This window comes from Anolis sagrei, chromosome 3 (assembly GCF_037176765.1).
Source record: "Anolis sagrei isolate rAnoSag1 chromosome 3, rAnoSag1.mat, whole genome shotgun sequence".
In the NCBI taxonomy this organism is placed as follows: domain Eukaryota; kingdom Metazoa; phylum Chordata; class Lepidosauria; order Squamata; family Dactyloidae; genus Anolis; species Anolis sagrei.
The window spans coordinates 87792380-88369095 of NC_090023.1; the positions used below are offsets into that span (position 1 = coordinate 87792380).

General features: G+C 39.5%; 5 protein-coding genes across 12 annotated transcripts; 2 read left to right on the forward strand and 3 right to left on the reverse strand.

Moving 5' to 3' along the window:
* Positions 1-1650: 1650 nt before the first annotated feature.
* On the reverse strand, positions 1651-42189 carry SMS (spermine synthase). Its single transcript, XM_067466776.1, is given in 13 exon segments — positions 1651-6392; positions 8215-8330; positions 12766-12845; positions 13202-13316; positions 14250-14337; positions 14852-15008; positions 15472-15647; positions 19040-19104; positions 20579-20669; positions 20764-20884; positions 41792-42001; positions 42004-42087; positions 42090-42189. Coding segments are annotated over 13 exon segments (1431 nt in total). The 5' UTR covers positions 42175-42189; the 3' UTR covers positions 1651-6349.
* Positions 42190-50384: 8195 nt separating this feature from the next.
* MBTPS2 (membrane bound transcription factor peptidase, site 2) lies at positions 50385-79988 on the reverse strand. Its single transcript, XM_060770099.2, has 11 exons — positions 79795-79988; positions 74857-75005; positions 74140-74278; positions 71211-71314; positions 69399-69526; positions 66244-66362; positions 65308-65488; positions 62321-62415; positions 60451-60646; positions 58596-58671; positions 50385-57129 (listed from the first exon to the last, which is right to left on the reverse strand). Exons 1-11 carry the CDS (start codon positions 79867-79869, stop codon positions 56907-56909), a joined length of 1485 nt encoding a protein of 494 aa, XP_060626082.2. The 5' UTR covers positions 79870-79988; the 3' UTR covers positions 50385-56906.
* Positions 79989-88557: 8569 nt separating this feature from the next.
* Positions 88558-127113, forward strand: SMPX (small muscle protein X-linked). 3 transcript variants are annotated; one of them, XM_067466781.1, is made up of 5 exons: positions 88558-88744; positions 93293-93352; positions 95411-95494; positions 99040-99178; positions 102116-102704. In XM_067466781.1, exons 2-4 carry the CDS (start codon positions 93314-93316, stop codon positions 99175-99177), a joined length of 261 nt encoding a protein of 86 aa, XP_067322882.1. In that variant the 5' UTR covers positions 88558-88744; positions 93293-93313; the 3' UTR covers position 99178; positions 102116-102704. The 3 variants fall into 3 exon arrangements, with proteins under 3 accessions (XP_067322882.1, XP_067322881.1, XP_060626081.2); XM_067466780.1 differs by lacking the exon at positions 102116-102704 and adding an exon at positions 126330-127109 and having other exon boundaries at positions 88562-88744; XM_060770098.2 differs by lacking the exons at positions 88558-88744; positions 102116-102704 and adding an exon at positions 126330-127113 and having other exon boundaries at positions 93299-93352.
* Positions 113292-324976, reverse strand: CNKSR2 (connector enhancer of kinase suppressor of Ras 2). 6 transcript variants are annotated; one of them, XM_060770095.2, is made up of 22 exons: positions 324257-324976; positions 299438-299601; positions 296336-296538; positions 293660-293747; positions 285692-285733; positions 280080-280199; positions 273432-273491; positions 267334-267402; positions 249510-249656; positions 233318-233451; positions 230380-230591; positions 227415-227504; positions 225634-225848; positions 222262-222310; positions 221892-222064; positions 211308-211381; positions 209869-209940; positions 206950-207017; positions 205516-205616; positions 202754-203294; positions 158547-158743; positions 152916-156797 (listed from the first exon to the last, which is right to left on the reverse strand). In XM_060770095.2, the coding sequence occupies exons 1-22, from the start codon at positions 324318-324320 to the stop codon at positions 156582-156584; spliced, it is 3099 nt and encodes a 1032-aa protein (XP_060626078.2). In that variant the 5' UTR covers positions 324321-324976; the 3' UTR covers positions 152916-156581. The 6 variants fall into 6 exon arrangements, with proteins under 6 accessions (XP_067322879.1, XP_060626078.2, XP_060626079.2 ...); XM_067466778.1 differs by lacking the exons at positions 152916-156797; positions 158547-158743 and adding an exon at positions 113292-113337; XM_060770096.2 differs by lacking the exon at positions 249510-249656.
* On the forward strand, positions 148517-150469 carry KLHL34 (kelch like family member 34). The gene has a single exon (XM_060770097.2). It carries the CDS (start codon positions 148524-148526, stop codon positions 150426-150428), a length of 1905 nt encoding a protein of 634 aa, XP_060626080.2. The 5' UTR covers positions 148517-148523; the 3' UTR covers positions 150429-150469.
* Positions 324977-576716: the final 251740 nt, after the last annotated feature.

Sequence of the window (576716 nt, forward strand, 5' to 3'; positions counted from 1 at the left end):
TCCTAGCCTTCTAATTTTCCCTCCTAGACTTGAACGCGCCCCCTTAAGGCAAACCTAAGATGGCTTCTCCCTGTTTCCCTTTCCTAAAATGGATGCCATGGCTTCGCCAGGGCCACTTCCTTAGGCTTTTGCCAGCTAGCTAAGGCAAGGGATTCATTACAGGGGGCTATTCAAAACCATCGCATACTATCACCATTATTCTGAGTGAGAACCCATCTCCTAAATACAAGGAATTATCATTTAGTTTTTTTCAATTTGTAGTCATTTTTAATTTTTTGGCACCTTCAGAATTCATGCCTCAGTATTAGGACTATATTCTGATTACATTTACATTAGATATTGAATATCTGTGAAATCATAGGAAAGTTCTTGGCTTTAAGCCATATATTTGGTTTGTTGGAACCTCAGTGGCTTTTTCTTATGGTAGTAGCTATTGTCCCCTGCGAAATTTTGCATTTTACTTTTTGCCATGTTTTATGCTATATAGTTTGTACTTTATTTTTTGCAATCCTGGTATGGCTTTGCACTTTATACCTATTTCCTGAGGTCTGACTTTACCTATATATCATGCCCTTTTTATCCATGTCTTGTAAATGAACCCATCTCCTAAATTTGTTTTACTTCTTATTCTGGGATTTGCGTTTGGCACTAAATTAAGCTCTTACCTTTTGTTGAGTGTTATTAAGATTATTTTAGGCACATCCTGCCTATCTCTTGGTTTCTTCTGATCATGGGTCAATGAACGGACATGATATTCTTTACTTTGGCATGGGTTGTCATCAACGTGGAGACTGTCACCTTTACCCTATTCACACAACCTCTTTTATTGGCTAGGAGCTCATGGTATGCAGAACTAGCAGGTTCTTTTCTAACAATGGTAAGCTGCAGATCTCCAAATGTTTTGGATTTAAATTCCCATTCATCTCAGTCAACAGTCAATGATAAAGGATGGTGGAAGTTGTAGTTCAACATCTGGTGCACCAATTTCCTTTCACCATGCCTTTGTATATGATCATAAGAGAGCAGCACTTATGAAGTATAAAAAAGTGGCATTTTCATATTGTAATAATGCAAGTACCCTGTGCAAGAACTATTAAGCATCATATTCACACAAAGACCATGTATTGCCATGCAGAATGTCCCAAATTCAATCTCCAGGTGGGATCGGAAAAATCCATCAGAAACTGTAGTGGGGCACTCTCAATATGTGTAGACAACGCTGAGCTACATGACTCAGGCTGGATCTACACTGCCATACAATGTAGTTTGAACTACATTATATGGCAGTATAGATCCAACCCCAGAAGTCTTGCTCTGTGTAAAGAAATGTGTGTTGTCCATGTGCTGCTGCATGTCATTCAATGCTAGCCCTATTTTTCCTTGGGCTTTGCAGTCTTTCGGCAATCTTTTAGGCATAGTGGAAAGTCTGGAGGGCTAAACCACAACCTACCTGGGGCTATGAAGCACTGTGTTTGAGGCTAAACCAAAAAGTCTACATCTGGTTTGTACATCTTGAATTTAAAGCCAGTTTTGAGTAGTTCACTTGATAGGGGTGAAAAGGCAGAATGCAATTTCTGGGTCTGGGGACAATTTGGGGAGATTCCACACACAATTTTAAAGCAAAGCGAATTTAACAAATCAGCCAGCAAAGATAACACAAGCATAATTTTATTTGAGCATTTGTTTGTATTAACACAGTTTATATCACGCCAGCAGTTTTTTCTTAGCCAAATCCAATTAGCCAACATATTTTTTTTAAAGAAAAAAAATCATTACTGGAAAGAAGCAGCATTTAGTGCAAAGAATCAGAAAACACATCATGTCAACTGTCTTTTGGATAGTTTTACATGTCCAGTGAAGCCCTTCTATTCCAATCCATTTCATGGGAAAATTTAAAGTGTCAATCTGTCTTTTTAAAATTGCTACTTAGCATGGAAGTGGGAAAAGGTGAATTTTAATACTGTATATTACAATGATAACTATATATAACTAAGGAATATCAATGAATCTAAAGTGGGTTGTTGTGAGTTTTTCTGGCTGCATGGCCATTTCCAGAAGCATTCTCTTCTGACGTTTTGCCTGCATGTATGGCAGATATCCTCAGAGGTTGTAAGGTATATGATATATAAACCCCATTTTTCTGGTTTCCAACAGAACTCACAACCTCTGAGGATGCCTGCATAGATGCAGGCAAAATGTCAGGAAAAACTGCTTCTGGAACATGGCCATACAGCCCAGAAAACTCACAACCACCGAGTGATTCCAGCCATGAAAGCTTTTGACAATACCAAGTATCTAAACATTTCAATTAAAAGAAGCAATGGAAAAGGCAGTGAAAGATATTCAATTTATACAATTTTGCTATTTTTAACAAGTGTTTGCATTTCCCTCAACAAGTGGCCTAAACAACATTTTAAACATCCAGCCCTCCTTTAACATGTTACTGGTGTTGATGCTAAAAATCAGCTAAACAGAGTAAATAGGGTTGCTAAAAAGTCTGTAAAAAGGACTTCTATGTCAGAGGCTTTGTTGTCTAAGTGTATATCCCCCCTCCCCATACACAAATCAAATTATTCTTGTTTTTGTAGCAGTAGTTTCTTTTTCTTTCTTAATTTTCTTCTTCACAAAACAAATGCCTATGTTTGTGTGTGTGTGTGTGTGTTTAAAAAAACAAGTCAAGCCATCTTGATTTGGGTTACAAACAAAAACAAAATCATCAGGTGGATTGTCCTTTTTGAGTGTAACAACTGTGGGCATTCCATAATCTAGATATGAAGGAGCTGTAATTTCTTACCAGGCTGGAGGAAAATTGTTTCCACTTACCTAAGATGATTGCTATTACTTTCAAGTTATAAGCACTGAATGAACCCAGAACAATATATCCAGCCTCTTTCAGAAAAATAATACACTTGAAGGCATTTTTGCTTCAATGAATTTACTCTAGTGCAGAATAACAATAGTATTAGGTCATATGTATACAACATATAAATGTACGTATACACATAGTGACATCAAAATTGTAAGTCTTTTAGAATCCAATTCTTGAAAAAGTGTTTATTGTTTTTTGAATAAACTGCCAGTTTATAAATGAAAGACATAAAGGATGCTATCTATGAGACAACCAACATAGGGAAATGATTGAATATACATGCAGCCTAGTTGTGTGCCTTGAACTTTAAGGCAAGGGATTTGTGTGCTCTTTCTATGAATATTCTTAATCTAATTCAAGAAAAAAAATTAAAGAGTATTGTATATTTGAATTAGGACCTCAAAATAGACAGGTTTAAATAAACGATGATTCCCTTTTCCCTTGTGATCAAATACCAGATTTGTATGAAGTTTGCTCTTTCCACAAGCAATCTTTAAACTTAGTTTAACAATACAGAGATTCAAATAGTTTATTAGGTAGATTAATAGATAATATAATTCAGGAATTACAAACTGTTAGCATAGCAGAACCCAAGGTGTCAAGACAAATCCCTGTATTTCACACAATGCTATGCCCTACTGCAGAATTCAAAACAAATTGTGCAAAGAGAACTGGACTTTTCACAATACAGCAGGCTCACTTTGTGATGATGGCAAAAAGTCCTTATTGTGCTAGTGGAGAATGGCAGGGAAATATAACATGTTCCCCTCCCTTCCTCTTAAACCTTCTATGGCACCAAAAACTGTCACCAGATGTCTTCACAGCCTTCTAAAACAGATTTTTGGGAGTGCATAGCATACTGTAATGGAGAAAGAAAATCATTTCTCTTATTGGATTTAGACTTAAATTTGGGGGAAGAGCCAGCATAAGTCATCCTTTTACTATTAGAAAACAGAACAGGCAAATGGAAAGCAGCTCCTTTGGGGTTTTACGTTAAAACAATTGTAAAAGTTTTTAAACAATGTTGAATTTTAATTTTCAATCTCCCCAAACTATACAAGGAAAGATGCATTTCTGAACTATTTTAAGGATTTTCTTATAAGTGAATGATCAACCAAGACACAGGAAGATTTTACAAAAATATAATTTCACACCATGTGCAGAAGCAGACTGGGTAGGGGGGAGGGTTTACAAAGGCAATCATCTACGGGATATTCAACATGCGTATGCAAATATAGTGTACGTATGGGCTTTAGGGTTAGTCACATCCATAAGGGTGGACTCAACTGATTGTAATAAACACTTTTGTTTACAGACATGCACAAAATATCAAATACAAAATGCACAAGACTCTCGGGGGCACAATCCAATAGAAACTTCCGCTGCACAGACTACATTGAAATGGAGAGGACATGTCCTGTTCATGTAGATGATTCTGAGGAAGGAGAAGCTTCCTGCACATTGTTTCCTAAGTCACTTGTCTCATCTTCCCTTTTAAATTTCACTCTGGGAATATTAGTTAAAAAGACGTGTAACCAATAGAAATAATTTTAATACATATTTCAGGATCTTGAAGGTTTGGGAGAACAGTGCAAGCCACAGTTTCAAGATGTATAACATTAACAGTATTTTTGTAACATGCCATATCTCCCTATTTGTAATACATATAACAGAGGCTAACTGATTAGAATGATAGCACGTTAGCCACTAGAAAATGCTTGAATCAATGGTGTATGAAACATGCAGTAGTTTGCAAATCTGTAGGTAGGAAGATGAGACATTTCTACTTGAAAAGTCTGCAGGAGAAATCTGTGGTTCTCAGGCATTATTGTACTCCAACACCTATGAGTCCTCATAGGGACAATCAATGATGATAGCAGTCATAGACTAATGCCTGGAGGTCTACAGGGTCCTCTCCATTATTTTACAGGCTAAGATTGACCTGTACTGACAACTAATGAAACCTTAGGTTAGGTCATTCCCTTTAAGGACTGGTCTTGACTCATGTTCATCCAGAAGTGGCAAACACACAGCAATGTGACTGCCTTGCCCCTGCGTTTGATTGTGAATTAATCTGCCCATGGTCAAGGATGAAACCTGTCCTCTGGCTCCTAACTTGCTTCCTTTGCCTACTAATTCAAGAGCAATTGCAACAGCCTCCAATGCTATCAGAGAGCTTGCCACAAGGCAGACAACTACCAGGGTTGACAGATAATACATTGGTCCCTGGCATCATTTCAGAGGACTGCCCCTAACCCCATCACATACCTTCCTTGAATGTTTCTAAAATTAAAACTAAAATGGGCCCCCATACACCTTAAGGGACATGGAAACAATCTTGATATATTTTCAGTCCATCTGGGCTGCTTTAAACCCAAGAGAGATCTTTATTTTACTAAGAAGTGGAAGATGATTTTTTGGCCATTTTCTTTAACTTTTAAGGCTGTTTTAAAGGAACTTTTAAAGCCCACTAAAACAACAAAATTTTGAGAAAAGTCAGTAATGGAAGCAAGGTTTGAGGGTGCCTAAAAATAGCCTTGGGTTACCTGCGGCCTGTAGAATATTTTTATATACGTCTGCAGGGCAGAGCATTCACTTCTCTTCCTGAAGTGACAGAGGGCCTATTCATAATATGCAATTATAGCTTTCTTATTCCTCTCAATCTATCACGGTTCTGACCTATGAAATCCTTGAATTGGCCATTCAGGGAGAGGCATTTAGAATTTCTAAATGTCTCCCTAAAATACAAACCCTAGAATTCCGTAGGATGAAACCATGGTAATTCAAGTGGAACAATAGTGCTCTAACTGTGTAGTGTGAATGGGCCCGGGAAGTAAGCTGCTGCAATTTTGCCAGTTCAGATGATGGCAATGGGCACCTGATAACACCAGATCAACACATCAATTTTAGAATAAAATTCACCATAAAAAAGAACACAAAAGGATAATCTCTTTGAGCTTTATGACATCTCATTGGGCCACAGGGCATCACTATAAAAATAAATCTGCCCTTAAATCCTTTAATGGAAGCACATTGATCATTTAACAAAAATCCACTTGTCTAAACTGAATACTGTCCAAAAAAAAAAAGAAAGAAAAAAGGAAGGGGTTTGCAGAAACTAGAGGACCATGCTGAAAAATTAATGCTGTCTTTTTAAATTGGTATTCAAAGATCTAAAAATAATAATAAAAATGATCACATTCTAAAGGTTCAGTGCATTCAGCAGCTATAGTTCTTGCTGCTAGATCATCTAAGCTGACTTTCAAAAAAATAACACCCTAGCTCATCAAAATATACATTTTCCATTTGCTTTTAAATTAAAATAATAATAAAAAACATTTAAAGAATCCACAAATCGATAGCATGACTACGTTTCAGGATAATCTACAGCATATAATTTAAAGTTTCAAGATGCCAAAACAAAGCATGTGGCGAGTCTACACACTTCATGTGGCAAGGGAGGCATGGAGATCTTGAGCTTCAGACTTCACTCCTCTTCTTCCAAATAGTATAAAATACCCATCTGCAACAACTGTCAAGGAATCCAGTAAATGTTTTGCATTTCCTCAAAAAGCAATTCTCTAACAGCAGGTAGAAAACAGCATGCCAGAGTTTCTCGGGTAAAAGAAATATAGAATAAAACAAATACATATTAACTTTATTTGAAAATAACACTCTTATTCTTTTTATTCAAATTCCAACATTTTCTTTAAAAAAAACTGCAAATGCATTTTGAATTTAAATGTTATTTCATCACAAAATATTGGTGGGGAATTATTCCCTAATGTTTACTTGAGGTTATTTGTTTTTTTTAAAAAAAGTTTTTGCAAATCAACTGCTGAACTTCAATTGAAGGTTATTTCTGCAAGCAGAATGTAAAAAGAGGAAATGTAATTAAAAACAATGCATTTGTGAACATTTCCAAGGCTGCTACATGAAGCATAGACTTCATGTTGCAGGGATAGAACAATCCAAAACTCCCCGCTCTAAAGGTAAACAATGACTCACATTATCCAATTTTAGATTAGAACATGGGAGTCATAGAGGTCTGGAACCCAGACCCAGAGAGAATCAGATCTGAGAACGAAAAGTTGTCCTCGGACCAAATTCTGCCCACCTCTGCGAATGAATAAATAATAATAAAAATAAAACTTTATTTATACCCCTCCACCATCTCCCTGAAGGGACTCAGGACAGCTCACAAAAGCACCCAAAGGTGTAAACACACAAAATTCAACAGGTGCATAAACAATATCACAATGAGAAGAACAGACCACATAAAATCATAAAACCCCATTAGTTAAAATCAATAAAATGCAACAGTAGCTGCAGATATAAACAATTTGCATTCTATATCAGACCATAAAGTGTGAAGTGGAATAGTCATTCAGTCCTCAAGTATAATAATTAAGGATTACTAGACAAGGTCAAAGGGCTGTTTGAAGAGCCATGTCTTCAAATTGGTTCAAAACACTTGGAGAGTAGGGGTTAATTTAATTTCTTTGGGGAGGGCATTCCAAAATCAGGGGGCTACCACTGAGAAAACCTCTCTCTCATCCCCACCAACTGCACTTGAGACAGAGGTGGGACCGAGAGGAGGTCCTTCCTGGCAGATCTCAGAGCCCACGCCAGCTCATAGAAGGAAATGCGGTCTCGAAGTCAGGCTGGACCTGAAGCAAATAGGTTAAATAAATAAACAAATATGTTCGAGCATAACATTAGGTGACAGATTTAATCCATGGCCCATTATATCCAATTTCAACCACTTTAGGTTCTTGTGGGTTTTTTCGGGCTATAGAGCCATGTTCTAGAGGCATTTCTCCTGACGTTTCGCCTGCATCTATGGCAAGCATCCTCAGAGGTCTAGGCGGTCATAGATCCGATGAGCCTGTGGTGTTTTGAAAGTCCTTTTGGCTGCGAGAAATTGTGGGATGGTATCTGTGTCTCTGCAGCGTAGAAGGAAAGTCAGGGAGCACAGTAGATGTGCTTTCTGGTCCTTAGTTTCTCCAATTTCCTTGTGTCTTGGAACAGTTTCTCCCCGTAGAGATGTTCAATGTCAGAAGAAACGTCAGGAGAAATGCCTCTAGAACATGGCTCTATAGCCTGAAAAAACCCACAAGAACCTAGTGATCCCAGCCATGAAAGCCTTCGACAATACATTCAACCACTTTGTTAAATCTACTGTATCTCCTGATTTCTGCCCCTTCTGGTAGAATTCAGCCATATCGAAAGTGGCTTTGAAGGTGATGATGAGTTCTACTGATGTCCTAGAATTTTGTATTTGATATTTATGTGACTGCTTTATAATGTTAGTGTAATAAATATATTTTATTAGCCAAGGATACAGTTCCATGTATGAGGGAACACATACAACTTCCTTTGAGAATTCCACAGGACAAGACAGTCTGCCAAGCTGTTCTTCATAGAGAGTCAAGGCTTCAGTCAGATTGACACAATTTCCCTAACAAATGTATTGGGACAAATTGATTAACAAATCAAACATATTAATAAACACATGTGTTCATATTAATTAATTAAATATATTAAAACAGCCAATAATCACTTCTGCTCCTTTTATTATCTATAAGAACCCCAGAAAAATAAACATATTATTGGGGAGGCATTTGAAGATTGCAGTAGAGATATGTTGTCATAATTCAGGCATAATAAACCATGTACTGTAAACAATTTTATCCAAGAACAAGTATTACCAAATTGAGTATCAGGGCAATACAACCATCCTTATATATCCATGGATATTTAATCCACGGATTCGATCATTTACAACTTGAATATATATATATATATATCCAAAATGTAAACGTTGATTTTGTAATTTTATATAATGTACACCATTTTACTATGCATAGTATATAATGGGACTTGAGCACCCACCAATGTAATATCCAATGGGAGTTCCTGGAACGATTGTAGCACAAATGTACTCATTGTAAGGTAAATGCACTAAAAAGACTATGCAATTTAATATACTAATACAGGGAATATAGAAACCAGAACATTAAGTGAGGAATGAATGATGAATAGCCCAGGTAACCAAAGTATTTTGGTTTAATGTTAGAATATGGGGCCCAAGTGTTTTCCCATGGATTCCACCCATTTTCATCAAAAAGAAGAAGCCCCTTGCCCCTTTGCCTTACAGCTGCTCATTAACCCTAAATGTCTGCTTGGAGGGCTGAAAAGGTCCCTGGAAACACCTAGTTAAAAAGATATTAATGTTAAGCATTTCATAACGATTGTAAAATGCCAAGGAAAGGTTCTGGTAAAGGTAAGGAAGCTGAGCACATGAAATGTTTTAGTAATCTATTATTATCCACAATCTTGCAGTGGTTATTTGGCTCTGCTGCCTTTAACAAAGCATATAATTTAGTCAGCATCAAAATGAATGGGGTAGTGCACAAACAACCTGCATGTGTAATTTGAAAATCACAAATAGAAAACACTGCTAGGTAATTTATGGGACATCCTAGCAGCTCTGTAGCAGTTTAATAGCATGACTAAATCTGTATAATGAGGGGAATATACAGCCTAGCTCTGTAGATTGCCATACTCAATATCCCAGCGCTCATCTTCATAAATGACAAGGAACAAGAGTAGACAACCCAGCAAGCAAATTATAGGAATTAACAAAGAAAATTGTTAAGAGGCTGTATGCTACATCTACATTGTGTTCAATCCAAGAGTTCTTTCATCTTAGGCCGTCAATTATTTCACTGTGCAAAATTTCTTTTTTAAAAACTAAGAAAAGAAACCCAGTAACAATGCACATATTAGGATACTTCACTTAAAACAAATTCATTTAGGCCTCTCATATGCCTGCCTTGTGTTTAAATTTCCAAAACCATTTATAGTATATGTACCCTGATACCGGAACAAAATATTATTTATCAGCTGTGAACAAACGCTTTCAGAAGTGTAAAGAAAACAAGTGAGGTATAGTGGATACCAGGTTTTGATTCCTCACTTGGCCATAGAAACCCACTGGGAATTCTTCTACATTGTAGAATTAATACAGTTTAACACCACTTAAGTGTCATGGTTCAATGCTATGGGGTCCTGGGAGTTGTACTTTTACAAGATCTTCTGCCTTCTCTGTCCAAAAGTACTGGTGTCTCAGCAAACTACAAATCCTAGGCTTTGAGCGATGGCAGTTAAACTGATGTTAAAGTGTGATAATTCTGCAGTGTAACTGCACTCCATATTTCAGAGGAAAGCACATGGGTACAAACACACACAAAGACAAGAATCACAACATCTGGGCCCCGGCCCACACCAAAGATAATTTCAGTATGAAAAAGAAAACTGTTGCTTTCTGAAGCTTCCAGGAGCTATTCCCTTTGCAAACTAGTAACAGCCCACTTGTGCCTTGCTCCCTCACTCATAGGATTTGCAATACAGGAGGTGGCTTTCTCCTTCCAGCTTCATTCCTGGGGGGCTAGATTCATTGTACAGTGGGCCCCAAGAGCATAAAACCAGTCCCTAGACTTCAAGGGCATGGCCGCCTTGCTTCAAATCCCTAACAAGGGGAATTATATAAACACTTTAACAAGATTATTCATGTTTGTAAATGTGCACAAGGAAACTCACAGCTGTCTCAAGAGTACACTGATCAATATTTGTTAAGTTCCATTTTTTGAGGAGATCTGAAAAGACTATCAGGTACTATCCAGCTGCCTACATCTCACAGGTAATTCACTAGATATGCAAAATCTTCTGATTTCTCTCTCAGAGCTAAAATGTTTTATCATCAAGCTCTATCTAGTGGCCTAAGAGTATAGTGCAGGCTACCAGGATATGTTGCGATTTGTCAGGGTTCATTTTTTTCCTGTACCAACTGCTATCGGATTAATGCTATCTGCTCCCATATAGGTCAAGGTCCTTTGTCTTTAATCATTCTTTTAAAGTGTACACATGTTCTGTGTACACTTTGAACTCATATATGCTGAATCTTTTCTTGTTATCCTGAGCTGTTAACACCTCCTGTCAAAACAACTAGATTTATACATTAGAAACAAACTAAGCTAATCCAAGTTTTCAAAAGCAGCAAAAAATGTCGTTCAAAACCATAAGTTGAGCCCTTGTCAAAGTAAAAAAAAAAAGACTTTCTAATTTTGAAAAGGAATTTACAACTCATTTCTATGCCTATTTAGCAATTAAATGGGGTTTGCTTAGGTGTATACAGAACTACCGCCTTGTAGGTTATATCAGACCCTAACCCCAAAGAGAGTATAAAATTGAGTGTTTGCTGCTGTGTTCCTTCTAGCTGTTCCCAATTTATATCCACTCTCAAGACAAATTTATCACAAGAGTTTCTTGGTAAAATTTGTTTAGAGTTTGCCATTGCAATCAATGACACAGAACTGAAGTTTCATCCCATGCCAAGTTTTCAAACTTTATGGGGCTTTTTTGTTGGTTTTTTAAATACATTACAGCTGTACCCTTGGTTCTCTCCTGATATGGTAAATAAATAACATATCCTGTTCCTTAGCTACAGTTTGCACTATCCCATTCTCTTGTCTTGTTTACAGCTTGGCCATGTCAAGAATAAAGTTGTTGTTGTTGTTGCCTTCTTCTGGAGCTGAAAGAGTATGGTCTGTCCAAAGCCACCCAGTAGGTTTTCATGGCCAAGCAGGGTTTCGAATCCTCAAACAATACAACCATTACATCACACTGGGGCCCCATAAACTTAACAAGACAAAATGTCCAAAACAAGCCTTAAAGAAAGTTAATGTTGCTAGGTTTTTCTAAAGTCAGGAACAGGACACGGGCTTTATCAATCTGCATACTTCCACAGCTAGAAAGTGATGAGAGAGTCCCAGGGCTCTTCCAAACAGGCCCTATATCCCAGGATCTAATCCCAGGTTTTGTTTGTCCCATATCATCTGGCAGTGGGGACTCATATAATCCAGTTTAATGCAGAAAACCTGGGATCAGATTCTGTGATATAGGGCCTGTCTAGAAGGGCCCCTAGAGCAGAGGTCCTCAAACTAAGGCCCGGGGGCTGGATGCGGCCCTCCAAGGTCATTTATCCGGCCCTCACTCAGGGTCAGCCTAAGTCTGAAACGACTTGAAAGCACACAATAATTTATTTATTTCTCGCACTTCTACCCTGCCCTTCTCAACCCCCGAGGGGGGACTCTGGGCGGCTTACAAAAGGCACAATTTGATGCCAGCACAACAACAAGATAAAAATAAAACATACATAAACAGTAATTAAAACAGTTAAAACAATCCATTATACATCACAATCCCTAAAACCAATCTAATGCTCAACGTTTGCCAGCTCAGAGTCCGTAAATTCAATTTCACATTGTCAAATCCATCAATTCTAGTCGTCACTTGTCTTTTGTTTATCTGCCAGATTACCCGAAAGCCTGGTCCCAAATCCATGTTTTTAATTTCCTTCTAAAAGATAACAACAATCCTATTTCATCAGCCAAAAGTGGGCCCACTCTTCCCATTGAAATACTAATAAGTTTATATTTGTTAAAATTGTTCTTCATTTTAATTATTGTATTGTTTTTAAGTGTCTTTTGCACTACAAATAAGATATGTGCAATGTGCATAGGAATTTATTCATTTTTTTTTTCAAACTGCTGGCCCTCCAACAGTTTGAGGGACTGTGACCTGGCCCTCTGTTTAAAAAGCTTGAGGACCTCTGCCCTGGAGAGTCAATATCTGTTTGAATATCTTCAGGTTCAGAACCTGAACTCAAAGTTCATATCCCACACCCCCATTCAAACAAACACATTACCCCAATTGCCTCCTGTCTGTAAAAATAGCATACAAGTCCAAGTCTTGCTCCTGAAACAAAGGAGAATCTCAATATTTTTCCCCTAGTACTATATTACTAGATGGGGAAAAATCACTTGCCATACCTGTGTGAAATATTTGCCATCAGGTTTCAAGACTTTCATGGAAAGGTCCAGAATCATCCTTAGAAACTCCCATGTGGAATCTGAAGTAGGAAGAGTTTAATTAGAAAACTACTATTCTCAAAAATGTTGGTAGTAATGGGAACAGGCATCCCGTGGAATACTGCATCGATAAGTGGTAAATAAAACAGAACTGCACCATGCAAATACATGGCATGATCTATTCCTGCATGCTTACAACAAAAGGTCTGAAATTATTTTTCTCCCTACACCTACTACTCATGTACTACCCAAACCATTAATTAGTTTACACATCCCTCCTTATTTCCTTATCTCCCTTAGATGTAAGTAGCTCATTAAAAACAAGGCTTACACTTGAATTAATTTTGATTAGAACCATATCTGCATCAGACAGTTCATAGAGATGAAAAATATTAACCTTCTTCTGGAGATGTGGAGATTGGAACAGCTGTCAAGTCATTAATTACATAGTCAAACATCCTTTCCTCTTTGGCATACCTCTTCAGTACTGGAATGCAATCTTCTATTAGAACCTAGAAAAACAGACACAAACAGAAATAATTTAGATGTGCTTTCCCTGCAGAAACAACTTAATCTGTATATGTAAAATAGCCTGACAATTCCTAATGGTTGTTGCATTGTATTGAACAGCTGTATGGTTGCCTAGAAGCAAAAAAAGCTGATGCCCAATCTGCACACCACAATATTATTGATTCTAAAGATCAGCTTCATGCTCAGCGAGTTCTAGTGTGAGCTTCAATATTAACAAAGAAATGTCATCCCCAACCTCCCAACACAGAGTGGCTTTAATCCAACATTCCCTCAGCACAGCGTAAAGATCCCTATGCAGAAATATGCTGCACCAGCACTATGCAACCCCATGCTGAATAGTAACATTGTGAAACATGTGAGACCCCCAAGGGCCCCCAGTCCAGCCCCTTGCCATGCTGGAATGCAGAATCAAAGCACCCCAGACGGCCATCCAACCGCTGCTTTAAAACCTCCAGAAGGTGCTGTTGTGAAATATGTAATTGCAATACACAACTGCAAAAAGATAATGAACATCATTATGCAATTCCACGTGCATCATTGCCAGCAGATTGGGTCCATTATATTATGTAAAATAATTTGCCATTCATGTAGTGAGTCTCATGGACATGTGTATCACAAAAAAATGCTGATTGTACAGATTCATCCGCTGACATCTCCGCTGACATTTTAATTTAACAACCACTCTTTGGTGGAAATGCAGCAAGCTGTCTTATAAATGCCATGGATCCCTCTAGCTCAGTAATATCTAGAAGTTGCTCACAAGAGCTACAAGACTTTTAGCACTGACAATATTAAAGTCAAACAGACCATAGCACAAATAGAATGAATTCTTTTCAAAAACACATTGCCCAAATAATTTACACATCTTGCAAATAATAATATTCCCTGCTTTAAGGAAAACAAAATCAAATTACCTGATAGCATTCTCCTTTCAGATTGTCCAAGACATCTCCGCATGTTTTTCGCATGAATTTTCGACACCCGTCGATCACCATTTGGTCAATGTTTTTGATAATAGTTAAGAATCAAATAACTCCTTTTGTCATTGTTGTAATTTTTTTTTTTATTTCTGACGAAGTAAGGCTAGAATTTATAAAAATTGGGAGTGATTACAACTGTAAAGCTGTTCTAGTTTTTGTAGAATTTCCCCACAAGCACGGACATAATGATTTTTTTAATTCACTAAGCACAAACCAGAGTTTTTAAAGATTTTCATTTGATTATCAGCAACAGCTGTTGCTAAATTTTAAGATTCTTGCAGAACCCAATTACTAGTCACAATTTAAACAACTCACTGACTCAATAAATGGATTCACAGGTGGATTTAGGTCATAAACATAACAATACTTTACTGAAACTATTCTATTCAACAAGATTTAAGATGTACATAGCAAAATTTGAGTTAGTTCTAAGAGATGTCAGCACAAATCACTAAGAGTTATTTACCTATGGCAAGTTTTCAAAATATCAAGGACAGGATGAATTTTTTAATAGATCAGTCACTTATCAAAAGGATATCTCTACCATGGTGACCATCTTTGGTTTCAATTTGACTATTTCATACAAAATTCCCCCATCACCACCTCCAAGAATGAGGACTTCTTTGTCAGCATAGTCTTCCTTTCCACTGCCCATTATAGCTTGAGTATATGCCAGGTCACTCTCTGCCAGATCTTTAAAAAATACAGATATTAGATAGATAAGTACATTAAAAGAGGTGGATGCCAAAAAAATAATATAAATCCATAATGACTTTGAGCTATCCTGAAAATATTTACTTTTTAGGATGCGTGTGTGTGTTTGAAATGGAATCTACATTGATCAGAGCAGATATTCCGATTTGATTGAAACATCTCTTTGCGTCTCATACATCAGTTTCCAAAGGAAAAGAGAAGGAACAAGAGTAATCCCAAAGTTCTTTGGAAGTCCTCGATTAGAGATCCAAATATGCTCTCTCAATAAATATCCTGGTTTTGCCACCTACTCAAGACTCCCCAACCCATCAAAATATCGGGTGAGACATGTTTCAAAGATTTACCAAACTGTAATACTTGAAAATGGTTTAGAATATCACAACTTGTGTAGACTGCCCCTACAAAAACTGAAATTCTATGACATGAAGACTGCAGTACTCACTGACATCCCCACTGAGGATAAGAATATTTCCAAATTGTTTTGAGTGTAAAATTTTAATATTCTGATAAGGTGACTCTTCATCATAGACAACTTCATCGATATCGTATTCCACCAGTCGCCCATCCGCTGTGGGCCAGTATCTGTCAATGGTATCTCCTCTCACAATGGCTGGCAACCTGTGAACAAAAAGATAAGGTATACAAAACAAGAGCAACAGTCACAGATTTAAATTTGTGTGAATCGGCAAAAGGGGTATTCTTTCTTAAACTGGAGACTTTAAAGAACTTTACTTGCATAAGTTTACCTAATAACCAATCTGTATTTTAAGCAATGTATTGTCAAAGGCTTTAATGGCGGCAATCACTGGGTTGCTGTAAGTTTTTTGGGCTTTATGGCCAGGTTCCAGAAGCAAAATGTATTTTATGCATTTTCCTGTCTGATTACTGATTCACCAATATATTTGCAGCACAGTGAAATTTAGTGGATACCCAAAAAAGCTTTCAACACAGATAAGTAACATGTTAGGTGTTTTTGAAACTAACGTTATTAAAATGCAAACATCCAAGCAAACTTATGTTTTAATTTTAGGGACACATAAGTCTGATAGCTCTGCCCAAGTTGATTTTACAAATGTAATTTCCAGATTGCTATGTAAATATGGAAATTGCTACTTTTTTGGATATGAACTGTCAAATCATTTCTAAAGAAAGGTGGATATCTGTGCTTTTGCATTACAATGCCTTCTAAAAACAAGAATAATGATAAAATTAAAAATTCCCAGTTCCACCATCTCAGGCATTGCCATATAATCCAATTCAAAGCAGATAAGCTAGATTTTATATGGCAGTGTAGATGGGGTCTCAGCCTCATAAGAAAGCAATGGCAACCGGTCCTTTTGTGAGCCTTCATGTTGCCCGTCATCTTATGGCAACCACATGAATTCCAAGACAAGGAATATCTGAAATACCATTTTACCAATTTGCTTTAGGGTTTCCCTAAGTCAGAAATGACTTGAAAGCTCTCAGCAGCAATGATCCCACTTTTCTGATAGTTCAATAGTTCTTAAACATGATGCTTACGAGACACTAGAGGGCAGTACCTGACCATATCAAGTCCAAGGCTCAAATTATTTTACTATGAAAATTAATGTTTGGTTCTCAGCCTAATAATGATTATAATTTGGAGGCAGTAAGTACATTGTAACTGCCTCCCATTTTAGGTATTATTTATGGCTGTGCCTCAGCATCTGCTTATTGGGCAGAAAATTACAATTGCACTCATGCCCTGCTTGTGGATTTCCCATAAGTAACGGTTTGGTCACTGTCAGTAACAAATCAAGATGAGACTGACCTTCGTCTCATCTAGCATGACTTTTCTAATTTATCTAATTTCAGGGTTCCACCCAATATCCAGATTTTCATAATATTTCCAAAGTCAATTGGAAAGGAACAAACAGGAGAGTATACACTGCACAAGAGAACAAAATGTTAAGGACACCCACAGGAAATTTTGAACCACAAGCCAAAGCTACAAATCCCATTTATATCCTTGGATGGGATCACAATTAAAGTGGAATCACAGCCTTCCAACTGGGAAGTGAAAGAACCCAAAATAATAACAATGGAGAATACCCCTATCTCTTTTAAAAAAAAAAAAATCAGTATAACAATGGTAACAATGGGCTATTTTGCACATTCTTAGGCACAGTGCCAGCTGCACCTAACAATGTAAATACAATAAAACTGGTTTATATACCAAAATGAAGATCTTATTTACACAAGCATTTATCCCACTAGGTGTATATTATCACTGCTACATTTATAGGCCATCCAGATGTCGTAAAAATTTCCAGCATTGTTTGATCAGCAGCAGAAAACTGCATAGAACAGGAAACTGATCTGCTGTGTTATTTAAAGTGAATGTTTCCCTGTCCTATGGGATATACATAAATTATATTATGCAGGGATGGGAAATGTTTCTTGAAAATGTACATTGTATGAGACAGAAGTTGTGTCTCGTACAACTCCAACCTGTCCTGCTTCCCTCTCCAACCTCTAAAGTAGTGTGCATCAAGAATTAAAGCAGTTTGACACAAGTTTTAGTGCCACAGTTCAATGCAATGGAATCATGGAAATTGTAGTTTTTAGTCTTTAGCCTTCTCTACCAAAGAGAACGATGCTTGCCAGCATTCCATAGCTTTGAGACATGGCCAATAAAGTGGTGCACCCTTCATCAGCCTCTTCACCACAAGAAGACTGTAAATCTAGGATCCAGTTGCACCATTTTAAAAAGAATATGTATCCATACTTCCGGCCCTTTGATATACCATATGTTGTCTTCATTTATGTGGGGAGATATATGTTCAGCAACTCCACATGTAGGATTACAAGAGATTCATTTCAGCTGGTGAGCATCACTGATGCAAACTGCTGAGATGAATATGGAGGACATCCTGTCCTCTGACTCCCTGTACTTCTTCGTCTCCCAGAGGTGATGTAGTTCGATCTCAGCTGCAATGTATTATTAATGCAAAGTGTTGTCTTTTTAATCTTCTTTAAAAGAAGCAGTGATACGGTTGCTTCTTTATTATCTTCACCTGAACATCAATGGGTCAGTATGTTTCTGCGGACACTTTTGGTGTTTGATACCATTGCCCATGTAATCAATCTTGTGCTGGTCAGTGACCGTAATAAAGTTTTGTATTGTATTGTATGTAATTAATCTGGACTGCCTGAGGGGTTTGGGAATTGGGGACACTGTGCTTCAGTGGTTCTGGTTTCACCTCTCAGGTGGGCTTCAGATGGGGGGGTTCGAGTTCAGCTGCTCCTCAAGAAAGGAACCGTTATGTGGCATCCCACAAGGTGTCTTCTATCCCCAATGCTCTTTAACATCTACACAAAACTGCTAAGATGATCACCTGGAGGCATGGGGCATTTATCAGTATGTTGTTGACACCACAGGCCATTTCTAATTGGCACTTTATATTTTCTATTGCCGTATTTCAATCCTCCGCCTATAGAACGCCCTCCCTTGGGATATCAGATTGGTCACCTCCCTCTGGTCTTTTAGAAGGAAAATCAAGACCTGGTTATGGGACCAAGCATTTGATCAGTGAGCAGCAAGTAGAAGAAGATCACACAACTTATGGCAATGAATTGACCCAGACTGATTTTTGGATTTCGATTTTAATGGATGTGTCTTAATTAATTGTTTTAATTGTTGTTTTAATTTTTAATATTTTGATTGTACTTTGGTTGTTTTTATGATGCTAGCATCGTATGATGCTTTTGTTAGGCCGCCCTGAGTCCCCCTTTGGAGGGAGAAGGGCAGGGTATAAATATAGGAAATAAATAAATAAATATTTCAATGTTATTCCTGGCCTTGATCCATAGAAAGTGGAAGAGGCATCCACATATTTCCTCTGAGACTGAGAGCAGGAGATTTCCAAGACCACCCAGTGGGTTTCCATGGCTGAGCAGGGATTCAAATCCTAATCTCCCAGAGTTGTGGGCCAACAAACAAATTATTATACCATGCTGACTTTAACCAAATGTGTAAAATGTCTTACCTTTTTACCCGTTTAATGTTTCTGTGAAACAGTTCTTTCATTCTTTCTTCTACCTTATTTAGAAGCTACAGGAGAGAAGTGCATTCGGTAAAGGTGGCTGCCTGGGAGTAGTGAATCTAAAATTCAATACTGGATCTTAATTTTGAATTATTTTATTTATTCAACCAACTTGTCTCTCTTACTTACATGGCAAAAATGGCTAACAGCATTAAGCTGCCCAAGAAATTATTAAGTAAATGTAGACATCTATATATTGAAACAAGGTGTGATTGGTAATATTTTCTTCTCTTATATGTCCATCTGTTAAGGAAATGAACCACGTCTTCAACAAGCAATTGCTGCTGTTACAATACATAAATTTCACATGTTCTTAGTCTCCTTTCTTTTTTATTATCTCATTTGCTTGCTATTTAGATTAGGTTGAGGAAGAAAGGAGAACCAAAAACCCCCCACAAAAACAAACAGATTGTGTACCTTAAAGCTACACACATTTATTATGACTTAAAACTCCCATGATCTAGTAACTTCTTCAAGGGATACATGAAGTGTGACATTTCTTCTTTTTTCATTTAGAGCAAGTGGACTCTTAGGGATCTACAATCTATGTTTTGCTGAATGTGTGAGCAAATGCAGAGTGTTTGGCAATTCTGTCATAGCCCAGATAAAATTAGTCACGTATTAATAATATTTATAAGTTACCATGTAAACATGTTCTCAGGACAGCATAGAAGATTAGTACAGTTTATGTTCTGCTTCTATTGACAAACGTTATTTCCAATTCCACTCCCATTTGTTTCATTTCAGAGGCTAAATAACATGGGGGTTTTTCAAAAAATTAAAGCAAGCATCCAATTTGTTTCATTTCATTTCTGAAGTGAATATAGCAAGTAAGAAGTATGAGAACAAACAAGTTGATTCTAGAACATGAAAACTACAAACCTGGGGTTTGTGAGCATAGGGAGATGGCAAGCCTCCAATCCTAACTTGTATCTTGGTTACAAAACACGCCAAAATATGCAACCTTAGTTGATTTTGTTGGTTTCCTCCTTTTAACAAATCACAGCTGCATGACTTTGGGCATCCTAGCAAACTGTGACTAGAGTCAAACCTCCATATGTACAGATTTAATATCCATGGAGTCAACAATTCATGACTTAATTGTATTTAGTGGGTAAGATCCAAAAAACGAGCCCTGAAGTTGTCATTTTAAGTAAGGGACACCATTTATGATGTCACGGTATATACTGGAACATGAACATCCACAGATTTTGGTATCCAGGAGCCTGTCCCAGTGTCCTCCTCATGCAGCAGGAAACCATTATTAACCCTCTGTAGCGAAAGCAAGTCCAATGCATTATACTGTGGTAATTTAAATCTGATTTCCTCACACCCAAATCTAACATATTAATGCTACTCCACAGTAGAAAAAGGACAAAATGAACGCTACAGTTCAGTAAAATATATACATAAAAACAGAACCTAAGTTCTTTGCTTTTAGAAGTATTGCCCATATTTCTATAAAAATAATAGTATACCTACCTGACCTGCATCTTCTCCTCCATTCAAATCATTGTAGGTCTGTATATCCACCAACACCAAGCCATGAGGATAAATTCTCAGATTGGCAAAACTAGACAATTAGAATGAAAGAACATTCATTTGACCTTGATGACAAATATTGATCACAACACCTTTCACAAATCACGGATACAATTTCAGCTTACCTGCCATTTTTATTGACATATGTTGCTAGGTAACCATGATCTTCCCAGTTATGAATAGTCTCTGTCATTCCCTGTTTTTGGAAGATGGACTGCAGACCTTTAAAAATAGCATTACAATCAGCTAGACAATGAAAAAGAAGAAAAAAAAACACAACAGCAATTAATACACAGGCATCTGAATTGGCTCCCCCTAACTTTAGTACTTCCATCACTGTCATCATGAGTCTAACATGAGAGTACCAGCAATGTGACAATCTATGTTTTGAACACATTTGACTTTTCATTCATAATGTTTTCCTAGGGCTAGAACATCAAAAGAAATAAATTATTTTATGTTTAACATAAATTAGCACTGGAACTCCATGCTGGAAGAGGTAATCCTTCATGTGCATGTCATTCAGGCATCAGATAAAATATATCTGTCAGGGTTTAAGTGATTATATTTATGTGGGTTGTGGTTTAATTGTATTTTATAATTTATGGTTTGAAATGATTGTAATTTTCGACTTAAAACTGTGTTTTTATGTAGGCAGTTATATGTCCTGGATTCCTTTGAAAAAGGGATACAAATCAAATTGATGATGATAATTATAGCAGGCTAAAGCACAAACACAATTAAAATCTAACCCTTGCAAGTTTGCAGTATCCATTAAACACACAGTGCACACACCAAGGATTGTTCCAGTTTTCTGACATATGCACAAACAGTGGCAAATATCTGTCTAGATCAGCGTTTCTCAACCTGGGGATTGGGACCCTGGGGGGGGGGGGTCACCAGAGAACATAAGAAAACACAATATTTTCTGTTGGTGATGGGGGTTCTGTGTAGCAAAATTACAGTTATGAAGTATCAACGAAAATAATGTTATGGTTGGGGGTCACCACAACATGAGGAACTGTATTAACGGGTCATGGCATTAGGAAGGTTGAGAACCACTGGTCAAGATCATGTTGAGCACTTAGTATCACCCTAGATATTGGATTGCAACTTCCATTGGTCCTAGCCAGTACAGCCAACAGTGAGGCATAAGATATTCCATTCAACTGCTTTGGAGAGTCAGAAAGTGCTCAGAGCATCAAGCAAAAGCTGCCTCATACCAAATCAGATTGGTAAATCAAACTCAGCACTATCTATGGTGGCTCTGACTCTTTAGGGTTTTACACATGGGCCTTGCTCAGTTTGATCTTTGGGATTTCCTGGGGTTTCCAAAATCAATCAATGTGCTCTATCGCCGAGCTATCAATTCTACAAAGGCTAATAAACAAAATATCATTGGCTTTCCATATCCGGATTCCACCATGCACAGCTTGAAAATATTCCCTGTCCAAATAATTCCAAAAAGCAACCTTGATTTTGCCATTTTATGTAACTGACACTATTTCACTCTGCCATTGTATATAATTAGACTTGAGCATGAAGTACTTTGGCTACATAATAAGAAGACAGGGCAGCTTAGAGAAGACAATGATGCTGGGGAAAATAGATGGGAAAAGGATGAGGAGCCGACCAAGGGCAAGATGGACAGATGGTATCCTTGAAGTGACTGGCTTGACTTTGAAGGAGCTGGGGGTGGTGACGGCCAACAAGGAGCTCTGGTGTAGGTTGGTCCATGAGACCCCGATGAGTTGGAAGCGACTGAACAAATAAACAACAACATATTTAGATTTAGTATCTATGGGATTCAGTGGATACCAAAGACTCATTGTATCTGAAGCAGAGCATCATATCTTCTACTTTAAAAACTCTATGCTTCTATTTTAAAGAAACCAATTGCTAAAAAACTAACTCTTCTGCAGTCCTGCTTGCTTCAGACCATAGTTTATACAGAAAATGAGAATTATGTGGCCCCTGCCCCAGCACCCCAACCAATATTCCCCAGCATGCTTAAATGCATTTGAAATTCTGTTTTTGGAGCTCCATCATCCCCAAAACAACTCTCCGAAAAGCTGACCAGAATTAATGTGGTGTCAAAGTGGTAACTACACCTGCTTCTTGTGGCTAAAATGCAATGAGGCAGACCTCTTCATCTCTGGAGCATGCACAACTCTGGTTTATATGAAGGATGAAACATGTTTGGTCCCTCAGATCTATTGTACTCTGAATCCCTGAACTCCAACTGGTGATTGGGAGGGACTTCTGGGAAATGGAGGAAGAACTATTTGTTGGGCAAAGTTTTCTCACCACTAATTATGCACAAAAGATAAGCTAGTCCATTTGTAGCTAAGAGGCTGGTCACATCGAAGGGATGGCATTTACACAGCCCTCCAGATGATGGTAAACCGCAACCTCCAGCATTTCTCACTTCTGGAAATGCTGGCGAAGGCAGCACAGCTCAACATCTGCATGTCCACATTATTCCTGTCCCTTTTAAATGGCCTCATTTTCTGAAATTCTATTCAGTGACTAATTTGTGGTGGTGGTGATGATGATGATAATACAAAGTAGTCTCCCTCAATCCCTACAGCTGTTGTTGAATCATATCTCTCTGATGTAGCCTCCAACTGCTTCCTTAGATTATGGAAGGCTGATATAGAGAAATGTGGACAAAGTTCAATAATTACGTGGGAAGTAAAGCAGTACAACTGGGGGAAGAAAATATATTTTTATTACATATTACTTGTAACCTGGGGAGCCAATGAATACAAAGTACAAAATTATAGGTAAAAATTAACTCTTACTCAGATAGATATCAGACCATTATGTTTCTAAAGCCATATAATCTTTTACTTGGTCATTAAACATAATCATAAATTGAATCGCATGAAAGATTGGATTTTGTTTCACTATAGGCTGACTATATTGACATTCTAATTACATTTTGGTGTGTTATTAATAATAATAATAAAAAAACAAGCAGCTGAGAAATAGCTGCTTGTTCCACCACATTTCACGAATCTTGTTCAATGTCTTTTCAATAGAGGACAAACATTTATCCAAGGTGGATGTGCTTATCAACTAATTCTGAATAATGCCTATTGTGCATGCCTTCACATTATTTCAGACTTTTAGCAATCCTTAAAAAAACCTAACATGGGGTTTTCTTGGCAAAATCTATTCAGAGAAGGTTTTTCCTGTCTTCCTCTAAACCTGAAAATATGACTTTCCAAGGCCACTCAATGGATTTCAATGGCTGAGATTTGAATCCTGACCTCCAGTCACTGCCCAATGCTCAAACCATTACGCTATGCTGACTCTCCTTTCTGAATAACAACAATGTCATCACTAAGGTTGGTGTCCCCCAGTGTGGTAATTCATAGTGTCACCCCCCTGGATCTCATCCCATCCCAGACCACACCACAATGTGGTAGCCAAAATCCCAGCACCAGTTCACTTCCCCTGTTAGAAAACCCCACCTAGACCTCCACTTGCAGCACGCTTCTTCATGGAAAGTTCTTCCCAGTGTAGCATGGACAATCTCTGTCATCACAATGAATAGCAGGCTGAGAATGAAGACCCAGTTCATCCCACCTCCTCTGCCATTCGGGTGGAGCAATAAGAAACACCACCAGATAATCCATCCTCACTTCTAGTCCAAGACTATTCAAAGAGCAAACTCCCCACCAGCAGGCAACAAAAGGAAAGCAATGCGGCCAGGAATCAGCCCAGCAACTCTCATACCATATACATTTAGCTCACTTTGTACAAAGGTCTTTTGACTTTTCCTCAGCAGGTAGAAAAATGCCTCATTCACAGTATGCACAAACATACCCTCTGATGCTATCACCCAATGTCATTGATGCCCCATTAGTGACGCCACTGAATATTAATCCTTATTTATTGCTTATTAGCAGATTATTGCTTGTAGCTTATTGCCTAACAGAATGGTTAGAAACCTTGAAACAAGCTATACAGAATAAGTATTTTTAAAATTATATAGGCAAATGGTTGAAGACTGCTGTTTCCATCACATGACTAGGCCTGGAGACAATCCATTTGCAAGTTCAAGTCTCAATAGAGTTTCAATAACTATAAGCGATTTCTCTCTCTTCAACTTTTTCTGCAAATGCTCAGTGCAACAATTTTCTTTGCATTTATTCTGAAACAGAACAAATTGAAATGTTATTCTTAAAAATGTGAACAGTGGGCAATCCACATTCATGCATTCCAGATTAGTGATTTCAATCAACCACAGACTATTATGCTACATTTTATTAAATGGCACTGTCATGAATGGAAATATACTGAAGTGTCAGGATTCGGTTTCCTGGCCTTGGATGGTGGCGCAAAAAACAAGATTCCTGACATGGAGGACTGATAAGGGTTTGCAGCTGGTGGCCTTGGGAAGGGCAGTTGGTGGTTTGGCGGGGAATATTGAGCGGGATCTTTGGTCGGCGGGAAAAGGGGATTCGAATGTGAGGGAGGGTATATAAGGGTTGACTTGCGTCCGTATGCCAATCCTGGCTTTCATTGTGTATATGCGTCCAGTAGTAAAAGTTTCCTGATTGATTACGGATTGGCGTCCTGTGTCCTTTCTGGGAGCGGCTGCTGTGAGCTTACATTAAGCCAGGATTCATCGGTGCCATCCCACGGCCGTGGTGAGGTACCCCTATGCAACAGGAGGAAGATCCAACGGAGGGGGGAGAACCAGCCTCCCCTTTTGAGAATGCGGAAGAGGAGCTGGAGAGAGTGAATGCCTTGGTTTCATCGACTGCGTACGCCCAGCCCAACGGAGTCACACAGAGGCGAGTGAAGGGGGCAGAGGCAGCAACGAGAGAAAGCAGCGGGCTAGAATTTCTCTCCCCGCAGAGGTTGGATTTCCTGGAGGAAAAGGTGGCATCCATGGAGACCACCCTTGCGATGATGTCAAAGGTGATGGAGCGGCTGGCCCCCGTTAGAGGAACCACCACCCCGAGGGGAATCGATGTGGAGAGCGGAGGAGAGCCCCCCTTCTAGGGCCCCAGTGGGAGATCTGGTGAGTCACAGCCCAGGAATGCTAGTGTTCCCGATCAGGCTAGAAGGGGAGGGGAAGTGGGCCAGCTGCAAGGCCCTTGTGGATTGTAGCTGCTCCAGGAACATTATAGCCCCAGAATTGGCAAACGAACTGAAATGTGAGAAAACCCCCTTGCAGAGCCCCATAGCATTCTCGCAGCTGGATGGTTCAGTGGCGGCTGGAGCCCCGGCGCGATTTGAAGTAGGAGAAGTGAGATGTAAAGTGGGGAGCTGGGAAGGCGGCATAACCTTCGTAGTATCCCCTATGGCTACTTACAATGTAATACTAGGGACGCCATGGTTAAAAGAAGCCAACCCACAGATCAATTGGAGGGAGGGCAGCATAGCCTTCCAGAGCGAGGAAGGGGGGAAGTGTTGCAGGGGGGAAGAAGGCACGGCAGGCGGTGTGCAGGAGATTCCCCCTGAGTACAGAGACTTCGAGGATGTATTTGACGAAAAGGAAGCAGATCAGCTTCCCCCTCCTAGAAGGGTCGAAGTGAAGATTGAACTCAATGAGGACGCTAAATTGCCCAGGAGTAGATTATACCCCATGTCGGTCAAGGAGATGGAGGAACTGAGGAAATATATTGATAAAAACTTGGCCCGAGGGTTTATAAGGCCCTCCGAATCACCCTTGGGGGCCCCAGTGCTGTTTAGGCACAAAAAGGATGGCTCATTGAGACTGTGCGTGGACTATAGGGGGCTGAACGCAGTGAGCACCACCAACAACTACCCCATGCCGCTGACTAAGGACTTGCTATCGAGACTGTCAGAAGCAAGGGTGTTCACGAAAATTGACTTGATCGAAGCTTATCATAAGCTGCGCATAAGGCCCGAGGACAGGTGGAAAACGGCGTTCACCTGTACACTCGGCCATTTTGAATTCTCCGTCTGTCCCTTCGGGTTAAAAGGCTCTGGATCAGCATTTATGCAAATGATTAATGAGGTGTTACACCCATTATTGTATCGCGGGGTGTTTTGCTTTGTGGACGATGTAATTGTATTTACCCGGGATAGGCAATCTCATGTCAAATTGGTGAGAGAGGTGCTCCAGAAATTAAGGGAGGCAAAATTGTTTGCAAAGCTGCCAAAATGTGAGTTCAATAGGGAGCAGATAGATTTCCTGGGATACCGAATCTCCAAGGGAGGGATAGCAATGGATCCGGCAAAGGTGGAGGATGTCAGGGGGTGGAGCCCTCCCCAAACGCGCAAACAGTTGCAATCATTCCTCGGGTTTGCAAATTTCTACCGGGGTTTCATAGAGGAATTTGCTCAGGTAACGTTGCCCTTAACTGAACTGCTAAAGACGAAGGGAAAGGGGGAAACGGTAAAGGTACGATCCCCGGGAGCAAAGTTAAATTGGTCAACAGAGTGCCAAAGGGCTTTTGAAGAACTGAAACGCAGATTCACTGAGGAACCAGTCTTAATCCACCCCGATTTGACCAAACCGTTCGTGATCCATTGTGACGCATCAGATTGGGCTTACGGGGCGGCCCTGATGCAAAGGGACCCAGAAGGGAGGTTGAAACCCTGCGGGTTCATCTCAAAAAAGTTCAGCGAAACTGAACGGAACTGGCCGGTGTGGGAAAAGGAGGCTCTGTCAGTAGTGAGGGCCCTAGAGACATGGAGGCACTTATTAGAAGGAAGCGGCATCCCCTTTGAAGTGTGGACCGACCATAAAAACTTACAATACCTCACTTCACCCAGGCAATTGTCAGCAAAGCAAATAAGGTGGGGGCAGTACTTCAGCAGATTTGATTTTAAGCTGCGTTTCCAAAAGGGAAAACAAAATGTGGTCGCAGGCACGTTGTCGAGAATGCCGGAGGATGGAGGGAGGGGGCGAGGCCCAAAGGGGAGCATATTCTCAGAACAGCAGTGGGGCATGGCAGTACAAACCCGAGCGCAAACGGAGCGCAGTCAAAGGCTGGTGGGGGTTGAGAGCAAGGACGGGGGATGGGAGGAGGAGATACGACAAGCATGCAGGGAGGATGAGTGGCTGCAAAGAAATAAAGAAAAGGTGGAATGGAAGGATGGATTGGGATTTGTGCACAGGAAATTATACATCCCAGGCAACCTAAGGGAAAAAATGATGGTTAGATGCCATGGCAACAAAGGAGCAGGACACTGGGGAGTGACGAAAACCCTGAAAATGTTGGCACGTCAGTGTTGGTGGCCCGGGATGAGGGGTGACACCAAAATGTATGTATCCAAATGTAATGCGTGTGCACAAAGTAAGGCAACCACACAAAAGCCAACGGGGTTATTGCAAAAGGTGGCAGAGCCATCAAAACCTTGGAGGGTGATTGCTATGGACTTTGTGGGCGAACTCCCAGTCAGCCGAGGTCAGCGCTACATATGGACAGTGATGGATTTATTCTCAAAACAAGCACATTTCATAGCGCTGCCTAAATTGCCATCTGCAGAAAAATTGGCTGAATTGTTTATCAAACATATCTACCGGTTGCATGGTTGCCCGGACCAGGTGATTAGTGATCGAGGGGTACAGTTTACAGCCCGATTCTGGGAAGAATTCCTGCAGTTGATGGGGGTGGAAAGGACCCTGAATTCAGCGTTCCATCCTATGACAAATGGGGGGGTCGAGCGCACACAACAGACTTTAGGACTGTTCCTAAGGACATACACAAACCAATGCCAGACCGATTGGGCCGATCTGCTCCCTTTTGCAGAGATTGCATACAATGGAGCTTGTCACGCATCCACAGGGAAATCCCCCTTTGAGGTAGTGTACGGCATGGAAGTAGCCCCTTTACCCAAGCTGCCGAGTTGGGGGGAAGAACTGGGGGGAAAGGAAGGGTGGCCAGACAAGGTGAAAGCGAATTGGGAGGAAGTGTCAAGATCACTTCGAGAAGCCCAACGAAAATACAAATTGTTTGCAGACCGGAAAAGGAGGGAAGGAGATAAATTGGAAGAAGGGGAATTAGTGTGGCTGAGCACCAAAAACCTCAAGCTAAATACCCCCTCTCGGAAATTGTCTCCCAAATACATTGGTCCTTTCAGGATTTCTGGCAAAATAAATGAGGTAACATATACTTTGAAACTGCCAAAGGTTTTGGGGAAGGTACACCCAACGTTCCATTGTAGTCTGTTGAAGAGATACCAGGGCCCGCTAGACAAAGAAGGGACATGATGGTGATATGTGTTTCCCTTCCAGGAAGAAGAGAAGGAGGAGGGGGACGTTATGTCAGGATTCGGTTTCCTGGCCTTGGATGGTGGCGCAAAAAACCAGATTCCTGACATGGAGGACTGATAAGGGTTTGCAGCTGGTGGCCTTGGGAAGGGCAGTTGGTGGTTTGGCGGGGAATATTGAGCGGGATCTTTGGTCGGCGGGAAGAGGGGATTCGAATGTGAGGGAGGGTATATAAGGGTTGACTTGCGTCCGTATGCCAATCCTGGCTTTCATTGTGTATATGCGTCCAGTAGTAAAAGTTTCCTGATTGATTACGGATTGGCGTCCTGTGTCCTTTCTGGGAGCGGCTGCTGTGAGCTTACACTGAAGTGTGCATGTTTATACTGCCACTTAATAATACGGGGTATGATGTTCTGCATTTTTTCATATCCACAGAGTTCCAGAAACAGCTTCCAGGGAAATGGTGGATCCATATATACATATTTGTGGAGCCCCCAGTGCTGCAATAGGTTAAACCCTTGTGCCAGTGGGACTGCTGACCGAAAGGCCGGCGGTTCAAATCCGGGGAGCAGGGTGAGTTCCAGCTTCCCATGTGGGGACATGAGGAAACTCCCGCAGGATGGTAAAACATCTGGGCATCCCATGGGCAACGTCCTTGAAGACAGCCAATTCTCCCACACATCAGAAGCATCTTGCAGTTTCTCAAGTTGCTCCTGACACCAAGAAAAATCATATTTGTAAGACTCACATTCAGTTAACTTTCAGATAGATTAATAATGGTCCCTTGGCTTACTTTCAACTATCTCTTTCAGGGGGGAAATATGTCTGTATCAGGCGTAATAATAAAAAGCTGGTATAGTAGTACAACTGTAGGACTAGAATTCCAGGAAACCAGTGTTGGAATACTTGTTTATCCATAAGAACTCACTGGGCGATCTTGAGCCAGTTACACACTCTCAGTCTCACAGAAAGAAACACATCTTTGCCCAGAAAACCTTGTAATAGGGACTATCAACTAGTATTTCGATATTGAAAAAAAGGAAAGTATACTTTTGTTTTAAATAAATCAGTTTTGCTGATGCTCTTGATTTCTGGAGCACAAAATAACTATGAGCTTATAGAGGAAGCCCTCTGTTGCAAGATATAAGACCTGGTGATGAACTATGTTGAGAGAGATCAGAGCTGAATTCCATAAAAACTCATTAAATGCAGTTAAAGCTTTGAGTCTCCATCAAACTTCCATTGAAGTGGGGCAGAGCATGAAGAAGTATGCATGCTTCCCCAAATGTTTTAGAGGAAGGGCAGTTAAAAACATAGCAAATAACCTTCCTGTTTACAGTTGCAACAACTTTTTGTTCTGAGAAAAGAGTATCTATCAGTTTGCACGCTGTCAGTTTCTGAGCCCTTCCCTGTTTCAGTTTCTTTAACAATTCAGAACTAAGTAGACAAGAAGGTAAAAGTTCCTCCTATTTTCTCAAAAGTGTAACTACAAAAAAAAAAGAACTCATGAGGTAAGGGCTCAGTGGAGTAAATAGTAAAATAATCAGAACTGCAAAATACAGAGCCTTGATGCAATATTCAATTCAATTCTGACTACTCCAACATTTGTTGAGTTATAATCTGTAACTGAAATTATTTTAATTGGTAGTGTAACATTTGACACACACATGAGATTCAACACTGTCTCTATTTTTATTGTGCTACAAAATTAGCAGTAAATAAACAAAAATAATTTGATGGAATACTTTTGCATGGTCAATAGGACAGGTGAATAAGAAATTAAAGTTATTATTTTATGTGGCATCTCTCTCACCTTGGGGCTTTGATATAAAAGTACACTAATTCCCTTAAGTATATCCCTTGCCACAAACACAACCCAAGAAGGTGCTCTGAACATTTATAATTTATCTTCCGGTAGAAAAGGAAAACATGCAAATTCCCTAGATATTTAATTATGAAGAGAGCAATTATATCTTTAATTGCACATATTTTTTTCGTGTAAAGAGCAACTTGAGAAACTGCAAGTTGTTTCTGGTGTGAGAGAATTGGCCATCTGCAAGGACTTTGCCCAGGGGACACCCGGATGATTTACCATCCTGTGGGAGGCTTCTCTCATGTCCCCGCATGAGAAGCTGGAGCTGACAGACGGGAGCTCTCCCCGCTCCACGGATTCAACTCGCTGACTTTCTGGTCAGCAGTCTTGCCAGCACAAGGCTTTAACCCCTTGCACCACCGACATGATAGGTCACTATTTCCCTAATAGGCTTTGAACAAACTTCATGGGATGTGTGGACAAGAGGGGGTTGGAGTAAATCTCAAAGGAGTTTATTTTTAAGTTTATGGGAAAGAAAGGTCAAACTAACAAAGCTTTTTTTGTTCAACACTCTACCGGCTGACCTGCTGAGCCTAACTGAATATGAACCTATACATCAAAGCTACTGAATTTGGCCTTGTAGACCATAAGAAAGACAACTAGAAACACCCTAACAACTTTACCTAAAAATATACTTAATAGGTCCTTTGTGACCTTTGGAAGAAAATTTCACTATGGTTGTTGTCTCCAACCAACAAGGAATGCTTTTTACAAAACTGGAAGTGATATCTGGACATCTTTGGTTTTCAACAAAGGCCCTTCTGATGCCTGCAACATGCAGAGAAAGGGCAGAAACAGCAAAATTGTACCCCATGCTTTCTAGAGGACCTTAGGTATAAAGTGTGAGTGAAGGAATCTGCAAAGTTGTCTGTGGACCTCTAGAAGTTATTTACCCTCATTGTGTACAGTGAAGCCATATCCTCCAAACTCTGCACACGACACAGAAAGAGCTATCTAAACAGGTGTACATATTGCTGAGATAACCTCCACGGTAAATATTCCTATCTCGCATGTAATCATGGACCTTTTGTTATGTAAACAGAACCCAAGAACACCAGCACCTCCTTTCTATGAGGTTTGGCAGTGAATGCCTGGATAGACCATGTTTGTGTCACAGGCCAAATAACTAGGCTGAAGTAATACATGTTTGTTACGCCCCAGAATCTCTGAACATTAGACTTGTTAGCTGGAGCTTCTGGGAGCTGAAGTCCAACAACTTTGTGCAATCCAAGCTTGGGTATTAATCATGGTCACATGATTTCTGTAGAAATACAATTCCAAAGGTTTCCAATAACAGTTCTTGAAAGGAAGATCAGGATCCTGTTTGCAACTAAGCTTACATGAACTTGGCTGCACCTGGAAAGTTTTCCTCTTTAATTTCTTGAATCCTGAAATATGCTACAGAAGAAGATTCTATAAGAGACCTCTGGAGCCTTTAGCCTACTAGGTATTTTGGCTCAGTCATATCACATCCAATGCTATGGGGTTATGAAACTCATACGACCTCATAAGATGGGGGTAAATTCAGTGGCATGCTCCACTTTGCCTTCCCTTCAAGCATGGAGCCTGCCAGCTCCCATTACACAATACACAACTACTTCCATGCTTAAAGGGACAGCAAAGTGGACCATGCCACCACAGCGCCAGGAACAATGGGGGAAGCCAGGTCAACACTTCCTCCGTGGGGTGATGAATTAGGTGAGTCGGGCGATGTGGGGTAACAGGTTCCCCACGCCCCCCCCCCCAAGGTGCACCGCCACAATGCAAGGCGATTCTAGTGGCCTTTGTGATGGAAGACCAAATGTACTTATGGTCCTTTCTGAGATGTTTTACTGGCTGCCACTACAATTCCTTTAGCCTAGTGCAGTTGTGGCAAATCTATGGCATGAGTGTCAGAAGGGGCATGCAGCTCCCTCTGTTCTGGCATGCACATCTTCATTCATACACACACCCGCTCACCCCAAGTGCCCAACCACCCCCCTCCTCCACCTCCTATTTGGGCATTCGGTCTCTACAAGGTTTTCCATCACTGCCCTAGAGCTACAGTTTTTTTGGACTACAATTCCCAGAAGAATCAGCTTCTTTTGCCAATGATCAGGAATTCTGGGAGTTAAAAACCCAAATGCCTGGCTTTTACACAGTTCCACCACATATGTAGAAAGGACCCTGCGTGTGTTTTACATTTTCAACACCTACTGTTGCTGTTTTTTGAAATTTGGACAATATTTGTGGAGTGAGATACCACTGATAAAACATTTTTATCCAGTTTTCTTTTAAATCCATTGAATAAGTATATTTCAATTTTTTGTTCCAAATTTCTTCCCACTTGTCTAATTGTATGGTATGACCTATATCTGCTGCCCATTTCACCATGCAAGCTTTGATGCTTTCCTCTTTAGTTTCCCATTCTAATATTTTTGGTACAAAATTTTAATAATTTGCTTGTCTTTTTTCATTAATTTGTCCCAAATTGTTTCTTTGGTTTTAAAGCCACGTATTTTATCTTCTTTATAACTTTCCTTTACTTGACAAAATTGGAACCAATTGATATTATTTCCCGATTTATTTATTTCCTCATGTTTTTTGAGTGTGGTCCCTTCTCCTTTGTTTATGGTTAATAAATCTTTATATGTCAGCCACTGTTCAGATGGCAATTCTCTTTTGTGTCTTGGATTGGAGAAATCCATAGCAGTGTGTTTGAGTATAATCTGTTCTTATATTTATTCCAAATTTTAATTAGGGCAGATGTAACGAAATGATTCCCTTTTTTTTTTTTTTAGTTTTAAGCTTGTTTAACCATAAATATGAGTGCCAACCCCCTTCGGAGATTAAACTCCTCTAGTGCTAGAAGTCTTGTTTTCTTTACTGTTGACCAATCTTTTACCCATTGTAATGCTGCCGCTTCAAAATAAAGGTTGGATAAGCGAGACTCTACTGTAGCTTTTAATTAGCATCTGCCTTAAAGTGGTAAAATACTTTCATGAATTCAGCTCAATTCTGTTTAGATAATTAGAAATCTCTAGATGAATGGCAACCCACTATTATCAGATAAGCTGCTAACCGTAGATGGGTACTACAAGCTCATAATATCTGTCAACCTGCTGATAAAACCAAGCTAGTTAACCTCCTTTTAAAAAAAGAAAAGAAAAGAGGAAAGCAGTAAATGCATTGAAAAATGGCCTTGATTCTGAGCAGATCTTTGCTTATCAGAATAGAAATAAACATGTAAGGCATTTAGACTTGAATCATCCCCCTCCCCCACCCATAGAGCATGACAATTTCTTTTCAAATTGTAACAACTACTTCCTTTACAACATCAGTCCCAGATCACTGTTAATTTGATGAGACAAGCTGTAATTTTACAATTAGGAAAGTGGGTTTATTCTTCCTAAAACTCTAAAATATATAATTAGAAATGGGCACAAGACTAATTATACAATTTTATAAAGACAGCCTTTGGCTTAACAAAAATAAAACAAGCCTATTCAGAAGACAGATCTGTGCTTATTCAGGGTAGTACTGCTATACTTTGACATGGAATTACTTGGCTATCACTTGGCACTGTTTGTTCTGCAAAACCAATATCCAGGCTGAGAGTCCAGTTTGACTTGCTTGTTATCTTTCCGCTTTAGCTCACAACACCTTTGGGTATGCGATTACGTAGGTTTATCCAAGAAGAATAACTTGGCAGACTAACACATGCCACATGAGAATGAGGAACAAGAGATATGATAAGTCTCAAGAGTTCAGACAAAACAAACACAGACACTGGGTTGTTGTAGGTTTTTCAGGCTACATGCCTATGTTCTAGAAGCATTCTCTCCTGACGTTTCACCTGCATCTATGGCAAGCATCCTCAGAGGTAGTGAGGTCTGTTGGAACTAGGAAAAAGGGTTTATATATCTGTGAAATGACCAGGGTGAGACAAAGGACTCTTGTCTGCTGGAGCTAGGTGTAAATGTTTCAACTGACCACCTTGATTAGCATACAAGGACATTTTTGGAAGTAAGAGTATACTGAATATGGGACGTTCTGCTATAATGTTGCTGCAGATTAAGTTGCCAATCTTTTTCTCTGTCCCAGGGCCCTTCCATGCAGCCATATAACCCAGAAGGCAGAACTCAAGGTGGAAAATCCCACAATATTTGCTTTGAATTGGGTTATCTGAGTCCACACTGCCATATACCCCAGTTCAAAGAAGATGATGTGGGATTTTATTCTAGCATTATATTCCAGATCCCATAACAACTAATGTGGGAATCTGATACTTTAGTCACTCCACTTTCTGGCAGTGAGCTGGCAGATTCAAATGAACACATAAGTTGCTCAAAGCTTCTTGCATGGCAGAACCCAAAATCACTCTGAACAAAGTTGCCAGTTATTTATCTATCCTCCTTTGTTCAAAGCAAATATTTCATGTGTACATATCAACAGAAAGATGCTGCATTAGCCAGGGTACAAGTTTAATGGGGCCAGGGAAGAAGGAAGCAAATTATCAGGCAAGCCGGTTTGGAGTAGCTGCTAGACTGCCAGACAAGGTTTGGAGGGACTGAGGCCCTTTCACACAACTCTATATCCCAGAATATCAAGACAGAAAATTCCACATTATCTGGGTGTGGACTCAAGGTCCTTCCACACAGCCATATAACCCAGAATATCAAGGCAGAAAATCCCAAAATATCTGCTTTGAACTGGATTATCTGAATCTACATTGCCATATATTCCAGTTCAAAGCAGATATTGCGGGTCATTCTGCCTTAATATTCTGGGTTATATAGCTGTGTGGAAGCGCCCTGCGGCTCACATTTCCATTCAACATGAAACTGAGTGTGTGTCTTAGGGACATCCTTTTTCAGCTTTGTTTATCTCTCAGGGGTGTTGTGAGGATAATGGGAGAGGAAGAACCATTTAGTTTAAGTTGATGTCTGTAGAGGAAGTTGATGTATGAATGAATTAAACAGAACCATAGCATTCCCTATACCGGTGTCAAGCTTTTCTCTAGTTCAGAAGCCTTGCTCTTAAATTACAACAGCAGTGCACATAACTTTCACACAGTGAAACAAATAAATAACAGTGATAACAAATAAATAACAACAAATAATGACAAAGTTGTGAAAACCAGGCAACTCACAAGCACTTACAGTTTCCAATCATCAACAAACTATAAACGCGATGAACTTTAAACTTGTGCTATAAACTCTGTGAACCACATACAGCTGACTTCATCAAACACGTGTAGGCTAGATCTACCATTGCCATATAATGCAGTATGAATCATCATCATTTATTTTTATGGTGCTATCACTGTAAATGATACTTTCCAAGTACAACAAATTCATTGATTTCACATTAAAGTCTTAAAGACTGTCCAGATTAAGATTTAGTCACAATGTCAAGGGAGGTTGAAAGGTTCATCCACTGGCTTCTGAATATGCAGGTCAGTGAGCACCTGCTATTAGGGATGACATTATCGGGTTAATGTAAGTGCAACTAATGAGCATATCTAGGCCATGACAGAAAACGGCTTTTTAAGCTCTTGTGGTTTTTTTCAAAAAGGTTTGCTGTGAAGCTTATGACATATGGGATTGAACTGCAGTTCAAATAACATGGAGAAAGCATTTAAAGTTTCCTTGGCCTGATGCATAATTGTGTGTATCCCAGCTTAAGCACATCACAGCTCTGTGCAGATTTGGGTTTTTAAAAATCTGCCCCAAATCAAGATTGCAAAGCTATTTAAATAAGAATATGTGTTGCCAAAGGCTTTCATTGCCAGAATCACTGGGTTGCTGTGAATTTTCCAGGCTGTGTGGTCATGTTCCAGAAGCATTCTCTCCTGACATTTCATCCACATCTATGACAGGCATCCTCAGAGGTTGGGCAGTCTGTTGAAAACTAGGCAAATGCGGTTTATATATCTGTGGAATGTCTAGGGTGGGAGAAAAAAAACTCTTGTCTGCCTGAGGCAAGTGTGAATGTTGCAATTAGCCAACTTGATTAGCATTAAATGGCCTTGCAGCTTCAAAGCACGGCTGATTGCTGCCTGGGGCAATCCTTTGCTGGGAGGTGGCCCTGATTGTCTGCATCAAGCAAACAAGAGTTCTTTCCCCCACCCTAGACATTCCACAGATATATAACCTCACTTGCCTAGTTTCCAAGACCCCTCAACCTCTGAGAATGCCTGCCACAGATGTGGTCAAAACGTGAGGAGAGAATGCTTCTGGAATATGGCCATGCAGTCTGGAAAACCCACAGCAACCCAAATAAGAATAGTTTTGCCAGTCACACCACCAACAACTGATACCTACAGCTCTGCCAAGAGAAGGCATATTGCAAATCCAGACACTCCAAACTAGCCAGTCTCACTGTCACAGAGCTGCTACAGTAGAGTCTTGCTTATCCAACCTTCACTCATCCAACGTTCTGTATTATCCAATGCAGTCTGCCTCCCGCCCAGATCCACAGCTGTATGAATACATTGTGATGTTTTGGTGCTAAATTCATAAATACACAAATTACTACATAACATTACTGTGTATTGAACTGCCTTTTCTGTCCATTTGTTGTAAAACATGATGTTTTGGTTTTTAATTTGTAAAATCCTAATGTAATTTGATAGGCTTTTCCTTAATCCTTCCTTATTATCCGACATTTTTGCTTATCCAACGTTCTACTGGCCCATTTATGTTGAATAACCGAGACTCTACTGTATTCTTTCCATGCCCCCCCCCCCTTGTCTTCAAATAGAGGGTGCATCTACACAGTAGAAATAATGCAGTTTAACCCCACTGTAACAGCCATGACTCAATGCTATGGAATCCTGGGGATTGGAGTTTAATGAGGCACTAGCATTCCTTGGCAAAAAAAGGCAAAGCCTTATAAAACTACACTTTACCATTGCTAAAGTGGTATTAGGGGTGCATCTCTGACTGAACGCAGCAAGAGCTGGTCTTTGATTCCCAATGAAGCTAGGCCCCTTCCACACAGCTGAATAAAATCCCACATTACCTGCTCTGAACTGGAATATATGGCAGTGTGGACTCAAATAACCCATCTCAAAGCAGATATTACGGGATTTTCTGCCTTGATATTCTGGGTTATATGTCTGTGTGGAAGGGCCCCCAGATGCAATGCTTAATACGACTGAAGGGCCTTTAAATAAGTGAACGGCTGCCCTTTCGCTCACATGGGTAAAAATAAACTTGCTGCTCTTGAGGAAACGCTGATGCCATAAAGGTCATTGGTTCAGCTTCTATCTATTTGAAGAGGCCTAGTGTAGGGGCTATTCTCTGCCTTATAGACGTACTTATGTCTTATAGACCATACTTCTCAAAGCCACTGAAGTTGCACTATACTCTGAAAGGCTGAATATTTCAGCTCTTTGGAGCAAGTGGAATTGTTGATAAAGGTCAACCACTGAAGCTCTGAAGTATATAGATTAGGCATGGGCGATGTCTGATTTGGCCAGGATGGTCCATGCCTGGAATACTGCAATGCGCTCTACTTGGGGCTGCTCTTGAAGACAGCCTGGAAGTTTCAATTGGTACAACAGGCAGCAGCCAGGCTCCTTACTGGAGCAAACTATAGGGAACATACAATGCCCCTATTAAAATAGCTTCATTGGCTGCCGATAAATTGCCGAGCCAAATTCGAGGTGCAGGTTATGACCTATAAAGACCTGAACAGTTCAGGCCCCGCCTATCTCCGTGATCCCATTTCCTTCTATGAACCGGCGCGAACTCTAAGATCTTCGGGGAGGCCCTCCTTTCACTCCCGCCACCGTCACAAGTACAGTTTGTTTATTTATTTACTACATTTAAATACCGCCTCTCTTAGCCCAGAGGCGACTCAGAGCGGTTCACAAATTGGCAACAATTCAATGCCTCAATTATAACAAATAAAAACAATCAAGAAATTCTATTAAAAACAATAGCATATGATATAAAAAATATAAAAACCCTACAAAGCCTTAAAACATTATCGTGAGCATCTCCATGTCAAATAGTTATTCCATTGCATTATCAAGTAGTCCCATAATTCTGTTTTGCTATGCGGTATTTGGGAAGGCCTCCTCAAAAAGCCAGGTTTTCACCTTTTTTTAGAAAAGTCGGGAGGGAGGGAGCCTATCTTATATCTCTAGGCAAGGCGTTCCACAGTCGAGGGGCCACCGCTGAGAAGGCCCTGTCTCTCGTTCTCGCAAGACACATCTGCGAAGAAGACAGGAGCAAGAACAGGGCCTCCCCAGAAGATCTTAACATCCTAGATGGTGGGGATGAGAGGGAGGGCCTTCTCGGTGGTGGCCCTCCACCTCTGGAACGCCCTTCCAAGGGAAATGACAGGCCCCATCCCTCCCCTCCTTTCGTAAGAGCTTGAAGACCTGGTGGTTTCAACAAGCCTTTGAGAATGACCAGTTCTAGCCCAGCCCCAAACATTGCTAAATATGCCCTTATAATTCCTACCTATTACCCCAGCCACTTCCTCCAACAGGCCCCGGAAACGATAAGCCACGGAGCCGTATTTGCTATTGCCTGTTATAGCACTGCACTCAATTCCCCTCATTTTCTGAGTTTACACTAGCCTCAGCCCGGCCCTTTTTTAAATGGCTTTGAACAGGCAGGATGACTTTTAATATATGTGTGTTATTGTGATAATTTTATGCTTATGTTGTTTTGTTTGTTTTATTGTATGCTGTTTTACTCTGTATGTTTTGGTGATGCTACTTGGAAACTGCTCTGCATATATAAATAAAGTTTTATTATTTATTAATTAAATTAGGGGCCCCTCCAGGTGTTTTGGACTTCAACTCCCACAATTCCTGGCTTCAGGCCCCTTCCTTTCCCCCCTCAGCCGCTTAAGCGGCTGAGGGGGAAAAGGAAGGGGCCTGAAGCCAGGAATTGTGGGAGTTGAAGTCCAAAACACCTGGAGGGGCCCCTAGTTTACCCATACCTGAAATAGTAAACTATGTGACTACATGTCCTCTTAATGTTAATCTGGCCATTACAGCTGGGAGAATCATGCTTCCTGGGGTGGCAACCACTTCTTTCTCATGCAAGTGCTGCCTTAAAAGGGGGAAACAGCCAAAGGAGGCATTCCTTTTGTCTTTCCTTTGCAACTGTAGTAGAGAAGAATGACAAGGCACATTTCCAATCCAATTCAGCTAAAACAAGGGGGAACTTCCTGGTCTTTCACTTCCTGCTGAGTTTCTCTCCCCCCTCCCCCCATTTTTATAATTAACCCCTTCAACAGATGCATCTTATCCCTGCAATAATAACCTAATTCACACCAGTTTCCTCCTTTTGGCCCAGATTTTCCCTTATAAGCAAGGACGGGGGATTAATTGGGAGGGGGAGGAATAGACTGTGAACAACCTTGCAGGGAAAAGGAGGAAGGGACAGATTGAGGTCAGGCATGTGGCTGTAAGGACAGTATGAATAGCTAACTCTTGCTCCCAAGATGCATTTTTTAAAAGCTGTGGTTGGAATGCCCAGCGGCTGAGACACAAGGAAGTGTTGCTATTATTATCTCATCTCAAGGGATACACGTTTTATGAAAATGCACACCTAACAAAAAGCATGCCCTCCCTTGCAAGGAAGGAAGAATGGAGGGGAAGGGAAGGAAGGAGGGAAAGGAAGGAGGGAGGAAAGAGGGGAAGGGGAAGAAAAGAAGGAATGAGGGAAGGGAAGGAAGGGGGATGGATGGATGGAAGGAAGGAAGGTGGGAAAGGAACGGGAAGAAAGGAAGAATGAAGGGGAAGGATGGGGAATGGAAGGGAGGGAGGGAGGGAGGAAAGAAAGGGGGAGGAAGGGGAAGGAAGGAGGGAAGGGAAAGGGGGGAAGGAAGGGGAATGGAAGAAAGAGAGAGATGGACGGGGAAGAGGATGGAAGGAAGGGGAAGGGAAGGATGGGGAATGAGGTGGAAGGAGGGAAGGGGAAGGAAGGAGGGGAGGGAAGGAAGGGAAATAAGTCTGAAGTAAGAGCAAGGGAAGGAAGGAAGGAAGGAAGGAAGGAAGGAAGGAAGGAAGGAAGGAAGGAAGGAAGGGAGGGAGGGAGGGAGGGAGGGAGGGAGGGAGGGAAAGGGGAAGGAAGGCTGAAGTAAGAGCAAAGGAAGGAAGGAAGGAAGGAAGGAAGGAAGGAAGGAAGGAAAAGAGAAAGGGGGAGGAAGGCTGAAGTAAGAGCAAGGCAAGGAAGGGGAAGGAAGGAAGGAAGGAAGGAAGGAAGGAAGGAAGGAAGGAAGGAAGGGGAGAAAGAGGAAGGGGAAGGAAGGAGGGGAGGGGAGGAAAGAAAGGAAGGTAAAGTAAGGGGAATGGAAGGGAGGGAGGAAAGAGGAAGCGGAAGGAAGGATGAGGAAGGGGAAGGAAGAGCAAGGGAAGGAAGGGAAGGATGGGGAAAGGGATGGAAGGAGGGAAGGGGACGGAAGGGCATGAGAAAGGAAGGGCAGGGAGGGAGAGTGGGGAAAAGGTCCCTGTTGCTCTGTTTTGGGCACTCGATTGCGGATCCATTGGGGATCTGCTTCCGCGCAATGAATGGAGAGATCCTGCCCGGGTCGCATGCGAGCGTGGGAGGGAGGGAGGGCGCGCGTAAAATCCCACACGAGGCCGGGCCACAAAAAAAGAGAAAAGGTATACGAACACACAAAAAGGAAAGAAATGGGTTTAGTTGGATCCGAGGAGGAGGGAGGCTGAGCTTTAGGGGCCAATCTGCATATCCGAAGGGGGGGGGGGAGGAGTGGCTAGGTTGCAAAACGGGAGGAAAATGGACCCATGCGGCGAAGAGAAGGGGAAGGCCTAAGGTGGTGGTGGTGGCGCATCAGGGATGGTTGTCCTCCTCCAAGGGAGCTGGGTTGCCTTCCCCGCATTTTAGAGGAAGGGGGTGGAAGGGGAAGGGGGAGAGCCCCGGGTCAGCGAAGAGGACGGGGGTTGCCCGAGGTGGAAGGGGGGGCTGCGCTGCAAGGCCTCCATGGCTGCTGCTGCGCAGGGAGGAAAGAGAGGAGAGAGCGGCGCGTCTCTGCCAGGCAGGCAGGCGCGTTGGGCTTCCAGGTGGGAGGGAAGGAGGGAGTCCGGGGGAGGGAGGGGGCGCCCCACCTGTGGCTGCGAGGGTGAGGTCGAGGGTGCTGTGTCGCGCGGCTGCCATAGTGCGCCGGAGCCCTGTGCCATGCCTGGAGGAGCGGCCGTGGCTGCGCTGCGAGTGCTGCTGCCGCCGCCGCCAGAGAGCCTCCTCGCCGCGCTGCTCCTCGCGCCGTGTGGGCTGGCTGTGCGCGTGTGTGAGGGTGCGCGCGCGCCTCTCTGTGTGTGGTGGGTGTTGCGCGCGCGAGGTGGAGCCCGGGGTTGCCTCGGAGTGCCAGAGCCCCGGGGGAGGGGGAGGAGCCGAGAGAGAAGGGCCAAGCATGCACTTTGGCACCGTGGCCCCAAGGAAGCTGCCAGCAGGCGGAGTGGTGTGTTTTGGAGAGGGATCCTGGCTTCACCATGGCAGCGGGCTGGCCCAGCTCCTGCCAGTCTTTCCAGCCCTGCAAAACCAAAACCAGGCCAGACAAAGCAGCCCATGGGCATCGCGGGCATTGCAACCACACTCACTGCCGCTATGGTTGTATACAAGAAGAATTACATGCCACGGATGTAAAGGAAAGGCAGACCATCTCTCCTAGACAGTGTCATATTATGACTGGCCGGAATCACCGGGCAGTATGGCCATCTTCCAGAAGCATTCTCTCCTGACATTTCGCCCACATCTATGGCAGGCATCCTCAGACGTTGTGAGGTCTGTTAGAAACTAGGCAAGTGAGGGTTATATATCTGTGGAATGAGAGAGAAAAAACTCTTCTCTGTTGGAGGCAGGTATGAACGTTGCAATTGACGACCTTGATTAGCATTGAATAGCCTTGCAGCTTCAAAGCCTGGCTGCTTGCTGCCTGAGTGAATCCTTTGTTGGGAATGGGATGTGTTTGCTGGCCCCGATTGTTTCCTGTCAGGAATTCCCCTGTCCTCCCCCGTCCCCAGGCTGCAACCTGATTGAAGGGATATCTTCTACCTCTGGAGCTAGTTGGAGGTCTATGTTAGCCCTCCATCTTGAGATTGCCCATCCATTCCATTGAGAAGCTTGAGTTTGGCTGCCTTCCTATCCCAGCAAAGGAGGACAAGGAGAGAGGCAGGTGGTGGTGGAAGGAGCTGGCAGGCAGAGTGGACTGTCTGCTTGGTGACTCATCTCTTGCGGAGGCCTGTTCTAAACAACAAAACAATGCCATACGTTTACACAATGTAAGCCAAAACTGTGTTGTGGAAGGCTTTCATGCCCGGAATCACTGGGTTGCATGTTAGTTTTCCTGGCTGTATGGCTATGTTCCAGAAGCGTTCTCTCCTGACGCTTCATCCACATCTATGGCAGGCATCCTCACAACCTCCAAGGATGCCTGGCACAGATGTGGGCAAAACATCAGGAGAGAATGCTTCTAGAACATGGCCGCACAGCCAGGAAAACTCACAACAACCTAAGCCAAAAGGGATAATAACAACTTTTAAAGACACCTGACAAGCAGAGGTAGTGTGGATCAGGCCAGGCCTCTCTGTTAGGAACATCCGAGAACTTGTTTTCAGTGCAAGAGTGGGAATTAATAACTCTAAGTGTTAATGGGTTGTATTTAGGTAATGCGAGCATAAATGAAGTCAAATTTCAAAAGTAATGCAAGCAAGCAGGATTAAAGCCATATGCCAAAAGTAGTGCAAAGAGTGGGGACAACGTTACTTTGTGGTCGAAATGAATGATATTTTTTCAGTTTATTTTTAATTGTTGTTCTAGATCTTTGAAAAAGAATTTTGATAACGATTTCCCAAGTGTTTTTGTAGTCGGAGGTGCCCCACCCCCCAATAAAAGATAGTTCATAATCAGGGAATTCATAGTTTTGCCAAGGACGCCAGGCAGGAATGATATAATAAGAGTCAAGTTTTGTCCAGTCTGCAGAAGGACTAACAACTACAACAAGGACCCATCTCTTCCCAACCCTGCATGCCCCTTATCCTTTTATGAACCACTGTATATGGCCCATATCCCCAATAATTTCATATATGTATATATAAAACATGAGGAAAGGTGACCTTTTTATGAACTCTAACCAGCAATTTCCTGACTCAGGTGCCACCAGACGCCTTGGGTCTGCATTTTGTTGAATGGACTTTCAAACATTTCACAATATGGATGATAGGTAACTGGCCCTTTTTTTCCCTCAAGCCTCAAAGGACTAGGCCAATTGAGGATTAGGGGAACCTTTGGACTTGTTAATCACTCTTCACAAAGGACATTATAAAAACATCATAAAACAGTAAAACGTTAGAACAATCACCAGATTTAAATCGTTGTCCTTCACACAGTCCATTTGAATCCATCAGAGTTCATTAAACCATAGCTCTACCATCATGTCGGTCTAGTCCACAAAGGCCTGATCCCACAGCCAGGATGTCACCTTTTTCCGGAAGGTCAGGAGGGAAGGAGCGGATCTGATTTCACTTGGGAGGGAATTCCATAGCCGAGGGGCCACCACAGAGAAGGCCCTGTCTCTTGTCCCTACCAACTGTGATTGCGATTGTGGGGGGACAGTGAGCAGGGCCTCCCCAGATGATCTTAAGGTCCTAGGTGGTTTGTAGCGGGAGATAAGTTTGGACAGGTAAACTGGGCCAGAACCATTAGGGCTTTATAGGCCAACGCCAGCACTTTGAATTGTGTTCGGAAGCTAATAGGCAGTGGAGCTGGCATAGCAAGGGCGTTGTGCGCTCCCGATATCCCGCTCCTGTGAGCAACTTGGCTGCCGAGCATTGGACTAGCTGAAGTTTCTGAACAGTCTTCAGATGCAACACCACGTAGTGTGTGTTGCAGTAATCTATTCGGGATGTAACCAGAGCATGGACTACTGTGGCCAAGTCCGACCTCCCAAGGTACAGACGCAGTTGGCGCACAAGTTTTAATTGTGCAAAAGCTCCCCTGGCCACCTCTGTGAGGAGAAGGGAATATCACCGCTTTCCAGACAATTATATTTCACCTTCCCAGTAAAACAGATCAGAAGATCCCATCAAGATACCAGTATCACTACACCCTTGGACAATGGGCTGGCTTTGAGGGGCCAGATGAAAATGTTGTGTCCTCATATCAATAACCGGATTGGGTTTGAGGGTTCCCAGCAATCACCCAGATCATCTAACAATGGGCCCATGAAGGGCCAGCCATAATCCAACCAGTAGACAAATATTTCTCTTTGTTGTACCATTGCTGCACCTCCACTGTTGCTATTGGCTGGGAGGGAGGTGATGTCAGAAGTGGGGCTTGGGCTCTCATTGACTGAAACACACCAGCCCCCGGCTGCTATTCCCAGCCCAATGATGTCAGAGAGTCCTCTGACCAATCACAGCAAAGCCGGCTCCGGAGCCGGGCGCTGGGAATTCAAACATGGGAACTGTATAAAATGTGTAATTTCTTGTACCGGGGCATGGCAGTTTCTTCAGCAGATTAGTGCAGCCATCATCCTTTTCCACTTGACATGGAAATTAATAACTCGGTCGCTTCTGCTTCAATTTGGTGAGATTTATTCTGGAATATTGGCTTCTTTTTTCTCACCAGGCTAAACCCACAGTGACTTGGATCTCTCTATCCACAGCCATTCTAAATTGCTCAACAACATTATGACATTAGCTTTTTAGTCAGATAGTTTTGGGCAAAATAATAATAATACTTTTTTCTACTGTTCATTATTATCATTATTTTACTTACACAAAAACACAGTATGTCACAGCAAACAAGAGATATAAATCCAGCATATATGTCTCGTTTGCTGTGACATACTGTGGTTTTGTGTCAGTAAAATAATAACAATGAATAGTAACAACAAAAAGAAAACGAAGAAGCCCAAAGAGTGTGAAGCAAGTTATTTTTTAAATGTATTAAGGAGGAGTTACTTTTCAGATAGTATAAGGAATAATGGGAGAGGGCTATTTTTAAGGCTTCAGGCCATGCTCAAACGAAACATGCCTTTCATTCGCATTGTGTCTTCTTATTTGCTCTGGTTCTGACAGTACAAGTTTTCATCTGCCTTTGGCTTAAACGTGTTTATTAATGTTGGTACATATATCTGTTTGCTTTGGGGCATCTAAGCTTTAAAAAAATACAAAGGGAGAAAAAATGATGAAATCAAATTTAGATTTTTGGACTTTGTATGTTGCATTCTCTATGCTAAATGCTTGAGGTGAACATACAAGAAATAAAGGCTTACAAAAGAACACAATCTCTATTCTCACATTTGCTACCAAATTCTTGCAAGGGAGAAGGCTGATATTGCTTGAACACAGCCTCGGCTTGTTAAAATGCAGCTACTTTATCTTTTCCCCTGGCAGCATGTTCTTGTTTATTGGATAGTTGTAATTTTAGAGGGTTTTATACAGTTCTTTGGGTGCTATCTTTTAGCAATGACTAAAATATCCAGGGGAGTAATATTTTTCTGCATAAGATAGCCAATAATACCTTAGTATTTCCTACTTTATAGTCTATATCAAGTCTAATGCACTGGTTTAAGAGACTATGGCATAAAACACATGTGAAAAAGGTCTCTTAGGTGTGTTTTCCAGAGTTGCAACATTCATTTTTCTTCAGGAAGAAAATTAATTAACAGACTAGCACAGGTATGGCACATCAGTGTCATGTTCTCTTCTAATGTAATGCATTCATTTTGTGGGAGAGCTACCATTAAGGAACATGGATAAATGTAAGGGTACTATTTCACAGATTTCTGTAAGCCAAGAAAATGGCTTTGACAAAATTCAAAATCATCAGGTCACAGTACAAAATGTGGTATGCAATAGAAATCAATGGAATGGAAGGTCTCTAATGGGAAATGATTTCTAGATTAATGCTTGAGAAGTAGGGCATGCTGAAGATGTTCGAGGTGTCTGCTAGTAACCAGCAGTAGTCCCTGCAGAATACTAAAGTGGCAAGCCCTATATCCCAGAATATCAAGGCAGAAAATCCCACAATTTTTGCTTTGAACTGGGTTATCTGAGTCCACACGGCTATATATTTCAGCTCAAAGCAGATAATGTGAGCTTTTCTGCCTTGATATTCTGGGATATAGGACTGTGTGGAAAGGACCTTAGATTAAAGATCTTTCACTCTTAGGAATAAAAAACAATAATGCCGACATCCATTTAAAATAAAAAAAATAACTGATTCCTTTTGCTTTTGTCTTAAGACATTCCTTATACTAACAAATATGTGATGGCATAGCAAACGGGGGAATTATTATGACAACTGAGTTGAAAGATGTAATTTATTTTCCATTTAAACCATAACATGCATTTCTCTTTGCAACAATATTTTAATGTAATAGTGTGACAGTGGGAACAGTATCAGTGTGGCCCTACATGTGATTTTGGGATGTACTTCTTGGTAGGCACTTAATATGGTGTCCAGATCTCAAAATACTGGTTGAGTTTATTTATTTATCTTACTTATATACCGCTGTTCTCAGCCCGAAGGCGACTCACAGCGGTTCAGAGTTGCAGGAAATCATTGCATTTCCCTAGGTTCTTGGTGTATAGTAGGTGAGTGGAAGGCTAGAAGACTGCCCGTAGTTCCTTAGGGGACCTTGGTGGACTTCCTCCACTGGCTTCTGCTCCAAAAAAAAAAGTTGTCCCCAAATGCCAAATAGGCTTTCTCAGTATGTTTTTGGTCCTTTCTTTCCTTCTAGAGCAGGGCTACACAACTTGGCAGTAGTAAGGGGCCAAAATTAAATAAGCCATACATCTTCAGGCTGCAGGTGGGTTTTTAGCATCTTTTTGGGTTTGTAGGAAGATGCCTTTCCCTCAAAGCAAACAGCAATGTGAATTAGCCCCTATTTCCCCACCCACCTCTCATCATTGTGGTAGGTTGCAATCCTTTCCTGAGGAAAAGAAGTGTCTCTGCTCTTGTCTCCATTGCTCTCCCTTTCTCTTTGTCTTTGGGTTGCCTGTTCCAACTCCTTCTCCTGCAGGGGAAAAACTGCCAACTCTGCACCATTGACTTCCCTCATTTGTGAGGCGGTAATAATAACAATATATTTATTTGACCAGTCATATGATCATTTCAAAATTCAACATGAGTAAAAGACAAGGTAAAAAGGAGAGGACAGCAGTTGACCTATTTACAGTCAAAATCTTATTTTCCTACTTCTTTCAGGAAATGTGCTCTTTTCTTGATAGGTTTCCTGTAGTTGGATGTAAATATCTGTATTGTAGTTCAGTATATGCTGGACAGTCAATTATTAAATGTTTGATAACATCCAGAGTTTGTTCTCTCCATACGCAGAATCTCTCACTTCTTGGGATGTTACAGTAATGCCTGATTTTCATCATAATACTGAGTTGTTCAAACTAGCCCTAGTATATATTCTTCCTCATTTGTGAGGGAGAGATTTAGCTCCGCAATGAACCCCCCCCCCCCCCCAACAACTTCAAGGTGAAGCTACTTTTCACCCTCACAAGGGAGGGAAATGAATGCAAAGGAGTTGGTTTTTCCCACTGGGTGAGGCAACAAAGACAAAGGAAAATCTGTGGCATCGCCAAGTTTCTCCCTCAGAAGCAAATGGTGTGGAGTTGGTGGTTTTGACACCAGATGAGAAGGAGATGACAGATGAAAAGAGAAAGCAAGGGTGGCAGAGGCAAATAAGAACTGTTCTTCTTTACCATCTTTTTTACCGTCTCCTCCCTCTAAAATGGATTGAGGTTCAGCCAAAATGCACAAACATAGTTAAAGCATTCAGAAAGCATAACTGGGAATGCCAGCATTTTGCTGATGTCATAACTGTCAAACCACCACCACCTGCAATGGCTCTTTGAGCCATTTCCTCAAGCAACTGGCCCAGTAGCAATTTCTGTCTGTCTGAGCCCTTGCCTCCTTTACTCTGAGACATCACAGTGCCTTGATCTTTTATCACATGGAATAGGATACAGTTAAGTAAAGGTTTTCCCCAGTCGTGTCTGACTCTGGGGGGGAGGGGGGTTGGTGCTCATCTCCATTGCTAAGCCGAAGAGCCGGCTTTGTCTATAGACACCACCAAGGTCATGTGGCTGGCATGACTGCATGGAACGCTGCTGCCTTCCCACCGGAGCAGTACCTATTGATCTCACATTTGCATGTTTTTCAGCTGGTAGGTTGGCAGAAGCTCAGGCTGACAGCGGAAGCTCACGCCACTCCCCGGATTTGAACCTGTGACCTTTCGGTCAACAAGCTCAGCAGCTCAGCAGTTTAACCCACTGCACCACCGGGGGTTACATACATAAACTTATGCCAAGGATGTGGAATTAATTTGGCTGGATGCCTCTCCAGGACTAACTCATCAGGTTTGTTAAAAAATGGTGGGATCTCAACCCCTTCCTCAATTCTATTTTTCTTCCCTACACCTGAATTTGACCTCTCCTTGATGCAGAGACACATGGAATTCCATGGCTTTATCTGCCCCCCCGAAAATATGAAGCTTTGTGCACCTAGAGTAAAATCTATCTGTACAACGATGATACCTACTCAGTAAAATATTGATGCTGAAAGCACTAGTCTCTTTTCTGCATATTGGATTGTGTGGTAGGGGACTAATGCGGTACCCACCATTTCTTTTGGACCTAGTTTTATAGGACAGGAAGAATGGTCTATAAAAAGGAAAATACTATATATGAAATGTTCGGAATATTGATGAAGCTAATGGTACAAAGCCAGTGTCATCATAAATGATGGAGAAAAGTATGTGATGGAGAAATGCAATTTTGTGTAATCAAGCTCTGTTGAATCATCTTGGATGTGGTGAGTCACAGCAGCAGGAGCCAAAAAAAGGTTGCTCAAAGGAAAACCTTGATCACTGGCATATTTACCCTGAACAACTGCCACAACTGAGCTTTGGGAGATTTAACAAATTCTTCAACCAGTTGTAGATTGCAATGCAGTGTTGTTGCAACTAAGAAAATGCTCAAGAAAGTAAAAAGGCATTGCTAGAAGTGCAGAAACAGGCCAAAGAAGGGGTGTCTTCAGAAAATAAAAGTTGTTTTGTATTTTAGTAGCTTTACCCTGGAAATGCAAAATGGCATTCTATATTATGGTGACAAAATGAAAACTATAGCAATGCAGCAATAGAATAAACACAAACTACATGGACTCATGCTCTTCCATTCTGGTGTCAAGTCATGTATGTTTTTTCTCAATTAGTATTACCATTGGCCTATTACCACTATTTAAAAAGTGTGACCCACTATATCAGTGGTTCCCAACATTTGGGCCTCCAGGTGTTTTGGACTTCAACTCCCAGAAATCCCAGCCAGCTTACTAGCTGTTAGGAACTGTGCGAGCTGACATCCAAAACACCTGGAGGCCCAAAAGTTGGGAACCACTGAACTATATACTATGGAGAAAGTTAAAGAGAACCATGCAGGTATTGTCCATAATCTCTCTGAATAAAAGGTATCTCAATAGGCAATGGAAAAGGCAGTCACCTATGGCCCAGTAGTCAGGAAAGCTACATGGAGCAATGATTCAAGAGAAAGCAACTGTATTCCGTGAAATAGAGCCACCTTTTAGCAGTACATGAAAGTTTTTGTACAAGTTATTTCTTCTGTCAAAACAGATCACAGGAGCAGTTCTCTTGTCAAGTTGTCTGTATGTTAGATGAGCAACTCATTAATATTTAATTTCTCATTTTTATTGATAATACAACCCAAGTAACCAGAAAGCACTGAAAATTACATCATTAAAACTGAGAAAGGAAATTTTAATTAAAAAACTAATGCATCAAGACATTTGCCATTTATTTGTATTAAATAGTGTGCCCTTATTAAGAGGGATCCAAAGCAGGAAACAACAGGCATCATTGTTAAATTTAAAATGTAATGGGTTGCTGTGTTTTCCAGGCTGTATGACCATGTTCCTGAAGCATTCCCTCCTGATGTTTCACCCACATCTATGGCAGGCATCCTCAGAGATTGTGAGACCTGATTGTGAGATCATACAGCCTGAAAAACTCACAGCAATACAGTGATTCCAGCCATGAAAACCTTCGACAATACATTAAAACATAATCTTCATCACTAAAACCATAAAATGCATTACAGAACACAACTGAAAAGCACTGTAGAAAATATCACATAGTAACTTAAACACAACAGTTAAAAGCTTTGCTGAGATAAAACATTCGACCATTGATAGAACACTGGTAAAGGTGGTTATAACCTAAATTCATGAGGCAAGGAATTCCACTAATGGCGTGTAGTCATGATAGATTACTTTTTTTAATATTTAGTTTCATTAAGCATCCTGTAAAATGGAAAACTGGCTATCAGAACATTGCTTGTGAGCCAGAGCAATATCTCTGGGTCCTCTTCACAGTTCAGTTGGTTTCAATTGACTTTGTGGTTGAGCAAACAGTTCCAGTATCTTTCCATGCCTCCACCCTTTCAATCCTAAAGTTGGCCTTGTAGTGGAAAAGAGACAACCCAGCTGGAGAAGGTTACAAGTCTTTCTTGATTGATCCAAATGCCTACAGAGCAGGGGTGTCTGTTGAATTTGGGGATGTGGGCTGGCAATGATTCATTCAATTGGAAGTGGTTGAAGTACAATATGTACTTTAAGCCCTTCACTCTCTGCTGTGGCTGAGGAGAGCAACCTGAGAGCAACTAATCAAAAGGTAACCACATGTCAATAAAGGGCAGTGCTTGGTTTCTTATCCAACAATAAACATCTACATTTCTGAAATACCTGCTTTGGTCAGAATCTTCAGGACTCTCACAGTGCTACTGGCCTCAAAAGCCCAGAAGGGTCAGAGAAAGTGATGTGAGCTAATTGGAGCCAGTTATTAAATAAATTTATTTATTTCAATTCTTAGAAATGTTTCAAAGGGGAGGAGACATGCGCATCTTGACCCTCAAAGAAATTGTACCATGCATCTATAACAAAATTTTTACATAAAGGCAAGATTTCATAGAATCATAGAGTTGGAAGAGACCTTGTGGGCCATCCAGTCCCAACCCCTGCCAGGAAGCAGGAAAATTTCATTCAAAGCATCCTCGACAGATGACCATCCAACCTCTGTTTAAAAACCTCCAAAGAAGGAGCCTCCACCAAACTCTGGGGCAGAGAGTTCCACTGCTGAACAGCTCTCACAGGAAGTTCTTCCTAATGTTCAGGTGGAATCTCCTTTCCTGTAGTTTGAAGCCATTGTTTTGTTTTGTTTCCCTCCTCTGGACACTTTCCAGCTTGTCAACATTTCCCTTCAATTGCAGTGCCCAGAATTAGACACAGCATTCCAGGTGTGATCTAACCAAGGCAGAATAGAGAGGGTAACATGACTTCCCTGGATCTAGACACTATACTCCTATTTATGTACGCCAAAATCCCATTGGCTTTTTAGCTGTTGCATGACATTGTTGGCTCGTGTTTAACTTGTCCATGAGGACTCCAAGATCTTTTTCATACGTACTGCTATTGAGCCAGGCGTCCCCCATCTTTGCATTTCTCACTTGTTCTCTCAATTTATCAGTTCCTTTCTGGTAAGTCCCATGAGTACATATAATATGTCTATCCTATTCCGCAAAATATACAGTACTTTTAAAAATTGTTTTCTTCAATATTGTAGAAAGGCTAGTGAACATTTTAACTAACACTGAAGTTGGTGCAGAGCCTCTTGGTATAATTTGCACCATATCAAATCTTGCCTTCTAGAGAGAAAAGTACATATAAATCTGCAGCCTGTGAGTGAATCTCCCTCGGTCAAATAGAATTTACCTTTGAGCAACCACAAGGCTATGCTGCACAGTACCCGAAGATATCATACACATGACAGATTTCAGATTATTTTTTCAGCATTTACACATAGTTTAATTTTTGTTTACACATCTGTTTCACTCTGATTCCACTGCCATATATTTCTTCTCTGGACTTTCCTCCTCAGCTTAGTGATCCATATGGGAGTTGACAGTACCAAAGCCCAAAAAGCATCTTTAAAACCTGCATTATTTAAAGTATGTCAACTGCATAGTGGAACTAGTTAATTATTGAAACTCCTTTGGATAGCTAGTTACCGCTTGGGGGCAGGAAAACAATTGCACTCTATCAGCAGCAGACATAGTTTCTTTCATGAGAGTTACAAGGTCAAATATCTGAGATTATAAGAGAAGTCTGAGACACCATTTCAAAGTGTCCTTTGTCTTTAAAACTCTCTGAATCAAACAGAGAATGATGACTTTGTTTTTCAGAAAGGCGAAGTTCCATCACAAACAACAGAACAAAATGGAGATGTCAGCTCTTTTTAATTTGATCTTCCCTTGAACTATCGGTGCCTCTTTTGAAACAGAAAGAAAAAGAATGTCTTACTTTTCTCTGACTTCCATTATTTACCCAAAACACCTGAACAAAATGTTTATCACAAAAACGAAACAGCTATAATTGTCATTCCATTTTGAACCTTTGCAAAATTATTATATGAAAAGTCACGGAAAATGTAACTGAATACATCCGCCTACCACTTGAAAATGAAGTCACAGAAATGAACTGCAACAATTTTGGAATGAGAAGTCAAAAGTGAATTCAAACACAGCTTTGTTACAATAAAGTACCATCTTGAATGCTTGTTTGCTGGATGATACTGCTAATCTGAACTCACATTTTAAACCATTCCAGCATTTTAGATGTCTTTGAAAATCTAATTTAAGCCATTGTACTTTCACAGCACAATCTATAATCAAACCTCATTTTTGCAGGTTTAATTATCCCAAAGTTGATTATTCACAAGTTTGTCATCAATAATTAAATGGAAGACAATAGAGGTACATGTGTTAAATATGTGTCAATACATGTGTCAATAGTTTTAAGAGTTAAGGTTTGGGAGCCAACAAATATTCACAGTTTTTCCACATTTGCAAATGAGCTATGCCCTAACACCCATGAATGTGAAGTGTTAGCTTTATACGCCTATTATTATTTATTTATTTATTTACAGTATTTCTATACCGCTTTTCTCACTCCTAGGGGGACTCAAAGCAGTTTACACATAATTGACAAAACTTCAATTGGACACTGATGCGATGCCAAACCATAACAACCACAATAATAAAACCACAATTAAACATAAATCATAATTATACAGTACATAAGCAATCATTAAATCAATAAATAATAAAAACAGTCTCGCCAGTTGTATTGTCATTCTAGTCCATGTCCTTTAAATTCTACAAACATCTACTGTCCGAAGGCCTGGTCCCAAAGGCATGATTTTAATTTCTTTCTAAAAGCCAGGAGGGAGGGAGCAGACCTTACCTCATTTGGAAGTGTGTTCCATAGGCGAGGGGCCACCGCCAAGAAGGCCCTGTCTCTTGTCTCCACTAGACGCATTTGTGCAATTGACGGGAGCGAGAGCAGGGCCTCCCCGGATGATCTTAGATTACGAGATGGGACGTAGGGGTGGATGCGTTCGGACAAGTAGGCTGGGCCAGAACCGTATAGAGCTTTATAGGTCAAAACCAGCACTTTGAATTGGGCTCGGAGATGGACTGGCAGCCAGTGGAGCTGGCACAACAGGGGGGTGGTATGCTCCCTGTATGACGCCCCAGTTAGTAATCTGGCTACTAGCTGAAGTTTCTGAACCGTCTTCAAAGGCAGCCCCACGTAGAGCGTGTTGCAGTAATCTATACGAGATGTAACCAGAGCATGGACAACCGTGGCCAGATCAGACTTCCCAAGGTACGGGCGCAGCTGGTACACGGGTTTTAACTGTGCAAAAGCTCCCCTGGCCACCGCCAAAACCTGGGCGTTCCAGGCTCAGCGATGAATCCAGGATCACTCCCAAGCTGTGAACCTGTGTCTTCAGGGGGAGTGTAACCCCATCCAACACAGGCTGTAGCCCTATGCCCTGTTCGGCCTTTTGACTGACCTCTGTCTTATCTGGATTCAATTTCAATTTGTTAGCCCTCATCCAGTCCGACACAGCGACCAAGCATCTGAATGGCTCTTTACTGCATGTTTTTTTATAGCTACACGGAAGCAAGGCTCATCATTTCAACATAACTTTTAGATAACCAAATCAAAAGTTCAAGGTCAATGATTCATACTTCTATATTTGTACAGTTTGGAGAAAAATGTAATTGAACTTTATCAAGCCAGAAATCACAAACAGTATCAAAAATAATTACAAAGTGCTTGCGGTGTTTACCTGGTTCTAATATTAAACATAAAGTACTATCCAGTTAATGGCCTTTCTTTCATACATACCCAAAGGACTTACATATTCATTTAGAGCAGTGGTTCTCAACCTGTAGGTCCTCAGATGTTTTGCCCTTCAACTCACAGAAATCCTAACAACTGGTAAATTGGCTGGGATTTCTGGGAGTTGTAGGCCAAAACCCCTGGGGACTCATAGGTTGAGAAACACTACTTGAGAGGTTCTTGTAAAGCACTGCTTCTTAAACTTTGGGTCCTCACCCCAAATGAGGTCTCCTTAGCTTAATGTTGGGCTCCTGAAAATTTGGCAAGCGTAAAAGGTTTCTGAACACCACCCATTTACACAAACCTGTTAGTAACAACATGCAGTGTTTGTAGCGGACTCTGCATTAAACCCTTCAGCTGTACTCCACAAAAAGATGTACTTTTTAGCAAGCTTTGCAAATGCTGATTTGTTCTCAGTAAAAGGTTGCATAAAAAAATCCTAGTCCAAAAAGGGGTTGTGAATGAAAAGTTTAAGAAGCCCTGCTTTAGAGTGATCATACATAACATACCTTTTCCACATTTTGTTCTTGTGCCCAGGCTGACAGCACTAGATCTAAATCAGAGTTACAAATACATCAGTGTGCCAAAATTACTTCTAACACTGTTGGACTGTGTCCTTGGTAATCAGGCCTTCCAAGTATCATTTGTTCAGCCTTAAAACTATTGATACTAATTATAAACATACAAACACGCACACACAATATATACAAGACATATACAATTTCTGCAATGTCAATATGCAATATTTGTACAAAAGTATTTTGCATCCTAGTTTAGGGAAAGTCTTTAATTATATATCCACATTCACTACCATCAGATCATTCCATGGAATTGGACAAATTCATTCTATATCAGTTTTAACCCTAAAAGTAAGATTGGTCACAAAAGAGTTCAGTTAAATATTAATTGTGTAATGTAATCCTAAGCATGTCTACTCAGAAGAACATCCCATTGAGCTCAGTGGAACTTACTCTACTAAGTGTTATTAGGATATCAGCCCAAATTATGTACACTTTCTGTAAATATAAAACAGTAGCTTTTCATCTGATACAGATTTTAACAATGAGTATAAATTAACAATGGCACACATTATTATAATTATTATTTATACTTCAGATTTAAATTTATGTTCTGCTTCTATACTACAACACAATCTGGGAGATTTCCAACCAATTATTTTAAAAGTATAAGCATACCTGGGTTGCTGTAAGTTTTTCAGGCTGCATGGCCATGTTTCAGAAGCAGTATCTCCTGACGTTTCACCTGCATCTATGGCAGGCATTCTCTGAGGTTGTGAGCTCCGGCCATGAAAGCCTTCGACAACACATATAAGCATACCCTTTACCATTTTCTCAAATTGGCATAGGACATATTAAAGTGCTTTAGGCATAACATTTTGACCATAAAGCTGTCTGAAATATACAATTAAAAGTAAAAATATAATTGGTTAAGAAAGCAAAACTTTAAATATACTTTAGAAGTAACACATAGCTTCTTTTAAAAGGTGGCATATTTTGATCTAACCTAACAATTCCCATAAAAGCAGAAAATATTTGATAAAATTGATTTTCAGAATTTAATCTGAGATACAATCAGATAAAAAGCAAAATAATTCTGTATGGTGATGAGATCCATCTGTTTTCACCTCCAAAAAAATAAATTGAAAATATACAGGAAGTTCTTTCCCATCTATACACGAGATTTCAGTGCTGAACAGTGAGCTGGCTTGAAATCTACACAACTCAAATTTTACTCTTAGTTCTCTTCTTTCAATACAGTTTTTACATTTTAAAAACCTTATTGAGTCTTGAATTCTTTGCAGTTCACAGGAGAGTTCTCTTTCTTGAAATATCATTTGATTGAAGCTACTTCTGTTCCTACAGAATGTGTGCTTACATACACATGATGTTAGAAGGCAGAACTGTTTTCCAGGTAGTTTAAATGCACTATATGCTATCGTGCTGTCACGACCCAGAGGCCGAGTGCCACGTTGGCAGCCAAAAGTGTGCTGCCAGCAAGCAAAATTAAGAAGCCAACCAGCTCTCTGTTTTGTTTTTCAACTATCAGCGTGCTAAGAGTAGCTTCCAGGAAGGAGTTCAATATCCATTGACCATCCAAAGCAAAGCAAGGGACTGCATTAATCACGGCCAGTGCTCCAGAGAGTGAAATCAGATATCTAGTCAGAATTAGTCAAGGCAGATGAACAAGGTTGCACTTTTTAAAAATACAAAAAGAGGCACTAGATCCCAAAACTTTGGTAACCTAAATTCAATTACTATTCTTAGTTTGGACCTATGAAATCAGTGGAATTTACAAAAACATTGACTTAATAAATTCGCATTGATTTACTAAGGGCACTATATCAGATTTAATTCTACATGTTTTGGCTGGATCAATAGGAATCATATTCACTGTCCACATAAATTTTAGACCAGAACATTCCAAGCTCTGTCCCCACTCATTAGTGTGTCGGTTAGTGTGTAGGTGTGTTGCATGAACATAACGAGAAACCTCTGAGCCTATGTGAAATAAGCAATAAATCATACATTTTTTAGGAATGTGAATGAAAAGTTTTCCTGAGATATGTTGTGTCCATATCTCTTATAAAGATTTGGTTTAATCTCTGGTTTGCTAGTAGAACTGAATTACTGTGTTGCAAAATCATGCATGTCTAAAGAGTGTGTCACTAACATGAAATGTTCCAAAAGCTCTGTTTTAGACTAACACTAGAATGTCAGAAACACACATATCCCAAAATTTCACAAAGAGTCAACATCTACCAATTCCCATAGGTGCCTGTTAACTGACAGTCTGCTGTATTTCCATCTATCCATACAAGAGAAAACCAGGAAATGAGAACTTTCACTCAATTCTTCTATATAGCTTTTTCTAAGTAAAAAATACGCTGCTTCACATCCTGACATGCATGTTTTAGTTACTCACAAGTTTCCACACACATTTGTTCATATATATTCAGACACTATACGTACAAATGTCACCCTCATCCACCCAGGTAAAAGCCACAGTACTTAAAAGTCAGACAAATAAATTTGGCAAACAAGACAGAACATCTCTGTCAGTATAACTAAAATGGTTAAATTGAATAACCCCAATCTGTTGGCCTTTCGTGACACTCATAATCTGCTGTCTGAAGCTGCAGTTTTATCCTGTCCAACAGCAGAGTCGGCCAGTGAATGGTATGTCAGTCAGAAGTAATGTGTAGCTTATACAGAGTGGAGGGTGCTGAATTTGGCAGTGATTGGGAGCCTGTCTTTATGGCCAAGGACTGGACTTTAATAATATTTTTTACATACACAAACTAATCAGACAAATGCTAGAGAGGAGTCTGCTGTAGTAGCAAGAGTGATTTGTTGAATAGCTTGAGAGAGATTCAACAGTACACAAGAACTGCAGGATTTTCCTCCCTCTCAAAAAGAGATGTTCAACATGACAAGTGATGGTGTTTAAAGCTGAAAGTTTTGATCTTGGCTGCCAACTCCTTTAAAAGGTAGAATACACAACCTAGACAAGATCAGACTATTTTTAAGTCAGTTGTTGAGATCTTTTAAAATCCTCTAGTCTTTACCAATTCTCTTAATACCTTTTTTGTGTGTACAAGATCAGACAAATCTCAAAGGATACTTGCAAAACGTTTCCACAACCACAGGCAAGTCCATACTAAGAAAGTTGTGTCGAGGTACAAAACTGCTGAGGCTCACTGAAACAAAAATGATTTCATAGGCTTGTGTGAATGTGAAGAACATTCCAATACAGCTCATTTTTTATCATTTGTTTGTGGCAAACATTACTGTGGCTCTGATTCTTCATACTATTAGCCAAGAATTCATTACTATTAAAACATCTCTCCATAGTAACTCAGCAGCAGTTATAACAGTAAGCATTTTGTTAACTGAAAACATGATATGCTGTGATTGCTTAATAGTTGAGAATGTGCAGTCTTTTATAGTAGGGCGTTATTCTCAGTCTGAAGAACCACAGGTATAAGCATAACAATTGAAAAGGCAATAACCAACAAGATATGAGTTTGATTCTTCCTGTTCATTGTGTTAACATTCTTAGGGCCCTTCCCCACAGCCCTATATCCCAGAATAGCAAGGCAGAAAATCCCACATTATCTGAGTGTGGACTCCTAGAATACAGTTCAAAGCAGATACTGTGGGATTATCTGCTTTGATATTCTGGGACATAGGGCTGTGTGGAAGGGCCTTTTAGTTACATGGTGCCAGAGTTTTACATTTCAAATGAGTCTATGGTGCAATGCATTTCTAACAAAGTGGAAATATGAAAAGAAACAGCTATATTTCTTATTCCTAAGAACTCATAAACCATACCTGTGCTCCTAGAAGTTTGTGTATGGAATATCCCTTGCTCTTAATCCTTGATAACAGTATTTTTATTTCAGGGTTTTTTGAAATTTGAAACAGTTGCATATACATAACATTTGTGTACCTTACATACATAACATGAAGATAAGTTTATACACAACTGCTACCCACCTATTTTCTCCCTTCTCCAGTTTTCAGAAAACCTACCTCAATGTCTCCATGACAACCCTCTGGCAATGATGCGCACTTTCCTTCCTCCATTTTCCTCATCCACCTTCTCCGTCTTTTTCCTTTCATTTCTTCTTCCTTTGCTTTCCCTTAGACACCTCCCCCCTCTTTTTTCTTTCCTTCCTCTTTCTTTCTCTCTTTCTCTTTCCTTCCTTCATCCCTTCTTTCTTCCCTTCCTTTCTCTTCCCTTCTTTCCATACCCTCACACCTTTTCCCTTTCCCTTTATCTTCATTTCTTCCCCCTTTTCTTCTGCTCCCTTCCTTTCTTCTCCTTTCCTTTCTTTCCTATCTTGTTCTCTTTCTTTCTTTCCTCCCTTTCATACATATCACATAACAGCAGCCAAGCGACATCACTCCCTTTCTTTCCCAATGATATCACAGACGGCCACTTCACTTAGCAACAGCCAATCCTTCACCTATCCATAGCCAGTCTGCTTCACTCCTTTTCTTTCCCTCTACTCTGAACCTGAAAGGGGTGGTTCTTTTAGTTAAAAACCTTCAATTATTTCATGTTAGATATTGATGAGGATGTGTGTAAAGTTTAATCCCAAACCATCAAACCATGTAGGAGGTTTTGTGGCACAAAAAGACATACATACACACATACTTAAAACTTATATATATATAAGATATTTTTAAACAGTTGGGGCATGAAACAAAGTTTGTGTAAATGGAACCATCAGAATGCGGTTGCCAATTATGAACCACTCCGAGTTGCCTATATAGATAAATAAAAAAATGCAAGGGAGTCACTATCTCAACCACAATTTTGGATTTTTAGATAAGAGACACTCAACCTGTACTTCCTTCACAAATAAAGAATTTGCATTAAGAAAAAGCTAAATTTACAAACTTTTCAATACATTATCCCACTAATTGCTTACATGTGTTTTTTAATTAAAATAATTCAAAATCATGCCTACCTGTATATTGAAGATGCAGTGGGTGCCCAACAAACAACATATCAACCTGTGGGGGATGTTTCACCCGAATGAACCTCGTTTGATTTTCCAAAGAAGGTGTCACACACAAACTTGGGACAAAATCCTTCCGGCAATCCACATTAGTCCGGCAAAGTTGACTGGCCTCGATAGCTTTCCGGGCTGGTAGGCAAGCATACTGGCCACACATTTTAAAATAAAGATTGTGTTAAACCATGAACATTCAAAACATACCAATGCTATATAAAAATTCAAAAAGTGACATTTTTATGCCAATCTGATAGTCCACATCCCATCCTTTGCTCCTTCAACAATCTTGATAACATGGTTACTACAGTTCCTATTACTGTTACAGCTACAACAGAAATTCCCTTCACTGACAGATGGCGTGGTCATGGCTAACTGTGGTGAGGGATATGTTGCCGCACATTTTTCAAGAGGCACATTCCACAATGTACTGCCATGTGGTGTTTCAAGAGACATCTTCAGCCTCTGCAAACAGGGAATTCAGCTTTTGCTAAACTCAGATTCACACCAAAGTAGGAGTCCACTCTTTCTTGTAGTTTTACCTTAACAGTAATCAATTGGGAGTCCAAGATACTTTCTCTCAAGCCATCTTCTCTGGAATGAATTCCCAATGTACACAGGGTATTCAAGGAGTCAAGACATAGCTACTTAGGTTAAAGTGACTTGACTGATTTGTTCTGAATTGTTAGTGCTATTGTTGCCATCCCTTTCTTCTCTCTAAATTTTCTTTTACATGTACATCAGGCTGTATTATATATATATACAAGGAGCATACAACTCCTCTATTACGCCAGCTCCACTGGTTGCCAATCAGCTTCCGAACACAATTCAAAATGCTGGTTTTAACCTTTAAAGCTCGAAACGGTTCTGGCCCAGACTACATGTCCAAACATATCTCCTACTATGAATCATCACGAAGTTTAAGATCATCTGAAGAGGCCCTGCTCTTGATCCCACCGCTGTCGCAAACGCGATTGGTGGAGACGAGAGACAGGGCCTTCTCAACATTTAGCAGAAGGCGCCCTATATGCCATCCAAACCTAACACAGAATAAAATTTTGCCTCTATTGCTATTCTGATAATTAATGTGTTGATGATGCTGATTAGACAGATACTAGCTAGCTAGATGGATAGAAAGATGGACAGCTCAAAAGTTATACTAGAAGAACACCACCCTTTAATGACTCCAGATAAACTATACATGAAAAAAATGTCCACTGTAGCACTGGCCTCAAAGGAAAAAACAAACAAATCAGAATTGTCTCCAATGTTCCTTTATGCAGAATATCAGACATGCATAGCAATATTGTTTGCTTCCATTTTTTTAAAGCAAAATGGCAGTGGTACAAATACAGCAATCTCTCACAAGACAATTCATTATGATAAGGCTAATGTTGCATGTATTTTTTAATATACATCTCCCAGGAATGTTTATTAATTATATTTATTAACAATATTTGTATGCCATCCCTAAAAAGAAAGCTTTCCAAACAACTTGGGCAGTAAATGTAATAAAACGCAACTTGGGCAGTAAATGTAATAAAACAATTGCCATACTCTCTCATTTTTTGTTCAAATTTAGTGAGCACTGCCTGTCATATCATTTGGAAGATGAACAGCCCAAAACGTTTTGAGCATTACAAAAAGACATAAAAAGGCCCTGAACAATTGTTTTTGTCTGTCTTCATTTAACTCTCCCTCCCTGCCAAAAGCACAATTTTTTAAAAAAACAACAGTATTTAAGATATATATATATTATAGTACAAGGTAAACATGCTTAGTTGTGCTGTTCAACTCTGCTCTGCTGATGGCATCAATAACCTACCTGATGACTATTCAGATTATTAATGTATGAAAAGCAGACATCTGTGAGGCTGTTGTTGTTACAACATTCAATGGTGCCATCAAGTCTTTTAAAACCTGAGGAGAAATAAAATTTAAGATCAAATTTCCAGAGATCACAGTATCCTGGATTTGTAATTCTAGAAGTAAAAAAGAAAAAGAAATAAGAAACTCACAAAAGTTGCCCCCACTGTGCCTCAAACAAAAAAAAGATAGCTTAATATAACCAGAAAGCTAGTTTTCATGGCACAAAAAAAAGATCTCTCCTGCATACTTGTCTAAATGTGTTTTGACACAGAAGTATGTATAGTTTACTTTGAATGTCTAAGTTAAACTGATTGGCAAGAATCCCAAAATCTATTTTACAGCAGCACTAGAATCACAGAGGTGAAAGAGGCCACAGGGGCCATCTAGTCTAACCTCTGCCATGCAGGAAAAGCACAAAGTATCCCTGGCAGATGGCCCTGGATGACTATGCACTAGGTACCACCAAACCAATTTAAAATAGAACACGTTATGCCTTTCTTGGCATCAGATTTTAGTATGTTATTCCTTAAAACAAATTAATTTCTTGTTTTGTGTGTGTGTTGGGAGAAATGACAAAGGGATGCATTTGATGTCAGACAGTGATGTCAGAGCAGGATGCAACTGTAAAGACCCTGCATCTTCACAGAACTATAAGACCAACCATGTCCTAAAATAGCTAGCACTCTAGTGCAGCCACTCTCTAGCATGACGAAGGCGCTACAGTTATATCCCCTCCAATGCAGGAGATGGCATTGCTTCTTCTTCTCTGGAATGTGGGTATTGATGCCACAGCCCCCTTCTACCCATCCTTCTTGTTGATAGAACTTATTGCTGCTGGTGATTTACCAGCTGTGCTAAAGCCCAGTACAATTGCTACAGTTTTCTGTTTATTTCTGTGAACCATTTCTTTACACTCTGAAGTGTCTCCCACATACTTTTTGTCACATTCTCGCCTCCTCTGCTGGATATCACACATAGCTAACAATTAGTTGGATGCTATTTTAAACAGCTTAGTGGCCTGATGTTTTGAATTGATCCTCTGAGACATCCTAAAGATGACTGTGCCACCACAACTTGCCTGATTGCTTCATCACTGCTGCCATCTTTGAATCTGTCTTGGCAGGTATGAAGGGTAGGAAATCTCCCTCAAATATTGCATCTTCAGAAGCTTGGAAACAGTTTGAAAAGATCACAATATTCTTACACAGCTTTAAAGCTTTACTTGCTAAGCAGTACATGAGGAAATGCATTCCTCTCAATGGACAAGCACCCCTGCTCTTTCAGATGTAAGCATGAAAATTAAAGTTCGGCTACAGTACGTAGTTTAAATAATCTACTTCATTTAGAGAAAACGAACAACCATGATCAAAATAAGCCTCTCTTGAGATTTTTATAATTGTTTTAGATCAGTGATGGGAAAGTTCTGGTTCAGTGGCTGGATATAATCAGGCAAGTTGTGGTGGCAGGAATCCCTCATGGACCACAAAATAAAAGGTTATTTCGAGGGCAGAAAGCTGTTGCTTGGAAGTGAGTCTACTTTGCAGCCTGAGAAACTATTATATTGAATCATACTTCTCAGTTAACACACACAGAACTAAGCTCTCCTTTGTATACTCAGTAAGAATATGTCCTTTAAAAAAAAAAAAAAGATTTGGTCCTGCCCAATTTACTTTGCCTTATTTATTTATTTATTGCGTTTTTATCCCGCTCTTTTCAGCACACAGGCAACTCAGAGCAGCGTCCAGATTTGCAACAATTAGATGCCATGAACATACATAGAAAGGTAAAGGTTTTCCCCTGACATTAAGTCCAGTTGTATCCGAATCTGGGGGTTGGTGCTCATCTCCATTTCTACGCCGAAGAGCTAGCATTGTCTGTAGACACTTCCAAGGTTATGTGGTCGGCATGACTGCATGGAGTGCCATTACCTTCCCGCCAGAGCGGTACCTATCTTATCTACTCACATCTGCATATTTTTGAACTGCTAGGTTGGCAGAAGCTGGGGCTAACAGCAGGAGCTCATGCCACTCTCCGAATTCGAACCTGCAACCTTTTGATCAGCAAGTTCAGCAGCTTTGCGGTTTAACCCACTGCACCACTGGGGGTTACATACATACATACAGTTAAAAATATTTGATATTGCACAATAAAATTAATATAAAACCAATTAAAACAATAAAAATTAATGTCTAACCAGTTCAACTCCATATCCATTTGCATCGTCTAATCCTTATTTATTTATTACTTATTTACTTCATTTATACCCTTCCTTTCTCACCCTGGAGGGAACTCAAGGCAGCTTACAACTTCAGCAAAATTCAATGCCATATATGAATATTACAATAAAAACTGGCCTCATCAATTATAAAACAATTAAACACACGAGCAAAATAAACACATAAAGCAATAAAAACAGATTAAAAACATATAAAGTACTTCTGCCTTTAGCCTCAGAAGACATTTGCATGAGGGTGAGTAAATTTTATGTTTTTTTAAAAAAATAGTTCATTCACGCAGAACATCAAACATCATTCAGAAGGATTTGATATTCTGAGAAAGAGGGATGACTTTTAAGATGGTATTTGGCCATCTTTAATGTACACAAGTTTTGTTTTGTTTTTTTTTAAAAAAACTCTGTTGCTACCATGTGCCTAGGCTCTTTCCAATTTACGGTGACCCTGTCACAGGGTTTTCTTGACAAGATTTGTTCAAAGATTTGCCCTTGCCTTTCTCTGAGGTTGAAATAGTGTGACTTTTCAAAGGTCACCTAGTGAGTTTCATGGATGGATGGTGATTGAAACCCTGGTATCTAGAGTCATAGTCAGAAGCTCAGCCCACTACCACATGCCAGCTTCCACTACTAAGTCATACATTTTAGTCAATCATTTAAAGGATAAATTAATGTAATATTTAGAATATATCTAAATGCAGAAATATCTTTACCTCTAGATGGGTAGCTCAGTTGTTGTAGTACTGATGTCTTTATGCAATAGCCTGTCTGTGGCTTTACAGCGATCTTTCCCAGGCATGAATTCCAGTCCTCCACACTATTAACTGGGCAGTCTTGCAGACTAGTCACAAGGTCACCAACAAAAAGACCTCTGGGTCCATTAGCAGGAGAGTCCTAAAATAAAATATTAGCTGAGAAATTCGCATGCACCCTCTAATACAGTGGTTCTCAACCTGTGGGTCTCCAGATGTAAACTGGTTGGGATTTTGGGGAGTTGTAGACCAAAACACCCAGGGTTGATAATCATTGATCTAATGACTATTGGACAGACCAAATTTACAGGGAATGTTAAACCACAGTTTAATCCATTTTTCCCCAAACTCTCATCTTCCAGGTGTTTGGAACTTTAGCTCCCAGATTCTCTTATCATTGACCAAAGCAGCTGAGTCTTCTGGGAGCTGAAGTCCTCGGAGGACTAAAATTTAGTTTAACAGCATGATGAGCAAATGCAGAAATAACCCATGGTTAAGCATGGCATGTGAAAAGGCCTCTCTAGTAGTAAAATATCAATTTGGCTCCCAATTATCGCCAAAGCCCTAGGCAATACACCTGGCCAATGTGCCACTTGTCCAGAAGAACAAGATAATCAGCTTTTCTAAAGTATTGCACTGATTATACATTTCCTCTTTAAATCCCTAATTTTATATTGTTTTAAAGATTAAAGCATCAACCATAATTAGGGCTATACACAGGATTAAAGGCAGACATCAGCTGAATAATACATGCAGCATTTGACAAGCAGGGCAGATTGACTCTTATGAGTTGCTTTCATCACATCTATGGTATGATTAATGCAAAGACAATAATTTCACTTGGGAGAAATGCTTGTCATTACTCTTTCCAAATAATGAGTTACTCATGACCTTTACCTCTGCGACTTCAGTGACAAGAGCCCCTGCATTAGTGTAATACAATGGAAAAAGAATAGCTGGCAGTAAGAAGAGAACCACAAGGCCTGCAACTCCAAGCACGAAGTTATGCCAAACTCCTGAAAGACAAGAAAACAAACATTAACAGTTATCTGTAAGACTCACTAGACTACACTCAACATATTATGATTGGCCTAATTTTACTTGAGTAACAGGCTGTTAAGTAAAAGAAGAAATTCAGGTATGTTCTGCTTTAGGATGTAGGATAAATAAAGTTAAGATCTCAAAGAATAACAGTAATTAAGGGTATGTTTGAGAGTTCTTCCAGGTACATGTAACATTCATATCCCATCCAAGAGAAAGACAGGGTATAAATCCAATAAATAAATAACAAATAAATAGCACTTCACAGTAAAGCAGTGGGGTGTCCCAAGAATGAATGGGAACCAAACCTGCCTCCTAAGTTGGCTATTTTTATAATAGTTTTGGTTTACCAAAGTGATTAAGTATTTTGAGTAGCAAGACTAATGTTTGAACAAACAAAGCTATCTCATTTACCATCAAAGAAGGAGCATATGACTCACATGACAGCAGAATATTTACGAACAAAATGAACGATGAAGATAGTTATATAGACTCTTCAATGTTGTGTTTCTTTACAAAAAATCAAACATAGCAACATAGGTAATAAAATCCTGTTCACATTTATTTGGAAACAAAGGCCCCTTCAAACAGCTGAAAAAAACCCCACATTATCTGCTTTGAACTGGAATATATGGCAGTGTGGACTCAGATAACCTCGTTCAAAGCAGATCTTGTGGGATTTTCTGCCTCGATATTCTGGGTTATACGGTTGTGTGGAAGGGCCCTAAGTCCTACTGAATGATTGTAACCAATGGTGTAAAGTGGAAAATTAGTAGCTCCTTTCTTGACTCGGCCACACCTTCTACAATAATACAACATAGTTGTTAATGTGACAATATTTCTTAACATATAGATAAAGTCACTCTAAACCCTCAAAAACATTAGGTGGTAAACATTATTAGTATCTATTATTGATTTCAATGAGACTAGTTCCCAAGCATGCTTATTTGCTGAAGCAAAATAACACCTTTTAAGGTACATACTTTGAATGAGTAATTTCTTCTTGCAAGTATAATTTTACAAAATGCTGCAATAAAAAAATAGGGGAGAGATGCTCCACGTTTTTGTCCTAGGCTTACAGGCAAAGTTAACACAGAGATTACATTCACACACAAGACAGAGTTCTGTGGCATTTGTTCTTCCGTAACATTTGTTTGTTCCAGATTTATTTCTCTGGTTTGTTAGAGAAATACGTACATCCGCTCTCGACAAGAAATCTGTGGTTCATTCACTTCTCTTAGGGCCCCTCCACACAACCATATAACCCAGAATATCAAGGCAGACAATCCACAACATCTGCTTTGAACTGGGTTATCTGAGTTCACACTGCCATATAATCCAGTTCAATGTGGATTTTATACAGCCAGGTGGAAGGGGCCTTAGTAATCAGGGAATGTGGCGCTAACATGCTGCCTTGTCCTAATTTATTCCCAATAAATCAAACTTCTACAGATTTCTAACTTGTTATGAATAAATATATCTTTCTTAAAAACTACAAGAATTCATTGCCATTCTTTTTTATAGAATGTTTTACTGGCTTTGAAAAAAACACCTCATTTGTGTTCACAAGCTATTTGATGAGCAAAAAGTAAGGATAATGATCTTTTCTATAAGTATATTTGTCCATTCCCCTCCTAAATTAGTCACAACTAATGTCTTGGGATATCCCAGGGATTAGAGTTGCCATGATGAAAATCAACAAACTAGCCTGTTTTTAACTGTGTAGCCAAGTATTTGTCTTCATTTCCATTACTAACTGCTCTAATAATAATACAGAAATTCTCTCTCCTTAAAAGTGTTTTAAAAGACATCTGGCTTAAAACAAAACTGCTGCATAAATTCTGCCAGAGCAGTAATCCTCCACAAGGTCAATATTCATGGCAAGAGCTCAAATTAAATGGGTGTCTAAACTATTTCATTTTCCATTTGAAGCCATTCCAACATACAATTTTGGCGTTAATGTTCTCTCACAATTAGCAAAACAGATTGCACTGCACAATAATTCTCCAGCTCATTGGTGTTCTCACAGTGTTACAATGTAGTTAAGAGTAGAGAAATTTACAGCATAGGCACTGGGTTGTTGTAGGTTTTTTCGGGCTATATGGCCATGTTCTAGAGGCATTCTCTCCTGACGTTTCGCCTGCTTCTATGGCAAGCATCCTCACTACCTCTGAAGATGCTTGCCATAGATGCAGGCAAAACGTCAGGAGAGAATGCCTCTAGAACATGGCCATATACCCCGAAAAAACCTACAACAACCCAGTGATTCTGACCATGAAAGCCTTCGACAAAGCATAGGCCCTGTTCACCAGCAATACAATTTTGAGATTTCTATGGAACTTGCTAATGGTGATGATGTGACCAACTGATATCATTCCCCAGTGTCCTGATCTTCAACATTTTAAAAACCCTTCAGTTGGCTTTTCAGTCAGGCTGAAAAGATAGACTTTTGGGGTCACGCTCAACCATCTGTGACTGTAGAATCATAGAATCAAAGAGTTGGAAGAGACCTCGTGGGCCATCCAGTCGAACCCCCAGCCAAGAAGCAGGAATATTGCATTCAGGAATATTGCATTCCTCTGAAGTTACAAATCTTAGATCCAGTTTACAATATTGAGGTTGCTGAATAAGATCACAGCATTAAAAATTCATTCTCCATTTGAGGTTCTTTTTGCCAAAAGGTTTGGAAACAGCGACAACATTTTATAGCTCATTTGACATCTTAGCAACTGGTGAGGGTAACCTTCAGCATTGCATATGTTTGGGACTACTCCCACAATCCTTCAATCTTTGCTGTGATGCCCAGAGCAGTTTTGCATGATTAGATAGAACATCTGTATGGAAAAAGTTTTCCCACCCACCCTTACATTAGAAATTCAAAAACAATAGTGCAGGAATGTTTTCTAGGTTAATTAGTCTTTATACTATCAGATTCCATCTTGAACACTCGGATGTTCAAAATAACAAGTAACACAAATTTAGATGCAACATAGCCATGAGAGCACATTTACCTGCACAAAATATTCTAAGCTGCTGGACTGGAGAAATTAGTTGCAAGTGGGTGGTGAAGAGATCAACAAATGCCCCAGGATAAACAATAAATATAAAAATTCCAAAGCCATTGAACCGAACCTGTTCTCTGTAAGAAAATAAAAGAAGTTGTTTTTGCAACAGCAGATGACATTTTTCAAAAACTAAAAAAGGAACTTGAGTTAAAGAGCAATTTGTACACACTGCACATTATTATACCAATATAAATACTAACAGTGGTTTCACTGAGAACAAATTCACTTCAGGTTGAGGCAAGGAATAATTTGTATAGCATTTTATTGTTTATTGGTGGTGGTGTTATTCTTCCTTTTTATAGTCTAGAACTAAAGGTAACTAATACCTTAAAACAGATACAATTCTAAAAAATAGTAAATATTTCCCCTTGACATTAAGCCTAGTCATGTCCGACTTTGGGGGGGTGGGTGCCCATCTCCATTTCTAAGCCGAAGAGCTGGCGTTGTCCTTAGCCGCCTCCAAGGTCATGTGGCTGGCATGATTGCATGGAGCGCAGTTACCTTCCCGCTAGAGAGGTGCCTATTGATCTACTCACATTTGCATGTTTTCGAACTAATAGGTTGGCAGAAGCTGGGACTAACAACGGGAGTTCACCCCGCTCCCTGGGTTCAAACCGCCAACCTTTCTATTCAGTAGCTCAGTGGTTTAACCCACTGTGCCACCAGGGGCTCCTTCTAAAAATTATAACATATAAAAGTTAAAAGTACAACTAAGTTATCAATAAAATGAAGAACAGTTTTAAAACACACAGTTAAAAGAAGACCAAATATAAATAAGTTTTGTTAACAAACAAAATGATTCATGTGCACTACCTAGCTAAAGTCCTTAAAACAGCCCTGTAGCACAGTCAACTTTCAGTTTGTCTACATTTCAGATATGAGAAATGGGAAAGTGAGAAACAGTGGCTTGTCTATCATAGAGGTGAGATTCAAACCAAGGACTTCCTGACTTCTATGTCTCTGCAAACCCACATCCGGCAGCAAAAGAGGCGACATGAAGGGGAAAGTACATAAGTTGTGAGAAACATATGTATTTTTGTAAACTTGAAAACCCGCCTTCCTAATATTATTTGAATATTTCCATAAAGATATTACTCAACTCTGTTTTTGAATTTTGTAAATGTATCTTTTTTGGAAAATGTAATGCTTTGGCTTACATATCAGTATTAAAATGCAAAGAAAACTACACTGTTAATATTATGATTTTGTTACATTAATTTACTAAGTAATATGTTAAGTAGTCTTCTCAATTAAAAATCTTGCATGAATCTACTGAAAATGAGCCAATTGAATCGGATTCAGAAAAAAACATGCTGAGGATATATATTCTTTTGCTATATAATGCACTTACAAGCCTTGTACTGAAGTGCTCCGGTACATTTGATAGTTTTGATCTGCATATAATATTTTACTCATAACTCATATGCTACCTCCTATAACTCGCTTTTCAGTTTTTTTAAATTGTGCCTTTTAGAAACAAACTCCAGGTATATGGAGCTCAGCATGCTGATATTTAAGCACAGTCAGCTTGATTAATAAGCCAGCAACATCGAGATGCTCAGTACTCCAAAGTAACAAGTGATACAAGAAAAAAAATGAAACGTTGATTCTCTGTCACCTCCATTCCTTTCTTCAATTCGTTTTTTTTTAATTATTTCTCAAAATTCATATACTGTCTCTATACTATAACTATCGGTGAACAAGAATGCTTTGAGAAAGCTTTACTGTCATGAAACAAGGGAAAGTGGACTGTATTACCGAATAGCTGCCACCCCATGGCCAACTTCATGTATGACACCACTGATGAGGATGGCTGTGAAGAAATAGGACAGCTGGCTGATGGGAAGATTTACACCAGGCACCTGTTTTCCAAAGACACAAGACAGCAAAATCATGACTTCCTGTATTCTGTTGGAAACCATTTCACAAAAGAGAATGCTCTTAATCAAAATCTGGGAATGTTATGTTTTGGATTATTATGCCTAAAATCTCCCCAAATCAGCAAGGTATATGCATTATGTACGTACTGGCAGATGCAATAATGATGGGGGGCAAATGTCAATGGATTTATGAATTAGAGGAATGTTATTAAAATAGAAGTGTAGTTATATAGTATTATCTAAAAATCATAATAATAAGGGGTAAAATCAACAGGCAATGAGTGAGAGGTTTGTCAAATTGTCTCTGCAGTTGTGTAGTATCGATATGTTAATGTAAGTATGTGTTAGGTTGGTGTCTTTGCATTTGTTTTAGTTTTGTAATATGTGTTTTTCACTAGTCAGATAGCTATTTGGTGGCTTTAGAAATACACAAACAACAGGAAGTCAGTGCCAATGCTGCAGATCACTATCATTTCCAGAAATGCTGGAGCTTTGGGCATTAATTTAGAAAGCACATTCTTTTTAAAAATCGGCATCTTTAGATCTAAGTACTAAGTATGCCATACATTAAACATGCTCCCACGGCCCACTAGTTTCCTTTCTGAACAAACAGAAGTTATACAGCAGTGGTTCCCAACACCCCAAAACACCCCAGGTGTTTTGACCTAAAACTCCCAGAAATCCCAGCCAGTTTACCAGTTGTTACGATTTCTGGGAGTGCAAAGCCAAAACATCTGGGACCCACAGGTTGAGAACCACTGGTATAGAGAGATCTGAAAAGAAATAGGGTATAGGAAGGATACTTCATTCTTGTTTTAACAGCCACAAGTAATCCTGATATTTCTAGATGCTACAAATAATAACCTTACAGACAAGCAGAACCTTTGGAACTTGAATGTTTTTTAGTAGGAAACATAAACCAAGTGGTAATTCTGTGAGACCAAGGAAAACATATTTGATCTGTGAATTAGGTTCTGCTTTTTAATACTTACTGATGTATAGCAAGCTGATGTGACAAATATGGCAACCTGTATCCTAACTTCAAGTGAAGCTACTTCTGGTTATTTCAAAAAGCTTGTATGTGTAAAAAGTACTGTATTTTCTGACATGTAAGACTACTTGTTAACCCAGGGAAATCTCCTCAAAAGTTGGGGGTTATACGCTGGTGTCGTCTTATAGGGCGTGTGCTGAAACTTCCGAGCCGAACGGAAGACTCTGTGGTCGCCACACATGGTGGGGGGAGCTCAAAAACGGCTGCGGCCACATCCCTGCTATATGTGGTGACCATATGAAAGCAGCAAGGGCAGCGCTGTACAAGTACAGAAGAAGAAAGTCCAGTCACCAGGACTTGTGAAAAGAAGTGATTTGACACGGTCCCGATGACTAGGTGAGGGGTGCCTCACCAGGAAGGTGTAAGTGAAGGGTGGAGCAAGCTGCAAGCCTCCAGGATATACGAGGTATGGAAAACAGAGATAGAGTAGCCCAGAAAAACACGCCTCTTTCATCTGTCTGGCCCACCCTTGTATCCTATTACCGTACCTGCTTCTTTGCCTCTCAGATCTTGCTCCTGAGGACTGCAGTGAAGCGGCGCAGGTGCGCATGTGCAAAATCTGAGACGCAGAAAAGCAGGTACGGTAATAGGAAAATTACCATATTGAAGTCAAATTGGATGCTTTAAAATTTTTATTTGGTGTCCGTTGGAAGAGGGGTAGTCTTATACGGTGATTATATCCCAAAATCTGCATTTTAGCTGGAAAAGTTGGGGGTCATCTTATAAGCCCAGTCGTCTTATACAACAGAAAATACGGTATATGATAGGCAAAGGTATTTCATTTCTACATCAGGAGAAAAACCTGCCAAAGGTGCTGTATCTTACAGTTTTGTTAATTTTTTTTAATAAATGCTAATCTTTCTTTTTCCTCAGTCTCATTTTTATTTCTGTATTTTCTTCAACTAATAATTAAAATTTAACACAATGGTGGAGTGTGAAAAATCAGCCTAAAATGCTTTTGAGTAAAACATTAAAATATAACAAAAATGGTGTGGGAGTGGTTTGATTGTGTATTCCTGCATGGCAGAGGGCTGGACTAGATGGCCTTTGAGGTCTCTTATTTATTATTATCTATCACCCCAAGGTGAGATAGAGCCACAATATGCATAAAAATACACATTGTAATTAACTAAAATCAATAGACATAAATACAAATTAAATAATTATATATGTAAATATCATAAAATATATTGAACATTGTAGCAATCCAATAATCCCCATTTATCTGCTTCGTTTATGTCTATATATCATGATGAGGTGTTACACTGGACTTCTGTCACTCACCAAACGCCTGCTTATACAGCCAGGTTTTAATTTTTTCCTGTTAAAGTAAATATCATATTTCATCGCATAATAGTTGTCATTGCATAATAGTTACACATCCCTTTTTGAGGTCCTAGTTTTGGTATTTCATTATGCTTCACATAACGGTCAAACACACCATGCCCATGTGCCTACCCCTTGGAGCTATGGGGCTCTGCAGCTGAGGGAAGCGCCTGTAGCTCCAATGGACAGGTGGACAGGCAGATGAAGGTGCGAGAGCTACAGGGCTTCCCTCCACTGCACCAGCCAAGGGATGCCTTGCAACTTTCGCCTGCAGGTGAAGCCCAGGAGCTGCAAAAAAAAAAAAAAAAATTCACCATACAATAGTCGTACCCCCTTCCCCCCTCCAAAGGAAGGGGGTATTGTGACTATTAGGCAGTGAAACACGGTATTGCATTGTTTGACTTGGAAACAAAAAATATATAAAACTCACCACAACCTGCAGCATTTGATCATTCTGACCTGCAGGAGATTCAGATAACATCTGCGAGAGAGTCTGCAGCAGTGTCTTCCCCAGGAGAATAACAGAACCAAACATAGCAGCTATGCCAAAAATCATTCCCATGTTAAACCTGAAACAAATAACAATGGTATAATACAGGTTGCGTATCCCTTATCCAAAATGCTTGAGACCAGAAGTGTTATACCTGTTAATACATATATGTACATAATGAGGTATCTTGGAGATGGGACCCATGTCTAAATTCATTCATGTTTCATATATGCATAGCCTGAGGATAATTTTATACACTATTTTTTAATAATGTTGTGCAAGTAACAAATGTTTGTGTACACCAGGTGTCACCATCTCAACCACCCATGCGGACATTTTCAGATTTGGGAGTATTTGCAATTTTGGAATTCCAAACACTCTTTCCAGTATCGTAAGTCAACACCAGCTCTGTGATCAATTTGGGAAACTCAGCCAGCACATTCACCATTTACCAGGGGAGTTCCTTTATCACCCAAGTCTTCCATATCAGGAACACGCTTTCATTGTAATTTAAGCCAAAGAAAGGGCTATTCAAGATTAAAACAAAAGAGTACTCTATTTAGCAACAGAATATGTAAGCAATCTGATTCTGAAGGACATAGAAGAATTTCCACGAATTGTCCCACACATGCAGGAAGTACAATTCTGAAACAATACCACAGGTAAAGCAAATGGGGCTTCCATCTTCCCCAGCTGTAGAAGAGCCGGTTGAAAAGAGCTGTCTGCCATCGCATGTGGAATGGAGACACAGTCAGCCCATAGTATGTGAGCCAATCCTCATAAGATGCCTTTAGGGAGGAGGATGACTAGAAGAGAAAGGAAACACAGTAAAACAGAGAAGGAATTTTAGGAGATTTCAGGTTAAGATTATGACCGCACAAATACATCTCTTTGTAACTCTTTCACTTTTTTTGTTTGTATGTTTAGTTTGTCTTGCTATTCTTCTTTTTGCATTGTATCAAGATATAAGAACATCCATGCTAGATTTGGTTGAAAGGCTCTATAGCCTGGTATTCTGTCTATTCAAGGGCCAACCTGATACCTCGATTTATTTATGTATTTATTTTCAGCATTTCTACCCCACCCTTCTCTCACACACACACACACCCCGGGGGGGGGGGGGGATTCAGGGTGGCTAACATAGGCAACAATTCAATGCCTCTAGGAATTCTACAAGTACTATCTCTTACAAGTTCCCTAGTAAATGATATTGCCCCTTCACTCCCCTCACTTCTATATATTAATATCATAAAGCCACCTGATTAGAAATTATTGCAAGCCTAATCTTCCACAAATTTATCTTAATCATCTCTTTAAAGACAACCAAATTTGAGACATCACAACATCCTAGCTATACAGAACATTTTCTCCTTTTGAAGAAAGCACATAAAATGCTGTAATTTTGGCCAACTGCTACTTAATGAGGTCTGCACAATGTCTCCTGTCAAAGGGGTACTTGAATATGGATAAATAAGCTGGCACTTGAAAACTGCAGTTTAAGTATGGAATTTCCTTGGAAAGAAATGACTGGCTGTGAAGGATAAAACTTCTCATGGCAGATAGCCATTAAGCAGTACATTTGAGTTGGTTCCCTGAAAAACTTCTTAGCTCCAGTTTGAAGAACCAAGAACATAATGGAGTGAGGTAGGTGGAAAATATGATCCTCAATTAGCCGCTACAATTAAAAACATTCCTTCCTGAGAAATACCAATACTGTTTAGATTCATGGATATAAATGCCTACGGACAAAGAGCTTGACCTCAGAACATTCAGTAGGTCAAAAATATATCCCCACTCCAGACTGAAGAGGAGATAACCATGGGTAGCTGTTCTTGCTGTTGTGTGGCTTCAAATCATTTTCAACTTATCACTGAGTTCTCTTGGAAAGATTAGACATAGGGGGTTGTCATTCCTCTGAGGCTGAAAGAGTGAAATCTGCCCACTGGCCCAGGGGTTAACACCAGATTTCGCTGGTGTTAACCCTTGGACAAATTTTGCAGCATGTAGACTATTAGTGTCTTCTCTGAACTGATTTGAAAATAGAAATATTAGTAGAAAATCCAAATTATATGATGGATGGTTCTGAATTTTTGTTTTTCTTCTATCCATGGCATACAGACATTACTGTATAGTTTGGATTGTGCATGCTATTGTGTATTTCCCATTTCCTTGAATTATTGTGAAAGTTGGACCGGGGGAAGCTGATTAGGAAGAAAATCAACTCATTTGGAATGTATTGCTGCAGGAGAGATCTATGGATAGTACTGCAGGCTGGGTTTTTTTTTAATTGTGTCGGAAGCTAGTTGAGAATACAGTTATAGTGTATAAAAAACACAAAAAGTTAAAAACTCTTTTGAGCTTGTTTGGAGGTTCTAGCAGGGGAGCGCAGCTATCGTAAACCCGGGACCGAAGACTGGAGACCTCGGTACACTCCTTCTATACCTGGGACGTCGTCCTCTTCCACTGAGCGCGCAGCTTCGGGAGGGACGCACATGGAGCGGTGAGGGAGGAAGGGGACACCCGCCTAGCCATCCAGATCAGCCAAATCAACCCTGGCGATCAATGGGGTGACAGATGTCGCAGCCAGATCGCCCTCACATCTCATGGTGCCACAGCACAATCTCTTCAACGCCTTCCAAGTCACCCAGTCTTGTGTGTGCCCAGGAGGGAGTTTCTCATCTGGTCTCAGCCACTGATTGAGGTTCCAGATTTTACCCTGCACTTTTGGACTCTCGCTTGCTGAGGTGTTCCTGCAAGTATCTCTGTATCTTGGGAAGCTGTTTCTTGATTTTAAGTCAGTGGTTCCCAACCTGTGGTCCACAAGAACGAAAATATGGTCCGCAACCTCACCATTGCTACACTGTTGCCTCAAAACCATGCGGTGACGAGTGACTGGTCTTGCAAAACCCTCTTATAGTGCCGAGGCAATGGGGAAGTCGGGAGGGGAGAGGCTGACTACCCACAAAAGATTACTACTATCACATCAGCTCTAGATTATTCAATATGGTTTTCTGTGAGTGAGCAGATGGCGACTACTGGATGGCATATGTTCTGTTTCAGAAACCTGTACTGCTGTGTTCTAAACAATGCAATTTTCAGAATCAGCACCCCAAATAACCAAACTGAATCTAAAGTTGACCAAAACCTGATTTGTAACCCTTTTGGTACTAATGTTGGAGAGTGGTCCCTGGTTAAAGTAGTCACTGGTCAAAAAAAGGGAACCACTGATTTAAGTCGTTGGCTGATATCCGTACAAAGGATGGATCAGAGATGTCAATGTCTTGGTCCTTTCATTACTGGCTGCTACTTCCCAACTGATATCAGGTGGTGAAATACTGGCTAAAGCAGGTATAGGCAAACTTCGCCCCACTGGGTGTTTTTAAGTTCAACTCCCACCATTTCTAACAGCCTACTGTCTCATTAAGAGCCACATCCATCCACTGTTTTAATGTGTGAGATGTATTCCACACTGGGCATGCATATTCACCTGAACAGTTTGGGACCCACCTACCTTTGTCACCACATCTCCTACCACAAACCTGCACAACTGATTTTGTTTGATTTTACTATGCTATTTTATATTGTTTATTTTATTTGTTATTTTATATATTTTGTTATGATGTATTTCTCTGTTGTTTTATGTCTAATTATGCTGTATTATTTTTGGGCTTGGCCTCGTGTTAGCTGCCCCGAGTTCCCTTTAGGGAGATGATGGCGGGTTATAAATAAAATTTATTATTATTATTATTATTATTATTATTATTATTATTACTTGAAACACAAGATGAGTCCACAGCAGACACTCTGCTGGCTGTTGAATTGGATCACATGTCGGATACTTTCCAAGTGTCTAGGACTGTGTGATGTATCGGCGAATGATGCATGCAGATCCCAGTAAGGTGGCCTTCTGCAGCTGGTAATTTTGACAGCGTCGATTGTGTTTAAGTGCAGGCCAAGGACTTTAGGTACTGCATCCAGTGTGCCGATCACCACTGGGACCACCTTTACTGGCTTGTGCCAGAGTCTTTGCAGTTCGATCTTTAAATCCTCATATCAAGTCAGCTTTTCCAGTTGTTTCTCTGTAATCCTGCTGTCACCTGGGATTGTGACATCGACAATCCATACTTTGTATTTTAACATGATTGTGAGGTCAGGAGTATTATGCTCCAAAACTGTCTGTCTGAATCCGGAAGTCCCAGAGGAGTTTGGCGTGTTCATTCTTTGTAACTCTTTCCAGCTTGTGATCCCACCAGTTCTTTGTTGCAGGCAGATGATATTTGTGGCTCAAGTTCCAATGAATCATCTGAGCAACGGTGTTATGCCTCTGCTTGTGATCTATCTGCGCAATCTTCTTGCAGCAGCTCAGGATGTGATCTATTGTTTCATTTGGGATTTGTTGTCGACTTTTCCATTCTGACTTTGATAGCATTGGTTCGAATGGCTTGTTCTTGGGTTGCCAGAATCAGGCCCTCCATCTCCTTTTTCAGAGTTCCATTTGTGAGCCACATCCATGTTTTTTCTTTGTCAATTTGGCTCTCAATTTTTGCCAGAAACTGTCCATGGAGAGCCTTCTTTCGCCAGTTTTCTCTTCTGCTCTGGATTGTGTTTTTACGGTATTCCCTCTTTGTCTTTTGCACTTGAAGCAATTTACTACTATTGACTTCCCTCAATGTTGGTTCTTGACTGCCTTTCACATAATCTGCCAGTGCGTGTTTCTCTTCTTCTACAGTTTGTTTCACTTGCAGAAGCCCTCTGCCTCCTGATTTTCTGGGCAGGTAAAGTCTGTCGACTACGTGGGTATAATGCGTAGTGGACTGTCATCTGTTTTCTTGTTTTTCTGTCCAGATCATTCAGCTCTACTTGCATCCAGTTCACAATCCCAGCAGTATATCTAATGACGGGGGTGGCCCAGGTTGTTGTTATTATTATTATTATTATTATTGGGTTGTTGTAGGTTTTTTGGGGCTATATGGCCATGGTCTAGAGGCATTCTCTCCTGACGTTTCGTCTGCATCTATGGCAAGCATCCTCAGAGGTAGTGATGCTTGCCATAGATGCAGGCGAAACGTCAGGAGAGAATGCCTCTAGACCATGGCCATATAGCCCGAAAAAACCTACAACAACCCAGTGATTCCGGCCATGAAAGCCTTCAACAATACATTATTATTATTATTAATAATAATAATAATAATAATCAGCAGAGTATCAAGCACAAGGACAGATGCCTTTACTGTATCTAGTTGTGATTCCCAAGCTGTGCCAGTTAGCTTTTGTATGTTATTGTTTCTAGCATCCACTTTTTGCTTGATAGTCAAGCAGTGCTTCTTGGAAGTCAGAGCCCAGTCCAGAGTGACTCCCTGGGCTGATAAAAAGACAACTAAACCAAGCCTGAAAGCTCCCTAGAAGCCAAGGCGACTAAACGGATTGTTGGTCTTTGGCCACATCACATAATGAGAAGACATGACTCTCTAGAAAAGACAGTAATGCTGGGCATGGGAGAAGGCAGCAGGAAAAGAGGGAGACGCTGTGCAGCCCCCCCGGTTGAGGCAGCCGCCTTCTCCAGGGGCTCTTTCCTCCCGCCGAGACCCGGCTCACCTTCAGCGCCGTGTCGGCCAGGTAAACGGCGCACCATCCGCCCAGCACGCAGACCACCACCGGCATGGGAATCATCTCCGCGCCCGGGTCACAATAAAAAAGGGCAGGCCGAGTTTTCACTTTGCTAGCCTCGGAACTAAAGCTGCGCGGAACTCTACACAGTGGCTGTGTTTCCCACAGGGACGACTTCCGGGTAAGGCACCAAAACAATGTGATCTCCTTGTTTGGTATTGAATGCTGTGATCACGACTTCGGGTTCCCATTCGCCCTTGAGGGCTTGAAATGCAGCCGGGCGGAGTTTGTCTATGAAGGCAGTGTATTGAAAGAATATTTCAAAAACATCTTTCATGGTTTATTTTTCCTCTTTCCATCTTTTAGGTTTTTTTATTTAAACTTTTAAGCGGATGATGTGGATGCCGGAAGTGTTGGCCGCTCTGTGAGCCGCTTCTCTTTGGCGTAATATGAGCATGTCAATCAAAAGAAGAGGAGCCAATAAGGCCACGTTCTCTTTTCTGGCTTTCTCATGCTGGCAATCCATTGGGTTGGAAGGACTGGCATTGTGACGTCACACACCTGTGCTGGTTGGCATGACCCTATTGGTGAGCCGGAAGATATAAAGGGAAGCTGGGAATTGTAGTCTTGTTTTAAAGGTGACTCTGATGAACTGTGGCAGGTTTTTCTTAAGGAGGCGGCTTTCCCATATATTCTTCCTCTGAAATATAACCCACAGCACCTGGTTATTCATTTGAGGAGCCAAACTGTTGTTTATATAACATGGTAAAATAAATGTTTCTCTTTGGGAAGTCATACCTTCAGGGTCTGGAGACTTGAATCCGTGGATACAGAGTCCGTGGATATAGAGTGCCAACGTAGGGCCAGCTTATATGGTAGAGTCTGGCTTAAACGGGCCGGCAGAACATTGGATCAGCAAAAATGTTGAATAATAAGGAGGGATTAAGGAAATTTATTTATTTATTTATTTATTTACTTTGCTTATATACCGCTGTATCTCAAGCCCGAAGGCGACTCACGGCGGTTCACAAACAGTAAAAACAGTAGAAACAGCAGTGGTTCCATACAACATATAACAATTGACTTAACACATTATCCATAAATTACCAATAAGCAATTACAATGCACAAATATTACGAAAAACAACCGTACCCAATCTTCTCATCATCCAAGCGTAGTCCAGGTTCGTCGTCCATTGTTCCATTCCTATGTTCCATTACCAGATTGCACTAAATTACTCAAACGCCTGCACAAACATCCAGGTCTTCACCTTTTTGCGGAATACCATTAGAGATGGTGCTAGTCTAATGTCCGTAGGAAAGGCGTTCCACAGCCGAGGAGCCACCACCGAGAAGGCCCTATCTCTCGTCCCCGCCAGCCGAGCTTGAGAAGCAGGCGGGATCGAGAGCAGGGTCTCCCCGAAAGATCTCAAACTCCTGGTGGGTTCATAGGCAGAGATGCGGTCAGATAGGTAGCTTGGACCGGAACCGTTTAGGGCTTTAAAGGCCAATGCCAGCACTTTGAATTCAGCCCAGTAGCAGATCGGTAGCCAGTGGAGTTGGCGCAACAGGGGGGTTGTATGCTCCCTGCGCTCCGCTCCTCTTAAAATCATGGCTGCTGAGCGTTGGACTAGTTGGAGCTTCCGAGCTGTCTTCAAAGGCAACCCCACGTAGAGAGCGTTGCAGTAGTCTAAACGGGATGTAACCAGAGCGTGGACTACCGTGGCCAAGTCAGACTTCCCAAGGTATGGGCGCAGCTGGCGCACAAGCTTTAGCTGTGCAAATGCTCCCCTGGTCACCGCCGAAACCTGGGGTTCCAGGCTCAGCGATGAGTCCAGGGTCACACCCAAGCTGCGAACCTGTGTCTTCAGGGGGAGTGCGGCCCCATCCAACACAGGCTGTAACCCTATGCCCTGTTCGGCCTTGCGACTGACCAGGAGTACCTCTGTCTTGTCTGGATTCAATTTCAATTTGTTCGCCCTCATCCAGACCGTCACAGCGGCCAGGCACCGGTTCAGGACCTGGACAGCCTCCTTAGTAGCAGGTGGAAAGGAGTGACAGAGTTGGACATCATCCGCGTACAGATGACACCGTACCCCGAAACTCCGGATGATCTCCCCCAGCGGCTTCATGTAGATGTTAAACAACATGGGAGACAATATTGAGCCCTGAGGAACCCCACAAGACAATGGTTGTGGGGTTGAACAGGTGTCCCCCAACAACACCTTCTGAGATCGACCCTCCAGGATTGACTGGAGCCACTGCAAAACAGTACCTCCAAGACCCATCCCTGCGAGGCGTCCCAGAAGGATACCGTGGTCGACGGTATCGAAGGCCGCTGAGAGGTCAAGCAGCACCAACAGGGACACACTCCCCCTGTCGAGCTCCCGGCGCAGATCATCCACTAAGGCGACCAAGGCTGTCTCGGTACCATGTCCCGGCCTAAAGCCAGACTGTGCCGGGTCTAGATAATCCGTGTCTACCAAGAATACCTGGAGTTGTGAGGCCACCACACAATTAATGCCTATTAATTGTCAAATTATGTTATGATGTTACAAATTCAGGACCAAAATAGGTTTTACAACAAATCGACAGAAAAAAGCAGTTCAATACACAGTAATGTTATGTGGTAATTACTGTATTTACGAATATGGCACTAAAACATCGCAATGTATTGAATCAGCTTAACATCTAGACGGGAGGCAGATTGCGTTGGATAATACAGAAGGTTGGATAAGTGAGACTACTGTTGCGATGTCTTGGCCTAGCTTTTTCCCGTCCTCTGTTTCATTTCCTTGTTTTGTCCTCCCTTCGGTGTGGACTTTTCAATTTGTCCTTAGTTTTAGGGGTGGAGCTTAAAAACCCCTAGAGGCCTGGCTCGGTTAGTTTAGCCTTTTGCCTCAGAACTTGCCTGAAAGGCTTATTCTTCTGGGTCAGAGTTTTAGAGAAGGCCAGAAATTGTCTGGGTTCCTTGGCCTGGCAATCTCAACAGGCAGTCTGTAGCACGTATATATCTTATCATAGCTGTGTATGTACCAATATAGCTTTTACCTTTCTGTTGCCAACATAGCTTGTACTATACCATACCGTCCTAGTCTCCAGGATAGCAGAAAGCAAGGAGGGAGCAAGCTTGTTTTCTGCTGCCCTGGAGACTAGGACACGGAACAATGGCTTCAAACTACAAGAAAGGAGATTTCATCTGAACATGAGGTAGAACTTCCTGACTGTGAGAGCCGTTCAGCAGTGGAACTCTCTTCCCCGGAGTGTGGTGGAAGCTCCTTCTTTGGAATCTTTTAAACAGAGGCAGGATGGCCATCTTTCAGGGGTGCTTTGAATGCAGTATTTCTGCTTCTTGGCAGGGGGTTGGACTGGATGGCCCATGAGGTCTCTTCCAACTCTATGATTCTATCAGCATAGCTAGTACTGACCATCATAGCTGTGTCTATACCTCATAGTCACTATAGCTTGTGCTTCTACCACATAGTTGTTGTAGTTCTGTGCTTTACCATTTTAGTCCAATATTTTACTTTCAGTAGTCCATTATTTTACGAAGTGACTTACCACAATTATAGTCAAGTGTTTTATCTCATATTTGACGAATATAGTCAAGTGTTTATTACCAGTGCAACTAAGTTCAATCAAAAAACTTTGTAATATTTGTAATATTTTACTTTGATTTGCCTTTCAAGAACTCTGACTGAAGTTAACTTTGCCTTTTGTTTCCAATAAACTTCTTTGGTTAACTTTAATCCTGTCTCAAGAGTCTTTATTTTAAAGAACTGAAGTACATCGGAGGGTATACCGATAGCCACCGGGGACAGCCGGACATATAGTTTTCCTCCCCCCCCCCCCCCCCCGGCATGCCATCACAACTGTACTTGCGAAGAAGTCAATCACTCAAAGGCTTTTGAATCAACCTAATTTCAGAGTATATTACTAGAATGTGAATTTCAAAATTGACAGGTGTGTCATATGAAAAGCGATGTGTGCACACTGAAAAATTTCAGTAACTGAATAAATAACAAAACAATTATAAATTCCATATTGGACAGAGTAGAGGTATCTTATAGTCCCACATTTCTGTTTTAGTCCATAGGTTTAATTTTTATTTCCGCCACAATTTTATCTAATGGGCAAATACTTAGTGACATAGCATGTCCATACCTCCCACCATTTCACAGGATGCATCTGCAGTTTGGCACAACTTTAACTGCCATGGGATCAATGCTATTGGAACCCTGAATATGTAGTTTGGTGAAGCAGCAGCACTCGTTGGCAGAAGCAGTTAAGGACCTTGTATTTATTTATTTATTTATTTATTTATTTATTTACCACACTTTTATCCCACCCTTCTCACCTTGAAGGGGACTCAGGGCGGCCTCACAAAGGCAAAACTCAATACCGTATATACATATACATACTGGTAAATAAACAACTGCATTAAAATCAATCCAAGTAAAAACACAAACATTAAATCATTAAAACTTCAGTTAAAATCACAAAATCCAGATCTGAGTAATCATTCTGTTATTTGTAGTCTCTTACTGTGCTTTTTACTGATCAAAATCTTGGTCCCACAGCAATGGCTTTAGTTTTTTTCCCCTGAAGGTCAGGAGGGAGAATCACAAGATTCCATAGCATTGAGCCATGGCAGTGGAAGTGGCCTCAAACTGCATTCATTCTACAGTGTAGATGCACCTACAGTACATTTCCAAATGTAACTTCTTATCTCTGTGCCACATTCCAAAGAAATGTTTATATCTGGTACAATACACAGTCCGACTGTGGAGTCAAGATGGGGAAACATATTGAGAAACAAGATACAAGCTTGGAGAAAGACTGAAGCAGTTTGTTTTTACCCTAGCCCTTTGTGAAGCGCCAGGCTTTGCTTCCATCTTTCTCCTGCTCTGGATTAACTAAGTACAAATGCTGCATTTTGATCTAAGGCCAAAAGGAGCTCCCTGGCAAAAATTTGCTGGCATCACTTCTGATAAAGTTTCAACTGAGCTCGCAGGCCCATAAACTTCAAGATATGTCACTAGGAAGTCTCTGATGGGGAATTGCTTCTAGCAGGCAATGTAGGACCCATCTGCACTGACCATTTAATGCTGTTTCAAACCAGTTTGGAAGAATGTGATTTCACTGTGCAGATGATTACATAAGTAATCCTGGAACCAGTTTGAGGCCTAGATGGCGATGACACAAACATGGAGATGTGTTTAGAACATTCTTTCGCAGGCTTTCATGGAAATTTGTTATTTGGTCATCACAGTTTGAAGGTAGCTTTGAACTGCATTAAATTGTCAGTTTAGATGGGGCTGTTGCTTGCTGCAATTGCGGTAAGGACAGAATAAAGCGAAAGGAGGAGAAATAAAGCGGGATGTTTTAAAAGCAGCTGAGAAAACAGGATAACCGAGGATTCATCAAGACTCTTCCTTCCAAATTGGGATAGTTGGAGGATATATTGGTGTAGGACGTGTGGGTCTACAGAAGAAGAGCAAAATTGCCCTCCATGCCCATAGAGGTTGCATGAGCCTTTTGATGTTTTACAAATAAAAATAGTGTTTGCTGGTTTGCAAAACCATTCTTTGGAAGGAAGCTGTTTGAGTTCATGGGCTGCAGCTTCTGTATAAAATGACCTCCACGCTGCTATGTGAATAAGGTGTATATGAGACAGTGCAATTCATGTTTAGACTTAGCCCCTTCACCAAGACATCTCATTACCAGGGTTGTGGCCATGGGGGGGGGGGTTACCCCCCCCCCCAAAAAACTTTTCAGATTAAAAAAACCCCTGGTTTCCTCATGAATTGGTTAACCAAATTCCCATGTTAAGTCTATAAAAAGCAAAAATTAAACAAGTCCCTCCAGTCACGCTCTCTCAACCTCAAGTCATGATTGTTAGATCACAGAGGAAGGTTGCAGACAACTCCTTCCTTTAAAATAATGCTTAATGAATTGTTGTTTGAAGGAGTCACACACTCTCAGCCCAGGAAGGCACAGACAATTCCACTCATTAACTGTATCATCATATACTGAGGCCTACATTTTATTGCATGTCTCATTTTAGGAGTTAAGCTTTGGCCTCGTGTTAGGCTTTAAACTCTTACAAGGGGGAAGGCTCTCTTTTGTTTCAGGCCTCATGTTAGGCTTTGGAAACAAGAAATAAGGCTATTGTTGTGCCAAGAAAGAGTGAGTCATGAAATAGATGAAAGAAAGATCAAATTGTTTTAAAAGTTATGGTGTGGACAAGCATAATTATTTCTTACATGGAGAGCTCTGTTGAGCAGTTTCAGGAACCAGTACACTCTTATCTCAAAGTTAATTTTCCATTGAAATTCTTTTAATCCGTGTGTGTCCCCCCTTCTTTTTGTTACTTGTTTTTAAATAAGAAAATGTATTTTATAAATAGCAAATAATGTATAAATGCACATTCACATAGAACAATAACATAGCCTCTGTCCCTCTCTTGCTCTCTCTCTTCACGAAGTCAAACATTCCAGGAATATAAAAACCATACAAAATCAACGAATCCAAAGTTCCTCAAAGTAGACAAGAGCAAAGCGGCTAGCAACCTCCAAAAATGGATAAGAGCACGAGGCACAGAGGCTGCTCCCTTGAAGCCCTTAAGCTCTGTACTCCTGCGCTAACGCTCCCTCTGGTGCTCACTCTTAAAGCAAAACACTGCTCTGGGCCAAGCGTCAGCTCTTAACTCAAAATGCTCTTAAATCGGGACACTTTTCAGTAGAGGTACTACTGTATAGGCAAAGAGGACAACATCAATTCATAGGGATCTTCATCTTAAAAGTACCAGTTCACAGTCTCAATACTGAAGTTAAACTATTGAAACAAATGCAGTCATCGCTAATAGTCAACATGGATTTATCAAAAACAAGTCATGCCATACTAATCTGCTCTCTTTCTTCGATAGAGCTACAAGCTGGGTAGATGCGGGGAATGCCGTGGATGTAGCGTACCTGGATTTCAGTAAGGCCTTCGACAAGGTCCCCCATGACCTTCTGGCAAGGAAACTAGTCCAATGTGGGCTAGGCAAAACTACGGTGAGGTGGATCTGTAATTGGTTAAGTGGACGAACACAGAGAGTGCTCACTAATGCTTCCTCTTCATCTTGGAAAGAAGTGACGAGCGGAGTGCCGCAGGGTTCCGTCCTGGGCCCGATCCTGTTCAACATCTTTATTAATGACTTAGATGAAGGGCTAGAAGGCATGATCATCAAGTTTGCAGACGACACCAAATTGGGAGGGATAGCCAATAGTCCAGAGGACAGGAGCAGAATTCAAAACGATCTTGACAGATTAGAGAGATGGGCCAAAACTAACAAAATGAAGTTCAACAGTGACAAATGCAAGATACTCCACTTTGGCAGAAAAAATGAGATGCAAAGATACAGAATGGGGGACGCCTGGCTCGAGAGCAGTACGTGTGAAAAAGATCTTGGAGTCCTCGTGGACAACAAGTTAAACATGAGCCAACAATGTGATGTGGCGGCAAAAAAAGCCAATGGGATTTTGGCCTGCATCAATAGGAGCATAGTGTCTAGATCTAAGGAAGTAATGCTACCCCTCTATTCTGCTTTGGTTAGACCACATCTGGAATATTGTGTCCAATTCTGGGCACCACAATTCAAGAGAGATATTGACAAGCTGGAGGGTGTCCAGAGGAGGGCGACTAAAATGATCAAGGGTCTGGAGAACAAGCCCTATGAGGAGCGGCTTAGGGAACTGGGCATGTTTAGCCTGAAGAAGAGAAGGCTGAGAGGAGATATGATAGCCATGTATAAATATGTGAGAGGAAGCCACAGGGAGGAGGGAGCTAGCTTGTTTTCTGCTTCCTTGGAGACTAGGACACGGAACAATGGCTTCAAACTACAAGAAAGGAGATTCCATCTGAACATTAGGAAGAACTTCCTGACTGTGAGAGCCGTTCAGCAGTGGAACTCTCTGCCCCGGAGTGTGGTGGAGGCTCCTTCCTTGGAAGCTTTTAAACAGAGGCTGGATGGCCATCTGTCAGGGGTGATTTGAATGCAATATTCCTGCTTCTTGGCAGGGGGTTGGACTGGATGGCCCATGAGGTCTCTTCCAACTCTTTGATTCTATGATTCTATGATTCTATGACATTTAATAATGTACAAGGGATCCTGTAGATTGTTAACAAACTCATATTACATTTTATATTATATTTTATACTATATTGTGTGTAGAAAGAGGTGGCCAGTTTTGTAAATATTTTGTACAATGTAATTAAAGGTACTTTTAGCTACAGCTTCCCATTTTCCCTGTATTTGTTATTATATGCAGTCTGTTATTGGACCAGCAAACCTTGGAGTGAGCCGATTTAGAACTGCATCACCCTGCCCTTCCAAAAAAAACACAAAACTACCCAACCGATTTATACTTTGCAATCATGCATTTTAAAACCTATGAAAAAATTAGTTGGTATTTAAAAAGACTTCAAAGCAAGTGGGAAGCAAGCCTGGATTTTGAGATAATATTTTTGTCTGACAACACGAAGAAAGTGGCAAAAGTTACAAAACCATCTTAAATTTCAAAGGTCCCAGCAGCTCTCTGCTGCCAGTGTGACTGCAAAATATCACCTGAAGGTGAATTCGCCAGCCCGTTACTGCTTGACACTCGAGCCCTGATTTTAACTGGGAGGGAATGAAGTTACAGGATGAATCTGACTCTATATTTAGGAAGAACAACTGTAAGCTATGAAAGGAATTCTCTTTTACACTTGGCGTCTAAACCCAGCTCTACTCCAGTGCTGGAAGGACACTCGGTCGGTAGTACACACAGGCATAAAGGACTTCGTCTGTTCTGGCCACAGGGAAGAATTGCTCAGCTGACCGAAGAAGGCGTCTCACTCACATCAAACCTTGTCACCCTCCTGACGCTGGGAACTTTTATTATAAAAACAAACAGGTACATAGCAGAAAATAAGATTTGTGTTGGCAGGACTGTATTTAAATGGTTGACTTGGGAATCAACCAGAAGGTCAATGAATGAACTCCATTTCCCTGAGTTTTCACCTCTCCATGTCAGATCAATAATGCTTAATGTAAGATGTTGTAACCAGTGCTTTATAGTCATCAAGAATTTTAAAGGAATGATTTGAACATGAGAACATGGTTCTGAGACATAGCATTATCTTATGTGGTTTCTGCATTGTGTCAGTGGTTTAAAAAAGAATGAAAAGTATGATATGTTTTTCCTTGGGGTTTTCTCGAAATGGTTTATTCTAGGGCAAAGCTATCACAGCCACTTTGTAAAATCAGGAATATTTCTTAATTGCTACAATGTGAGTAGTTAACTTTGCAGTTGCAAAGAACTTCAAATGCATTGCAAGCAGTATAGTCTCGTCATGGAGTTTTCTCCTCCGGCTTTCAGCACTGGCTAGGCTCCTAATGGTGTCATTTCTATCTAGGTCTTTAATAGGGAAGACAGTAAATCTTTCTGTTTGTAGCATTCATGCCAGCTTTTTACATGCAGCAAGGAGAAAAGGATTGAGTTACTAGTTCCTTTCTGACTGCTGTTAGGATAGCATTATGAAAGATAGAAATTGTGGAAATGCTTCATCACTAACAACTTACTTAAAACAAATTGAAAAAGAAGTAATGGTGCTAAACAGCTGCACCTGCTTCATCATCCCTCTCACGACTTATTTTTAGAAAAAGCAAAGAAGATATTTCTTCATTTTTGCCTTCCTTGTTTTGATATCTTGCTACTTCTCAGCCCAACTCAGGAATTGAAGGGTTATTTACATACAAAGTAAAACGCCTGCTAAAATAGCTCCAAACCGAAAGAGTAGTGGCATTGCCTTCCATGGTAGACACAGGTCATAAAAGGTAAGGTATGAGAGAAGTATCTGTATGCCTGAAGGCTGTGTCAGCCTTTGCAGCTTATTTCCTAGAAAGTGTATTTTAACATTTTGTGTTGTTTATATCAATTCATTGGATGCTTAATAAAGTTTTGAAGGCTACAGTTGACTGAGTTTTATTTTTCTTCCCCCACATCTGTTTTTTCTCCATGACTAGTAGTATAGTATTACAGAAGGGCTAGAAAATTTGCTGCAGATTGTTCAATTGCTTTTAGGATTTATGGTTTAAAGAGAAAGGTCTAACTTATTTCTGCTCTATCCCTCTTGGGTCCTGAACTGGGACAAAAATGGCAATAAGTAAACAAGTAAACAAACAAATATTTCAGAGAGTTACATAAAGAAAGTAATCTTGTTTATACCAGACCCTTCCCTCTGTGACCCCATCTGCGCTGCCAAATAATCCAATTTCTGAATCCAGGTTATCTGCTTTAAATTGGATTATATGGCTGTGTAGACTCATATAATCCAGTTTAAAGAAGATGGTCTGGATTCATAAATGGGATTATATCCAGTGTAGATACAGCCTGAACCACCCATTTCTGGCAAAGTGCTCTCCAGGTGTGTTGTATTATAGCTGCCATCACCACTAACCAGAAGGATAGTGGATTGAGGAACATGGCGATGGGGCAATTAAATACTGCAAAAGACTAAGGAAGATATGAAGTTATTCAATGCCCATCTATTTCACTGACTTAGGATGCATCTACAACATCAGTTATTTCATAGCCAGTCTAGGACAGAAATGCTTCAGAGCAGAAATGCTCAAGATTGGCCTTGGAAGTGTCGACTACACACCCACAGTGGTGGTGGGGTGAAGTCTACATGATCAATTCAGGCTGAAACCTTACTTTTTGTGTTACCATTGTCACTGCCCAATGGTCATCATGGATTCTCCATGCGGACATCAGTAGAGGTTCCCACATGACCAGGAAAAAGGAGGGGTTTAACCTAGCTTCCCTTGCATTAAGAACCAGAAATCCCTGGATACCGTGTAGACATCCAGGAGGGACTTCTCTCTCAACATGGGCTAGACAGCGCATGTAGACAAACCCGTAGTGGGTTTGTCTACAGGCAAGATCTGGCACAACACAAACTTAGCTTCTTCCCCCAAACTCATTGTTTCTTGTGGGTGTGAGAGGGCAATACTGACCCATTCTGGTATATTTATTTATTTATTTATTTATTTATTTACCTTACTTATATACAGCTGTTCTCAGCCCGAAGGCGACTCACAGCGGTTCACAACAAATACGAACAGCAAAAATTCAGTGCTACAGTATAGAAACAGTTAACAACCTAACACATTACACAATTAATAAACAGTTACTACAATACCCATTCACTGTCGTCTCGTCATCAAAAACATATTCCAGATTCGTCATCCATTGTTCCATTCCAGTGTTCATTAACCAATCATTGCACTAATTATTGGAATGCCTGCTCAAACAGCCAGGTCTTCACTTTTTTGCGGAATACCATTAGAGATGGTGCTAGTCTAATGTCTGTAGGAAGGGCGTTCCACAGCCGAGGAGCCACCATCGAGAAGGCCCTATCTCTCGTCCCCGCCAGCCAAGCTTGAGAAGCAGGCGGGATCGAGAGCAGGGTCTCCCTGGAAGATCTCAAAGTCCTGGTGGGTTCATAGGCAGAGATGCGGTCGGATAGGTAGCTTGGGCCCGAACCGTTTAGGGCTTTAAAGGCCAATGCCAGCACTTTGAATTCTGCCCGGTAGCAGATCGGTAGCCAGTGGAGTTGGCGCAACAGGGGGGTTGTATGCTCCCTGTGCTCCGCTCCTGTTAAAATCATGGCTGCCGAGCGTTGGACTAGTTGGAGCTTCCGAGCTGTCTTCAAAGGCAACCCCACGTAGAGAGCGTTGCAGTAGTCTAAACGGGATGTAACCAGAGCGTGGACTACCGTGGCCAAGTCAGACTTCCCAAGGTACAGGCGCAGCTGTATATATGGATGCTTCTGCACAATTTTCATATATAGATGTATTCCCAGTGCAAAAGGAAGACAGGAAAGTACCATCTATTGTGCCAGCTTAACCTTTACCAGACATGAAAATATTGAAAGGCCTTTCGAGTTTTATGCCTAAACATCTGATAATCAGAAGTTTTTCTAAACGCAAGTAGGGAATGCAGCCCAAGAAGGTTGTCTATTTTTACTCAGTCGGCATTCTGTTGTCCTGATTTCTCTGGCAATAATGAGGTCAGCAGAAACTGGCATGAAAGAAAGGTTGCCTCTGTTAAAATCAATCCTGTATTCTTGTATTGCATGTTCCTTTCGTGAGGCAGTTTTAGATCTGATTGCACATTATTTGTGTGAATTCAGTTTAATTCTAAATTTTAAGATCACAATATTCACAGCAAAAATGAGTACTGAAAAGAACACCCATATATAGTGCCATATTTAATGAAACAAGACAGAGTGGGAAAGTGTGTTCCCAATGTGAATTTTCTGGCCGAGATTTTAAGTAATATTTCTCCACAAGTCCATAGTATCAGGTTTTTGAGTAGTTTATCTCTTTCAGACTGCAATTTTCTTTGATTCTTGAGAACAATACTTCAGAGTTTGAAGTTAATGAACATGTCTAATGGTTTGATTTTGTCAATATAGGCAGTGCCCAAGTTACAAACATCTGACGTACAAGCGACTCATAGTTAAGAATGAGGGTGAGACAACAGAAAGTGAGCAGAATCTACTTCTAGGAAGGGAAATTCACTTCTGAAAGAGTAATCATGGGGGGAAAGTATCTTAACTGAAGCTTTATCTCCAATACTTGTTTCCACAAAAAGTCAAATCTTTCAAAATCCAATCATCACAGGGTTGACTGAAGGAGCTGGGGGTGGTGACGGCCAACAGAGAGCTCTGGTGCAGGCTGGTCCATGAGGTCACAAGCAGCTGAACAAATAAACAACAAAAATTATCACATGAATAGAAAATGGGGTGAAATCTTCTGAACGGGACACAGACAGAAAAAGAAACACCACAAGGGTGTTAACCCTTCCCTGCTCTATCTAAAGCTGATATATAGGGCTGGGCTAAGAACAAACATACAGAAGCTATCTGGTTCATAACTCAGAGACTGCTTGTAAGGCAAATCACATTTGTATCAATTTAAGCCAAGTTCCAATTATGAGGTTCTTGAATTCTGGTTTAAAGCATGAAGCAAAATTATACGATTCTTGCTCAGTACTGCTTCCATGAATATATGCCTGTTGTTGGAACAATTGCAAGGAAATTCTATACGTGTCTTCTCAGAAGTAAGTCACATTAAGTTCAATGAGGTTTACTTCCAGGTAAGTGAGTGTTGGATTGCAGCCTTCATGTCTCAGTACTATTGTATTACAAAAGCTCTCTTAATTTTTGGCTTATGAAAAATTCACTAGGGAGGCTCAGTTTGTCGCAGTGCCTTGCAGTATTCTGTGGATGTATCTTAGTAACTCTGAAACTGAAACCGAAAGACAATCTGGACTGATAACATAGTTGTCAAGAAGCACCATGGATTAAATTGTAGTTAATCAAGCCCTCCTTTTAGAATGTCACTGTAGCCCATAATAATTTATTTTTATTATTAATTCTTTGTTGACTTGCAGGGATAAGTATCTGCCTTAAAAATGTCAAAACAGCCAGCTTCAAATGTCAGGAGCATTCAGGTAAGACTCCATATGTATATACATTACATTAGCGCTAGTAAATATGAAGCCTTTGGTTTTGGGGGCAAAGTTTATTTGGTGCTCTAATGCTACCCTTTTTTTAATTAACCGGTTTTGCAGGTAGTTGCCACTTAATTCAGGGTTAATCATGCATTTTGCATATAGTTATTTGTATTAAAATAATTAATTAGATTTTCCCACAGTAAGCACATAAGGCAAATTGACAGACTTTCCCAAAATGTAGGCAGTAAGAATTAGGTACTGCTCCATGTTAGGAATACTCGATGCAGCTACACAGGCCACTGGGGGGGGGGGGGGGGGGGAGACACACATCAGTTCACTGTTTTTCACTGCTGAGAAGAAGCAGGGTTTGTATGTGTTTCCTTCAAGCCACCTGTCTACTTAATGGCAACCCCATGAATTTCATAGGGTTATGTTAGGAATACTCAGGGTGCAGCTACACATGCCAAAAATGGTGATACTGTTCTGGAGTGGGGTACTTTGGATCAGCGTCTCTATGGTCCATGAGGCTGGCCTCGGGGGTTGGATGCCAAACACACTACACATGTCTAAACAGGTCTGGAGGCTGGATGGTGTCGGCATTGCCCAAAGGTACCAGAACCAGTTTCATGCCACTGGACTGCCACCCTTAGCTTTCTTCCATCATTCTGGGCTTTGCAGTACCCACCAGGGATGAAAATGGCCCTGGTCACCACCTGGCACATGCAATAACAATAGCCAGAGTGACAAAGTGACACAGGAGAGGAGAGCAGGGAAGTGAAGTAAACCTCTTTTGTGTATAGATTGCAGTAAAACAAAGATGTCACTTTTGTAAAAAAAATGATACAAATAGCCAAAGCTTTTGCAATATTTTATCCATTTAGTTTAGTAAAGGTAAAGGTTTCCCATGACATTAAATCTAGTTGTGCCTGACTCTGGGGGATGGTGTTCATCTCCATTTCTATAGACAACATAGACACCTCCAAAGTCATGTGGCCAGCATGACTGCATGGAGCGCCCTTCCTGCAGAAGTGCTACCTATCAATCTATACACATTTGCATGTTTTCTAACTGCTAGGTTGGCAGAAGATGGGACTAACAATGGGAGCTCACTATACTCCCTGGATTCGAACCACCAACCTTTCAGTCAGCGAGTTCAGCAGCTCAGCAGTTTAACCTACTGCACCACTAGGGGGCCCTCCATTTAGTTTACTTTGTATGATATGAGTCTCATTTTCATTTGGAAAAGTTAGCAACCTAAAATCTCTGCTACTAAAATCAGTTGGAGACATTGCTTAGAATGCCTTAGAATGCTTTGAAAAAATAATTGTACAGTTTAAGAAATGCAGTTCTACAATCCTTTCCTTATGAAAGAGGGGTGTTTTTTTTTTTTTACTTCAGGAGGACTGCGTCTAAATTAATATGCATGGATCCATCAGCTATAATACTTTGCTATGTTGAGGAAAACCCCATCAATATCATCTCAAAATGTTTTATAAAATTGATGTAGGAGGTGTAAATGTCAGAGTATCTATAAATATGCAACAGTAAGTACTGTACAGTTTCTGTGCAATTTACAGAGTATGTTGGGACCTAATTTAAGCAATTCTGGTATAAATTAGGTGACAAACTCTACATTAAGGAACCTGTGTTTTATCACATATTTCCCTCTGACAACAGGCTTTCCTCAGAGCTACGTTCCTCATAATAATGCTTTCAGGTTAAGTTGGGTTTATCTTTCAATGACTAGCTATAAAACAAAGCCGCTATCTTTGCAAGATACTGGATGGAAGGAAAGCACGTTAGGACAAACAGCTTTCACCTCTTACGATAGCACTGCTGTGTAATATGGAAAAAACATATAGTCCGATTTCCTCCAAGTGGTATCTTCACAGAACCTGACATTCAAATACTCAGGGCTTCCACATGAATAGGACCTGATTGCAAAGATTAGACCCATAGTTACTGTTAATGAAAACCACATGCATCGCTACCATTGCAGAGCAGTTACAGAAATATATTCCGATGATTTATTGATATGAATATGATAATTTCCAGGCTAATATCAACATCCCAATGGGAGCACTTTTACCTGGAGCAGGTCAACCACCTAAAAGAAAAGAATTCGCCGAACCTGATGAGGTAAGAGCAATATCCATTTACATGAACAAAATACCTTCAGTTTTAGTCCTTGGCTGCTAGCTGGAATTTCATTTGCCTGCTAATGACGTGGTTGACAGTATAGAATCAATCCTTTCTCTTATAATGTTTGAGGCCAAAGAAAACCTATTTAAGCTTCACCTATTTAAGTATTGCAAACCACATTATGAATTGTGTGTCTTCTCCATTATACCAGGAACAAGGAAAATGTGGCTCTCCAAATGTGTCTGAACTGCAGTGCACACGATCCATCTCTCACTGATGGAAATTTCAGTCCAGCAACATCTAGAAAACATATGTTCCCTATTGCTGCTCTAGGTGGCAGATATAATTTTTCCAGGGTCTGTCTGATACAGCATTTCACATGTGTGTGAGAGGCTAGTAGTCAAGTAGACACATTACATAGCAGATCCCTAAAATTTAGGCAACTATATTCTAAAAGCAGCTCTGGGGAACTTCAGTCTGGAGCGGTATCATAGTGTCAGGCTGAAGAGGGAATGAGTTGGATATCTAACAATCCCTTTTGCTACTGACCCAGTCTAACTTGACACTTCTTCATGGAGTAGTAACATTTGGATGAATGCTTTTATGTCCTAGTAGCTGCAAAGCTCAGCTAAGATAATGAGTGCTTTACAATTTAAAGATCCGAGAAAATCATGGCTGCACAATGTCCACCACCTGCCTTACCACCACTTTAATTGAACAACATTTTATATATATTTATATATATATATATATATATATATATATATATATATATATGCGCCCATACCTTGTCTAGTGTTTATTAGTAGTAAGCTCAGCAATGGAAGAGAAATAAATAAACAATTTTTATTTATACCCCGCCACCATCTCCCCAAAGGGGACTCGCGGCGGCTAACATGAGGCCAAGCCCAGAATTACAGTACAACAAAATAAAATAAAATACAAACAGGAAATAATAACATCAAAATAAAATGCATCAAATAACAAAAAATGAAATAAACAGATGCAAAATAATGTGATGAAGAGATAAAATAAAAGGGGTTTTTTAAATATGAATCAGATAGGTCAGCTTGGCTGTTCTTTATCTCTCAATGTTATTGTAAATTCAGATGTAGGGTATCTGTTCCAGTGAACTAGAACAGGGGTCCTCAAACTAAGGCCCGTGGGCCAGATGCGGCCCTCCAAGGTCATTTACCTGGCCCCTTCCCTAAACTTTGGACTTAGGTTTGCCCTAAGTCTGAAATTACTTGATGGCACACAACAACAATCCTAATTAACTTGACTATTTCATCATCCAAAAGAAGGCCCACACTTCCCATTGAAAGATGGGTAAGTTTATATTGGTGAAAATTGTTCTTCATTTAAAATATTGTTTTGTCTTTCATTTCTTTTGTTTTTTGGGGGTTTTGGGGGTTACAGATAAGATATGTGCAGTGTGTATAGGAATCAGTTCATTTTTTTCCCAAACTACAGTTCGCCCCCAAAAGTCTGAGGAATTGTGAACCAGCCCCCCCACTTAAAAAGTTTGAGGACCTCTGAACTAGAAGGTTCACAACAGTGAATGTCTTCCTCACAGAGCAATAACTTTGGTACCATATATAACTTCTTCAGGGATTTTTCCCCTTGGCCTTTGGAAACTGTACACTTTCAAGTGTGTGCGTTCACACTGTCCAGTCCTTTCAAAGGTGGCAGACAGGCTATTCCCCCATGTTTTAAAAAGAGAAGGGGTATCATATTACTGCTAGTGGAATGTAGCTTGCTAATATACTGAGAGTATGGCCTTAGAATAACATCAAAGAGTGGGGGAATGGTAGAGAAAGAATCCTTAAATCTACATTTTAGTCTTTAAAGGTTGTTTTATGAAACACACCAAACAGATGATGTAATCTAAGTACTTGGAGTACACATGTAGACTTTAGGGGGCTGAAATGTAGATAGATTGTCAGCTATAGATGGAAACTGAGTAGAAGGGCAAGAAGTAAGGAAACTGTGTAGGAGGTGTGAACATTTGAGAAGAGAACACAGTCTGTTCATCTAGAGAACTGTTAATGTGAAGTAACCACCAGACAGCAAATTGACTATAAATTTCAAGGCAAATTCTAATTTCAGATGCATGGAAGTTAACTGAAAGGAAATGTGAAATATGCAGCTGTGCTTCATGAACCTTTAGAATTAAGTAGCTGCTTTAAAAAGAACTTCTGGTGTAAAACCTTTCCAGATCATGGCGCAGCCATCACACGATCCCATCGTTCCACTTACCTAGTTACAAAATAGAACCATATTTCACTGAGTAATTTTTTACTGAATCGTCTCTATGTAGTATTGCAGAATGACATTAGCTGTGCCTTTCCCCGCTTGATCCAATACAATAAACTCTTTGTATTATAAAATGGGAATTTTCAATTAAATGTAAAAAGACATTGGGAATTTGCATTACTTTTAATAAAAGGATTTGATCCTAGTTGTGATAGTAAACAATTATGCATTGATAACTTTAATATTCTACGAATCCTTATATATTGATTATCTCTTGCTCAAACCGATCTTTCAGTGCTTATTTATATAACACTAAATAATTATATGAAGGGACCAGTCTCCAAAATGTTATGAAATTTTATATATAGCATTCTCAAATAATGAAAGATGATATAGGATTCAGAACATCCTCCAGGAAGTCTTATTGCACTCAGGATGGTGAAATAAGTAGTAAATAATGCCTCATTTCCCATTATTTACTACTTATTACACAACACTGAGTGCAAGTATTGTGTAATAAGTAGGATAAGTATTTCCACCAGAATGTTTTTGTAGGCTTTAAAAGTATAGCCAGGAAGCTAATCACCTCATGTCAGCATGCCTACTTCAACATGTGCATTTGTTCCATTCTTAAGTCTAAGTAGTCCAATTCAAAGTACAGCAATATAAACCTAAACACATCCAATTAATTGGCTTTATAAAAGTGTTGACTTGCCATTCAACAATTGATTTGGTGGTTCTAAATCTAATTGGATACAAGCAAAGTAAAAACAAATTTCCAAGATAATGATCTGTTCTCAGAGGGGAGCAATCTCAAAATCAAGTGTAAAATAGTCAGTTAATTGAACTCATTAATACTGACCACATAACAAAGTATTAAACATTTCTGGCACATTTTTCTCATTTGTGTGAACTTCTAAATGAAGATACTCTAAAGTTTGAATGGTATAAGCAGTGGACAGCAAACAAGGCACAACCTCTGAGGATGCTTGCCATAGATGCAGGCGAAACGTCAGGAGGGAATGCTTCTAGAACATGGTCATATAGCCTGAAAAACCTATAACAACCCAAGGCAGCTCATTATTTTAACTTGCAGTGTGGTAAGTTAATTTGGTTTCTAAAAGCAGTTGAAGACTAAATCAGTATTCTTTAAGACCTAAAGGAGCTGTTTTTCTATTCTGTAGTGCCCTTGTATTAGATAATGTCATCTGTCTAAACTCACCCTCATGTCCCTAGTCAAGTCTGTCATCCAGTGTGTTATTTTAAGTGGGCTATTTTTTATGTAGAGTGTTCCACCCTCATCAGAAGCGGAAAAGAAGAAGACTCTCCCAGGTGCCAAGAAGCTACCAGGCCCTGCTGTTAACCTATCGGAGATCCAGAATGTAAAGAGTGAGCTAAAATTTGTCCCAAGAGCTGAGCAGTAGCGTAAGTACTGAATGTTACTCAAGTATTGCACCAAAAATTGCATGCACACATGTGTTTCCCTTTGAAGATAGTACAAAACAGAAATGCAAGGTCACCAACTCAAGCTGGGTGCTGTAAGCAATTTACAACACTATCCAGTGACCTTCATTGGCTCCCATTTCTAGGCCCACTTTAAATTGCTGGTTTTAACATTTAAATTTCTTTGTCATTTGAGATCACCAGGGTAGCTGAAGAATTATCTATTATGTAACCATTGAGACTTCAAGCTCCAATCCAGAGTTCTTTTTCTGAATGCCACCATCAAATCTTACTGAAGAGACTCCCTGCTGATCAGGATTTAAATGCATGTCTGCTTATATTCTGTTTTTTTTTTTTCATCCTTTAATACAATCTCTGTCACATTGGCCTAAAATGCAATAGTTTTAGCAAGCTTTGGGTTCTCATATTCCCCAAACCATGGCACTTAGTGTGGAATCATAATTGCCCACTGCAACCATCTCCGCATTGCTGAATTCAGAGGCAGCATACCACAACTGGGGCTCCCCGAAAGTGCCCATTCTGATATCTCTGAACCTATCAAGGATGAGATAAAATTATAAGTGTTTTTTTCTGGAATAAATAAATATATGCTCCCAACTATAGCTGCAATTTTTCTACACTCAAGGTTGTCCACTTAAGAAATACTTCCATCCACTACATTGAGCTTTATTATCTCTTTTGGGATTTTCGCTGACACTAAAAGTTCTTGTTTACCCATCATCTGATTGACACAGAACATAAACAAAGAAAAGTATAACTCTTACATCTTAATTTATATCATTTCAACACCAATCACCATATAAGCTCTTTGTCTTACACTCACTTCAGTGTTTTTTCCCTGTCTTACAAATTGCCTTCCTCCCTTCCTTTTATTAATAAACATTCATTTTTGGAGAAGCTCTGATCTCATTTTTGCCATTAACTTCTGCCTCCCTTGCAAGGGCTCATTGCTACCTAGGCATGAGGTTATACTTGCTATGTTCCTGTATATTTTTGAAAATGTGCTGTTTCTAAGCCAGCTCTACCAGGGAAGTAAAGAGAAACAAAAAGAAGTGTGACTAGGACTTACGTCTCGGCGTTAGTGTTTAAGAAGAACTTGTTCCCTAAACAGTTGGTTCTCCACATTTGCAGGTTTAGCGTTTGTGGATTTGATTAATCTGTTTTCTCTAGGAATCTCTAAGTCTTCCAATACCACTCTATGGTCAACTTCTGCTTCAGGGTAACTTCATGGGAACTTCTGATGGAAGGTTATCATAACATTGGCCTGGAGGACCAAAAGATTATTAGGGAGATGTTCTCTAAGATAAAAAAATGGTGGGTTTGTGTGTGTGTTTTTTTCACTTTCACAGAGGCGCTGTGCTCCTATCCCCTACACAAGTGTACTACTTCCTATTGTAGTTTGCAGATGTGTATGCAGACATATATCTTGAGAAAGTATAGATAGTACAACATCATATCAAAAAAGTAAAACAGTAAATGGAAGAATGTTCTTAGATCCCTTTGTAATCTTGAACAGGCGGTTTCTCATCTTAGATATGGTCATACCTTTGATATAGAAGACTTTTCCCATAAAAAGAAATGTCAATCTTTGGCATAATTATCTGCAATTAACATCTTAAGATTTGGATTTTGCCAATTTTACACTGTCTTAAAATTGCTGACAAAAATTCTTTAAACTGGACCTTCATAACTATTTTACATGTACAGTGTACTCAGACCAAGAATGCCACACACCGAATAATAATTATGCAGGTCTTCTTTGTACAAAATCGCTCTTCTTTCAGGCCACTTTAGCTCTCAAAGTATATGAATCACTAAACACGAATGTTGACGCTTGTTGAAAATTGAATTGGCATCCAGAGAATAGAGAATAGAGAGAATAGAACTGGCTGTGAGTCATCTCAGACTAACTTCAACTTCAAACATGTTTGCAAAGCAATGATTTTGTGTTCCATTTTTATTCTGTAAACAAGGGAGAATTCAAACTTCATCATTAGAGAAGAAATATCATTTTAAAATATTCAAAAAGTTGTTTACAGAGATATATAAACAATAGCTTCATTCACTCAGTTATTTTATATTATTCAAATTATGATGTATTCAAAGAGACCAAATGACTTACTTCATTCAGGCATTGTAATTATGCTTTTTGAGAGCATTATCATTCTAGTGATAAGGGTTCAAATTCCTGTTTGTCAATGGAAATCTACTGGGTTACCTTGGGCTAGTCAGCCTCAAAGGAAGGCAAAGGCAATTTTATTCTGAACACATCTTGTCACGGAAATTCTGCGATAGGTTCACCTTAGGGTTGCTATAAGTTCCAAAAGGTTTGAAGGCACACAACGACAAATAACAGTAATGCTTTTAAAATCATAAGAGAAGCCTCCCACAAGGATGATAAAAACATCAAATCATCCAGGCGTCCCCTGGGCAACGTCCTTGCAGACGGCCAATTCTCTCACATCAGGAGTCACTCCTGACACGACAAAAAAAAAACTTCATTATTTGTTGCTGTAGTTCTCACTTAAAACAAAATAACCCCAAATAATATTGTGGCATCAATGTCAACATTTTATTCCCACCTAAAGGATTTAGCTCTTTTTTTCCTCAACCCGAAGGCCTTGAGTCGCCTTTGGGCTGAGAAAGGAGGGATAGAAATACCATAAATAAATAAATTAAAAATTTAAAAATATTGTAGGGCAGGGGTGTCAAATTAATTTTCACTGAGGGCCACATCAGTCTTATGGTTGCCTTCAAAGGGGCACTTGTGACTACAAGACTATAAATGTAAGTATGTTTCCAGATTCGGCCTGCGGGCATTGCATTTGCCATGTGCATACTAGGGTATATTAAATTTAAATAAATACTCAAATAAATTATATTGTTTAATATTTGCAGTTCATGCTGAACTCCTTTACTCTTCTTCTTCTTCACTGGATGAAGAACCGCATTTCTGAGTACGAACCCACACAACCTCTTTGATCATCTGGAGAGGCCCTACTTGCGCTCCCACCTCCATCACATTGGTGGGGACAAGGGAGAGGGCCTTCTCGGTGGTGGCCCCTTGACTCTGGAATTCACTTCCCAAGGACATCAGGCATGCCCTAACTCTGGCAGTCTTCAGGAGGAGCCTAAAAACGTGGTTGTTCCAGTGTGCCTTCCCAGAATAAGGAAACTCTCAGCAATATGTCCTCTAAATGCACTTTACTACTGATTTAGGATTGCCTGCATGCCCCCATCCCTCTCTGAAAACTCTATCCCAGTTATATCTTACCTGTTCATGCCCAGCATTATTTTTAAAATTTTAATTATTACATTTGGCCCAGCCATAGGTTCTTAACGTTTGTTGAGTTTTATTTTAACTGTTTTGTATTGTTTGTTTGTTATTGCTTTTATTATGGATGTATTGTGGGCTCAGCCTAATGTAAGCCACACCAAGTCCCTTGGGGAGATGGTAGCGAGGTATAAATAAAGATGATGATGATGATGATGATGATTATTATTATTATTATGAAAGGGAGTTCCTAACATGGTTTGGTCAAACTGCCACTACAGCTTCCTTCATCTTCCCTTGTTCCTATCCACGTTCTCCTAATCCCTGAATGCGAGACAACCACAGTAAGAAATAAAGCATGGAATAATTTGCTACCTTTTCATGATAGTCAAAAGTAGCTGTTGGACATTACTAATTTATACTATCTAAAGATAGATGTAAAATTACCACTAGCACAAAAGTCACAACAACAAAGAAAAGAAAAAAAGGAAAACAAAACAACTCTGTAGCATAAACCAATGGGAACTCAACAAAATGGACAAATTCTCATAACTGCCTCTTAGCTTGTCCCTCACAAACCATCTTTTCATATTCTCAAAATGAGCCCTGGGCCCTGTCATGTTCTGATGATGTTTCATAAAATCTATGACACCAAAATATTAACTTTATATTCTCCCTCCCCAATTCATGGGTGTGCCTATCTATAGGCACAGTTGGGTTTCTATAGGCATCTGCACCGGTCTCTATCATATTTCCTCTTTTCAAAGCCTAAAATGGCCATTCTATATGTGTTTGTTTGCTATAGGATGTTCAACCTGTGCTACTAGCTCTTTCAGCCATTGCCTGTGATCTGGTAAACATGGATGATCTGGTAAACATGATCATGTAAACATGGATGGGAAAGCTACAGCCACATCATACTGAAATTCTGACTGTGTGTGTGTACAACCACTTGTGTGTTGTTGTTTTTCTGTAAGAGACATGCAGCAATAATTCTTGTGCACAATGGTGCTTGATCCATAAGTATCACTTAATTCCTATATAGAACACCAAAGAGTCATAGAACCTGTAGCAATTGTAAAATTGGCAACCATTGTGAAATTGGGTTTTCGTAGTTATTTTTAAATGTCTTTTCTTACTTTCACAACCAAGTGAGCATGAAGGGTTTTACCCTCAGCTCACTGAACCAGCCTCTCACACTCCCATTTTGCCTCCCACACTCCCATTTTTTTCTCCCTGCCCTTCTCTTTTTCTGGAAAATGTCCATTTCTTTGTACATAAACAGGACAGTCCAGCTCTGCCCGCCCCACGCTGCTTTCATAGAAAGGTTCATTCAAGGTGCTGTGGCAAAGCAGAACCTCAGTACATCTTCCTGCCAACTCGCCACAGAATCATACTCAATTGATGTAAAGGCTCCTATTGCTTCCATTAAAGGATCAACCTTTTTATTTCTTTGTAAGATTTTCATAGAAGCAAAAGTACAATGTACAGGAAATTTCAAGGAAAACCTAATTAAGAGACCTCTGACTGAGAATATTATATGGTGTTACTAACTCTCTGTACAGCTGGTATTGTGTGATCAGCTTTGTGTCGTAGAATTGTGCTCAAGGTATCAACAAGCACAACCAAGGAATGGTAATGATAAATAATGCAGACAATTAACCTTAGAAATTGCACACACTTTTCAGCACAGGGAGTCTTCTAAATACATTCACTAAGGAGAAGGGCGAATTGTTCCTAAGGATGTGGAATACAACTCTTCCCCATATTAATGCCCCAGTTAGACTTGATACAACTGCATAAATTATAGCCAATTAAGCTGACAAAGTGATCTCAAATGTCATGGCTCCAGCTCCGCAATCGGGCTAATTTCTTTCTGATACACTTTGTCTCCACTGCTCCCTTTTGTAATTTCCCCCCTCGTGTCATTTGATAGGAGGCTACCTGTGCTCCGAAGCAGTCTATATTGCTCTTTCCATTCATTGCTTTCAAACTCTTTTTGATTATTTCATTCTTTGAACCTGTTTTCACTTTAGTTTTCTTTTATCAAAGTGATTTTATTAAATTTCCCCTTATAAAATCTTTCATTTCCTACATGGAAGTACAGTAATCACAGAGATTCTCTATTAGGCTGCTTAGATTGCTACTTTGGTGTGTAGCCTAGACAGCAATATCTTCACTTCACTTTTGCGATCCCTCGTTGGATGAGTAGAATAGTCTTCCAGGGTCAGTATTCTTGTGGGTCTGTAGGTCACTGTGGAGCCCTATTCTTGACCTGCATCTTCTTCTGCAGTGAGGGCATTGGTTTCTAGGTGAAAGGTGGTCTCAGTCGGGGTTGGCTTGACGCGCCTTCCTCTTGGCACGTTTCTCTCTTTCACCCTCCATTCGTGCCTCTTCAAATTCTGCAGCTGGTCACAGCTGACTTCCAGCTGGAGCGCTCAAGGGCCAGGGCTTCCCAGTTCTCAGAGTCCATGCCAGAGTTTTTAAGGTTGGCTTTGAGCCCATCTTTAAATCTCTTTTCCTGTCCACCAACATTCCGTTTTCTGTTCTTGAGTTCGGAGTAGAACAACTGCTTTGGGAGACGGTGGTCGGGCATCTGTACAACGTGGCCAGTCCAGCGTAGTTGATGGCGGAAGACCATTGCTTCAATGCTGATGGTCTTTGCTTCTTCCAGCATGCTGACGTTTGTCCGCTTGTCTTCCCAAGAGATTTGCAGGATTTTCCGGAGGCAGCGCTGATGGAATCATTCCAGGAGTTGCATGTGACGTCTGTAGACAGTCCACGTTTCGCAGGCATATAGCAAGGTTGGGATGAACAAGCACCTTGGTATTCCTATGGATGTCCCAGTCCTCAAACACTCTCTGCTTCATTCGGAAAAATGCTGCACTCGCAGAGCTCAGGCTGTGTTGTATTTCGGTGTTGATGTTGACTTTGGTGGAGAGATGGTTGCCAAGGTAGCGGAAATGGTCAACATTTTCTAATGTTACATCATTAAGCTGTATCTCTGACATTGGAGAGGGGTTGGCTGGTGACTGCTGGAACAGCACTTTGGTTTTCTCAATGTTCAATGACAGGCCAAGCTTCTCGTATGCTTCTGCAAAGGTGTTTAGAGTGGCTTGTAGATCTTCTTCTGAATGCGCGCAGACGAGCACAATAATATCTATGCTCCAACTCATTTATCTAGAACTTTAGCTGGATGGTATCTTCATCTTCATTTCACACTCATTTTTTTTTTTATGGGGATTCGTATCAGTTTCTTTTCTTTTTTTTCTAATTTTTTATTGGTTTATCACAATTATTACATACTATTGCATTTTATACATCAACCTCTTTAACATGTTGTTTTGTTGTTTTACTTTGACATTTCCTCCCCTTTTCTCTCTTTTTTTTCCCCCCTTTTTTTCACCTCAGTGCTCCCCTCCACCCGTCTCAAGCCACATTTCTTACATTTCATCTGTCCAAAATTTCATTTCTTCTTGTGACGGTAATTTTCCTTCCTTATTTTTTAGTCCATTTACCACAAATTTTCCCCATATAGCATCAAAATCACTTTGTTTCCATATACCTTTTTTAACCTTTAATATACATGTCAGTTTATCATTTAATGCTATTTTCCATGCTTCCTTATACCACTCCTCTATTCGTATATTCATTTCTTTTTTCCAATTCCTTGCTATGAGCAGTCTTGCTATAGTTAGTAAGTTTGTTATCGCTTCTTTATCCTCCTTTTTCAGTTGCTTATTGGTATATAATGATAATAAGGCTATACTAGGACTTTTGTCTATTTTCATATTCATTATAATTTCTATTTCTCTAAATACCTTCTCCCAAAAATTATTTACATATTTACATTGCCACCACATATGTATATATGTTCCTGGTTCTTTACACCCTCTCCAACAATTTGTTGAATTGTTTTTATTCATATATGCTATTCTTACCGGTGTTAAGTACCACTTCCATATTAACTTGTAATAATTTTCTTTAACACGTATCGATAGGTTTTTTAAATGTCTTTGTCCCCATAACTGTTGCCACTCTATTTCACTTATTTTTATCCCTTCTCGTATGCTTCTGCAAAGGTGTTTAGAGTGGCTTGTAGATCTTCTTCTGAATGCGCGCAGACGAGCACAATAATATCTATGCTCCAACTCATTTATCTAGAACTTTAGCTGGATGGTATCTTCATCTTCATTTCACACTCATAATCTCAGATTTAGCCGGAATGATCGTGTATAACTAGGCTTATTTAACTATGTAGGAGAAGCACTCAGGAACTCTTTTTGTTAATTATGAAAATGCTTAATGGGGCAATGGCAAGAGTATTCTGACGTCCATCTAGTCCTGTGGTGGGTCAGGCCCTGTTACACATCAGTCAGGTGGTGCATTGGTCTCGGTGCATAATAGTCATTTTATTGGTTCCCCTATATGATGTATTTGCAGTCTCTTGCTATATATCGACATTTCAGAACTGCTCAATCCTATTTCCTCCAGTGAATTCCATCCATTGTATAGTGTTTAACTACTTACTCATTAAAGTGTTAATGTTCTTATAGAACAATCCCAAGTATGTTTAGGGTCATTTATAGGAATTTATTATATAAATTGTCTATATGATAGCATTGTTAACTGGGACTGGCTACAGAGAGAAGAAAATTCCCATGTTGCAACAGCTGTACTGTGCATTTCTGGGCACAATATAAAGCCCTATGTGGGTTGGGTCCAGGCTAATTGAAGGATTGTTCCTCGGTTTTATGAGCCCATTAGAGCTTTAACATGACCTGGAGATGCTCTTCTCTTTGTCCTATCACCTTCTCAAGCTCATTTGATGGGAACTAGGCCTTCTTGTGGGCTGCTCCCAGACTCTGGATCTCCTCCAGGGTGGCCCTATCCTTAACTCCCTTCATTTGGCAAGTTAAAACATTTATGTCACCTGGCTTTTAGAAACAGACTGGGAGGACTTTCAGTGATGTGCAGTGATAATTTATTTATAGCTTGCATTTAATTATTTTAATCAATGTTAATGTTTTTAACTTTATAAATGGTTTAATTTTTAATTACTTTTATATTTATGCTTTTATTGACATTTTTGTAATCTCCTATTTTTTTCTTTATTACCATTATAGACCAGAATATATGTTTTTGTATATTTTTTAAATCTGTATTCTTTTTCAATATGTTGTTTAGTTGCCATGAGTCTCATTATTGGAATATGTGTGTAGCAATGATGATGATGGTGATGATACTCTTGTGGAAGCACAGTCTTCCTCAGAAGAGCTAAACTGATGGAAGCCCTGTTCCTTATGAAACACACTAACCAAGAAAGTAAATATCAGAGTTGAATGCATTTGTGCTTCTGGTTAGTCAGGTAGAGGGAATCATCTTTCTCTTTCTCCTCTTCCTCTTCTTCCTTTTTCCTTGAAAATATTTTCTATTCCTCTTATGGGAAGATGGGAGGGGAAGCTTTCATCTTTTAGTTGAAATATTTAATTTTAATTCATACTATTTGCCTAGAAAGAAACTTTGTTCCAAATTGCTATTATATCTTTTTAAAAAAGGTGTTCACAGAGCATGAGTAATAGCACTGGCACTTAGGGGGGGGGGGGGCCTATTCCAAATTCACAGGCAAGCATTCCAGGGAGAAGGTGTATTGTCTACATCTGTTCTTTGTTGTGTCTAGAAAGTGACTCCCAAAGAGCTAAATGTGTGTGTGTTTGTGCTTTTACTGTACAATCAGAAAAGACATCTTCAAGAGCAAAAGAGCTCCTGCTTGATTTGAAAAAGGAATATATAGTTCATGACATTGTTTTAAACCTAGGGACCCTTATGAATGTTCAGCTCCCATTACATAGAGTAGTGTAGAAAAACAATGCCTTGTATACAAAATGGCAAAATCAAAGTTTGCTTTTTTGGATTTTGTTAAAATATTTTCAAGCTGTGGATGGTTGAATCCATGGATATGGAAGGCCCTTTGTATATTCAATATAAGCTATTGGATAAAGTACACTGTAATAAATGTTTTGCTTCTGACAACCAAAATCAGAAAGCAGCTCATGGAAGGGGCCTTTCTGGTACCCTGCTGTCCCTGCCACACCTCTGGAAAGTCTCTGTAAACCAGTGGTTCTCAACCTGGGGTCCCCAGATGTTTTTGGTCTTCAACTCCCAGAAATCCTAACAGCTTATAAACTGGCTGGGATTTCTGGGAGTTGTAGGCCAAAACCAACTGGGGACCTTAGGTTGAGAACCACTGCTCTAAACAATGTGGCAGGGACTCCAGTAGGAAGAGGAAATGGTCACGAAATCATCACCTGTATCATTGAGCTTCTGAAAATGTGGTGTGTAGGACAAAGGAGAGAGGACTGGACAGGACAGAAAATTCTGCCATTGCAAGCTGACTTCGACTCATTTTAGAATATCTTCAAAGCTAATAAGTATAAATACACAATATTATCTACCTTTTAAAAGGCAAAAGCAAGAAATCTAGAAATCTAACATTTTAAAAGATGCATACTGTTCCATTATCTGGGTAGAGGCTAAAAGGGGTGCTAGAGAGACAAAGACAGTCCATTTTATGGGGGGAGAGGGGCTTGAATGAGGAAAACTATTTCCCCCTGTGTTCCTGTTATTCCCCCCAACCATGTTACAATCATGGAAGCAACTGACTCAGTACCCAAAGATGATGTGGAACAGATAAGGTGGCACATCTTGATGGATAAAACTCTTTTGCAAGAAAACTTTTGCATTGCAGTTTAGGATTCCTTATAAGTGGCCTCCATAGATCACATCATCTCTGTTTGAATTATTCAGAACTTTTCAGGCCAGTAAGTTCTCTCAATATTGAACTGATATACAAAAAGGATGTATTACTTGACACTCGTACATTAATGAAAAAAGTAAGATGCCATGGGCTCAGCTGGACAGTGTTTCAGATTGCAGCATTGATCCATGACAGTCAAACCTGCTGTCCAAATGGATGCATTTTGCAAAAGTGCTGCCAAATGTAAAACGAACATTTCTGAGTACATCACTTAGTTGGCCTGATAAAGCTGGGGGGGCAGGAGGTATTGTGAATTTAAGATGTTGAATGATTTAAGGAACAAAAAAAAGTCTTATTTACATAATAAAGCAAGCCAGTGGCCCAGAACTATATTCTTGAGAAGCATTTCGTCTGCCCTATGCACATCTAACTAAGAATGTCAGGCTGGAGACTGTGGCATCCTTTTCACCTGTAGGATTGTGCAATTCCTTTTCTCGTTCTGTATCCTCATCTTTGTATCCCCCAGAAGTCCTTCTGCTTGTCTAAATTAAATGTTTGCAACCCAGTCTATCAAATCAGACATTTCTGTTTCTATAACGGCAAATAGGTATCCTCGCATTGTGTGAAAACACTAGTACCGGTAACATTTTATACCATTTCTGTTTGTTTAATGCAGTTCCATATTGTCCAGCATTTCACTGATGAAAACCAGAAACCTGTGTAGTCATGCAACATCGGAGTGTGGTTAAGATAAGATGAACACACAAACTAAAAGATAAATGCACAAGCTGGGACAGGCTGCAGCAGTTTGCTTTTGCTTCAATTTATTTATTATTTATTTAAAGCATTTATATTCCGCCCTTCTCACTCCACAGGGGACCCAGGACAGAGCACAATATATAAATGGCAAACATTCAATGCCAAAACATACGAGACTATACACATACAAAAAAATTAAAGTCACTTATCTTGATGTTACAATCCTCTGTTTAAAATTGTCTCAAACAACCATATTGAATCTGGTTGACATACTAAGAGTTCCTATCGCTGCCTCACTACACAATTCCAAAGGCTCGGTCCCACAGCCATGTTTTTATCATCCTTCTAAAGGACAAGAGGGAGGGGGCTGACCTAATCTCATTAGGAAGGAAGCCGAGGGGCGATCACTGAGAAGGCCCTCTCTCTCTCGTCCCTCCTAGTCATACCTGAGAAAGTGGTGGGACGAAGAGCAGGCCTCCCCAGAAGATCTTACTCTATGCGTTGGTTCGTAGAGAGAGATGCATTCGGGCAAGTAAATTGGGCTGGGCCGTTTAGGGCTTTATAGGCCAAAGCCAGCACTTTGAATTGTGCTCAGTAGCAAACTGGCAGCTAGTGGAGCTGGCGTAACATGGGAGTTGTATGCTCCCTGTACGCCGCTCCAGTTATTAACCTGGCTGCTTCTCACTGGACTATTTGAAGCTTCCAAGCAGTCTTCAAACACAACCCCACATAGGACGCATTGCAGTAATCTAACCTAGATGTGACAAGAACGTGGACCACCTGGGCCAACCTACTACTGAACCCTTTTTTCTCCCTCCTATTGAGTTAATGAAGTGCAAGAGCAATTGTTTCCAATCTGAAACAATGCAGATGACCTTAACACTGCAATTCATGCATGACCAAGATTTAATTTTAAATTCTCACTTTGTATTTGAACTAGTGCCTGGCATATATCTGGTATCCCTTGTTTTCCTTCTCCTGAAAAGTGGTGAAATGTTTCTCTGCATACACACACAGCTAAATTCATCTCCAGAAATAACATACCTGCAGCCATTCCTGTTTCCTCAAGGAGGCACTCAAGTTTTAGTTATTTAAAATGAAGCCTACAAATTTCATTGCAGTTTTAATATGTGCAGTAGCTGTGACTAGAACCTTTTATTTTATTGTTTTATTTTTTAATTCTAGTCTATTTTATTTTTGTAGCCTGTTCTTCTCCGCAAAAAGTGCAGTATGGCTAAAAACATCTATAAATACAACATCACGTACAAACACCTTTAAAACCATAATTTAAAATTCACATCAACATAATAGAACATATAGTAAAACTAACTTATTGTTCATTTAGATGTCATTTTGATTTTTACTTTGGTTCAAACTTTGTATTTTAATTACTTTTAAAAGTTCTTTTCAGCAGTGTTTGCTGCAATGCGTCTTCAGCGCTAGTTCTTTCTTGGAAATTCATTTGCACAAATTAATCTCATTTTCTCATTTAAGTATCAAAACAGAACAAGCTATTCAGCTCTTTTTTGAAATTTGGCCTTCTGGGTTTCCCTAACAACCAGAAATGTATCCTCCCCCCCCCCCCCCACACCATTTCAAAATAAACTAATAATGTAAATTCACAATATGTTCTTGCCACTTGTCCAACACTGTGAAGACAACACACTGCTTTGTTTGGATATTATTGGTTCTGGTAATGGTTTGGGATTTGGAGACAGATAAAAAAAACTACTTTCACAGCCCCACTGTGCTAACAATGCTGTGTAGGAGGAGGTATCTGGGTAGGTGTTCAAAATTACTGAGGATTAATGGCCAAGTGTTTATTTGAGGAACAATGTAAATATATTCACAGTAAATTGAAGCCTGCAACAAATGCTGTTAGAGCCAGTTGTTCTCTATACCATCTTCTCATCCATTTAATCTCCTCCACCCTTTCCTCTCTCTCTCAACTACCAATGAATTATGGTATCTTCACTATATCAACACTCATTTTATGCTCCTGTCAACTCCACCTCATCAACCAGAGTTTGGAAATGTAACTTTTTTTGGATTACAGCTCCCAAAATCTGCCCGACAGCATAGCAGATTGACCTAAATCATGCAGCTGTCTGAAAGTAAGTATTGGAGTATGTACCAAAATTCATAACTTAATTGAATGTTTATTGAATTCTCTTGACTGGCAAGGGGATAGTGCCATTCACTAATCTAGTTCAAGAGGGCCAGGTAAGCCCATGTGAGCTATGTAGTCACCTGGTCTTGAGTGTGTATACCTAAAGGCAGATGCTGTTCAACAGTCTCCCTTATGGAGTTAGCCAAGATGTGATGCTGGAGACTTCTCAACATGTTGGACATTCGGCCTTATCAGGAGGGCTGAGGACATAATGTCTCCCATAACAACCATAAATCTGTCCCAAATAACTTCGCTTATGTTACAGTGCACACACTGGACCTACAACCTCATCAGGTGGTCTGTTTTACCCGTCATACACTATTTCTTCTCTTTCACCACAGAGCCCTTCCCATGATGCACATGAACTTCTAGAGAGGCTCTGTGGTGAAAAAGGAGAGAAAGCAGCGCATGCCGACGCTGCAGCAACAAAGGAGGCTTCCCATGTTGTCTTAGGAGGAATGGAGGAAGTTGGGTGACGATGCTTTCCCCCATGGGATGGTGATCCAGGTAAGGTGGGTGATGCAGAGCATGGAGTGATGGGTTCTCCAGGTCCCCCTGCTGGGACCCCCATGGATTTGCCATGATGCATGGAGAATCCTTAGTCTACTGTGATAAGGTCCTTTGTCTTTTATGTTAGGTGGGAGACAATAACCTTTGCACAGAGGAACAGTCTGTAATTCCATTGGCTTGGACAGATCACAACCTGGTGGGTTTAGAATCACTAAGTTCTGTAGGACTGACAACCAATTAAGATGGTCTACCCCAGGAGGCTGATTGATCTGGATGTTTTTCATGGGAAGTTTTCTTAGGAGGCAATTATGTCAAAAGTTAGTTGACCTTTGCAATGGAGTAATGACCAGGTCAGTCGATAAAATTGAAAATTCTCTCCCATGGAGAGGAACCAAAATAGTTTCTTGATTTACTAAGGAAATGGTAGTTAAACTAGCAGAATAGAAACAAGCAAGTCTGATCAAATATGGGTGGAGCTCATAAAAAGTTAACTGTGCATTTTACCTTGAACTTATCAATCAGTCCCAAATGATAAGGCTCTTACATTTTGACCTCCAAGAGGAGAATACTCTGCAGACAAAATCTCTTGATTCCATTTAATGCTGGTTTTTGTTGTGGGTCCTGCTTCTCAGAACCCTTTCAATTTGTGGCTGAGGGGGAAAAGGAAGGGGAATGAGGTTGTTAGGAATGGTGGGAGTTGGAGTCCAAAACACCCAGAGGGGCAAAGTTTAAAATTTAAATTACAATATATTTCATTTTAAAATGATTAATGCATTACAGTTCTTGCACATTAGAATGATGATTCATTATACCTGTAGGCTAGGTCTGACCAGCTGATGATGAGTTTTGGTGGCAATAGCTTTTATCATATCCCTCTTCTATCAGTCATTTAACATTTGGGCTCATTTTGTATTATTTCTTGCCAGCTACAAAGCGCACTGTGTTATACATATTCCAGAGCTTGATGTGAGGCCCTTTCCTTCCATATTGTATGTGTCAAGGCAGAGCTGAAAGGTACTTTCTCTTGGCAGAATGCTTGTATGAGCTCCTGTGGTACAAGTAGTAGCCATGATTTGCTAAAAAATGAATGTTCAGGGAACTGGAACTTCAAGTTTAGACAGGAAGGCTGGGCGATAGCTGCATGATGCATGTGGGATGAATTATTTATCATAATGCACAGGTGTGTAGCGAATTTGTTACTCTGTGTGAAAATTTTAGTGTATAGATCTATGTTCGCAGGGGGCAGATAAGGAAGATTATAGACAGGAGAGGATAGCAACAGAGGGACCGGATTTATTTGCATATGGAGGCTGATTGGTCATATGCAGATTAGCATAGCCCCAGGATTTCAAAAGGTTGGGAGACAAAATGACAGTTGGGAAGAGCAGGGCCGAACATTCTAAAGGGGCGGAGTTAAGTTCAAAAAGGAGGGGAGTTAGAGAGAGAGTTTAAAAAAAAGAGAGTTAGTTGAGTAAGGATTGCAGTTTGTGAAGGACAGAGAGTTAGGGATTCCTGTTCATGAATGGTAGTTAATAAATCCTGTTAGAAAAGTAAGCTGCTAGTCAAATAGAGTACAGGTTTTGAGAACCTAAAGAAAAGCCAGTGGTGCTTGAATCGGAAAGTAATTTTAGTCCTGTATGTGTAAAGCAAATATCATCTTGATAAATGAGAAACATTGAAAGCCTATTTCAGGAGAGTGCAACAAGTATATATACGTGACTGGAACCCAAGTTTGCAACAAAAATAGTAATTGTAACCACAATCGTTTGGAGCTTGAAATTTTAAATAAACTTGTTACTTTGTTTCATACAAGAGAGACTCAAGCCTGTGTTTCCAAGCCAAGAGGCTTCTGCTTTATAACACTCATAGCAATTCAGATATTAAAGATTCGGCAGAGGACTGCACATAGGTGCATGCTTCTTTACACAAACTGGTGTCCTCCCTCCCTGGCCCTACAAGGTGTTTTCTACTGACAGTAGCAAAGGCATTCTGTATTGTGATAGTACATTGTGCATCATGCATTATGGTTGCATATTGTGCACTGAAAATTTTGCATTGCAGAAGAGCACCCAATCATTGACTTGTGTTGCACACTGCTGCTATTCTTCATGGGCACTGCATAGTGCTGGTGCACCATTATGCTGTGGGGATATGGGACTATAGCCGTAGTGTCAAATTTATGGTTGGTAACATGGGAATGAACTTTGTTGATCCCATATTGGTAGAAAATTGAGCTACGAAATCTATACATGCATAAATTCTTACAACTTCTGCACTGGCAGACTTAGGCTAGATATGGTGTTCTCAGACTTGCAAATGTACATATATCTCCTGAAAATTTTCCCTGACTGTTTTCTGCAACATTTTATATAAAGGGTGAGAATAAAGTTATGGGTTGAAATTGTAAAATACATGATAGCAGGTACTCATGAAACAGCAGCCTTAGGTTGGAAAGAGCAAAGGAAATTGAAACTTTAAAATGGTATGAATATTTATCAAATGATATGCTCCAAGATTACATCACTGAAAGGAGAATTAAATATATGAATGCACATCCTAAGGAGAAATGCCATTACCGCTCAAGCAGGGAGCTTTGAGATGGTTGAACAGAAGCTCTCCGAAGTTCTAGGTGCTCTAACTGCCTATTACAGGGAAAACCAACTGATCCCTAATCCATTTAAAACACAGACATGTGCCTTTCACCGTAAGAACAGACAAGCATCCCGAGAAATGAAGATCACCTGGGAAGGAATCCCACTGGAGCATTGCAGCACACCCAAATACCTCGGAGTCACTCTGGACCGTTCTCTGACCTACAAGAAGCACTGCCTGGACATCAAACAAAAAGTGGGTGCTTGAAACAATATCATATGAAAGCTGACTGGCACAACCTGGGGATCACAACCAGATACAGTGAAGACATCTGTCCTTGTGCTATGCTACTCTGCTGCTGAGCATGCATGCCCGGTGTGGAACACATCTCACCACGCTAAAACAGTGGATGTGGCTCTTAATGAGACATGCCGCATTATCACAGGGTGTCTGCACCCTACACCACTGGAGAAATTACACTGCTTAGCCGGTATTGCACCACCTGACATCCGCCGGGAAGTAGCAGCCAATAGTGAAAGGATCAAGGCAGAGACATCTCCAGCTCATCCCTTGTTTGGGTATCAGCCAGCACGTCAACGACTTAAATCAAGAAATCGTTTTCTTAGATCTACAGAGACACTCGCTGGAACACCTCAGCAAGTGAGAGTTCAAAAGTGGCAGGCTCAAACCCAGCACCTCAATCCGTGGGTGATACCAGATGAGAGACTCCCCCCTGGGCACACAGAAGACTGGGCGACTTGGAAGGCGCTGAACAGACTGCGCTCTGGCACCACGAGATGCAGAGCCAATCTTAAGAAATGGGGTTACAAAGTGGAATCCACGACATGCGAGTGCGGAGAAGAGCAAACCACTGACCACCTGCTGCAATGCAACCTGAGCCCTGCCACATGCACTATGGAGGGCCTTCTCGCGACAACACCAGAGGCACTCCAAGTGGCCAGATACTGGTCAAAGGACATTTAATCAGCTACCAAGTTTGCAAAATTTGTGTGTCTTTTTTCTTTTATCTGTTTGTTTTGTTCTGTTAGAAATGTAATACAATGTTCTGGTTGCGGATGACACGAAAAATAAATAAATAAGGAGAAAAGAGTCAAAATGGAATGGGCTTATAGCTTGAGTAAAAGGGAAAGGAAATACAAGGAATTTAATCAGACATTCTTCATGACCAAACAAAATAATACAAAGAGCAAAGGTACAACTGTTTCTGGAGGGAGGAAGAGGGAAGGGGGAAAATTATAAGTAGCAGATAAGTATTAAAATGTAAAGGATAGGACAACAGGAATCATTTTTTAATTTTTTTTATTTACTAGCCGTCCCCTGCCACGCGTTGCTGTTGCCCAGTCTATGTATATGTGTTTTGTGTGTGTGTGTGTGTGTGTGTGTATGTGTGTGTGTATTTGTGTATATGTGTATTTATGTAGTTTTGCGCATATGTTGTAATGTAATGTATTTTTATTTTATTTCTTGACTTTTAAAGTCTTTTCCACTGTGTTTTTCAGTGTTTTTATGTGTGATGGTCACTTGTTGGCCTGAAAGGTGTATTGTGTCCAAATTTGGTGCCAATTCATCCCATGGTTTTTGAGTTATGTTCATCCCACAAATGAACATTACGTTTTTGTTTTATTTACATCCCTCCATACAGAGACTCAAAGCAGCTCATAATGAACAGAGGCGGCCCTAGATAATTTTCAACAGTAAGAAAACAGTATTTTGGTGCCCCCCACAACCAATCATTGATATATATTTTCCGTTCATCGTGGGAGTTCTGTGTGCCATATTTGGTTCAATTCCATCATTGGTGGAGTTCAGAATGCTCTTTGATTGTAGGTGAACTATACATCCCAGTAACTACACTTGCCGCACTTGCTCCCTTGCCTGGCCCGCTTTGGGTCCGGAGGCATGCCTGAAGACCCCGGCGTGTACACCAAAAGTCACCTCTTCTCCTGACTTTCTCCTCAGCCATTGGGACCGAGAGAGAGGGAGAGAGAGAGGTGGAGATGCCCACCTTTCCTGAAGGTAGGCGCAAAAACAAAGGAGGGAGCGGAGGTGGGAGATACCTCCAGCCAGAGGGGCTCTCTCTCTCTCTCTCTCTCTCTTGGCGGTCCTCAAGTGGTGGTCGAGGGGCATTTACAGAGGCGCCTCTGCGCCCCTGGCAAAAAAAAGGTGTTCTGCGACCGCTTACTTCGTGTAATGGACGAACCGCCCCTGATAATGAAATACATTACAATACAACTTAAAATATACAACTATACAACAATAAAACAGTATTATCATTATATATTATTATATATTATCAGTAGTATTATCATTAATGTGTTAGTATTATTATATTACAATACATTATTATTATTATTATTATTATTATTATTATTATTGTATAATATATACCAGTATACTATACTACTAGTATTATATAATATATATTGTATTATATCATAAGTTGTAGTATATATAATATATATTATATTACAACATTATATTACAATCATCAGAATGTTACAAGAATATATGGGGATTTTTTGTATATAACCCAATAAAAACATAATTTAAAAACACTTTATATTTTATTTTTGCTTCCCCTGATTACGTAATACAAAAAAAGTCAGATTTTCTACAGCAGCAGAGAGCAAATCCTCTGCTCATCACTGGTCTACATACATCTGTTGCTTAGGAACAACAAGGACTGAAAAGAAAACCGAAGGATCCATAATTGCATGTGCTTTCTACAAGCTTACGAAATAGATGGAACAACCTGAAGCTACTTAGGTTGTGTGTCTGCTGTGCATCTTATGTAGCTTGGCTCATAGCGAGAATTAAAAGTGCGCATTAAAAACTAGGGATTGTTAACTAGCAATAAATGACTAAGACCAATGTTATTAATTCGACTTATACTAGTAACTTTAAAACATCTGCAGTATGACTCCCGTATCCATTAGAGAAGAGTTCCAAGACCTCCCGTGGATACCTAAAATCATGGATAATATCAAATCCTATATTTTGTTTATGCTTGGGCTGGAATCTTAACATAGAATTGCACTAGAAGACCTAAACATTTCTGAGGCAGGGCTATTTTTGGAAGTGTTGATAAGAGAAATCGCGGATATCAAAATTGGGAATATGGGGTTTGTGTTGTATTGCATTGGAATTGTCTGAACCTGCGTATTATTTTTAACTGCCATTCTTACTGTTGCATCCAATAATATCTTATGTCAATGAGACAATGGGCTCACTGAGTGTTTTTAGCTGAAAAATATAATTATCCTATCATGCAAACCATCTAATTAAACCAATGCTCCCTAACACTTCACTTTATCTTCTCTCACAAAGGAAAATATCTTTTGCTTACTAAATAACAAATGTGGTAGTATTGCATACATCCATGGAACCTGATGACTGAATTCCTCTTGGTTTTTCCAACTTAAAATAGAGCGATTGAATGTGAGCCAACACAGGTGAATGTAATTGATTGAATTAGTCTAGTAAGGATTAATAATAGGAATTTAGATATATTAAAAATGATGATAGGATGTGCACTGGATTGTTCTAAATAAGGACATGGCTGTCGCAATCCAGAAAAAAAAACATTTAGAGGAATAAGACTTATATTGTGGGGAGGCAGAGAAATTAATGTTTTTTGTGTCTTAATCATAATGCAAGAATTTCACGTCTATTTTACCTTCACTCTACAAACTTCTGTTTTTTTATTTCACTGAAAGTGCATCCACACTTTAGAGTCAATGCAGTTTGACAGCATTTTAACTGTCATGACTTAATGCTGTAGGCTCATGGGATTTATAGTTTCATAAGACACAAGCACTCTGGCAGAAAAGGCAAAAAATACAACTCCCACAATTCCATAGCATTGAGCCATGGCAGTCAAAATGGTATCAGACTGCATTAATTCAACAGTTTAGATCAGTAGTTCCCAATCTTTGGGCCTCCAGGTGCTTTGGACTTCAACTCCCACAAATCCTAACAGCTGCTAAGATGGATGGGATTTCTGGGAGTTGTAGGTCAAAACACTTGGAGGCCCAAAGGTTGGGAACCATTGGTTTAGATGCACTCTGAGTTAAGTAATGCACTGTGATGAACCGATATACTAAACACACATATTTGAAACTAGTGGTGTTATGTCTGGGTAGACACACATAATCACACTTTGTCCTTTCCTCGTAAAGTTTTAGTTGTCAAATGCGTTGTTTGAACCCTCATAATCGTATCTTATTAACTGAAAACAGTAAATTGGTTTGCAAACTAATGTGCTATTCTACAAATGGATTACTGCCTTTTCCTTCTTACTCAGAGTGACATACAAATGGGATTTAACAGTACAATTAAATAACTACTTATCACTTTTCTTACTCCAAACCATTTAAATGTGTGTGTGTTTTAAATGGGCCATCTACACTAGCTGGGACAGTGATGAGTAATGCATCTAAAAAAGGGATCAGCTGAAGAGTAAACATCACATGAGCTCTGGCTTAGATTCTTGTTGACTGGGAAACATTTCATGCATCTTTGGGCACAAGGCATATCATTGCTTTCTCTCCATTGGAAATGTTTGAAAAACCAAGCTCAGGTTTAATTCTAATAATGTATGCAAAGGCCATGTATAAGGTAGCAAGACAACATACTTGAAAATAATATGATAAAGATAGCTACTAAGGCATAAATATAACCCCCGCGTCTGTGTGAATCTTATGTCAGTCTTTAATTACATGGCACACATCGGCTAAAGTAACTCTGTCTAGACTTTGCTCTACTTTTCTAGTCTTGGTGGTATTATTATGCTCTCATTCTGAAATCCATATGGACAGATAAAGTTTCGGTCTAAATACAGAACTCCATATTCTTTGCGTGTTTTTAATTATTTATCATTTTAAACTATTTTTTTAAAAAATCATTTTTATTTTTACAAGCATATTTTAAAAGTAACTGAAGAATTTTTAGTAATAATTTTGTTTTAGTAGAATGTGACACCTCATATCTGTGGGGGTTTTGTTCCTGAGGTGACCATGGAAACAGGGAACTGGATAATAGGAATTTTATTTGTCCTACAAGGTGATTCTGTAGTATCGCCTCACCAAGGCATATCATAGAATCAATTGGAGGACCTGTAAAATCCTAGAAAGGACATATTTTGTCAGATGCAGGCAGATGAAATCATGGATACCAGTCCAAAGGAATATTGTGACATACTCCTTTGTGGAAGTGCTACTATAAAATGAACATCACTTGATATTTCAGAAGTGGTTTGCGAAAGCCTGACATGCAAGCCGTAATTCAACAGTGGAATGACCAGGACAATGATGTGTGTGTGTGTGTGTGTGTGTGTGTGTGTAGGCTATATGTAAATGTATACATATAGCACAAAAGAAGCTATAATCTGATAACCCTTCAGTTTAAAATCAATTGAAAATTAGTCTTGTCTGCAGCAAAATTCTTATTCACTAAAGCAATGGGCCGTGTGGGATTCTTTCTTTGGAACATATATACACACATTAGAATCACAGGGAATATAGACTGATAGCAGTCGATTATGAAAGAGTTAGGGAGTAGAAATGATTATAATACTGTGTTCAGTTACACACAAATTCTAAAAATGATGCACTTATTGGTTTATGCCACTGTTTTCCTTGATCATCTGCAGACATAGTATTCAAGATGAAAGTCATTCCATGACTGGAGTTCGATGGCAGAAATATGGAAAATATTTCCATGCTATATTTTTCCCATGGCTGGGACACAAAGAGGGTGTCTTTGACAGATCCCACCGTTTGGAAATAAAAATAGAAGGAGAGGAACTCCTTTGAATACAGAATTTCTCCTTCATCCGCAAGACTGGTATCTGTAGTTTCATTTTTCCAAAATATGTCAGCATTTTTTTCTGTTCCCCAATGCAACTCAATGGTAGTCTTTGGCCAAAAATCCTTCATTTTCCATAGGGTTCAATAGTATCCATTATTTCATATATCCATGCTATGCCTGAGAATGTATACACAGATGATACAAAGTTGTACTATATCAAGATCTTAAGCCAGTGGTTCTCAACCTTCCTAATGCCATGACCCCTTAATACACTTCCTCGTGTTATGGTGACCCCCCTCCCCCAATCATAAAATTATTTTTGTTGCTACTTCATAACTGTCATTTTGCTGCTGTTGTGAATTATAATGTAAATATCTGGTATGCAGGATGTATGTTCATTCACTGGACCAAATTTGGCACAAGTACCCAATATGTCCAAATTTGAATACTGGTGGGGTTGGTGGGGCGGGGGTTGATTTTATCCCGTGGGAGTTGTAGTTGCTGGGATTTATAGTTCACCTACAATCAAAGAGCATTCTGAAGTCCACTAATGATTGAATTGGTCCACACAGAACCCCCATAACCAACAGAAAATACTGTTTTCTGATGGACTTTGGTGACCCCTCTGACACCCCCTTGCGACCCCTCCAGGGGTCCCGACCCCCAGGTTGAGAAACACTGTCTTAAGCTATTTGGGGCTTTAAATATTATTGTGGGCACCTTTAATTAAAAATATATTGGCAGCCACTGTAATTACTATAAAGCTGGTATTATGTTTTCTATATGGCATTCTGGGCAGCAGTCTAATTGTTGTATTTTGCACTCATAACAGCATCTATGTCCATTTCAAGATTAGTCCCACATGGAGCTAATGAGTGTGTGGACTATTGTGGATAGGTTGTCCCTGTCATGAAAAAGGCATAGCTGGTGGTGGGCAAAAGTGTCCCTAGACCAGTGGTTCTCAACCTGTGTGTCCCCAGGTGTTTTGGCCTTCAACTCCCAGAAATCCTAACAGCTGGTAAACTGGCTGGGATTTCAAGGGAGTTGTAGGCCAAAACACCTGGGCACCCACAAGTTGAGAACTACTGCCCTAGACATTTCCAACAAATTTTAACTGGCCACAGGGCATCTGAACCTGTGCAGAATGCAAACCGCTCATAGTTTAGGAGTATTTGTTTAGACCGCCGCACAAGAGGGCCTCACTATAGCCCTCTACCAGGCTGCCGTGGCTCCAGTTGATTTATTGTTGTTTGCTGTTTGTTTGTTTTGGCAACAAATGTTTGCCACTTTGTTCCTTTTGTCTGCAAATTGCCCCGAGTCCCTTTGGGGAGATAGGGTGGTATTATTATTATTATTATTATTATTATTATTATAAATTACTTTAAGTTAGTAAATTTCTTCCAGTGGGGAGAGGAGAAAGTTTAGATCTGGTCTAACTGCATTCTTTCCTCATCTCACTCTTGCTTTGGATAAACTGTCAGCAGAGTAGCTCCGCTGACAAATCTCTCTGTTGGCAAGGCTCTGAGATGAGCCTGTAAAAGAGAGATCTGCTAGTAAATTGACATTTTTTCCTGGCAGAAGAGATATGTGCATAATCCTAATAACCTAAAATGCCCATATCTTTGATCCAGGATTGCACTGTAGATTGGGGTGCGGCATTTGCTCTTAAATTGTACTTTTTTTTTTTTACTGTCAAACCACATATTGTGTTAGCTTTATCCAAAAATTCTTAGATAAGAGACCATAGCACTAATAAACCAATACATGCATATAATACATCAAAAGTGTGATGGGAAAACGTATTCATGGGTATATCCTGCTGTATGTGTGCATATAGATGTATACTCCATTGGCTTCTTTTTTTTTTCATTGTTTTTAGAGCAGTTTGTCAGTTGTAGGGCACATTATGTTCTTAACGGTAAGAGTACAGTATTGAGCTAATATGCACTTAAAACTGAGGACAAGGTTTGTTCTTCTTGGCATCAGTGTCATTTCATCCACCCACAACTGCAGAACTCAGTATTCAGAAATGTTCACTGTTCAGGAGAGAAAACAGCTAAGGAACATTTCCAAATGAAACTACAGGGAGAATTTGTGTAGGCAGAGTGCAATTACTCAGACTGGAATGCAAGTACATTTGTGTACACCAGGATCTCTCAAGCAAACTTTAGACGTTTAATACTTTCTCTCTCCTTCCTTACAACTTTCAAATGTAAGGGAACAGTCATGTAGTGGTTAGAGTATCACAGTAGGAGACCCAGCTCCATTCTGTTGTGGAATATGCTGGGTCTCCCTCAGCCATACCAATCTCCCACAGTTTTTAAGAGGACTGGAGGAATTCTGTACTGACAGAACAAATAACTAGTCAAGCTTCAAGAATATACTAAATTTTGCAAGGAAATAAATTTGCAAAATCCAAGAAACAGACTTGTATGGGAGTCATATTTAAGAACAGATATACTAAAGAAAACCATGAGCTACAGTTAAGACACCACCATCCTATGAATCAGTCTCTGTCCCTTTTTAAAAATATTCATAAATGGTATTATTGTCTAGTTAAACTACTGTACATAAAATGAATAATGGTGTATCAAAGCTATGCCTAAGGCGTGGTACAATAGGTAATTGGCAACATACCCACAAGAGTTAGTTTCTGAAAGAAAACATTAAAATGGATTAAACCAGTATGCTTTATTATTTTTATTTTTGTCGTGTCAGGAGCGACTTGAGAAACTGCAAGTCGCTTCTGATGTGAGAGAATTGGCCGTCTGCAAGGACGTTGCCCAGGGGACACCCGGATGAATTGATTTTTTTTTATCATCCTTGTGGGAGGCTTCTCTCATGTCCCTGCATGAGGAACTGGAGCTGATAGAGGGAGCTCATCCGCCTCTCCCTGGATTTGAACCTGCAACCTGTCGGTCTTCAGTCCTGCCGGCACAAGGGTTTAACCCACTGCGCCACCGGGGGCTCTGCTTTATTATTAAAAACCATATTTGAAAAGGAAAAAGGAAGACTGTGTATAACACTCTTGTTAAGCGCTACATTAGAAATAGTGAAATCATGGAAATTATTAAAAGGTAGGTAATGTGTGTCCTATAGCAATATCTGCAAAATTAACATATGTAGATTAGCAAAAGGAGAAATCAAACAAGATATGTTTGAAGCAATTTGGAAGCCTATTAATGTTTTTGTTACTTTTCCAAACCTGGGAATGAAATCTTCACTTGATCTTGCATCTTTCTGGAAGTATGTTGAATCTAATGAATCATATACAGTCCATTGCACAGTATAGAACATCAAATATTATTTATAACAATCATGGTTGATGGAAACATATATATGTAGGTGGATCAACGAACATACACTTCAACTGTCTTGGTTTGCAAAGACAGTCCCAATTAATCTGCAGTAGTCTCATTTTCACCAGCTTTAAAAATATCCCTCATTTCTCTTCCTTTCACTTACCTTTTTTTTTTCCTTGGCTTACTTCAAAATGAGTTCAAAATGCAAACAGAGGTTACACTCAAGTAGCTTAGAAGGGAGAGGAACAGACACAATCTTGGCCTTCCTAAGAGACTGACAAAAGCAAACTGCTGCAGCCTCTCACATTTTGTCTGCTTTTCTTCATTACTTTTGCTATCTTAATCACACTGTGATGTTGCTTGGCTGCTCATGTTTCAGTTTTAATATCTGAAGTGTTGACTGATATGCACAAACTGTGACCCAACACAATAATCAGCATAGTATTGTGATCTTCCTACCATTTGATAAGTCTTGATCTTTACTCTCTTCAGCCAACAACAATAGAGGCTGCTCATCCAGATATATGTGGGTTATATTTCATTCTGTGGACTGGAGTTTATGCAAGGCTTGTACAGAACAAAACATTTTCCCTTCCAGTTTTTGGCTCCAGTTCTTTGGAGTATCTGGAAAGATGTAGATTCAAAACCTAGCAAAGGAGATGCTAAAATTAAGAGAACTGGCTTAAATGTACAGAGTCAGGTTTTGCAAAGTGTAAGGGACAGTGGGGGTTTACTGAGTTTGCCTTTTACTGAAGCAAAAGATCATGATATTGTGAGCAATCCCAATATAGATTGGGGGGTTTTCCCATTTTTATTTTTAATATATACACATAAAATCACACTCTGATCCCAAATCAATTGTGCATACATATAAAAGCCAGGACTGATTTTCAGACAAGTCTCTGATATCAAGAAAGTTTTTGAAAAGCTTAATGCCTGAAGTCAAGAAGTAGGGGTAAAGCAGGAAAAGACATTTCAGTTCCTGGCACCAGTGTAGTCTTTGATGTACAAATCAACCCTTGCTGTTGACTAGGTAAATTTGGATGAACATGGGAATTCTGTTCCTTTCCTTGTCTAGCCATATCTTCACAATATCACTACAGATGATCTAAAGCAGTGGTTCTCAACCTGTGGTCCGTGGACCACCAGTGGTCCCCAAGAATGAAAATAAGGTCCGCAGCCTCACCATTACTACACTGTTTGCCTTGAAACCACGCGGTAACAAGAGTGACTGTTCTCACAAAACCCTCTTATAGTGCCAAGGCAACTGGAATGTTGGAAGGGGAGAGGCTGACTACCCACGAAAGATTAATACTACCACATCAGCTCTAGATTATTAAATATGGTTTTCTATGGGTGAGCAGATGGTGACTACTGGATGGCATATGTTCTGTATCAGAAACTAGAGCTGATATGGTCTATCCAATGCAATTTTCTGAATCAGCATCCCAAATAACCAAACCAAATCTAAAGTTGACCCAAAACTGGTTCATAAACCTTTTGGTAATAATGGTGGAGAGTGGCTCCTGTTCAAATGGTCCCTGGTCAAAAAAGGTTGGGAACCACTGATCTAAAAAAAGTATGTCCCTGGCATATTGACCCAGTAGGGGCATTGATCTACATGATTCATTGGCTCCAACACAGAGACAAAGATACACAACCAAACCACCCATGTACCTAATAAGACCTGGAGAAAGCATCCCATTTTCATAGATGGCAGATTCTGAGTTCAGCTTTTCACAGCCAGCAGAATCTTTTTAGTAACAGATGAATAGTGGTGACAATGTTACATTGGAATGGGCATATGCATGATTAGCGTGACTCGTGGTGTTTGTCTCTCTGTATAAGAGTATATTTTGGAATGCACATGCATTTTCTCCGAATGCACACATGAAATTCATTTTGATTTTATTTTGCAGACCTGTCGAGATGTGAATAGAGCACCTAAATGGACTGTAATCAAGAAAGGCCCCTGAAATACTGTATATATTTATATGACAATCATGTACCTCCAAAGTACAAAACCCTTCATAGAGATATCTTTGCACATTTACTTCAACTTTCCTGTTACCTGTTTTGCTGAATGTAAAATGTGTGGATGATACTACCGCTCAAAAGTTTATTTGTACATATCCAGGAAGTGAATTTCATCATAATAAAAAATAAATGCTGCATCATTTTAAGCAAAGAAATGAAATAAATCTTTTTCATGAAAAAATGTTTACTTTTCTCTTTGTTATGTTGTATTCAAAGCATTCACCAACAATTACCATATGTGTAGTTGTTGTGTGTATATGTTGTATGCATACAGTTAACAGTCATGTATGATGGACATGTTTCCATCACACTTTAAATTCTAAAATCCCATTGACTATCATGGGAAATCTCTATTTAAATGCCCTTATCTTAGTTTGGATTGCGCCCATGGAACTTTATTCATTAAGTGCTAAAGAATGTATGTATATGGAGTGCTGTGAAATAAAGTCAAATTTTTACTGCTATTTTTATAAAAAATCCAAATTTGTCCAAATTATCAAATCTACTATGATGAAATTAATGGTGGACATTCTGACCATATAAAACTTCTATAACCTTCAAGAGGAGACCCACAAAGGTAAGTAGGCTGGAATGATGGAAATTGCCCGGAGTCCCTTTGGGGAGTTTTATCGTTATTAGGCTCTATTGCAGTGGTTCTCAACCTATGGGTCCCCAGATGTTTTGGCTTTCAACTCCCAGAAATCCTAAGAGCTGGTAAACTGGCTGGAATTTCTGGGAGTTGTAAGTCAAAACACCTGGGGACCCACAGGTTGAGAACCACTGCTCTATTGTGTATTATTTCTGGTATCAAGAGCCACATATTCCATTGGATCCATATTCAAATATGTATCTGAATGCTAAATGCCTATCTGCATTGCTATTACTCTGAAGTATCTACATGTTCAGATGTACCTCCTCATCAACATTCCAGTGCAAATAATCACGTGAAGAGTGCATTTTTAATATACATTTGGATGTATTTTCACTCTCAAATAAGAGAAAAGCCAACTTGGTTTTGCTGCCTGGGGTAAATGTCACAATAAGTATGCCAGTGACAAGTATGGGAGAAGCCATGATTTAATAATAGAACCACTTGCTTAATTAAAAGGATGTTTAATATAGTATAGCTGGAAAAGTCCATTTTCACAGATCCTTGGAAAATCGCCATCTTGGTTTTGCTGCCTGGGACAAATGACATGTCCACCACCCGTTCATGTACAAAAGCAAACTGGACTTGAAAATGAATGTTTTCAATGAGGCATCAGACAACATCATTGACCACAGCTGAAAGGTTCAAGGCAAGCTGCATGACACACAGCTGTCTCTTCCATTATAGCCAGCAATTACCACTTGATGCGACCTTCTCATTCTGTATATCAGTAAGCCAATTCTGCAACAAAAATGATAACACTGGACTTGATGCACCAATGGTCCGATTTTGTATAAGACAGCTCCATCTGTCCATAAGCAAATCCTTTCCAAGGGTAACTGTTTCCTTGGAGAACATCTTAAAAAGGGAGAAATCCTGCGAAATAAGAAAACAATGGAACTACTGTAGATATGAGACTGTTCTTTGTCGATTAAAATGTCAACATGTCAATTGCACTTGAGAATTCAGAAACTGGGGGCTCAGAATCTGTGGGCAGAGGCTTTTATTGCAGTCTGGGTACAGACAATATTTGATAGTTTATTAAGAGTCAGAATGTGTTCTACAAACTGGAGGACAAAAAAAAGATGGAATCCTGTTGTATGACACAAATGCATAAGCACCATAATTATAGTGCTGCATAATGACTTCCATCCCAATCCCATCCCGTTAATCCCATCCCTGTTTACGAGGAATACATTCTCTTGTTGATAAGACTGAAATTTGGGGCAGTATTGGCCGCAGTGTTTTGTGCCTTAATTTTCTCCAGATTAGAATGCTGTAATGAATTACTCAGGGCTGCACTTGAGACTTAGTGCAAAACGTAGTAGCCAGGCATTCATCCAATGTACCTTTCAGACATCACATATCCCAGGTCTTCTAGCAACATGTATTGAATTTCAAGGTGTGCTAGCTTTGTCCTGTGGAGCTCTACTGACTTTATGGTGACTATCAAGATTGTATTGTTGCATATGGCTTTTGGACTTTAACTGTTTTAATTGTGCAGATATTCTTAAAACTTTTAAAAAGTAATTTTGATATTGTACATTGCTATGGGAACTCTGGTAGGCTGAATGGTTCTTTGAAAAATAAGTTCATTTTTCTTTCAATAATGGTCAAGATATAAATGTGAAAGGTATTCTCCCTTTTTTTTTGACCTCAGAATTTTTCATATATTAGCAGGACAAAAATCCAATTCTTTACTGAAGAGCCTGTTGAAAGTAACCAAATCTGTATGGAAGATGCTTTTGCAGAACTGGGCAAAGAAATATGGTGATTTCACATATGTGCCAGGCCACATTCCTATCTACTAACAAAGGTCCAGTGCACCCATTGAGCACCATGTTTTTGAATACAGAAACTAAGATTCCCATACATGCTTTCCTGCTTCCTGACTGTAAAATGGTATTTAAAATATAGTATTTATGTTATACTATATTTATTTATTTATTTATTTATACTATATTTTAAAATATAGTAACTTACAATTTACTGACCATTTGTGATACTCAGTATTAATTTTCTTTAGTGGAAGCTTCACTTCACTCTAATGGGAGGACTCGTTCTTGTTTTTCAACAAGCAGACTTTTTCACCATGAAAATAAGTGTAGATTTAATAATTCAACATTTCTAACATGCTGTGCTGCGATTGCTGATGTGCTTGTATAACATCCTGCTATGGCTATACTTTAATACTATTTTAAAGTTCATTCTTTCCCCCTATTATCACAATAAACACTATGGCTGGAATCCTCTTGGTGTCATCTGATTTGTACTTCTTCAGTTGTAGAACCATGGTAGCACAAGTAGATTTCTGCTGACAAAATTATTGTGCAAGCAGTAATGTTGCAAAACTGTATTCTCCAGTGCAAATACAAAATGTGTTCTATATTACCTCTGCGTATTCTCTTTCTATTTCCAGATGCATTTCTCGCTTTCCAAAACTGCTGTAGCTTAATATGGTATCAAACATTTATAATATGCTCTTGAATTATGAGCATGCAAACGTAACACCAGACCAGATAGCACACCAGCTAACTGAGAATGGAAAAACCAACTGCAGCAGAGTAAAGGTGAAAATCAACAGGGTGCCAGGGTTTGAAACTCACCAGTTGTCATCTCCCCTAAACCGGAAAGAGAGAGGCTATTAAGTGATATAAAACTGGTAAAGCATCTGGCCTAGATTACTTAATGATGGAACAAATCAAACACTTGGGCTCCAAAGTTGAAAACTGGCTTTTGAAATTTTACAATCAATGCTTGGCACATGAACAGATTCCCGACTATGGAGGAAAACCAAGATCATTGTCATTTTAAAATCTGGTAAAGATGCCTCCAATGCCAGACACTACCAATCAATCTTGCTCCTATGTCAACTATATAAAGTATATGAGAGGATGCTATTAAATGATTAGGAGCTGTTATTGAACCCCAGCTTATTGCACAACAAGCAGATTTCAGACCACGGAAAAACTTTACAGCCCAAATTCTTAACCTGCCTGAGTTCATTGAGGAAGGGTATGAGAAAGGTTGCACTACCAGAATAGGTTTTGTTGACGTTACGGCAGCCTATGACACAGTGCAACATAGGAAAATGCTGAAGAAAGTCAAAACTGAACACTCTGAAGACTGCCCGGAATCTGCAATTAGTCCAGCGCTCAGCAGCCAGGCTACTGACGGGAGCTGGGTACAGGGAGCACACAACTCCCTTGCTGCACCAGCTCCACTGGATGCCAATTAGCTTCCGAGCAAAATTCAAAGTGCTGATTTTAACCTATAAATCCCTATACGGTTCCAGCCCAGTTTATCTAGTAAGAAGTAAAAAAGATATCCTAAATAAAACCCTAATATATATATATATATACTACAAGAATACATCCACACACAAAAAATAGAAAAAAAGAAAAGAAAAAAGTGACTGTTATTCCATCTTCTTGAATAAAATATTCTTATTATTCAAAAATATAATTTTTTAATTAAAGATAATAAAATTGTCTCTCTTGTTTTTTATATTCGCAAATTGTCCAGATAGTCATGAAGATTGTCCCAATTCGTTCTTTTTATTATTATGCCTGTATTTTTCTTCAACAAAAAAGTCAGTTCGTCCATGTCCTTTATTTCTCTGATTTTTTCCCCACCCAATCCTGTATGGGTGGTACTGAGTCTTGCTTCCACTATCTAGCAAAAACAATTCTAGGGACGGTCATTGTATATGTAAAAAGTTTGTCCTCTTGTTCCGTCAATTGTAAATCCAAATCTGTAAAGCCTAACAAGTAATACTCTGGTTTTCTTGTAAAAGTTCTTTTTAAGATCTTTTGCGTCTCTTCATGAATTACCCTCCAAAACTTTACTGCTTCTTTACAAGTCCACCACATATGGTAGAAGGAACTCACTTGTTCTGAACATTTCCAACATTTATCAGAAACTGTTTTATGGCCACCCCCTTTCAAGCAGCATGAAATACCATGCCTGAAAGGCAAGTGCGCCCATAGGCGAGCAAGCATGCGAGTGAATATTTATTTACTTCTATTTTCTCCTGTCCCCCCACCAACTTTATGATGAAATTACCCAATTTTCTAGCAGATCGTCAATAATCAACTGAAGATAAAAAAAAAAGAAGCATATAATTTAAAGTTGCAGGAGCCCTTAAAAAACAAATTGAAAATTCTGGACTGCAAAAGGCTAGTGTGGTAACATCCTAAAGAGAAATGAACAATCTCTTCTGTTCCTGAAAGCTAGTTTGCTAAGGGAGTTGTGATCATGGTTGATCTTCAACAAAGACCCATTCTTCATTCTTGAGTTGACTTTTTTAAGGATTTAGAAGAAATCAGAGGGAGAATATGCTTGTAGAAAACAGTATTTTCCCTTTGAATACATTTATAAGAATTACTCCAAAACCTCTCTTGGAGATATAGTGCTTTCCCTCATTCTATGGTGAGCTCACTCATTGCTAATTACATTTTAAGCACTCTGTGTGAGAAAGAGGAAGTTAAAGGAGAAAATGTATTTTTCAAGCATTATCAACTCTGCAGTTTTCAGCATCATCTTAGCTTTGATCCTTCTGTTGCATAGCCATTAATTCACTCATCCTTCCTTTAATGCTCAAGGTTATTTAGGATGAATGGAAGCATGCTGTTCTTTCACTCTCTCCCTCTAGATTTGACCTAGCAAATAATCTCTCCTGAGGTCACTTAACTTAACTCTTCTAAATGTCACACATCCATAGATGTACATGTCATTTTGGAGCTTCTGCAGGCTGCCCACGTGCCCAAATAAAAACTCAGTGACTCAGTCCCTACATTGAGAATACTATGATACCATTCTTTTCTAGGAATCTTTCCTGCAAGGAAGGTACTGTTTGACACAAACAGAGCAGCAGCACAGATGGAGCTTTCTTTTAAATGGAAATGGCATTTGGAACACTCCTTACTTAAGATTCTTACCTTGTTTTATTCCTTGCATGAAATAGTTTACTTGAGGAAATGAGGAGTTGGGTAGTTTGAAAGTCAAGAACCAGGGTATCAGTCAGAAGCTGATGAACTAAAATCAGCATGGTGACTTTCAGAAGATTTCTGGAGAGAGGAATAGAGCCAAGTCTCTGAGCTGACTTTGAAGTTTCTCACAGAGTTGGCCATAAATGTTTCCAGTGACCATAGAGCATTTGATAATGCTCTAGAGAGGCTGATTGTTCAGTGTAAGTAGCTTAGATCACATCAACAGAACTGCAAGTATGCTGGGCCTCACCCCAGAAACTCCAGTTCTGGTAGTATGTCTGAGGGAAACCCAACACATCAAAACAAAAGTACTATCAATGGTGATCTTCCAGATATTGGTTACAAAATCCATCATGATTGGCAGTCATATAAATTATTGAGGAGAATGGAATGGGATCTGAACCGCAATAACATCTGGATGAGCCACAGCTTACTCAATTCTCCTCAAGAGGTTCATCATAATAAAATAATAACTTCATTAACCTAACTGAGCACCATTTTTGGAGGAAGATGAACTATCCGACAGACAATAATAATACCCCCCCCCCAAAAAAAGCCTAATTCTTTGAGCCAAGATAAAGTAATAACATTAGTTTTTTCTCATGGGTTGGGAAAAAAGATAAAAATCTGGAGACAAACCAAACATGGAACTACGATTCCCGTCAGGTAATGATGGGTTTCTTATATACCTTTATATCATCACATGTGGTGAGAACAGGTCTTTAGAACACAAAATGAAGGTTATTACACAGACAATGCCCTTTTCATGCAAATTGTTGAGAAAGTCTAATACATGGAATGTATTACTTCACTGACAGAATAATAAGTTGGAAAGGAAGAGAGAAGTGGAGGTGTTTGCTGATGGATGAGATACTGATCCACAAAGGAAATTAAGCTCACTCATGGTCAAAACGTGTTTCCCATTATATTTTAGGCTTTAGACATATGAAGTCTGGTCAAGTTAGCTGACTAAGCATTAAGAAAATAATAATAATACAACAATACTCCAACTCAATAGGTCACTTGGGAAGCATGGGCATTCAAGTTTTCCAGTATAAATATTTTTCAAGTATGCTGTGGATACAGTTTCTTTAGAAATAGTTTGAGATAAATGGGTGAATGTTGTCCAGAGCATGTGAATAAAAAATTGGAAGCAAGAGTTAGAAAAATAATTTGGAAAATGAGGTTGGTATGTAAATGCTAAACTAACTCCATTCTTTATTTCAACCCAATGAATCCTTCTGGATTAGCATATGTCCTTTGGAGGATGACAGGGATGGGATCCTTTGAGTCCTCATTTGACAATCCTTCCATTTCAATTCATACATGCTATTTTCTTGCATATGCCCAATTCCTAGCGTCTAAACTGCCTGCAACATCTTACAAAGTTTTAGAATGCAAGAGCTGCTGGAATCCTTTGGTGACAGTTTTGCAAATACTGCTATTGGATGTAAGAAAGAAATAGAAGGAAAATAGATTTGGTGACCTTAAGCTACTTTCAGGTGTTAATGCCTTTTTTCTTTTCTGGAAGATGTGATTAGCCAACTCAAAAAGGCATTCCAGGGTTTCTTTATGGACTTGAGCTGTGTGGGAGGGTCCATTCTCCTATTGCTACCTCCAAGTTGTAATCTTTCTGAAAGTTTCCTTTCACGTGATTAGAAACTAAAAACTAGAAAGCAATTATAACAAAATCAAACTTACTAAAACTCTATTTAACTCAAATTATAGGGCTTACAGACCTAGGGTTGTATCTACTGATTTTAACACATGCATGTGTCCCACAAGGGATTTTTGTGAATCCTTGTCATCTCCAGAATCCTCAGACCAACCTTTTTATGACAGGAAACTAGATGAATTGCTGTTCTTGGGTGACCCCTAGTACATCAATTTGACTTTTCAATTGGCTGAAAAACATTCCTGTGTTGCTTAACTTCAAAAAGGAAAAAAAACCTATCCAATCTAAACATAGTAAATTAATTATTTTAATTGTTCGGTGATTTATAATAGGTTAGATATACCTTGCAGTACAAACTTTAAAAGGTGGGAGTTAATAAGAGGACCATTTTAAACAATTGTAGAATGAAAGAGCAGTAAAAAAACCCCACAATTTCAAACAGCAGGATAAGCATTCTCAAGGAGTGAAAAAGAATTCACAGTCAAGAGGTTGCAATACAGTGCATTTCTAATTGAAAGATGAACCAACCATCAAATATGTGGTTTAGGTATAAGCCTAATGTTCTTATTGGCAGAGCACACTCTGCCGGCTGATCTCGGAAACCTCCTAATGGACCACTGTTGGCAAAAAGCTCTGTTGGCTAAGATCTGCATGGTATAAGAACCAAAAAGGGAACAGATAAGGAGCTAAAATAAGCCAGATCTAAACCTCTTGTGGGGTATTAGCTGCAACATCTGCCCAAATTCGGGCAGGGCAGGAACAATCCTAAATAATTTCCAGTACCCCTTGGTTATGAGCTCAACACAGCTTCGGTTGTTCTACATTAGACTCAGCTAGATTTTGACCATCTTGGTCAGTTACACTAGTGCTCAAACTTGAATTCAGCAGAAGACTTTGGATCCTTATAAGATGAAAAGCTACTGTTATCAACTGACAACTGTAAAGACACTTGCAGTTAACTTTTCACTACTACTGGAATGTACAGATGGAAAAAGACACTCCTGTGTCAAGTATCCCAGTTCTAAGACATAAACGTCTTCAAGGTTACCACTGTATTTGAGATAGTATATTGGATTGCACTAAGGTGGTTAGGAAAGTTGGTTTATAACTGGTGGTGTGATCAGACACCACATTACATCTTGAACAGACCTCCCCCGAGAGCTGCCCTTTCATCCATCCAGGGTAGGTTTTCATCCTAGACATTTCCCTACCCTTGATAGCAGCTAATTAGATGAACGCATCCAAATAGATGTGAGGAACTCAAAACAGGTGCAATCTGTTTAGACTTCTTGAATTTCTAGCCATCAATCAGATCGAAAGCACTGTGACACTGTCTAATGTATTAAAAGTAGGATCCTGTGCATCTCTACCAAAGAGAAAAGTCCACAGAGTACAGTGAGGCTTACTTCTAGAAAAGCTTGTCTGTAATTCTGCATTCTAAGGATACAGGTTGAGTATCCCTTGTCTGGAATTTTTTACACACACACACCTATGCTATATTCCATAATTCAAAAAAAGAAAAATCTGAAATATGGAACAATTCTGATACCAAGCATTTTGGACAAGAGGTAATCAACCTATATTGTATCAATCCTAGGAAGGAAATAGGGATGAGGATGGGGGAAGGAAATGACTCATTTGTAACTTTCATCATTCTTAAATAGCAAAAGATAATTGCAAAAATAGAGGTTTTGAGTCATGATGATAGCTTGATTAGCATACTGGATGAAAGGCAGGTGTAAATTAAATCAATAATAAAAGACAGAATATCAGTTCACAAGTTGGAATCAGTCACACGAACACATTCCTTTTCTTATTTAGTGGTTTAGTGTAGATGATTATTTTCGTTTGCTAGCAGTTTAGCTAAGCACCCAATTGATGGCATGGACCAAGTCTGGAATGAAATGGGATCTTTGCCAGCATATTATGAGGGGAACACTGAGTCTCCTGTACAGGGCCTTGTGTCAGATAACTGCTTTATAGGGAGTTGTCAGATTATATAGCCTTGAGCAGAAACCTGTGTAGATACAAGGGAAATAAAAATGAACCAATCAATGCCGTGAAACTATTGTGAGTACGATTAAATTTGGCTTCAGCCCAGAGCCCTAGCAGTATCTCTTCTGGGAGATAATCCCTTGATAAATATACTTTATAAAAATGAGAACCATTTATTTCCCTTAAATGATAGTAACAAATTTTAATCAGATCAGCCATCAGAGCAATGGTGCCAGAGAAGATGGAGCTGGCAAATGGGGGAGGATGAAGGTAGGGGGAGAATGTGGAGGAATCACATTTTACAAGCTAAAATAATAGTTGCTAGAGCCTTTCTTAAACTGTGACTAACAGAGACAGTTTGCTGAAAATTCAACATGCAGCTCCCCCCGCCTCCTTGCATAATGGCTCCTGGGCACAATTTTCTCCTAGGAACTGGAATGCTTCAGTGGTTCCCACCTGCCAGCAGACCGTAAACTCGTCATAGACCTTTGCTTTTATGTAGCTCCCAAGAGCCATTAATGCAGGACTTTTGTGACACACCATGTAGTTGCTGCTGTTAGCTGTGGATTAAATGGGGTCAGCTAAGAGGAATCATGCAAAGAACTCACCTGAAATAAACCCGTCATCCCAGACACAAACATCAGACTTAATGCATATCGGACGTGCTTTAGGTAAGATTCAGGAGCTTGGTGTGCTGTCTCTGGAGAGGTCAGTTGGTTAAGCTATTATCTATGTTAGATTGATACAGATTGCACACAGGGTGGAAGTGTTTGTGTGCTTTACTTCTAAACATATTGTAAGTCGAATTGCCATTTATTTCAATGCCTAGGACTACAGCCTTAGAAGAGACTATAATTGCTGCATGTAATTCACTGATATGTAAGTGCTCAGTTAACATATCCCACCCATAAAAAATCCCATGTAGTGTCCAGAATAAATTGAGAGACAAGCCTGCTTTTCAAATTTTCAGAATTTCCCCTTGAGAATGGCACCAGTCATAAAATTTTCACTCTCTACAATATTCTGAAAATTAAACTCTCCTGCAACTTCATACTGCTAGTACCCTCTTCAATTCTCTTGCATTTTGAGTTGCTGTTATTGCTAATGAAACTGAAAAACAAAACATGTTTTTGATTTTTTTTTTAAAAAGAAACATCTGTTGCTGAGGAGGAGCTCATAATATAAATTGGGAGCCCTTTCCCCAGCACCAACTGCTGCTCTGGGACCAGAGGAAAGAGAGGGGGCCAGGAAGACAGTTCCACCTTGTCTCCTGTGCTACGTTAATAATATAATATATTGTATATACATATAATATTGATAATATTAGAATGTAATATAATAATAATAAATAATTCTATATTTTATATTACATGTAATATTACTACAATTATTACAGTATAATGGTATAGTACCATATAGTAATATATAATACTGTGCGTGAGTTTTTTTTAAAGTGTGGAGGTCAGTGCACAACTGATCAACACACAGTCTTCACAGAGTGAGGTTCCACTGGTGATGTAGTTTAACACAATGACCGTGGCTTCTCAGTCTGTTGCAGCTTTCTTCCGCCTTCACAGCCGTTGTAACATGTACCATGTTATCCTCCGCCTGCTCCGCCGTTGAGGTCTTTGGGTCTTCGGACTGTGCTTGGTCTGGAACCTCCCCCGCGGCCACTCCTGGGAGTGCACAACTCCAGTTGTTGTGCCTACAGGTTCATCGGAACACGCAAGCCCCTTCACCACGACAAGGTGACAGTCCATTGAGGGGTCTTCCAAAGAAAATAAAAAACAAGCAACCAAAGTCCCATGGCGATCAGCGAGTGGCGACGGGGGCAGGACTGTGAAATCTGGAAGCCTCTAGTCACAGACTGGCACATGGGCGGTGGGTACAGACTCAGTCGTTCTACCTCAAGGACCGAGGCAGTTGAGTAGTTCGGCAGCTGTATCCGCGACTGAGCAGCCCTATTGAGGACCCACTCTGCTCACCCCACATGGGGAGGGGGCTAGAAAAGGTGCCCTAAACATAGTCTGCCTCTCTCATCTCTGACTGGACTGCCGCGTCCAGTGGGGTCACCACCCTGCGGCCAAAAAAGAAATATGAACTTCGGTACATGGAATATACGGACACTGATGGGCAACAGTGACAGCGAACGTCCTGAACGCAGAACTGCCATCATTGCAAGGGAGCTGGGACGCTTTAACATCGACATAGCAGCCCTTCAAGAGACCCGGAGAGCAGGAGAGGGACAGCTGAAGGAAGAAAAAGGAGGCTACACCTTCTTCTGGAAGGGACTGCCTGAAGAAGACCAAAGACTGCACGGAGTTGGCTTTGCCATCAGGAATGATCTGGTGAAACATCTGACCGAAGCACCCACTGGCATCAATGAATGACTCTCCACCCTCCGAATTGATCTTGCCAAAAACCAACAGGCAACCATCATAAGTGCCTATGCACCAACACTAGATGCTGATGAAGACATCAAGGAGAAATTCTACTGTCAGCTGGACACCGTCCTATCGGGGATACCTAAGGAGGACAAAATCATCCTCCTGGGGGACTTCAATGCAAGAGTCAGGCGAGACTTCGACCTGTGGCCAGGGACTATTGGAAAAGACGGGATTGGAAACAGCAACTCAAACGGCATCCTGCTTCTCACCAAATGTGTGGAACACAACCTTGTCATCACCAACACGCTCTTCCGCCAGAAAAACAAGTTCAAGACATCATGGAAGCACCCCCGGTCAAAGCATTGGCACCTTTTAGACTATGTAATCACACGTGCCAGAGACCGCCGTGAGGTGCTCCTCACAAGAGCCATGACAGGTGCTGACGACTGCTGGACTGACCACAGGCTAATCCGATCAACGATGGCTCTCAAGATTCCCCCCAAGCGCAGGCTCCAAGGAAGAAAGACAAAGCACAAAATGAACACCCAAGCCCTTCAGGAGCCCTCCAGACGAGCCCATCTCCAAACAGCACTCAAGAACCATCTACCCACAGAACACCCCGAAAATGTTGAGGAACATTGGAACAAACTGAAGACCTCCATCATCACAGCCTGCGAATAAACTATTGGATATCAAACCAAGAAACATCAAGATTGGTTTGACGAAAATGACATCGAGATCCAACAGCTAATTGACAAGAAAAGGAAAGCCTTCCAAACATGGCAGAGAGACATAAACTGTGCTGCTAAGAAAAAGATCTACGCCAGTGCAAAAGCTGAAGTCCAAAGAAGGACAAGAGAACTCAAGAACATCTGGTGGACAAAGAAGACTGAAGAAATCCAACACCTGGCAGATACCCATGATGCTCAGGGATTCTTCAAAGCCACAAAGGTCATCTATGGACCAAGAAACCATGGCATACATCCTCTACGCTCATCAGATTTACTGCATTTTTGTTGACCGCCGTTCTCAGCCCTAGGGCGACAGATGGAACCAAACTCCCGAAGGACCAAATTCAATTGCACTACGTTGGAAAAAACACTACCAAAGCCTCCTGAACCGCAGCTCCAATGTGGCCGAAGAGGTCCTCTCACAAATCCCGCAACAACAAACAAGGGATGAGCTTGCAGCACTGCCTAGTCTGGAAGAAGTCAGCAATGCCATCAGCCAACAAAAGAATAACAAAGCCAGTGGACCGGAAATCTTTAAAGAGGGAGGACCTGAACTGACACAACAACTCCACCAGCTCATAGAAAAAGTGTGGCTGACCGAGAAAATCCCAGCAGATTTCAAGGATGCCACCATCATCACCCTCTTCAAAAAAAGGGGGAAAGAACAGACTGCGGAAACTATCGAGGTATCTCCCTTCTAACCTCCGCTGGGAAAATCCTCGCAAGAATCCTTGCAAACCGCCTTCTGCCCCTCTCAGAAGACACCCTCCCAGAATCCCAGAACGGCTTCCGCCCCTCCAGAGGAACTGTGGACATGATCTTCACTGCACGACAGCTCCAAGAAAAATGCAGAGAACAAAATCAACCTCTGTACATGGCATTCATCGACCTTGCAAAGGCATTCGACACAGTGAATCGCAGCGCTCTCTGGACCATCCTCCAAAAAATTGGGTGCCCAAACAAATTTGTGAACATCCTGCGACTCCTCCATGATGACATGATGGCAACAGTCTTGGACAGCAGTGGCTCCCAAAGTGACCCATTTAAGGTGGAATCTGGTGTCAAACAGGGATGTGTCATTGCCCCAACTCTATTCTCCATCTTCATCGCTATGATACTTCACCTTGTTGATGGGAAGCTTCCCACCGGAGTGGAAATCATCTATCGGACAGATGGCAAGCTGTTTAACCTCAGTAGACTGAAAGCCAAAACCAAGGTTACAACAACATCTGTTATAGAACTCCAGTATGCTGATGACAATGTCGTCTGTGCGCATTCAGAAGAAGATCTACAAGCCACTCTAAACACCTTTGCAGAAGCATATGAGAAGCTCGGCTTGTCACTGAACATTGAAAAAACCAAGGTGCTTTTCCAGCAGGCAGCAGCCAACCCCTCTCCAATGCCAGTGATACAGCTTAATGGTGTAACATTAGAAAATGTTGATCATTTCCGCTACCTTGGCAGTCACCTCTCCATCAAAGTTAACATCGACACCAAAATACAACACCGCCTGAGCTCTGCAAGGGCAGCATTTTTCCGAATGAAGCAGAGAGTGTTTGAGGACCGGGACATCCGTAGGGATACCAAGGTGCTTGTTTATAAAGCTATTGTCCTCCCAACCCTGCTCTATGCCTGTGAGACGTGGACTGTCTACAGACATCACATGCAACTCCTGGAACGATTCCATCAGCGCTGCCTCCAGAAAATCCTGCAAATCTCTTGGGAAGACAAGCGAACAAACGTCAGCGTGCTGGAAGAAGCAAAGACCACCAGCATTGAAGCGATGGTCCTCCGCCACCAACTCCACTGGACCGGCCATGTTGTCCGGATGCCCGACCACCGTCTCCCAAAGCAGTTGCTCTACTCCGAACTCAAGAACGGAAAATGGAATGTTGGAGGACAGGAAAAGAGATTTAAAGATGGGCTCAAACCCAACCTTAAAAACTGTGGCATAGACACTGAGAACTGGGAAGCCCTGGGCCTTGACCGCTCCAGCTGGAGGTCAGCTGTGACCAGCAGTGCTGCAGAATTTGAGGAGGCACGAGTGGAGGGTGAAAAAGAGAAACGTGCCAAGAGGAAGGCGCGTCAAGCCAACCCTGGCCGAGACCGCCTTTCACCTGGAAACCAATGCCCTCACTGCGGAAGAAGATGCAGAGCAAGAATAGGGCTCCACAGCCACATACGGACCCACAAGAATATTGGAAGACAATCATCCTCAGAAAGCGAGGGATCGCCTAAGTAAGTAAAGTATATAATACTAATATTGTGCTATGCTAATAATATAATATATTGTATTTACATATTACTTGTAAGCCGCTCTGAGTCCCCTTCTGGGCAAGAAGGGTGGCATATAATGTTAATAAATAAATAACTGAATTCTTCCTATCCTCAGCATTGGGCATACTCTCTCCCTCCCTCATCTTTTAAAGAAGGGAGCACAGCTGTAATAAAAAGGACTTATTCTGAGGAAACTTCAGATAGCTTTGAGAATGCTTAAATCCTTTATCTACATGTGACTCCTGAATCATGTACACACAGCCAAACCCATTTCCCCAGCTCCCAAAGTAGAGTGAGTGATGTGTGCCCTTTCCTCACATAACTTATCTGTGGAATGGATTCCAATACTCTCAAAGCCCCATACAACTCCATGTAGTCCAACCCACTGCATCTATTTTGAGCAGAAACTTTTACATGGCTCATACATTTGAATGTCGGCAAGATAAGTGCTTTGACTGTGCAATTCTGCATGGTAGGGGAGAAGATTGGATGGCCCTTGTGGCCTCTGTCAACTCTGTGTTCTAAAAATAGTGTTGAAAGAGACCACAAGGGCCATCCAGTCCAATCCCCTGCCATGCAGAATTTCTAAAAACATGGTACTAAGGCTTGCCTTAATACCCCAAAGATGCCAGATCCCATCTGAGTTTGGAAGTGACCTGGGTTCTGCCCTGATTAGCATTTGGATGGGACACTGCCAACAAATGCCAGATGCTATAGGCAATATTTCCAATGAAGAAACTGATAAAGCTTCCTCTGAATAATTCCTTGCCTAAGAAAACCCTAGGAGATTCATAGGGCCACCGCAAATTGACTGGTAATTTGTAACCATATATTCACTGTCAATTTATCAATAATGTCAACATGCCACATTGCCTGTCATAACAATGGCACCCAAAGTAACTCACAGATATTCTAAGGTTTGTGAAGTGGGAAAACGTCCCTGAGAATATGTCCAAAATGGTACACAGAATGACATCCTGAGAGATGGTCATGAGAATGACAGTAGTATCTAATAGATAAACAGGGGAAAAAACAGGTTTACACTTAGCTGCCCCTCTAGCTTTCTATTATGAATGACAGCCAGTCTCCAGGTTCTCCAGCAGAAAGAATCTCTTTAGAGATTGCTACCTGATCCTTTTGCTTCAAGATGCCAGTAATCATCAGACCTTTGACCTTTGCATGCCATCTGTCTGCTCTGCCACTAAGCCACCGCCCCTCCCTACACTGAGTCTGAAAGCATTACAGCCAAGTTCCTCCTTGCATTATGTGATTTGATTTCCTTTCATGAGATGCACACTGAGCTTTGAGACTTGCAGGTCTGTGTGACCCCAGCCCATTAAAGGACAGTGTGTGAGATTATAAACAAGTTTTGTTTCAGTATACAAATGCTTATTTTGGCATGCAAATCACCAATTGATCCCACAAAAGACATGGAACCAGTCCTAAGAAACAATAAAACATGCAAGTAGATCATAAAAATGCAAACATGTCATACTGTGATTGAACTGGACAGTGAGGCAGGAAGAGGAGGAGGAGTAGCACACTTGAATTAGGCTTGTCAGATTGAAAACTAGAAAGGGCTCCTGTTTCTTTAATGGTCTCACAGAGAAGGGAATGTCAGCAGGTGAGCCTTGGTATTTAATTGAATGACAAGCAAAAGCTGCTGAAATTCCCTCTTTTGCACAAGCATTAAAGGTACTGGAGTCCTCTGCCATTTTCACTCTGTACTCTAGTTTGAAGACTTCTGCACCTCCATATTTTTTTTTAAAAAAAATAGTGATAGTTTTGTATTAATGGTGATAAATAAAGCTAGGTTACAATTTTGCTTAGAGAGCAAGGCTGAAAGATGTCTCAAAGCCAGTGTTGCACTCCAGATCAGGAAAAGCCCTCTGACTTTAAACACCATGCAGTTGAGTAGGAAAACAATCCCTTTATTGAAGATAATTAAAAAGCAGTAAAGTAAAAAGCACTTTAAAGAAATAGGTAAATCCAAATAGGCAGGAAGATAAGCCGGAACAAAGTAGTCCAGGGTAATAGTCCATCAAAGTCCATGAAAAGCAAAGACAAAAACTTCTCTAATAAAATTCAAGAAACCAAGAAACATGAATCCAAGGCAGGAATATAAAATCATAGAATTCAAGAATCAAAACCATGAAACAAAAGCACTTAAGCATGAATCTTTCCAAGCAAAGCTTCCAAGAAACCAGGACGAGAACTTGACTTGATTCCAAACGATGCTTCATCTGACTACATATCCTATACTTGGGACTTTTATCTCCTTGTTAAGGTATGTCCCAAGCAGTCAAAAATTGGTTTCACTTTAGCTTCAAGTCTCTTATCTTTCTCTCTCCAAGCCTGGTAGAATGCCAAAGCCACTGTTTGGCTCTTCAATTTTGACTAATCTCCTCCAATCTATTTATTTGTTCATTAATTTCTGCAGCTGGGCCAGGTGCTGAGCTGTTTTCAAGCTCCAAATCATGGGAATTCTCTGGTAGCAATTCAGGGAGCACACCATCATCCCCACACCCTTCAGGGACATTCTCATGAGAAACTACACTTTGGTCAGGGATCTCCTGGTCATTCTCTGCATCAGTATCATTGACCAGACCATTGCCATCTTGAAACTCATTGTCATCACTCCCCACATCTAAAGCATCCTGATTCTTAAACACAATCACAGGCTGAGCAGCCAGGTTAGATTTTTTAAAAGGAAAGCTAGCCTAAAATAGATCTTTTTCCTTCTTCTGGCACACCCATTTCTTAAGCTTACAGGTGAAACCAACAGTGTTTTTTCAAAGATGTGGCTCTCTATTAGCAGGACTTACACCCCAGCTTTGCTTTTCACCTTGAAATAGAGCAATTTAGAGCAGCCACAAATAGTGAGATTCGGGCTGCATGCAGATCTATGCGCTTGGCAAGTAAAAAAGGCTGAAATAAAGTCTACCATGTGAAGAGACGCCTGTGAGGTTTATTCAATCAGTTCGTTGAGATCTCAGCCCACAGTATCCTGCCAAAGTAAGCTGAGATACATTGTACAGTAAAACATGCATTTTATACATTTCAGATTCAAAGTTCTCATGGTCCCCAGCTGGACCCAGCTTTCCCATGATAGCCTGAGTTGGCATGACGTCAGCAGGGACTCTCTGTAGAGGCAGGAGTTCGGTGTGCTTCAACAAATGAGAGAACCTGCTTCCGATGCAGATTTCCCTCTGTCCAATGGTTGGAGAGGGGCTGGCAGGCCCCAGAACAATGTGTGAAGAAATTACTTGTAATGGGATTAAATATCCCTGGCATGAGAAGCACAATGTACCGAATAGGTCCCCAGAACCTTTATTGTCACTTAGATGGTAATCTTGATTGCATCTAGTACCCATGGCACTGGAGGCCATTTAACTTATGCAGAAAGCATTGTCCATCTTTGGAGGAATAAATGTTCAGTTGCTGAGAACAAAATAAAGGGGAAATGACTCTATTTTGGAGAGACGATGGCATGGTTTCCTGTGACAGCGAACTCCATATCCAATGATAATTTTCACATATTGTTCAAGCAGCAACACAAAGGGTGTTTTGTCCTCAGAGCTGCAATAGTCCTTTGTATCACCTGGGTCTATGGGTTATATTGACATAGCTGATTGAATCCAATCATAAACAAATGAAGCCTGGCAAGATGTTGAGTGATCTTTCCAGGACAGGAAAATGTAGGCGAAAGGTAACCGCAGGGCTAAGCTGGCAGCTTCTCCAATAATTTTATATAATACAAAGCATAAATAATTAAACATATAAACACCCATGCAGGAAGAAACATGAAATATTAGAAAAGAACAGATGAACATCCACACAGGGGTCCCAGGAAGGTGAGGAAATCTATATTAGATAGGCCGACCTCCCTTTGGAAGGAAAAAACACACAGAAAGGACCCGTGGGTGAAGAAGGGAGATCCACAGGGGGTCTGGGTTGACTCAGGTGATGGGATAGGGTATCTGACACAAGGGAGAAAATTATGGGGTTGGTTAGTTGATGGGAGAGAGAAAGTGTGGAAATGAATAGCAAAGGGAAGAGGAAGCAAAATGGGGCTTGGGATAATTATGAAAACTATCTGGTGGATAACAGTTTGTGTGTGTGTGTGTGTGTGTAGGATATGTTTTAGTAGGGACCAGCATCAGCATCAAGGGGACAGTAAAGGTGAGTCAAAGATTATACAGAGAGGCAAGAATAGGCAGAGAAGATACATTTTGGGATTTGAGTAATAAGGGCAGGATTATAAAATATATTGTTGATGTGGCTTTTCCCCTTTGGTAACTTTTAGCCTAGATATGGAAATGTTTCTCAGCCCAACTCTAGATAAAGGCATTGGAGTCTTTTTTGTTTGTGAGTCATTGACTGGGGCAGGAAACAATTAGCAGAGTCATTAGTTCTTGGCTCAGGCCAATCAAAGGTCAAATACCTTTTGTGAGATTGATTCCAGTATTTTACTTAGCCACGCCTGGTATAAATATATAATATATAAAACCTTGATTAAATGTACATGCTATCTAACACGGGAAGGGGTCCTTCTTGTGGTTGTTAGTTGTTTTGCAAACTGTTCAAGACTTAACCCTTATTATATCATTACAGCCTTGGTGATCTTCGCAAAACTATAAATTCCCTAACTATAAACTACCTTTTGAACAGGCGGGTCACCCTTGATAACAACCTTTTAAAGAGTTGTCTCGTCCCCCCCCCCCCCCCCCCCGGACAACCAAAGTGCCAGTAACATTAACTGTATTGGCAGCCTGACCATCATTTGAATCTTTCACAGGGACAAGGATGTAGTTGCCAATATTTCGCATGTGAAATATGTGAGTATGGTCAAAAAGTATGTGGCTGGCAACAAGAGGGCCAAGTGTATTAAGAGCCTACAAAACTATTAATTTAAGCAGAGAAACCCTAGAATATAGGTACTGAGAAAAGGAATTTTGAAAAAGAAAGAAAACCCACCAAATGTACCTACTGGGAACAGCAAGATTCGTCCACCTCCTCTCCTCTCTCAACTGCTGAACTGGCTGAGTTCAAACAGCATTTTCACTTCAAATTCAATTTGAAGCAAAATACAACTGAAGCACAATTAGGACAAAGGATAATGTGAGAGGAAAAGAGAAACCATGACATTTCAAAAGCAACAGGTAAAGGGGAACAGCAGAGGATTAACTGGACTGTCCTTGCCAAATTGAGGCAGTTTGAGAGTATGCCGTTGAAGGGTTTATAAAGAAGTGGCCCCAGAAGCAGCAACAATTATGATAACGTGTGATGTTTGTAGAACCTTCTACTTCCATAGGAATGAGAAAACAAACAGTGTTTCTTATAAAAGTGCCTTCAAATAATTTTTGGTTAAAAACCAGTGGCCATTCTTTCAGGATGCAGCTCCTTGCTCAGGGTTTCCAAAATATTACATTTCAGGATTGTCACTAAAGATCTCAGCCTGAATTCTCTCAGTAGTCCCAACAAGAGAAGAGCCACTCAATCATTGTTGAATGGTGAATCAACATTTTATTATTAGGGCTATTCTAGTGGAGCAGAGCACTGACCAATAGCTCTGGACACCAGGTTCAGTTCTTCAATCAGCTGTGGAAACTCAGTGGATGACCTTGGGTGAATCACACACTCTTGGTCCCAGAATACCTTGTGATAGGTTCTTACAAAATTGAGCGAGAATTGTCTGAAGAAAGATACATGGAAGAATTTCTTTTTTTGCATGGCACTAAATTCAAATGTGGAGTTTTTATGAACCCTTGAAAATGGCATAGCCCTGCAACAGCTGCATCATATCACTCTTCTAGCATTTGTTTCTTCTTTAGGAGACAGAATGCCGCAGCTATGTGTCTTGATTTCTTTCCCACTGTTCAGCCAATTCTAACACACCAAAGCAGCAAGAAAAACACCAGATCAGAAAAAGGGCATATACTTCTTATCATATGACAAACACTTTTACTAAAAAATAGAGATGCATACGCTTGAAACTTAGATCCTCCCAGGAAATGTGAACACAATGTATGATAAGTGGAGTTACTTTATAACTTACCTAGCTGAAGAAATGACATAATAAACTCTCACAGCCTTTTAATAACTGCTAAGGAAAAATGAAACTTACCAGTAGGGATGAACCAGAGATTCTCTTTCTAAATATCCTTTTTGTGCTTGAAAATAATGGTTCTCAAGTTTGTTTCAGCCTTCTTGTTTGTACATCTCCATTATGGTTTGAGAATTAAAGCTGTGAAATAGAATATCTTTCCAATAGATCACAAGGTACTTAACAAGGAAGTTAGCTTCTAAGATGTCTGACTGCTATTAGCCTTTCAGAGGAACTGGAAGTTCAAAGCCCCAGGTGATAATAACCAATAATCTTTGACCACTTGTATTTAATTTGGCAACATTTGTTTGGCCAGTTCAAATTCACACTCTCATGAACTCGCCAAAAAAGTTCAACCTTTCTGCTTATTATCTTGGAACTCAAGTTATGCCAAGATTCCACAATAAACAGATCTTGCTTTCTATGACATAACTGCAGTTCTATTTTTGCCACCCTACTGAAGAAATGTGTTGCCACATGATTTCCATATGGGTCATTCAATGTCAGATAGTTTTTGGCTGGCAGTCCTTGTAACATTACTGCTCTCCTCCATTGCTCTCTTGGTCTCCTGCCCATCTCAGTTCAACGTTTGGACAGCTATGACAAGAGAGCTAGTGTTTGCCTTCTATTCTGGTCTCTGTGCCTTATGGTGATATCATATGAACTAAAGAGGTCCAAAATGCATGTCAGATTAAACCACTGACTAATCCTCATATTTTGCTTGTTTGTCTGCTCCCAGGCTAAAAGGTCTACGTGTTCACAAAGTCCTCCCACTCTAATCTGGAGGTGCTGATTTTATTTTCAGCTGAGATTTCCTACGAGGAGTGATCTCCATACGTGGCTTCTTAGTCCTGGGGGAATAAGAGCTAAACTTATCTAAGAGTGAAATACAGAGCTTGGACAAAAGCTCCAGCAAAGTTCATCCCTCTTTCTGTCTTTCCTCATGCATGATTAGCCACAGAAGACTTATTTAATCTTCTTAAAGAGAAAGAAGAGCCATAAGAAATATCTGAGCTGGCAAAACATCACTTAATGTCATCTATCGCTCAACTCTGTCACCTGATGCTGTCCAAGCAAGTCATCCCATCTCCTGTGGACCATCTATCCTTAAGCAGGAAATGGAGGTGAGAGAAATGAATGCCTGAAGATTATGACTAGAATCGACTTTATGAATGAATGCATGAGACAATGTACTAAAAGGAGCCTTAATTGGAGAGGGATGTCAGATTATTAAGTGGGCTTTTTGTCACCAGCCCAGGAAATTGATGCTTGTTCTTCAAAAACTTCCTTGCACAGTTGACTTAAAGCACAGCTTCAGCTTCTTCCCTTCCCTTATTATTGGCTTAAAAAAAGAGACTCAGAGCATTTTGCTCTCTACAATGAATTATTTCCTGTCTTACTGCAAAGGACATTGTAGCGCTGTGCTCTCACAGTATCAAACCCTCCGAGCTGAAGGCTTGCTCTGCGACATTTTATTGAAGGTGAAAGAAAATGAATTCCCTGCTCACAAGTCTCTGCTGGCCTGTTCCAGTGATTACTTCAGGGCAATGTTCAAGAGCTATACCAAAGAATCCAAGGCTGCCATTATTCACCTGCAAGTCATCTCAGCAACTGGTTTGCAACATGTTTTGGATTTCATTTATACCTCTTGGTTGCCTTTGTCTTTTGCCAGTTTGGAAGATACTTTGGAAGCTGTTACTTACTTGCAAGTGACTGAAGCAATTGGCTTGTGCAGCCAATTCCTAGCTAATAATCTGACTCTGGAGAATTGCTGCTTTTCTGCCAATATTGCTGCAAAATTCTATCTTCCAGATGCTTTATCTGCAGCGGAAAAGTATCTAATTTTTAATCTCTGGAAACTTCTGGATTTGGATTTGGCAGGGTTGCTAGAACTGAACTTTCACTCTTTGAAGGGAATAGTCAAGTCTCCTGATGTGCCCATGGTGAAAGAGTCAATTTTGCTAGATTTATTACTAAAGTGGCTGAAGTATGACAAATTGAGGTTAACGCACACAACTAGCCTTTTGGAGCACATAAGATATGGTCTCATTCCAGTTGAAGATCTGAGAAAAACCTACACTCAGTCCGAAGTGCCTCTGACAGCTTCCATTAAATGCTTAATTATAAAAGCAATAAATTATCATTCACTCATTTTAAGACAACCTCTCCTGCAAGATAAATACAGCACCATGAGAAATCAGAAGACAAGGATTATCCTGCTTGGAGGTATGATTGAAGATGCAGGGCCCTTCAGGGATGTGGTAGCATTCGACGTTTACAACCACAAATGGCAAATTTTAACACAAGTGCCAGACAGGATACAAAATCATTGCGTGTGTACAGTTGGTAACTTCCTTTATGTACTAGGCGGTGAGACAGAAAATTCACAGAGTGATTGCCAAAGTCCCTCTTTGATTGTTACAAACAGGGTCCATCGATATGATCCTAGATTTAACAAATGGATACAAATTACTGGGATGCTGGAAAAGCGATGCCTATTTTCTTGTTGTGTGCTAGAAAACAGGATCCTTGCAATTGGTGGCAAAGGGGAGAATGGATCATTCCATTCTTCTGTTGAAGTCTACAACATTAGCCAAGACACCTGGACAAAAGTTCAAGATTTGCCAAGCAAAATCCATGGTCACGCTGGCACTGTTTGCAAGAACACTGCCTATATATCAGGTGGCAAATACATGGATCAAAGTAATACAAGTAAGGATTTGTACGCATTGAGTACGGTAGAAGGGCAATGGAAAAAGCAAGCTCCAATGAGCATTGCTCGATTTGGGCATCAGATGGCCACAATCCGAGAGTCCATTTTCACATTTTTAGGATTTTATGAGCCATTTTCTGAAATTGAAAAATATGATCCTGACCAGAATCAATGGACTCGCTTAAGGCCATTGGTTTATGATCGATTTAGTTATGGTTTAGCCGTAGTGGAGGAAACTGCCCTTCTCATTGGAGGGAAAAAATGGCAAGATTCCCGGGAGATCCCAACTCAGGATGTGGTGGGCTATGATATAGACAATGACTGCTGGGAAGAAATCTGCAAAGCCTCCTTGCCTTGGTATGGATTACAATGTGCTGTGCTACAACTTTCTGAACTGATAGAAACTCAGGACATTCAACAACAAAAGAGACCAAATGTTGGGGTTACACCTTACTGAAATATGATCCATACAGATAATCTAAAAGGGCTTAAAATTATTTTTAAAAGTCTAAAAAATTAAAAGGCAATAGTTCTTGCTTTTTAAGTGGTGCTGAAATTTCAAATTGGAGACGGTATTTTTTCAAAGTATTTTCAAATAGAAATCCTCAAAAGCCGTTTCCGCTGCTTCCAAGTTTTTATCAGTGAAATTTATGGAGCAGCTGAATCTTACAGCAAGAAGAATGATAGCAGTACTTTAAATTAAATTAAAAGGAAAATATTATCAAAAGGTTTAATGTTAATAGGAATGAATACTACTTGCACCCACACTCTCCCCAATTATAGCAATTCAGGAAAGGACACCCTATATACCGGATCATACTAGTGGGAAAATTCTGGCTTCTTAACATTCCCACAAGGCTACAGAATGTTAATAAAGACTGATGATTGCATGTATTATATACCATACTTGTTTATTTTGAGAGTTAGTGATAATGTATTAAAAGGCATTTTTGCTAGGTTAAATAATTATAAATGGTCTAATTTTATGTGACAATAACTAATAGACTTTACACATTATGATTTCAGCGTGGGAAGAGTGATATAAATTATATGTTATATGCATTTTAAATTCATTTTACAGGATCTCGCTTTTAGTCTGAAATGCCACGCAGTATAGATGTTTGGGAACAGCACATTTAGAGAAAATGAGTGCAATGAATACATCGGGACAATCTGTTTCAAGCTAGACAATCTTACAAGATGAGGTTGAATTTTTATCTTTGGCAGTTCAGAACACTGTCTTCACCAATGTGCAAGCAAGAGAACTGTCGCATAGCAACAGGTCGTCATGAAAACTGCCTGACAGCTGAGTCCCGAGAACATGCTGGCACGAACTCACTCTGCCCCAGTATTGCATAGCCAGATGGGTAGAGGAGTTTATGTTCATGCCGAAGCCTCTGCTGGTGTTCAGTGTTGCAACCTGTTTGATCTTTCAAGGGTCTTATGCACAGGGACTTATGTCCACTGTGGGTGCAGCTATACTTTAGAATTAATGCAGTTTGATACCATAGCCATGGCTCAATGCAATGGAATCATGAGAGTTGTAGTTTTACAAGGTTTTTAGCCTTCTCTGCCAAAGAGTGCTGGTGCCTCACCAAACTACAACTCCCAGATTCCACGGCATTGAGCCATGGCAGTTAAAGTGCTGTCAAACTGCATTGATTTCACAGTTTAGATGAACCCTGTCTTACATCATTCTTCTCATACAAGGGGACTGCTTCAGTATAAGACAAAAAAAGTTTACAAGAGGAGATTTTTTAAAAAGGAAATTACACTTGTTTCTAATCAAGGAGCTTCTAATATTGGGTTTTATCTGTTGCCAGTCTGCTCTTTCCTCACTCTATCTTGGTTTGTTGTTGATGATGTAAGATATTGTGGTTTATGGTATTTCATTTTATGGTATAAGCCAACGTAAAGGCTTTGTGGGACTATGTGATGTGGCAATTAACTGACAAAATAAAGCATACAATCAAACATGTCTTTATATTAGCCTATGTATGTACATTTGAAGCTGTGGTGGTCACGCCTTACCAGGACATGTACACAGTGTGGAAAGCCTTGTGTATTCACAGCTTCTCAACATGTGTACGATGAACCAAAATGAAATAGAAGCAATTCAAATGTTTTATAAACAATTTTCAGTTTTCTTTCACATGGAAAGTCTTTCTATATACAAGAAGCACCTGCAGCAGTGGGATTTTTGGAATGCCTTTTACCCAACCCAAATACCACCCCTCCCCAAATATTCCTTGATTTTACTATAGAAAATCCTGTCTGCTGGGTACTGTTCACAGCGACATAATATTTTGGCATTCCCAATACTCTCACCAATTATAGCAGAAAAATATGGAAGAATTTTAGTATTACACAGATATAATTCCTGTGGCACCTTTCTTGTATGGGTATAGTTTTATTTTAGTAAGCACACTTTTATTTCTTGATTATTGGATTTGCATCCTAACGGCGCTCCATGAAGTCATGCTGGCCACATGACCTTGGAGGCATCTACAGACAACACCAGCTCTTTGTCTTAGAAATGGAGATGAGCAGCACCCTCCAGAGTCAGATTCAACTAGAGGAGAAACTTTTACCTTTACCTTATCCTAAAATGGAGCTCCCAGTGGTGCAGTGGGTTAAACCGCTGAGCTACTGAACTTGCTAACCGAAAGATCAGTTGTTTGAATCCAGGGAGCAGGGGTGAGCTCCTGCTGTTAATGTGAGTAGATCAATTGGTACCACTTCGGTGGGAAGGTAACAGTGCTCCACACAGTCATGCTGGCCACATGGCCTGGGAGGCTTCTTCTTCAGCTTAGAAATGGAGATGAGCACCCCCCCCCCCCCCAGAGATGGGCATGACTAGATAATTAATGTCAAGGGAAACCTTTACCTTTACTATCCTATAATGGTGAAAGAGAGAGAGAGTGATAAAAGAAGAAACTAGATCTTGGAAATATCATAATTCATTTCAGGGTCAAGCATTTTATGTGAGAAATATACAAAATATCACAAATTATAACAAACGAGTCATGCAGTCAATAAATTGTTTATACAAACAGAATATTGTAGATGATATAAACATTTTCACTGGACCTGGAATTCCATACAAATGTATGGTTTGTCATTCAGGTTCAACAGAATACAGATTTACGTAAAATTAGCTTTTAAAAGGCCACTCTCCTGTACAATTGTGCAAAATTTGCAAGACGTTTGCAATCAAAAAATGCAGTTGAAAAGAAATGGACTATCCTTTGAATTTAAGCTTAGTCCAAGAGCAGAACATAAAATGCTCATTAAAAGTTTAAAAGTACATTCGCTGAGCTGAACAAGTAATAGCTGGAAGCCAGGTTAGAAAGCACAACTTCTCAGACAGACTCATTTTAAAAGACTTGTCTTTTTTTTTTCTTTTGCCCAGGTATCGATCAGCTCATATCTCAACTCCTCACATGTGCAGAAAAGCATTAAGAAGCCACAAGGCGATTTATGCACAATCATGCACAATCATGACAAGAATCAAGGTGCTGATAAAAGGGCAAAAACATACGGTTTTGAATTTACTGCTTCTATCCCTAGTCAGGCACAGACAGGTTTCATCGTAAATGCATCAACCTCAGCTGCATTTTCAATTATTAGGAGATTGACTGTATCAACTTGGGTATCTCAGGGCCAATTCTGTGACATATGAAGGACTGTCAAAATGCAGTCAACTTCTTGCAATGTGAGAATAAACAGTGGGGGAGGTATTGATGAGTCCACTGCAAAGAATCTAGAGTTAATCACTTGGAGTATTTCCAGTCAAAAGCAACATGAAATTGCTATTTAAGATGCAAGGGCTAGTGAAACCAAGGGTTAATTGTGTAATTAATTGCCTTGCTATGCTGATCAGTAATCCCAAGAAAACCTCACCCATGTTTTCCTCTTTTATATCACAAACTATTGCTGTTGGTCCTGGAAATGTCACTTTTTGAACTGCAGTTCCAAGAGTCCCCCAAGAAGTGCTGAATGTTGAGAATCGGAATTCTAGTCCAAATAGAAACATTGTTCAAAACACTGTACTCCAAAGCAGCACTCCAAAACAAGCCTTGCTATGCTGGCTGGGGGATTGTGGTAACTACAGTCCAAAATACTCTTTGGAGGGAAAGGACAAAATGAGAGGAACCAGATACAGTGGTTGTTTATGTCATGAAATAGTAACTGGGGTCAAGTGAGAAAGACTCTGTCTTAACCTCTCCCTCGCTGGGCACATATTAGGTGGAATGCACCACTGTTTGATCAAGGCAGTATGCTAATACTCTCTAACATGATGCCCTCCAGATACTTTGGGCATCAGTTGTCATCAGCCCCAGGCCAATGGTAAGTAATTCTGGGAGTTGTAGTCTAAAGCATTTGCAGGCCACCAAGAGGAGGATGCTATCTCCATTATATACTTAGTTTCATAGTTGCTGAAGAAAGCAGAAGCCAAAATGTTTTCCTACAACACAACACAAGATCCAATTAACACCAGTCCTGACACAGTAGCATGGGATTACCACCTCCTATCACTGAGTATTCAGTGATCCCCATTCTCCAAAGCAAACCTTTCACACTACAGTGCAATTTGATACAACAGACTCCAATTCAAGCATGACTGGGGTTTTAAGTCATTGTAATAGGCAGGCGCATACGCATACATAAAACAATTTCACATTTCACCTCTCCTGATACAGTTTCAAACCAAACATTAGGTAAAAGGAACAACTCTCTGGTCAAGATTATCTTATTATCCTCTTGAAACTAGCTAAATCTGCAGCATTTTCAACTCCTGAACAAATAGTAGAGTTTTAGTTATGAGAAACATAGCACGGTTACAGATGACCTTTCAAGATCATCTTGCTTCACCCTTCAACTGTTACAGGGACCTCTGGATATCGTTATCTGCCACTTGTAACCTCCTACACTTTCCCATGGCTTCTTCTGTATGCTCATACCATGGAAAAGGGGCAGGGGGAGACAAAATGGCTGTGTAGTGTCTTCTGATTGCTAGTGTAACGAGCTCTCCCTCAGGAAAAGCTCAAAAACAAACACATATTGGTGAGAGGCAGGACTGCAAGCTTACATGGATCCACACCTCTAAATAGCAGTATCGCTAGTTCAGGCCTAAAAGGTTTGTGCTAGACCTGCTTTGGAATCTGAAATAACTGGAAATCTACACTTTAAAATGAAAGGATGAAATGACTGTGGAAGAAACAAGAATGCAAACAATTTGAGGGGATTAAAATCTAGATTTTGAAGAATGAATGCCTAACTTAATGGTATCAATAAAATAAAAATACTATGGTTGCAGCTTTGCTGGTTAGAGTCCAGCTACTTGTGAGTTAATAGACTATATGTGGCATACATCTGCGGTTATGACATTCAATATTTGAAAGTCCCAGTAACACAATTTTTCTTTCAAGTCAACATTTTAACTGTTTTGAAATCATCGCAGTTCCTTTTAAAGTTTAAATGAATTTCCAGGGAACTTTTTTTAAAAAATAAATAATATTTGGTTTATGTGTGAATCTGATGCCTTTTGAAACTAATCTTTTGAACCTATGTGCTTTACTGATAATTCCAGCCACCAAAAAAGGGGTAACGCTAGTATGAAGTGGACAAATGCTTTTACCAAACACTTGTGTCCCTTCCCTTTTCCCAGAATTGTCAATGTGTTCTCAAAGTTCAAAGCATGAATTATCTTGAACTGATAATTTCAAAACAGTTAAAATGTTGACTTGAAAGAAAAATTGTTCATGCTTTAAGAATAGAAAAACCCCTGTATACAAGTAAGAAGAGGCTGAGAAATGGGTAATAAGATACTTGAGCTTACATGTGCTAAAATCTGTGTCAAAACCGAAACACAGACAGCCCTTAGTCCTTGACTAATTCTGTGCCATAGATTGTCTGCTAATCCTCTTTCAAAAGAATGTAAAAAATGAAGCATCCAAGCATATTATGAAAGTCCTTTTTTCTTATTCCCTGACTCTTCTTTAAAATGCAGTCCTTATCACAGTACTACACTTTTTAATAGTTTATGAAAATATCTAAAATATTCCACCAAATATAAAAGTTTAATTATCACACTGGCCAAAACAAAAGCTGCACTTTGAAAATGTAACTCTTAACAACAGTTATATACTACTAAAATAGGAAACGGAATGACTTTCTGCAGTAAAATACTGCTCTTATGCCAACTTTCCTTCGATAAATCAATGTAATCCTCCAAAATACCTATTTTTAGAGTTTTCTTTTTAAAAAACCGATAAATACATGGTTTTGATCCAAAGAAGCTAGATATGTGTTTCTCGTCAGTTTGAAAAGCAGCTGCTCTCTCCAACAATAAGAGTTGTGCATCATGGTTCTCTCCCATGACTGCATACTCCTTTGGATCATAGTCAGAGTTTGTAAACATAAAGTGAACATCAGCAGCATAGAAAGTATGTAAGTTTCTATTCACACAATGACTATGGAAATTGCACTGAACTCATATTAGAAACATTAAAATAGATCTCTTATAGACTGATATAAAAGCTACTCTGTGCACTGAAGTAGATCTGGAAAGCTGCAGAGTGAAAACAAAAACCTGATATTTTTCTTTTTATACATGCGTTTCAATGTAGGAATGAGTATGTGCTAGAGAGTCTAGAAGTGCATCAGCTTCATCGGAGTCATTACCAGGGTCCTCCGAGAGATTGTTCTGTGAATTATCCAGGAACAGATCAAGATACATTTGTTTCCAGTCTTGAAAGTCTTTAGAAGTCAAGTCTGGATTATCCAGAACTTTATCTATGATGGCTACTTCTTCTTCTCTGGCCTGAAAAACATCAAGAAATTGGATTTGAAATGAGCAACAATTAACCTGCTGTGTCTTAGCTTTCCATTCCCTCTCAGAACAAAAGAGTGAAACCATTTGTTCTTGTTGAATGCATTTTTAAACATATATCCAAGCACTTTCCTGATAAGAAAACAAGGAGCTTCCAAACAGCTTTTCTAATAAAGTATGTGTTTATGAATGAATCAGGAAAAGGGGAAGTAACTCAAAAAGACAAAAAGGGTGAGAGGAGAGCAAGGCATTGAGAAAGAGAGAAAAAGATAAATTAACAAAACATAAAAGTGAGGTCAAATACACACAAATATGCCCAATCAAGAAACTGAAGAGGTTATGAGGAATAGCTGTCTGCATCAGTTACAGATAAAGCAACAGAGTCTTATGTCATTCTAAAGATTAGCATATTTTCTTCATTACAGATTGAGTATCCATTATTCAAAATGTTTGTGACCAGAAGTATTTGGATTTTTAAATTTTATTCTGGAATTTATTTATTATTTATTTACCTTATTTATATCCCACCTTTCTCTACCCTGAGGGGGACTCAAAGGGGCTTACAATCACACCTTCATGGAGTCTTAAAACACACCACATCAGTTAAAACATAAGTTAAATATTTAAACATAAGTATATTAAAAATACATTTCAATGAACCACATTATCCAGAGTCATAGTCTAAAGGCCAATCCGTAGTCAAATTGCACATATTTCATACAAACTATATTAACTTTGGAATTCCAGATACAGGAATGCCCATATTTGCATATGAATACATAATGAGATACCTTTGAGATGAGACCCTGTCTAAACATGAAGTCATTTACATGTCATATACATTTTGTGCACATAATTTAGTGCACATGATTTAGTAAAATTCTACATGAACCTAAGTTTGTATACACTGAACCATCAGAAAGCAGAGGTGTTGCTATCTCAGCTTCCCATATAGACAATTTGGGGTTTTTGAATATTTCGGAGTTTGGAATTCCAGATACAGGATGCTGAACCTATACAGGCCTTTGTTGTCTCTGGCCTTCCATTTCAGACATGTGGAACTTTCTTCTGACATCTGGGAAACCCATGACTGTCAAAGTATTTAACATGTTCAGGCTAAAAAGCAATTCTCAAAGCATGGTACTTGGGGCACAACTATACTGGGAAATTTTGTACAGTGTAAATCCCAGTTGTCTTCAGCCTGGATAGTGGAATGATCAAAATCAAAGTCCATCCCACTGTCAACCTGCCCTGGAGTCCCAGGATACTCTGGAGGTTTGAGCCAACTCTGGAGTATTCCCCCAACTTTGTCAAAGGTGGGACAAAATCAGTTTAAACCAAAAGACTCTGTGATACTCACTGGAAATCATTGTGTTCCATGAAAACAGTGAGTAGTCTGCTCAAATTCAGTATGGGGTTTTTGGGTAATACAGAGAAGCCCTTGGTTTCATAATGGGTATGGTCCAATTTTTAGAAATCTTAGAAAGCAGACCAAAACCAACTTGTGTTCTTAACTATTAAAACATCATGAAAATATTAATGACATGACCATCATTCACAGCTGTATGAACCAAATGAAGATGAAGTGTTCATGGATCAAGATAACTGGAAACCGGAACTGAAAATGCTGAAACCAAACCCTACTATCTGAGGTTGTAAGTGATTTATGCCCATAGCATTTTCTAGCACCGGAGTGAACCGTAAGATTTTGTGAGATTTGCTTGCTCCTCCTCAACTCACCTTTAAAGTGCTCTTTAGAATTCGCAGCTGATGCAATTTTTCATTGACCACTGGATCATTGCAACGCTTGATAAAAAATTTCTTGTATTCCATTTTGGTAGATATTTGAAAGTCTCCCAAAGGGTTCAAACTAGCTAGTTCCAAAGATCGGTACAAATCTTGCAACGAATCTGCAGGCTTTTCTTCTAGAGTTTCAGCTGCAAGACATGAAGAAAATGAGCTACACACAAAAGCCAGTCTAAATCAGGGTTTTCAAATTATGTCATGGTAAGCTGAAGTGAAATCTTAGCGATTGAAATGTGCAAATATAATTGCATGAAAACTATGTCAATATAGACATATTCAATACTGGGTTTTAACTTTGTTTTTGACATTGTTTCTTAATAGCTAAATATGTTCCTATTCTGATGTTTGTACATTTTTTGGTGCTGGTCATTGATTGTAATATAGACAGACAGACAGATAGAACAAGATTAGGCAGCCTCTTGGTGTGAGTGGGTGTATTGCATCTGCTATTGGGAGCTGCACTGTTCCCAATCCAAATTAGTAATGACTTTTTTATTTTAAAGGCACCCTAGTGGTATGAAAACAAAGTTTACACTCTTGATGTATGCCATTTCCATACTATTGCTTGCCTGTGTGAAATATTGTTTGCGAACAAGAGACAAAAAGAATGTACACTTTGTTTTAAAGGAAATTCAGGAAGCTAAAAACATTTTTGAAGTAGGGATCGAAATGGTGCTACAAACAGCTTGTGAACATTGTGTTTCCTAGTCCTGGTGTAGGACTTTAGATGGGAAAGTTATTGCAAAAACATTACTGTATGTATAGTGCATGTACCACAGAAACTGGTGGTCTGCTGCATGTTTCCAGCAAAAGGCAACTGACTAGATTATGACAAGATTATGCTCTTGTAAATCAATTACTGTAAAAAGATTATATAAAATGAAGTTTTGTTCCTTGTTATAGTCTTAGGAATCAATAATAATCTGCAGCTCATATAGTGCTACACTTTGGGAGCTATGGAGCTCTTCAAAATACTTATGGAACCAAGTGGGACTTTTGAGTAAGCACACGATTGCCCTGTAAATATGAAAACTGTACAAACCCAGTTTCTCACAAATTTTAAGAGTACGACTGTTGCCTTATTCATCTGTCATCTTTTCGATTTAGCTGAAATACAACTTTCAACATTCCTATCCACGAGCCACAGGGGTGGGGTTGATGGGATATAGAGTGCAGTAGCTTCTACAGGGCCATGGGCCCTTCTATACATGCTGTAAAATCCAGAAGTAAAGGGGGTTAAAAGAGAGGGGGTGTGACTTAATGATGGCTAGCTAAAGTGCAGGAGGGATTAGGTTAAAAGGTTGAAAACACGCATTAAAAAGGTGTGCTTAAAATTCGATTCTGGCTGAAAAATGTGCACCTTTGCATGACTGTATATCCCTGCAATCATGCAAAGCATATGCTTTTACATTGTATAATCTTAAACAGAGATTGAATTAAGAATTGGGAGAAGAGACAGATCAGACTGAAGGTTTTTTTTTTAATCCCTCCATTATGAACTGGAACTCATATGCGCACATGCAAATTTGCTTATAGTTATATTAAGATATTCACATGTGCGCATATATGGTCCAGCATCCCTCATCCACCCTCCATCTTGATCCACTTCAAAAGAAGACTGTGAGGAGAGCAGGGGAACATATCCCGGGACTGACAGTCTGTGTTTGGACCTGCTGTGCTGGGTTACTCCTAAGATTGATCCTGACGCTAAACTCTTTCAAGAGCATCAGGATTTAATGACCACTCAGATCTCTTGGCACATACCTACATACATACTTTGACCAGGAAGCTGTGTATTTACATTTCCTTCTAACTATGGAATTTTGCAACGTATACTGAAACAAATGGGAAAAACCAAATCTGCTGGACTTCCTCAATGTTCACATGGTTTTCCAGGCTAAGTATTGTCCCCATATGCTTCAATAAAAATAATCTGGATCAATAATTATTTCTTTCGAGTGTTAACTAGAAAATAAAAATGGAGAAAAACAGTCTAGACATGCCTTTCTAGTCTTGAAATGAATATATTCATCATGGAATTTCTTTAAAGAATTAGTATCAAGATAGCAGGTAAACATGTGTATTGTGCTCATGATTAATGGCACCTCATTATTTGTCACCATATCTGCCTTGATAATATCTTTATAATTTTGCAATGGTTCCCTCAAAAAATGTGATAAAAGTAATGAGAAATTAAATAGTTTCCTTTCTCGTTTTGATCTTGGGAACTGTTTTTAGCAGGGTGGGTAAGGGAATGAGTTGGGAGCTTCCTGGTTCATATTTAAGTTCAACCACAAACCTATATGATGACCCTTAGCCAAGCAATTGCCTTACTTTGCCCTTGAACAACCAAAATAATGATTGAGACAATGTATGCCACCCTACAGTCTTAGATATTCTTATAATTATCCATGCCAGATTGCTCTATAGTCAAGGTCCAGTTACTGTCAAGAGTCTGCTTTTGTATAGGAAAAAAAATTGGCTCCAAACTTCAGGCTTTGCTCATCCTTCTCAACCACATCCAAAGAATTGTTGAGTGTGGACTAAGCTAGGGGCTCTTGATTCCTTATAGATGCAATGGAAGAAGTGAGAAGCATGAAAACTGCAAAAGACACAAAAGACTACTTGGAAAACTAGCTGAAGGTAGATTTTGTCTCCCTCAGAACTTTACATTTCAAACTAATGGTCTCAGTAGGAAAAGACTATCCAGTCCAACCCTTTGCCATGATAATTGCAAGAAAATTTTAACTTGACTTGAATTGAAATGACAAAATAATATTAATTAAAAATATAATTTCTCCTTAAATTCCTTTTCCAGCAATCTTAATTTTCCTTCTCCAGCAACTGAATTTAAAATTGCAAAAAAAAGTCAGAGAGAGAAAGACCAAATAAATCAACAACTCTATTATTCACATGTTCATTTTACTCAGCTAGGTAAATAGGACAATTCCATATTATTGAAACCTATCACAGAAAGCTCAGGGTTGAAATGTTGACAGCAATTTTTATACATTTCTATTAAGTGAAGAAGAGTAAATTACTGTTAGTTACTATGTTAGGCACTTAAAAGCATGTGAACTCAGTGTTTTGCTTGGAAGTCGTTATCTGTTAATTACCTGTTTCTCACTGTGCTCTATGGGAAGTTGTATTCTCTCACTTTCTGTATCATCAAAGAGCCCTTCAAAACAGTTTATTTTTTAACCTCCCTTTCTTTTCTTTTTTCTCTTTCTCTGTCACAGTACCCATCCCTTCTTTTTTTTCTATACCTCATAGCACATGTTTTCTGCCATTCTGTCAATCCTTCATTCGATTTTTTAAAACACCAGTTCCTTCCCTTTATCTTTTCACACCACAGTTTTCTCCACCTTTTGACAGTTACCACCATTTTTGGTATGTTGTCTCAGCATGTTCACAGATTTTTTATATCTATAGTTTTCCTTTTCTTACCCGCCTTATTTTTTTAACCCTTTCACTTCAATCTTGCAATTTTCAAGTCTACATTTATCCTCTCCTCATTATCTGTATGCTTTGCAATGTCGCTGCAATATCAACAACACAAATAAGGCTTTCAATATACATAGCAAGTCATAGATCCAAAGAGGAAATACACAACGTAGTGTAGTATCAGGCTGCTGCATTACTCCAAAGCTTCTGAATCCAAAAAGGAGAAGCACAACAAAGCACATGCAGTAATGCATACTTTTTCCTTGTCATGCCACTTTACCAAGTTTGAATCAGGCCTTATACCTCTTCTCTTGTATGATGTTGGTGACCAACTCTTCCTTGAATCGTTGAGTAATGTGAGGAAATCCATAGCATATTAAAGGAACCATACAATGCTGTCACAGCCATTTTTGTGTTACTTTTGAAATACAGGATGAAAATTATGCTTTTCCCCTCATGCCATTAACACATCATAAAGTGTCTTCAAACACTTTCACATAATTTATATAAGTTGTGCCATGAAAAATCAATGCTTATATTTTATCCAGCAGGCCAAAATGATCATTTAGGTGAGTGTATTCAGCCTGCAGGACTGAGGTTGGGTGGCTTATTGTGCGTGCATTGAATGTTCTCACAAAGATAGCAATGAGTCAACTGCACTTGAATTTCTGTGGAAGCCTTAGATAATCAACACATTTAGAGAATACATTTGTGGAGGCTGAGACAAGTAGCATAAATCTGCCTTTAAAGAACAGTTGATACTTTAGTGCAGGTTCTTAATTCAACTTAATCTTCCCAATTAATCAGAGTCAATGTACTATGTTTCATCAACAAATAAAGAACTCCATGCTCATAGCTGAATTCTAGATGTGTTTAGATGCAATAGGTCAAGTTGTGTTCAATAGAATCATCACAGACTGACTAGTCTGACTGAAATAATTCCCTCTACATTACACTCCTGTAGGTGTTTCCCCAGGCATATATCCCACTGATTTATGTTTTGTTCTCTCATAAGTAAATATGAAAATACCCTCTTCTTAGCAACCACCTGCTGCCCTTCACTTAGTACACATATGGTTTCTCACTTAGTTTATCTTCACACAGGGAAAAGCCTTCTGATATGATTTTACTGTTTAGATATGTACATGTGAGAAAAGGTCAGCCTTCCCATAATCTGGTTTTAAGAACTTTAAATGTCAAAGCAATCTGGAAATAGATCAGAAACCAGTGCAGATAATACTGGCATAATATGTGGAACCATCATGTCTTAGTTAATAGTCTTGTAGCGCTATCAAAAATAATTTTAAAATTAACAAATAATTAAAATTTTCAGAAAAATTTCAAAAGACACAAGTATGTGAAGCACAATGTGTTTTATCAGAGCATGGATAAACTGAAACTAGACCATTTCTGTCCTTTATGGTCACAATTGGTATTTAACAGCCTAAATGTACAGAAGGTGTTTCTGAGCCATGGATCTAGCTACAATGTGGAAGTAAAGAGCTCTTCATTCATCCTCATCAATTCCATTACCATTACATATGAACCAGGCACACCTAAAGTCTCATCAGACTTTGATGAAAATAAATAGAGCTGAATGTCATCTATATTTAGGTAACATATACCATAAGTCCAAATTTTCAAATTATCTTGCAAGACTGTTTTTCTGAGATGGTCAGCAGCATGAAGAAAGAATCCCTCCCAGTGGGAATCCAGAACATGATTGCTAAGTGGTCAAGCAATAATCTTCCAGTACAATTTTACTATCCAAGGAGGAATGGAACCAAAAAAAGTACTTCTAACACACAACATGGACCGCTTTTTGAAAAATTATATCATAGGTAATGGCAAAACAACAGTGCATTCAAGAGAACTCATGGGAGGCATTTCATCTATCTTTCCCTCAGAAAACATCATAACACGCAACGAGTCAGGTAGTGTCTGTTTCAAAACTAGGCCCGAAAGCTGGAATACAGAAAATAATATTCCTGCAGAACTGTCTAGAATTAAAAGGAATCCACTAACCTGATCATCTTGTTCAGGAAATATTTGTCAGTTACTGCCCTGCGAGTCTTTATTTCATTTGGTTTTAGATTTTATTTCTTCAGAAGGGATCAAATTATCATTTCTTTTAAATAGCATCTTATTTTCTCTCTCAAAGTGGCATTTACAATTTCTTGATACTATAAAACATTTTCTCTCTAGGTATAACAAGCTAAGCAGGGTAAGAGTGCAAATGCTTGCCTGCATTTGTCTGAGCCATGGAAAAGCCTGGATCAGCAACCATCAAACTATCCATTAAAATGCATAGAAATGTTGTTGTTCTTTAGCTTGCTGTGCTTGTGGAGAGGTGATTTGGAGATAGGTATATATTTACAATCTTTATCAATGCTCTATATTTTGAATTTATTGAATTGAATACAGAATTCAGAAAAAAATGGCTTGTGTTATTGAGATATTTATTGAAATAAATAAAAATACATTTTGCAAATGTTGAAAACAGTATCAACTATAAAGGAATTCTAAAGTGGTAGCAAGTACTTTAGAAGTTTAGTCAAGAGTGGTCTCCAAAAAAAGATATCAGGCTCATGAAGAATCATCTAAATTCCTCTTCTGACATCTTCAGTGATGGGGCAGGTTGGTGGGGGAAAAGGTATTCTCAAATAACAACATCCTGAGTTGTTAGGGGCTTTATACTTGCTCATAAAAGACAACTGCAATAACTGCATTAGCTTCTAGACCGGTAGTTCTCAACCTGTGGGTCCCCAGATGTTTTGGCCTTCAACTCCGAGAAATCCTAACAGCTGGTAAACTGGCTGTGATTTCTGGGAGTTGTACCTTGGAACCCACAGATTGAGAACCACTATTTTAGACCAACTTTAAGGGCAATCTCACATATAGTACAATACAGTATTCTTATCTTGAAGTTACCAGCATTTGTAGCACAGCGGCGAAGCTATAGCTTTTCAAGAATTGCTAAACCAGATGTGCCAGCCAAAACTGATAGAAAAAGATTTCAGGACAACAAATTCACCCATCTAGAAGAGCAAACAACCTATCAGATTCAGGAACTAATTATGCACCTGCAACACCCTATCATAACCAGCAGACTTACAAAATCATGAAAGATCACTCTTCCCTTTCCTCCTTCCTAAAAAGATACTGAAATAATATTTGAGCTAAAATATACATCTGCAGGTTGCATCCAACTCAGTGTGTCTTAAATCTTGAATGTCCACAATACAGCTGAATCTTGAACTTCTTTCTTTAACCATTTGAATAGAATGCTAGAAAATATTCCATATCCTTACATTTCAAGAAGAAAATATAAAACACACAATTTTGAATATTAAATTGGAAGTTAATGCAGTGGAATAATTTATCTCTTACAATATCCTCAAAAGTTTTTTTAACTGAAGTTAGATATTGCACAATTAAATTCAGATTTGTTTAAAAGCTACCCTTGAAGTTTCATAAATGGTTCTCAGTTCGCAGATGACATGTTATGAATTACATTATGCAAGGCCTTACTTATTTCAAAGGGAAGAAACATCCAAACAAGCGTCTTACCTGACGGTCATAAGATAGCTATTGACAAAGAGTACAAAGAAAAGAGAAATATAATATAAATAAAATCAACAAAAAATTAGCAGAAGACTAATATGCTTTGAAATAATGTGTGCCCTAGCTTATTTGGTTTAAACATTATACAGCAAAATAGTGGAAATTGCTTCTTTTGTATGAGGGTCATATTTAATAAATAAAATATAATTATTTTGTAAGGAAAAGCACTGGATTTCTAAAATGAGTACAGCTGCATATTAGCAGCAGATTTTAAAAAAAGTTTTCTTTGGGCCCTTCCACACAGCCATACAATGCAGAATATCAAGGCAGAAAATCCCACATTATCTGATTTGAACTGGATTATCTGTATCCACACTGCCATATATTCCAGTTCAAAGCAGGTAATGTGGGATTTTATTCAGCTGCAAGGTAGGGAACTTCATTTCAGAGATCAGATAGTTCAATAAACCTCTGGTATATATTTAATACTCAAAAACCAATGAGACATAGTAAACAATTACTATGTCCCAATTCCTGGTTCCAACTAATATAAAGTATGCTTTGAAAGCGTATGTGGGAAAGTGTGGTCATATGATGACGCCCTATTGTTCCTTGAGTAATATATCTGTATTGTTAAATGTAATGACAGCATACAAGTAGCCGATGCAAAAGTTTAAATGACAGATGGTGTGGGTGACTCGGCTTAGCTAAATTAGTCACAAGTCAAATTTGAGCAGCACTTGTCTCTCAGGATTTATGTGATAAACATTTAACACTGAATACAAAACACATGCAGACGTTGTATAACTTTCTTGCCGTTTAGGGAGGCTATTTCACAGACTGCAAATGTCAAAGCCATATTGGCATGTATCCTAACTTTTCATATTTTTCACAGAAGAGTTGCATTCATGGAAGGTGTTCTTCCATTAATGTGAATGAAAGCAGCTTCTATTCATAGAGTAATAAGGATCCAAGATATTTATGTTTATCACTATGACAACAAAAATACAGGAATATTGGGTTGCTGTGAGTTTTCCGGGCTGTATGGCCATGTTCCAGAAGCATTCTCTCCTGACATTTCACCCATATCTATGGCAGGGATCCCCAGAGGTTGAGGGGTCTGTTGGAAACTAGGCAAGTGAGGTTTATATATCTGTAGAATGTCCAGGGTGGTAGAAAGAACTTTTGTCTGTTTAATGCAAGTGTGAATTTTATAATTGGCAAGCTTGATTAGAATTGAATGGCTGTGCAGCTTTAAAGCCTGGCTGCTTCCTATCTGGGGAAATCCTTTGTTGAGATGTGTTAGATGGCCCTGATAGTTTCCTGTCTGGAATTTCCCTGTTTTTTGAGTGTTGCTCTTTATTTACTGTCCTGATTTTAGAGTGTAATACTGGTAGCCAGATTTTGTTCATGTTCATGATTTCCCCCTTTTCTGTTGAAATTGTTGATTGCAATGGCTTCTCTGTGCCTTTCATGTTCCTTGATTTGTGTTTGGTATGTTTGGTGGTCCTTATGTAGACTTTTCTACAGCTAAATGGTATACAGTAGACTCCTATAGTGGTGAGAGGATCCCTCTTATCTTTTGCTGAATGCACCATTTGTTGGATTTTCTTAGTGGGTATGTAGATAGTTTGTAGGTTGTGTTTCTTCATCAGCTTCCTTATGTGGTCAGTGGTTCTCTTGGTATATGGTAAGGGCAAAACATCAGGAGAGAATGCTTCTGGAACATGGCCATACAGACTGTAAACACTTAATAGCAACCCAGTGATACCAGCCATGAACGCCTTCAACAATACAGGAATAATAATTTTTCCTGTAATTTAGATAATGAAGCTAAAAAATAAATGCTCCATATTTACATATTTTATATTAAATAACCAAATACAGTGTCTTTAATATGTTGTTGCACTCCAATTAAGCATCAAATGGTTAACCATCAAATAATTCTTCTATAGTTCTCAATACAGACCCAGTTTTGCTTCTCATCTCTTACCATGGTAGTTGGACGTAATACATTAGCTATAGCAGACAGGTGTCCAAGTGACACATATGTAAACAACCAAAAAAGCATTGCACAACAGTACATTGCTTTTTCATTGAGTTTGAATTATATATAATCTACATTTAAGAAATATCTGTTATTTTAAGATGAACCACATCTGGCAGTAGATCAGTTTAGTCAATTGATTTGAAAGACAACAAAATATAACACATTTGTTTTGTATCAATGATATCAGTAAGATAACTTCTACTAGAGGACTGACTGAAGTAGGCTGCTGGATATATATTTCTGGGGCACATGGTGAGTCACATCAGCCTGTTGCATAAAAAAACATACATCCCATCTGCATAAGTTGTTGGAGGCTCCATCCCACACCAACAGAGACATCTGATGGTTTCTACATTGATATAAGGTGTATAAAGAGCTTCCTGTAGTTTCCATGATGTTAATCTGAGCCAGGCTATAGAACCCTTGTGCAAAAGCACTGTAAATGAAGTTTGTACAGGGTGGGCCAAAAGTCATGAAGGGGTTTCAATATTTAATAACTTGGGAATTGTGCAACATAGAATTGATATGCAGCAATATGAGGGATGACCATGGTTTAGGTATATGCTTTTATCAGTTTATGTGTTTATATGTTTATTTTGTTGATGTTTAATATATTGTATTTTATATACTTTGTATTGCAATGTGGCACTGAAGTGGCCAATTTGTAAGCCACTCTGAGTCCCCATTGGGGTGAGAAGAGCAGGGTATAAATATAGGAAATGAATAATAATAAATAACTCCTTTATGTTTTGGTTTTTAATTTACAATACCATAGCAGCATATACAGTATACGTAAGAAATTAATTTACGTTATGTGTGAAAAATCAAATCTTGGAAATGGCGTCCAATATCATAGCATCATATATAGGGCCCCTTAGTGGCTTAAGGCACAACCTGTACAGTCTTATTTCTCAGAGCTGCTATGGTAACAACATCAAGACAAATGCTTGCTATGAACCATTTGATGATTGCTCCATTTCACCCCATGAAAAGTCTTTATAAAGAAATAGCAATGCAAAAGCACTCATCAGCCTGTCTCCAGGTAAGACAAACATACGATGCAAAAACTATATTTCGAAACATCCTATTTTCATTATATTAAGAAAAAATGACTGGAATTTTACAAACTTTATTTTGAGTAATACAGAAAACTTTGACACAGCTTTGTGCAATTAATGTCACAAGTTGCTAATTACCATTCTTCTTAATATCATTGTAAAATGGAAATGGTCATTCAATGCATTATTTGGAGATAGGAGGGAGAATACTGCTTTGAAATTCGAATACATTATGATGCCAATACTTAAGCTCCTTTCAGCCTGTGGCAATGTGCAGCAAATGAGCAATCACTGAAAACCTAAAATGGCATTCAACATATTATAAATTCCAATCTTAGCTTTTAACTCCTCAATTTATTTGTAAAATAATTCATTTCTATCCAATTACAGAATTTAATGACAGATTATAACAGTTTCAGGCCATTTTCAGCTAGGTTTTAGTGATAAATCTTTCAGGTTGTAAGATCTTTATATTAAGCAGTTATTTATTGAATATGAAAATGATACTTCATGTGGAACCTTGCATAAAAGGCTAAAGTCTGCTTTTGCTAAGCAAGCACCAAAACAACAGTAAATTAGAAATGATTTTTCAGAACAAAATATTAATTTAAAAAAACATGGTGAGGATATATCTTCAACCTCTATGAACAAATAACTCAGTTCAGCCAAATTTAAATGCTTGATTTCAATGCAAAAGACTTATTGTATATACTCATGTATAAGCCTAGAAATGTTAGTCAAAAGTTCAGTCCCAGAACCTGGGTTGGCTTATCAACAAGTCAATGTAAGTACAGAACATTAATTTTATCAGAAAAGAACTGTCCCTTTCTCTGAATACAGTGATAAAAGGCAAGAATTCAAAAGAAACGCTGAGCCCCCTACTTCTGGCCTTTTTGAATGTCTAGGTGGGGAAATTGTGATGGTCTGCTGAGGCAGCACTTTCCGCCCTCCAAAGAATGATCCTCAACTTATCCATGATTCATATCAAAATCCATAATTTTGATCCCAAAACCAGCTTTTGACTTATACCTGAAGTCAACTTACACGTGAGTATATACAATAGGTTTGAACTTCTCCTTCCTACTGAAATAAGTAGGACTACAAGCACTTAACTTTTAATGGATCATGCCCAGTTTTTGTTTTTGTTTTTTTTGCTCAAATGTGTGAGCAAACAGTTCTGACAAAACAAGTACATCAGATATGTGTTCATGAAAAATTATAAAAGCTGAATACATAATCAGATTTTATACAGGTTTATGCCAGGCCCAGTAATCTTATATGGAAAGTACTCATGCATTGTAATGAATGTCTGGCTTGTTTACAGTTTGCTGGCATTTATTTATGTTTTTAAATGCATATTAAAGTGCAAGTTTGTCTTACTGCTCTTAAGCAGATGCTGTGCATTATGACTTGTGAAAAAAAAATTAAAACTCACTTTTCTATAAAAAGGGAAATATATTTCTTTGTATATAAATAAGTCTATAGATTTTATTGGTATTAACATAGTGCAATACCATACATGGACCTGACGGAAATAAAACATTTCAAAATACATTTCAAAATTCTCTCTCCATTGGATAGTAAGAAATATCAAGAATTAGCATTGACATTACAGTACAACCTTAGCCAAAAATAGAAAGAAAATTCACACCCAATCACAGAGATACAGGCAAATAATGATCCATAGGAGGAGATCCAATGCAGGATAATAGACAATACTTGGATCTACTTGCGGAAACTTTCTGACAAATCCTGGTCACATTGCTGCCTCCTATGGATCTTATATGATTTACAGAGAATACTTTATGCCTATGCTGTAAGGCAACATCACTCACGTTTAAATCCTAGAAGGTAAGGAGAAATGGAAGATTTTTGTCTGCAGAGTTTGAAAACACTCCAGTATGAAGCATCATCTTCACTGTTGTAAAATCTGTGCATCATCTTGATAAATCAATATAAACCATTCCACACTCTATTGTAATTCTAAGCCAACTTGAGAGCAAGACTCAAATTACACACGACTTGTCTCTTAAGCCCAATTGGTATATTCCAGTCATGGGTGAAAACACGGAGGATGAAGATCTGTTTTTAAGGCAAATTAACAAAACTTTCCACAGCATCATTACAACTTCCCCAAATCTCTTTTCTACCAAGTGCTTCCCTACATATTGAGCTCACTTTGAACGCCATCAGAAAGGAAACCCCATGTGGGTATTATACTCTGGTCCGCAAGGCTAGTGTTTATTTTGATGCAATGATGTTCCCTGTGTGCTGTGATATTCTGATGTATAGGTGATTCTCACCTATTTTATTTCAGAATTAACCTGGAAAGATTATTGATTGCTGGACAGTCTGTTTCCAACAGTTATGTTTGCCTCTACTATCTTGTGTGCGTACTGGAGGTGGGGAGGGTTATCTAGGGCTGCATGGGGTGATAGGAAGTCATTGACAACTTTTTCTTCCCCATAGCCTATGCCTTTTTCCAAGTTGATTTCTGGTAGCTGCCCAGATGTTTCCTCCACTGCTGTTCAACAAAGAACTGTGTTTGGTCATGATAACCCCCCTTTATTCTATACTCAATTTAAGGTGCTAGGCCTAATTCTTCATGATGCATTCAAAAGCATAGAGGCATTGGATTTTATCTTTATGGCATTCTGTCCTCAACTATATTGGAGTTCTGCATACATTAGCCATTATAGTTTACCAGAAGGTAGGTTCATTTTACCATGTTGGCAAAATACCTTGCTTCAAAACCTAATTTTCTCCATACTCCCTAGTTAAAATGCATATGGTTCAGTTGAGTTATAGAGAAAGTGCCATGAAGTCCACTTCATGCCACTGCATGGCACCTTGACCGATCACCCTATTTGCCTTGCATTTCCTAGTTATAGCCCAAATTCTTCACTATCTTTGAATTGTGCTTTTCTTTCAAGGGCTCTCTTACTACTGCTATTGGTTTCTCCTTTTTATGTGGAGTGCATGCAGTTTTCACACACTGGTCAGTCACCTTTTGATATTTGATATCCTCCTTATGCTCTTTCATTATATTCTTCCATTGGAAGGAAAAATAGAGAAAGCACCCCTGAAGTCATTAGGAGACATTAGGCATGAAAAGAGAAACTGGTTGAAGACTAAGTACTTCTCTGTGGCAAGTACTGACACAGACTTACTCAGTGCCTTTGGAGACATCTGCAATGTTCCATTTGGATGTCATAAAGGATCACAGATTGGAGTGAAAAGAAAATGACCTTTCACTTAAAAGCAAAACAGATGTGAAAATAAATGAGGATTTCCTTTTAGGAGAAAAGTTCCTAGGTGGATAGACTTCAGGGAGGCACAAGAAGGAAGAGGTTACCAGTCCACAAATCATGTCAACTTTGCTTTAAAAATTAGATCCTCACTCACACCATTTCCTCTTGGCACATTTTTGAACTAGTTCTAATGCTAAATGGGTCTACTGCCAACATGTGTAGTTTGAGCTTGAATGCCACTGAATTTGACAAATTTTAATTCCAAATAACCACAATTAGCGATGGACTGTACAGCTTGCAACAGTCTGTGTGTTTGGACTTCACAGAATACATTTCATTTGTATTATACAGCATGTTTTCACTAATGTGAATAGTAATGTTAACCTTTTCGCTTTTCTAAGGATGGAAGTAACTGAAGTCCATCTTCAAAACAGAATATAACCATAGCTGGTCTTTGTTTCTTTCTTTCGTTCCTTCGTTGAAGACTGTGGTACACACCTGAGTATCATTATAGCCCTTCCCCTGCCATGACCCTCTTCCCCTTCTGTTTCTCCCAAAGTGGTAGAAGTATTTTCTGCAACAGTATTCCATATAGCCTGGGTCTGATATTGTGCCTAGTTCCTCTGTGGAAAGGATGCATTCTTCAAAATAAAAGCAATAGCTCTGGCAACAAGTTTGCCTCTTGAAATACTTTCCTGGAGCCCCTTACAAGGGCATTTGGTTGTCTCTATTTTAAAAGTCCGTTCTTGCTTACAAACACCAAAGGTATTCAGGAAGAAATGACTGGCTTTCTGAATGCAGGACATTAGAAGTTGCTTGCAAGACGCTGTAGATGAGTCTCCGTCGTGCCAATTCTCTCCGATCTAAATTCTCTAACCAATAGTTTATCAATCTTTGAGTCCAATCGGTTCAGTGCCAAGAGAAGTGGATCCGAGTTGGCATGGGGAGGTTCTATCAACTCTTGCAGTGCTTTAGCCTAATACGATAAAGCAGTGATACAATATGGTGAAAGAACTGTGATTGTCTTTGATTTTTATATCATATCAGTATTACATTGGTATCACAATCATGCAATGTTGATAAAAGAGAGAAGGCATATATAGTGCAATTTTCATATAGTGTTAGCTCTACAGTGATCTTATTTGCATGCATACTTGCTTAGTGAAAAATAAAGCAGGATACCCTTGTGATATAAGGCTTTAGTAACTTTCAGTCTCTGAGAGAAGAGAAAACGTTTTAAGAAGTAGCAGATCTAGAGTGCTATATTTTCACTAGAACTATAACAATATTTATAAAATCAAATTAAATAGGCAACATATATTTATTTTTAACACAACCGACTGAAAGGAGTTTCTTATCTAATGTAAATGTTAAAAGGTTACTTTGGAAATGGAAGAAAAGATTTGATCTAAAAATTCAACTTTTTCAGCATTAAACAACAAACACAACCATCCAATCTCTGTCACAGAAAATGATATAGGAAAGAGAAAACTAATTCATATTTTTCAATGAAGGATCCAGTGTGACTATGTGTGCGGTGGTTCTCATTAATATATATGTTGATAAAAAGAAACCTTTAATAATAATAATAATAATAATAATAACAATAATAAATATCTGAAAACACTACATCAAGTACTTTTAATAGCATTTTAAGAATCATGCACAATGGCTGCATCAACAATAGGCTGAAATAACAGGCTAAATAAATCAACCTACCAAACGCACAGTAGCCTAACCAACAGTTTTAAAATGCAAAAGCAGGTGCTACCATTAGGCAGCAAGAATCTAGCTCAGTGGTTCTCAACCTGTGGGTTGCCAGGTGTTTTTGCTTAACTCCCAGGAATCCCAGCCAGTTTATCAGCTCTTAGTATTTCTGGGAGTTGAAGGCAAAAACATCTGGAGATCCACAGGTTGAGAACCACTGACCTGGATAATAAACTCCATCTTCTTTCAATTCCCCTTTTCTGATTGGACCAGGAAACAGTAGAATTATAGCAACCACCCATTTTACAGTTTAGATTCAGTCCAATATCATGTTTAATAAATGTATTTGAGCACCTATAGCTATACTAGTGCAAACCTAAGCAGTGGTTAGTAAAGTCTGACACCTAGTGCCTGGGGGCTTGAAAAAAATTAATGTTAATTAATATGTGTTTTCACAAAACAAAGAATCAGTTGCAAAATAAATCCCAAATAAGGGAGAAAACTCTCACTTGTGGGAATTTTGAAAGGATTAACTACGATATGTTAGTATGTTACAGAAAAATCAGTGAAAACTCCCGTGACATTTTCACATATGAAAAATACTTTGTTGTTTCAGCTTTGGGCATTTCAGAAACTGAGAGACAAAATGAGAGATCAGTAAAGAGAAAGGAAGGAGATTTGAGATGATAGTTGTCTAATAGCATTTTCTCTTTCACCCTGTTTCCAATTGCACCTAATGGAGCTGCACCCATAGTGCTAAAAGAAAAACTAAATTGTCTAGACTTCCAGTTTTGATGCAATTTATATAGGAAAAGAAAGATTATTTTATTTAATGTAGATATAAGTTGATAGATCTATATTGTACTCTATGATTAAAAAGTGAGCAATAGTTGTTGCTTTTTACTATTTTGTATAGTACCTTTTAAACTTGCCTAGTGTGGCATATTAGCCGCCTTGAGTCCTCACAAGGGGAAAGGTGTATTATAAATTAAGATGATAAATAAATAAATAAATCACTAAATATGTATCAAATTAAAATTTCCCCTCACAAAATCCCTGATCCACCTATATGCACACTACAACCTAGAGTGCCTAACATGAGCCATCTAACTTCCAGAAAAGGATGAACATTTCTGGGAAGGAGATTTATTTTATTTATTTATTTATTTATTTATTTGATGCACTTATTAACCGCCATTCTCAGCCCATAAGGGCGACTCATGGCGGTGTACAGTACACATAAAAGACAATTACAAAAAAGCCAGTTTCAACAACATATAAACTATACAACAATTACAGACTACACCAAAAATCCGCTTCATCTCTTAGTGGAATCATAGCCAGTCTCATATTCCTTGATTCCATAAACTGCAAGCATTCTAGATATTAGAGCAACCCTGCATTTCGGGGAGTGGAGACACATGCAAAAGCACCCTCTTAGAAGACCTCAATCCAGATGGAGGAAGATATACCAGCTGCTTGGCACATCTTGCAGCTTTTTAAAAAGCAATTTGAATTAAGTTCAGAAATAAATGAATAATCAAAACTAGTGTTTTATGTCTATGCCATTTGCTGCTTAAAGCCAAATTTCTGCCTACAGCATTTTGGAGGATGTCCAATTTCCAGATTAGATTCAAGGGCAATCCTTTCCTGCATTTTTCAAATGTAAAATTGATTCTTTGAAGGCACACACACTTCAGCCAGTCTCTAGAATACAAAACTATTTTGTTTGCCTGAAGTACAGTCTTTAAAGTAGTGATGCCAGGCATCCTTTATTGTAAGAGATACCCTTTATTTGAGGACCAGCAAGCTTGTCCAAGTCTGGTGGGTGTCCTTTTTAAAATAAGAAATGTCCCCTATTTGATGTTTAGAGACCTTTTTATTTATGTAAAAAAAAATGGGCGTGGGTCCTTCATAAAGAAATGAATATGTGCCTTGTGTAATTTATGTATATGATTATAAAGCTAATTTGACCAAGAAAAACATGGTTAAATTAAATTTTATTTAATATTTTAGTAGAACACTCACTTGTTAAGAATGATTTTATAATGGTCAGTCCTCCATGTAACTTACTGCAATTTTGAAAACTTAACATTTAGGTATATGATCAACATATATACAACATATGTACAGGAAGTCTCCCAGTTACAAACAAGATAGGTTCTGTAGGTTTGTTCTTAAGCAGGTACATTTTTAAGTGTAACTCCAGAGATAGATAGATAGATAGATAGATAGATAGATATGGAAGAGTTAACACCCCTGTGGTGTGTGTTTTGCTGTCAGTGGAGACTCCTTTTCCCCTTAAGAACTCTTTCAGGAGTGAGTTTCCCTTCTGAAAGGTAGATGTCCCAATTCTAGTTCAACATTCAAAACCACTATACTGCTATACCATAACGGCCTTTATACCAATAGTATCCTACTATTGGTATAAAAGACTACCATAGGGTTGTGTCTATGGAGTGAGAATAAAGGAGAAGAAATGAAATATTTAAACAGGTAACACTGAAAACCCACAAAAGGACCAATCTCCTGTGACATTTTATAGCAATAAAATCACCTGACTTTTCTGTTAATGTCTGATTTTTAATTTTTTAAAATTTAATAGCTAATTTTAAGAAACCATTTAATTTACTATGCCAACTCATTATCATGAATATCTTCTCAGAAGTCATTCTTCTATAAACTGGATGGAGTATCAATATGGCACTATGGTATACCTTCTGCATCTTCTGTCTTGTAATCTCTCACATTTTGTCCTCCCTTTGAAAAAAAACTTTTTTCTTTCTTTCTACTTAAGATTTAAAACATATAAAAGTATTTATTTTAAGCCACACTGATATAATGTTGCTATAGGACAGGTTAAAAATACCAGCTCTGAATATTCCTTTCCTAAGAAAACCCTATGAAATTAATCGGATTATCATAAATCAATAGGTGACTTGAAAACAGACAAACACGTACATAAATATCGAAATAAATAATCATGTCCTTGACACAATTTGTTTTCACTGCACTTGATAAGCTTTGCTATCACTCTGCATTACCTATTATAAAACCTCCTATATTGTTCTGTTTCCCTTTTAAAAATACCATTAATTCAGGGAACAGAAAACAAAATATGCCAGATAAGAGAAGACAGTCTGAAGTTTAAATTCAATACAGGCCAAACACCAGAGAATTATGAGAGCAGCAACTGGCTCCCTGTCAAATAGAGAAAGCAAATGTTTGAAGAATGATAGTCTTGATTGCAGTAAAGGTTAACCAAGGTTAACAATATCAGAAGAAGTAGTTACAGATGAGAACCAGAATTTAAACACTCTGGGACTAGCAAATTAAAAAGATGACTCACAAATGCATGCGCTCAGCTGAATTAAATTTGTATGTCACTGGAATGTATGAAAAAAAAAAACATAAAAAAGAATAAATGATGAACAAGCCAGTCCCCAATGCATGTTTCAAGGAACAAAGATATGCTATTATATATCCATCACAAAACAAAACCAAAAAAACCAGTTAATACATATGACTACAATTCTATGAATTCTATGCATCCATAATTGTGAATCAGTTACATATAGGAATGCACAGTTGTATCACCCAAGAAAAGTATTGCTCTGTATTTTGTTGTTTGAGAAGCCAGCATTAATGCTGTATAAATAATAATATAAAATGTCATCATGATCAGTATAATAAAACTTTGAGAGATTCAGTATTATGGACCCCTTCTTCAAATAAGTAAAATGTAAAACTACAACAAACATTACTGTGTAGGTCTATAGTGAGAGAGAAAAAACAAAATATGAAGAAGGCAAAACATTATAGCTTCATTGTTTCAAATGAAGATCACCTGGGAAGGAATCCTACTGGAGCATTGCAGTGCACCCAAATACCTGGGTGTCACTCTGGAGCATTGCCTGAACATCAAGCAAAAAGTGGGTGCTAGAAACAATATCATACGAAAGCTGACTGGCACAACCTGGGGATCACAACCAGATACAGTGAAGACATCTGACCTTGCGCTGTGCTACTCCGCTGCTGAGTATGCATGCCCAGTGTGGAACACATCTCACCACACTAAAACAGTGGATGTGGCTCTTAATGAGAAATTACACTGTCTAGCCCAGGGGTCCTCAAACTTTTTAAACGGGGGGCCGGATTACTGTCCCCCAGACCGTTGGAGGGCCGGACTATAGTTTTTTAAAAAAAACGATGGCCAAATTCCTATGCACACTGCACATGTCCTATTTTGCTACTGTTATGAATTGTAATGTAAATATCTGATATGCAGGATGCATTTTCATTGTTACAGATTGAATATAATTAAAGCATAGTGATGAATCACAAAAACAATGTTTGGGGGAGTATGGGCAATGAATGATGGGATTTGCAGTACCTTCAATCAATTCTGCTCTGACTTCCACAGACTACTGAGACCCCCAGGAATTACAGAACTGGACCAAACTTGGCACACAGAACTGTCATGACAAACAGAATATACTGGAGTGGTTTGGGAAGAATTGACAGTGATTTAGGGGAGATGTAGTTTGCCTACATCTGGAGAGTACTGTGAACCCAAACAGCTATGGATCTGGACAAACTTGGCACGAATATGCAATTTGCCCAAATTTGAACACTGGTGGAGTTTGGGGAAAATAGACTGTGACATTAGGGAGTTGGAGTTGATTAGATTTATAGTTCACGTACAATCAAAGAGGTTCTCACTGCATATTTGTGGCAAATGCAGGCATGGGCAAACTTGGGCCCTCCAGGTATTTTGGACTTCAATTCCCACAATTCCTAACTGCCTACCAGCTGTCAGGAATTGTGGGAGTTGAAGTTCAAAACACCTGGAGGGCCCAAGTTTGCCCATGCCTGAGCTAAGGTCACCCGGAGAGGCACCCCCTCCTCTTCCCTCCCTCCCTCCCTCCCAAAAACAAAAACACAACACGGAGGAGGAGGAAAAGGAGGCAGCGAAGTAGCTGGCATCCCCTGCAGCCAGTGCATCCTCCGTGCATGCTGGGTGCTGCTTGACTCCACTAATGCCACTGGGTCCAGCTCCCCAGCAGCACTGAGGATCAGCCAAAGGCAGCAGCAGCAGCCTCCCTTCTTCCCTCCCTTTTCTCCCTTCCTCCAACGCACGGACGGCTGGCTGGCTGCAAACACCGGGGCTGTAAACCTGGGAAATGGGACGTGTTTAGGCAGTTTGGATTGGGGAGGGGAGGGAATGGTGAAAAGATTGATGAAAGGAGGAAGCAAGGAAGAAAAAGGAATGAAGGAGAAAGGAGAGGGGAAGAAGAAAGGGAAGGAATTGAATGAGGGAAGGGAAAAAAGGAAGGCAGGCAGCCAGGGAGGGAGGCAGGAAGTAAGTCCTGCACCCTGGGAGAAAACGAAAAAGGGCATTTGTCCTTGGAAAGGGGGGGGGGGAATTGGTAAGGAAGTGAGGACAATGTTCCAAAGAAAAGTCAGTTCTTGTGGGTTTTTTCGGGCTATATGGCCATGTTCTAGAGGCATTTCTCCTGACGTTTCGCCTGCATCTATGGCAGGCATCCTCAGAGGGTGAGGTCTGGAGCTGGGAAAAAAAGGGGGTTTATATATCTGTGGAAAGACCAGGGTGAGACAAAAGGCTACTGTAAGATGGGCTAGGTGTGAATCTTTTCAATTGACCACCTTGATTAGCATACAATGGGCTGACTGTGCCTGGAGCAAACTCTTAATGAAAGGTGATTAGATGTCCCTGCCTGTTTTTCTCTCTGTTGTTTTAATTTTAGAATTTTTTAAAACTGGTAGCCAAATTTTGTTCATTTTCATGGTTTCTTCCTTTCTGTTGAAATTGTCCACATGTTTGTGGATTTCAATGGCTTCTCTGTGTAGCCTGACATGGTGGTTGTGAGAGTGGTCCAGCATTTTTGTGTTCTCAAATAGAATGCTGTGTCCAGGTTGGTTCATCAGGTGCTCTGCTATGGCTGATTTCTCTGGTTGGAGTAGTCTGCAGTGCCTTTCATGTTCCTTGATGCGTGTCTGGGCGCTGCGTTTGGTGGTCCCTATGTAGACTTGTCCACAGCTGCATGGTACACGGTAGACTCCTGCAGAGGTGAGAGGATCCCTCTTGTCCTTTGCTGAACGTAGCATTTGTTGAATTTTCTTGGTGGGTTTGTAGATTGTTTGTATGTTGTGTTTCCTCATCAGCTTCCCTATGCGGTCAGTGGTTCCCTTGATGTATGGCAGGAACACTTTTCCTCTGGGTGGATCTTCATCTTTATTCTTGTGGCTTGTTCTTGGTCTTGCAGCTCTTCTGATGTCTGAGGTGGAGTATCCATTGGCCTGTAGAGCCCAGTTGAGGTGGTTCAGTTCACCTTGGAGGAGGTGGGGTTCACAGATTCTTTTTGCACGGTCTGCCAAGGCTTTGATGGTGCTTCTTTTTTGACTTGGGTGATGGTTGGAGTTTTTATGTAGATATCTGTCTGTGTGTGTGGGTTTTCTGTAGACGGTGTGACCCAATTGTTGATCTGGTTTGCGGATGACTAGGACATCTAGAAAAGGCAGTCTTCCTTCCTTTTCTATTTCCATAGTGAACTGGATGTTAGGGTGGATGCTGTTAAGATGTTCCAGGAACCTGTTGAGTTCTTCTTCTCCATGGCTCCAAATGGTGAAAGTGTCATCCACATATCTGAACCATATAGTGGGCTTTTTTGGTTGCTGTTTCAAGAGCTTGTTTTTCAAATTGTTCCATGTAGAAGTTAGCTATGACTGGGCTGAGAGGGCTCCCCATAGCTACTCCATCTTTCTGTTCGTAGAATTCATTGTCCCACTGAAAATAGCTGGTGGTGAGGCAATGGTGAAACAGTGCCGTGATGTCTTCTGGGAACCTCTGGTTGATGAGTGCCATGGTGTCTGCAACTGGGACCATGGTAAATAGAGACACCACATCGAAGCTGATCAGTTTATCATTTGTATTTAGCTTGAGATTGCTGATTTTTTCAATGAAGTGGGCTGAGTCCTTGATGTAGTGTGTTGTGAGCCCAATGTGGCTTTGTAACTGTGCAGCAAGAAATTTGGCTAAGTCATATGTGGGGGAAACAGCAACCAAAAAGCCCACTATATGGTTCAGATATGTGGATGACACTTTCACCATTTGGAGCCATGGAGAAGAAGAACTCAACAGGTTCCTGGAACATCTTAACAGCATCCACCCTAACATCCAGTTCACTATGGAAATAGAAAAGGAAGGAAGACTGCCTTTTCTAGATGTCCTAGTCATCCGCAAACCAGATCAACAATTGGGTCACACCGTCTACAGAAAACCCACACACACAGACAGATATCTACATAAAAACTCCAACCATCACCCAAGTCAAAAAAGAAGCACCATCAAAGCCTTGGCAGACCGTGCAAAAAGAATCTGTGAACCCCACCTCCTCCAAGGTGAACTGAACCACCTCAACTGGGCTCTACAGGCCAATGGATACTCCACCTCAGACATCAGAAGAGCTGCAAGACCAAGAACAAGCCACAAGAATAAAGATGAAGATCCACCCAGAGGAAAAGTGTTCCTGCCATACATCAAGGGAACCACTGACCGCATAGGGAAGCTGATGAGGAAACACAACATACAAACAATCTACAAACCCACCAAGAAAATTCAACAAATGCTACGTTCAGCAAAGGACAAGAGGGATCCTCTCACCTCTGCAGGAGTCTACCGTGTACCATGCAGCTGTGGACAAGTCTACATAGGGACCACCAAACGCAGCGCCCAGACACGCATCAAGGAACATGAAAGGCACTGCAGACTACTCCAACCAGAGAAATCAGCCATAGCAGAGCACCTGATGAACCAACCTGGACACAGCATTCTATTTGAGAACACAAAAATGCTGGACCACTCTCACAACCACCATGTCAGGCTACACAGAGAAGCCATTGAAATCCACAAACATGTGGACAATTTCAACAGAAAGGAAGAAACCATGAAAATGAACAAAATTTGGCTACCAGTTTTAAAAAAAAAAATTCTAAAATTAAAACAACAGAGAGAAAAACAGGCAGGGACATCTAATCACCTTTCATTAAGAGTTTGCTCCAGGCACAGTCAGCCCATTGTATGCTAATCAAGGTGGTCAATTGAAAAGATTCACACCTAGCCCATCTTACAGTAGCCTTTTGTCTCACCCTGGTCTTTCCACAGATATATAAACCCCCTTTTTTTCCCAGCTCCAGACCTCACCCTCTGAGGATGCCTGCCATAGATGCAGGCGAAACGTCAGGAGAAATGCCTCTAGAACATGGCCATATAGCCCGAAAAAACCCACAAGAACTGAGTGATTCCGGCCATGAAAGCCTTCGACAATACATTTTCCAAAGAAAACTTTGCCCAAACCCTGCACCCCCCCCCCCCCCAAAAAAACATACCCATCTGGGAAACAGACTGAGCGTCAACACCTTCATTCTCTCCCTCCTCCTCCTCCTGGGGAGACCCTCCATTGCTGCACGTGGCTCCAGTTCCCGCGGCCTGTGGGGAGGAGCAGCGGGCCCTTCACTCCCCCCACCCCGCACTGAGTTTTCGCGCCAGAAGCTCGGCCTGCCCCACAGCCTGCAGGGAAGGCAGGGGGAGTGCAGTGGTGGACCTCTTTGCTCCCTCCCTCCCCCCCCCCCCCCCCCGTGCTGCTTTTTGTGCTCAGTTTGATAGTTTGGTTCAGATCCAAACTGGCAGAGGGGCCCCGGCAGCCATTCCAGGGAGGTGGAGGGGGCGGGGCCTAAGGAGGCCGTGCTGCGACCCCTCGAAAATTGCCCCGCGACCCCTAGGTTGAGAAACACTGCTGTGGAGGGAGAAGCGCAGCAGAGCGGACGCCATTGGCGGCGGCGAGGGGCATTGTGCGAGGCCAGGACAGGCCGCGCGGGCCGGATAGATGCCCGCGGGCCATAGTTTGGGGACCCCTGGTCTAGCCGGTATCGCACCACCTGACATCCGCCGGGAAGTGGCAGCCAATAGTGAAAGGACCAAGGCAGAGACATCTCCAGCTCATCCCCTGTTTGGGTATCAGCCAGCACGTCAACGACTTAAATCCAGACATAGTTTTCTAAGATCTACAGAGACACTCGCTGGAACACCTCAGCAAGCGAGAGTCCAAAAGTGGCAGGCTCAAACCCAGAACCTCATCCAATGGCTGATGCAAAATGAGAGACTCCCCCCTGGGCACACAGAGGACTGGGCGACTTGGAAGGCGCTGAACAGACTGCGCTCTGGCACCACAAGATGCAGCGCCAACCTTCAGAAATGGGGCTACAAAGTGGAATCCTCGACATGCGAGTGTGGAGAGGAGCAAACCACAGTCCACCTGCTGCAATGCAACATGAGCCCAGCCACATGCACAATGGAGGACCTTCTTGCAGCAACACCAGAAGCACTCCAAGTGGCCAGATACTGGTCAAAAGACATTTAATTAACTACCAAACTCACACATTTTGTATTTTCTCTGTTTGTTTGCTTTGTTCTGTTAAAAATGTAATATAATTGACTGGCTGTCCTGACACTAGAAATAAATAAATTGTTTCAAATACATGCTTGGGCAATACTTTATTGGGACTAGGGAGCAAACACCATTTCTGAGGGCCTGGCATAAGCTTGTTAACTCTGACCACTTTCACATTGTCACAGCAATCTGTAATTGAAACCATGAAAAATAAAGTAATTCTACATTTATGAAAAAACATCTAGCTTTGCTACTTTTATTTAACAATAATTCTCTCTATCTCTCATTTGTTTATAATACTTATAAGTTGCCCTTCAGTCAAAAAAGACTGCCAGAGCTTCTTAGAAATCACTAATTTGAGTATCCTCCCTTCTTATTTACAAACTAGATCAGTCATTGCACACAAGAAAAAGGGAATGGTAGTGGAAAGGGGGATGAAGTCCAGCAGACATTAGCTGCTCTTCTCTCCCTCAAAGGCCATAGCAATGGCACCAGAAACACAGAAGGGGGTTCACACCAACTGCTGGGCCAAGGGACCATACAACGGTTCCTGCCTAATTTGAACTCATTAACCAAGAAAATACATAAAGTTTAGAAAAATTGTCAAATAATGAAGCATTTCAATGGACTGCTACATTACAAAGTTGTGTATATATTTATCACAACAAAACTCATTCTCAGATTACATTTTGTTTGCTATATAATGTGAAACAAATTTCTATTCTCCACAAAAAAGTGGCATGCCTCTCTTCTGAATAGTCTCTCCAAAAGAAATGATGTGTTATGCTTGACAATACTGTTCATTCCGGCAATAAATCCTGAACCAATCAAACAGAATGTTAAATAAAATCTATATAAATAAAAATGTAATGTTAGTTCGTGCTACCATCAGAACTCAAAAACCACTGGAAGAATTGACACCAAATTTGGACACAAGACACCTAAAAGTCCAATTTATGTCCTCCACTAAAAAAAATGAGTTTGTCATTTGGGAATTGTCGTTGCTGGGATTTATAGTTTACCTACAATCAAAGAGCATTCTGAACTCCACCAATGATGGAATTGGGCCAAACTTAACACACACGGGCTCCCATGACCAACAGAAAAAACTGGGTTTGGTGGACATTGACCTTGAGTTTGGGAATTATAGGTCACCCACATCCAGAGAGAACTGTGGACTCAAACAATGATGGATCTGGACCAAACTTGGTATGAATATTCCATATGCCCAAATATGAACACAGATGGAGTTTAAGGGAAATAGACCTTGTCATTTGGGAGTTGTAGTTGCTGGGATTTATAGTTCACCTACAATCAAAGAGCATTCTGAACTCCACCAATGATGGAATTGAACCAAACATGGCATACAGGACTTCCATGACCAACAGAACACACTGGAAGGGTTTGGTGGGCATTGACCTTGAGTTTGGGAGTTGTAGTTCACCTACATCCAGAGAGCACTGTGGACTCAAACAATGATGGATCTGGACCAAACTTGACACAAATATTTCATATGCCCAAATATGAGCACAGATGGAGTTTGGAGGAAATAGACCTTGACATTTGGGATTTGTAGTTACTGGGATTTATAGTTCACCTACAATCAATGAGCATTCTGAACTCCACCAATGATGGAATTGAACCAAACATGGCATACAGGACTTCCATGACCAACAGAACACACTGGAAGGGTTTGGTGGGCATTGACCTTGAGTTTGGGAGTTGTAGTTCACCTACATCCAGAGAGCACTGTGGACTCAAACAATGATGGATCTGGACCAAACTTGACACAAAAATTCCATATGCCTAAATATGAACACAGATGGAGTTTGGAGGAAATAGACCTTGACATTTGGGATTTGTAGTTACTGGGATTTATAGTTCACTACAATTAAAGAGCATTCTGAAACCCCCATGACCAACAGAAAATACTTAAGGCCATCCAGTCCAACTCTCTTCACCAGGGCAAGAAAATGTAATCAGAGCCCTCCTGACAAAGAGCCATCCAGCCATAGATATAGATCAGTGGTTCTCAACCTGGGGTCCCCAGATGTTTTTGGCCTTCAACTCCCATAAATCCTAACAGCTGGTAAACTGGCTGGGATTTCTGGGAGTTGTAGGCCAAAAACATCTGGGGACCCCAGGTTGAGAACTACTGATATAGATAGATAGATATGATTCACACACACCCAGATATAGTATCATAGATTTGAAAGAGACCCTTAAAGAAGTACTATGATATGTTGCATATTCCAGAGTAGACAAACCAGACACTCTCCACATCAACACTGACAAAGAAACAACAAGAAATACTGTTTACTCACAAGCATAAAGGAATTACATATATTAGAAACCAACACTTTCTCATTACTTTATTTTCCAGATCACCAGACTGGGCCACAGTAAAGCGTGGCAGGGGACAGCTAGTAAAAATATAAAATGTTGATTATTTGGTAGATAGCTACTGGGTGATTGTGATTTTTACATTTTTGAGAGAATTATGTTTGTGCTAGTGCTGTAGATTTCTCTCACTCCCTGTTGTTTGTTACTAGGGGACTGCTTGCACTTAAATACGTTTTTAAAATTAATTGTTATCTTATTGTTTTATCCCACTCCTCCCCTCCCCTCCTTGTACATGCAATTTATACAGCAAACTACAGAAGTTACATGTGAAATATCAATCTCAATCTTAATGTTTACACTCCATATTTTAGCATATTCTCTAAATAATTCTTAACTGGTTCACACATCCTCTTAGTTATTGTAACCTTTTCAATTTTATCTATATTGTTCCATTTGTAATTTGTTATTTCCACAATTAACATATTCTGTATACTTACACCAATTAGTCAGTGCCCATTTTGTTTTGTCTTTCCAACACCTCACTAAAACAATTTGTGCACACGCTATTAATTTTTCTTTTTGTATATTCTTTACTCCTGTTATCCTTGCATGTAGTACATTTCTATTGACTATTACAGTCGCATTCCCATATCATGTGATTAAACACCCCTTTTTGTTCACAATCATAGCAACACCTGACCTTTATCCCTAGTAAAAAAATGTGAACGTTGTGCAGGAGTTCTGTACTATTTTTGTAACATTGCCTGCACTTAACTAAGTAATTGATATAATTGTGTTGTTGTTTATGCTTGGATTTTATATATTGTATTGCGTTGTTGGGCTTGGCCTCATGTAAGCCGCCCCGAGTCCCTGTTGGGGAGATGGTGGCAGGGTACAAATAAAGTTTATTATTATTATATTATTAAGTAACCTCTCTTGAATTACATTTCCATCTGGTTTGTGGTGAGGTGGTGATCAGGCTAGGAGACGTTATTTAGGGTGCTTCCAGACAGGTCCATAATCAGCACCAAAGCGTTATGATGGCCAAATAAGTTTTATTTTATTTTTAGGGGAAAATGGGGAGCTGTGTGTGTGTGTGTGTGGGGGGGGGAGCCATCCAGGAACCCAAAAGATTTGAGGTGGCAAATGGGGACTCACCCCTCAGGAAGGCCCGGATTTAATGAGGTATCTAATTATTCAGAACAAATTAATTCTGTTTTACTGGAGGCATCATTTGGATGCCTCTGGTAAAGCCGAGACAGGTCCCAGTGTTTAGGCCTGTCTGGATAGGCCTTTAGTTAATCTTAACTAAATACGTGATACAAAATACTGGAAAATATTAATAATTCTAGTTACGAACCTGCTAAAAAGTTTAACATTTTAACTTTATCTCTTTCTTCCTAATTGAACTCTTCCTGTCTCTTTCATGCTAATCTTTGGGGATGGCCTATTATGTCTGTATACTCTACAGACACAGCATAGACACCTGACACCCATATATTTGCATTATCCTTCGATTGTTAAACTTCTTTTCTCTTTGTTACTTTTTATTCCATGCAATGTACTACTTTTTCCTGCAAAGTGATACTATTTTTCTCGTAAAGTAAATATATTTTAATGCATTGTCGAAGGCTTTCATGGCTGGAATCACTAAGTTCTTGTGGGTTTTTCGGGCTATATGGCCATGTTCTAGAAGCATTTCTCCTGACGTTTCGCCTGTATCTATGGCAAGCATCCTCAGAGGTGAGGTCTGTTGGAACTGGGAAAAAGGGTTTATATATCTGTGGAATGACCAGGGTGAGACAAAGGACTTTTGTCAGTTGGACTAGGTGTGAATATTTCAACTGACCACCTTGATTAGCATACAATGGGCTGACTGTGCCTGGAGCAAACTCTTCTTGAAAGGTAATTATGTTCCTGCCTGTTTTTCTCTCTGCTGTTTTTGCTGTTGCAATTTTAGAATTTTTTTTAATACTGGTAGCCAGATCTTGTTCATTTTCATGGTTTCCTCCTTTCTGTTGAAATTGTCCACATGTTTGTGTATTTCAATGGCTTCTCTGTGTAGTCTGACAAGGTGGTTGTGAGAGTGGTCCAGCATTTTTGTGTTCTCAAATAAAATGCTGTGTCCAGGTTGGTAAATATATTTTCCCCTCCAACAGATTCCTGTTTGACATCTCCAGAGTCTTATTCCTCCTAAAGAAATCCCTCTGTTTCATGGATGAACACGATCAACTTAAATCTTAGTTTGTATTAGTTAAAGTTTTTATTTCTTCCCAATACAATAGAACAGAAACAACAAAAACAATTAATTGGATATTCTGTTAAGAGTAACACATGTTATCTCCAGGAATAAAAAGCAACAATCATGGAATAGTTTCCAATTAGAAATCTTAAGATGTATTTCCCTGACTGTTGACATAAAATATAAAATACAGTCTTCTGGTGAGAATGTTCTGGAAGTTCCTGATGGCATTTCTTCAAATGAATATGTGCATGTTTTATATCAGAAATTATGGTGTGAATTTTTGCATTGAATAAGAATGAATATAATGTAGATAGGATCCAAATGAAGCACTAGAGGAGAGTTTCTCAACCTGGGGGTTGGGATCCCCAGAAGGGTCTCAAGGGGGTGTCAGAGGGGTCATCAAAGACCATCAGAAAACATAGTATTTTCTGTTGGTCATAGGTGTTCTCTTATGGGAAGTTTGGCCCAATTCTATCATTGGTGGGGTTCAGGATGCTCTTTGATTGTAGGTGAACTATAAATCCCAGCAACTACAACTCTAAAATGTCTAGGGCTATTTTCCCCAAACTCCGCCAGGGTTCACATTTGGGCATATTGAGGATTTGTGCCAAGTTTGGTCCTGATCCCTCATTGTTTGAGTCCACAGTGCTCTCTGGATGTAGGTGAACTACAACTCCAAAATTCAAGATCATTGCCCACCAAACCCTTTCAGAATTTTCTGTTGGTCATGGAAGTTTCATGTGCCAAGATCGGTTCAATTCCATTGTTGGTGGAGTTCAGAATGCAATTTGATTGTAGGTGAACGATAATCCTAGCAACTAAAACTCTCAAATGACAAAATCAATCCCCCCAACCCCACCAGTATTCAAATTTGGACATATTGGGTATTTATGCCAAATTTGGTCCAGTGAATGAAAATACATCCTGCATATCAGATATGTACATTACAATTCATAACAGTAGCAAAATTACAGTTATGAAGTAGCAACAAAAATAATTCTATTTTGGGGGGTCACCACAACATGAGGAACTGTATTAAGGGGTCATGGAATTAGGAAAGTTGAGGAAAAACTGCACTAGAGTGATATCATAATCTAGCAAATTCAAATACCCAAATTTCCAGCATCTGAAATTATGTATATCACAATTCATTGTTTCTTTGAAATGATATGTTCTTGACATGTCATCCTTTGTATTGATGTCTGCATCAGCTTTTACTTGCCGACAGCAGTGTTTTGTCTGTCAATTGGCTAGTTTCAACACAATACATGTTTTTGTGGTTGTAATGTTTCATATCCTTGAACAGTAAAGTAGAGAATTTAGTACAAGTTATTACATCTACTTGTGTGAAATTTAGGTTGTTTCGGAAAAATTACTATTAATCCAACTTTCCCAAGTATTACTCAGAAATGATAAGCCTGTCCTTTTTTCTGCTATTATGTGTGCTGAAGTCATTTCTGACTTATGGTGATCCTAAGATCCTAAACACCTATCATGGATTTTCTTAGGAAAAATGTGTTCAGTAGGGTCTGTCTTTCCCTCCCTCTGAGGCTGAGAAGATATGACGTGACCAAGGTCATCCAATGGGTAGCTATGACTATGCCATGCAGGGATTTGAACTATGGTCTCTAGTGTTGTAGTCCAGGGCTCAAGACAATATGGCACACTATCTCTCCACCTTATGGTACAGAACTACATAAAGATAAGAAAAAACTACAATACATAAACGGGAAAGCATTTAGAAAACAGAGTGCTTCCATAGGAAATATCCTAGACTTCACAATGTATTTGCCAAGCCTTGAACAATTCCACTTTAAACTGCTGATCTCAGATCTCAATTGTGTGGGCAGACAGTGTTGCCTTGGTGATGCACAAGTCAGTGGGAAAGACAGGAAGAGGAACATTTCACAGTTCACTGCAGAAACTAGCAGGGTGAAGTGCTGCCTCTGAATTCAGCAAATGATAACACCTAAAATCCATTAACTGCTACCTAAAAACAAGTTACCATAGCAACACCAAAAGGAAATAAGGGATGCTTTTCATAGTAAAATTAAGGGAAAGTGCTCAAGTATTGGTTAATAAAATGCTTAAATTCCATTACTTTCTTTCTTATACCTGTGTCAATACAAGGAATGGCTTTGCCCAAAGGGCCGATGTAAGTACAGACTGAATATTCCTTGTCTAATATACTTGGGACAGAAATGCCTTGGATTTTGTTTTATTTTTAAATTTTGAGATATCTATCTATTGGTATATGTATATGCACGTATATGTGCACATATGTGTGCGTGTGTGCATGTGTGTATACACATATAGGCTGACATTCCAAAATAAAAAATGTGTGTATGCATGTACAAAATCATTTATGTTTCATAACATGAGGAAATTTTATACACAATATTGTACACAATTGTGTGAATGAAACAAAGTTTATGTATACTGAAACATCATAAAGCAAAATTGTCACTCAGTCACACACATGAAAAAATGGATTTTGGAGTATTTTGGAATTTAGAATTCCAGATAAGGGATGTTCAACCCGTTTCATCAACTGAAATAATTCCACTGGATATTTAAGATCATAAGCGTTGGAATAAAAAAAAGATGCTGATGTTGACAACAACAACAGTTCAAAGCATTTAATTAAACAAATCAGTTATGTGAATTCTATCTCCATATTGAGTGGTAAATTTAAGAAACTATGCTTTAGAGAAGTTTCTACATAAGACTTTTTCTTTAGACAAGACAGAAAGGGGAGAGCTGTTCATATAATGCTTTTGTGATATTTCTATCCATAGTTTGTGTATTGAGACACCTAGATCTGGTAGAACATGAAGCACTGGTTTAGGTAAAGGTAAAGGGTTTCCCCTGACATTAAGTCTAATCATTTCCGAAAGCGCTGGTTTGCTCCTCCCCAAATAAGCCAGAGAACTCCAGAATGAACTACAAGGTTTCCTACTTCAAAACACAGTCTGATAGTGGAACTAAATGAGAGGAAAACATCTTATCAGTGTATTTGTCTGTTCTAGATCCTTTGTTGTTCATTCGTTCAGTCGTCTCCGACTCTTCGTGACCTCATGGACCAGTCCACGCCAGAGCTCCCTGTCGGCCGTCACCACCCCCAGCTCCTTCAAGGTCAGTCCAGTCACTTCAAGGATGCCATCCATCCATCTTGCCCTTGGTCGGCCCCTCTTCCTTTTGCCTTCCACTTTCCCCAGCATAATTGTCTTCTCTAGGCTTTGCTGTCTCCTCATGATGTGGCCAAAGTACTTCAACTTTGTCTCTAGTATCCTTCCCTCCAGTGAGCAGCCGGGCTTTATTTCCTGGAGGATGGACTGGTTGGATCTTCTCGCAGTCCAAGGCACTCTCAGCACTTTCCTCCAACACCACAGCTCAAAAGCATCGATCTTCCTTCGCTCAGCCTTTCCTAAGGTCCAGCTCTCACATCCGTAGGTTACTACAGGGAATACCATGGCTTTGACTAGGCAGATCTTTGTTGCCAGTCTGATGTCTCTACTCTTTACTATTTTATCGAGACTGGACATTGCTCTCCTCCCAAGAAGTAAGCGTCTTCTGATTTCCTGGCGACAGTCTGCATCTGCCGTAATATTTGCGCCTAGAAATACAAAGTCTGTCACGGCCTGATCTCTTCAGCTTCTGTTAGGTCCCTGCCATCTTTGTTTCTTATCATACCAATTTTTGCCTGAAATTTACCTCCAATGTTTCTAATTTTCTGGAAGAGGTCTCTTGTCCTTCCTATTCTGTTGTCTTCTTCCACTTCCATGCATTGCTTATTTAAAAATAGTTCCTTATCTCTTCTGGCTAACCTGTGGAATTGCGTATTTAACTGGGCATATCTCCCCTTTTCACTGTTTCCTTTTGCTTTCCTCCTTTCTTGGTCTACTTCCAGTGTCTCAGCAGACAACCATTTTGCCTTCTTGGTTTTCTTTTTCTTTGGGATGTACTTTGTTGCCGCCTCCTGAACAATGTCGCGGACTTCTGTCCATAGTTCTTCTGGGACTCTGTTTACTAAATCTAGTCCTTCAAATCTGTTCTTCACTTCCACTGTATATTCACTAGGAATGTTAGTGAGATCATATCTAACTGGTCTGTGTATTTTCCCTGATCTCTTTAGTTTTATTCTAAATTGTGCAATGATTCCGGAGGGCCAGGCACCCGCCAGCCAAATACCACCGCTGGGCACGATCGCTGGAGCGGGGCCTCTGCCGCTGGAGCCCTGGAGCCTATGCTGGGCCTCCGCCAGAGCCGCCGCTGCCGGAGCCGCCGCCGCCAGCTCGAACGCCAGCTCTAACGCCAAGCCATCGCCGTCGCCGCTGCCAACCACCAGGGCCGCTGTCGCCGCCGTCGCCAATCGCCAGGCCCGCTACCACCGCCGGGACCGCCGCCGCCACCAGCGTGGAAGCCGCTCGAGCCCATCCGAGCGGCCGGCTCGCCCCCCCTCCATCGGGGCGAAGCGTGCGAAGCCGCGGATGAGTGAAGCCACAGGTGGTTGGAGCGGGGCGGAAAGAGCAGAGCGGGGCGGCGACGAACGGCAGGAGAGAGTGAGGCCAGGGCTGGGGGCCCCCTTCCTACACCAACGCCCGCCTGCATCAACGCGGGGACCAGCTTGCAGCAGCGGCGGGGCTGCCCTTGCAGTGGTATTTTGCCATCTGTGCCCTTGCCGTGGGACTTTGCCGTCTGTGCTGCCGCACGGGCCGCGGCGTTGTGGGCGTCGTCCGGCTGGGCCCTGCCGCCTGGAGCTTATCGGCGGGGCCATCACCACCTTCACCACCTAGCTGCACATGGCGCCCAGCCGTCGGGCCCAATAACAGTGCCTCTCCCAACTGGGCCTTCTCCATCGGAATCCGCCCCAGGCGTGAGGCCTCTATCCTCCAGGCCCTATCGAGTGGGCCACTGCATCGCCGGAGCCAGTGGACTAGGCCCTGGGCTACTAAGCCGGGCCTAGCTACCTTGCCCATTACCATCTGCCACCAGCTGGGCCTTCTCCATACGGACAAGCAGTGTGTAGACCTATTTGCAGTTGTGTGTAGACCTATTTGTGTTGACCTCTCTGTGCTTACCGATACTGTGTAGACCTTTTGTGCTGACCTCTTTCTGCTGTTAACTGACATCGTGATAGACCAATTTGTGCTGACCACCACCGTGTTAACCATCTCCGGAAGACAGAAGACTCATCCGCGTTTTTTCATCAATCGTCTAGAGTTTACATCTTGAATCATAACAACCTTATTCTCTTAATAGTGTGTTTACATACACCAACATAGTACGTTCCTTGACGACCTTTTGCTGCTAATTTGACATAAGAACACATTACAACACTTTAAGGCGCCTGCCTAACTGCTGCTAATTGCACTAGCACTTATATCCTCCCTCCCTACCCTCTATGCTGCACTTTAGTCAACGTTGAGAGCGAGACTCGGGTATTGCTGCACTTTAAGATCTTTGCACTTTATAATTTACCCAACGGCACGTAGTGGCGCTGTGACTGAGTTGTGTTGTCGATTGTGTTGCACTTAAGATCCTGCACTTTATGAACTGCCTAACTGTTGTGCCTGGAACACTGATCATCATCTGATTCTATTATTATCCATGTGGTTCCCCATCCCCCTGTTTGTACTGTCCCTGTTATTACTGACCAGGGGAAGAGGCAAGGGAGGAAGTGGGCTGGAGCCTGTGAATAACAATGAAGTGGGGAGGGGGGAGAAAGGGAAACAAGGGAGTTGGCAGGGGCCAACAAACCAAACAATTACCAATACAGAAACTAAGACCTTGGTGTTGGGCAGCGGCATGGAGGGGGGGAGGTGTTCCACGAGCCGAGGGGCCCCCATAGAGGTCGTGGTGGGGAGGAGGAGATGCGGGAAAAGGAGACCTCAAATTCGGCCTAATTCGGACCGCTCATCCACATTAAGAATCCCAAACCGGTCTCCTAAGGTAAATTGGTGTAACCAGGTGAGCGGGCCCTCTGGATTGAAGGTGGTGCTGTTGAACGCCAGATCTGTCAACGGAAAAACGACCTTCATCCAGGATTTAATCCTGGAAGAGCGGGCAGATCTGGCGTGCATCACGGAGACCTGGCTGGATGAAGCTGGAGGCGTAAATCTTACCCAGCTTTGCCCTCCAGGTTTCTCCGTACAGCACCAACCGAGATCCGGAGGACGGGGAGACGGGGTCGCAGTAGTCTACAGAGATTCCATCCATCTGACCAGGAGTCCCATCCCGCAGACCACAAATTTCGAATGCGTCCACCTGAGGATGGGTGACCGGGACAGAATAGGGATTCTGTTAGTGTACCGTCCACCTCGCTGCACTACAGTCTCCCTACCTGAGCTAGCGGGGGTAGTCTCGAGCCTGGTGTTGGAGTCTCATCGGCTTCTTGTGCTGGGGGACTTCAATATCCATGCCGAGGCGACCCCCACAGGAGCGGCTCAGGACTTCATGTCTGCCATGGCAACCATGGGGCTGTCCCAACAAATATCTGGCCCCACCCACTGTGCTGGACATACATTGGACTTGGTTTTCTGCCAGAGTTGGGAGCAGGGTGGCGGTGTAGAGGAGCTGTCTATCTCTCCGTTGCCATGGACCGACCACTTCCTGATCAGATTTAGGCTTACTGCGCCCCCTAACCTCCGCAAAGGTGGAGGACCCATTAAGATGGTCCGCCCCAGGAGACTTATGGATCCAAATGGATTCCTGACGGCTCTTGGGGATTTCCCCGCCACCTCGGCAGGTGACCATGTCGACGCCTTGGTCGCTCTCTGGAATGGGGAGATGACCAGGGCGATAGACATGATCGCTCCGGAACGTCCCCTCTCAAGTAGCCGAGCTAAACCAGCTCCTTGGTTTACTGAGGAGCTGGCAGTGATGAAGCGAAGGAAGAGGGAACTAGAGAGCGTGTGGCGCTCGGACCCAAGCGAGTCAAATCGAGCACGGTTTGTGTCCTTTCTAAGGGCATATGCCGCGGCAATAAAAGCCGCAAAGAAAACTTTCTTTGCGGCCACTATTGCGTCTGCAAAAAACCGTCCGGCGGAATTGTTTCGGATTGTCAGAGGTCTTTTAACTCCTGCCACCTCAGGCGGGAGCCCTGACAATTCGGTCACGCACTGCGAAGCATTTGCTCGGTTCTTTGCAGACAAAGTCGCCTTGATCCGCTCTGGGCTGGACACCATGTTAAATGCAGTCTCCGAGGATGTGACACGAGCACCTGCTTGTCCTATTTTGATGGATTCTTTTCAGTTTGTGAAGCCCGAGGATGTGGACAAGATACTCGGAGGAATGAGACCCACCACGTCCATCCTAGACCCCTGCCCCTCCTGGCTTCTAAAGGAGGCCAGAGGGGGATTGGCTGAGTGGGTAACGGTGGTGGTTAATGCCTCCCTTCGGGAAGGCAAAATTCCAGCGAGCCTAAAACAGGCTATTATAAAACCGCTGTTGAAGAAACCATCATTGGACCCACTAAATTTGACAACTTTCGGCCTGTTTCCAATCTCCCCTTTTTGGGCAAAGTCATGGAAAGCGTGGTGGCCTCACAACTCCAGGTATTCTTGAGAGACACGGATTATCTGGATCCGGCACAGTCTGGTTTCAGACCGGGACATGGTACCGAGACGGTCTTGGTCGCCTTAGTGGATGATCTGCGCCGGGAGCTAGACAGGGGGAGTGTGTCCCTGTTGGTGCTCCTGGACCTCTCAGCGGCCTTCGATACCATCGACCACGGTATCCTTCTGGGGCGCCTTGCGGAAATGGGTCTTGGGGGCACTGTTCTGCAGTGGCTCCAGTCATTTCTGGAGGGCCGTACCCAGAAGGTGTTATTGGGGGACTCCTGTTCAACACCACAGCCTTTGACCTGTGGGGTTCCTCAGGGCTCTATACTGTCCCCCATGCTGTTTAACATCTACATGAAGCCGCTGGGTAAGATCATCCGGAGTTTCGGGGTACGGTGTCATCTGTACGCAGATGATGTCCAGCTCTGTCACTCCTTTCCACCTGCTACTAAGGAGGCTGTCGAGGTCCTGAACCGGTGCCTGGCCGCTGTAATGGACTGGATGAGGGCGAACAAACTGAAATTAAATCCAGACAAGACAGAGGTACTCCTGGTCAGTCGCAAGGCCGAGCAGGGTATAGGGTTACAGCCTGTGCTGGATGGGGTCGCACTCCCCTTGAAGGCGCAGGTTCGCAGCTTGGGTGTGACCCTGGATTCATCGCTGAGCCTGGACCCCCAGGTTTCAGCGGTGGCCAGGGGAGCATTTGCACAGCTTAGGCTCGTGCGCCAGCTGCGCCCGTACCTTGGGAAGTCTGACTTGGCTACGGTGGTACACGCTCTGGTCACATCCCGCCTTGACTACTGCAACGCTCTCTACGTGGGGCTGCCCTTGAAGACGGCCCGGAAGCTTCAGCTAGTCCAGCGCGCGGCAGCCATGTTACTAACAGGAGCAGGACGCAGGGAGCATACAACGCCCTTGCTGTTCCAGCTCCACTGGCTGCCGATCTGCTTCCGGGCCCAATTTAAGGTGCTGGTGCTAACCTACAAAGCCCTAAACAGTTCCGGCCCAAAATACCTTTCGGACCGCATCTCGGCCTATGAGCCCACGAGGACCTTGAGATCGTCTGGGGAGGCCCTTCTCTCGATCCCGCCTGCCTCACAGGCACGTCTGGCGGGGACGAGGGAGAGGGCCTTCTCGGTGGTGGCCCCCCGGCTGTGGAACACCCTCCCTGTTGACATCAGGCAGGCGCCCTCCCTCATGTCCTTCCGGAAGAGCCTGAAGACATGGCTATTCGAGAAGGCATTCAACTAAATGCTACAGCAACTGGATACGACAACTGGAACGGAATGTAGACTACGAGATTGGTTATGATCCTATGATAAGACGAAGCGGATTTTTTAGTGCAATTAGATGATAGTGTATTATTGTTATGTTGTTTATAGTGCCATGGTAGTTTATTGTATGATATGTTTGTTTATGTTGTACACCGCCACGAGTCGCTCTAGGGCTGAGAGCGGCGGTTAACAAATGAAGCAAATAAATAAATAATAAATAAGAAGTTCGTGATCTGAGCTACAGTCAGCCCCAGGTCTTGTTTTCACCGACTGGATGGATGTCCGCCACCTTTGGCTGCAAAGGATGTAGTCAATCTGATTTCGGTGTTGACCGTCTGGTGAGGTCCATGTATAAAGCCGTCTTTTAGGTTGTTGGAAGAGAGTGTTTGTTATACACAGCGAGTTTTCCTGGCAAAATTCTATCAGCCTGCGTCCCGCTTCATTTTGTTCTCCCAGACCATGCTTGCCTGTGATCCCTGTTGTCATTTGACTTCCCACCTTGGCATTCCAGTCTCCTGTAATGAAAATAATGTCTCTTTTTGGTGTATTATCCAGTAGGTCCTGCAGATCCTCATAGAACTGATCTACTTCTGCTTCTTCAGCAGCTGTGGTTGGGGCGTATATTTGGATCACTGTGATGTTGAAAGGCTTTCCTTGCACTCGAATTGAGATCATTCTGTCATTTTTGGGTTGTATCCAAGCACTGCTTTAGTGAATTTCTTATTAATTATGAAGGCTACTCCATTTCTTCGATGTTCCTCTTGTCCGCAGTAGTAGATCTGGTGGTCATCTGATGTGAAGTGGCCCATTCCAGTCCATTTCAGTTCGCTGACCCCCAGAATGTCTATCTTTCATCTTGACATCTCGCCAATAACAACATCCAATTTGCCCTGGCTCATAGATCTTACATTCCAGGTTCCTATGGTGTGTTGATCTTTAGAGCATCGGATTCGTCGTTCACCTCCAGTACCGTCGGCCGCTAGCCTTCCTTTCGGCTTTGAGCTAGCTGCGTCATCACATCTGGGGCTAGTTGAACTTATCCTCTGCTCCTCCCCAGTAGCATTTTGGCCATCTTCCGACCTGGGAGTCCCATCTTCCAATGGCATACCGACATATCTCTGGTTGTACTGGTCCATTTAGTTTTCTTGGCAAGGATACTGGGGTGGTTTGCCGTTGCCTTCCCCAGGGATCACGCTTGGTCTGACCTCTCTGCCATGACCGTCCCGTCTTGGGTGACCCTTCACGGTTTCGCTCATGACATCATTGAGGTGCTCTAGATCCTTTAAGTATATCTTAATCAAGCTGTTCTTTTAAAAAAATTAAGGAATTAAAAGCCGCATGTCTTTAATTTGAAGTGAAAGTTACAATAACTAAAAGGTCCCCTTTAGCTTAAATTTCGGCATAAAATCCAGGGACACATCACTGAATAGTCAGTAAAAGAGGGAAATGCATAGCTTTTCCAATCAGGAAACAGTACGTTCTGCTAGAATAATATATTGATGAGTAGTGTATCAAAACATATCCACAACTAAAAATAATTATGCCATTTAAAAAAATTAAGAAGAAGCAAACAAAAATTCTATTGTTTCAAATGTGTCTTCATTCTAAACACTTCAGACAGCATATTTTTCTGATAAATCTAATGAAAACATAAGGCGGCAATTGAAAACACAGAAGAGTAAGATGACTTCCTTAGAAGCCATCTCTTCTCTCTGAGAACAAGTTCTTAAAAGGATATACTTCAGGGAAAGAAACCATCTCTTATTGTAAGCATATCAATGCCAAAAAACAATCATAATGGAAACACACTTGTTCTGTTTATAAAACAAATCTATGCTGTATGTCTTAAAGGGAACAAAAAGATACTAAAAAACTTTTCCTTGAAAGCAGAAAGAAAGGCTGGGGGACCCAATGTGAAAAAAAAACTTTTAAATTTTAATATAAAATTAAATACTTAGCTTCCTTATATTTTAATCTCACTGTTTTTATGCATGCCTGTGATCTTCTTGATCCTTGAGCTATGTTAGGTTTTTCATCCCAGCCAACTGACTAACCTCACCCTCTATGATACCGCTTTCACCACATTAATGTTCTAAAATAGCGGTTCTCAACCTCTGGGTCCCCAGATGTTTTGGACTACAACCCTCAGAAATCCCAACCAGGTTACCAGGATTTCTGGGAGTTGAAGGGCAAAACATCTGGGGACCCACAGGTTGAGAACCACTGCTTTAAAACCTGTTGCTCTGTCCTTTTTTTCTTCTTAAAAAAAGAGTACATCCCAATTCATTGATTTTCGGCCCTGTCATCCTTTTTACATACAGCAAAGGGACTGTGAACTGAAGTTCTGCAGCTTCAATCTTTCCCTTTATATATTTGCACAATGAGCCTCAGCAAAGGAATTCCAACAATTTGTAATTGAGGAGACAAAATTTGATGCATCACCTGTATGTTTGTTATTCTTTCCTATGCAAAGACTACAGTCATTTATTCATTCTGATAAATGAAACAGTGACTATAACATAAATATGGTAAACAATGTTGAGTGAACATTTGAAGTAATTTATCAAGTAAAATATCAAATGTCCATGATTTACATTATTAGCATATACCATATTAGTATGGTATTCCTTTCTGAATGAAATATTGCAAAACTGATTCAAAGTGACTCAACTCTTATTTCTATGTCTGAAGTGGAATCATGTGATAAACATGACTACAAATGAGGCAATACATATAACTGTAATATTGAGCCAATACGTATAACTGTAATATTGGTTGATATTGAAGACAATGGGGTATAAATATATATTTCATTATTGAATTTGTAAATTGAGTATTTTCCAATGCATCACTTACACTACTAATACAATTATTAAAACTAACTCCTGCACTTTTCTCCACTAAAATCAATAACTATAAAATAAAACTCCAAAATTAAAATTGATTTTCTACCTTCCATCTTAAAAACATACAATATAAATACTATTATCATCCCACTAACCTCTTATTTTAAATGAATTCTCTGTTCAACTTTACCATCTCAATATTTTATTTAATCTTCAAAAACAATGAGCATTTTCACATTTTCTTTTTTTTTTAAAGAATGATATAAAATTGAGGGATTAATTTGAGGAGTTATCATTGTGATACTCATCAGCATATGAAATGATTTATGTAAAAGACCGTGGACTGGGAGCTATAAATAAATGCTTTTTACAACAAAAGTCATTGGAACTTTCTCCCTCATAATTTCATTTTCAAATTGTACACAGACTCTCTTATAACCCAAAGAAAAAAGCATTTCAAAGTACTTAGTACTTGTAGGGATTAACTCCTTGAGAGGGTAGAGTCTTGAATGGGCAACAGGAAGTGATTTTGGGAGCACCATTACTGTAAATCTCACCAGTTGCATTAGGTGTGTGTCAAAATAGAGGAAGGTAACGTTTGCTGATGAACTGCATGTGCTGTTGAAGTATGTATAATAGGGAAAGTGTAGGATGGTTTATGGCAACAGTACGTACTCCCTATGTTGTCAAGAATCTGAAGATAAGCGAAGGTGGTCGCCAATGGTGGTCTATGATGCCCTTTATGGTAGCATCCTGTAGAAAGGGGAATCAGCTTCAATATGATCCCAACCACACACACAAAATAGGTACCAATCTTAATCTCATTACTTGCATAGCTTGTATTCCTACAGTCCAATAAGGATCTTGGACTATAATAAAATGTTGTTGTTGTTGTTGTTGTACTTCCATTACTTTACAACAAAGGTACCAATGCATCTCATAATACGACACGAGTCCCATGTGGTGGAGAACACAAGACTGATTATATTAAGGATCTTTCTTTATAAATCCTTTTGATGACTCCTCATTGAATATCTCAAGTAAACTGACATGGAAAATTGTTCTCTTGACACCAAAATGGGCATGCAGGGCTCAAGACTGCTGCCTAATTGGAGATGCTCATGAACAAGGATTAGTGTGATGTGTTAACAGAGAAGAGAGATGAGGGATTCACATTCTCACCTTCTGAATCGGTTTGTAAACCAAACATCATCAGATTCTATTCCACAAAGGAAGTTTGAAGGGACAAAGCCCCTTCTCCACCCCTCAATCAAGAGGAGAAAGTCCAAATTGTACCAACATTAGCCTTATCTATCTAAATGGCTACAAAATTATCTCTTTTTATCTGTGTATGAGCATGTGCATGTGTGTGTGTGTGTGTGTATCAATCTGCATATATGTATGTATCTCAATTTGGATTTTGCCCTGCTTGGAGCAATGAAAAACAAGCAGGGAAAATGTGAAATAAAAATGCATGACATCAAATATTTCTACATAAATCATTAATACTTATGTACAAAAGGCCATTTTACAATTTTAAAAAAACATAACTATAACAACTCGTTAATACATGCAGTTATACTACTTTTGCTGGTTTCCCCCTATGACTTTAACGGCATTTCAACATGCGGAAATTAAGTATGAGAAAATCTTCAGACCATGCCAAACCATGCCATACTTTCATGTTTCTGTTTTTGTCTTTAATGTTGATACAGTCAGTGGACGAATCAATAAACTTTGCTTGCTTGCCATACTTTCATGCCAAGAAAAAAAACCCCTATCTCCTTAATTAAGGACATGGGATGAGCACATCAATGTGGTAAACCAGCTGGTATACAGACATATTAGTGATATCCACAGTAACGAGAAACTGAGGTTTATACTTAAATATGTTTATAACTTACATCTAGATATTTTAATGGTATGCACAGTATGCAATAGATTGAGTTGCAATATGTAATTTTAAATTTTATATTAGTTTTAAAAATTAACATCCATATTGGAACCCAATAATATACCAGGACTACAGAAGCCCCTCCACTTTCATGAGGGTTAGAAGTCCACACAAATGTATAAAACATAAAATTTTAAAAGCCACTATTTCTTTCCTGAACAAACACCTCTCAAGGAAACTAAAGGCTCATCCTCCACTGAAATTGACTATAAATCCATGCTGGAAAATATAGAGAAGTGTTCCCTATGGAACCTCTAGATTTTCCAGCATGGCTCTATGGGTCATATCCAGGGAAGGTTGCCCTGGAATAGCTAGAGATTCCTAGAGATAACATATTAATCAAACCTACTAAAAATGAAATCCACAAAAGTTAAATTGGCAAATGTGGAGAGCTGACTGCAGTTTAATTATATGAGGTGTCCTAACAGTTATAATATGAATCAAACTATATGTACGTAATTAAAGAGCTTCACATCAACATCCTGTGCAAACTACCCTTAGTACAGTTGCAAGTTGTATGGTACATATATCTAATAAATAGATTAAAAAAATCTAAAAACACTGCAATAGACTGTAGTCCTAAAAAGGAAACAAAAAAAAAATCTTATGATGTTCTTATTATCTCTTGGTTAAAAAAATTGCCATGGAGTTTATATAGAGTTCTAGAACCCCAAAGTTAGGAAGAAGTGTTTTATATTTACCATAACTTTCCTGGAATTACATAAACACTTATTGTAAAAAAAAGAGTTCACAAGTGTTAAAGAAACTAGTACTGAAAATGTAAGTACAGGCAGTCCCCAGTTTATGAACATGATAAGTTCTGTAGGTTTGTTCTTACATTGAATTTGTTTGCAAGTTAGAACAGGTACATTTTTAACTCCAGCCATATAGATTTCATCTCACTTCATGTCCCTGTGATAACTGGATTTTGAAAAAAATGGCTTGTTGTGGAAACAAGGATTCATGATAACGCTTCAGTGGAGACACTTTTTCACCATGATAACTTTCAGGAGTAAATTTCCCTTCTGGGAAGTAGATTTATCTCATTTTCCATTGTCTCAACCCCATTTGTAACTATGAGTTGTTTGTAAGACGGATGTTTGTAACTCGGGGACTGCCTGTATACTAACAGCAGGGGAAGTATGTAATAATGAATTATAATAAACACTGATCAGTAGTTCTGTTCTGAAAATGAAAGTGTTCTAACATTTGATACACATAAAACATGCATAAAAGGCAGATTTTTGTGTAAGATTATTTCCACTATGTACAAAATGCAAAATCAAAAGAGATATGTTTAAGGAAATAATTTGCCTTCACCGCATGCAATTCAAATCCATTTTTTACACAACTAAAACATAAGGAATGCTTACTTTCGTCTTGTTGGTTTTCTAATGCAACTTCTTCTCCTCCTTCCCCTTCACCTTCTTCTTCCTCTTTCTGTGGCATTTCTTCTTGATGGCTTGAGGCACTGACAGAAAGCGTGTGGCAGCAGTGGTTGAACCCACTATCCCGTGGCAGAGTATAGCTGCGAGGCTTTCCCCCATTCCCATTTAGGACTTGCAATTTCTCACCCTCCACCAAGGGAAAAGGCCCATAGTGATCCTGTAGGTGGCACTTTTGAGTAGGAAGAGTTGATTGCCGCCTGTGTTCGGGAGATATAATAGTTGGATCAGAGAAAACTGAGTCTTCAAGTGGTAGAGTCTGAAGGTAGTGCAGTCCTGAGCTTGTCAGTGGTGTTTCTATTAAATCCTGCCATGAGCGTCGCTGGCTGGCCGTTTTGCGGATGGGAGATTCTGTAGTGCTCCCGACTGGTTCGTGACGGAATTCCTCATGTGAAGACTGGGACTGGGAAGTTTCAGTGGATGAGAGTCGGCTATGTTTTGGCTCTACAAAAGGACTTGCACAGCTCATCTGCAACAACAATGCACATTCTGGCATTAATTGAATGACAATGATAGGCACATGACTCCTAGAGTGCTCTCACTCATTTAATCAGTCACTATCCATATACAAATTTACTTCACTCACATATTCCACACCTTTCAATGTTTAGATACATTCTTACCCATGAACAGTTGCCCCTCCACTTTTATTGGGGCTACGGGTGTAGTAACCCAGTAACAGTGGAAAAATTGCAAATTAAAAGGACATTATTTTTAAACTGATAAAACACCTCACTAAGAATCTTTAGGTCCCCCAGAGCAACTCTATGGATACCTTCTTGCAGAGGTTGACCACTGAGTCACCCTGGAGAATAGAAATTCCATGAATAATCAAATCTGCACAAATTAAACCTGCAAACATGGAGGACTTACTGAAATATACATTTCTCTCTAAACATTTTTCTTAGCAATTTCTTATTTGCACATTTTATGTGATCAATGTTCCTTAAAATATGCACCTTTCTTTGCCATTTTTAAAAGACAGCAAATCTCCAAAACGTGCAGATTTTGGCACAGAAGCATGTCCACCGGGCTCCAATGAAGTGAAGTCATATATAGACTATATATCTGTATGGTTAAGTAATTTTTTTACCAGGACCCAACAGTTTATTTCTGCTCACAGAAGCAATTCCATCGATGGAATTAGAAAGAGACAGTTTCACCTACTCCATAGCCCCTGTAAACCCTCAACACCTGTTCTGGAGAACTTGGAAACTTTTCAAAGCAATTTTGAGAAGGTACAGAGAGCTATGTGTATGGGGAGCAAAGAAGGGGAAGCAAAAAGCCCTGTTTAGGGGGCAGCAGCTCTGGCTATATTGATTTCCCCAATTCTGCTAACTCATGTAGATTTACACCATTCTGACTATATAGATCCCCACAGTTCTGCTAACTTAGGACCATATTATTTTGGGATATACTCCAGTTCTGAGACTCTTTGAATGTCACTCCAAAGGGGTCCTACTACATGATGTTTGTACCATTCCGATAGTAATACCATTCCAGATAGTAATACATCTGAAACACGTTGCAGAAATGGAGTAATTGAACATGGGATTCTAATTGTGTTTTTAAAAACTTACTACAGTTCTGAGGCACTGTTTTATGTGTGATAATAATACCAGTATGCATTCTATCAGCTAAAATCTTGCTAGAACTGTAGTTTGAGACTTCCAGTTTCAATATCATACATTTTCTTTGTTAAAGTGACATAGGGAGGCATTTGAATGGATTAGGAAGAGCCAGCCTTCTGTGGTGTGATGAGTCAAAGTGCAGTATTTTATTTATTTATTTATTTATTTGCTATATTTGTATACCGCCGTTTCTCAGCCTAGCCGGCGACTCAACGCGGTTTACAACATAATATAACAATCAACAATATACAGTTAAAAGCATAAAAAACATAAAACACAATTCATACATCAATACCAATCCAGTTCAACTCTTAACTAAAAACGTGATCCAGTTCGTCATCCATATTGCCAAATTTTCCAAATGTAAGAATCAGATGTGATGGGGTCAGCATGCATCTTGTCTGAATTAAGTATGCAACCGGTTTTTAAAAAATACAGGATGCATACTGATATAAATTGAGTATATCCCTATGTGATATGGTCCTAAATTTATTCCATCAGCACACTATTGCATTCTGATTAATTTACCACATGTGTTGGGTGTGTTTTACCAGAATATTCTATTGTTTAGCACACACCCCAAAATGAAAGGAAGCATAAGTGATCAGGCAGTAGCCAGTCCACCTATTACAAATGGAAACAAAATCAAGCTAAAATGAATAAGGAACACCTAACAGACAACATTCTATAATATAAATTTATTCTACTTTTTTATGAAAAAGTCACTTTTCCATAAAAAGACAACTCTTTTTATGTCAAACCCATCTGAAGCTATATACCTGTCATATTTGTTGTTTATGAACAGTTTAGTCTGTTTACTAACACATGGATTTTGATATAGGACTAAATTACAGAATGTATATGAATGCAACCTCAATTAATTACAGACACCCACAAAGGAAACAAAATGTTTCTCCCACACAAAGTCTACTGCAATTTACAGAGGTTTTAGTGAAGCATCCATTTCAAAATTTATTTCTAACCAACTTGCAGATGACTAATTTTTTCCTGTGACATTAACAATATCAGTGCAGCTACTACCATAACACAACAACTTACTGAAGGCGGTCGTGGGTATGTATCATATGGCGGAGGAGGGCTGTCTTGTTTAGGTGTCGATGGAGTTTCTACTTCTTCCTTATCACTTTCACTCCAGTAATCTAGGGAACAGAAAGGTGTGTGTGTGTAAAAAATGAATTATATTATTTTGGATAACATGTTCATAGACCAAACATACAGACATTTTCAACTCTTTTTTTTTTAAAAAGTATTGTTATGTGACTTCATGCTGACTCCAACTTACTGTGATCCTATGTTAGGTTTTTCCCTGCTCTTCAGATATTGCCATTGGCTTTCTTTGGGACTGGGAGAGCTTGACTCGCCAGTGGGGATTCACACTGGCCTCTTTAAGTCATGGACCAACCCTCAAACCACTATACTACACGGCCTCTTTCATTCAGGAACTTATATTAGGGGGTCATAAATACTGAACATAGATATGTATGCTAAATACATATGGAGCTACTTTAGCATCCTATTATGGCTATTTAATGGGAAGATGATTGGGAGAGAACAGAGTATACATGTTCTGGATAAACATAATGGTCCCTCCCTGCCTTGCACCATACTAATATGCCTAAGAGCCTGACTAAATATTTTGCTCCCATTTTGCAATAGGAAGGAAGTAATTTTTAAAATGTTAAAACAGAGAAGAAAGGGAGTGCCATTTCCACTCTTTCCCACACTACCAGAAGCAGTCAGAACAACTTAGTAAATGCCAGAGTGTTCTATCCACAAAGCACTTCAAAATAGACACTCCAGTTTTACAACAGTATTATTGAGTTATATCACAGTTCTATCCTTCTCTTAACAGAAAAAATAATTTCTGTTAAGTTCAGGGTAAAATGCTTCCATGAAAATATATACCAGATTTCAGCTTTAAAGAATCAAGGAAAATAAGGTATATTTAAATTCCACTGAAATCAACATGATTTTACAAATTACATTGGAGCTTAAGACTGCTTACACCTGGTACATCCTTAGATATCAATGTTTCCTGATCAAAACAGGGAAGAATATACCGAACTCAGAAAGAAAAGCTGCAATTTTCCTCCTCATTGCCAAGTACTATTTGAATTTAAATAGTAAACAGCCACGTGTTGAAGGGGAGGTGTTATGGGCCCTATGAACTTCTACAATGTACTGAACAAAATAATGTAGTTTTTATAGTGTAAAATGCAGGAAATTCATGAGTTGGTTGCTTTCAAAACTAGTGCTTCTTACAAATGTTTTGAGCCATGAACATAATCATGTTAATGTCTGTCTCCTTGTGAAGTCAAGTACTCACTGGATATTTTAAAAATTAAAATGCAATAAAGTATTGCACAAGAGCAAAAATGTTTGTATCTATCTAAATGTCATAAAGGAGTGCACAGAATGTACAGAAATGCTACTGTTAATTTAAAGTGAAACAACTGGAAAAATTGCCTGTACCTTGTTCTTGTTTGATCCTCTCTCTTTCTGCATGTCCAGCAGCAAGCATATTAATTCTGTTTAACCACCTGAAATAATAGATACATCACTTGAGCTACTTTAGCAAGTTAAAAATTTCATGTATGGTTTTTAATTCAAATATGCACAGATCCTGGACTTTCTTAAATGGAGCACTCTGAGATAGCCAAAACTTCACCGAATCTGTTGCTCACAGATGTGCCAGAATCACGATATACTCCCATTGTTCCAATTTCTCAATAATGAATTCTATCTTACAAAGGTTGAACCAACATATTTAAATCCCTATTTTTCATACCAGCAGAAGAAAGATGTGAACTTCTGAAGCACAGGGTGCTTTCAATTATGTGACTTTTAATATTGAACCTTATGTATCATGTATTACAAGACAGTATAAACCTTGTTTGCATTAGGGAGGCAGACAGAGAAAAAAAATCCTTTATGATTAAAAGTTTTAATATCTACATGCAACATAAATTAAAGAACACTATTCTATTATTTTTTCTTATATTTTGTTTTTACAGTAGTGCTGTCACTATGAGAAATGAAGTAGTAGTACGGTAGGAGGGTTTCAAAACCCCTACTCTATAGAATTGTCATGAAATTAATTATCCAAAACACTAAATTGAGTTTTCATTCCTCTAGAGTTCTGCCAATACAACAACCTCTCCTTCTGGAGGTAATGGAGACATGTCAGAATTGAACTAATGCCTGTCAAGCTAATTATAATGCAGTTCAGTTGTTGTTTTTGTTCCCATGAGCTTATGCTGGTCCGAAACTGAACCTATCATGGGGTTTTCTTAGCAAGATTTGTTGGCTTTGCCTTCCTATAAGGATAGAAAAGAGCGACTTTCCTGAGGTCACTAGTTTACACCATACTGAAATTTAAGTGCTTGGAAGTTGTAATATCAACATTTTCATAGCTTGATAAGACAAATTACTTTGCTAACCATCTGCTTCTAAAGGGTATTGTTTGAACATTTTCCATTGTCATTGTACACCTAGAAGCTTTATACATAATATATGTTATAAAATGTTGGCAGCAGATGAAAGGTGGCCCTTAGTTACTGTAAACAGAATTCTTACTCTTCACAATAGATGGTAACCATGCATCTAATAAAGCAACAGACAGTCTTGAGGACAAAAACTGTCTCCTCTACTGAACTGAAATATGTGATCCATAGACTACTTTGTCAAATGAAGGGGAAAGCAACATCTACAAGATTGTTGCTACTGACAGCACGATCCCACGCATGCTTTCTCAAAAGTTAAACTATGTCTATTAGGAGTTATTTTCCCTTATATCAGCATTAATCTTACACCTTTCATCTGAGTACAAGAAAACCAAAAATGCTGTTTATAGTGGTTGCACATGACAGGAGTGAAAGGAAATAGAATAAAAGAATAAATCAAGCATTTATTTACAATAGCTGAGAAGTGCCATTCATTTTAGTAGCCATTAGAATACTGAGCAAAGCTGCTCTTACTTATTTTTAAATTACTTGAAAAGCTAAATACTTTAAACACAGAAATAAAATGTGAAATGTTTGGAGCATGCAAAAGAAAAAAAGTCTGCTTTGTTATTCCACTCTTGAAAAAAATGACTCGTTCACTCTCAACTTACTGAAGTAAAATATAATTTTGTTTTTATATTATGTTGATATGTTTATACATATATCTATTGAAATATTTCTAAATATTCCTATATAAAATGGTGTCAGGGTATAACAAAATAAAGACATTTTAAATCATGACAACATTTTAACATTTTAAACAATAAGAGATGTTACACAGTATCATGTATTTAACTAAATGCCATTACAAATCCAGCAAAAAAAAAATACATATGTGTACATCTATTTAAAAAACAAATTAAAGAGTCCCTGCACAGCCTACTGCACTATCTTGTAAATAACTAGCACAAATACATTTAGCAGCCTTGGCAAATAAGGCTGTTTTTATGTGTAACAAATAGATCTGTGATTGGGAGTAGTCAGCAAAATTTCCCATTAAAACCCCTCACTCTGTAAGGAAGCCAGAATCTGACCCAATAATCTATTCCTGGAGTTTTGATAAAGCTGGCAATAAACACCATGAAATATCCTTTATTCCTCTCATGCCATATAAATACAGAGCCTTACATTTCTTGGAATATTTTTTAAATCTGCTATTCAAAATATCCATGGTCAAAGCTTGGAAGCATAGTTCTGTAAATGCAGTTTTCAGAGGGGCAAAGGTAACCATTTCTCAGTATTGAACTCTTACATTATTTCAATTCAGCAAATGATGTCAACAGAAAAAAAAATGAAGATTTAATTAAAACTAAATCCTGATTATTATCCACCTTATAAATTCAGTTCCTTAGCTTGTTTTCAACACTAGGAATGATTATAACATGCCTGTTGAGGGGTTTTTAGAACTAGCTTGAACTAGCTTAGCCCAACCTTTTTTCCTCCACTGTTCATCTAAACAAAGCTTAGGGAGATGGTCCTCGGATACATATAAAGCCATCTTATAATATGGAAGGGCTGGCATCTTGGCCTTAGCTTTTACAGATACAATGAGAGCTTCTGTTCTGAGGAATGCAGCTGGAGTCCCAGAGTTACTGCCAACAGGTATCACACAAACATGTTCTGACGGACCTCAAGTCACGGACCTCAAGTCATTCAAAGTATTTTTATATATCACCAAAATTGCAAGCACTTTTCCTAAAGACATTTTAAACGCTGGAGTCACCAGCCCACCACATCTAACAGAAAAAAATCAGAACAGCAATGGCCATCTTCTGTGTTAATGTTTAGTAATTATGTCTTCCAAAAATTGATATTTTATTGAATGTCAAGACAATTCCTCGATTTAGTCTTGAAAACCATGTGACCCATTATTTTTGAGTTTCCATACCTGTTCAAGTCATCTAGATGTTCAGCAGCAAAATAAAAGCTTTTGATCTTAGGATGGCAGGCTTTGAATGCACTGTGTGAAAAAAATACCACAAAGAACTACAAGTCAAACTCTAAATATACATGATTTCTTTCAGCCTTAAAACAATATATTTACTATTAGAATCGGCTTTCAGCTGAATTTTAAAACAATATTATATGACTATTAGATGTACCTGTATTAGAATCATATGATGTATAATCAATACATCCTTCATACATCTACTTAGAGATGAACCTAAATAAACCAAATGGGTTGATTTAAGCAATCCCATATACTATTACTTTGGAGGCTTATTGGTAATCAGTAAGCTTTACTGTTACTTACCAAAATATGTGGGTTTAATACTGAAGTCTACGTAAATAGCAGCTATTTTTCGTCATGAATATAAACAATTCAAACAGTTGGAATCATTTTTCCAAGAATGAAGCAATTTATTTAGAAAGTAGTTGTATTTGTTGTATAGTTATATCATGCTTTTTAGAGATACTACTGCTTAATCAAATTTGACTTAATCGAAATATCCATGAATTTTTCATATCACTATGCCTCTAGTAATGCTTAAACTTTTAAAACTCCATAGTTGCAGAGGGGGAAAGCACATGGACTTACATGGACTGGCAGCAATGAAACTTGTAATCATGAAATTAGTCATGCTAATAAGAAACTTCATAGCTGCTCTCTCCCTCAAACAGATGAAAAGTAACTACAGGCAGTCCCTGAATTAAAAACATCTGACTTACAAACAATTCACAGTTAAGAATGGGAGTGAGACATCTACCTCTAGGAAGGGAAATTCATTCCTGAAAGAATTATCATGGGGAAGATGTGTCTCCTCTGAAGCTTTAGCACCCATCCTTGTTTCCACAACAAGCCAAATTTTTCAAAATCCAACATACAAAACCTATCTTGTTCATAACTTGGGGACTGCCTGTACTGTGAAAAATCTAAGGTAGCGCTGAGCTCACTTAAAAGTTGAGCTCAAAACATAAATATGGCTTGATGCCAATTTTAAAACCTTTGTGTGCCATATTTTTTCTGAATTAAATTCAAAAATGGTTTACAAAAATTGAGCTTTACTGCACAATTGATGTTATTAATTGATAAGTAAATTGTATTATCATGATACCATCATCTAAACACAAGTTACCCAAGTGTCAAAAACTGCAGTCCAGACCCTGAACTTAAAAAAAAACTCATTTGCCTTATATATTAGACTTAACAGACTTCAGTTGTCTTTTATGGTAGTATGTTTAGCGTAAAAATAATATTAATAATAATGTAAATTCTCAAAGGTAAATATTGCATGAGAGATAAAGGCTAGATTAGAAGAGAAATGTAATTGTTTTAAGCTTTTTAGTTCCTGCAGTACATTTCTAAATATTATTTTCAATGCTTACTATTTCTTGCGACATTCATTAGCTCTATCAATTTTAAATTCTGGGAGGCTGATAAATCCTTCTGCTTTTTCATCCTACAAATATAAACATATTAAACAATGAAAGCAAGAAGCACAATCAAACAAAATAAAGCAAGTTTACTTAATATCTTTTTTACATCAGATAAAACAGTTTCTCAAGTCGCTGACACTTTTTTTTAAAAAAAATCAGATAACAACTCTGTGTTCATTCCCCCATCAAAACTTCAACAAAAACTGATGAAAACTTCTTGCTATAATTGCAAAAACAATACTTAAAATGTTTATTTTTAAAAGCAACTTGTTAGCCACATCTCCTTTGCACAGTCCAAGTATACTCACTCATGAGATACATTATTATGGTCCATATTATTAAAAGCAGAATCCAAACTGAGTTCATTTTTAAAAAAACAAACACCAAAGCCTGTGGAAAATTAGTAACAATAATAATTTTATTTCTTACCTGCCTCTCTTCATGGTCAGAGGCAGGTTACAGCATAGTTAAAACACATAAACTTTGTAAAGATTCTATAAATACACATATAAAGTGTATTTCTATAAAAGATACATATTAAAATATATAGAAAAGAGATTAAAACACAGGGTACAAGCTTAAAATTCATGATTGAAACCAGCTGGGTAGGTCTGTTGCAAGAGATAGGTCTTCAGATGGTTTTAAATTCTGACAGCTCATTTGGCTTTTGGAACTCTTCAGGCAGGTTGTTCCACAATCATGGGGCAGATGATGAAAAGGTTCTCTGGGTGGTGGTTGCCAGTCTGGTTCTGGCAGGTTGGAGTAGACATCCCCCAGAGGACCTCGACATTTGAGGCAGATTGTATGGGAGATTGTACTGTAGGTAACCTGGATCCAAACCATGCAGGGCTTTAAAGGTCAAAACCAACACCTTGTACATAGCCCAGAAATTAATTGGCGTCCAGTGGAGTGACTTTAGAATACGTATAATACGTTCACTCCTGGAAGTTCCTGTAGCCAATCTGACTGCTGTATTTTGAACCAACTGGAGTTTCTGAATCTGGTACAAATAAATGTAACCCAATGTAAAGTACATTGCAGAAGTCCAACCTTGTGGTTAGTAGTGCATGCACTACCATTTTTAGGTCCTCCAAATCTAGGAAGGTCGCAGCTGGAGTATCAGCCAAAGCTGGTAATAAGCACTCCAAGAATCAGGAGCACTCCCAAGCTGTGGAAATAGTCTTTCAGGTAGAGTGTAACTCCATCCAGAACTGGTTGACACACATCCACCCCCAGATTAGGACCCTTGATGGCAAGCACCTCTGTTTTGTCTACATTCAGTCTCAATTTGTTTTTCCTCGTCCATCCCACTACTTCCTCCAGCAATTCCTTCAGAGGAGACAAGCTATCCTTAACTGAGGCTGTTTTTGAAGGCATGGAGACATATATTTTGATATTATCAGCATAATGATAACATTCCACCCCATGCCTGATGATCTCTCCCAGCGGTTTCATGTAAATATTTACATTGGAAATAGAATGGCACCTTGTGGGATGTCATATAAGAGCTCCTTTTTTGAGGAGCAGCTATCCCCAAGCATCACCATCTGGATCCTGCCTGAGAGATTAAGTGTCTGTGTCTAGTTCAAAACAATATTCCCACTGTTACTTTCATTCATGAAGACATGGGTTGTTCTGTCAATTATATCATGAGACACAAACTCTTGATCTAACATTGTTATCCCTTCTCCCTGTTCACCTTTTTTAGGGCCAAAGTGCACATTCCCTCCTGTATGTAGAGCCCATATATACTTTTACATTGGATGTATTTTTCTCCCTTTTTCAACCCTATACCTTCACAATCCAAAGTACATCCTTCAGCTACCCTGTGTTTTGAACAATTGCGTAATGCTCTTCTCTCCCCATCTCAGCTCAACTCAAAAAATAAGAAATTTCTGCAGACAACTCTATTTGATTATTTTTGGTTTTTTAAAGTATAAACACAAAGAAAGAAAATAGAAATAAATATGAAAAAGTGTACCTGGGAAGATGTATTAAACATGTAGATGGATATAAACTGGCTCTATGTCCAAATATTTATTTCCTTTAAATTTGACACTAATAACTGCCTTTTCCTCTTACCTCTCTCTGTTTCCCCATGAGCTTCATTTTCTATCTTTCCATTGGATTCCTCATTCTTCACTACCGGATGCTTCTAATACATCTTCTGATGTATTGGCCTCTTACTTTTGGGATCTCTCTTTTTTTTCTTTATTTTCCACCTAGCCCTCTGTCAGTTTTAATTCCTGCCAAATCAACAATGCCCCAGTCTCTCACAACGGATGAGCCCACAAACTGCTTAAATCCTTGGCTAACAGCTCACCCAACATCAGAGACTAAAATAATTCAATATTCAAGACAGGCGCTGGGCCTATAAGGCATTCACACAAACATGTATTAGAAGGAAATGAAAAATAGAATTGGATTATGGTATGTGAATTCTGAATTACAATCACAGTATCTGGTTACTATGACCCTGCCGAATGGTTTTGGCTAATGTTGTGCAATACAGTCAAGCTACTGTTTTCTCAAACAAGAGAAAGATATGCATCATTCAACTGCAGAATAACTTGGATTCACACATTTAATATATACATAGATGGAATTTATATATAACATCAGAGTTTAATTTGTTTGCACTCTATCAGCTTCATGCCAAATAGAATAGATTTCCTCTCCCCAAGAAATGGGGAGAGAGAAAGAACATTTGTCAGCCTCCCACGAGGCATGGGAGGGGTCTTGTGGAACCCTCCAGAAGACTGGGGGCGTGGCCTGCATGCATGCTGGCCCCAGTCGGGCGCATTCAGCGCCTGGAAGCCGGGAGGAGAAGACGTGCACCGAACGCGGGACGACGGAGTGGAGATCGGAGGGAGAAGAGATCGGAAGGAGAAGAGATCGGAGGGAGAAGAGCAAGCCAGAAGAGAGACGGAGATCAGTGGAGAAAAAAGGCAGAGAAGAAGATTTTAGGGGTCAAAATAAAGAAATAAGCACCCTCAGGTCGGTTACGGGGCCCCGGGGGTGGGTGCTTTGCCTACCCTTCCACCCCCACCCAACAAGCTGTCTCACCAGTTGGGGTTTTTTGGTGATTCTTTTGTCCGCGTTTCGCCATTTCCCGTTTTTGGCAGCGGGCGCAGTGGCGTGGTTCCCGGGAGTGGTACTGGGGCTGGCTCCGTCGCTGGGAGCATTTTTGGGGCCCCTTCGCACCCCCCCTCCTCTCTGGCTTCGGGCCTGGTTTGCGCCAGGCTGAGCGCTACTTCTATACACGTGGGTCGGGCGGATCAGGCCGCTCGATAGCGGAGATGCAGGGCAGCGACCCTGCGCTCCTTTTCCCCCCCGCGCCATCTTGGCAGGATGGCAGGACAAGGGTCCTGGCCTCGGGAGGCCTCGGCGGTGATTGGGGGGTTCCTTCTATTAGTTTCGTTAGGGTGGTACACGGGGCTGCCTGTTTTGTTTTCGGGCCTGGCGCTTGGCTGGCGGCTGATTCAGGATCATGTTTTTACTGGGCTTCGTGCGGTACGCCAGGGGGGCTGGGCCTGGATTGTGGACACGCAGCCGTGGCCGTTTGGCGCGAACGCGGCCGCCATTTTGGGTGGTTGCGCGGCCGCCATTTTGGGGCATTTCAATTAATGCGATGCCAAGTGTGCCTGTATGTCGCCCACAGCGTACTTAGCGCTGCAGCCGCTCGATACATATCGTCAAGAGGACATCAGGCCATCTCGGGGGGCGGGGGGGCCATTTATCCCGGGGGTGAGCTTCGGCTGCTAGCGCTACCTGTTTAACCTTACAGCGTGAATTAATGAAAACGAAAGTAGATCAATATAATCTGCATGTGGCGGCCTTTATTTATTTACATGACGAGCTCCCACTGTGAGCCTCAACTCATGCCACCTTGCTGGGTTTAGATACATGGGCTAAAACTGACTAACAGGCCCGGCTGTAGACTCGGGCCATTGCTGTGTGGAGCTCGCACTGTTAGCTCCAAATATATGTTGACTTTATAATAGGCACACATATATATGTATATATTTTATATGTATATATAAAAAAAATTTGTTTAAATTAATAATTCCCTGTTTGGGTTTTGGCCCAGGATAGGCTGGCGAGCTCCCTCTGTTAGCTCTACCATATTATATCGTGGACAGGAAATACAGTCAAATGTGGCTAGAGGAATAGGCCTCAATGGGAGGTTCTACTTGTAGGGGTACTGGGTGAGCTCATGATGTCAGCCCTAACTTGTGTCAACCTACAAACGATACTAGATGCAAATGTGAATAGATCAATATTCACTGGCCCATTTGGGTTTTCTCTTTTATACTGACACATTGGCAATGCTAAATGCAAATGTGAATAGATCAATATTCACTGGCCCATTTGGTTTTATTTTTAGGTTGGTACTTTGACTTTGCTGCTTCCACTAGTAAGGGATACGCACACATACTATATTTGTTGCCTATATATGCCAAAGGGCTGTGTTATGTGGGCCTCCCAAAAAAAAAAAAAAATTATGCCATGCAAGTAAAGTCCTTGCCTGCCCTATATATATATGTGACAAAGTTATCATCAATCTTTCTTGCAGGATGGCGCCTAAGAAGAACGTGGGCGGTCCTAAAGGGAAAGGACCCGCCAAGAAGACGGTGGCGAAGCGACCCCTCCCTCCTCAAGATTCATCATCTGAGGAGGAGGGCGTTTCGGCTGAAGATCTCGATGCTTTGATAGCGAGGATGGATCAATTCGAGAGGGAGAGGGGGCTTGCAATGCGGGAGGCAGGGCCGCGCCCAGCTCGGCGTGCTAGCAGAAAGTTAATTTTTAAAAATCTGCTTTCCCGTATGTCTGTTTTAGAAGCTGGCAGACGGGCTGCGGGTCAGGAAGAAGGGCGTGTCGGTCCGCCTGAGCCCAACCAGGAGGAACAGGGTTCCCCAGCCCCGGAGTTGCTGCCGCCGCAAGCCCTGGTGGGTCAACTGGCGCCGGTCAGTCCGGCCACCGCCTCACCCGGCCCGGCCAAGACGGCGCCTCAGCCTCAATCAGCGTTGACGGTACAGCAACCGCCTCCGGAGGCACCTGAATCAGTGGTTTCGGTGGCGACACAGCTGGATACAGTTTCGGTGGTGACCGGGCCAGCGACATCGGGCCACTCCTCGGTACAAGCGACGGCCCTGGTGGGTCCTTCTACGTCATCAGGTAATAGCACCACACTGGTCTGGCCTTGGGGTCAGGGCCAGACACAAAACACATCACTTAATCGGGCAGGGTTGGCCTCTGCTACAGTTGGAGCTCCGGCAGCAAATGTTGGTCTCCAAGAATCTCTGGTTGCGCCAATTTCACTGGAAATGGCTAGGACAGGTGATTCCAACCAATATTGGGGAACGGATAAATGGGTGTTGCCGGTGATAACAACGGCGGCCTCTGCGTCTTTGGGTTCTCATTTGTCTCAGAAGACGATAGATAGAATCCTTAGGAACGAATATGTTGACATTTTTTCCCTATATTTTAGGGAGTTAGATAAAAAAGAAAAGGATGATCTGGACGAGGAAAGAAAAGAAAAGCTTAAGAAAAGAAGGGTAGAACAAAATTGGAAGAACTGGATAGCATGTTACACTATATATGCATCCTTGTTAGTAGAAGCTCACCCTTACAGGGCTAAGTCCCTTTTCAAATATCAGAACATAATATATGGGGCTTACGTCAACTACACAGGCCAAGCGTGGCTGGTCTACGACAGCCGTTTTCGTGCTGAAGCCGCCACAAAGCCTGATAAGAGATGGGACCTCATCGACAGTCAACTGTGGATGGAGGTAATGAATTCAACCAGATCAGTTTCTGGTGTGAAGGCCGACAGCGGCCATACCATCCAAAATACTAAAGTTATTCAGCCCTTTCGGCAAGGAGGCCCAGCGCAACAGACTCAGAAACAAAAAAGTATGTGCTGGGAGTATGCGGCCCAGGGAGTCTGCGCTCGCAAGAGTTGTAAATTCCAACACGCCTGCACTATTTGTCAGGGCAACCACTCAGCAAAAAGCTGCTTCAAGGGAAAACCCACAAGAGCTACGCCAAAAGAGACCCAGTTCAACCGTAAGAACCCAGCCCAGCTTAACGTTCCAAAAGGGCCCCAGTCCAATTAAGTTGGGCCCCCTTAGTTGGTGGTTAGATAGATATCCTGACAGAGCCGCTGCAGTTTACTTGCTGCGCGGATTTAGCGAAGGATTTAGAATTCCGGCCCTTGGGCCGCGTTCCCCTTGTTTATCGCCCAATTTAAAGTCTGTGCTTGGTTTCGAGTCAGTGGTCAAGGAGAAGATTGATAAAGAAGTTAATGAAGGCAGGGTTTTGGGTCCATTTGTCTCACCCCCCACTGCTCAATTTAGGGTTTCCCCGTTGGGAATAGTTCCCAAAAAAGCCGTCGGAGAATTCCGCCTCATTCACCATTTGTCCTACCCTAAAGGGATGTCGGTGAATGACGCCATTCCCGATGAGCAATGCTCAGTCAGCTACACATCATTTGATGCAGCAGTTCGAATGGTGCGACGTTACGGGCCGGGAGCCGAGTTGGCCAAGTGCGATATCAAATCGGCTTTCAGGCTGCTCCCGGTACACCCGGCCGATTTTGAGCTGTTGGGCTTTCAGTTTCAGGGTTTGTTCTATTTAGATCGAGCTCTGCCCATGGGGTGTGCGGTGTCCTGTGCCACTTTTGAAACCTTCAGTACTTTTCTCGAATGGGCGGTAAAAACACATTCGGGTCTCAGAGGTGTCGTACATTATTTGGACGACTTTCTTTTTGTAGGTGAGGGCCGCTCGGGTGATTGCGGTACCATCCTGCGCGCCTTCCAACAACTAGCGCACTCCCTGGGAGTGCCCCTAGCCGAGGAGAAAACAGAGGGTCCCCTTACAGTTCTTACATTTCTAGGGATAGAACTCGACACTGTCAATCAGTTTTCCAGACTGCCATCCGATAAAGTTGAGGGTTTGATTGCCAAAATACAACAATTTTTGTCGCGGCGTAAAGCCACGCTGAGAGAATTCCAACAAATAATTGGCCATTTAAATTTTGCATGCAAGGTGGTTGCGCCCGGGCGGGCTTTCCTACGCAGACTGTGCGATGCCATCTCTGGAGTTGTACTGCCACATCATCACATTAGGGTGACATTAGAGATAAAAGCGGATTTGGACACCTGGCTGCAGTTTCTGCGCCAGTTTAATGGTATATCTTTTTGGCGTCAGGAGCTATTGGTACGGAATGCCTTACAAGTCGCTTCTGATGCCTCGGGTGCTATTGGTTTTGGGGTTTACTTTGAAGGGCACTGGTGTGCCGAGAAGTGGCCGGAAGAATGGCATGCTTGGGGCATTACATCTGATTTAACCTTTCTGGAATTCTTTCCCATCTTGGTTGCGGTCACCCTTTGGGCTGGCAGGTTTGCCAATTCCACCGTCCACTTCTGGTGTGACAACATGGCCACAGTACATGTCATTAACACGCTCACATCCAAGTCACGCAGGGTTATGGGCGCTATCCGCCTATTTGTGTTGCAATGTCTTAAGTTTAATGTTTTGTTTCGCGCGTTCCACGTCGCGGGTCTTAACAACGCCTTGGCTGACGCTCTGTCTCGTATGCAGATGGAACGGTTCAGACGGTTGGCACCCGACGCGGACGTACGGCCGGAGCTCATGCCAGACCATCTCTGGAAGGCTGGAGTGAGGAAGCCACGTTAGGTATGAGATTCGCGTTAGCACCTAGTTCTCGGAAATCATACGCCAGGGCAGTGCAGGAGTTCATAGAATTTAGGAGTCACTATAATTTACCGGAAATCATGCCGGCACCTTATGACCACCTTGTCCAGTTCTGTGTTTATCACAGGAGGAGGGGCGTGGCAGCCCAATCGATTCGGTCAAAGTTGTCGGCGCTCGCATACTGGTTTAAGGCCCAGGGATGTTGCGACACCACCGATGACTTTCGCCTTCAAAAAATTTTAACGGGGTGGGCTAGGCAGCGCGGTCATCTTAGGGATGATCGCCAGCCCTTTACACCTGCAATCCTTAGGGGACTAAAACAGCTATGGCCCAGCCTGTGCACGACACGTTACGAACAACTATTATTTCATGCGGCGGCGTTGACTGCATTCTTTGCGGCTCTTCGGGTGAGTGAATTGGTGGCATTATCCAAAAATGATACCTCACACCGCGCGCTTTTGGTTTCGGATGTTAAGGTTTTTCAGGAGACTATGGAAATTAGAATTAGAACTTCCAAAACGGACCAAGGGTCGAGAGGCCAGGTGCTTAAGCTGCAAAAATGCGGGGATGACGAACTGTGCCCTGTTTTGGCCATGACTCAATTTACAGCAATCAGGGGCTTTGGAGGAAGCTATTTGTTTTGTCATCAGGATGGCAAGCCGCTGACAAAATTCCAATTTTGGGCCATCACAGCAAAAGCACTCAATCTCTTGGGGTTGGGTCACCTTAAATTTGGGACCCACTCATTTAGAATTGGAGCAGCCTCGTCGGCAGCGGCCATGGGTTACAGGGATGAAGAAATAAAAGCCCTGGGTCGATGGAAGTCGTGTGCGTTTCGAGGCTACATACGATCAGCTTCCTCATAAGTTATTGTTATCGTTGCAGGTCGCGCTGGGCTGGCTCATAGATGGAGGGTCCTGGTCTGCGGCCACAGTTATATTTTCTGGGCAGGAAGAGAGGCCCTCAGGACTGCCTATGGCCAGCATTTGGGCCTCGCGGCTAATGCAACGATGGAATGGAAGGGCGTAAGAGGCCTCCGTTGGGACGGTTTACGCCCTTTGCTGTTTGATGCCAGGAGTGGGCCCCCTCCTGATGTTCTGTTGATCCACCTCGGTGGTAATGATTTGGGCCTGTTAACAGGCAAAGCCCTCTTTCTACAAGCGAGAGCTGACATCCGAAAGATCTGGTGGACATGGCCCCAGGTTCACGTGGTCTGGTCAGCTATTATACCACGTCGCAAGTGGCTAGGTGGGGGCGACGTGCGCAGGCTAGAGAAAGCCAGAAAGCGGGTGAACCGGGCCATGCGGGTCTTCATGGTCCATCAGAGGGGCCATTATATTGAACACCCAAGCATCACACGGGATGACGAGAGTTTATATCGGAGTGATGGGGTGCATCTTTCAGAATTGGGCAACCAACGGTTTTTGTTAGAGTTGCGAGAGGGTATTAAAAGGGTGTTAGAGGAATTGGTGGGGGATGGGGTCGAAATAGACATTTGACCCCAATCCGTGGCATAAATAGCGAGGGAAATTCCTGTTAGTCGGTGTGCACCTAGGGCACCCCTTTAAGGGGTGACAGGCCATTAAGTTGGACACTCACCACGGTTAAAGGGTGAAGTGTAGTTAAATGGCCTCGAAATGGAAGGAGTCTGGTTGCAACAGCTTGGAAAGAGACTCCTCTTTCATTTCCCTTCTTGGTGATCTGGTTTATCACCGGAAAACCCAGGTGCTTCGCCCGGAAATTATTGTTATCGGGTAGTGATACTACCTGGGTTAGGTTTTACCAGTTCCTGGCACCCTTGAGTTAAGTTAGAAAGTTAAATAGGTAACATTTAATAAAAGTTGCCCAATTTGAATCCAAAATATTGGTGTTGCGTCTTTTATTCTCATGTCTTACTTCGGGGGTTGGCAGACAATAGATTTCCTCTCCCCAAGAAATGGGGAGAGAGAAAGAACATTTGTCAGCCTCCCACGAGGCATGGGAGGGGTCTTGTGGAACCCTCCAGAAGACTGGGGGCGTGGCCTGCATGCATGCTGGCCCCAGTCGGGCGCATTCAGCGCCTGGAAGCCGGCCCACCACTCCCGCCCATTAACAGTATAATTTGCGGTTGCCTGCGGAGCCGGGTAGGAATTTTTTCCCCCTTCTTATTTTCTAGGGGGGGGGGGGGGGTTTGCCTACCCTATACTGTTTAGGGGCTAGATAGAGGGGTGAGCAATTACGTTAAATAGGTTAGGCATAAATAGCGAGGGAAATTCCTGTTAGTCGGTGTGCACCTAGGGCACCCCTTTAAGGGGTGACAGGCCATTAAGTTGGACACTCACCACGGTTAAAGGGTGAAGTGTAGTTAAATGGCCTCGAAATGGAAGGAGTCTGGTTGCAACAGCTTGGAAAGAGACTCCTCTTTCATTTCCCTTCTTGGTGATCTGGTTTATTACCGGAAAACCCAGGTGCTTCGCCCGGAAATTATTGTTATCGGGTAGTGATACTACCTGGGTTAGGTTTTACCAGTTCCTGGCACCCTTGAGTTAAGTTAGAAAGTTAAATAGGTAACATTTAATAAAAGTTGCCCAATTTGAATCCAAAATATTGGTGTTGCGTCTTTTATTCTCATGTCTTACTTCGGGGGTTGGCAGACAAAGGAGATTCTATTTTTAAAAGCAGTTGTTTCTTTCAATGCAGAAAGCAAAACAATCAAAATCCCCCCACACAACAATTTAAGCAAGCTGTAACAGTTATATATTATTCTGTTGCCTATGCATGTATCATAGACTTGAATTCTCTATAGAAAAGGCAACAAGAATGCCAGCGTCTTACCTCCTCATTGATATACCAGTACAATGAAGTCTCTTTCAGAACAAACCAGTATTTTTTCCATTTTTGTGAAAAATAACTCTTGGCATCTTTCTTTTTCCAAAGCCAGCCCTCACAGTCTCCACGACCAAGGTCTTTACAGGAAATTCGTCTTTTGCTCTTACTTGGTGCAAGACCTGTAACAATAATTTTTCAAAAAGGAAGACTGTGTTTAGGATATACCATGCTTATAGAAGTTCTCTGAAAGTATTACTCAACAAGGATTATAAAGTTAGGAAGTTATTAGAATTGCCACCTTTTGAATAGATGCATTCATAATTCTTATATCTCTTTAATATGCCAGCATTAAATTTGTAATATTGTAATATTTTACCTTTGTTCTTCTTCTTGGATTTGTGCTGTAGAGAAGACTGCTGAAATGTCTAGAAAAAAACCCACAAAAAACTTCTGGTTAATATGTGCAAAGCTCATCAAAGCAGGTAATTTACTACAAAGGTTAAAAAATAGATACCTAAGCAAGACACGCTTTAATGAATATCAAGGGGATTGTATTCACTGGCTACAGATGTTCACAGTTACTTGGACTGGTAATACAGGGTTAGTCAAAATGCATAGGCCAATAAGCCATTCAATTGAATGGCTTATTGGCCTATGCATTTTGACTAACCCTGTATTATTGTGTTTTGAAACACAAGATAATGTATCCCATTTAAATTTAAGTGGACCACACAGACCATACATGAAGCTCTTTGATCTGTATACCTAATAAAACTTGGAAGTACTGAAAGTGAATAAAAGAACCATTTAAAGATGCATCCCTCTGAGCCAACATAACAATATTCAATTTTTGAAATATGATGGTATTGATCATCTGGATATTATGCCTGCTCTGTATAGGAAAAACCTGTAGATAGAGGGACAAGGACACTGTCATAGAAAACTAGGCACTTGACGATTTTTAATATTGGCCCTTTTTGTGCTGGACAATTGTACTTTGTTTGATTCTGCAATGGGTGCTTCAGCACGATGAGCTATAATCTTGAATGAATAGTATAATTTTGCACTTTCACCTTATCACATGTTTTGAGCATCTCAAGAACATGTGAGTTTTTTTTGTAGTGAAAGGAAGGCTTTGCATCATATTGTGTGTGTCCATATTGCACAATATTGTGTATGTCCATATTAGAAAAGGAATGGGAAAATGTGACTCAAACTTTGTTTAGATATGAAAACTTATGAGAGGTTGTGTTTGGGGATCACTTTTTGTATAATCCCATCTTCCTTTTGCAGATGAAGCCACACATACTTCAAGAAAGGGATATATGAACAAAGAGTCTTGAGGCATTTATGTCATTATAAAGACAACTGAAGAATTCAGAACCTTTCTCTTCCTGCCATTCTGTGGGAAAAGCTTTGCTTTAAGGAAAGTAGGCCAGATGCAAACTGATACCTAAACACTATCTCTTTTGGCATAGTTGATGCAGCCTTCATGACATACTAGCTTTGCAACTTGGTTTTCCCTAATCTCGTAAGTTTGGAACATTATTCTCACTTGATTTCTCTGAACAGATCAATGGCACTACCACATAATGTTATCTGTAGAGACTACAGACAATAAGCCCATTCAGAATAGCCAAATAGGCTGGGACATGTTTGTTTTTATTGCTATTCTGAATGCTGTACTTTCTAATTTTATTTTTATTATATAACCTAACTTGCTCTTCCTCCAGGATGTTCCCCAGAAATGCCCGTACATTATTGCATTTTTTGATTCCATAGATGAATGCAAACTCTCTCCTACCCTGGTGCATTTCAGTATACTTTCAATACTAAATCCACTTTTATATCTACTATTGAGGAGTACCTTGTGATATAGACTGGGAAAATTATTTTTGAAGGCTTTTGAAGCCTACTTCATGACCCACCCTGGCACTTCATTCCACACCTTGACCAGGGAAATGGAAACCTATCTTATTTTTTTAAAAAAATATGGCATATGCATCACTGCACTATTGCTATAAGCAGTGGTGGGCAGATTACTTTTTTTCTTTGCTGAGATGTCATTTCTCACACAAAAATTCACTGTGTGAAATGAGATACTGGAGATGACAAATATGGAGAAAGCAGGAGTCCATGTGGACTATTAGACAGATTAGAGAGATGGGCCAAAACTAACAAAATGAAGTTCAACAGTGACAAATGCAAGATACTCCACTTTGGCAGGAAAAACGAAATGCAAAGATACAGAATGGGGGATGCCTGGCACTATATGATACAATGTGGTAACAATAATGATGTTGCGTAATCTTAAGGAAGAGCTCTTGGTGTCTACTCTTCCAATGGATGGTTTCACTTCATGTACTGAGGAGCACTAATACTTCATCAACAAGTTAATGATGCATTTCTAGACCAATTATGAAACAGCATATAACAATTCCCCCTGTGCCTAAACAAGAGAAACAGACTTCAAAGTCAACATCATTTTTCTTAAGTCTGTGTAATATGCAGATAATTACTTTCTTCATCCTTTTTCTACTCCTCTGCCTGTTAGGCCTTGAATAAATGGTAACTGTGTGAGAGTCAAGGACTGTTTATCCTAACAGTTGGTATGGAAGAGAAAATACAAATGAACACAATTAAATGGCAATTTATGCCTAGTAAAGGTAAAGGTAGTCCCCTGACATTAAGTCCAGTCATGTCTGACTCTGGGGTGTGGTGCTCATCTCCATTTCTAAGCCGAAGAGCCAGCATTGTCCGTAGACACCTCCAAGGTCATGTGGCCGGCATGACTGCATGGAGCGCCGTTACCTTCCCGCCGGAGCGGTACCTATTGATCTACTCACATTTGCATGTTTTCGAACTGCTAGGTTGGCAGAAGCTAGGGCTGACAGCGGAAGCTCACGCCACTCCCCGGAATCGAACCTGCGACCTTTCGATCACCAAGCTCAGCAGCTCAGTGCTTTAACCCACTGCGCCACTGGGGGCTCCTTATGCCTAGTACTCTATTTGCTGATTATTATGAAACTCCAAAAAACAAATACAAAGGAAAAAAGGAATGTTCTGGTCACAACTGTCAAACATTAAAGTCAAACAAGTTTCTTGGAGCATAGTATTTCTCAGGCAAGATCGTATTTTATGATGTTTACATGTAAACCTGTATTTTCTGATAATCTAGTAATCAATAAAATGAATGGTATCTAAATAACCTCTCAACCTCTATAGATGCAGGTGAAATGTCAGGAGAGAATATTTCTAGAAGATGGCCATACAGCCCGAAAAACCTACAACAACCCAGTATCAAAATAGCTATCATTGGTTGAGAGGTGCAAGCTGGATTTATTTAATCAACTTTGATATGAATGGTTACTTGAAAGAACTCTGCTTCTTTAATTCTTTCCACTCAAATCATTAAGGTCTGCATATTAAATTCTGTTTTATGTAACTGAATTTCCAAAAGCATCTGTATAAAATAGAAAATCCCCAGTTGTTCCTCTTCCTCATCTTTGGCTTCCTTCTTCACTACCCTCTACTTTCTCCTCCATATTGCAAAAAGGAAATGCCTATTGCACTGAACTAAAATTTTACTAAAATAAAGTTTTCCAGTGATAGCCCTGGGAATACAATTTTTTGTAGGAAACCATAAAGGAAGATTAAATTGAAAAAATGGAAAATCTTCAGACAGACGTATATTAATTGTGCAACAACATCATCAACACAGAATAAAGTATCTTGTCATTTTACTTACATGGTACAAGGATGTTTCATGCCCAGGTGTGCTCATGCTATCTTGTCTTAAAGACTCCATTTGTAAACTAGGCAACAGAGAATAATGGCTAGGACTGTTGCCCTTATCTCCTTTCTTTTTGGATTTTTTGCCTGTGTCCTTCTTGCTGTTTCTTTGATACATGTAATCTTCCTGAGCAATTTTTTCATTGCTCATATATCGAAGTAATGAATTTTCTAGAAAAATAATGAGATATATTATTTTGCAAACTAGCACGATCAAGTGTTTTCCATGTAAATCGTGCTGAAACCAGTGGCACAGCACTCACTGGACAGTCTTCAAGGCTGCCTTTCACAACAAACACTGTCTGAAATGAAGTAAAAAAAAAGAATACTAAGAACAACCTGAAATCCTATATTTTAATGGTCTAATCCAGTCAATAAGGGTCTATTAATTTGTTACGTGATTTTATCACAAACTACTCTGTATTACTCTTTTATCTGGACCTGATTCCAATAAGCTTCAGAAGAAGGAATGCTTATAAAACTTAGATTTTATTGTATGAACAAGATAAAATATAAATATGAAGGTTTCACTCTTTTCATCTGTAGCAATCCATAATAGACTAAAGATTAAAAAGAGATGATTCTGGCTTTTTAAATGTTGGTTCTTTTAGATAGTCTAAGGCTTTGGTTTCCTCCTTTGTAAAATCATTTAATTATATGTGGATTTTGTTTCACAATGGCCTGAGCATGAGACACAAACAAAACAGAATGAATTGAACGAAATCAAGCTCAACTGAACTGAAGGCCCTTTCAGGTATGGCTAAATACCAAGATGAACTGGGATATTAAAATATTCCTTGATTTTAAAAGTGCAAGTGCTCACTGAATAGGCACATTCATTATGTGACAGAATGTGGGGAGAGAAGGCAAACCAGCTATCGCTTTCTTCTTGAAATATGGCTGCTAATATCCCAAAGTTGAATATTTATCTGTATTGTTTCCATGTTTATACGTTTCTAGGGACACTTGTTGGCGAGGAATAGAACCAAAAATGACTTCATGTGGTAGGAGTTTTGCTTTCCTTGTAACAGCGTGTTATAGTCATTATATAGCAGGTTAATGGTTTGTTTTTGTATTCTCTTATCTCTAGGGACTGGCAGTGAAGATATTCCACTGAATCCATATTTAAATGAGCACAAGGGATCCCTTTAAAGGATTACAAGCATGTGTTTAAAAGGCTGCTACTTTATTAAGAGACTAATACCTCAATAACACCAAACAGGCATGTAGAAGCTTTGGGAATAGGTGGGCCACCCAAGGAATGGACCCAAATCCTGTTTATGCCAAGGATTATGTAATCTGTAGCCAACATACATTGTAGACAATTTCATCATTTCATCTTATAATATTTCTCTTACCCCAACAATACAGTAGTTTCCAAACTGGTTTTTTTTTAAATTTGTATAAAAATAGCCAAGTACCAATTCCTTTTTTTTTTTTTTTGGCTGCTGTACTTTGATATTGGATTGCAGCTGTATTATCCATGGTCATCAAAAACCGTGAAATATTCAGTATGCAATCTTCTACTGCCAGTTTATGATACTATCAACTCTCTCTCACTCTCTCTCTCTTTCTCTCTCTCTGTGTGTATAACAGCAAACTTAAATACTAACAAGACAATCAGCTTTTCACATTTATGGACAATGATATGGAATAATAATCTGTGCATCTAACAATTTACATAAATATATATTTAAAACACAATGAAATTGGTAATTTGCACCTTAGGTAACTTACCTCTCCGACTATCTCTTTTTGTTTTGTTAGGATCTTCATAATCCCCTACCCAGTTATATTCTACTGGCATAGATATAGGTCTTAGTTTTCCTGCAACAACACACTCACATTAGCTTCAAAATACTTATTAAATTAATGTGTCTACCCATTAGGTAAGTGATATTATATTTGACAATAGTTTTACCACAGGTGCCCACATTGTGAATTGTTGTCATTCAAGACTTTTTGTGTGTAAAATATGCTTTGAAAAAGTTTGATCCTCAGTGTATCTTTGTTAACTATCAACAATACTGCAATTTCATTTATCCCCAGTTTCATTTCTCTGATGCCTACAAACTGATTGTATCATCGTGTGAGTAGATCTGGCAAGTGCAATTGAAAATATGCCAATTATATTAAATTATGAATGGAACCTATAGCATAAGCATAATGATTAAAGCCACCGTAGTGCCTTAAAATTCTACTTTTAAAAAACTTTTTTTCAATACCATGATCACAGTTCACACCCACATATTCAGCCCAATGCACATATTATACCAGGTGAAATCTCTCATTACACTCATGTGGTCACCTTTATACAATCATAGCATGTAAACTAAATATACATCACAGGGCTGTTAGAATAAGAGTTAGGAAAATATACATTCTTAATGGCTGGCCAGAATGCGAAGATAACACACCAAACAGCCCTTTTCCTTTATAAAGCAACGCAGCTGAGAACTGCGTATCTGGAGGCAATTGGGGTCAATTGTAGGGGTGACGCAGATATCTGAAGTGGCTTGGGATTGTGTAATAACTATCTTAACCTTCATTTTAACCTTCGTTTTTAATTTTTGTGGTATGAAATTTTATCTTGACATTTTAATGATAATATTTTTAGTCATCTTTTAACCTAATGTGTGTTGGTTCGCTGTTGTGGGGGTCTTGGGATGGTGATTGTTGTCTGTTTGTGCACGTGTTTGTGCACGAGTTAGGAAAATACTGTATAATATTTATCTCCAAGTGGTAAACAAGGTAAAATTAAGAAAGATATAATGGGAAAACATATTTTTCATAAAGAAATGGATGCACTCCAATGGGTTTTTTTTTTTTTTAGAATATTGTGCTTAGATTAATATCTTTTACATCTCTATATGGGTATAGGTCCCTTTCAATTCTTTGGGGTTTACTTTTGAACAGCTATGTCTACTATTGCAATGTTAATGTAAATGGAATGTAATTGTGCAAAAGAAGACTTGAGAGGTAGTGTGACAGTGTTTTGTAATGGTTTAGCTCTGGATTATGGCTCTGGAGACCAAGGTTCAAAGCACTGCTTGACTATGGAAACATGTTGAAGCAAGTTACACTTTCAGCCTCAGGGGAAAGTATTGGAAAAACACTTTTGAGCAAATCTTGCTAACAGAACACCATACTGATGACCATATCAGAAAGGCCAGGCAAAGCCTTCTAGTGAGAAAGAGGGAGCAGTGGGGTGAATCTGTTGCCCCGCATGCAGCTCACTTTCATGACACTTCCCCTCACAAGGGGAAAGCATTGCCCTCATGGGGAGGAGTTGTGTTGGCTCCACTGGAGCCAGCACAACAGGAAGCCTCCCATATTGGGGTGAAAATGTCCAGTAACGCTTTCACCCCAGTTGGGGGTGGGAACTATGCCGGAAGTCACACAACATTGTGTGATGTGCGATGCCAGCTTCCGTTCCCCAGACGGGATGAAAGCATCCTTTTAAATAATTTCTCTAAAAATTGAAATGATTCTTCAGACTGATAATTCAAATAGATAAACGTACACAACAATAAGATTTCCTCAAAGTAAGTAATTATCTTTTCTAGTGTTGCACCTCTACAAATTACAATTTCATTCTTATGACATTCTGTAAGAGGATTAGAAAAATCAAAAGTAAGGGAAGGAGCGATGAAGATTTGCTTTCATGCTCCCCAATTCATTATCGATGGGCAGAACTGAAGTAGGGAGAAACATATTTTCCAATACTGGGTACTGATTCTATTTAGAGCTAGCCCCATTATTACATTATGGGTCTAGCTCTAAAATCCATTTTTAAACAAGTGTAATCTGTGTGTCTATAAGAGAGAGAGAGCCTGGTAGACATTTTATTAAAATTGAATAAAATAAGAGATGTTAATCACTCCAATATTATCTAATTAGTAAATTTGCTCAAAAATAGAACAAACTGCTAAGGGAAATGTGAAAGAAATTCATAACACCACACCTTTTTACTTAAGTTGCCTATAACAGAAAACCAATGACTCTGCTTCTGTCCAAGTGAGACCTTAAAATGATGCTGAAATGTAAATTAATCAGATACATCAGTGCTCAAAGCAGTTTGGTTACAACATCCTTAGGATTAAAGGTATAATAAGAGTACTACAATGCACTCTTTCATGTCTGAAAAAGTTTGGTTTTCTGGAAATTATCTTTTCTTTTCTGTGTTTAGTGCTGCCTATCTTATTTTACTCTCTATTTATGTGATTACAAATTGCATAGGAAATCACTAAATAAGTCAAGATTTGATACATGAAGGGCTGAAATATTTCAATCATTACCCTACTTCAAATTTATCAGGATCAACAGGAAAAAAATGGAAATCTAAATGAAAACATATGCAAGTTAGTGTCACTCTATTATCTATCTAGTTCCATTTAATGTAATTTGCATATCAACTGTTTGCCAACTCAAAGCTTTTAAAGAGATAGTACTGCAGATCTGTACTGAGAACAGGAAGCAGAAAATGTGACAATGGATAGAGCCCTAGTCTGGTTCAGAAGAAGTCTTTGTTTAATCAGGATTGGATTTAATAATGTACACAATGCAGTTTAGCACAAGAGTAATGTTGGAAGAAAAGGGATAGATGAATTCTTAAGGGCACAAATAAAGGTTTCGAATATTGGACAAAAATATAGAATACAAAGCAAATCAAGAACTATATATATATTTAATTAGACTGTACCATAAGTTGGGGTGCTTTCTCTTCGTCCAGAGCTACTTGTTCTTCCTTTCTCATATTCATAACAGTACAAAACAGCATCTTCTTCCACTACATTAAAACGTTTTCGATATTCTTGATCAAGAAATGAATTTGGTGATTCGGAACCCTTATGTACTGGCTTTCCTACTAAAAGTCTTCCAACATCATCACAGGGAAGATTTCCCTTTTCATCCCTTTGGAAAAAAATGGTGTTGACATATTAACATTGTGCATTCTAGAGTTTTGCTGTGCAATTATTGTGCACATAAACCATGTATTTATGTCAAACTTAACATATATTAATTCTCAAGACAAATATAGAGTAATCTAATTAGTGTGTAACTGGATCAGATCATTCAGTTCCAATTTTAACTCTTAATTATTGTTTTTTGTTTGAAAACCGACAGCAAAAACTAGAAAATGGGAACCTTAAGTCTGAAAATGTCTAATTTATTTTTTTGTACATACATTGATCAAGATACTTGAAGATGTCCAACTATCTCACACAGGAGTAAGTGGCAAAATTTGGGCTACCCTCCTGCAACACTGGCCTCTTTTACACTACAAGCCGATCAGGCTCCTGAGCACTGTGGAAACAGTGCCTTTTCCTCTCTCACACCCCCTTTGCAGAGAGTGGGCTTTCTCTTTTAACTTTCTAATAGCAATCTAAATAAGCCATAGGCCTACCAGGTCCTAAGCACTGTGATGGCATGCCAGGAATGGAAAGAAAACTATACGTGCCCGGCTATTTTTCCAGTGACCATTGGTATGTCCTATATGTTCTTTAATTCCCCAAAATAAGACTCTGGAGACGAGACTAAATTTAACCAATTAAGTTTACTGAAACAATCAAGGTGAATCATAACAATGTATTACAAAGGCGCAGTTTGATTACTGAATGATATAGAATTAGAATAGTGAAGTGCAGATATAAGGTATAAACTCTGAGGTAAGTATAGATAACAGGAGACTATGAGGTATAATGATGGTATGTGCTCTGATGTAGAAACAAAACTATATTCTATGAGGTAAGTACTCTCTATGAAGGTACAGCTCTCACTTATGGGGCAAGTACATCTATGTTCTTTGAGGCATGTACTGCTCTGGTCTATGAGGCAAACACCGCTATTATCTAAGACATGTACATCTCACAATTTATTGAAAGCTCCCCTTTGCAATGAGGCATAGATGAAGGGAACACCATTTTGTTCACCTAGGACTGTGTCTTTTATTCAGACAGCCATGCAAACAAACTGGTTTGCTAAGAAAAGTGAGAGAACCCAACTATCTGGAGAGTGGTTGGCTCGCTAGTTCGAGGATTCCCAGCCAATCTGCACTTCATTCCTCCTGGGGATCATAGAAGGCATTTACAAATACAATTCAAATCAAGGAAGGGGGGGGGGGCATTAAAAAGGAGACTCTCTGAAGTCCCCATAAAAGAACCCTTTTATGCTCCCCAAGGATCTTAACCTCAATATGTGGCTGCTTTATTCTCATCACTACATTTGGGACAGCAATTAGAGCATTAGGTTGGATTAATTTCTGTAGAAAGTTGGTCATTTTCTCACTTTGGGCATTCCTTTGGGGGATATTGGGGTGTGTGTGTAAGGATTTAGGGCAAGTTCAGTTTGGGGGCCTATCATCATTGCTTTATCTGAGGTTGCAGTGGAAATCAGTGTCTTCTGCCTGTGTGGGTCTCAATTACTACCAACTTTTCCCAAAGAATCCCATACCTTGTGTGACGGTGGAGCAAAACAGACAACTCTGCATCTGTATGCTTGTTCACTGTGCCCTGCCTCATGTACAGAGGAGGAATTGTTGGAGGCTACAAACAATGTCGTTGCTGTTGACTGTTTTTGGAGGAGGGAGCAAGCTTGTTTTCTGCTTCCCTGGAGACTAGGACGCAGAACAATGGCTTCAAACTACAAGAGAGGAGATTCCATCTGAACATGAGGGAGAACTTCCTGACTGTGAGAGCCGTTCAGCAGTGGAACTCTCTGCCCCGGAATGTGGTGGAGGCTCCTTCTTTGGAAGCTTTTAAACAGGGGCTGGATGGCCATCTGTCAAGGGTGATTTGAGTGCAATGTTCCTGCTTCTTGGCAGGGGGTTGGACTGGATGGCCCATGAGGTCTCTTCCAACTCTTTGATTCTATGATTCTATGAAAAGATATTTAGCTGCCTGCATACCTTCTATTTTTATCAGTTGTATACTAATTTATGCAATGCTTTTGATATGAAATAAATAAATAAATCTTTTCCCAGGAGGTGGGCTGGAGTTGATATTACCAGATGGCAGGTAGGTCATTTGAGACATAGATCCATCTCCTATGCCAGGCTAAGCTTGAACAGATAAACTCTAGCTATATCAATTCCAACCTGTCCCGTGTATACTACTGGGGGTACTTTCACACAAGTTCTCTTTATTGCTAACCTGCCAGCATAAATATACTAGTATTTTAAAAGAAAAAAATGGTTACAATAATTTGTATAAGATGTATACGAATTTTAAACTGAATGGGAGGACTCTTCAGACATCAAAGCAAACATTTGGTTCATATTTAGTAAGAGAATATTATCTATGAAGAAGGCTATATGATGTCAAATAGGTATGGGATTTCTTTTTCTCCCCTATGCTGGCAATATGATTCATACACAGATGAATGTGTCTTATGTACAGCTGGCTTTCATGTGGCCTGTGAACCATGAATGCACAATGAATTATTGAAAAACCCCTTTTTCTATTGTCACATTCACAACCTGGTATTTATTTGATCAATTCATCAATCCATGTCCTATATTTTCCCTACGTATGGAACTCAAGGAAGATTATAACCTTTTTAAATTTTTCCTAAAGAAGGAACAGTGAATTTTGCTATAGGATATACTGCAAAATAGCATAAAGCTCAGTTATGATGTTCACCTGGGTATGTAAGGCTCTGCTGGAGGAGGAGGTATGTAGAGATCCTGAAGGGCAGAACTGTCTCTCTTGGTAGGTGTGCTGATAGTGCTAGATGGCGTTGCCACACTGCTTGTAGGACTTCTAGGTACAAGAGGCTGTTTAAAACAAAACAAAAAGCTTTAAATGTATACCTGATCATCAGCTAATGTCTTTTTTATTTCTCTGTCATTACAGAAAAGTAGATCAAAATGTCATGTACCCTGGAAAAGGCAACATTTTGAATTGTATTCAACTTCTTTTTGAGCTAAACTGACATTGGTAATGTCTAATTAGCAATCAGAAATGTTGAATATATCATTTAAAATATGATCTTGATTATATCTCTTTTCTACCTATTTTAAATCCTAGTTCTAATACAGCATCTGAATAAAAGTCCACTCTGCTTTAGCTTTAACTTCAAGCCCAGTTGTTCTGAAACTAATTAGAACTTGCAATGTGATTCAATATTACATGAATATCGCTGTGTAATCATTACATAAAAAGGAGCACCGAGGGAGAAAAATCTTGATCCCTTTATTAGAATTAGCAATTAAAGCAAACAGCTTAGGAGAAGCTGAAGCTGAGAAACTGAAAGTTCACTGTCACCAGGGGAACAGACTGGTGACTTCACAATATACATCTAAATTGCTTCCCCATCTAACTGCTAATTTGCAGTTTCATGTATTTTAATTCCTAGCTTAACAGAAGTCACACAAATTAGACTCTTGAATGTTTTTATCAAGTGTACTTCCTGAGATCGCATTTTAGTAATCACTAAATTTTAAATCTTATTTTCTGCCTCAGCTGGCTAAAGTGCTGTTGTGCTTGCATCAGAGGGAAATGCTAGTTATTCCCAGCTGTTGTAACACAACAACTCTCACTTCCAGGACAAGTAGTTCCTTTGTGCTTCTAGTTGGAATGCCAAGAGTAAGAAGCAGCTATCTATTTTATTCTTGCCATAGAAAACATCATTTGAGATTTTCCTAGCCAACATTACAGAAGCAACTGAATTTAAACTCAACTGAAGATCTCCACCTACAGTAGCCATAATAAACATATTGCAGTTGCTAAGCATTAAGCATCACAGCAGGGGGCAAATGATTCTCATCAAGCTTTCAGTAGACAAACCAGGCATTTAGGTCTCAGAGAAAGACAATAACCTGGTGTTCTCCAAATGTGTTAGATGACAACTATTTTCATTTCCAGACAGGGGATTTGTAATACAACACACCTGAAGGGTATGAGGTTGGGGAAGATTAGTTTGTGAGAGCTAAGAAAATGAAGAAATTGTGACAAGTTATTGGGGGGAGTTTGGTAAAAAAATAATCAGGTTGCAGTCTTTAAATGTTAATCATGACATCATTATAATGCACATCAAAAAACTGGTTGTTTAGATTTAGAAAAATATTCAGACTACATTATCTGGTATGACATACTTTAGAATACAGTGTAATGTAATGGAGACAACATACAAAAGAAATGGAATAGATATACATCAACATGAATGTTAGAAAAGGACATAGATTTAAAATCTGAAGGAAAAAATAGAACTCCCTTTTAGTTCTGGAAATCTGACCTAAGGAGAGAGAATATTTGGCATATTTTCTAAAATAGAATGCATTATTCTGTGTCCAAAACTATACATAAATGCAACAGCTTTTGGACACATTATTCTGTGTCCAAAACTATACATAAGACAGAGAGACAAGTTTTAATCAGAAGAATCAAATCTCCCTTTCAGTCCTAATAATCTTGGCTGAAAGACACATAATTAGCAGATAAATAATCACCACAAAATGGTCCTTCTCATAAAGAATTCATTTTCAATATATGCAGAAATGCAGGATTAGCTGTCCTGTAGTAGTCTATGTTGAAAGCATCACTTCAATCGTGCTAAAACGTGAGTGGGCAGAAAAATGACAAATTATTTCATTTCTTACTACAAGCAACATATTTCATAAAAATCCTGGTTTTGGCCTCATTAGTAAGGCTTCTCTTTCATTATTCAAGTACAAATTGAAATCTGACATTCTCCATCCAGTATGATAACCTAATGATGGCTTCCATAGTCCATAAGGTAACTTGTGACGTGTTAGAAATCTTTGGTATTCTAAAAACATAAAACTGAGCAGTCACTTGAGCAACGTTTTAAGGAAGACTTCAGGATGTGGAAAATTAGGGGATTCTTCTTAACAGCTGTATAAGCTAAGACAGAAAAAGCATGGGAATTCAATTCAATTGCTGACATGATAGGAAAGCAGTACAAGCTGAGTATCCCATATCGAAAATGCTTGGAATCAGATGTGTTTTAGATTTCAGATTCCCCCCCCCCCCCCCTAATTTGGTATATCTATAAAATAGCAGGAATCCAAGTGTAGTGATCGGCATGAATATATGAATTCCAGTGTTATGAGCTAGACCAAAATATTTTGCTAATTTAGGGCCCTGAAGTCTGGTTATTAATAGTATGAAATGTCACTGTTAAAAGTAAATGCATACGTGAGTATGTATGGTTAACAGAGACAGTTCTAATAAAAGTAAGTTATGTTCCAGTTCTGTCTGTGCGTAAGTCCCAAGTTAACTGTAATTGTGAGATAACAGAAGTAGTCCAGAGTTTTTTGAGAAAGTGAGAATCCAAGGAGGTATAATCCACAAGTGGAATAAATGCTTAATTCATCTTGATGAAGAAGAGCTAGATCTTGAGTTAGTAGCAACTGATTTTTGTTCTCTTGTACATGCAGTAAAACATCAAGGAGAATAAGGGAGTTCAGTTATCTTAAATTATGTAAGCTCTATTATCTCAATTGATCAGATTGTAAACATGATATAAATAACAAAAGTCCACTAAAATAATTGGTTGAAGAGTACATAAGGAAACTTTTGCCACTATATAGAAGCCACCACAAGTAGACAAAAATCAAGTTGTGTCATAGCTTTATGAAACTACTGTTTATACAGTTACATAGGTTGAGTATCATACTCTACAGGGTTGGTTAACAGACCGAATCACTTCTCTTTGGATATATAGGCAGTCCCCAAGTTACAAACATGCTACTTACAAATGATTCATAGTTAAGAATGTGGGTGAGACAACAGGAAGTGAGAGAAACCTACCCCTTGGAAGGGAAAACGTTATCATAGGGAAATGGTGTCTCCACTGAAGCTTTATCAACAATCTTGGATTTCACAACATGCCAAATTTTCAAAATTCAATTATCACAAGGATAGAAAGTAGGGTAAAATCTTCTAAACAGGGGCACAAACAGCAAAAAACAAAACAAAAAAACAAACCCCAGGTCAGGGGTGTTAACCCTTCCCTATTCTATTCAAAGCTTACACACACGGCTGGAGTTACACTTAAAAATGTACCTGTTCCAACTTACAAATTCAATTTAAGTACAAACCTACAGAATCCAACTTGTTCATAACTTGGGGACTGCCTGGATACAGTTAAACATAATCACACTATTTTATATATTTATATCTTCATGTGATAAGAGAAATAGTTTTATCCCCAGTGTAAAAGATCTCTATGGGCACATCCACATTGACCACTTAGGTTGGTGCAGGAATGGATCTGCCCCACAGTGGCTATATGCCGCACAGGGCTAATTTGAGTTAACCTACAAGGATCTCTTGTACTGTACAGGCATGAGATCTTTCCAACTCTCACAATATCAATACTTCTGAGATTTCCAGGCTATGTAACTGTGCAGTATTTACCAAGAACATTGGGTGAAAACGGTCAGAGAGTGACATCTGGGGACATTGAACAGATTGGGAGGAGCAAACCTTCCATGGTGTGATGACTCAAAGTGGATTATGTAATTTCAAAATGTAAGAAAAGTGTGTGATATGTTTGTATGCAACCCATATGTACTGAGTATGCATCCAATCCTTATAAATAATAGGATGCATGCAGATTTACCATTTCTCAATGTTAATGTGATGAGGACTTTAAACAGTTCTCCCTAAAGAGTAACTGAATACATGAATAACTGATCTACTCTGTTCATGAGACAGCAAGAAAGATTATGAAACAATCTGTTTACTCTCCTATCATAACATTTTCTGAAATTGTAAAACTTTCATGTATGTTAACCTGCCTATTACATTATAATACAGTTTACAAACTTAGGTGACCAAAACTTTAAACAAAGAAAACAGGAACATCAGTTAAATATAAGTTAACTGACAAAACAGCAGCAAACTTTCAATCCCTCAAACCAAGAGATGCTTCAATTGTATCTGCTTCAATGTAATATAAACCCATTTGTTTTTAATCTTTGTAGTCATTTTTGTAAAGTACAAAATATATAACAAATAATATGTAAAATTATATTTCATGTAGTGTAAAGGCAAATTCATACAATTAAAACATCGTTTTTAATTCTCAGACAGCTTTCAAATACTGTAATTTGAAATGTATGTTAGTTGCAAATTTATATAGTTACAAGTACAAACGTATATATTGTCTGCTCAGAAGTAAATTGCAGTGCATGCAATGAGACTAACTGCCCCATACACTGTGGACATGTGAACAAAGCAGCTACCAGATTTCACAATGGAAAAATACTTTTTCCTAAAATAATTCTAGGCTGAAATCATATACATGTTGACATGGAAATCAATTCATGCTAACTCATTCAGGGTCATTTCTCAGGAAACACAGAATATTACACTACAAAATACTTGCCATTAAAAAAATCATTTTATACAAACCTCCTATGTAATAATAATTACACAATGCTAACCAAAACAAAATTGTAATATTTACCACCACTGGGTATTTAAATCAAAAGGTAAACATTGGGAACTATTCAGGGCTGGCCAAAAACTGGAAAATAATGGTGATATGGTCTGAACTCTAGTTGGTTTTCTATATCTGCTCTCATATCATTAACCATTGTATACTTCTAGGAATCAAGCCAATGTGGGATTTTGGAATGTCATTTTATGATACTTCCTCTAGTTCCATTTGCCCCCTAGAAGATACTACTGATGGACTCTTGTTTGCCTTATTAGCCGTGGCAAGTTCTGCAGGGATCTATGGAGTGTCCTGTAAAGAGAGAACATCCACTGGGAGAGACAATTTGGAATACATCATACATTTATTCATGTATGAGGAAATGTGTCCTTTCTAGGTGTTTTCTAGGTACTCCATTGTGAATAGGATGTTGAAATTCTCACAATTCAAGGTACTAGCTTTAACACTTGACTGTTGCAGGGCCAGGATATCTGAATTGGCATGTTTTGTAATTTTACAAAATCTTTAGCCTTCTCTGTCAAAGAGTGCTGGTGCTCCACCAACTACCACTCCTATGAATCCATGCATTGAGCCATTTGATTTGTGCCTACTTTTCTTTATACTACACTTACATATTCAAACAGTATTTCCCCCTGCATCAGCTCATCTGCAGCATAGCAAAGAGCATATTGTTGGAAATACAGAAGCAATACGTCTTAAGTATTCTAAATAAATGAAAGAAGGGTATTGTATTCTGCTCATTTTTTTTCATGTCAGAAGCAGCTTGAGAAACTACTCTATGAAAATAAATAGTACTTCCATGGAATAAAAAGGCAAAACAGAGAAAATATTCAGATATAAAATTCTGTTGATCAATTCTGTTACTAAAATATTGTACAGCTTGAATGACAGTTGGTAGAAAATGAAAAAATATTAGATATGTTAAATCATTAATATTCTATAAATAATGTTCTACAACCTCTGACCATTGGTGTTATAATGTATATTTTGAAGATAAATTATAGCATTGTTTTATTTTGCAAACGAGAAACAGAAAAAGACAATTTGTTAATTATATCATAAAAAGCTATGTTTAAGAGAACAACTTAATGTACTTGGGAGGAATAAGATGGCTCCTAAATTCCTCTGTACAGGAGCACAAAACAGTGAAACCATTACGCTGATGGAAATCAACAAATTCCAGGAAGCAGACACATGGTGAGAATGAAACAAAGCTTAGAAGGGCTGCTATCTATATTTGCTTATATGCTGTTTCTTCCCCTAGGAAAGTGGCATAGCATTTTGTACACAAAAGGGAAGCATAATTTTGAAACTCACTATTCAAGTCAATAGACAGTTCCAAATGAATCACTGTTATCACCTACCTTCCTAGTTTGTGCTGAAGGAAGGGTTCCAACCTTCCCTGTAGTCAATCATGGGAAACAGCTAGCAACATATAAAAACCAGCAAGGGAACAAAGTCTGCATATATGAAGGGACATATTTTAGAGTTCCGTCTTTTCTCATGCTCACAGGACTCAAAGATACACAGTCAGAAGTTGTTAATTGTTGTTAATTGTACATGGTTGCTGCCTGTTGTTGTTTTTATTGTCATAAAAGAAAAATCTAGTTGTAAAAGGCGTATTGCTTTAGGCTTAAACATGCTCTATTTCTGGATTCCATGTAGAAAAACCCAAAAGGTAATCCCAGTTCTACAACTAAGGAACAACAAGGAAACTCACCTATGCAAGCAAGGGATGGGAAGCACAAAGTATGAAATGGGAACCCCAAGCACCCTCATTCCTTCATTTTAAGCATCCCAAGATATGCAGAACAGTCAAACACCAATGGAGACAAAATGTCACACACACCCCTGTAACATATGGGGAAATCTATAATAATATTTCCATGTCAAAAATAATATAAGATGGAATTGCATCAACATGGATTCCACTGAATTTAATAATAGTCTGCTATAGTACTAGAGGTACACCTGAATCATAGGAATTTTATTTAATTGTTATTACCATCATCCTCATAAGAGTGTGACTATATATTACTATCATAACACACTCCTGGTTGTCCTCGCTGCTAAGTTGACATAAGAACTCAATAGCACTTTAGGGCGCCTGCCATTTGCTGCTAAACACCACTTGCACTTACGCCCCCTTCCTTATCCCTCTATGCCGCACCTTAGTGAATACTGAGACTCAGTTTCAGGCACTTACTGCACTTTAGATCTTGCACTTTATGTATGTGCCCAACAGAACGTAGTGTTGTCAACCGAGTGGTACTACTGTCTGTATCGCATCTAAGACTCTTGCACTCTCGCACTTTACAAACTGTCTAGCGGGTGCGGCTGAAACGCCCCTACCACCTGAAGCTATTGTCATCCATGTGGCCCCCCACCCCCCTGTTAATACTATCTCTGTTACTATTAGTTAGCGGAAAGGCCAGGGGGGGAGGTGGGCTGGAGCCCAATGGGGCCGAGAGGAGGGAGGAAGGGGAGAAAGGATGTTGGCAGGATCCAACAAAGCATACAGCTGATGAAGCAGGAATTAAGTCCTTGATATTAGATCGCGGCATGGAGGGGGGGAGGAGTTCCACTAGCCGAGGGGCCCCCATAGAGGTCGTGGTGGGAAGGAGGAGATGCGGAAGAAGGAGACCTCGAATTCGGCCTAATTCGGACCGCTTATCTAAATTAACAATTCCCAACCGGTCTCCTAAGGTAAATTGGTGTAGCCAGGTGAGCGGGCCCTCGGGATTGAAGGTGGTGCTGCTGAACGCCAGATCTGTCAACGGAAAAACGACCTGGATCCAGGACCTAATCCTGGAGGAGCGGGCAGATCTGGCGTGCATTACGGAGACCTGGTTGGATGAAGCTGGAGGGGTAAACCTGACCCAGCTTTGCCCTCCAGGCTTCTCCGTACAGCACCAACCTAGATCCGGAGGACGGGGAGGCGGGGTCGCAGTGATCTATAGAGATTCCATCCATCTGACCAGGAGCCCCATCCCGCAGACCACAAATTTTGAATGCGTCCACCTGAGGGTGGGTGACCGGGACAGAATAGGGATTCTGTTAGTGTACCGTCCACCTCGCTGCACTACAGTCTCCCTGCCTGAGCTAGCGGGGGTGGTCTCGAGCCTGGCGTTGGAGTCCCAACGGCTTCTTGTGCTGGGGGACTTCAACATCCATGCCGAGGCGGCCCCCACAGGAGCGGCTCAGGACTTCATGTCCGCCATGGCAACCATGGGGCTGTCCCAACAAATAACTGGCCCCACCCACTGTGCTGGACACACATTGGACTTGGTTTTCTGCCAGGGATGGGAGCAGGGTGGCGGTGTGGAGGAGTTGTCCATCTCTCCGTTGCCGTGGACTGACCACTTCCTGATCAGATTTAGACTCACTGCGCCCCCTAACCTCCGCAAAGGTGGAGGACCCATTAAGATGGTCCGCCCCAGGAGGCTTATGGATCCGAATGGATTCCTGACGGCTCTTGGGGATTTTCCCGCCACTTCGGCAGGTGACCATGTCGAGGCCTTGGTCGCTCTCTGGAATGGGGAGATGGCCAGGGCAATTGACACGATCGCTCCGGAACGTCCCCTCTCAAGTAACCGAGCTAAACCATCTCCTTGGTTCACTGAGGAGTTGGCAGCGATGAAGCGAAGGAAGAGGGAACTAGAGAGCGTGTGGCGCTCAGACCCAAGCGAGCCAAATCGAGCACGGTTTGTGTCCTTTTTGAGGGCATACGCCGTGGCAATAAAAGCTGCAAAGAAGACTTTCTTTGCGGCTACTATTGCGTCTGCAAAAAACCGTCCGCTGGAGTTGTTTCGGATTGTCAGAGGTCTTTTGACTCCCACCACCTCAGGTGGGAGCCCTGACAATTCGGCCACGCGCTGTGAAGCATTTGCTCGGTTCTTTGCAGACAAAGTCGCTTTGATCCGTTCTGGGCTGGACACCACATTAAATGCAGTCTCTGTGGATGTGACACGAGCGCCTGCTTGTCCTATTTTGATGGATTCTTTTCAGTTTGTGAAGCCCGAGGATGTGGACAAGATACTTGGAGGAATGAGGCCCACCACGTCCATCCTAGACCCCTGCCCATCCTGGCTTCTGAGGGAGGCCAGAGGGGGATTGGCTGAGTGGGTAACGCTGGTGGTTAATGCCTCCCTTCAGGAAGGCAAGATTCCAGCGAGCCTAAAACAGGCTATTATAAAGCCGCTGTTGAAGAAACCATCACTGGACCCCACTAAATTCGACAACTTTCGGCCTGTTTCCAATCTTCCCTTTTTGGGCAAAGTCATGGAAAGCGTGGTGGCTTCACAACTCCAGGTACTCTTGAGAGACACGGATTATCTGGATCCGGCACAGTCTGGTTTCAGACCGGGACATGGTACCGAGACGGTCTTGGTCGCATTAGTGGATGATCTGCGCCGGGAGCTAGACAGGGGGAGTGTGTCCCTGTTGGTGCTCCTGGACCTCTCAGCGGCCTTCGATACCGTCGACCACGGTATCCTTCTGGGGCGCCTTGCGGAAGTGGGTCTTGGGGGCACTGCCCTGCAGTGGCTCCAGTCATTTCTGGAGGGTCGTACCCAGAAGGTGTTATTGGGGGACTCCTGTTCAACTCCACAGCCTTTGACCTGTGGGGTTCCTCAGGGTTCTATTCTGTCCCCCATGCTGTTTAATATCTACATGAAGCCGCTGGGTGAGATCATCCGGAGTTTCGGGGTGCGGTGTCATCTGTACGCAGATGATGTCCAGCTCTGTCACTCCTTTCCACCTGCTACTAAGGAGGCTGTCGAAGTCCTGAACCGGTGCCTGGCCGCTGTAATGGTCTGGATGAGGGAGAACAAACTGAAATTAAATCCAGACAAGACAGAGGTACTCCTGGTCAGTCGCAAGGCCGAGCAGGGTATAGGGTTACAGCCTGTGCTGGATGGGGTCGCACTCCCCTTGAAGGCGCAGGTTCGCAGCTTGGGTGTAACCCTGGATTCATCGTTGAGCCTGGACCCCCAGGTTTCAGCGGTGACCAGGGGAGCATTTGCACAGCTTCGGCTTGTGCGCCAGCTGCGCCCGTACCTTGGGAAGTCTGACTTGGCCACGGTGGTACATGCTCTGGTCACATCCCGTCTTGACTACTGCAACGCTCTCTACGTGGGGCTGCCCTTGAAAACGGCCCGGAAGCTGCAGCTAGTCCAGCGCGCGGCAGCCATGTTGTTAACAGGAGCAGGACGCAGGGAGCATACAACGCCCTTGCTGTTCCAGCTCCACTGGCTGCCGATTTGCTACCGGGCCCAATTTAAGGTGCTGGTGTTAACCTACAAAGCCCTAAACGGTTCCGGCCCAAAATACCTTGCGGACCGCATCTCGGCCTACGAGCCCACGAGGACCTTGAGATCATCTGGGGAGGCCCTTCTCTCGATCCCGCCTGCCTCACAGGCACGTCTGGCGGGGACGAGAGAGAGGGCCTTCTCGGTGGTGGCCCCCCGGCTGTGGAACTCCCTCCCTGCTGATGTCAGACAGGCCCCCTCCCTCATGGCCTTTCGTAATGGCCTGAAGACTTGGCTCTTCGAGCAGGCTTTCAACTAAATGCTATGCTACGGGTAATGACAACCGGATTGAACTATGACGATGAGATTGACTATGATTCCATAAATATGACGGAGCGGATTTTTAGTGTAAGTTAGATGTATGTATTAGTGATGTTAATTGTTGTTTGATTCTTTTGTAAAGTGCCCTTTTTGTACTGTACACCGCCGCGAGTCGCCCTAGGGCTGAGAGCGGCGGTTAACAAATGCAAGAAATAAATAAATAAATAAATAAATACTACTGTATGTAATTTGCCCTCCAGGTAGGAGTAAAATACGGAAGTACAACACCCCAACCCTACATGAAAAATATAATGGCTTATGATACTGAAAACTTGGAATGGAGGAACTTTATATAGTTATATTATCATAGACTGACAAAGATGAGGCAACAGAGGTTGTTTGCCTCAAGAGACTGAACATCCAGGTGGTTCGTAGTTTTTCTATCAAAGCCCCAGTTGATCACTGGAATTAGCAAACGGTCAAGGTGGTAGGCACAATCACTCCTGAGCACCACTTTTCATGGGACAGAGCCAAGTTGTAACTGATGAAATACCGTAAATCAATAGCAATGAGTGAGATGCTAAGGAAAACTTGAAACAAACCAAATTAGCCACTGCAGGTGTTAAAAAGTGTGGCTAATGGACCTCGTGTTATTTCTATCATCAAATCCTGGGATCAAACAATTTTCTCTGAAATGCCTAAAACAATCTCTAGGGAGTGTGGAAAAATTTTCACCATATTTAGAATTACACCTATGCATCAAAACAAACTTTTGCAATAAAATAAAATAAAATTTTAAGATTGCTCAATAGCCACCTTTTAATGTAGCACTTCCTCAGTCCTAAAGTATCTCAGTGCCATATTCAAGCACTTTCTGTTTACAATCTAATTCTACTTTGGTGAAACAATAACTCCAAAGCATTTCTGAAGAATAGTGACACAAGCCCTATTCTGGATTAATAAATGCAGAAAGAGAAAACATATCACCCACCCCTCTTCAATCAGCCCAGTTCTCACATAAATATAAACATTATGAAGCATCCTCTATTATTGAAATCTCTCTACATGACCCACAGTGAAACTTTTGGGACTGTATGGAGAGCATCCATGAAGAAAGAAGGCTTTCCTCTTTAGAAAGTCAATGTTCAGGTGAGAAGAATTGTTATTGAGGGAAGGAATCTAGTGCTGTCCTCACTCAGGTGTTCATTCTCATTGCATTTATAATATCTGAATAAGACTACTGAATTCTGCAGGAATATATGTATGTGATTAACTTGTGAGGAATGAGTACCTTCACCTGGTTGCTATTATATTTTTAAAAGATTTCAAAAGCACCCTACTCTACCATCCAAACTGGGCAAATACATATAACAATATGTAACAAAATTTGAAAAAGCTTCCCTTCCTGGTTTGGAAGTGTTATTTCATGTTTAACTGTGTGGTACTTATTTTGCAATTAGTTGTTATAATCCAGAAACTTCATTTTTGTGACTGCCATTTTTAACCTTAACTCTTTACAAAAAGGGTGACAAACAAGATCCCAATAAATATCAGTCTATTAGCCTCTTAGATATTAAATAAGATACATAATCTGTGAAACAAATTAGAGGATTGGGAATTTACTAACCAAATCATTCACCCTGAACAGGTTGGTTTCAGAAAACGACAGAGTACAATCAACCAGTGTAGACCTTGTATTTCTTAGCCCAACAAGCAATTGCTAGACCTACCAAACATCTGTTTGTTGCCTTTGCTTACTTGGTAGCAGCTTTTGACCCAATTGATAGAAACTTGTGGCATAAACTGGTTAACACCAAAATGGATAAGCACCAAGTGCTGCAGAGGTTGGTCTCCCCTCCATTAGATCCCATGTTGACTTTTTTAAAAAATAATTTTTTATTAATTTCTTCATACTGATAACAAAACAATATAATATGAACCTTAGCCATCTAAAAGATAACATCAAAAACTGTTTACAATGTTTATGGCTAGGATACAGGTTCCAATTGTGCTTCCCTTTACTGTATATCTTGATTGCTAACCCCTCTAAACCACCATGTCTATAATCCTATTGATCAGATATCAGATAAAATATAAGCTTATCTGAAGATGCAAGAACACATTATTTAAGCAACACATATCTAAATGTATGATATATTCAACTTTATATTATGACTATTAGAACTTGCATTTCTATTATATATTGGTTGTACCTCCATGTCAAAGTGATATAAACACAGCAATACACAAGGATATTGCAAATTGAGTATCCCTTATTTGGAAATGCAAAAAATGTTCGCATGGGTGGGTGAAATAGTAACATCTTTCTTTCCTGATGGTTCAAGGTTCACAATTTTTTACAGGCATAACATTATTGCAAATATTGTGTATAAATTACCTTCAGGCTATGTGCATATTATGATACATAAATGAATGTGAATGGGCACAGCTTATTGCAGTATCAGGAGTATGAGAATCATTTTCCAAAATGCTTTTGAACAAAACTGTCTTGAAGTGGCAAATTCTATTAACTGGACCCTTTTAAAAGCAGCATACAAATATAAGAGGTACATTTTGCTGTTTTTAAACACCAGTATCTTCATGTAATTTCACTAACTCTTTGTATCAGTCCCTGACATGGAGAAACATGCCTACCTAATCTAACGTACAGTGACGGGATCTAATTTATAGTACAAAAGATTCCAGTAAAACCAGATTAGAATCTAAACATCAGAGCAACTACATTAACACATGTTATAAACAAAATAAGAAGAATCAGATGCAACTGGCTTTTCAGTTCCTCATGTCAAAATTCTAAGTTATTTTGATCTACCACCAGCAAATCTATTTATGTTCAGTAGAATTTTATTTCTATAATTACTAATATTGTTACTCTCCCAGAGTATGTAAAATGAATTCTAAACCTTTCTATTCATGGCAAATCTATTATGCCTAAATATATTCAGATGTATGTACTTTCAATATTTCATTGGATAATGAAACACTTCAGAAAATAAGCTTTGTGTTAATGACACTATTTTTATTGTGGCTTTTATGACTATAATATTCTTAAACTTATATATAAAACTAGCTGTCCCCTGCCACGCGTTGCTGTGGCCCAGTCTGTTGATCTGGAAAATGAAGTAATGAGAAAGTGTTGGTTTCTAATATATGTAATTTCTTTATGGTTGTGGGTAAACAGTATTTCTTGCTGTTTCTTTGTCAGTGTTGATGTGGAGAGTGTCTGATTTGCCTACTCTGGAACATGCAACATATAATTGTCCTTCTTCAGGGGTCCCTTTCAAATCTATGATACTATATCTGTATGTGTGAATCTATCTATATCTATGACTAGATGGCTCTTTGTCAGGAGGACTTTGATTACGTTTTCTTGCCCCGGTGAAGGGAGTTGGACTGGATGGCCTTAAGTATTTTCCGTTGGTCATGGGGGTTCGGTGTGGAAGTTTCCCCCAATTCTGTCGTTGCTAGGGTTCAAAATGCTCTTTGATTGTAGGTGAACTATAAATTCCAGTAACTACAACTCCCAAATGTCAAGGTCTATATCTCCCAAACTCCATCTATGTTCATATTTGGGCATATGGAATATTCATGCCAAGTTTGGTCCAGATCCATCATTGTTTGAGTCCATGGTAGTCTCTGGATGTAGGTGAACTACAACTCCCAAACTCAAGGTCAATGTTCACCAAACCCTTCTAGTGTTTTCTGCTGGTCATGGAAGTCCTGTATGCCCTGGTTGGTTCAATTATATCACGCTATTTGATTGTAGGTGAACTATAAATCCCAGCAACTACAACTTCTTATCTATCTATCTAAGGCACGGGTGGGCACTTAAAGGTCCCCGTGAAGAAGGCCAGATTTGTTTGGGGCCAGCTGGCTTCACTAGTCCCTCATCACGTGACAAGGTGGATTGGCAAGCTATTTAAAGCCGATCCACAGCTTCAATGGTCCTCTGTCATCTAGGTGAGGAAATGGTCCTTTAGATTCTCTTTCTGTATCTGGTTTCTTTAATTCAAGCTGGGAATTCAACAGAATTTCCTTATTTCCATCCAGATAAAAGGACGGGCCAACAACTGTTACAGTCTCCAATTTTTTTTATTAAAATAATGTTTTAAGGGAAAAGATAATGCAGGCAGGATAGAGGGACCACTCAAGGAGTATAAACATTCAAGAACAATGGCTAGATCAAAATTATGCAAATGTGTCATATATTGTGTCAAAGTGCTTAGTAGAACAAAAATGGTTTCAAGACAACATTTTAAAAACATAACATTAGTTTAGGTTGGCTGTGGCACTCCAACCTAAACTAATGTTATGTTCTGGGCTTCTCATAACCTACACCGACAATCTAATCAGCCAGATGTTCAAGTAGCTGCCTATAAGAATTTATGCAACACATGAAAGTATATTTTTGAAAATCATTTCAACTTTCTCATTACTTCCTTCACTCCCTTTATATTGCACATCCCACACAATGAGTCACTAACTCATAGAAACATCACAAATAAACCAAACATTGCAGAAGTTTGATCACTGAAGTTTAATTTAAAAGTGTTTGTGTAGATAATTTATACCATCCACAAAAGGATATTCAGTAAAAATCATATGGTGGTATAATTTGGAGGGGAGGGGGTGTCTATCCTGGTCACACTTTGTCTGGAAATGCAAAAGGAGAGAAAGGACTAGTCTAACTGAAACTCATGCACAGAGAAGCATTATAACTGTGTGCTAGTCTATTTATTTATTTATGTATTTATTTATTTATATACCGCTTTTCTCAGCCCTCAGGTGACTCAAAGCAGTGAACAACATCGATACAAAACATCATGAGACAAGTATAGGGCAATTATAAACAATTATAAATAAATCATTCAATATCAGTATAACAATCATTAGCGCCTCAACAGTAAAATCAGAATCCAGTCTCATCATCCATTATTTCGTATTCCTATGTTCAATTACACTGTTTAATCAAATGCTTGTTCAAACAGCCAGTCTAGAAAGGACAAGGTACTTAATAGAGGCTCTTTCTACACTGTCATATCATCCAGATTATCAAAGCAAATACTCCATGTTATCTGATTTGAACTGGATTTTATAAGTCTACACTGCCATATGTTCCAGTTCAAAGCAGATAATCGGGAATTTATATGGCACTGTAGAAGAGGCCTGAGACTGGGATTTGCCCTTTTAAAACTACAAAAGGGAAAGCAATGATCACCCTAAAGATGGGAACTGATGACTTCCTATTCTGCCTTTTGTTGACTGCTGAATCTCTGGGAATATCTTTTATGACCTTATCTACCAGGACTAGTCATCTTCTTGGGAGTGTAAAAGGAAAAGCCAGGAATTAATGGAATATGCAATTGGGTGGGAAACTCTACTCTACTCACTGCTTCTCTACAAACAAGTAGGTTTTGCTTTCAGGATCTGACCTACTTCTTCTAACCTGTGAATATATGAAAGTAGGATGTAAGCATGTGGTTATTTCTTTGAGTCCTAAACACTGAATTATTTCCTGTTTAATGTTACACAGTAATTTAAATTTTTTCTCTGGTCAGAAAGAATAATTGGAAATTGTAGGGAAAATGACACATATATGGAATTGAGGAATGTGTGGTTGCCTCAATTTTACAAGTTTGGGATTTTATGTTAATGGAGCTTAAGAGAATAATTGTGCAGAGATCATTTCACAAACCATTTCCAAAGCAAACAATAGTATATCCACATATGCTGCTGAAATGAGGCACAATAAAGCAGCACTGAGATAATCTAGAGCTAAAATGATGGTGTATGATTTATGATTAAGCATCATTACCTGCAGAGCAAGGGGCTTCCATCTCATATTTTTCAGTAAAGCTGGTGCTGAGGTAAGCATGCTCTGAGGTCGCTTTTTCAAAGTTAAGATAACACCACTCGGATCCTCTCGTAGTGCATTCACCAAATTTTTCAACTGCCACCCCACCTGGTAACCAGCAAAATTATTACAATAAAATTGAGGTACAATATTCACAAGATAATTTCCCCTTTTAATAAGATTAGTAAAATCATCCAGTTCTAGAAGATTACTTATTAAAATGTCACAATTTACATCACTGAATCATGCCACCTAAAATCAGCATTGCCAGAATGCATTGAAATGGGTTATCTGCCATTTAAATTAGAGATTAATGTTGTGCTGATAGTAATCTAGTAGGGGGACTTTTAATTTTTGTGTTCTATTTTAATAATCCATTTCAAACTAATTATAACATCAAAATTACCATGGGGAGACTTGTAGGCTAACAGTAGATAATCACTGCTGTACAGTTTAACAAACACTATTTTAGTTGTGAATTTCATGCTTATTGTTATTTTCTGCAGTTAATCATGCTATCATTCATCACATCCCATATTTCATGTGCATTAATATTAGATAATTTTATAAAATCATCTATAAAGACAGTCCTCATTCAGATTTATTAAAAAGTGGGGGACAGGAAAGCAAAACAAAATTCATTGTGATCAAAAAACACTGGGAAAATGCTTTAAATGACTCCCAAATGGTCAATCAATTAATTACATGCATAAATGTCAAACATTTGATGTCACTTATATAAACCCAGTAGTGTTTTTATATTAAAATTCTGATGCATGCGACTATCATATCAGAAAACATGACGCATTCGGATATTGATGCAATCTGAGGCAAATATGGAAAATTTACTATATAATCAGTACACAGAAAATAGGCACAACACAATTCTGCTTCTTTAATTTATTTTCATAAATAGGATCAAATTATGTCTATAAAAATGAAGTAAAAAAGCTTGAAACTGCTGGAATACTGAAATTTACCCATACAATGCCAATGATTTGTTGGTTGCTACTCTTTCTTTTAGTGCAGTGGTTCTCAGTCTCTGGTCTGTGAACCACCAGTGGTCCCCAAGAACTAAAATATGGTCTGCAGCCTCAGTATTACACCATTGCAATGAAAGCGACTGGTCTCGTGAAACCCTCTTATAGTGCCGAAGCAATGGGGATGTTAGGAGGGGAGAGGCTGACTAACCACAAAAGATGTGACAAGCCTCCTGACTTCTGCTTCTTCTCCTCCTCCCTTCCCTGGGCAGAGCCATTCCATGTGGTGTCTGGAAGCGGGGGCGCCTTGATATCTTTGTTTTTAGGTCTGTTCCTGAGGATATTTAGGGTGCTGATTCAGAAAATTGCATTGGATAAACTACAGCAGCTCTAGATTATTAAATAGGGCTTTCCATGGGCGAGCAGATGGCAACTACTGGATGACATATGTTATGTATCAGAAACTAGAGCTGATATGGTTTATCCAATGCAATTTTCTGAATAAGCACCCCCAAATAACCAAACCAAAACTACAGTTGGCCAAAAACTGATTTGTAAAGCTTTTGGTACTAATGTTGGAGAGTAGTCCCTGCTCAAGTGGTCCCTGGTCAAATAAAGGTTGGGAAACACTGTTTTAGCTGAAGTTTAGCTTAATACTACATACACTGCTTCTCTTGATCTCAGTAAGTATTATGTCAAACACAGGGTATGTAGCAGTAAATGAAAGCACCACTTTACTGCCTTATTCTACATAATGGTAGCTAACGGTAGTTAATTCATGTGTCAGAAAAAAAAGACTCTCAAATGAGATGGTAAACATCAATGGAGTAATTATTATGGTCAAGGATCAATCACATTTGGCAGGATCCTTGTAGTGGTTAAATGTGTTGAATTTGCTCTGAAGGCATGATCACATAATATATTTATCATTACATAGCAACAACATGAAGCAATCACTTTTTACCCCACATCTTTATGATCAAAAGTAACGTTAGTGGATAACTAGACATGACCAGCCTTTTAATATACAGTATATGTATTTATATGTATATGTTATTAACTGCATACACCCACAAACATACTCATACACACATTATAATAATGACCTTCTAGCATAAAATGTATAGGAAATTATTCAGCTGCACATAATTTATTGTAAGTGTAGAGTAATAGGAGCACTGAAAATACTCAAAACAGGCACAGTATTGCAAGAATAAACTGAATAAAAACTGCATTCCAATATAAAAAACTACTTTCCATCTCAACTGTCAAAATCATTCATACTATTTTTCTTTTAATATAAAAATGTTTCTTAGAATTGAATAATTTTGCTTTATTCTTCATTCTCCTTTTAATGCAATTTAACTAAAATTATTATATTTATCTTACTTATAGAATTAGAGCATTCAACTAACTGTACTGTAGTCTGTACCACATAGCATTCAAATTTTTGCATAATAAAAAAAACAGTAGAGGAACTGGTATACTAGTCATATATAAAGTATGAAAAATCCGCAAATATTTGGGGCTTGCTTACTAATTAGATTCTGGGACAAATATCTTGGGTCTAGAAATTTATTCTTGGTTAGGAAGCTCCTTCTCAGCTTCTTCCTTGTCATCAGGCATTGCCAATATGTTTTCAAACGTATCATTGCAGCACAAAGTACAACAAATGTATTATATTAATCAACATGGGTATTTCAGGATAAAATAGACTGTATAAAAGTAATTAATTTGTAGGGAGTAATATCAAATTGTGATATACAGGCAGGTTCTCAAATAGGTTTCTCAATTAATAACAGTTCTGCAGAATAATTGTATTATATACTTTTTTCAGTACAAGTCATTCTTTAAGAGAGTAAATAATTTAAAAAACACTTTTAAAAAATACATTTTAAAATCAAGTAAATAGTATATTTGAATCCTGAATACTGTATCCAGATAATATGATCTCATATTATGCACTCATAGATTGAAATGAGTGCTTTCTAATATAAAAAGTAGCTGCTAATGTCTATTCGTACATTCTATTTTCGATTCAGATGGCACAAGTGTTGTTACAATCAAATGAGGCTATTTGTCAATATCAAGAGCGATTTCTCCATGTTTATATTAACCTAATTATGTTTATAAAATAAAGTAATAAATAATATTAATAACAAATCAATAGACTGATTATATTTCTTGCCTGTGGGGTATAGTTGCTTGTTGAAAATAAAATCTTTCCTTATCCATTTCTTTCCAAAAGAAGGACAAAGTAAGGAGTAAGCAGATAGCCAAGGAAAGCAGCCACATGCATTGAGCTTCCCCAACCCATTCTGCCACAGAATATAAAAGAAGAATACAAGAGAAGGAACACCATGCATGCACCTTGCTTTAAAAACTGCTTTCGAGGAAGCCTAGATTTTCTTTGCCTAGCAGGCAAACAAAGAAACAAATTCCCATGGCTTTCTACAGTTTACCCCTGAAAAGAAAAGCACAGAAATAAACATTTGCGAGGACGGAGCTGTATATATGTGTACTTTGACTCTTATCCTTAAGAAACCAAAAGGCTCCCCCTTCTCATAGCCCAAAGCTATCTGTTAAGTGGCTATGCCTGGCCAAACAAATACAGTCACATAATTTTACCAAACTCCAAGAAGCCAACCAGATACCTCATTTCCTCAAAGGCGAAAAAGAGGGAAGAAAGCAAATATGCTTTATTTTGTGACAAGCAATCCACACGGAGAGGCTAACCCAACTGAGCACTCATCATTTCTCTGCTCTTCACTTATACAGACCAGTGGTAGCACAATGGTTTAATCCTTGTGCCAGGAGGACTGCTGACCATTAGGTCAGCGGTTCAAATCTGGGGAGAGTGGGTTGAGCTTCCTCTGTCAGCTCTAGCTCCGCATGCGGGGACATGAGAGAAGCCTCCCACAAGGATGGTAAAAAAATCAAACATCCAGGCATTCCCTGGACAATGTCTTTGCAGACACTGTCTCACACCACAAGTGACTTGCAGTTTCTCAAAAGACCTTATAACGACAGGCTGCCCTGTCCTAACAAAGAAAAAGTAATAAAGACCAGGGAAATGGCTTGAGCATGTGCCCCCACTGTGAAAGGACTTCCCTCTCTTCAGAAGTCACAAAAGCAAAACAATTCCGAGTTTAAACAAGCTCAGTTTTCTCTGATTCCAATACGTTGCAAAGCATCCCATTTATCCAGAAACAATGTGCATCTGCTACTGCTGCATGGTAAGAAGGAGGGAAAGAGGAATGAAGGAGCGTTCTAAACTATTGAAGTCGTTTACACTTTCTGCTTAATATTGGGGTTCTGGCCTTCATATTTCTGACTTTGACTTATCTCAAATAAAACAGCACACACACAAAAAGATTGTGGTTGGTAGAAATGGATGGCCACAGGGAATGTATGGCTAGAGGATTAATTAGGACAAGATGTGATAGGACCATCCCAGCTACTCCTATACCACTACTTAACTACTTCCCCCTAACGAAAAAAAAAAAAAACAGTGAAAAGAGGCAGGAACAAACAACAGTGGTATATCATGGAATGTTAAAATTTCACTGAACAAGTATGAATTGCTAAGTTGGTATGGTACAAAGGGGCAGAACTTTAGTGGAGCACTTAAGAATCCAAAATTGTCACATGCATAGTTGCTTTCTGGTGGGTCAATGGGCAACTTTCTTTCTTGCAAAAAAAGTATTAAAAATACTATGTATATATTACCTTCTAACAATGTGTATAAGGTGTATAGTAAAGGTAAAGGTTTTCCCCTGACATTGAGTCCAGTCATGTCCGACTCTGCAGGTGGTGGTGCTCATCTTTATTTCTAAGCCGAAGAGGTGGTGTTGTCTGTAGACATCTCCAATGTCATCTGGCTGCCATGACTGCATGGAGCGCCGTTACCTTCCCCTGGAGCGGTATCTATTGATCTACTCAAATTTGCATGTTTTTGAACTGCTAGGTTGGCCGAAGCTGGGGGTAACACGGGAGCTCACACTGCTCCCCGGATTTAAACCTGCAACCTTTCAGTCAGCAAGTTCAGCAGCTCAGCGCTTTAACCCACTGTGCCACCAGGGGCTCCATAAGGTGTATATAAAACATAAATAAATTTCTGACTTGATATCTCATTATGCATTTTTATTAATATACAGGTTTTGCAAACTCTGGGGAATAATGAAATCCATAACAGATCTGGACTTGTATCACCAACCTATGCTCCCTCGTCAAAATCCCACCTAGGTCCTAATGTGTCCATTTCAAAGACAATGGTACTGAAGAAATTATCTCACAGAAAGCATAGATAAGTAAAACATGAAAACCCCAAATTAGACTCCATTCTTCCAGCCCAGTGAAATTCTATTCTATCAAATCAAAATTATGCCTAGTTCTTTGGTGCACAACTAATGCCCAAAATAGGGAAGTGCCCACTTAATAACAGCTTTGGACAAAGTTTTTCTCAGCTGCTGAAAAAACAAAACTGACATTGTGACGAAGTCCTGAAGCTGGCCCAGAAATTAAGGTTTTGATAAATTATGGAGCACAGCATATATATTTTATATTTTCTTCTGGAAGGCAGAATTTAGAAATACATCCATCTCATTAAACATGTTTCAATAACTTTTTTCAGTACTTCAGTTTTCAAGGCGTTTTCTGTGTTTCCCCACTGTCTGCCCAACGTTTAGAATAGAGAAAGACGTACTAGAATTTTAACAGGATTTTACTTTAAAAAATGACACAGGCTACAAACATTTTGGTCTTCTAAATACTTTGTAATTAACTTTATACAGAACTTATTCAAATACCCTGTTTTTTATAATATCAATGAAAAATATGATTTTCTTTTTGCTAAATGAAAGTAATTTGCTTGATATGGTTTTTCCCCCTTGTACCACAAAACATTAAATAAACATTAAATTACCACAAAACAGTAAATAACATTACTTTAAGGAAAATTTCAAGGCCAATGAGGGTTTATCAGATATGTTTTAAAATAAAACTGCCTAGCATGAAGATGCATTAAGAGATTTTCTGGGATTTTACAAAATGCTTGTATTAAGCAGAATATTAACTTCTGTCAAATTATTTCTGGAATAAATAGGATTTAACCAAATCCCATTGGTTTCAATGTGTTTACTGTAATTATGACTATAGTTCTGTATCCAACCTATGGTATTATTTTTTACAAAAATTATATCTATTTTATTTCTTCGAAACATGATTATGATAGATACCTAGTTGCAGTGATTTAAACAATGATAGCTATTTGCAAAGGATATAAAGTACTAAAGATACTGTCTCTACTGCTCATATTTTACATATGATATACAAAATGAACTCCTATCAATATATTGTACAGCAAAAGTAAAGATCATTCATGCTTGTTTAAGAATTAAAATTTAATGTGTAGTACAAACTTATCATGTTAAATGTTGCTGGAGCTTATAAGTAACTGAAGCAAAAATAATATTAAAACTAATATTAATAATAAACCCTAAAGTCTTCATATGAGTAAGGCTCTCACTTTAAAGGTTTCATCAAAACCATGTGATATTAACATTAAAAGAAGTACTCAAAACTTGTTAAATTACAACATGAAAAGGTAATTTCTTGAATATATGCTAACAGCCAAAAGCTTATCTGCTGGAAGCTTTACTGACCCAAATGTTTGACTCTGCCAAGTAGTACGTGGGAGTTACCTCTGACTCGGGATTCATTACTCACGTTACGGATGATAAGAGGCAGAGCCTGGAATGACAGAGACACAGAAGTTTAGGGTGAAGAGAAGCACAGATTCTACGTCCTCCTCTTGGGCATGATTGTGAAAAATACTTGGAGAAGGAAGAGCCTTATATATGAGTAGTAATTTTAACTAATCGGTAACTTAAGTCTAAAATTCAATTAATTAGTATAATAAAATAATATGACTTTAAAAGATGAAGCACACTAATTTTTTGCACTTAACATTTCAATCTTCAATTTCTTTATTTAAAGAAATCCTAATAATGGCTTTTAACCTCCAGTAATTATGCCTAGGATCATAGCCTTTGGTCTATACTCTTCAATCACTTGTTAGAGGTTCACATAGACCATTTCTTAAAGGGTCTCCTCAAGGGAGCCCATAGAGCAATGGGGTTTTAAAATACCTATTTTAAAAATATTATAGATGGAGCCCAGAGAACAATAAACTAACCTGCAAAATGTCAAAATGAGTTTCAAGAATCCAAAGGCAATGAAGACATTTGGATATTTTTTTAACATTCACTATACAGCATGATAAAATGATTTCCAAATATATAGGCAACTTATATAATTGCTTTTGATACAGATTGTTCAAAAGAGGGATATGGCAGCTCTGCTAATCTATTACGTGTCTTTCTGTGAACCTTAAGCATCTCGTGAGATACTGTCCTGTGTTAGGTGACTTATGAAAGGTGGGAAGAGAATAGTGAGAATTTTGTTTCTGTTTGTTCATCTCTCCATCAAAAATAGGTTCTTAAATGCTCATTCATTTCTCTCTATCTCTCTCTCTCTCAACACACACAGAGAGAGACTCAAGTATATATTTTAAATGTTTTCTCCCATACAACAGGACTGTTCCTCTTTATTTTCCTTTAAAAACTACATAGATGACATGCAAGGAATACAATAAGTTTTTCCCGTTAAACAATCATTTGGGTTATTTATTTGGTATCTTTTCTTTATGTGGCTATTGCTTTCTTGCAATGCAATCCCCATTTAGAGCAGAAGTGAGCATGTGGCCCTCCAAGTGTTTTTGCAATTCTCAAAATTCATCAAATTTTCTATGCTGGCTAAAGATGACTGGAGATGTAGGCCTAAAACACTGGAAGGACACAGTTGTCTAGTCTCAAACGAGTTATAATGATCAATCAGAGCTAGCCTGGTAGTGCCTCTGGTTGAGTAGGTGCTTGGAATGATTTTTTTAAAAGTTCACAAGCTTTTGTATCGAGTTTGAAACATTGCTTAAAATTACACTATATAATAAAATGAGATTTTTTTTCCTGTTCCTGGTTTGAAAGTGTTGTTTTCTGTTTAATTGTGCAGTCCTTACTTTTACAGTAGTTGTTATACTCCAGAAATGTCTTTTTTGTGACTGCCACAAACTATGTCGAATTGGTTGAGACTCCATGAGATATTCTTTGAAAAACTATAGCAAAGTGTGCTGCAGGATGTCCAACAAAAAACAGTTTTTGCAGTTTAATAAACTTTTTCAACGTTTTAATGATAGAACCAATTAGGAAATGACATTTATAACTCAGGAACAAAAATCGTGTTGCATAGTGTTATCAGTAAAGAAGAAAATAGGCAAAGACATAGAATATCTTTGTAATGGAAGTGTGCATGGGATAATATAGAATAAGTATCATTAAAATATAGCATTAGAAGTTCTGTATAACTGCCTAAATAATACCACAAAAGTGCCAGATATCATCTGATGTTGGAAGCTAAGTAGGATCACATTTGGTTAGTCCTTGGAAGGAAACATTAGACATTAGAGACTATGTTTAGGAGAAGGTAAAAGTGAACCAGAGGTATTCCTTTCTTTTAAAAACCCTATACATTCAAAGGGGAGCTATTAGCCAATAGGAAACTTTAAGGCAAATGATGTATCAGTAAACGTAGGCTAATGTACTATGGGAAATAACAGAAGGTCAAACAAAAATATATATTTTTGTGGGTTTTGTGGTATATGAGGGTTTTCCCTCATCTAGACAAGAGTACAGCAGAATATACTGGAATTGTGAGACATAATGTTCCAGAACTAAAGGAATTCAAAGTTGAATGTAGCCATGGTGTTGTTTCTAATTCATTGAAACATTCTGCAATACTTTTGTATCCTGACATGATGCTAATGATGAGACCCGCAGAAGCAATCTTAGGTTTACAATGCAAACCACAAGTTTGCTGGAGTCTAAAAACTGTAAAATTACCCTTTTGTCTCCAAACTATGTTCTTAAGAACAGGATTTGATAATTACCTTCTGTGGAATGGGAAACTGAGTGACAATCATCAACACTAGCTTTAATAACAGATATCTTGAAAAAAGGCTGAGTAAGAATATGGCTTCCTCTGAACCCATCATTTGAGTATATTACCCTTTCATAACCTCTCTGGGGTACAACTGATGTCAGTCTTTGCAAGATAGATATTTGGAATAATCTGATTGGTGCTAGCTCTAGCAGCAATGACCAATCATAAAATTTAGTCCAAATGGACAATTAATCAAGTGTTTGGTCATTTTATTGGGATGAATAAAAGAGTGACTGGTAGACAATAAAGCTGATATTTTAATTTAACTGAATAAAGCAGGGAAAGTGTTTCAGTAAATAGAAACTGTAGGAACAGAATTCAGCAGATATTTGAGATGACAATGTTTCTTTCTTCATATTTCAATTTCTCGAAGACTGAAATGTTTTACATTAAATTGATTGCTGAATTAACTAGTTATCAAATAACTGCTGCTTAGATACATGGCTGCATAGCCATAAAACTGTTGTTATTAATTTACACACTTGGAAGGAGCATATACTCATTAATTCATAAGCACTATCCAAAAATACTACTTACTGTAGAATTACTACTTTAAGCCTCAATTATGAACAATTACTGGAACATCTCTTTGTTATGCCTTATGTGGAAATTATTGCATAATTATTCAAAACTAATTTCTCCTAAAACATACATAAGGAATCTTGTCATTTGTTCACCTGATTTTCAGTAGCTGCAAATTAGGAAAAAAAATCTCTTTGATGACTTGCATGCACCTGGTTTACTACTGAACTCTGAAAAGGAAATGGTTATCCCAAGGTTCCTTGCTGGAATTCCTCCTTAAACTGATTTTTAGCAGGAGAGGGGTTTTTACCACATGCCCTTGAAATTAAACTATCAGATACTTGGAAACAAGAGCTAAATATGAAAGAACTAAATCTTAATTAAAATTATATGCAAGATTTCTTTTTTAAAAAATAGAACATAAAACACATTATTATGCCAAATGTCTGATGGTCTACTTTTTTCTAGATCAAAATAAATTCTCACTCAAAAATTAAGCTGATTATAATCAGTAGTCATAAGAGTAAACAATAGGCCTGGGTAACAACGGAAAAATTTGTTTCTAAAATCGATTCGTTTTTTGGGGTTTTTTGCATTTCGATATTTAAAAGAATTCCGATTTTTTTTTAAAAAAAAGTTCGATATTTACGAAATTTCGTAAATGGTAAAAAAATTACAAAACAATAACGAAACAATAACAAAACAATAACGAATCGATTCGTTAATGGCGGACGCGACCGCGCAATACGCTAAAAAACCTCCAAATGGGACAGGGGGGACTTCTGAAGCTTCCCTCTCCCTCTGTTGTTGACTGTTGGTGTGATATTATAATTTTTTTCACTAATTAAACAAAAAACAACTATAAAACTTGCCCCAGACATGCAGAAATAATAACGAAACGACCTCAAACCAATAACGAAACGAATACAAAACGAATTACGAAGCATTTGCGAAACGAATTGAAAAATTCATTTCGTTTTTAAGCTGCTCCAGAATGGTTCGTTATCGCTTCGTTAACAAAAAAAAATAACGAATTTTTAACAAATTACGAATTAACGAAACGAAACTGCCCAGCCCTACTAAACAACCTCCTGAAAAAATTGGGATAAAATTGTTAAAACATCTTCCAGCATCAGAGATACAGTCATGTTCTCTCAACAACACTGACATTCTGGAATTCTCCTGTGTGAAGAATGCATAAGGAACATTGATGTACTGCAGTGATCAGTCTCATGTCATAAGAAAGATAATTAACACAGTAGTTTCTTGTGGGTTTTTTCGGGCTATAGGGCCGTGTTCTAGAGGCATTTCTCCTGACGTTTCACCTGCATCTATGGCAAGCATCCTCAGAGGGAGTGAGGTCTGTTGGAAATAGGACAATGGGTTTATATATCTGTGGAATGGCTGGAGTGGGGCAAAGAGCTCTTCTCTGCTAGAGCTAGATGTGAACACAGCAGTTTGCTTAGGGCTACTCAGACAGTCAAGACTGAGTTATCTGAATTTGAAACTGCCAACTCAAATGTTAACATAACTAACCACTATGCCACTACGCTATTACATGCAGTCCCCAAATTACAAACAAGGTAAGTTCTGTAGGTTTGTTCTTTAGTTGAATTTGTATGCAAGTCAAAACAGGGTTTTTTTAAATGTAGCCCCAGACATGTGTGTGTCAGTGCCTATCTATCTATCTATCTTTGGATTGCATGGGGAAGGGTTAACATCCTTGTGGTGTTTTGCTGTCTGTGCTCTTGTTCAGAAGATTTCAACTCATTTTCTGTCCCTGTGATAATTGGATTTTGAAAGATTTGGCTTGTTGTGGAAACAAGGATTGGCGATAAAGCTTCAGTGGAGATACCTCTTTCCCATTATAACTGTTTAAGGAGTGAATTTTCCTTCCTACGCATAGTTTTCTCTCACTTTCTGTTGTCTCACACCCACTATTAACTATGAATTGTTTGTAAGCCAGATGTTTATAATAGGGTTTGCCTATTCATTCTTTCTTGTCTGGAAGTCAAAATATTAGGATTACTTTTTTTGAAAAAAATGATGGCCTAATTTTAGTTAATTAAAACATACCTGTAGTCTTCAGACAGCAAACTTTTCACAATCAGGAGTGACAACTCTTGAGCCTCCCACCCCATGAAACGTCATTTTCAAGCATTAGAAGCATTCTGTGGAGGGACATGCACTGCTTAGGTATTTTTGGGGGGAGAGGAAGTGGGGGGCTGGATGCCATTCCAGGTCAACCTTTGTTTGACCCGAGATAGCAACTATCACCCTGCCAAAGTGTGAAGTCTTGGCTCTGCCTTTTCCTCTCCTCTGCTTAGCTCTCACTGTTTATAGGTTTCCCCAATAGTGTAGATACCTTCCTTTGTATTAGTTTTTGGGTGGAGCATAAAAACCCCTATAGGCCAGACTTAGTAGGTCTATTCCATGTGCCTGTATAGAGCTCTTTTGCTGGTCTCCTCCCTTTTTCTGCAGCAGAGCTACAGTGAATAGAGGCTTGGGCAATGTATGGCAATCCTAGGTCCAAACAACCCAAAAGACAGGCATTCTTAGCATCTACATTCAGCAGTATTCTTATACCTCCAGTCCCAGAGACAACTGAAGCTTTTGACCAGCTTAAGCTTCTCAAGAAAGAAGATTGAGACAGCTTATAAGCAACAGCTTATAAACTATCCCTTTGAACCAGAGGCAGAAGACTCCAAAAAGATGACTGCAGTCAGCAAAATCTCCTTTTGTAATGTATTGTTTTAAGTTACTTTATAATAGTCCCGGGTGGAGTTAACGCTTTATTCATCTTGCTTTCAGTAAACTCATTTTGGTTATCTTTTCACCTTGCCTAAAGTGCCTCTGCGTGTTACGGGTCTTGATTTTAACAGAAGATATACAGATAGCCTCCGAGTAAAGCCAGACACTATAGTTTTTCCCAAAGGCTTGGGGTGCCATCACATGAAGGAAAGCCCGGGTTGTGGACTCAAATCCGGGAGGAAGTGGGTTGTTTTAACCTGCTGCCTCCTGGATTTTAGGTAAGTGTAGAAGGGCCCTCAAATCCTTCAAGAAGTCCAAATGGGAGACACAAGAGCTGTTCCCTACTAAATGGTAGAGCAGGGGAACAAACAGAGGAAAAGGCTAAATGAGCATCATAGCAGAAGGACAGAAAGACCTTGTGGAAAAAAGTGGAAGAGGAAGAAAGAGCAGATGAAATGGGAAATAGCACAAGGATGGTTACAGTTTCTAACCTATGGGAAGCTGATATTTCTGACAGCATCAAAGAAAGTTAAGTACACACTGTAATGTAAAAGATGTATGTAATTCTGAAAGCTTGCAGAGATAATAAATTTGTACATGGTGCCTAAATTTATAAATAAATTGAGCCTTGGTATGGAAGGATAAAATGCTACCCTATCATTCCCCTGACAGCAAACAGAAATAGAATATTGGCAATAAACATTTTGGCATTGAAAACAAGAACATAAGCCAAGGAGACTTAGGAACAGCATCAAATTCCTGCATCAATGTATAATTAAGATACGCAACCAATGATTTTCAGTGGTCCAGGAGCAAAACATTGACAATAGTATGATAGCTGGGACCCTACGCTAGGTGCTCGACACATTAATGAAGGGAATTAATGAAGGGAACACGTGCGCGAGACAGCGGAGCGAGTGAGAGACACAGCTGAGACAGGATAGCAGTGAAGTAATTTAACTCAAGAAGGACAGGATAAGGTGAAGTAATGTAACAGTATTCCCCCTCCTTTTTTAATCCTTCCTTCCATTGGTCATCTTTCCCCCTTCCTTTTTATCCTTCCTTCCATCGCAACGACTCCGCCGCAGCTGTGTCTCTAACTTGGTGCGCTCACTCGCAAACACATTCCCCTAATTCAGACCAGTGTTGTGCAAGCAGCGTAGCGTAGGGTCCCAGCTATCATACTATTGCCAAAACATTACACTGTCATATTCCCATCACATTGTACCAGTGAAGAAGAATGCTTAATTAAAATACTAATTTTCCAAATGTTGGTATAATAATGCTTTGGCAACAGAACTAGTATAAGTGAAAACAATCCCATTCTTATACCTCCTGAGATGAAATAAAAAAAACTAATTACCACCCATTTCTTTTGCTTTGTTGGCACCATCACAATGGAATACAGTACAGGATTTAACGTAACTCTGTTATCAAGACTCTTCTTAGGTCCCTTCCACACAGCTGAATTAAATCCTACAATATCTGTTTTGAACTGGAATATATGGTAGTGTGAACTCAGATAACCAAGTTCAAAGCAGATACTGAGGGACTTTCTGCCTTGATATTCTGGGATATATCTACTGCGGAAGGGCCCTTAGACTCTTCCAGTCATCCTGCCTCAGAATATTCCTCCAAACTCAAAAGGAAACTCCTCTTCCACTTGAACTGGGAAGAAGAAGGCAAAACTCCCCACATAATTAATATCACTTAGCAATTCTGTTTCAGACACCAACAATATTCTCAATTGTCTTAACTAAGATCATTCAACGATCATTCAATGCAGTCTAATATTGAAGAAAATGATTTCACTGTGCAAATGATTACATAGAAAATCTTGGAGCCAGTTTAAGGCCCGGATGATGATTACCAGAACCACAGAGCACTGATCAACATTAAGGGCTTTCTTTCACACGCTTTTGTGGGTGTTTGTTGTCTGGCTGCTACAGTTTGAAGCTAGCTTCAAAATGCATTAAATGGAGAATGTAGATGGGGCCAAAGTAGCTGAAATCCTTTCTTCTCCATCAAACTTAAGGCATGTCTCCCACACATGAGTATTACTGTGCAGAAAGGCAATAGACTGATGGACATTAATATTTTCTGGGAGTTGGCATTAAGCTTTTCAGGGAGATGTCAGACCACATCAGGTCTGATATCGTGGAGCATAATAATCAGCAGACACTGCATCCATATTATAGGTATTTATTTACACTAGAGCTCCACACAGCAGACAATTAAGCATGTATTTGTCTAACAAAGGGGCAAGCACGTGTTAGGGTTAGCCAGTAATGTCCCCCAAAATTGCTGGTATTGCTATTTAGCCCAAGAAAAAGAGATGCTAGGGCAGCAACGACCAAGCCTAGATAGTCTAACAAATTGTCAGGAGAGAGAGATCTGACTAAATGGGGTGACAAAGGCTCAATGATAAAAAGTCAATACAATTCATTTGCAAGTCAGCCAACTGTGATGATCTATGATGATACACTGATGATCTCACTATGCCAAACTAAACATCATGTTACATGTGTGTATTTCATTCAACTGGGGTGGAGGGCGGTTTAGCTTACCCCACCCTTTAATTATCTTAGAAAGGGAAGAAGGAAGCAATAAATTGCCCCCTCACCTGCAACAATTCTCAAAATTAACACGTATTTACATCTCAAGCAAATGTCCTTTGCCTTGAAAAATACAATAAATCTTTTAAAAATACATTAACACCATGTCTAATTTTCACTTTAGACACTGCCAAATCAAGATAGCGAGCAAGGAGTCCCCTCCAGCCTTCCTTAATAGTCTATATTTCAATGATAAAATACATCCTTTTCAACAAAAAAAATCCTCATTACCTCTAGACAGGGCTAGGAAAGCCCTTGTCTTAAGCCCTAGAAAGCCTCTGCTAATCTGATAATACTGGCTTTGGAAAGAAGGGACCAGTCCTTTCTCTCACTATTAGACAACTTTCTATGCTCTTCCTAAATGAAAACTATATCCAGACTGTGAACCTAGATTTTTCTATCTACAAAAATTGTGCTGCTCCACATACAAGTTATCAGTTTGGGCTCCTCATACGTGTATCTTTTTTTTCTGGAAGAATATTGTTTGTTCTGTGAATTGGTGTTGTGGGATGAAAATTGATTTATTGTGTGTTCTTTACGTTTGCTGCTGCAATTAGTTAATTTGCAACCTATTTTGTCTGTGTTCAAGTCCTGTAAGCCCCGTTTCACCACTTTGGTTCTGACATATATCTAGTTACCATATATCCAAATGTTTTACCTCAAGTGGGCATTTCCCCAGTGGCATTAAAACCTCATTAGGCACCTATCCTCATAAAAGAAAAATAGTTTTAAAGTAATAATAATAATAATACTTTATTTATACCCCACCCTTTCTCCCCAAAGGGACTCAGTATAACCTATCCATGTCTATTCAGAAGTAAGTCTCATTACATTCAGTGGAGTTTACTCTAGATAAGTCTGTGAGCATACTACCTTGCAGGGTTATCACAATTTTTCAGCTTTTGCTCATTTCTCTCCATTGTTACGGGAATATAGAAGAGCTCAATACAAGATCTCAAAAAATATAGTAGTGCACAAAATATTCGTCACACCTTGCTAACATGTAGATATACTGTTTCTCTTAAAATATGGGGCGAAAATACAGTATATATAATAGTACTGATTCTCCAAAATTAATGCTTTTAGTGCTTTTGTTTCCAATTAAAATATCCATATGGGATAGTGAGAGGTAACTTGTACACAGATGGTTTTTTAAACAAACAATTCATAATTAATTGGACCAGGCAGTGTTACAGTGTGTTAACTGAAACATGTATCACAAACTCACTAGCGCATACTGAAAGAGTTCTATAGAGTCACTCAAGTTTTCCCAACATCTCTTTCCTATTAGCACTTTAAATCCTTTCCTGATACTACGTATTTTTTCCATGCTGTATTCCTCATCTTCCTCTTTTCAAAATGCAGGTACACGGATACTTCAGTTAACTAAGTAGATATGTTCTTTGTCATTACTTCTCGAACAGAAAATTTGGTACCAAAGACAGAAATAACAGATACATAACTCCAGTGAATATACTAAGCTAATGGTTCTCAACCTGTGGGTCTCCAGGTGTTTTGATCTACAACTCCCAGAAATCCCAACCAGTTTACCAGCTGTTAGGATTTCTGGGAGCTGAAGGTCAAAACATCTGGGGACCCACAGGTTGAGAACCCCTGTTAAGCAGTTAGTTCAGTATGGGAATCACTATTTTATAGCTGTCTCTCAGCCACTATTGGACTTCAAGGTTTTTGTTTTGTTTTTTGTAAAAACCAGCAATAGCAAAAATAGATTGCACAAGCCTGAATTCTAACTATTTATATCTACTGGAGTTAAATCAGGATGCTATATTAAATGTATTCTTTGGCACTGCTTCTTTAATGGAAAATTTTGTACCAGAGGCAAAAATAACATTCAAAGAATAGGGATAGGTTTCTGCACCATAAAAAGAAAGACTTGTTCAACGTGTTTCAGGATACTTTTTATTCAAACTTACAAATACACATGTATGAAATGAAACAGCCAGGTCAGGCAAGCCTGGCATAAGTAAACGAAATATTGAAGCCTTCTCAAAGGTGTTATCAGACAGGAGAAAGCCCCACAATGAAGCGGGTTCCCCAACTCTCCTTAGAGAATTGTGTGTGTTTTTATCAATGTCTATCAACTGACAGTAATGTTATTCTCCTAGCCTTAAAGATCACTTCTCAGGCCAAAAAACAAAACCCCAAGCATCTACAAGAGTTTTTAATTTATAATTTATTTATGTACATAGTTTGCTGTACCTAGATAGTCCCTTGTATATATAGCAATCACTGTGACTCCAGTAACTCCCTTATGCTTTTAAAATAAAAGACATTCAAGCACCTACATTCAGAATTAGCATATATTGGGTTGGAAAATGTGTGGCCCAAAAGTCACAAGACATCCTCTAGAATCCCAAAACAGTCCCCGAAAACTTTATGGTTAAAGGAAATTTTCACTGCACTGTAAAAGCTCTCCACCATGCATGCGCATACACAAAAATGCCTTCTCCTGCTCCCTGAAATATTTCTGTATACCTTCAATTTCCATCCAGAAATGTGACAGGAAGTGATACAATTAATTGCTGTGTTTAAAGGGAAAGGGGGGCATTTTGTTACACCCAAGGAGATAATTCGTCCTGTGGGGAGCAGGGATGGAAGAATTATCCCTCAGAACCTGCACAGACACCTGCCCCTGGAGTATATGCATTGCAATGCTTGTTAGTCCTACAAACATTTCCTTTCATGCGGTCTTTACTTTTACAATATGCAAAAATAACAAAAAAATGTATTTTTAAGCTTTCATGCAAATCCTACCAAAATTGTGAATAAATACATTGAACATGCTGCTAATAAACTAGTCATCTTTCATCTTCAATTGATACAGAATTCAAATATACATACCACAGTTTGGTGGTTAACTTGAATCACTTCATCTCCAGCATGGATTTTCTTACATCGGTCTGCAGGTGACTGAATTTGAGATAAAAGGTGATAAAGAATACATTCCTTACTAACTATCACATCTCCTGTTGCAAGAGCTATTCAGACTTTGTCAATTGTATTCTTACACTTTCCAATAACTATTTTTTTATTTTTAGATTTTTTTTAAAAAAAAATGTTAACATATATAAGACTGGAATGCTGATGATACCATGGCTTTTCAGCTAACCATATTCAAAGCAAAAAGTCAACAGAGGAAGAAGGCAACAGGTAAAGGTCATGAAACCTCTAAGAAATTAGGATTATCTATCATACTAAAAATAATAATGATTATTCAAATTAATTGCCCAAATGTTTAATATAAGGCCCCTTCCACACAGCTGTATAAAATTGAACATTATCTGCTTTGAATCGGGTTATATAGCTGTGTGGACTCAGATAACCCAGTTCAAAGCAGATATTGTGGACTATCTGTCTTGATATTCTGGGTTATATTCTGTGTGGAAGGACCCTAAATTAACTATTTTCAATGTGTTTAATTCTTCCCACACTTGTTGTCTGTCATAGATTATGCTCCAGTCGTGCAGGGAAGACAGTCAAACTTCAATTACTGTTGTAATATAGAGTTAACTTCCCCAAAATTATGTCCAAAGGTTTCCCTGGTTTACTCAATTCAGATAATAAATATTGACAGTGACCAAACTAGGCTTCTATCGCATATTACTCGTTAAGATGATAGCAGTTACAGGAATGTTCATCTGGGCTGAAAAACACTGTATATATTTAATCTTGTTTTAATGTTTGCATTAACTGGAGAAGTCCAGTATTTAATAAATAGGAAACCCAGGATGTGAGAATCCAGAAGAATGAGAAGCAGCAACTGCTACTAGCCCTTCTCAAGGACCAATGCAGACTAAAACTGTACTAAAGGCCGGACTCACAATAGGGATTCATCTTCCCCTGAGAAGAGTTAGAAGAATGATACAGACTTTGAATCTCTACATCAGGGGTCCTCAAACTTTTTAAACAGAGGACCAGGTCACAGTCCCTTAAACTGTTGGAGGGCTAGATTATAATTTGAAAAAAAAGAAGAATGAATTCCAGTGCACAATGCACATATCTTATTTGTAGTGCAAAAACCACTTAAAAACAATACAATAATTAAAATGAAGAACAATTTTAACAAATATAAATTTATTAGTATTTCAATGGGAAGTGTGGGCCTGCTTTTGGCTGATGAGATAAGATTGTTGTTGTTGTTGTTGTGTGCTTTCAAGTCATTACAGATTTAGGTTGACCCTGAGCGAGGGCCAAGCAAATGACCTTGGAGGGCCGCATCCGGCCCCCAGGCCTTAGTTTGAGGACCCCTGTTCTACATATTTGAAAGAAGTGTCCTCTAATGCCTCCGGTAAAAAGTAAATTAATGTGGAGTAAATTAAGGTTTCCCTGGTTTACTCCATATTAATTAAACACCTCATTGGATCCAGATCTTTATGAAAGATCCAGGTATAATGAGGTGCTGGGCCTGTGGGCACTGACTCCCCTGATGCATCACGTGTTTGCTGGGGGCCAATCTCTGACTTTTGGACTATGATCTGAACTGGCAGAACTTGTTTACATGAATGTTTTAATACTTGTTTTAACTGCTGTTTTAACTGTAACTGTTTTATAATTTATGTATTGGCATCATATAGTTGCCTGTTGGGAGTCCCCCTTTGGGGGTGAGAAGGATGGAGTACAAATGTGTGGCATAAATAAATACATAAATAAATAAATAAATCTCCACACCTTTGACCTCCTGGAGCCACGAAGATGCAGAAGGGCACCCAATTTACCACCCCCCCCCCATTTACCACCTTAAATTTACTGAAAAAGTCCTGGCCCCCATGAAGACTCTCCTCGCATACTTCTGGCATGAGAAAATGACATGTGAGGAGAGGGAGAGGGACACACCCCTTCCATCTCCTCAGGCATCATTTTCTCGTGCCAGGAGGACACGAGGAGAGGCTCCATGGAGGCCAGAGACCTCTGCTGCTCCAAAGGTTGGGACTTGACCAATAGATTCAAATTATATGAACAGAAATTCTACCTATACATTTTTAAGAACTTTCCTGTGGTAAGGGCATTTTTGACATTGAAACCTGACTATTTCAGAGTGTGATGGACTCTCGCCTCATTGGAATATTTTAAATATAGGATGCATAGGTATCTGTCATGGACACTTTAGCTAAAAATTCTATATTGACTGCGTGTAAACACCTTCCGAGTTTACAATTTTTTTTATTGTACATTCAAAAGCCAGCATTACTGATTTTTTCCCCTCTCCAGTACAGGATTTGTCTATTAAGTTTATGACAAACAATATGTAAGCATTCAATGTGATCTGAAACCTTAAAATACATCCTGGAATTATTAACAATGCATATTTATCCTATATAGAACACAAGGAATTCCTTCAACAGACAAAGTCTAAATACTATTTGTACAAAATAATCTATTACTCAAAGAACTGCCCTTTCAACCTTCACTATAATTTTTTTTATGAATCAGTTCTAAGAAATACATTTTTATCACTTCAAATTGGTCTAAACATATTTGTCCTGAAGAAATGATTATTCTACTTCAGGAAAACATTTACACACAGTTTATCACAATGTTTTCACCTTGGAAAATTCACAATACAAACATTCCAGGTATTATAATTTGAAGGTATCTTTTGATTCCTTCTGCTAAGATTGTCTGTTGGAATCTAGGTAATTCATACAAATGTAATGTAAAATAGAACAGGAATTTAATGCATATACATGCATAAATAGTTTATTTTAACATAATTATAATTGTTTTTTAATCTGATTTTGATTAATCAATATATCACTTTTAATTTTAAAAGTTTATACATTACTGAAAAACTGCAGTATCCTTCCACTCAGAAAGCTATAAATATATGTTCCAGAATTTCAAAAACTAAATTTGATAACAGGCATTTCTGACCCATGCAGTCTGCAATGCTCAAGCAAGATACTGAGACAACCTCTATTGGAGCAACGTTGTTTAAGGATTTTAAAATTGCTTTTAAAATTAACACATGTTGATAATTGCCATGCTTCCTAACAGCTATCAGGGCATATTCTTGTCTTACCCCTTTAAAACAAATTTACAAGTAGGACACAAAACTGTCTCCATTTGTTTTGTAAATAAATGATAATTTGAAAAACAGCACAGCAAGATTTGTCTTGATAGCCCTCATTAGTTTAACAACTCAGCAGTCTATGCACATAAGATAGAAAAGTACCAAGGAACAAACCAATGCTGAGTGAGCTAATACAACTACTCAATTCAGTTTCTGAGCATTTTCTGTTTCTCATGAATGGACAGAATGTAGTCCCTCTGGAATTTTAGACTCTCCACTATAGTTGGTCATACTGGGCCCCCAAATGACAATTCATATTCTAGGAAGTCTTGGGAGGCAAACAATTTGCCATTTTAAGGCATTTCCCTCAACCACCAAATTCTGTATTAGACAAAAAATCCTGGTCACTGCCTAAAAATAGCAAACCACATTCCGAAGTGGCTTCTGGTAATGTAATTATTAATTAATCACCCATGTCAGACAGATAGAGGGACAATTCAGAGGGATTTCTCCCTGTAATATACTTTCCATTGCAACAGAGGTTCAGGTTGATTATTCTTTTTTCCAAATTTCTTTGGACCAGAAGTGTTTTGGATTTCATTTTTTTTCAGATTTTGGAATATCTGTAGTTGAATATATGTACATAATGAGACATCTTGGAGATGGGATCCAAGTCTAAATGTGTTGGTTTTTTTTTGTCGTGTCAGGAGCGACTTGAGAAACTGCAAGTCGCTTCTGGTGTGAGAGAATTGGCCATCTGCAAGGACGTTGCCCAGGGGACGCCCGGTTGATTTGATGTTTTTATCATCCTTGTGGGAGGCTTCTCTCATGTCCCCACATGAGGAGCTGGAGCTGATAGAGGGAACTCATCCGCCTCTCCCCGGATTCGAACGTGCGACCTGTCGGTCTTCAGTCTTGCCGGCACAGTGCTTTAACCCACTGTGCCACTGAGGGCTCCAGTCTAAATGTGAAATTCATTAATGTTTCCTATAGACTTTATACACATAGCTTGAGAGTAATTTTATACACAATATTTTAACAATTTTGTGCATGAAACAAAATTTCACTTGAACCATCAGAAAGCAAAGGTATCACCATCTTAGCTGGATTTTCAAGTATTTCTGACTTCAGAATTCCGAATAAGGGATGTTCAACTTGGTCAAGTAAGTAATCACGGCCCCTTCTACATTGTCATATAATCCAGATTATCAAACCTGATAATCCACATTATCTGCTTTGAACTGGATTATATAAGTCTACACTGCTATATAATCCAGTTCAAGGCAGATAATCTTGATTGTATATGGCAGTGTAGAAAGGGCCCTAGTTACTTTAAAGAAGCTGAATCTGAGTATATGCTGTCTGTTCATACCAGATACCGCATGTTAACTGTTCTCAAACACTTACTAAGCAACAAAGGACACTCACAGGCAAGTACCCTACAGTGGCAGGCTAATGCACAATTGTATCGGTCTCTCTGGCTGGGTCTACACTGGCCTGTATCCCAGAATCTGATCCCAAATTATCTGCTTTGAACTGGATAGATGAATTTGAAATATGCAGATAATCTGGGATCAGATCCTGGGATATTGAGCAATGTAGATGCAGCTTCTGTTGTAATATTAACTGTGAAAAAAGGATATGCAAACCCTACAGACAGTGAACTTTAAAGATAATCTTGCAGTCACATTTCACTTCTTGGAAAAGTTCTGGGATGCATGAAGATTATCTAATGGGGTTAGTGGATGTGCAGGGCTTGAGCATCTAGTTTTACCTAAAGAAATGATTAAATTGGCTTGGTTGTTTGATAGGAAAATGCAGTCTATCCTTGGATGGAAGCATGAGAGCACCTCTGAAGCTCTGCTGCACAGCTGATTATGGAGAAATGTCTGGGAACCACAGGTTGACCTTCACCACCTACTCCAGTCTGCTATAAATTGAGCAATATCACCTCCCCATGCCCCAAAAAGCAAAATTGACCAAACTATACTTCTGGAGGTTTCCTGAAATTGAATTTTTTAAATTAAAAAACAATATGGGGAGTTCTAGCACTACACTAATTCATGATTTCATGCTGGGATAGAATATCTTGCCCACATGAAAAGGATTACTAATACAAGAAACTGCGTTGAATATCTCCTTTAAAGAAGCCAAAGCAGAGTGTATGCTGCCTGCTTATATGCATATTTGGACAGATACAAAATTAATATTTCTGAAGAACTGTGTTGATTCTGGTTCAATTAATGTGAATTGGAAACCTCATTAAGACCCCAAATGTGATAAGAACAAAAATTGTTTCTAAATTGAAACAATTAGAAGTGGACATTTACAAGATATATTAAATGAAATATTTGCTTTTGAACTTTAAAAATCACTTTATGTCCTGCAGAAACCTGTTTCCTGCAGAAACAAAAAGTGGACAATGACAAAACAAGGATCAGAAATTCACACCAAAAATTAAATATGAAAAAAATCAAAGAACTTTAGGCATAAACACTTCAATACAAACTCCAATTTCACTCAGTTTTACTCATGATGCACATTTGCTGGTTAGTTTTGTTATTGTCTTGAAAACTGAAAATCCTCACATAATACTGCCAATGTATTGATTAAAATATCAAAGACGGAAAACAATTGTACAGCAGCACAGAAAACTACAGCAAAGCTCATACGCATATACAAAATATCTTTATTTCTCCAATAAAACTAAAAGCAAGTATTCCAACCTCTCCTTCTTTTACCATACTCAACAATGTCTGTGCATTATAAGGACAAACCTAAACCTTATCAAACTGTTTTGCCTCTGTGAAGCCCATCTTCCCCCAAACATGTTTTTTTTTTCATTCAATACACATGTATGCAAGCAAAGGGGGAAGCATCCAGAGTTTAAAAATGCCAGGCCTCAGCAAATGTGACAAACAATACTTACATTTTCTGTTGTTCCAGTAATTACATGGAGACCATCATATGTTGATTTAATGTACATACCCTAAGAAAAAGACACCATGGAAAGAATTTGTAAAGTGTTTGCAAACCATTGCCATCCAACATTTACTCCTCACCTTCCTAAAAATCTCTGTGTCTGCTAACAAATATTTTGAAGATAACATATGCCACAAGAATACCAGTTGGATTTTTATATATGTTTCAATGAAATGAAGGAAAGGCTTCAAGACTGATGCAAATAAGATGTACACTACTTTCAACTATTACACGAACTATCTCCAGGTATGGCTAATTTATGTGCTATTCATCATCTCAACTTGATACATGATGATATAAGAATGTTCCCCAAATACATGACAAGAGCCACAGTGAACCGTATCTCATTGGAGCTGTTTAAAGCAGCTTCCACAAGGCAAAAGTTGTAACCCAACATAGAGTTATAATATAAACAGAAAAGCCTCATTGTTTAAGAATTTATAAGTACTCAGCTACAACATTAAATCTACTAACAAGCAAATCCACACTTGCATACCAAAATGGAGAATCCCAATTTTTAGGAGAATACTACATTGCCACTGAGCCTCCTCTAGGTTATTGAGACAATAAGCTAATCATTACCACATCCTTAATAATCCAAGAAAAGAAAAATAAATAAATAAGGAAATCATCAGAAATTATTCTAGTGTTAAAGTTTCAGAGTATATATAATTAGCAGATAAGTGTTTTTAGATTTGAAACAGTTCAGATGCCCAATGACATCTCAGCAAGATTTTATGACAGCCCTAATGAGTACCTACATGTTCTATAACACTAGTTTAGTGGTTTTCAACATGTAGGTCCTCAGTATTATGGCCTACAACTCCCAGAAATCCCAGCAGGTTTACCAGCTGTTAGGATTTCAGGGAGTTGAAAGCCAAAACATCTAAAGACCCACAGGTTGAGAACCATTGCACTAGCTGAACCATACTTTTTATATACTGTATGTTATACCTAATTCAAAAGTGTTCAGGCTAGATATAATCAAAAAGCATGTTGCTGAGAAGGTAAATTGTTCTGTTACAATACTCTTTACCTCTTTCAACAGACCAAGAATAGTTGATGAAGCAGACTGCAGTTGATTTCTTCCACTCTGAACATTTGCCAATCTGTACTAACTGTACACAGTATTTCTGAGTAAGAGATCTATTTTTTCTCTCTCTGAGTAAAGTGGAGAAAGGCAAGAACTCAGTCTGTACTAAAGGACTAGATAGCCCATTAGGTCTCTTTCAACTTTATTATTCTATGATTCTAAAAGAAGAACCCATCTTCTCTATTTTCTCCACTGTGGCACCACTTCTGACCTTTCTGAATGCCTGGGCAGGGAAATTGAGATGGCGGCAGAGGCAGCACTGGTGCTTTCCTTCTCTGCAAACTAACCGTTCACTTATCCATAGATCATATCAAAATTCATAATTTTGACCCCTTTCAACATATACATGCGGTTGACCTATGCATGGGTATACACAGTAAGTGATGAAGTTGGAGGCAATGTACGTATTAGAATATTCCTTATTGATTATAGTAAAGACAACCTCTTCAACAGGACAGGATTGCTTTTATTACTGCTACTGAGAATATTCAGGTATCGTGTAAAAGAAAGGACAGGCCCCAAATGCAAAGTGACAAGGGCCTATCAGGCAACCGATTTTAGGTGTTAATAGACAAGACCACGAAAGGATCAGTTGCAGTTGGTGCTTATTGAGATGAAACAAGAGCGTAATTAGTTATGGAATAATCTTGGAAGAAATGCAAAATTCCAAGAAAAACAGCTTTGTTTCAGCCATAGACCACTGATACCAATCTTTTATCTTGTCCTTTTGGTTCTCCTCTGCCTACAAATCCGTACGGTCTGACCTCTGCTGGCCTGAGTGGAAAAATAAGCCATTATATTCTTACTGGTTAATTTTCAATTTAATTCAGTTTATGCATAGTTTATGTAGCTCATAGTACAAATGATTATATTTCTGGTATTAAATAATTGTTGTTTCAGTTTAAAACACACCTGAATGTCTATAACATTTCTTGTTTTAAACAACATCATAATGCTCATTCAAATTACAGGTCTAGTTAGGGATTCTTTTTTAAAAAACAAAAACAACTATGCACATACAAAGATCCAAAAATTCAGAATTGTTCAAAATTATACATATATCAATTTTCAGAGTAGTGACATGAAATCCAATCCTTTCCCCAGGTACATGGCTACAGATTATTTTATGGCAGAGTAAAATATGGACATAATAATACTATGAGATATGTCCAAGATTAGTCCAACCCCAGAGAGGAAAAACACATAATATTCTCTTTAGTGAAAAGGCATATATGGAAGATTGAGCTGCAAAAGACCTATCATCTTTGCTTATATTAGGAAGGAGGAAAAAACCTTTTTTCAAAAAAAAGTCATAAATACAGGAAATATAAAATATAATACATTTAAGACTTTGATCGCATGGAAGTGTCAAATCAGCATAAAAGTAGGTTACTCTCACACAACAATGTGCGCCACCCATTCCCGCCACCTCCCTATGAAAAACGTTTTGCCTACTATTGACAGGAAAAATCTGTAAATATCCCCTGATTGTACCAGTGCTATGGCTTAGCTGGTGCGATGATTCCCTGGCCGCTTCTGTGTCAGCACAAAAGTGACATCAAGGGAAAAGATTGCTCTCCTCTCCCATTCTCCTCTCATATGCAAATAAAGATTTTTAATGCTTTTAAAAAATACTACACTTTGCTGGAATTGTGACGTTTCCTTAACTGTAAAAAACAAAACAAAAACAAAACAGCAGAATTACAGAAGTTATGCCGCTCAACAGAAATGCAGCTGTGCGACTTTGAATCTTTAAAGTTTAACGTGTTGGAGAGATATGATACCGAGAGTCATTGTACCAATAAGTCATTGATGCAATCATGTGATAAAGCCCATAATTGAAACTACTGTTTTATGATAGAACAGAATATTGCAGTGATTAAAAGGCATACAATGTCATACACACATCCCACACACCCAATTGAAAGAAATGTCTTTTCAGCTTGAAAACAAGATTTACACAAAAACAGTCTCCAATATTCAAAGATAAGTCCCATAAGATGAAAAATCAAAGAAAATATGGTATACCTGTCTTTAAAAACACAACCAATAGATAAATCTCAGTACTTACTTATTAAAGGATAACTATTATGAGATTTTTGGAGATGCTAAATGCCTATAGAATGGGAAAGAATTGATTTTATTTGGATAGTTGTACTGTAGGATATGAGAGCAAGATAACTGCTGTTCCTATTGTGGCACTATGTATAAGTTTTAGCATTACATGAGATGAATCATAAAATAAATTATTGCATATCATGAGTGCATTAAATGACTAACAATACTTATAAAAAGCTTACAAAATGGTGCAATAAAATAATGAAATAGTTTCTAACTTAATAATAGACATAAAAATTGAAATAGCAGGTAAATAAATCTCTCAACACAAATACTAGCTAGCTGGTTTATAAAGAAAAGCCAATTAAACAGGAAAATTCAGCAAGAAGAAAGATAGATTTATAATGCTTTCCAGTGTAGATCAAAGCAGTTTCAAATGAGTGCATTTATGCACTTCTGGAATAGAGTTTATGGCTCAAAGCCTATTGTGAAAATCTTCATCTTAAAGATTAGACAATCGCTATATTGTCTATTTGCTGCATAAAACAGTGTCTCCTATCACCATTTTTCTGATAACCCCTTTTTAAAATTTTGTTTTTATTGCACCACCAGCAGTGAAGCTAATTTTGAATATAAAGAAAATTCTGACAGATTTATCATCCTTCAGAAATAAATCATATCTTTGGTCTGTCAGTGGCCAGTGATAAAATATATTGTGTGGTGATAGCAATTAAACGCCTGCCATATGTTGGTTCTGTTGGTTTTTGGATGGGTAATCCAATAGAGTTGTGATGTTTATTTACTTGGTATTTCTTAAAGTTTTCCATGGTAAGTCTCCTCCAGATTCTACCTTGTTTCTTCCTACCTGTAATGCTTAAATTAGATGTCTCTCTGGATATCATTCAAAGATTTCAAATTAGATTTTCTTAGTATGATCATAGAAATTCATAGCTGTCTTTTCCATTCGTATTCCAGTCCAACTGATGACAGCGAAAACTCTAGACACATTTACACTGACCATTTAATGTAGTTTCAAATCAGTTATTGAAGAAAGTGGCTTTGCTTTGGAGATGATTCTAGGAAATCCTGGAACCAGTCTGAGACCCAGTTGGTAATTACATAAACCACCGAGCACTGATGCCCATTTAAGGGCTTTCTTTTGTGTGCTGTTGTGGAAGTTTGCTGTCTGGCCACTGCAGTTTGAAACTAGCTTTTGATGAGCTTTTGATGGACTCCATTGATGAGCACTGAATCTAGACAAAAATAGCATAATGTAGCTGGATGGGGTCATTGGAACTGAGAACAAGATAACCAATGGAGTTTGTTCATCTGCACTTAAGACCATACAAGCACTGGGACTTCAGGACCCCAGTACACAGCGATAAAGTAGGTAGATTTTTTAAAAATACAAAACCAAACCTGTTGCTTACCACACTTGAAACTGGGAAGCCAACCACCTAAACCAATAAGCACTTATATATAAACCAGGCATATTCATATTTTTAGACTGTAAGAAGCAGAAATAAACAGCAAACTATAATTAAATAATTGATGCAGAATCACTCCCCAGGCCACAGATCAACCATTCGGCTGGAATGGCTCTGCCAATTGATCACATCTCATTAATCTTGATGCTTATCAACACTTAGAATATTTTCCCTGCCTGTTTCTTAAGATTCTCCAGGCTGTTTCTTACTTCAAGCATTGCATACAGCCTATGATTTTCTATATATTAGCCAATGGTCCCACAATATCACCAGCAGCCTACATATTGTTCATAGATGTCTAGTTGACATTTTGTATTATTGCAAATGGCATTCTATATAAAGAGAACTAGAAGTTTTTGTGTTTATAGCTATTATGTTGCACAATATCTCTGTTTTCTCTTGTTTTTAATCACCTGTAGTTCAGTCTCTCTCTTTCCAATAAAAATGTTGCAACAATTTTTCTGTTTTTCTTGTTCATGTATTGCCATTGCCAGCATCTGTAACCTTCTCCTTAGCATAAGAAGTCTTTGTCGCCCCAAATCTTCCTTGCATTAAGCAGCTTCTTTTGAATTATTTTGCAATGACTGTCGGAATCTCCATTCTGACAGCACCAAATCCATAGATTATACATCTTGAAGGTAAATCAAAATTCTACAAACATTTGGCAATTTTTTACATACTAAATGCTACAAGGCCCTTTAAAATAACCACAATAAACATATCAAGGCCTGAAAAGCTATGCACATTTTTATATTAAACATTACTGCAAACTCCTACCAGTTCAGGAAATAGATGTTATAGCCAGGAAATTATTACAGCCAAATACTTAATAGAACCCCAGAATAATGCAGAACATTTTAAATAGGAAAAACTATGGTCTAAAGAGCTTACAGCCTACAAACACAGTAAGAGAAGGCAGTTTCTAAGAAGTTTTGAAAACTGAAGATACTGTTTTTAAAAAATCATCAGAACAATTGTCAGGTAAAAAAAAAAAAAATTTGGTCATCTCCTAAATGACATTTCTGGAAGAAGAGAAATAAAAAAGAAGATCTGGATTAGGAAAGTTATAGGTGAAATTATGAAAGGAACAATATTTTCAACTGGGTTATGACATAGGACACAGAAGAAACAATAGACAATGGCACACAAAATGGTTTCTATCTCCAATGTTGTCACTAAGACAAAGTATGAAGGATCATATAGCAGTACAGCAGGAAGACAGGTTGGGAAGCATGCTAAATGCACCAAGTAAAGCAGGATTTAGAAAACCTTTAAAAGGCATCAAAGCTTATCTGGAATCTTCAAAATGACATAGAAGAAGGCTATTAATATAAGATGTTCAGTGTAATTTACTGCTGAATAAAAATGCAGTAGCAAACCGGAAATCTGGCATAGTTATAAATCTAAAAAAAAAAATAGCTTTACGAGCCTTTTGGAAATAGAAATAAAAACATTGCCAATACACTCAGAACAGGTAAGAACCTTTTCTTCTAATTATCATAATTATTTCTAACAAAAATATTATTCCCAACCAGGATTATTTCTAATTATGCAGTCTATATAGAAATATGTTGTTTGGGAACCTTTCTCTAATATTAAAGCATCAAGGACAAAAAAGTAATCAAAGGTTCACAAACATATTCCCAAATGTGCTCAAAATTGTGGTCTAAGCAAACTAACCTCTTTTCTTAATGTTACTGAAGACATCTTCCATAAATCTTAACATTGCTAACTATCAAGACTACATAAAAACTGTATCTAGATTTAGGATACCAAAAAAGGAGAGGTACTACAATATAAACACATGGCTTTTCCAATGTTTTCCTAAATTTTATAACAAGGTTAATAATATCTAATGTTATTTGTGTTGTATCCGACTGATACAATAAAGATTTTGTTCAGAAAATCCATCACTTTCATTTTGGATGACAGTTTTGATTAACTGCGTACATCTTACCAGCCCTTCGCTTGGTTTGATATTTGCTAGCTGGATCACTTCCAGGTGAGCAGATTGAGATACAAGAGGATCAGATGAGAGTGAGATTATGTGGTCACAGACATTAGAAAGTGTCTTGCACTAGAAATAAAAAATGTGCAATTTCTATTAGAGACCAAGAAACTTGAAAAATAGTCATATAGAAAACAATCATACTAAGCAGTATAATAAAAAATAACATCTCATATATGTTCAAAGGAAAGGCTGATATTAAAGGCTGATCACAAGATGTATCTGCACTGTAGAATTAATGCAGTTTAACACCAGTTTAATTGCCTTGGCTCAATTCTGTGAAATCATTAAATATGTAGTTTTTCAGGGTCCTAAGCCTCCTCTGCCAAAGAGATCTGGTGCTTCATCAAACTATAATTTCCATGGTTCCATGGCATTGAATTATGGAAGATAAAGGACTGTCAAACTGCATTATTTCTACAGTGTAGATGCACCCAAGAGAGATATAGTTTGGTGAGGAATCAGCACTATTTGTAAAACTCCCATGGTTTTGTAGCATTGAGCCATGGCAGTTAAAGTGGTTTCAAGCTGCATTATTCCTATAGGGTAGATACACCCTAGGAGGCCAGGTTTTGAATCCCCATTCTGTCACGGAAACCCACTGGTTGACCATGGACAAGGCTCAGCCTTAGAAGAAGGCAATGAAAAACCTTTTCTGAATAAATCTTATCAAGAAAATCTTACAGATTCACCACAAATTGCAGCCAATGTAAAGGTACAAAACAGCAAAGTTTTGCAAAACTAATACCAAAGTCAGGAAATATCCTAATTGACACCAAGGAAGGAAAGTTGGCTTCTGGTTTAGTGAGATGAAATCATAGACTTTTAATGTTTTTAATACAATTTTTTCCAAAGATCATGCAAACCTGGAGCTGGCAGTAAACCAATGGTGCAGAACATGTAAACATCTAAACAGAGCCATAGCTCAACCCCCCCCCCCCCTCCCCAAAACCTGGTTTACTTATGAATTTTAACTGGTTAACCAATTTATGAGTAAACCAGCTTTCTTTTTTAACCTCACACATTTGAGGGCAGGGTTGAACTTTTACACTCCACCACCCCCAGCTACAGCCCTGCTAATGCTTCTGGATTACAGCTCCCATAGCCTCTAGTCAAAATATGTGGACAATCATAAAATTTCCTACCCATACTAAAACGAAGGAGGATACATACGTATATGCAACAAAAGAATTTTGAAGGGAAAGAGTCTGTCATAGGGACCAGCAAGCAGCAGTCCCATTACATTATACTAGCAAATTACCACAAACCATCTATGATCTAAAGTAGAGGTGCTGCAGAGGAAAACATGTCTCTTCAAATATCCACTTCTTTCATGCTCCATTCATTTAAAGAATAACTTTAAGCATGAAAAATTAATCTGAAGCTGTCTTTTATAACAGCCCAAGCTAAAACATAACCATGCAAATGATACTTCTATGCATTCTAAGAATGCATTAGAATCAAGGCAAATTGCTCACAAATTGAAGCAAAATCGATATTTAACTATGAGGTAAGCCACAACACATTTGGAGCATCATTTAACACTCTTATGAATGCTTTCCATAACAATCTAATATATAATAACTGAGACAGTCATGTGTCCAAAGTGCCCTTTTCACTTCTGAATGAAATGTGAATATTGCAGAAACCTGCTTCTGACAGCCCTCACAACATAATGCCACTAAGAACTAGTGTTTCATAACTGAACATACAAAAATGGACCTGTTCGACAGAAAATCAACCATGCTGGAGCTGCTAACATATAATGAAATCTCTCCTGTGCAAAATACTGATCAATAGATTCAGAGAAAAAGATACAAAAATGTATTTTAAATGGAAGCAGAAATCATATCCCCTAATGATTTGGGACCATTTTGTGCAATACTGAAGACTGTATAGTATCCACTCTTTGCATGATCTAGGTTCAAAATATTAGCTTTAAATGCCAGTCCATACTAAAATTCCTACATATTTGCAGTGCTGTCCCTTTTAAAAGTCATACTAAACCCAATGCTGATGATGCCATAATTATGAAATGGTTCTTTGTATCACTTAGATATCAATACCTTTCTTCAATTTGTTTCGATCTTCTGATAGATATGAGACATTTACATATTTATGGGCAGCACGACCCAATGTTTACGTATATATGGGCTGCACTACCTAAACATACTTTTCCTGGGATTTAACTGTCAGAATTCAGAAATAATCTGGCATTTTCTAATTGATAGCAGAATTAATATCTCTGACCTAACCACATGTAAAAGAGTTAAACCACTGTAATCAGGGTGTGGTGGTTAATGCAATGGGAGTAAAATATAGGTTGTAGATATACTAAATAAGTTTGATGAGGGACGAATGGTGGTTTGGAGAGTTACTACTGTGCTGTCTTCAGCTATGGAACGCCCTTCCCATGGAAGTAAGATTAGCCCCCTCGCTGATGGTGTTCCGTAGAAGATTAAAAACCTGGATGTTCGAACAGGCATTTGGTTAATTTGGTGCAATGAATGTAATGATTAAAGGACTGGTAATATGGACGACGAAACTGGATCACGATTTTAGTCAGGAGATGTATTGGATTGTTATTGATGTGCGAATATTGTGTATCATGCTTTTATGGTTTTAAATTGTATACTGTTGATTGTTGTATTTTGTTGTAAACCGCGTTGAGTCGCCGGCTAGGCTGAGAAACAGCGGTATACAAGTATAGCAAATAAATAAATAAATAATAGTAAGGAAGAAGAAGCTGTAAAGTTTGTATCTTTTGTATATACTTTGTATACTGCTGCAACAGAGGAGAAAGAAAAGCCTTCTTGCTCATTTGGGAGCGTGTTTTTTTGTTCCAGTAGAAGATCACTACAACTGTGTTTTTGGATACCTGGTTCCTTAACCAAAACTAATAGTCACCTTCATAAGAACAGAAGTGTTATGTCTGCATAGAACCCCTGACATCCACAACTAAAGATCTCTTGCTGCTCAATGTGTACTAAAACCTTTGGTCATCTAGGTTTCAACTGATATTCACTGCTATCTTTCATCTGGTATATTTGGCATAAACATGAACATTCAGAGACAGCAATTTATGACCAGTCAGCATCCTTCAGATCCCCAAGATTATGCATCTTTTAGTCTTCAGGTGGTTGACTATGGGAACATCTACACAGACCATGTAATGCTGGACAAAAGCAGTTGAGTGGAAGTAAAGAAAACATGCACCTGATCACATGTCACGTACAAGAAGGATTCATGGCTTCCCTCCCCCAATGCCCCCTACCCTAATGTTCATGTGTGGATTGCCAGAGCATCTGTCCCTCAATTAATTTTTCCATGCAATGTGGTTTACACCTACGTGTATTAAGCAGCTTATTTTGGAGTGTTCCACAATTTTGCTTATCTTGGTTTAAAACCTCAAAAGTGTGTTCCTGTGCACATTTGTTTGAACATCACATTTTTGTGGCACTTTCAATCCATGTTAAGTGGTTAGTATAGATGTGTCCCAACTCTCCTGCCTCCCTCTGGTCCACATAAGGTAAAAGAGGAGTAAAGTCATCCCTGTCTACAGAGATGTTAAGTCTCAGCCAAAAGCTGTCTCACCAAAAAACAGATTCTTACCCATGAAGGCCTGATAACTGGCTATTTTAAAACAACAGTGTCATGGAAACTGGTATCTCAATTTTTCCTTTAAACAATTTAGTCTAATTTACTGCAAGGTAAGAAAATTATTCTATCTAGGGAGCCATGGCCAGAGTCCGCAAGACCTGATCAGAGCTGGTGATGATACTGTAACTTGGAGATCTCTCATTCATGGAGTCACTATAAGTCAAAGTTGACATGATGGCAGTTACCAACAAACAAGAAAACTATAATCCTCATTTTGAATTTTGAAACATAGCTTTCAATTTCATACATCACAGATACTGCACCAATTTTAGCCACAACATATGCCTAGCCTTCAGTCTCAAGTATATTAGAATATACTTCTCTATTTACTGATTTATTTTGTATTACTATATTTTTACTGAATCTTTTTGACATGGGAGTGTTGAGAAGAGCAAACCACAGACCATCTATTACAATGCAGTCTGAGCCCTGCCACATGCACAATGGAGGACATCCTTATAGGAACACCAGACGAACTCCAAGTGGCCAGCTACTGATAATTTAATATAATGCCAAGTTTTACAATTTCTGTTTTAAAATACATTACAACTGCATCCTTGGTTTGCTTCTGATATGTTAAATAAAATAAACTGAATCTTTTGAATATGCTCTCAAATAAATTAAGTGAAGTGTGACACAAACACTGCAGATACATACTTACGTGCTGTGTCTTTAAAACACAGCACGTGAGAGGAAGTCACAGGGAAGAGAGAGCAAGCTTGTTTTCTGCTTCCCTGGAGACTAGGACACAGAACAATGGCTTCAAACTACAAGAAAGGAGATTCCATCTGAACATTAGAAAGAACTTTCTGACTGTGGCAGCTGTTCAGCAGTGGAACTCTGTGGTGGAGGCTCCTTCTTTGGAAGCTTTTAAACAGAGGCTGGATGGCCATCTGTCAGGAGTGCTTTGAATGCAATATTCCTGCTTCTTAGCAGGGGGTTGGACTGGATGGCCCATGAGGTCTCTTCTAACTCTATGATTCTATGATTCTAAGAACAAAACAAAAAACGCTCCCTTGATGAGACCAACAACTTTTCCCAAAGGTCATCTTTATCCTGCAGTACATCTGCAGAAATGTTGCCCTTCTTAAAATGAAAATAAAATTTTCTGTTCCAATTCTATATTACAAAGATTTTATTGTCCTATATATAAGAAAATAAAGAATTGAGTTAATTCTTTCCATTAAAAATCCTGGATCAACACCGTTATTAGTAACTGGAAAGGAGCAAGAACATGGTACCACTGCGTGGGCATGCCATGTAAGGTCTTCATGGGGTGATGAAGTAATCTCCTTTCCAGAGGAAACCATGTTAAGACCTGCTAATAGCTGACCTACACTGAGAGTTGAATAGAGAAAATGCAATATACTGCAATTTAGAATTAAAAATGGTATATCTCATTATTTGCATGCAAAAAACGCACAACAATGCCTCCAGAGGATGGACATTTAGTTAAGAAGAGATATTTAACTTTGATGACTTTGACAATAAGCTGATTTGAGCACCAGATCCAGTGAATCTTTAATCCACTCAAAGCTGAAAAGCATTATGGGGTATTTGTAGATGCAACAGGCTTTTGATAACTAGCTTTAAGTCCAGGAAACAAGAAATAGAGTGAGAGTTTTCTATACCAGTTAACTTCTCAAATGCAGAAAAATTCATCTGCTCTGCCAGGACTCTGGAGGACATTTTCTATCTTCAATATCTATATTTTGAATAACAAGCCTCTAATAAAAGACTATATTTAGGACAGATATGAAAGGTAACACAACAACAAACTATACTCGAACAAAAAAGCTTTTCTGGAAAGGAACCAAAAGAAATCAGATATGCAAAGAATCCTTGAGGTGTGGCATGTCATCCATATGAATACATATGCAGAGAATATAAATGCTACTCACCACATGAAGAATTTTATTCTCTGTTTCATATACTGTGCAGTCCTAAAACACACAGAATTAACAAAGGTTCATTTAAATAAACAGAATTTCCATACAGTCTTTGTTTTTTAAACAAGGCGACAGATAGATTTACAAGTGGGAGAATGAATTCAACCTTTTGAAGACATTTCTTATGGGTTCTTATCACGTTTCTTTTTCCTCTATAGTCACAAATTTGCAATAATAGACATCTACAGTTCCTACCCACCAATATATCTTGTTTAAGGCATCTTTCCGTCCAATCTGCTTTATCATTCTAAAAAAGGTCAATTATAACAGTCTTGGATGATCAGCTGGCTTGGATGATCTACGGATGGAACAAATCAAGAACTTTGGTCCAAAAGCAAGGCGCTGGCTGCTGGAGCTGATGAACAACTGCACTGCATCCTGTCAGATCCCCAAAATCTGGAGGAAAGCAAGAGTCATCGCCATCTTGAAGCCAGGCAAAGACCGTAATGACCCAAAAAGCTACAGACCAATCTCCCTGTTGTGACACCTCTACAAAGTTCTGGAGAGACTTATCTTGCATAGAATTATGGAAAATATAGACCCCTGTCTGATCCCACAGCAAGCTGGCTTCAGAAAAGGCAAAAGCTGCACATCGCAAGTGCTGAACCTGACTCAGCACATAGAAGATGGCTTTGAAAGGCAGCAGATCACAGGAGCTGCCTTCATAGACTTGTCAGCAGCCTATGATACTGTGAACCACCGCCTCCTCCTGAGAAAAATGTATAATATCACAAAGGACTACCACCTCACCCGCCTCATAGGAAACCTGCTACAAAACAGGAGCTTCTTTGTGGAGTTCCAGGGCCAGAGAAGCAGATGGCGGAATCAGAAGAACGGCCTGCCTCAGGGGAGCGTGCTTGCTCCATCCATGTTCAACATCTACACAAATGACCAGCCACTGCCAGAAGGGACAGAGAGTTTCATCTATGCTGATGATTGTGCCATTACTGCTCAAGCAGGGAGCTTTGAGATGGTAGGACAGAAGCTCTCCGAAGCTCTAGGTGCTCTTACTGCCTATTACAGGGAAAACCAGCTGATCCCTAATCCATCTAAAACACAGACATGCGCCTTTCACCTTAAGAACAGACAAGCATCCCGAGCTCTGAGGATTACCTGGGAAGGAATCCCACTGGAGCATTGCAGCGCACCCAAATACCTGGGAGTCACTTTGGACCGTGCTCTGACCTACAAGAAGCACTGCCTGAACATCAAACAAAAAGTGGGCGCTAGAAACAACATCATACGAAAGCTGACTGGCACAACCTGGGGATCACAACCAGACACAGTGAAGACATCTGCCCTTGCGCTATGCTACTCTGCTGCTGAGTATGCATGCCCAGTGTGGAACACATCTCATCACACTAAAACAGTGGATGTGGCTCTTAATGAGACATGCCGCATTATCACGGGGTGTCTGCGCCCCACACCACTGGAGAAATTACACTGCTTAGCCGGTATTGCACCACCTGACATCCGCCGGGAAGTGGTAGCCAATAGTGAAAGGACCAAGGCAGAGACATCTCCAGCTCATCCCCTGTTTGGTTATCAGCCAGCACCTCAACGACTTAAATCAAGACATAGTTTTCTTAGAACTACAGAGACACTCGCTGGAACACCCCAGCAAGCGAGAGTCCAAAGGTGGCAGGCCCAAACCCAGCACCTCAATTCATGGGTGATACCAGATGAGAGACTCCCCCCTGGGCACTCAGAAGACTGGGCGACTTGGAAGGCGCTGAACAGATTGCGCTCTGGCACCACGAGATGCAGAGCCAATCTTAAGAAATGGGGCTACAGGGTGGAATCCTCGGCATGCGAGTGCGGAGAAGAACAAACCACTGACCACCTGCTGCAATGCACCCTGAGCCCTGCCACATGCACGATGGAGGACCTTCTTGCGGCAACCCCAGAGGCACTCCAAGTGGCCAGATACTGGTCAAAGGACATTTAACCAAATACCAAATTTACAAAATCTGTGTGGTTTTTTTTTCTTTTCTTTTTTTTCTTTTTAATCTCTGTGTTTGTTTTGCTCTGTTAGAATTGTAATACAATGGTTGCTGATGACACGATAAATAAATAAAATAAATAACAGTCTTGTTTTTACAGCCTTAAGGCACTAGCTATTTTTTCTAAAAAGAAAGCTAAGTCCACATTTATGGAATTTTCTTTTAGGCAGAGAGGAGGGTTATGTTACAGCTAGCATGGAATATCTTGTCCAGGGGACCATTGCGGTCCTCTAGCACTATTGCTTGCTAAAATCTGATTCTACTAGCATTTTATTTTTCTGTACTAAGCTCACTATCTTAACACATGAAATAGAACATCCTCAAAATGCTCCCTCACTAGCAGTAAAGCTATACTGACAGCTATTTCAGAGATGACCTGCAAGGATTCAAAACAGTCCTAGAACTGCATAACAGAGAGAATATTTTAAGCTGATTAAACATGCCTTATATTGTCCTAAACAGTCTGTCTTCCTTGGGTATGCAATCATCTAGATCAGTGGTTCCCAACCTTTGGTCCTCCAGGTGTTTTGAACTTCAGCTCCCATAATCCCTAACATCCGGTTAACTGGCTGAGACTTCTAGGAGCTGAAATCCAAAAAGACTTGGAGCACCAAAGGTTGAGAACCGCTGATCTAGATAATTTAATGCATGGGGTAGTTGTCAGATTGGTACAACTGGTATTGGAATAATCATCTAATCATCCCCATTTAGACTAAAATGCTGAAATAAGTCATTTTAACCAAGCCTCATGACAGTATATGTATGTATGTTGCAACTAATGTAAGACCCACTGAATGCCACCTTAGGGACAATAAATGCCATCCTGTGTCAGTTTGAACCACTGCTTTAGGAACATATCAATGGCAATATAAATTTAAATTCACTATGGCCATATTTACACCGATACTTGGAATTGGTTTGAGAGGATGATTACACTTGTGCTTAATTTTAATTGTAAACAAGGAACTATTTATGATGATTTTTCAAACTCTTGCAGTTTTTGTCTTTTGATGTGTTATTACTTTGTTTGTATTTATTGTCTATGTATTTTTATTGTATTTATCCATGTTGTAAGCTGCCCTGAGTCCCTTCGGGGAGATGGGGCGGGGTATAAAGTTTATTACTATTATCATATTTTTATTCTATAAACAAATCATTGTTGTAAGAAATATTGTTTATATCCTCTTCTTTAAAAAGAAACAAAACACCTTTGCTCACCTTGTTATTTTTCATTTCCTAATTTTCTTCTGGATATCCCCCCCCCCACCTGCCCAGTTATTAAATGGGCATATTATCCACTGTATCAGTGAAATAATCCACAGTATTTAAAATTTTGTGGAATTTGTTAATGAAAAACATATAATTAATATTCTTATTTGTTCAAATTATGTTTATTTTAAATTTTCTTTAAAAATAGTTCTCTTCAATGTACTAGCAGAGTTTGGGCATGTAATCAACAGCTTCTCAGTTGCAAGGGAAAAATAAAATAATGATCTAATCTTAACATTATTACTCATAATTCAAAGAAAACATAAATCTATGAACCCCCAAAGTATGAAGAAACCACTTCAGCTTCTTTTAGGCTTTTTGTATCTTGTCCTGTGAAACATAGCCCTGGAACTGGAAAATATGTATCCTCCACATTTTTGAGGTATGTAATTAAAATGATTTTCACTATAAAGTAAAAAAAATAAAAGCTATAAATATAGGCAGAATACTTGTATTCATTATTATGCAAGCATCAGAGAAATTAGTTCTCAAAACTATTACAGTTTTTCTAATTTTGTGATAGCCTAGGCAAGGTGTGCTCACAATAACAGCTACTAGTCATTCACAGCCAAATGCCAGGTTGCTTAAGGAACACACAACAGGCTAACATTACTTTCAGAGACTATGCAGCTAGAGGATAATGGAGTGATTGCCCGCTGGGACAGAAATGACACATCTTTGGTTCGACCAAGTAATTTGTATGTGTTCCTGAGAACCTACTTGAATAAATGCGTAATGGCTGCATTGGAATTTTTATTATACAGGGCTAATTGAAACTGTAGGGATGGTGATTCATTCAGGGAAACTGCAAGGATGGGAGGTCATGAAATGTGCCCTCTTCCAATCTCCTGCTCTGCTCAAATTCAAAACCCCTGTTTTTCATTGTAAGTTGTTAAAGGGGGGAGCACTTTCTCCACTGAACATTTTAATGACTGCAAAAGAAGAAAGAATTCAATAAATCTACCCAGGAAAGCTTGTTAGGAACAGACCTCACTACCTCTGAGGATGCTTGCCATAGATGCAGGCAAAACGTCAGGAGAGAATGCCTCTAGAACATGGCCACATAGCCCAAAAGAACCTACAACAACCCAGTGATTACAGCCATAAAAGTCTTTGACAATAAATAGTCCTATCTTGCTTCAAAATAAATATCTAATGTTGCTGTAATTTGCTTCAATTGCAAATTTCAATGGGATATCAGAATCAATAGATTCTGTATCCATGGATTCAACCACTGACAGCTTGGAAAACAGCCCTCACACCCCCCAAATAAAATCCTAAAAGCAAACCTTGATGTTGCCATTTTATATACAGGATGCCTTTTTCTATACCATTGTGAGTAATTGAATTTAAGCATCCATGGATTTTGGTGTCCACAAGGAGTCCTGTGCCCCAACTACTTCTAACTTTTCCTCTTCAAATAGTCTCCCTATTTATCAATATACTACTCAATATTAAATGCAGTTTTCAAATTAACTAGCATAGGCCACTCATTAGGAAGCTATTTCCAGTACACTGGAAACAGGGCAAGCATTGGCAGAACAGAGAAACATTTTTTGCTGCTACTCCCACACTTCCCCCATGAGCAGAGTCATTTTTAGATTGCAATAAATTCACAAAAATCTATACTGGAAAGCATAACAAAACACCGTCATGCATCTTTTATCCATCAAACAAAATATGTGGGAAAGGATGAAAGCGTTCACATTTAAACTAAGCTTACAGATGGAGATTTTATGCCACAGTTTAAAAATTTTATGTGAAATGTTTAGTAGGTGAAGATGCCCACAAACTGTCCCGAGGGGCAATATGATTAATTTGATGTTCGGTGTCTAATGGTTGCCTATTGTAAAGCCACCCTGAGTCCCCCCTCGAGGGTGAGAACGACGGGGTACAAATGCTTGAAATAAATAAACAAACAAAATAGTGACCCCTCCCCTCTCCCCCAGGAGCATGAGATGGCACTAATAAGCACACTGTAAGTCAAACAAACACAAAACCCACTGGAAGCCTTGACTTTGGTACAGAAGTAATAAAGAAAATCCAAACTCTTAAGTAAGGAAAAGATCTTGACTGTACACATAATTTGTTACATAACCTATGAAAAGGCTCTTGTTGGTTGCCAGGGAGACAGACTTAGAACAAACAGTTCTGTAGTCAATGCTATACCAATCAGATTTTATGAAAATACAAAATGCTAACACGAGCTCCTGTCCTCCAACTAATACAGTATAAGGAGACAGGCTTGTAAAAGGACATAAAATAAAAGAAATCCTCTCACTCTTAATGTTGCCAAACCAATTGTATATCACAAAAACATAGACAAGGCTTTCAGCACAAGTCAGCATGTTTCTGGAATCAAATGTATGCAAAGAAGCAGTCCTGAAAGATAGCTGACCTAAAATCAAATGAAGAGATCATTCCTTCTCTGGCTCCTGTTTTCATCACATAGAAAACAATAAGATGTTCTTAGGAAACTATACCTATATGAAATTTTCTCAAGTGAACAGAAGGAGCAAAGAAAATCCAGGCTTGCAAGCTCCCTGCATTAATTAAGAGGTTGGCACAGCTTATGAGTCATTGACACCTCCACAATATAAAAAGCTCATCATTTAGAATAGGGTCACAAGACCACATGTTCCACATACCCACATTTTGCTCATAATTCTTACAAAGATTATGTTGAAGGGATCTATATGAAATATGTTGGAATGATACCCACAAAACTTGTTAAGTCCATGTTAGAAAAGGTATGTATGTATATACAGTGTTCCCTCACTTATTGCGGGGGTTCCGTTCCAGGACCAGTAGGGATGCCATATTAATTTTAATATTTATACATTATTTTATATACATTATTTCCTTACCCACACATCCTTACCCACCTCCCAGCCCATTCCAAGGGCACCTGCCTGCCTTCCTGGTCTCCGCAGACCCCAGCAGAGCCTCCGGAGCCACACAGGCAGCAGCAGGCCAGGGAGGCAGGCCTTCCCCACTGTGCCTCAGGCTGCCACACTTCCAGGGTTCCTGGCCTCCACTGCATGTAAATATTTTATATTTTATATTAATATTTTCAAAAACCCACAAAACAGCGAGTCCGCTCAAAGCGAACTGCAAAGTAAAGAGGGGACAGTAAGTTACAACGAAGTACATGAGATCCTCTAGTCCAGAACTACAGTATTTGTCATACACACAGCAAGCTGAATATTTGACCAGGAAATCTATGGAGAAAAATCCAACTAACTATTTAAATGCACACCTTCAGCCATAAAGGCATGTATGAACTGCTGGCAAATTAACACCAGCATTTCATTTTATCCTCCAATAAAGCACAGTAATCATAACAGTCCTTCAGATTTTCTGTATTAAATCTCATATGATAAAAAAGTAAAAGAGGATATGGTTCCTTGCAAGCTTCGAAGTGAAGGTAATTGATGCAGCACAGTACATGTCAATTAGTCTTGCAACTTTATTAAATGTAAATAAACAACATGAAAACCCACACACACATTTTTTAGAGTTACAGGGACACTTTTAAACAATCATTGTGGGTTGTTGGCACTATGATTATAAATTCATACTCGGGGAAATCTAAATGCCATATAGAAAATATACCCTCATTTTAAAAGTGTTAGTTTTATAGGTGAAAAGACCATTTTTTCATACAGTTCACCATATCCATGGATTTCTTTTTTGTGGATTCAAACAACCACAGATTGAAAATATTTGAAACAAAGGGTGTGCCTCTCTCTGGCAGGCCATTATTTCATCCCAAGCACTTTCTTGGTCCCTTTTGTTCCACCCCCCTCTCTCCTTCCTTTCCTCAGCCAACTTCAGAGCTGCTTTCCTGGGACTATCAAAAAGTGGCACGTGTGACTCTTAACTTGCTTGGCAGTGTCACATCTGCTGCTTCCTTCCCTGGGCAAATGGAACCAATCCCCCACAAATACCAAAGGCCAACTGAAAATGCCAAAGGAGCATGAGTAAACATGAAAGTCCATCAATGAAAGACAGATTAAGATTTTTACAGTCAGATCTCCATATTTGCTGGTGTTAACTGCTTTGAAAGTGAAAAATTGCACATAAAGAAACTGCTAATTTTTAAAACTGGGAGACCCTCTCTCTGGGAATTTCTAAGTCTTCCAGCATGGCTCTTATGATCAGCCTCTGCTGGTAGCTGGCCACAGAATTGCACTGAAGGGCCTAGGGATTCCTAGAGAATATCTCCAGGTCCTCCAGTATGACTGGAGGAAGTTGCCTATAGAGGACCTAGAGAGTCCTAGACAGGACATTTAAATCAAATTAATGAATAATCCAATCCACAACGTCAAAATCACAAATATGGAAGGACAACTTCATGTATTTCAGTTTTATCCCTACTTGTTTTAATAAATTTACAGCAGCTTTTAGGCAAGTGTGGCTGTTTCTTCCTTATGTAAGCTAAGGGGAACTGCCATGGTAGATATTAATTTCCTTTCCACTGCAGGAAAAGAACATAAATGACGTATCACAGAATTAGGAATTTGCAGACAGATTTGTCATTATGTAAAAAGGCATGTTTTAATCATAAAAGAGACCTATCTTTGAAATCTTTACACCATGTACTTTTTAAAATTAGGCACAAAAGGACATTAAGGTGGTCTCATACCTGCTGTACAATCGTTGTTAATTCAAGACAGAGCTGTATGACATTATTTCTTGTTACAGAATAATCTGTCACAGCAGCAAAAGGTGATCTGCAAAAAAAAAAAAAGATATAAAGAAATAAAATCCATTGCCTTATTGTGGCCCTTAAAAACAAGCAACATAAATAATAATCTGTTCGAAAAATACATATGCAAAGGATAAATTCAACTGCAAATAATGACAATACAAGATTATGAAGTTGCGACTTAATCCTTCACCAGTACTTGTGACCTTTTGGTTTCTCATGATAAATATATGGCCGCACTGTGGTTTTTGAGTTTTTCAAACAGATCAACAAAGCTATCTATAATTTAAGTATGATTTGTACAATACTACAATTATCTGTTCAAAAGAAAGCTTTAAAGCTGGAAGAATATTATCTCTTACTACCTGATGTAACGATGATCGATAATAACCATGTTAGCAAGGTGACAGTCCAGTATGGATTTTAAGGAATTATCCTAACTCATACCCCCAAATGGACAGGCTACCTTGGATAGCTCCTTTAGGTTGTATACTAAAACATAGAGCAGTTTCACTACAGAATTTATACACAAACCACTAGCTAACACTGATCTGAAATTTAATTTGTGCTTCTCTTCAAAATATTTGTTACAATATCAAATTGGCTTGTTTTAATTCTGTACTTCCTGTTAATTTCCAGCTTTCCTAGAAAGAGAGGTATCATATATTTTGTAATTTGAGGTTTCCAATTAGTACTGCAAACAGAACTGAATAACCCCAAATGTCATAGTAATTATTTTGTAAGTGGAAAAAAACATTTCGACTCCTTATTCTGGATAGTCCTGGATAGTTTCTAAAACTGGCCCATTAAAGAGTGAACCTAATCAAATGTGATCAGTATCTAATAATAAGACTTTCCTAATAAATTATTAAGATAATCTATAGTCTTTATTCCTTCATATAAGATAATCTGTCATGCACAGCTTCATCTTTTGCGACCCTACCACAGGGACATTTTCTCCTGTTCTCAACAGCCCTGCTCAGGTCTTACAAACTGAGAGCCATGACTTTCTTAATTGAATCTACCCATCTGTAATGTGGTCTTTCTCTTTTCTTGCTGCCTTCTGCCTGACCATTGTTTTTTCCAGTGAATAATTCTTCCAATGATAAAGCAACCATACCAACAAACAAATCAGGAAACCCTGATCTGACCAGAAACCACTAAAATTACTCATTTTCCACCTTCCTATTAACCCCAAAACAATGTTTAGATATTATGAAAATATCCTGATATCACATTTCATTATGTTTAGTCCTCTATTTATAATATTACTGGTTATATTTGCATTATGTTTTAAAAGGCAATTTTACCTTAGATTAAAACTGGCAGCACGTAAAACACATTTACCAACTTATGTTTCTTATTCAAATATACTGTCTGTGCACTTTTACATGTCCCACTGATGATAATTCTGCTCCATTATGGTTTGCTATGACCATTTAAATCACTGCTAAGCACTTTAAATCTCTGTAGTGGCCTATATTTCAAAATGCTTTTGTTGTTTTCGCTTTTAGCATTTTAGCCTGCACTACTATAAAGCAGGGCAAAGAGCGGGAAATGTGTCTTTCACAGAACTTGGGGCACTTTAATGCTTTTGGTTCTTCTGCTCCTGTGAGTGATTTTCTGTAAATACAAAATGGCATTATAGAAGAAGGCCACAGAAGAGATCATGTGGAGTGAAATTCTGAACAAGACTATTTTAAGCTCTTTTGTACACTAATGCCACTTTAAAGAGGCCTAAATTTAGCTTGCTCAAAGCTTTTCACCTGAAGGGTTTTTAAAAAATATTTCTTTAAAAGTTTCAACTCTTGCTCTGTTCACAACAAACCTCAGATACAAAGGAAACCTCCAGCTTGCAAGGCTATCTTCTCATCCATAAAGATGGGATGTGAAGCATTGCTAACAAAATATTCTCTTGTCACTTCTGTACTTTGGGTTCAGCACTAAAATTCTGCAAGCTATAAATCTCAGAGAAAACCAAGTCCTAGATAAGAAGTTATGCTGTGTCAAGTGGGATAGAACCTAGGAGTCATCTACGCAGCTTGTTTGGGGAGTAAATCTTCTCAATTCAGATGGGATGTGAAGCATTGCTAACAAAATATTCTCTTGTCACTTCCGTACTTTGGGTTCAGCACTAAAATTCTGCAAGCTATAAATCTCAGAGAAAACCAAGTCCTAGATAAGAAGTTATGCTGTGTCAAGTGGGATAGAACCTAGGAGTCATCTACGCAGCTTGTTTGGGGAGTAAATCTTCTCAATTCAGAAAACTCTCAATTCAGAAAACTCTTTTCAAACATTTACCACACTTATACTGTGATTTACCTCTGAACAATGCTGATAGCTTTCCAAATACTGTTGGACTATAAGGCCCAGCATTTATCATCACTGTAGTTCCAGAGCTCATGGAACTACGATCCATTAAAACCTAGAAAGCTGAACTTTGTCAATCTGTTCAACCTACCCATGATCTCAATCAATATTATAACTAATTGCTTTTAAGATAATTAATTTATCTTGAAAGTAAAATTATGGTACAAGTTGTAACAAATTGTACAGTATGTACATATGTATGCATTACAGGCCATCATCCATGAAACTTTTAAAATGGTTTACCTGTCCAGCCAAGCCAGAAGACTTTTTGCTGCTCCAATCAGATCCACCACTGAGGTAAGGAAATCATTTGGTAATTTTCTGCTCGACCTGCCATCATAGTGACCACTCCTCCTCCTCCCTGTGATAAAGTTCTGAAGATTTTTGGCAGATGCATTTAATTTGTGAGAAAGCGTTTTTAGGTTTTCTGTTTCCAACCCATAGTTCTGCATGTAAAAGAAAATGAGGGAAAGTTATTTCTTCATCTTTACAGAAAGCACTGAAAGAACAAGGATGCTTTAAAGTCCAATCATATGTAGTAGTTAACATGTGAATGCTCATACTTGTTATAAACTGTCCCTGTTTTGCAGAAAGGAAAATCTACATAGACTAAGCAAAAGCAGAAATTAATCTATATTTTAGACTGGCTTTTATATAAGATATGAGCATTTCATTGAGCAAAAAACAAAAACATTTTCATATTCCATGTGAAGATAAATTCTTCTAGTTTTATGCCATTGGTTAACAGACATTCCACTTTATCACACCAGAGAAAGAATTGACTTTAAATCTGGTTTCTGACTCTTGCAGAATTCTGGGGTTTGTAGTTTAGTGAGGCTGTTAAAAGCTCCTCCCTAAACTACAAACCCCAGAATTCTGCAGGTGGCAGAAACCGGATTTAAAGTGGATTCATTCTCTAGTGTGATTAGGTTCATAAATTCTCTACATAAGCTCCTTCTTTTTATGTGTGTGATTTTATTACTTATGTATCCAGTTAATACATGAAAATGAGTATGATTTGTCATGAAGAGGTATTAACTTTCCAAAGATTAAAAGCATGGGGAAATTTGGGGAGAAATGGAAAAAAAATGCAGTACTTGGGTTTCCTCCCTCCTACTTTTTAAGTTTGGGATCATTACAATACATTGTGTATTACTAGAAATGTTCATAAAATTAGGCACACTAACATAGAAGTAGAGTTTATTCAGACAATAATTACAACTCTACTAATTCAATTTACTTTTACTTTATTTTTTTGTGGGGAACTGAGCTACAACTGCTGAACTCTCATAAATCAAGCATCACTTTATTTATGAGAGCAAGCAACAAGCTGAATCAGGGAAAGCCACGAATGTTATAGAAAACAAAATTAATTCCCTATGTATTCTGAATTTTAGCCTGTTCTACATTGTCAAGCAGAAACTACTTTAAAAACCCATTTTCAGAAAAGTAACTGAGGAGGTAAAAAAATGAACGGTTTATCAAATTTAAGAGCTATCACTACCAACAGTTCTGCATCTTCTGATATCTTAATTCTATCATTCCCATGAACATTTGAAAATTATCTACCTTGAAGCAAATTTATTTACTTCTCTACTTTTTCCATGTCAGTTTATTTCTTGAATTGGTATTTATAACAATGGGGAAGGTTTTCTCCTCCCACAGACTGCAGAGAATGGAGGAATCTGGAGCCAGTTAAAAACAAAAGCTACCAGAGGCTATATCATTAAAAGGTCTTGCTATCATGGTAGCATGCCATATGCTAAGGAGAATGGAAAACCTAGTAAAACTATATAACAGCTCTTTAAATCTCTAACCTCATGTCATCTAAAATGCACCTACTAACTGTGGAGGAGAAAAGTCCTCTCTTATTCCCAGTGGCAAAAGCTTTTGGATCCTTTAAACCTGAAGCAGTTATTAAAATAAAACTGTTGTTTATTGGATGCATTTTAAAATACACGATAAAACCAATAGATTTTTATAAGTACAAATGTATTGGTTACATGTTAACCATACTTTGAAGCTTCCACTTTGTCTATAATGAAAAGAAATATGTGGAAATGTAAGTAGATGAAGAGCAAATGATAATGATAATGACAATCATATTTATTTATATCACAACACCAAATTCTGAGGAGATCCCTCCAAGAAGGAATGGAGCTACTGAAGAACAGTACCTCCAAACCTCATTCCAGAAAGGTGATCCAGAAGGGTACCATGGTCAATGGTAAAAAAAAGCCACTGAAAGGCCCAGGAGAACCAACAAGGACAATTCCCGCTGTGCAGTTCTCTGCACAGGTCATCCACTAAGGCAACCAAACCTGAAACCAGACTGAAATGGATCTAGATAATCTGCTTCATCCATGAACCCTAGGATCCAGATCCAATGGTTTCAGAAGGGACATGTGAGCCATGTTAAATACTGGAAAGGAGGTCATATTGAAGATTGAGCCAATGGTGTACTTCATTTGGATCCAATACTGTACTTCATTTGTCTAGTGCAGTGGTTCCCAACCTGTGGGTCCCCAGATGTTTGACCTTGAACTCCCAGAAATCCTAACAACTGAAAAACTGGCTGGGATTTCTGGGAGCTTTAGGACAAAACACCTGGGGACCCACAGGTTGAGAACTACTGGTTTAGCGTCTCAAGAAGTTGAACTTTATCCTCACTCTCAGGCTACATTCCTCTGTGTAACCAAACTCCAGCGCCACAGCAGGTTTTTAAGTTGCATGAAAATTAGAAGCTACTTGCTTGCAGCAGCAAAAGGAAAGCATTTATAAAATCACTTGCCACTTGCTGATTTGTACAAAACTATCTTAGAAGGAAAATAGTAATTTCTAGTTTGATGAAAAACATTTTATTGCAGTAAGGCTAAACTGAATTGTATGTATCCATGCATAAAATGTTTTGAATTTTCAGCTGCTATTTGCATTCCAAATGAGCTTGTTTTCATTTTTATGGATAAATTTGATGTGGTTGTCCTGCCCTGCAGTTCTCTAGAAACAAAATCAGTTCACAGACAGGCTGGAAAGCTAAATTTCCTTTTATTTCCTGAAGCATACAATGCAGTTGCAAAGTCCCATCTGAGAGTTTGTCCCCTCTCACCTCCTCATATCTCTCAACCTAGCTCTCCCCTTCATCATGCCTGCCCCATTTCCATGGATACTACCAGTCCTGGTCAGCTCTCCCCTTTTTCTTGCTTCAGGTGTGCTAACAACCAAGGCATGTTCTACTTTCATGGTTCCCCACACCAGGAAAGGAGGTCATGACATGTGGTAATATAATTCCTGTATTTTAGGTAAGAAGCATTCCCAATTCCTCCCATGTATCCCGCAGATATTTACCAGTGCACAGAGTAAGTCAACTGCTTCCAAAATAAGTTCTTGATGGCCAATTCGAGTAACCCCCAGATCTTCCAATTCTTGGTGAGTTATGCGTAGTAGCTGGTCCCCACCAATCTTCTCTCTTTCAAAATTCTTGATATATTGCTGCAGGCAATCATCAAGACCTAAAGGGGGGGGGGACATTAAGAGGGATACAATATTATGTATATGTGTACAATGAAATTTACATAAGTGCCCCTCAGTGTACTGCAGGCATGAAAAAAAATTGATTTTTCAAATCAATATTGTGGCATGTTGTAATGAATAGCAATTACACAAAAATCATTCAGATAGATAGATAGATAGATACTCAGATAACAAACAACATCATAAAACCATCACACACTGTTTGTACCATGAGAACTCCAGTAAGGCACTCAGACCAGGCAATTAAATAAAAGTATGTATCCATCAACATCTATTTTGCATTACATTAAATTATATAACCTGAGAAGCATGAAAGTGGCATAAGATATATGTATATGTATCAAGCTATCTAATCACAAATAAATGAATACAGATGAAGCCCATTCAGGCATTCATAAGATGTGCATGCTAAGTCCCTCTCCTTCATTAATAAGTAAAGGAGTTGGGACTAGCACAACTTTCCTCCTCACGTTCATTATGAAAGCCTAAACTGAGCAATATTTATGCATTGGTATATATAGAAAGAAAATAGCTAGTAAACTATTAATATGGATATCCTAAGTACTAGAAGGGCTGGTGTTGGACAATGCACTTACCACTGCCTGAATTAGACAACGTACAATTGAGGTCCACATGATGTCAAGGAGGTCCTGGTTTAGATTTGCTCTCATGCTGTTGCTACTAGTCACCTGCATTTTCTCTCTTTTGAAGAGAAGAAAACCTTTTCTTGGGGAAGGGAGATGGGATGACAAGCTGCAACTCTGACAGTGATTACAGAGGCCTGGCATGCTGAAGTTATCACTGAGCTCCCTGTTGGGAGTCTATGCAAAAATAATGAACAAACGCCATCACAAAAGGTATCTCCTAGGGATTAATGTTATTGTAGTGAAACATGTACATGGCAAACACAGATTTTTCCATGTAGTCACATGGAGACAGAAGAACAGGTGGTATCCTTGTGGTGCGGGGGGGGGGGATTTTCTTCCCTAGGGGCACAATGGGCCACAATCCCTCGTGCTTTCTATCTTCTTTCACAAACAAAAAACTTCTAGTTTCTGTGGGGTGGGGATCCAGGCAATTTCACATAAATTTGTAGACAGTAAAGGAAAATTCTGTTGTTTTATTCTGGAGACTTTCAGGATCAGCATATTTTTTCATGTTTGTTTTATTTTTATTACAGAAAAAAAAATGTGGCACAGGAGAATGCACAAATAATCCAAAGTTATATGCAGATGGCACTGTGTCCACTCCTTCCTTAGCACTATAGAAGTATTTATTTATTTATTTATTTATTGTGTCAGGAGCAACCAGACAGTTGTATTACATTTTTAACAAAACAAACAAACAGACAGACAAAACACAAAGTTTGCAAGCTTGGTAGTTGAAGTAGAAGAACCAGGGATGTGCCTTCCTAAGAATCCAAAAGAAAAAAAATTATAACATGATCATAATTTAGGAGATTCAATGTTGCATATGTGCTGAAAATAGGATATTAAATATACTTTAAGTTCAGTGTGAAGTCAATTTGAGACACTGATTATATTCTGGTGCATCTGTTCTACAAGCAAATGTTAAATGCTTGTTAAATTCTTTCAGTAAAGAAATAACTGTCTTTTGTTCTAATTTAAACTGTAATTCTACCCAGTTACCTAGGAGCTTAAAGACTCACTGACCTAGTAAGATTTATTTCTGAAGACAAACATGTACGATTCCCCTGTCTGTGCTATAAATGTATAGCTTTCAGCCATAGTGGACTGAAATCCAGTTTCATTCACTACAATACTTCTGTCAGAACTAGCATGATTCTAACATAATTGTTCCACATTAATATTAGTTACATTTACAATGCACCACTAGTTGAGAATTTGCTTTGTTACATGTCTCTGAAAAAGACAGGAAACCACAAATTACTAATTGTAATGAGGCCATAAGAAGACTAGCATGGCCTAACAAACTCTGTGCTGAAATGAAAATCTGTATCGATTTCCTTCTTCTAAACTGTTTAATGATGTGTTTGTGCACATGATGTTAACCTAATCACCACTAGTTCTAAATCCTTAATCCACTCATCCCAGGCTCACACTATAAGCAAAGGGGTTGTAGATTATAATAATAATCAGCAGTTTAACACACATGAATTATATATAGGATTGCAATGGAAACAGTCTAATCAAATGGTTGATTTTTTAAAAATCATTTAAAATTTTCAGAATTTTGACATTTTTATGTAAAAGTATTAATGCATCAATGTTTCAGAATATAATACTATTCTACAGGAATACATACTATAGAAATAAACTATTCCGTTACAACGTTTATTTGTTAATTTTGAAGATTCCAGAAAATAAGTAAAAGAAGGTTGATTCTTTCAACAGGATCAGCAACAAAAATGGAAAACAATATTACATTAGAGCATCTTAAACTTGTTAATGTCTTAGATTCCACTAAATAAGTAAGAATATTGATCCTGTCAACAGAATCAACAACAAAAAGGAAGACATTACATTGTATAGGCACCTTTAAAAAAATGTACTCATTTAAAATGTTAGCTTTTTAAATTTATACTTATGTATCTACTTTCAAAGGGGGGGGGGTCTATAAGGTTTTCAAGTTGTATTTTAAACACTATTCCTAGCACAGCCTATAACAATAACTGTATTGGAGAACTGTCATCCAAATGAAGAGTGAGAAGGAGAAAGAAAAAAAAGTACTTAATAATTAAAAAAGAAAATAAGTCATATGCCAAAGCAGTGATGAGGAAGACAGATGTTCAGAGTAGGAAGACAGGTCAGAACATGACATTAAGAAACCTAGATGCACATGGATCATGTTTCAAAACATTTTTATTCAACAAGACTGATTTAAAATTATGTGAAAAATTTCAAACAGCGAGGCAACTATTCATGGCTGTGAACAATGTTGCCTTTTAATTCACATAGAAATAGGAAGGAGTGTAATGATATTCAATTCTCTAAAAATTCTCTTAAGGGTTTCTTCTACAGACCAGTGCAAAGAATAAATCTCTGGCATACTGCAGTAATAGAACAACTCCATGGGAAAATATTGTTATATTATCTGTACAATGTACTGGATAGAAATAACGTATATTCTATAAACAATATGAAACTTCAGAAAAATCATTCAGAACTCAATAGATAAAATATAAGGAACCAAATAGATAAAATATACTTATGTTAATTCCCCGAATCTAAAAATGTGCAACATTCAGGACTAAATAATCACTAGAGATTCCAAATTTGACTATACAACAGTGTTTTCTTCCTGAAAAAATATATCTAAGTGTATTAAAAGCTTCGGAACCTACTGTTACCACATACTAGGTTTAGCATTAGCTTTTAAAGTATGAATAGTTGAAAAAGGCTGACAAAGTTTTAATAAGGGCGAAACTCGCCCACTCACCCCCAAAATGAAGAATATCGGTACTTTCCTTCCTTTCTTTTCCAGAACATGAGGTTTAATGCCAGTCTTTATATCAATGTAATACTATTTTTAAAACATTATTTTCCTGTTTCTAAAAAAGGCTTTAAAAAGGTAAAAGTTTCCCCTGACATTAAGTTTAGTCATGTCCAACTTGGGGAAGGGGCTCACCTCCAGTTCTAAGCCAAAGAGCCAGCATTGTTCACAGACACCTCCAAGGTCATGTGACCAGCATAACTTCATGAAGTATTGTTACCTTCCCGCAAAAGCGGCACCTATTGATCTAAGATTTGCATGTTTTTGAACTGCTGAGTTGGCAGAAGCTGGGTCTAATAGCGGGAGCACACCCCACTTTCTGGATTTGAACCGCCAACCTTTCAGTCAGCAAGTTCAGCAGCTCAGTGGTTTAACCTGCTGCACCATCAGGGGGCCTTTAAAAGGGTATATTAATTTAATTTAATATATGAAAACATCCAGCACAAATGAACAGATTGTTCAAGCTGGAAATAGTGGTCTATGTGACAGGAGTGTTGTGTGGGTACAATGGATCCTATAAAGAATGATGGTGTACACTGCCATATAATCCAGATCATCAAATCAGAGAATCCTCATTATCTGTTTTGTACTGAATAATATGAGTCTGCACTGCCATATAATCCAGTTCAAAGCAGATAATCTGGATTTTATATGGCAGTGTAAGAGGCCTAAGACTGAGGGACGCAGCCAGAGGTTACATGAGTTACTCATGTAACCTATGGGAGGCCAAAATTCTAGGTTTCTTGCCTATATTGTTGATGTCACTATGGTTTTCCACTTTTCTCTTCATAATTTAATGACTTCAGCATAACATATTTATCTAGTGGTCAGGAGACTGAGAACATTATCCCTGTACAAAACAGACTAGCTATGTGTAAGATGTGATGATTCAGTCAATCTGTTTCATAAAAATTATTTGGCCTAGAAATGTAATTGTAATTTCTAATTGTTCATCATTAGGATCTAGGCGACTTTGAACAACTATTATTGCATCACAAATGGGCCTCCTAAATCACTGCTGTGTGGAATATTTCACATATTATAGATTACAATTTTATTTGTGATCATGCTTTTTTTTAAAAAAAAGTTACTTTCTTGCATGTTTCTACTGCTCGGTAATCAAGTTCTCCAAGCATTACACATACAAAAGATAAGAAAGCAATAAAGGAATCCAAATAAAACAACACAAATAATATCAGCAAGAGAGATAAATGTAATCTGTCACATACAGAATTCTAGGCTCTGAATTATCCTCCTAATTATGCTCAGAAATCAACCAGTGATTCTTCCCTTTCCAATTCCAATGTCAAAGTTCTCATGTTAGATGGGTAAAGACCATGAATCTCCCTATGATATTAGCAGGGCGGGTCTAAGAAGTCAAATCAAGATCAAGTCACATACAAAGTAATGGATGGGCAATTTTCAGGTATGAGTTATGACAAAGAATCTAGATGCTTATTGTCAATTATTGTTATTATATTAAATGTCCTTAGACCAGTAGCTGGCCACTTGGAGTGCCTCTGGTGTTGCTATAAGAAGGTCCTCCACTGTGCATGTGGCAGGGCTCAGACTGCATTGTAATAGGTGGTCTGTGGTTTGCTTTTCTCCACACGCATGTTGTGGACTCCTTTTTATGACCCCATTTCTTAAGGTTGGTTCTGAATCTCATGGTGCCAGAGCACAGTTCTGTTCAACACCTTCCAAGTCACCCAGTCTTCTGTGTGCCCAGGAGGGAATTTCTCATCCAGTCTCAGCCTCTGATAGAGATGCTGGTTTTTAGCTTTCCACTTTTGGACTCACTTACTGAGGTGTGTTCCTGTGAATATCTCTGTAGATCTTATAAAGCGATTTCTTGATTTAAGGTGTTGGCGTGCTGGCTGATATCCGAACATGAATGGGCCGGATATGTCACTACCTTGGTCCTTTCATTATTGGTTGCTACTTCCCAGCAGATGTCAGGTGGTGCAATACTGGCTAAACAGTGTAATTTCTCCAGTGATGGTGGGTGAAGGCATCCTGTGACGATGTGACATGTCTCATTAGGAGCCACATTCACTGTTTAAACGTGGTAAGATGTGTCCCACACTGGGCATGCATACTCAACAGCAGAGTAACAAGGGCAAATGTCTTCACTGTATCTGGTTGTGATCCCCAAATTGTGCCAATCAGCTTTCATATGATACTGTTTCTAGCACCCACTTTTTGCTTCATATGCAAGCAGTGCTTCTTGTAGATCAGAGACCGGTCCAGGGTAATTCCCAGGTATTTGGATGTGCTGCAATGCTCCAGTGGGATTCCTTCCCAGATAATCCTCAGAGCTTGAGATGCTTGTCAATTGACATATGCCTATATCTTTTTTAATTGACTTTCAAATATGTATTTTCTACTATTGCTATCATGTGCCTTCAAGTCATTTCTGCTTAATGGCAATCCTAAAATAAAACTTGCCCAAGGCCACCCAGTGGGTTTCCATGACTGAGACAGGGATTCAAATTCTGGTCTCCAGAGTCATAGTCCAATAAACCATGGTGGTTTTCTATTTTTTTTCTATTACAACTAATTAAATTATTAATATGTATTATTATAACTATTATTACAATTAATCACTAACATCCTTTATTTATAATATACAGAGTATTCATTTGATGTATATTTATTCTGCACCCTACAAAATATATTGAAACAATTCCCAACAACACATTACTTTTAAGTGGGCCACACAACGTATCGTATTTTAATACTGTTCATAACAGTTCTTCCCTAACTACATTAAATTATGAGTAGAATGTAACACTGAAAATCCAATGTTCACATCATCATCATCATCATCATCATCATCATCATCATCATTGTTTCCCCTTGCATTCAGATCACTTTAACTTCCACTAATAGGAGCAGCGGTGGTGCAATGGGTTAAACTCTTTTGCCGGCTGAATTGCTGACCTGAAGGTCGGCAGTATGAATCCACAAGATGGGGTGAGCTCCCGTCTGTCGGTTCCAGCTTCCCTTGCAGAGACATGAGAGAAGCCTCCCACAGGATGATTTATTTATTTATTTATTTACGACATTTATATGCCACCCTTCTCACCCCGAAGGGGACTCAGAGCGGCTTACAAGGTATATATACATACAATATATTATTAACATAGTACAATATCAGTTTTAAATATTGCTATATTGCACTATATCAATTATACTGTAATATTATGCCGTGGATGTAGCGTACCTGGATTTCAGTAAGGCCTTCGACAAGGTCCCCCATGACCTTCTGGCAAGGAAACTAGTCCAATGTGGGCTAGGCAAAACTACGGTGAGGTGGATCTGTAATTGGTTAAGTGGACGAACACAGAGAGTGCTCACTAATGCTTCCTCTTCATCTTGGAAAGAAGTGACAAGTGGAGTGCCGCAGGGTTCCGTCCTGGGCCCGGTCCTGTTCAACATCTTTATTAATGACTTAGATGAAGGGCTAGAAGGCATGATCATCAAGTTTGCAGACGACACCAAATTGGGAGGGATAGCCAATAGTCCAGAGGACAGGAGCAGAATTCAAAACGATCTTGACAGATTAGAGAGATGGGCCAAAACTAACAAAATGAAGTTCAACAGTGACAAATGCAAGATACTCCACTTTGGCAGAAAAAATGAAATGCAAAGATACAGAATGGGTGACGCCTGGCTCGAGAGCAGTATGTGTGAAAAAGATCTTGGAGTCCTCGTGGACAACAAGTTAAACATGAGCCAACAATGTGATGTGGCGGCAAAAAAAGCCAATGGGATTTTGGCCTGCATCAATAGGAGCATAGTGTCTAGATCTAAGGAAGTAATGCTACCCCTCTATTCTGCTTTGGTTAGACCACATCTGGAATATTGTGTCCAATTCTGGGCACCACAATTCAAGAGAGATATTGACAAGCTGGAATGTGTCCAGAGGAGGGCGACTAAAATGATCAAGGGTCTGGAGAACAAGCCCTATGAGGAGCGACTGAAGAAGAGAAGGCTGAGAGGAGATATGATAGCCATGTATAAATATGTGAGAGGAAGCCACAGGGAGGAGGGAGCAAGCTTGTTTTCTGCTTCCTTGGAGACTAGGACGCGGAACAATGGCTTCAAACTACAAGAGAGGAGATTCCATCTGAACATTAGGAAGAACTTCCTGACTGTGAGAGCCGTTCAGCAGTGGAACTCTCTGCCCCGGAGTGTGGTGGAGGCTCCTTCTTTGGAAGCTTTTAAGCAGAGGCTGGATGGCCATTTGTCAGGGGTGATTTGAATGCAATATTCCTGCTTCTTGGCAGGGGGTTGGACTGGATGGCCCATGAGGTCTCTTCCAACTCTTTGATTCTATGATTCTATGATTCTAATATGAATATATAATTATAATATCATATTATTAGTAGTAGTATTATATTGCATTACATTACAATATTATAAATATTATATGTATATACAATATATTATATATTATATTATAACATGGATGGATGATAACAAATCCAGGCGTCCCCTGGGAAACATCTCTGCAGATGGCCAATTCTCTCATACCAGAAGCGACTTGCAGTTTCTCAAGTTGCTGCTGACACGATAAAAAAAACTTCCACTAATGTTGTCATGTATCTTCTGAATGCACATTCAAAAGCTATGGAACCATATTGCAGTAGTGACAAAGAATTTGCAGAACACAAGCCATCAGCTATAAGACAATTTCAGTGACAGGTGGTTCTCTAGGGGACTATTAATACTCTACTCCACGGCTCAACTAAAGAATGCTTCAGGACTAGATATGAAGAAATATATTTTGGATTTGTTTTGCTACAATATAGTCTAGTAATAAGCACACAAATCACACAGATAATGATTACATTTGCAGAACTCAGCCCATCTATTTCAATTAGAAAATACTGAAACCAAACAAATTAGGACATATGTTTTCTTATAATTTAATAAATACCACTGTGTGTCTTCAAATTTCTTTTGATTTACGGTGACCTTAAAGTGAACTCAGCATGGAATTTTCTTTGCAACATTTGTTCAGAGAAGGTTTGTCCTTGCCTTTTCTGAGGTTGAGAGTGTGTGACATCCCCAAGGCCATGTGAGTAGTTGAACGCTGGCCTCCCAATGACTTAATCCAATGCTCAAACCACTATACCATGCTGACTCTCAATTTGAGAAATACTTTATTCTATTCTATAGATATAATAAAATTGACAATACTCTGGTACAATAATTTGATAAATATTGTATCAAAATATTGCAAAAAAATTAATGGCCTTTGATTTCAATATGAAATGGGAGATTTACAAATTGATTTAATGTTCTCCTATGTAGTCAATGTTTATCTCCCTGTGCTTACAGCTGACCATTAGCTCCATTTCAATGAGTTCCCACCAAAGGTTGTATGAAACTCAAAATATTCAGGCAAGCATATTAGAATGTTTCACACTATATCTTAGTTTGCAATCTCTCTCACATTCATATGCTATGCCCAAACATATACATAAGCTATGACGTAGCATAGTCACAAACATGATATAAATCAAGTTAATTTTACCAAATTTCCCCAAATCTGGTGCACTCATTTGTATAAAAATATTGTGGTGAAAACTACCCTACACTTATGAAAATTCCACCTTCTATATAGGATTACAATATCATAGGCATAATTTAGAATACTTATTAGACTTACTTATCGATGTTAGCTTGTAGGAAGTAGAATGAGGTTACATGAACAGAATTTTAACAAGTGATACATAATGAACCAAACAAAACAAGCTTCACTTGTATTCTGATCAGATCTGAATCTGCTGTGGCATTTCAGTAAGAAAAATCAGGGTTGTGTTGATAACTAAATGAAAATGTCTATTCCTTGTGCTGCAGTAATGGAAATGACAGATTCCATGACAATGTTCTTTTGGAATTCAATTGTGAGTATAACCATACTTTTTATATAACTTTATTTGGTATCTATCTTTAGAATGGTCTGCTAGCCTCTATTTTTTAAAACCAAAGATGTGTTTCTGAAGCTAATCGAGTTTCAGAAAAGCATGAAGAAACTGGGCTGAAGAACAGGCTGCATAAAGAAACACTGATGTTTGATATTTTTTTGAGAGAGAAGTTTGTTAATAAGGATTATTATCATATCATCACTGCACAGGGCAAACTGGAAAAGAGCAGCCAGGTGAGGATTCTGGAAGACTCTTATATATACTGAAAGAAAAGAAAAGAAAATGCCAGCATAGACGTGCCTCCTTGGAAAGGGCATTCATAGCTGAGAAGGTCCTCACCCTTGTGATTGTCTACTCTTTTTAAAATCTATTTTTATTTTTAAATTTTTAATTTTACATTAAAAGTTAAAAAGAGAATTAAGATAAGTATAGAATAAAAACACAAAAAGTGACAAAAATAAAGAAAACAGAAATAAAACTAGAAAAGAAGAGAGAAAGGAAAAAGAAAAGTAGTTGACTTCCAATATCTTCATTCAACTACAAAGAATAACATAAGCATCACCCACCAGGTTTCTGAGTGTTGGCTCTTTTCCTGAGCAAAAATCCTTTTCAAATTAGTCTTTTCAAACTTAAAATTGGTAAATTCTTTTCTTCTTCATGCAAAGATCAATAAAGGGTTTCTAATCTTTCAAAAAAAAATTCCAGTGTCCCTTTTTTAACAAGCAGATTTATCCATCTTGGCCAACTCCATCATCTTAATTGTCCAATTATTGGGGCTGATGAGCTTCCATTTCTGCACATAAAGCAGTGATTGTCTACTCTTTGCCATATTTAGTGGGCACTTGAAGGATGCTCTCTAAAGACAACCTTAGGGTCCAGATATAAATGGGATTAGATCGTCTTTTCAAACTTTAAGCCCAAAGTATTCAGGAATCAAAAAGTCAACACCAATACCCTAAATTGTGTATAAACAGGCTTGAAGCATGTGCCACTGATTAAACTTAAATGCCAAATGATTGTATCCATCCTGTTCATGGCTAGACAGCTCTGTTTTGAATTAACCAAAGTTTCTGCAACTATTTTCCAAAGCAATTCTATATACAACCTATTGTGTATACCAAACAAGGGGTTACTAGCACATGGATACAGTCACCTAACTATCTCTGTCCAGACAATTCCACATTACATATACTGTTACATTAGCACATAATATATATATCACTATATTAGCATCCTACAATGTTAAAAGATACTGAGCCCAACTTACCCAATTAACAAAGATGGATCCAGTATCACCACTAAGCTGTGTATCCAAGAGAACTTGGAAGAAGAAACATGCATTGAAAAGATTCCTGGGTGGGATTTTATCCAGTCCTTTACCCTGCTCAAACACTGATTCAGTACATCCAATCTCTCATCTGGATTAGATGAAAAAGGTACATCATACCTTCTACATAGAGAAGACACCTCAGTCCACATCTCTGGGTAACTCCTCCCTACCAATTTCATGTATATTTTACATACATCTATATAATAAGATGTATGTAAAAGCCATGAAAGAGAGCAATAATTTCCCAGTACTAGCTTTTGGAAGCTCCAAAAAGCAACAAAACCACTATAATGCAGTGCTGGAATTCAAAATGCCAAACTAGTCATATCAACGTTATAGAAAATTCCAAGAGAACCAACAGGATCATATTCCTCCTGTCCCCAACATAGATCATTTTGCAGGATACCGAGTTCAGATATTGTCTCTAGATCAGGGCAAAAGACATGTTTAATTAGATTTAGAAAATCAGCTTCTTCCAGAAGTGCTTGCAATTGGTCAGCAACTATTCATCCAAGTGCCTTTCTCAAGGGAATATCAGCAATTATCCTGTAATTGCCCTCCATTTTTAGACTCAAGCTAGGTTTCTTCAGGAACAATCTGTTTACTGCTCTTTCAATCAGCCTTGCACTGTGATTCCTTCTGGGATGAGGAAATGTAAAATCGTCCCTCCACATCCATGGGTTCTGCAATCCATGGATTCAACCAAACACAGCTTTAAAATATTCAGGAAAAAAAACAAACCTTGTAACACAAACTGAGCACTATGCTAATATGTGGAAATACCTTGCCCATTTGAGCTATCTGTCATATTATACATCACTTTACTACACCTTTGTATATAATGGGATGTGCATCCACAGATTTTGGTATCCTAGAACAAAACTCTAGCAGTCCATTGTATAATCGGCTAGACACAGGCAGTCAAACATTCCTAATTACATATAGCAAGCCAAGACAAGCATATGTCAAGAATACAGGTGGCCATTCAAAAAGTTTTCAAACATCTTGTCTGCATTCATTGACCTCCACAACTGAATGTAATAAAACTGCTGTACTTCCCACCCCTCTGAATTATTGTCCCCGGATTCATGCCATATCCACAGCTGATCTGAGGCATGTTTACAAAAAACTAAACTGCCTGGTGTTGATGAGTCCTGTGGCTCAGGCCCTATCTATACTGTCATATAAAATCCAGATTATCTGTTTTGAACTGCATTATATGGCAGTGTAGACTCATATGATCCAGTTCAAAGATAACCTGGATTATATGGTAGTGTAAATCCAGCCCCTGGCCCCTTCGACACTGCCATATAATCCAGATTATCAAAATGGATAACGAACACTATCTGTTTTGAACTGGATTATATGAGTCTACACTGCCATATAATCCAGTTCAAAGAAGATAATCTGGAGTTTATATGGCAGTTTAAAAGGGGCCTCACGCATTACCTGGCAGAAAAACTGGGATCTTGCCAACATGCTGTGCATGGACCTGGGATCAAAGACCTAACGATATACATTGTATCAGGTTCTGATGATCCTACTGACACCCTAGAAAAATATATTAAATGTGGTCATTAGCAAACAAAGAGAAAAATAGGTGCAAATTCCCAGAGCCACTCTCTGCAGTACACTGCAACCTGCAATCAAGTTCCTGAATACAAAGCTTGTTATTTTCTAACTACAATGATGTTAAATTAGCTGCTTGTGCTACATAGCTGACACATATTTACTGATATTTTAGGTAAATAAAAGTACATTATATTGTGGCTCTTGCTTATGTCACAATCATGTTTCATGCTTTGTTTAATGACTGGAATGAATATACAACTATACCTATGTCAGCATAATTATTACAGATTTCCTCTACTGCTTACTTTCTCTTTTATTCAGCTTACTCAAGGGGTCTGTTCCATATACTATGGCTTCCAATTAAACCTTAATTATGCAAGAGGTCTGACATATAGGTCTGTGATAAAAGTAATTAGGGAATTATTATTTTAGATCACACAGACAGATTTTTCATGTACAAATACAAAACACTGTAACTGCAGTGAGCTGGTAGAAAATCATGTTGTTAAATCTTGCCCATGTCAACAAATATTTTAAATATATATAATTGAACAAAACAATATAACGGATGTATTAAAAACATGACATTATCCGCATTTAATATAAAATACAAGCCAAAAGTTCTCCACATACCACATATTATTTTGGGGCTTTTGAACTATCATCACAAATTCTAAATACATAATACACATCCCTTATAACCAATCTTTTTCTAAGGTAGCCCAAAAAGATACAATTAAGCATTGTCTGTAACATTTGCTATTTAATCAGCTTTTATTTGTAACTTGACAAAAATAGCAAAAGGAAACTGTACTAGTGACAAGAACATATTAGAAGAATGTTCCAAGCACAAGGAACCTGTAACTCTCCAGAGTTATTGGATTCCAACTTCCATCATCTGTTTCCTTTAGCTGGTTAGTGCTAATGTAAGATATAATTAAGGTGGACCGCACTTTCTCTTGCCTTGATGCAAACTATAGATTTAACAATTCCTAAAACAGATTCAAATATTGTCGAAGGCTTTCATGGCTGGAATCACTAGGTTCTTGTAGGTTTTTTCGGGCTATAGGGCCATGTTCTAGAGGCATTTCTCCTGATGTTTCACCTGCATCTATGGCAAGCATCCTCAGAGGTAGTGAGGTCTGTTGGAAATAGGAAAATGGGTTTATATATCTGTGGAATGACTGGGGTGGGGCAAAGAGCTCTCTGCTGAAGCTAGGTGTGAATGTTTCAGCTGACCACCTTCATTAGCACTTGAAGGCCTGGCTGAGCCTGGGAAAAATCCAGGCCAATGGATACTCCACCTCAGACATCAGAAGAGCTGCAAGACCAAGAACAAGCCACGAGAGTAAAGATGAAGATCCACCCAGAGGAAAAGTGTTCCTGCCATACATCAAGGGAACCACTCACCGCATAGGGAAGCTGATGAAGAAACACAACATACAAACAATTTACAAACCCACCAAGAAAATCCAACAAATGTTACGTTCAGCAAAGGACAAGAGGGATCCTCTCACCTCTGCAGGAGTCTACCGTATACCATGCAGCTGTGGACAAGTCTACATAGGGACCTCCAAACGCAGTGCCCAAACACGAATCAAGGAACATGAAAGGCACTGCAGACTACTTCAACCAGAGAAGTCAGCCATAGCAGAGCACCTGATGAACCAGCCTGGACACAGCATATTATTTGAGAACACAGAAATGCTGGACCACTCCAACAACCTCCATGTCAGACTACACAGAGAAGCCATTGAAATCCACAAGCATGTGGACAATTTTATTATTATTATTATATTATTTTTATTATAACTTTATTTGTACCCCGCTAGCATCTCCCAAGGGATTCGATGCGGCTTACAATAGGCCGGAGCCCAACACAATACAACAACACAATACATAGCAAATAAAAACAGTTAAAGCAGAAACAATAGCAATAGCAATACAACAGGACATTATTAAAAACTGAGCCAGCCGGAGTGGGGTACAGGGTTAAAAGTGCTGAAGTGTCGGAGGGATATGGGATTAAAATATAAGTGCAGTGTGCGGTGAGGGTGATCTTGACTCTACTAAAGTGCTTCTGGGCTTTGGTAGTGGGGTTCCTAATCTGAGAAGGCACGTTGGAACAGCCAGGTTTTCAGGTTCTTTCTGAAAACCGCCAAAGTAGGGGCCTGTCTGAGATCTTTCGGGAGGGCATTCCAGAGGCGGGGAGCCACCATAGAGAAGGCCCTGTCCCGCGTCCCCACCAAGCGCGCCTGCGACGCGGGCGGGATCACGAGCAGGGCCTCTCCTGATGACCGGAGTGAACGTGTGGGTTCGTAGACTGTGATGCGGTCACGCAGGTAGGGTGGTCCCAAACCGTTCAGGGCTTTGTAGGTAAGCACCTGCACCTTAAATTGGGCTCGGAAAATAAACGGCAGCCAGTGGAGCTCCTTAAACAGAAGGGTTGACCTCTCTCTGTAAGGGGCCCCCGTTAACATCCTGGCTGCTGCCCGTTGGACCAATTGGAATTTCCGAGCCGTTTTCCGAGCCGTTTTAGCGCATTGCAGTAATCCAGTCGTTTTAGCGCATTGCAGTAATCCAGTCTGGAGGTGACTAAGGCATGAACCACCCCAGTCAGATCAGCCTTAGCGAGGTACGGGCGCAGCTGGCGCACAAGTCTCAGTTGTGCAAAAGCCCTCCCAGCCACCGCCGACGCCTGAGCCTCAAGCGTGAGCGATGAGTCCAGGAGGACTCCCAAGGTGCGGACCTGTGGCTTCAGGGCAGTGTAACCCCGTCCAACACAGGTTGCCACCCTATACCCCGGTCTGGTTTGCAATCGACCAGGAGGACCTCTGTCTTGTCGGGATTGATCTTCAGCTTGTTCGTCCTCATCCAGATGGACATAGCGGCCAGGCACTCATCTAGCACCCGAGAGGCCTCCTTGGAATTAGGTGGAAAAGAGTAGTAGAGTTGTGTGTCATCTGCGTAGAGATGGCACCCAACTCCAAAACTCTGGATGACCTCTCCCAGCGGTTTCATGTAGATGTTAAAAAGCATGGAAGATAAAATAGAGCCTTGCGGGACCCCACAGGTCAAAGGCCAGGGGTCCGAGCAGGCATCTCCCAGCTTCACCATCTGGGTTCGTCCCTCCAGGAAGGACCGGAGCCACGACAGAACCGTGCCCCCAAGACCCATCCCAGAGAGCCGACCCAGAAGGATAACATGATCGATGGTATCGAAAGCCGCTGAGATGTCCAAGAGGACCAGCAGGGTTACACTCCCCCTGTCCAGTCCTCTACGGAGGTCATCCACCAAGGCGACCAAGGCTGTCTTGGTGCCATGACCAGGCCTGAAACCAGACTGCCCGATCCAGGTAATTGATGTCATCCAGGAAGCCCTGGAGCTGGAGGGCGACCACCCGCTCCAGCACCTTACCCAAAAAAGGAAGGTTGGAGATCGGTCTGTAATTGTTCAGCACCGTAGAGTCAAGGGACGACTTTTTTAGGAGTGGACGAACCACAGCCTGTTTCAAGTTAGATGGACAAATCCCTTGCTCCAACGATGCATTAATGATCAACACAAACCAATCAACCAACCCCTCCTTGGCAGATTTAATGAGCCAGGATGGGCAAGGGTCTAGAGCCGAAGTGGTCGCCCTCACAGCCCCAAGAACCTCCTCCACGGTCTCAGGAAGAACAAGCCGAAAGGAATCCCACAAAATTGGACAAGCAGATGCCTCAGTCACCTCCTCTGGCACTGCAATGAAATTGGAGTCGAGCTCAAGACGTATCTGGGCAACCTTGCCTGCAAAATGGTGTGCGAAATCGCAACACCGAGCTGCTGGGTCGTCAGAGATCTCGTCCACCACAAAAAAAACCCTACAAGAACCTAGACTCAAATATGTTTGAGGCCTGGTTAAATAAAACAGACAGATGTTTGCTGTGGCAAATTTCAGTAGGTCAAATAATTATAATAAAATTATATCCAATCAAATGTTAGGAGAATAATCTGGGATAAAAATGAGTACAGAAAACACAATATATCAGTGATTTAAGGTTAATACCACCCCCTCCCCAATTTAATGAAAATCTAGTAGTATAATTCCCCTACAAGAAGTAAATGGATTGAAATTCCAGGATGAAACTCCATGTGGAAATCAAAGAACGTCCTTTTTAAAGACCATTTCTCAATAGATTTTTCAGCATAATACCAGTAGAAACAAGTTGTACATTCTTTCAGTTTAATTAGCAACCTGAGAAAAGGCTCAGGGTGAATTAGAAAGGAGATGAGATCAAAGCATAACAAAAGAGAACTGAGGTGATCCAATAACCAATGGATGAATGGGAGCACTAGACTCATGAGCTCACAATGATGTGAGATGACAACAGCTTAATTTACTTGCTCTATAAAGGGCCATTCTATTCTTAAAAGCAGATAACCTAATTTCCAAGGGGGCAGGTCATCAATAATGCCTCTGTCCTGGAGCTTTATTTATTCCCTTTTCCCTTGAGAAAAGTGGTCCCCAAGCCTGGATTCATAAGTTATTGTTTGATTTCAATTCCCCAAAACTGAAATCAGCATGATAACAGTCAAGGATTTTGGAAGTTATAGTTGAGCTACCTGTTTGAATAATAATACACTTTATTTATATTCTGCTTTAACTCCCTGGAAGGACTCAGAATGGATTATAATACACATATGAGACAAACATTCAGTGCCTTTTTACACACACAGTGAACAACAGCATACAACACAGACAAAGGTAAAGAGCTTCCCCTATTTCCATCTCCGATGTCTGGAGGCAATGCTCAACTCCAGCCATTTTTCTATGCCGAGGAACCTGTTGTTCATGGACCGCTCCAATTGTGTTGCTGGCATGTCTGCATGGGGCACCCTTTCACCTTCCCACTGAGGTGGTACTTATTGATCTATTCACATTGCATGCTTTCAAGCTACTAGGTTGGTAGGAGCTAGGGCTGACAGTGGAGAGCTCACCCCAACTCACGGCTTTGAACTGCCAACCTTCCAGTCAGCAGCTTTCCTGCTGCTTTCCAGTTTGACCCACTGTGCTACCATGGACCTTTTGAGTCAAAATGCAGAGGAGTTCCCATTCTGTAGTTCTATATTACACTTATGGGGGGAGGGGGACACTCAAAATGCAGTTATGCATTTTCAGTCTAGGTCAGAAGAAACACGGCTTGATGTTTTTGTTATGTTATATACATAAACAAAGAAAGCAACAAATGAAAAGCAACTACACTATGGTATATTATTAAGAATAATAATCCACACTTATTTTTAGGAAATAAAAAATTCAATGTACAGTATACCTATAATGAATTATGTAAAAAAAAGGCATAACTCAGTTCATATATCATGCTGGCTTGTGCTTGCCTTAATTAAGAGCATATATAAATGGTGGGTTAAGGTATGCAGCCAGCACTCTATTTTTGGAGCTACTTGACTTTTGTCCATCACCTGCTCACATCTCTGGTACACAGGTTTGCACATTCCCTTTCATTTCCATTGTGTAGTAGCTCCTTGAGTGCAGTCAAGGCTCTTAACTGGAATGTTAATGTGCATTCACAATTAATAGAAATCACAGCATAAAATACGGTTTCCAAAGAAACTTCAAACAACAATTAGCATATTTTGTAATCCTGGCAAACTGAGATTTTGTAATCCAAACAAACTGAGAAATGTGTATTTGAGATACAAAAAGGCATTATCTCCTGGCTGTATAAACAATGGCTTATATTTCTTCTGAGTTAATCTTATATATCAATTCTAAAATCTGCTTTCAAGTTTGGAATTATTTGTATCATTTTAAATATGTTATATTTTGCTGCAATGCTAAATTCTTACATAAAAGTTATTGTTTTCCCTGGGTATAGACAATCTTCAAGCCTTTAAAATTATCATTAAATATAGAATTAGTTTTGAGCTATTTATCCTGGTCTTCTTGTTGCTTCAGGCCAAAGATTGAGGTTTCAGTCATCACATCCCACATTGTATTGTTTTCCATGTCCTCAATGCTGAAGAACATTAAAGCATGTGCACTGCTAATGGAATGCTTCTTTCACCAATGTAACAAAAACAGAGGTACTGCCCCATTCATTTATCTCTCTGTTGTCAAAGTAGATGTTTTCTTATATAGTACTTTAACAGAAAAGTTCATACCAGAGGCAAAAATTACATGGAAAGAATAGGAATAGCTTCCTACACCACAAAAAGAAGAGTATTTGAATGTGTTTCAAGAAACTTTTTTATTCAAGCCAGCAAAATGCACATGTAAAATTAAGTGGCCAGGACATAAGTAGACTAAAACATTTGATTTCTATAGAACACTTGAAGGAATCTTCAAAAATGCATCTAGGAATTACTCTTTTTTTCATCTGCTTTCACTTTTATTTTGGTGGCCAAAGTTATGGATCTATGTGCTTTTAACATGCTGAAGGTAGTTAGTGAAGCAGGCAGATCCATTCTTCTCTGTTCTCATTATTTTACTCCAAAAAAATTGAGGGCATCTGGAGTTAGCTGCTGCCATTTAACCTGAATGTTGTAGACAGGCACACCTAGAGGAAAACCTTATTCTTTCCCAAATGAAGCTTTAGTGCATTGTTTATTACAGACACACTTCTGCAACTTTCCACTGAACACCTGTGTTTCCCCAGTTCCTGTCTCCAATGTGGACTCAGATAACCCAATTCAAAGACTCTGGACAATGTAGTTCAAAGCCACACTGATCAATGGAAACACATTAGGTGACTTTGGCCACCCCATAATGTTTCAGAAAAGCCTTGTCTGCAGATACTTTGCCAAGAAAACCTCTTCCCATACAGACCACACACAAGAAAAGTGGATGGTGTCTGAACATAGCTTTAACTATCTTAACTTCGAGTAAGAATTTCATATAATCTAGAATTAGAGAAGAGACTACAGCAATGGATACAGAAAGGAAACTATTGTTATAATCCTTACTTCAAAGCAAGCTCCGGTGACCTTAATTCCTAGTAGAATATCCAGGATTGTACTGAAAAGGTCTGGTACATCGGAAAGAAATCTATTTATTACTGTAAAAACTTAAGGCTTGGAATAGAAGACTGTAAGTTTTACAAGCAAACAAGGAGGAAGTAGGCTCTAAGTAAAGGGCCAGTTCTTAGGCTATAGGGCATCAATAGCACTTTGCTTTCTTCTGCAAAATATACATTTTATGTAATTTTTTCCCAAAACTGCTAGCATCTGCTTTGGAACTCTACAATCAGATATACGATTAAGTATCAAATATTGTATGATGGCATGCCCCATGTAAGAACAATGCTTATCTAGCTTTGTCCAAAAATATACACTAATGAGTGAGTTTCATGTGTGTCTCTATTGACAACAGTGGTACTTATATAAGTAGGATCGAAAGAGGGAAGGCAGCAAAGTCAATATGAGATACTTTGATGCATGCTGACACCATTGAAAAGCTTGGACATGCTCATAACTTAGTTCAAGGCTGAAATTAGTATTATCCCTTCTTCTCATTTCCATCAAGGTCTCAGTTCACACACTAAAACCTGAGGCTTACACCTCTTTGAAGTTAGTAGGATATATTAGCTGCAATGATCTAAAGCTGTATGGATTTTGATGGGCTAAGATCAACTATCATTGCACCAGAGATTTGGTTTGACAAAATACTTAAATATTTTGTAAAACCAAATCTCTGGTGCAATGATAGTTGATATAGACAAATTATGCCTACTACAATGCTTTTTGCTGTGGCAGCTTGTTTTCCTTAACAGTAAATGATTATACTAATTTAGCAAATTAAGATAATTCAGTCTGAACAGAAAGTATGTTGCATATGAGTTACTAAATATAAATTACTAGTCAGGATTACATAATTATTTGGAAACGAATATGCAAGAGTAGAAAAACCAAAACTATGTGTCTCTGGTGATGACATTGTTACACTTTAGCAGGGCAAAGGGGACTGAGAATAACAATATGGCACTTATTCCCAAATCACCATTATCCAGTTCTGTCAGTTTTATAAAGAGATAATGCCCATGATACTAGCTGGATTTATTCAAACTACAATTACAGCTAGGATTATAGACTTCAATTTTTCATTTTAGGCTCTTACAAAAACAATCAGCAAAGCTACCGTGATCTTTGCTAATGAAAACCTTTCCTCCAAGCCACATTCATACATTCACAGCATTATTGAAAAGTATTTTTAATACTGAGCAGACCAACAGATAGAAGGAGGATAAGCAATACCAGTGCAAACAATGCACGTTAAAATATGATAAGTTTATGCTTCAAAGCCTCATGCTAGCATCATTTCATGTTCGGAAATATATTTCACAGCAAGATATTGATTTCCAATGGCTCATCCAAACACTGAACAGAAGTGGCTCATTATTGAACTCACATGAGGGAAAACTGTACTACACAGAGTTGTCCCCTCATATTTGCTGTTAAATCTTAAAACCTTTAGAAAATACATTTAAAATGAAAGCATATGGATAAACCAATTGTGCATCCAATGAGACACATTGTTTACAATGCTTCTGATAACTTTTTACAGATGGCAACATTTTAGGTTTTTTATGTAGACTATCTAAAATTTCCACTGTAGAAACAAAAATGCAGTTGACATTTTCATGGCTGCAGTCATGCTGAGAATGATACATTGGGAAATCTCCCAGAAATGAAAGATTGAAGGCCTGCTAATTAAATATTTAACAAGCAAAACAATTAAATGAACACATATAAATGCATTTACTTTATATGAAATATGTATTTCAAGCTACAGAGAACAACTAATTTCCAAATACAGTAATTCTTAGGGCCCTTCCATACTGCCATACAACCCATAATATCAAGGCAGAAGATCGCACAATATCTGTTTTGAACTGGGATATATGAGTCCACACCGCCATCTATTCCAGTTCAAAGATGATAATGTGGGTTTTAATTCAGCTGTGTACAAGGGGACTCACATTACATATGTTCCATGCAAAACAGGTGCATTAAGGAAGACTGCCACTGAAATATTGTGATTTCATTTATCTTTACAATATTCTAACAACATGCCAATAAAATTCAAGATAAATTATAATGTCACATAGGATGAGAGAGCTTTCCAGTGATTAGGCAAAACAACATATTTAAGTCCTGCTAGTATTCAAAGACTTATATCCATAAACACCAGTTCATTGAGAATGGATTGAACAGAGATAATGGTTTATTGGCAAACTACACGTATTTTTACACCAGCTAACACCCCAGACTTATGGGGGCTTGCTAGACAGTTTATCGCTTTTTCTTTCTGGCTCCCAGCTAGCATCACACTACTTCCAATAACTCCATGCACCATTCATACAGTTATCCGCTCACATCTTCTCTCCTTTCTTTGTCCCCTCATCTCCATACCACCATACTTTGTATTTCTATGGGTATTCACACATAAAGTCTGCCTACAGAGGTCTGCTCCTAGGCATTTCATGTACCTGAGAAAGTAGACTCTGTCTACAAAAGCTTATACTACCAACTTCATTCTTTCGGTTATCCTTTAAGGTGCTCCAAGACCCCTTAGCTTATTTAAGTCCTGCTAGTTCCAACAGAGTGCTTAGAGATGTACCCTACAGGCACGCTTTCTAAGGAGTAAATTACACTGATCAAATTGGGAATTTATTCAAACCAACACAAGGAACAAACATGTACGAAATCAGCCTGTACGAAATCAGCCTGTAACATCACAGTTCTATACCTATATAGAACTGTGTTTTATATCTTTCTAGAAGTAACCCTCGCAGTTGTAAGTGTGTTGAAGTAAATGTGTACAGAACTGAACCTTAAGTCTTCCACTAAACTCAAGAGTTAGATGTCTTACTCCCCCCCCCCCAAATCCTCTGCTCCAAAATGCTATCAATGAAAAAGCACAAAAAACCCCTATCTATTATAAAAGTCTATAACCTATTGAAAGGCCATTACATGCTATAATCAAGGTGGCTAATTGCAACATCCACACTTGCCTCCAACAGACAAGAGTTCTTTCTCCCACCCTCGACATTCCACAAATATATAAATCTTCCTTGGACAATTTCCAACAGACCCCTCAACCTCTGAGGATGCCTGCCATAGATGTGGGCAAAACATCAGGAGAAAATGCTTCTGGAACATGGTCATACAGCCTGGAAAACTTAAAACAACCCATTGAAAGCTTTGCTACACAAACTCAACTTCTCCTTCCCCGCTCCCCTTCCAAAAAAAACCTAATGGAAAGGGAAAGCAGCTTGAAAAATATGGGCTCCTAGTCTTGCTGTACAATCCTATGGGCAAGTGCACAAAGCTGAATGTTTAGAAAGTGTGTTTTTGAGTGGGCCAGGGATACATTTTAGCTGTTTCAGTCAAGCAGAAGAAACAGAAGTACCTATTCCTATCTTGACCAGGAATGTGAAAGAAAACATCCACTCTATCAATGTTACCTGCACCAATAGTAAGACTGTCCTCAAATATATCAGTTGCTGATGGATATAATAACGAAATTTAATAAAGAAGAACCTGAAGGTAGAAGGGGAATGGAATGATCCTTGAAAATGTTAGATATGAAATACAAAGGAAATTGACCACTGTAGATATTAAAAGAAACAACATGCCAGCCAGAAGGGAAATGCAAGGCATGGCAGCGGGGCTCCAAGAGAAACAGAGGAATGCCGGGAAAGACAGCTGTTGAGACATGGTACTGTTAGTGGCCCAGCTGCTGTTGGGGATGAGGATGAAATGACAGCTCAATATCCCTGGGGAGTACAGGTGCAGTAAGAGTATGGTGGGCTTCAAGGAAATCAAGTGGAGCACTGGAGAGCAGGAGTACAAAAGCTCTATAGATATGATCTCACTCCCTATAGAACTCTCAACAGTCTGCAAAGGCCAGATGGTTGTCACATCAACCTCCACTTTTGGGCACAACACAGGCTCCCCAAGCAGGTCAAGTGGCCGCCAGCCATCCCAGTCTCCTCGCCCCACCCCCAAAGTGCTTTCTAAGTTCTTCTCCCACCCGTGCAGGGCTGTCATTCCAGCAGCTGCCTCCCCTGCCATGGCAGGTCAGGCTGACACAAGATCCATTGCCTCCCCCCAATCAGGCAGCAGGCTGTCATTCCAGCCCCTCACCTCAAGAGGCACTGCTGGCCCTTGGCACCTGCTCTCCATTCCCCTTTTCCTCCTCCTCTTCCCCACCCCCATTGCAAGGATTGTTTCAGCATTCCTCTGCTGAGGCTCTCCTTGGCCTCTTGGCCTCCTGGCTTGCCCTTTCCTTTGAATTGCCTTCCCTTTGGCCTCCCGCCACCAAGGCAAGAAGGTGCTATGCGTTCGCCCAAGAGCCTTTCTTCAAGGGGCCAAGGCATCCTTTTCCAGCCTTGGCTGGCAGGGAATTTGCTAAAAGTTTGGGTTTTTTTGCAGCCGATGGGCAGGCCTACAGGAACTAAATGGCAACAGCCAAGAGACAAACGATTGCGTGGACAAAAATTAAAAAGGCAAACGTGGGAAGAAGAAAAAGATGGGGGTGAGAGGGACCTCATCTGGGTGCCTACCATTTCCCCTGAAAAGGGATCCAGACTCTCAGGGCCCTTCCACGCAGTCCTATATCCCAGAATATCAAGGCAGAAAACCCCACAATATCTGCTTTGAACTGGGTTATCTGAGTCCACACTGCCATATATTCCAGATCAAAGCAGGTCTTGTGGGATTTTCTGCCTTGATTTTCTGGGATACAGGGCTGTGTGGAAGGGCCCTCAGCCTATGGAAACCCACCGCCAGGTGAGGGAAGTATTGGTTCCTCTCCAGGCATCCCTTCCAGCAGCTTTTGCCAGATAGGAACACCTGCTGCCCACCAAGGAGTGCGAGCAGGGGAAGGAGCAGAGCAAAATACAATCCGTCAACTCAGGACCCTTCCACACAGCCCTATATCTCAGAATATCAAGGCAGAAAATCCCCCATTATCTGCTTTGAACTGGAATATATGGCAGTGTGGACTCAGATAAAAAACAGATAATGTGGGATTTTCTGCTTTGATATTCTGGGTTATAGGGCTGTGTGGAAGGGCCCCTTGCGATAAAACCCTTCACCCCCTCCCTCCCTCCCTCCGCCTTCAAGCAAGAAAGCCAAAGACCCCGGTGGAGCCTGGCGGCTGGAGCCAGGAGTTGGGCTGCTCTCGCCCGAGGGGAAGAGTCCTCCACACCTGGAGGGAACGGCGCCCCACTCGATTCTCCCCGGACACCTGCTACCTTTCGTCTCTCTCCCTCCTCCCCCCCCCCCAATCCCCTCCCCGCTTTTTTCTTCCCTCACCTTTCATCCAGTCCACCACTTGGCTGGGGGTCCACTTGCTGACAGGTTCCATAATGAGCGCCATGGGGGCAAACTTTCCTGGGAAGAAGAAGCAGCAGGAGCAGCAGCGTCCCTCTCTCTCTGAGAACCAAAGGAGGCGAGGAGAAGGTCTGGAGCAAGCCAGCAAGCGAGGGCGCAGGTTGTGCGTGACCAGGAGGAGGAGGAGGGGGAGGAGGAGGGGAGAGGGAATTCAGCTTCGGCGGCCGGCAGAGGAGCGAAGAAAGGCGGCTCTTGCCTCCTCCCCCCTCCCCTTCCCCTTTCCCCTCCTCAAAACCGGCGCCCTCCTCTCCCGGCTCCTCTTCCCGGGCTGCCTGAGAGCGCGCGCGTGCGCGGGGCTGAGGGCGATCCGCGCGCCCCGGCTCGCGCTCTCTGGCACTCTCCCTTTCTCCGCCGGGCACGCGCCTCTGTGCCTCCCGTGCCGGCTCCGACCCGCGGGCGAAAAGGGAGAGAGAAGCGACGCCGGCCGCTCCTCCTCGCTCCGCTCTCCTCTCCTCTGCTCCAGGATGCCGGGAAGCCCCCTCTCGAGCGCTGCTGAGGGCGCCGGCGCAGTCCAGCCGCGGAAGCGGCAGCCTTGGCTCCTCTTCTCCCTTTCCCCAATTTCGGTCCTCGTGCCTTCTCCCTCCTTCGCAACGCTCGAAGACGCGGCGCGCGCTCCTCCCTGGCGCTCCCCCAGCCCACCGACCCCCCTCCCCTCTTTTTCCCCCCCTTTCTGGCGGAAATGACGAGAAGGAGAGCCGAGAATATCTGGAAGCCGGCAGCCCCCTCCCCACTGGCGGCCTGCGCGGGGGGAGTGAGGGAAAGTGAGGAAGGCTTTGCTCTGAGCAGGGGACACTCGGGCTCAGGGAAGGGCCGGCTTCTCCTGGAGCCAGTCGGAGGGAACGAAAGGAAGGGGGGGGGGGAGCGAGAGAGCCCGCCTCACAAGCCTATTATCCGAGGTGGGCGGAGATGAGGCGGGGGCCGTGCAATCCCCCGAGGGAGGCCAGGCGGGGGAGGCGAGCGCCCCTTCTTGGGGAAGCCCCTGCCCAGCCCCAGGCGCCTCCTCCTGCAGACTCAGCATCCCTCACCTGGAAGGCCCAGGAAGGAGGTCCTTCACTTTCCGACACACACTTGGCACAATTCACAATTTTTTAAAACGAGTGTGGTGTATAAAATCATCTTCAGGGGCTGACTGTAGCTCAGATCACGAACTTCTTATTGCTCAATTTAGAGTAAGACTAAAGAGATCAGGGATAGCACACAGACCAGTAAGATATGATCTCACTAACATTCCTAGCGAATATGCAGTGGAAGTGAAGAACAGATTTGAAGGACTAGATTTAGTAAACAGAGTCCCAGAAGAACTATGGAAACAAGTCTGTGACATTGTTCAGGAGGCGGCAACAAAGTATGTCCCAAAGAAAAAGAAAACCAAGAAGGCAAAATGGTTGTCTGCTGAGACACTGGAAGTAGCCCAAGAAAGGAGGAAAGCAAAAGGAAACAGTGATAAGGGGAGATATGCCCAGTTAAATGCGCAATTCCAGAGGTTAGCCAAAAGAGATAAGGAACGATTTTTAAACAAGCAATGCATGGAAATGGAAGAAGACAATAGAATAGGAAGGACAAGAGACCTCTTCCAGAAAATTAGAAGCATTGGAAGTAAATTTCAGGCAAAAATGGCATGATAAGAAACAAAGATGGCGGGGACCTAACAAGCTGAAGAGATCAAGAGAAGGTGGCGAGACTATACAGAAGATCTGTATAGGAAGGATAATAATATCGAGGATAGTTTTGTCGGTGTGGTGAGTGAATTGGAACCAGACATCCTGAGGAGTGAGGTTGAATGGGCCTTAAGAAGCATTGCTAACAAAAAGGCAGCAGGAGACGATGGGATCCCAGCTGAACTGTTTAAAATCTTGAAATATGATGCTGTCAAGGTGATGCATGCCGTATGCCAGCAAATATGGAAAACACAAGAATGGCCATCAGACTGGAAAAAATTAACTTATATCCCCATACCAAAAAAGGGAAATGCTAAAGAATGCTCAAACTTCTGTACAGTGGTCCTTATTTCTCATGCCAGTAAGGTCATGCTCAAGATCCTGCAAGGAAGACTCCAGCAATACATGGAGAGAGAGTTGCCAGATATACAAGCTGGGTTTAGAAAAGGCAAATTGCCAATATCCGCTGGATAATGGAGAAAGGCACGGAGTTTCAGAAAAACATCTATTTCTGTTTTATTGACTATTCTAAAGCCTTTGTGAGGAGCATAATAAATTGTGTGTTTTCTCCTGAGGAATCTGTATAAGGACCAAGTAGCAACAGTCAGAACTGAGCATGGAACAACAGACTGGTTCAAGATTGGGAAAGGCATATGGCAGGATTGTATACTCTCACCCAACCTATACAACTTGTATGCAGAACACAATGCCTAGAATGCCTCTAGAACATGGCCATATAGTCCGAAAAAAACCTACAACTACCCAGCTGGTAGGCTGTTAGGAATTGTGGGAGTTGGATGTCCAGAGCACCTGGAGAGCCAAAGTTTGCCTATGCTTGCACTATATAGTGTAAACTCTCCATTAACTGGCACTGTAGGAGCCCCCAGTGGTGCAGTGGGTTAAGCCCTTGTGCTGGCAGGACTGAAGGTTCAAAGGTCAGGGAGGTTCAAATCTGAGGAGAGTGTAGATGATGAGCTCCCTCTGTCAGCTCCAGCTCCCCATGTGGGGACATGAGAGAAGCCTCCCATAAGGATGATAAACATCTGGGCATCCCCTGGGCAACATCCTTGCAGATGGCCAATTCCCTCACACCAGAATTGACTTGGAGTTTCACAGGTCGCTCCTGACATGAAAAATAACCTGGCACTTATAGGGATAGGCAGGTGCTAGATCAGTGGTGACTGGCTGGCATCTTTGAAGTGACTGGCTTAGAATCATAGAGTTGGAAGAGACCTCATGTGCCATCCAGTCCAACCACCTGCCAAGAAGCAGGAAAATCATGACCTTGAAGGAGCTGAGGGTGGCGACGACCAACAGGGAGCTCTGACATGGACTGGTTCATGAGGCCACAAAGAGTCAGAAGTGACTGAACGAATAAACAACAACAAAGCAGTGGTTCCCACTTTTTTAAAAACCAGGGACCACTTAGACCAGCGACCACTCCAACATTAGTACCAAAAGGGTTACGAATCAGTTTTTGGTCATCTTTAGATTCGGTTTGGTTATTTGGGGTGCTGATTCAGAAAATTGCATTTGATAGACCTCATCTCTAATTTCTGATACAGAACATAATGCCATCCAGTAGTCGCCATCAGCTCGCCCACAGACAACCATATTCAATAATCTAGAGCTGATGTGGTAGTAGTAATATTTCATGGGTAGTCAGCCTCTCCCCTCCTGACATCCCCGTTGCCTTAGCACTATAAGAGGGTTTTGCGAGACCAGTCGCTCTCGTTGCCACGTGGTTTTGAGGCAGCAGTGTTGTAATGGTGAGGCTGCGGATCATATTTTCATTCTTGCTGACCCTCGGTGGTCCTCGGATCACAGGTTGGGAACACTGTGCTAGATAGTTTCTGGTTGCTTGAGAATTACTATGAAAAATAGGCTGAACTAATACTGTACCCCATCTTATAGCCTATTATAAATTCTGTATTAATATTAATATTGAAATAGTAATAAAAAGTGAATTCAGACCAATAAAGATAAATGTAATGTAATGCAGTTTTACTGTACTATAAAAAGGGGCTTTGTAAATGTAGGATGTAATTTTGGTTTTTTAAAAAATCCGGTTGGTCAAGTTCCGGTTAACTAAGAGTTTGTTGCACTAATACAGGTGTTACAAAATCCGAAAAAAGGCCTAAAATCCAAAACATTTCTGGTCCCAAGTATTTCAGATAAAGGATATCCAACCTGTGTATCCAGTCTTTACGGACCCATGATATTTTCTGAGGAAAGGCAACAGAGAAAGGTATTACCAGGACACAGAGATTACCAAGAAAAGTTGTGGAGGAGGAAGAATCCAACGGATTTGTTTCCTTTCAGGGCATTGCTGTGGGTGCTAGGGAGGTAATTTTCCAAGCGAAACCCTTGCTCAGGTGGGGAAGGAAGCAGATATTCATACAGGTTGAGTAAATCCCTTCTCTGGAGTGCTTGGTACCAAAAGTATTTCAGATTTGGGATTTTTTTATTTTGGAATAATTGCATAAGTGTGTGTATGTGTATTGCAGGCCCCTTGATGGCACAGCAGGTTAAACTGTTCAGATACTGAACTTGCTAATCAAAAGGTATGCCATTCGAATCTGGGGAGCAGGAGGAGCTCCCGCTGTTAGCCCCAGTTTCTGCCAACCCAGGAGTTCGAAAACATGCAAATGTGAGTAGATCAATAGGTACCACTTTGGCAGAAAGGTAACGGCACTCCATGCAGTCATGCTGGCCCTATGACGGGAGAGTTGTCTATGGACAATGCCAGCTCTACAGCTTAGAAATGGAGATAGGCACTACCCCCCCCCCCCCCCCCCCCAGAGTTGGACATGACTATACTTAATGTCAGGGGAAATCTTTACCTTTACCTATATATATTGCTTTCATCATATTGGTTACTGTTATTTTCATCTGGTATGCATACACATAAGCATCTCATGTCCATATTCTTGAATATTGGTGTGTTTGTGTTGGTGTGTAATGCTTTCATCATATTAGTTACACTTGATTTCATCTGGTGTATATATACATATGCATCTCTTGTCCATATGCTTGAATAATGCTATAACATATATAATGCATACATTTACAAATATTTTGGCTGCACCTTATCCTTTTATCTAGTTTTTTTCTTACTGACATTTTATTAATTTTTATTGTTAAAAACCTCCCATCAGCCAGATCACATATTTTCTCTATATCTTTATCCTTAACCATGTGCACAATTTTCTTAGATTCTGTACAATAGTTATATTGGCTTCACTGTCATATCTTTATTTTTAATTTCTCCTATTTGATCCTCCTGCGTATCACCCTGAATTAAACATGCTACCATTTCAGATTGCACCTGATCATAAAGGTAGTTATTCCAATTTTCCATAGTCCATTTCTTTTGTCTCTCCGCCCCCATGCTATCACTGCCTGCCCTGCTAGAATCATGATTTTAAACTATTCTTGTTCTTTTACATTGATCTTGTTAGAAATCATAACCTTTTGGGGAAAAAGATGCCTAACCTTTTGGGAAATGACATTCACCATAACCTTTTGAGAAATGGAATCTCCCTGAGAAGATTTAAAAACTCGCTTAAGTCAACCTTCTCCCTAGTGGTAAATATCCACCAGCATTCATACAAGGCAATTAGGTTTCTCAGCTATTAAACTGATATACCCAGATATCTCTTTGAATTGTTAGGGACCAAGATATGCCAATGCAGAAAAACACACAGTTTTAGAAGTGTTCTTTTCAGTTGTCCAAGACATCTACTCTCCTTGAAAACATCTTGGTTTAAATCATGCTCTAAAGAGACAAAAATAAGTAGACTTCTTTAAAAGTAACATAGTTGATTTACTCACAAACTTAATGTGTTCAGCATACAGGTACTTTGCTTATCAGTCCAACTACAAATAGATTTCAAGTCATTTCTCTGTGAAGATAATACAAGGCATCCTTCATATAATCAACAGTTCAAAGTCTAAAGCTTCCCTCTGGTCTGAGAGTCTAATAGAGTCTCTGTCTTCTAAAACATACTGTTTCTACTGAAGTCTATATAGAAAGTCTAATGGTTTCTGCCTTTCTAAAATGGGTCTGAGTCCTGAACAACCCCTGATCTGATCACATGGCCTGCAGCCCTTCACACAACATAGAGTTAAGGAAAACTGCATGCCAATATGCATACAATACAGTAATAAATCTGAATTATATACATAACAAATAACTAGTATAGGCTCGAAGGTTGGTTTTCCAACATTAGAGAGGTATTTTGAATAGTTTTTCCCCATTTTCTTCACTATTTTTCACAAAAGGCTATTACCATTGGACGTTCTCACCATATATGGGTGGACCATCCATTGTTTGTCCCAAACTGCCAACACATTGGGCTTATCCCTTTAATCATATATGGGAGTTGGGCTGGACTCCTATACCATTTCAATATGAAATTCCTATCCAATTCTTTATATTGCCCCATTTTGATTTTCTTAATCTCCTTCATTAGACTCTTTATTGTTTTATTTGTTAGTGGTCCATCTTTCTACCCTTTCGTTTGTATTATGCTTATCATATATTTACCATCCTTAACCACCAATTTATGTATTCATCCTGACAATCCTTTCTCTGATTTCTGTATTTTTTTAAAAAAAAATTGCCTCCATCCTGTCCTCTTTCTCTATTTTTTTACCGTATTTCCCTTGTTAAAGCTTATTATATAAGCCTAATAGTTTTAACCAATTTCTATTTCCGACCTTTTCTATTATCCTGTCTACAGGAATTAGCTGACCATTTAAGTCATATATATCCTTAATTTTATAATATCCTTTACTCCTCATTTTCTTCCACCACTCACATAAGCACTCTAAAGGTATCCACTTAGAATATTACAGCATCCTTTTTGATTGCCATTTTTTCCATATTTTTAGTGCTAGGGATAATTGCATAAGTATAATGAGACATCTTGGAGGTGGGACCCAAGTCTAGGCGTGAATCATAGAAGCAATGAAATTCATGTATGTTTCATATACACGTTACATACATAGACATTCCTGGCTTATGGTCACCCTAAGATAAGCTTATCACAGGGGATTGAGAGTGAGGGTGTGTGACTTGCTCAAGGTCCCCCAGTGGGTTTATTTATTTATTTATTTATTTACTTCATTTATATACCGCTTTTCTCAGCCCTTAGGCAACTCAAAGCGGTTAACAACAGCAAATTCCAATGCTAAACATTACAAACAATTGGGGCAGTTAAAACAATAGCATAATAACAATTAAACATCAATATAACAAATCATTCACATCTCATCAGTAGAATCAGGATCCAGTCTCATCATCCGTTATTCTATGTTCCTATATTCAATTACACTGCTTAATCGAATGCCTGTTCGAACAACCAGGTCTTCACTTTCCTCCAAAATGCCAATAAGGAGGGGGCCGATCTGATATTTGTAGGAAGGGCGTTCCACAGCCGAGGGGCCACCACTGAGAAGGCCCTGTCTCTTGTCCTCGCCAGGCGAAGTGGGAATTGATCCCTGGTGTCCATGTTTCCATGTCGAAGTGAGGAATTGATCCCTGGTGTCCAGGGTCATAGTGCAATGCTTAAACTACTACACCAAGGAACGCTCAACCTCTAATTTGTGTGCTATTTCTAATACTTTCGATCAGTGTTCAGATCACAAACAGATTGTTTTCAAAGAAGGGCTCTAGAGGTTTAATTGCAAGCCTATTTTGGCTGAAATCAGCATCATTGATTTTGGTGAAATTGACTTCCATAAGTGGTCAAATAATATTGAAAATGAAAGAAGAAGAGAGTGTTTGATCAAAGATGCACAAATACAGAACAATGGCAGTAGTAGGAGCTGAAAGCAGTTTAGAAATGGACATGTTTAGATGTGGACATCAGAAGCTAGCTCCTTTGAAGCTGATATATCCAAATAAAATATGCTGGTTAAATACAGGGTGAGGCAGCATAACTTCCTTTTTAAAAATGCATGCCATTCAGTCGGTTGAAGACGTAGCGGAGCACTAGTGGTCTCGTTCAAGAGGCGGGAGTATAAAGTTTTGTCCTGACACAGTTCAGTCGCCATCATGCGTTGGAACAGTGAGGAGCGTGCTTTTGCCATTGAGGCCTACTTTTCAAGTGGATTTGGAGTGGCCGACCCACTCTCCAGATTTGGCCCCTTGTGATTTTTTTTCTATGGGGTTTTTTGAAATCCTGTGTTTATGTGAACCGTCCAAGGACCCTACAAGATTTGAAGAAATTGCCAACATAACGCCTGCTATGCTGGCAAGAGTCATGACAAACGCCAGAAATTGGTTTACTCAGTGTATGGAGAATGGGGGATGTCACCTACCTAATTTGATCTCCAAAACCATGTAAAACAAAACTTTAGGTATGCACCTATATTATAAAAATAAAAATAAAAAATTCTGATTCATACAATGGGTTTTATTAAGTTTTGAAAAAAGGAAGTTATGCTGCCTCACCCTGAATTACCTCCAATATAAAAATAAACATGTTTCTTAACACTATTTTTGAGGAGCATGAACTGATGTACTCATGTCCTGCTTTGGACTCTGTTGTGATCCAGAGGAGCTCTTATGTTTTTCTAGTACCCTCCAGGAGTATTGTGTTAGTTTGCTGGGCTTGCCCAGGGTGTGGGTAGCAGTTAACATCACTTAACCATGAAGTTAACAAGTTGACCTTGAGTAATCACACACTCTAAACCTAAACTACATCACATGATTGTTGAGAGGGTAGAATAAGAAGGAGCATAAACATCACTTTTTCCTTTTTTATCGAAAGAAATAGAACAAAATAGAATTTCAGACTGTCAGCCTTCCATAACAATATATGTATTAAAACTGCACACACACATGTGCGTGCGCGCGCGCGCACACACACACACACACACACACTTCTTTTTACAGCTTGGAGCCAAAAGTAGTAAATTAATAGGTAATATATTAACTAATATATAGTCGGATCTTGGATTTCCACGATCCCCAATGGATACCAGAATCAGTGGATGCTGAAGTCTCATTAAATACATTGGCATACTAAATTGATTTATATAATGGAATATATATATATATATATTAAATATTGCATCCATTCATAGGTAGGGGCGACTATATATTTTCTTACAGGGAAATTAGGAAGATCCATCATTCAGAACTGAAAAGTACCTACATTTAGCTTCTGCTGAAATTACCAAGGCAACAGAGAGATTTGATGCCTGAGGAGGAAAGTGCAAATTCACCAATCACAGAAGAGGGATGTTGGGAAATATGTGTCCCAAGTAAATATTTGTATTATTCAATCAGTTGTGGGGTGGAAATGTCAAGTATGTTAATTGCAGTCAGTGACAGATTATGTAATGGACACTGTACTGCTGGCATTTTACATTGATGTTAGTTGTATTACACACACATACAAACACACACAAACACACACTTCATCTTTGGATACTATTTTCAGACTAAATTGAAAATATTTCACAACTCAAGTAGAAACAAGAAGATTTATGATCTTCTATGTGAAAGAAAAATCCTGCAAGAGGAAAAAAGATCTGGCATGTCAGATGCTTCAAAGTTTCCTACATGTATTTAAAATACATTGTTTGTCTACATCCTGCCCAAGTTTTTTTAAGCTCCAGTAATTATGTAGAAATGTATATATGTACAGAAACAACAGCTATGTGATAATAACTAAATAAATACCAGCTTTTCTTCTGAAACCTTTTCTTTCTTCAAGCTTAGAAGTGGGATCTGTCAAAAAGAAGGGTAACTGATGCAATACATGACTCATGTTTGCTTTAGAGAATTTTGATATAAAGAGTATAGATAAATATTCTTTCTGAAACAGTTTCATGATAGATTTCAGGATGAGAAGATTCTGTATAACATGCCAGGAGAGCCCCTCTAATAAAATTATGGTCAGATGGTGAGTGCAAAGTACCCTGATAACAAGTCTAGTCCTTTGGCATTTCGCATTTGGGAAATGGTGTTGAAAACAGGTTTGGGGCACCATGAAAAGACAGCAAGCTGCCACTTTCTATAGCTTCCTGATACATTCTTATCAGGACAGAGAAAAATGTAAACAATATCTGGCTTGTTGTTTATTTGTTTGGTTGCTTCTGAGTCTTCATGACCTCATGGACCAGCCTATGCCAGAGATGTCTGTTGACCATCACCACCAGCAGCTCCTTCAAGGTCAAGCCAATCACCAAGGATACCATCCATACATCTTGCCCTTAGTCAGTCCCTCTTCCTTTTTCCTTCCACTTTCCCCAGCATAATTGTCTTCTCTAGGCTTTTCTGTCTTCTCATGATGTGGCCAAAGTACTTCATCTTTGTCTCTAATACCCTTCCCTCCAGTGAGGAGTCGGGCATTATTCCTGGATTATGGTTTGATCTTCTTGCAGTCCAAGGCACTCTCATAATTTTCCTCCAACATCACAGTGCAAAAGTGTCTATCTTCCTTCGCTCAGCCTTCCTTATGGTCCAGTTCTCACATCCATAGGTTACTACAGGGAATACAATTGCTTTAACTATGCAGATCTTGGTTGTCATTGTGATGTTTTTACTCTTCACTATTTTATCAAGATTGGTCATTGCTCTCCTCCCAAAAAGTAAACATCATCTGATTTCCTGGCTACAGTCTGCCTCTGCAGTAATCTTTGCACCTAGGAATACATAGTCTGTCACTGCCTCCACATTTTCTCCCTCTATTTGCCAGTTATCAATCAGTCCGGTTGCCATCATTTGGGTTTTTTATGTTTAACTGCAACCCAGCTTTTGCACATTATTCTTTCACTTTGGTTATAAGGCTCCTCATCTCCTCCTCGCTTTCAGCCATCAAAGTGGTATCATCTGCATATCTAAGGTTGTTAAGGTTTCGTCCAACCTTGGATTCATCAAGCCGAGCATGTCGCATGATGTGTTCTGCATACAAGTTGAATAGAGAGGGTGAGAGTATACAGCCCTGTCATACTCCTTTCCCAATCTTGAACCAGTCTGTTGTTCAGTGGTCTGTTCTTACTGTTGCTGTTTGGTTGTTTTACAGATTCCTCAGGAGACAGACAAGGTGACTTGGTATCCCCATACCACCAAGAATTTGTCACAATTTATTATGATCCACACAGTCAAAGGTTTTAGAATGGTCAATAAAACAGAAATAGATGTTTTTCCGAAACTCCCTGCCTTTCTTCATTATCCAGTGGATATTGGCAATTTGGTCTCTCATTCTTCTGCCTTTTCTAAACCCAGCTTGTACATCTGGCAACTCTCTCTCTCCATGTATTGCTGGAGTCTTCCTTGCAGGATCTTGAGCATTACCTTACTGGCATGTGAAATAAGTGAACGGAAGTTTGAGCATTCTTTAGCATTTCTCTTTTTTTGTATGGGGATATAAATGGATTTTTTCCAATCTGGTGGCCATTCTTGTGTTTTCCATGTTTGTTGACATATGGCATGCATCACCTTGACAGCTTGACATAATATGCACTTGACATGACAGGTGCATATTATGGTATCTGGCTTGAGATACCATAATATGTACTAATGACCTGGTCAGAAGCTGTGATATAGTCGTGTATGGTATTCAACCTGCATGTAAGCAATGAGAACATAAAACTTTACTGCAATAGTGGCCAGATCTTACTGTGGGGGGAGAAAGAAAGTAGAGCAACCATGCTACAATTTGCTACTTCAATCCATATTTAGAAAGCTGAATGGTGTGTATTCCAGAACTTGTGAAACTCACACTGCACAATAGAGAAAGCTTTGATGCATCCTGGGAGTTTTCCACACCATAATGACATAAAGGGATTGAATGCATTTTTTTTAAAAAATCTTCAAATGTGTTGCTGCTTGACCACTTGATATACGCAGTATTCTTAAACAAAAGCATTTTCCAAAAGGAGGATTCTTCTGTCCTATTCAGCCAAAAACACATTTTGGTTTAGAGCACTGGGAAGATATGCAGCATCTCCAAAACTGAAGCATTTCATGAGGGAAGACCCCCATCCAGCAAAACATACAGCTGCACTTGTGTTGCTCTGTAAACTGATAAGACTCCTTAGCATTTCTTCTCCCCCTACTATTTCCAAGACTGCCTCCAGCCATACTGTATGCAAAAAGGAGGAAACATGTAAAATAAAAAAATTATATAAGATTTATATCACCCTTTTTTCATAAACAGAAGCAAAAAATATGGGGGGAGGGTACAAATAATAGATGTTATTTCATTATACAACAGCAAAAACAAAAGGCAAGCATTGGCCTGCAATAGGAAAGGAAAACCTATTTAAAAGATTTTGGGGAGAAAAATAGTCAGAAAAATGTGTTTTCAAGTCTTGCAATATCCCGCATAGGAAAATCCTGGTCTGAGTGGGATCTTCACAGAATTTGTTTTAACACAAAATCCATACATAGCACATGTGTATGCAGGAGTGGATTGCAGAAAACAGCTTTTGTATGCAGAAATATTGTTTTATGTGCACAAAATACCCTTTTATGTGCAGACAATTCTATTTTTGCAACAAAAAAACCCACACGCATGCAACATAAAAGCTTGCTTTCTGCTGCTCAGGAGAATAAGATATGGAGCAATTGACTCAATCTGCAAGAAAAGAGATTCCATCTGAATATTAGGAGGAACTTCATGAAAGTAAGAGCTGTTCGACAGTGGTGTATGATGCCTTGGAAGGTGATGGGGTTCCTTTCTTTGGAGGGTTTTAAATAGAGGCAGTACTCCCATCTATCAGGAATGCTTTGATTGTGTGTTCCTGCATAGCAGGGGGTTGTACTGGGTAGCCCTTGTGGTTTCTTCCAACTATGATTCTATGAATCTATGTCTTTGTACACAGCTGGGTTATAATTTTACTCACTGGCAGTGAAGTATCTCCTCCTGGACATGAAGAGTTTAGTCAGTACCAAAAGAAATGTTTTGAGAACTAAAGGGATTCTTTGTAGATGTATGAATGGCAGCTAAATCATCAAGAGAAGGAAAGATCAAAACTCGGAGGAAGGTGAAACAGCCATGCACCCACCCACTCTTTCTACAGCTGGGACAGCTCACTCCACCCACAACATCTAAAGAATCAGATGTCGCTTTGCCATTTGAGAATGAATACTATAGCTTCAGTTCTCTCCCTTTCTTTACCTTGTGTAGTAGAAAATCTGAATCTTGGATAGTTGAAATATCTTTTTTCCTGCATCTGCCACAGCATATCTGGATAAGAGCCTTGTTTTTCCAGCAGGGTTGCCACAATTGCAGAAGAAAATATAATGAGAAAAGTAAAAGGAGACAGGAAAATTGAGAAAGTGTGCGTCTATACCAAGTGAAAAAAACCACAACTTATCTGAATTCAGTGCTAGTGCCTTCATGACACATGGCTTCCAGTAAGAATCTAAACCCTTTACCCTTTTACCCAACCTTGCTTTGAAGTGTTCCCAGGGTTTGCAGCTGTGTGGACAACTGGATCAGGGCCCATTTGGCCTGATGCATTGTGCAAACACACACTGTCACCACCTTCCTCCTGCATTGATCAGTGCAGGGAAGGGGACGAGTCATCCTTGTGCCACCATAATCACTATCTCATAATGGAGCTTCCTGTGAAAGCCTTGCATCTACTGGAGTCAACCATATGAGCAAAAAGGAGGGGATCATTCCCGCCACCGCCACCCCGGTCAGGCTTTTACAGGGAGCTCCATGACCAGTGAGACAGCAGCAATGGCAGCATGAGAACAAAGGGATGGATAAGGAGGGCAGATGTGGTCTTAGCCCAGTTAAACCAGCAGGTGGCATGGTATTGCCCCAGATTCAGCAGGGATAAATATCCTTATGCTAGATCTGGGGCAACTTCAGGACATGATTGTTGATGCACCCAGTGGCAGTGAGTAAGGTTGGAGGGAGTAGAGAAAAGTGCAGATGAGTTGGGCACCCAGGCAACATGAAAGGCAGTAGCAATTGGGCAGGCAAAGAAAGGAAGGGGGAAATTGGGCAGCCCTTACTTTCTCCATCTATTTGGCGGTTCAAGGAGAGTTAGGCAGTGAGCAATCAGGCAAGTGGGATAATAAAGGGACCATATTCCTCCCTTCCTTTGCCTGGGTGAAATTACCCAATGACCACAGGAAAAGGTAGGGACAGTGAGCCCCCTGTGATCAGAGTAGGTAGCCCCCCTCAGGGACTTCAGTGGTGGTGCCCCATCTCCCCCGACCCCTTGCAACCCCCAGAGATAGTGCCTTTCCCACTTTTGCAGAGAAGGTTGAATCCCTAACCCCCACAAAAGTGGAGGGCCAACTGTATGGAATTATTCATGATTTCTGCTCACAGTTTGAGTTTTTCTAAATAAGATGCAGTATGAATTCAAAAACATAAATCATTTTTTCTTGAAAAATAGAAAGGTGAAACTGACATCTGTGCCGAGCTTGTAGAACTTAGGTTTTGAACTACAGCTTCCAAACTTCTCTGGCCACCGGATAAAAAAGGTAACTCTATCAAGGCCTGTTTTTAAAAATGTTGTATAAACTATGCAATATTTGGGGAGGGGGTTCCACTGGCAATGCTGACTGGGGATTTTGGGAGATACAGTTTTTAAAAGCTCTGCACTTGTATACAGTACTTGCTTTGACTAATACTAACATACTATATCCGATTACCAGGTGTCATTTCCATAGACCTCAGTGCCTTGTCATTGCTTTTAAAATTAAATGCTAATTTTGTCCTCACATACCTCCATGAATTTTCAAGGAGAGATCTTATTCCATGTGACAGAGAGAACATTATGTGTGTCTGTGTGGTGAATTTCAGGCTCTTGCTGTGTTAAATGCTGTGTTTGTTCAAAGTGACTTCATACTGAGTTATAGTTTCATCCAATAAGATAGAAATGTTGAAGAAAAGCCTACATGAATACAAAATGTGAAGCTGTATTTTCCTCCCAGGGACAAAAAAAGAATGGAGGTGGCTGTTCATTTTACATTCATAGTTTTAATGAGAGCCTATTTATATACAAATGTCCAATTGATTTTTAAAAAAAAATCCCTAGAGAATATGCATTGACATTCTTCATCCCTGTTATCAAAAGAAAAGATTGTTAAAATAAAGTTGTTCATTATTTATGACAAGCTGTGGACACTGAGATGCAAAATCTAATTAAAAGTAGAAATGATAAAAAATAAAGATTTTATAGTTTGTTTCCTTGCTTTCAGTTATTTATTTATTTATTTATTTACCTTATTTATATACTGCCTTTCTCAGCCTGAAGGCAACTCAAGGCGGTTTACAGTTGTCACAATTCACTGCCCCCAACAACATAAAATACAATTTAAAAACATTTAGCAATTAATATAAAAACCATACAAAACCAATAAAAACATAAATCCTCAGCATCTCCTTACTAAAATCATTTTCCAATTCACATCATCCAGTCGTTCCATAGATCTATATTTGCCTGTTACACTGCATTTGCAAATGCTTGCTCAAAAAGCCAGGTTTTAACTTTTTTTACAAAATTAGGAGGGAAGGGGCCAATCTAATATCCCTAGGAAGGGTGTTCCACAGCCGGGGGGGCACAACTGAGAAGGCCCTGACTTTTGTCCCTGCCAAACGCATCTGCAAAGAAGATGGGATTGAGAGCAGGGCCTCCCCAGACGATCTTAGAGTCCTAGATGGTTCATAAGGAGAAATATGTTTGGACAGGTAAACTGGGCCGGAACCATTTAGGGCTTTATAGGCTAAAGCCAGCAGGGGTAGTTTTATTGCTGGCCTAAAAGACCTATATAGCCTACCAAAGTTTTCCCATTCCCTCCCCTTCCTTTCCAGTGATGACAAGGGGAAGAGGGGATAGCTCCTAACTACATCAGAGAATACTATTGAAGTCAACAGGGTTACTTCTAGGGCCCCTTCTACATTGGCATATAAAATCCAGATTATCTGCTTTGAATGGGATTATATGGCAGTGTAGACTCATATAATCCAGTTCAAAGAAGATAATGTGTATTATCTGATTTGATTATCTGGATTATATGGCACAGTAGAGACCGAAAGTATGATCCTATATGCATTTACCTGTGAGTGGTTTGCATTGACATAAATGGGGTTTACTTCTGAGAAAATTTGTATTCAGTTATACTGTATAAAGCTTCAAAGTACTAGGAGCTATTGGAAAATAAGTGTCTAAGAGTTAAATCAAGAAAATAAAGTATTTATTGTAACTAAAAATGGTTAAAGGTAAAGGTTTCCCCCTGACATTAAGTCCACTCGTGTCTGACTCTGGGGCATGGTGCTCACCTCCATTTCTAAGCCAAAGAGCCAACATTGTCCATAGACACCTCCAAGGTCATGTGGCCGGCATGACTGCACGGAGCGCCATTACCTTCCCGCCAGACCTATTGATCTACTCACATTTGCATGTTTTCAAACTACAGGGTTGGCAGAAGCTGGGGTGGACAGCGAAAGATCATGCCGCTCCCCGGATTTGAACCTGCAACCTTTCGGTCAACAAGCTCAGCAGCTCAGCGGTTTAACCCACTGAGCCACCAGGGTTACAGCAGGCTAATAACGCATTGTACATGTTGGGCTTCATAGAAACATAGAGTTGGAAGATACTACAAGGGTCATCCAGTTCAATCCCATTCTCCACCATACTCTGATGCAGTGTGTTCCAGTGACAACCAGGTGAAGATGACTGATAATTATTAATGTCCCAATCAGTCCCATTTTGTTAGAACCAAAGCAATTGAAGATATAAGATAGGCACGAAGAGAACATTTCATATAACATGAATCACTACAACAGTTTAAAACAAGTGATTCTTCTGAGGGAGCATTCCTTCAGAAGAAAAGTATGCACCACCAGTTTATACAACACATGCTCTGCAGTAAATGAAACTTCTCTGAACCAGTGCAATGAGACTGGCTGTTTGGATGTTTAATTGCAGCTACATTGTATTAGATCCCACGATGCTGTATGCCATGCTGTGAAAACACAGTTGCTGTGAAAGTACTGCTGACATGCAAGCTTCTATGAGACCAGAAATAAACCATTAGATGTAATGAGACTTGTTATTTTGTGCTATCTTATTAAGCAGAGAAGAGCTGAACAACCTGAATGTAATAAAGAAAAATAATTTCCCTGTGTAGTTTTTTGTTTGTTTGTTTGTTTGTTTTTTTGTTGTAACAGATTCAAGATTTTAAGCAGTTGGTATAGCTAAATATATTCTCTTCACAGCATTTGCACTGTCAGAATTGCAAAGGTAGAAGACGATGTTTGGCAATTAGGTTGAATACAAGGGCTCATCCATTTTACATACATTCACAAAGCAATGGTAAAATAATTCAAATGGTATCTCTCTACCAATGCTTGCTCAGAATTAGTGTTGTGGCATATACTGTTAAATGATTTTTACATTTTCATTCTATTGTTTCCTATATAGTCTTTATACTCGTACTTTGCTGGGACTTTGACAAAAATAGAGCCTAAATCAATGGAATGAATAGGAAGTTGTGTCATGTGTACTTGGAGACTCAGAAACAAGAGCCCCCTTTTAATCTCAGTGAAATATACCATCTCTCTACAGGAAGACTCTGAGAGTCAGGCTGCAATCATAATCCATTATTATTCCTGGTAAGAAAAAAGCTTGGGGCTTTTTGCTACTACCTTTCCCTTCTAAGGGAAACTTGTTTTATCTAAATAGTCATAATTAGCCTTGGTTATGTCTTGTCGAAGGCTATCATGGCCGGAATCACTCAGTTCTTGTGGGTTTTTTCGGGCTATATGGCCATGTTCTAGAGGCATTTCTCCTGACGTTTCGCCTGCATCTATGGCAAGCATCCTCAGAGATGAGGTCTGCTGGAGCTGGGAAAAAAGGGGTTTATATATCTGTGGAATGACCAGGGTGAGACAAAGGGCTTTTGTAAGTTGGGCTAGGTGTGAATCTTCCAACTGACCACCTTGATTAGCATACAATGGGCTGACTGTGCCTGGAGCAAACTCTTCTTGAAGGGTGATTAGATGTCCCTGCCTGTTTTTCTCTCTGCTGTTTTTGCTGTTGCAATTTTAGAATTTTTTAATACTGGTAGCCAGATTTTGTTCATTTTCATGGTTTCTTCCTTTCTGTTGAAATTGTCCACATGTTTGTGGATTTCAATGGCTTCTCTGTGTAGTCTGCCATGGTGGTTGTTGGAGTGGTCCAGCATTTTTGTGTTCTCAAATAAAATGCTGTGTCCAGGTTGGTTCATCAGGTGCTCTGCTATGGCTGATTTCTCTGGTTGGAGTAGTCTGCAGTGCCTTTCATGTTCCTGGATTCTTGTTTGGGCGCTGCGTTTGATGGTCCCTATGTAGACTTGTCCACAGCTGCATGGTATACGGTAGACTCCTGCAGAGGTGAGAGGATCCCTCTTGTCCTTTGCTGAACGTAGCATTTGCTGGATTTTCTTGGTGGGTTTGTAGATTGTTTGTATGTTGTGTTTCCTCATCAGCTTCCCTATGCGGTCAGTGGTTCCCTTGATGTATGGCAGGAACACTTTTCCTCTGGGTGGATCTTCATCTTTACTCTCGTGGCTTGTTCTTGGTCTTGCAGCTCTTCTGATGTCTGAGGTGGAGTATCCATTGGCCTGGAGAGCCCAGTTGAGGTGGTTCAGTTCATCTTGGAGGAGGTGGGGTTCACAGATTCTTTTTGCACGGTCTGCCAAGGCTTTAATGGTGCTTCTTTTTTGACTTGGGTGATGGTTGGCTCTCTCTCTCCAGGCCAATGGATACTCCACCTCAGACATCAGAAGAGCTGCAAGACCAAGAAACCCCTTTTTCCCCAGCTCCAGCAGACCTCACCTCTGAGGATGCTTGCCATAGATGCAGGCGAAACGTCAGGAGAAATGCCTCTAGAACATGGCCATATAGCCCGAAAAAACCCACAAGAACTGAGCTTGGTTATGTCCTTTGCAAGTACTACACTTTGGCACCATAAGTTCCTAAAGCAGGGCTGTGAACCTGCAGCCTTCTAGATATTGTTAGGTTGAAACTCCCAGCAGCTCTAACAGCATGGCCAAGGGTGAGGAATGCTGGGAGCTGCAGTCCAACATGATTGGGCATGATTTGATTGCCTTCCCTATCCACACTTATTTCTTTGGCAATCACTCTTACTATATTTAGTGGGACTTATATACAATCAGTGCACATTTTATTGCTGGCCTAAAAGACCTATCGTGCAATACTTTGGTACGACTATTACTAACTTAGGGCTCAGTCAGTTTTGATGGGGAAAATGCTCTCTCTCTCTCTCTCTCTATATATATATATATATATATATACTAAGAATCTTTTTAAAATAATGAGAGATGTAGAATTCTGAGTTCATGAAACTTCATGAAACTTTGTTGAGGAAATGGTATTCCTAAATTTACATGAAGGCATTTACATACATATACACAAGATGGATATTTTAAGACTAGCAACATCACATTAGATTTTTCAGTGTCTTAGGATGCTAGGATTCCCATCTGATCTCTGGCAGGGCTCAGTCCTCCCAGTGTCCTGGCAGCATCCTAGGATGCTGCCCAGAGAATGTCGGAGGTGCCGATGTGGGCAATGCTGGGCATGCAGCTACGATTTCCTGTGCTACCCATTGGATTCCCCACATTTCCTGGTGAATCTCCACCCACCCACCTCCCGCTATCACCAATTTTTGGACCTTGATGTGATGAGGTGTTAAGTTTTACCTTGAAATGTGTCATAATTTTTATACTACTGATGCTGTGGTTGAACTTTATAGCCCTATATAATCAAAATATGTTACTATGGTTGGTAACTTTTAGGTCAAAATAAGCAAGCACAATTCATTGAGTGTTAATCTCCTTACAAAACAAATAAATATAGGATAAGAAGAAATTCATAGCACCACAAGCAGAAAAACCTGAAATCATATCTAAAATCACTGGATATTCTGCCTAGGGAATGGTGGAGGGGAAAACATATAATTTTCACAATCATTTGCTCACAAAAAGGAATCTCATTTTGCTGAGATTAGGGGAGGGGGTTAATCAAGACTTTGTAAAGTGAGAGCTGAACAAGAACATCATCCTTCTTATGGTCATGTATATAGCCAATGACCTAGTTATGCTTCTCAAAATGTCATGAAAGACAGCCAGAAAGTCTCCTTTTTTAAACAAGGGAATGTTTTTAAATATTCTTAAACTACATTTGGAACAGAGACTGAACTAATGTTATATACTGATCCTCAAACTCAATCCCCATTTACACTATTACATTAAAGTTTTATTATTCCATTTTAACTGCCATGGCCCCATTTTATTTTATTTTATTTATAAATATTTTTATTTGGAATATGTTGCTCTTTAGATAGAGCGGATAGAAAGAGAAAATAGTGGATCAAAAGAAGTCAAAAGATATTATTTACATGGAAAGGGTGGGAACAATACTATCAGGAAAGTTGGAAGAACATTTGGAGGTAGGGGTGGGGGAGACGGAGGGGGGGAAGGGAATGGACGGGCTGACGCTCGTGACAGGACAAGCGTGCGGGTACATGTAGACATACATGAAAAAAAAACCATACACATTTATGACGGTAATAGCGACAATTACAACAACGACGTTAACTACGGCGACAACAACAGTAAACAAGGGTGTCCGTTAAAATACTTCCAGGAGTTGCCGTGCAGAAACTTGTGAGATAACGATGAGTTAATCTCTTTGTCGTCCTTTTCTTATATGACTCACTCGTCGGTTTCTTATTGATTATCCTTTAAGTTTTTTCATTGCGCATTAGTGATATAGATTTCCTTATTTAGTCCTCTAATATATTCCAGAAAGTTTCCCCAATCTGTTTTAGGCGGTTTCGTTATGCTATGTGATATTTTTTGGGTTAGAATGTCCATGTTCATAATGTCCCAAACTTTTAGGAGCCATTGCTCCGGTGTTGGGGTTTCTTTAGCTTTCCAATTTCTAGCTAATACTAATCTAGCCGCTGTGATGAAATAGAAGAATAATTTTTCTGAATTTTTATCTTTAATGGTGTCTATAATTCCTAATAGCATTGCCTCTGGCTTGAATTCTATTTTTTCTTTTAGTATTGTTCCAATCATTTTATAAATTTCATGCCAGAAGTTCTTTATCTTTTTGCATTTCCACCACATATGAAAGTAGTTACCTTTACCCTTTTTGCATTTCCAGCACATACCACTGATTTTGCCTTTGCTGAACTTGGATATCTTATCCGGAGTGAGGTACCATCTGTAAAATGTTTTATACCAGTTCTCCTTCAATTCGGATGCATAGGTATATTTTATTTTATTACACCAGACTTCCTCCCACTCGGTCATGTTTATGGATCTGCCTATATCTTTAGATCACTTAATCATGTTTACTTTTACCTGCTCCAGTTCTGTTGCCCATATTAGCAGTTGTTGGTATATTCTTTTTATTAGTTTGTTTTCTGTTTTAATTATTTTGTCCCAGAAAGTTTCTTTTAGCTGGAATCCCACTTTGGCATCTATTTTATAATTTTCTGATATCTGCTGGTATTGAAACCAGGAGATGGTTTGGTCCATTTGTTTCATCTCATCCTGGGATTTAAGTTTTGTTTCCTGTGCGTTTATCCTGAGTAGTTGAGTATATGCTAGCCATCTTTCTCTGGTTATTTCCCTGAGGTGATAAGCTTCGTTCGGCGAGAACCATAGGCGGGTCTTGGTGTATAGCCTATTTTTGTATCTATTCAACACTTGTTGGAGGGCGGGTCTCGTTGGATGGTTTCTGAATTGTTTTTCTTTCTCTGCTTTTCCCCTCCATAGATATCCGTGCCAGCCCTGCGCCAGATCGAAGCCTTCTAGGGCTAGTATTTTTCGCTTGTTCAGCATTGTCCAATCTTTTAGCCATCGCAGGGCAGCGGCCTCATAGTATAGCTGTAGGTCTGGGAGGGCCAGACCTCCCCTTTTCTTGTCGTCTATTAAATTTATGTGGCTTATCCTTTGTTTTTTGCCTCCCCATATGAATTTAGATATATCTTTTTGCCAAGTTCGGATAAGAGCTTTAGATCTTAAGATTGGTAGCGTCTGGAACAGAAATAGAACATCTGGAAGTATGTTCATTTTGACAGTAGCTATCCTGCCTAAGAGTGAGAGGTTTAAATATTCCCACGTCTTCAATTTGTTCTTTATTTCCTTCCATTTTTTCTCATAGTTATTCTTGGTTAACTGTGCATTGTTTGAAGATATGATTATTCCTAAATATTTTGTTTTCTGTGTTGTTCTCATACCTGATAGTTCCTGCAATTTTGTTGTCCTTTCACTCTTCATGTTTTTAGTTATAATTTGTGTTTTATCCTTGTTTATTTTAAAGCCCAATACCTCCCCGAATTCTCCTATCTCCCGTAGCCAATTGTTTATATTTTCCAGTGGGTCTTCAATAAAGCAGACTATGTCGTCTGCAAATGCTCTTGTTTTGAAGATATGCTTCTTCGTTTTCAGCCCTTTCAGTTCTTTATTCGCGGAGATTCTCTGCAACAAGGTCTCTAATGTTAGGATAAATAATATGGGAGACAGGGGGCATCCCTGTCTTGTGCCCTTCTGGATAGGTATATATTCTGAATGTTGGCCGTTTATTATTATTCTGGCTTGTTGTTGTGAATAAATGGAGTTAAATGCATTCATAAATTGGTGACCTATGTCCAGTTCTTTTAGCAGGCCCGAGATGAAATTCCAGTTCACATTGTCGAATGCTTTCTCCGCGTCCAGGAACATCAGGGCAGCTTCTTTCTGGTTGTTCTTTTCGTAGAAGTCTATCACATTTATTACAGTTCTTATATTGTCACTCAGCTGTCTCCCTGGAAGAAAGCCCACCTGGTCTTCTCCTGTTCTAGTTATCGAAAAATCTGTCAATCTTTTGGCTAGGATTGCAGTGAATATCTTATAGTCCGTGTTGAGTAGTGATATTGGATGAAAGTTTTTGACTAGTGTACTGTCTGTGTTGTTTTTATGGATCATTGTGATCGTGGCTAATTTCCAAGTGTCTGGCATCTCTCCCTCCTCCAGGATCATATTCATGACCTTTTGAAGTTGGGGAATCACACTACAACTAGAAGATATGGAAAAGAAGTTAAAATATACCAAACAATACTACTTTGAAAATGCAAATAAAATAGGAAGAGGGCTGGCAAGGAAAATTGCCACCAAAAAACAAAGCAGGCAGATAACTAAAATAGTACATGAAGAAAAATGCTTCTATAACACAAATGAAATATTAAAACAGTTTGTGAATTACTATAGGAAACTATATGAGGATGAAAAGATCCCTAGAGAAAAAATAATGCACTATCTAGGCAAGCAAAACATAAAAGACTGTCAGACGACCAAAGAGAGAAACTAAATAAGCCAATTTCTAAAGATGAAATAAACACAATTATCAAAAATCTCCCGCTGGACAAAGCCCCAGGTCCAGACGGGTTTACAGCCAGGTATTATAAAATCTTCCATGGCCCCATTTTATGATGGCCCTTAGAATTCTTAGTCATGGAGGTCTGATTCCTCACCAAACTACAAACCCATGATTTCATAGGATGAAGCCATGGCATTTCAAGTGAAATACAATGGGCCTTTGGCATACATAGAGATTAGTTCTAGCCCCCCTCCCCCAATACCAAGATCTCTAGATATTCAAGTCCTATTATATACAGTAGAGGAGTAAAATGGTGTCCCTTATCTAAAGTGTCAAAATCAATACTTGATTTTTTGAATTAAAAAAATATTTCTGAGGTGTGGATTGTTACATTTGTGGGTACAGAATCCATAGATATGGAAGGCAAGGCTAATTGTAATAGCTCTGTGAAATCTATCTGGATCTAATCTGCAATCTGTTCTCCACAACTTCTCCTAGGCACTGATCTCCACAAAGGGAGGAAAAGAAAAGCAATATGATTGCATCTCAGGAATGAAAGAAGGGGAATTGGGGGAGAGGTGAAAGGCTATATGCAAAGCATGGAATTCCCAAGGCATATACCTATACCTATTAAATCTATTTTTCATATTAGCTTGCTAATGCAAAGGAAAATCTCACCAGAATTCTGTACCAATATGACTGGATGCTATGTTTCTGGTGCTCTTCTTTTGTGCCCAAAACCCTATCATAGATTACAGGAGTGGAACTTTGTGATAAGCAAAGTAAACAAATTAAGCAGGAAATAATACCCTGCTTAATAATTTCAAGAATATCCTACTAAACAGACAGTGATCAAAAACAGTAAAGCAAAAAAAAAAATACAACAAATGGCTTCAGATGAATTAAGAAATTCACATGAGGAACACCCAAACCTTTTTATTAAAAAAAAAAGTAACATGAGAGGAACATATCCAAGAGTATCCAAGAAACACATTTACATAGTTAAACATCTTAATCTTCCTTGTCTGAAGGCTCTGCACCACTTTAATTGCTGTCAGCATCTGATGTGCTGTCCTCAGCACTGTTCACGACAGATGTTTTTTCTTCCCCAAAACTCTCTCACAATGCATCATCTTCTGATCCATCCAGTGCATTAGAAATGCAAGATTTTTTTTAAAGTCCCAACTCTTAATTACCCATTTGCACATCGGTTCCAAGGACAGACGTTTCACATTTCCAACAAGGATCAATTGATGATCACCACCCCTCATCCACTCATTATACATTTTTTTTTCATGTCAGGAGTGACTTGAGAGACTGCAAGTTGCTTCTGGTGTGAGAGAATTGGCCATCTGCAAGGACATTGCCCAGGGAATGTCTGGATGTTTTATCATCCTTGTGGGAGGCTTTTCCCATGTCCCCACATGGGGAGCTAGAGCTCTCCCTGGATTAAAACCTCCAACTTGTCAGTCTTCAGTCCTGCTGGCACAAGGGTTTAACCCACCGTGCTACCGGGGGGGGGGGTGTCCATATTTATGGCCATTTATGGGGAGGAAGGCAGCTTCCATAATGTAAAGCACCAATGATGTGTATTAAAAAAACTAATAAAAATGCCCCTTGGATGCTGTGATATAAAACATATTTTGCTCCATAGAGGGATACGTACTCTGGCATATTCTTGTGCAAGCTTATATTAAGCATATTCCATTTAAATTACCATCATAGGTTAGCAGTATCAGTTCAAAAGACCCATTTATCTCCTGGCTTAGAGAAAAGGAAGCTTTGCCTCCTTCAAGGCCAATGCTATGGACACTGTCTGTCAGAGACCCCTAAAGGTGATTTGCCTACTTTCCTCTGGAGACTAGATATGTCATCTTTGCAATTCTTCATCTGGCAGGAGAGATGTCTGGAGGTTGCTCATTCCTGAATTCACTTCTGCTGACCTCACTTGCTCCACAAATGTTTGTGCTGGCCTTGCAGAATTTCCACATTTGGCATCATTTTTACTGCATTGTTACACAATCATAACTATGTACTTTAAGATTTAGTAGCATACTTCAATTGGTATCCAGTGGCTGAAAATTAATTACAATTATTTTTCCAAAGCAGTGGTTCTCAAACCGAGCTCCACTGAGCCCTTAGGGTTCAAAGCCTCCCCAAAGCATGTGACCTAAGGAGCCCTGCTGCTGCCACCGCCATAGCCTGCAAGGTAGAATGGGGTTGCTCTTCTTGTTGATGTTGTTGTGATATTATTACAAAGGCTGGGTGGTCATCTGTTAGGAGTGCTTTGATTGTGCTGTCCTGCGTGGCAGAATGGGGTAGGACTGGATGGCCTCTGAGGTTGCTCCTCTTGTTACTATTACTACTACTACTAGCCATTAAAGTTGGATAATAACAGTTTTATGTATTTAAAGGAGTGAAAGACAGTTGCAATAATATCTAAGTGGAACTAAAGTAAACTACTTTGTAACATATAAGCTATGAATAAAATAATTCGCAAATAAACATTACTTTGTTTCAATATATATATATATATATATATAAACAATATATATATATATATATATATATATATATATATATATAATTCAATATATATATATATATCATCTTGTGTCAAGTTACAGGACTGAAGTTACACAGCTGAAAATTGGCTGGAGATTATATTGATGTAACCTGTGAGTTGGTAGCTACTTATTGATTCCAGGTTTGGGTTACACATTGAGGAGACATTTAAGAATTGAATTCTATAACAAACACATATAAAGAAAAGTGACACAGAGTCAGTAACAGTGTGTTTCAGGAGTGAATTACAAGTCGATGAGTTTGTGGGGTTTGATTCCTCACTCTCCCCTTATCGTCTCATCTCCTTATGTGCATATATATATATATATATATATATATATATACACACACACACACACACACATACACATATATACACACACATACATATGTTTAATATAAGCAAAGGTGGGATATCAAAATAAAGATCCCTCTTGCCTGAAAGTTTCCTTCCTTCCTTCCCCACCTCCCCTCTCCTTTACACCATGTTTGGCATGTTATTTATTTTACAGAAGTGTCTCCCTGCATTTTATTCAAAGGCATTCCAGTTAGCCAACCATTTTCAGTATAGATAGCTGTTGGGTTGTTTTCTCTTGTTAATCAGAATTGTGCATAGCACAGCAGTTTTTTTTGGGGGGGGGGGGGTTTGCAGGAAGTTGTGATTGTTGCTGTTGTTCCTGCTGCTGCTCATCCATTTATAATCTAGGCTGTTTCCTCTCATTTCATTTGCCTTAGAGGCTCCCTAAACCAACACTTCACATTTTAAAATACTCTGTGATGATAGTATGCTCAGTTATCTTTTGTTCCATAACTGCACAGAATACTTTTCAAAACACTTAAAATGAAGTTGCAAATCTGTAGCCACAGTGAACCAAAGTAGTCAGTTGATGGTGGCATCACTAATCACCATATGGGCACATATGTGTCACACATGCAACATTCCCTGTATTACCCTACATTGCAGCCCAGAGAAACCCACGTGCTGATTCTTCGCTCCAGAATGATTTAGATTGCAACACTGTACATGCTGGTTTGGTTTAATTTTGACATACATACATACACAAGAGAAACTTATGCATGTATATGTTGCCAGCAGGATGCTAGCCAGCATCCGTATCAAAAAGCAGTCGAATTTTGGAAACTGATCTTGATAATTATACATTTTCTTCTGGACAAAATTCTGAATTTATAACAAAGCCACCAGCAACTGGATTCTGAATTGCTAAAATTTCAACTTGACAATAGCTCTGTATTTTTGCTGTTATGATAAGCATATTCATAGAATCATAGAACTGGATGTGACCACAAGGGCTATCCAGTCCAAGTCCCTGTCACTCAGAAAAACAAGTGCTAATTGTGATATGTATTTACTCATACTTGCTAGCAACATTGACTATGAACCTATTGTCAGTGTCAGTTTAAAAACAGGTTATGCTTAAAAGAAGCAACAATCAATTTGCATTTTAGTCACAGTGAATCAAAAAACAGTGATTCCCAAACTTTGGGCATCACACTGTCATGGACTGGTTCTCTACAGCCACAAACTGTGGGGCAGAACTGGTGTGTAAAATGTCATACAGAATCTGTCCAGAGTAGAATAGCGTGACTATTGCAAGGAACTGTTACATTTACATTTCAATCACATATTGTGTTTTAGTTCAGTACTTTGTTATAACTACCTTTTAAGATAATAGTTTTTTTAATGCACCCAGTTATATAAATGCAAAAGAAAAATGTCTTGAAACAAAACCTGACAATGTTTGACAAGTTCTAGCATGACATGAAAAATAGAGACTTGAGGTTTCTCTTTGAAGTTAGGTGCTGCTTTGAGGTTAATACCATGTAAGATCACCTTTCACAGTAAACCCTTTATAAAAGGCTATGAGAAATCTTCCCTTCGAAAAAACTGGGAGACAAAAATTAAGAGGGCTTATTTGGAAGTAGCCCCTATTGAATTTGAAAGGATTTACTTCTGAGTAGACTTACATGGGATAGCCTGCAGAGTCTCTTTGATCTCACTAAGATCAATGAGACATATACATGTTATATATTACCCATTCCAAGTCCATATGTGCTCAGTTATATCAAGTTGTAAATAAAAAATTGAATCAATAGTAATAATAAAGCTATCTCTTTATGTGCTTATTTTTCTTTATTTTTCATTTTAAAATGGATAGTGTGATTCATTTTATTTTCATTTTGTTTATGGTTAGCTTTACTAGAAATATTTTTCTTAAATCCGTCAAAAAATAAATTTCAAAATCAAATAACATAAGGAATTACAAGTCCCAACAGCTTGATTGCTGTATGAATAATAGAATATTGAATACATTATTATTATTATTATTATTATTATTATTATTATTATTATTACTTTATTTGTACCCCGCTAGCATCTCCCAAAGGACTCGATGCGGCTTACATAGGCCAAGGCCTCAAAACACAACACAACAATACAATACCTAAAGCAAATTAAAAACAGTTAAACAGTATAAACAACAAACAATAAACAATATATCAAGACACTATAAAAACTGGGCCAGGCCAGAGTAATGGGTACAAGATTAAAAGTGCTGATGTGGCAGGAGGTATGTAGGATTATGAAGTAAGTGCAGTGTGCGGTGTGTAGCAATCTTAGTTCTACTAAAGTGCTTCTAGGACTTGGTATTGGAGATTCCTAATCTGGGAAGGCACATCGGAACAGCCAGGTCTTCAAGTTCTTTCTGAAGACTGCCAATGTAGGGGCCTGTCTAAGATCTTTTGGGAGGGCGTTCCAGAGTCGGGGGGCCACCACAGAAAATGCCCTGTCTTGAGTCCCCCCCAAGAGCGCTTGCGACGCAGGCGGGATCACGAGCAGGGCCTCCCCAGATGACCGAAGTGAACATTCCATTATAAGTTATGGCCAAAATGCCTCCTTAACTATTCATGTCTTTTTATTTTAATACATTACAAGGACAATGCTTAATAATTTTCTCCCCATTTATACTATCCCTTTAAATATCAGCAGTTATGTTTTTAATTGTTTTTACAAATAATAGATCTGATCTAATTAGCATAAGTTATGTTTTATTATTGAAAGATTTAGGCAACACAACTTATTCTCATAATTGTGCCAAGAATTACTCTGCAGCTATATCCTAAAATACATCAGTTCTGCAGGACTAGAGGATGTCTATAGCACATAATTCTACCATTTGGATTGTCGTAGCTCCACTCTATGGAATCCTGGGATTTGTAATTTAGATACATTTTTAGGATCTTCTACTATATAGTGTAAACCAGGCATGGGCAAACTTTCTAAGTCAGGGGCTGCATGGTGGGGTGGAGCAGGGTGGCCTGGCTGATAGGGAGGGAGTTCTCCCCAAGCCCCTTCCCTCCCCTTTCCTCCCCTTCCTCTTTTCTTTCAGAGCCAGAAAATGAAGGAAAAATGGGAAACATCTGGATTCCAAAAGGGTTGACCTTGATCAGGATGAGATGGTGGACAGGAGAGAAAAACCCCATATTGTGTACTCCTGATATAAAATCCTAGAATACTAGAGTTGAAAGAGACCCCCAAGGGCCATCCAGTCCAACTTCCTGCCATGCAACAAGGTACAATCAAAGCACTCTCGATAGACAGCCTCTGCGGAAAAGCCTCCAGAGAAAGAGACCTCATCACACTCTGAGACAGCCTATGCCACTCTCCAGGAAGTTCTTCCTAATATTTTCAGTCAAATCTCTTTCTCTGCCATTTGAAACCATTGATCCCTTGTACCCTGGTCACTAGAGCAGCAGAAAGTCAAGTTTTCCCCTCCAGCTGCTCAATGGGGTTTCAAGATTTCTTTTAAATCTTGAAACATGGTTCTCATGTTCTCTCTCTACTTTCTCTTCTCCCAGCCTAAACATTCCCTAGGAGGAAAGGAGGAAGAAAAGGAGGGAGGAAGAGAAGGATGGAAGGGAGTGGAGGAAGGGAGTGGAGGGAGGGAAGGAAAGACAAAAGAGAAGAAAGGGAGGAGAAAGAGGGAGAGAGGGAAGGAGGGATGAAAGAGGGAAGGAAAGATGAAAGGGAAGGAAGAATGGAAGGAGTGTGGGAGGCGTAAGGAAGGGAAGAAGGGAAGGAGGAAGGAAAGAGCAAAGGAAGAAGGGATAGGATGGTGAGAAAGAGGAGGACCTGAAAAAAGAGCCCAAGCTTGCCCGTAGTTGGTGTAGATTCATATGATACAGTTTGATGCAGTTAAACTGCATTATGTGAGTCTATATTGACCATTATATGGTGATGTAGATGGGGGCCTTAGGATGGAATCTCTTGGTTGATAAACTGAAGCAATTGTTGGATAGTTACTACATATAGATAAATCTCACTGATTCAGTGTTTCTGCTCTAGCTGGAATATAGAATTTAGGCCATTGTCTCATTTCAGATTTTTTTAATGAAAGGTTATTCTTTTAACACAATTCATATTCCTTCAGCTCAGCATCAAATCCTCCAATAATCTCATCAAAAAAATTAGTATCTATAAGTGAACAGATGCATTTACCTTATGCAAAAGTCACAATGCACCGTCTCTTTTCTGAACATGTCGGCTGTGCCCAAATTTTCAATACGAAACATTTTTCACTTCCATCTTATCCAGCATAGAAAGAAATGTGTGTGTGTGTGTTTTCCCTGATAACCCTGATTTTCAGCTGAATTATTAGTAATCCACAGCAGTCAGTGTCACCTTTTCTTCTTTTTTAGATGCAGCCAAGAGAAGCAGCTTATTCAACATTGGCTGCATTTGACACAATCTTCACCTTAGCCGCAGCAGAATATGATTGACTCCTACAAACATCTCAATACATGTATTTATCCTACATTAAGCTGTGTGACCTTTCTAGACTCTCTTTCATTGCCTTACATTTAGAAGAAAACAATTCTCAGCATGATTAATAAACCAGTCATCCTTCCATAATGAAACCTTAACAGCGATATTCTGTGAATGCTGCCCTTATCTTGCTTGATAACAAAAGGAAAGAAAAATAGAATTCAAATAAAACTTGGTAATGGTGCTCACAAGGGAAAGTGCTTTCTGAAAATAATCTGTTTCTAGACTCCCCATTCCAAATTTCCATTCTGACTGTAAATGTTTGTAAAAATTTGTGAATAAGTCTTCTTACCTCTATAGTATCATGTACATAGGAATTACAGTGGGTTTTTCTTAAGGATTAAGGATCCATCTACACCAGTGGTTCCCAACCTTTTTTTGACCAGGGACCACTTGATCAGGGACTACTTGACCAGGGACCACTTTGACCAGGGACCACTCTCCATCATTAGTACCAAAACGGTTACAAATCAGTTTTTGGTTTTCTTTAGATTTGGTTTGGGGTGCTGATTCAGAAAATTGCATTGGATAGACCACATCAGCCCTAGTTTTTGATACAGATCATATGTCATGGTCAGTGACAGGGAAGGAATGGCAGGTAGCACAAAAACAGACTAAACTAAACTAAATAAATAAAGAGGAAGGAGGTTTGTAGACCAGATTTTCACCTTTTTGGCCCACTAGTGGTCCATGGCCCACAGGTTAAGTACCACTGATCTACACTAACACAATAATGTAGCTTTAAGATGATTTGAAACTGTGGTAGCTACTAAACAAACTATTGCAGTGTGGATTTAAGAGTATACATCTACAGTCATAGAAAAGTCCAAGTTAAGCCCTTCAACACACTGCACCAGATCACAATATATCTCAGATTCCAGAGTGGCTGGGTGCAGAAAGAGGGACACATTGTAGACACACCCTTGCTGAAGTGCTTTGTAGATTTCAAAATGAGGCTGCCGAACAATGTCCATGGATGGGGATAGCTAGCAGGTAGCTATGTGATCCCCTGGGAAGGGTAATTGATTACTTCTATTCCTAATTGTCAATTCCCCTTTTTTTCATATGCTATGCCTCTGGAGTGCTGATGCGCATCTTTTCCAGAAATGGAAATAAACTCCCTGCAGAGCGATTCCACATTAGAATATGTATAACCTGGCCTCAAAACAGTTCCAGGCCAGTCAATCAAATCACACATTCAGCAAAACTAGTTCCGCCAAAACCAGTTCCAAACACAATTATAGTGTCAGTGTAAATGTACCATTAGGGCCAAGACAGACCCAAAACTTGGGGTATCTGGACCCGGTTCTTCCTGGATTTCTATCTGCACACCCTCCCACAATCCTGGACTACCCCTCAGGAGGTGGTTAGGAATCATCCGGGGTCAATCAAAGGTTTAAGTTAATCTCTCTGCTCTTTTCCCTTTGGACAAAGAAAACCTCTTCTCATTTTGGAGCAGGTCAATTACATTGGCACAAAGGAACACTCTGCCATAACAACAACAACAACAACAACAACTTTATTTTTGTACCCTGCCTCCATCTCCCTGAAGGGACGTGGGGCGGCTTACATGGGGACAAGCCTGAACAGACATAAATTAAAAACACAACACAATAAAATTAGCACAAATTGTGAAACTCTCTGCCAAAACAGATTAGAATGGTCTTCTTCCTGTTCTCCTTCCATCAGCAGGCAAAGGCATTGTTAATTCAACAAGCATTTGGGGATTAAACAGTTATTCAAGGTATTTTGATAAAGTTTGTGTGGTGCACCTTTTGTTATTTAAATATTTTTGAATTATTTTATATTGTTTAAAAGTTCTGATACTATAATATGGCAGCTATTTTACTGGGTTCCACTATGTTGTTGTTGTTGTTGCCTAGGTACCCTGTTTTAATTCATATTCTTTTTTAAATAGATTTTATAGATCCCTTGGATCCCATTTGGGAAAAATGCAGAATATTGTTTGAATAATGATTATGTCTGAACAAGATTCCAGCCAGAAAATTTAAATTTTGTTTTCAGTTTGGACATTATAGCTATTCTGTTGTTAAGGGAACTATATGCACAAACTGTGTAATGTATCTAAAAAGAATCTATGTTCATTATAGGACACTTACCCAGCGGAGTCCCAGAAATGATACAATAGAGAATAATGCAAGTTCAATCAACACCAGTTATTGTAATGTAGGGTTTAGGGTCAATTCATTAAGAATGCACACCAGATCCTTTCCTTTCATTTATTCCTTCTACCTAAAGGTTGTGTTGCATGTCCTTGTAACAAAATGACGATCAATACTTAATTCAATTGAAAAACATGTTAGTAGGCCAAATGGGAGGCATTTTACAATACCTACAATGTTGAGATGCATTTGTGAAGTGAAAGAGACCAAAGGTAAAGTATAAGGAGCTAAAATTGCTGGAAATTCAATAACAACATTACATGCATCTCTCTGATTCAACATTTGTACCATAGCCTCCAGGTGTTTTCAAACGTTTTCAGCCGCTGAATTCTTCTTGAAGCAAAAGTTTCTTCTGGAGCCCTAAGAGATGTTTATATATTACATCCTATGTTACATTATATCTATTGTATATATCAGGCATGGGCAAACTTTTTGCCATGTTGTGGTTTAAAATTTGTCAGATGAGCTGGGCCAGGGGCAGATGGATGATGTGTTTGTGTGAACTAATTGAAAAAAATTCTTATGCACACTGCACATATTTTGTTTCTAGTGCAAAAAAAAAAAAAAAAAAAAAAAGGAAGGAAGGGAGGGAGGGAGGGAGGAAGGGAGGAAGATGATACAATATTTAAAATGAAGAACAATTTTAACCAACATAAATTTGACAATATTTCAGTGAAAGACCCCAGGGGCCATCCAGTTCAACCTCCTTTTCCCATGCAGGAAAAGCACAATCAAAGCACCCCCTGAGCAGTGGGAGGGAAATCGGGTTTTGGAAGCAAGGAAGGTGAGGGAGAAAGCATCTACATAGGGAGAAAGATGAGAAAAGGGCTTTTGGCAGTGAGGGAGGCTGGGGAAAATGGCTTTTGGTGGGAAGAGGGAGAAAGATTTGGTGTGAGGGGGCTGAGGGAAAAAGGCCTTTGGCAGCAAGGGAGGTGAGAGAAAAGGCTTTTGTCATGAAGGGGCTGAGGGGAGAATGGTATTTCAATGAATAATGATGAAGATGATGATAATAATAATAATAATAATAATAATAATAATAATAATAACAATAATAAATAATTTTATTTCTTCCCCGCCTCTCCTCACAGATTGAGGCAGGTTACAATATAGCTAAAACACACAATGAAAACACATAATCATTTTTAAATGCTCCATAGGATACACATATTAATATTAAAACATATTTCCACAAAATGCACATTAAAATACAAAAAACTAAAAACTAAACATAAAGTGGAAGTTTAAAGTTTGCCATTTAAACTGTCTGGGTAGGCCTGCCGGAAGAGTTAGGTCTTCACTTGTATCTTGCAACAACATTCCAACAACAGATCTAACTGTCGGAGCTCTACTGATAGGTGGTTTCACAGTCATGGGGTGGCCAATGAAAAGGTCCTCTGGGTTCTAACAAGCTGGAGCAGATGCTCCCCATAGGACCTCAGTGGTGGGGTGGATTATACAGGAAAAGATGATCCTGTAGGTAACCTGGACCCAGGCCATGTAGGGCTTTAAAGGTCAATACAAACACCTTATAATTTGTCTGGAAGTGAATTGGCAGCAAGTGGAGTGACTGTAATGTGGGTGTAATATGCTCATACCTAGATGTTCCTGTAACCAATCTGGCCACTATATTTTGACCCAACTGGAGTTTCTGAACTTGGTACAAAGGTAGTCCAATGTAAAGCACATTGAGGAAGTCCAACTTTGAGATTACCAGTGCATGAAGTTACCAAGGGAGGAGAGTAGATTTTTTTAGGTAATTCAAATATTACTTTTGAGACTCTGCTGTTTTTTGCGCATTGGCATATTTTTGTTCCTAACAGTTCAAAGAGATATCTAGGTATACCAGTCTAACAGTTGAGAAACCTAGTTGCCTTGCATGAATACTAGTGGGTATTTACCACTAAGGAGAAAGTTGAGCCAAGTGAGTTTTAAACTCTTCTCAGGAAGATCATTTTTTACAAAATATTATGATTTCTAACAAGGTTATGTCTTTCGAGAAGAGTCCTAGTTTTACCAAAAAGGTTTGAATGCCATTTTCCAAATTTCCATTCCCCCACCCCCCCAAAAAATGGGGGAAGGGGCTAATGTACAGAAGACCATTCTTTGTTTACTTATCCTTTAATATTCTGAGTGATGAAACACTCAAAGAAGGGCTTTTGTTTACTATTTTAAAGTGTAGGTAGATACACTTTTAACTACTGAAGTCCCAAGGCACATACATCTTCTAAAGCAGTGGTTCTCAACCTGTGGGTCCCCAGGTGTTTTGGGCTACAGCTCCCAGAAATCCCAGCAAGTTTACCTGCTGTTAGGATTTCTGGGAGTTGAAGACCAAAACATCTGGGGACCCACAGGTTGAGAACCACGGTTCTAAAGCAATACCACACATAGCTTCCAAGCCAATGTATCTTGAACTAGCTCACAAAATGGATTGGGGCCAATAAAGATAAAGCAGTAAAGCAGTATATTCATTACACCTCATCCTAGTCATTTCATTTTTCTGCAATTGTCAGTTGTTTTAGAACTGAAAAAAATGGGTCTGGCATAGAAAAGTTATTCAGGAAGCAATAGTCCATTTGATAACTGACAGCGTTCATCATCAGGAACCTCTGTTGCCTTTATCACCACTAAATAATAAAATAATCACAAAGGAAATTCCCGAATAGTGATTAATTTATATAACCTGTATGGGAAAGTAAAATGAAGCCCTCTGCATATTCTAATCTGCTGGAGGCAAGTAACTACCAAGACTGGCTCTCTTTATATACTAAATTTGTAAAAACATTAAAAAATAAACTATTCAGCGTATAGGGAATATGACAGACTGCAGGACAGAAGACCTAAATATAGTGGCACCTTATTGTGATCCCTAGCTGTAAAGCGATTGTGCTTTCAAATACTGCTTGTCTGTCTCCATGATTCCTGGAGATGTCTGATCTGACCACAATGACAGTTGCAGAAATTTTTTTTACTGGAATCAAGTGACATGAATAACTTAATTAATCAAGTTTGGATTACCAAATTTTGCATGCTTTAAATAAAGTCACTCCCACAATATTATTACTTACAAATCAAATATTGCCTTGGTTAATAATCAGTAGCTATTCAGGTAGGGGAAGCAAAACTCCATGCCAAATAACATTTAGCAACTATTGTATAGTTAGGGGAAAGTATCTATGCTATTGTAACCCACAGTTAGAAGACTCCAGCCTTCATTTTTGGGAAGAATATTATGAAGTCATGTACATCTATGGATTCTTTAGAGAAAATTCATATTATGGTGCACAGAGGTCAGCAGTACACACATTTTTGTAGATTATTTAAATTTTATTTCTTTTTGCAATGTATATCCATCCAGTGTATTTATTATACAAGTGTATCTTCTAAATATAAGGAAATGGTTTCAGCTTTCCAAGAAGCATTTGCTCCCTTCTAGATCTGGAATGATGTACAAATAGGACTTAGTGAGAAAATATGAGGCGTGGAAAGTTTACTTCATTATTCACCTTCCAAAAATGCTCATAGTAAAATCAGATTACTTGAGATACTTGTAAAACTCTACATGTCAGAAACAACTTTAAAGATTTTTAAAAAGTTGACAACCTTAATTTTGGATGCAATCAAAACTGGCTCAAAATAGCTTTTGTACTTTCATGCAATATACATACAGCAATAGGCATAGATCACAGATCTTGATTACTCTTAAACTGAAGTAGGCATACTTCTTTATGCTTTTCTAAAGGAAATACAGTATCTGTATCTGAAATGGCGGGACGCTTCAACAGTGTTTGTTTACACATCAGCATAGTGCTTGGTGCCTGCTACAATCAAGGTTTGCTTTTTAGAACTATTTTCCAAATAATTTGAGCCATTATTCATTGAATCTGTGGAAGCAGAACCTATGGATAAGGTAGGCAAAATCTACATACTATATTTAATTGATTCTAACGACCTTGTCACACAGCAGCCGGAATTGCTCCACTTTGTTGGGGGACATGGGGAACCCAGCACCCCATGCCCCGCATCTCCTGGCCCCCCACTGTAGCTGATGCCATGGGGAGAAGTGTGGAACATGGGGGGAGTGTGTAGCTTCTCCTCATGGATTCCAATGTCAACACGGGATTCCAATGGCAACATGCTGAATTTGGCCCTTTGTGATGAGGTCATAAGACACCATTGATTGTAAGATGCACATTAATTTGAGTACCACAAATGGAGGAAATAAAATATGTAGCACCTGCCTGAAAATGATATACATCCCAAAAAAAAAAATGTTAAACTTTTGATCAGCACAGTAATTCTGCAGAAGTATGTAAAGCTTCTCCTCAAATCATAATCTAATAGAAGGATTCATATGAGCAAATTCCAAAGCATTAGATGTCCCCTGTGAGTTTACATTAAGAAAAAACCCATATGTATGAAGTCTCCAGCCTTTAAGGGGAAGAATAACCAATAGACAAAATTAGAGCTATTTTAAGGGACTTACAGAACTATAGCTATTCAGTACAGGGTAACAATAGAGCACTGAGTAAACCATCCTAAATCTTGTTTAAAGAAAGCTCTTTAATATCAACTCTTCTATAACTACTGTGTGATCTTTTAAATCAATCTACATGTTTAGCACTCCCAGTGCTGTGTCAAGGTGGAAGCTAGGGACAATTTATTAGAGGCTTAGTGAGGTGCTGAACCTGATACAGTTTCAAAAAATGAAACTATTATCTCTGGAAAATGAAGTTTCCCTAATCAACATTCCCTTTTCAAGATACTAGCAACTGAGGCATTAGCTGAATTTGCCAAACTTGGAGACACCATGAGGACATAAATTGACATAAAGGTTTTAAATACTGTTAGACCTACTTGCAGCAAGGAGAACACTGCACCTGCTGAATTTATATTTAATTTATATTTCTTCACACAGATTATTAAGGACGCTTCCAGACTAAACCTAAACCCTCTTTGGAGCAGGTTAAAGAAACCCGCTCTGAAGCGGGTTTAAGTCTCCACACCCCGGGAAAAAATGGACTTTGCCCATTGGGTGTCCACATATCCTTCTGGTAACTTCCAGGAAGGCATGAGGACACCAAAGAGACTCCCCTCAAAAGCCTTAAAAATAACAGAAAACTTACTAGGCCACCATTATGTTTCTCCACAGGCCACCTGGAATGACGTACCAGGAGGTGGAGCAATTACCCCCATCTCCTGGCACGTCATTGTTACATTCCAGGTGGCCTGCAGAGTTTCTTGTTGACTTCAGGGCTTTTAGGGGCAGGATTCAGGGAACCTGGTGGAGTGAATTGGACTGTGGGGCCCACAGGCCCCATATCCCATTAGACCCAGGACTTTCAGGAAGGCCTAGTTCTAATGGGGTATCTAAATAATTTGTGACAAACCAGAGTTTTCTTGCTTTGCCACGAATCATTCCTCTTTTACCTGAGGCGTTCTTTGGATGACTCAGGTAAAAGTCCAATAGGGCCCGGGATATGGATCCTGTCTGGAAGGGCCCTAAATCACAGGGTATCTTGTGTTTGAGAGCCCTTTATTGCACAAAGCTAGGATATAATTTGGATTAATAATCAAATGAGTTCTTCCACACCTGGTAAAATAAATCTAAAAATTTAATAGATATGACTGACTTTGCAAGACCTTTTTAGAGCCATGATTTGGCTGTATGAAATGGGTGGGCCATAACATATAATTGTCTTTATCATCATAGGTGATCCCTCGTGGCCGAGTATGATTGTCTTCCATGTGTAGGGTCTTGGTGGTAGGTCCGTAGGTGACTGTAGAGACCTATTCTTGATCTGCATGTTCTTTTGCAATAAGGGCATTGATTTCCAGATGGGAGGCAGTGCTGACAGGGTTTGGCTTTATGTGGCTTTCTCTTGATGCATTTCTCCCTTTTGCCCTCCATTTGTGCCTCTTCGAATTCCACCACACTGTTGGTAACAGCTGACCTCCAGTTAGAGCGCTCAAGGGCCAGGGCTTCCCAGTTCTTGGTATCTGTGCCACAGTTTTTAAGGCTAGCTTTAAGACCATCTTTATTCTCCTGTCCATCAACATTCTATTTCCCATTCTTGAGTTGAGAGTAGGGTAACTGCTTTGGGAGACAATCATTGGACTAAAAGAGCCTTTTATTAAACATATATACCTTTCAACCAGCAGCTCACATAGAACACTGTTTTATATATCTAAGTGTTTATTTAGCCAAGTGTAATGTCTACTCTAATCAGCAATGGCTCAGGCAAAGGTATTTCAGGTCAGTTGCTGCCAGATTCTGTTAAATGAGAGGACAGAGACAGGACCTAGGACCTTTTGCATTCAGAGCATGTACTTTTCCACTGAGCTACAGGCCTTCCCTAAGGAAGATGCTTCATGATGCTATATTCTTATCGGTGACATAAATTTGCTGCTTGCTGAGCAAGCAGATGACAACAGCCTCAATAATAATTATATAGTTTTAGCAGCCATGGGCAAGATGGGTAAGAGGAGTTTTTAAATACACAAAACCTCAATATACAAAATGAGCATGAAAAATTATTTTTGTGGTATAACAGGAAATAAACTGGATTAAATTGAAACATTGATTTATTGTGGATGATCTCCTATTCCCTCTATAGGTCTATATATCAATCAATTTGTGTTATACTAATTAAAATAAGTAAAATAAGTGAATATAAATCCAAGGAAGTACTGCTGGCTGCACCCAATAACAACTTCACATGATATGTTATATTTATCTACCTAAAGATGTTTATTCCTTTCTGTGTGGTATTCCCCAGTAAACTTAATGAATATTCTGGACAGGATTTGTTTTGAGCAGAAACCTAAAATAGGAACAGAGGACAGCATGAACTTTACTTGCTCTTACATGTCCTCCAGTCTTAAAAGAATATTTCAAACACTGCTGCAGAGTTCAAGTCTTCTGGTTCATGAAGGGTGAATTTCAGCGATTAATGAGACAGTTGGGTGTCAAAGAAGTGAGTTAGAATCCATTCCTTGTGTCATGAGTTATGAATGCTTTTACTGTTATTTTCTGTGCCCTTTTACGCTAACTAAAATATTCATATTGTGGGCCACTGACAACAGTCTTCTAGACTATAAAATGTGCAACTTTTCATTGTTTTCTAGCTTTATTGACCAGATACAAAAGTAGAGAAGAGACCTCTGTGAAGATATACCTCTATGAAGTAGATGTGTTCCTAGAGATTAATTCTTTAATAGAAAGTTTGCAGTTTGATATGCATAATCAAGCTCCTCCTCCCAAAAGGAACTATATTCACATGTGAATGGAACAATCACATCATGTAAGCCTCAAAGAAGCAAACAAGAGCATTTTCAAACTTCTGGAGACCACCTGTAACTTTCTTCCAAAATGCACCCAGATATGACTTTTTCTTTCACCAATCTTCAATTTTCATTTTTCTGATCCAATTGACCCCCATGTTAACGAAGGTTTGGTGAAATTCAGGAGCAGCCCCACACTTCAGGATAAGTGTGAACAGCATGATTGGCTCCAATCTGAACCAGCCACTGTCCACCCAGGTTGGCGCTACCATCCACTTTCCCTGTGCCTTTTTGGTATCGGAAAACGGGGATGGATTGGATGCGAGTCACACACACATACACACACGTCTCTCAGAAGTCCCTGGATGTCATCTGGACATCCAAGTGCAATGTCTAGTCAAGTTCAAGATAAATGGCTGCTGCAGGCAAGCTCAGAGGGAAGGGGACAAGCTGATGACAAATCGGAAAGCACAGACTGAATTTCTACTTCCCAGTTTATCTGGCAGTGTGGACTCATATAATCCAGTTTACAGCAGGAAACCTGGGATCAGATCCTGGGATATAGTATCTGTCTGGAAGGGCCCTCAGTGATTAACTGACATTAAAGCCTCTGCTGACCCTATTATCCTTCCTTGTGGCAATGTTGTATTGGTACACAAAATGATCATATCCTGATTTCTAACACATGTGATAGAATGTTTCCCCTTTTCCTATTTTCCTCATTTTTGTGACATATGACCTCATCATAAATGGGCTGCAAGTGTTCTAGGATGGTTGCTGCACAGCTGATCAACAGAGCCCCACACTGCCCATCACATGACATAGGCTAACTTCTGGCAGAGTTCCATGGATGAACTGTGGCACAAGCATCCTAGGACACTGGGCCCAGAACACGGTTGGGCTCTCGTGTTCCATAAGGAACCACGAGGCCAGTGTGGGGGGAAGCCACACAATGATGCTTCCTCACGTGTAATGTGGAAGAGTTGTTGCTGGTGAGGTGTTGCTGGTGTTGCTGCCCCGCTGCTCTGTCATTTTGCCACAGAGGCTGGTGAATCACCCTGTGGGACCTCATCAATTTGGCGAGGTCCTTAGATTCACTCCAGATTACTTACTTATTTTACACCTAAAACTCCTACCAATCACCCCCTCTTTGTAAACCCTTTACTCGGCTTCACCATGATGGCCCTAAGCTAGTTCTGAAGAAATGGAAACTACATGGCTAAGAAATAGGTTTCTTTTAACACCTTACTCACACAGAGTTTAAGTAATAGCAAGACATGTTTCCTTATTATATGGCTTTTTAAAGCATGCAAGCATGAAGCTGGCCAACAGTTTTCTGTCAGTGTTACAGTTGCTATGCATTTCACATTTTCTCTGAACTGTAACATCCTCCCTTCCTTCCTCCAGCGACTCCCAAACCTTCAACTCCCACTTTCTACTCCAGCTAAACTGTCAATCTTTCCTTTTATTTCCATCAAATTCCCCCAACATTTAGAAGACTGTGGTAGGCTAAACCACAGGATGGGCAAGCCCTCCAACTCCTTTGTACATCACAGTTGTCTATAAAGAGCATAAAGTGTTCTTCAATAAATGTTTTATTGTTTATTTGTTCAGTTGCTTCCGACTCTTTGTGACCTCATGAACCAGCCCACGCCAGAGCTCCTTATCAGCCGTCACCACCCCCAGCTCCTTCAGGTTCAAGCCAGTCAATTCAAGGATCCCATCCATCCATCTTGCCCTTGGTTGACACCTCTTCCTCTTTCCTTCCATTTTCCCCCAGCATCATTGTCTTCTCTAAGCTTTCCTGTCTTCTCATTTTGTCACCAAAGTACTTCAACTTTGCCTCTAATATTCTTCCCTCCAGTGAGCAGTCGGGCTTTATTTCCTGAAGTATGGACTGGTTGGATCTTCTCGCGGTCCAAGGCACTCTCAGAACTTTCCTCCAGCACCACAGTTCAAAAGCATCTATCTTCCTTCGCTCAGCCTTCCTTATGGTCCAGCTCTCACATCCATAGGTTACTACAGGGAATACCATTGCTTTAACTATGCGGATCTTTGTTGCCAGTGTGATGTCTCTACTCTTCACTATTTTGTCGAGATTGGACATTGCTCTCCTCCCAAGAAGTAAGCATCTCCTGATTTCCTGGCTGAAGTCTACATCTGCAGTAATCTTTGCACCTAAAAATACAAAGTCTGTCACTGTCTCCACGTTTTCTCCCTCTATTTCCCAATTGTCAATCATTCTTGTTGCCATAATCTTGGTTTTTTTATGTTTAACTGCAACCCAGTTTTTGCACTTTTATTCTTTCACCTTGGATAGATGGCTCCTCAGTTCCTCCTTGCTTTCGACCATCAAAGTGCTATCATCTGTGTATCTAAGCTTGTTAATGTTTCTTCCAGCAATTTTAACCCCAGCCTTGCATTCGTCAAGCCCCGCACATCGCATGATGTGTTCTGCATACAAGTTGAATAGGTTGGGTGAGTGTATACAACCCTGGCATATGCCTTTCCCAATCTTGAACCAGTCTGTTGTTCCATGGTCGGTTCTTACTGTTGCTACTTGGTCATTATACAGATTCCTCAGTTGACAGACAAGGTGATTTGGACTCCCCATACCACCAAGAACTTTCCACAATTTATTATGATCAACACAATAAATGTAATTCTGGAATGAAGTGTTTGTCCCTACTGCACTCTTGAATGAATTCACCTATTACGTCTCAACTTATGCATCTGCTCTAAAATATGTAAAACCAATCAGGTCTGAATGGTTATGAGGATGCAAAACAGCTCTGTTGTTTTCCTTCTTGATAAGAAATCTTAGACACAAAATAGTTTCTGCATAGACGCAGGATCCTTTTCATGGTGCAATGGTGACCTGATTTTAAGGAGAGTACCAACTATTGATTCAGCAACATGATTTCTGTGCTGCTCCCAAGAGTACTTCTCAGGGAGATCTAACAAGGCAGTCATGGTTTTACCACCCGCCTTCAAAGTGGAGGCTACCACCTTATTTTATGAGCAAAGACTCCAGGGAGCCAAATTATTTTCAATATTTTTTGTAGTTATACATTTAGGTAGAAAATGTAACATTAATGGATAACACTCTGCCCACTACAAATGCATTATTCAAACCTGCACCCCCTCAAGTCCTTTCAAGGCTGTTACCACCTTCATAGATATTTTAAATTATAAATAGTTAAAGGAGGGACTCCCTTATGTACCCGTATGGGTAGAAAAGGAAAATTTTAACAGCTATTTGTGTGTTACTCATTGGTAAAGGGAGAAGGTGCGACTTTGGTGCCATGCATTGCTCAGCACTCTCCCTCTGCCCACATGATAAGGAGAGTTTCTTAATGCTACTATTTAAATTACTTTTTGGACAATGGTAGCCAAGGTGCTTTAGGAGTAGTAGTCAACAAACATATCTGGATTAGGAATAAGTTCAGCATTATGGTTAAGCTCATACTGACATCTCAAAGGCATACTGTGATCCTATGTGATGTAGCTGAGATTAAAGTAGGTACATCAGCCCCTGCATTGGCATTATCTGCTTAGGGATGCCATTCTTCTGAAGAAGGATGAGAAAATTGCAATAATAGCATCAGACAAAAGAGATAATATAACAGCAATGATAGCCTCTATCACAAGGTGCATGGCAGGAGGTTGGACTGGCTGGCCCATGTGGTTTATGACAACTCTATGATTCATTGATTCTGAAGTTCTAGCAACAATATCATCAATTGTACTACAAAATGTGGGGTTGAATCCTACATGTAAAATTGATATTGAGTTGACTTCAACAACATAAAGCCTTGATTGTTTTCTTCTGAGATAAGAAGATATGAAATTGTTTAGAAATGTTTCAGATGATTGGCACATCAGCTGCCATCTTAGCAGCATGAGATTTCAGAGAGTGCTAGTGGGTGGCTCCTTGTGATTCCACCACTCCTACTAGATCTTGAATCGTGTAGCACCTTGCCTACATATAGCTTACAGGGTTTTCTTTTTTGGCACAAAATTCCTGTCTTTTATGCAGCAAAATAGATTTTCTGCATAGAAACACTCTATGCATGGAGACCATGTGATTCCACAGTCTGGAAAAATCAGCAGTCAAACTCATATACAGAGCTTCACCCATTCCTCCAATTCCCCAATTCAGACTGTCATGCTCCAGTTATGATGGAATTGGGGGAGCTACAGCATGCTTCCCTGTGTCTTTTAATTGTTTAGAATGTATAGATAGATTTTCTGTCATCATAAATGTGTGCTACATCAGTACAAATTCTTCCTTATCCAAAAGATACACTGAAAAGACAGACCCATATAACGAGGATGTGAAGCCTCTAATGATGTCACCAAGCATGATTTAAGATGTACTGAAAGCTATATTCAGGTAAGGATGTAGTAGGGTCTCTTAAAGGAATATTTGGAAATGTCACAAGCAAGGAACATTGTGCTTGCTTTGTCTTTCTATTTATGATTAGTAGCTGTTCAACCATGGGCCTCCTACACTTCAGCCTGTTCTATTCCTGTTTAGAAAAAGTTGTGAACTATTTTAAAATTAAATAAATTCACAGGGAGCCATTGGATAACAAATCTGGAAAGAAAGCAGTTGGTAGAGTTGTTATGAAGTCATAGCTGCAGCTAAAATAGGGTCCTCATTGGAGCAGAGTGATATAATTAATTTTACAGCTAGAATAAGATTCTAGGTAGAACAGATTCAACTTTAAACCTTTTTGGATTAAAGTTTGCAGCATCTTCTGAGAATTATAGTCCAACATGATTGTTTTAGACTACAACTTCTGGGTGATTCTGAGATGTATAGTTCAAAAAATGAATTTTTCCAAGCTCTGGTAACCCTAAGAACATAGTAATTCCCCTTCTGATTCAAACCAATCCCAACCTACATTGTAGAGTGAAATCCAAGTTTCTTTACTCAAGAATAAATCAAGGAACTCACAGTCCCAAGTTTGTTATACCCAAAGAGGGCAACTGATGATCAGAGTTTTTTGAGGTCTCTCATAAGGATCAACTTAACTCCAAGTCAATTCAATGGCTAACAACAACAACAACAACAATGTGTCTTATTGACTTCAGTGGGATTATCTTCTGGGTACCTCAATTAAAAAGCGATATAGTCAAGCTGAAACATATCCAGAGGAGGGAGACTAAAATTATCAAAGGTCTGGAAACCATGCCCTATGAGGACAGGTTTAAAGAGCTGGATCTGTTTAGTCTGCAAAAGAGAAGGTTGAGAGGGAGCTTGGGAGCCATGTTTAAATATGTGAAAGGATGCCATAAGGAAGAGGAAGCAGGCTTGCTTTTGCGGTCTTAGTCAAGGACTCTGCTTCCACCAGTGCCTATCCCATTCCCAAAATTAATTAATAGTCCAAAAACACAGATTTCTCCAAAACACCCAGCAATCTTCTGAACAATTTCAAGATACCACAGGAAATGAAAGGTGTGTTTGATCCATAGTAGCCCTAAGATTGTATTGAGACCCCATCTACTCTGCCATTATAACGCAGATTGAATTGCATTATATGGTCATGTAATCCAGTTCAATGCAGTTAAACTGCATTGTATGAGTCTATATTGATCATATAATGTAGTTCAAGCTGTATAATGGCAGTGTAGATGGGGGATAAGTAGTTGCTAATAACTTTGATGGCAGCCATTCGATGTCACACAAATACACAAAAATACAAATACACAATAAATTAAAAGCAAATAATTAATATAACAATTTATCAGAACTTAGACACAATAGCAATCAACAAAACACAAAGGGAATAAATGGAGCTCCAAACTGAACTTGATGATGTCCATGTTGTGCAACCACAGCAATTTGATACTATTTCAAAGGCCCTGGCTCCACCCTAAGGAGTTGTGGGATTTGCAGTTCAATGAAGTATTTCGCATTTTCTGCTGGAGTGCTCTATTCCGCTCTATTAAACTACAGTACTAGATTTCTCCAGTTCTAGAATTCTTCACCTAACTATATTCTTAATGATTCTGAGGGATGGATGGGTTTGTATTTCTGAATGTATTTCATTCTTGCATGCAGGAACAAATAATTTAAAATTTCACCTCTCTATTAGGCAGGATTATTAGTATTTTTCAGTGACTTTTCACACTTTCTGAAAAATCGATTTAACCAAAGGTTTTAATGGAACACTTGGGTTTTATTCAAAGACCAACATTTTTGCACAGGAAACAGTGTATTTTAAGCAAAACATCCTATTTTGTGCATAAAACAAGGTTCTTGGAGTTTGGGCACAAACAATTTTTTTGGCAAAAAAAAATCCAAAATATAAAAAAATCTTGGAATTGTTGATTTTTTTTCCTCCCATAGGTGCTTTTCACTCTAAACATTTATGGCATTTTGATTACCTTTAACTCCCATTGCTTAATACAATTGAATCCTGAATTTTATAGTTTTGAGGAGAGGAGAGGAGAGGAGAGGAGAAGAGAGGAGAGGAGAGGAGAGGAGAGGAGAGGAGCAGGGGGGATTTTGTTCTTCCCAGTAGGCTTAGTGAAAAGCAAATTGGTACAGCATTTCCTGGCCTGTCTGTTTTTCCTCTTTAATGACTTTACCATCTTAACATGGCTTGGTGACACATGTCCCAGTTTTGTCTGTGAAATGTTGGTGGGCATGTGCTACCATTATATGTAGTTATAATCTCAATCTTATGAGATCCTGTCCATACAGGGTGGCACATATATTAAAGTGGTGGCTGGGTAGAGAGACAAAATTAAATATATTCTAGCAAGAAGCTGTGGAATAACTGCAAGGGAAAAATATGAACATATTTCCAGCCCTATCACTCTTTTTCAGCAGTCTTTTTTTCGAACCTTATATTAATTGCCTTCCTTTGAAATGTAACTGTTTTGTAAGTCTAATTAAGAGTGGGCCTACCCATGCACCATTCCTGCAAACATGTGGGTGCTGCCATAGTAACAGTAAAGGAACACCGAGAAGAAGCGCTCACTGATTAATGTAATTACACAGCATGTGTATATAATGCCTTTAAACACAACTTAGTGCTGCATGGCAAGGAAAGATGAAATGTCAGTATTATGTGTTACATGTTCCCTGACTTTTCTAAAGAATACTGTTTGAACATATTGATGTGCATTATCAGCAGCTGCAGCTTGTTTTCTTTTCTTTTAGTTTCCTTTGCAAACATTTTTGCATAGATAAGCAAAGCTAAAGCAGATGGAATCGGGCCAGTCTCTCTCCTCCATCCCCCCTTTCTCTTGTGAGTGTATATAGTGGGATTAATTTGTCTAGTGGCTCTGATTCAGAAAGTTCAGCTTTGAACAGATTGATGGGGCATCTACATTATAGAATTAATACAGTTTGACATGACTTTAACTGCCATGCTAAATGCTTTGACGTCCTTGGATTTGTAGTTTGGTGAGGCACCAGCACTCTTTGGCAGAGTACAACTCCCATGATTCCATAGCATTGAGCTAAAGCAGTCAAAAGTGGCCCGAAGCGGCTTTGTTCCACAGTGAAGATACACCCAGAGTAGTTCAGATCCAGGTTTTTCTGTGATTAATCATTTCATAACTTTAGTGTCTCAATAGTTGTGAACGTACTGATGTGTACTAGTCATATTCAGAATAAGGAAACTGAATTGATTATTTAAATACCTTTTCCATTTAATTGAGCATTTGTAGCACTCGTTGAAACCTTACTGATAACTAATTGCCTACTTGTACCTGATATGTAATATTGTACTGAAGCAGAAATTGCTTTCCTCAATTTTTCGCCACTTCTCTAGCCTTTGTGATTAATTGTGGTGGCTTGCTTCAGGCAACAGGCACAAGAGAGAAGTGGAGCAACCTCACATTTATTTTCATAAACTCTTCTCTGACGGTTTGTATTTCACATAGAGTTGCCAATTCAGGATTGTCCCATGCCTTAGGCCAAAGCCTGAGACTGGTGATATTATGGAGCATTATGAAGTACCAACCACAGGCTCCATAGGCATCTATATGACCATGGTATGAACAAACATGACCAGATAGGTATGAACAAACATTGTTGATCCAACAAATTTGTTATTGTATGCCTTCCAGTCATTTTTTACATAGCAACTCTAAGGCAGCCTTATCTCAAAGTTTTGTTGGCGAGATCTGTTGAGAGGGATTTTCTCTGCCATTCTCTGAAGTTGAGAGACTGTTGCCTGCCTGATATCACTCACTACGTTATCACACCAAGGCTTTAAAGAGGGCAGCCCTACATTTCTGCCACCTGTAGAATTCTGGGAAATGTGGCTTAGGGTGGGACCTTTTGAATTCTCAGCTGCAGAGGCCCTCACCTTCCCAAACTACATTTCACATAATTCTGCAGGTGGCAGAAATGCGTGGCTACCTGCTGTTGTGATAGCGTAATCAGGGAGTTTTCACAGCTGAGTGAGGATTTGAACTCACCTCAGGGGTTCTAGACCAATACTCAAACCATTATATCATGTTTGGTTTTTTTTACTCATACTTGGTGGTTTGGTGTTGTAGAGGGTTTTTAAAAAAAAATCTGAATGGTACCTTCATGTCGATGCTTAAGGCCATGTTTAATTACTTCAACCAGACCTATCACAGGAGGCTAGTTCTAAGTATCAGGGTTTAATGTCGAAATCTTTAAGCATGGGACAGTCCTGGTCTGGTAACTCTGTCTGAGACTGGATATATTAATTATAAAATATAAAAAAAACTTCAGGTGTCTGTTTTTTGGCAGAAATCCCAATTTTCGAGGATTAATTTATTGTCCTTCTCAAGGAAGTCTTAATTTTTTTTGCTACAATAAACCTTATCCTAATAGATTTTCATTTGAACTGTTAATATTCCGAACAGTCCCTATTGTTAGCATATACCAGATGTTTTATATTGTTTTGATGCTTATCTTGAAGTTTATGGATTCTTCAAGATCCACCATGTTTCTCTTTCGACATGTTGATTTAATAATGCCTTGTCAGCACTGATATCAGCAGTAAAACATTTGGAGCTATGTAATATAAAAATAAAAGCAAAACTGTATGAGCCCCAAACCCAAATATTGGATGTTAATGAAATCATTATACAAGATCTGTCCAATGCCTTGAATATATTGTTAATCACAAAAACAGGATAGAATTCTATTCAGTTGGATGAGCTTCTTCAACTGAGAGGTCAGAGATAGGCTAATCTCTTGAATTTACAACTAGTTTGGTTGAATAATTCATTGGAAATAAATCATCTGCTAAAGAAAGCGCCATTCTCCTTGCTCATCAGCAGATCTTTGGCTTTATTTTTATACTCAATGATTCTGTTCATATGAATCAGCTTCAGAACTTTCTCAAAGGTTCACCACTATTATTTGTTTAAAACTGTTGTTTTAGCAGCATGAGTTTTACGTTAAGCTGTGTAGAAAAAACACAGGAAATTATTATTTTATTTACAATCAGGAATTGAGATGCATCATAAAAAGGAGATTAACATGTATTACTTGACTGTTAAAATGATAATAATCTGTTTATTCGGATCGATGTAGAAGATCCGCTAAACCAGCCTTTTCTCAGAGGGAAGGCTTGCGTTAGATCTTCTCATTTGCTGAATAGGCCAGAAAACCCTTTCACTTCATTTTTTAAAAGATGCTTTTAAAATCTACGCCTGAGAACCTATGCCATTTTGGAGAATTGTTTTAGTTGTGGGTATGGGCCTTCATTCTAATTGTTATTAATAGACTTTGAGGAAGCTTATGGTTGGAGTGATGAAGATCTGTTCTGCTAGCAATTGGGGCACAGCAGGATGACATTTTCAACCCTCTCCTCCTGGCAATGGGCATTTTCCCCAGATCAGCAACATGGTAAAGCAAACTGTATGTAAAGAAATACGAATGATCTATATTTTGTTATCTAGTTGTGCCACCATGATCTTCATTGCTTAACATGCTACTGGAATTCTTCCCTGCGCATGAATCCAACATATTAGACATTTTCTCCTAAAACGTCTAATCTCTGGTTGTAAAAAAGCTGTTTGTTTTCACACTTGCCCCCTTCTCTAGAATTCATCTCATCCATTCATTGACTCAGTTATGACAGAATGCAGATGCTACTGCCAAACAATGACATCCTAGTATTTTCAACACTATCCCAAAAGACCTTGTTTTGGTAATTATTTTTCTGGCATGACTAGGATTTCTGAGACCATTCTATCGGTGTGGACTGACAAAACACTATTTAGTCATTAAGCAGGTAGAATAGTGCAGGAAGAAGACATTTCTTTCACTGGACACTTAAACAGCCTTGCATATATCTGTCTGTCTGAAATTAATCTAGGCTTTGTGCAAGAGATCAACAGACCTTTGAATTGGGGATGGAGAATTGTGACACTCCAATTTGACCCCAGTTCCCCAGAGCCCCATCCAGCCTGGCCATTGTTGGTAGAAGTTGAAGTTCAAGAACATCTGGAAGGCCACAGATATGCATATGCTTCTTAGGCAATACGATGTCCTCTCTGTGATGCTCAGGCTTCCCATGAATATGGACAGTTTGATAAGTGCATTTATAAATCTAACATTCCAACTTCAGCTCTGCTGAAATCAATGCCTGATTCTCTTGGCTGCTTCCCTTCCCTTCCTTTCTTACTCCCCAACACTACAACTCACATCCAGCAAGATATTCTCAAGTCAGCCCTGGAAAGAAGGAAAATAAGATGGGAACCAGGACTGAGGAGGCTTGGGTTACAATAGCCAAGTATTCCTGGCTCTAGGAGATACACCAGAGTGGTCTGCTGGCTAGTTTATAGCTTGAAATTCTACTTAATTTCATCTTCTCAGTCATTGACAAAAAGATAGTCAATGTATTACAGGGGCTTGAGTGCTGAACTAAGACTAAGGGTTGCAGTTCTTTAGCAACACTAAAAGCAGAACAAGGAAGTTATCTTGTGGTCACATTACCTAGAATTACCCAGTTCTCATGGTCACTACCCATGTTAGCTAGAAGATTCTGGCAAGCCTAATCCATCAAAGTATTTCTCCCACTATGTCTGCACTAAAAAGCGTTCAGGCAGAAGGATTCTTTACATTGTTTTCCTCTGGATCTTCTGGCTGTCAATATAACTGGCTCTCTAAACACTAGTGTTTGACCTCCAAGAAAAACAATTCAAGTTCCCTTCCTCATACCCCGTCAGTTCTATAAAAACAGGCAGTGGTGCTCAGTGAATAGTAGCATGTCTCTCTTGCATAGTGCATAATGGCATTAGAAGAAAACATCCCCAGTTCATTTTCAGAACTAGTATCATGGTTTTGCCATTTTGTCCTTCTATGCCTTCTCTTCTTCAAGAATGCAATGACGAGGAGGAGGAACAGAGACCTTCCCTTCCTGCATTCTGATTTATGGACCCCTTTAAAGACATCATTTGTTTTATTGGCGTAAATGGGTTACACCGTTACTTATCTGATTCAAGATAGGACAGATCTACATTGACCTGAAAATCCAGGGGTGATCCACCATGGGATATGCACCTTATAATTTCTAAAGTGATGAACTCTAACTGGCAAGTTTATTTTAAATTCAGATCAAGATTTGGAGAAAATTCACTACCCAATGGACATGGGATTCGTCAGCCAAATTCATTCCCAAACCCTACATGGGAGACAGGAAAACCACTTGATGTTATAGTGTGCATTCCTGCTACCAGTGAGCCTGAAAAAGTTAATACAGCCAGAATATATTACCCTTTCTTCTCTTTCTACCACTAGGAGAGTTGTTCTCCTTCATACTGGTTTGAGCTAGAAAAGATTTGTTCAGAATACAAACACGTTATGAATCAAATTTATATTCTAAGACGGACAGCTCTTCTGCTACTTTATTACTGTCTGGAACTTCTGAAGGGGCAGTCCACACAGCCCTCTCTTGTTTTCCGGTCTCCATGAGCTCCATGAGCCCAGAAAACCCAGAGAGCTGCAACCCCCCCCCCCCCACCCCTCAAACCCCCCAGGAAAGCTAAAACTAAAACTTATTTACTTGGCCACCATTCCTCTTCTGCAGGACCTCTCCTGGTGCATAGAAATGGCACACCAGGAGAAAGGGGGGGGGGGGGGGAGGAAAATTGCTCCTGCCTTCCATTCTCCTGGTGTGTGATTTTAGGAACTTGCATGGAGTTCCATGGCCAGATTGAAGCAACAGTGACACGGCCATTATTAATCCTCTTTCTTTGCACTAATGACTTCAGGGAAAGGGTGATATTGCCAGTGTTCCATCTGGACAGCAGAATGGGCCAAATCAGGCCCAATCCAGCTGTCCAGACTACCCAAAACTCTGATACTCTGGAACTTCTAGCAGACTCTGAAGTATCCCCCCGCCCCCGACAACTTTGCCCTAAACCTTGGGGTGCACACTAAAAGCAGCTATGAGACTTAAGGATAGCTAGCTTTCTATTCCTATTAGCAGTTATTACACTGTGAAAATCTACTGAAATAATTCTGAATCTATAGCTCTAAATACAGAATGCCAGCAAAACATCTATTGACTGTTTAGATAACTTGCCAATACGCAGGGTGCACAGCTAAGCTAAATTTGGATCAGTGAACAGAAATAGATCAATAGAGAATGTTCTTGGCCTTGACACAAAATAAGCATTAGGCTTTAAGATTATTATAATCCCTCTTTCTTCTAGAGTTGCTTCCATTAAACAATTAACCACCTGCCTTAAAGTAGTTTAGGTAAATGAATGAACAATGTCCTACAAACAAAATGAGAAGACAATCTTGCATATACTTCTATCAGTAGGATCTATCTAGCAGAGGTATGTCAATGGCTTGATTGGGACTAATGTGGCCATAATTTAACACTGCCATTGAAGTGATTTATTTCCAGTTTATGACCAAATTAATTGAGAGTTTATATTTGCTCCACTCAATAGACAATTTGCTATTACTTGAAAGCATTTTTAAATTGTTCAGTGCAGTTCCCTTCTTGGCCAGGGAACAGAGGAAATGAGGTATGGCCACAAAAGACTGAAAAATACAGTTTGTGAATACAGGAAATTCTGTGGTGGATATTATTTCACCTAACAGTAGTTTTTCTTAGATTCCCAGAGCTTCAGAAGATTTATTCAATGAAAAGAAGATATAAATCTGACAAGAAAGAGCCAAAAAGACACATGGTCTATAGAGATCATAGATAGAATGTCCTAGAACTGTGATGGTGAACCTATGACATGCGTGTCAGCACTGACACACTTCGCCATTTTTTATGACACGCGGCCACATGTGGCCGCATACAGAGAAGTATGGGGCCACATGCCAAAGACATTTAATCCTTGACTCCTACACGGCCAGGTGCAGGAGCCAAGGATGAAACATTTGCTGTAGTGTAGTATAGACACTCTGTGCCGGAGGTCTGTAGGTCAAACAACAGAATTCCGTCACAGAGCATCTAGTTCTGGGACTTCCAGTTAGGCCATTAGGGGATCTTTGACCTCATTTCTGGCCAGCGGAGCAGGGAGCAGTGGAATGTCACAGGGGATGCATCTCTGGAGGCCCTGTGATCGCCATTAACAGCAACCACATAACCACAGCAACCATCGGGACACCTGTTATCTCCGCGATCGCATCTTCTCCTATGAATCTGTGCATACCTTGAGATCATCCAGGGAGGCACTGCTCTCTCCCCCTCAACATGCCGTCTCAAACATGGTTGAAGGGGACGAGGGACAGGGCCTTCTCGGTGATGGCACCCTGGCTCTGGAACTCCCTCCCTAGGGAAATCAGACAGGCTCCCACTTTTCATCTTTCCAGAGACAACTGAAAACCTGGATGTTCTCGTGTGCTTTTGATTAAGTAGTCCACCAGTAATTTTCCTGTCCCTACTTTAAGTTCAGCACTTTACATCGGCCCTCTTATTATCTACCTCAATACTTTTGATGACAATATTTCCAGCTCTGCCTACTTGATTGTTGCATTTCTCTTGCATTCCCTTCAGAATGTATTGTAATTTTTGGGCTTGTCCCTTGTAAGCCACCCCGAGTCCCCTTGGGGAAATGGTTGGAGGGGTATAAAAATAAAATTATTATTATTATTATTATTATTATTATTATTATTATTATATCATCCCATCTACTGTTCCGGGGTGACTTGGATTTCTAATTGACCATCCTTATTGAGATAAGTGAGGGAGAGTCTTGAAGAGGTGAGGGTGTGTGCTATGGGTTCCGTTTCCCACCATTGGAAATAGTGGAAGCTATTATGGGTTTTTTTCTGGAAGTGACACTCCATCTGAGTTATGCTGGATTTTTTTGGCGAATTTTGACACACCAAGCTCAAAAGGTTGCCATCACTGTCTTAGTAGAATTTTCAGAAGGAAGTTAAGATAAATCTCCACTTGATTGCTTTGGAAATAACATGTAGCACTGAGAACAGTATTAAGAAATTTGGTACTAAATCTGACTACCCCCCTGCAATAGTGGAACAGTTTCCACCCCCCACCCCCACCCCAGTTGAATAGGGTAGAGGAATTCCCAATCCTTCTGCATCCCTCCAACATTCTCAAAATCCATTCCATAGACCTGAGGGACTTTCTGGAGAAGGGTGGTTTAGGAAGATGCAAAAAAAGAAAGCAGAAAATCTCAATATCCAAACATTTGTACATCGAATTTTTCCACTTTTGTTTTTTATTTGGGCTGTCTTCTCCGAGTCTTGAATGTATAAATATTGGAGGAGGGATCCAGGTATGGTCACACATAACAGGAGTTTCAAATTGTGAAAGATCAGGGGGATACATTAGATCTCAAGGAAACATTAGAATGCTACATTTTCCACAGTGAATTAGCAAGAAGTTTTCAGCCAAGTGAAAGTTGTTTTAATCATACTGTATTTTGTTGTTCATTGAAGATTTGTATGGCATCTTTCCATCACACAAATGGTTTAGCAAGAAATACACCAAGCTTCTGCTGACTACCCTTATCCTCAACTTCTCCTCCAAACAATCCAGGTGTGCATGTTCTGGAGACTGCATCAGTATCAAGTGCTGATCCAAAACCCCACCACTACCAAAAAACCAAAATTTCTCTTCTCTGAAATGCTCCAAAATGTTTTGTAGCTGATATGGGAACATGTTTTGGGGCATTATTTGGCACCTAGAGGATATTTTAAGTCAAAACCAATTATTTGAAAAATATTAATTTTGAATCCTGAAGGGCCAGGGAGGGCTCCAAATGTTGGTGGAAATGGCCACCTAAACACCACATTGGGGAATTTTTGGACCATAGGAGCCAGGCTCATAGCCAGAAAAAAAATTCAGGGGGAGCACACTGGACACACATATATTTTAATTATTTTTAGTGAATCATCAAAAGTAGGTCCATAACACAAAATAATTTAAACTCTATGACTCATTCTATATTTTATATAGGCTTAATTAAAACACATTTCTATTTTAGCTACAAAGTTTCAAGTCTGAAAAACCCTGACTCTTAAGTAGTAATTTAGTAGTTACAAAAAAATACTACAATGCTTGTTGGAAATACTTGAAAACTGTGTCAATGCACTTTGACAGAATTCAGGCTCCATCAATAAATTTCAGTGGACACTCAATAGTGCAAATCCAGTCAGTCTTTCTTGCCCCATTGTGCTTCTTATGTATGTTTTCAAATGTTTAAGAGTTGAAAATGACTTTTCATTTGTAGCTGTTGACACTGGCAATTGTGCAGAAATCTGAAGAAGTTTCTTCACATTCAGAAAAAACTGTCTATCAAAGACTAGATATACTTCCGATACATTTGATGGTTTTTTGTGCAGGTGTAATCTTTTCCCATTTCCTACGCCACAAGTCAAACTCTTCCATCAGTGTGTCAGTATCTTGAAGGCATTCATTGTAAAGTTCTGTGCACTTGTTTAAGTTGTATTTTAAATGGCCACAATTAATAGGCAGGAACCCTTGCAGTTCCTGAACTACTTCTTTGTGTCTTGTAAATCTTTCTTGAAGCTGACTGCATAAAAAGTCCAGAAATTGGATGTACACTTTTAGCCTATAATATTCAATTGGTGTTGGTGGAGTTGCTTGGATATTGCTTTTACTCATCTGCCTTGAACAGATGCGAGGAACCCTAATTTCTCCATCCACAAACTCCACCACTAACCTTGCTGTGTCAAAGATATCCTGAAATTCTTTCACTGATTCTGTGCGCATCTCCCTGACCTTTTCTAAGAGGTTGTTGACATGCTGCAGACTACAGAAAATGTCCAAATCTACTCTTTGCAATGTTGTGTTAAGCTGAAGGGATGATAACAAAAGCCTTCTTAGGATGTGTATTGTTACTACAAATTTAGCATTCAGAACATCTAAAAGAAGGTGTCCAGTTTGAGAAGAAGTCTCATTGTTGTACAGAGGACTCTCTTTTAGTTTTTCAAGTGTTCTCACTACCACATTGTACAGTTCAACAAAACTGCATCATGTCGCTCAATCCAATGGATTTCACAAAGTGGCAACAGGTCATTTACTCTTGATTCAGGGAAATAGGTAAAGGTAAAGGTAAAGGTAGTCCCCTAACATTAAGTCCAGTCATGTCTGACTCTGGGGTGTGGTGCTCATCTCCATTTCTAAGCCGAAGAGCCAGCGTTGTCTGTAGACACCTCCAAGGTCATGTGGCCGGCATGACTACATGGAGCGCCGTTTCAGGGAAATAGTCTTTTATATTTTTCTTCAACAATTTCAGTCTGCTAGATGATGTTCTGAAGAAATTGCACAGAGATTATATTGTTCCTTGGCAGTTTCTGGCAGGTGGGATGCTGCAAGTCTTTGCTAAGGCTAGATTGAGTGAGTGAACTGCAGTGAATGTAGACAGCCATTGAATACTTCTGCAATATAATTGCATGTGCACCAATAATATGACCACTCATATTAGCAGCTTCATCATAATCCTATCCAGACAAGTATTGCAAATTCAGCCCAATTTTTCCACTACTTTCAAAATAATACCTGCAAGTCTTCCAATAACCTTTCAACATTTTTTTACTATCTCATCACCACAAATGTCTCTTAGTTCATTCTGTATTTGAGGACTAGTATATTGGGCATTCATAGCTGCAGTTTCGAGATGACTTTTCAGGTCAGTGTCTCCTGATCTGCATGATATCGCAACAAGCCCCTGAAATTACCATCATTCTGCAATGATTCTTCACAGGTAATAGGTTCTGAATCATTGCTCCCTCTTAAAGCCAGTTCTTGTTGACCACTAAGATCAATAGTTTCCACAATTGACAGAAGTTTCTTTCTGTTTTCTTCTGCTTTCTTCTCATTTATCATGATAACGGGTTAAATCAAGACATTTTCCACAGTGAATTAGCAAGAAGGTTTCAGCCAAGTGAAAGTTGTTTTAATCATACTGTATTTTGTTGTTCATTGAAGATTTGTATAGCATCTTTCCATCGCACAAATGGTTTAGCAAGAAATACACCAAGCTTCTGCTGACTACCCTTATCCTCAACTTCTCCTCCAAACAATCCAGGTGTGCATGTTCTGGAGACTGCATCAGTATCAAGTGCTGCAATGGTTCTAAACCAGCTGCTTCCTTGGTCTTCAATGTTTGACTTTTTTTTTCTTTTTTGCCATGAACTCTAAAACTTCAGTTGCTTTGATAGATGTTTAGGCATCTTTTGGAGTCAGGTGGATGAAAGGAAACACTAACAGCAACTAACAGGGCATTAAGTCTCAGAACAGCAACTCAAGCTGTCAGAAAAATACACAGTAAGACAGCTGTGTTTGGAATGACTACTGGGAGGAGCAAGAAAGCAAATGTAAGAGAGAGCTCTGAAAGGGGGAAGAGCAAGAGAACAGTGACATGACAACTTTCGGGTTTTTTAAAATAATATTTCAAAAATTATTAAAGATAATTACATGGCATAAAAACAAATGAAATTACATAATAAAATCTATAATTGTGTCCAAATTTCACAAAATTGTTGATTAGAATCAGAGACACAGCATTTCTTTTACATATATTTTCACTTTAAATTGGAATATCTAAAATCAAGATCTATGACCCACGCATATTATTACATCTCATCTGGTACCTAGATATTCAAAAATACTTGATAGTTTAGGAAAAATTAAAGTATTAACTTTTAAAGCAAGCATAGTTGTTATATACCTGGAAAGAACAGAAAGCATATTTAAACTTTCTTTCTTATGGAGCTCAACCTGGGGAATCCAATTCTGATGTCAATTCTGGTGGATTACATCATCTTCACATCAAAAATATTGATTAAACATCTGCAACTTCAAAACTTGGTCTCTTCCATTATGTCGGCCATTGTACTATTGCAATGAAAATGAGCAGAAAGGTAGTGTGAATAAATTATCAAAATTTGGTTGAGATAGTGCTTGCAGTTTTGGAGGAACTCTATAATTTTTGCATCTCATAGACTTAGCATGGGAATTTGGTTAACTAGTTAAAATTCATGAGTAAAGCAGGTTTTTTTAACCTGAAAATTTTCAGAGGGGAGGGTGTTTATCTCATAACTCCTCCCCATTGGCTACAGGTTTGACAGGAGCCACAAAAACAGCCAGAGTGGAGTACATATAATCCATAGGCCACATGTTGCCCACCGTAGTATAGAATCTGAATGAGTACATTTCCTTAAACAAAATGTTAATACCTACATGTTGCAGCATAGATGCTTTCAAGCCTGTTTCCTGCCATGCTATTCATTTGCATTGAAGAAATAACTACTACGCACATTATTTGCATTTGGATGGAAAAATTAATGAGATGAGATTCTGTTCCTTATTAGAACATAAGCCACTGGGTCTCATTGTATGATTTCCAAGGGTTTATGAATGTTTACTCACTAATATTCTTATAAGGACAAAATGGATATGTTTTTGTTGTTGTTGTTGTTGTTGTTGTTGTTGTTGTTGTTGCGGCTGCTGTTATGTGCTTCCAAGTGGCTTCTGATTTATGGTGACCATAAGACAACTGTATCAGTGGTGTTTCTTGGCAATATTTATTTTGAGGGATATTGCCTTTGCCATATTCCTCTGGTTCTGAGAGAGTGTAACTTTTCCAAGGCCACCTAGTGGTTTTTCATGACTGAGTGCCGATTCAAACCCTAGACTCCCAGAGTCTTCAACCGGATCTACACTGCTCTATATCTCAGGATCGGATCCCAGATTATGTTCTTATCCCAGATTATCTGGCATCTTAGACTCATATAATCCAGTTCAAAGCAAATAATCTGGAATCAGATCCTAGGATATAGGACAGTGTAGATCCAGCCTTAGTCCAAGGTTTAAACTATTACACCACACTGGCTCTCATATATAGCGCAAACAAATCTAATCTAATGAGTTTTCTTATGTTCTTTTTAAGCAATTGTTCTGATTTTGCAAGCACAACTACATTTTTGGGGTCGACAAGGTACTGGTGAGAAGAAGTGAGTGCAACACATTAAAATACCAAGCCACAGAATTTGGGAAAATAAATACAATGACAACATTAGATGTGCCTGGCATACCAATCAGGTTAAAAGTTACTGTGCAGAGGAAAGCGCCTCTTGATTATTCAAGATCCACACTACTAAAAATAATTTGAGGCAGGCAGCTAAGCTTTAAATCCTAGCTTTAAAAGGCCACAATCAAGGTTGCTTGCTAATAAAGGTGGTTGTTAGACTAGAGACTTGATTGCCATTTTGAAGGAGGCAAACCCCACAATATGTTTTTATTTTTACTCCATGGATGCAATCTTGTTGGCTGCAGCCTCAATTCATTTCAACAGAAGACAGGATTTTGCAGCCCTACATCATGCACATTTGGTATTAAAATTTCATTTCTGAGATGTAAGGAAATGGAGAGCAGAACCATCCTGAAATGATTGGTAAAATACTTGACTTTAATCAATCTTTTATAGCTCAAAATACTTGTGTGGTCTGCATTCTAAGGACTCAATACTGAAAGGTTCTCACATGAATTATGAAAACTGGAGCCTTAAAAAACCCCTAATGACAAGTGAATAATGTGGAGTGGAAATCAGAAGCTTGCAAGGATACTACCTAATTCTAGCCATGTACTTATGATTCAATGCTACAGTTAATGACTGCTCTGAAAAAACTCCCAGTGACTTAAGTAATGTAAGACTTATGCCCTTAATTAAAAAAAATAATGTGTAGGTGTCATCTACATATTTTAAATTGTTAATGTTCCTTTCCCCAATTCTCATGCCTCTTTCCGCTGATTCTAATCCTACCTTATACAACTGTGTGTTCAGCATACCAGTTAAACAGATAGGTAATAAAATGCAGCCTTGCCTGATCCCCTTCACAACTGGAAACCATTTCATTTTTACTCTGTCCAAATATTAAGTTTTTTGTTCAGAGTACATGTTACAGATCAAGATAATCAAATGTTGTAGCACATCAATTTCTTCAAGGGTGATCCATAGTTTTTCATGATTTTTACTATCAAAGGCTTTGGAATAATCTATAAAGCACAGGGTGATTTTCTTTTGAATTCTTTGCTGTACTTCATTATTCAATTATGTTTGTGATATGATCCCTAGTGCCTCTTCTTTTCCTGAATCTAGCTTGGAAATCTCTCATTTCTCACACCATATTTGATAAAAGTCTTGGTCCCCTTCCTTGTAGATTGGAATGTATGTTGAGTCTTTCCCATATGTGAGCCATTGTTTTGTTTTCCATAATTGTTGACAGATTTTAGTTACAACTAGAGCAGATTCTGTCTCTATAGATTGAGACAGGTCTATTGCTATGCCATCTGTTTCTAGCTATTTATTTCTCCCAATTGCTCTGACTGCAGCTTCCAGTTCACTTTCTAAAATTAGAGGCTCATCTGCATATGGTTCTTTCATGAATAAATCTGCCACCCTTTCTTCCCTTTTATAAATATTTTTTAAAAATTCTTCCTGATCAGTTAATATGCTCCTCTGTTGTTTGTAGAACATCCCCAGTCTTGGTTTAAAATTCCCATTGATTTCTCCAATCCTGTGTAAGATGTCCCTTGTCCTAACCTTTATTTTTGTTGTTCTTTTCACTTTCTATTTTTCAGAATTTAACATGTTCCACCTACTAAATTCAAAGCCAATGCTTCATCATCCCAAACTTTTGCACATATAAGTGACTTCTAAGTTAATTAGATTAATTTTATCTATACATGTTTCAAACTTTTAAAAATACATTTTAACAACACTAGAAATATATGGAAGATGTACAAATGGCAAGATAAGAAATAAATGTGAGAGTAAAGTCAATGTTTTTGTGTATGGACTATATTGCAATACTTACATATAAAAAATCATCTGAAATTATTATTTACTTTATCCAAATGTCATTCTGGACAAATCCTTCATTTAGACTTTAAATGTTGTGTTACTATACACATATAGTACATGCTTACAATTCATATGATACTTATCTCTGGACCTATGTTTCACATTTCCAGATAGAAACAGAAATACAGGAGAAGCAAACAAGAGATATGTTCTCTGTTCACCTTTTATATTTTTTTTCACTTTCTCCAGTTGAGATTGATTTTTTATTCAGAGTGCTTTGCCAATTGTTAGAGGACCCACATTTTATTCCAGGCATTATGAGCTGAAAGAACTAGGTAGCAACTGATGTGAAAGGTCTCTCTACCTGAGATCTCAAAGAACTGCTGCCAGAGGAAATATTGGACTTGACAGGAACATGTTCCCAAACTTTTAAAACATTATTTTTATATTGCTTTGTTACAGTACACCCTGAGCCTCTGAGATATTAATGCATGCAAAGTTAAGGTTACAATCCCATTAATCTCAGCTGAGTGTAGGTGGTATTGCAAGATGCATCAAGCATCAGAAAAGTGAAGTAGCAGAGCAATGGCAAACTGTGGAAATGGCAATGACAGCAAATCTGGGACTCTCACACAGCCTAGGAATGATGATGGTTGTAATCCAGCACATATAGAGAGATGTCTCTCTTTTAAGTAGCACTAACAGTGAGCTTTAGTATTTTTTAGAGTGCATGTCCACTGTAGAATTATTGCAGTTGGACACAATTTTACCTGCCATGGCTAATTGCTGTGGGATCCTGTAATATGTACTTTGAAGACCAGTACTATTTTTCAACAAAGGCTAAGGACTTATAAAACTCTAACTCTCATGATTCCACAGCATTGAGCCATGGCAGTTATCAAACTGCATTAATTTTAGATGCACTCTTAGACTGTATCTTTAAAGTGATGTAAAATACCCAGGTTGACCTCATCAGATGGGATTAGATTTGGCAGGAAATGCTGATCTAGCTCCAATCACCCACGAAGCCTGCTGGCTCACATGACGTCGTGCTGGCTCCATGGGTGCAGAGGGGCAGAATTGGTGTGCCGCTGCCACCTAGGCAACAAGGGGTGTTTCCCGTGTTGCCAAATATAAGGGGGGAAGTCACACACAGCATGCATGCTCTATGTTTCCCCCCATGTGATAGCCCTGCTGGCAGGCGAGGCATAGGTCGCCAGATTCCCCATGCTTCATGGCAAAGAGGAACGCCGCCACAGGCTGCCAGCAGATGTGTGAGGAGTTCATTACTCTGTGTGTATATGTATATGTGTGTACACACACACACACACACACGCACACACACACTGTACAATTAATGCACTTTGACGCCACTTTAGTTGGAATGGTTCAATGCTATGGGATCATGGGAGTTGTAGTTTGGTGAGGCACCTTCAGATGGGCTGAGATGTGAATAAGAAAAGATATAAGGGGATAATTTCTGTTTACATTAGATGTAGAGAAACTTTTCACAGTTGATTTGGAATATAAGCTAAGACCATATATTAAACTAGTAAAAAGTATATTTCTCATCTCTTGTAAGGAGAAGAAATACATCTTGATATGGAGTCCAGAAGAGTCTTTAAGGTGGAAGTGTTGTGAATAGTTCAGTGTTACATTAAATATTAAATGCAAGCAGATGCCAGCTGAAAAGGCACTGTTTGTGAATATCACAAAATGAACTAAAAGCTTTCTCTCTAGAGCTTAAGTCTCTTTACTGTGAAACTCCATCCTTTGTTTCTCATACCACATCAACATTCAGGTCAATCTCCTGCTTCCACAGCAATGCCTTCCAACAAAGGTATTACTGAGCCCTAGAAAATAATAGTGAATATCTTTCAATGAATAATAATAATAATTTTATTTCTTACCCACCTCTGCTCACTGCTCGAGGCATGTTACAACACAGCTAAAACACATAATCAAACACTTAAAATAATCATTTAAAAATACTCCATAGAATACACATATTAAAACGTATTTCCATAAAATACATATTAAAATACACAAAACAAATGTTAGACACAGAGTGGAAGTTTAACATTCATCACTTAAACTGTCTGGGTAGGCCTGTTAGAAGAGATAAGTCTTCACTTGTGTCTTAAATTCCGGTAGCTGATTTAGCTGTTGGAGGTCTACCAGCAGGTTGTTCCGCAGTCTTGGGGCAGCCAATAAAAGGTCCTCTGGGTGACGGTCACCAGTCGGGTTCTGGCAGGCTGGAGCAGACATCCCCCAGAGGACATCAGTGTTCGGTGCAGATTGTACAGGAGAAGGTGATCCTGTAGGTAACCTGGACCCAAACGATGTAGGACTTTGAAGGTCAATACCAATGTCCTATACTTTGCCCAGAAACTAATTGGTATCCAGTGGAGTGACTTTAGAAGAGGTTTAATATGCTCACTCCTAGATGTTACTGTTACCAATCTGGCTGCTGTATTTTGAACCAACTGGAATTTCTGAACTTGGCAGAAAGGTAACCCAATGTAAAGCACATTGCAGAAGTCCAACCTTCAGGTTACCAACACATGCACTACCATCTTAAGGTCCTCCAAATCTAGGAAGGGACGTAGCTGGCATATCAGCCAAAGCTGATAGTGAGCACTCTTGACTGTCGCATTTACTGTTCTGACGTTTGGAGAGATGGATATATTTACCCATGTCTGACGAAATATGTCCTCTCTATGCGCTTTCTAAGTCCTCCAGGTGATTCTATAGTATGCTTCTGCCAGAAGTTGACTATAGAATTGTAATGGAGCACCTAGTGATGCCTAGAGAGATTCTTTTCTAGATATTTCCTATATTCTCCAGTGCAACTTTATGGTGTGCTTTCACTAGAAGTCATTGAACAAATGACTTCTAGTTATACTATACTTTGTCCTTTTATCAGTAATAGAGTTTTTCTGTGACTGGAGTAGTTTCTCCATTCCTAGAAATACTAGCACACCTAGTCTATTTATTTATCTCCTTTCCACTACTGAACCCAAAATCACAGTACATGATATTCTCGCCTCCTCACCAGAAGTTACAACAACAGCATATGCAGAGGTTGCTGTCAACTTGTGCATTTACCTCCTATGGAAGTCCCCCCCCCCCCCAGCCGCCAACAATTTCTATTATTTTAATACCAGTAGACAAAAATATTGGACAGAATTTATACCATCTTGTTAAGTATATTTATCCCTTTTATAAAGTTTTAAAAAAATCTTCTTGATCATTTGATATGCTCCTCTGTTGTTTGTAGAACATCCCTAGTCTTGGTTTATACTTAGCTAGATTTATTCACACTATTGCCACAATTGAAAATTACTACATGCTTATCAGTTGCATAGGGAGAAAGGTAAATTCTGCCAGTGACCATGGCACATTTGGGGTAAGGGAAAGCTGACCAAGAGAGATTATTTAAGTATATTTAACTATACAGAATAATGGTCCTTTTAATTTAGTTATTGTGCCATGTACAAAGAAAAAGTACATTATCAAACATCCGAAATTTGAGATTTCAAATTCTTATTTTGTTGGTCACTTGGGTCTTCTACCAGTCCACAAGAGTACTTTAAAGAGTTGTTCAATATATTAGTCTCATGCGCCATTGCTAAAATGTTAACTGTTTTATATTGGTGTTGAATTCTGCTGTGTTCTGTGTTTTGTGAACCGCTGTGAGTCGCCTTCGGGCTGAGAACAGCGGTATAGAAGCAAAGTAAATAAAATAAATAAATAAATAAATAAATAAATAAATAAATAAATAAAATGGTCCTGACTAGAAGTAACAAGCTACTTTTTCTTTGTATTGTCGAAGGCTTTCATGGCTGGAATCACAAGTTTCTTGTGGGTTTTTTCGGGCTATAGGGCCATGTTCTAGAGGCATTTCTCCTGACGTTTTGCCTGCATCTATGGCAAGCATCCTCAGAGGTAGTGAGGTCTGTTGGAATTAGGACAATGGGTTTATATATCTGTGGAATGGCCAGGGTGGGGCAAAGAGCTCTTCTCTGCTGGAGCTAGGTGTGAATGTTTCAACTGACCACCTTCATTGGTATTTAAAGGCCTGGCTGAGCCTGGGAAAATCTTTTGTTGAGAGGTGTTATGATGTGCCTGGTTGTTTCCTCTCTGCTGTTTTGCTGTTGTAATTTTAGAGGTTTTTAATACTGGTAGCCAGATTTTGTTCATTTTCATGAACAAAATACTTTTTTCTTTTCATGGGGTCACTAAATATAATAGGAGCAACTGTAGGCAGCAAATCTATAATGAATTCTTGTCTGGTTTTCTAGATTTTTTTTTCTGGCCCATTTCACTGTATTTCACTGCTATTGAAAATATATTGGTTTTAAAGAGTGATCAAGATCTGTAACATGATGAAACTTAGGACCTTGTCAGACATGCCGTCCTAAATGTAGAGGATCACCATGTCACAAGCAAGGTCCCGATATCCCATTCCATTGCAGCTTCCCCCCTTTCTGATCACATGGGGAAAAGCTTGTTTTCAGTGGCTCGATCCATCTTTTCTTGTGGAAAGACAGGAAGCCTGCTGTTGCCCACTATTGCTTTTTTTTTTTTTTTGGCAATAGCAGCACTTCAGCCATAGAGTCACTCTGAAAGTAGTTATTCGGAGTGTAATGGGAGCCATCAGATTCCATGTCTGAAGATTACAAATACCTTCACAGTGCAAAAAAAAAAAAAGGCACATGTGAAGAGCTCCTAAGTTCTATATTTCAGTCCAGGCAGTGATTCCTGGAACGTATTGACTCACACCATAGCAATGCTGTACTCTGATCAAAGTTATTTCATTCCAGCTGAACGGTCACCAGGACAACAAATTAAGTCCTATAGACTGAGGTCTTGACCTGCAAGAGAGATGTCCTAACAAATAAATGAATAATCTTTTGCCAGAGGAAGATTAAAAACAACCTTCTTAAAAATATATAGCCATCTTTCTACAGAAGTACCTACCTCTCTATGGTTATCCTTACAATGCCCTCCAACATTTCACTGATGATATATCAAACTTCCTCAGGACTTTCATCTTATTGACAAGGTATAGTGCAAGTAAATCATGTTTTGCATGAGCTCTGCTGCAGACAGGCAAGAAAGAAGGAGGCCAGAGAAAATCCAAAGCCAATGGGAGAAAAGTTCAGTCTTCAAAAGCAGATACAGTCTTCATGATCTGCTACAAATGCAAAGAGCCTTCATATTACACATATTCGAAGCCCTTCTGACCTGCACCTGGGTTTTAGGCTGAAAACCTGTGCTAACTCTTATACTGTGAATAAAGTCTTATTGAACTTATAAAGCAAGCTCACCCCCAAGTATGAAACATAACTCAGAATATTCAGTATTTATACTATCAAAGTACAGTTGGTTAATGCTGCGACCTAATAGCTTAAGAGGATTATCAATTCTGCAGAATCCATTTCCCTGAGTTTTCAGGACCAACCAGGTCTTTGTGGAGGCACAAAGTGGTGTTCTTGTGAATCAAGCCACAAAGCAAACATGGGCTTTCAAGTGGATCAAAACTGCCTCAGACCAGGAAATTGAGAAATAGGGCATGAGGACAATCTGTATTGATAGGTCTAGAATTTGAATTAATTCCAGTTAATTCTAGTTCCAACAGACCTCACTACCTCTGAGGATGCTTGCCATAGATGCAGGCAAAACGTCAGGAGAGAATGTCTCTAGACCAGAGGTCCTCAAACTTTTTAAACAGAGGGCCAGGTCGCTGTCCCTTAAACTGTTGGAGGGCCGGATTATAACTTGAAAAAACAAACAAACAAACATGAATTCCTATGCACACTGGACATATCTTATTTGTAGGGCAAAAACCACATAAAAACAATACAATAATTAAAATGAAGAACAATTTTAACAAATATATGCTTATTAGTATTTCAATGGGAAGTGTGGGTCTGCTTTCGGCTGATGAGATAGGATTGTTGTTGTTGTTGTTTATTTTATTTATTTATTTCACGCATTTCTACCCCGCCCTTCTCAACCCCCGAGGAGGGACTCAGGGCGGCTTACAAAAGGCACAATTCGATGCCTACACATTGTTGTTGTTGTTGTGTGCTTGCAAGTCATTTCAGACTTAGGTTGACACAGAGCGAGGGCCGGGTAAATGACCTTGGAGGGCCGCATCCGGCCCCCGGGCCTTAGTTTGAGGACCCCTGCTCTAGACCATGGCCATGCAGCCCAAAAAAACCTACAACAACCCAGTGATTCCGGCCATGAAAGCCTTCGACAATACAATTCCAGTTAAGCAAGCAATATAGAAATCCAGAGCCAAAGTGCGGACATGGGAACAAAATCATAGGATCTGAGCAGAAAACAAAATGTATCCAGTAGCTAGCTATAGCAGTTCCCAACATTCAGGGTAGAGTTTGAATTCCTCATATTACCAATAATACACACGACTCATAAAGAGCTTTTTAGGCTATGACTATGACCTGCGGCTTACTGCTAACCCTCAGGGTTTGTTTTGTTTTCTTAATTTCCATATCCTGCACTACTGCTTCCATGGCTTGTATAACAAGGGAAATGTTACAGGCAACATACAACAATCATGCTGGAACAGTTGAACAAAGTGCTGTTCATGACATAAAGCACTATATAGTTCTGATTCAAACTGTTTGAAAGACTACTACAATTACATAAATGTCAAATTGGACAACTTGGAATTACTGTTTATAATGTTTGTGTTTCCATCATTTCCATGTATTCAAAGGCACTGAGAAGTGCCACAAGAAAGGGCAAATTGTAATCTGGCCGTGTGCCTCCCTCCCCCCCCCCCTCCGGGAAATTTACTTAGTAGCTTGATTTTGTGCTGACTATTTTGTCCATTTGAAGGCTAGGTGGGAAATCCTCCCCTTGACCCTGCTCTAATCAGATTGGCCATGATCACTTGCGTATTTTAGAGTATACTTCACCCTCCACATCCATGGATTCTGTATTCACAGATCCCACCATTCATGAATTGAAAAATTCCAAAAGCAAACATTGATTATGCAAGTATATATGAATACCATTTTACTATGCCATTATATACACTGTATAATGATGAGAGTGCTGCACCCATGGCTTTTTGAATTCATGGGAAAAGCACGACTCTTAACTTCTTTTGGAGAGAGCTTTCTCCCCCCCCCCCCCCCCCAATCATCATAGATATGAGAGTCTTCTCAAAGGCTAGGTTGGAACTGCTTCCCATGGGAGTGAGAGGTGGTTCTTTCTTTGATCTCTTTTCACCATCAGATAGAGACGTTTAAATTATTTAAGCAAGTATTTGGTCTTTATCTGGGTGTGGCAGAAGTGTCTTTCAGCAGGGCATACTGCACCTTACAATCAGTGCCAGAGTTACCGTTGAGCTTCAGTATTCAGCCCATCTCCCTGCCAATTATTTTTTGTGATAGGTTTTGCTTATGTGGTCCAATTCTAAATTTTAAGGCATTTCAGAGCAATTCCAGGCATACAACCTCATCAGAGGGTAACTTTTGGCAGCGTCCTCTATAGCAGGGGTCCTCAAACATTTTAAACAGAGGGCCAGGTCATAGTCCCTCAAACTGTTGGAGGGCCGGATTATAATTTGAAAAAAGCATGAATGAATTCCTATGCACACTGCACATATCTTATTTGTAGTGCAAAAAACACTTAAAACAATACAATAATTAAAATGAAGCACAATTTTAACAAATATGAACTTATTAGTATTTCAATGGGAAGTGTGGGCCTGCTTTTGGCTAATGAGATAGAATTGTTGTTATTGTTGTTGTTGCTATGAGCTTTCAAGTCATTTCAGACTTAGGTTGACCCGGGTAAATGACTGTGGAGGGCCATATCTGGCCTTTGGGCCTTAGTGTGAGGACCCCTGCTCTATAGTTTTGCAACGGAGCCCACCAGTTCCCATCCCATGACATAGAACTATTCCAGTAGGGCTCCGTCACAAAACTCTAGAGGATCCGGCATATGACACAGCAGTGGCAACACGAGAGGTTTTCTGTGTTCAGTTGGAATCAACGGGGAAAACCCAGGTGGCAGACACTTTCTCCCATGGGATGAAGTAGGAGGAAAATTGGGCAATGCGGGGCACAGGGCGACAGGTTCTCCCTGCTCTCTGACGGGCACTGCTGATTTGCCACAATATGTGGTGATTCTGGCAGCCCATATGATGAGGTCCAAATAGAATGATGGGCCAAGTTACACAAATGTAACATACATACAGATGTTTTCATATTAAACAAGAGACTCCTAGCATCCATTAAAAATAGGTGGAAATAGCTTTAAAACAAGAACCAGTGTGATGTACAGACTTTAGCACTGTATTATGATTCTGGAGACCAGTGTTCAATTTTCTACTCAGATATAGATACTCAGTGGGTGACCTTGAGCAAATCAAACACTCTCACCTCTAGATAGCTTCACCTTAGCATTGTCATAAGCTGGAAATGAAGGCATACAATTATGCTTTCTAACCACTTCTAAAACAAAAATCTAACTTTCTTAACATCCAGTGGTGAGTTTTATCTTTCTGTTTGCAGACCTGATGAAATAAGACGATTATCCGAGTATTCAAATAGCACCCACAAACTTGGTGACCCAAAATGGCTATAAAACAGGAGGATCTATTTTGTGTACTTATTGTAAGGTAACAAAGTTTCTGTTTCAGGTAATCCATCAAAGAAAGACCAAGAGGAAATGTGGGAGGTGGACTAGATTGGTTATTGAGGCCCTTAAAAGCTGTGGAAGAAGTGACATTTATGGTTTTCATATGTGTGTGAGTGTGTATGTATCCCTAGCTAAGAAAAGAAAAGCCAATTTACTTCATACAAAGAAAATAAGCCTAAGTGTTGCAATCTACAAGTAAATCCAGAAAAAAATGGGAAAATATGAGCAGCTATTTATCTGCCCTATTCTCAGTAGTTTAGATCACTTGCTACAGCTTCGGCTTCCAAAATTTAGTGTGAAAAGAAACATGTTACTGACCTTGCAAATACCCTTTTGCATGGCATTCTGGGAGGAAACATAGCACTGTGGTGTTATTTTTGAATCAATCCACAGTCACCACTCCAAATGAAAACAACAGCAAACCTTTTCCAGATGAATACGTGTTTGGCGTGTCAGAAACACAAGAACACTTAGCTTATATCAAACACGTTCCAAGTGCTCAAAGCTATCCACAGGCATTATCTGAGGAGGTTTTTTAAGCATTGAAAAGAAATTCTCCCTTAGAATAAAAAAGATGAAACAGATGGAAACAACCATTCGCTGCTGTCGTTACTTTATTTCCTTTTTTATGGGCAATGGATGCTGCTCTAAATAGAGTGGTTAATCTTCTGCCTGCTACAGCAGTGAACTTCCTTTGGAGTTGATGTGCTGATGGAGTGAGTCATAAGCAAGGGAACGTGTGTTGACTATTCTAATATTGGTACCATATGACACCCGCCCACTCAACTCCATTGCCGTGCTCCAAAGAAAGTTAATGAGCACGACGAAGCCATGTGAACATTACCTCCGTGGGCAAGCTCTTGTGCCTCCAGTGTCCCAAAGAGCCTCACTCTTCAGATAAATTGATTTGAAATGACATTTTGTAAAAAAGTTATTTAATTCTCTTGATATTTTTTTCAGAACAACTGCACAGTAGAAGCTCTTAGTACTAAGATTCAGCTTTGGCTTTTCAGTCTTTTCCTCATGGCACAAATGCTCTAGAATGGATAGGGGTGGGTGGAGTATTGATCCAAATGCCTTGCAAACCACCTGAGGTATAGCATGAAAAGTCAACATATTCAATGAAAAGCTAGAATTAGTAGAGCGGCCAGTTCAGTGTAGGCTGCATATAGTGCCAGTGAAGCTAACGTAAGGGTCTATAAGGGACCAGAAAATATGGAAAATATAGATTTTCCCCTCCATGTAAACAGCACTGAAACAAAAGACTATGGTAGTAAAAACAAACTATCTAGGCACTATCTAAAACACAAAAGGACCCTTGTCCCAATCCAAACTGTAACAAAAAAAACGGAAGAAAAATTATTTTACTATTACAAATCCAACTAAAAATTCAAATATATAGCTGTGTAAGTCTGGAACATTAGTATGCAAAAGAATATTGTAGCACCTTAGAGACTAACTGAGAGAATGAAGTTTAGCAGCATATGCTTTCATAGCCTGGGGCTATGTCTGTACAGCCCAAAATAATGTGGACTTACCACTCAGTTGCTGCAGTTCACATGATACATGAGTTGGATGTGCAGCACGCTGCATCTAGCCATTACTCCATTATAGGGGAACATCAGATTTACTACAGAGCTTCCTGGAAGCTTGGGAGTGATCCTGCAGATTTATTTATTTATTTATTTATTTACTGCATTTGTAGACCGCCGTTCTCAGCCCTAGGGCGACTCACGGCGGTGTACAACATATAATCACGGCGGTGTACAACATATAATCACGGCTGTACAGAAGTGTTTATAATAATATGCTTATAACTGTATTTATGTTTGCATTGGTTGCCCTAAGGCTGGAGCGGCCTAGCTGTGAGAAATGTGTTACCCTGGAAACGAGGCAGAAGAGGAGGTGGGAGGAGCTTAGAGAGTAAAGGTTTTAAAAAAGTGACAGAGTCAGTCAGGGGAGAGACTCTGAGAGAGCAGTAGAGTCAGTTTTAGACTCTGGGGAGTGAAGAAGTGAAGAGTCAGGTTTTAGTGTTCGTGAATAGTAGAGATTTCTTCAGCTAGGAAGCTGAAGGGGAAAACCTTGTTAGTTGCTTTAGTTAGAAAGAACTAACAGAGGCTTGTTAGGATCGCTAGTCGGAGGAAGACTGGAGATCTGTGATTTGATCAAGTATAGATCAAACAGAGAGATTATTCACTGCAGGGAACACTGGTTAATAAAGCGTTTCACCAGAGCAAGAGTTCATAAGTTGTAACATCGAAAGTCTGAATTGTATCGCAACCAAGTTACATGTAACCATCAAGTATTTGCCAAGCTTAACATCTTCATACTGCAACCATACGCTTCGTTAAAAAAATAAACTTGTTCTCTTTGGTTTTTAAAACTGCCTCATCTCCATTAATTTTACGTTCTGTGCACCCACTCTACCAAAATTACCTCACCACACAAACAGAGCTTTTAATACCAGAGCCTTTTACAAATCAGTGGCTCCTCTCACCTAAACCTAGGCGCTTCCTCACTAATTGGTAGCGTCTCTTTACACTTTGGTGGCAGCTTCATTACCATTGACGGAGATCCTTTACAACGGCGGTGTGGACAGCTGTCATATTTAGGAAAATACGTGCTTGGAGAATCTTTACAGTACATCAACAGTCTTATTTAGACAGCTCATTTGTCACATGATTCTAATAAAAATGGCAGGCCCATATCGCTATGTAGTGGAATGCCATAAATACTTAAATGAGAATCTGATTCCCATCTTATTCCATTTTGTTCAATACACACCGTACTTCGTGCATATGTGTTAGTTATTTAATTTATTTAGCTTATTCAAAAAAAAGTATTTAAACCTTTATAGAAACAACTAATTTACAAGTTCCAGTGAGTTGGATAAACCAAACATGTTTCAAGTTTTATCGCTAAGCTTTATTTGGCTAAGTGTTGAATGTCTAATAAATTGCACTTAGTCAATTCATGGAGAACTTGCGTGCTTCTGATGTGATCCTGTTCCTAACAAATCACATCCAATTAAAACTTGATTACAACAAATCACTCTAGTTATCAACCAAGATTTACTGATGTATGAAGGCTTCACTGGACAGACACATTTATTTCCTTATTATGTCAATTGTGGACTCTAATCATTATTCATCAGTGATATATAAGCAGGTTAATTACCAGAGAGAATATTCTGCATAGTTTAATATTTCTTTATTACTCTGAGTCCCTATACAACAGTCCCTCTGAACATTTCATTTGCCTGCAACTCCCATCAGTCGTAATCAACATAGCAAGTGATGGGAGATTATAGGCATTACAGTCCAGTAACAGGTAGAAAGCCACCGTTTCCTACCCCTGTTATATGGCCTAACACAGTATTTTTCATGCTATCTGATGCAGGTGGGGGGCAGCTATTATTTTCTCAAAGTGCCAGGGACTAGTACCATATTTGTGCCCATTGGTGACACATGTTTCTTTCCCTGGAAAATTGCCAGGAACTGACAATTAATAGCTCAGGGAGCAGGGCCAGTCCAGGGGCCATTACTTTGAGCACCTCAGATCTAAGACTATAAAGAAAATCATGCCCACGGTTTATTAGTGCATGAAGGATTAGTGCATACAGAATGGCTTTGGAGTACAATTATGGATGGCATGGTTTTAATATTGAATGTAATGTTTTTAAATGTTTAATATGTATTAATTTTCATTTAGTGTTAATTTTAACTTTAATTTTATTGGAATAGTATGTGTTCTAAGGCATTGAAAAATTTCCTATATGTAAGCCACTTTGAGTCCCTTTCAGGGTGGAGAAAGGTGGGCTATAAATAGGGTAAATTAATAAATAAGTATTCCTGCAAACTCTGAACTCTTTTCATTTCAGATGTAGGATTGTGAATCCTTTGCCAAAGCTCCAGGCAGCTTGCTGGAATGCCAATTGATATAAGTAATGAAGCTGTAGCAATGGCTTTCATTCTTCTACCTCATGATACTGTATTTTATCAGGTGAAAAATCAATGATAAAAAATTGCCTCTTGCTTGCAAAACCATAAAAACAGCTACTTCAGTCTGTAAACCCCTCATGGGATTGAGATTAATGCCGCAGGATACAAGAGAAACAGTTATCTATCAGAGGATTTACCACCTCACTGGCATCTTGCAAAACAGACAACAACTCACTTCATTTGAGACATTCTGCTTTCCTCACCCTGGCAAAGAAAGAAAACATACAAATATAGGAACACATTCAGGGCGATAGGAGATTTGAGCAAAGCTGGCTAAAGAAGCTGTGCTGGTCTTAAAAGAAGCAAAAGAACCAAACAGCATTGGGCCATTGCATTACTGAAGACTGATCTGTAAGTACTAAACATGGAGACATGAAAAATTGAAGAAATCTAGTTGAGCCACCTTACGGAAGTACACAAGCATAATTCTGCACTAGAAAGAAAATCCGTCCCATTATTTGAATGAATGTGTTGTACAGCTGCTTCTTTGAAGACCTCATGTTTCTTTTTAATGTTACTCCATACCTACATAAAAGAACCAACTATTACTAACCCATGGCAAAATGTATTTGTTTTTCTATCTACAATCTCCAAGATCTTTTACTACTTTATTACTATTGCTTGTGGGGAAAATTGTTTCCTTTTCTGTATTCCGTGACTGCTTCTGATTATTTCCCTTTTGGTTGCCATTGCTGGAATCTTTTTTGAAAAAAATTATGTTGCCTACTGTATCTCAAACCAGGGTATCTCTTCTTCTTCCTCTTCCTCTTCTTCCTCTTCTTCCTCTTCTTCTTCTTCTTCTTCTTCTTGGTTTTTTGCCACACATTCTAACATATGGTCAATTGAAAATGTAAATCACATTTGGTTGGCTATCTCTCTTGAGTCAGATGCACATCAGAATGCATATATACTAGGCTAGGTTGCTTGCAAAAACAAATACCAGGCCTTTGTATGGAAAGTTAATTAGCTAGGCACCACAAACAGCTTGGATAGACTCAAAAACAACAATATTTATTATGCTCCATAGACCTATCCACTAACAAACAATCATTAATAAATTCTCCCATCTTGTTGTCCAAGATTAATATACATGATTTCAAGGAATACCCCTATCCAAGGTTAATTTCTTTAGGATAGACTCTGGAATGATTACAACTGTATTGTTGAATAACACTTGGAGAGATCTTTTAGACAAATATCCTTTACAATGCAAACTCAATAAATGAAATGAAATGCTTGTATCTTTTTACTCTGTTTTTACTTACTTCTCATGTATTGCATTACAAAGCACACTCCTTTTATGATTGAACCTAAAACATGCAAATTTAAGTCACAACATAAATTCTTTCCACAATTCTGAACAGTCATTCACACAACCATGACTGACATTTAATGTCCAAAAATAATTCGTCCTGTACACAATGAACATGTATCTTTTAACAGTTCACAATGGATCACTATTGCTAGAGCTTTACTCTATTTCCCTTAACTGTCTTGGGGGCTCGATGGAGGCTACACTGCATGCCACCAAACCACCCGGTGGCTGAATGGCAGCTACCTGTTCAGTGCCACTCAGCCACAACCCTTACCTTGCGTTCCTCAATCTGATGTCTGCAGTGCCCATCTGGCAAGAAAATGGTGCTGTTTGTCACTCAGCACATGGAGTGACAATATTCACTGCCCTAAAACAACAGGGGGGAAGGGGATTCCTCCTCTCCATTCTCTGATTATCTTGGGACTCTGGATATCATTACTCCCGGTGCCAAACAACAAACAGTGCCATTTTGTGTCCTAGGACCACCACAAACTGCACATCAAAGGGGGCAAGATAACTGCCATGCCCTGTCCCCAGGCTGCTTGAGCCCAGGAAAAACAGGTGGCAGTGTAACTACAATTATGTCCACTTTCTGAATAGGAAGCAACACAGTTGATTACACATGCCTGAAGTTGCTGGCTGTGCCTGAGTTTTGGGAAAACTCCAGAATATACTGAGACTTCTGTTAACATGGTTCTAGGCCCCACTAAAAGCCCTTGGCCTACATTACACTGAATCAGCTCCATGCATTGTGTAACCACCATGGCGCTGGTTCAGCCCTACTTTGACATAAAGTGCCAGTGAAGATGAACACCTAGAGATTGCTAGAGAGGTCTCATTTGAGATAGATATATAGATATATGATAGATAGAGGGTTTTTAATTTACACTTTTTCCACCTTGGTGATGGTAGGGGACCTGTGAATGTGGAAGGTTGATTGTACAAGGAAGGGCAAGATTCTGCCCAATTCTTTCCTCCCGCCTCCCTGATTTGAGTATAAACTACTTTTTGTAGTTAGAACTTAATTTGCAGCAACTTAAATAAGTTGAGGACAAAAGAAGAGACTAGAAAGAAGAAAGAGAAACCATGGCCTTTCAAAAGCAGCTTTAAAAAGTGGGATGATCAAGGATTAACTAGGACTGTCCTTGCCAAATCTGGAAAGATGTGAACCATAGCATATTCAATCGTCTCTTTAAATTGTACATATTCCAAGATATTATTATGGTGTTGAAAAAGATTCTGAGTGCCTTTATTGTAAAAAAATATAGTGACAGAAGCAGACTTAAATATACTTTGAATCAGGTGAGGAAATCATTTAATAGTGAAGAATACTACCCCCAGCATTCTTTGATTGCTAGCTAGTGCTGTTGGGACTTGAAGTCCAACATTTGAAAGACTATATAATCCCTGGCCTGAATCTTGAAGTGGATCCCCAGGTAAACTTAGCTGTATAAACGTAGATCTAGGTGCGGACGTATCAAATTCCCATTGATTCAGTAGGGATTAACAATTGTCTTTGCACCCAAGTGTCCAGACTACTATATTCATGTTCACATGGTAGAGAGAGTTCTTACATTTTCTTATCATAGGCAATGGCTGAATTTTCTTTTTCTGATTTTTCTGGCCCAGTATATAGAAATTAATCCCATGTCCTTGCAGTCTATTTCTGTACAGCCATTCTTGTACGATATATGTATGTATGTATGTATGTATATATATATATATATATATATATATATATAGCTAAAAGGCAATAATTTGTAGCACTCCATGCTATTTCTGATGTGGGCCAAAAGATTCTTCATTCTTAGATGACTAGGGTATGAAGTTTAGCTTTATGAAAGTGGGCAGCTGTCAACTTCTTAAGATAGGGCCATGTGAGAAGCTTTACACTACTTGCATCTTTCTGTTAAAGAAGTTCTGTGCGGATGGTACAAGTGGTAGTTACGCTGCCACCTAGAGAACAAATTAACAAGTAAAAAGTTCCAAAGCTTGTCTGCATTGGGCCAAGGCATGGTTATATAATATCTAATCAGTGCCTGCATAGTAATTTCCATAGTAAAATTAAATTAAAGCTTGCATGATTTCAGAATGACCGATGTTTCATAAGAACAGAACTGCACCTTTGTGCATTGGAGAGGTATGTGGGCGTTCAGAGATAGAGAGAAATGATTCCACAAAACATCTACGGTACTTTATAAGCATTAACCATTTTAGTGACAGAATCCCAAACCATGAGCCTGCTTGCTGTTGTGGTTCAGAACCCTTTTCAGTATATTTCCTCTGTTTATCCATTCTTTATCCCCACAACCCATTTACACAGTAATTTTCAAAGATGTTAAGAATCTAGTAGCACCTTTGAAGCTTATTTAAGACTTTATCTCACATATATTACAGTTGGACCATCACTTTTTGTGATAGTCCATATTGCAGGACATTCCTCCTGTGATCCTCCCATCCCTAGGTAATGCTTCGGTGGGAAAAAGGCAAAAAGTCACTCCAAGCTGTCATGCCAGCCACACAACAAGGAAGTGTCTATGGATGCAGGCTCTTCAGCTTGGAATTGGAGAAAGAGCACCTCACCCAGAGCCAGTGATGAACACTGCTTCCAGAGCCAGAAATGAAAGGAGAAGCCTTTGCCTTTGTCTGTGTATTTGTGTCCCATTGTATATCATTATAATCAAGGCATTGAATGCTTGCCTGTGTCTGTTTATATATATTGTAATCTGCTCTGTCCCCTTGGGAGAGAAGGGTGGAATATAAATAAGTTGTTGTTGTTATTGTTGATTATTATTATTATTATTATTATTATTATTATTATTATTATTATGTGGTTTCCTTCTTGACTCTTTTAAAATGTATCTTAAATATTTCCTTTTATATTAATGGGTACCTATTTTATTTTATAAATATGGGGCTGGTATTCAGCAGTTACAGGTTCATAACCTAGTTATGGTTCTATGACTGATCTGTATTCAGTAAGGCTATGTATTCTTTACTGTTAACATACATAAGTGTCACCTAAGTCCACTTTAAGAGTCATCCATTGGATCATGAGAAATTACTGTTTCCAGTAATTGTCTTATTTTTTTTATTGTTTTAAAAGTTTGCTTTCTAAACTCCCTTTAGAAGGCTTTGACAAAAGGTGGTAAAATATTTTTCAATTAATACATTACAAAACAGTGTAAATTTGCTTCTGATCACAGGTAGGCTTATGGAATAATTTATATTCATGTTGGTTTAAAGTATGTCAAATTGTTTCTTTTTACATTTTGCCTGATGGTAACTGTTATTGACCACATTCTGAGAATATCATTAATCTCTATACAGCCTTTTTGCATTTCTAAAACAGTAGTTAACCTCTCTGTCTGAACCTAATTATTTTGTCTTTATTCCTAACACTTTAATGAGGAAATGTTCAATATTGCTGAGAATAATTATTTTCTTGCTTGAATTGTCTGAATTAATTGTATTTTACACAAGATACTGCAACCTAAAGTAGATGTTTACATCCATCATTGTGTCTCTTCTCACAAATTTGCCTATGCACAAATACACACACACACACTACTTCAGTAGAAGTTTTTAAATGGTCTGTAAGTTCGAATGGGGACCATTTGTGTGCATACTCCCCAAATGTCCCAATTTCCAGAGACAATCTATAGCAGTGGTTCCCAACCTTCTCTTAACCAGGGACCAATCTCCAACTTTGGTACGAAACGGTTTTTGGTTAACTTTAGATTTGGTTTGGTTATTTAGGGTACTAATTCAGAAAATTGCATTGGATACACCACATCAGCTCTAGTTTCTGATACAGAACATATGCCATTCAGTAATTGCCATCTGCTCATACACAAAGAAACATATTTAATAAGCCTTGGCACTATAAGAGGGTTTCTTGAGACCAGTCGCTCTCATTGCAATGGTGTAATAACGATGAGGCCGTGGACCATATTTTCGTTCTTGCGGACTACTGGTGGTCCACGGACCACAGGTTGGGAACCACTGGTCTATAGTAACCCTCTGTCATCCTACAGTTTCAGCTGCTATTAAAATGTCACAGTTACTCCTTCCTCATAACACTTTTTCCCTTTGTCCTCGGCTTACTTCCATTGCTGCAAACTGAATTCAAAGTGCAAAACTAGTTCATTAACTTAACACTAGGTAGAGGAGGGCAAAGTCTTATCCTTCCCAGTCAAGAAAAGCAAAGCAAAAACCAAACTGCTGCAACCTCTCAAATCATGTTCAGAAGATGCTTGGCTACACATGTTGCAGTCTTCATCTGTGAAATGTTGAGGGATATGCATATGATATCCATAGGGTCTGCTGTGCTATTAGGCAGAGGAAAGTAGCCTCTTGATTTAGGATGGAATGAAAGGGCACCATATTAAATATTTAAATTCTTATTGTTGTATTTTGGTGTCAAAGAGGTGAGGAGGCTTTGGTGGAATTTTTCTGTCTCAACTCCCAAAATACCATCCTTGGCCTTGGATACTATACCCCTGATTTGAGTGAATGAGTAGGTAACAAGCTGCAAAATGTTTTAGGTCAATCCTGAACATTTCTTCCAGAATAATTCTGATGTTACAGCAATAATGTTTTATTTGGGGGTTTTTTCTGACTTCTGCACTTTTATTTGGACAAGTAATGCAGTTACTAAGAAGTCTTCCAATGAGACATTTCACATGGCATCTTCCCCCTATTACATGGTAACATCAAAGCTGTAGACCTTTTTTTTTTAGAAGATTTAGTGCTGTAGCTTCTTCTTATATTAGTTACAACTCCTCTTTAGGAACAAGATGAATATTGGCATGAATAGTAAAATAAGCTCTTCTGGTGGAAGAGAAAGGTGTCACAGAAGCTTCCAAGATTTTAATGAAAGTAGTGAAAGACAGAGTCTCACCAGCTCAAAAGCTGAGATTCTTAATGGAAGATTTATTCAGTTCTTGTGGGTTTTTTCGGGCTATATGGCCATGTTCTAGAGGCATTTCTCCTGACTTTTCGCCTGCATCTATGGAGGTGTCATCCACATATCTGAACCATATCGTGGGCTTTTTGGTTGCTGTCTCCAGGGCTTGTTCTTCAAAGTGTTCCATGTAGAAGTAAGCTATGACTGGGCACGCATCAACCAGAGGTTCCCAGAAGACATCACGGCGCTGTTTCACCATTGCCTCACCACCAGCTATTTTCAGTGGGACAATGAATTCTACGAACAGAAAGATGGAGTAGCTATGGGGAGCCCTCTCAGCCCAGTCATAGCTAACTTCTACATGGAACACTTTGAAAAACAAGCCCTGGAGACAGCAACCAAAAAGCCCACGATATGGTTCAGATATGTGAATGACACTTTCACCATTTGGAGTCATGGAGAAGAAGAACTCAACAGGTTCCTGGACCATCTAAACAGCATCCACCCAAACATCCAGTTCACTATGGAAAAAGAAAAGGAAGGAAGACTGCCTTTTCTAGATGTCCTAGTCATCCGTAAACCAGATCAACAATTGGGTCACACCGTTTACAGAAAGCCCACACACACAGATAGATATCTACATAAAAACTCTAACCATCACCCAAGTTAAAAAAGAAGCACCATTAAAGCCTTGGCGGACCGTGCAAAAAGAATCTGTGAACCCCACCTCCTCCAAGATGAACTAAACCACCTCAACTGGGCTCTACAGGCCAATGGATACTCCACCTCAGACATCAGAAGAGCTGCAAGACCAAGAACAAGCCATGAGAGTCAAGATGAAGATCCATCCAGAGGAAAAGTGTTCCTGCCATACATCAAGGGAACCACTGACCGCATAGGGAAGCTGATGAAGAAACACAACATACAAACAATCTACAAACTCACCAAGAAAATCCAACAAATGCTATGTTCAGCAAAGGACAAGAGGGATCCTCTCACCTCTGCAGGAGTCTACCGTATACCATGCAGCTGTGGACAAGTCTACATAGGGACCACCAAACGCAGCGCCCAAACAAGAATCCAGGAACATGAAAGGCACTGCACACTACTCCAACCAGAGAAATCAGCCATAGCAGAGCACCTGATGAACCAACCTGGACACAGCATTTTATTTGAGAACACAAAAATGCTGGACCACTCTCACAACCACCATGTCAGACTACACAGAGAAGCCATTGAAATCCACAAACATGTGGACAATTTCAACAGAAAGGAAGAAACCATGAAAATGAACAAAATCTGGCTACCAGTATTAAAAAATTCTAAAATTGCAACATCAAAAACAGCAGAGAGAAAAACAGGCAGGGACATCTAATCACCTTTCAAGAAGAGTTTGCTCCAGGCACAGTCAGCCCATTGTATGCTAATCAAGGTGGTCAGTTGAAAGATCCACTCCTAGCCCAACTTACAAAAGCCCTTTGTCTCACCCTGGTCATTCCACAGATATATAAACCCCTTTTTTCCCAGCTCCAGCAGACCTCACCTCTGAGGATGCTTGCCATAGATGCAGGCGAAACGTCAGGAGAAATGCCTCTAGAACATGGCCATATAGCCCCAAAAAAACCCACAAGAACTGAGTGATTCCAGCCATGGAAGATTTATTGTTTATTCTGCCCCTAGGTGAACAAAATTGTCCAATTTGCCATGTAAACATTAGGTGGAGCTTCCTGATGGTAGAGCTGTTCAGCAGTAGAATATGCTCTCTCAAAGTGTGGTAGAGGATCATTCACTAGACATTTTTAAATAGAGGTTGGGTAACCATCAGTCTGGAATGCTTTGATTTTAAATTTCCCCTTTACTTATGTTGTTTTAATCTGTTTTATAGGATAGTTATTATTGCTTTTATAACTATTTGTTTTATACTATTTTAATTGTATTTTATTTAAATTTCATTACTTATTTATTACCATACAAGGCATTGAATATTTGCCTTTTTATGCCTGTGAGCCACCCTGAGTCCCCACGGGGAGATAGGGTGGGATATAAACAAAGTTTTGTTGTTGTTTTGTTCTTGTGTGTTCCTGCATGACAGAACATTGGACTGGGTGGCTCTTGTGGTCTCTTCCAACTCTATAATTTGATGGGTACAGCTACAGACTGTAGAATTAATGCAGTTTGACACCACTTTCAGCTTTATCACATAGGGCAATTTTTTTTTTTTGCTAGGATGCTTGTGCCCCAGTTTACTTATGGAGCCCACGCTGCTCATCAGACAATGTAGGTGACTCCTAGTGGGGATCTGTGGGGAAAGTGGAGCAGCAGCATGGAAGGCTGTAGGCATCAGCTGTGATGAGGAAGTGTCAGCTGCTGACCAAGGCACCATGATTGCCCTGCTGCTGCCCCAATGAGGCCCAGATTCACCACGGATGCTGATGAATCACTGCATTAGACCTCATCCATGTGGTGACATCCTTTAACTACTGTGGCTCAATGCTACGGAATTCTGGGTGTTGTACTTTTTCAAAATCTTTAGCCTTCTCTGCCAAGAGCCATATCAGTGAAAGATATGTCAAACTGCATTATTTCTAGAGTGTATATATACACTCTGATGCTATACATGTCTACTAAGACGAGTAAAACTCAATGCAATTGTTTCCTGGGCTTCACAGCACTGCTAGATCCAATGTTGGCCTGCTAAAGGGTACAACAGCTTACTAGGCTGCAAAAGAGAACTCAGTTCTGACCAACAGCTTCAGGGGATTTCAAAAACCTCTCATAATTCATCAGAGACAGCAACAATAGGAACATAAGAAGGAAAGGGAGTCTCCCCCAGGCCATATTTTGTCCAACCTCATTCTTGGATTATAGGAAGACCTGTGAACACTGGATCTCAGGCATCAGTTCTTAAAGACAGCTGGAAATACTTCTTTTTATTATTATTTGGCTGGTGATACAAACTGTTACCAATGCTGCATGGGGGTTTATGCCAGCATAGATTGAAAAGAAGTCACATTCATTGCTCTGCGGAAACAATAATCTGTCTCTCTTGCTATCACAATGCATTATCATTGCCCTTAGAAAGAGGTTAGCAAGATTAGATGCAGAAGTTGTGATGGCCAGCAGCATGATGGAAAAAGACAGACAAATTCACAGAATGCCGCAGTGTCAACAGTTATTAAACCCAGTCTCAGAGTGTTCGGATTGATGCTGCTAATGCTTAGTTCCCTAAAAAATGTTGCCCTCGCTGTGGGAATGGGTGAGAAAGCACAGGAAGTACTGTGAAACATGGCCTCTGGCATTTGGGTATATTCACTGGAGAAAATCATTACTGGATTGGATGGGTATTGATCTGAATCATTGGAACAATTTGTGTTCTTAAATTGATTATATTTTATGAAAAACTATTCTTACATTAGTATCCAAAAAGATGTGAAGCATTTGTATCAGGGCTCTTCCACACAGCCCTATATCCTAGAATATCAAGGCAGAAAATCCCACATTATTTTAGTGTGGACTCAGATAACCCAGTTCAAAGCAGATATTGTGGGATTTCCTCCTTGATATTCTGGGATATAGTGCTGTGTGGAAGGGCCCTTAGATAGATTTTCTTTGGCTGACTTTCAGAATTAGTGACTGAGAGGTTGTCTCCTTCAACAGCAGGCAATACATGTTTCTCTTTAATTATGTTTGCTACACATTATTAAAATAATCACAATTCTGTTCTCTGCTGACTGAGACTAGATCTACAGTGCCCTATATTCCAGGATCTGACCCCAGATTATCTGGCAGTGCAAACTCATATAATCCAGTTCAAAGCAAATAATCTGAGATCAGATCCTGGGATATAGCCCAGTGTAGATTCAGCCTAAAACCTCAGAGGAAAAATAGAAGGGTGCCTAAGCAAAAGAAATTTCTTCACCATAGGATCTCAGAATGTAAGGAACGATAAAGGTAAATCGAGATAATTTAAATATGGCAGCCTCAATCTAGGGAACCGTACTTGGTTTTCTTGGGTAAATTTACATTGTAGAATTAATGCAATTTGACACCACTTTTCACTACCACGGTTCAATGCTATGGAATCGTGGGAATTGTTGTTTTACAAGGTCTTCAGCTTTCTCTGCCAAGTAGTGCAGAGAAGTCACCTAACTAGAACTCTTAGGATTCTATAGCATTGGGCTGTCACACTTGAAGTGATCTCAATCTGCATTCACTCCACAGTGTAGATGCTCCCTCCTTTGTTGATGAGAAAAAGTGTGACTATTATTGTAGAAAGTTTTCATGGCTGGAATCACTGGGTTGTTGTAGATGTTTTGGACTGTATGGCCATGTTCTAGAAGCATTCTCTCCCGACGTTTCACCTGCATCTATGGCAGGCATCCTCAGAGGTTGTGACGTCTATTGTTGAATGGTCCCGCCAAAACAATAGACCACACAACCTCTGAGGATGCCTACCATAGATGCAGGCGAAACATCAAGAGAGAATGCTTCTAGAAATGGCCACATAGCTCAAAAATCCTACAACAACCCTGTGACTGTTATGCAGTGATGCACAGTATATGAATGTTTATTCTCTTATATGTTAAAGAGCAAGATACTGCAAGGCCAATACAGATGATTTGATTGTTCTCCCATCATTTTCTTGTGTCATTATCCAAAGTTCGCTTTCTGAATAATCCAGAACTAAACAGCTTGAGTGTGAAGTGGGGACACTGAGAGCAGACAGTGAAACTGATTCATACAGAATGCATGATTGTCACATTTTTAACAATACACTTTAAAAATCATTCCGTTCTTTAGAATGTGACAGTTCAGTTTTGCAAGAGCCTCTACAAAGATGAAGCACAAGACAAAACCTCTTTTGTATAGTGCCTTTTCACCCTTACTTTGAAGGTTTCTAAATGTTTTAATTCAAAAGAAAAGGAACTAAGATCCTGTCAGCTAGCTTAAAATGCTCTTTTGAATGCCAAAATTTAAAGTTTCACACTGCAGTTCTCAAACTAGTCCTGCCAGTATGAGGCCTTATTCATGTTGATGTAGCTTTTGCTATCATGTTATTTTGTGAACCAGCCTAGTTGCTCTCAAAATTAAACGGGCTGGTATTGGCAAGAAAATGTGCCCTGCTTGTTCCATAGGCATAATTGCTTCTTCAAAGTAATTTTCCTCTATTTTATAATATAAAGACATAAAATATCCATTTTATGGCCATTCTGCTATGTTGTCTGCAGGTTAGAAGTGTAATTGCAATGTTGCCACCAGAGACAGGAATTTCTGAGTCACTGAAGCTGATTTGTTCAGTAGGGGATTGTAGATCCCAAAGATACCAACAAAAGAATTTTGGATCTACATCACTTTATGTGGGATAAAGGCTAGTCAGTTACTGTTGATATGACACATACGTTAATTTTTAAATAAAGTTCTAAAAACTAGGCTCACAGTTATTCTACATTGACATATTAAAAAGGGTACCAAACTCTTTCACACTGTTTCTGGCCAATTATGTTCACTTCCCTAGAGAGGTGACTATTAACAACAACAAGAGCAACAATTAAAATGTAGAGATTTATAAGAATCTCAGATTTAAATCCAATAATACTTCTCCAAAAGTTCATATACATTGTAGAATTAATTCAGTTTGACATCACTTTAATTGCTATGGCTGAATACTATGGAATCATGGGAATTGTATGTTGATAAGGGACCAGCACTTTGGAAGAAAAGGCTTTCCCAGCTCTTTTGTTTTCATCCTTACCTTATAAAACTGCAGCTCCTATGATTTCATAGTACTGAGCCATGACATTTAAAGTGAGGTCAGCTGCATTAATTCTGTAGTGTAGACCAGGGGTTCTCAAACTTTTTCAGCCACAGAGCCCTTTTTGAAGCAAACGTTTCTCATGGAGCCCCAATAAATGTTTATATATTATATTATATATAATATATAGATATCAGTGATTGGCAAACTTTTTGACACAGGAGCCACACTGAGTTTTAAAATTTGACAGACTGGCCAGGCCAGTGGCAGATGGATGGAGAGTGTTTGTTTAAACTAATTTTAAAAAGTGAACAAATTCCTATGTGCACTGCATATATCTCATTTGTAGTTCATAAGAAAGAAAGAAAGAAAGAAAGAAAGAAAGAAAGAAAGAAAGAAAGAAAGAAAGAAAGAAAGAAAGGTAACAGTAACTGACATGAAGTCTAGTTGTGTTCGACTCTGGGGGCGGGAGGTGCTCCTCTCCATTTCTAAGCTGAAGTGCCGGTGTTGTCTGTAGACACCTCCAAGGTCATGTGGCCAGCATGACTGCATGGAATGCTGTTACCTTCCTGCAGAAGTGGTACCTATTGATCTACTCACATTTGCATGTTTTCAAACTGCTAGGTTGGTAGAAGCTGGGTCTAACAGCAGGAGCTCACTCTGCTTCCTGGATTTGAACCACCAACCTTTTGGTCAGCAAGTTCAGCAGCTCAGTGGTTTAACCTGCTGCACCACCAGGGGACCCAGAAAGAACAATACAACATTTAAAATGAAGAAAAAAAATTAACCAACATAAGCTTAACAGTATTTTAGACCTCAGGGCCATCCAGTCCAACCCTCTTCTGTTATGCAGTAAAAGTACAATCAAAGCACCCCCAACAGATGGCCATCCAGCCTTTGTGATAATAATAATAAGTGTTTAGGTGGCAAGGGGGCACTTGGAGGGGGGAAGAGAGGAGGAGGAGGGGAAATGCAGAGCCCTAAGGGTTCTACGGAGCACAGTTTAAGAACCGCTGACACACCCTTAGCTCCCTGAATCAATCAGTAATCAGTATTATTTTTAGATATTTGATTCTCTGGGGAGATTTTGGGTGTTAAAGCCAAACAGAAATGTTTCCACTGTGTGCTTTCAGGTCAAATTAGACATTAAAGGGAATGTATATAGATTACTTCCAATTAACTTGTTTCTCCTGAAACAGCAGGAGCTCCCATAGAGTAATCAGACTTATACATGTGGCATGTATTTACTACCCAGTGAGCAATCACAAAATACCAAACACTAAAATACATGCTATGACAAAACGTTATCTTACAACTCAGGAAACACCATTTTGGAAAATGTGTTAAACCTGCTGGCCAGAATGTAGTTGGTTAGTCCCAGCTACAAAAGACTCAGGGCCCATCCAGATGAGCCCCAAATGTGGGACCTGGCCCGGGTTTACCTGAAGCATCCAAATGATGCCTCAGGTAAATGTTTTAAAGTTAAAAGTTTTTAACTTTTTAACTTTGAGTATAGGTTATTGGAATTTAACAGTGATTTTTAAGTTTATGTTTAATTCTGTTTTAATGTTTGTATATTAATATATTTTAAATTGTATGCTAATGCTCTTATGTCAAGCCAGGAGAGATAAAGTGGGGTATAAATGTAAATATAATAATTACTACTACTAATACTACTACTACTACTACTGGTTGTCCCAGGAGAAGATGTAGCTTCTCTGGACATGTTTGGGGTGGCTTTGAGGACACAATCCCAGGAGGAACTGGGATATAATATCAATTATTGGGTCAACTATTTAACAATAAGTTAAAACCAAACCAAATCATACAATGCTTGTGCTCTTTTTTGGACTAACAGTAGGATTTAAGCCATGATTATTTTGACCCTTTCATGGTTCTTTTGCCAGTTCAAATAAATTATTTTCTGTGAATGACTTCAATTTAATTTTCCTGTTTTTAATTACTAATAGTTTCACATTTAGGACTTTCACATACAAATACATTCAAAAGAGGCACTTGCAATGAATATTCATGTTATGTAGCTTCCAGTTTAGTTCATGAGAATTTAGGACTTGTTTTGATCTTTTATCAGTCTGAGTATAGGAAAGCTAGTGAATCCAGTGCTCACATGTTTATTCAATGTCTTATATGTCTTCAACAGTTTAAGTCAGTGATTCCCAAAGTGGGTGTTACCACCCCCTGGTGGGCGCTGCAGCTATCCGGGGGGGGGGGGGTAATGGCCACAGGTGCATTTGGGGGCGATGAATAACTGTAAGGAGGTGGTGAAAGCATAAAAGAAAAAAGAGAAGATTTAGAAAAATTGATTTCCAGGGGGCAGGCCAAATAAGCCAATAAAAATGCAACCTGCTTCAATAAGATCTATTACTTTTGCTGAAATCTCCCAAAGTAGTATGCCTATCATTGAATGATATAGCTATCCTTGAGGATTGTAGTGATATTATTAGTATTCTTATATATGATATTTGCACTGATGCTACAGTGATGTTTTTCATCGTTTACTATATTTAAGATCCTCATGGCTGAGTTTATAGTCCAATATATTATTCAAAAAGTGGCTTTTCTAAAGTCTGGAATTTCTAACTCATTAAACCAAGTTACGATAGAACATACCAAAAATACAATAAGTCATAGATGGTGGATAGGAGGAGGCTGAATTTGACATAAGGAAGCACAGAGGTATATCACTGAATGTGAGTCTGTGCAGACAGACACTTCTAGAAAATAAAAATCTATTCCCAGCAAAATTGTGAAGTGATGTCCTTGTTGCCATCTATTGTCGTTGAAAAATACAGTGACTGGTGCTGAAGGTAAGTGAATTTTCTGCTAACAAACAGGCAAGGGCATTACATGAACAAGTGGTTTTAGTTATCAGCCTTCCAAATGAACAAATTCACTTTAATGGTGGTTAGTCATCACTATCTGGTAAGTATTTATCTCTTGACTTTCATTGGGGAGTGCATTGTATCAACCCAGATCCACGTTGGATATGTTCCCAGACTTTGCATAGGTACATAAAATCATGGATAACAGTGAACCCTATTGCAATCAAGAATTTCTGGCCCAAGAATAGAATTGCACCAGAAGACCCAGAAAAGGTGACAGATGTGGGTATGGGGGTCATACTTTAATTGCAAGTTAGCAAATGTAGTCAAAACAGGAAAGATCCTCTTAGCAATTACTCAAAAAATCTGACAACGTTCACTGATTTTTCACCTAATTGTTACAATAGATTTAGATCTATAAGTAGTGTTCAAATATTAGTACAGGCCTAGTAGGCAAGTTTTCAGTATGACAAAGAAAAATGCCCGAAGTTACTTAAGGCCTTCTGAATAAATACTATTCAAAGTTTGGAAGACGAGGTCCTTCTCCCACCCTTCCTTGTCCCAATTTAAAAAGTTAAATATTATTTTAATTTCTCATTAGACACATTTCCTTTTAATGTGTTACCAGTGAGCATTGACAGAGCACTATAGTAGGAGTGCTAATTTTGAACCAGATTTCTAGTGCCAGTAAGGTTACATATTTCCAATTCTTGCTCTACGGGCTCATTTTAAAATGGCTAACATGCTCTTAGGAAAATACAATGTTATAAGCTTGACTCACAATTTCTTAACTGTTCATATTTGTTGTTGGAGGCTTTCATGACCAGAATCACCGGGTTGCTGTAAGCTTTTTGGGCTGTATGGCCATGTTCCAGAAGCATTATCTCCTGATGTTTTGCCTGCATCTATGGCAGATATTCTCAGAGATTGTGAGGTCCTTTGATGGAATGATCCATTAATCATTCAATATTTTAAAAAAGTTGACGTGTTGGGGGAAAAACATATATGAAATCAGCATAAACATTGATTTAAACTGTGCTACTCTCATGTCTGAGGATTACAAAAAGGTAGATTTTGTTGGCTTGTTTAATGGAAACTGTTGCTACAACTGCAGTTGCTCACAACTCCTTCTTAAAAGCCAGGTGGTCATTCTGAGCAGAGCATTGACGCATAATTCATCTTGCTCCCTTCTACCATGGGCCCACAGTATGATGAGGAGTTGCTACATAATCTACTGAGTCGCTTCTTCAGATCCATGACTCGCTGGTGGGAGGATGTCATACTTCAGAATCCTGCTCACCTGGATGACTAAATATATTCACTCACTGGCTTTTAAAGAGTAGCTAGCTCTTTCACAGCTACATGTCCCATGCAGAATCTCAGCCAATATTTGCATTAAAGTGTGGGAGGAATTAAATCCTTGTCTAATACAGGAACTTCGTGGTTGTATACCTGAAGATCATTTTCAACCTACGGTGACCCAATCCCAGGCAAGATTTATTCAGAAGACGTTTGCCATTGTGTAGTCTGAGGCTGAGATATTGTGGCTTGCTCAAGGTCACTTGGAGGGATCCATGGCCAAGCAGGAATTCAAAACCTGGTCTCCAATGTCATAGTCTAATGCTCAAACCACTACACCACACTGACTCCTACAAATTCTGGAAAAAATAGATATTCTGCAGTGCACAATCAAAGTATTTTTGAACCTAGTGCTGCAAGCTTACTAACAAATATCCATGGGTTCACTGCACATCTGAGTGATATTGATGTACAGCCAAGCCACATTCATCTGCACTGTGCTGTGGGTCACCTCTGTGCTGAATATGCAGCTGACCAAAGAGTATGCCCTGCAGAACTGAAATATTCTTTGCACTAAAAAGGGCTTATTCTGAGCACTGTTTTTGCAGCAGTATCTGAACTCAGTTGTCCTGCTGTGCTGCATAGCTAATCTGCCTGAAAGAACATTCTGTTGCACAAGCAGAGTCAGACACGGCCTATTTCCAAGTGGGAAGAGGAACAGATGGAAATATTCCTGGAACCCAAAAGGACAGGATCGGAGAAAATCATTCCAAATGGCAGACCTCTGGGGGTAATTGTTCTACATGCAAGCAACAAGGGCAATGAAGAACTGCTGTTAAATGATGCAGACTCTGCTAGTGGCATATGCGAGTTAACCTTATGCCTGCATATGTCTATTTTTGGACACTGTGGAGGTTGGTATTCCCTTTCTCTACCCACAGAGAACAGAGCCTTCCCCTTGATTTTACCACAGAGTCTTTGAGCTCCCCACTGCCAGCTATTCTTTTCATGAATGTAGGGGTAAGAAAGTTTCTGTGAAGAATTTGGCTACATCCCCATAGCTATATGCAAATTTAATATATCATTCACTAAGATGTTCTGAAGGCCCTAGTATGCATCAGTAGATGCTGTAATTGCTTTGCATCTGGTGACTGAGACCCTGCAATCTCCTCCCTCCCAAAGTTTCAGTTTTTGTAGAACATCTGTGGGTCTTCAATGCCTCTACTGTAGGTCCAAAATAGTTATAAATGGCTTAACATACTGTAATTATATCCACAGAATTACTATCTTATGGAGGATTGAGGCCTTAGCCTTAAAAGAAAAAATAGCCAGTGTTCTCCATGTGCTTTCCTAATGTCTTTAGCAGGACAAATTGGTAAATGGACATGCAAGCCCTTCATAAATGTACCCATTTCTCTGATGTCAAATATACTAATGTGTAACTATGTGTGCCTATTATGGAGCATGATATGGAGAAAGGGATTCAATAAAGAGAAAGGTTCTTGATAATAGTATTTCTTTATGATTCAGCTTCATTTCAGACAAATGATTGGGTCTTCTGACTCAAGCTGGTCACACAATTCTCCTGCCCTAGAACTGTACAGTATGGGCTCCACACCTCCATACTCTTTGCCAAGGGACCACATCACATTAGAGCATCTATCCATTTTAAATCCAGTTTCTGCTTCCTTCCGAATTCTGGATTTTGTAGTTTAGGAAGGGGCCTTTAAACTGCTCAGCCAGAGGGATCCTGAGCCTCACTAAACTACAACCCCAGGATTCTGCATGATGGCTAAATAGAGACAGTAAAGCTGGAATCAACCAGATTATTCTAGTCACGGAAACACATAGAGGGATACAATTAAGATTTAAACTACAAGTTTCCCAAGAAATATGCTGCATTCACAAATTTAAAAAGATATATGTTTAGAGACCCAAAAACTATTTTGAGGCTTATATAGATAAAATATTGCAAAGTACAATTTAACAACTTTCTTCCATTCTGCATATAATGATATACATCACCCTCTCTACAAAGAATAATACATAGATGGGAAATACCTCTTATTGTAGAACTTTGTGAAAAACACAAGTAAAATAAGACTATTTTAAAAGCATAATATTAATATGCAATTTAAGTATCAAACTGCATATCCTTTGAACTGAAAGAAATAAGGAAAATGAGATAAGGTTCATGGAATAGCAGAATCATTTTAAAAGAATCTTGCCAAAGTCAGCAGCTTTTTGGTCTAAAGCAGTGGTTCTTAACCTGTAGGCTGCAAACCACCAGTGGGCCACGAGGATGAAAATCTGGTCCATGAGCTTCCTTCCTTTTTATTTTATTTATTTTATTTCTGCTCCTTTCATGCCGACTGTTGTGACACAGCTGGAATCAGAGAGTGTTTCTGATGAGGATGATGGGACTCAGGTTCACAGTTTGGTTCAAAATGTCCCTGCTATAGACACGGAAGAAGAAGGGCAGTTGACCACAGCAAGGCATGAGAATGTTGATACTGAAAATAGCCAGGTGCAGATTGAGGAGGACAGTTTTTTGCCTTGTTCTCAGCCTGATAATGAGCAAGCAGGAAAACAGGGTGACGCTAATGAAGAGATTGACCTTGACAATATGGGAACTTTAGATTGGGCTGATCGGTTGGAATTCCGTGTTCAAAGGAGTGAGAGGATAGCAAACAAGAGGGAGGCCAGAGGCCAGAGAAACGCCTTCATGTTTTGCAAAGAGTATTAAACAGGGTGTTTGAGACCAGATCTTTTGTCAAAGCAACTTCGCGTTTACCTAAGGAGCTTGCTTAGGTTAGGCTGGATTATCTTGCAGTCTTTGTGTTCATGGTTTCCAGGACTTTGTCATGTTCTCTTGGGTCTTGCTTTGCTGATGCCTATTGTATAATGCTTCAAGTGTTATGTTATCCTGATCTTTTAGAACATTAACCTTTGCTTTTATGAACTTTTTACCTTTTATTTTTAATAAACCATAAAGACTTCTGACTGTGTGCAGTTTGGTGTTTTTCAGGAGGTGGATCTACTCTGAGGTGCAACACCGACTGCCAGTCCTTCCTTGTCACTGACCAACCTCACCCCCTTGGGTAGACCACATCAGCTCTGGATTATTAAATATGGTTTTCTGTGGGTGAGCAGATAGCGACTACTGGATGGCATATGTTTTGTATCAAAAACTAGAGCTGATGTGGTCTAGGCAATGCATTTTTCTGAATTAGCACTCCAAATAACCAAACCGAATCTAAAGTTAACCAAAAACTGATTCATAACCTCTTTGGTACTAATGTTGGAGAGTGATCGCTAGTCAAAGTGGTTCCTGGTCAAGTAGACCCTGGTTAAAAAAGGTTGGGAACCACTGGTCTACTAAAGGTTAGCTTTACTGTTTTGAAAAAATGTATTTATTCTTCACAATGGCTAACAATTGTACATTATTCCTGCTATTGCTCCTCTAAAAGAAAAAGCATTAAATAATATGAAAGATGTACTCAACAGGCGACAATAATTCAACTTCATATAATCTTTTCTTAAAATTCAGTCTCTGCATTATATGTGGGATGTAATCTATATTAAGAGTGTTCAATGAGTTCATTTCAACAACCCACACTCAATTAAACAGAAACCTTATTTTGAAACCATAAATTAATATCTCATTTCTAGTCTCTTGACTTTTTGACCTTTAATACTAGAAATTATGGTTCATTCTAATAAATGGGAGTACCACAATTTCTGTTTGTTGTGATGTACAACCTGTACTCAGTACACGAAGTCCCTCTTAGGACACAATGTACTGTAGAAAGGAGAATGGCCTCATATTGCTAAGGGAGCAGACACAACTGCATTTTATCAGACCCTCTGGTTAACTTCATGTAAAATATATAATAAGGAAAGCAGGATTTGACCCAGCGGGAGGAGTTGTGAAAAATCTGTGGCAGGAACATCAACAATTTAAGATGTGCAGATAATATAAAAATAATAAAGACAGAATTACTATTTGTGAAAATTAACAAAGAAAGTTCAAAAATAATGACCACAAATGATTTACATCACTTTAAAGTAGGTTATGAAATAACCAAAGAAATAACTAAAGATCTATACCTTGGTTTAGTAAATAATCAAAATATAAACTTTTGTCATGAAAGACTTGGATAAAGAAAAGATCCTCAAGTGTAAAGATATATTAGACTCATGATACGTAAGTACCAAAGTTGGAATCCTCCTTGACATAGTATTTCTACTTTCTTTATATGGTTGTGAAAGCTGGCCAGTGAAGAGAGCTAACAGGAAGGTCAATTCATTGGAACTTTGGTCCTGGTAGAGTTTGATGGCTATGGGGCCCAACTAAAAGTCAAATAAATGGGCAATGAAAGCAAAGACAAGATGACTAAACTGAGTCTACAAACATGAATTTGCAAGACCTGAACTTGACAATAAAAGACTTGCATATGGTAAGTCAAAATCTAAAGTTTGGGTCATCCTTTACTTGAAATCCTTGATGCCAGGATTGTTATGGCTTAAATTTTTTCCCCCATATTTTGGAGTATCTATGTATACATAACAAGGTATTCTTGAAATTCACTAATTTTTCATGCACATCTTATGCACGTAGTCTGAAGGCAATTTTATACAATATTTTTAGTAACATGTCTGAAACAGAGTTTGTGTCCATTTAATCATTTGAAAGCAAAATGTTGCTGCCTCGATCACAATTTCAGATTTCAGAATTCTGCACAAGGGATGTTCAACCTATACTTGGTGGCAAACAATAACCGCTCTTTTTACTGCAAGGAATTTTTTTAATATAAATGTTATTCTTAGTAATTTTAGGATAGGTTATGAGGTAATAAAAAAAATAACTCATTTGATTTTATATCTTTTATTCTGCTTTTCATTGCTATGTGCTAAACAAGTGCATTTGAGGTAAACGTTCTCCTGTTTTGTGTCCCAGTTTTCGTTGGGGACCCTGGTCTGTATTTTGTAAGCCTCCCAAAATTGGGAGGGTTGTTTTGGGTTCTTTCATTTTGGGGCCTCAAATCGAACCATTGGGGGGGGGGGCTTCCCACCCATTGGCTCCCCTTCCCAGCATGCATTCTTCTTACCTGGCACCTGTTGTTTCTGCTCTAGAGTAAGAGGCACTCTAGAGTAAGAGTCTACAGTTGGCTGTAGACACTGGCAGCACATCTGCTTGGAAAGAGAGTGCATGTGTGGAAGGACATGCAGGCAGGCCTGGAAAGCGCATGCGCCTGCCAGTACCTGCAGCAGAGTGCTTCTTACTCTAGAGTAAGAGGTGCTCAGCTGCAGGTGCGCTCCAGGCCTGCCTGCACGCCCCGCCACACACACACACACACACACACACACACACACACACACACACACACCACACTATCCGAGCGTGCATGTGTGGTGGAGAGGCCCGGAGTACACCTGCAGCTGAGGTCCAGACCTGCCTGCCTGAACTCCCCACCACACACACACACACTTATGGTTGTAAACAAATAGTTTCATTTTTGACCTTATCTTTTAGTTAGGTCCAGTGGTTTGAGATTGGATTCATATTCATATTGCGTATCTTTTGATTGAATTCATTTGGCTTGCACTAATTGGCACATACTGAGATGACATTTTTTAAAATGCTGCTTTAAAGCAAGCAGCTGTGTATCTATAAGTGCTAATGATAATGTTTGACTATGAGCTGGAAAAACTTTAATTTTTAAAAAATAATACCATAAAATGATGTGAATACCAAAGTTAGATATAAAGCTAAAGTTTTAACAAAAAATACTGTAGCTCCAAGTTGGTTAACTGCAAACATATTATTTTATTTTATTTCTAAAGATTGTGATAGCAATGTTGTTTCATAAACAAAGATTATACTGTTTATTAATGGCTAGATCATAGCCATTGACATGGATACAAATAAATACAATACAAAAGTTCAATGATTTAAAACAATATAAAAGTACTACATAAAACAATTGTCATACAGATATTGCTTATTAAACTTCAATATCATTAAAATACAATACTAATAAAAATAAAACACATCAAATAGAAATAAAATTTTAAAACTTAGATTAGATAAAAAAAATTCAATTAGCTTTTTCTTGAAATGAGTTAGTCATGACAAGGAGAGGCTGTGATTTATATTGAACAGGTAGGATTGGATTTCTGTTTGCAAGCACAAACCAGTGAAGAACATTCACAGCTAATGTGTGAATTCACATACGAATTAATACCTCTGGAAAAATGGTCCAGCTGAACAGTATTGCTTTCAACCCTGATATGAACACCAATTACCATATTTCTTTGATTCTAACATGCCATTGATTGTAAGATGCACACTAATTTCAGTACCACCAAATACCAAAAAAAAAAAAAAAAAAAAGGTTTACATATCTCTACCTATCTATCTATCTATTAGGCTCGGTTGATCAAGAAAAAAATTGGTTCTAAACTTGTTTCATATTTAGGGGGCACCAGCATTTCTAATCTGACATGTTTTCCGAAATTTCCGATTTCAAAATTTCGATATTTACAAAATTTTGTAAATATACGAATCAATTTGTTAATGGCGGACACGAAAAAAACCTCCAAATGGGACAGGGGGAACTTCTGAAGCTTCCCTCTCCCTCTGTTGTTGACTGTTGGTGATAAAACTAACAACAACTAACCAAAACCAAATTAAAATAAATTTAGGGTGAAATTAAAATACATTAAGTAAGTAAATAAATAAATAAAAATTAATAAAAATTAATTAATTTATAAAATAAAATACATTAAATAAAATAAAAGTAATAAAATAAAATATAAAATACATAAAAAACAGAAATAAAATAAAATAAAGTAAAAAACATAAATAAAAATCAATAAAAATTGCACTTACAAATAAACTATTAAATTATTAAATTATTGCCAAATTATCTGGCAAGGGATCAGATGCTGAGATATAGAAAGTGTAGATCCAGCCTCAGTCTCAGAAGGCAATGGGAAACCTCTTCTGTAGAAATCTGTACCAAGTGTACATAATTATAATCCCCATAGCACTACTGCAAGTTAAGTAAGGACCGAGTTCCCCGGGAGGGGTTGGAGGGAGGGGTGAAATTAAAATACATTAAGTAAATAAATAAAAAAATTTAAAATGAATAAAAATTAATTAATTTATAAAATAAAATACGTTAAATAAAATAAAAGTAATAAAATAAAATATAATATAATACATAAATAAAAAATAAAATAAAATAATACAGAAATAAAATAAAGTAAAATAAAAATAAGATACAAATAAAAATTAATAAATGCGGCAAAAAAAAGATTTCTCCTTTTAAGAAAAAAGACCCCCAGACAAAGAAACAACCAGGGCTTCTCTTCACAACCCTCTGGTCTCTGTCTTTCCCTGTGGCAGCCACAAGCAGGCAGGCAGGCAGGTAGGCACCTCCCTGCACCCTGAAAAGCAGCAGCAGACCCTCCTTCCTTGTCCCTTTTGCAGCTCACAATGGAGCCACGAGGCACGCGTGCCTCCTTTTAAAGGGCAATGGCTGCCCTGCAGAAACCATACCCCAATACCTGGCTTCTCCTCATTGGCTGGAACCCCGCAATTCCCAGCATCCCAGCACCTGTGACATCACGTCCGATGGCGGACATGGCTTCGATATTTATTTATTTATTTATTTACCTTACTTATATACCGCTGTTCTCAGCCCGAAGGCGACTCACAGCGGTTCACAACAAATACGAACAGCAAAAATTCAGTGCTACAGTATAGAAACAGTTAACAACCTAACACATTACACAATTAATAAACAGTTACTACAATACCCATTCACTGTCGTCTTGTCATCAAAAACATGTTCCAGATTCGTCATCCATTGTTCCATTCCAGTGTTCATTAACCAATCATTGCACTAATTATTGGAACGCCTGTTCAAACAGCCAGGTCTTCACTTTTTTGCGGAATACCATTAGAGATGGTGCTAGTCTAATGTCCGTAGGAAGGGCGTTCCACAGCCGAGGAGCCACCACCGAGAAGGCCCTATCTCTCGTTCCCACCAGCCGAGCTTGAGAAGCAGGCGGGATCGAGAGCAGGGTCTCCCCGGAAGATCTCAAAGTCCTGGTGGGTTCATAGGCAGAGATGCGGTCGGATAGGTAGCTTGGGCCCGAACCGTTTAGGGCTTTAAAGGCCAACGCCAGCACTTTGAATTCAGCCCGGTAGCAGATCGGTAGCCAGTGGAGTTGGCGCAACGGGGGGGGGGGGTTGTATGCTCCCTGCGCTCCGCTCCTGTTAAAATCATGGCTACCGAGCGTTGGACTAGTTGGAGCTTCCAAGCTGTCTTCAAAGGCAACCCCACGTAGAGCACGTTGCAGTAGTCTAAACGGGATGTAACCAGAGCGTGGACTACCGTGACCAAGTCAGACTTCCCAAGGTATGGGCACAGCTGGCGCACAAGCTTTAGCTGTGCAAATGCTCCCCTGGTCACCGCCGAAACCTGGGGTTCCAGGCTCAGCGATGAGTCCAGGGTCATACCCAAGCTGCGAACCTGCGTCTTCAGGGGGAGTGCGGCCCCATCCAACACAGGCTGTAACCCTATGCCCTGTTCGGCCTTGCGACTGACCAGGAGTACCTCTGTCTTGTCTGGATTCAATTTCAATTTGTTCGCCCTCATCCAGACCGTCACAGCGGCCAAGCACCGGTTCAGGACCTGGACAGCCTCCTTAGTAGCAGGTGGAAAGGAGTGACAGAGTTGGACATCATCCGCGTACAGATGACACCGTACCCCGAAACTCCGGATGATCTCCCCCAGTGGCTTCATGTAGATTTTAAACAACATGGGAGACAATATTGAGCCCTGAGGAACCCCACAAGACAATGGTTGTGGGATTGAACAGGTGTCCCCCAACAACACCTTCTGAGATCAACCCTCTAGGAATGACCGGAGCCACTGCAAAACAGTACCTCCAAGACCCATCCCCGCAAGGCGTCCCAGAAGGATACCATGGTCGACGGTATCGAAGGCTGCTGAGAGGTCCAGCAGCACCAACAGGGACACACTCCCCCTGTCGAGCTCCCGGCGCAGATCATCCACTAAGGCGACCAAGGCTGTCTCGGTACCATGTCCCGGCCTAAAGCCAGACTGTGCCGGGTCTAGATAATCCATGTCTACCGAGAATACCTGGGGTTGTGAGGCCACCACACGTTCCAAGACTTTGCCCAAGAAGGGGAGATTAGAAACTGGCCGATAGTTGTCAAATTTAGTGGGGTCCAGTGATGGTTTCTTCAACAGCGGTTTTATTATAGCTTGTTTTAAGCTCGCTGGAATCTTGCCTTCCCGAAGGGAAGCATTAACCACCACCTTAACCCACTCAGCCAATCCCCCTCTGGCCTCCTTTAGAAGCCAGGATGGGCAGGGGTCCAGGATGCATGTGGTTGGCCTCATTCCTCCAAGTATCTTGTCCACATCCTCGGGTTTCATCAATTGAAATGAATCCATCAAAACTGGACAAGCAGGTGCTCGTGTTACATCCTCAGAGACTGCCATTAACATGGTATCCAGACCAGAACGGATCAAAGCGACTTTGTCTGCAAAGAACTGAGCAAAAGCTTCACAGCGAGAAGTCGAATCGTCAGGGTTCCCACCTTGAGCGGTGGGATTTAAAAGGCCTCTGACAATTCGGAACAGCTCAGCCGGACGGTTCTTTGCAGACGCAATAGTGGCCGCAAAGAAGGCCTTCTTTGCGGCTTTTATTGCCGCGGCATATGCCCTTAAAAAGGACACAAACCGTGTTCGATTTGGCTCACTCGGATCTGAACGCCACACACTCTCTAGTTCCCTCTTCCTTCGCTTCATCACTGCCAGCTCCTCGGTGAACCAGGGAGCTGGTTTAGCTCGGCTACTTGAGAGGGGACGTTCCGGAGCGATCGTGTCAATTGCCCTAGTCATCTCCCTATTCCAGAGAGTGACCAGGGCCTCGACAGGATCACCTACCGAGGCGGCGGGAAACTCCCCAAGAGCCATCAGGAATCCATCCGGATCCATAAGCCTCCTGGGGTGGACCAACTTAATGGGTCCTCCACCTCTGCAGAGGTTAGGGGGTATGGCAAAAACACTTCCGGGTTGCTAAAACACATCGATATCGCTTCTAAAGGTATTTAATTAATGATTTAATAATGAGATAAGAAATTAACGAACTGGATCAACCAAGCCTACTAACTATCTATCTATCTATCTATCTATCTATCTGGATCCATGACTCTAAGATGCACTCCGTTTTCAGAGATGTTTATTTGGCTGGGGGGGGGGGTGCATTTAAATTGAATTCTAAATCAAAGAAATACAGCATTATTATTATTATGAAAGAAATATAATGCACTCTGTGAGCATTCAAAATCAGTTCCCTGTCCAGCAAGTTCATTACGTCTCAGTGCACACCCCATTATATGCAGCAGATAAATGTAGAATGTGAAAAGTTACTTCTTCTTAAGTCATACCACAGAAATGAATCTTACTCCATTTTTGCCTTTCCACTAAAGAAAAAGTGCCCAGGGTTGGCAATAACTAATACTCATTAAACAACTTCTGGGTCTCACCACCAATCCTGCTAGCAAGAATTCTTGGGAGTACCATAGCCACAATATCTGGAAGGCTATTACTGGAGAGTTCTTTCCTTCAGAAGGTTACAAATTTAGAGTGTGAGATTTAAAACATTTACAAGTAGATGTATTTCGGCATGAAGTAAAAAGTATTTGTGGGATGCATTATCTACCTGGCAATTCCATGTTCTTCTGATAAACTAGGAGCAGACATTTCACAATATAGGGAAGACCTGAGTAAATCAGAGGAAGCAGAGTTTCAGCCTACATCAACTGCTGCCATCCTTCCAATTGATACCAAGACAGTTAAAATGAAATATTGCACTGGAATTGTGTAATGTGAAAGATCCCCAATCTCCTCGATGTTCTATCACCATGCTTCATTGTAATAGGACACCATTTTTCTGATTTGAGTGTGCAGTTTAAGTCATGATCCTCAACAAAGTAAAAATTGTAATTTAATAATAATTGCTCACTGTGAAGGAATAATAATTTATATATGATGTTCATCATAGTGTGTTCTAAGTTTTCTTGAAACAGGTGATCCCCTATCGGTAGACACACTCACTTTATACAATAGCCTATCCATTCCACTCACCCCCTTCATTTTTTACTGGACACTTTGATCTTCTACCTACCAATCGTTCTCTTTACAGCAACATCACAATCATGTGGCACCATTAAAAGTTTTATGATCAGTCAAAATGGAAGGAGCAGTTCAAGTATTGTACCATTGCTGAGATCAACCTCCTTTTGACTGGCAAAGCAATGTAACATGGGAGCAACCAGGCTTCACTTACTACTTAGTAGTTTTCCGTCTGGAATTGAATGTTTGCTTTTAAGCTTTTTACTGTATTTATATTTAAATTGTTAAATTGATGTGTCATGATTATTACTGTATGTTTAAATTGATATATCATGTTTATTTTTATATGTGTAGTGCGGCATTGTATGCCATGGTCTGTAAGCTGCCCTGAATTCCCCATTGGGGTGAGAAGGGCAGGGCATAAATGTAGTATAATAATAATAATAATAATAATAATTATTATTATTATTATTATTATTATTATTATTATTATTTAGGGCTGTCCAAAAAAAGAAAAGGAATGTATTTGGTTTTATACTTAAAATTGACTGTTTTTAATTGTATTTTATGTTTTTGATACTGACTGTGAACTGCCCTGAGTCGCCTGCAGGCTGAGAGGGGTGGTATATAAATGTAGTAAATAAATAAATATTCTAAAGGAAAACAACCCAGTTCTCAATTAAGTGTTGTAAGTGATTGTTTAGTTCATCTCTGAGTTGTTTTGGAAAGTAGTTGAGTCACAATGCACTAAGCAAAATATAGTGAACAGCAACTGGTTGAAAAGACCTGTATGTAGTATATACCTAACCTTGCTTTCCTCGTTCTCTGACTTTGAAAATCTATTTTTAACCTGTCCCACCACCTCCATGAATATCCCATCTAACTAAGAGTTCTTCACATAATGGATTACACTAAATTCTGTTGCCATGCTACATTTATTCCATGCATATATACTATCTACACTTTAACCATCGATTTAGAGAAGGGAAACAATAGTTATTATCTCTTCCTTCAATCCATACCCACCTCTGTCATTCTGCTGTGTGATACATACATTTCTGGGGCAGGTAATTTTAAAGACTAATATAAAAGATTTACAAAGACTTTGATTTTATATGAGAAGTCTGATTTGTGTGCTGAAGAGTTATTTTTATATAGCATAGCTAAAATAAGATTCATAATGGGTAATGAGTTCATTTTATCATTTTTAGGTCTGATTCTTCAAAGACAATTTCTCTAGAGTGTCTTGTGTCCTTATTTTTCTGATATTGTTTTCATGTAATCAAAAGGATAATGTCCCCTCTTAAAATTGCCTAATAACTTATTAAAAGTTGATTAATTTAAAAAGCATGGTGTAGTACAGTGAAAAGAAGCTGAATGCACATCATTAGCATTACAGAGTAATGATCCACTCAGTCAGGTATTTCAGTGGAAGCTCAGCCTGCAAAGATGATGGAAACGCATCCTACAGTGTAGATCATGCATTCAACATGAGTGTTGATATGACCACTTATAAGATGACATAAATGATTTAAGATAATTTCCTTACAAGATAAAACTATTGGAAATACTCAATAACCTTTATAGAAAGGTTTAATGTAAAGCACAGAAGCTCCAGATTTTAGTTATCAATAATATTGAGCAACTAGTTTGGCCATTGGCTGTGGAATTCTGAGACATGTCATTCAAAAAAAGTAACTTTCCACTGGTTCATGCTGATATGTGATTTTGAAATATTCTCAGACATTGAAAATAACAATGCCTGCATAGGTCGCTAGAGAAATCAACAAACCTGGAGTAGCTAGGACTCAACACAATTGGGTTAACGCACAACAAAAATGCTACCAAATGGAGACAATTCCTCCACATCGCTGTACCACAAAACATGTAAAAAAAAAAACCTGAGTATGTTCTGAGAATGTGAAAATGTTTTGTTTTGTTTTGTTGTCATGTGAGGGGTAACTTGAGAAATTGCAAGTTGATTTTGGTGTGAGAGAATTGCAAGGACATTGCCCAGGAGATGCCTGGATGTTTGATGTTTTACCATTCTTTTGGGAGGTTTCTTTCATGTCCCTGCACGGGGAGCCAGAGCCAACAGAGGGAGCTCAATCCACTCTCCCAGGATTCAAACCATTGATCTGTCAGTCAGTAGTCCTGCTGGCACAAGGGTTTACCCATTGTGCCACCGGGGGCAAAAGTGGAAAAGTGATCAGGACAAATGCATTATGGTGGTAATCAACACATGCACACACTTATAGTATACCTGTATTTAAATGGTACCCTTTCCCCTAAAAAAAAAAAAACAAACCCACCTCTGGCTTTTGAGGGCATGTTCCCAGGAATAACAGGATACCGTGTATGTTCATTTCTATGTTGTTATGTGTCCTCCCCCAATCCTCTTTGCCACTTGATACACATGATGGTATGGTACAGATATTGCTGAAAATACAGTAAAGAGATTGGAAGAGGTGGGAGAATTATAAGGCCATATAGAAAGGGGAGTAGGTTATGGGAATTATCCACTCCTTTCAAGTGAGGATAATGAAGAAAACTATAGAATAGAATGAACAGGAAGAAAGAATAAAACTCTATTTCAACATCAGGTATTTGTATAAGTTCCTTTTAGTATATGAGTACATTATGGCTGTATGTCATTTGTAGAAATAAAGGAATTCAAGTTGGGGCACAATAACCAATTTATCTATCCTTTTCCAAATGTTATCATTAATGATGCAACTTCAGACATAACACAAATGGCAAAGTAGTCGGCACTATTTGGTGTATTTAACATGTGGAGAGTAAGAAATGCCTTTCTTTCTGGTGTTATCTCGGATTTTGTTTATTTATTTATTTCCTTTTTTCAATGTTAGTAGACATTATATCATTGTTGTTGTTCATTCGTTCAGTCGTCTCCGACTCTTCGTGACCTCATGGACCAACCTACGCCAGAGCTCCCTGTCGGCCGTTACCACCCCCAGCTCCCTCAAGGTCAGTCCAGTCACTTCAAGGATGCCATCCATCCATCTTGCCCTTGGTCGGCCCCTCTTCCTTTTGCCTTCCACTTTCCCCAGCATAATTGTCTTCTCTAGGCTTTCCTGTCTCCTCATGATGTGGCCAAAGTACTTCAACTTTGTCTCTAGTATCTTTCCCTCCAGTGAGCAGTCAGGCTTTATTTCCTGGAGGATGGACTGGTTGGTTCTTCTCGCAGTCCAAGGCACTCTCAGCACTTTCCTCCAACACCACAGCTCAAAAGCATCGATCTTCCTTCGCTCAGCCTTCCCTAAGGTCCAGCTCTCACATCCGTAGGTTACTACAGGGAATACCATGGCTTTGACTAGGCGGATCTTTGTTGCCAGTTTGATGTCTCTACTCTTCACTATTTTATCGAGACTGGACATTGCTCTCCTCCCAAGAAGTAAGCGTCTTCTGATTTCCTGGCTACAGTCTGCATCTGCAGTAATCTTTGCACCTAGAAATACAAAGTCTGTCACGGCCTCCATGGTTTCTCCCTCTATTTTCCAGTTGTCAATCATTCTTGTTGCCATAATCTTGGTTTTTTTGACGTTTAGCTGCAACCCGGCTTTTGCGCTTTCTTCTTTCACCTTGATTAGAAGGCTCCTTATATCATAAGGAATGGAAATAATCATAAACATCATTAGAGAATGAAGGGGACAGTCTAAAGCAGGGGTCCTCAAACTAAGGCCCAGGGGCCAGATATGGCCCTCCAAGGTCATTTACCCAGTCATCACTCATGGTCAACCTCAGTTCGAAATGACTTGAAAGCACACAACAACAACAACAACCCTATCTCATCAGACAAAAGTAGGCCCACACTTCCCATTGAAATACTAAGATTTTTATTTGTTAAATTGTTCTTCATTTTAATTATTGTGTTGTTTTTAAGTCTTTTTTGAACTACAAATAAGATATGTGCAATATGCATAGAAATTCTTTTTTTTTTCAATTTTCTTCTTCTTTTCAAAAAGTTTGAGGACTCTTGGTCTAAAGGAATTGGACAGCAGCAGAGTAGCAGTCTCTCTGTGAAGTAACAGATGCTAGATAGCAGTGTTTTGCAAACTTTGCTCCTCCATATATTTTGGACTTCAGCTACCACAATTCCTAACAGGTGGTAAGCTGGCTGGGATTGCTAGGTTGAACTGCTTGTTTTTCTAAAACAGTTGAGAATAAGGATAACATAATTGTTCTTGCTGATTGCTGTTGATATCTCAGCTGAATGGTCAAAATGTTGATGTTTATTTGGAGGAATTATTGTTTGGTTGCTAGAATGGATCTGGGTTTTAATTTATACTTATGGATAAAAGGGATTCTTTTTGCTTCCTATAAACTTTTTGCATCTTTCTTATTAACATCTTTCCATTTCACGGAGTGACTACCTGAACAATTTATTACTCTGGCCTTCAAGGAGGAGGGCAGAAGGCACCCAAGCACAGCCACACGGTGCCATCCTCCACTGGCTGCAGAAAAGCCCTCCCTTCATTCCCACGGCCACTGCTGTAGCCTCAGAGGGACTGAACAGTGACCAGCATCTGCTGAATTTATTTTCCTACTTCCTTTCCTTATGTGTCATGACTTATCTAGATTTTAGGCCTAAGGCTGGGAACTGTCAAATTAATGATTTGTAAGCCACTCTGGGAGCATTTTCAGCTGAAGAACAGGGCATAAATACTCTAAATACAGACATAGTATTCAAAATTCATACAGCAGTTTCATTCTTTCTCAAATTCAAGGCTGGAAAGGAGTGTGAAATCATGGATGCAATATTCATCTGTATTTCTATAAGCTTATTATTGGCATAATGAAGCATACATTTAAACATCCAGTTTGAAAGGCTTTCCAAAATCCTATGACCTGTTGTGCTGTGTAATTGCATATATACATGCTAAGAAACCTCTTTACTAAATTGTGAAGGAGTATAACAGGATACTAGCAGAGTACCTGGTGCATATCAGTATGCAATGAACACCAGTGCACATAACATATTGGTGTGCAATGCACTTTGCTCACATTGTGCACTGATGCACATCACACATTGATGCATTAGAGGCACTTTGTGGACTCTGCTACATATGGTGGTAAGATAACAGCACCCCTCGACTGAATACAGATGCTATACAAGTGCACAATTCTAACTGCTGCAGAAATAAGTCGTATTATGAAGATGTAAGGCCAGCAAGATTCCAGCGAAAAGCCCTTTTAAAGTTATTTAGTGTAAATGTGAGGTACTGGCATTCTTTTACTCACTTTTTCTCACTGGCAAAAAGTTGAGAAGGATGGAGGACTGAGGGAAAAGAAGTGAAGAAACCCCCAACTGCAATTTCTTTCCTCAAATATTTCTATTGGATGTTGTCACCCCCTCCCCCATTAGTTTTCTTCATTAAACAATTTGGACTATTCCTGTGAACATGGCAACCAAGGGCTTCATAAAAGTAAGTGAAAACGTAAAGTTTTATAATCCACCCACAAGAGGTTGGAAGTGTTACAGCTATGCTTTTGATGCCAAGATAAAGATGACAGGAAAATTAACTGGAACACAAATGTTTCCTTCAAGCTTTACAGATAAAATAAATACACACTGTATAGCTGTTACAGAAGGCCATCAGATTCCTACCCTGACTCATACTTAACATGATTAAAGTGATCCTCTCCACCCCCTTGTGTGTATGGCACTGACGGATACTTGTGAGGGAGCGCTCAGGATTTTTTTCCCGGAAGGGGATAAACCTGCATAGCAGTATGTGAGGAGAATTTGCACATACAGCATATGTTGCTATAGTGTCCCTATACAAGTTCCTTTTGAGTGTGCACATTTGCTTTGATCCTTAGCATCACATTCAATGGCATTTAAAAGCCTGCAAACAGTGAGAGGAAAATCCTCAGAAGTTATGACAGCACTAATGCAGAGCGCAAGCAGCATCTTGAACTTAAGGGAAAAAAATATATGTCAGGTGAGGGACATCTTGCAAAAACATCTTAAGAAAAGGGGTTGGGAGAGGAAGCCATATGAATCAACACAATACTTAATTTATATGATTTTAATGTGCATTTCATTTTCATTTTCATTTTTTAACTTAATGTATTTTAACTGTTTGTTGAATAGTTGCCATATCTGAGACCTACTTGCTTTTTGGAAAGCCTGTAAAACCATTCTCTTCCAACAAGCTTTCCATGGGTGAATAACTCGGGACTATGTCTGTTATTGTTTTATTGTATTTTAAAGTTAATTGTATTGTTTTAATCTACTGCTGTAAACTGCTCCGAGCCAAATTAGGAGTAGCGGTATACAAGTCAAATAAATAAAAATAAATAAATAAATATATGAAGCCGCCTTAAGTCCTCTTCAGGGTAGAGAAAGGTGGGATACAAATAGAGCAAATAAATAAACACATTAGGAATGTATTGTTTTCTGGCACCTGTAGATGTAGCATAACAAAAGAATTTTCAAAAGAATTGTCCCCAAATTATGCAGCAATGCCCTTCACCTTAGGCTGAATCCACCCTGAAAAAAACCCATACTTACCTTGATCCTGATCTTGCTTGAATATACAACATTCCTCTGGGTTTCATAGTGGAAGCCCTTCTTTTAGATGCCTGAGGGCTTTAATGAGATTTTTTTTAACTGATTTTTTTTTTTTACTCAGCAGTTTCCAGGAAATACGGCTTTCTGAAATGTGTGTTCTGCATTTTGGGATCAGAGTGAAATCAAAAGGTGGTATCAAGGTCCAGCAAGTGTGATGTCACAACTTTTTAAAATTCGGTGTATATATGTAAATAACCTTGTATTCAAATAACTGAAGGTATTCCTCAGAACTAACATTCAGTGTATGCATGGGTGACAGGTGGACAATATGCGTAGATGGCAGGAAGATTCTAAAGGGATTTCCTTTGGCATCTATACCTATCAAGCATGGACCTTTTTGAGTTTGGTTGAATGACTACCAATAGCCTTCAGCTATTCAAATATGCAGAGATCTTTATACATATACTGAACTGAATAAAAAGTTGGCACCATGCTTGACGTATATGGATGCCAAGGTACACACCCACCATCAACCACTCACTGGGATGTGTATGTGTTACATTTTATAGTATCTTTAAAATTGTATCAGTTTTTTATTAAATGCAATCATCCTTCCACATTTATAAGGAATTCATCATGGGGACTTTGATTCACTGGTGAAGTCAGACCTAGTCAATGGTCAAATGTTTGCTTATAGAATCATAGAATCAAAGAGTTGGAAGAGACCTCATGGGCCATCCAGTCCAACCCCCTGCCAAGAAGCAGGAATATTGCATTCAAATCACCCCTGACAAATGGCCATCCAGCCTCTGCTTAAAAGCTTCCAAAGAAGGAGCCTCCACAACACTCCGGGGCAGAGAGTTCCACTGCTGAACGGCTCTCACAGTCAGGAAGTTCTTCCTAATGTTCAGATGGAAGGAAGTCTACCTGGTGGGATGGCTGGGGCTAATTATTCCTGCTGGTTCACTCGTTTGGGCAGGAGAAAGGAAGGGAAGAGGGAAGAGTGGTGTATGTGTTTCCAAGGTGGCTAGAGAGAATAAGACAGGGGAAGAAGAGGATTGCTTCCACAATCCCATCTTGCACAGTGTTGGATTTGATGGATCTGGCTTTAATAAGGTTTTATGCAGTTTCCATACAATGGGAGTAATGTGTCCTCCTGAGATATATAAAACATAACTGAATTAGCTCTGGAGTAAGTTCTATTGAAATTAGTGTGGCTTGGTAGGGATGTGACTTTGTAGGACGATGGGAGTTGATGAGAAAATGTCACTGCTCTCCTCCTTTTTCCCTTTTGTGGCTGGGTGCAGATACTTTTGTACCTCAGAACTGAAATGTGGAAGAAAAGAAACAATATGGTAAGAAAGTAAGTGGAACCTGTATCAAATTTCTTAACATGGAGTTCTCTGGGTTTTATTCTTCCAGTTATGCCTTCTGTGCTTTTCTATTCTATTCACCAGTTTATTCCAACTTCAAATCCTGGCTTTCCATAGGTAGCCAAAGCATTATGTGAACTTTGAGCATGGAAAATCTTCAGCATTTTTGCACTCTTAGGGTTTATTTTCCTAAATATATATATAACGTAGTTGCAATACATTTGCAAATAGCAGGTTTCTCCAAGCAAGCTGATAATTGCAGCAATTCTCGGCGTTTCCATTTTGTCTGTAGTCCTGTTGATACTCACCAGCTGAGTTCTCTATTGGAAGAAATGGCTTGTAAGCTTTCAATTATAGTTTTGAGAATGTAGAAGTAATTAGATGTATGCATCTGCATAAAGAAAATGTGTGAATCCCCCTGTCTCCCTTTCTTGATTCAGTTTTATAGTCTTACAGTCCTGCTGTATGCTAGTGGCATGGCTAGAACCATCCACAAAGCTCCAGTAGGGTATGTTTCATAGCCACTACTGTAATGTCACGATCTTATACTGTCATCAGTTATTCAGATTCACTGGTAATTTTCAAAATGAAGCAAAATGCTTTGAGTCATATAGTAACATCACTTTTTCAATGAAGGGTATACAGCTAAAATAACAACTAGAATCATCTCCTGTTGTTGCTTTTTAATTTCTAAGGCAAATTATACCATACAGAAGCATACGTTTGCTTCAAAATAAGCATTGAAATTAACAAATGACTAAATATCTTTAGTCTATGGTCCAGCAAATCCTTTATGGCACAAATGAATGGTAGAGTAGCTTTGATCTGCCTATGTCCTTCACTATCAAATGCTAATTTAGCCATGTCTTTTCCCCAAAAATGTGTCTGGGGAAGAAATCTAGAAATTGTTTATTTCTCTTGATGAATCATAGTCATACACATCTGAGTAATCATTTTTACTAGTACACTTCCAGCAGCCTAGTCTAAAACTAGGCCACTGCTTGTTATCAAAGGGTATTGGGTGTTTTTGTAGCAATTTTTAAGTTGGTAATTAAAATGAAATTATTGCCAAGTAATTATGTTTTAAGAGATTGAAGCCATGAGTGCAGCGGAGTCCCCTTTCAGATCATCACTAGTGGATTCCTGTGGCTACTCAAGGTGGATTTCACAGTGTTGCAGCTGGGGCTGGAAAGCATGATCTGAGTTTTCTCTCTGAATGTGTGGGTAAACATCGAATTGAAGATGATGGGCTCCTGTTCTTGTACAGTATATGACCTTATAAGCTAGGCATGCAACCCTCCTTCAGTGATCTACTCTACAGAACCCCTTTGGTAGTTGTGGCTACCTACCTATCAATGTGTGTGTGTGGGTTTTTTTTTTGGGGGGGGGGGTTCATATCAGAAGATGGATTATAAGTACATCATCAATGCTATATCTCCCATACAGGTTATTGGTGAGAGTTGGTTACTATTCTGTGTTGTCCTTTGCACAACCAGATTCTTGCAAAATCCTTCTGTAATTGTCTATAGATTACAAAATGTAGGGTTATTAAAAAAAAACCTTTCTGCCAGACCATTGCAATGCAATATTGGATAGAAGTAATGCATTCAAGCAATGTACATGATGTATACAGCATACACACACTGCCTTCTTGTTTTCCAGATCACGGGACATTAATACCAAATCAAATGTAATTATAGTAGTACAAATTTGATTTAGGCATTGAAAATAAACTACAGGGTTTGGATTCACTGGCTGAGCCATGCAGCTAGTAGCAGCTTGGGAAATTAATCTGATCTAGGTTGTAGTTTGAGTTTTTAAAGGTGCTGTTCAAGTTGCTGAACCTTTTGGGGAAAATGGTCCAGCAAAGCTCCCATGAAGTTTGGATTTTGAACAACTTCACAGCATTACTGATATGCAAGCTACAGTTATGATCACAATACACAGCTAGCTGTATCATACTGTATATTTTGCAATCATACTGTATATTTTGCAATGGCCTTTAGTTTAAAACTGGGGAAACTGATACATTTTGAATTTGTGACTTTTCATTCAGATCTCATAGTGCAATGAAATATTTTTGTCACAAAGGCAATCACAGACTGGTTACTTAGTCTTGTATGCCGTCTGCTAGAAAGAGTATAAATAAGGCCAGAGGCAACCAATGTTTGTTTAAGCCTGCTAATGGATGCATTATGGCATTGATTAACGGGTTATTCCCAACACAAGTTACATTAACCTTATTCTCATTACATCTGTAAATTGGTCATACTCAATCAATGGGGCCCTGGTCTTAATGAAAATCAAATGCAAATGGGAACAAATCAAACAAAGCATGCCATGTTTTAATAAGTAGCATCACTATTTAAATTTTTCTATTGTGCTGCAGGCTTTTGAGATGGAGCAGGTGTGTGAAGCAATGCTGTCTCCATCTGAGTGATTAAAACTTTATAGCTGAACAATAAATTAATGATCTAATCCTGTGAGTCATTGCACCATCAACACAGCAATCAGGATGAAGCAGAAGCGTCCCATTTTGTCATTGTCTTTAAACACTGCAAAAGCGTCACAGTGGTATAACAATACAAGTCAAGAATGTTGTTCTGGCAAACCATTTGTGATAAGCAGTAGGCTTAGCTTGATCGCTTCTGGTTTTTTTAATTTCTTTGTCGTGTCAGAGCAACCAGTCCATTATATTACATTTCTAACAGAGCAAAGCAAACAAACAGAAAAATACAAAACTTGTGAGTTTGGTAATTGGTTAAATGTCCTTTGACTAGTATCTGGCCACTTGGAGTGCTTCTGGTGTTGCCGCAAGAAGGTCCTCCCTTGTGCATATGGCAGGGCTCAGGGTGCATTGCAGCAGGTGGTCAGTGGTTTGCTCTTCTCCACACTCGCATGTCGAGGATTCCACTTTGTAGCCCCATTTCTCAAGGTTGGCTCTGCATCTCGTGGTGCCAGAGCGCAGTCTGTTCAGTGCCTTCCAAGTTGCCCAGTCTTCTGTGTGCCCAGGAGGGAGTCTCTCATTTGGTATCAGCCATTGGTTGAGGTGCTGGGTTTGGGCCTGCCACTTTTGGACTCTCGCTTGCTGAGGTTCCAGCGAGTGTCTCTGTAGATCTTAGAAAACTATGTCTAGATTTAAGTCGTTGACGTGCTGGCTGATACCCAAACATGGGATGAGCTGGAGATGTCTCTGCCTTGGTCCCTTCACTATTGGCTGCTACTTCCCGGCGGATGTCAGGTGGTGCAATACTGGCTAAGCAGTGTAATTTCTCCAGTGGTGTAGGGCGCAGACACCCCGTGACAATGCGGCATGTCTCATTAAGAGCCACATCCACAGTTTTAGTGTGGTGAGATGTGTTCCACACTGGGCATGCATATTCAGCAGCAGAGTAGCACAGTGCAAGGGCAGATGTCTTCACTGTATCTGGTTGTGATCCCCAGGTTGTGCCAGTCAGCTTTCGTATGATATTGTTTCTGGCACCCACTTTTTGCTTGATGTTCAGGCAATGCTTCTTGTAGGTAAGAGCACGGTCCAGAGTGACTCCCAGGTATTTGGGTGCGCTGCAATGCTCCAGTGGGATTCCTTCCCAGGTGATCTTCAGAGCTCGGGATGCTTCTCTGTTCTTGAGATGGAAGGCACATGTCTGTGTTTTAGATGGGTTAGGGATCAGCTGGTTTTCCCTGTAGTAGGCAGTAAGAACACCTAGAGCTTCGGAGAGCTTCTGTTCTACCATCTCAAAGCTCCCTGCTTGGGCAGTAATGGCACGATCATCAGCATAGATGAAACTCTCTGTCCCTTCTGGCAGTGGCTGGTCATTTGTGTAGATGTTGAACATGGATGGAGCAAGCACCCTCCCCTGAGGCAGGCCGTTCTTCTGTTTCTGCCATATGCTTCTCTGGCCCTGGAACTCAACAAAAAAGCTCCTGTTTTGTAGCAGGTTTCCTATGAAGCAGGTGAGGTGGTAGTCCTTTGTGATATTATACATTTTTCTCAGGAGGAGGCAGTGGTTCACAGTATCATAGGCTGCTGACAAGTCTATGAAGACAGCTCCTGTGATCTGCTGCCTTTCAAAGCCATCTTCTATGTGCTGAGTCAGGTTCAGCACTTGCGATGTGCAGCTTTTGCCTTTCCTGAAGCCAGCTTGCTGTGGAATCAGACATGGATCTATTTTTTCCATAATTCTATGCAAAATAAGTCTCTCCAGAATTTTGTAGAGGTGGCACAACAGGGAGATTGGTCTGTAGCTTCTGGTTGACATCTATATATGAAACATGACCCTGCTCAACAGAACCTACTTTGATATTGCTACACTATTTAAATGCAGGAATATTACTTTAATATTCTCTTAATATTTGCCATCATTCTTTTAACTATCTGCTCCCAATATATCCATTCGACTCAGAGAGGTGAGAATATGCCTTCCTTACCATTCAGAAACAGCTCAGGAATAGCCCACTTCACAGGGTCAGGTTGCTAAATAAAATGTAATATTTGACGACATTATCCGAAATTTGTTTCAATATGCACAAGGGGATGCATTTATGGGAATATTAGAAATCAAGAGGGTGAAGAGGTTGCTCTCATTCAGCTAAGATGCCTATTTAGTCCAGTTTCCTGTTGCCACTCTGTTCAGGAGATTATTGCTGTTTGCAATCAAGTTGACATGGATTTATAAATAAGAGACCTCCAAGATGCCAGGATATCAACATCTAAGCTTAGGTCTTACAAACTCAGGGCCATGGCTTCTTCTGAATCAATCCTTCTGAGATACAGTCTTCTCTTTTCTAACTGCTTTGTCAAACATTATTGTCTTTTTCAACAGGTAGATCTAAAATATGACAGCCCCGGTTATGTTACCCTTACTTCTGGTTCTCAACCTGTGGGTCCCCAGATGTTTTGGCCTTCAATTCCCAGAATTCCTAACAGCTGGTAAACTGGCTGGGAGATCTGGGAGTTGTAGGCCAAAACACCTGGGGACCCACAGGTTGAGAATCACTGCTCTAGTGAAACATCAGGCTTAATTTGTTCTAGAGCCCATTTATTAATTATTTTGCCATCCATGGTATCTGCAGAAGTTTCCTACGATACCACATTTCAAATAACTGATTTTCTTTTTGTCAAGTTTCTTCACTGTCCATACATAGGTGTATCAAAGAAATCCACAAGCAGGATGCAAGAGAAACAGCCACCTTCAGAGTTCTCTAGCAAGTAGTATTTGGGGCTATACTACCTCTGATAGCATCGTATATCCATTATCACACGCTACCCTTGTATTCCATCAATGTTTGTGGATGGATACAAATTTACTTTGGATTCCAGCATCCAGTGGCCATTCTGCCAGAGGATTCTTGGTGTAGTTGTTCAAAGTAGTTTTCTCAGGCAATCAACTTCAGAAAAAACAGTTTATCATTCAAGATGATAGGATTACCTGTGCTTAAGAATTCTCCTCCCCCACCCCCACCCCAAATGTTCTTCATTATCAAATGTCCAGCCAGGCCCATAGCCAGGATTTCGTTTCGGGGGGGGGGGGGCTGAATTTTTTTCTGGGGGGATTCGGGGGGGGCTGAGTTTCGGGGGGGGGACTGAGTCTGAGTGAAAGAGGATCTAGCCTAGCAAACCTTTTGTATCATTACCCCAATACCCCCATGCATATGGGATATATTGAGTATGGTGATCAGATCATGATATGAATAAACATAACAGTTTAAATAATGCACCAGTAAGGCCTTTTCGCGAACCACCATGAGAATTTCGGGGGGGGGGGGGGCTGAAGCCCCTCGAGCCCCCCCCCCCCCCCCCCGACTACATGCCTGTGTCCAGCATTACAGTAATGTACAACTTTAGCTGAGCACACAGAAATATAATTTGTGCATTTTAAAAGGCGGGGAGGCAGACAAAGCTACCCAGAGGATGCAAGCACAACAAATATTAGAGTTATAGATATGAACAGTTTTCATTCTCTCACTTTTCTGCAATACTAAAATTTGGAGATTAAAAAAAAATACAATTTGGGGAAACATAATTCTTATTTAAGTGAGAACAGTGCCTTTATTTTGCCTTCCTCATAGCTACACCAGTGCTATCACTTAAAGCTTTTTTGTGTATGATCTCTGCAAAAGGCGCTGCACTCAGTTTTATGCTGTGATCAAATGAATTTTAATTCTCATACCAGCTGGTGCCCAATATTGGTAAACTCTAGGACGTCTTCAGATCTTTACATCTTTATCAGCCTTATTCATGGTGTTTGGTATCATCTCTTACTATAATTTAAAGTGTTTGTCTCTGTCATGCTGTGAAAATCCAGCATGATAATACAGTCACCAAACGTGGCATGTTATCTAATGGGATTCAAATAAATGTTGTATTCAGGTTCTGTTGGGTACTTTGGGTACCTCATCAGTACACACTTTAAACTTTTTTTTGCTTCAGAATACATGTGGAACTCCCTCCCTGCTGCGATCAGGCAGGCGCCTTCCCTCATGGCCTTCCGCAAGGGCCTGAAGACTTGGCTCTTCGAAAAGGCCTTCAATTAAGTGCTTGTTTTTCTTGGAATGACCATCGGAATGGACTATGTCTACGAGATTGATTATGATTCAAACATGACGAAGCGGATTTTTAGCTTAATTAGTGTGTGTTAGTAAGATGTATGTTTTAGTCCCAATCTATTGTAATTGTTGTCTTTATGTTCTATGTTTTGTACACCGCCACGAGTCGCCTTCGGGCTGAGAGTGGCGGTTAATAAATGCAGATAATAAATAAATAAATAAATAAATAAATAATAAATATTTATGATTCAATTTTGACCAAATGCAATATTATGTGAACATCCCAAATATTTTAGGGCAACTTTGATCAAGTGACAAATGTTTGTGTTTTAGGGGAGATTGTTGTTTTGTTTAATTTTAAATTCAACATGGAGTGAAAGAAATATGAAGAGTTGCAACCACTTATGTTCAAACAGTTGTTTCATTCATATATGCAAAATGATCCACCTTAGTATGGGCAACGCTAGGTGTACTTCCAAGTGTTCTCTGATATACTATCTCTGTTACTGTTTTTTTCACTATTTTCTTTCCTGTATAATCTGAAGCAAGTAAATAGAAAATAGGAAGAGGACACAAGACTGGCACGGAACAGAAATTGTTCATGAGTGGCAGCTGGCATGATAGTTAGAATCTTGCCAGAGAATAAACATGGCTAAAAAGCTCAATTATAAAATGCCCAATAAATTATCATAATTGGAATTCAAAGGAAAAATGAATCATAAAATCTGTCAGTGAAATCTGCTGCTGAAAAACATAAGATATTTTAAAGAAATATAAGGCTTTTTAAAACTCAAAAAATGATGCAAATTCTTTACAATCTTTTTCAGGTAGTTATGTGAATATATGGATAATCCTCTTAGGCAGGCTCAGTTGTTGTTCATTCATTCAGTCATTTCTGACTCTTCGTGACCTCATGGACTAGTCCACGCCAGAGCTCCCTCTCGGCCGTCACCACCCCCAGCTCCTTCAAGGTCAATCCAGTCACTTCAAGGATGCCATCCATCCATCTGGCCCTTGGTCGGCCCCTTTTCCTTTTTCCTTCCATTTTCCCCAGCATCCTTGTCTTCTCTAAGCTTTCCTTTCTTCTCATGATGTGACCAAAGTACTTCATCTTGGCCTCTACTATCCTTCCCTCCAATGAGCAGTCAGGCTTTATTTTCTGAAGTATGGACTGGGTGGATCTTCTGGTGGTCCAAAGTCCAAGAACTTTCCTCCAACACCACAGTTCAAAGGCATCTGTCTTCCTTCACACAGACTTCCCTATGGTCCAGCTCTCACATCCGTAGGTGACTATGGGGAATACCATTGCTTTAACTATGCGGATCTTAGTTGCCAGGCTCAGTTAGCTTTCCTTTAAAATCTGAAATGTGCTCCTGAAGGAAATCCTTGTTATTGTGGCGTTTTAGCTGTTTATTTAGAAATAGCCATGGCTTTGCCCTGACTCTGCAGTCTCATTTGGTATTTACAGGGCATGTTAAAAGAGAGTATATCTAAATGAGAGCTAATCATCAGGTGATTGCTCTTGATATTGAAATCCTTCTCGAACTGAATGAAGCAGAGCTGATCTGACACATTTTGTTGCCTGGAACACAGCAATGTATCATTCTTCATCTCCTTTAACTCCAATAGAAATAAAATATGTGAGAGCAAGGTAGAAGGTAGGACCAAAACAAAGAGGGGCAGCTTCTGCCACTTCCGAGCAGGAGACAGAGAAGGAAGCAACCAGATGCAGCTTCAAGGAGAGCAGTTGTACAAGTGAAAAAATGTATAGGAGATTGAGGGCCGAAGAGTGATGGAAAGGTTTGAGGCCAAAGGGATTCAGCAGCACACGACCAGTTGGTAGCTGGAGGGATGGGAGATGGAAGAATGGTGGGCAAGCACCACAAGTAGGATGGGATGGCAAGGAGATGAGTGAATGTGGCAGCAGCTTTTTAGTATGGAGCACATTGAACAGCATATTTCATCACTCCTGGTAACCTACAGCAGTTGCTTCATTCTGCTTAATGATAGCTTACAGGCTACTGAAGAAGGTGACCTTGATTCATTTGCTCATAGACTCTCTCCTGAACTGACATACTATCATACATATGTTTGGGCATGAGATTGTAATCAGTGGGGCAATTCATAGAGAGAGAAAAAGAACTGAGTATTACCCTTAACTGGTATGTAGTTGGGTGCAAGGCCATAGCCAGAAAAAAATGGGAAGGGGTGTGTGTGATTTTTTTTTCTAGTGAATCATGAAGAGTAGTTCCATAACATAAAATAATTTAAATTATATGGTTCATTCTATATTTTATATAGATGTAATTAAATCAAATTTCTATTTTAGTCACAAACTTTCAAATCTTAAAATAACTGAAAATGACTGTTAATTGGTAATTTATAGTTACAATCCACTCTAAACACCTTTGCAGAAGCATACGAGAAGCTTGGCCTGTCACTGAACATCAAGAAAAGCGAAGTGCTCTTCCAGCAGTCACCAGCCAATCCCTCTCCAATGCCAGAAATACAGCTTAATGGTGTTGACCATTTCCACTACCTTGGCAGCCACCTCTCCACAAAAGTCAACATTGACACTGAAATACAACACCGCCTGAGCTCTGCAAGTGAAGTTTCTTCCAAATGAAGAGTGTTTGAGGACCAGGACATCCGTAGGGATACCAAAGTGCTTGTTTACAAAGCTACTGTCCTCCCAACCCTGCTATATGCCTGCGAAACGTGGACTATCTACAGACGTTACATGCAACCCCTGGAACGATTCCATCAGCGTTGCCTCTGAAAAATCCTGCAAATCTCTTGGGAAGACAGATGGACAAATGTCAGCGTGCTGGAAGAAGCAAAGACCACCAGCATTGAAGCGACGGACCTCCGCCATAAACTCCGCTGGACCGGCCACGTTGTCCGAATGCCTGATCACCATCTTCCAAAGCAGCCACTCTTCTCCAAAGTCAAGAAAGGGAAACGGAATGTTGGTGGACAGGAAAAGAGATTCAAAGATGGGCTCAAAGCCAACCTTAAAAGTTCTGGCATAGACACCTAGAACTGGAAAGCCCTGGCCCTTGAGAGCTCTAGCTGGAGATCAGCTGTGACCAGCAATGCTGTAGAATTTGAAGAGGCACGAGTGGAGGGCGAAAGAGAGAAACATGCCAAGAGGAAGGCACATCAAGCCTTCCTCTTTGCATGTAATGTTCTTTTCCAGGTGACCTGATAGCAAACCTGTAACAATATGAAACATTTTCTTCAGGCACATATTTCAAACTTCAAAGGAATGGTGGAAGAAATGCATAAATCTGTATTTTGAGACAACTTTCTTATGTCTCTATCAGGAAAATACCATTAACTCCTGTAAGCAAAATATATTTGTCCCCCAACCTCCTTCTATAGCATATTCTGCTTTAGTTCATTGAAGAAGAAGAGAATCCTTTATCCATTCAAAATAACCTGGAGCATGATTATACATTTCATTTATTGTATGGCTGAACATTAGAATATCTAAAGTCATAACAAGTTGTACCATCTGTTTGAAATGCCTTTGATTTCTAGTAAGGGGCTTTTTAAAAATTACTTCTTAAAACAGAGTTAGGTGAATGCCTCAAGGCATCAACACAAAAGCTTTGATCCAACTTAATACAACAGCCTCTTGGTACCCGCTGGGATTTGGTTCCAAGATCCCCAGTGGATACCAAAATTCATGGTTGCTCGTTCCATTATTGTGTAGCAAAATGGCATTATTTATACAATATAGCAAAGCAAGATTGTGGGGGGGGGGGGGATATTTTTCACCTATGGTTGGTAAAATCCCTGGATAAAGAAGGATGAGAACATCACAGAATCCTGGGCCATACAATTGTGCAACCCCAAGCTGTACAAGCAGGTGGACTATTTCCAACCGCACACAAAAGGGTCACCTCCAATATCTCTGTTCTCATCTATGGATCAGTGTTCTTGTCCACCAGCACACACCACCCAGTTCACTAACCACTTCCATGCTGGGAGGACCATGGTTCTGACACTAGAAAATCAACTGCTGGTGAGGAGCCCATTTGAGGCCCATTTAGCTCAAGTCTGAGTAAAAGAATTTGCAAAATAAAGCAAAGTTACCCTTTCCCCCACTTGTCCCCCCTCTACCACTTTCATGACTATTTCCTATGGGCAGGCTCTACATAAGGAGGAGGCAACCTTTAACTAGGTTGTAGAGAATAGGCATGCAAAATCAGGAAAAAAGGAAAGCCAGTCAGTCAGTCAGTCAACAAACTTTATTTTGGTCAACAAACTTTCAGCTGAAGTCAAATGAGGATAGAATAGCAAAGTACAACATTTGAATCATTTATAGCATGGGATCTGGCTTATAGTTTAATGATAATAAATATCTCCATTCTCAACCGGTTGAGTGACTATCTTTGTATTCTAAGACTGGTGCTGATTACAATTTAGTAATAGGTTGCCTAGGTGCTCTTTGTTACACTCTCAGCAATTACAAATTACAAATTATTCATGAGCAAAAGGCAGCTCCACACCTAGATCTATGCTGGTATGATGTGGAAAATAAAAAAAAGTCTCAGAGTGTTTTAAAGAAAGACAAGTTCATTTTTGAAAATAGCCTTGTGCATTTCGGCCTTAAATATTTCAATGGCCTTTACAAAGGAGTGCCCCCAAAGGTTGTGATGATGACAGATAGTTTACAAAGTAGGAGGCAGACCATTATATTTTTCTAGTATTTCTATGTGCATCACTGATATCCTTATCATAAGGTTAATATATATGAGAGATCCTTCTCTTGAATACTATAACATAATAAAAGCCTGATTTATTCCTCCACTAAATAAAATTCTTTATGTTACAATTCACAAAAAAACAAACCACTCATTTTAATGTATTGTCAAAGGCTTTCATGGCCGGAATCACTGGGTTGTTGTAGGTTTTTCGGGCTGTATGGCCATGTCAGGCTACACAGAGAAGCCATTGAAATTTCAACAGAAAGGAAGAAACCATGAAAATGAACAAAATCTAGCTACCAGTATTAAAAAAACCTCTAAAATTATAACAATAAATAAATAACAACATTCAAACATAGGGGAATCCAGAAAATAAACTATCAGGGACAGCTAATCACCTCTCATCAAAGGATTCTCCCAGGCAGTAACAAACCACACCTCAAAAACTGTCAGGCCATCAAATGCTAATCAAGGTGGCCAATTGAAACATTCACACCTATCTCCAACAGACAAGAGTTCCTTCTCCCACCCTGGACGTTCTACAGATAGATAAACCCAATTTTCCTAGTTTCTGACAGACCTCACATTCTCTGAGGATGCCTGCCATAGATGCAGGCAAAACATCAGGAGAGAATGCTTCTAGAACATATAGCCTGAAAGACCTACAACAACCAACTCATTTTAAATCCAGTTCTCTAAGGAAGTACTTGTTACCTTCATTAATTTCACTTCCGTATTAGAATCTGGTTGGCAGTTACTTACATATGCTGTCCATCTGAGTAAGCTCACCCTGGCCCCTTCCACACTGACCATTTAATGCAGTTTAAAACTGGCTTAATGTGCATCAGTGCCCTGTGGTTTATGTAATCACAATCCAGGCCTCACACTGGTTCCAGGATTTCCCATGTAATTATCTGCACAGTGAAACCACTTTTTTCAATAGTGTAGATGGGACTCCAAAGTGACCCAGGACCCAAAATAGCAGATCCCTGGAATCCATGAGGTGTTTCCATGGCAATTAAAGTGGAATCATAGCATTAACACTGTTTAGTGTGAAGCCTATCCCCAGGTCCTCCCTCTAAACCAAGTAGTTGTTCCTCATAGACAAACTCTTCCATTCTAGCATTTGGATTAGGTTGCAGTAAAACTTCTGTCTGTTTCATAACCTTTTCTGTCCATAGTTTAGTACATTCTGCTTTAGATAGAAGATTTTCTAAGTGTGCATCTAATTCAGTTTTCTCTGCTTGACCAAGTTTCTCTTCTGTAAACTGCACAGTGCGGCTGAGGAAGGTGCCAGCGTCGGCCGCCAGCTTCTTCACATTGAAGTCCGTAATGTTCATTTTCCTTTGCTCATCCAGGAATGGGGGTGTTGTTGCCGCCTCCTTCTTCTTCTTGTTGAATTCACCCAAGTTTGGCTCTTTCAGTTGCCTTATCCATTTGACTCACAGTTGCTCAAGTCAGTCTCCAGACTTGTCTCAGATTCCCCTGGAGCCTTTCTTTTGTCAATGTCATTCAGTTGCTCTCTCACAAAGTTCTTGCTGGCTCTTGAATCAGCTGGTCCTGCTGATAATACTCAGACCTGCTTCTGGAGTCTTTCTTCCCTAACAGCATGTACCTGTGGCCTTCCAAGATGTCAGCTCCTTTCATTAGCTTCTTTTTAAATATTGGAAATTTCATCTTCTTCCTTGCTCTTCTCTGAATAACTTAACCTGCTCAAACTGACAGTGCTTAACAAGGGCTACATAGCTGTAGTACTACCATTTCAGTTTAAATGCCATGGCAACACCCTATGCAATCCTTGGGTTTGCAGTTTCGAATCATTAAGCATTCTCATCCAGAGAACTCCAGCGTCTCATCAAACTACAAACTCCAAGATTCCATAGGATGTTGTCATGACAATTGAAGTGGAATCATAATACTATAATTGTGTGATATGAAAGGGTTCCTGCTTCTGCCCCTTTTACATTCTGTTTGATCAATAAACATCTGTCACATTGTAAACTGTCTGTTTATTGGCTAGGGAGCCAGGAAAGTTGACAACATCTTCATTAACTGAACCATTACAAGGACACTTTTAAAATCCTCTGACCCTACCTGTCAACATGGGGTCCAACTATAAATCTCTTAAGGTGATCACAATTTCTCAGTAATGCAATGCAATTTGCAACTCTGGCATTGGCAGGTGGCCAACAGTAGACAAAGTACTTATAAAATAGTAAAAAGTACCTGGTTCACTCTACGCATTTAACTATTTGTAGTTACCACAATGTAATTACATAAAACTTTAACACAACATTCTAATAACTTTCATCTCAAAAAAAGGTTTCTCCACAGAAATACATGCTGACAATTCAAATATTAAGTTTGTTTATTTTGCAAGTCTTTGATACCAACAATATGAAAAAAAAATCCAAATGATTACAGATTCCTGAAACTGAAGTGTAATTGCTTAATATGCTCTTTTCCAGACTGGAAAATGTAATACATCTGATAAAGAAGCATAACTTTCAGAAAGAATAATGAATTTCCCATTACCTATTTTAACGAGGCAAAATTCCATTCTGAATTATGAGTTTGGTTTGTTAGAAAATATGTTATTAAACATATTTTTTAAATTAAACACTAAAAGCATATTCATGTTGATCTAGAACAGTGGTTCTCAACCTGTGGGTCCCCAAATGTTTTGGCCTTCAAATCCCAGAAATCCTAATAGCTGGTAAACTGGCTGGGATTTCTGGGAGTTGTAGGCCAAAACACCTGGGTACTCACAGGTTGAGACACACTGATCTAGAAAAACAGAAATACAAGAAGTGGCAGGCAGTCTAGAGACTAATATTCTTTGTGGCGTGAGCTTTTATAGAAGCAACATGAGAGCTGATGGAGTTTTGAAATGTGGTATCATGTGCAAAAAAAACTCATGTCCTATTAAATCAACCTCTATGTTGCTTCAACACTATTTGGTTTTAAAGGAAAGACAGAAACTCTCAGTGACAACACAAAAAAACATGTAACTTGTCTGAGACCCTTTCCCTTCTCAACAGATAACTTCTACCAGAAGATGATTCCAACCAACTGAGGTGGCCGTGAAGGAAAACGGGCAAATCATTTTGGATAGGCATACCAATGAACATTGATCATGATGGCCATTAGGCTTGGGCAAATCAGTTTGAACGAAAATGATTTGTAATATTCGGTGATCTGTTTCATATAATCTCTGAAAACAGAACTGGTGGGAGGGAACCAAAACACTCCGCAAAAATGATTAAGAAAGCTGGATTTTATTGGCTACTGGAGAGGATAGAGTTAAGCCTGCAATATACATGTGGCAGGGTTCTGCCATGGGGCTCCTGGAGGTGATGGGATTATTGCAGCATCCTTTTCTCTCTCCCTGGCAGCAGCAGCATCTGTCCATTTCTTTTTGGAAAGTTTCTGAGGCTCCTCCTCCAGAGAAGTCCCTGCTAGGAACTCACTTTACCAGCCACACTTGATTGCAGCAGGCATTGAAAAGAATGATGGACCCCAAAACAGTATGCCTTTTGGCTGACTTGCACACGTCTAATGGCCATATAAAGCATAGAGGTTCAATAATAGGTAGTTCCTAGCAGCAACTTGCTACTGATAGTACAGATCCCTTAAATCAAGTGCAGCAAAAGGTGAAATCAGAATTGAATATATCACATCAGTCCAAAGTTCTGTAGAATCAGAAACAGAAATGTGTTTCTTCATGTTGATTACCCCTCTTTGAATGGGAGTTGACTTTTTCGAAATGATTTTCAATACAAATGAATGTGCAGTAAAGTACTCAACCTCTACCACTTGGGCCTTCACACACACAGTCACAGATCTATGATTTCACTTGAACTGCCATAACATAGAAAATTGATTCCATTATCTTATTTGGCATTGCTAGATTTAGCTAACAACCAGTTAGTCATTTTTTTTAAAATAAGGAAGGGCAAGCCCCTGCCTTGTAGACAAAACAGCAGAAGAAGCTGAAAGGATGTTATAAACAAAAACAATATGCACCATGGTTTCAGCTGAACTAGTCTCAGCAACTTTTTGAGACTCTGGTTATTTTAAAGGTTGTAATGGTACGCCCAAGCGTTTGGGAAAACTATATTGTCTGGCTTTACTTGGGGCTATCTGATACCTTCTGTTAAGATTAAGACCCTTAGCAGACAGAGGCACTTTGAGGCAAGGTGAAAAGATAACCAAATGAGTTTACTGAAGCAAGATGAATAAAGGGTTAACTAGACTCTGGACTTTCATAAGGTATCTTAAAATGATACATTACAAAAGGCTGCAGTCATCTCTCTGGAATCTTTTGCCTCTGATGCAAAGCAATGGATTATAAATTGTTGCTCACAAACTGTCTTAATCTTCTTTCCTGTGAAGCTTAGGCTGGCCAAAAGCTTCTGATACCCTTTGGATTGTTGGTATAATAATACTGCTAAATGCAGCAGGTGCTAAGAATGCATGTTTGGATTGCTTGGCCTAAGATTACCAGACAATGCCCCAAGCCTCTAGTGACTGTAGAAAAGGGAGGTGTCAAGCAAGGAGCTCTGTACAGGGAAATGGAATAGACCAACTAAGACTGGCCTCTGGGGGGATTTTAAGTTCCGCTCAAAAACTAATACAAAGGAAGTTTATACTATTGGGGAGGATTATAAACAGGGGGAACTAAAGCAGAGGAGAGGATAAGGCAGAGCCAAGATTTCACAAAGGCTATGTCTAGAATTGCTCCAGTATGGAGAAAATGGTCAAATACATCAAGACTCCTTTGCAATTAACCTGACTGAATTGCAAAGAAATGTGGAGGAGCCACATTCCAGTAACTAAGGCCAAAAACAAAAGGGTTAATCCAGAATATCAGCATACTTCAATATAAAGCTTTTGCCACCAAGAATAAAAGTTGACAGAGTCATTTCAAAAATTCAAAATGGGGATGAAACCATGAAGATAAACAATGGGAAATCAAAAGAAGATAATGTCATAGTGAAGGAGGATGTATGGCCCTTTGAGGAAAGTCAGAAGGTTGCCAAGAGATCAGAATTCAACCCCAGGACCTGAAGTTGTTTACCCCAATATATAGTATAACCCATTATTTATTGGAAATCTGCAATGTGTTAAACTGCTAGAATGAAGTATATAATACAGATCAAATTGCCTTTATCCAAAATACTTGTGACCAGAAGTGGATTTTAATTTGTCTCAGATTTTAGAATATTTGCATATGCATAATGTGATATCTTGAAGAGGAGACCCAGGTCTAAACATAAAATTAATTTATGCCTCACATACACTTTATGCACATCCAGTGATTCCCAACCATTTTTTGACCAGGAACCACTTTGACCAGGGAGCACTCACCAACATTTGTACCAAAAGAGTTACAGATCGGTTTTTCGTCAACTTTAGATTCAGTTTGGTCATTTGGGGTGCTGATTCAGAAAATTACATTGGATAGACCACATCATCTCTAGTTTCTAATACAAAACATATGCCATTCAGGAGTCAACATCTGCTCGCTCACGGAAAACCATATTTGACTAGCCTTAGCACTATAAGATGGTTTTGTGAGATCAGTCACTCTCGTTGCAACACTGTATTAACCATGTGGCCACGGACTATATTTTAGTTCTTGTGGACCACTGGTGGTCCATGGAACAAAGGGTTGGGACCCACTTACATAGACAGAGGTAATTTTATACAGAAATATTTTAAATAATTTTGTGCATGAAACAAAGTGTGTACACACTGAACTATCAGTAAGCAAAGGTGTCCTTAACTCAGCCACCCACGTGGAAAATTCTGAATTTTGGAGTATTTTGGAATTCCATATAAGGGATTCTCAACCTGTAGTGTGTTTGATACACACACATAGCCACTGAACCATTGACTTTATACCAAAGGTATGTATGGAAATGTTTGCTTCATGAGAGTTATAATAAAAATCTAGTATTTCTGTAACTCATACAGAAGTGAAATGATGAGCTTATACCAAGAACATGCAGTCAAGATTTCTATTTATGGATCGGGGGTGTGTGTGTGAACTATTTGAAATCCAAGTGATGACACAGTTGTTAGGCAAAGACACCATAACATTATCTTGTTTTTGTTGTTATTGTTATACTTGCCAGAATATTAATAGAGTCCAGCTAAGGAATATATAGATATGGATGACATAAGCCATATCATAATCATCAGCTCTGGGCCAGGTCTGCTGTCAAAGTTTTATCCAAGTGTTAGAATATCTCTCCTAATCCCTTTAATACTATCATCAACTGCTATCATGTCAAGTTCTGTCAGCACTAAATATGAAGTGGTGTGCCTCAGAGATATTCTGCTTTGGTAGACAGAAAGCTGAGTTTGGATTTAGAAAAAAACAACAACAGGATATCCCTTTCATTGCATAAGTGCATCATTGTATTTGTAGCTCATCACATTTTTAAAAAACAAAATAAAGAAAAAAAGAGACAAATAATTCCCACATCTTAAAGTACTATCTCAAAAGGAAGATTTCCTCAAACAAGTTATTTTTACCATGTTTCAAATAAAATATAGAACATTACTCACTGGAGCGACTTATATGGAGCATACCACCCCCTGCTTTGTCAGCTCCACTGGCTGCCAGTCCACTTCTGAACACAATTCAAAGTGCTGGTCCTGACCTATAAAGCCCTATACGGTTCCAGCCCAGTTTACATGTCCAAAAGTATCTCCCTCTATGACCCACCTCGGAGTTTACAATTGTTGGGGAAAGCCCTCTCTTGATCCCGCCACCCTTGCATGTGTGACTGGCGGGGACGAGAGACAAGGCCTTCTCGGTGGTAACCCCCACCCCCATCTGTGGAATGCACTCCCCAGTGAAATCAGGGTGATTCCTTCTCTCTTCTCCTTCAGGAAGAAACTCAAGTGTTGACTTTGGGAACCAAGCATTCGGGCAGCTGACTGAGCAACAACTGTAATGACTTGTGTTGTTGTTCATTCGTTCAGTTATTTCCGACTCTTTGTGACCTCATGGACCAGCCCATGCCAGAGCTCCCTGTCGGCTGTCACCACCCCCAGCTACTTCAAGGTCAAGCCAGTCACTTCAAGGATCCCATCCATCTTGCCCTTGGTCGGCCCTTCTTCCTTTTTCCTTCGATTTTCCCCAGCATAATTGTCTTCTCTAAGCTTTCCTGTCTTCTCCTGATATGGCCAAAGTACTTCATCTTTGCCTCTTGTGAGAATTGCCAATTAAGAGACCTTGGACTAGAACTCTGAATTATGATTTGAATTTGCGGACTCAGACTTCGCTGTGTTAATATTTTAAGGGTCAATATTTTTAATGTAATTTATTGCTTTTTAAATGTATTTTTATTGCTGTTTCTTTGTTGGCATCTAGTAACTCCCAATTGTAAGCTGTCCTGAGTCCCCCTTTGGGGGTTGAGAAAGACGGCAATACAAATGCTCTAAATCAGTGGTTCCCAACCTTTCTAATGCCGTGACCCCTAAATACAGTTCCTCATGTTGTGGTGACCCCAACCATATTTTTGTTGCTACGTCATAACTGCTACTGTTATGAATTGTAATGTAAATATCTGATATTCAGGATGTATTTTCATTATTACAAATTGAACACAATTAAAGCATAGTGATTAATGATAAAAGCAATATGTTTGGGGGAGTATGGACAATGGATGAAGGGATTTGAAGGACCTTCAACTGATTCAGCTCTGACTTCCACAGCCCAATAAGACCACCACAAATTACATACCTGGACCAAACTTTGCAAATAGAACCCCCATGATGAAAAGAAAATACTGGAGGGGTTTGGGGAAATAGACCCTGACCTTTGGAAATTGCAGTTGTGTGGATTTATAGTTCACCAGGCATCAAAGGGCATTCTGACCTCCACCAATAATAGAATTGAACCAAATTTGGCATACAGGACCTCCATGACCAACAGAAAATATTGGAGGGGTTTCGGGGAAATAGACCCTGACCTTTGGGAATTGCAGTTCTGTGGATTTATAGTGGGCATGCCGAGGGCCTTTCACTTGCCCCTCGCGCCTTCCGAGGTCGGAGGTCGCGGGAGGCGAGTGGGGAAGGCCTCCTGCATGGCCATGGCCATGTGGAGGGCCTTTCACTCGCCCCTCGTGCCTTCCAAGGCCGGAGGGCGTAGGAGGCAAGCAGGGAAGTCCCCCTGCATGGACGTGGCCATGCGGAGGGCCTTTCACTCGGCCCTCGCATCTTCCGAGGTTGGAAGGTGTGAGAGGTGAGCAGGAAAGGCCCCCTGCATGGCCGTGGCCATGCGGAGGGCCTTTCACTTGCCCCTCGCGCCTTCCGAGGTTGGAGGGCGTGAGAGGCGAGCGGGGAAGGCCCCTTGCATGGCCGTGGCCATGAGGAGGGCCTTTCACTGACCCCTCACACCTTCCAAGGCCAGAGGGTGCATGAGATGAGTGGGGAAGGCCCCCTGCATGGCCATGCCCATGCCGAGGGCCTTTCCCTCGCCCCTCACACTTTCCAAGGCTGGAGGGCATGGGAGGCAAGCGGGGAAGGCCCCATGCATGGCGGTGGCCATGCGGAGGGCCTTGTTCTTGCCCCTCACGCCGTCTAAGGCCAGAGGGTGCAAGAGGCGAGTGGAGATGGCCCCCCGGGTGGCCGTGGCCACGTGGGGGGCCTTGTGCTTGGCCCTCATGCCTTCTGAGCCCCGCAGGGGTGAGAGGTGAGCAGCGGGAGCCTGCTCAATCCTTGCCTTTTCTGAGCTTGGCAGGGGGCAAGGGCATGCACGTGCCTTTGCTCCTCCTCCTGACTCCCTGCAGCCCTGCAGGAAGAGGAGGAGGAGCCAACCAGGAGCGCCTGGCTTTTCGGCTTGCACAGGAGCCAGCAGCCATTTTGGAGGGGGGCAGGGCAAACCGAGGCAGCTTCGCGACCCCTGGATAATGGCCCAGGGACCCCCTTGGCGGTCACGAACCCCCAGGTTGAGAATACTGCTCTAAATAAATAGATACATTCAGCATGTTTATGCAGTTTGCTGTCTATCTTTGTTTGTTTGGTTACTAAAAAAAATAGCAGGAGAGGAGGAAGGGAGAAATGCACAGACCTAAGCATAGAATAAAATGTCTCTAAATGGTAAGGTTAATTTTGCAGAGAGATGATATAATACATTTCTTAAAGGTAACATAAAATCACATATACCTGCCCATATATACAATCACACATTTGCTTGCTTCCTCTTTAACCTTTCCATAAACCTTTGTTAATCATCTTCAATTAGGCACAAGATACAGGCATTTTTAGAAAAGCTGAAGGAGTTTAAAATTATTCTAGCTTAATTTTCTACTTTGACTCTTCTGAAAAGTTCTCAGCGGAGCTGTCAGGGTTTGACCTAAAACCATGGGGTATGCTGTGCCTATTAAAAAGTTCCTACAGGCAAGCAATGAGAAAAAAGAATAAATAAGAAATCAATGGTTCCCCTGGGAACAGTTCAGGAATAACTCAGCCAGTCTATTATAGTATTGCTCAGTCACAGGATTATGGAATCATAAAGTTGGAAGAGACCACAAGGACAATCCAGTCGAACTCCCTACCATGCAGAAACACACAAAGCACACCCAACAAACAGTTGTTTACCTGCTGTTTAAAAACTTCCAGGAAAGATCATATTTTGAGACAGCATTGAACAACTTTTACTGTCAGAAATTCTTTCTGAAGTTTAGCAGGAATCTCTTTCCCTGGAACAGATGTTGACTTCCCAACTGAACACAGGAGTGGTCAGTATCTTCCATGGCAAGGGTGTGGTAAGTTTGCTCTTGGTTTTATTCCAGACTTCAAAGCAGCAATCCAACATGTTGTGTCAACCGGGGGGGCAGTGGCCAGTCTGGTAGCACAACTGGTTAATCAGCTGCAATAAATCACTGCTGACCGAAAGTTGGCAAGTTCGAAGCCCGAGTCAGGGTTGAGAATCCAACTGTTAATAGCTGTTTTTAAAAAAGCTGTTAAAAATTGCCCAGCTCACTGTCGGCCTAAGCAATTTGAAAACAGCTATGAGCTGTGAGTAGAGAAATTAGGGACAGCTTAAAGCGGGGAGGCTAATTTATGACACCATAAAAATGCTGGAGAGCAAGGAGGAGCTACTACGATAAAAAAGGCTTGGCGTCATAGTGGACAAAGTGACAGCTCCCCCTGTGGCCAAATCGAGCAACCTCTAGGATCCGAAGTGGAAGAACTGCTGAATGGCCTCTATCTGTCTGTATGTCTTGTATGTCAAAAACGCCATTGAATGTTTGGCGTGTATATGTACATTGTGATCAGCCCTGAGTCCCCTTCAGGGTAAGAAGGGTGGATTATAAATACTGTAAATAAATAAATAAATAAATAAATACACCTATCTGGGAGAAAGATTTCAGCACTTTGGATTGTGTTTAACATAAGGAGGAATCAAGCCTACTCCTGACATGGGAAACACTGGCTAGCTCTGAACAGGTGAAAACCATTCTTGAATAAATATCTACCTCCATTGAAAAATCTACCCATGAATACCCTGTTTTGGGGTTCTGGATCATTGATTAACGAAACGACATCAAGAAGAGAGATCTGCCTCTCTGACATCATTCTGCATGTTTGGAGTGTGATTATTTGAACAGGAGGACTTACTCTATGCACAGCAGCTTTTGAAAGCTGGAAAAGCAGGCTGTTCTTATCTAATGATATAGGTGATGGTGAAGGCCTTGTTTATTTGATCTGTATGTTACAGAATTTCTGCATGAGGCTAAATTCTGCTAATGTATGTGTTAGAAACATTGTTTGTTTCCTTCAGTTCCCTTTTTAAAACTCTCACACATGAACATGCTTGTCAGCTTTTAACAGGATCTTCCATCATGATTGTTTTTTTTTTCTTAACAGGCATTGCTTCTGCAGTGGTTTAGCCTGTCATAAAAATCACCGAAGAAGGGAAGAAATAAGTATTTTAATGGCAAGATGGAAAATGCTATGTTTTTTTCTCTCTCTTTCCCTCCAGCTGACCCCCCCCCCCCCCAGCCTTCCCTCCCTCAGTGTAGATTTTAGATGTTACTTGTAACTTAACTAGCTTCTTGGGAAATCTGTCACATTCTAAAACTACCCGAGTCATGAAATGCAAAAATGACTCGTTGCGTTATATAACTGTTCTCAGCCTAAGTCATCTGAAGATTCAGAGTGAAAACAGATTGACAGCAGTCCCCTAAATCTTAATCCTATCAGGAAATAAGATGGTGATGTTTATAGAAAACTGCTATAAGATTATTGCCAGGTGCTGTTTTATGTCTGTTATTTTCTGGGAGAGCCAGGATCATTCTCTAAAGCCTTTGCAAAAGCAGGGATGAATGCTATTACTTGGGGACTATTCCCCATTCATGGGGGCAGCACAGTAGCACATCAAACCAGGGATGGAGAGGGAACACAGAGAATCAGTGATAGGGTACAATGCCTACAATTTTATTATTAAAATTCATACTAATCTTTGATTAGATGCACTGTCCCATTGACAGGGAAGTCACAAGCCTCAACTGCCACCAGGAGATGGGTCAATGGATGGAAGTCCCTCCTATCAGCTGAGAATGGGGCCCCAGATCAGTCTATGACCCAGGAAGCTGCTTGGAGACCCCGCCATCAAGGTCCTTCGAAGGATCCAATAAGCTTCCCCCATTTAATCTTAAATGGGTGCAGTCTAATGCTTATTACAATGTACATGGCAATACTGAAATGAGAAACCATATGTGCAGTGAAATAAAGACAAACAGATGGTGCCAGTTATACATATACATGAAAAAGACAAATTTCCAGCCTCAAAAAAAACCAGAAACTAACATAGGTCCAAACAATGGTAGGAACGATAGCGGGGTGGGAATGGTTTGGAGAAGTTCATTTCAATGACAGAGCAATGTAGCAAGTCCAACTGTATCTAAAACGCAGGGACCATATTAAGAAATACTCTACAGTGACCACTCTACGTTGTGTCCTGCCCTCTAAACCAACTGATGCTGCTGATTGTCCTGTTGGGGGCGAGGAGAAGACCTAGCATATTGTGTAGCCTAACAGTTCCAGATAGGCCCACCATGACTTTACTATCCTCTTCCTTTTTGCTATACCTCCTAGAGACATGAACAGGGTGCCTAGCAAGCAGGCTATCTGAGTTTTACTCAGGATGTTATAAAGAAAGGACTCTGGGTCAATGCTGTTGGCACTGTATCATTTTTGGAGCTAGACTTCTACTCTAATTTATATAACTTGTCTAAAAAAGCATCTTAAAAAAGAAAAATAGAAAAGCCATGTTACAGCTGTTTAAAAAAGCCATGTTACAGCTCTTTTGTATGAGACACAGTGCAAACCATTTGGGAAATTTCCCAAACAGCTAGATGTGTTAAATGCATTTGAATTACAAGAACATGTTGTACTGGGTGATAGAAAAAGTGCTCTTCCATAATACTGTGAGTGTTAGTACTAGACACTGCAATTAATGGAGCTTAATCGTATTTCAAAAATTAATTGATCATTCACTTGGAACACTATAGAAACAGTGGGGAAATGTGTTACATATTAGATTGAGTTCTTTCCTTCCTTGTGTTTGAATGGCCATTTTCTGTGAACATTCAAAGAAGCACACTGTGTGTGCACAGTTTTAGAGATTTGTTAGTACGGAAGAAGAAATTTAAGCTAAGAATGACACATATTGTTCAAGTTCGATTTTGCCACAAAACCTGCAATTTTAAAGTCTAACTCCTAATAACTTTTGAATCTTACTGGCTTGCATAGCTATATTTTAACAAAATAACTACTTGTATATAATAATGTATAAATGAATTTGGAGACAAAATTTGTAGAAAATGAGGTTAAGGAGGACAGATTTTGTGTGCACATCACATAAGAAATCAAATTAGTTCATGGCACTAAATCATCCCATCTTCTGTATTAATTTGGCACTATTTCTGCTTTCTCTGTAGCTTTATGAAACATCATGTTAGCAGCATCCTTCACATATTAACCTTTTCTTGGTCAGTTCTAGTAAGCAGGTCAGCAAACAGATGGTACCTAAACAGTTCTAAACATGTTGATGGCCATAAGGAGGGCTTCAACATATCAGGCAACCACAGCAGGAAAATCTAAAATGTCAACAAATACCTGGAGAGCATAATTCTCCTAGTATGTCATCTTCTTCTATCTAGTAAAAAGATAGTTCCAATTTGACAGAGAATGATTGAGGTTGCAATCCCATATGTACTTTCTTGGAAGCGAGCTGCACAGAATTTTCACTGAACTCAATGAGCTTTTCTTTTGAGTCACAATGTATAGAATTACATGGTAAAGTTGCAGGACCTAAGAATAACCAATTTCCCCTCCAGTTCTCTTTGAGATGAAAGAATATTACTGACAACTTTGAAATGACAAAATATATGTGAGGCAAATAAAATCCTTATATATGCTAAAAAAAGCAAATTCATTTGATATATCACTCTCCAAATATACATATACAATACAACCTGCTTATTGAAAGATTTAATAAGTCTTCCGATGCTATTCTATGGTATGCTTCCATTCCAAGTATATCATGGAATAGCACTGGAGAAACTATAGCAGCTCACAAACAGGGGTGTTTGTGGGCCAATCTAGATCAATAGTATGCTTCTGGCTCAGGAATAGTCAGAATACAAGGGTTGCTATTATCCGCATTTCGAGGTATTCATGAGTACTGGCTTCTTTATGTAAAAATATGGGCAACATATTTGTTCAGAAATCCCATTAAGTAAAATTCAGATCCTAGTGGGTGTGAATAGAACTATAGCTTTAGGATAACAATTGACAAATCACACACTATAACACTGGGCTTTATAGCAAGCGTTTATGAAGTAAATACCTAGCTACTAGTGGCTGAAGAGGCAATATAACACTGAATTCGACTATCACAAGTGGCTTTATATACATTAAATTATATAAATTTATATATAAATTCCTGTTCTGGGATGTACATTTTCACTTGTTTCATTCACTTTCACCAGCAAACTGAAGTCCTTGACCAGTAGGTATTTTTATAGCCACTGTGTGATTCGTGAAACAGGAAGGATTCACCTTTTTCTGCTGTTTCCTGAACCCCTAGGTATAAGCTTCTGTCTAGCGCCCTTTCTCATTTTGCATTTCATTGACTTCTCCTTTCAAAAAACTGTCTTATTTTTCCAAATGCTTTTAAACCAGTTGCTTCCAATGCAAACCTAAGCTGTGGCCTTGCAGGTGGCGATAACATTCTTTCATCCTTGCCTCGCCTATGAGCTCTGAAAAGAATTTAAACTGTGGGAAGAGCTACACTGTCCTGCTGCCAAGATGCAGAGCCTGTGAGGTAAAAAGCAATGCTGAATTGAAATCATTATGCAATTACAAGTTGTTTGGGGCTAATAAGAGGGCAGTTTCTGATGAAGCCGATAATATGAAGCCCAGAATCTGGGCACATAATTGGCCTCTGCACTCCTAATGTATCAGCCTCACTGTTTTACACAAAAATGGCTCCTAAGATTTGAAAGAAGCAGTTGGAGCCAGCAAACAATGCCAGTGAGAACCAAGGTTAGCTATAGGTACTTTGCTGCCTGATATTATTTGGCCACGCGTGCCCCTATTTCCCCTATGAAATGTTGGGGGGACTCTGGGAAAGGACTGAAGGTCCATGGTACAATATCCGTTTTGCCTGTAGAAGGACGCAGTACAGCAAATGATTTGCCTATGCACAGTCCTGAGTTTAATGTCCATCATCTGCATTTAAGACCCTTATATCACTATTGTTCCAATTATTTGGCATGTCCTGTGGAATCCTGGGATTAGCAGTCTAGGGAGGCACATTTAAATTTCTTGGCCAAACAGTTCTTTTATGTCACCAAACTACAAACCCAAGAATTCCATATTAAGTTGCCATGACAGTTAAAACAGAGACATAGTGGGTTGTTGTAAGTTTTTCGGGCTGTATGGCCATGTTCTAGAAGCATTCTCTCTTGACATTTTGTCTGCATCTGTGGCAGGCATCCTCAGAGGTTGTGAGGTCCTCAGACGTCACAACCTCAGAGTATGCCTGGCACAGATGCAGGCAAAATGTCAGGAGAGAATGTTTCTAGAACATGGCCATACAGCCCGAAAAACCTACAACAACCCAGTGATTCCGGCAATGAAAGACTTCCACAATACATAGAGACATCGTGCTATAATTTTGCCATGTGCAAGGGCCCACCAACCACTTAACAAAAGATGGAGGAAAGATCTTTTCCTGACCGCCCCACTCCAGCACTCAGGACTTTATCACAACAGCCAGTTGCCTCAACACAATCATAATCTTTAAGCAAAAGCATCGAATGCTTGCCTTTTTGTATGTATAAACTGCTCTGAGTCCCTTCGAGGAGAGAGAGGGGTCTAGAATTAAAGATGATGATGATTATGATGATTATGATGATGATGATGATTGATTGATTTGTAGCATTTAAAGTAGGATAGGGATGATGCAACAAGTAGGAGGAAGACAGAGAAACTAGAACATTTTAAAAGCAGCTGAGGTCCTTTCCACACAGCCATATAAACTAAAATATCAAGGCAGATAATCCGCAACATCTACTTTAAGTGGATAATCTGAGTCCACACTGCCGTATAATCCAGTTCAATGTGGATTTTATACAGCTGTGTGGAAGGGACCTGAGAAAGTGAGACACCAAAGGATTAACTGGGGAGTGTGGATTCATATAATCCAGTTTAAAGCAGAAAACCTGGGATCAGATCCTGGGATACAGGATCTGATCAGACAGACCCAGGGCCTGTCTGGAAGGGCCCTGGGTCTGTCTCTGGCAAACCAGGACACTTGAAAAGTATGGCACAATGCTATTTTCTATATTCTGGTCACATTCTGAATAGCAAGAAGTGCGCAGAGCCTATTTTTTAAATTCTTATTCCAGATTTACATGGAATGTAAAGTCAATGTCGTCAAGCTCTCAGACTTCTACAAACAACCGCCCACAGTATATGTAGCATGGGTAAAAGCAGGTCTAATGTATTTATTCTATATTTCTCCATTTTGCTTTTCCTTTATGCCAAAACCCATGAGTAGGCGTCATATAAGATAGATCTTGCTAATTTAAAAACAGAAAAAAGCTAGTGAACAGGAGGTGATAAATGCTGCTCTGCCTACTCAGGTTCTGTCACATAAGATGTCAAGTTCTGTATTTTTATTTTATTTTGTGCTAGTTCACAAAAGCAAGCGGTTTTGCTGCACATTATCCCACCTTTGCTAAAGCAATTTTTTTTCACAGTCTGCGGCAAAAACGCCTCTGCTCATTGTTTCTGTCTAAGAATTGGTTTTAATAATAACAGTTATGGTAATAGGAACAATAATGTTCCAGGTATTTCCTAATGCCATGGAAGATAGACTTTGGGGGGGGGGCACTAATACATGCATCCCAAATAGCTCAATAATTTACACAGAGAAACTGAAAGAAAGAAAGAAACAGAAAATGTAAAAGACAGAGACCACGACAATTAGTAGCAGTGAATTCCAAGACAAAATATCCCTAGTTCCTTTCACAGGTAGTCAAAATGGCAGCCTCCTGTTAATAGAAATATAACAATAACTCAGTAATTGCCCGTAAGATAACTATACTGGAAATTTTTCATTGTTATCTCAACCTCTGGGTCAAGAAAATCCAATGCAGGTTTACCCTTTGGGAAATCAAATCATGGTTTTAGAAAACCAAGATCAATCTAAGCAGTTTATTCTAAAGACAAGCCATTTCTGACTTATAGTGACCTTAAGGCTATCATGCATTTTCGTGGCACAATTTGTTCTTCTTTCTTTTCTGCCTCTCTCAGTAACTGCAACGAATTTCTCCTCTCGATCTTATCATGCCCATTATGCACTTGGGCATTCAGATATACCCTAAAAACCTAGCAAAAGAGTGGGAGATGTTATAAAACTTTCATGATACCACTATGAGGATCCTGCTGGTGAACATGTTCATACTATAACCCAAGACTTGAAAGATGCAGCAAGTGGAAGGAATATGACATCCCACTATGAACTGAGCCATGGGAAAACTTGAATGGGAAGCATAAGGGTGACCAAAATTTGCTGCTCCCAAAGACACCAGGATTACCTTTCATCACTATTTTGAGGGCCATTTTCAAGTACTGAGTTCCACAGACGAGTAAGACAAAGGCTTTTATCTATCTAGGTCCACATAATCTTTTAGAAAATTAGAATAACCAGATATCAGAATTTATGCAGAATTATAAAGTCATGTACTTCTATTTCAAGATGCTAAAAAGCTAACAAAACCTTGCAAAAAATATCATTGCAATCTGCTCTAGATAATTTTATTCCATGAAAACAAAAATGTACTACGTTGAGGGAAGATTGGAGAAGTGGTTGTGGTCCATGTGCTGAATTGCATGTGTAGGGGGTGCATTCTAATTTATAGGGGGGCAGAGCTAGCCACTATTCAAGATGGCTGCTTCAACCCAATTCTTGTCAATCCACCAAAATTTTAAAGGAGATAAAAGAATTGAAATAACAAGCACACTATTTCACAATTGCTAAAATTGCCTCTGGGTAAAAGGTTATCTCATTGCATCACCAGAATGGAATTTAACAGACTTTTTCTTACATTATCGCTGTCTGACTCCCTTCTGGTCAAGGTTTACCATGACATTAATCAACTTGTAGCCCAGTTCAAACAGAAGCACTAGACACATTGTTTTTGTTTTGTCATTGTTTTGTTTTGGGTAACCAAGTGGGGGAGCCTGAATCCTCCCCAGAATTCTGGCTTTCCCATGACTTAGGGGCAGTAAAGAGGGTTGGGCTGGTTTCCAACTGTCCAAGCTGCAGCTATTCTGGGGACATGGGGTTGGCAGTCCCCTGCTTCTTGGGTCACAGCAATCCCTGGTGACAAAATAGCACCTAGTTTTTATCCATCACTTTCCTTGACTTTGGACAGAGCAATGGGGAGCACTGGGGAGTGAATGGAGGAGAGAAAGGTGGCATTTCCTCTCTCCCCCCCCCCCCCAGGTGCCCTGTCACTGCAACTAACATCAGAGAGAGAGATGGAGAAAAAGTGGGTACCATGTCGAGGCCAAGGATTGCTGCAACACAGGAGGCAGGGGGACAGTTAGCAGGGACACTCAGTGGCACTGAACAATGTTCAATATGGCTGGGCAGTGCAGACTCTCTTCCATCTCTGCAATGGCTGGGGATGTCCCTGTGAGTACTCCAGTCATGCTCAATCTGGCATCTGGTGCATAAAATCAGGCCTGATTTCAAGGTCAGTATAAATGCGGCCTATGCTTTGATGGTCTTTTGTCCCCCCGTTATGCTGGGATGGGATGGTTAATATATTTTTGACCACATGATTGTTAAACCAAAATGAAGATGTCCAGCAAATAGAAAAAAATTTGGGAAAGCTAAATACCCAATCCAGGGTAAGGTGAGTATGAATTACGTATTTTGTGACAAGCTAGCCTCAAGATGAGAACTATAAATAGTACAGTACAGACAATTAGCACAAGGTATTGTCGAAGGCTTTCATGGCCGGAATCACTGGGCTGTTGTAGTTTTTTTCGGGCTATATGGCCATGTTCTAGAGGCATTCTCTCCTGACGTTTTGCCTGCATCTATGGCAAGCATCCTCAGAGGTAGTGAGGTCACATCCTGACCTCCCTACCTCTGAGGATGCTTGCCATAGATGCAGGCAAAACGTCAGGAGAGCATGCCCCTAGAACATGGCCATATAGCCCAAGAAAACCTACAACAACCTAATTAGCACAAGATTCATTGCAATATGGTACAACTTTATTGAATAAGTCAACAAAGATTCATACTATTCAAAATCATCAAGAGAACAAATATACTTTTGGAAAGATGCCCCACAATTCAAACAGCATCTAGATAAAATATGTCATCTCTGTGATAGACTCATTCTACAAACTCATCACATTTGCAGTGGCAGCCAGCAGTGGCACTCCTCTTCTCCATGAAGTGTGGGAATTCTGGGGATCCACGCCTCATCTCACCCACCAGAAGGCCAATCACATGGGGGGAACCGTAGATCATGCATGGTGCACATGGCTTCCCCCCTTACATTTGGCAACACAGGAAGCCTCCCGTGTTGCCTGTGCAGCGGTAGCATGCCAGTTCTGCCCCTCTGCACCCACAGAGTCAGCACGATGTTGTGTGAATGGAGCCAGCCAGCTCTGAGGGTGATCAGGGCTAGATTGGCATTTGCCACCAAATCTAGTCCTGTCTCATGAGGTCGATAGTCCAGTTACCTGCAAGGACAATACCTAGTGAACAGAAAAAGATAAGACATTCAAGAACCAAAATTACTGTACTTATTTTCAACATGAATGCAAACAGTTTTGTTTAAATTTTTAAAATGACTCTACCAATCTTTCTTTCACTTCTATCCCTGCCTCCTCTCACCCCCTTTTGTTCAGTTTTCCATGTGTGTTTTTTAGTTGTATGGTTGCTGAACTTTATATGCATCAAGATAATGTGAAAACAATTAAAATAGCACAGGATGAGATTCAAACAGAGTAAGCAAAGGCAGATGTAATTCTTTCCCATTTGAATACTTCCTCACCCTTTGAGCAAAGCACAGCTCAGCTATGTTCATGTTTATTGAGGGATAATAAACTGCAACACAACACCTTCATGGGCAGCAGCCCAAAACTTAGTTCCATGTGTGAACTTCCTAGCATTCTTATTCTTTTGGTTTGATCAATAAAGGAAAGAATGTAAGAAGCTTTACACCCAGATAGGGAGAGATTAATGGGTATCGGATTTGATGAACCCCAAAGTTTGACTTTCTATTATGATTTGGGAGGAAAAACTTGGGAAAAGACATCCTTGCAAGCTTACTAATGACCTCATCAGATGGGGTGATTTTCAGCAGCATATGCCGGATCCTCTACAGTTTTGCAATGGAGCCCACTGGCTCCCATCCCACAACATAGAACTGCTTCCAGCTCCATCTCAAAAATATAGAACATCCAGCATATGTCACCATGGTGGCAACATGGGAGGCTTCCCGTGTTCAATTTGAATCAATGGGGGTAAGCCATGTAGGGCGGAAGCTGGGTGATGAGGAGCATTCCCTCTACCAGGCACTGCTGGATTCACCACAATGTGTGGCAATTTCAGTGGCCCATATGATGAGATTGTAAGTTTTTTTGTAGGCTAGTTCTTTAAAATTAGCTGAGAGTCCAATAGGAATGATTAGATATTTATATTAAACAGAGTGTAGGATAATCAGTGCAATATGAGCTTGGTGTACAAAACAGGAGAAAGTTTAAAAAGCAAAAATTCTATTTATTGTTTCAAGAAATCCACTTGAGATAGAAATGCTCTCTGTCACTTCCAGGAGTCAGTTGGGTGACTTCCAGGATAGGAAGTGCAGCAATCTCTTCCAAGTTTTATCCCAGACTTTTAAGAAGTTCCCCCACTTTAAGCTTGCTTCCAAAACATATTCTGTGCCTTGGGTAGCTTCTGTCTATCTGTCAGTCGCCCTTTCTTCCAAAGTTATTGCACATAACTGAGACTATATCAGATGTCATGCGGATGGTACCATGTTGAAATCTCAGTTAAAATTTAAACACCAGCAGCATTCGTTTCAAAGCATTATGATGTTTTATGCTTATAACACCTTATTATCAGTTATTTGCATTACACCATGCAGCCACCAGTATGAAAGCTGCATACTAACAAACCTTTCTCAAAGAGGGGTGAAAGGCAATCTAATAAAGCTTTTGCAAGCTACCTGGTGGCCAAGCATAGCAAAGCCTTTTATTAAATGCAAATTATGAACAGAAAAGACAAAATAGTAGAAATACGTTACAATACAAGAACTGGAGTTGCCCTGTTTTATTTTAAGAAAAATACATCTGAAATCTGCCAAAGTTAGAGGCATATGGTTGAAAATGGCTATTTATATAACATTGTGTACATATGCCATTAATGCAACAGAACTTTGATACTTTATTCAATAGAAACAAATATTAAGTTAATAATAGAGGATGAATTGGTGCAGTGCTTTGATATTCAGTACCAATGTGTTGCACAATCCTATGCATGTTAACCAAACAGGCGTAATATAATTCTTAGGCTTGATCTGCACTGTCATAAAATGCAGTTTGATTCTGCATTATATGATCAGTATAGACTCATATAATGCAGTTTAACTGCATTGAACCACATTATATGGGGAGCCATCTACACTGCCATAAAATCCCATTTCTGATCAAGATTAACTACTTTGGACTGGATTATATGGAAATCTGGATCAGCAATGGCTCCCAAAGTGACCAATTTAAGGTAGAATCAGGTGTCAAACAGGGATGTGTTATTGCCCCAACTTTATTTTCCATCTTCATCGCTATGATACTTCACCTTGTTGATGGGAAGCTTCCCACCGGAGTGGAAATCATCTATCGGACAGATGGCAAGCTATTTAACCTCAGCAGACTGAAAACCAAACAACAACATTTATTATAGAACTCCAGTATGCTGATGACAACATCATCTGTGCACATTCAGAAGAAGACCTACAAGCCACTATAAACACCTTCGCAGAAGCATACGAGAAGCTCGGCCTGTCATTAAACATCGAGAAAACCAAAGTGCTCTTCCAGCAGTCACCAGCCAATCCCTGTCAAATGCCAGAAATACAGCTTAATGGTGTAAAATTAGAAAATGTTGACCATTTTCACTACCATGGCAGCCACCTCTCCAAAAAGGCACTAGGAACCAATATTCAACGGAGTACACAAATACCAGTGGATTACATATCTTGTATCTGTTACACAAATGTATTTTCTACCTGCTCCAGCAAGATGTACTGCAAAGAAGCAGCCTATCCAATGAGAGAGAGAGTCAGCATTACAAGGTTGAGATTCACCACATATCATGGCAAAATTGTGAGGTCCCAGCAAGAGGCATGGAGAACCAGTCACCCCACACCTCACATCGCCTGATTTACCACTGGCCCCATCCCATGGGGAATAGCATCTGCCACCCAGCTTCCCCTCATTGTTGCAAAAGCAACACAGGAAGCCTCCCATGTTGTAGTGGCAGTGGCATATGCTGCTTACTCTCCACTTTTGCCACAGAGCCCTGCCGGAAATAGTTGCACTTCATGTAATGGATTAAGTGGCAAAAGTGGAGAACAAATAGTATATGATGGGCAAATCGGCCCATATGATGAGGTTGTATGGCTGGATCTACATTGCCATATAATCCAGTTTCTGAATTCAGGTTATCCGTTTTGAACTGGATTGTATGAGTCTACACTGCCATATAATCCAGTTCAAAGCAGATAGTCTGGATTCAGGAACTGGATTGTATGGCAGTGTAGATGAGGCCTAAGATTCCAATTCTACTTGAGAGTAAGGCTATAAGAGCTTAATCAAACCTCCTTTTAAGGAAATTTGTACAGGCTTATGTTGTCCATACAGGATTGTTTTTAAGAAGGATTAGTAAAACAAAGAACATAAGAACCATTGTTCCATCATCTTGGAACAATGGCTAGTTTTCAATTATGGTAACAGTTGTCTCATATGTCAAGATCATACTGGATACAGAAATTTAATAATGGAGCTATTTAATTATATGTGAGATCTCAAATACTAATTATGTCAGTTATTATGGACTGGCAGGGTTTCTTTTAATTATAAATTTTGTACCGTATGAATAATATTTTTGGGATAATTAGAAGTATCTAACATTTTTGTCACAAAGAAGAGACACATGCAGGAGAGTTCAGATACTGTTATTTAGATCTGATACCATTATTAATTTTCTTTTTTTTTGTTGAAATTAATATGGAAATCAAGGAAAACTCATCTGGTACATCACATGCATACACACACATAAGCGCATTTTGTGAATTTCGCATTAAGGCTATAATCTCCTGAAACTGTCATTGAGTTGGCATCTACACTGAGGAATTAATGCAGTCTGTGACCACATTAACTGCTATGACTTAATGCTATGAATTCATGGGAGTTGTAGTTTTACAAGATCTTTAGTCTTCTCTGCCAAGGAATGCTGGTACCTCAAAAGACTATAACTCCCATTATTGGACCAAGTTTCAGGCATGGAGAACATCTCCACTAACTGCTTATGTTGATGTAGTTATGGATCAGCCTCATAGCATGCTATATACTGCACAGGGTGATCTGGGGTAACATGAGGAAAGGCCACCTTAATCAGCCTTGCCCTGGGTTAAACTAGTTCAGGTAAAAGCCTGAATCCTGTCCCAGGATTCAGTCTTCCTCCCAAATTAGGGCCTGTGAGAACAGATGGGCTGGTTGCTGCAACTGTCCTGCCATCCTGTGTTCTCCAGACTTGGATAGCTTGGGGAAGACAGGGGATAGCAGTCCTCTGTCCCGCCCACTCCATCACCCCTCACACATACACACCCCTCTCATGTCATGGCGGTCCCTGTCCATAACACAACATTTGCCTCATTCCTGGCATTTGCACAAATATCAACCAGAACAACCAGATGCTGAGAGAGAAGTGAGGGAGGATCAAGGGGAGACCTTTCTCCTTTCCCTTTCCCTTCTCCCTAAGTGTGCCATCTCTTTGGATGATATCAGAGCAAGCACCAGGAACAAGATAGGTGCTGTATCATAGCAGGGTGGAGGACACTGAGGCTGGCTGCTCAATAAAGTCAATCCATATTTGGCACAGACAGTAGGGACACGCTCCCATCTCCAGTGCAGCTGAGGGATCCCTGTGTGGACTCCAATTGGAATCTGTCATCCGAATTATGGGCCAATGCAGAAGGGCTCATAGATAATGTGAAGTATATAAATAAGGAGCACACAAACAAAAGAAAAAATATTGTTGAAACAATGTCGCACACTGTTGAAACCTTCCTGTTAACAAAGGCTAGTAGACGGAGTCAAACAACCATCTGCAATATGCACAAAAATGTTTCACTCTGCTATCTTGGTGGCTCCTTATATTTGGCTGCTTTGTACAAAATTGCTGGATCTTAGACATGAGGTAGTTCCCAATATTCTTCTCCATCATCCTTGTCTAAGTAAAACACTTGTATTTTATGTATGAATTCAGTGTGCCCACCTGGACACATATGCAGGGTGATTTCTTTGTTTGAACCACTGTTCATATGACAAATCTGAAGACAGTTTCATCTGATAAATGTAGCACAGCATCTCCATAATATAAATGGAATATAAAATTTGCTTTATAGCTTGACAGACAAAATATTAAGTCTTTCCTTTTGGCTAAAGGAGACATCAATTTTCTTTCTGCTGAGAAAAAGGAGCAGTTTTAACCTTAACTGTAGGGATGCCTGACATCTGCCAGCCCTCAGTCCACCAACACACTGTGCTCTTTTCCCATGGAGATCCTGTTTCCTGCCTTTAGGAGCAGACCTTCACAGGCAGGTCTTGGAAGAGAGGTACAGAGTCATGGCAGGCAGAAACAGATGGTGCACCTATGTTCTCACAGAATGAATTGATGAAGAGACCTATTTACATTATGCTTCAGAAAGCATAATTATGTATTTTATCTGTATTGTTGTGTTAAATGTTTTGCCTGTTATGCTATACAAATCCAAAGCTTCATTGCAGAATCACTAAACTTGATGTGTTAATTTAGTGGGGTGAAAATAAAGACCAAGGTTGTATCTGCACTTCCATTTGACACCAGATGAAGTGCCATAACTGAATGCTATGGAATTCTGTGATTTGTAGTTTTGTGAGATAGGCTTACTTCTCTGTTAGAAAGTGCTTGGGCCACAACAGACTATAAATCCCATGATTCCATGGGAAGAAGCCATAACAGTTAAAGTGGTGTCAAACTGCTATAATTCTGCAGTGTGTATGGTTTCCAAACTAAAGTTTGGGACCCATTCTGTCAGCTACTGTAAATCCTCCACAAAAAGTACTTCCGATTTCTGCTGGGATTTTACTTGTTGTTTTTGGAGTGGTTCCTGTTGTTGTTGTTGTTTTTAAGAGGGGATTGTATGTTGAATGCACATCTATGAACCAATTTTGACTGAACTTGATATTTATTATTTAAATTGTCATCCGAATGATTTTCAAACTAATTTGGAACTAATTTGCAAGCTTTGGCTTTTTTCCAGAAAATATCCAAGTGGAGTTGCTGTTCTTCTTCTTTACTTGGAAATGGATGACAAACAAACAGTAGTGCCACATTAAGTAACTTTGCCCCCACATTAACCAAGATAATTTCAATTAAGCATGTAGCCAACATAGAGCTCATTTGGCAGCCCTTTGCACTCAATAGTCAATGTAGATGACTGTCAATGTCTTTCTAAGATGTCTACCAGGGATGAAAAAAAATATTTAAAATATTTGAAAAATTGTAGAAAAAAACATGTTTTTGAAATATTCAGAAACCCCGATGAGACAGATTCTGGGCTGCCAACAATATTTGCAGTTTGGCACTTATTCTGCACAAAATTCACACATAGTTGTTTTGTGCAGAAAACAGTACTTTCTGGAAAGAAAATCTTTCTATATGAAAATATGATTTCTATCATAGAAAAAGCTTTATATCATACAGAAAAAGCTATAACTGGAGCACTTTCCTATATAAAATTTTCATGTGTGTGATCTGTATAGAAAAAAGTCACTAGCTACCAGAGGCTTTAATACCCATTGGATGCATAAATCCTTATGCTTCATCTTTCTTCATTTACTAAATGTGTGCACCATCTTTCTTCCAGGGCATTCCAGAAATAATACTAAAATAGTACACACACACACACAAGTTAAAGAACTCAAAATAACAAAATTAAACAATGATCTCTGGTCATTGGTGATCTTCTCAGGTGATCATGTTCTGAGATGATGGATTATGTCTTGTGCCCTGCCTCCAGTCAAACAGATTTTTAAGAAGGCTTAATGGAAAACAAATGTGTCAATTCCAACTCAACAGAATAAGGCTGCAATTGCATTCATGGATAAGTAGGTACCAAATTGAGTAACCTACTGAATGTGTGGGGTCTTACATAAGTGTTCACAATTGAGATTTTGGCCCCATCTACACTGCCATATAATGCAGTTCGAAACTGCATTGTATAGCAGTGTAGATTGGGGCCAAATGTTCAGTTTAGTCACAACTACCAATGGAAATCAGACCACGTTAAGACAATATCACCAGAAATCAGATGTTTTAAAAGATGACAGAACAACAACATGGAAAACATTGGAATACAATGGTTTTGCAGCAGCACTATCTGCAAATATGTTGATTGTAGAGAAAATAGCTAATGTATAGAAACATCCTTAAGCAGAAGACCAGACTCCAAATCTTCAACAACAACAAAACTACAAGAGTACAAAGAACTTTAGTTAAAGTATTGTGCAGACTTCCTTTATATTTTTAATATTCTTACATCAGTGTTGCTATGCTGAAAGCAAGATAATATCAATTCAATTAACTAGATAGGAGTTGCTAAAGAAAGACCCAAAATACAATTTAGATTTAAAAAATACTTTGCTAGTCAGGAGATCACGAATTTCTCCTAGGTATATTTAGGTGGAAATAAATGGGTTCTGTGTATAATGGGTGCACAAGCCCTCTTGCTCCAGGTCTAATGACAAAAGTGTTCATTTCAAAGTAATAGTTCTCTCTTGACAGAAATCCGAAGCAAATTTTAAACAAAATCCAAATTTTCAGCTCTGTCAATAACATTAGCTAAAATTAGACCACAGATACTTTTCAATGTGCGATTTAATTTTCAAGGGATTCTAGCAGGTTTATAAAAGGATATTATTTAGGAAAATAGTTTTAAAAGTATTTTCTTCCAGTTATAAAGAAGTTAGATTTATTGTTTTTCTCATTCATAGCTCTACTATTTTATTGATCGGAAGTTGCCTTGAGCTTATAATACCAAGGACAAGCACACTCTGAGCACCAGCAAAAGCCAAAGGAACAGTGGTTAGTAAGAAGCTGCATTCCCATTCCCCAAGAAGACTTCTCATAGAAAAGGCTAACCTATTACCAGCCAAAGGGCAGAGAAAGAATGGCTATAGGAAATGTGTTCTTCCACTCTTCCTGACTAGAATGTTCCATGAATGTCAGAAGTGTAATCAAACCACTGCCACTAGCCAAAGGACCACAGACCACTATATGGTTGTGCCATGTTTAAGAACAGAACACCAGCTAGAAAAATCAATCTGTTCTGTTTGCAAATTCATCCATTTATTTTAGAATCATAGAATTGGAAGAGATCTCAATGGTCATCCACTCTAACGTCTTCTACTATGCATTAATGCACAATCAAAGCACTCCTCACCGATAGCCACTCAGCCTCTGTTTTAAAACTTCCAAAAAAGAAGGCTCCAGCATGCTTCAAGGAAGCATATTCCACTGTCAAACAGCTCTTATCATCAGGTAGGCCTTCCTAATAATCAGATGAAATCTCTTTTTCTGCAGATTGATTTGACTTGTTGCTCTGTGTTCTGGTCTCTTCAATGTGACATCCTTTCAATATTTAAACATGGTTACCACGTCACCTCTTAACCTTCTCTTCTCCAAACTAAACAAGCATACCTAGCTCCTTAAGTCGTTCATGATAGGACTTGGCTTCCAGATCTTTAATAAGTTTGGTTTGCCTCCACTGGACATGTTCCAGTAAAAGTTGTCAATATATTTCCTGATCTGTGGTACCCAGATTTGGACACAGTATGCCAGGTAAGATCCAGCTGTTCCAAGTTGACCTTGAGAAATTGCTGGTTTTTTCCCCATAGTCTCTCTTTCAAATTCCCATTCCTTGAAAAAGAAGTAGAACGTCAGCCCCACCATTAGAAAGATATGGTTGCCTTAGGTGACAAAGGAGAGCATTGGGTGGGAGAGTTATATACTATATAGACTGCCTTGATATACCTCAGCCAGCTTGCTACCTTCTGATGTGAGAGCATATTGTCCCATCCCAGTCCAGTTGGATTTTTTTTACAAATATCTTGGGCTGGCCCTGCTTCTATTTCTTGTTTTGTTTGCTGTTAATTTGTAAGCCCGGGCACAAGCATGTGTATCAATTTTGTAGTGATATATTTTGTGAAGTAAGCCTGTAACATAAAAACACTTTTTCAAAGTGAAAAGTGTTTCTTTCCCATAGTGTAGTGTTGTTTTTGTTTGTTGGAAGTATCATTACCAAAGTATAGCTTTCACCAGAGGCTCTTGTTACCTAAGGAATATGGTACATGACACCAACTATAGATAACATAATTAAGAACTTTGTGTCACAGATAGGCATTGACCTGTTTCAGTTTTAGGAAACACAACAATGGCATATTAGCTCCCACAAGCGTTTTCTTTGTTTAACGTAAGTCATTTCTCCTTGTGCCTGATCTGGAAGCCATGGTCCCTTTCATATTACACAATCATAGCACTGTCTCAGCTGGATCCAGTGTAATCCTGAGATTTGTACAGTGTGTTGCAAAAAGATGAAACCAATTTGAAATCATTATATCTCTGCGACCACAGACCACCCATGAATGAAACTTTCCATTTGAAAAGCTGGACATATAGTTATTAATTGTAGTATTTATGTCCTGCTCCTTTTTTCCCAAAAAGACTCAAAGTGGTCAACACTAAAATCATACAATATATAATTCCCACTAGATTCCTCTGCTGGTGCAAAAACAGCACCTCACAAGGTGACAACCCTGCAACATAAGGCCTAATGAGATATTCTTTATTTGTGGAGCTATTTTTTAGATTTGTGTCTCATTCAAAATGGTTAGAAAACTTGACAACTTAATAAGTCATTAAATCATTTGTAACTTTTTGTGTAATTGCATCATATTGCTATCATGGAATATACTGGTACTGCTTTGAAATTGAGTCCATTACTTTGAAACAAATGATAGTTTGATGAGGTTCTAGAGGATTTGGGACTGAGAATTATAAATGCTCCTCTCTTAACTACAAATCCTAAGGACCCATGGGCTATCACCATAGCAGTTAACATGGAATCATACATCTAGAACTGTGTAGAATAAAAGAGTCACGGGAGACCCATGACTGAATGCTTATTGGGCTCTTGTTAAAGTGACACAGATGAATGGTTTTGCCATTTCTACTTCCATTTAAAAAGTCTATTCACTGTTCAATCAAAAAGGACAGACCACCAATTCTCATGACACTCTCCTTGCAATTCCCTTTCTCACAAGTGGCAAATAGAGGTAGCAGTTCACTGTAGTGAAGATTAGAAAAAGAGCCTCCCATCATGTAATTTATCCTTCTTTTCAATAATCCCAGCATACACCACAGTTAATTGGGTGATAGGACTGAAAGAACAGAGCTGGTGATGACTTCATTCTTTCCGAGAGCTCCTGCAATGGGAGAAAGCCCTAAGACTACTCCATATCCCATGTGCCATGGCTCCTTCAGTCCTCATTTTATCCTGAGTCTCAACCTAGATGTGTGTCTATAAATTGTTTGGCTACTATTACTCCATTAATTTTCTTAATTGATCCACACCCAACATTTCCTGAATATTCTAGGTTTTTGCTAACTTGATTAAATACTTGTTTCTACCTTGGTGATGTGCATGTGTGTCATGAATAGGTTTTGAATAACTTTAAAGCATAGGTTCTTTTATTGCAATTTCCAGTGTGAGAAGGTACATCAGATTAAAGAAAAACATTTAGACAAAGAATGACACTGGACATACAGACATACAGACATTCCATGCAACTACATTGGGTTTACAATTACATGGCTAACAAAAAAAAGGGTGGGGCGCTACATTTTACATCACCATTCACACACATTCATCCTCATGCATCCAAATATCACCACATCCTTTTCTCCCTCCTTGGGGAAACACCTACTTAGGCCAGAACCTGCTTCCCTGCAGCCTGCCAACGCACAGTTCCATAACTTCCATAACGTCGAAATTTAAAAACACTGAAATGCATCCTGTCCCTGAGCACGATGCCAAGGACCAGATCTCTGTTTTCCATACAGCAGAACCTGACTCCCTGCACAAAATCCAAGACTCCAAAAGCACACTTCTTCCTCTGCCCTTGAGAAAGAAGCCTCAAAGTGACCAGAATCATGTTTTCTGAATACACCATCTCTATCCTTCCCATGGAGCAGAGAGGTGGGTGAACCAGACTCCTCAGGTTTGTCACAATTTGAGAATTATTAGATTGAGTTCTTTAAAGAAGTATTCTGCTGATGTAGTCCCAAAGTTGTAAATTAATGATAGACGTCTTCCATCCTGGAATATCTGTTTCCTGGTCAGATTCTTCTTAATTGGTGTTAGTCTTGTGTTGACTTCCTTCTTAACATTGTAAACATTTATCTTTTCACTGTTCAGTTCTTATCACCATTTACATTTCAGTTCTTATTAGCAACTTTTAATTACAGTCTATCAAGCAGGTAGTTAGTCATTGCAGGCCTTGGTCTTTTAGTATTTGTGTCTCCAAAATTATTAACTCCATCCATACATCCTTCAATTCTTCCATTCATTCCCACACATCATATTAAATCCACATTTATCAAATTTGCAATTGATATTTCCATGGCATATGCATTTGTGTATATGTGCCTTCATGTCACCTGTCAAATTATCATGATCCCATACATTTTATAGAGTTTTCTTAAGCAAGGAATACCAGAGGTAGTTTGTCATTGCCTTCCCCTAAAATGTAGTCAGCAGCACCTGATACTTGTCCTTTTTTAATCTAATCATAATATTTAGTGTAAACTTTAATCATGATAATTGTTTTCCTTCACCAATGCCTTTATTCCGCATTTCTGAAAACCCAAACTAATCCAAGGGTTTTTCTGTTTTTTATTTACATCTTGTTTTCACAGTATGCAGGGAGGACCTACTTTAGATTTCCATGATAATTATTTAAACCTGGAAATCCTTACTAAACTATCTTAAAAGAAATTTGTATTTAAATAAATGGGAATTATAAGAATATATCTTTTACCTACACAGGAAAAATTACATATAGAAGACTTGGGAGTTGTCTTAGCTGTTTTACAAGGGCATTCTGAAAATTTCTTGTTGTCTACAGGCTGCTTATGAAAGGTGCTTTCTGGGTCGCGCATTTAGGAGCTCATTATATGTAAATACCAAGTAAGGGAACATGTTTACATTGTGTGTCACTTCACTTAAGCATTTCAAACAAGCCACACCTGCAAGCCATTTTAATTACTTCCACAAGGAAACTTGAATTAAAGCAACTCACTGGGCTTTTATGTGTGCGTGTGTGTGTGTGTGTGTGTGAGAGAGAGAGAGAGAGAGAGAGAGAGAGCGAGCATATGGTAATAAAAACTAAACAAAGAAAAGAAAAAGAAAAATATCACACGTGACGGATATATATGAGGTCTTATCTGTCTGTACCATATGCAGATTAGATTATTAATAGGATTTTATGGAGGAGGTGTGAAATGACAATCTAGGAATCTGTTAGCTTGACGGGAAAGCTTCTAACCAGTTGAGAAGAAATGTAGTCACATGTTTTGGACTGTGAATTACTAAAAGGTAATGATAGTTTAGTTGCTATATGAATGCTGTCACTGGTAGACCGTTTATTTTAGAAAATATATAGCAAAGGTTAGAAGGGAATGGTGTAGTTGGATATATTTGGAGTCAGAAACAAGAACAAGGCAACATGGAGGTGCAAACTTGGGAAATGAAGCATTATTGTTCTTTCTATCATAATTTCCCCCGTTCCATGTCTCTGGGGGCTTACATCTGCTTCAGAGCGGGTTTAAGTCCCCACAACTCCACTCAGGCTTTCCTGATGGATGGCATTGGGCTACCCAACACCCCCCCCCCCCAAAAAGCCTTAAAAATAAAGATAAACTTACCTAGTCACCATGCGGCTGCAATGTCCCTGATTTGTCCCAAATGAATTCGCTTTTACTTGAGGTGTTGTTTGGACGCCTCAGGTAAAAGCCTGACAGCACCTGCATTTTGGGCCCTGTCTGGAAGGGCCCTGAGTGTGTTTGTGTGTCTTTTAATATTATGTCTGCAACTTTAAAGCTTCATTCCAGCACTTTGTGTGTATGTGTGCATTCATTAAAATATCTATAGCTAACACTAGTAGGATTTTACAACTACCAGTAATTACTGGTCAGTTTGTAGGCATGATTCAGAAAGCTGTGTTCTACAAGACTGGAAGAATTACTTTTTGGACTAACTGTCCTAGAATATCTCATCAAGCAATAGAACCAGCCTGATCAAACTTATTGGCAGCAAACTAAGAAATCAGGCTTAGCTAAAGCATCCTGAAAGCTTACAGAAAACATTGCATTAATTCTGATTGACCCTGCTTTGCTTCTGCGTTGATAGGCCAAAGATACCCAAATTCAGAATTAGCAGGAATGAATGTGTAACTATCCAGAAGGTCAAAGATGGACAGGAGCCAATCAATTCATCAAGAAGGAAGGAGATTACAGAAGGAAACTAATTGTTCTACCGGAATACTGCACAGCATGTGGATTTCATGAAAGCAAGACTGTGACTGTAGGGACAGATGGGCTTGGCAAGTCATACCTTGAATGACATCCAGAGAAATAGGGAGGGGGAATTAACTACCCTGGATTTGGATGCATGCATGTTTATGCATGTATAGAAATGAAATAAAGGGAAATTTTGCTTCCCCCCCCCCCAAAAAAAGAAAGCTTTACAAGTTTCATTTCTCACTTTCACCTTTGCATTACTTTGTAAAAATATGTATTGCCACTTCCACTGGTGAAAGAAACAAGGTGAATGGGTTTCGTTGGAATAGATGAACCCTGAACATATATTCAGTGCCATTACTAGCACATATGCAAAGTACAGGGTTTTTCAAAATGATAATCCCAATTTCAAAGCAGTATATTTCATGATAGCAACATGTTAAAATTGCACAAAAAATTACAGATGGTTTAATGAGTTAACATGTTATCAAGTTTTACTAACCATTTTGAGCCAGAAACAAATCTAAAAAAAAAAAATACTTTGTAACTGGAGACTAGGGGCTGTTTGTGTGCTGGTGAAGAAACCTAGCAGTAATCATTTGAACCTCTGTTGCCCACTGTCATGAAACTGACCTTTTTGGCAGGAAGGCCGAAGCCTGGAAAGTCAGTAGCTGACATTTTCTGGGTTAGGCAAGAGAGCCAGAGGCAGGAGGGAGGAGTCAGCTGACTCATGATTGGTTAGGACAGTCAGGGGTGGAGTTAGGATTTAGAGGGGGAAAAAGGCTGGCTTATTTGACAAGTGAAGGGAGTTGGAGTTTAGACATCGTGGAGGAAAGAAGTATATTTTAGGGAGAGAGAGCTATAGAGATCTTAGGCAGGGAGGGAAAACTTTTGTGTGAGGCTTTAGAATTAGAGCAAGGCATAGGCAAGGGATCCTGGTTCACTGTACAGGATAGGGTCAGTGAAAGGGAAGCCTGATTTTGATCTGGGAGGCAGTTTGGGTGCTGTGCTCCAAAGACACACTGTGTCAGTGGTGATCAGTGTGGGGACAAGTAATTCACTGAGAAACAAAAGTTGAAGCCTTTAAATAAAACTGCCTGTTTATCCAGCTAAGCATTAAGAAACTGAACTGCATCAAGATTATTGTACCACTCTTATTAAGAGTTGATCTGTTTATCTAGTTCTATAATAAACCTGTTTCTTATTTCACCTTTAAATTGGTGTCTGCCTCGGTCTATGACAAACTTTACATCTCAGTCAACTCAAAGAAGATTACTCCCAGTCCAGTCAGCAAAAGTAGCGGTGGTCAAAGAAAAACAAAGAGCTTGCATATAACTTTTCCTATTTTCACATTCACACATATGGTTTTCCTCAGACCTATTCAATTGAGGTGGTGGCAGTGAACTTAACAAATACATCGGTCTACAACTACATCATAGCTGGTCACTTATTAGTTATAATACTGAGGTGGGATAAGAGAGTCTTTCCCCCTTTGATATAGTTAACCATCTTTATTTAATGTAGTGTCCAGCTGAGCGATAACCCTGTAAGCTGAAGGACAGTGGGTGTGATTGCTTGTCCCCCCTGTCCAGGTGAACGTTCATCCTTACTACACCCACCCTGTCAAGACTTTCATTTACAGGTGAGAAGACGCGCAAACCAATTGTGCAGATGTGGATGATTATGGAGGGAATTAATCTCGAGCCTCAATTGTGTATAAGAATATATTATAGAGGAGGCCAATAATTAGTTGTAAATTAAGGTAACTGCCACCAACGTGAGGTATTTGAGGTATCACCGATGAGATCTGGCTCTACAGACGCAGTTTAGATGAGATGAGACGGTTTTTAACAAAAGATAACAAGTTTATTGTGTACAAAGCGTATGGTTGCAGACTGTTAAATAACTTATAGAACTTTGAATGTCACTTGGTTTTAATATAGTCCACTCTTTCAAATAACACAGCTCGTGGCCAACTTTTACTGAGGTGAAGCTCTTTAGTAAACAATGTTTCCCACTATAACTAGCCTTCCAATTTGATCTTTCCTTGATCAAATCTCTGATCTCTAGTCCTTCCTTGACTAGGGATCCTAACAGGCTTCCTTTAGTCTTCCTTGACTAAAGAAACTGGCCAGGTTTCTCTCTTCAGCCCTTCTGGACTGAAAAACCTCCAGCTGCTCACACACACCTCTCTCCCAGGCTTTTCAAGCCTCCACACTCTGACTCACTGGCCCTTTTCCAAAGATGCCTATAACTTTTTTTGCTTGGCTCTGCCCACATCTCACTCTCCTGGGCTAGCCTGCCTGGTCTCCTTGGCAACGCTCACTGTGGATTCAAACCAAATAACTCTAGTTTTAGCTACTGTTACAAACACAAAAATATACTCTAACAGTTAAACACATACATAGTATCAATGACTTCTGCACAACAGGCAATTCATGGTTGCAGGGATTTAGTAATTTCAAATTGGCTCCATTTTTTTAAAAAAAACATCCTGTAATAACAAAGTGTCAGGAATGCTGGACATATACATATTTACCAGTGTTGCATTACACAGCCTTATTCATACAGGCAATAACGGAGGCATGCTGATGAAACTGCATAAATGCAAAGGCTGGCATCTACTGGTATCATTCCACTACTGAAAATATGTTGTTCAAAGAAATGTCTTATTCCAGAGTGCATGCAAAAAGGGATTCTGGAGCAGTTTCTAGCTATATAATCGATAATTGAACTGGCTACAGAACCAATTCCACAACATGTTGCACATTTGGGACCCTAAGAATAAGTGTGTTGCTGGAAGAAAAAAAAACAATAGAACTCTACTAGTATACTACCTTCCTCTAATCATTTTAGGCTGGATTTAGCCCAAAATTATTACTGTATTTTGCTTAGTTATTCCATGGCCATTGCTTGATAGTTGTTGTAAGCATTATTTCCTTTCTTCATACTTAAATTATGGCTCATCATATGGAACAGTATCAGAAGTTGTGTAACTTAAGAGCTATATGAAGTCTTCTGCAGGTAGGCCCTTTGAGATTTTCTTTGTTGTAGTATTCCATGTCTTTACCATGCAAGAAAACCAAAATAACAGCTCTGGAGGGCTCCCAGTATGCTGGGATGTTCAAGTGAGGCTGCAGTGAAAAGAGGACAAAGTCCCCTTCTTGTTCTGCTGGATTGTGCCATTCCATGTGTGAAAATCTATCATTCAAGCATCCCCTATATAAAAATTATTGTATTTACAATGCAATCCTACATATATTCAGAAATAGGTACTGTATTCAACAGAGCTTACCCATGACAAGTGAGAAAATATTATAGTCATACTATTACTACTCAGTGGCAGACAAAACAAATCGGTATTCTGAAATATATGCTTCATTTGGTTTAGTGGGATTTAAAACAATCTGAAATTATTAAAAGGTGGAAACTAGTTGTTCTGTGCAAAGAGTTATCATGATTTTCAAATACAGCTCGAAGCTCTTTCCTAAGGCCCTTCCACATAGCCCTGTATCCCAGAATATCAAGGCAGAAAATCCCACAATATATGCGTTGAACTGGGTTATCTGAGTCCACACTGCCACATATTCCAGTCCAAAGCAGATAATGTGGGATTTTCTGCCTTGATATTCTGGATATAGGTCTGTATGGAAGGGCCCTAAGAGCACCTTTAAGGGAAGGCTTTGCTATGGATCCCTGCGCCATTATTGGATTGGATTAGATGACCCTTGGAAGTACTTCCAAAACTATGATTCTATGTTTCATATTAGAAAAATAAGCAAAAATTGATTAACATTTCATACAAATTGTTAGGAAGGCTTAGGAAATGCATTCATTTTAAAAAATGGAGAAATAAATTCACAGTTCACCTCAGGTTCCAGACTCTGGCCCATCTGTCTTCTAGCCTGGTGATGATCCACATGACTATCTCTGATAGCTGATAAATATATGTTTATGTTGTAAGTCTGATTAAATGCTTTCCGTGGCAATAAGGAAACATTTGATGGGCTCTCAAGTCAGAGGAAGTGATCAATTTTAGCATAAAACAAACAAGCAGTGCCCCCCCCCCCTTTTTGGTTATCACAAGCCTTAATGTCAAGATGATGTACTGCTTGCTTTACTGCTGTAAATCGGCACTTTCTAGAGACTGAGGCTGGAAGCACATATATTATATTTATTTAATGGTAAGATTTATAGCTTATGAAAGGAAGGAAAAAATATCTAAACCACAGAAAGGTTTACCATAATTATCTACAATTTAACGGTAGGTTCCCTGAAATCTTGATTTCCAGATTAAAAACATCTTTTAAAATCTGTTAATGGTAAAGAAATGAGTTAAGGCACGAAGGAGATACCCAAAACTCAATGTATTTTCAGAAGGCACAAGTCTGTTGTGAATTCCCAGGTTACTGAGGCCCCTTCCACACAGCTAAATAAAATCCCACATTATCTGCTTTGAACTGGAATATATGGCCGTGTGGATTCAAATAATTCAGTGCAAAGCAGGTATTGTGGGATTTTCTGCCTTGATATTCTGGGTTATATGGCTGTGTAAAAGGGCCCTGAGTTTCTTTACAGGCACTCCAGACTTGACAAGGTCCAAAATTACAACAAGGAAATGTCAATGTATTGTCCCAATAAAGCGGGGAGGAATGATGATGACAAATAGGTGGATCTTGGAAAGGAAAGGAAGAAAAAAACCCAGTACAGAGTTTAAGATCATCTGGGGAGGCCCTGCTCTCGGTTGCACTTCCTTTGCAGGTGCAACTGTTGGAGATGTATACGACTCCGGGCCAGCTTACTTGTCCGAACATATCTCCCTCTATGTTTCACCTCGTAGTCTAAGACTCACTGGGGAGGCCCTGCTCTCAGTCCCGTCAACTTTGCAAACACAGCTGGTGGGGATGAGGGACAGGGCCTTCTTGATGGTGGCCCCCGCCTATGAAATTCACTCCCCAGTGAAATCAGATCAGCACCCTCCCTCCTTCCTTTCAGAAGAAAACTGAAGACGTGGTTGTGGAACCAGGCTTTTGGGTAATAGATATAACAGCTCCTGAACATTGAATCAGACCATATGATTATTGTAATGGAAAAGGCTTTATGATTGTTTAACTAATGTTGTTTTAATTTATTGTATTGGAATATTTTTATCTTCTTATTATAATTGTAATTATTGCGGCATTAAATCGTTGCCATTGTTAGCTGCTCGGATTCCCCCTGCGAGGGTGAGAAGAGCGGAGTAAAAATGTTGTAAATAAATAAATAATAATATGAGAGACAGGGCCTTCTCAGTGGTAGCCCCTAGGCATGGAATTCCCTCCCCAGGGATACAGGATCAGCCCCTCCCCCTCCTGACCTTTGTTAAGAGAGTGAAAAAATGGCTCTTTGATCAAGCCTTTGGAGAACTTGTGAAATAGACAAATATAGAAGTATGTGCAAGGACTATTGGAACAGCCCCAGATTATGATTATAGATAGTGTGGTTTAACAGTGGTGATGTTGGTCTAAGTGTTTTTAAATGTTTTGATATATTTTATAATTCTATTTTAAAATGTTCATTTTAATTGTATATTGTTTCAAATAGCTGCCTATGTGTAAAGCCACCTGGAGTCTCCTCCGAGGTTGAGAAATAAAGGGAAGAAATGTAATAAATAAATAAATAAATAAATAAATACAGGACCACCTCTGCTACGAGGCATACCTAAGGTAGAAGAGGCATGTTATCAGCAACAAGGTGCAAACAACAACAAAGTGCTGGGAAGAGCAGAGCTACATGTGTTTCATGACCTGCCTTGAACACCATCTGCAAGCTGCTGTCTTCAGGTGTAGTGGAGGAAATGCTATTGCATTTGCTACTGCTAAGGAGATTTTCAATCATCAGTATTGCACCAATGGAAGGTACCATCTTGTGCTTTTCTCCAGACCTTGTGCTGGAGAAAGGAGAAAGGGGAAGAGAAGATGGTGGGGAAGGCATCTGCAGTGGAGCACCAAGGACAAATGGTGGCAGGTGACCTGACATGAAAGAGAGCAATTGTAGGTGAGATGGCTGCAGCAACCAGTTTCATCCTAATTTTCTCTTAATATCTCTTCCTTTTATGAAGAGAGAGGATAGAATAAAAAGTGGGGGCAAAACAGACCTGGCAAAATAGCAGTAGCAAAGTGAGATAGTGAATCAATGCAGAGAGAAGCAGAAGTTTAAGGGCTTTTTCAAAGTACACAGTTATGACACTATGATTCCATTCTCACCATCATTGTAACATCTAATGGGGATTATATGTCAGAATCCCCATCAGGTGTAAAATTCTCAGACCACAGCCTCCAAGATGCCATAGGACGTTGCCATGGCAGTTAAAGTGGAATGTTAATGCTGTATCATGAAAAGAAGATGGCTAAACAGAAACACAATAATAACAATAGTAACAGTAATACATGGTGTATGCAACGATTTCTGAAACAAATACAGACTTCCAGGAATTTGTGGTATATTTTCAGAAGGCAAGGAAGAAAGGAAAGCTAAAGACCAAGCAAAAGTTAAATTTTATCAACTACAGTTTCTGAGAAGGGAAAAAAGAAGGCAAGAGGAGGAGCGGGGGGGGGGGGGGAGTGGCAGTCCATTTAAGACTAACTGGTTTTTTATTTTTGCATGAGATATTGTGCATACAAACTCACTTCTACAGATGCAGGAAGGTATTAAGGCCTCAGGTCTAAAGCATATTTATTGAGATGTGGGAATGTTATATAGGATGTAATAGGAAAGATGCAAATCATGTCCCTTGCCCTAATTTTCAAAGGCCTGGGTGAGGGGATACTGATCTTTTAAAGCTTTATAATGGTTAGTTGGCATGGGTGCATGGAAGCAATGTTTGTTTACATAAAGCCAGTTTCCTTGGGTTCTAAATTCACAAGGTGAGGTGATAGATGAATAGGAGGGAGAGTGTGATGGCACGCCTGAAACTTTGGGAAAAACTATAGTGTCTGGCTTTACCCGGGGGCTATCTGATACCTTCTGTTAAGATTAAGACCCTTAGCAGACAGAGGCACTTTAGGCAAGGTGAAAAGATAACCAAAATTAGTTTACTGCAAACAAGATGAATAAAGGGTTAACTCCACCCAGGGCTATCATAAGGTAACTTAAAACAATACATTACAAAAGGAGATTTTGCTGGTTGCAGTCATCTCTCTTGAGTCTTTGGAAGTTTCCTGCCTCTGGTGAAAACGATGGTTATAAACTGCTTCAATCTTCTTTCTTGCTAAACTTAAGCTGGTCATAAGCTTCTGTTGTCCTTTGGACTGATGGTATAAGAACACTTCTGAATGCAGGTACTAAGGATGCCTGGTTTTTTGTTTTGTTTTGTTTTTTATTGATTTGGCCTAGAAATACCAGACAATTCCCAAGCCTCTATTCTCTGTAGCTCTGTTGCAGGAAAAAGAGAAGTCCAGCAAAGGATCTCTATACAAGCAAATAGAATAGCCCAACTAACACTGGCCTCTAGGGATTTTATGCTCCATCCAAAACTAATACAAAGGAAGGTATCTACACTATTGGGAAAACCTATAAACAGGGGGAACTGAAGCAGAGAAGAAAAAGCAGAGCTAAGACTTCACACAGAAGAAGTGAGCAGTACAAGTGAAAAAGTGAAAATTGCAGATTGAAATGCAAAATGGTGTAAATGGCAGCATGCAACAAGTACAAGAGGGGCACACAGTGATGGTGCAAGGAGAGAGAGGCAGGAAGGGAGGGGAAGAGAGCAGTTCAAGTACAGCCATAGAAACAATGGAGAGAGGCTTTGTAAATGTACAAAGTGAGCTGAAGAACAAGTAGAAGAAACACTGAGGGTTGGTCTACAGTGACCCACTATCCCAGGGCAAAGACTTAAACTTGGGTCACCCTATTCCAAATCCAACATGTTAAATATTGCTCAAATCAGTGGTAATCATTTTTAAATAGCATGAACGCTGGGACATAGCAGATAACAACGTGCAACTATGAGCTGAATTAATTACAATAATGTGCATGATGTGCCTGGATTTGATAAAATGGAATATGGCAACCCTAGTGACACCCAACTGAATCTCTCCCTCCATGAAAATCCAAGGAAGCTGGACTGGATGAGGGTGAATGTATTGAACCTTAATTCAGACAAAACAGAATGCTACTATGATTCAAATGGGGATTCATTCTTTATTGCAGGGGGTTATAGTCCTCCTAAAATATCAGGTTGCGCAGCCTGGGTGTATTTCTAGATGCAACCCTAATTCTGAATGTCCTGGTTACAGAGCTAAAAATAGTGCACCCACTATATTTATTCCTTGAGGTATCAAATGTCGCTATAGTGATACATGCATTGATTTAGATTGCTTTAATATATTTTCTGTGGAGCCTTTGGAAACTGGTAGTAGTATTCAATGGGTCCAGAATGAAGTGATAGCATAGCTGGCCCAGGTTAGTCATAGAAAATATATAGCTCTCTTGATGTAACAGATTTATTGGCTACTAGCTCACATATGCACAAAATTCATTGTGCGGGTTATGATCTATAAAACTTTGTACAGTTTAAGTCCAGATTATTTGAAAGGCTATATAAATCTGCCTAAGTTTAAGGTCCCACCCAGGCATGTAGCCGGGGGGGGGGGGCTCGGGGGGCTTCAGCCCCCCCCCCCCGAAATTCTCATGGTGGTTCGCGAAAAGGCCTTACTGGTGCATTATTTAAACTGTTATGTTTATTCATATCATGATTTGATCACCATACTCAATATATCCCATATGCATGGGGGTACTGGGGTAACAATACAAAAGGTTTGCTAGGGTAGACCCTCTTTCACTCAGACTCAGCCCCCCCCCCCCCGAAACTCAGCCCCCCGAACCCCCCCTGAAAAAAATTCAGCCCCTCCCGAAAAAAAATCCTGGCTACGGGCCTGGTCCCACCACTGTCACAGGTATTCAAATCATTATTCAGTGATGGAAATCTACTTGGTGACCTTGGACAAGTCGTACCCCGTCAGCATTAGGTAAATGCAATGGCAAATCCCCTTATCAAATATTGCAACAACAAAAAAATACCCTATGATAGGATTGCTGGGAGTGAGTTTTGACTTGGAACATATACCAGCAACCACAAACAACCACAAGATCTACTCAAAGGTCTAAATAAATGAATTTAAGACATAATGCTACATTTTCCTCAAAAACTGCTAAGCTGAAGATTGCACCACAAATCTTTATAAGATACAAGACATATATCTTATTTTTCCTGTTAGCTTTGGAGAGAAGCCCAAAAACAGGTGATGTTACTGAAGATATCTGGTTCCATTGTGGCAATATTATCCTCAGGCAATTTAAGCATATAGGTAGAGAAAGCAAAGAAAGGGACAGAAGAATAGAAGTGATTTATTGTCTGAAGTCATTTTAAATACAATTTGAGTTTATATTGCAATTTATATGAGCCTCTTAGATTCCAATATATTTGCCAACTTTCTCCTTTTCAACACGGCACTTTTTTTTCTAAAAGAAGCAAGAGTTTCAACCACTGGGTTTCTGTAAGTTTTCTGGGCTGTATGGCCATGTTCCAAAAGCATTTTCTCCTGACGTTTCACCTGCATCTATGGCAGGCATCCTCAGAGGTTGTGAGGTCTGTTGGAAACTAGGCAAGTGAGGTTTATATATATGTGGAATGAGAGAAAGAACTCTTCTCTGTCGGTGGCAAGTGTGAATGTAGCAATTGGTCACCTTGATTAGCATTGAAAGGTCTTGCAGCTTCAAAGCCTGGCTATTTCCTGCCTCGGGGAATCCTTTGTTGGGAGGTGTTAGCTGGCCCTGATTGTTTCTTGTCTGGAATTCCCCTGGTTTTTTTTTTTTTAGTATTGCTCTTTATTTACTGTCCTGATTTTAGATTTTTTTTCACACAAGAAACAATCAGGGCCAACAAAGGATTCCCCTAGGCAGGAACCAGCCAGGCTTTGAAGCCACAATGCTAATCAATTCTAATCAAGGTGGCCAATTGCAACATTCACACTTGCCTCAAGCAGACAAGAGTTCTTTCTCCCACCCTGGACATTCCACAGATATATAAACCCCATTTGCCTAGTTTCCAACAGACCTCACAACCTCTGAGGATGCCTGCCATAGATGTGGGTGAAACATCAGGAAGGAATGCTTCTGGAATCTGGCCATACAGCCCTGAAAACTCACAGCAACACTGTGATTCTGGCCATGAAAGCCTTCGTCAACACATTTCAAACACTGTTTAGCCAGTATTGTTTTCAAAGGTAATTCACACTTATAACAACACTTTGCCAAATGATCAGCTCAACATTGGCAGCTTGATGTAAAATATCTATTTCTAGAGTCTTGTGACTTAAGCTTTATTGTTTTTAAAAAGCTTTATTTTCATAATCGTGGGGTTTTTATATTACTGTTTAGTGTAATATTGGAATATTTGAATGTTTCAAAACCCAAACTGAAATTTAAGAGCTATCCAGCTGGTGCTCTTTTCAAAATCTAATGGCCAATTGCTTCAGTTTGGAGCGGAAGGTTTTAAATTTTTTGTGGGGGTTGCTTTCATTTCATCTTTATAATTGCAGCACGGTATTTCAAAAGCCAATAACTGGATCATAAATAATAGGGCTATTTTATTACAATTGAGCAATATGTAGCCGTGACTGAAAAGATTTCCAAATGCATGCAGAAACCTTTCAACCCACATCCACCTGATAGTTTCACGTTCTTTTTGACAATTTCATTGACATTATTTATGATATCTCTTTGGCCTGAGAAGCTTATAGTTTTTATTATTAATTAAAGAATAAAATAGCATGGATGTACCTCAACTTTGCATGCTCTGATGAGAGTGCAAATGGGTCGGGTTTAATTTCAGAGTGGTCACGATATCCAATTAGTTTTAGCAAAACAATAAAACACCATCAGTGTAAGTGATACAATTTCTGCAAGAATGAAATGTTAATAAGAATTTTAATGTTCTGATGAATGCATGGGAATCCTTCCATTTCCAGCTATTTGTCACCAAAATTCACCCCGTGCTACCTCTACCTCTTCCTATAAGATGCATCCAAGAGGTAAGTTCATTTATGATTAACTCAAGTGTTCTGAAGGCATTTTGCTAGATAGGTCAACTTATCAATATTCGTACCCAGCAGTCAGTGGGGAACAAAAGTGGAGCTGGCTGTGGTCTCCATGGCAACACCAAGGGCTTCCAGAAGAAGCCATGCATAGCTTAATGGAACTACTTTGATAACTGTTACAATTTCTCTCCATGCTAAATCTTTAAACGGGTCTTCCCAGCAGTTTATAGCATCTGTTGCTGTAGTGTTAAAATGCAAACTGCAGTCTAAAGGTGTTTGCAGGAAGGTGAAAATAGACATGTTGTGAAGCAAATTGCTATGAAATGCTCCTACTTAAATATAAATGGTGCCTGCTCTGATTCAGCTGTGCATGCTTGTGTTCTCCCCCTCAATGCATTGTCATCTTGGCATGGTGAGGGAGCTCGCATAGTCCAATGAACCTGCGGGTGTAACCACCGGAGTCATGCACTCTCAAAAGGGGCCGCAGCAGAGATTCCAGACCAAGCACAATCTGAAGACCTGAAGACCTCAATGGCAGATCAGGTGGAAGATAACATGGTGCATGTTACAACGGCTATGAAGGCAGAAGAAAGCTGCAACAGATGGAGAAGCCACCATCTTTGTGTTAACTATGCCACTGTTTGGGACCCTCACTCTGTAAAGACTGTGTTGATTAGTCATGCACCGACCTCCACACATTAAAAAAAATCATGCACAGGCATCTTCCAAGAAAAATAAAAACAAACCATCAAAAGTCCCATGGTGATCAGCAAGTGGTGACAGGGGCAGGACTGTGAAATCTGGAAGCCACTAGTCACAGACTGGAACATGGGCACTGGATATAGAGTCAGCCATTCTACCTCAAGATCTGAGGCAGTTGCGTAGTCTGGCAACTGTATCCATTACTGAGCAGCCCTTTCTCGGATCCACTCTGCTCACCCCACATGGGGAAGGGGCTAGAAAAGGTGCCCTAAACATGGTCTGCCTCTTTTATCCCTGTCAGCTGGGCACCATCTTATCGGCAGAGAGACACTTCTGCTCTTCCAGCAGTCACCAACCACTTCCTCTGCAATGCCAGAAGTACAGCTTAATGATGTAACATTAGAAAATATTGACATTTCTGCTACCTTGGCAGCCACCTCTCCACAAAAGTCAACATTGACACTGAAATACAACACTGCCTGAGCTCTGCAAGTGCAGGATTTTCCCAAATGAAGCTAAGAGTGTTTGAGGATTGGGACATTCATAGGGAGACCAAGGCGCTTGTTTATAAAGCTATTGTCCTCCCAACCCTGTTATACACCTGTGAAACGTGGACTGTCTACAGATGTCACACTCAACTTCTGGAACCTTTCCATCAGTGTTTCCTCCAAAAAATCCTGAAAATCTCTTGGGAAGACAGGAGGACAAATGTCAGCATGCTGGAAGAAGCAAAGGCCACCAGCACTGAAGCGATGGTCCTCTGCCATCAACTCTGATGGACTGGCCACATTGTCCAAATGCCTGATCATTGTCTCCCAAAGCAGTTACTCTATTCCCAACTGAAGAATGGAAAATGCAATGTTGGTGGACAAGAAAAGAGATTTAAAGATGGGCTTAAACCCAACCTTAAAAACTGGCATAGACACCAAGATCAGGGAAGCCCTAGCCCTTGAGCGCTCTAACTGGAGGTCACAAGTGCTGTGGAATTCAAAGAGGAACAAATGGAGGGTGGAAGAGAGAAATGTGCCAAGAGGAAGGTGCGTCAAGCTAACCCTGACTGAGGCCACCTTCCGCCCTGAAACCAATGCCCTCATTGTGGAAGAACATGCGGATCAAGAATAAGCCTCCACAGTCAACTACGTACCCACCGCCAAGACACTATACTTGGAAGGCCAACATACTCAGACAACAAGAGATCACCTAAGTAAGTAAGTAGGCTTGTGTTCTTCTTGGAAGGAGTCATGCAATGTAAGAAGGAGGAAATACTAAGGCCTCCCATTTTGTCCTGGACGTTTCCAGTGAAAAATATTGGAGAGGAAATTATGGGAAAACTTTCCACCTGAGGCCTTGGAGAGTGCTGTCCATTATAATAGACTCATCAAAGGACAGCTTTCTATGTTCATATGTGTCCAGATCTGAACCTGGAAAAGATTTTTAATTGCAATTCCCCATATACCTCAACTAGCAAAGCTAGTAGATCTGCTGCTGGGGAGGGGGAGAGATTACTAAACTATATTCCCCAAAAGCTACTTTCCCTCCACCTGGATAGTCCAGTGTTTCATTCAGTTGAACTGGACTGCTTTGGGGTTGCCTACATGTCTTCTCCAATTGTAACATTCTATCAGGATTTTGGGGAAGGTGGGCGTCCATCTGATGGGAACAGAGCCAAGGAATACATTTTCAAAAGGGCATGGACTAAAGAGTCACATTTCACTACAGAGGATTCCATGGCATTGAGCCATGGCAGTCAAAGAGATGTCAAACTGCATTAATTCTACAAAGTATATACACCCTTATAGAATGCACAGAGAACAACAGGAAAGGAAGGAGTTGTTCTATCTCCACAATGTCCTCCACAATGTCCTCCACAACGGTGGTAGTCTGACAAATGACCACCACCAGACACAACCGAATTTCTGTGAGAAGCAACAAAAAGTCAGAGGAATCAGAGGCCATGTGCCCAGACTATCCACATCACAATGTTCCCTTCTGCAGGTCCCTGCCTGAGGCCAGGACATAAAATGAATTTAATTATTTCTTGAGAAATGAGGACAAATAGGATCAATGAAACTGGACAGTCTAAAAGAACCTTAAACTGTGAAGCCATGTTGTTTCATGATGTGTGTTAATCTCTTAGCCTTTGTTACAAGCACAATAATAAATAGATCTTATTGCTATTTAAAGTATTTTAATTAGAAAATCGCTGTCATATAATCCATGTAACACCATCATCATGGGGGTGAGGGATGAAGGAACTGTCCCAACAAATAATTTTATTTACACACACCCCTGTGAAATTGTTACTACTATTGCAGTAAGGAATTCAAAGAAAAGGAGTAGACAAAGCTGCCAAAGAAGTGCAAGTTAACAAAATAAATAGTATAAGACTGCTAGGCTTCTAGGTGTTGATGGCTTTTTATTTTGCTTGGGGGCAGAATTCTTATGGGAGGCAATGTCCTTATAACTACAGATGTGCCTAAACCTATGAGCCCATCTCCGATATGTGAATAATAAATGATAAAATGATAGCATGAAAAATATGTTTTGTGCCATTTTTCTAGTGTAAAACTGGTGTCTTCGGTTTATGTGCTGGAAGGCTGGCCTTCTCTTTTACTGGGTAGTAAGCTTGATGGGTTGGTGCATGGATGTGTACTGCCTAATTTTGTATTTGACAAAGGCTGTTCACATTACCAGTTACCTTTCACCCTTTGTTTATTTATTTATTTATTTATTTACTATTCTTATATACCGCTGTATCTCAAGCCCGAGGGCGACTCACAGCGGTTTACAAACAGCAAAGACAATAAAAACAGCAATAGTTAATAAACAATGACAATTAATTTACACATTTCCATTAATAACTAATAAGCAATCCCAATACACAATTATTACAAACCCCATCCCCGATCGCCTCATCATCCATGCATGATCCAAATTCGTCGTCCATTGTTCCGTTCCTATGTTCAATTACCAGATTGCACTGAATTACTCAAACACCTGCACAAACATCCAGGTCTTCAATTTTCTACGGAATGTCATGAGAGATGGTGCCAGCCTAATGTCTATAGGGAGGGTGTTCCACAGCCGAGGAGCCACCACCGAGAAGGCCCTATCTCTCGTCCCCGCCAACCGTGCTTGGGGGGCCGGCGGGATCGAGAGCAGGGCCTCCCCGGAAGATCTCAAAGTCCGGGTGGGTTCATAGGCCAAGATGCGGTCAGATAGGTATCTTGGGCCAGAACCATTTAGGGCTTTATAGGCCAATACCAACACCTTGAATTGGGCCCGGTAGCAAATCGGCAGCCAGTGGAGCTGGTGCAACAGGGGGGTTGTGTGCTCCCTGCGCTCCGCTCCTGTTAGGATCATGGCTGCCGCGCGTTGGACTAATTGCAGCTTCCGGGCCGTCTTCAGGGGCAGCCCCACGTAGAGAGTGTTGCAGTAGTCTAGGCGGGATGTGACAAGAGCGTGGACTACCGTGGCCAAATCAGACTTCCCAAGGTACGGGCGCAGCTTTGTTCCATCATTTTTGATTACTTTAAGATTAAATCCTAGAACGAATCAATGAAGGGTAGCCTGATAATTCTTAACTATGATGTTATAATTTGTTTCTTTTCCTGTCGCATATATACAGTACTTCCTTGTACATTTTCCAATATATTACAACATTGATTAATTCTTTTTTCATGAAGGCATGTTTTATTTTTTAATCACCAGGATGGATATTTTTTTATCTCCTCAGAGTCAACATTTGTTGCAGAATTGACACAGACTAGATCTATAATGCAAGCCTTTTCAAACATTTTCCCCTGAACAGTTGCTGTTTGCCATCTACAAGGCTGCGTTCAGAAAAAAATGTTGAAACACATCTACTATTTCTGCTATTACTTTCTATCTACTCACACATGAATACAAAAGATGGCCCTTGTCATGTTTTAGCAAACTGTGATATAACAAGGCAGGTTGAACTGTCTGCTTGTCATAAGCTTTAGAAGGTCATGAACAATATTATTTTTCTATCACACACACACACACTTTGAACACAATCTGATTGGGAAGCAGAATAACCTAACCACTTCAATGTGGGTCTTTTATTAAAATTAATTTATTTTTTAATTCTGGTCCTTGACATTTTTAAAGAGGCCTTTATTATAATTTTTCTTTTTCATTTTTACCTGCTATGATTTTTTCCCCTTTTTAAAACATAAAACATTCAAATTCCCAATTTTAATATATTTTTCCCAGATGCCTGTTCCAGAAATCTGAGCCAATACTTTAGCTCCTAATGCCTTCAACAAGAATAGATAGCACCAGTCCACAAGAAACACAGGTTTATACTCATCAGCAGCTTCTCTTATGACTGGGTCCACTGTGCTACATAAAAGGATTGTGAATATGAAAATCACTAGATATCACTGGATAATTATCATTTTAGCTACAATGGTATAACCTAAATATGTATGCACTGACTAATATATACTAAGAAAGAATACATTCCAATTGATAATTATGAATGAGCCAATAATCCACAATGAATTTTTAAAGTCCTACATATAGGCTTTGAGCATTCCTTACCTAAGAAAACCCTATAAAATTCACAGTTGCCATAAGTCAATAGACAGCTTCAGGGCTGCTTTTGGACTACAGTTCCCAGAATCCTTAGCCTATCACTGGGCTTAGAAAAGCTATTTTTTTTATTTCACCTGCAGAATCCTGCAGGTAACACGCCAAAAAATAGGATTCTGAGAATTATAGTCTCAAAAGTAACTTTTCAAAGCTCAGGTATTCCATTACTCAATGGTTTCCCTTGCAGGCTTACATCTTCCATTTGGTATAAGCCTCTTGGCCCTTGGGCCTTATGCTGTTCACTCATGGAAAATGAGCTCCCAGATCATGCTTCTGCATCAAACAATACTTTTAATGGCTGCTTGCACTAAAATACACAGAGTGCTTTGACACTAAATGGTTGGGCAAACTCGACAGTACATTAAATGCCCAATTGCATTTACTGCACCTTCTCCCTTTTACAGGGATATCTCATCAGGAGTGTGAGGCTTTAACATTGATTCCAATGACAATTTCTGTTCTGAAGCCAGTAGCAGCTGGAGGTGGGGAGGATTTATGTCACGACTGTAGGAGAGAGTAAGAATTAAGTCCTCATTTGGCCCCAAGAGACAACCAGTCCCTGACTGTTTTTCTCAAACATTGCTAATGTAGCTTTTATTTGAAGTGGTGCTTTGACACATTACATGGAATCCCAAATTGAACATATTTTCTAATTTGGCTCTGTGTTCAAGCAATGCCTTAAAGAAACTGGAACTGCTCCATGGTATAAGACACCGTGTGCTTAAAACTTGCTGTTCCTGCTATGAACAAACCTTAGGGGGTAGGGGATGAAGTAAGATAAATCCACAGGAGGACAAGTGTTCTCATGAATTTCTTACTGCATCCCCATGGCAGCCTGCATTCAGTGACATTGAGGAAGGAGTCAAGTCTGTCCAGCAGCATCTCAAACCATCTGCTAAAACACTCCTGTTTCTGCTTCATTTGAGTTGACTCCCCTGCCTTCCATCTGATTCCCGTTTTTTTCTTCTTTCTTTCTTTGAATATTTCCTTGGATTCATATTTCAAAGGAATTTGTAATTAGTTACATTTACAGTACCAAAGCCCCAGGTTAATTATTCAAATTGCAAAGGTTTTTTTAAAAAAAAAAACAGAAAAAAACCCTATTTTCTTTATATTTCTGAAATGTAATAACAGTTGTTTTTAGATACTTTTGGAAAGAAGATTGTAACCTGAGTTTCATAGCTACTTATACATTATTTATATAGTAATGCCTCCCATTAGCAACTTTTTCCTTTGCATAAATTGATTTTTCAATTATTCCAAATCTAAAAAAATAGCTCTAACATTACGATAGATGTCATGATACTGTGTTTAAAATTAAGCTCTGGGTGGTGAAAGGGGAAAAAAACCTCCTTTACATTCATGTCTATGGAATTCCAATCACAAAGCTGTCAGAGATAGCTTATTAGGTACTTTAAATAGACACTTGATGAATAGTTCTCACCCAAGGGAATAATTACCAGCTATATTAAGAAGACAAGGAATTTAAATTGGTGTAACTAAGGCTACACGCTATAATATGCCAAATCAAATTAGCCTTTATTTCCTATGTAACTGTCCTACCTTCTTTTCCCTTGCCCCAGTTTTTCCACTGAAATAAAATAGACACATGTCTCATCAGTATTTTATTTTTTTACAGTATTTGTTTATCACCTCTCACCCCCAGGCAATGCACAATGGATAAAAAGGAGAGAAAATACTTGTGTTGTAAAAACAATCAAAATGGTGTTTTAAAACCCCATTTTCAAGCAATTCAAAAGCTACTCTAAACTTAAACAACCTCCAAAGAACATTCCACAACTAAGATACTGACAAAGAGAAAATGTTTGGTACATCTACACTGTAGGATTAATACAGTTTGACACCATTTTAACTGCCATTGCTTAATGCTGTAGGTTCTGGGAAGATGTAATTTGGTGAGGCATCAATATTCTTAGGCAGAGAAGACCTTGTAAAACTACAATTCCCATAATTCCAAAGTTTTGAGCCATGACAGTTAAAATGGTGTCAAGCTGTGATAATTCTGTAATGTAGATAATCTCGTTGTCCTGCGTGCTCACTGTCTAGCCTCCTGGGATCGTGGCACCTGTAATAGAACCTCCATTGATATTCTTATATTCCAGGCAGATTCATACATGAGAAGTCAATCCTTCAGATATCCTGACCCCAACCCATTTAGGATTTTCCATATAAAACCCATTGCCTTTAAGTGATTTGAGAAGCACATTAGTGGCCTGTAAATTTGATACATGGATGGTGATTTCTGATCTCTAAAATCTGCAATAGATAATAATCTGGACACTGCATTTTTGCACTATATTTATGTTTTTCCCAAATACTTTTCTGGTGCAGTCCCATACAGAGAGCGTTACAATAGATAATTAAGGCATATAGCATGTAGCTAATCCAGGCCTCCTAAGAAAGTTGGCATAACAATCCAAACTGGACAAAGACAAAACAACAACATAGCAGATGGCGACAACAACCAACTTCCAAAAGTAATGCTGGGTCTAGGAACATCCCCAAACTGCAAACCTAGTCTATGGGCTGTCACTCCAATCTCAGGTTTGTTTTCCTACTTCTGACTCTTCTGATTTCAGTCTCAGTTTATACCATCACATATTTTATGGCATCTAGACAATTATTCAGAAACAGCTTGTTTCAGTTATAAAAGAGAGTGGTGGTTATAACTGCCATATAGATCACTCATGGAGTCAGAACTTTAAATGACCTTTCACAATAGCTTCATGTGGATGTAATAAAGTCCAGAGGATAGTATTGAGCCTTAGAGGATGGGATCAGGATCAGAATGACTGTCAAATGTTGAAGAGTTATGAAAAAAAAACTAACAAAACAATCCCAACTGGTTTACAACCTTGTTTACAACCAGCATAGTGCAGTGGTTTATGTGTGGGTCATGGAAATTACTGCTTAACCTTGGGTAAGTGACCCTATCTCAGCAAACACCCTTTGAATAAACATTGGCAAGAAAACCCTACAACATGACTTCAAGTCACATAACAACAATACAAGCAGTCCCCTAGTTACAAACATCCGACTTACTAGTGACAGGGGAGAGACAACAGGAAGACAGAGAAACCTATCCCTCAGAGGGGGCATCTACTCCAGGAAGAATTATCATGGGAAAAAGGTGTCTCTTCTAAAGCTTTCTTGCCAATCCTTGTCTCCAGAACAAGCCAAATGGTTCAAACTCCAATTCTCAGAGGGACAGAAAGTGAGGCAAAATCTTCTGAACAGACAGCAAAACAAACACCACAGATGTGTTAACCCTTTCTTATACTACCAAAGCCGAGAGAGAGAGAGAAACACACGCGGCTGGAGTTACACTTGAAAATGTACTTGTTTCAACTTACATATACATTTAATTTGACAACAAAGCTACAAAACCTATACTGTTTGTAACCCAGGGACTGCCTGTATATTGCTCAAGCTTTGGATGGCCAATTGGATTACCTAAGTGATTAGTCACACCTGACCTTGGACTTGCCTTGCATTGCAACCTTTTTCACTATTTCATTCCTCCTAGTAATTTACTCAACTCTCCTAGACTACTGATTGCTTGCATCTAGCTCCAGCTGGCTTTTTAGGTAAATTACACTGCAAGGGATTGAATTTAAGTCACACCAGGACAATAATATGGCTTCCACTGATGAGTTCTGATTATTCATGCATACAAGGTGACAGATTGATGACATTAATGAATAAATATAACAATATTTGATCACTTCCACACAAAAAGGTGGATTGAGACAAAATGAATTGAACCCATGCTTGTGGAACAGTGTTTTTGGATGACAACTACTATAATCCCCCAACCAATGCGTACTCCAAAAGTAACTCTTCTGAGAACCGAGTTGGGACTTCCCACCAAAATCAGTGGGGCAAGTAAAGTCGAGCCAGCACATTTAATTCTTTGTTTAAAAATAATAACCTGTTCTGGTGCCCTCTGCTGCAAGTGTCCAAACCACCTGGTAGTCCTAATACAGACCAAGCAATAGGATCTTTTCCTCCAGGGAAATAGTCAAGGCCACAGAAAGACAACATTGCTGTTACACTCACTGCAGCCTGCTCTGTTACTATTGACTGGAAGGAAGCCTTGAGAGACAACCCAAATTCCTCTTTAAGGAAGCACAGTTTGGCCCTACTGAGTTCAGTATTGTTCTTTTATGTTTTTCCCCCCCAGTTCAGCACATCCAAAAATTTGGTGAGCTGTGCCTTTGGAGAATTCCAGAATTTAACTCATCATTTAGCTGCAGGCCGGCATGATGTGATCACAGCTAATACACATTACTTACAACTAGGTCAAGCATGAGCAAACTTCGGCCTTCCCTCCAGGTGTTTTGTACTTTGACTCCCACAATTCCTAACAGTTTACCAGCTGTTAGGAATTGTGGAAGTCCAAAACACCTGGAGGGCCAAAGTTTGCCCATGCCTGATTGGGGTAGTATGTGTGATAGCAACTTTAGGAAATGTCTGAAGGTACACAACAATACATGCAGGCTTGCATTCTGTTAGTCCAATGTATCAGCTATAGAAGATACAGTTTTCTGTCACCATTAGATTTTTTTTTTCCCCAGTGGCAGAAAAACTAAAATCTTTATCAAAAGCCTTAATGATTTTTGTCTGCAGCCTTTCAACCTTGTCATTTATGTCAATAGGAAACAGGGATAGGAGCAAAGATGCATCCATCTTTTTTTCCTTTAGCTAGACATAAAGCAATAACATCATCACCAGGGATCTTCTAAGCTCCCTACCATCGCATGTTTGGGGCGTTGCATTAGGAAAGAACTTGTAGCTACATGTCAGGGATGCCACTCTAGATGCAGCATGTTAAAGACAGTATCACTCTTCAATAGACCAGAACATCAACTGGAAATTGAAGTATTTACTCAGGATCCATCTACACTGCCATCTAATGAAGTTTGAAACTGCGTTATACAGTCAGTGTATACTCATATAATGCAGTTTAACTGCATTGAACTGCATTGTATGAGTCTACACTGACCATATAATACAGTTTCAAACTGTATTACACACAGTGTAGATAGAGGTCTCAAATAAAACAAAATGGAATGACACTAACTGACTAGAAACACTACATCAGGGAAGAAGAAAGTGCATTCTGTGGCTAATGCATTCAGCACCTTGGACAGAACCCAGAGTGATTTCGCCATCCCACTAACATGGAATCTATCACCTTCCACAGCTGGACATTTTGGGAAACATAATGCTCCTCAGTGATGATCAGTATGTCAGAAAATATTGAAAGTATCCAGGAATATTAGAAGTGTTCTTTAATATTCATTAGCATTTTGAAAATTATCAGTGGCTTCAGAGAGCATAAGAAGCACTTACTAATGACTACCAGTATTTTGGGAAATACCCGAAAGTTGTGGAAACTACAGAAAAGAGGAGAGAAGATACTTTCTATGAGGTTGAGGGGCAGTACTAAAACTAAAAAATATAGTTTGGGGGGAGGGGCAAGTTGTTTCAGCTGTATGATGTGCACATATGTTTGTACACATGTGTGAGAGAGTGGGATGTGGATGGAGAGTGTGGCCTCTGTATATTTTTGTTGCTTGTGGAGATTTATGGGTTTCATATGCAGAAAGACCTAGAACTCAGTAAACAGAAGTGGAATAACTTTTTTTTCATCAACATTTTGAACTTCCCTAAGAATATTTCAAGTACACAGCACATCTGATATCAAAGCCACATATGTGTGTATGTGTGTGCATGCCTGTTGACTTATGGCAGGGGGTTCCCAAACTAAAAACCACAGGCTGGATGTGGCCCTCCAGGGTCATTTATCAGGCCCTCTCTCTAAACTTTAGACTTAGGGTTCCCATTGAAATACTGGTAATTTTATGTTGGTTAAAATTATTCTGCAAGTTAAATATTGTATTGTTCTTTTATGTTTTTTGCAATACAAATAAGATACATGCAACATGCATAGGAATTTGTTCATGTTTATTTCAAACTATAGTCTAGCCCCCCAAGAGTCTGAAGGACTGTGAAGTGGCCCTTGACTTAAAAAGTTTGAGGTGCCCTGACTTATGGTAGCCCGGCAAATTTCATGGGTTTTTCTTAGGCAAGAATAAAGTGAGTTTGCCAGTTCTTTCCTCTGAAATATTGTCTAGAGCACTTGGGTTTCTTTGGTAGTCTCCCAGCCCAGTACTAACCAAGGCTGACCCTGCTTAACTTCCAAGATCAGATAGGGCCTGGTGACTTTAGAGCCGGGTGACTTTAGGGCATTGCTTTTAAAACTTTATTTATTTACTTCAGTGAGATGACCAGGAAAGGATACAAAACGCTTCCAAATGAGTACTGTGCTATATATCTTTTTTCCATTTTGTGCATTTCTGGTCACATAGGTATTTTGCCTTCTAGCACAAAATCAACACAACAAAAATACTTGGCATTTTCAATTTGTCTATCTGTTCTGGACATTTCTCAGAACTACCACTGCTGTGAGTCTGCATTGTGATATAGCCTGGAGAGTTATATAGTTGAATTACAAGCAAAATTACAGCTACTATTCCTCCCTGACACATAGCTATGTGAATTATGATTTCCCCAGGAATATCTTCTATAGCTGTTCAATGATCTTTCATTTTTCATGTTAGCATTGATACTGATTCTTGAAACGTGCATCTGGATAAAGCACCCATAAAATATAATGTGTGGCTTATAGCTTTTTTAAAAAAAAAACAAGCTAATGGAAAATAAAGACAATAATATATTGGCAACAACTCCCACAATGTTGTTCCTAAATTTTGAAAGACAATTTAAAAACCCTTCACATTTTCTAGATGCAAATTAAGTTCCCACATTTACATGTGTAAGATGCTATCCTAGCAAAGTCACTGGTAAAATTCCCACGGATACAAATAGAAATGGATCACAATGAGTGTTGGCTCTGTCTAGCTATAAGAATCAATCTATATTTCTTTCTTCACCTCTAAGTTCTTTCAAACAATATTTTTTAAACTCCTAAAAATGACTGGCTGAAAACCAATTGCTATTCACATCTTAAACCTGGTGCCTATAACTATGATAGCTTGGAAAGCAAGGATGAGGAGATGCTGGTGGAAGGCTCAGCAGTTGAGCTGGAACCCAACAGTGCTCAGCAGCTCCCTCAGGTCAGCTTTCTAAGAACAATTTGGTAACAAAAGGAAAAAAATCTAACAGAAACAACCAAGAAAAATCTTCAAGCAGAAAAGGAAAGAGGACAACTTACTGGAATCAAAGATCCAGCAGAAGATGACACGATCATTAGGTTTAAAGGATATTAAGAACCCTCTATTATATAAAAGAAACATAGACTTTCCAAAAAATTTAGTAGTGCAAACAATTAATGTTAGGGCATTAGAGATCAAAAACTGGATGTAATACAATATAATGGTTTAAAAGTTTTCTTACCTGCTCTCCTCACCACCTTCCTTTTTGTTGGATGACTTGTCAGACATTTATTAAAATCTATTAAATTATCTATTGAATTACTAACAATAACATTAATAAATCCCACCTTCCCTCCCCTACCTCCCTACTTTACATTGTGTGTGTGTGGGGGGGGTGGAATTAAAGGTCCTCTGAGTAACAGTTGTTAATCTAGTTCTGGTTGGCTGAGTTCAAAGTCCAGCAGAGGACCTGGGTGTACGGGCAGATTGTATCAAAAGAGGCAATCCTGGAGATAACCTGGACTCAAATCACATAGGGATCTAAAGATAATCACCAACATTTTGAGCTTTGCCCAAAAACAAATTAGCAACCAATGGAATGATTTTAATAATGGTGTGATGAGCTACCATATATCTAATACAAGTCTCCAAACTTGATACAGAGGAGCCCAATGTACAGCACATTACAGAAGTCTGACCTTGAGGTAACCAGCGCATGCACTACCATCTTTATATCTCCAAATTTTAGGGAAGGGTGCTGCTGACATATTGGATGAAGTTGGTAATAAGCACTATCATGTTTATCTGGGCTGACATTTGGAAAGACAGATTAAGGAGCACTCCCAAAGAGAGAACACAATCTTTCAGAGGGTGTGTAACCACATCTAGAACTAGTTGATACACCTCCAACCCCAGGTTTGATGTATTTCTTAAAGATATTATGTGCCTGACAGATAGGGAAGGGTGGTGTTCTTTGCTATAGCAATATGACAAAGACAAATATGGCAGACAGATGAGGAGTAAGAGGAGGTAAAGTCACACCTCAAAATATCAGTTTATAGCAGAATCATGAGAAATTATATTTTTACTTATTGTCCTACTGAATAACCTGTATTTTGCAGAAGAAGTCACTGTCAGGACACAATATGGAGAAACAGAATGGTTTTTCATTGGCAAGCAGGTCAGACAAGACTGCATTTTATTGCCCTGTCTGTTTTGTTTATATGCAGAACATATCAGACAGAAAGAAAGATTAGATTCAGAAGAAGCAGGCGTTACAATAGGTGGAAGGCACACCAACTATTTAAGAGATGCAAATGAGAGCATATTACATGCAGAAAATAGCAAAAACTTGGAACAACGACTGGTGACAGTTGAGGAAGAACGTGAAAGACAGTGTTACAGATTAACAGTAAGAAGATAAAATTTGTGACTATAGATAATTTACAGGGCTTTAACGAGCATTGAAATAAAGATTACCTTTACCTTGGATCAGTTATTAACTAAAACGGAGAATGTAATTCAGAAATCAGAAAATTAAGATTTTAAATGGCAGTCACAATGTAACTAGATAAGATCCTCAAGTATAAAAATATATCATTAAATACTAAAGAGAGAAGAGTTCTACAGGTGCACTGGACTGCTAAAAAGACAAATCAATGGAGCCTAGAGCAAATCAAATTCTCCCTAGAAACAAAAAGACAGTGGCTGGTGTATTTAGGACAGTTCTACAATTCCTTCGACAGATATCCAATATTGTCAATAATGAGAGGTGGTAGGTAGTCCAACAAGAGCTGATGCAATCTTTGCTTATCCACCACACATTTTTGTGTGCAGAATAATGATTTGTCCCATAAGCAAAAGCATTAGCTGGTTATTTATGTTCTTTGTGCTTATGGTAACAGTTAGACATGAAGAGTACCAGTCAATTTAGAAATATGTGAACATGCTGCTGTGAAGATCCTAAAGAGAAAAAACACAAAAGCCAGATTAGGCAATGCCTTTATAAGGGCAAACATAATTCCTCAATCCTGTCTAAAACTTTTCATCAAGCTTAGTAAACAGGGCCCAGAAAAATGAGGTGAGAACATTTAAATCCAAATAGATAGCTACATATTTAAGCTATACTGTCTGCAGTTAATTTTCCTGTTTTTCATTAGTATTTTTATCAATTGCAGCAAAATAAAATATCATCACACTTTGAAAAGGTCACATAAAGTGCCAGAATGAATTAGTTGACACAGCCAAAGAATCATAAAAGATAAATGTAACTGATAAATGTTGCTTTTGTGTCTCTTCAATCATTCTGATTTATGGCAAGTTTTCTTGGCAAAATGTGTTCAGTGGTATTTTTGCTTTGCTTCCTTTGAGGATGAGAGATTGTGATTTGCTCAAGATTACTCAGTGAGTGTCTATTGGCTGAGCAGGAATTTGAATCCTAATCTCCAGAGTCGTAGTCCAACACTCAAGCCATTGCACCATGCAGCAGCTAAACATTAATGCACATTTAATTTGGTGGGACAAAGATGTGAAATCTGATTGAAGAATATTACATTAGACACAGTCACATAAACTGCAAACAGAAAATATGTTTTTAATATTTACTTTTGAACAAAATATTGAAAAATGTGAGTTGTTTATACAGAGTTACAATGACTTATGCGAAATCAAAAGATGAAGGAGACTTTAGGGTATAAGAGGGGTTAAGCTGTTTTTAAAGGTGACTTTCCCAGGGAATAAAGGAGATAGGCAATTGGAGTGGAAGAAAATAAGTGATAGTGGAGAAATAAATGGCATGTATGGTTAAAAGCCAAGATCAGAAAGCTTTTCTTAAAAGAAAAAAGAAAAACTGGGGGTGTGCAAAAAAGCCAAGAACATAAAATCAAAATGCATGGATTTTTCATTTAAGCAATCAGCTGTAAGATAAATTGTACTTTACATCTGGAAAATACTGAGCCTGCAATGTGGGCTCATGCTGCATACAAATAGCTTTTAGTAAGCTAAGTCCACTAATGGAATTCTGGTTTTGAATGACAAGCCTCAGCAGACTGAACATGCTTGTTACAATTAGGTGAATTGCATCCCCTTGTTTTCCAGTCATCTTATAATTTCTTTTAAAATGTTTCTATTAAACTTTTTTTACATCTACAATAATAAGAAGGAATATACATTAACCTGTCAATATATACTCGTACTGAAGCAATTAAGACAATGTCATTATTGTGTCGGTACAATCTATATTAATAGGCAAGTAATGCTTGGACACTTCTGTTTTTACAAATTATGTCTCACTCCAAAATGAGTCATCAGTTTATAATAGGCATGGTTGAAAGGGATATGTTCTGATAAAAATAAAATAAAAGGGAAACCATGCACTGTGTTTTAAAAAAATAAATATTGCTCAATTGTGCCCCTTATTCTTCAAAGTCTTTCTTCTGCCCATTCACTAACCAACACATACAACTGTGTGCTGTTTTCCATGTCCTCTTCTAACAAATCAATTAAGGTTTTTCTAGAAAGAGTAGATTTTTGATTATCGTCATATAAAGAAGAAAGTACTAGTAGTTAAGGAGGTTGCAAAGACCAGAATAATATCTAAAATTAACTTGAAGACAGCATTCCAAATCTCCTGGAGGCAAGAGCATTTCCACTTCATATGAAATAACACACCTTTTGCAATACATTCCTTCTAGCATTTGAGGATGTAGTAACGTGGTGCATTTTCACAAGTATAATATTCTCCCTATGGATAAGATTCTATGCAGATTTCTGGATTGTTTTAGATGTTGGTTTAAAGGGTTGCACAGCCAACATCATTCTACCTTGTGTTTCCATATTAGAAAACCATCTCTCTTCTCATGACCTCATCAGACAAGCAAAATTTCCCATCCTATGTCACTTCCACTTCACTTGAGACATGGAACCCACCAACTCCCATCACACAACATTGATCTACTTCCAGCGGCCTCAAGTGAAGTGGAAGTGTCACAGGAGGCAGCAACAGCAACACAGGAGGCTTCCCATGTTGCATAGGAAACAACAAGGTGAAGCTGGGTGGTGACACTTCCCCCCATGGGATGAGGTGAGGGGAAAGGCAGGCTATGTGGGGCATGGGGTGATGGGTTGCCCACACCCCCATTGCATCCTGCCAGATTCACCACAATGCATGGCGAATCAGAGCCTTAATGTGATGAGGTTCTTAGACTGTTAGGGAAAGTGGGCTAGCATGCCTTCCTAGCTACAGGTTGAACATTCTTTATCTAAAATGCTTGGGATCAGAAATGTTCTATAGTTTGGGGGTTTTTTTCCAAATTTTGGAATACTTGCCTACATATAAAATGGGATATCTAGGAAATTGGATTAATGTAAACACTAAATTCACACCTTGAATGCATTATTATTATTATTATTATTATTATTATTATTATTATAACTTTATTTGTACCCCGCTAGCATCTCCCAAGGGATTCGATGCGGCTTACACAGGCCGAAGCCCCAAAACACAATACAACAATACAATACCTAAAGCAAATTAAAAACAGTTAAGCAAAAAAAAAAAAACCAATAACAGTAACAATACAACAAGACACTATTAAAACTAGCATAGCTGGAATGTTATTTTATACATTATACTTTTAATATTTTTGTGCATGAAACAAGGAGTGCATGAAGAATTAATGCAGTTTGACACCATTTTAACTATAATGGCTCAATGCTATGCATACATGGGATTTGTAGTTTGGTGAGACACCAGTACTTTTTGGCAAAGAACTCTAAAGATCTTGTAAAACTATATGTCCTATGATTCTATAGAACTGAGCAATGGTCGTTAAAGTGGTGTTGAACTGTGTTAATTCTACAGTGTAGATGTACCCAAAGTTTGTGCACAATGAACCATAAAAAAGCAAAGACGTTGCTATTTGAGCCATCTACATGGCCAACTCTGGAGTATTTTGGATTTTGGTCTCTCTTAGACAAATACTCTTTCATGCAATCTGTGTCTCGGCCTACATTCATATTGTTCAGACTTTCACTTCTCGCTGCTCTTTCTCTCTCTACTTTGCCATCTCTCCATCATTATTATTTTTCTTCCAGTTGAATTCTCTACCATATTTTCTTGTATTCCATTTATTATATTCTTACTTCCTCATTACAGCCATACTAGATTTTTTCCATTATAAACTATAGTATAAAAATAGTTCTTTAGCTGTTCACCAGTTCTTCCTTGACTGATAGAACTCTGTACAAAAAGTTCTCTCACAACCGTTTGAAGTGCCAATCACAATGTCCTGAGCTTGGAATGTCAGGGTAGAACATTTCAAACTTGTTTCAGGTTGATACAAAAAAAAAAAAAACCAGTTTCCCTTAGTAAACTTACTATAAAATGGAAAAGGCTTGACAATCCAGAACATTTGGATCACAGGACACAGAAGTAGTGGACACAAGAGTTCTCTGATCCTGTGAGAAATGGTAAGGTCATAAATTGTGAATATCTCCTTGAATATCATGCATAACCACATAATATATGTGTAAACTGCACAAACATATTTTACAGTGCATTCACCATTTTAAAATGTATATGTTTATTGTTTTTACGTGTTTGTTCATACAACATTGAATTGCTGCCAATTTGTAAGCCGCACTGAGTTGCCTTTAGGGTGAGAAGGGTGGGGTATAAATATAGTTAATATCTCTAGACATATTCCTGTTAACCTCTATAAAGCCTTCTATATGCTACAGCTGGAATTCTATTTGTTAGTCCCAACTAGAGTAGTATCAATTGTTGACTCAACTTTATTTAGGCCTACATGGGCTCTTCCAAAAACCATTCAGTATAAAATAAGAAGCAAATGCTCCAATCTCCACTCATGAGTATCACCATGTGAAGCTGGCTTTGTTTCCACATGTTTTCATATGCTCATGCCTCTGAGGATTAGTTGACAGGAGCTTCAAGGAAGCATTTTCTAGAACATCACAAGCAGTCCCAGGAGTCTAAGGGTCAATTCCATGGGACTTCATGGTTAGCGGAGGTAGTATGATATCAATGGCTATCCATCTGAGGCTCCCCTAATCCTTGTGAACAAAGTTGCAATGCTCATAATAGTTAAAGAAGTAGGTAGGAAGAGGTATATTGTGAGCTACTCCTGTTGAAAAGAATCAGTGTGGTTTGCATGTTGGATGAAGAACCTGGGAGGCACACTATGTCACACCTCAGAGTAGAAACACCTTGCTTAAGACACCAAAGAACACACCAGCAGTTGTCTTTGTAGTTTTATTAAAATAAAAGATAAAAAGTTCACAAGGCAAAAGTATATTTCAAAAGATCAATCCAAGGTAACATAGGCAAACAAGATCCATGGCAAGATCCAGGCAAGGCAAAGTCCCATAAGTACAAGGCAATGTCCTAAAACATGAACATGGAAAGCTACGAGATAAATCCCAAAGGCTCTTGGTTAAAGCATGAACTTGCTCTGACACTGAGGCACATCCAACCAGACCGTTTAACACCCTTGGGCCAGCATGAAGGCGTTTCTATGGCCTCAGGCCTCACGGGCCTCTCTCTCTTGCCTCCCCACGATCCTGACACTCATTCGCACTTTCAGTTCCAAGCGATCAGCCCTATCTAACTCACCGGCCCCATCGAGGTCAAATCCCTCGTTAGCTGGCTGAGAACTATCCTCCCTAATTCCTTCATCAGGCACCTGGCATTCAGTCTCAGTAGTTTCACTTTCCCCATCGTCAACTCTTGCTGTGGGAAACAACTGAACTTCTGCCCCCTGATCCTGGTCTTCCTCGTCTAACACAGGCACATCCTTGCTTTGCATCTGACTCTGAATCTGAATCTCATCATCCCCATCAGAATCATTGACACCATCACTCTGTGATTCCAGGTGAGTCACAACACACAACTCTCAGACTCAAGAAAAAGCAATAGCATATCCCACTTGCCAAATCTTGCCAAGAAAACTCTGTGATAGGTTCACCTTAGTTACCATAAATTAGGAACAACTTGAGGGCACATAACAACAGTCATTGTTGTAATGTGAAGTATTAAGTGGAGATTTAGTCTTAAATTAAGGTCCATCAGCTTTACAAAGGATGTGCTCCATGTGGAAATAAAACTGCTAGAACCAATTTGTTCACATGAATTAATACAGACAGCTGGCTTTTGGTAAATTCTTTAGGGACATGGCTACAGGGACTGTCATAATTTGTCTGCATTTACAAATTTACCATTGTACAACAGAACATAACCCAATGGTGAGGAAAGCTCTTTGGGTCTACAGGCTACCTTCTTTTTCTGGATATTGAGTTACCATCACCCAAGCCTTCAAAGTTTTTGCTGATAGAACCAACAAAATAGGATCAGAAGTTCCCCCAAGGAATAGAAAATGAAATATTAGTATCAGCTTTAAATTGTATAAAGGGATTGTGTAATGAAATGTCCTTGAATTCATATTGTGTGACCTGAGGAAATAACAATTAAATGGTATATCATCCTCAATCCACTTCCGTTTGCCTTAGCAGAAGCACAACAGAACTCTCCAACCTGCCTGATTCTATAAATAGTGATGAAATATAACCCCTACAGAGCTGTTGCTTGCCTTCAGATTCTATTCTCAGCAGTCCAAGAGAAAGAAAGCCAGAGAGAATTAGAAACATTGCAAAACACTGGCCTAGTTCTCATCAAGGTGGTAGATCTTTCTAGACAGTTCAGACCTCAGATGGAAATGCAGAAAACAGTGCTTGGAAAATTAGGTCTAAATGTTAATTCTATAATGTTGAATATTAGAAATCAGGAAATTAATTCGTTGCCATCAATAATAATACATGAAGTCATTAAACTCAAGTGTTAAGTAACTCATCATTTAAAACATTATTGTTCAAGCTGATCATGAGATTTACAAACAATGGCAAGGAGGTTACCACCATTGATCCCAGTGGCACATTTTGCTATTTTCACCTTCAAAGGTGTTATTTTTGTCATTTCAAATGTGTTTTTCTTTAACCTAGAATTCCCTTCCTATGAAAGGCCCTTAACACAACTGGCAACTAGGGATGATGGCGTAACTTTGTTATTTCTAGAAATTGCCAAGTTAAGAAAGAGTGTCTTAAGTGTAGAATCTCATGTTTTAAATATACGAAAATCATTCTTCAGTACAAATGGATCACTGTCTATTTGTCTCCACATAACCCATTAAGAAAAATGATCTGTAAAGATCACAGAGAGAATATATTTGGTTTTTTTAAAAAATCAAAGAGAAGTTTCTGAGTGGGGTATTTTAAAGAAAGACTAGTGACCTCATCAGATGGGCCACTGGAATCATGATGCATCATGGTGAATCCAGAGGTGCCCATCTGGGGTGTGGAGAACTCATCGCCTCACATCCCAACTCTCCTAAGCCCACATTCCATGGGGGGAAAGGCTGACCACTTGGATCCCCCCCCCCCCATTGTTACTGGTGCAACACGTAAAGTGTATGCCGCAGTGCAACACAGGAAGTGTATGCAACAATGGTATACATTTAGTCCATGATAGTTTACCCATGGAGCCCCACCAGAAATTTTATTTATTTATTTACAACATTTGTATCTCGCCCATATCAACCTGAAGGCAACTCATGGCAGCGTACAAGTCAGCAACAATTAGATGCCATATATAAAAATATATACATCAATAAAAAGCAAAAATATCACAATACATTTAAAAACCTGCCTGTTATTTCAATACTTTAAGCAACATTGAATTACCTGATGCAAAAAAAAAAAAAAAAACATCAGTATCACAAATGAGACACTGTTGATTTTCACAAAGATTTAGATTAGAAATCCTAAAAAGACATTAGTGTTGTTCTGTGTGGATTTTTTAAAATTGTATGTTCATGTGTGGTTCAAGTTAAGGTGGAGGGCTGGCCATACTACATGAAGTCTTATTTGGAATTTTATTTATATCTAGTTAGTTAATTCTTGCTCAGATGTACAGTCTTCAACTTTCACACTGGTATCATGACTCATTCTATGTGTGGGCTGGTAGCACACAGGGACCCTGCAGCATTAGCAGAAACTATACATCAGTTTAGAAAGGTTTTCTCCTAGACAAAACTTTTAAGCCAGTTCCCATAGGAAAATTACTTTTCTTTCTTTCTTAAAAGCTACATCCCATAGGAAAATTACTTTTCTTTCTTTCTTACAAGCTACATCTTTTCATCTCATTTGCTGTTCTTGCTATTCAAAGTCAGCATCCTCTTCTTGCATATCATTCAGAACAAAAATATATGTTAAGCCTGTGGAAAAAGCCAACAACGGAATGTGAGAAAGCTGACAATGTACTCATAAATCTATAATGCACAGACGAGACACATAATGCAAGAAGGAATGCATTTTTTGGGGTTTTGCAAGACAAGGATTGGGATAAACAACTATGATATGGAAGGTAATGGAGGAAACCAGGCAGATAAGTGTGATACATTCGATTTGCTAGACCAAGGAGATGGATGTATAAAACTGGTATTGCACTGATGCTGCAGAATCTGAACTACAAAAATCAGCAGAGCATCTCAAGTTACAGAAAACACCTTCGGGACAAAAATAAAATGTAGGCACCAAGATTTTTTCTCCAAAAGACCATTAAGTAAAGGGCACTGGACAGAAGAAAGACCTCATCCATGAGATTCAGCAATTGCTTCATGGGTGCCTCCATTTTAGGGAAGGATCCAACCAGGGATCCTTTCATTAGGTAGTAAAGTTGCCAGTCTCTGGGCCTCCAGAGAAGGATGCAAATCTAAGAACAAGTAGCATGGGAGGAGGATTAGAACTGACATTATAGAGTTTGACTTTGTGGCAGCTTTAAATCTTGAATAAATACTTCCACCCAATCCTAGCATCAGCTCTCTCTGATTCAGCATGGAGTTGTTTGTATGTCTTTGTTTTTGTGCAGATATTGCTGCACCAAAAAGCCAGGAGCGAGGATTCGCAAGCAAAAGAGAGATGTGGGGTGTTCAGTGTAGAGTGTGGAGGGACAGGGATGAGTTTTCTTATTATACAGGCTGTGGCATGAGAAACACAAGGTCGGGGTGGGGTGGGGGTTCTTGAAAGCTAGTGTTGAGCCCCATGCAGTCACCAGCAGCAAAATAAGAAAAACCCATGTGCTTTGCTTGTCTTTCCTTTGTAAAATCACAAAGATTCAGCCCTTGCTCAGGCAATGGGATATTGCTGACCTGGCAACCCTGCTAGGCAGAATGAGGTAAGTCTTCAGGAATCAGATTCTGAATGTCACAGAATGGCATCAAATGGTTAAGCATTTTAATGTGTTAGTGGATTCTTTTTTACTGTCAGCTATAGAGATACCTCTGGGATTTGGACCTTGTGTGACAAATAATTTGGCTGGTTTTGGATTAGGGTCAAAATCATGCAGCCCTCCATATGTTCTTAGGGGCATTCCCCACCATTTCACACCACTAGCTTTGCTGGCTAAGGCTGATGGGAGTTGCAGTCTGGAAAGCTTTATCAAGAGTCATGACTAATTTGGAAGCGGGTGACAAATATTGATTGAGCACTCTTTATTTTCCCTATTCAGTAACAGTGCCTTCTTCTTCCTCCTCCTCATCTTCTTCTTCTAAGACAGGACTTGGGAATCATTGGTCTTCCAAATATTTGGAAATATTGCAAATGTATAAAGCATTTTGGGAGCTGTATTCCAAAGAATCTGAAGGAGTTGAAGTTCTCCAACCCTATTCTAACAGAACCAACTTGCCTCGCCTACCAGCCCTCAGCAACAGCCATACATTTGTTTACCCAATGCAGAAAATGAAGCGTTACATAGAAACTCCCACCTAGACTTTGCTTTTCTTTTTAATTTAACTTTAAAAAGATGCTTTTGAAAACTGAGATTGTATTTAATCTCTTTACAGCTAAGAGCAATGTCATTTGTTTTGAGGGTTTTTTTTTTTAAATAGATTTATAAAAACAGTGGTTACTATCTTTTAGTTAAGAGTGCCCTCTGGTGAAAAGGGGAAAAAAAGACAGAATAGACAAGCTCAAATAGAATACCAATGAACAATACAGGGTGGTTTTTGTTTTATCTCATTTATTTTTGTAATTTGCATTCATGTACATGTCATCTTTTAGGCTGGTCCCACTTGTTCATGCACCTATATAAAATTCCTTAACAGCTTATATTTCCATTCTGTGCAGCCTATGTTTTAAGTTATCACTGCTTAGATACATGTTGTTACGTAACATAAAATAGAGAAATTGCCTTCCCTTGAGGTTCTTGGCATTCCATGGTGGTGGGCAGTGGATGCTTACAGTCCACCTATCATACTCCAAGCATTTGGTAAGCTGAAAAAAGTTTGAGCTCTGGAATGAAACTAAATTATTTATGAAGAAACTGAAGCATCAGTGTGGGATGCAAAACAGAACTAGCTTTTCTTCATATTGCTGCAGACAAAATGAGAAAATGGGAGGGGTCAATTTAAAAAGAACGTGAAAGATTACATCAGTCTCGTTTTATCTTTGAACGACAAATATCCACTCGGTAATTCCCTGCTGCAGATGTACTGATAACTGATCATGTGAACCATGAATTTCTGGTGGATTCCTTGCAGCAACAATAAATTCAGTGCATGGATGACAGCACTAAAAGCTCATTTCTTAAAACATGTTGTACCTTTTTCTCCATACATATGTTCAAATGCATTCAAGATCTAGGCCTCAAACTATAGCTCTTCTGCTTCATGTAGAATCCAATAATTCCTTTGGTCAAAATCATTCATGATTCATCATTAGGAGGCAAGGGAGTCCAAATTAAGCACCATTGGGTAGGAGTGTGCCTCCGCATTAACTGAATTAGTTAGTGTATAATTTAAGTAAACACAATTATGTTTCATCAACTGTTAAAACACCTAAAATATACATGTAATTGTCTGTTAATGATCTTATAGATTGAAATGCCTGGAAGGCTAGCTTGTTTCATTCAGGAGTAAACCAATATTGGGCTTATAGAATATACCTTGATTCCACACCCCCATCCCAACCACCCAAGAATCACAAATCTACTCAGATCCATGTGTTTGATACATACATTTGGAATTAAAGATTTCTGAGCATAGAAAATTGAAGTTATTATTTAGTTGTAGACTCAGAATGGTGTAGTAATTTGAGTTTTGGACGAGGTCTTTGGGGATCACAATTCAGACTCTGCTCATAGAAACGGAGTGACCTATGGCTAGTCATACTCTATCAGCCTTAGAGGAAATGCCAAGCTCCATCTGAACAAATCCTACAAGAAAACCCCTTGATAGGCTTTGCATATATTGAAAATGAAAGGCAATAAGAAGGAGAAGGAAGAGAAGGAGAAGACGTAGGATTTGTTGGGTTATAGAGTGAGTTTGATGGCTATAGTTAATTGAATGATAGTTACCATCAAAGCAAATGAGGAGGATGGAACCAATATGGGAAACCACAAGTGCCATTTAGTCCAACCCCCTGTCATATAGAAACAAGACAAAACTTTAATCCTATTCAGTCATGAAAATCCATTGGTGACTCTTAGTTTACCTTAGGGTTGCCATAAGTCAAAACAACTTGAAGGCATACAAGAAGAACAACCTTTGATACACAACTTTGGATTTTAGAATTCAAGTAAATTGTATTCATCCTTCCCATCCCCATCCATTTATATGGTGATCCTGACATTTAGGGTAAACAAAACAAAATGCAGAATATACCAGAACCCCAGTAAATGAAGGAAACACGTATATATGTATATAAAATTCAGCAACCAACTGTACATTATAAACATCATCCAAATTGTTTTCCTCTCAAAAATCATGATTATTAGCCATTGGTTAATTGCAATCTATTTTTAGCAACAGCAGCAGGAAAATAATTGGCCTTTTTTCTGTTACTACTTTTCTTTTTATTGCAAATAAATCTGAAGCATAAGAGTCAGCTGTAATTCCAAGCCGCAGAATAGATAACAAAGTTATACAATTTAACCTGTTGTTATAGAAAAGACAGTGCTGCATTTTCTTCTGCCAGTCTTGAATGACAGCATATAATGTCAGGTCAAATTGGATTTTAAAAAATAATCCCTCTTTAACTACAGAAAGAAGACCATTAAAATGGACTATAGTGTCTCCTTGTGGAGAGAAAAAGTGGGGCAATTATTATTATTATTATTATTATTATTATTATTCCTATATTTAACTACAGTTAAATAATAAAATATCCAATAAATAATTTGATCCAACCTTAATAGTGAAAAAACACTGCTTGCTTCTGACAATCTTCTGAAAATCCATAACATATAGTATATTTGAAATTTGTGGTTTAACATCTATATAATTACATTTCTTTAAATGGACTAATGATAATCCAGTCTGATTGGTTTTCACATTTAAATTCTTCAGCCAAAGTATAAGTGTCTATCAACATTACTACCATATAATTTATAGGCACCAAGCACATATCAAAACTGAGTACTGTTAATAGAAAGTGTCTATAAAATAAATGAGATTTCAACTTTTTCAACTCAATGCATCATTCTTAACATTTCAGAGCAGATTCCAAATATCTTCAGGAAGGCAAACTGATCCAGTTCCATCTCATGTTTCATGCACCATATTATCATTAAGGAATTCCTTTTGCTTTAAAAGTCCATAATCAGGTAAGTAATATTAGATTTTCCGTCACTAGACAAACACCCTCTTGTAGCAGTTGACAGCTGAATTGTTTTGTCAGTGACATTTACAAAGTTAGTTTGAGATCTGTTCCTGTTGCCTCACAAATTTCAAATGACCATGGTCTTATCTGCTTGATGAATCATGGGATCACTTTAAATCTCCACACCCAAAGTTTCTGAAGTACACAGTTCAGAAAGCTGGGAGTCAAAAAGAGGGTACTAGTACTCCATGGGATAAGGAGAAAACGCTGATTCTGCCTTCTACTTTATTACCATTGTTTCTACTCCAGTTTGCTTTACAAAGGATAGCTGCTTGATTCCCCCAAGGTTTAGTAAAATGGCTGTCTAAAACAATTGCTAGAAGCTACCAAAATTAGAAGACTACCTGAAGCCAAAATCAGCTATTTGCTGAAGGAATGATGTACTGTAGGTCAATCACCTGGCACGCTGTACTATTTTGACAGCCAGAAGAAACGTAGACTGAATTTGAAAGCAATAACAGAGGTTTAAAATACTTTCAGGCCTGAAAAGATTTCTGATATAGAGCCTCCTCTCAGAAGGAATCAGACATAAGCAAGAAATACAGTGCAAGACATTTTATCCCCTTTGACAGCCATTTAAAAGACTCACTCCCTCCCCAATTGGCGCAAGAATGGCCAAACCAGGGTTCGTACAGGTTCATTGGCTGGGGATTCCCGCTGATGTCACAGGTGGGTGGAGCTTCCTTTGTGGCAGGAAAAATGGAGAGCCATTTGTCCATTTGAAGCTAGAGCTGTTCAAAGTGCCACCCAGGTTTGGGCTTAATCATATGGTTTGCAACAATGTAAATAGCCTGTAATGGGCTTAAGTTAAAGGAGTCAGTTGCAGGGACAATGAGAAGGCTAATGGTAAATATCAACAATTCAATGCAAAGCATACAGAGCAATACAAATCCTATTAGGATGCAACTTCTATTTGATATTTGTGATGTTCCTTGAAGCCTGATCCTAATCTTTAAAAAGGATCTTTTCCTGTTTGCCTTGCCTCCCAGAGGGAATTCCCACTCAGCAGGACACCAGATCAAATTCCCAGATGTATAAACCCCAACAGTTTCACAAGCACATACAATGTATATTTCTAACTTTCTTGGGTGCACTGGAACATAGATATGGCTGTCCTCTCCCACCCAACCCCTTGTTTATTTATCAGTGATAAATCATAGACATGAATCTAGACATAAGAGAAGCCTCAGAGTGCTTTTGTTAGGGTGAAGCTCTATAGGAGAGGGGATTTGGAATTAACCTATTGTCTGAGGAACATTTCTCTTCCCACCTCCCCAAGGCTTTTTGGGATTGGCAATTGGTTTGATTAATCCTCTAGGAGTTTCCAGGCCCGAGACAGTTTTGAAGATGAGCTGTTGTACAAGATCTCATTCTCTCTCTCTCTTCTCTCTCTCTCACCTCTCTCTCTCTCTCACACACACACACACACGTATACACACACACACACACACGTATGTATATGTATGCATACATATTGAAATAGTGTTTTAATTCACTATTTTTGGAGGGGGTCAATTTTTCATACACATGCCCTCCTATCATTTGAGCAGAGGAAGTACTTCCAGCAATAAACTGGGAGCCAGTGTGGTGCCATGGTTTGAGTGTTGGATCAGGACTTTGTAGAACAGGGTTCTAATACCCACTAGGCAATGAGAACTGACTGGCAAATCACACTCTCTTAGCCTCAGAAGAAAGCGAAAACAAAATCTACTCTGAACATAAATCTTGCCAAGAAAACCTTGTGTTAGGTTCACCTTAGAATTGCCATAAATAAAAAACAACAACTTAAGATCACGCTGCATCTGCAATGGTAAAACAGGATTTTGGCTCCTGAAAAAAAATTGAAATACAACGTACATGCTTACCAAAGCAGATGTCTTATTTGAATTTTTAAAGCCTCCTAATGGATTTTGACAACAGTCTTTTATTTTAATGTCCTCACTTCCCAGTTTTGGATCATTAAAATAAAATTTCCAATGATTTGGGTGCCCTCTTGAGTGTTCTGTGTTTATTACAACTTCATGAAAATGGATGTTTACCTGGAGCTTTAAAAACCTATTATGGCTGAGCAGCAATGCAAATGACTAATTATGCAGAATTCTCATGAGGACCTTTTTAAGTAAAAGACAAGAGATGGAAGGATGCCATCTCTTAGCTGCCTACTGCTGTTTCCGAAGATAAAAAAAATGTGTTGATTCCAAAGAAAATGTGAGAGATGCCATGGCAAAATCAGGTTTGATTCATACCTGCAGTTTGCAGATTTCAGATTCAAATTCAGAGCTGTCATTAATGAAAATCCATCATTCCCATATATGAAAATGATGGGTTTTCATTCATGACAGCTCTGGATGAGGCATTGTCTACCATCTTTTATAGTTCATAGAGGTCATAGTCAGCAATGAAGATGAATTAAGGGTGCCAGTTCTTAGCTCTTTAGAAAAGGATGCAGCTTATATACAAATAAAAGCAGGTATCCAAATCATGCAGGGCTTCACCATTAGTCAAAGTGAAGTTTCAGGCAACAGATGCTAGGACCAGGATAGCAACAGGGTATTGCTGCGCATGTTTTTATGTGCCATGTTGTTTGTCTTACACGCACACATCCACACATGTACAGACACCAAACTACCCTACCAGCTTCAGACCCAGTGCAGTTCATGATCTTTGGCAATGTTGAAATAAGGTTCAGGCAGCAAAAGGATACGGCTCATGTCTGATACCAGGCCATGGCCATCTTATGAAGATCTGGTAAGGATTTCAACTCAGCACTATTGGGATGAACATAGATTTTAAATGTGTGCTTTCCCAGACCTACAAAAGCTTTCACATGCAGCACCTAAAAACACCAATGGGATTTTGGCCTTCATAAATAGAAGTATAGTGCCTAGATCCAGGGAAGTCATGCTACCTCTCTATTTTGCCTTGGTCAGACCACACCCGGAATGCTGTGTCCAATTCTGGGCACCGCAATTGAAGGAAGATGTTGATAAGCTGGAATGTGTCCAGAGGAGGGCGACTACAATAATCAAGGGTCTGTAGAACAAGCCCTATGAGGAGCAGCTTAAAGAGCTGGGCATGTTTAGTCTGAAGAAGAGACAGCTGAGAGGAGACATGATAGCCATGTATAAATATATCACAAGCACAAGGTTTTCTGCTACCCTGGAGATTGGGATGCAGACTTACTTACTTACTTACTTACTTAGCCGATCCCTCATAGTCCGAGGATGATGGTCCTCCAAGTTTGTATCCTGGCGGTGGATTCGTAGGTGACTGCGGAGCCCTGTTCTTGATCTGAATCTTCTCCCACAGTGAGGGCATCAGTTTCCAGGTGGAAGGCGGTCCCGGTCGGGGTTGGCTTGATGCGCCTTCCTCTTGGCACGTTTCTCTCTTTTGCCCTCCATTTGTGCCTCTTCAAATTCTGCAGCACTGCTGGTCACAGCTGACCTCCAGCTGGAGCGCTCAAGGGCCAGGGCTTCCCAGTTCTCAGTGTCTATGCCAGAGTTTTTAAGGTTGGCTTTGAGCCCATCTTTAAATCTCTTTTCCTGTCTTCCAACATTCCGTTTTCCATTCTTGAGTTCGAAATAGAGCAACTGCTTTGGGAGATGGTGGTCGGGCATCCGGACAACATGGCCAGTCCAGCGGAGTTGATGGTGGAGGACCATTGCTTCAATGCTGGTGGTCTTTGCTTCTTCCAACACACTGATATTTGTCTGCTTGTCTTCCCAAGAGATTTGCAAGTTTTTTCGGAGGCAGCGCTGATGGAATCGTTCCAGGAGTTGCATGTGACGTCTGTAGACTGACCACGTCTCACAAGGTTGGGAGGACAATAGTTTTATAAACAAACACTTTGGTATCCCTACAGATGTCCCGGTCCTCAAACACTCTCTGCTTCATTTGGAAAAATGCTGCACTCGCAGAGCTCAGGCGGTGTTGAATTTCAGTTACTTTTGTGGAGAGGTGGCTGCCAAGGTAGCGGAAATGGTCAACATTTTCTAATGTTACACCATTAAGCTGTATTTCTGGCATTGAAGTACAGAAAAGGAGATTCCACATGAACATGAGGAAGAACTTCCTAACTGTGAGAGCTGTTCAGCAGTGGAACTCTCTGCCCTGGAGTGTGGTGGAGGCTCCTTCTTTGGAGGCTTATAAACAGAGGCTGGATGGCCACCTGTTGGGGGTGCTTTGAATGCGATTTTCCTGCTTCTTGGATGGCCCACAAGGCCTCTTCCAAGTCTATGGTTCTATGATTCTATGGAAACGTTAACATGCATGCAGTTTTCTAATGAGTCAGTTCTGCTACCGGTAGCATAAGTATATGGGGAAACGATGAAAATTTTGGGAAGGTGTTCCAATGCCTCCATGCACAACAGTTTTCCCCAGGCAATGCCAATGGACAGCCTTGATTACCGAAGCTCCATTCCTTCTCTGAGCCAAGTGGACAATAGTGGTCAGGAGAGGACAGCTCTGTGAAAGCTCCATTGCACCATCCCCCTTTCTCTTTTGAATAACTTCTTTTTGTGGGCCTCTTTGACATTATGGTGACCCTAAGGCTATTCTATAATGGAAGGTTTCTTCAGAGAGGGTTTGTCTTTGCCTTCCTCTGAGAGGAAGACAAAGCTGAGAAAGTGCAACTTGGTTCTGTTCCCAAGAAAGGGTTTCCATGTCTAAGCAGGGATTTGAAACCTGGTTTCCGGAGCATTGGTCCAATGTTCAAATTACTACACCATACTGGCCCTTTTCCGATGGAATGGTAAATTCTTGTAATATCAACTGATTCATGGCAGGATTCCTGCTTGACTGGGGTTATTTTTCCATGTTTCAATGAGGACATCAGGTTTTTTAAAAACTCTATAGTAGCTTCCACTGAGGGAATTCAAAGGATTTTTCCTTTGCCCTGTGCCACACACTCTGGGGACATTTTAGTTCTATGTAACCCCAAATCATGCTTTTATATTTTCATTTGGGATGTATAAGAAATATCACTCTGTGTGAAGCAATAAAGATAAGGAAAAAACAAGTAGCAAACAGTAATGGTTGCAAACTCATATGACTGAACTGTGTTTTATATGACTTTGCTCTCTTTTTTCCTTGCTCTCGGTTTATTTATAGTGAAATAGCTTTTTTCAATAAGTGCAAGCTTTTATTGCTGCTGGAGATGATGATTTGCTGTTCTCTTTCATCCTTCTCTCTTTTCCTCCTTGGCCCCATCACTCACATCACTTTTTATAGCAATCAATACCTCCAGGCTGGCAGGGATTCTCTCTGGGCTTTCAGAGAGTTGCTTTCCTCTCCACTAATGGTGAAGGCTCCATTTCAGTAAAACAAAATGTTCTCCAACAATTGTTGACTGAGGTAACTAATGTAGTTTGGAGATGGCAGATAATAAAGTTTGCTGTGAATTCTGTTTTATATGAAATAATGTCAGGAAGAGGATGCTATCTTCTAGAAATCTTGGATTCTTTGCTTCTCTCAATAACCATATATACTCGAGTATAAGCTGAGTTTTTCAGCCCCCTTTTTAGGCTGAAAAAGCCCTTCTCGGCTTATACTTGAGTCAGTTATTTATTATTTTACTCTGAGGCAGGAGGAGGAGATGGCAAGGGGGACGTGAGAACTTCCTAACTGTGAGAGCTGTTCAGCAGTGGAACTCTCTGCCCTGGAGTGTGGTGGAGGCTCCTTCTTTGGAGGCTTAAAATACCTCCCTGCTTAATGTGGTTCCTATTCATCTACTCAAATTGCTGTTTTCAATCCGCTAGGTGGGCAGGGAACTGGGCTGAAGGTCAGGAGCTCACCCTGACCCAGCTTCGAACTGTCAACTTTTCTGTTGGCAAGATTTACTGCAGCTGCAGCTGGTGATCAACCTGCTGTGCTAAAGCCGGACCCTTTATAAATGTTGTTTAATGTTTTTTAAATGTGTTTTATAGGATGGTTATCATTGCTTTTATAACTTTTTGTTTTATATTATTTAAATTGTATTTTATTTAAATTGTATTACTTATTACTGTACAAGACATCGAATATTTGCCTTTTTATGTCTGTGAGCCACCCTGAGTCCCCACGGGATGATGGAGCAGGATATAAATACATGTTGTTGCTGTTGTTGTTGAATATAGTTCCTCAGATCCTAAGCCATATTCTTGGAATTCTGCTTGAAAATAAACCAGAAATTAATGGAGCTCTATAAATACTTCCAATGTCATGTGTTTACACTAACTATTGTTTTTATGCAGTTTTCAAAATCAGCATAATATATTGTCACATTCCATACTAGACCTTGTTAGATACTATTAAAACATAACTAAGGCAATCACAAACTTCTGTTGAAAAGACTCAGTGTGGTATGGTGGTTTGCATGTTGGATGAAGAATCTGGGAGGCACACTCTCTCAGACACAAGAAAACGCAATAGTACACCCCACTTATCAAATCTTGCCAAGAAAACTCTGTAATAGGTCCCCCTTAGGGTTGTTATAAGCTAGAAACAATTTGAAGGCCCATAACAAGAAAGTCTCCAAATTCCAGGTGATCTAGCTTTTCATGCAAAAGTTACAAAGCATAGTAGATGAAATGGAACACTAAAGGGCCCCATTCTTATAGAACAGGTTCACAATTTTTCTACTGTCATATATGCATCCCTATCTTGGCTCCCCCTAAAAAATGCCTCTGAAACAAGAGTGGGCACCGTGCTGTCTTCCAGGTAGTATTGGAGTGAATATACCAGTAATTTTCATTTTTGGCTGTGCTATTTTGTGTCAGAAGAACCTTTCAATATCAGTATTTTCCAGCATCTTGATTCAGTTTACCAGCCTATCATTTCATATTTGTGTGATGGAGACAGGCCAGGTGGTGATTTTTTTATTCTGTCCTTTTGCCCACCCAGTTTGTCAGCTATCCAATCCAAACTATGACTCTTTATTTATATGTCAAGTACAAGATGCTCTTAGAAGTCTTTTGCTATCTGTCACCTAATTTCATCGAGTGTTCTACTAGTATGGTTCATTCTCGGTCAAGCTAGTGTATATGTTGCTTTTTAAATTACAATTGCACAGGCATTTAAAATGTCTTATCTTATTTATATTCCACTGAGTTTCTGGCATTTTTCCAGGACTGAAGCCAGTTCCTTAATTATTCTGAATGATGTAGCCACACCCTCTCACAGATTTAACTGTTTGTATTAGGACTTACACTTTGCATCTCACAATCTATAAATTATGCCTGTTATATTCTGTACTTTACACAGCCAGGGCAAAAAGTTGGCAACTGAATGATCTAACCTGTAACAAAGAGAAAGTAGTTTTCCTCCAATAATTCTATTTCAGTTCATCTGTAAAGATCCCATTGCATAAATAATCTGAAATTAAAATTCAAAAATTTGTTTGTAAATAGGATTTTAGTTTAGAATACCTATCCTAACATTTTTCAGTATAACAAACTAATTTCCAGAGGAGTGCCTAAGTTTCCAAATAAATCTAAATTGGAGTGGTGTTAAAAAGGCACAACAAAGGGGATAAGTGAGCATTATTCATGAAAGTATGAATAACACAGTTTGATGTGTGTGCTATTTCACATTAGCAGGAAATGGCTCATGCATGCTTATAGTTATGCATGTAAAATCTAATGATGACTCAGATAAAAGCTTGTGTCAAAGTCTATATATGAAGTCAAGTAGAGAAGAGCCATGAACTTTATCTATAAAATGTCAGAAGCTCAGAGAGCTACCCCACCAAACAAAGCAGTCAAAGAAAAACAGGAAGAGGTCTTTTCAAAGGCTGGCAGATAATTCAACAGAGTTATTCACAGCATCCTTTGAACAATCTATTCCTTTTCTTTCCCTTATCACTCTGGATGATTTCATTTGTCTGGGCAGCCAGTAGAGTATTGTATTTGTAATACATAAGAGATTCTTGCAAAATTGTAAAATATAAATATTGTCCCTTCATACATGTACCTGATATATATCCCATAGTGCTAAAGTCCAATCCATATTCTAATCTACCCTGTAATTTATGTTTCACAAACCACATTAGTTTCTAGGATGTAATGCACCTACACACACACCTTACTTTGCTTTGAAAAAATAAAGTGATTTATAAATAAAAATAGAAAGTACTTATAAAATACATTTAAAAATTTAAAATCATTTAATACCACAGACCCAAGTGGAACAATACACTTAACTCTGCCTAATACGGCAGTCTGGCCTTGCAGCTGGATGCCCCTTATTCTGTTTAGTCCTCTCCCCAACACCACCACATGAGCACTTTTCTTGCATTGGCATAGCTAGGCTAATCTGGGGGAAGCCAAATGCCTGTGCTATCAGCTAAGCATGGAAGCTGCAGACTACCTGTCCCATTCCCAGTTGTAATACAATGGCAACTCATCCTCCCCTATATAGTGGTGATGGTTCTTGCATAGTACATGCCCAGCTATCAATATAAATGAGTGCTGCAACAAGGGGACCAAGAATATTGTTTCTGCTACAGGTGACTTTTTCCCAGTTCTGCCTTGCACAGTAGCTTGGTACATGGCTTAGTTTCATCCCATCTGAATTACTGTAACGTGCTCTACATGGGGCTGCCTTGGAAGAAGGATCAGAAATTTCAGCTGGTCCAAAGAGCTGTAGCCAAGTTGCTCACTGGGGCTGGCTACAGGGTGTGAACAACCCCCCTTTTGCAGCAGCTCTACTGGCTGCCAGTCTGTTTCTGGGCCCAGTTTAAAATGCTGGTTATGACCTTTAAAGTCCTAGACAATTCAGGTCCAGGCTATTTGGCTCATCCCCTTGTATGAACCTACCCAGGCTCTCAGATCTTCAGGAGAGGCCCTTAACTCGGTCCCACCTCCATCTCAAGTTTCTTGGTGCCTGCCACTCAGCTTTTTTATTAATACGGGCTTTAAAGATGAAGGTTCATAAGATCAGTTCAGGGGATGCTGTGGTTTTTAACTTTGATGCTGATCTTAAGTTCAGCATCCTCTGAACTTAAGATCAATTCAGGGGATGCCGTGGTTTTTAACTTTTTAACTGTGGTTTTTAACTTTTGTTTTAATGATTTTTAACTGGAATTTTAAAATAATTTTTATATTTAATCCTGTTTTAATGTTCATATATTTGTATTTTTATGCTGATGTAATTGCTGCTGTAAACCACCTTGGGTCTTCAAAGAAAGGCGATATAGAAATGTCCGAAATAAATAAATAAATAAAATGCTTTATGCTAAGCAACTTTGAGTCCCTTTCAGGAGAAATAAAATGGGATATGATAATAATAATAATAATAATAATAATAATAATAATAATAACAACAACAACAACAACAACAACAAGCTCAAACGCATCACAGTTGAGTTTGCATTGTCCCTGACTCCTTCTCTGTTGGCACCATGTAGCCAGTAGAGGAGCTATTGGAACCACTGTCTTGTCTTCCTTGGGTCCCATTGGGGAGAAAGTCTGAATAAAAATAAATCCTTCCAGCGCAAAGAGGACACAGGCACAGGAGTATGTGTGTGCTTATTTTTCCCAGATAGAATGTGGGGACATCAGTAGCTAGTTGGAGCAAGGAGGCTGGGAGAGCCATCTTTCTTTGTCATCCCTGAAATTAATTCGATGGGCTGGAATAAAACCAAAAACAGTGGTTCTATGACTCTGTTTCCAGCCCCTATGTTTCACTGCTGCTTTCATGTGACCGACTTCTATATTTAGTCAAACTACCAAAGTCATCTCTTGTTTGGCAAGTCTAAGGATGTTACCCCATGGGTGGGAGCAGGCCTGTAGTGAGGGGGGGGGGGGTTAGGGGTTCAACCCCCCCCCCCCCGAAATGTTTCAGATTTTTTTAAAAAACTGGTTTACTCATGAATTTTAACTGGTTAACCAAATCCCCATGCTAAGTCTATGAGATGCAAAAAATTAAGAGTCCCTCCCGAACTGCAAGCACTATCTCAAGCAAATATTGGCAATTTATTCACACTGTCATTACTTGCAGCAATAGCAGATGTAGTTGTTCTGGTACAGCTGTACCAGGAGCTCCAACTTTATTTGCTTTATATTAAATGTTTGCTTGCAGTCAGGGACTCTGCAGATAGGTGGCTTCTTTGGTTGCAGTCATAGGGCAAGTCACCTGTCCATCATTGTTAAGTTTTGGTCCCGCCCCTTGCTCAGGTCAATTGGGAAGGGAGCCATTTTTAGTTAGTCTCAGCAAGGTAAACTTATATATAGGATGTGTGCAAGCTTCCCCTGTACAAAAGCTTCAACCCTTAAGACCTTCCGGGGGAGAAAGGTCTTAAGAGTCTCCAAAGAATTTCCAGGAAAACAGCCCTAAAGACCAAAGAACTCCAGCTGGAAAACATCTCCTGGCTTGCTGGTAGGTCAACTCGACGTTCAAGATGCAGTTCGACCTGGTAGCGGAGCCCACATCAGTAAGGGTTAGATTACAGTCAGCCTGGGAGAAGTTAAAAAGGGGATTTTCCTTTAAATAAGAAGTTATTGAAGACAGTTGCCTGTTCTTCGTGGGCAAGATTAGGAATTCACCAGTTGCCTAAAAGCTTGGAATCATTTGCTTAACTTTACTGAAGACAAGAGAAGTTTCTGTTTGATTGTTCATTAATAAAATACTTTGTTGTACTTCTCAAGCCATCTAAAGACTATTTGTGGTGGAAACCTCTGAGAACTTCTCTTTAGGCCCCCTGGCTTCCCGCTGGGCAAAAGTTGCACATCCTGTTCTAAAGACAATTTTTTACAGGCCCAGCACGAGACAGAACAGTAGTGATGCAACCAAGTTGGGGGGGGGGGGTGTTGAATGCTCTCATTAAGGAGGCCAGACTTGGTGGGGGTGGTTGACAAGGGCGGAGCTGCAGGCTATTGAAGGCTGCTCTGCCCCCTGCTGTGCTCTTTGCTTCAGCGTGAGCTAGGAGGCAGGTTTCAACCCCCCCCCCGTGAAATTTTCAACCCCCCCCCCCCCGAAAATTTCAACCCCTCCCAAAATTTTTTTCTGGCTATGGCCCTGGGTGGGAGACAAGTAGGGAAAAGCGTTTGGAAGAGTGGAGACTCATCCCGGCAAGGTCCGTCTTCAGGGATGGACAACCATCTCACGTTCTTTCCCCCCATTTTCTTCAGTCAGAAGTCGGGGAACACTCTACTCCTGAAAAATGTGACTTATCTCCTTTTTAGCACATTGGCAAGACGGATTCCTATGGGGGTACAGAAGTGGCTGTATGTCATGGGATGGTGTGATGAATTCCCTACCTTTCTAGGCCAGGGAAAGCCCAGGAAGTAGGCCCAGGAAGTTCAGCAGCCATTTGAAGGAGGTGGTGCAAGGAGGCAGCCATTTTAGAGCACCCAGTTCCTAGAGGGGGCGGAGCTCAGGAGCAGCCTAGAGGGGATGTGGGAAGTTGTGTAATTGGCTGGGAGAGAGTGGGTGGAGCTTAGCTGGAGGGAAGAGAAAAAAGCCTTGAAGTAGGTGCATTTTAAAAATCTGACAGCTCAGTTAGGGTTTGATGATTGAAGAGTCAGGGACTGGTGTCTGAAGAGTTAGGTTTTGGGGAGTGTTTGAAGAAGAAGAGTTAGTGAAGCCAGGAGTTGGTCAGTTAGTATAGATAGATAGTTATTAGGGAGTATAGCTAGTCCAGAGAATAGACAGATCCAAAGGAAAGGACTGTCTGGAGTTCAAAGAAGTCTAGTCAGAGGGAAGACTGCTAGATTCCTGTGAGGGAGTGGAGAGTTATTGTTGAAACTAAGGATTGAACTGTTCTTTGAAGTAACCACACGCATTTTTTCATTACTGCAATTGTTAAGCTTAGGTGCCTGTATTGTTAAAGTCTCTCAAATAAACAACTTTGTTATTTGCTAAATAACATCTGTCTCAAGTGTGCCTCTATTCGACACAATTCCATAGCAGTACAGAACAACAGAGTTTTAAGAAATGGTGGCAGTGTTTGTTTAAAGGAATCTCAGTGCTATTTACCTCAGAGTACAGAGCCCTGAGTGTGAATCCAGCACAACACAGCATGCTTAAAACCTCTTGCCAAACCAGAGGCTAAATATTCCTTGAAATGGGGTGGTTGCCAGTGATCAAAGAACTTTACCTCAGAAAATAGTCTGTTGATGGCAAAGTCTCAGCAGCCCCAAACACTTAATTGAATTTATTTAATAATCTTTTACATTTTGGTGGTTCAACATTGGGATTGGATAGACCAAATCCCCTTCTCTACATTTTTGGTGAGACACTGGTGAGATCTTCAAACAAAGAGGGATCCTCACAGCCTGATAGAGATTCTCTCCTTTTTATTGCATTATATTTTTGGTGGCATACTGGTGGGATCGCATTTTATTTTGGTTGGCAGCGTTTGGGATCGTATAATACACTTCTATACAATTGGTGGATCAATGGTGTGATAGTTTAACACCCCCAAATCCTTTACAGATAGCCTTCATCCGTGTGTCTCCATTTTGCCAGCATGTGAAAGCAAAAAGAAAATGGGAGGGGGAGGGGGGGCTTATATGCAATAAGGTCCTTAGTCCCCTTCTACACTGCCATATTAAATCAACATTATCAGCTTTGAACTGGATTATATGGCAGTGTAGACTATGATAAGTCAGTTCAAATCAGATAATGTGGATTTATGCTTTGATAACCTTGAGCTTGTTTGGAGGTTCTAGCAGGGGAGCGCAGCTATCATAAACCCGGGACCGAAGACTGGAGATTCCTTCTATACCTGGGACGTCGTCCTCTTCCACCGAGCGTGCAGCTTCGGGAGAGACACACATGGAGCGGTGAGGGAGGAAGGGGACACCCGCCTAGCCAGCCAGATCAGCCAAATCAACCCTGGCGATCAATGGGGTGACAGATGTCGCAGCCAAATCATCCCTCACAAAAAAGGTTGAAAATCTTTCGCTTTGATAACCTGAAATATCTGGCAGTATAGAAGAGGCCTTGCAGTGGTTGTTTAAATATTCAGGACTAGCTATGTTGTCCATACAACAAAATAAAACAAAATTTACAAAATATATCTATATGGGCAATCAAATTGCACAAAACACTTCATGCAAGTTTTCAAAATTCCGCAAACGTCTACATCAGACAAAAGACATTTAGAAACCATACAGAAGCAAAGAAAAATGATGGTGTTGGAGACACAGGCCCACATTTTGTATCAGATGTTTGTAAGTTGCTCAGTTAGTCTGGAGAAATCTCAGTGCAGTCAGAGGTCATTCCCACTTGGCCATGTGTGAGGCTTGAGACAAAGGCCTGTACAATTTAAATTCCAGCAGCAGCAATGTAACTCCTCTTGGGATCTAGGAAGTCTATCTTTCACGGTGATTGCTGTTTGTGCTCTCTTTGCCTTGAATGATAACTTCAACACACATGCTGCCTTATGGGTTGGTATAGTAGAAAATGTTCTCCTGGTTTATCAAATAAAGGAATCCTCCAGAAGATTATTGTCAAAATGTAACTGATCTTCTTAGAATATTTTAAAACTTCATTTAAAAATGAGATAAAATGCAGTTAAAAAGCAGTTGGAACACTATTAAGAGCATTATCTAGAAGCCTTTTGAATAAATATTGGATCTTGTCCAATGCATTCTGAATGTAGGTACTGAGTCCACAAAGATATGGGCTGGATTAAAGCCAAAAACAGTGGTAATGTGAACCATGTAATTTGTGAATTGGAAACAAAGAAAGAGAAGAAAGTAAAAAATATATCATTTGATTAGTTCTTGTTAGACTACATTAGCAGTACCAACACCACTCCCATTGCACCAGCAGTGATGAAAACTCTCATACACATATACTCGCACACAAGAGCTGAATGATGAACAGTACCAAATGGAGTTTCAGGGAAAGAAACTGTTGCTTCAGCTGGCTCTCAGCCTGCTGGCCATGTGAACAACCCCTGCCATGTCCTGCCTAGTCACAGCTCCCACATACTCCTGAACAGTTGGCTAATACACGAATTAATAAACACTTCTTTTAAGATTTGGGAGAACACCTCTCTAGGAATCTCTAGTTCACCCAGTGTGTATCTATAGAATCATGCTAGGGGACCTACAAATATCTAGAAAAGTGTTCTCTCTCACTCGTCCGGCACAACTCTGTAGTCAATCTATGGCAAAAGTTGGCCACAGAGTAACACTGGAATGCCTAAAGATTTCTAGGTTAAAAATCTGGGTTCTAGATTCTAAATTAATCAAATCTGTTAACCATGCAAATGCGAAGAGCAGACTGTGGAGAGATAGCTGCTTTCTGAAGGGCTGAATTAGTAGGTTCTCTTAATCAGTCTTTGGAGCCCCTTCCACCCTGCCCTATATCCCAGGATCTGATCCCAGACTATCTGTTTATCCCAGATTATTTGGCAGTGTAGACTCATATAATCAAATTTAAAGCAAATAATCTGGGATCAGATCCTGGGATATAGGGCAGTGTGGAAGGGGCCTAGGAGAGCAGGTATGACTTGGAAAATCACCTGTGCCACAATACGCCTCACATGCTGCCTGTCTCTGAGGATCCACACAGCCAAGCCTTCAGAAAGAACCCAGCTCTGTGTGGCAAAACTGCTGAAGACAGAATGTGGAAACTGTGACTGGCCCTTTTTTCTGAGCCAAACAATTCCTAGTTTTGGAGAGATGTGCCACTCTGTGGCAGTTCTCTGGAGTGGCAAAAAACTTGCTAGAGCAGGATAGGGAATGGGAAATGTATTTTCCCCACCATCCAGCAAAAACTTCATTGAGAAGAACAACCTCTCAGTCAATTTTATAGAAGGTATTTTCACAATTCATCTGTATTAAATTGGTATTCTCATAAAATATCAACTTCTTAGAAAATAATAAGTATGACAGAGTTTATGGAACAGTGATCTGAAGAGCTTCTTGAAATGATATGAAATTGTTCTAACTTGCCTTCTCATTCACTTCTCGTGAAATTGTTCTAGCTTGCCTTCTTATTCAGATGTTAATCATGTCCAGTATCAGTGAACTATCTATTAAGGTATCTGTTATAGTCCAGGGTCTATGCAAAGTTCACAATCATAGCATAGTCCCACTTTAAGTACTATCCTATGGAATCCTCGGATTTGCAGTTTAGGGAGGGTTATTTATAGTTCTCAGCCAGAGAGTTCCAACATCTCACCAAACTACAAAATCTAGGATTCCATAGAATGGAACCAAGGCTGTTAAAATGGAATAACAGTGCTATAATTGCATAATAATAATAATAATAATAATAATAATAATAATAATAATAGTAATAATAGTAGGTAAAGGTAAAGGTAGTCCCCTGACATTAAGTCCAGTCATGTCTGACTCTGGGGTGTGGTGCTCATCTCCATTTCTAAGCCGAAGAGCCAGCGTTGTCCGTAGACACCTCCAAGGTCATGTGGCCGGCATGACTGCATGGAGCGCCGTTACCTTCCCGCTGGAGCGGTACCTATTGATCTACTCACATTTGCATGTTTTCTAACTGCTAGGTTGGCAGAAGCTAGGGCTGACAGCGGAACCTCACACCGCTCCCCGGAATCGAACCTGCGACCTTTCGATCAACAAGCTCAGCAGCTCAGTGCTTTAACCCACTGTGCCACTGGGGGCTAATAATAGTAATAATAATAATAATAATAGTAATAATAGTAATAATAATAATATATTTTTATATTCCACTCTATCTTTCTGAGGGGACTTAGAGCAGATTACGGAACACCTATACGGCAAACATTCAATGCCATTATACAACGGACAATACATATCAGAAGTATAAGCTTTTCCCATCTTTTTCCATCTCCAACATTTTTGACATCTCCAACATCTGTAGGCTGTGCTTGACTCTGGCCATGGAGGGTGGGGGGTGATATCGCTCCATTTTCCATGCTGAGGAGCTTTGTTTTCCATAGATGACCTCCAAATTGTCAGCGTGTCCTTATGGGTGCTTTTTTTAAATTACTTCCCCACTTTAAAGTGGTACCTATTTATCTACTCACATTGCTGGTTTTGATCTGCTAGGTGAGCAGAAGCTGGGCTGACGGCCGGAAGCTCACCCTGACCCAGGCTTGCACTGTCAACCTTTCAATTGGCAAGATTTTCTGCAGCTGACAATTAACCCTCTGTGCTAAAGCCTGACATAGTTGGAATGAGCTCCAAGCTTCCCAGCAGAGTCCAACAAAATTCATGCTTTCTCAATTGCTGCCATTACTTGGATTCTTTAAAAGTTGAGAAGAATTACTTCTGGATTACAACTCCCAGAAACCTGCACACCCAGTCAGTCAACCAGCCAGTCTACTGCTAGCGAACTGAGAAACATCTAGTGGTAGGGGTTGAAGGACAATTGGTTAGCATTGAGGGCTTGTCTACATCACAAAAATTAACTATCTGAATTATTCAGATTATCCAACCTTGGAAGTGCTCTGGATTCACCTCAATAGTACCATACCTAACTCTAATATGCCACACTGAAATTGTATTGCTGTCCACATCCTAAATTCATCAAAGTCTAAGAAATTCATTGTTTTAGCAGTTTCTCAGGAGTAATCAGTTTAGTCATGAATAAGCAAAGAGAGGATCACTCCCCAGTCCCCTTTGGTTGGTTTCCATCTCACCTGTGGCCACTCTAATCTCCTCACCAGATGAGTCCTCTTGCAAACTCTCCTATTCCAGCTTCTTACCCAGGTCTTGCATTAGTGGTTGCCTGCTCCTCGCGTCCAGCTCCTAAGGGATAGGGATGTTCCTGACCTGCCATCATCCCTGTGGGCATGGTCACTGCCTCCTGGAAGTTACAGAGCAAGAACTCTGTAACTTGGTATATCATATTAAAGCCTAAAATATGCAGTTTCAGTGCTAATCTGCTGAAATGTATCAGGATCAAGGTGGCTATGAGATGAGTACATTTTTAATCCATATAGACAAACCCTGAGGGAGATCCCTCCTAGGCACCCTACCCCTGACTCTCTCAGAAAACTGGAACAATGACTCATTATCATTTTGATCTTTCTTTTCCATAATTCATAACAAATTGGTAAATAAAAACACTGTATGAAGAATTATTTTAATATTGTATTTGCAGAAAACTGGAGAGCATCTATGGATAATTCAATGTGCCTGTCCATGCTCTTTCCCTTGCTGTTTGAATAAAATGCTTCTTAAAGGAAAAGAGAGTCTACAGAAAATTTAATGAATTCTCTTTCTGCATTGCTGAAGCCATCCTCAAAAGCTTAGACTAATTGGAAATCTAGGCAGTGCAGGCATAATTAAATACCATATACAGTGTGGTTTTTACATTTGAATCACACAGCTTGCTGTGCCAGAAATTGTGTCAAACCATTGGTTCAACAAGAGAGCCAGGCTTTTAAAAAATCATCACATTGTCAGTACATACCAGAATATTTCCCCCCTAAAGGTTCAGAAATACTTCTATATATTAGGAATTTATGCAGTCTCACTGTTTTACTGTAACAAAAGTTGGGTTGCTTGCTTCAAATTATAAAATCCAAGAAACTAGGCATTCTTAAGGAGAAAAAAAATAGAAACTTTCTTAGACTTTGATGAGAAATGTGTGGCCTTCCAGGAGTCACTGGGCTCTAATTCCCATCACCACCAGCGAGCACAGCCATTCACCAGAGATGGTGGGGGCTGTAGCTCAGCAACATCTGGAGAGACATCGACCCCATATTTCTAGAAAGTAATTCCATATAGCACCTCTCTCTATTCTTTCCTGAAAAACTATAAGAGAATATATCAACACATTTTGCTGAATTCTTTTTTTTAAATCAAATTATGTGCTGAATGTGCGATAAGTGAAGTAAAGAGCATCAAGTGAATTTCTGAACTCTGCTATTAAACCCAGTGCCAAGACTAGAAACAGTGTTGAAGCATGTTTAGCTGCAGGATGTTCCTTTGTCTTGATTCAACTATCTCCTAAATGATGCAGGTGGTGGGCTGTAAGAAGAGGATGACAACTGTTCTTTTCTTCCGTCTGTAAGACCAGTGACTAATGCAGTTCTGCTTTTTTGCCTTAATGACTCATGAGGGGCTCACATGGTGACCGTGAATCTTTCGTAATCTGTGGGTTTTTTCAGTATATGTTAATATACCAAAGACCATCTCCACTATAATCATAATCTTGTAGGTTGAAGGACTGTTGATTGGCTCTTATCTCCAGAAATATAGGGATCATGACTGATGAAGTCATCTCCTGTTCCCTGGGGGCAGGGAAGGGTTGTTTTTTGTTAACAGCCTCCAAGGGGAGAGGACTAGAAAGTGTTAGCAGCCCTCAAATAGATTTCTGTGGGAGGCTTGAAGCTGTGTAAGTGATAAAAGTATTTGTCATTCTGAAACACGTCAGCACAACAGCAGATAATGAATGGACACTGGAGGCCTGGAGTGACAGAAATATCAAGGATAGGACTCCAGTAAGCAACATCAAGGCCAGTAGAGATGGTCCAGCATACTGAGTTAGAAAACTGAAATACAGTCAGTCCTACATATCCAAGGACTCAATGATCCATAGACTGGGCATGATTATCCTGCAGAAGAGAAGGCTGAGGGGAGACATGATGGCCATGTATAAATATGTGAGCGGAAGTCATAGGGAGGAGGGAGCAAGATTGTTTTCTGCTGCCCTGGAGACTAGGACGCGGAACAATGGCTTCAAACTACAGGAAAGGAGATTCCACCTGAACATGAGGAAGAACTTCCTAACTGTGAAAGCTGTTCAGCAGTGGAACTCTCTGCCCCAGACTACGGTGGAGGTTCCTTCTTTGGAGGCTTTTAAACAGAGGCTGAGTTGCCATCTGTCAGGGGTGCTTTGAATGCGATTTTCCTGCTTCTTAACAGGGGTTTGGACTGGATGGCCCATGAGGTCTCTTTCAACTCTATGATTCTATTAGAATCCCCCAAATTGCCATTTTATATACAGGACATATGTTACTATGCCATTATGTATAAAATGAGACTTCAGCATCCGTGCATTTTGGTATCATCAGTGGGTCCTTGAACCCAACTCCAATGGATAGCACGGCCCAATGTATTTTTTTTTAAAGTCCTGTTCACATTCATTAATTTTTGTTTTAAAATCATACTTTATGCATTAACTCTCATAATTAAGGATAAACTGGTTTGTATTGTATTAATTTGAGGATATTTTTCTGAATCTAATGCAAATCTTAGTATATAAAATGTCCAAGTCCAAAGTAGTGTTTTTGTAATACAGACTAAAGGTGTTGTTTTTTAAAAAATCCAGAACCTGAAAATACATGGTAGAATAAAAGTAAAAGGCAAAGCAGAACAAAATGCGCATGTGGTGGGATATTTCCTGTCTTAAATGAATGCTAATTTTCCTTCAATGAAAAAAAATGTCATTTGCCTAAAAGGAGACCAAATTATCAGCAAAAAGATCACATCACTGTTAGGTGAAAGATTAAATGGCACTTTTAGAGTTGTGTTCCAATATATTACAGTATTTCATAGAATCATAGATTTGGAGGAGACTGCAAGGAATTGCTGATGCTGCTACATGCCTTTGAGATAACTGTGGTCTAAAGAGACCCTGTGATGGGGCTTTCATGGCAAGATTTGATGCTCTTCCATTGTATACAGTTTAAGTACTTTGACTGCACATTTTTCTATCCTATGAAATCTTGGGACTGGCAATTTAGGGAGGGACAATTCTCAGCCAGAGGGTACTATTGTTTCACCAGGCTACCAACATTTAGGATTCCATAACGGATGCTGCTATGGCAGTTAAAGGGTGTCATAGCACTAAAACTATGTAATATGGAAAGGCCTCTGTCAGAGGAGCTTTGCAATTCCTCTACATCTGAAACAGTTTTATTTTCACAAGGTCATTCAATGTCTGAGTACGGACATTCAAATTCAGGAGCTCTAACATTTAAAGCCTTGCATTGCCCTACCTGCAATGTGGCTTGTTGTTGCCATATGTTTCTTAAAGTAATTTCCAACTTACAGCAAACTTAAGGACACCCTATCATGGGGTTTTCTGAGACTGAGCATATGTGACTCACCCAAGGTCACCTTGTGAGTTTTCATAACCAAACAGAGAATCAAACCCTGGTCTCCAGAATTGTAGCCCAATGCAAAAACCACTACACCACTTGTTAAAGCAAATACAGTTAAACTAAAAGTTACATTGATTGAAACAAAAGAAAATTGATAACAAAAATAAACAGATTTGTGGAGACTCAAAAACACTTATCTGCTTTTGTTTATTAATACAGACACAGCATGAGAGTGAAATAGGGAAACACTGTTGCCTCTAATCAAATGATGATGTCACACAAAGTCTACGTGTTGTATCTAGTTCTCTGCAGATCTGCAACAGAATGTGCAACAGTAGGACTAAAACATCTTGTCCTGATGCTTGCAGATTAAAGAAATGATTTAATAATATATTGAAAAAATAAATTCAGGCAACCAGGAAAAAACTCACTTTGTTCTATGGGAATGTTAATGTGCATAAAAGTTTAGTGTCAAATAACAAAAAATATGGAGCAACTTCATCAGAAGAAAGTCTCAATCGCTAGAAACATTGTGGAAAGTAGGGAAGATGGAAGGATGTACACATACAAGGTACATGGTCTTGGCTGTGCATGTTTCCATTTGGTTTCTCCATTTGTAACATTACATGAAGGAGTCCAACGAACACTGGTTAATTGTAAGTTCAAGTGCTAGTGCGCTTTCAAGTTGTTCCCAACTTATGGCAACTTTAATCATGGAGTTTTCTTGGCTTTCAAAGGGGGCCTGGACAAACCCCCTCTGAACAGATCTTGCCAAGAAAACCCCATAATTAAGGTTGTTATAAGTTGAAAACAACTTGGTGAGAGATTGACTTCTCCAAGGCTTACCAGAGAGCTCACATGGCAGAGCAGGCATTTAAAGTATGTTCCCCTGAGTCATGGCCCAACAGTTAAACCACTACATTATACTGACTCTTAGGATCTCTTCACATGGGGCATTTTTGTCCCATTTTGCCACTTTTAATTGTGGCAAAGACAGGGCCTGTCATGCGCCATCCCAAAGTTGAGAAGCGCTGAAAAGTGTTTTCTCCTTCACTATGGGGAGGAAAGTTTAGTTTAGGTAGCTTTGACAGAGCAGCCTGGACTTTCCTCCCCTTTTTGCCATGTGATGGTAGAAAGGGCAGCGGTGGAACACATGTTGCCACGCGTTGCCACTCTTTCTGTCATCTGGTGAGGGAAGCGAAAGGATGCCAAAACACCCTCTCCCATCCTCTCCATATGATGAGGGGAGGAGGGCATGCAGGGTGCCATGGGTCGCCTTGTGTACCTTCCCTTTTGCCAGCGATTCCTGGCACAACGGCATGGCCCAAAAGGGCCATGTGAAGAGGTCCCTAGTAAATTCAGTAAGCACTTGTTATATTGCTGTTGTGGCTGCTATTGTTCCTGTTCCTGTGTATGTTTGTGTGCTTGACAAAATTGGAATCCATTCCTTTTTCAAACTTTTGTTTCAAGAATTCTACAGCTAGTCTGGAATATAACTATCTGATAATCTGGACTTTCTAGTCAAAGCAGTTAACTTTTCCAAGCTTTATATTAGCTATCACAGTTATCACAGCATTCCATGTGTACAAACAGTATATCCTCATAGTATCAAGTTGTGAAGACAAAAGAACACCTGATCTCTGTCATTCTGTGCAAGAAGAAAGGGAATGCAGCAGATTTGGGGGCCCATTTTTCAGCTCTTCATGCCTCTGAGAAACTTCTATTCTATTAACAGTCCCTGCCCCAACCTACAAGTGTAGACTGAAGGTTACATTTTGTGTTGGAAAACCAAGTGTGTGTTTTTTTAACACAGTTCTGGGGCACCTGAAACCCACCTCGCAAAAACTGCCACTCTTTGAGATATAATTCACACATATACACCTTTTAGTTTCAGAAAAGGAGCTCGACGACCAAGAAGGGCCAACCTTAGCCTATACCATAACTAGGGCCTTAACATATTAAGGTCAGGATTCACCATGCAGCATGGCAAATCCATGGGATTGAGGCAAGGGACATGGAGAACCCATCACCCTATGCCCTCAATCGTCCAATTTACAGCTGACCCCATCCCACAGAGGGAAGCATCCACTGCCCAGCTTCCCCCCTCCTCACCAATTGTGGCAAAGGCAACACAGGAAATCTCTGTATTGCCGCTGTGGCAATATACACCACTTGCTCTTCCCTTTTGCCATGAACCCCCACTGGAAGTAGATGTACGTTATGTAATGAGCTCCGCTCCATGGCAAAAGGAGAGAGCAAGCAGCTTACAACGGGCAAAGTAGCCCATATGGTGAGGTTGTAAGAAAGTTGTAGTTAGCATGCAACAAACTTGACAGTTTTCAGTGTTATCTAGTAAGGTTATTCTTGTCTTCATATTTACTCAGACCTCATTGATAAAACAATCCATGTGCAAACCAAGATATATATGCAGGGGTTTTTGGTCAATTATCTTTTGCTTCCAGGAACTCCAAAGAATATTTCAAAGTTAGAATTGATTGAAAAATCAATCATGCTCCTTTTATCATTTGAAATATAGTACTCTAGAAATATACTTTAGGAGCCAAAAACGTAATTAGATTAGCTTTTTTCCTCCACCAAAGGAAGCATTAGATACTTGGAGTAAGCATAAAAGAGCAAGGCAATTCTAGACCATCATCCATTTCTTTTCCTGTAACAGTGGTTATATTCAAAATATTATTTCTTTCTCTTTTTTCATCTCTAAATATTTGCTCTCACTTTAAACCTTGACATTAAGTCTACTCGTGTCTGACTCGCGGGGGAGGGGGGGGGTGTGTGTGCTTATCTCCATTTTTAAGCCGAAGAGCCGGTAATGTCCATAGATGCCTCCAAGGTCATGTGGCCAGCATAAGTGCATGGAGTGCTGTTACCCTCCCGCTGGAGCGGTACCTATTGATCTACTCACACTTGCATGTTTTCGAACTGCTAGGTTGGCAGAAACTGGGGCTAACAGCAGGAGTTCACCCTGCTCCCCGAATTCAAAGCACCGGCCTTTTGGTCAGCAAGTTCAGCAACTCAGCAATCAATGGCACCACCAGATTTTACTTGTACCATAAGTGTTCAGACACTGCGACTGGAAAACAGAATATCTAGCAGTGTGTCTGTACCTCTAAAACCTTTGGAAATATCCACATCTGACTTTTTTTTGAAAACAATAACTTGCAGACTATTGATGTGACTCTCAGCAGTTGTACACATTATAAAAAATACAGTCACAAGAACTGGCTTATTTCCATGCCTCTCATAATGAAAAATAGCATTTCATGCATGTCTGAAAAACTATCCAATACTTCATTTAGCAGCTTACTGAACATACATCATCAGATGAAATGGTAACCTGAGGAAAATCTGCCTTTGCTCATTCTCAACAGTGAACCTAATTAATGTGTATTCACACTGGCACAAGTGCCATTTGGCTTTTGGCACATTACTGGAAATACTTGAAATACAACATTTTTTACTAACTGCCAAAAGCTGGATCCTGTGTACAGCAGCAGATCGACAGAGTGACTTGTCACAGACTGTATCTAACATAAGCAATCTGCCTAAATGCTTTCTTCACACCAAATAACCTGTTCAGGGATTTTTATTCAATTTGTTTTCTAATTGATTTGGAGTAAAGGATATTAGATAGTTGGAATATTTAAGGGGGCAACCACATGTCATAATATGTTGATTTATTGCATTTTATGTCTTGTATGGCACCATTGCGTGTTATTTTGTGAGCCACCCTGAGGCCCTATGGGAGATGGTGGCAGAGTATAAATAAAGTTTTATTTATTTATTTATTTAGTTAGTTACTGACACAAAAATACAGTATGTCACAGCAAATGAGATCTATATGCTGGATTTCATATCACAAAATCACAAGTCGAACACTTCCCAAGCATCTAGGACTGTGTGATGTATTTTTGAATGATGCATGCAGATCCAAGTAGGATCTGCATGTTGACAGATCATGAATTATTATTATTATTATTATTATTATTATATACCTGAACATTTTGTTTTAAAGCAGAATTGTTCCTTTAAAATGGTTTTGTGGTTTCATTTACTACTTCATCACTGAATTTCAATGCTCTCGTGGGTTTGATTGTGTAGCCTTTGATGAATTCAAATACGGGATGGCTCCTCAAGTCAATGTAAGTTGTCCACTCCTATTGTAGGATGCGAATATATGAAGAGCCCTGCCGGATCAGAACAAAAGCCCATCTGTACATGTCTTTTTATCATAAATCCTATGAAAACAAACCTCTCTTGCTTTTGTTTCCACTCAATCTGAATTTAACAACAGTTAGAACAGAGTTTGGGAAAGTTACTTTTCCAATGACAACTCCCACAATCCCCTAACCAGCAGGGCTAGGAATTTCTTCATGCTCAGATCTATTCTTTAAATAGAGAAATTCCATTCTGCTATTATAACTGACAGTCTGGTGTCTTTTTTAAAATGAGAGTTCTAAATTTCTCAGTTTGAAAATGCTGTGTTTTGATATCAGTAATGATATATGAAGTTAAAGTAGAAAGCAAAGTATCATTTAATACAGTGCTGAGGAAATCAGAGTGCACGCTAAATGGTCCATTTCCCAAAGGAATGGTTTTCTAGACACACTTAGCCAAGTAACTCAGTCAGCATAAAGGGGAAACATGAACCTTTAAAACAAGCAAGTCTGATCCTGCCATGTGGTTAACACCACACTTAATAGCCAGATATTAATATACTGTAATATATTACACAGTAGCTTTTAAGAAAGAGTAGTATTTTGTCCCATGATACATGCAGGTTAAGATTTGCTATATCACACTCATCTCTGTAGGTTTTTCTTCATCTTCCCAAAGATATCTGATCAACTGGCCAGAGTTGGGAGAGGCATTCTTTAATGTAATTCCTATCCTCCCATCCCCATGGAGATAAGCTCGCAAAACTTGAAAATCTAGTAGCAAACAATTTTCTTGAAATTATGAGATACAGATATTTTCTTCTTAATGGTAAAATAAGGAGTATATTAGTCATATTCAATACTAATGCTATCCTTTTATTTTTAAAATGGACCATAAAAATATAGGCCATATACCAACTGGGTTTTTCACATTTATAATCTCCAGTTGTATGAGCCATTGGATCTTTTCAAATTTTGCACAAAACTGCACCAAGTACCTTCTTGAGTAAAAACAAAAAATGTGTGGTATTGTTTTATTCTCTGCACTAAGCTCTTTATGCCTTGCTTGGGCCATGATGACCATTATTTTGTGCGAAAAGTGGGGTGGGGGGGGTAATGGAAGCACTTGGCTGGCCCTGCAGATATTAGAACAGGTTGCTGCTATTCTGGCCACTACTGAATGCATCTATCTTCACAGGAATCACCATGGCTATGCAGGCATGGCATTTTGATCTACCAGGACCAGGTTAGGTGACCAACAGCTATGGAGTAAACAATGCCACAGCAGCATGTGCTTTTTGTAAAATGGCATTTATAACCTTTTGGGAAAACACCTTTTGGAGATCATAGCTTTTAGAAAAGCATGATCTTTCAAAGAAGAGCCAAAAATCTTTTAGAGTAGAATTTTTCTTGTGGTATACAACCAGATATAATTGTGCAAGGCAATGGTTTCAGTTGTTAGACTGAATAACCTGTTATCTCTGATCTGTTAGGAAAACAGAGATTTGCCAGTGCATAAAACCAGCAGAGCTTTAGAAGTGTTGTTCAGTTGCCCAAAAATATATATTCTCCCATGAAACAGCTTATTTTATGTCATGCACTCAAGACACAAAAATTAAGTAGACTTTGATGGAAATAACATATTTAGTTTACTCACAACCTTCATGTGTTCAGCATACACAGGTACAAAACTTATCAGTCCAGTTTCAGATATATTTGCGATTATTCTCTGTGCCATTTGGCCAGGACATCTCTTACAACAAAATGGCTATCAAGTATCAATCGGTCACATAGTCAAAATGAGAGAAAAGAGATATAGCATGTGGTTTGCAGCCCCTTTTGTAACTTCTCAGGAACCATAGAGTAAAGGAAGCTGCATACCAGGAAACAGTAAACAGCAGGGTCATAGATAAACAGGTTACCAGAGAAAGCTTGAAGAAAGTTGTCATTTCCAACAATGTTTTCCACGCAGGTCCCAGGTTCAGTCTCTGGCACTCATAATTGGAAGAATCAAATACTGGTGATTTTTAATAGCCTTTAAAAATAATAATAACTACAGACCCGGGGGGGGGGGGTCTGCTAGTCTCCCAGGATGCCTTTTATCTTGTGGAATCCTCACCAACCTCCTAAATTCCCAAGTCCCACTACCACCAGCACAAAGCTTGCTCTGTTTTTTCCTGGGAAATGATGTTTTCCCCAAACACTAAAATGGCCCAAAAATGCAAGAAATTCTCCCAAAAGTCATTTCCAGTGCTGGGCCATGATGGCAGTACCAAAGGTCAGGAAAATAAAAAAATGGTCCACAGATTATGCCCTCTTGGCATTAGATTATTTCCTTGATTGAATACAAAACATATTGCCTAAACAGGAATACAGACCAACAAAACATGGGGTGAGGGGTTACAGTCCCTATTAAATTACTAAATCTTTAAATTCCTATAATTACTGGTAAGCCAATTCTCATAAACAAGCCATCTCAAAAATAATCCAGACCATCCTCACAGTACCCCAACATTTCAGATGAATCTATAGGGCCACTTTCTGAATTTAGAAAGGGTACAGAATCTAGTACCCCCCCCCCCATTTCTGTGTGACTCATCTGACCCAGGGCATTATCACATCATGTTGTTATACCATCTCATAGTAGTGTATTAATCCTGTTTTTGCCTCAGCCTTATTGCATAACATTGCTTTTTTCCATCCATTATTGTGTTGTAGGCACATTGAAAATGTGGGGTTATTTACACTGGAAATAATCCCTCAATGGTTCCCTTTCCTACAAGAGTTCAGGAACCAATTTGGATGCAAATGTCCCACAGCACTTTCTTCCACAAAGGCTCCATTAAGTGGGTGTGGCATAGAATCCTTGAGGGATTACTTGGGAATCCCTCAAGGATTCCCAAGGAAATCTCTGGCAAAGAAACCTGCTGACCCTTCCATTAATCTTAGCAGGGAGGATTAATTCCTGGCACATTTAAACCCCTCTTAAACCCTGCTCATGCTCCTCCTTCTTCATTCTGTTATACCATCTGTAATGTTATGCCATTATAAACAGCATGATCTTTAGGGAACACACCAGCTATAACACATAACGTTATAGTTGGTTTGGTTTGGTTTGGTATTAACTGGTGTGTTTTTGACAACTGTTTATTTAATGTTTTTAATGAATTTGTTGAATGTTTTATTATTGTGATGGCACCGAATTGTGCTTGCTGTGAGGTTGCCCTGAGTCCCCCCTCGGGGGTGAGAAAGGCGGGGTACAAGTGTATGAAATAAATAATTATTATTATAAGGAAGGCAAAAGCCTATAATGCTTTAATGAAGGCAAAGTGGGCACAGTAAAAAAAATGAAGCAGTATTGATTCTCTCTGCAGGAGAAAACAATAAAAATGGCAAAGCTTCATGTGGCAACTTTCTTTTCTCATTTCATGGAGGGCTTTGTAATAATTACGCCACACTGTAGCATTATGACATAACAGTTTTGTTGCACTAACAGTTTTTTTACACTATTAAACCTACTTTTTAAAAAAGGGGGACAAACCCATCATGATGTGAGAGGTGGGGAACAGGAGTCGGTAATGGCACCATTAACGTGGATGAAAAAAAATGTGCAAATGATGCTGTTAAAACTATGAGAGACCTTCAGCAATCTGCTACTCTCACGAGATTGCCTGGAGCAGATTTCAAACAGAATAATATGACATAAAAGAACAGTGTGAAAAAGCCCCAAGTCTTGCAAACTTATTTAACATCTTTTCAGATTAATTTTTTTTGAAAAAATGAGGGATATTAACCATTTATTTTGGGGGTTTTTTAATGCCTTTCATAAAAATGAAGAATAGTTAAATCTTAAAAGAGAGAAAAATGTTATTAACTTTCAAAATCAGATATTTCTCAGAGCATTCAACATTCTGAATCCAAAAGAATACAGACCTTTAATGTACTCTTTAACAGATAGAGTCACTGGCAATACTTAGATAAAATTACTGCTTTGAGTGAGGAGAGTGATGAAAGTAAGAAAAACCTCAGTCAAACTTCTATTCACTTGAAAGTACTTAACTCAGAATTCAGGCTGGAAAACTCATTTGCTCAAGTGACAAGCAATCTCTTTTTCATAACTGACACAATGAAGTGTCAAAAGGCTAAACTAATTCACAAAAGTGAGGAAGATTCGGGGTTGATTTTTATTTTATTTTATTTTTTGCCAGGAAATGCTGAGATGCCCAGAAGTTAATTGACTCGCTCAAGGTCATTCAACAAATCCAAAATTTATAAGGCTCTTTGCTTCGTGCATGATTTTCTGAGTGACTTTAGACACATTTTCCCAACCTTTGTCTATGGATTGAATACCAGGTCAGAAATAAACATCTCATTCTTGTTTTGTTTTTGTTTTTCATCTTTTTTTACAGTCCAGATTCCAGTTGGACCCATAAACCTTTGGGACAAGTTTTTGTTGTTATCAATCTCTTTGTGCCTTTAGTTTCTGTGGGTTTTGTTTGGTTTTAAAGGTTCATGGTTGGTCTTTATTTCATATAGATGTATTTGCTTGCTGTTAAAGCTAAGTCCGCAAGCAACAGGGACATTCAAACTTTAAAAATGCAGCTAATGAGTTGCTTTGCCTCAGTAGCCAAGGCAACGCATTGAGAAACCCTGCTCTCCTTATCTTGCAGGCAAACCTGGCAGGGGAGCATTTGCATTTTGAACCATGCTGGTGGTATCTCTAATACAGAGTCGAGTGCAACTGAAAGGCAATGTAATTAGTCCATATTAAAGATCACTAAATAGACATAATTCCTCCCTTCATACGTTTCATTTTTTATCTGTAGAGTTAAAATGGCTATAGGGAGAGTGCTAGAATTCCCCGTCACTTGGTAGATTTAAGAGAGAAAGACTTGTAGCACAGGTAAAACCACAATACAATTCCTTACATTTTTACTCAGGGTGCATCTACCACCCTGAGTAAAAGACTTAAGTAGTGAAAGCAGTGAAAGTGGACAGCACATTAACTGCAATGTCTCAATGCTATGGAATCATAGGCGTTGTAGTTTTAGAAGATCTTTAGCTGCCTTTGCCAAAGATTGCTGGTGCCTTATTAAGCTATAGCTCCCATGATTCCATGGCATTAAGCCATGTCAAGGGGCTGCAGTGGCGCAGCGGGTTAAACTGCTAACCTGCAGAACTTGCTGCCCAGAAGGTTGGCTGTTTGAATCCGTAGACAGGGTGAGCTCCCATCATTAGCCCCAGCTTCTGCCAACCTAGCAGGTTGAAAACATGCAAATGTGAGTAGATCAATAGGTACCGCTCCAGCAGAAAGGTAACAGCTCTCCATGCAGTCGTGCTGGCCAAATGACCTAGGTGGTATCTATAGATAACACCGGCTCTTTGGCTTAGAAATGGAGATGAGCACCACCCTACAGAGTCAGACATCACTAGATTTAATGTCAAGGGGAAACCTTTGCCTTTAAGCCATGTCAAGCTGCATTAATCCTACAATTGAGATATATCTTCAGTTGTAAGTCAATTGCATTTACTCCCATTTGTGCATATTTCACAAATGGCACTAACAATGCTAACAACAGTAACACATAGCTGTTAATATGTTTTTCATCACACACATACACAAACACACAAAGTGGTAATGTCTTTCTACTAACAAAATCTAGCCATAAGGGCTTATTTTAAAAGGTGTGTTTGTCTTGCCCTCTTAAATATAACACTACCAAAAAGAAGTTCAGATACTCTTCTGGATGGACTCCAAAAGGGGGGCTAGACAGAGAAGTTTAGTCCATTTTATGGGAGGAGGGGAGTTGAAGGAGGAAAACAATTTTTCCAATCTTTGCTAGTTATTCCCCCCACTTTCCCATTCTATAAACGAGGGTTGTTTCCATGATGGTGACATGGATAGGGGAATAACAGGAAAACAGGGGTAAATGGTTTAACTCCTTCAACCCCCTCCCCTCCCTCCCCCCAACATAGACAATCCTTCTCTCTCTAGCACCCCCTAGTGGCCTCTGCCTGATTAATGGAACAGTACCAAGGTTCATTCTGGCAGGCTGAGATTATTTTACCCAATATTAAATGCAGACCTTATCTCTTTAAACAGGGGTTATACAATTCTGAAGGAGCTTTGAATTTTGATTTTTAACTCACGAAAATTGTGTCACCTTATTCTTGCATTAGTCAAGCATCTTTGCTGTATTATAAGTTCTTCACAACCCATTGCTCTCTACCTGTTATAGTCACTGATCTACTCTGTCTTTCATTTGTGGGCACCACCTCAATTCCCAGAATCTTTTTCTCCATTAATTCTCATTTCTTATCATGTTCCGTCCCACAATGCATCTTCTTTCCCTTCTCCCTGAAATAAGTGCCCCAGTTTCTTCTCTTTCTGCGCTATCACAGATGTAATTGGCATCTCTCTGTCTCTTTTTCTCTTTTCTCATGGACAGGTCTTTCTGTAAGTCCATGCCTTTTAGCAAAGGAAGCCAAAATTGAATAGCATAGCATGAAAACTGTAGGAGAAACTTTTTTTGGGTTGATTTTATTTATTCACATTTCTAAACTTATACATGAATCTAAGTACAGTATATTCTGGCATAAAAGACTACTTTTTAACCCAAGAAAATCAGGGGCCATCTTATATGCGGGTGTAGTCTTATGCATGGGAGTCGTCTTAACTCTATATTTTAACTGGAAAAGTTGGGGGTCATCTTATACGCCCAGACGTCTTATACGCCGGAAGATACAGTACTTTATTTTTAACAGTGGTGCATCAGTCTTCTAAAAAGCATTATGTGGTGCAGAAAACTGAGCTATATTTTTCCCTGATATAATTTTTGAGTCTTGTACTGGAAGGTTTAACTTGTCATTCTTCTTTGTAAACTTTGATCCTACATAAAATTACTTTCATGCTTGGTTTATTTTATTTTTAGCTTGCTTCATACTGAAATTAATGTAACTAAAGAAATCATTAGAACAGCTCCTCCTGAAAATGTCAAAGGGTTGACATTTTCCCTGTCTGACAAGAACACTTTTTCAATATTTGTCAGGGAGAAAGGTCACAAAGTGGCCATAACAAAACAAGTAACACCACAAATCGAGAGATTTACACCTGCAATATGTTTCTTCTTTTACATCTGATCATAATATGAGAATAACAAGTCTGCCTGGTTCATCAATTTCATGTGTCAGTAATTTCCATTCCCTGATCTACCTTGGAGTCTTCCGAAATTCGTTTCTACATTCCTTTATGTACAATATTTATTCAAGCAATTCTTGGACTTTGCTGAAGTTGAAGAAAAAGACTCTATGAAAATGCAATTGGTTCTTCATATCCACCAATTCTGCATCCACACATTCAAACAGCCATGGCTTGCAAATATATTATTTTAAAAATCTGAAAGGCAAATTTTGATTTTATATGAGGGACACCATTTTACTACACCATTGTAAACAATGAGATTTGATTATCGACAGATGTCTAGTCTTCATGCGGGGTCTTGGAATCAGCCCCCAGTGTAAACACACTTTTGTAATTATATGCTATAGCTTGTTTTGTTTGTAAATTCGTATTGTGGGTGCACTAACATATTCTAAAAGTGCATTTTGGTTTTCATAGACAGCAGTTGTTTGTTTTTCATTTTTTGTACCATAGAAAAAACAATTTCTGTCCCTATTTACAAGCAAATTCTAATTTCTGTGACTATCATGGGACAATTATGCAATCCTTATGCATCTTTGGGAATTGGTTTTGCTTTTATAACCAGGTGATATGTATTTTATGATAACCACAACCTTATTCGTTTTTACCATGTAATATAATATTGTTACATCATGGCATGTTTGTCTTCTGATCTGAGTGCAGCTGGAATAATGCTGTTAATACTCCCATGACGATCAATGCACCTTAACAAAGAATGATAACAAAATACTGTTTCACGAAGTGTTCAGAACAGATCCCAGAACATATTTGTTAGTCACATTTCTATCCCACATTTCATCCAATTAGTTTAAAGATGTACACATGGCTCTCCATTTTCCTTATTAAAGCAGGTCAGAATGAGAGAGACTAGCTGGTCCAAGGCAGTGAGCTTTGTGGGGCAGTATAGAATTCAGCCTCAATTCCCAAATCTCTTACTACTCCAAACTTGAGACTAACATAGATCCAATCTATACTGCCATATAATGTAGTTTCAAACTGCATTTTATGGTCTGTGTAGACCAGGGATTCCCAACCTGTGATTTGTGGACCACCAGTGGTCCACAAAAACAAAAATATGGTCCGCGGCCTCACCATTACTACTAGGCATGGAAAGAGCCATGTCAGATTACTCGTTACTCATAATAATTTCATTAAAGTTGCCTTTTTGAAACTATTTCGAAGCATTATAAAAACCCAGAATTCCCTTTGCCCTTCCAAAACTTTCTCCGCCATTTTTGTTATGACTCAGGAAGTAAGTCATAAATGATTCAGTGTATTTTCAGCCCTCTAGCCTGCTGGGAAGCTGGGGGGCTCCTTGTGTCCCCTCCCAGCCTATCAGGGGATAGGTTTTAGGGAAGGGAGGGGTTTTGGCACTGGCCACCATTGCTGTATATAAAGGGGAGCACGTAGCTCAGAGGCTCATTTGGAGCCAGGAAGGGAAGGGAGAAGGGAGAAGGGAGAAGGGAGAAGGGAGAAGGGAGAAGGGGGAAGGGGGAAGGGGGAAGGGGGAAGGGGGAAGGGGGAAGGGGAAAGACAAAGACAAAAACTAAGACTAAGGGAAGGGAGGGTGGAAGAAGAGCACGGCAGGCAAGCAAGCAAGCAGAAAGGAAGAAGGGCTAGGAGAAGGGCTGTTGCCTGCTTGTTTCTTTTTTTCTTTGTTTGCTGTGAGAAGAAGACACTAGAAATCCCATAGTTTCTTTCTTGCCTATACTTCCCTAACTGGTGAAATCTGCTCAAAAGACCCATAAAGCTCTCGGGGCCGCTTGTTTTTTTCTTTGTTTGCTCTGCATTGTCTAAACAGACACTATTACGCAATTGTGTCCACCATTAATGAAGCAATTTGGAAATTTTGAAAATTTTGGAAAGTTCCAAAAAAATTTGGAAAAATTCGGAATTCAATTCCAAATCAAACCACCAGTGCCCCCTACATCCAAAACGAGTTTTGTACTCTTTTTTTTTTTTTTTTTTGGCTCAACCAAGCCTAGTTCCTACACCGTTGCAACAAGAGCAGCTGGTCTTGTGAAACCCTCTTATAGTGCCAAGGCTTATTAAATATGGTTTTCTGTAGATGAAAACCATATTTGGTGACTACGGGATGTCATATGTTCTAATAAAATAATAATAATAATAACAACAACAACAACAACAACAACAACAAAACTTTATTTGTATTCTGCCCTATCTTCCCGAGGGGACTCAGGGCGTATTCCAACATAACAATGGCAAACTTTCAATGCATACATAAAACATATGATACTAACATAATCCCAGGAAACACCCACATATAAAAGTAACATTAAAACCTAACATCAAATTAAGACCTAACATCAGTAAATTAAACTTGACATCAATTAATTAAACTATACATAATCAGACGTGTTGTTTGGGAAAGAAGAGCCTAGAAAAGCAGGAAGGCAGAATCACTCTGCAAACAATTAGTAACATAAATCTAAAAAACACCCACATTAGTGTACAACAGCTACCAAGGGTTCAAAAACGGAATGGATTGGTTATGTGGTCAAATGAGGTCATTGGGATGGCATGGACCAAGAAAGCCCGGATACAAAAAATTCTCAACCAGAGTCCTGGCAGTGATCTCTCAACCATCAACCATCTGTTCTGTGTCAGAAACTATTGCTGATGTGGTCTATCCAATGCAGTTTTCTGAATCAGCATCCCAAATAACCACATTGAATCTAAAGTTGACCAAAAACAGATTCATAACCCTTTTGATAGTAATGGTGGAGAGTGGTCCCTGGTCAAAGTGGTCCCTGGTAAAAAAAAAAAAAAGCTTGGGAACCACTGGTGTAGACCTATTCAACACAGTTCAATGCAGTGTTGATGGGGCAATAGTTACCAATAATACATAGATATATTTTCAAATCTTTATTTGTGTGAAATAAGAATAATAAAGGTCACATTTCACAAGTAGCATAATATGTGGGCACATTATTTATTTTGTTTAGTGACATGAGCATAAAATATTCTGGTTCCTTTTGAAGCTACATTTTCACAGCATTTTCAGATGCATATTGAAATTTTTATGCAGATATTCTGAAATACTCCTGAAAATTGCTATTTAAGATGGAATTTGTAATTGGCTAAATCATATTTGTTCTTCAATATAATTGTATTTACTCAGCCTTCAAATAATCACCACAGCTACTATTAGCTGTTAACAATTTTACACATGTTTAGAGAGATACTCTCTTTATAATTCATTAGCTTTTACAAAGATGAGGCTTAAAAATGAATATTTGCCATCAAAAGTAAGCTATGAATAAACAAGGAAGCGAGTTTATCCAAACAGTTGGAGATGTTCAATAAAGCATAACAGTTGCATCTGCTGTGTGTACTGTACTTCTGACCTTCATTTCCTCCTACCCTGCCATGAAACACACATTGCTACTTGCCATAGAACCTCCTGTGATCGTCTAATTTGCTTTACTATAAAATGCTGTTAAGGTATGTATCATTCCATCTCTCAAAATGCATCAGAATGTAATTTTGCAAATTGAGCTCTATTTTTAAGTTATGCTTGTAATAAAATAACGAAAGACAATATCAGAACTACTTTTCATGTAATTGCAAAATAATGAAGTGACGCTCTTGGGAATCTATTTAGAAATCTAAATGGTTTAAAACATTTTGAAAGACTGGCATGACATATAAGTACAAATGGGGCTGAAGTAATATAATTGTGCAAGAGACAAAGGCTTGTCAATTCAGACTGGTGGGTTGATTGCAAATTAGTGGCAGTAAAATAAGGAGGAAAGGAAGGGTTGTTTTGGATCCTGAAAAAAAGTTGGTGTATAATTGCACTTAAACCCTTTTGTAGGTATTTCTGTCTAAATGTTAAATGTGCCAAAATGTAAAATATAAAACAACCATGTGCCTGGCTTGATCTATGATCTGAACAAGTACAAAGGCTAACTGGGAGCCAACGAGTACATTGTTGGCACTTACAAAATTATGAGTTTGACCTGACACACACTCATTTGGGATTCAAGTACAGTGAGTTCAATGGGATGCTCAAGATTCCATTGCCAATTATTTTTTTTTACAATTAATTTTTTGTACAGTTCAATAATCTGAAACATATTTGTCTACTACATTGCATACCTAGATCTAGAAAGCCAGCATGGTATAAAGATTTCAGTGTTGGACAAGGACATGGAGCCAAGAAACCAGGATGTGAATCTCCACTGAGCCATGGAAGCTCACTAGTCTCTTGTCTTCAGAGGAAGGCAAAAATAAACCCCCTATGAACAAATTTTGTCAGGATAATACCATGCTAGGTTGGATCACTGTAGGGTCTCAAAAGCATGCAGCAACAACAATAGTTTATGATCTGGTTATGATTTACATCATTCATTCCTGAATTAAGGGCAAGATAACTTCAGGATTGCCAATGAAGCATTAACTAATCATGATGGTTAGCACCTCCAGTATCAGAAGCAGCAAGCAGGGAATAAGTGAAAGAAGATTATTACCACCATGCCCTATTTGTGGGTTTCAATTAAGGATGTGGGTCACAGTGAGAAACAGGATACTAAATGAGATAAATGTTGCTTTGTTCTAATCTAAAGGTCCCTGCTGTGTTTTCTTATGTAGTTATTTTTTTTCTCTTCTCCAGGTCTTGGTAGCACAACATTTCTGATTAAAGTAAACTTGTTTGACCTGTCTTGTAATAGTCAGGTAGGGGTATAAGCTACTGGGAAGGGCCAAAATGCATTGCCCCCCAATTGAATATACGGTCTCCCAAGAAATGAAATTTCCTTCAGTTCCCAAATTTTTAATATTCCAGAAACATTGAAAATTGTTTACACCTGGAAGTTATATTTGCTGTGTTTACATTCATTTAGTAATTTTGCCTACACCTTTCCTTTGGATGACCAAATAACCGTATTTCATCACATAATAGTTGCACTTCTCCCTGCCCCCCTAATTGGGGGGAGGGGGTGTGACTATTATGCAATGGCGTTTATTATGTGGTATAAAAAGCCACATTTGAGGGGCTTCTTTCCCTGCATAATAGTCAATTTGAGGCCACAGCCACATTGGTAGGTGATGATTAACCTACCCCATGTGGCTACACCATCTTTTTCTGAATCATCTTTTCCTCCAAGGAGTAGATTTGCTTTCCAAGAAGCCTCCAAAAGTGGCAATTCCTTCTTTAAACAGATGCAGACATCCCTGTTACTACCTGACCTTTCAGAAAACATTTTTAAAAAACTAGAAGTGGAACTCTTGCTATTTCTGGTTTGAGGTATGGCTTGTTTTGGCATTTCAGGCAGTGTGATCAGATCAACTGTAAATACAGTTGTCCACCACTGTTTTCTCCTGGGTAGAGCCGATGAGAGGCAAGAAAGCTGGTGCAAATTACCAGAGTCCAGAGGCATGGAAGAATCCAGAACCCAACTATGTTGCATATACTTTTGTCTTTCTCAATAATATTATTTTGTTTATCATTTTTGACATATATTGTAAAATGGATGGATTTCAAGGAAAACAACAATTATATACAAAATTGCAAACTGGAAAACACTAAAGATTTTCAGTAAGTCAGCTCTTGCTGCAAGAGGAAGCCCAAGGCAGGGACAGGAAACCACAAGTGATCAAAGTAAGGCCAGTAAGCAGAACGAAAGGAATGAGAGAAGTAGGCCAGTAGGGGAGTTGGAAGAGGCTATAGAAAAAATGCAAGACCTCCGATGATGGTGACAGCAACTGGAAATAGTGCCCTGGAGATGATCAGCCCACTACACCTGCCAGAAGGAGGAGAGAAAACAGAAGTGTACCAATAACTACAAAATGGTCAAGAAGCTATGATATTTTATGCCGATTCCTCTGCCTGTGAAAGCAAACATCTCACGAGTAACATGGGCTATTGAATGAGGAGCCCATACCATGGGATGGGATATGGGCTAAACTATGACCAAGTGGTGAAATGACTGCATGTTCCTCCCCTCCCCAGAAAAATGTGAGAAACCTTAAGAGAATGAGGGAATGTCTGCTCTCCCCCTCCAAAATTATCTAAAGTCCAAATCCTCTCCCAATAGCCCTGCTTCTTCAACAGACCAAGCCCAGGACTTCTTACCTCTAAAGCATGTGCTTATTTATGGCTTTCCTGATTGACAGAATACAAGATAGAAATAATGGATTCACATAGTTTGGTTGTAAAAATATAATTGGAATCGAATCGACCACAAGAGTCATCCAACCCAACCCCCTGCCATGCAGGGATACACATTTACAAAGCACACCCGGCAGATGTCCATCCAGCCTTTGGTTTAAAACTCTCCAGATAAAAAGACTCCACTACACTCCCAGGCAGTATATTTCACTGTCAAACAGCTCTTACCATCAGGACGTTCTTCCTAATGTTTAGATGGAAAACTGGCCAGTATTTGTACACCCAGTGGGAAATCATCCAATTCTGGATTGGCGAGACATAAAATGAAACCTCTTTTTTCACTGCAGTCATTAGAGTTATGGAAGCTGCTGTGGCACTTTTCATGAAAATAAATAAATCAAAATACCTATAAAATATTGATGAATGAGAAGCATTACAGATATTTTACCTTACTTTATATGGAAAGATAACAATGAATACTGAAAACATAAACGTTGGTGTGGTGTACTGGTTTGAACACTTTGGAGACCAGAATTTAAATCCTGACTTGGCCATGAAGACCACTGAGTGACCTTAGGCTAATCACATTCTTTCAGCCTCAGAAGAAGGTAAATGTAACCCCTCTCTGAACAAATCTTGTCAAGATAACCCTGTGATGGGTATGCCTTAGGATTGCCATAAATCAGAAATGACTTGAAGGCAAACAACAATAATGGAAATACAGTATATTAAGAATGGGGCAGAATACTTCACAGAAAAGTCCCATACTTTACTGTCTCATATTCAGCTGGACATTGCTCATTTTTAAGTGCTTCATGAAACAATTTGAATCAATGGCATAAGGAACAGGATGATCTAATATGCTGATCTCATCTCTTGTTTTTCAAATTCTATTAAACATCCCCAGAGTACTGTATTTATTATATGGCACTATGGCTGTACAGATTCTTGCAGGAACTTTTCACAGCCATGTAAATATTATTTCAAAGAGAAATTGCCAGGAAAAAAGGAGGCATCATTGAGCCCCATAGCTCATACTATCTACTACAATTTTCATACCAATTTTTATGCAAGGTTGTGCAAAAATGACAATTCATTTACAGCAAGAATGTGTGTGTCTAATACCACAGAGTAACAAAAAGAATTCCTGATGTTTGAGCTAGGATCCTTTGACAGGAAAATAATCAGAATTTAAGCTCTTCATGATTAGTACTGCACAAGCCAGATACAACTGATGCCCATCATCTGCTCAGTGTAATCTCTGGATGAAAGAGCTTTCTTACCATTCTTTAAAATCATAGAATCATAGAGCTGGAAGAGACCACAAGGGCCATCCAGTCCAACCCCCTTTTGCCATGCAGGAATACACAATCAAAGTACCCCCAACAAATGGTCATCCAGCCTCTGCCAGAAGAACCTCCAGAGAAGGAGCCTCCTCCATGCTTTGAGGCCCTTTCTACGCTGCCATATAAATTCCAGATTATCTGTTTTGAACTTAATTATATGGCACTGTAGACCCATATACTCTAGTTCAAAGCAGATAATGTGGATTATCTGACAGTATAGAAGGGGCCTTAGACAACATATACCACTGCCTTTTGTGCAATAAGTGCATATTTTGCTTATAATTTGTTGCTTGCTAATGTTATGGTTGCTTACCCAATCTGGTAGGGGTCAGAATATAGCATTTTTCCAAAGGGAGAAAAAAATAATTTTAATATCAGTACAATAGGAACTATCCAAGCATTCCAAACACTTTACTGACTATAAAATAGTTGGGTTCAGTGAGAGGCAATTTTGCTTTCAGCTTGTTTTTCATTACAAGTCAATATCCATAAGGTTATACCGTTGGTGAAAATGGTGCTGTGCTTGCAGACGCCTGGGGCTAAATCCAATTGTTAGCTACAACCTCATTGGACCTATTAGACCAGCAGTTCTCAACCTTCCTAATGCCATGACCCCTTAATCCAGTTCCTCGTGTTGTGGTGACCCCCAACCATCCATAACATTATTTTTGTTCCTACTTCATAATTGCAATTTTGCTACTGTTATGAATCATAATGTAAATATCTGATATACAGAATGTATTTTCATTCACTGGACCAAATTTGACACAAACACCCGATACACCCAAATTTAAATACTGATGGGGTTAGAGGAATTGATTTTGTGATTTGTCGTTGAGTTGTAGTTCCTGGGATTTATAGTTAACCTATGATCAAAGAGCATTCCGAACTCCACCAACAATGGAATTGGCAAACTTGGTACACAGAACTCCTGTGACCCTTCAGAATATACTGGGTTTGGTGGGCATTGCTCACCTACATCCAGAGAGCACTATGGCCTCAAATAATGATAGATTGGACCAATCTTGGCACGAATACTCAATATGCCCAAATGTAAACACTGGTGGAGTTTGGGGGAAATAGACCTTGAAATTTAGGAGTTGTAGTTGCGGGGATTTATAGTTCACCTACAATCAAAGAGCATTCTGAACCCCACCAACAATGGAATTGGGCAAAACTTCTCACGCAAAACCCCCCATAACCAACAGAAAATACTGTGTTTTCTGATGGTATTTGGTGACCCCTCTGACACCCTTTCATGACCCCCCTAGGGGTCCTGACTCCCAGGTTGAGAAACGCTGCATTAGACCAATGAGAACTGAATAAGACATTTACATAAATCTTATTGAATTGGTGAGTTTATTGTAGTTGTAACTAAGAATTGGATTTAACCCCATTCATGAATCATAGGCAGTGGCCAGGGTTTAATGCAGCTTAAAAACAGTTCTGCGCTGTTGTTGATGTTATTTGCCATCAAGTTGACTTCAACTTATGGTGATTCCATGAATGAGAAACCTTCAGATCCCCAGCCATTGGCTGCTCTGTTGACATTTTGCAAATTCAGGGTGTTGGTTTTCTTAATTGAGTTGATCCACCTGTAGTGCAGTCATATTCTTTCCTATTACCTTCACTTTAGCAAGCATCCCCCACCTATTCTAATGAGTCACTTCACCTGCTGATATGTCCAAAGCATGACAGTCTCATCTTGGTTTTTAGTGAAAGTCCAGGTTTGATTTGCTCTAAAACCCACTCATTTGGCTTTTTAGCAGTTCAAGATATCTGTAGAATTCTCTTCTTCAGAACCATATTCACAAGTTGGTTTTCTTTCTGTCATCTTTCTTCACTGTCCAGCTGGAGCAGCCATGCATAGAAATCATAAATAGCATAGCCTAGATTATTCTGACCTTGGCATTTAATGATATGTTTTTTCACTTGAAGATCTTATCTGTTCTTTCAAGGCTTTTCTTCCTCTGATGTTTTTACAATAATTTCAATTGTAGTCAATGACCATTGGTGTGTAAATGGCATAGAGATGGGCTTCAAAAATAAAGTCATTATTACTCATACAACTGGAAACCCCACAATACTCTGCTAGTGATTTTTCTCCACTAATGTTATGTTAGATTTAGAACCTTCAAATAAAAATAATTTAAATGTAAGAGAAACTGAGTGCTTGCATTCATGTCTTGCTTATCAGATGTCTCATAGCAGCTGCTTAGCCATTGTATGAACAGAACGAAATGAAACAGAATAAATATTAAAAACATGAATGTGTTAGTAGGAAAAATATTCTTAATCTTTGTATGCACACATGATTCTAAAACTGAGTTTGTATCGACTTTGCATAATAAACAGCAGAGTAGGTTCTGTCCAAGGGCTGGAATTGTGTGTCTGGACCTCAGTAGCAAGAAGTAGTGGGATAACTTTCTGAAAAAAGAATGATTTAAATATACAGGAAACTTATAGAGGAAATGCAGCTTCTCCACATATAACAAACACTTTGCTAAAAAGAAACCCACAAGATATTTTGCAATCTGTTCAACATCAGGCTGTCCTTCAGTACACCAAGTGCTTTTTTCTGTAACCAAGGTTCCTTAGCAATGGGTTTGTTTTGTCTACAAAATATATTATTTTGCCATGTGACGAGTGAACAGCTATCAGAGATAGTACCCATATTATTAAATAAGGATAGAGGAGGCAGGGATGAAAATCTTCATTTATCAAATGGAATGTTTAAGCATTACAGAGAGTTATTCGTATATTAGGTCCATAATACCCAAAGCAGCCTGGTGTGGCTACCATAGTTGTCTGGATTGCTTGGGAACCAGACATTCCCCCCATCCCGCTTCATTGCCCCACAGCCACCTAGTAAGCAAACACAGTCCCCTTAGCTCTCTTCCAGTTTAAACAAAATGGTAGTGCACACAGAACAGAAAACTGCTAGGATGTGTTTATGTGAAAAGTACCTGTGCTCCAACCCAAATATAGAGGAAAATGTATGTAAGTGCCCTGGCCATTTTACATTATGTGGGCAGTACATGTTTCTTTGCTCAGCCAACTCGATCCATGGCATGGCATTAAGATGGTGAAATGAAGATGCCTTGGTCCACAGGTCTGCCTCAAGGCCACTCAGTTTTCCTCATCTGACCCTCTAGAAAGCAGGAAGCAGAGAGCTTTTGCCTCTTATACTCTTTCCAGGCATGTAGCGGGGGGGGGGGGGTCTTGAGGGGCTTCCAGCCCCTCCCCCCGAAATTCTCATGGTGGTTCGCGAAAAGGCCTTACTGGTGCATTATTTAAACTGCTATGTTTATTCATATCAAGATCTGATCACCATACTCAATATATCCCATATGCATGAGGGTATTGGGGTAATGATACAAAAGGTTTGCTAGGCTAGACCCTCTTTCACTCAGACTCAGCCCCCCCCTCGAAACTCACCCCCCCAAAAAAACCCCTGAAAAAAATTTAGCCCCCCCCCCCCCCGAAACGAAATCCTGGCTACGGGCCTGACTCTTTCATACTAAGGAAAAGTCAGAAACTATCAAAGGTAGAGATACTGTTAAACTTTATTCATATAGTAGGTCACCCCACGTTTGCAAGGGTTAAGATTGCAAGGCCCCCACAAAAGTGTGGGGGGGGCACTACTTTTTTTACCTAATGTTGACCAAAGAATCCCACTGGAGGGCATTACGAATACCTAGAGAAGGCTTATCTCTGGGAATCTCTAGATCCTCCAGCATGACTCTATGGTCAACTTCAAACATTGGTTGAGCCATGCTGAAAGACCTAGAGATTCCTAGCAATAACATCTTAATGCTTCTACAAACAATCAAATCTGCTAAAATGAAATATGCACATATGGTGTGCTGACTGCACTGAAATATGAACTCAAGCTATAAGCAAAATGCACCAGAGTGTCAGGTTTCAGGAGGTGAAGATCTGCCATTAACTTTTTCTTATAAAACAACAGTGTGGCTCTCTTGAAGTTGCTAGGCCGACTTCCCATTAGCTGTGGCCAGAACAGCCAATACTCGCAATAGAAGCTGTGGTCCAGCAACATATTTAAAACCACAAGCTACTCAACCTACTCTAAAACACAGTTGTGAGTGTATCTGTTCAAAATCTATAGTGTTGGTACCTGCTTTGACAGCTAATTTTGAAAAGAACAAAAAGTCATGCAATGATGTGGACAGCAATGGAAGGAGACTGCACCAAATAAAATTGTGCTGATTTCATTCAGAATTTGGAAGTAATGAGCTAAAAGTAGATTTGACTGAAGGGGAGGAAAACAAACACAGGTATGACAAAGTCAAAATATAACATAATGGGTAAGAGCCAAATTACTTTCTTTGTGCAACAAGTACAGTCCTCACTCCATAGCCATGGATTCTGCATTCATGGATTCTACTATCCACATCTTGAATATATTTTGAATATTTTTTAAAAAACCTCAAAAACCAGTAATTGATTTTGCCATATCATATAACCACTATGCAATTGTATGTAATGGAACTTGAACACCCACAGATTTCAGTATCCATCCACCAGGAGGGGAGAACAAAATGCTAGCTGATTGTTGTTGTTGTTCATTCGTTCAGTCGTCTCCGACTCTTCGTGACCTCATGGACCAGCCCACGCCAGAGCTCCCTGTCAGCCATCACCACCCCCAGCTCCTTCAAGCTGATACCAATAGTGTATCATTTATTTACATTTACTTATAATTATTTACATTTACTTATAAACATTTTGACCAGAACTCTTCAAACTTTGTATTGTTGAAGGTTTTCATGGCTGGAATCACTGGGTTGTTGTGGGTTTTTCAGGCTATGTGGCCATGTTCCAGAAGCATTCGCCCCTGATGTATCGCCTGCATCTATGGCAAGCATCCTCAGAGGTTGCGAGGTCTGTTACAAACTAGGAAAATTGGGTTTATATATCTGTGGAATGTCCAGGGTGGGCAAAAAAACTCTTGTCTGTTGGAGCTAGGTGTGAATGTTTCAATTGGCCACCTTAATTAGCATTTGATGGCCTGATAGTTTTTAGGTGTAGCTTGTTACTGCCTGGGGGAATCCTTTGTTGAGAAATGATTAGCTGTCCCCATGCCTGTAGCGAGGGGGGGGGGGGTTAGGGGTTCAACCCCCCCCCCAAAATGTTTCAGATTTTTAAAAAAACCTGGTTTACTCATGCATTTTAACTGGTTAACCAAATCCCCCTGCTAAGTCTATAATATGCAAAAAATTAAGAGTCCCTCCAGAACTGCAAGCACTATCCCATCTACATCTATGGCAGGCATCCTCAGAGGTTGTGAGGTCGGACTGGCCATGAAAGCTTTGAGAAGTCATGGATTAGTTTACTTTTTTTAAGTACCTTTCCAAGTTCTAGTTTGCTAAAATAGACTAACATAGTCCCTCCTCTCCTCATAGAGAGATGGTTGCTTCACCTGCTTATACTGCAATACATTCCTTTGACTCAAGCCTTTTAAAGGCACAAAGGCGATTTTGTCTAATCACCAGGTGGCGCTGCAGAGTAGTTTTGCTTTGGATTCCTAAACCTATACTGTTACCTGTCCCCGAAAGCCCCAGTTCTTTATTTTAAATATATTTTAGAGAGTGGGACCTACTTTCCCACTGCCATTTGATTAATTTTATAACATTTTATTGTCAGTTGGGTGAGAAAATATTTCTTTTTCATAAACAGTTTTTGCATGCTGGGGCCTGTTATCTGACAGCCCTACCCCAAGGCTATGCCTGCTCACAGTGAGATTGTGCTGCAAGGAAAAAGGTAAAAAATGTAGGTGGAGGGGAGAGAAATCCTGCTGCCCAAACAGGGGATCAGTTGTGCGTTGGATGCGGCCCTATGCTAGCATGTTAGCAGTTTGTCAATAGCACAACCTAGGTCTACTACGTGGGAGAGTTATTACAGTCAGTGAAGGAACATACTTTGATTGTTGCTCTGTGTCTTCAAATCATTTCCTACTTATAGCATGGCGGGGGTTGGAGTTTATGGCTCTTGAGGTCTCTTCTGACACTATGATTCATTTGCCCTAAAGTGAACCTATCACAGGGGTTTTTTGAGGCTAAAAGTATGTGACTTGTCCAAGCTCACCCAATGGGTTTCCTTGGTCAAGGAGCAATTTGATTCCTGTTTCCCAGAGTTATAGTCCAACACTTAAACCACTACACAACATTGGTTTTTCCACTGTGATGAGGTGCACTCTTTTTGAAGACTCAAGGGAGATGGAAATGTTTACTTGAAAGTTCCCGTACAACATGGGCAGATAGGCCACAACATGCATTGCAATGACAAGTGAGCAAGTAGCATCATAATACAGTTATATAGAAAATACTGTCCAACAATAATTAAAGCCACAGGGCTTACACAAATTTATTATCATCATCACTGTCCTGTCGCTTGAATAATTGGTTAAAATTTAACCCATGCCCCCAATATATTCTATAACATTCCAAACATAGCCATGGATGCAATAAAGCAGTTTTATGTGTTTTCTTGCACTTGGCTGCATTGGCCAGTGATTTCAGAAAACTAAGGCAAGACGCAAATGGGTTAGGCTTTTTTGAATGACATTCACTCATGCCGTTAATTGATTGCAGAATAAGTTAATCATACATCAACCTTCAGGCACCTGCTTACTGTGTGAAGGGCAAAAAGGTCTTCCTTCAAAAACATTTTCCAAGTTCCTTGCCAATTTAGAAAAGCCCAAAGAAGTATAACCTACTACTAGAAACCAAAGATACCTGGCATTGTGTGCACTTCATCTATTGAAGGGAAGCAAGAGTGAATTGCAGCCACCCCTGTGTCCATTCATACACATACACTGCCAGGCAGAGATGGGTGCCACCTATAGCTCCTATACCTTCATCTTCTCAGAATGAAGGTTCAACACCATCAACTTTGCTACCCTTTTGATCTCCTTTTCCAACTCCTGATACAGCTTACTTTTGAGGGAGAGGACATCAACTGGCTGAGGAATTCTGAGTGTTTTTCCCCAAAAGTTATTATCTATGCTCATTTTCTATATATGCAATTGGTTATCTTAAAAATGAGGTTTATGTCATGGTCTTCCTCTGTCTCCTGAAAACACCGAAATCAGAGCACAAGAAAGGCCATAAAACTATCTACAACAGAACCCCTACAAATAAAAAGATTATTTCAGGTCATGATTCTCATAACTTTCTAGGCTGGGCCTCATTTTTAAGATACCCAATTGCATTGCCCTAGTTTTCTATACCACAGAGCTTCAATAAAATTTTGGCTGGTTATTTCAAATCTATGTGCAAAACTAAAGAAGAATCAGAGGTTAATATTCCCAACATTTTTCTCTATGATATGAAATGCTCGTGAAATATTTTGGCAACAAATGTAAAAGAATATTTATTGGATCTACAATTTCTTATTTATTGGTTGTTTTCATAATTTTTATATGATATTGTTTTATACTCATGTTTTATTTTGTGTTATATACTGCACTTGGTGTGCTTGTAAACTGCCCTGAGTCTCTTTTGGGAGATGGTGGCAGGATGTAAATAAAGTTTTTATCATATCATATCATCATCGTCATCGTCGTCGTCATCGTCGTTTTAAATATAAATTTTGGAACCACTTAATCCCATTGGACATCTCTTTTATAAGTGATATTATTAATAGAAAAGACAAATGAAATGTAGTTTGCATAATGGAAACTAAACACAAGTGGCGATTCAAGGAATGTATCACTGGCTTATTAAACTCTCCGTGTATAAATCATAAGACACTCAACCAGACTTAGGCATTAAGTACTTGTTGTTATAAATATTTATACAGGTCCTACTGTGAACTACTAGCAGAATATATGAAGAATTATGGAAATTGAAACTGTAGTATCTTACTGACTTCAGAGATAAACTTACATTTAGCTTCCTTTGGAGGTTCAGCATTCATAGCTTTCATGATAGCTATGAATGGCATGAAGGCACATATCTGAAGTACAAATATCCATGATGTATACAAGGAAATTTAATGTTATTATCATGCTGCATTAGACAGTAAACTTGCTATGATATCTAGAACTCAAAAACAATATTAAAAAGGGAGGCATTTTGTGCTTTCCAGGGCATTTGCAGACAGTGCCAAATCGCAGGTTTTAGAGCAGGGACAAAAAAACCCAGGACCTGAGAGCAGATCCCAACACAGATCTGTAGGTCCTGGGATATGTTCCTCCAATGTCCATACAAATGGCTTTGTTCCACATTTTAGAAGGCCACAAAATGGCTGCGAAGCATCCACCGGAAATTCTGGTAATTTTTTTAATAAGAAAAAGTTTACATGCACTGATGCGGATATGGTTTCTACAATGTGATTTTTGTTCCAGGTTATAAATGCCATTTCTTCATTGGTTCTATCATAAAAACATGGGAAAAGTTTATTAAATGGGAAAAGCTTTGTTGCTGGAGGAGGGGCGTCATCATCCCCTAATTTAACAATGTCCCTCCTGCAAAGGCAAAGGTGTTGCAGTTTAATAAAGTTTCCCTATATTTTTCTGATAGAACCAATGAGGAAATGACATTTCTAACCCAGAAACAAAAATCATAGTTTAGAAACCAACATAAAGAATCCTATATTTTCCGAGTGAGGGTCACACAGCAATGCAAAGATCCGCATCTTCCGACCTGAATTGGGATATTAGCACAACTTTAAATTTTGCGGGTTTTGTGCATTGGTGCGAATTATCACGAGATTTCCCTTGACACCATCTAGTCACCTGCCATTTTGAACCAGGAACTCCTGGGATAAAGGTACTGTCTGGATAGTCCCCCAGAAATACAGTGCACTAGTGAACATTCTGATAGGTTGCCTTCCTTTTTCTCATAAAGACTTTGTGTCTTTGGCAGAAATGAGCAACAGGCAGAAAATGTGTAAATGAGGGGATATGGAAATGTCTGCCTATGAATTTTTGACCAGCTATGGAAGTGTTAAAAAAGGTGGAGATGGTCCTGTCTCAGATCTGTTTTTTCTTTTCTTTTTAAAAATTTATTTATTTATTTATTTTGGTCATGTCAGGAGCGACTTAAGAAACTGCAAGTCGCTTCTGGTATGAGAGTATTGACCATCTGCAAGGACGTTGCCCAGGGGACGCCTGGATGTTTTGATGTTTCACCACCCTTGTGGGAGGCTTCTCTCATGTCCCCACATGGAGAGCTGGAGCTGATAGAGGGAGCTCATCCTCACTCTCCCCGGATTTGAACCTGCAACCTGTTGGTCTTCAGTCCTGCTGGCACAGGGGTTTAACCCACAGTGCCACCGGGGGCTCCTTCAAACCTGTTGCAGAAATGGAAAGAACAGAATCCTAAAGAACACTGTGCATTTTCTTTTCTTTTTTGGCAGTAGAAAGACTAAGGCTGATAAATAAGTGAGCATTGCTGGAATGTGAACAGATAATGAATGTTGAGTCCAGTCCAATTTCCACATTTGCTTCCTCAGCTGATCTGAATGACGTATTCACCAATACTCAGCCTGAGGGTGCCATCACACTCAAGAAAACATTTTATCCTTTCCCATTCCTTAGCTAGTCAAAGTTTTACAGGTTTACACTGAACTCCATGACACAGTGCTTAATACACTTTCACCCCAATCCCACTGATGTCCAAGTCGCCATGCTTGGAATAGTTGCATGTTAAAGATGAAAACAAATGAAATTTAATTTTTTGCTGCTGTTTTGGAATGAATTCCTAGCCATGTACTGCAACCACGGGATACAGTATAAAGGTTATACTCTGTTTACAAAACCTGCACTGTATATCCATGGATTTTTTCCTCTTTTAAATGCAAACATTTAGAAATTGCTGAAGGAAAGTAGAAGCCTTTTTCTATGTTTGCATACTGAGTACCATATAAACCAGGAGTTGGAATTATGCAACACTTTAGTAGTTCAATTACCATCAGTCCTAGCCAGCATAAGTAATAGTGGGAAATGCAGGGAATTGAACCTCAGGATTGAAAGACCACACAATGATGTTAGCTTTATATACTGTTTAATGTTATTGTTTTATTTTGTTATATTGTTTTTTGTTATTTTGTTTTTTCTTGATATGCATTTAAATGTGTTACGTTTTAACTGTTCTGGTGGGCTTGGCCCCATGTCAGATGTCCCGAGTCCCTTTGGGGAGATGGAGGTGGGATATAACAATAAAGTTGTTGTTGTTGTTGTTGTTGTTATTTGAAACACAACAAGATGAGTCCACAGCAGACAAGATCACTCTGCTGGCTGTTGTATTGGATCACACGTCGGACACTTCCCAAGTGTCTAGGACTGTGTGATGTATCGTCAAACGATGCGTGCAGATCCCACTAAGGTGGCCTTCTGCAGCTGGCAGAGGGTAATCTTGTCAGCACCGATTGTGTTTAAGTGCAGGCCAAGGTCTTTAGCCACTGCACCCAGTGTGCCGATCACCACTGGGACCACCTTTACTGGCTTGTGCTAGAGTCTTTACAGTTCCATCTTTAAATCCTCATATCGTGTCAGCTTTTCCAGTTGTTTCTCTTCAATCCTGCTGTCACCTGGGATTGAAACATCGACAATCCATACTTTGTTTTTTAACACGATTGTGAGGTCAGGAGTATTGTGCTCTATAACTCTTTCTGTCTGAATTCGGAAGTCCCAAAGGAGTTTGACGTGTTCATTTTCTGTAACTTTTTCCAGCTTGTGATCCCACCAGTTCTTTGTTGCAGGAAGATGGTATTTGCGGCACAAGTTCCAATTGATCTTGTTGTTGTTGTTGTTGTTGTTGTTGTTGTTATTATTATTATTATTATTATTCCAGTCACTAACACAAACTCCCCTTATCAATGGATAGAGCTGGTGATAGGATGGTGGGCACTTCTATTGAACTTTTTGTAACGCAAGTACTACCTTGTCTTGCATAATGCCTTGGTCAAATATCCATCTTGGTTCATAGTTTTCATCTCCAGAATTGACCAGTCCCAGAATAACCGCATAAACAACTATAATTATCTTCTCCTTCTATACAGGATGTGGCAATAGGCTTGTCAATAACAAGCAATTTAATGCTTCTGTTTTGATTTGCTCCACCTCGATTGTCTTCGTTTATTCATTTATTTTACTTCATGTAAGCTGCTCCGAGTCCCCATTGGGGAGATGGTGGTGGGGTATAAATAAAGTTATTATTATTATTATTATTATTATTACTACTACTACTACTACTACTACTATCCAACCTTTCTTCTTTGACTCTTCCTCTTTTAAAGATTGTCGACCCATTTTCTTTTAATGCTACTGGACACAGTATGTGTACAACAGATATTAATGGATGTGGTCTTCAGGAAGGGGATCTTTGTCTCTTTCTGTCTCTTTCTCTTTCACCATCAAATTGCAAGATCTTTTAAGAACTTTTGTCCCATTTGTGGTCACCCTTGCAGAACTCTTCTCATTGCCTTCATGGTCTTTGAGTGGAAGACCTCTGATGGTGCATTTACTCTGCAGAATTTATGAAGTTTGATACCACTTTAATTGTCATGGCTCAATATCATAGACTCCTGGGGTTTAAAATTTGGTGAGATACCAGCACTCTTTGAGAGCCAGGCTAAAGACCTTGCAGAATTACAACTACTTGATTCCATGCTATGTGATGCTGACACTAAAAGTCATGGTGCCAAATTGCATTAATTCTATCATTAATTCTATCATTAATTCTATCATTAATTCTATCATTAATTCTATCATTAATTCTATCATTAATTCAACCCTAAGACATATTATAAAATTTGCATGATAAGAAACAAAGATGGCAGGGACCTAAAAGAAGCTGAAGATATCAAGAGAATGTGGCGAGACTATACAGAAGATCTGAATAGAAAGGATAATAATATTGAGGATAGTTTTGATGGTGTGGTGAGTGAATTAGAACCAGACATCCTGAGGAGTGAGGTTGAATGGGCCTTAAGAAGCATTGCTAACAACAAGGCAGCAGGAGGCAACAGGATCCCAGCTGTTTAAATCTTGAAAAATGATGCTGTCAAGGTGATGCATGCCATATGCCAGCAAATATGGAAAACACAAGAATGGCCATCAGACTGGAAAAAATCAACTTGTATCCCCATACCAAAAAAGGGAAATGCTAAAGACTGCTCAAACTTCCATACAGTGGCCCTTATTTCTCATGCCAGTAAGGCAATGCTCAAGATCCGGCAAGGAAGACTCCAGCAATACATGGAGAGAGAGTTGCCAGATGTTCAAGCTGGTTTTAGAAAAGGCAGAGGAATGAGAGACCAGATTGCCAATATCCGCTGGATAATGGAGAAAGGCAGGGAGTTTCAGAAAAATATCTATTTCTGTTATATTGACTATTCTAAAGCCTTTGACTGTGTGGATCATAATAAATTGTGACAAGTTCTTGGTGGTATGTGCATACTAAATCACCTTCTCTCTCTCCTGAGGAATCTGTATAAGGACCAAGTAGCAACAGTAAGAACTGACCATGGAACAACAGATTGGTTCAAGATTGGGAAAGGCGTACGACAGGGTTGTATACTCTCACCCAACCTATTCAACTTGTATGCAGAACACATCATGCAATGTGTGGGGCTTGACAATTGCAAGGCTGGGGTAAAAATTGCTGGAAGAAACATTGACAACCTTAGATGTGCAGATGACATCACTTTGATGGCCAAAAGCGAGGAGGAGCTGAAGAGCCTTCTAATCAAGGTGAAAGAAGAAAGCGCAAAAACTGGGTTTCAGTTAAACATTAAAAAAACCAAGATTATGGCAACAAGAATGATTGACAACTGGGAAATAGAGGGAGAAAACGTGGAGGAAGTGATAGACTTTGTATTTCTAGGTGCAAAGATTACTGCAGATGCAGACTGTGGCCAGGAAATCAGGAGACGCTTACTTCTTGGGAGAAGAGCAATGTCTAATCTCGATAAAATTGTGAAGAGTAGTGACATCACACTGGCAATGAAGATCCGCATAGTTAAAGCAATGGTATTCCCCATAGTCACCTACGGATGTGAGAGTTGGACCATAGGGAAGGCTGAGCAAAGGAAGATAGATGCTTTTGAACTGTGGTGCTGGAGGAAAGTTCTGAGAGTGCCTTGGAGAGTGCCCAGTCCATACTTCAAGAAATAAAACCCGACTGCTCATTGGAGGGAAGGATAGTAGAGGCAAAGATGAAGTACTCATGAGAAGAAAGGAAAGCTTAGAGAAGACAATGATGCTGGGGAAAATGGAAGGAAAAAGGAAGAGTGGCCGACCAAGGGCAAGATGGATGGGTGGTATCCTTGAAGTGACTGGATTGACCTTGAAGGAGCTGGGGGTGGTGACGGCTGACAGGGAGCTCTGGCGTGGGCTGGTCTATGAGGTCACGAAGAGTCAGAAACGACTGAACAAATGAACAACAAAAGACACATGATCAATTATTCAGGCTGCTGCCACACTTCCATGCCACTAAACACACATGGACACCTAAAACTGTTTTAAAAAATCTGCTGGACTTTAGTTCCAGTTTTTAATATAAGCATTTTCTGAATTCAACCTTGAAGGAGTTCTGCAACCTATTTAAAAGGAAAAATTGTGCTCTTGAATATGTTTAAGAAAGTCGATTTACTTTTGGGGCAAGATAAAAGGGAAATTTAGAAAATATGGATAAACTACGGGTTGCAAAAACAGGCCTAGGATAGGCTGTGTTTTGTCCACCTCTGCTAAAGACATGAAATTTCTGTGCGGTATGTGTGTGAGAGAGACAGAGAGAGTCTCGGAGGAAAACAGAATTAATTCTAATTGAAAACTATGAATTTCATGGACAAAAATTAGAGTTAATCGATGAGATAGTCACTCCAGGAGGATTCCTAATTGATCTCTAAATAGCATTTGAACCACAAAGCTATGTGTGGCTTTTCCAGTTGGTATTGAAGGTTTATTTAGGCTTTTACAAGTTAAATTTGTTTATCTATGATTTAGAAGTTATATTGCCCATTCCATTTGGATGAAAGAACCATAATGTTTTGGGCAAACCATCACTGAACATTAAAAACCAGACAGCTCGGCATCTGCTGTGGCTAAGGCTTCCATCTGGAGCAATTTCATCCAGAGTGCAGTGCAATAAAGACTAGGTTCATATTTCACTGAAATACTGGAGAGCTCAGTTATGGTTCTCTTAGGAATACAGTCTCCCCCTCTTCAGCACTAGGACTTGTGCCTTGAGAGACATTCAGCCTAATTAGATCCTCAGATAAAAACAATAATAAGGTAGAGTGCTACAAGATAGTTATTCAGATGAAATAAAATAAATTTTGAGGAAGAAATACATTCCCAGCTAAAGAAAAAAAACTATATTTTAAAATTCATCCATACCTGCTCTGCTTTATTCCAGACTACTTCCATTAGGATTATGAGCTCCTTTAGAGAAAGGTTCTCCTCAATTTCTTTCTGCTTTCTCCTTCTTCTTTTTATTACTTTATTTACTTAGTCATCATCATCATCATCGGTGATCACTGGTGTCCGAGTATGATTATCTTCCAAGTGTTGTATCTTGGCAATGGGTCCATAGGTGACCACAGAGATCTATTCTTTATCCACATGTTCTTCCATAGCGAGGACATCGATTCCCAGGTGGAAAGTGGTCCCAGACAGGGTTGGCTTGATGTGCCTTCCTCTTGACATATTTTTCCCTTTCGCCCTCCATTCGTGCCTCTTCAAGTTCTAGAGCACTGTTGGTCACAGCTGACCTCCGGTTAGAGCGCTCAAGGGCCAGGGCTTTCCAATTCTCAATGTCTATGTCACAATTTTTAAGGTTGGCTTTAAGCCCATCTTTAAATCTCTTTTCCTGCCCACCCACATTCCATTTTCCATTCTTAAGTTGGGAGTATAGTAACTGCTTTTGCGAGATGGTGATCAGGCATTTTTCTTAGTAAAGTGTGTGTGTGTCATACACACACATACCATAATTTAAATTATGGTGTATTCATTTAATCTATATTTGGCTGCTCAAGTTCCCGCCTTTGTACTCATTGCAAATGCAATCAGTGGAAATATCTATATTATAAACGACCCTTTCACACTGCATAATTATAGGGCTATTATTCCACTTTGCCTGCCATGTCAACATCCTATGAAATCTTGGGAATTGCAGTTTAGGGAAGCAAATTTGGACTTCTCAGCCAGAGACAGCTAAAGCCTTCAGTACTACAACTCTTTCCCACAAGATGCAACTAAGGCAGTTTGAGTGGAATCAAGGGCCTTCTACACTGCCATATGAAATCCAGATTATCTGCTTTGAACTTGATTACATGACAGTGTAGACTCATATAATCCAGTTCAAAGCAGATAATGTAGATAATTTGATAATATTGATTATAGGGCAGTGTAGAAGGGGCCAAAGTGCAAAGTAATATTGGATAGCTCCTCAATATTACAGACTTAATGTAGAGCAGATTTGCCATTCCACCAACATCACCTGCAACTGATGAGAACTGCAATTGTATGATGGAATGAGCTAATGATTTCTTACATTTTCAGCACCTCATCTAACATTTCCCACATTTGTTCAGTAAAATACATTAAAAAAAACTGTAGGAGAAGTTGTGAAGGAGGAGCTAAGCAAGTCTGTCTGAAAGCAGCCAACAACAGCTCAGGGAATGCTATAAAAGGGGCCTGTGGGGGAGAAGGTTTTGCAAAACAGAAGCTTGTCTCTCTCAGAGGCCAGATTGGTTTAGATTTCACAGAGATAGGGTTTTAATTTCAAAGAGACAGGAAGAACTGCAGAGAAACAGCATAGTCAGCCAGACAGGAGAGCTAGCTTTGGTTTCGTAGAACTGTGGATGAATAGAATGTCCAGGGTTTAATACATTGTCTTCTGTGTCTTAATCAACTTCCACTTGTTTTATTTGTTTGACCACTGTTTGACCACTGTTTCTGTTTATCTACATTGGTATCACTAGAGCTGGTGTCTCCCCCACCCACCCAATGGACCGCATCCCATACCAGATCAGAAAAAAATATTGTAGCTAAAATACTAGAAAATTTGACATGATCGAAGACTAGTTTTTTAAAATAGCTGCAACAAAACCCATAGTAGATATTTATAGCATGTTCATATGATATGCTGTTATTCAAAGTGTCTTTGTAGTTGAGTAATAATATCAGTTTTAAACAGAGTGTATGTGAATAGAAGATTTGCAAAGTACATTGGCATTGAGCTTTAGCCTTGTAAGTATATTGTTATAGTGCATGCAAGTGGCCTTACAAAATGTGGTTATATCTACCCACAGATATATTTTTAATAAAACATAAATTTCTGCTGAAAAAGTCCATAAATATTTAAAGATAGTAATTGATGTTGTTGTTGTCGTCATCCCCCAATGGTGTCATCTGGTGTGGTACATATCTGGCTAGTGACACCATTGGCTGTCTCTATCAGATCTAGTCATATTAATGAGCCCATCAAACTGACACATCAGGTGATTTCTCAATAATACATTTACTTGTTCTCATAATGAGGTCTTTCCTGAGACCCAAGTATCCAGTTGAGGAAGACTATGTGGGTGGAAAGAGCAGGGGGAGTGAAAGGATCTCAAGGATTGCAACTGGGAGTCCCTCCTGGAAACATTACTACATACCAGGTTGCAGAATGAAGAATGGCCACAGAGTTATAAAAGAACAGATAATCTACCGTAAAAATCTGCCATCCTGTTCATGTGTCTATCCACCAGTATTTCATAATGCCACTTGCACAATTCACACTACAAGGTACTGAAAGAAAGGTTTCCACAAAAGATCTCAAAGCCTAGAAAGGAAAAATGCGGTTCTCTGCTTTCTTAAAACCTGTAAAAACAGAGAAGTTTTCACTTGCATATCAGAGGCTATCAAGGAGGGAGATCATGAAGCCCTGTTCTCAGCAAATGTTGCTGTGTTGGTGGGACTAAAGAGTCTCCTACAAAGATCTTACAACTCATATAAGAAGATGCAATATTTCAGATAACTTGGAGCTTCACCATCATAACGAGCACTTTGAATTACATCTGGAAACAGTTGAATAGTTTTTGGAGCTGTTGTAACAAGGCAAACAAATGCATTCTGTAACTAGTCTCAGTTAGCAGTATGGCTGCAACTTCTTGGAACAGATGGCATTCCTGAGCTCTTTTCATAGTGCTTCAGAGATTGTCCAGTTCTACAGCATATTAGCTAGGCATTTTATCCATGTTGTACAGTCTAATCTGTGATGTTCCTTTTCCTTTCTCAGATTGCACAGCAGGGATTAATTTCTGCATATTTAATGACTTTGGTGCCAAAACAAGTGATGAAGCATAATTTGTCTGCCCCTTTGTGTTCTGGTTTTTTTCAGGTCTGTATCCTGAAATTGTTACTCATTTTTAGACTTGTTTGAGTAAATGCTTTGGGAACCGTTTCTTTTTTTGAAGAAAACAAAAAAAGGTATTAACATTGCAGCAGTAAAAATTCAGATCAGGTGAATTTGACCACTATTTAAGCACAGCTTGAAACACTACAATGTTGTTTTCAAAAACAGGCTCTGATGTCCATTTGCGGTCAAAACCACATTATGGTCTGCATTATACAGTTAGCACACATTAGATTAGGTTGCTAAAAAGGAGTTTTTCATCATTCTAATAAGAAATATCTAATAACTGGGGGGATAGGGTTCATTTTTACTGTGATATTGACTTAAGGAACAACTACTACAACTATTCAACAGACAATAAAGAAATTACAAATGCAAAATAAGTATAAGATTGTTATACTCTCTGGCTCTTCTATTTCAAGAATTTAAGCTTAAGATATAAAGTTTCTTAAATTGTTAAAGAATAAATGCTACATGTCCAGGCACAATATGACTAAAATGTGTAATGCATGAACCAAAGTAAAAACCATACAGAATAAGAACCATTTTTAGAAATAAGCAGAAGCAATTGACAAAACAAGCCATTCAGAAATTGCCTAGTCTAATTAGATCTCAAATATTTCAGTTATTTTTGGGTCAAATCTGCATAGGTTTAGCCAAAGGCAAGCTTATGCAGTTAGAAAATCAAAAAGTAACCAAATAGAAATGCCAATTATATGTCTACCTGTCTTGAAAGTCAGTGTCTCCTGATGAAATTCAGCCACAAAGATGGAGGAATCAGGAAAGAAGAATTCACATAAGGAGATGAAGGAAGGTATGAATAAAATAGAAAATTCCAAATTTTAATATCCAAAGTGTGTGAAAATGCTTCTCCATTTTAAAGGCAAATTTCACAAGTTAACTTTAGACTAAAGTCAGTCATGTTCTTTCCCTCAACTTAAGAGAAATCTGTAAATCACAAATCCTAATGGAGATAGAAGAGAGAGGGAAGAAGCAACGGAAGAAGTTATCCTACTTTCAAACTCTACTTGCCTGGCATGAAATATTTGCATGTCCAGAAGGTTTTCTGTTCCATGAGAAAAACATACCAATATGCAAAAATATAAGTTGTAGATAACTTTATCAGTTGCAGTTGGAGACAGGGTGACAAATGCATGGGTTTGGATCCATGTTGTGACAAGTAAATTGATAGAAAATAATTGGCAATAGCCCAAACCCTACATGAATACAATATGAAACTGACATGATTGAAAAAGAGAGGTTGGAAAGATGCTCCAAAACAACGGGATGGTGTCTTTGAGCATCAGGGAGTTAAATATCCTCCACCCCACTGCAAATGGTTGACTCCAGTTAGGGCCCCAACCAGCCATGATTTATATTCATTGACCGACAGTCCCGCTTTCCCTCAGAAACACACCAAGCCGTGATGAGTTCTGGGAGGAAGAAGCCAATCTGATGCCATTATGAGAAGGGGGATCACCAGCACTCTGTTCCCACCCTGAACTTTAAACCAATGTGCAGTGAGTCATACTGTGCTGTTACATGCCTAGGGGCATGTTTGGTTCTGCAAAATTAACACACTAACACATAAAAATATAGGTGAAATATATATATAGGTCACAATTTTATTGATTTACAACTGTAGATAGGGTTGGCAAATACATGGGTTCTATCCAGAGACCAACCAACCCACCTGTTGCCAAATCGACCCAGTAATCTGGGCTCATGGAGACACCTTTATTAAAGTGTAAAGATGTAAAGCCAGATGTTACCTGGATACCTGGATACAAAATCTCTGCGCATCTAATCCCACAGTATATTTCCCATAGTTGCACCAGCAAATCAAGCTTCAGCTACATATGCCAGATTAGCATGTGAGTTCTGATCTTCCCAACTACTGATCTGTTATTAAGTAGAAACACTTTTGCCCCATTGTGGTTCACAGGGCCATAGCAGAAAAAAATTCAGGGGGTGGAGGGGGGGGGGGTTCAAAAAGATTAGTAATAAGTAATTGATAAGTAATTCCATAACACAAAATAATTTAAATAGTATAGTTCATTCTATATTTTATATAGGCTTAATTAAATCAATTTTCTCGTCTCCTTCATGGGGGACCTCAAATCCCTCCCATGCCTTAGGCTTTGCCTACTTGTTATGGGTGGGCCAACTTGGTTGCTTGCACTATATCAGATTTTGCTGCAAGTAATGACTGTGAATAAATTGTCAAAATTTGCTAGTGATAGTGTGTGCAGTTCTGGAGGGACATAGCATGGTGATTTGGTTAATCAATTAAAATGCATGAGTAAAACAGGTTTTTCTTTTTAACTTGAAAATTTGGGGGGGGGGGACACTACAACAGGAAATGGTTGGTTGGAAGGTCAAACAAAAGTAGAAACAGCTACAGATGTTGCCTCCTTTATCTTTGAGGATTCTTCACTGGCCTGTTTTATTTCATAGCTCCCACTGTCCATTAAAACTGAAATAGGAGCACTTCTTTCATTTCTTACATTCGGGTAAATATTTAACCCAAGCAGAGGCAGCCCAAGAAGTCAGATAACTTAAAGAGCTGCTGATTTGCTGGGCAAGCTGCAACTTAACTACATGAATCACCACTCAGTAAGCTGAAGTAGGGCAGAAAGCAGCATTAGGAATGTCTCATTCAGCCATGTTTCTCCCCTTGCCCAACTTTCCTTTCTAATCAGCTATCCTTTCTGAATATATAGTACCACCTCTAGTGGACAGCATCCTCCTCTTCCCCTATTGCTGAATGCAGGTGGGGAGCATCAATGAAGAAGCTTTCTGTTGTAGTCATTTAGCAAGATGGATGGATGGATGGATTGATTGATTGATTGATTGATTGCTCACACCAGATTGTGTGTGTGTGTGTGTGTGTGTGTCAGGAGTGACTCCTGGTGTGAGAGAATTGGCCGTCTGCAAGGACGTTGCCCAGGGGACGCCTGGATGATTTTGATGTTTTTATCATCCTTGTGGGAGGCTTCTCTCATGTCCCTGCATGAGGAGCTGGAGCTGATAGAGGGAGCTCATCCGCCTCTCCCCAGATTCGAACCTGCGACCTGTCGGTCTTCAGTCCTGCCGGCACAGGGGTTTAACCCACTGCGCCACCGGGGGCTCCCTCACACCAGATAAGTCAAGGCCAGGATGCGTTAACAGAAAATCTCTGCTGTTTAGGAATAGCATTATAATACAATTGTCTTTTTCTGCAGCCAGTGCCACTCTGATCATACCCTTAGAACTATATACTTTGTGTGTATTAATAGTGTATTCATGCATCTGAGGAAATTGATTGGAATCTACAAAAGGTAATGCAAGAATAAATCTATTCATTGGAGAGGTGCAGTATGAATTGTTATTGTTCATGATGGTATAGCCTAACATGGCTAGTGCTTTGAAAAATATTTAAAATCAAATTCAACATCAATTCAGAAATGTCTGCCTGGATGAAAAGAATGGCAGATACTGAATCTTAACAGATTTTATTTCATGTTTGCCAAGAAGTTAATTCCACTCAACTCACTGGGGTTTTTTTCTTAGCAGGTGTGTTTAGGATTGCAACCCAAATAAATGAAAATAATTAGATACACAAATATCCTTAAGTGAGTCATCTTGCATCTACATATCACTGCGTGGAGCAGGAAGGTATTATTCCCAGAACAAATATTTGCAGATGTTCTGTAAGAAATAACAAACAACCCAAATTAACTTCTAAAGGATGGCAACAAAAAAGCAAGGAACTGGCAGCTATAAAAACAACCTAAGGAAGACAACTTAGCTTTAATGTATTTTTGTCCCATTACTGCTCAATCTTTTTTGTTTGTTATCAGGGCCCTACACACACACACACACACACACATATATACACACACATATACATGCACACAGAGAGAGAGACACGTGTACACACACCCTTAGTATTGATATAAATGTATCCTTTATTTATCTTGTTTGTGTGCTTAGCACTTTATTTAGCCATCATGGCATATATTGTCTGTCCTGTAAAAGCAGTGAAGACACAGACATGGTCAAAACATAGTTCTATTAAGTGCATACATGATTGAACTTAGAATACATTCCATGCTGAGAACAGAATTCCAATTATTACCCAACCCTTCAAAATCCTAGCATGTCACCTGTTTCGAAAGTGACCTCTCCAAAGTTGATCAGATACCCTGAATCTCTAGAATTAAGGTATGGGAATAATTGCAGATGACCTATTATTTGCATCAGATAAAACAAGACCATTGCAACTTGTACTATCAAAGGCAAAACTGGGCCCTCTGGATGTTTTTAAAAGGAATATGGGACGACTAGACAATGGAACCGGACAATGTTTTTAACAAAGATACACTAATGACATGTTTTTATTGATGTTGTTATGGTTTTTATTATATGTTAATGTTTTAAATTGTATTTATGTTACTGGCGGCATTGAATTTTGCCCTGTAAACCGCCTTGAGTCGCCTGTGGGCTGAGAAAGGCAGTATACAAATACAGTAAATAAATAAATAAATACTCCCATCACCCTCAGCAGCACAGTAAATGAAACGGGATAATGTGAGTTGCAGTCCAAAAAATGCTGCAAAGCTATAGCTGCCCTAAATCAGTCTTGTCCAGCCTGTAGTCCAACACAAAACCATAAACTTACATAAAACATGATATTTTTTGTGTTTTGTTTTTGTAACCCAATTGCACAAATCTGAAGCATGAAATTTGTAAAAGACAACAGAGCAGAATAGAATAATTAGAGTACTGTTCATAATTTGCATGATAACTGCAAATAGTTCAATCAGAAGACCCACTTGATGATTTAAAAAGGCCCTTCGAACAAGGCAGTGCATAATTAAGATTATTATGCAAGGGTTTTTGTTTTCCTGCGTATCTGTGTTGGCAGATATTATTAAAAATATGGATAAACTTTTTTTGCTCACCAGCTAGTTTTATTGTATTTATATGTGGCCCAAGACAATTCTTCTTTCAATGTGGCACAGGTAAGCTAAAGTTTGGACACCCCTGCCCTAAATAAATTCAGGCCAATTAGCATTAGTTGTGTTCCGTCTTCCAGGAGCATGGTTTACATTGCCTTTTAGCTGCATGAGTTAGCATTCTTTTGCATTTCCCCAGGGGTGCTACAATTTCAGCTGCACCCTGAAAGTTAACAGCATCAGAGGCTGGAAAGCCAGCCTGCAGGCCTTTTTGCAGCTATTGGTTTAGAAAGTAACTCTTTGGGTTAGGAGTCCGCCTTTTTTCCTGGGCTTGAGATCTCCATTTCGGAATCTCCCCTGCCTCCTTCAATTTTAGAGAAAAGCCTCAGATGTGCTGTAAGGCCAGTCAGAGAACTCTGAAAAAATCATTGTAAGTACAATTGAATAAAGGAAAGAATTGAGCCAAATTGCGTTATTAAGAAAGGCAATTGAGTCTTAGCTGAGTTATACATAGCATATTGAGATTTTGAGCTATTTAGTATAAAAGACTATGGAGATAGTTATTGAACACTGTTTCCTTCATCTCCAAAACTAACCTTGGGCTGGAATAGGGAAGGCCTATGCTTTCTAAAAGATAGCTCAGGGTTGGGGTAAAAAGATCTCAGGATTTTTTTTTCTCTACCATTTGGACGAAGGCAACTCAGCGACTAGAGGAAAAAGGAAAGAAAGAACATCTCTATGCTTTCACTAATTGACTGTTTTGTTTGTAACTTTGACAAACTGTGCCAAGTCTGCAAGGACTTTGAGAAATAAATATTCTGTTTTGATGCTCAAAACCTGTAGTAGCCTCACTTGCTGGGAATCTCAAGCTTTTAAATAAAGACCCCCGCAGTCCATCCAGGCAAAGAGAGAAGCACATCTTAGTTTTATTTTTATAGGATCTGGGTGGGTGTGACGGCTCAAGTTGTAACAATACTTCAATAATATTTGTTGTAATCATTCTTCATGCACTCTGTCACTACTGTGCTAAATCCATTGGCAATAGTAATTGGTTTATTATTGTAAGCATAGTGATGTTGACTGGTGAATAACACCAAAAAAGCAGTTCTTAGG

Bases quoted from the DNA above. Each gene is read 5' to 3' on its own strand.
- MBTPS2 (XM_060770099.2), bottom strand. From the start codon at position 79,869: ATGATTCCCATGCCGGTGGTGGTCTGCGTGCTGGGCGGATGGTGCGCC. The intron at 69,527-71,210 runs GTAATACAGTCC...ATTTTCTTACAG, and splicing joins CATGGGGTGGCAGCTATTCG to AGAACAGGTTCGGTTCAATG. The intron at 57,130-58,595 runs GTATCCTTTGAG...AATTCTGACTAG, and splicing joins GTTGTGGAAACGTTTTGCAA to ATATCTGATTTCACTCTCTG.
- KLHL34 (XM_060770097.2), top strand. From the start codon at position 148,524: ATGCTTGTTCTTCAAAAACTTCCTTGCACAGTTGACTTAAAGCACAGC.
- CNKSR2 (XM_060770095.2), bottom strand. From the start codon at position 324,320: ATGGCGCTCATTATGGAACCTGTCAGCAAGTGGACCCCCAGCCAAGTG. The intron at 296,539-299,437 runs GTAAATATCTGC...TTTTACATGCAG, and splicing joins TTGACTTACTCTGTGCACTG to AACTATGGGTTGGAAACAGA. The intron at 233,452-249,509 runs GTAATGATGCTT...TGTTTTAAACAG, and splicing joins GGAAGCCCCTTGCTCTGCAG to CCTCTTGTACCTAGAAGTCC.
- SMPX (XM_067466781.1), top strand. From the start codon at position 93,314: ATGTCAAAACAGCCAGCTTCAAATGTCAGGAGCATTCAG. The intron at 93,353-95,410 runs GTAAGACTCCAT...GATAATTTCCAG, and splicing joins CAAATGTCAGGAGCATTCAG to GCTAATATCAACATCCCAAT. The intron at 95,495-99,039 runs GTAAGAGCAATA...TTTTTTATGTAG, and splicing joins AATTCGCCGAACCTGATGAG to AGTGTTCCACCCTCATCAGA.